This window comes from Lutra lutra, chromosome 7 (assembly GCF_902655055.1).
Source record: "Lutra lutra chromosome 7, mLutLut1.2, whole genome shotgun sequence".
Lineage (NCBI taxonomy): Eukaryota > Metazoa > Chordata > Mammalia > Carnivora > Mustelidae > Lutra > Lutra lutra.
Window position 1 is genome coordinate 10269722 of NC_062284.1, and position 576716 is coordinate 10846437.

Genomic DNA, 576716 nt, shown 5'->3' on the forward strand with positions numbered 1-576716 from the left:
TATCCCAAAAGGTGACCTCCTAGGGTTTTGTTGATAATCACCAGATGTCAAGGTAAAGACGTGGATGTTTCGATTCTTTTTGGGAAGGAGGTCTGCTGGGAACAAGAGAAGAGCCTGAAACTTAAAATATACCTAAAAAAAAATCTCAAACACATAAAACAATTAAATTCCTGTCTAGTGCAAAATAGCTTAACAGAAACCCATTTTAAATGGGCCACTTAAATAAATGCTCAGAGGACATGTGCTTATCAGGGTTTCCACTTGGCTTCAGAGCCTGTCCTCTCAAACATCGACATTTTCTTTTTCCAGAATGCTGTCTCATTTCCCAAACACTGCTCCTTAAGCTTTCAACCCTTAAAAAAGCTGACGCAATGTTTTTGCCTTTCTAAATTCACAATAGAGGAGTCAAAGCCCTACACTGGGGAGAAGGCAGGGAGGCCTGCTCTTCTTTCGGTTTTAGATGCTGCAGAAAGGAAGTTCTGTCTGTCATTGACCTTCACGCTTTGCCCACAGAGAGGCCTCATCACTTCCCATGTGTAGGAGAAGACTTGCACCCTATCCAGGGACGACCGGTTTCAGAGCAATCTGCAAATTCAGCCATCTGCGGCCTTGTAGGAGCCGTCGATAGGGGGCGAGAGAGAGCACCTCTGTGGCCGCAGGAGCGAGAAGGAACGTGCTCCTTTCTCCTCGCTTTCTGTTCCTTACAGGCTCTGGTAGCTTCTTCACCTCTGCAGCAGCAGATAAATTTTTCAACATTTGCAATGGTTTTCAACATTTACAGAAAAGAGCTTAATGTACCTTCCATCCCCATAGACCCAAGCCACATCCCCTCGAAAGGGTCTGAGTATAAATTCCACAAGAATCTACATCGATGTTTTTTAAAAAAATCCCAATCTCCAGCCCTAGAGGTAGTTGTTCCTCCAGCCCTAGAGGTGGTTGCTACTTCTGCAACACCCTGAAACCTTTGAATTATCTTTTTGCTCCTCTCATTTATACTACATAATGACTTTATACCTAGCTAATCACTCTTGATATTAAATTCTGTTTAAGTAACTGGTGTGACTTCTGTCTCCTGAGTGGACCCTGGCTGATAAGGGGCTGGCATCTGAAAATACTTTAACTGCCTGTTCCCTCCCCTGCACCTACTGGAAGGCTTTCTATGGTGCAGATGTCCCTGTTAGAGTGTCCTGATTGGCAGGCCTGGTGCATACCCCTTCCTGCGATGGCTTCATGCTCCCCAGCCAGTCACCACTCCAGCGTCCCTTCTGATTATGGGGGTCTCATGCTCATGTCCCCCGCACCCACCCTTGTACCATAGCTTACAGCCTGGGCTTCTGCTCTGGTCTTCCTGAAGACTTTCCAAACCCCCAGCCTATGTTAAATCCCCTGGTTGTTAACAACTGGCTCGGGTAGGGGGGGAGGATCCTTGTTTTGTAGCTTTTGCTGATTTCGGTGGTGTGTAAACACTCCCACAATGGCCAGTTTCACGGAACATGGAACTGGGGATAGATGCACAGTAATACTTCATTATACAGCACTTTCACTGTATAGGTAAAACAGGCAATCTCAAGACCATGCATAATAGGAACCTGTAGTAAAATAATAGAAAGTGATGACGATGATTTATTTCCTTGTACTTAACCTACTTTTTTAAATTGTAATTTCTTCTGATTTTAATTATTAATGGCTCTGTTTAACAACCAGGTCACAGACCTTCTGAAAACTTAACAATTAGCTCCCACCAGCCAATAAGAGCTAGCTTTAGTATACCCTGTTCCCTCCCCTGCACCTACTGGAAGGCTACGGTCCTGAAACCTTTGGTCCTGAAACCTACGGTCAGGAGCCATATCTTCAAAGAGTCCCCACCTCCCTGGGCATCCATAGAATCCTGGGTCCATGCAGAGCAAGTACAGCAGGGGAACCACCTCCCTGGGGTTCAATCCAGGCTGCCATTCTATTTCATCCCATCGTCCCGGCTGCACACCCCAGATATAAATCAATGATGTGGGGGACCAACCTGCAAGGTGTACAAATACAGATAACCTGGAATTCCAGGGATCGTGGGGATTTCTCCACCTTTGTCCAAAACTGCTTTGAGGGTTTTCCTTTTGTGAAAAGTCATCAGTTGACTGGAGAAAGAAAATGTATAAGAGGGCAAATCAGAAGGGCAGGGGCAGGGGATGATTTGGAGCAGTGGAAATTTCTACTCTTGGGCCTGGATGCTAGACCTTAGTCAACCTTGAATAAGACCTACCAGCTCTTTTACTTCAGAGCCACAAATTCCCCACAAGTCTCTGAAGGTCAACTTGTCTTTTCAGCAAACTTGGTGTCTGAAACCTCCCCAAGGTTTTTACCCTCCCAGGACTCAAACTCAGGAAGCAGAGTTTAGGTTTAAGTTCATTTCCCTCTCCAGGACCCACTAATATCTTTATTTCTCTCACTTCCCATTTATTACCTTACCTCCCCCACTTCTCAGTAGCTCAGAAAAATCTCTATTTTTTTTTTAAGCCTAGAAATTTTGCAAATAAACCCAAGGAAACTCTTCTTTTTGGCTTTCTGCTTACCTTATCTGAATCAATAAATAGTAAGGATTTAACTATTGAAAGCAAAGAAAGAGAACACAAAGATGAAACTAGTTAATATTTCTGTGATGGCTTCTGTGCGTCTCAAAGATGACAAATATTAACTATTGAGATTGTAAGGTGAAATCCTATTTAAATTTTTGATTCTTCTATAAAGAAGACCCTTGTGCTGGGCTCCCCACTGCATCAAATGTCTTTTGGTGAAATGTTAATGTATACTGATTGTATCTCAGGGATCTCTTGATGCAAATGCTTGGCTTGATCAAAATCCAAATGGTAGAACGTTGACCAGAGTTAACACTTGAATAGTAAGATATCAAGTTGTAACCTTGAATTAAACCCAGTAACAAATTAGTTGCTAATTTTGCAAGTCAGTTCAGGTCTATTCATAGCTACTTTTTAAAATTTTTATTTATTTATTTTAAGTAATCTTTCCACCCAACATGGGGTTCGAACTCATAACAAAGATCAAGAGTCGTATGGTCCTCCAGCTAAGCCAACTAAGCACCCCAAGAGCTAATGTTTTTCAATTCTTGCATATGCTAGGTATGGGGCCAAGGGCAGCTAGCAAAGGAGGTAGGCACTATTTTATACCCATTGTACAGGTGGGGATATGGTAGCACTAAATGTAACCTGCCTACGGTCACACGGTTAGTAATGGCAGGGACAGGAATTTAACCCATCCAGTCTGATGTAGGTATGCTGAGATTATTGTCATTTTTACCAACGAGGAGAGTGTGGCTCAGTAGAGGTGAAGTGACCTGAAGATATTCCACAGCTAGGAAGTGGCTGAAGTGAGATCTGAACTCTGGCACTGTCCATCTCTGACACGCCACTTCTTAACGGCACTGCTCCGCATGGAGGAGCAATGATGGAGAGTCCCTAGGCACACATTACTGGAATTACACTTAACTACTGCAGAGGCTTATTATGCATTTTCATCTTCTTAGTGCTTTCTAATTAAAAAGGAGGGGAGTGGAGATCTTTTTGCTCTCTAACTTCTGTTTTCTCTGCATGGAAAGCAGAGGGCCCCCCAACGAGAACCTTTGCGTAATAGAGCTTATTGTATTGCAATCAGCTGTTTTAAGTGCAGACTTCTCTAAGGCCCCTTTTTACTGGAGAGAGTTAATTAACAGCACAGCCACTAATGACTTACCCATGCTCAGCCTTGATTGCAAAGAATATATGAACATACTAAGTCACCTTAAAGTCTCTATGTGTGCCCCTACTATAGCCAGATTTAATTAATGATAATAATAGTAATAATATTAATACTGTTTAACATCAATTGAGTGCTTACTGAGGACCAGATACTCTGCTAGGTGATTTTTGTTTAATCCTCACAAGGATTTCAATGTGAAGCAGACACTACTATTTTCCCTTTGCACCTTGCTGAGGGAAAGCCAGAGGTGAAAGTTCAGCGAATGGGACAGAGCACCCCAGGTTCATGCCACCCTGGGCTAGTACCCTGAGTCTTGAGGCCCTCCATGCCTCAGGCAATGGGGATAATAAGTCAGTTCCTTTTATAGTGAACCAGGACACCCATTGACTCACAAAATCATAAGTCATGAAATCTAAGAAATGGGGAAAAAACGACCCTTCCAGCAATAAACTGAAGTCACAGACCATTTGACTGTAACTAAGGAAAACTTCACAAGACTCTTGAGTTTGGGAAAAGGGTGACGAAGCCCAAAGCAAGTAGTAATCCATCCTCCCAGCTGGTGCCTCCATGACTGAGACTTGGACAAGGCAGAAGTTGGGTGGTCTCTGAGGGGCCGAGTGCAAACTCAGCTAAGAGGTTCAAACCACCAACTCTTTCAGCTGAGGCTGGTCCTTCATGGCACAGGAAGGGCCTGGTACCACTCTCAGGTGGGGTGGTTGCTTGTGTGAAACACAGATCATGGAATTGGGAGACTGCACTCAGACTCCCTTCTTTTGGTCTTTTATGCATGACTTCACAACCTACTTCCTCTACCTAGAATATTCGTTTGTGTCCCTCACATCCTCCTCCCCAACTCCCGAGACACTTTTGGTGTCAGCTTTAAAGCTCCTTTTCTTCATGGTAACCTGACTCCCAGAGGAGGTGACACATGTCAGCTCCCCTGTGTCAGGGGAACCTCTGATGTATATAACAATGTGAACGTCTATTTGTGTAAGTGTTGATTAAATATGTTTCCAGTGCCTGATTGCAAATTCTACATGTTCTACCTTTAGCCCAGTACGGTGCCTGACAATAATGGACACTCATAAAAAGTGATTGTATTAGTTGCCTAGGGCTGCCTTTGTAAAGTACCAAAAATTGGGTGGCTTGAAAATGATAGGAATTGTCTCACGGCCCTGGGGGCCAGAATCTGAAGTCAAATTATGGGCAGAGCCATGATCTTTCTGATGGCTAGAGGGGAAGAGTCCCTCTGGCCAGTTCTGGCTTCTGTCATTTGTGGCAACTCTCTGTGTATGTTCCCTGGCTCATAGATGCATCCCTCCAGTCACTTCTCCCTGTGTGTCCTCACACTGACTTCCCTCTGCACATATCTGTCTCTATGTTTAAATTTCCTTTCCCCACCCCCAAACAAAAGGTCTCACATACTTATTACTGACCCAGCCAACTGGTGGAGAGAGAGAGTAACAGAAAAATTCTCTCCAATAAAACAGATCTACTGCTCAGGTAGGAGGAGTGTTGACAGAGTGATAGGGTAGGGACACGTGACTGTCATGCAGCATGAACACGTGCCATCTCATGTGCGATCCCTTAGACACCCAGCTTGGTTCTTCTCCAACGCCGCCTCTTGGAGGTGTGTCTGATCTAACAACGAATTCCCATCCCAATCCAGTGGGTCATAGGATGATTCTGCTTTTGTTTCCTGGTCAAGAATTGCTTGACCCTTGGGGCGCCTGGGTGGCTCAGTGGGTTAAGCCTCTGCCTCCGGCTCAGGTCATGATCCCAGGGTCCTGGGATCAAGCCACACATCGGGCTCTCTGCTCAGTAGGGAGCCTGCTTCCCCTCTCTCTCTCTGCCTGCCTCTCTGCCTACTTGTGATCTCTGTCAAATAAATAAATAAAATCTTAAAAAAAAAAATTGCTTGACCCTGAAGTTCTCATGAGAAGACCTGGCAAGGGACAGTCACCTGCACCCACCAAGATGGCAGAGAAAAGGATACTCCCCGCCCCGCTTTTTTTTTTTAAATAAAGGTGCCACTCATGTTGGATTAGGGCCTACACAAAGGAATCTATTTCTTTATCAGGCCCCATATAGGTACTACGGCTTAAGACTTTAATACATCCTTTTTAGGAGACACAGTAAGATCCACAACAGTAAGGAAGGGAATAAACATTCTGTGCTCTCATTTTCCTCATTTGCAACATGATGATAATACTTTTTTTTAAATTTTTTTTTAAAGATTTTATTTATTTATTTGACAGAGAGAGAGAAAGAGGGAGAGATCACAAGTAGGCAGAGAGGCAGGGCAGAGAGCCTGATGGAGGGCTCGATCCCAGGACCCTGAGATCATGACCTGAGCCGAAGGCAGCGGCTTAACCCACTGAGCCACCCAGGTGCCCCGATAATACTTGTTTTGATCCCACACACATTTTTGAGATGAAATAACTTAGTGGCAACAGAATACAGCATTCCTCTGCCCACCAGTAAATCTGATTTGATGGGCCAACATGTTTGGGGGGTGCTTTAAGTGTTATTAGACCAATGTCTGGGTGAAATCACAGTATGATTCAACTACCAGGAGGGCAAGAGTTGCAACATATGCAGAGCTGAGACTTCCTACACCCTAAATCAGGGCGTGGGGGGTGACATGTGCCATGTGCTGTTGAGGTAAGTGACTCTCAGAGGCACAGAGACAAAGAGAATGGCTTCAGGAGGGACACACTTGAACTGGGATCCTGGCTCTGTGCCTCTCTTTACGAGGCTTTCTCAGTGTTACTTTCCTAATCTATAAAATGGGCTAATAGCCCTCTAATAACCCCACCTAAGGTTATAGGGGAGATTGAATGGAGTCGTTTTACAGAGGCTTAGCACAGTGACTAGTATAATAACCAGTCACTAAATGGAAGACTGTATATACAATACATATGTAATACACGTTTGGGTTCTGCTAAAGGCCCTGGCCATAAAGCTGACACAACTATGTGGCAAAAACGGAAAACTAAAGGGTGACCTATGGTGAGGTTGACCTGGGAGAGTCCTCTCTGGTCTCCAGCAGTCTCTCTTGCTTAGCTGGGACAGAACTGTAGGATAGCATCCTCCGTGTCTACTTTTCTTCCCTTTACCGTCTTCCACCTGGCACCCAAGAAAGGATGAAGAACTGGTGAAGAGACAACCCCCTGTCAGCGGTCAGTGTCCTGAGTCTGTGGGGACACATGCGCAGGCAGTATCATGTGTGATGCTTGAGGGTTCCAGCTTCTTTCCAGGAGGGCGGGAGAAAGAAGTTCAAAGCAGCCCCACCGATCTCAGATTGCTCTTTGCAGTCAAAGGGCATTGTGTGAAAGGCCAGGAAAGCTAGGACATTCTTCAGGGATAAGAGGACTAGGGGCTCAGAGCACCAGCTGCCCTATGAATGGGGTGACAGTCAGTGTAGCCAAGAGTGTTGGTGCTAAAAGTTTTAGTAATCAGCAACAGCCATTCATTGGCTCTTTGAGATATTGACCTTTGGGTTGGGGTTGTTTTTTTGTGTGTGTGTGTGTTTTTTTTTTTTTAATTTATTCATTTATTTGAGAGAGAGAGCATGCACAATTGGGAGGGGTAGAGAGAAAAGGAGAGAATCTCAAGCAGACTCCTGCTGAGCATGGAGCCCCACGCAGGGCTCGATCTCATGACCCTGAGATCATGACCTGAACTGAAACCGAGAGTTAGACTCTTAACCAATTGCACCACCCAGGTACCCCTTGGACTTCTGTTTTTAAAGCCAAGTTGGTGTGTCCTCTGGAGTCCACCAGAACTTAATTCAAATGTTGGTGGAGGGCTGCCTGGGTGGGTTAAGCCTCTGCCTTCAGCTCAGGTCCTGATCTCAGGGTTCTGGGATCAAGTCCCACATCGGGCTTTCTGCTAGGCAGGGAGCCTGCCTCTTCCTCTCTCTCTCTCTTTCTCTACTTGTGATCTCTCTCTCTGTCAAATAAATAAAATCTTTAAAAAAAAAAAATGTTGGTGGAGCCACACCCTAGCCAGGGGATCAAGGAGAAGTGATTTAATCTGAGTCTCAGATACTTCCGCAGAAACGTGGAGATGATTCTTATTTCCTAAGGGGATGGAAAGGATTTAATGAGATGGGTAAACAAAAGGTCTAGCACAGGGCCTGGAGCAGAGTAAACACCTGATAACAGGTGGTCACTCCCCGCCCCAGGTTACAGGTGGAATCAAGTAGGGCAGACAGGCCAGGGCGGGTTCAAATGTCAGGACTCAAGGGGCACCTGGGTGGCTCAGTGGGTTGAAACCTCTGCCTTCAGCTCAGGTCATGATCCCAGGGTCCTGGGATTGAACCCCGCATCAGGCTCTCTGCTAGCGGGGAGCCTGCTTCCCTTCCTCTCTCTCTGCCTGCCTCTCTGCCTACTTGTGATCTCTGTCTGTTAAATAAATAAATTAAAAACAAAACAAAACAAAAAAAACAAATGTCAGGACTCAAATCCTCGCTCGGCTACTTACTCACTATGGGATCTTGGGCTGGTTAATATCTCCATATCTCAGTGTCTTTACCTATGAAATGAAAGTCCTTATAGATGTCCACTATCCATTATTCACAATTTCCAAATCCAAACGCTTCAGGGCACCAAAGAGTTTTCCCCTATAACTCCATTGCTGACAAACCCTGGCCTCCACTGACAGGAGGCTGTTTCTAATCTGTGTCTATCCTGCTTGGTATAAATATTCACATTGATTATGGAGGGCTGCCCCAGACCTCACCAGGGGGTGTTATATTATATATAGATTATAAGTTGTACTACCTTTCTAAAATTTGAAAACTCTGAATTCTGAAATTCATCTGGCCTCAAGGAGTCCTAGATGAGAGACTGTGGATCTGAGTGGAAAACTCAGTTTATGGGGCCAGAGGACCAACGGGAGCATCTATGGAGAACTGTAGCCAGCACAGAGAAAGGACTCAGTGAGTGTGAGTGGGTCCACAGGCCGCAGACTTGACACCAAACTGCAAAGGTCATAATCGCGTTCCACTGTTTTCCTGCATGACCTTTGATGAGCTACTAACTTTTCTCCGTTTCCCCACTGTGAAACAAGAATAATGACAATAATACTAACTAAACCAGTTAATATATGTAAACTACTTGGTAAATTGCCTAGTATATAATAAATACTACCAAGTGTGAGCTCCGATTATCATTATTACATTTTTATATGTAAGTGAAAATCCCTTACTTATAAAGGACATGGCATTACAGCAAACAAGGCAGTTGAACTTGGATTGGTATTCCAAGAATTTTACAGGGACAAGAAACGTTACTCAGTATATTACTCTAAGCTGACCTTTTGTGCCTTCTTTAATCAGATGAAAGCACTTTTCATTAAAATCGTTTTATTTTATTTTCACATAATGTTCTTGATGGATTTCCCCCCCTAAGAGTTCTGATAAGACAAAAATAAGAGCAAAATAGTTATTTCTTGCCTTTAGCAATGCCAGTTATTTCAGATAGGTGAGGAGGATGCCGTTGAAGGAACGCCGGATGAGGATGCTGCCCTAGGGATTGTTGGACCCAGCACCTGTTTCTATTGCTTTCCATGGACCATACCACTCAGATTTCCAAGAGGGCTTGCAGTGGGGTTGGGGGGGAAGCGTCACACAGCCCCATTTGTGTCTACTACTAGTCTGCTGAGACCACACTCCCCCCACGTGGCCGACGGCTGGTGATTCGGTGCAGCTGGGGTCCTGGTGCCAGCCCACAGCCAGATTAAGGAATCCAACTTGGGATTCCTTTAACGGGCAACTGTTGGCTTGGTCAAGACTTCCTTAGAACTGCAGTGCAAGGCTACTGGGTATTTCCCCAAAGGTACAAATGTAGTGATCCAAAGGGGCACGTGCACCCCAATGTTTATAGCAGCCATGTCCACAATAGCCAAACTATGGAAAGAACCTAGATGTCCAATGACACATGAATGGATTAAACAAGATGTGGTATATATACAGTGGAATACTATGCAGCCATCAAAAAATGAGATCTTGCTATTTATAATGACTGGATGGAACTAGAGGGTATTATGCTGAGCAAAATAAGTCAAACAGAGAAAGACAATTATTATATGATCTCACTGATATGAGGAATTTGATAAACAAGACAGGGGATCATAGGGGAAGGGAGGGAAAAATGAAACAAGACGAAACCAGGGAGGGAGATAAACCATAAGGGATTTTTTTTTTTTTTTACCATAAGGGATTCTTAATCTCAGGAAACAAACTGAGGGTTGTTGGAGGGGAGGGGGATGGGAGGGATAGGGTGACTGGGTGATGGACTTTGAGGAGGATATGTGGTATGGTGAGTGCTGTGAATTGTGTAAGACTGATGAATCACAGACCTGTACCCCTGAAACAAATAATACAAATGCAAATACAAATTTGTTAAAAAAAAAAAAAAAAAAGAATTCACCACTGAACCCGCCCCCCCGACAAGAAAAAAGAACTGCAGTGCGAGGTTTGTCCTACTCCATCCATCTCTTCCCCTCTCCTTGTACTGCATGTGCCCAGTGGACACTGAAAGTGAGGACTCTCCCTGCCTCGTCATGCTTTACCCCCTTTATTGCTCAGAGACAGCTCCTCTAGTAAACATCTTGCACACCTAATCTCTAATCCCATCTCGTGTTTGTTCCCTGACAGACCCTCACCTTCACCTTGAGGGTTCAGGATGGTATTTAAGTTCTGCCTCTGAGATGTGGAAAGGGGAAGAAAAGGAGACATTGGTTCCTCTGTAATGGCGGTAGCTGACAATCGGGCTCAAGCACGTACGGGTCTTGCAGAGCCAGACTCTGCCTTCCATCCTCTGATCACCAGCTTCATGGACTTGGGCTGCTGTGACATCGCAGCAGCAGCAGCAGGGAGCCATGGGTCACAGCTGCTGTGGGGCAGGATTTTATTTTATTTTATTTTTTAAAGATTTTATTTATTTATTTGACAGAGAGAGATCACAAGTAGATGGAGAGGCAGGCAGAGAGAGAGAGGGAAGCAGGATCTCTGCTGAGCAGAGAACCCGATGCGGGACTTGATCCCAGGACCCTGAGATCATGACCTGAGCTGAAGGCAGTGGGGCAGGATTTTAAAGCCAAGTAACAGCTCCTTAGCTTTCTGCTCTTACAGCTCTTCCAATAATTTCATAAGCACTTGTTTCCCTGAACTGAGTTTCTCTCTGCTTAAAACACCTGAGGTGCTTTCTGGGTTTGTTTGTTTTTTGTTTTTGTTTTTGTTTTTGTTTTTTTGGCACCAAATGCTAACTGATACAGCAATGAATTTGCAGGGGGCAAAAGTTGACTTTTTTTTTATGCTCAGGGGGGAAATAATGTCATGAAGTTGTTACCTTCTCTAACTTGGAAGTGCGGCTGCAGACCTACCAAGCCAGTGACTCAAGAAGAAGGGATTATAAAAAACTAAAGGATTAGTTTGTGTTGGCTGCTCCTCGAAAGGTGTTCCAAGAAAAATTGAGCTCTATTAAGGATTAGCCAGTGTGCAAGCAGAGACGGAAGGGAATGGAGGTCTGGGGATTAACTGGTCTTCACTGTAATGGAAAGATAGATGCTTCTTTACCGGGTTTCCTAGAGACAGTCAGTCCTGGAGATAGTCCTTCTCTACCAAAGATGTCTGTTTGGACGATGGATTAAATGGCCACCCAATCTGTGCCCCAGATAGCTGGAGAGAGGACAACCATTCAAAGACCTATTAAGTCCTTCTGGTCAAAGTCAAACAAAGGCATCCATTGCTGACCCAGGGTGGTATTGAAGGTGTTGGCTTCCACTCCGACCCCTTTAGTCTTCACAATGTCTGGTTACAGGCTTTCCTCTCTTCTGGACTGCCATATGCTCCCCAACCTTTCCTTTTCTCTTTGAGAGTTGTTATTGCCATTGGCCTGGTCCTGCTTGTTTGTTGTATATGGAGGGGTGGGGGTGCCAGTAAATTGTCTGTTTATAGGTTATTGAACCATAAAGAGCCAAAGTCAGGTCTGAGATTCTTAACTTTGAGCTTAATTCAGAAACTGGCTGGTACTTCGGATTGTCTCCCTTGGGGAAAAATGATTCTGTTTGATGTGTGGGAAGAAGAATACACATGGATATTTGGTGGCCAGAGGGCTGGGCTGTGTTGGGGACAGATTGTTATGCGTAAAAATCCATTCCCCCCTTTTTCTCAGATGTTTCATCTGGGTCCAATCAAGAAAACACAAACCTTACCAGGTCTTTCATCGGGAGGGAATTTAACACGGAATTGGTTTCACAAGGGATGGAAGAGCTGAGAAAGCAACAGGAAGATCAGATAACACAGAAATTAGAAGCCTCAGAAAACCACCCTTACCTCTGGGGCTGAAGGGACAAAGAGAGGAGGAAAAAGCCAGAAACACGGTGGCCGCGTCTTGGGAAGGCCAGGACCCTGGATGGAGGTGTTGTCTGGTAGGAGGTGTAGTGATGGAGAAACACAGTAAAAGCAGATGGGGTTGGGCGGACTGTCCAGTTTTCTGTCCTGCTCCCGTGCTCCCATCTTCCACCCAAACCAACTTTACCCAAAGCCAGAGGTAAGAAAGAGTGCAAAGTGGGGTTTCCTGTGATGTATACCAGGGCATGAGCCAGCCACTTGGGGCATCAGGCTGGACTGCATTTCCTGACCTCCCTTACAGTGAGCTGAGCCACAAGATTAAGTTCTCTCCTTCGGGGGGTGAGCAGAAATCCTGTGTGCCCTTGCAAAGCTTGGAGCTCCCATCACTGGGCATACCTCCTCCATTTGACCATTCTCCTACTCCTCAGCTGCCATAGAGGGGTTGGAATTCACCAAGCAGACAGCCACATGCCCTAGCAGAAGGGAAGAACAATTCATGGGACAAACTGTGTTCCCTGCATGTCTAAACTTGGAGCAGAGCCACCCAATGACATGGACAATTCACCTGGAAAAAGGTACAAAAGAAAGAAATAAGCCATATTCTTGGGTCTCTTGGCTGTTGCCATCTTGGTCTTATCGTGTTTGTCATTTATCTGCTTATTCATTTGTTCAAACTTCAGTCATCACCTGTGATGTAGGCACTCAGGTGCAGAAGATAAAAGTACACACAAGTTCTTGCTCTCAGAGAGATCCCTAGCCACTAGCAGAGACTGAAAAATACACAGAAAGGTAGAGCCCAGGATCATAAGTATTTATCAGGGCAACCCACTGAGGGTGAAAACTGATACAGCTTCGGAATTGTTCTTAAAGGACAGAGTTGACAGATGGGGACCTGGAGGCAGAAAAATGAACAGCACTCTACTAGTCCCTCAAACATATGATCACTTGCTACTCACCATACCTCTTGAGACATGTGTTAAAACTTCCGATTTTACAGGTGGAGAAACAGAAATCCAGAGAGTTCAAATGATTTCTCTAGAGCCACACAATTGATTGTCAAGATTTAAACCCAGGCTGGCCTGACTTTAAAACCAATATCCTTTCCACCGTGGTAAGTCATCTCTCTCCCCAGTGAGCTTCAGTTTTGTGATACGCCTCCGAGCGCACCTACTGGAGATATGCCTGCTTGTCTGACCTGCCCTGAACGTTCATCGAACACATCGCTCAGGCCCACGAGGAGAAGATGGAAAGAAAGCGGTGCGGGGAGAAGCCGCTCTCATTACTTGATTTATTTGCTTTATTTCTGACCAGAGTAAGGTACTCACCATCAGCATGACTGCCCTCCTTCTTTCATATCAGACTTGTTCTAAATGACTTCAGGCTGTTTCCCAAAAAAGCCAGTCAAAGATTTACCACCATGAAGGATAGTCAAAGGAAACGCTTTAGGCTCTGGCCACATTTAATAGCTCTGTCTCTGAAAGTTCCTGGGCAATTGAAAGGACAAGAGAACCACTTTCCACTGGGTCTGAAGACTCCATTTTTAGCTATGTGAAAAAGAGACATTTTGGCTTGCATTAACTCTAGGAGATATCTTCTCATGACCAAGATGTGACAAAGCTGACACTTACCTGTACATAATAATGGAACCAGGTTACAACACTTGGTGTAGCACCCTTCTTAAAAACTTAAATGAGACTGACAGATACTAACAGGGATTTTATCTAGGTATCTGTTTGACATTATAGGAGGCAATGAGACCTAGAGTTGTCTATCGGAAAGGAGCAGCAGAAGCATTTTCAAGATCCCAAAGCTAATCTTGTCCCACTTCAAATGATGTGAGTTGCCAGTCTCTGCCCCTTTTGCAAGTGATGTTTTCTTTTTTTTTTTAAATAAGAAAAGATATTTTGAAGGCAGCCACGTTCTCTTCTTTTTTTGATTTTTTAATTTTTTTTTTGTTAACATATAATGTATTATTAGCCCCAGGGGTACAGGTCTGTGAATCTCCAGGTTTACACACTTCACAGCACTCACCATAGCACATACCCTTCCCAATGTCTATAATGCTACCACCCTCTCCCTCTCCCCCTCCCCCCGGCAACCTCAGTTTGTTTTGTGACATTAAGAGTCTCTTATGGTTTGTCTCCCTCCCGATCCCATCTTGTTTCATTTATTCTTTTCTTACCCTCCAACCCCCCACGTTGCATCTCCACTTCCTCATATCAGGGAGATCATATGATGGTTGTCTTTCTCTAATTGACTTATATTGGTAAGCATAATACCCTCTAGTTCTATTCACGTCGTCGCAAATGGCAGGATTTCATTTCTTTTGATGGCTGCATAGTATTCTATTGTATATATGTACCACCTCTTCTTTATCCATTCATCTGTTGATGGACATCTAGGTTCTTTCCACAGTTTGGCTATTGTAGACATTGCTGTTATAAACATTCGGGTGCACATGCCCCTTCAGATCACTACATTTGTATCTTTAGGGTAAATACCCAGTAGTGCAATTGGCAGCCACATTTTCAAAGCAGGAAAAGCTAATATGCTCTCAGAGCAACAGGGTCATAAATTATTTCCTGTGATAGGCTAGCCATGGCGTGCCTCTGAGTTCTTAGGAGAAGTCATCATTTTACAGTAAATAACAAGTAGATCCTACAATGTTTTCTTCCAGGAAGTCCACAATGTTCGACTCGTTCTTTTGTCCACACAGCGTTCACAAAAAAGAAGAATGTGAAAGATACATTGAGGCCAAATTTGCAGGGACAGAGGCCAAGTCATGAAGTGATTATGCCAAAGATGACAGAGAAAGACACACTTGTGGGCCCAGAGTCTAAATCTCCTGGGTCAAGAACCCACTAAACACGACCATTTCTCTCCTTGCCTTTTAGGCATTTTTGCTAAAATTTGATAATGATCAGAATGACAGATCTAGTCAAGATCCTACACGAACCTGTTGGATATTGAGCTTGCTGATAAACATACAAGATAAACCAGCTCACAAATAGACAAGAAGTCAGATCTGCCACCCTCTTCTGGAACACACCATAAAACCAAACTAAATGAAATCAAAACCATTCACTGGGCTTCGATTATTAGTCAGCACAGAGATATCCTGATTAGCTTCATGGCTCCTTCAGATCCTAGGAATAAACTGAAAACTAAGAAGAAACTTTCTGTCCATGTGAACATGTTCATCTTTTTCTGGTGTTTTAAAAGAGGCTTCAAGCCTAGTTGAGAATTTGGGGAAAGAGATGAATCTGCCTAATTTTTTTTTTTTTTTTAAAGAATGAGGATACATTTAAGATATGAACTGCCAGAGGCCTGGAAGAATTTATTTTGTCTATTCTCTGTGTCGCTGGCTCACTGATTGGTTTTTTATGGCAATCCCAAGAATGCCAAGCACCGTGTTTGCAATGTCTCACTGTTAGGATCGTCCTCAGTAGCATATCTGAGGACATCTATTATCCTGGGCAGTCCACATTTTCCTAAATGCATGCATTCCCAAAATGAGACCATAGGAAGAGACATAACAAACCATGTATGATATATCCTTGTGCTGAGATGCTCAAAATTTCCTAATTTTCACCAGGTGTCCTTCCTGTACATGTCTTCATTTCACACCCAGCCAGAGGAAGCAGAGAAGAGGGAAGGAAACCTGGAGCTAATGTGGCAGGAGGCCTCCTCTGCTGGGCTACTGTCTGCCTCCAGCAGGCAGCCTTCTTACTGTCCATCCCTCCTTACTGTTGGCTTGTCTGGCTGGCATGCTGCCACCAGGGGAGGAACTGTTCTATCCCATCACCACATCTCTAAGTCCCCATCCTTTCTCCCTTCTCCTCCTTCCTCATCTGCTTCTCTCCTTCCCTTTCTGCCTCATCAGCTTTTGCAACTACCCAGATGTGGCCAACATGCTCTCACCCCCCTCCACTCACACGGTGGTCTGGTGAATGTCTCCCACTCCCTGGGTTGTTCTCTACTTCCTCCCCAGATGGTTTTTGTTTATCCACACCAGTGGCTATTTTTTTTAAATAAATTTTACTTAAGATTTTATTTATTTATTTGAGAGAGAGAGAGAGAACAAGCATGTGTGGGGAAAGGAACAGAGATAAAGAGACAAGAAGACTCCCCACCAAGCAGGGAGCCCCACTCAGAGCTCCATCCCAGGCAGAAGTTTAACCTACTGAGCCACCCAGGCACCCCACACTGGTGGCCATCTTATCAACAATGAAAAAATTGAGCCAGAGCAGCCAAAAGACTCTAGAGGTCTGAGCATAGCTGTGTCCGAGACATAAGGTCCTCACTGTAACTTGTGGACTCTTCTGGTGGTGGCAACCAGGGCAGCATCCATGCCGGCCAGCGTGTGGCTGAATGCAGCTACTAGCCACTTTCTCAAGCTAGAGAAAGTGAGCATATGGGGACTTTTCCATTTATTTATTATTTATTATTATTATTATTATTATTAGTTATTCAACCTGTTTTCTGACCTTCAGGAGGTAAGATGGAGCTGTCATGTGGGCTGAAGAGGGAGGGAGCCTCACAGCTCCAAGGCTGCCTGCCACACTTTGGACCCATGGTCTCTTCCTTCTTGATTCTAGACCATTACTCAAGGACCTTGCAAGCCCTTGCTTCACCAAACCTCCTTTACTCAAAGAAGAACGGGAACAATTTTGGTCAGACCAAGAGCAAGCAGCCAAAGTTGTGGACCCCACATTAGACTTTGCACTGAGCCCAGTTTCACTAGTTTGCTATGATTCCTAACACCCTGTTGTGTGCTAAGATGGTGAAAGTATCGGGTCTGTCAGGGATGAGTATTAACACCTGTCTCTTCTGGCATCTTCCTAAAGGGTGAGGAGACAGTTGAGAGAGAAAGGTCTGAGATTTCCAACAGCTGGTCATCTATCAGGGCTCTAAGGAGCCAAATAAAAAGAGGTGGGTCACAGAAGGGTTTGCGGCTCTGCAAACCAGAACAGAGGAGTTTGCAGTGATATTTTTAAACAGGGCTAAGTGTGGAGTAAATGTTTCAGGGCAAGAATAATCCAAATTTAAAATATGAATGAAGAGCTAGAGCTATTGATTGGAAACGAGCCTTACGAAGACTGCTGAGTTGAGACAGAATGTTTCCTAGTATCACTTAATAATCCTAATAGGTTACTTGTTTATTTGGGGGAGTTATCTGTATACATTATCTACATATCTCATACCACCTATAAACAAAAATCACCTTATTTCTCCCTTTCCAATCCCTATGCCACAATTTCCTTGCCTCATTGTACTGGATAATACCTTCAGCAAATTGGTGAATGGAAGCAGTGAGAGTTGGAGGCTAATGTCTGACTCCTGATCTCAGGAGGAACATTTTCAATAATTCATCATTAACTATGAGATTTTCTGTACGGTGTTTATAGATAACCTTTATCACATAAGGAAGACTTCCTCTATTTCTATCTCGTTTAGAGTTTCTGTCATGAGTGGACGTGAATCATACTGCATACAGCAAGCACTTATTGAAATAATCACGGGGCTTGCCCTATTTTACCACTTTTTGGAGGAATTGTGTCATGTGATTTTCCATGTGAAACTAACCTTGCATTCCTGAAATAATCCCAACTTAGCTGGGATGTATGATCCTTTTTATACGTCACTAGATTCTAGTTGTTAACATTCTGTTTAGGACTTTTGCACCTAAGTTCATGAGAAAGAGGGAAAATGGGATTTTCTTCTGATGTCCTTGTTCAATGTGGCTATTAAAAGTATGCTAACCTCATAAAATAGATTGGGAACAAGTTGGAAAGTTACCTTGTTTTTCTACGTTTCAGGCATGCAGGAAATTAGCTCATTTCTCTGCAGTCCCCTTTTCTCTGGTTTATTGACTTTTCCAGTCCTGACTCCCTTCCCAGCCCTAAATTCTGATTTCATGTTTTCCCCTTCTGCAAGACTTTGATCTCTGTACTCGGTAGCACCATCATCTTATGGTCTGAGGGGAAAAGTGGTGGTGAATGTAGAGCTCGCATAATTTGTTCTTTTATTGTCTCAACCCCTCAAAACCCAGCTGCCTTAGTTGCTCTACAATGCCTTCAACCGTTTTTTTAAATCCAGATTTTAAAATTTTGGGTGCCATTTATCATAACCAAAAAAGGACACGCAATCCTCATCTTTAGGGTTGGTGTCAGATTGAGAGGTCAGATGAGGATGGTAACACAAAAGACTAGCTAACACTAACGCTGACTAATTATAACATTATTCTTTGCACTGATTTCTGTGTCCTTTTTATTTCTCTTTCTTAGTGACTTTGGAGTCACTGTTTTACTCAAATGTAAAAAAGACTGATCTTCTGCTTCCTCTTGTACCTGCATATAACAGGGGCTCAGCTACTCAGTTAATATTTGCTGAATAGATTAATTGAAGGGATTGGATTCAACATGTTGAATTCAATGTGGTTTATTTAATTACCTTGATTCCAGAATAATGGTGATTTCCATCAGCAATATTAGGTCATGACCTCATCAGTCACTTTTCCATTAAGCCAGGAGTAATCTCAGTGAAACAATCTTGAGATGCCAACAACTCCACCCACTTCTATCCCAAACAAAGTAGAAAGAAACCTAGTACTTCTAAGGTAAATAATGAGTAGACTACTCCTCAGGGCAGAATCATAGCCCTGTTAAAAGAGAAATAATTTTCCCTTGCTAAGATTTTATATTGTAGAGCCTTTAAGAAAAAATAAACATTTGTGCTTGGATAATAAGTTACATGACCTGGACAAAGGGACCTACAGAGCACAACTGAAAAGGATACTCAGAAGAATCTAGTCTTACTCTCTTGCCCACACAACTGAGCCTATTCTCACTCCCAGTGCCTGTGAAGTATTATCACCCATCTGACTGGAGCCCAGGGAATGTCTCAGAACCTGGAAACTGAGACCAGAGTAATCTCTGAGGGTGGAAGATGAGATCTCTTTTGTAGAAGGGGTGGGCTTTCCCAAACCCGGTGATGGTTTTGGCAGATGGCAAGGGGCATAGCAGGTTATACACGGCTATCCTGAGGGCAGAAGGAAAGATCAGGTCCAACTTCAGGGGCAGTTCAAGATTTTAGAGGACTTCACACATACAATTTGAGTCATTGCTAGAAAAAAATAATAACAGAAGGCACAAGAATTATAGTTTCAAAGGTGATCATTTTTATTTAGAATGTGGAGAGAAATTACAACAAATTATAAATTTTAAAAGCATTACTACACATATGCAGTAAATAACATAGTATTTTGATTGTTTGGCACCCCTCTTACATAGTGTTTGCCCGTAGCTTTTGGCTACATACCTGGGATGATTTTGAAATATTTCCTTTAGAGAGAAGAATAAGGTAGTCCAGCCCTTCTTTTAGCATGTAAAAGCAAAAGTTATTTTTTGCTATTGAGAGTTTAGGAAATTTCCTTTAGCTTCAAAATTACTTTTGGTAACGTCATGTGCTGAGTTTCAAGTTGTTGTCAATTCCTGAAATACCAGTATCTACTTTCTTTCTTTTCTCCATGAGCTGGTACACTTGGAATTATTTTCCAGGCTAGTATCTGACTCTGCATTTCATGTCTGTATGTCCTTCCCCCAGTTCCCTACATACTTGTGGCTCTGGACCCCATATGAGATCTTCTCATGATCTTGAGCCATACTCCCTTGGGTGACAGTGCTGAGTGAGTCAGCATATTCTGAAGAGCCATCCCAAGACAGAATAGCTACTAGTAACTATAGTATATAGGGAAAGCAAGCACATAAATATTTTACATGGAAACACAAATGTCTACAGGCACTCTAATGGCCCTGAATCTGAGGAAATATGTGACAGAGAATAAAATGGAATGCCAATAGCAGGTGGTTCTTAATTGCATGTAATTAAAATATCTTCCTTCTGCCATTTATACAAAAACCTATAAGCACTTGAACATATTGCTAGGCCTCCTCCCCCAGCCTTTCTGGGGCTCACACAGGTGAGGGACCCAGGAACTAAAGCTTCAGTAGCTTCTTGCAAATAGACCCCTGCTAAGACACACACTCTTTGCCTACATCTTCCTTCGTTTGAGGTAAAGCTCTAAATTAGCTGGAACTTATTATATTTCCCTTCTGAAAATGTCCTCCTTCGTCCAACAAAGAACTATATATGGGCCCATGTATTAGCCTTGTGGAGATGGAGGGATAAGCTTAGGAAAGGAATGAGGGATTTTTTTTTTTCCTCCCAGTGAGCTTTCAGCCCATCAGGAGAACTACACCACCAAATTGCCAGTAGAGGATGACTTTGTGGAGTCCTGCATCCTGTAGGAGAATCCCAGAGAGGGTGTAGGTGGGTCACACCTCTCTACAAAGCAGGTTCCCAGGAGAAGGTGGATTTGGAAGGTAATAAGTGTATCGTCAAGAGAACCCCTTCTTCATTCCCATCCCCACACCGTTGCCCCACATCTACCATTTGGCCCCCACGGTGTAGCCAAGACAAGGAACTCGGATTCTGAATCATTTGACGAGGAAGAAAAAAAAAATGGAGCTGTGGTCACTGTTTGTAAAAATCTTATAATTTTGGGGGGGTCATTTTTATAGTTAAAACATAAATTGAAGACTGCCCCCTCAAAATGGGTCCTGGCCAATGAGCCTTTGACCACCTCAATCTTGAATATAATTACTTCCATTACTAATCTGCATGGAGGGTTGAGGATATCCACTATTAACTGGACACCGCCTGCCCAAAAGATGGAGTTGAAGTCAAGTGGACATGGGCACTGAGGAGTTAAGATAACCCAGACACAAGAGTCTAACAGAACAATGTGTCCCTGTTCTTAATCTTAGGCTGAGGAATTTACCAGTGCTGCATTGGATGAAGACCAGGTCCTTTCCCTGGTTACAAAGGCTCATTCTCACTAGGGGAAAAGGCAGCTTGTGTGTGCCCTCCTGGAATTCTATGAAAACAAGTACTAGGCTTTTGCACTTGTGTGTGTGTGTGTGCACGTGCTTGTACATGCACGTGTGTGCCCGTGCATGTGTGCACATGCATGTATATGGCAAATGCTTGAAAAATGCTTTATGACCTCCTACTGGGTCACAGTTACTTAGATGTGTTGCTTGATTCTGAGGTTCATAGTTATCCTCCTCCACAGCTGGCTGTCTCATTAAAGAGATTCTCTAGACTGGCAGAAAATAATAGCCTTCTAGAACAACTGAGCTATGCAGACTATGTGATGAATTGAAATAAAATATACCATCATAGGAATACTTAATATTTACTGAAGGCTTATTGACACAAATGAATGATAGAACACCAGAGCTAGCAGACCTTACAATGAATCACAGAATCAACTAATATTTATTGACTACTATTGTGTGTTACGCATCCTTCTGTGCACAAGGGGTGTAAAAATGAATGAGCTACACAGATTATTTGCCCTCGAGGAGTTTATATTCTAGTAGAGGAGATATATTAAAAAGTAAGTAAGTAAGATAAATTATGCTGATTGTAAGTGTTATGATGGAATTAAACTAGGTGTATGACAGAGAGACACTGTGAAGGTGGGAGATCTTCTTTAGGTAAGGCAGTCAGGGGAATCTTCCAGGCTCAATAGCTTCCATTTGCACCTACAGATTCTACTGTCTGCCCTTCCTCACAAGCTCTGGGGCCCTGGAGGTTGATCACTCAGTTCTTTTTTTTTTTAAGATTTTATTTATTTATTTGTCAGAGAGAGAGCACAGGCAGGCAGAGTGGCAGCAGAGGCAGATGGAGAAGCATTCTCCCTGCCGAGCTAAAAGCCCAACATGGGACTCGATCCCAGGACACTGGGATCATGGCCTGAGCTGAAGGCAGCCACTTAACCAACTGAGCCACCCAGGCATCTCTGATCACTCAGTTCTTATGGTGCAGCAAATCCAATGATATCTGAAGTGTCTGGGGCAGACAGGGATGCATTAGGAAGGCCCTGGGGAAGCCCAACGGGAAAATCACTCTGCAGATCTATAGGGTTTGGGAGTGAGGCCATCCACATGGTACTATTTTCTTGGGGAAACTGAAGTCAACTGGTAGAAGCATGTGAGATAATCATATCCTACCTAAGTGCCCCCAGGGAGTATCCACACTGGAGGAAGCAATCAACAATTAGGTAGACAAAATTATTCATCTTGGAGATGTCAGCCAGGCTCTTTTCTAATCTATCCTAGTGTTTGCTTCAAGGGCCATGAACAGAGTGGCCCTGAGGGCAGAGATGGAGAAAACACATGGCTCAAAATTCTGGACTTCCCCTGACTCAAACTCGTTCACCTAGGATCCCTGCTGAGAGCCCAGCCTCCCAATGGAAGAAAGCCAACGTTGAGTCCCCGACATAGGACCATTCCTTTGGGGGACCTGCCAGGCTGTAAACTGATTGTGTAAGGGCTTTATATGATGGAGAGAATAACACTTTTTTTTCACAGTAATAGATACATACTCCAGATATGGCGTTGCCTTTCTTTCCTGCAACAATTCTGCCGGCACTGCCCTTCAGGGATTTCCAGAACTACTTTTCCCTCTTGTTGGTATCCCTCACACTGCCTATGCCAGCAAAGGAAGTGAGGCAGTGAGAACTTACAGTCAAGACATTGTGTTAGATCTTTATACAGATCAGTCCACATCACAACCCCATGATCTAGGTACTTTTGTTATGCACTGAAATGAAGACTGGGGAGTTTAAGAAACTTGCCCCGACTGCTCAGCTAGCTTGTGGCAGAACTATGACTAAATCTAGGCTTTCTGGCCAAGTCTGTGTTTAAAAAACAATCAAACCCACAAACACTGTACTTCTTTGGAGGAACGGCTGCTTTCAGGGTTGGGAAAGGAAAAACACAAGATGAACCAGAAACTTCTTAGAGTGTCAGAAAATAAGGAAGTGCCTCTTCCCTCACCAAAAAACAAAAACAAACAAACAAAAAAGGAAAAGAGAAAGAAGGGAGGGAAGGAGAGAAGGAAGAAGGAAAGAAAGGAAGGAGGGAGGGAGGAAGACAGAGGAGCTTGTCAAAAAAATATGAGCCAACTAAAAATATTCTCCATGGCCAAGGCTGGAACCATTTGAACAACAAAATCAATAACAATAATGATGGATTGTAACTCACAGAATAAAACAAAATTCCATGAATCCATACTGATATATCGTTGACGCCTGAACAACGTGCATTTGAACTGTGTGGATCCAGATATACACAGATTTTTTTTTCCAACAAATACAGTATAGTATTATAAATGTATTTTCTTCTCCTTGTGATTTCTTTAAATTATGTTCTTTTCTCTGGCTTACTTTATTTTAAGGATATAGTATATAACACTTATACAAAATACGTCTTAATCGACTATGTTATCGGTAAGCCTTCTGGTCAATGGTAGGCTATTGGTTAAATTTTGAGGGAGTCAAAAGTTATGCTTGGATTTTCAATTGTGCAAGTGGTCAACACCCCAACGCCTGTGTTGTTCAGGGGTCAACTGTATAAATAATTGGTTGAATAAATAAATACACGGAGGAAAAGGGATAAATCTTTCTTACAGAAGAATTACAAATAATGTGTGTTGATTCTCCCTCCCCTAAAAGGTGAGACTTCAACCCTCTCCCCTTAAGTTCTAGCTGTAGTTAAAAAGTAGCTTACAGGAAGAGGAACACACTAACTTGACCACTGGAGAAACCAAGGGTCCAAGGTTAACATCACCAATAATAAGTCACGTTGATATCTTGCGTTGTCTGATATAGTATAGTGAGAAGGGCACTGCCACAGTATATTTTTCCCAAAAACTCTCAGCCTCAGTCTAATCATAAGAAAACATCAAACAAACCCAATCTGAGGGACATTCTGCAAAATATCTGACTGGCACTCTTCAAAAACTGTCAAGGTCATGGGGACACACAGAAGGATTGAGAAACTCTGGTGACATATAGCTAAGTGCACTGTGACGTCCTGAATTGGACACCATAACAGAAACAGGGCACTAAGTAGGAAAACTGGCAAAATAAAGTCTGTAGTTTAAAGTACCAATGTGGACTTCTTAGTTTTGACAAATATAACCTGGTTATGAGTGTTATCAACCTTAGAAGAAGCTGAACAAAAGGTGCATGGTAATTCTCTGTACCAACTCTGCAGCTTTTTCTGTAAATCTAATATTATTGCAAAGAAAAAAGTTTTTGCAAAAATTAAGAAAACACAAAAAAAACAGGTCCGCTATACTAGATCACCTCCGAGTCATACCATTTGACAGAATTTCTCTGGGTACTCTCCCCTTAGGAACGGTTAGCCAGGAGCCAGAGAAAATTTACCTCTCTGTCCCACTAATAGACAAAATGAAGAAAGGATAAAAAAGAAACAGGAAACGTTGATTAAATTTGCCAGTTTATAAAGGTTTCTCTAAAGAGCTTGGGCAATTAACAACTATGTACAATTTAGTAAATTCAGCGATGCTACCCTCAGCTGCCAGTCCTGTTACTGAATATTTCTCTAAGCAGTCATAAAAACCACAGGTCTTAAATCTTTTGCTAAATCACACACAACTTGACCAGGAAAATATAGCATACCACCCCTGGTGACTAGTCCCAGGGATAAATCATTTGAGATGATCAGAGGCTCCCTTATGCATTTGCCTGAAAAATTGGCCTCTTTGGTCAGCATTTCTGATGGATTTCTCAGGTCTGTTTCCACTGCAGCTCCTCATTCTGGTGAATCAGTAGAGACAGCAAATGGAGAGAGCAAACAAAGGAGGCGAAATATGATTACTGAGAAGGGAAATCAAGGGCAGTGTCTTCTCCGATGCTGGGAGACTTGCTTTCATCACGAATTGCCGTGGGACCCACACCTCTTCAATGCATCTGGCACTTAATAACTGCATATTTATTAAACACTTGCCTCTGAAATTCAAAGACATAACCTGCCACGTGCCAGCGCCAAATGATGGTTATTTTTCTTACCAACCCTACAAAATAGGTATGATTATCATCACTGCTAGGTGGGAAGAGATGAAGACTCAGAATCACGGAGCCACCTTGTTAACTGGACAATGAATCTAGATTCCCCTGGCATCAGACCTCACGCATGTCCCCTGAGACAGCACTGCTTTGTCACAGGGAGTAGATCACGGCAAACACTAACAACACGGGACACAGCCTACACACGGCACCCCTATGCGACACGGGAGAGCCGAAAGGTCATTGTTCAAATAAATCATTTTTTTTTTTTTTTTTTTAAGATTTTATTTATTTATTTGACAGACAGAGATCACAAGTAGGCAGAGACAGGCAGAGAGGGAGGGGGAAGCAGGCTCCCTGCTGAGCAGAGAGCCCTATGTGGGGCTCTATCCCAAGACCCTGGGATTATGACCTGAGCCGAAGGCAGAGGCTTAACCCACTGAGCCACCCAGGCGCCCCTAAATCATTTTTTTTTTAATGGGAGATCAGTTAAACCAGATTTGGTTATTCCTGGGCTCCAGTTTTCTGTTTTTCCTTGGAAGGTATGTTCTCCTTTCCACATAAACACTGGAAGGAAGGGAAGATTCTCAACGGCAGAGACACCTGTTCCAGATCGAGTCCGGGGAAATATCTTTTTCACTTTTTCCTCCACTCCAGTCACAAGAATCTGCTTTCCTCTTTTTAAAAAGAGCAACAAAAAAAAGTATGTATGTTATATGAGAGAATAGTTTCTTGAGCAGAAGCACAAACAGGAGGTTCAGTGCAAACCTATGGCAGCTTCTCCCAAAAGAAACATTAAACACACTTAACAAAGGTGTAGGGAGAAGCTTGGTAAACAGAAGGCTGCACAGCAGAAAGCCTCGGAGTCACAACCCTCTGAATACATTCCAGAAATGAAAACAAAATTTGAACAGGCAGAGGGAGCACTGGGTGACTGAACTTCAACTCTACTTTATATACATGTATATATAAATTTGTAGATGATATATAAAAAAAGTATACACACATACATAATATATATATATATATATATACATTTAAAAAAAGATTTTATTTATTTATTTGAGAGAGACACACAGAGAAAGAGAGAGAGAGCATGAGCAGGGGGAGTTGCAGAGGGAGAGGAAGAAGCAGACTCCCCACTGATCAGGAAGCCTGACCTCTGGCCCCATCCCAGGACCCTGGGATCGTGACCTGAGCAGAAGGCAGTTGCTTAGCCGCCGACTGAACCACCCAGGCGCCCCTATATACACATTTTTATATTTTGGATTTGTATATGTTTATCTCTCTATATATACATAAATATGGAACTATATATAGATAGGAAGTATACAATTATATTTATATATCATATATAATACAAAGTAAAAAATAAGGCATGTTGTCTTAAGTAATAATTTTTTTAAATTAATCTACACTCTCACTTATCTTTTTTATCTTGGAAGTCAGGGGTAGTTAACCAGATATAAGGGCTAATCCCTTGACTGGATGAGGGTACCTCTTCAAAATGATATATAACGTTCTGACTGGGGGACATTCTGACTTCTTTGAGAGTATGATGGAAGGTATAAAGCATCTCCTGTGAAAATTAATACATACCCATCCCTGTGAGTTTTCTTTCTGAGATGTCCATGACACCTGGTGACCATCCCTATGGAGAGCCCAGGGGCCTCCCATACCTTCTGCAATGTTTGCTAATTACACTTAGAGAAAGAGACTGATAAGCCATCAGCATTTCTAAAAAACAGCACACAAATCCTTTGTTAAAGGAGTTTTGAATTTTATCTACACACACCTATGAGGTTGATTTCTCTGCTTTCCTGTTTCTAGGTAATGTTCCAAGACACACATGCCCCAGAATAATGAAGTCAGGCAAACAATGAAAGACCACAGCAGGAGACCAAGCACTCTTGGGCTCTGGTGAATTTGCAAGAGGTTCCCAAAGCTTGGAATTTGATGAACACCAGCCAAACCTTGAAGGCCAAATAGTCTGGTCCACAGAAGCATGTCCAGTAGAGCCAGAATGTTGCCCTGGCCCTCTCCTGTTCCTCTCCAGGGCCAAATGGAAACAGGTGGGATATGGTGTTGGAGCTGAGATGTTGAAATCAATGTGCTAAGCATGTGGGCTGATCCCAAATAATGGAATGGAGTTGTATTATGTGCACATTTCACTGTATTAACTCAACTGTACCAACAAGGAAATTAGGAGGAAAAAGCGTAAGTAAAGCAACGGAGAGAGTGAATAGCTTAAATAAAGCAGGCTATGAGGCTAATCCACTCAGTAAACACGTGCCAAAAAGTAGTGGATGCAAGGTTGTTGGCAAAACCTAGGAGAATAAGAACCTGTGAAGGGTTTTAGGGATTTCTTGGCCACTGACAAGGTAGCAAGCCCATTGTTCATCTAGACAATACAAGTTGAAGAAAGGCAAAGAGAAATTAGGGACCAAGGCCAGCACAAGATGAGATAAACCTGTGAAATCATCTGCAAAAGACAGAAAAACCTAGATATTGTGTTTGGTGGTGGAGAGGGATAGGCAATGAGTACCCTCTCTCCTAGAAACGGACTATACAATAGTCTTGGCAGGAAAATAAAAAGCAAAAACAAAAGTACGTGTCAAGCAAGAAGTATGGCCAGAGCCCCGGAGTCACTAGCTGCTGTGTTCCTGTGTCAGACTGCGGCATCGCTGGTCTACACATTTGTTGGATGTTCCCAAGTTTTGTCACTGAGTGATATTTGAAGCACTGAATAAATAGAGTGTGGATGATGTCACACCTGACCTTGAGCAAGAAAAACAGAGCAGGGAAGTCAACATCATGGGAAACACTAGACTGAGCCCCATAAGTGTCCATGAGTGTATGGAAAGCCCTTCGTCCAAATGATATCCTGTACATCACCATCACTGACTGAGCCCCACTGATGAAAGACTGGAGCCACAGCCCATGGGGGCATATTCAGGCCTGAACTAATGTTTCCTTTCTTAACTATCCCCAGGAGTTACTTACCAGAGTGTTCCATGGGCCTCTGCACTTGTCATCCACAATTAAACCTCAAAAAAGTCCATCCCATGAAAGTCACAGTACATGAAGTGGTCATTTCATGGACTCCAAGAGCAAATGGAAATTATGGCACCACAGATCAAATGCAATTCAGGGGCATTTTCTAATGGTGAGAAGGAGTAAAGAACCTCTTTATCATTGTGACCTATGTTAGAGTTGGCAGAAATGCAACATATTGGCAGGTACATTTGTCTATAAAATTCTGTTATCACATCTGCAAAATTGCTAGAAAACGTTATCACTCTCATTCACATGGTACTTTCCAGTCTACGATGTGCCTTAATACATATTGTCTCATGCCATGGTTGGGATGAGGGACCTGAGGCAAGACATTTGGTGACTCGCCAAGGTTCAGACCTAGTATGGGGATGTCTGTTTGGTCGCAATGGCGAGGAACCCAACTGAGCCACAGATAACATCCTATACCAAGCTTCAAAGGAATAAAACAAAAGTTTGGGTGTCTATTTTCTTGGGATAGCAACTTGCAAGGTTCTAAAAAACCACTGAGAGGGCACCTGGGTGGCTCACTGGGTTCAGCCTCTGCCTTGGGCTCAGGTCATGATCTCAGGGTCCTGGGATCGAGCCCCGCATCAGGTTCTCTGCTCAGTGGGGAGCCTGCTTCCTCCTCCCTCTCTCTCTCTCTCTCTGCCTGCCTCTCTGCCTACTTGTGATCTCTGTCTGTCAAATAAATATAAAAAAGAAATCTTAAAAAACCAATGAGGCTATTAGGGCACTGGCTTTTCAAATTCCATCACTAACCAGTCTAAGTGGATGCCCAATTTTACAAGCTTCCCTGGAAATAATGCTGGCTCTCCACTCTTGCCTACACCCTGCCAATTCAGGGCTGTTGTTTTGTTATTCTGGATTCCTCTCCTCCTTGTATTTATTATAAAGTTCTTCCAGTTCTTAAGACTCTAAACTATGGGTGAATGCAAAAGCAGGAGGAATTTGTCAGGCATATAACCTTCTGCATGGCTACAACTTCCTCTGGACCATGTCACAAATGTATGTTAGTCTTCCAGTACCTTTGTAATGAGAATTGTCTCTTTATAGGAAACCAAACATGGCAGAAGATGGCTTATTTTGTATGTAATTTAGGCATCCTTTTATTTATTCTTGTATAATTGTAATAATGTCTCTGGAACTCAATATTATATCCAAACCTCCAGATCCCTAATGCAGTTGAAAATAAAACAGAAGGAATGACTTCAATTTTAAAGAGGAAAACAAGTGCTGAGCTCATAGAAGATAATTATAACTCCAGGAAAGTCTCAAGAAGTTCATGCACCACTGCTTCTCAAAATGGGCACTCTTCTTCCTTCCAAATCAAACCTAAATCCAGTCTGCTCTCCAATAGCCAGAAAGAGAATAAATTTCTACCTATGAATCAGGCTATCGGGGTGAAATTTTCAAAATATTCCTTTTTTACATGATGGAATCTTAGGCATACATTCAGATGAAGTTTTCAAATCATTTGTAATGTCATGGGAAGCAAACAAAGATATTAGACTACATTCTGTAATTCTCATTGATACAAAAATATGTAATATAAAATATATTTTAAGTGGCTGGGAAGAAGCACATGAAATGTTTATTACTGATGATCTCAGAGTTATGCAATGATGATCAACTTTTGTGTTCTTTTTTTTTTTTCTTCTCTTAGGTTTCGACAGTGGTCATATATTGCTTTTTTTATTTAAAAAAAAAAGTATTTGTTCTTTAAGGAGCCCTTCCCATTTGAGAGCAATGATGTGTCAGTTGGACCTCCTGTGGTGAACTAATTCCATAGTAAGCTCATCCTATGCTCAGGACTTACTCTAGAAGTTCTACAAGACCTCTTCCTTTCCCACCCTGTGTGCTTTTCCTACGCAGGCTTGTCAACTCCCATTGCTTCTATTACAATCTGTGTACTAATGACTTCTAAACGTATGTCCACATTCCAGAACTTTCCTCTGAACTCTAAACCTGTGCATACAGTTGCCCATTTGGCACGTCCACCATGATCACTCACTGGCAACTTAAACTCAGTGTGTGCAAATCACAACTCAGGGTCCCTGCTCCATACCCGGCCCCCTTCCACTTTCCCATGTCAGTGAGTGTCACCACCATCTCCATCATTACATAAACCAGGAACCTTGCTTGCCCTCTCTCTCCCCATGATATGGCATATATCTGATACATTAGCCAGTCCTACTGCTTCTTCTTATAAAATGTCTTTCAAACCTATCTGCTTTGCTCCATTTTTAGGGCCATTCCACTGGTTGAAGACTTCACCTCTCCCCTGGAGCACTACAACATGTTCCAGTCGGTTTTTCTGTGTCTACTCTTGCCTTTTTCCAGTCAAATTTATCATTTTGAAGACATGAATTTGATCATGTGTTGCCCCAAACTTTAAATCCTTCAATCCTTTCCTCTTCTTTTAAGATGAGATATAAAATGTTGGTCAAAACCTGGAAGACTCTCAACAATATGGCCACTTCATTTTTCATCACCCTAATCTGGTTCTGCCCTTCCCTTTGATTACTGTGGTCTGAAGTTATGCAGGGAAAGCCCCACAGAATTTGAAAACAAGGCTTCATCTTTTATAAAAACTGCATTGCAGGAAAGAAGAAGGAGAAGTCTTACCTGTAAAGGGTCAGGGACCTCAACCCAGAGCCTCAACACATCAAAGTGAGAGACTTTCTTTTTGATCTGGGTACAACAAACAATCCCTCCAAGACTTGCCTAGTAGTCAGCAAAGGAGAGGACCTTGTGATGCTCAGGTAGGGAAGAAGAGACAGGTGATGCTCACCAGGGAGTGAAAGGTGATCCTTGACGTAAGCTGTCAAACAGCAAAAGGCTATTTATATAGGGGCTCCAAGAACATGTATTTGAAGAAAGTATTTGTCCAGTACAGTATTTAGGATGCTTAAGGGATTACAGTATTTGTCCAGGAGAGTGGGGCATTTAAGCTCTATACAGGATTCAAGATGTTTGCTCAAGGCAGTCAAACATTAAGGATCACTTTGGCTGATATTTGCAGAGAATGAATCAAGAACATCTGTTTATCATGCAGGGACTGATTTCCTCATCTTCACAGTAACTGTGACTTGAGAGGAAGGAAAAAAGTGCCCTTCTTGCTCAGCTGGATTTTACCTACTGTCCACTCTATCTGAAATACTCTTCTCCTTCCTTCCTCCCCATTTTCCAGGATAATTCCTATTCTTCCTGGAGATCAACATAACTTCCTTTGTGACAGCTGCCCTGCTTAGTTGATCACCGGCTGTGAAATGATTAACTATTTCCTTGATTAACTCTTCTAGAACTCCTGACATGTTGTTCAAGTAATTAATTAATTGACTCATTCATGTGAGCAACTAAGCTCCAAAATATGACCATCAGACTCATCATCATCGCCCCCACTCTCATCACAGGATCTAACCTTTTAGAAATATTAGTGGAAAGAATAAATTAATTCTTTGTGTGATTTAATATTCGTTAACAAAATAACTCCCTTGACACAAGGATGTTGTCGTATATCTCTTTGTATCTCCTCAAATGTGATTTACTTGGCCCACAGTAAATCTTCAATCAATGTTTTTATACATACCTAAATAAATAAATAAAAAGGAAGACAAATACATAGTAGTTTCTTTTATCACACCCTATGAGATATAGCAACAATCTTAAATTTCTGGCGGCAGGATCCTTTCATTATTAAAATTTATTTTGGACTTCAAAGAGCTATTTATCTAATAGGCATACACTGACACATTTACATATATAAATATATATTTTCATATGCATATTTTATATATACACATATGTATATTCATCAACTAAGAATTAAAACTGAAAAACTTTTAAGAATAGCAACTTAATAATTTGCTAAAATAACAAACTCCTTACATGTTAATAAAAATACCACATTTTCGTGAAAAATATTGTATTTCCAAACCCAAAACAAATATTTAGTTAGAAGAATGGTATTATTTTGAATTTATTTTTTATTTTTTTCAAGATTTTATTTATTATTTGACCGACAGAGACACCAAGAGAGAGGGAACACAAGCAGGGGGAGTAGGAGAGGGAGAAGCAGGCTTCCTGCTGAGCAGAGCACCAAATGTGAATGCGTTTCCCATGACTCTGGGATCATGACCTAAGTGGAAGGCAGACACTTAAGGACTGAGCCACCCAGGCGCCCCTTATTTTGCACTTACAAAAAAGTCTCCTTGTCTAGTTTAAAGAAAACAATTAGCAGAATTCTCATACCTGGAATCTGTTGCAATATGTTGGTTTGTTTGAAGTATATGAAGAAAATCTGGCACCATACAGCTGTATAGTTGGGAGAGATTTTAATAGTTTTTTTCAATAATTGTGGATATTCTTCTTTACTACTACACCAACACTCAACAAGTGGCAATTTCTTAAATATTAGTTGCAATATAGAATTTGAAACATTATTAATGAACTTTTTCGTATACTGTTACATTAAAATCTATCAGTTTATTTTGTACTTTGAATACATATTCAGCTCATGCATGTCTTTGTAACATGGTACAGCAATCATTTAGAAAATATTAATTCACTGAGGTATGTTGATTCTCTAAGTGTCCTATTTCATTATACAATATGCAAAATTACATAATTAACATCACCACCAACCTCATCAAAAGTCATTATTGGAAAGCTGTCAAGCTCACGATGGCAAATACAAATTTTCCAAAAGTCTGATTTTCCTTGGAAACTTTAAATTTCATCATTGGTAACAAAAATTCAGTTATTTTACTTAACTTAAACTAAGCTTCATATATTTTCAGAAAAATGTTTTCTAAATACCCAAGTCCAAACAACCAGTGTTTGTCTATCAGTCACTGTTTCAAGCAAAACTGCCATTTTATTTTTTTTAAATGGCTACTTTAGCTCTGATAATTATACAAGTGCTTTCCCTCTAGAAAAGCATCGTGCTCCACATGCAGCAGAAGTGTTTTATGTGTGCTTGCCTTTTTGACCATGACATACTCGAGGGGGGAATTCAATAGCTGGCTCTTAAGAGACATCCACTGGCAGTCAATAATCCATTCTGGAGTTCAGCCTTTATCCCCTGTTGATTCAGATGCAAAGTTATGCTTTCGAATACCTCCATCTCCCAGACAATGCCATCAAATTCTACATCTACAAATTATACCTTTCAACCTAGTTGATAGTTTTATTATCATTATCGCTAGAGGCATGCCTTGTTGTTTACAAGGGGGACTAGGCAAGAGATGCCAATTAGGAAAGAACAAAACAAAACCAACTCAAATTCCAGGTCCTCTTGCTGGTGAGTGGGGCCATTCCTTCCATATTAATGGAAGTAGGAAAAAGAAAGCTGAACAACCACCTCTGGGGTGTGTCTGCGAATTTGAGAGGATGATGTTGGTGCAGAAAAGGAAGTAATCAGAGAGCAAGAGTCCAGAGAGGAGGCTTGAAGATGGCACTGAGACTGGGGACCATTTTCTTCCCCATTAAATAATTATAAGGGTTTCCAAACACACTTACCTCACTGATGCAGTGATTTAGCCAAGAAGTGCAAAACCATGGTCATTAGGAAATAAATAAATGGTTCAGGAAATTAATAATAGAGCAACTACCAGGAGCCACAGAGCCCCCTCCATCCCCAGAAAAGCAGAGTTCTTCCTCCTCACTCCTCCTCCACTGGTTGCCCTTTTCACTGTCAACAAGTGCTTGAAAAATTTCCTGAGAACTTTGAGATTAGACTTGGATTTTGGATTTAGATTTGGATTTTGAGATTAGGATTTGGAGAGATGGCTAACCTTGAAATGTATTTTAGAAATTTGGTGTTTGCTGTATATCTTCTCTGTTCATTAAACTTCTGTTAAAAGTAGTTTCAAGGGAATAAACCATGAGAAGGGGGCATGTCTTAGTCTTGGGGACCTAATGAAAGATGCTGCTCAAGTGGAGATTCTTCCAAAAACAGCATTTCTACTATTTTCTTTGTTTTATTTTATTTTTTAAAGATTTTATTTATTTATTTGACAGAGAGTGAGCACAAGTAGGCAGAGAGGCAGAGAGGGGAAATCAGGCTCCCTGCTGAGCAAAGACCTGGATGCAGGTCTTGATCCCTGGACCCTGAGATCATGACCTGAGCCGAACGTAGAAGCCTAACCCACTGAGCCACCAGGTGCCCCAATTTTCTTTGTTTTAGCAAGCAAAAGTAGACTTCTGTGCAGCTCTGCCTCCTTGGACAAGTTATTTAACCTCTTGGAGCCTCTGTTTTCTCCTTTGTAAAATAAGGATAATAATAGTATTTATTTACAAAGACAGCTATGAGGGTTAAGTAAGATATTGCACATGAGGTATTTAACACTATTTGGGACTTACTGACACATAATAAATAGTGGCAAGGGTATGGTATGGTAGGGGCAGTGGCCATGGTAGAAATGGTGTTGGTGGTGTTAGTGACTCCAGCGATAATGATGATCTTAGCAGTGGCAGGGGGGGTGAGAGCGGTAGTGGATGTGGCGGCAGCAATGGCAGCAGTAATGATGGCCATAATTGTTGTAGCAATGATGGAGATGTTATGGTGATATGATATGATGATAGTGGTAATGGCGATGCTAGAAGTGGAGGGGGGTGAAGGTGGTGGTAGAAGTGATGGAAGTGGTGGTGGAGATGGTGGTGGTGGAGCTGATGGAAGTGGAAGTGTCAGTGTTGATAGAGATGATGGAAGTGAAGTGATGGTGGGAAAGGTAGAAATGATGATAATGGTGACATGGAGGTAATGGAGCTGGTGGAAGTGGCGGTGATGGTATAGGTGGAGGTAATGGTAGTGGTAGAGGGAGAGGTGGTGGTAATAGAGGTGATGATGGTGGTGGAGATGATGGTGCAGGTGGAGGTGGTGGTAGAGGTGATGGAGGTGAGGGTGTGGAAAGATGCTGGTGATGGTGGTGGAGGTGGAGGTGGTGGTAACTTGACAGAAGTGATGGTGGGGAAAGATGGTGGCAATGGTGATGGATGTGATGATGGAGGTGATGGTGGGGAAATATGGTGATGGTGGTGGAGGTGATGATGGAGGTGATGATGGGAAAGATGGCAGCGATGGTGGTGGAGGTGATGCTGGAGGTGGAGGTGATGGTGGAGGTGATGGAGGTGATGGTGGAGAAATACAGTGATGGTGGTGGAGGTGGTGATGGATGTGATGGAGATGATGGTGGGGAAAGATGGTGATGGTTCTGGTGGAGGTGGAGGTGATGATGGAGGAGGTGATGGTGGAGGTGATGGAGGTAATGGTGGGGAAATATGGTGATGGTGGTAGAGGTGGTGGAGGAGGTTGAGATAGTAGTAAAATGATGGAGGAGGTGGTGGAAACAGTGGTGGTGTCTGCACTGTGTTTAATTCTTAAAGTCAGGATGGTTACCTCTGAGGGAATACAACCCTAACTAGCTTGATCATCAGAGCTGACCAGGTCTCTGTAAAGGCATTTTCTTAATACATGAGAAATGTGAAAAACACCTCTTCATGTAGGACTTCACTGGTTTTCTAGCCCTGCACCTGACATTATATCTTCCACTCATGACACTCTTTATGGCTGCAGAAAGGTGGTAAGAGGAACTAAGATCGTTGAAGATGAAACCCGTTTATTGGAGGAGCTTAACTTGATAGAGGCTTAAAAGATCAATTCAAATCTTTTTCCTTTTTCCTTCCTTCAAACCCAGCTTTTTCTCACATTCCTGGTTAAAATCTCAGATAGGATTTTCTATTTTTAAATTACTTTCTAGGGGTGCCTGGGTGGCAAGTGGATGAAGCACCTGACTCTTCTTTTTGGCTCAGGTCTGATCTCAGGTCCTGGGATCTAGCTCTGCATCAGGCTCCACACTCAGTGGGAGTCTGCTTGAGATGCTCTCCCTCTCAGCCCCACCCAACCACTCTCTCTCTCTCAAATAAGTAAAAAAAAAAATGTTTATTTTTCAAAGATTTATTCATTTATTTGAGTGGGAAGGGGAAAAGGGACAGGGAAAAACAGACTTCTTACTGAGTGCAGAGCCCCATGCCCCATGAGATATGACCTGAGCCAAAACCAAGAGTCAGGCACTCAACTGACTGATTCACCCAGGTGCCCCATAAATTGTTTTTTTTAGATAATAAATAATCTCTTGGTTTTGGCAACAAAATGTTGGGCCCAATGTAATCATCACCTAATTTAAGTGGAGTAAAGTACAGTAGTCAAAACAGTATAAATTCCTCACCTAATGCAATCTTATTTCAGGCTGGATGACAGGTCTCTGAGTTCCAGGCAGGGCCAAGAGGGTGAGCAGGGGAAAAAGGGAAGTGTCTTCCACACTAAGTTGTCATCTGGACTGGTCCCTCTGGATGGAAGGTGGATATACACATTTGCTGGGTTTTGCCCTTGTGGCACTTCTATTCGGGTCCTTGAAGATCTACCACACTTACCCTACACACACACCATACACACACACACACACAGCATAGTCATACACCACATGCACATACCACACACTCACACTTACTGTATACACCACACCCATACATCCACACTACACACAAATACCATATATGCTACACACACCGTGCACACCCACATGCATGCCACATTCCTATATCACACTCATACACCACACACACCACATACCACACACCACATGCACATACCACACACACACACACTTAACTGTATACACCACACCCATACATCCACACTACACACAAATACCATACATACTACACACACCGTGCACACCCACATGCATGCCACATTCCTATAACACATTCATACACCACACACACCACATACCACACACCACATGCACATACCACACACACCACACATCATACACATCCCACACACCACACAGTCACCTAGCACACTGCACTCACACACACACACACACACACACACACACACACACACTCACCAGACCACTGAGAGTAGTTTCTCAGCTCAGGCAAGACGTCTTTCCACAGGCTCTGGACATCTGATCGCTCACCTCTCTCATAGGATCACATCATGCCTCCAGAATGTCTCGGATCCCTTCACCACATTCCCTTCCGGTCCCTAGAGAACATTTACAACTTTGCTCTTTGCAATAAGACAAATACATCCATCACGGCCTCTCCTCTTTGGAGTCTCTTGAGGATGATGAAAGCACGTGTTTCTGTGGAACAAGAGGCCAGTGGGCTCATGGAGCCTCTCCGAGTGGGTCCATCACTGTGCTCTCACTTGACTTAGAGTGACCAGAAACCTCCTCCACCCACCCAGGAGACAGAAGGTAGAGCACAGCCCATCCCTCCTCCCTTGAGCCTAGAAGTGTCTGCTCAGGGCTGAGGCTTGCAGAACTGGTTTTCCAATCTCTCAGCAAGCCCTGCTAAAGGTGTGGGGGGTACTTGGCACCTATGGTGCTGTTCTAAGGCTTTAGGCCCTGCTGCAAGCTTCAAACAGAGTGACATTTTAACATGCTCCCACAGTAGGGTTGAAGTACTGGCAAATAAGGATGGAAAAACAACAAAAAAATTATGAGCATATTGGTCCAGGAAAACAAACACAAAGAGAAAACTATAATCATGAGAAAATCCCCTGCATTTGCTGAGCAAAGCTTTTCCATGTATTGTTACATAATTTTCAAAGACTAGGCAATGGGTATGGGGATTGCAGTAATAACCTAACATTTGGATAACAAGGCAGAGTTTACAAAGAGCTTTCTCACATACTGTCCCATGGGTTCTCATAAGAAGCCTGCGAGGTCGGTGCTGTTCATCACATTTTACAGAAGAGTCAGGGTCAGGAGTGGCAAAGGGAGTGAATTTCACAAGCTAACCCACATTAACTGAGACCTGATGCCTAGGACAGGGCTATCAAAGCACAGTCCAAGTGCGAGTAGAAAATAAGTATTCATGCACTCGTCTAATAATTTAATGTTGCCCTAACATCTTAGCGTGTGATCAGTGGACTTGATTCACAGGGCGGGGTATGGACCACACCAGGAATTATCAAACTCACAGGGTGAGTCTCATGTGGTAAGAGCTCTGTACCAGTCATGGGCAGTAGGACTGCATTCCTGTCTGCTATGAGTTGGAAATTAAAGAGAAAAAACAAAACAAAAAAACCTGGCCCTTCACAATGGGTAATTTGAAAAAAATGTGCCCTACATAGAGCTGTGCAGGCAGAAGCATCCAAAGCCCAGGCAATAGTAATGTGGGTGATTAATGACGTCTGTCGTGAGCAGGGAGGTGGGAGGCAGTCAGCACACCATACTCCACCCTCCCTGCTGGGTCGTGGGGTCCTAGAATAGTAGAACATGCCTAGATCTTAAAAAGAGAGATATCTGGAGTAAAGGAAACTAAACATGACACTGATATACCTGATCACAGAAAAACCTCCTGTTTTCAAGATGTTATCCAAATTTCGAAGACCTTTCACATATACTATCTCATGGACACTTGGGATGAGCCTGATAAGAAGACAAAGAAAGGAGTATCAATGCTGTGTTGCAGAGAGGAAAACTGTGAGCTAGGATTTCTAAGATCCTGCCCATAAGCACAGAGCTGGTCAGTGGCAGTGGGGACATTACAGCCCAGGACCCCAACATGTCTGCCATCACCACCTCAGGCTCCTACCCTGCCCATGTGATCATGAAATAAAGTGATGTACGGGAAAGCTCAGAGTACAACAAAAATGCTGTGTGATACCAGTTTTGTTACAGAAAAGTTGAGGTCGTTTCATGGATGACATTCCAAGATGGCTTTTAGATTGACATCACAGAAGACAGGCCGCCCTGGTAATAAAAAGCAATTGCCACATTCAAACAAATGTCTTGGCTGGAGAAGAACATGGGTCCAAGCTCAGGATGACAATTTCTCCCTTCATTTGATATCCCAGGACTTGTTCCAGGTAGGGCCACTTGCGTGTTATTGTAAATAGGTCAATTAAAATTTCCTTCTGTCCAAGAAAGATCTATCAATCATTTGCTGTGTGTTGGAGACTATACTAGGCACTAGGGGCACAGACAAGAACAGAAGCGAAAGATGCACGGGCAAATGCTTGCAATTAGCTGTCTTCCATGCAATGCTAATAAATATGTAGGAGATTCAGAAATGCTTCCAAGGAGGGAGTGATTCATTCTACTGGTGGAGAGAGTGAGGAAAACAGAATCGGAAAAGGATTCACAAAGGAGATGCCCCCACTGGTGGCATGTTTGGGAGGATAGATGAGCAGACAATCCAAGAAAGGGCATTCAGACAAAAGGAATAGCATAGCAAAGGCACAGATGATGGGTTTAAAACCACATGATGGGATTGGAGAAATACAGATGATTTTATGTATTGTGTGCATTTACACAGGTGTTCCTCATGGTAAAATATGTACAAAATATATACAACATAAAATTTGCTGTTTAAAGTACACAGTTCAGTGACATTAAGTACATTCACACTGTTGGGCAGCCGTCTAGAGATGGTGGAGTGAGAAATCAATATTTGACCTTCACTATGCAGTTTTTTTTTTTAAGATTTTATTTATTTATTTGACAGACAGAGATCACATGTAGGCAGAGGCCAGCAGAGAGAGAGAGAGAGAGAGAGAGAGAGAGAGGAGGAAGCAGGCTTTCCACTGAGCAGAGAGCCCGATGCGGGGCTCGATCCCAGGACCTTGAGATCATGACCTGAGCCGAAGGCAGAGGCTTTAACCCACTGAGCCACCCAGGTGCCCCCACTATGCAGTTTTTAAGAGACACTCATCTATTGTTTACATGAGAGGTAAACACTTTGCCTTACTGAAACTAACCCAACACTTAACCTGACAAAGACTTCATTTCTTCTTTGATAGTGTAAGGATGCTAACAGAACCTGCCTCATGGAGTTGGTGTAAAGGCTAACCATGTAGAATGGTTAGAACAGTGTTAGCACAGAGTAAATGGTTCCTGTTTTATTGGCGTTGATTGGTGGTGGTGATGGTGGTGGTGATGGTGATTTCCACTTGACTTGGCCTCTCACTCCCCCCACCACTGCCACACCCTCATGGCACGTTCACGGTCATTGGCAGACATGCATGGAGCGGCAAAAAATTCAAGTTGCCTAACACGCACACTCCCAGCTGGGTTGAAACAAGGTACCACTCTGCCTTCTCGTTTCAGCTCTCATTCTGTAAACAAGTGCCCTTTTCATGGTCTACTTAGTGCCACATTTTTCACATTTCTGTGCTCTTGGTTGGCTATGTTGCTGTTTAAAACGGCCCTCAGGCGTAATGCTGAAATGCTGTCCTGTGCTCCTAAGTGTGAGAAGGCTGTGATGTGCCCAATGGAGAAAATAGGTGTGTTAAATAGGCTTTGTTCAGCCATGAGTGATAGTGCTGTTGGCTGTGAGCTCCATGTTAATGAGTCAACCACATCTATTAAATAAGGTGTCTTTACACAGAAACACAAGGAAAACAAGCTTATGTGCTGATGGACTGATGAAAAGGTGACCAGGGGCTCACAGGAACCTAACCCTGCTCTTCCCCTAGAAACAATGGCTCAGAATTTGCTATTTCCATGTTTGCAGGGACTTTTACGAACATAACTTCCGCGAGTAACAGAAATTGGCTGCACAAGGAAGAAAATGGCCCAGGGAGGCCCACGGTGTGTAAGCACACTGGTGAAGAGTACAGGGACAGTAAACCTCCTCCTGGGGGCCACATCCTGGTGGAGGAGAGAAGGCCCCCCGCTCTCATGTTTGTTGACTCAAGCAAGACAGGAGAGATTCCTATAGTGGCTTGGGCACAAGATGTCTCCATAACTAGCAAAATAAAGGTTTCTAAGAATGGACTCTTGGGTTTGGTACCACAAGGTACCACTTGCCTTTCCAGAAAACTGCCTGTGTTGATTCAAAATTGCTTACATTCCAATTCCCTTTTCCTTAGAACTATAGTGTAACTGGGGAAACACGTCCACTCCTTTCCTGGCCAGACCACCCTGTGTCTTTCCTTCTGAGTAGTACTGAGAGAGATATGAAAATGTCCCAAAGATGACTGCTTTGTATCTGTCCTGGCAGATGAGGACATCCACCTCTGGGACTGTACCAAGCCCTGCCCAGATCCAAAGTAAGGAGAGCCTGAGTTTGCACAATTTAAAAACATGTTGCTCCTCTCACCTCTATGGGTCACATTTAGAGGTGAGTAGGAGGCGTCTGGTATCATGGTGACATTCTGGAGGGGATGCCAGGAGCTGAAATGCCTGGTAGAGGTGGTGCAGAGGGAGCCGAGGACAGACACCTCGTCGCTCATCATCTATCTGCAACGCCACCATGCAGAGGTGACATGGAGGTAATGAGATCTACCTGGTGCGTTGGAGGAGAGAGCCTTTGTACCACTCTGGGCTGTACTTCCCTGCTCTTCTCTCTCTTTCCCTCACTTCTTTCTTTCTTCCTCTTCTTTCTCTGCACCCTTCCTCCCTGTCATCTCTCCATCGGGATCAGCTCAAATGTGCTTCCATACTAATCAATATCACGCCCTTGTTTGTGGTGAATGCAACTTAGAGATAGATGTCTTAGTTCTGAATCTCTCTTTGTCACTCATTAATTGCATACACTTGGTCAGCTCCTTCATCCACTATTGTATGTCTGCCCGGTTCCAGGCACCACTCTGGGCCCTGGAGCTAGTTCAGGAAATAAGCAGAATAGGCAGCTATCCTCATGAAGCTCAGATTCTAGCAGGCATAGGAAGACAATAAATGGAAAATGCAGTAATCATGTACATTAGGAAATGACAAATGCTAGGGGAGGGAAAACATGAAAAAGGATTAAGAAGATGCTCACGGCGGTATGGGGGAAGACCGCAAGTGGTTCACCTCTCCACAACTCTGCGTGCTCACAGTAAACGTGGGCGACATCCCATAGCTCTCCTTCCCAGGAAGCAGTGAGGTAAGAGGATAAATCACAAACCGTGAGATGAACATTGACTGTTGGAAGAAGAAATCCTCTCATCTGCACGACCCGAAGTTTTAAATAAACTCTTCCTTCGGACATGAAACTGATATGGGAGGGAAATTCACATGTGTGGAGCGCCTGCCTTGTACCATTCACTGTGTCCGCTCTCTTCTCCAGAGACCTGCTCATGTCTCCAAGCTGAGCATCATTATCCCAGTTTTGTGGCGGAGGAAAGCAAGGCTCAGAAGTGAAGTAACCTGCCCAAGGTCAAGAACTGGGGGAGATCCAGAGCTGGGCTAAGGATCCATTTCTGCCATTCTGAGACTCTTTCCCCAGGGGATCCAAAGCGTTAACCCGGCTAGATGACCTCTAAAATTCCTTCAATTCCAAGAGTGCTTGGTGTCTCGGGGATTACTCTTCTGGGTGAGGATAATTGGATGACCCAGAGAAAAACACGTCTCTGAAGGAAACGTGTCCCTTAGTTTCTAACAGGAAGGTTGTTTCTCAGCAATCCTGGCAGCATAGACCTCAGGGGATGCTGCCATCAGCAGGCTGGTTGGGGAGGATGGATGGGGAGCTGCAGAAGCTTGACTCAAGGGGTTTCCTCCACCTTGTGGGGTCCTGGACCGAAGAAGAAAATAAAAGCATGAGGGATTTTGTTCATACCTACAAGCCTTCTAATAACAAAATAAGAAGGATGGGCCCCAGCTGAAGAAGCAGCTTCTGACAGGGAGGTAATTATTATAAGGGAGAAAGTTTCTTTCTTTAAAGACAGAGTACTGCGTGCACAGTTGAAAGTACAAGGTGGCTTAGGGAAGGAAAAAAATTCATATGTATATATATTTTTTCAAGTTCCAAGCTTGTGCACAGAAAGAATTGACAGGCATATTAAACACTGCTCACCAAAAAGTTGACCAGGAAAAATGTTTTTTTTCATGCCATTTTCCCCAGTGTTCGAGGTTTTGAGGTATTAAATCACTTAATATTATAGGTAACATAGTGTTTTTTTTGGCCGTTATCTCATGTCTGATCCCTGCCAGGTTATGAATAAAGATAGTCTGATTTACATATTTATTAGCTACATTTTACAAGAAAATAGCAGCCCTGCGTCTCCCACGGTCCATAATCTGCACTGACTGGCAAGGACATTTAAAATAAGCCCCTGTCACAAATTCTCATTTTATACTGGTCACAGTGATAGCTGTGCATAAAATTATAATAGGGAGACACTCAAACATCTGTGCTGAATATCAAGTTTAAGTGTGATGAGGTCATCTGGTAATCTATGACCTTCTAATGAGGTAAGGGAGTTACTGATACCCCTGAATCCCCTCCTTGAGAACACTGTGGCCTGGATCACAGAACAAAGGTGCAGATTATGACATGCTCTGTCTAGAGGTGCTGACACCAGCGTCCTTTGCAGAAAGGCCTCTCACCCAAAGGAGGCATTAAATGGAGAGCCCTGTGTCTGGGACCCTAATATCTATGCTAGTTTGTGTAGAACCGCTCAAACCACTTGGACAGCCCTATAAACGTCCAGTCATTCTCCCGGGAACACCGGCTCCTTCACCCAGAAAGCACTGACCGCAATTAGTCTCTCAGTCCAATTTCCCTTATCTTGTAGAAAAATACGTGTGTGTAAAATTTTAATAAGGATTTGTCTTCTCCGACATAGAAGCACCTGGCAAGTAGAAATGATTTGGCCAGGAAGTACAGGCATCTTGATTGAAGAGGGGTCTGTGAAGGTAGAGCTGAGCTGGTCCCCTGAGATTTTTGGTATCTTTTTTATTTCCTACAGCAGAGATGCTCGTCCATGTTGGGGGGGGAGGTGCAGGTGGGCACAGGAGAATGAAGTTGTACATGAATCCACTTTTTAATTTTCTGACTACACCTTTGGGTTTAAAAAAATTTGTAACTACTGACGTCATCAAGTGATGATTCAGTGTGATGATAGGGGCATCGTCTGCACTGGACCCATACTTAACTATGAAAAAGGAAATCTTTTTAAGACATTGCTGCTTAACTCTTAATCCAACCTCTTGCCTCGTTCCTGGTCAAGGGAAGGCTATAAAACAGCATGGATATTTGGCATAGAGCTTCTTTAAAAGAGGCATTTATTGTCTCTTTTCTCAATAGCCTGGAAACAACTTTATACCCATTCTAAGGGCAGGCATCTCCTGAGAAGTCACACCAAATGTAATTTGCATCCTTTTCAAAGGAGAGCATCACAAGGCTGCCTTAGAGATTTGCTGGCCATTCAGAGATCCTGTTTCTGGGCCATCAGTCTTCTCTTAGCTGCTTCAGTCAAAGATTTATTCATTTACTCAGAGATTCATTCATTTACGCACAGATTTATTCCCATAAACACAGAGAAATGATGAGATACATAATGTACATTTAAGGGTCGCTGGTTGACGCTCTGTGGGGAGAATGCTGATAGGTAGGAAAGTGCCTTCCTTCGACAAGTACCTGGTTTTTCTTTGCTTCAACTATCTTGAAACTGGAATCTTCCAAACTGAGCTTGACTGTCTAAAGTCAGGGATGTCCTACGGACGTGTGGCTCTTGCAGAAAATAAGATGGATTCTTATCTATTCTTTCCAGGACCTTCTGGGAGCTGGTGCACTCATTAGACAACGTGGCTTTCTCCTTGAGTAGTTTAAGGAGAAAGGTTGGCCACTCCTAATAGTAAGAACCAAGCTTTCTCTCCAACACTTAACCTCCCAACCAGAATCAAGACACTTTCAGGAGGGACTGTTGTGTCCCATTTGACCCAGCAGGGATTTCCCTGAGATGTTCCATTCTAGGCTTAGAGGAACAGAAGGGATGGAGACCAAGTGACAACTGAAGAGATACTGTAGGAAAAGATGAAGGTGAGTCGGGGTGGGAAGCCAGTCCTGAGAATAGGAGTGTCCCACTGCCTGGGTCTCCCATCACCCTCTCCTCCCCACCTATCAAGGAGGATTCTTTCTGTACCAGTACTCCCCATTTGCCCTTTAAAAAACATCATCAAAGAGGCAATTCGGAAATTGTGCATATGGGTGTGTGGGGGCGGGGGGGAGAGAAATAATGAATAAAGAAATGAAGGCAATCAAAAAAGCAAAAGATTGGGGCACCTGGGTGGCTCAATGGGTTAAGCTTCTGCGTTCAGCTCAGGTCATGATCTCAGGGTCCTGGGACTGAGCCGCGCATCGGGCTCTCTGCTCAGCAGGGAGCCTGCTTCCCCCTCTCTCTGCCTACTTGTGATCTCTGTCTGTCAAATAAATAAAATATTTTTTTAAAAAAGCAAAAGATAAGAAGCATTAGTGAGGATGTAAAGAAAAGGGAGCCCTTGTGCACTGGTGCTGGGATGTAAATTGTTCAACCACTATGGAAAATGGTATGGAGAGTCCTCAAAATATTAAAACTAGGACTGCCATATGACCAGAATTCTATTTCTGAGTATTTATCCAAAAGAAACGACAAGAGTACCTCAAAGAGCTATCTGCATTCCCAGGTTCATTGCATCATTGTTCACAATGGCTAAGATATGGATAGATGATAAATGTCCATTGGTGGGTGAATGGATAAAGAAAAGTGGCATCTATCTATCCATCTAGATAGATACACAATGAAGTACCATTCAACCTTAAAAATTAAAAAAAAAGAAAAAGGACATTCTGAGATTTTTAACAACATGTTAAAATGGCAAGTTTTAACATGCTGGAGGACGTTTAACATGAAATGACAATTTAACATGAAACTGGAGGATATTTTGCTAAGTGAAATAAGCCAGGAACAGAAAGACATTGTATGAGGAATCTATAATAGTCAAACGGGTAGAATTACAGAGTAGAAAGGTGGTTGCCAGGGGCTAGGGGGAGGAGGGATCTGGGGAGATGGTGGCCAAAGGAAACAAAGTTTCATTTGTACAAGATTAATGAGTTCTGGAGATCTGATGTATAGCATGGTAACTATAGTTAACAATGCTGTGTTGTATATTTGAAATTTGCTAAAAGTGTAGAACTTAAGTGTTCCCACTAAAAAGAAAGAGAGAGAGAGAGAGAGAGAAGAGAGAAAGAAAGAAAGAAAGAAAGAAAGAAAGAAAGAAAGAAAGAAAGAAAGAAAGAAAAAGAAGGAGGTAGGGAGGAAGGAAGAGAAAGAAAGTTTGGAAGGAAGGAAGGAAGAAAGGAAAGAAAGAAAGAGGGAGGGAGGGAAGGAGGGGAAAAGGAAGGAAGGGGAGGGAGGGAAGAAGGAAGAGACAGAGATAATCATGTGAGGCGACAGATTTGTTAAATACTCTGAGTATAGTGATTGTTTTACAACGTATACGTATATCAAAACCACATTGTATACCTTACATAGGTACAATTTTTATTTGTCAATTATACCTCAATAAAACTGGGAAAAAATGAAGGTAACAAATTCTGGTATACTTACTGAACTGCTATACCAGGCTCCCTTGAACTTGACTTGCCCCCCTCTGATGATGAGCACCACACTCAATGTGGAAGGTTGCTTACCTCCAGCTAATAAAAGCCAGGTTCTTCACTAATAAGGAAATTCCAGAATGACTGAAAATGTCTAGGCTGAAAGCTCTATATATCAACCAACCAGAAGAGAAGAATAATGAGTACAATCTCTTCCCATGTAAGTTTCCTCAGCATAAAATAAAGATACTAATAAAATCTGTCCCACAGGGTCATGTAGATTGAATTAACTCATTCATGGAAAGCTTTTAGAACATAAACAAAAGCCAAAATAAACTGTTGGGACTTCATCAAAATCAAAAGCTTCTGCACAACAAAGGAAACAGTCAACAAAACAAAGAGGTAACCCACGGAATGGGAGAAGATATTTGCAAATGACAGTACAGACAAAAGATTGATAACCAGGATCTATAAAGAACTCCTCAAACTCAACACACACAAAACAGATAATCGTGTCAAAAAATGGGCAGAAGATATGAACAGACACTTCTCCAATGAAGACATACAAATGGCTATCAGACACTTGAAAAAATGTTCATTATCACTAGCCATCAGGGAGATTCAAATTAAAACCACATTGAGATATCACCTTACACCAGTTAGAATGGCCAAAATTAACAAGACAGGAAACAACATGTATTGGAGGGGATGTGGAGAAAGTGGAACCCTCTTCCACTCTTGGTGGGAATGCAAGTTGGTGCAGCCACTTTGGAGAACAGTGTGGAGATTCCTCAAGAAATTAAAAATAGAGCTTCCCTATGACCCTGCCATTGCACTACTGGGTATTTACCCCAAAGATACAGATGTAGTGAAAAGAAGGGTCATCTGTACCCCAATGTTTATAGCAGCAATGGTCACGGTCGCCAAACTGTGGAAAGAACAAAGATGCCCTTCAACGGACGAATGGATAAGGAAGATGTGGTCCATACACACTATGGAGTATTATGCCTCCATCAGAAAGGATGAATACCCAACTTTTGTAGCAACATGGACGGGACTGGAAGAGATGATGCTGAGTGAAATAAGTCAAGCAGAGAGAGTCAATTATCATATGGTTTCACTTATATGTGGAACATAACATAGCATGGAGGACATGGGGAGTTAGGAGAAGGGAGTTGGGGGAAATTGAAAGGGGAGGTGAATAATGAGAGACTATGGACTCTGAAAAACAATCTGAAGGGTTTTAAGAGGTGGGGGGGTGGGAGGTTGGGGGAACCTGGTGGTGGGTATTGGAGAGGGCACAGATTGCATGGAGCACTGGGTGTGGTACAAAAACAATGAATACTGTTATGTTGAAAAAAAAAAGATAAAAAAAAATAACATAAGTGGTCAATAAGTGCTAACTAGCATTCATATTATAGCAACACAATTCGGAAAAGATAAAAAAATGAAGTCCTGCAACCAGAAACTTGCCATCCAGGGGGAAGTCAGGTGTTAAAAAAAAACAGATGGAACAAATAGGACAATTCCTAAAGTGCAAGTGATGCAACTGGGAAGCCTAGAGTTTTCCCACATTTTCTGGAGAGGAAAAAAAAGAAAAACTGCCAGAGAGGATGACATTTGAGCTAGAATATCAAAGATAAATAATACGGGTGTTTTCTACACAATGTAGCTTTTTTTTTTTTCCTCCAAGCCAAGGACATAGAATGCACCAAGGCACACAGATACAAGACAATGATGGACTGGCAGGAAGTGCAAATACTTCAGACCTTGTACTCTAAAGTTGCTCATTATGAGTCAGGTGTAGAACAAACTAGTGATAGGATTTTTTTTTTAATTGCCAGAGATTTGAAAACTCAGGCAGGCAAGAACCAATTCACACTTCTTAACTATAGGGAAGTTGATACTATCAAGCTTCTTGTTTAAAGGAAAGCATCAGATGTTTCTGCTCCTGGCTATTATTTAGTTTCAGAGCAGTGGAGTAACACTGTATATATTCTCTGGAAATTATCCTAATTAAGTAAACAACATAAAATCTGAAACAGATCCTGTGGCAGTGTTACAAATGTGCAATTTAAACTTGAAAGTATGTTTTTTATTTTAAGTAGCCTGTTTGTATCAGGACCCTCCACCAGACAAGAGGTCATTTCCTGCTGTTATTTGTCAAGTGTTCTCCCCGAGAAACAAAACTATGAGATTTCCATATCTGCATCCGTATCACATTCGTTTCCCTCTATCTATTTAAGACATTTATTATAAGGAATAGGCAAATTGGCTCATACAATTATGGAGGCTGGAAAGTCCCCAGATCTGCAGTCAGCAAGCTGGAGACCTGGGAGAGTCAGTGAGTTAGCCTCAGTCTGAGTCAGAAGGCCTGAGGAACAGGAGAGCAGATGATGTTTTTAGATCAAAAGCCTATAGGCTAGAGCCCCAAGAAGAGCCAATGTTTCTGTTCCAATTTGAAGGCAGGAGAAAAACCAATATGCCAGCTTGAGGGCAGTCAGGCAGAAAAAATTCTCTCTTACTCTAAGGAGGCGCACCCTTTTTGGGCCCTTCTGGCCTTCAACTGATTGGACAGGGCCCACCCACAATGTGGAGGCAAACCTTTTTACTCTACCACTTAAAGGGCAACGTCATCCAGAAACACCCTCATAAGACATGCCCAGATTAATGTCTGAGCAAATATCTGGGCACCACATTGTCCAGGCAGGCCGACACATAAAATTAATCCTCACACTTCATTGGTTTGATCTACTACTGCTTGGCATTTGCCTTCCATATGATGGAGTTTTCCTTGGAAATTTTGTTCATTGCAGTATCAAAGATAATTATTTGACCTCAAACTGAAAGCATAAGATTTAAAATCAGAAGAGTCTTCTTCAGAGTTCAGAAGACCCGATTTACATTTCCGTAACTGCCTAAATTTCTTATAATTCTGCAGAGAAGTAAAATATGGCAAAGGACCAGCAGAAAGGATCCAAATATTTATAATTTATAACAAGAAGCTCTGAGTACTCCCATAATGAGAGAGGGAGAAATACTCTGACATCAGAGGACTTGACTCGGCTAAGTTTCCAAGGCAGCGTGTGGCTCTTCCTTATAAAATATGTATCATTAAAATCCTGCTCCTGGATAGAGCAGACCTTTACAGCTGCCCACACAGCACAAACTGAAACAATGCTCTGGCAATCACTTCTCAGACCCGATGTAAACAAGCAATCCTGTTAATTCAGAGCTGGGGTGATTTTTCTCTTGGCCTTCCTTACCAGTCTTCACTCTGCACATCGATCACACTAATTGGTTAATGGTGAGCTTTGCGCTGGGCTTCCTGCTGCTTGAAATCCCCAGGGAGTTTCATTTTAGGTAGAAAAATTTCTACTTCGCTATCCCCACACAAAACCCTTTTCCTAAAATTGGAAGAGAGTCAAGATTTAATTAAGATTTTTCTCCACTTAAAGTGTGCACTGGACCACTCCCTTCTGTACCTCCCTTAATGCCTTAGGGACAAGAGTTCATTCTGACAACATTTCTTCCTTGTGCTCTTGGCCAAGGTAAAACCTTGAGTCTAGAAACTGAATAGACCTTGGTTGAGTAGCCCTGTTAAGTGTTCCCACACGATGAAGCTATCTTTTGAAATTTGTGCCCTGGTTCCCTGCAGTAGTGTGAATAGTGTGATTTATCAGAAATAAGTGCATATACATACATACATGTATATGTATGTATATACATTTGGGCCCTCATATGGTCAAATTATACTTTTCATATGTATTCCGTCTTTGTCCACAGTTTCTAGTTCACAACTCCCAAAACTCTTGGAATTTCCTAAGACCGGAAGATGACTTTCGTTATGTTAACAAAAGCAACTTTTGGACACTGCTCACCATCCCAAGGTGTGGTCCCTTGCCAGGATAACCAGCCGTGTGACCAAAGAGTTGGAACCTTCAGTCCCACTCCCTGACCTCATAGGAGGGGAGAGGAGAGGGGCTGGAGGTTGAATCAGCCAATGACCAATGCTTTAGTCAATCAAGATTACTCCAGGAAGCCTCCCTTAAAAACCCCCCAAAAAACTGAATTCGAGCTTCTGGGTTGGTGAACGCATGGAGTTTCAGGGAGAATGGTGTCCTGCCCGAAGAGGGCATGGAAACTACATGCCCTTTCTCCATATTTTGCCCTACACATCTCTCATATCTGGGTGTTGGTTTATATCCTTCATCATAACCTTTCATAAACTGGGACATTAAGTGTTTATCTGAGTTCTGTGAGCTGCTATAGAAAATTAGTCCAACCTGAGGAGCTCCAATGTGTAGCTGGTGGGTCAGAAGCACAGGTCTTACCTGTGTCTTGCACCTGGCATCTGAAGGGGGGTTGTGGGCAGTCTTGTAGGACTGAACCCTCAGCCTGTAGAATCTGATGCTATCTCTGGATAGAGTGTCAGAATTGAGTTGAGACAGCTTGCTGGTGTCTGAGAATCATTTGGTATTGTGTGTAAGAGAATCCCTCCCCCTTCATGTTGGAATTGGATCTGGGGACCTTAAAAGACCTGCATATTGATCAAAAATTCTGTTTAAAATTATTTTTTAGAAGAGATGGCTTATTAACAGGGAAGAAGTTTTTTATGTTACAATTGTAAGCATAGCTTTAGGTGCTTTGATTTTTGTTTTCAATAACAGGGAAGATTAAGCCATCAATGGGATATTTTAGAACATTAGGGATATCAGAATGAAGTATCAGTTGTTAGATTCCTTTAATAAAAATGTCTTCATAGTTTTTGCTTCCATATGTAGAAAAGGGTTCATTTTCTTATTTCAAATCGATGAAGTATTCTGGGTGAAACAATTCACTCATTTGCCTATGACCATTTAGAAAAGTTATCTTTTTTGTATAAAAGTTATTATACATATGATTATTCCAAATTTTCACTGACTTTGTTTTAGTGCATTAATAAATGGCGAACTCAGTTTCTGAAAGTAAACTTTTTATTTGCAATTTTTTTAAAAAAGTAGGGACTGTTTTCCCCACCTTCAAGCAGTCATTTTCTAAATTGGATTGGCCTCTCTAAGCACAGGACCCCTACCAGCATGCAAATACTAATTGCTTATTTTCAGACTGATGGTTCCAGACCAGCATCTTAGGGGTTTATGAAGAGGTTCCTTTTCCAGGGCTGCCAAGTGAAGGAAGAAGGCTCTCCAAGGCAACTCTCCTTCTGTTTTACATGTAGGCATGCACGGCTCCCAAGAAAGACTATTAAACAGAAGGGCCCATGGTAACAAAAGTCTCTAAGCAATTATTAAGGAAACTTTCTCTCCTAATCCTCATGGCCTTTGTTGGAATTAATTATTTGATTTTATGTATTAATAACTAGACTACCATAACAAGCCAACCACAGACTCAGTGGCTTACCACAGCAATGGCTTATTGCTGATGCATACCACCTTATGTGATCAATGAAGGTTGCTGGAGAGTTCTCTTCCACTAGACACTGAGGGACCCAGGTCAACTGATGCTGTAACATCTCAACGTCACAGGGCAAGAGAAGGACTGAACATCATGTACGGGCCATTGAAAATCTACTGTCTTTCACTGTCACCATTGGCCAGAAGGGTCGCATGGCCCCATCCAGCTGAAAGGAACTGGGAAGTACAGAATTCCCAGTGCCCAGGAATTAGAAAAGAATGGAATGTCATGTCTTGCAATGTATTTCAGAGTTTCTCCTTTCTATCATCTCAGATTTCAGACTCTTCCAACTCCCTTCCAGGCTTTTTCTGATTTTATGACATCTTAGACCTTTTTCTAGAATTCTTGTCATCAGCATCTTTGTCCTTGTTCTCCCCAAATGAACCTCCATACAAGTCACACACACACACACACACACACACACACACACGCAGAATGGGGAATGAGGTCTGACAATTAGTTGACAATGCTATTGCCAACACTGGTCTAGTCTTAGACATGCCTGCGTGCATGCGTGTGTGTGTGTGTGTGTGCACACGTGCGTGCATGTGTTGGGGGAGGGGGATTAGCAGGTTTATCCCCATCCAAATGCAGAAATAGCAAATTCAACTAAAATGATCTGATAGAATTTTTTAAATTATAGTACTCTTTGCTGACAGAGATACAAAATGGCAGACATGCTCATACATTACAGGTGAGAGTGAACTCCGGTACAGCGTTTCTGAAGAACAATTTGGCAATACTTATCAAAAGATTTAAAATTGTGTGTATGCTTTGCTCCAGCACTTCCATTTCTAAATTTGTTCTTGTGGGTAAAGCCCAAAGATTTAGTTGTAAAGTGGTTCAGTAAAGCATTATTTATTATTGGCTTTAAACATTCTGGATGTCCAACAATAGGGAATTAAATAAATCATTTCATATTATTGGACACCACCCAACAATTAAAATTACATTGTGGAAATATATTTACTGACATGAAAAGCTATTCATAAGTTATTGTTAAATATTCCCATTTTGAAAACAAACACACACACACTTTGTCTTTGCATAAGGGTCAACTTGGATGATTTTTTCAATCTTCTTTTTTTAAAGAAATATTTTATTTATTTATTTGACAGACAGAAATCACAAGTAGGCAGAGAGAGAGGAAGAGAAGCAGGCTCCCTGCTGAGCAGAGAGCCCGATGCGGGGCTTGATCCCAGGACCCTGAGATCATGACCTGAGCTGAAGGCAGAGGCTTTAACCCACTGAGCCACCCAGACACCCCTCAATCTTCTTTTAGTTGATCTGAAATTGCCTTCTAGCTGAGACATTTGTATAAAAATACTATTTTGAAGACATCTGAAATGTGGCATTTTGAAGGAGACCTGTTGGTGTGGAGTCACCCATGAAACATCTCTACTCACCCTTAAGCCCCCACTGGACAGACCTCATAACCACTTGGCTCTCTGCTTTTTATATTGTATTCACCCTAGCAAACACTCTGACATTTGATAATTGTACCCATGGCTTTATGCTTTCATTAATATCATTCTTTAGTTATTTGGCAATAAGTCCCCACAAAAGCCTCTTACAACTCTTCCCCCAAAACCTTGATTTTAGACCTCTTTTATCTTGCACATGCATAATTCGAAAACCAGCTCCATGATTTCGAGCACCATGAGCTACTCCATCCTTTAGAATCCTATCTTAATCAATATTCTTTATTATCATTCAACCCTAAGGGTCAATTCTCATCCCTTTGTATACTCCCATCATTCCAATCATGGGAGGGGGACTAGATACAAAAGCAAAACTCTTTATATAAACACAGAACTCAGGAAACCTCTGACAGTCATGAAACACATCGTTGATTCGGTACAGCAATAAAGATAGAAGAACACCATTAAACCAAATTCTTGGTAAGGGTTTGTTTAGCCTAACAGCTGGAGCCTGACAATTTTAAAGGTTTTGAATAACCTTAGTGTTCTTCCAATATTTGTCATGGGTATTTGGCTAATAGGCAGCTAGGCAAAATTGTATGCAAACAAGCTCTTCTGTTTCAGTGTTGAAGACCATGACTGCCCTCAGAAAAATTCCCTTTGCTAAGACTGTGCTAAGTATACCCGTAAATGTTATTTATGTAGCAGGTGCAAATGGAGAAAATAGAGTCTATTCTATTGAATTGAAAACAAATGCCTACCTTTCCTTCAGATCAGCCTTTGTTCCTACGACTCGTGCTATTCAGACTCCTGTTTCAGTTGGAAGCAGTACTGCACTCCTGTATGTTGAGGCAATTTGTCCTCTGCCATGTCAGAATCAACGAGCATTCTTCATTGGCCTTAAGAGTTGTAAGTGAGAGGCATTGCACTGGAAGAAGGAAAAACATGACGGCCAAGGATTTTTCAGCACTTTCCAAAGCTCATTCTACCCTCTGGTGGGGCGACAGTGCTGAGGAAGGAATCTGTGCAAACACACATGGAGCCCTCCCAGGCCAGGCACATACCAGTTATTTCTGGACCATGTGTGTGTGTGCGCGTGTGTGTGTGTGTGTGTCTGACAAATTCTCCTGCTGGGTATGTTATCACACATCATGGTGAAACTGAGGAGTAATCCATCTGGATCGACTTTATACTCTGAAATATAAGGTTTCAGAATCGGATGCAGTGTACATTTATTTATTTATTTATTTATTTTGAGGTCGCTCATTAGGACGAATGGCTGCATTGGAGGTCAAAGCCAAAGAGACATCAGGTTGTTCAATATCTAAGGAGATAATGGGTGGTGACCTAAGAGGCTATGTTTCATTAGCTGGTATTGCAAGCTCCCTCTAGGAGAGTTTTTTTATTTATAGATGCATATGCCCCACCCCGGTTCAAAATACACGATTTAGATGAGACCAAGAGGCTAAACTCGTAAGGATAAGATTACGAACCGTAATATGACTCGCAGTATAAACCCAGTGTCCTCTGGGCTGACTGAAGGCCCCTTTTCATATAATATTACTATTTGTTGTGTATAATCTTGGTAGAGGCATCATCAAATTTACTGTGACGTTTTTCAACAAGATGGCTAATCACTATTGAAATAAAAGCCTTTGATTAAATCAGCAATAAATCAAATTCACTTACAGCTCCATATTGCACCCTTGGTGAGAGAGCCAACACTGGGGAGAGCGTAAGCACCACGTCAGCTGTTCTGCTGTCAACAGCAGTCACCGAGTTAAAGTCTCGTCTTATTTCATCAGCCAGAGGGACTAAAGAAGAGGAAGTGCGTTTCGGAAGGGACGGATTGGGTTGACAGTTATGGATGGTGATGTCCTCAATAGTGTGCAGCCAGCTCAAAGGCCACAGGCTCTTTCTGCTCCTTCTCTGAGCTTAGGACTCAACAGGGAAGGACAGAGACCCATCGGGACAGGGTTGATCTCCAGTAGCAGGAAGATGGCAGCAGGCAGTAATGAAGAGGCTGATATAGCAGAGAGAGACCTGGATTACAACCAGGAGGCCTGGTTTCCCTGTGGGGCTTTGACAAAGAACATGGCCTCTCTGAGCCTTGGTTTCTTCCCCTGAGCCACCGTGGTCATTCCATACAGAGCGCATGAGTTTTCAAGGGCTGCCATAACACATTACCACAGACGGGGCAGCTGACACACCAGTTTTATTTTCTCACAGCTCTGGAGGCTAGGGTCCAAACTCAAGAGTTGGTTTCTCCTGAGGCCTCTCTCCTCAACTGGCAGATGGCTGCCTTATCATTTCAGATGTGTCCTCATATGGTCTTTCCTCGGTGTGCACCCTGGCATCTCTCTGTGTTCAGATTTCCTTTCCTTATGAGGACAGCGGTCGGATTGGATTAGGACCTGTCCTAACAGTCTCATTTTAACTTCATTACCTCTTTATTTTTTACTTGTTTTTAAAAGAGAGAGGACCATATATATGCGTACATGTATGAGCGGAGGAGGGGGAGGGGCCGAGGGGGAGGAAGAGAGAGAATCTTAAGCAGGCTCCAAACTCCGTGCCAAGGCAGATGCAAGGCTCCTTCTCATGACCCTCAGATCGTGACCTGAGACAAAACCAAGAATTGAGCATTCAGATGACTGAGCCACCCAGGCACCCCTTCATTACCTCTTTAAAGACCCTATCTCCAAATAGAGTCATATTCAGAGATATAAGGGGTTAGGGCTTCAACATGTGCATTTGGGGGGAGGGGTCAGAGACACAATTTAGCCCATAGCACAGAGCAGATGTCAGTACGTGATGAGATAATAGATATCCAAGTACTTGATAGATTGCAAGGTGCTATATAGTATAATGAGTTATCATGTGGAAGGGAATGTCAGAACATGTGCCTCAGACCTCCATCAGGAGCAAAGCCTCATGAAAACCACTTTCAAGATATTCCGTTGTGAGGTAGTTGAAGAGGGTAGAGAGATATGGGGGAAAAGGTATAGAGAATATTTTTAAAAAATATTTTGCCCACTGGGCATCCGTTGTCCTTCATAACTGTACCTTGATTTCCTCTGGGAATTGACCTCCCCAGCCCCGTCTACTGGGTGTTGTGAAAGTGCCCTTCATTCCCACCACAGATTCCCACCACAGAAGCCTAGACCTTCTTCTAGAACTCTTCCTGACTCAAACTCTATCTGTCCAAGGTAGCAGAGCACACACCTTGGTAGGCTTATGGTTATACTCTCCCAGAGCTGCATTTCCTATCAGAGTGATGGGAGGACAAGGAAAAATTGCTGGGTTTCTTTCATTTTATCTTAAAAGCTCTGATAGTCCCCTGTCTCGTGATGTCCTGCTCCCAAATCTGGTTTGCGGACCTTATTGCTGGTTCTTAATGCTTCCCAATATCCTTTCCCAGAAGCCTCTGCTGCCCAAAGTCGCGAGGGTTTGTATTTTACTGTTTGCAAAGGGTTATCTACGGTAGTAGAATGAAAGGACAGAGAGAGGGAAGTTTGCAAGAGAGGAGGAAGGATGGCAGAAAAGGAGGGTGGACAATTGAAAGGAAAGCAGTGAGAATGGACAGAAGAAAGGGGCAGATGGAAGGGGCGGAAAAGAAGGAAAGTATGGAAAGGTCATGAGGCACAGCTACTGACACGTTCCTTGAGTGAAATCAGCTCCCTGCCCAGAGAAGAAAAGATGGTTTCCCCCTCATGCTTAACACACAGAATTGCCACTCTGAAGATCTTTCTGTTCATGGAAACAAGTGCTGCCCTGGTTCTCTCAAGTCACTTAACACCAAAAGGTTTCACCTCCTCAGGCACCCTATGGTTATAAAGCCCTATATGAAGCTGAAATTTGCTCCTGTAGTTTCTGGAGGAACTCAAAACAGGTCTTCTGATGAACTTGCTGATATTTTAGGACTGGTCAAAAGAGACAAGGGGAGACACCATAGAAAGAAGCTATCCTCAGTGAGGTCAGTACACCGCAGATGCTGGTGCCCAGTTTTGTAGGTCCAGAAACCCCAATTGAGCCAGGAGACCCAGAATGGACTGCTCAATTCAAACAAATTCACCGTGTGATTCATGGGTAGAACAGGATCCAAATTTCTTGATTCAAAAGCCCTAGGATAGAATCAGATGTGAATCCCACCTTGGCCCCTATATTCTTAAGTGTGGGATTTTGTGCCACTTCATTAACGTGGTCGAGCCTAAGTAAAACCCATAGTTGGTACAAGAGTTGCATTAGGTATTACCTGAAAATATCCTGGAGCATTGTGGGAACCCAGCACATGTCACTTCTCTTCTCTCACCTTCTGTACCCAGACTCCTCCCCTGAGACCTTCAGATGCCATTAGCCTCACCTATTCATGCTCCACTACTAGAGCAGCAGCCGGCTCTGCACGAGCTCTGACTAACTCCATGCGGGCACACCTTGGAAGTGTCTCCCTCCTGCCTATGCCTGTCCTTCTCCATCATGGCCCTCCCTGCTGACTTGGAGGTGTGGGAGGCTGCAGAATGCTTCTTGGGGCCACCTGTGCGGAGCCTTGAAGGGTGGAGGAATTACCACCCTAGAGTGAGTCTTTGGCCAAGGAGAGACAGACTCAGGATAAATTCTTCCCTCTTTCTCCACTCCACTGTCTTGAGACCATATATAAGGCTTCTCAGAGGACCGTCCCTTCATCCCCGGGACCCTGGACCTCTCAGAATTTGGCAACCAGTGGCACTTGGCCATGGCTAATTTAGTAAGTTATCCTTGTATTGGCTTTTCCTCCTTCTCTCCCTTATTCCCTGATACTCTCACTCCTTGCCTAGTAATAACACAAAAGCCTTTTCCTCAAACCCTGGCTAAAGTGAACTCTGACTCCCTTTCCCTTTCCAATCAGCAGAATATCCTCATTGATCTGTCCATTGTCTGGATCAAGCGACTTTCATGGTACCCAGGAAGTCAAATGAATAGTTAGCAGTTTGCTCCTAGTGGTATATCCATACACAGCAATATTATGCAGCCCCAAAAAGGAAGGAAATGTTGGTGTGCACTACAGTCTGGGTGAACCTTGAGGCCATTATGCTAAGAAAATAAGCCAGTCACAGAGTGACAAAAACTGTGTGGTTCTAATGAGGTACCGAGAATAGTCAAATTCATAGAAACAAAGCAGAATGGTGGTTACCAAGGGCTCAGGGTGGGGGGATAAATGGGGAATTATTTTTAGTGGGTACAGAGTTTCATTTTTACAAGTTGAAGAGTTCTGGAGATTGCTTGCACAAAATCTGAATGTACTTTATGAGTCTGTTGGGACCATTCCTGCTGTAATTTGTAAAGCATACTTTAGTATAGTCAAGGATTCTGCTAGACTCAGTCTGTATTAATTAGATTATAAATATCACCTAGCTATGATTTAGATCTTGAAAGCCCCTTATTATGGGTTGGATTATATCTTCCATCCCAAATTGACACATCAAAGTCCTAACCCCCAGTACCTCAGAATGTGACCTTATTTGGCAATAGGCTCATTGCAAGATATGATAGCTAAGATGTCAGTAGGGTGTGTCCTAATCCACTATGAACAGTGTCTTTAGAAGAAAGGAGAAATTTGGAGATATGGGGAAAACCACACACAAAGGTGAAGGCAGAGATTCAACAAGACAAGAAATGCCAGAGATTACCGACAAACCAGAGACAAACCTAAGAGAAAGACACGTGACAGGTTCTTCTTTCTAGCCTTCAAAAGGAACTAACCTGGGATGCCTGGGTGGCTCAGTCGGTTAAGGGTCTGCGTTCGGCTCAGGTCATGATGATCCCAGGTCAGGCTCCCTGCTCAGTGAGGAGTCTGCTTCTCCCTCTCTCTCTCCTTCTGCCTCTGCTCCTGACTCGTTCTCTCTCAATAAATAAATAAATAAATAAATAAAATCTTAAAAAAAGAAGAAGAAGAAGAAGGAACTAGTCCTACTGATAACTGACTTCAGACTTCTGGTCTCCAGAGCTGCAACATAATACATTTCTGTTGTTTAAGCCACCTGGCTTCTGGTTATTTTGTCATAGCTGCCCTAGCAAATGATCCAGGCTCCTCCAAGTTCTTTTCTACGAGTCAGGTCTCCCCTCTCACGTACTATGCAATATTTCTTTTTTTTTTATGTCCAGGGACAAAACTTCATCTCTATTTTGTAGAATTTTGGTTCAGAATGCATGCCATCAAAATCACTGTGACTCTTGATTCTGTAATACTGGATTGCATTCGCATCCTTTCCAGGTTTCTATTATCTGCAAACTGAGCATTTCGTCCTCCCCAGGGCAAGGACTGTGTCCTCCTTCTCCTGGGATTCAGGGTGTGACTCAGCAGCGCTGGGAACGACGCTGGCCTCACAGGAAGATACACATTCTGTCTGGCTGAATGAATAACGCTGGTTTTATTATTGATGCCACTGACATGTTTATGTGAATGGTGGATTTCCCATAGGCCAACTAAAGTCAGCAAGATGGAAAACCCTATCTCTTTCTATTAAAATGTCTGGGTGGTAATATAATGAAAGATTCACAATTTTGTTATAATTTTGTTAAAAAAAAATAGAAGCCACTAAAAACCAACAATTTAGTCTGTGTCTCTGCTTTCTCTCTTTCTGTTTAGTGGTGGTTCGCCTGCCCCCAACCATATAGATAGATAGATAGATAGATAGATAGATACAGATAGATACAGATGTCGATCTAGTGATATTTCTCCCTCTCTCATCTCTAATGTATGTATATACAGCATTTATTCATATACACATGGAGCAAGAGAAATAACACTAGATCTGTCTAGATCTAGATGTAAACATATTATATATATCATACACACACTCATGCAGAAAATGGATGGCTTGGCTGAATTCAATACAGAGGAAGGGCAGGGTATGCCTTTTGTATGTTTGATATTTTGAAATAATTTACCCCACATTCTCTATTTGGTTTGGCACCTTTTCAGTTTTCATTACGGGTAAATCTTGCTGTTTGATACTGTGGCACATAAGGGAAGCAGCTGGGAAGTTCATTTTTCTCTCTCCAACCCATCACGCCAGCGGTCACACCACCTGTTGACATACTCTCTTGCTCCTTAGTTACCATTAAGTCTGAGTGATTGTGGATGCATCGTGTCCCTTTTCTGTGCAGCTGGGAAGTAAGAGCCTCGGGGCAGCTAACCTCTGAGGCCCCTTCAGTTCAGCCCTGATTCAGGGATGCTTTGGGGTGATGGGGGCAGGAAATTCCTAGTCATCAATATATGTTTTCAAAATGGCAATTCTCATCTCGAGTAAAGCAATTCCTTCTGGCAATTCAAAGCTGACAGAGACAGAATTGGAACAGGGTTAGTAATCATAATTTAAATCTCTCTCAAGATCCTTTTTCTAATGTCTGTAAATGAAATATGTCAAAAGCATTATATTCACTGGTGTGAATTTTTATTGAATATCAAGAGTAAATAATATATGAATTGGGAGGAAATTTCTATTCAATCTATTTGGGGCCTTTGGTAGATAAAGCTATTCAATTTGTGCTTTGCTTCAATATCGATGCAGCATTAATATTTATCTACAAATAATCCATGGATATTATTTTTACAGTTGCCTGAAACAATGTATGCCATTGAAAGACACATGGGGAGTCAGGGGCTTTCCCAAACCTCCAGAGAGCAACCTAGATAGTAATTCTTCTGGGATGGGACCAACCAGGCAATGCCAAGTCCTCCTCTGTGATCATCAGAGGCAGCTGAAGCCCTGGTGAGAAGAGAAGGCAAAGGATCTTAGGGGAACATCAAAGGACCAGTGATGAAGGATCGGTGAGTTCCCATTAGTGCAGCAGTAGAACGCTGGGCAAATGTAGGAAATAAACAAAGTCCATTTTTTGCTTTCTCCCTAAAACATAGTCCTCACTAAAATGTTCTTTGAGGAAATAAACATATATTGGTGATCACCTCTGCAGAGGAAAAGTTACCAATGCAATCTCATGAAAGCCCACAACAGCCCAGGGAAATAACCATGTCAGCCTTTGCTTCTAGATCTGTTAGGCGATGTTCAAGGGCAAAGGTAGGACAGGAAAAAGCAGCATGTATTCAGTCTTTATCACATTCCACACTTTGTGATAGATTTGATTAACCCTTACATGAATCCTTTGACAGATAAGTCCATATTAGTTAGTCTGAGACTAAGATAGGTTACGTCTCTCACCCAAATAAAAAGTGCCAGCATTGGACTTGAAACCATAGACCCTTGAGTCTCAACATTTTACTCTGCTGTACCATGGAGTGTAGCTGGAATTTTATATTAAATAATTTATATATTTATACTAATTATTTATATTATATATTTAAAAAGTTAACAATGCTGAAAACATTACATTGCACTAAAATCCCCACAACTCTTTAGGGCAATGGGACATTTGCCCCACTCTCCCAAGTTTTGACGTATTTCAGTAAGATCCTCAGATTTGCTTCAGGGGTCAACAAACCTTCTGGAATTGTACTGTGTGTGTGTATGTGTGTGTGTGTGTGTGTGTGTGTGTGTATCTAGCTTTCATTTTCAGAAAGTTCTGAATTCCAAAGAAAGTTAGGAATTAATGGAATAGATTCAAGGATTTATTATTAGCCTCCTGGCCACTGTTGCTTTAATAGACCATCGAGGAAATGAATAATAAAAGCCACAGAGAAAGTGGTTGCTTAAAATGACCTATCTTAGAAGAAATTTACTGGCAAGATGAAAAGAGAATGTAACCAAGCTTTACATGGATCAAATCACAGGCAAGTGCATCCCACTCAGTCATGAGTGCCAGAGCTAGGAAAGACCTTGACCGACCAGCGAGTAACCAGAGCAGAACAGCTAAGTATCCAAGAAACCATATAATGCACAGAGCAGTTGGAAGAACAAGAGGTGAAAGAAAGTCTCGGACTTTGAGAGTAGGTGTGTAAGTTGTACAACTTTGCAGACCAGTATGGTGATATGTAATAATTTAAAAATATGGAAATTCTACAACTCAGCAATTCTAGCTATTCGTAGAGGAACTCTTACCGTGTGTATAAGGAGCCATGTAGAAGAATTGCATTTGGGTGTTGTGGATAATAGCAGAAATGAAAAAAAAAAGAACCCAAAGAAGAAGAAAGAGGAGGTAGGAGGATGTGGAAAAGAAGGAGGAGGAGGAGGACAAAAAGGAGAAGGAAAAGAAGGAGAAAAAGGAGAAGGGGAAGAAAAAAGGAGGGGAGGAGGTACAGGAAGTAAAGGAGAGGAGGGAAGGGGGAGGGGAGGAGAGGGGGAGGGACGAGGGGAAGAGGAAGAAGAAGACTACCTACATATTTATCAGCAGAAGAATGGGTTCCAAAAAAGTATGAAATATTCACAGAATGGGAAGTAAACAGCAGCTAACATGAGTGAACTAGAAACACGTGCACCCATACAGACAAATCTCAATGCAGATTCTCAACACAAACGTAAACAAGGTTACCTACCCGATGATATTCTTCATATAAACTTTTAAATCACGCGGAGCCCCCTGAGTGGCTTGGTCAGTTACAAGTCCGACTCCTGGTTTGGGTCTGGGTCATGATCTCCCGGCTGTGACATCGAGCCCCACGCGGGGTTGCGCACTCAGCGTGGGGTCTGCTTCAGACTCCCCCTCCCTCTCCTTCCCACCCACTCACTCCGTCTCCCTCTCCCAAATAAACAGATAAATAAAATCTTGGGGGGTGGAAAAAACCTTTAAAATCATGCAAAATGTCTAATATGGTGTTTACGTACACATACATACATGTGCGGTAAAAGTATAAAAACATGCTCGGAAATGATCCTACCGTCTTCAGCTGGTGGCTCTCTCAGGGGACGGGCTAAGGAATGGCATTAGAGCAGTTACACAGGTATCTTCGGTTTTACTTGAAATGTTTGCTTTTTAAAACTCTGAAGCGAAATGTGGAAAAAATCATACAACTTGGGGCGCCTGGGTGGCTCAGTGGGTTAAGCCTCTGCCTTCAGCTCAGGTCATGATCTCAGGGTCCTGGGATGGAGCCCCTTTTCAACTCGCTGCTCAGCAGGGAGTCTGCTCCCCCCCCACCCCGCCCCCTTCTGCCTGCCTCTCTGCTTACTTGTGATCTCTGTCAAATGAATAAATAAAAATATTTTTTAAAAAATCGTACAACTTAACAAAGATGGTGGTGGGTACCTGTTACTATTTCTACTATCATTATCATTTATACATACGTCTGTGTTTGAGATATTTTACTCTACTGAAGCACACACAGAGGTGGTATCTGCCTTCGCCAGAGGGGCTCAGCCTGAGAGGACATGGGCAATTCCTAAACAACCTAAAACTGAATGAATCATGGATCTTTTCCAGGTAGAAGCCTGGCAGAGTCTAGTGCCCTAGCAGCATCCTGGCATGCCAGTAAGAAGCCTGCGTTTATTTCTTGACCTGTTTTTATGAGTTACCCCAGAATCACAGCTGAGCAGACACTTAGGAAGATGAGCTGTCCTGAGCCTCCCCGGCCCCACCAGGAAGACCACAGTCGGGGACTGACTCCCAGCCCCGGCTTTGCCTCTGGTTCTCTCCAGAGCGGGAGGATGCGGTGGGTACTTCCCTCTCGTGATCAGATGTGGTGCCCTCACCCTGGTCCCCGCCGTGCTGCCTAGCCATCGACTGGAGCCCTCCTTTAGCCAGGTTCTAACACATTCCAGGATAAATTCGTGACCATACGGAACATCGCGAGCCCAGAACCAAAGTCTCTTTCTTCTTGCCTTTAACGCGCAGCTTTGTTCTCTATGAAAACCTGTGGGCCTGGAAAGTGTCGGATGAGCAAATGTCAAGCAGCTTAGGTTGTTGTGGTTTTGTCACTTCCTGCTTAGGTGGCCCTACTCTGCTCCTGCCTGTTCGCTCCCCACCCAGGTGCTGTCAGCTCAGCAGCACCCAGAAGAGCTGTGGGCCTGCACTGCTTCCCCTGGTGCTCTGGGCCTCCCGCTTCTGTGCAAGGTATACCCTGCATCTATAATGGCTTTTTCTGTGTGACTGTCCCTTCTTCCTCCTTTAGAACACAGCTCAGGTGCTGGCTCCTGGAAGCTGGCATTAATTCCTAAGCCCTCAAGTAGTCCCTGTGCCACCATATAGATATACCATAGTCCTTACTGTGTTCTATTGAAATGTCCTATTTGGGGGCTCACCTCCACCATGGGGCTTTCTCCAAGGGGGACCCAGTGTCAATGTTATTGGCTACAATTTACTGTGCGTTGCGGCGCCTGGGTGGCTCAGTCCGCTAAGTGTCGGATTCTTGATTTCAGCTCAGGTCACGATTTGTGAGATCAAACCCTGTGTGGAATTCCGAGCTGAGTACAGAATCTGCTTGAGATTCTCTCCCTGCACCCCACCCCCTGCTCATGGGTGCACTCTCCCTCTCTCTCAAGTAAATAAATCTTGAAAAAAAGTTATTGCCCATTATCTCTCACCAACCACCCAAAAAGCCTAGGCATTCTTCTTATCTCCATTTTGCAAATAAGGAGAGCAAAGTTGGGGAAGGTGAAGTGGTTTGCTCAAGGTCATGAGGTTAGAAACTTGCAAAAGGAAGTTTCAAATCCGGTCTGTCCGACCCCCAAATCCATGCACTTCACCATTCAGCTAGATGGTCTTGTTGGTCTTCCTGCCCAGCTCCCTGCCTCAGCCTTCTACCCTCACCAGCGTGCCTCACACGGGGTTGGCGCTCAGTCAATGGTTGTCCAAAACAGCTGAACTGCACCCAGTTTGTAGATAAGGAAATTACATTCGTAATGCTTACATCTGAGCCAGGAGGAATGAACAGGTCTTTTTACATGTATGGATTTTAAATACCTCATTTTTTTCCTAGGTTACCGGATAACCATCTTTCTCATCCATACATGCAGGTACAAGGCAAATTACAGGTAAGAGGGCTGCATATTTGCCAATGCTATGTGTTGTTGACGTGTACCCATCTTGCATTTACGCACCTCTGGACCCACATTGACCAGGCTAACAGGCATTCCTAAAAAAATTAAGGAGAAAGAGCTTTAACTACATTTGCAAAATGTACAGTAGTTCATAACGTGCCTGTTCACTGTTGCTAACTCAAGGGTGGTCATGGATTGTGTGTCACTGTCCCTTTAAATACGACTCTCCTGCTCTGTGGGGAAAGGGGAATGATGTATACTTCTAATTATAACGGACCAGGCTCTTCCACACTCTGTTTCCTTCCCCGCAGGTTATGCTATTTGCCAATATCTATTTAACTGTAGTGGTAACAGGCAAAACTTCCTAGTCTAATCAACTGGAAATTCTCTGGCTCCCTCCCTCTGTAGAGGAATCATATTTCTGCACTTGAGGTCATCTTTATATAGGAGAGGGGGGCAAGGCTGGGAGAAAATTGGTGTTAAAAATAGAGCAAAGTTCCAGACTCTCTCTCTAGAGCTCATGGAAGATTCTGGCCTTTTATTATTCATGTTCAATGCTGACACTATCCTCCTTCCTCAAGAGTGTGCCAGGGATCTTTATGGCACCCTGGTTTCTTCTCACCAGCTGCTGGGGTTGGCATGCGTTGAAATGTTTCCTCTTCCTCCTGTCCGTCACATCTAGGGACCCATGATAGCAGGATGAGTCAAGACAGATGGGGTTTCGTTCATCTCTAGGCCTGCTCCCCATTCTGAAACCCTGACCACCTCTCCCACTCTACCCACCTCAATCCCATGCCTAAGGCTGCCTCAGCCCTGGACATCACCTGCCCAAAGTTTTACCATTTAGTTTACCAACCAGTTAACTCCCTAAATTAGACACTGAAAATATGCTCCCCATGAAGAATTCCTTTTAGGCAGAAAATCCAACTTTTATTGATAATGCCCTTGCTTTTAAATCTAATTCAAAAGTCACTGCAGTGGTAGCATTCCAGAATAGTTAAGAGTATATTTTAAGGCAGATGAAAGCTTTTTAGAAAATCCTGGGTTTGGGCGCCTGGGTGGCTCAGTGGGTTAAGCCGCTGCCTTCAGCTCAGGTCATGATCTCAGGGTCCAGGAACCGAGTCCCGCATCGGGCTCTCTGCTCAGCAGGGAGCCTGCTTCCCTCTCTCTCTCTCTCTGCCTGCCTCTCTGTCTACTTGTGATCTCTCTCTGTCAAATAAACAAATAAAATCTTAAAAAAAAAAAAAAAGATGGGGCGCCTGGGTGGCTCAGTTGGTTAAGCGACTGCCTTCGGCTCAGTTCATGATCCTGGAGTCCCGGGATCGAGTCCCGCATCGGGCTCCCAGCTCCACGGGGAGTCTGCTTCTCTCTCTGACCTTCTCCTCGCTCATGCTCTCTCTCACTGTCTCTCTCTCTCTCAAATAAATAAATAAAATATATTAAAAAAAAGAAAATCCTGGGTTTGACTACATCATAACTGGTGCTGAGAGAAATAATTAGACTAGCAATCAAAGGGGAAGGAGACTTGGATGAGGAGTGTCTATGCCAAGCTCTGTGCTAGATTCTGAATTCAGAATATCTCATTTATTTATTACCATCATCCTTTGGATAAATATAAAAATCCAGGAGCGCCTGGGTGGCTCTATTGGTTAAGCATCTGCCTTGGTCTCAAGTCATGATCTCAGGGTCCTGGGGTCGAGCCCCATGCTGGGCTCCACACTCAGCAGGGAGCCTGCTTCTCCCACTCTCTCTCCCTCTGTGCACACAGTTTCTCTCATAAATAAATAAATAAATAAATAAACAAACAAATAAATGAAATCTTTAAACATCCACATTCTTGGGGCACCTGGGTGGCTCAGTGGTTAGGCCTCTGCCTTCGGCTCAGGTCATGATCCCAGGGTACTGGGATCGAGCCCCGCATCGGGCTCTCTGCTCAGCGGGGAGCCTGCTTCCTCCTCTCTCTCTGCCTGCCTCTCTGCCCACTTGTGATCTCTGTCTGTCAAATAAATAAAAATCTTAAAAAAAAAAAAAAATCCACATTCTTGCCATTGAGAATACTGAGGCTCAAGGAGGTCAAATACTCTTCCAAGGTCACACACCTGAGTGCAAATTTGACTTACAGACCTCTCTTCATCAAGGCACACCTCCTAAAAGACAAGGTAGAAAGCCAGGTGGTTCTCCAGATCGTATTTGAAATCTGCATATGGCAGCTTGCTAGTATCCAGTAGGAAATCTTTATTAAGCAAAATGATCATCTGGAACACAAATAATCCCATCCTGTGTATTTCCTAAGTATGAATTCTCCAGAAGACAAGTGTTCTTGCCTCTGTATTTGTGGGTTCTTTGAGTATGTATTTTCACAGAAGCTTTCCATGACTTAAACTTGTCCTTCTTTTCAAATGGTATGAGAATCTTCAGATCAAAGAATTCATGTTTTAAACTCATTTTCCCAAAGGGTCTGGAACAGTGACACTCTGTATGGCTTGACTGCTGGCCTGGCTGGCTCCAAGATGATCTCAGTGGGCTCAGGGACAGCCTTGGGGGTTGGACAAGTAGCTTGCTCTGTGTGGACGCTGTCCTCTGGCTGCAGGAAAGGAGACTGCAAGGAAGTAAGCCCTTCTATGGGGGTAACGTGGTTCAGGTCTGTTCTGCAAGGCCTCCGTGATCTACCCATCTGAGGTACCAGAATCCTACAGCCTAGGGTGTTACGTCCTTCAGCCGAAGACCTCTCTCCTCAAAAGGAAGCAGCAGCCAGCAAAGGAAACAGTCAAGAAAACAAAGAGGTAACCCACGGAATGGGAGAAGATATTTGCAAATGACAGTACAGACAAAAGGTTGATAACCAGGATCTATAAAGAACTCCTCAAACTCAACACACCCAAAACAGATAATCATGTCAAAAAATGGGCAGAAGATATGAACAGACACTTCTCCAATGAAGACCTACAAATGGCTATCAGACACATGAAAAAATGTTCATCATCACTAGCCATCAGGGAGATTCAAATTAAAACCACATTGAGATATCACCTTACACCAGTTAGAATGGCCAAAATTAGCAAGACAGGAAACAACATGTGTTGGAGTGGATGTGGAGAAAGGGGAACCCTCTTACACTGTTGATGGGAATGCAAGTTGGTGCAGCCACTTTGGAGAACAGTGTGGAGATTCCTCAAGAAATTAAAAATAGAGCTTCCCTATGACTCTGCCATTGCACTACTGGGTATTTACTCCAATGATACAGATGTAGTGAAAAGAAGGGTCATCTGTACCCCAATGTTTATAGCAGCAATGGCCACGGTCGCCAAACTGTGGAAAGAACCAAGGTGCCCTTCAATGGACGAATGGATAAGGAAGATGTGGTCCATATACACTATGGAGTATTATGCCTCCATCAGAGAGGATGAATACCCAACTTTTGTAGCAACATGGACGCGACTAGAAGAGATTATGCTGAGTGAAATAAGTCAATTATCATATGGTTTCACTTATTTGTGGAGCATAACAAATAGCATGGAGGACAAGGGGAGTTAGAGAGGAGAAGGGAGTTGGGGGAAATTGGAAGGGGAGGTGAACCATGAGAGACTATGGACTCTGAAAAACAATCTGAGGGGTTTGAAGTGGCGGGGGGTGGGAGGTTGGGGGAACCAGGTGGTGGGTATTACAGAGGGCACAGATTGCATGGAGCACTGGGTGTGGTACAAAAACAAGGAATACTGTTACGCTGAAAACAAAAAATCAACAAAGAAAAAAAAAAAAAAAGGAAGCAGCAGCATAAAACAATGGGAAGAAAAATGACACCCAAATCAGGCAAGCTGAGCTCAAATAGCACCTTGGTTAACTAATAGCTATGAGAGCAAAGTACTAAACGTAACCTCTTTTAAGGCTCTGTTTATTTTTATGAAGAGATCAATAGTACCTACTTCAGAAAGGTGTGAGCAAGCAATGAGTCTGCATAGAGTAGCCTCTTAGTGAATGATGGCTGTACATAACATTCCTTCTTTGAATTTCAAAATTTTAATTAGAACGATTGTTAAGAAAAACTGAATCCATGCACTTTTTTAAAAAATGATTTCAAGTGTACAAAATTATATTTGGTTTGCTGAAGGGCTGACAAGGCAAAACATATCTCCATAAAATAGGTTTAAGCCCATATACTTATTATGTGTACAGATATTATGTGCTTGAGGGTGCACAGATGGGGACACACACACACACACACACACACACACACACATACCGCACCTCAAATTAATTGCAGATGTAATGAGTATTTGGTTCCAGCATTAATTTTCAGTCCCTCCTCGCTAAGGAATTATCATTGCTAAACTGAATTAATATTGCTGTCTTGTTATTGTAAACACACTTCCCTGCAAGAGTTTCCCCAGGATTCCTTAGTTACCAGTCCCTAAACTTGATGCTGGCTGGGCTGGACCTGTTGCCCCAGTTCACCTGGTTGCCATGGAAAGAAACAGAGCACAGTCCTTTGACAGAGCTAACAAGCCCCTTTAGGATTTACGCCTGCTCTCAAACAAGAGATGGAATGCCACACCCAGCTCTGGGATTCCGGTGAGGGTAAGAACCATCTGCCGCACCTCAGCGTAACACCCACACCCTGCTCATCTGACGTATTTGGTTCTTAACCAGATCTTATCACTAATGGAGTTTCCATGTAATTACTCATGCAGCTGTCTTTGTTCTGTGTCGTTATTTTGTGTATGTGGGGTATGGGGTATTCCTTTGTGCATCCCAGTGTCTAGCTGGCTTGTGCAGTCCCTGGCATAGAGTTGATTAGTGGGATGGATGGATGGATGGATGGATGGACGGACGGATGGATAATGAACGGATGGGTGGGCAGGAGACACATTTGCTATTTTAGTTACCTATATCAACCTTGATCCAGAGACATAGGAGAAGTTTTTTAAAATAATCATTTACCCTATATTTGAATATTGTCAATTATCATCTCCTTCATGACCAGAAGCTGAGTCTTTTGATGGTCAGTAGCAGGTGGTTGTGCTGCCCTGTACCAGAGCCTGTCTATATCAGCTTCTACCTCAAGGCCATGCTTCAAATAATCTTCTGACCCTGGTCTTTCCCTTGAAAGGGATTAGACTATATGTCACTTTGACATAAGTGTTATTTTGAGCCGAAGACCACTGAGAAAAAGCAGATGCAGGAAAAGCTCCCCCTGCTCCCACCATGTGCCTAGAAAGAGGGCATATGTTTCCCTTTTAGGAGGTTTCCTCTCTCTCATGTCAGGAAGGGAAGAACATCCTTTATCACCAGAAATGGAGATAGCACTGAATCTGCACAAACAAAACTTTACTAAAAAAACCCTTATCTTCCATTTATTTCCCCCCCAAATATTTAGCTCTTCAAAATGTACCTATTACACATAGAAGCCCAAGCCCCTTTTCCCTGCCTAGACCTATCTCTACAACTTGGCATCCTCTGTTAGACGGTCCATAAGCTCCCAGGTCTAATGCCTTCAGGCATTTTCACTTCTTTTCCATGGATGCCTCCTTGGACATGTAAAAGTCAATATCAAATAAAATGTGTATGCCTCTTCCTCTGTTCCCCTCTCTGTTGTCAGTTTAATTCACAGATCTCAGGAGCAGAACATAAGAGGATAGAGGAAAAGGATTTTCTCTCCTACAAAAGACCTGAGAGGTCTACCTGCTTGAAAGCACTTCTTTGATGCTTGGAAGCAGTACTTCGCAGCTGCCAGTTCATTGTCCTTGAGAAAAATGCTTCCCTGTCCCTCACATCTCCTCTCCTTCCCTCTCTCTCCTCCTTGACAGCACTGCCAGCTCTGTTCCTTTCTTTCTCCTTCCCCTTTCTCTGCTCTCCATTACTCTTGAGGGTTATGTTAGAGACCTCAGCTCAGTTACTAGGATATGTTAGTATGTTGGCTGGAAGATCCCCCCGCCCAGGTAGATTTCCTCCTCAAAAAGTCATCCTTCCAAACCAGTATGACTGCCAAAAGTCACAACCTTTGATTAGCCTTTTATAAATTTTTTTAAATTTATTTATTTGAGAGAGAGAGAGAGAGAGATCACAAGTAGGCAGGGAGGCAGGCAGAGAGAGAGGGGAAAGCAGGCTCCCTGCTGAGCAGAGAGCCCGATGTGGGGCTCGATCCCAGGACCCTGAGATCATGACCTGGGCCGAAGGCAGAGGCTTAAGCCACTGAGCCACCCAGGCACCCCCTGATTAGCCTTTTTTTAAAACACCTCATTAGGTTAGCAAAAAATTAGGTAAGGAAGCTCCAGCACCTAAAATCAGTTCCTGGGGGAGTGGCCCCTCGTTGTCATATTAGCCACCTGCCAGTCCTCTAACGTTCTTCAGGAAACATCATTAGCTGTGGTTTATGAAGGACATTGGGCAGTAACTGGCAGCCCCTGCCATCCCCAACATCTGTGTGGCCACCAGCCCTGCCTGGGCAGAACCTCAGAGCTTAGAACAGAAGCTAGTGCTCTCAGAATATCTCTATGCTCCTGGACACCTCCTATCTGCCTTATTATCAGATCAGCCTCAGTGTAGAAAATGAGATGTATTTTGGGTTCTCATTCTCCTCCATAGTTCTGTTGATTTGTAGCAAGAAGGGGGAGTGAGGGCAGCATTGGAGGTGGGGAGGCAACTTTGCAGTATCCTCTTCAAACCAGATGTCTTCCTATGAGTATGAAAGAGACAACACAACACACCCATTTTCCAAGAGTTGGAGGAGGGGCTTTATTTCCATGCTGCTGGCCTTTTATCTTGATCTGTCTGTCTGTCTTCAGCAAGTGCCAGAGTTCCCATTCACCTGTTGCCCTTGGTTTCTTTCATTTTGTGAGATCAAGTCTGGACGCTTGGAGTGTCCAAGCCAAGGAATGTCTAGAGGAATGTCAGCCAAATGTATGTGGGATTCCTGGTAACCTTCCCCCCAGGACCCAGTTTCCTATTTAGGTGTACAATGTAAAAGGAGAGAGATTCTGGAGATTTTTACTCCCTTTTATTCATAAAGGGACAGTGCCCACAGTGAAGGAGATTGCCTAAGTCTGAGCCCCAGGCCTGCCACTGCCACGCTGAGGCTTATCACAGACCACCAGCTTCTGCCAACCCAAGTGTCACAGAGAGCTGTGGGGAGCCAGACTGAGTTCATCCAAGTTAAGCCTTCCCATGCAGTGTGAGCTCTCAGTGTCAGTGGCTAGACCTCACATCCACTCCTGCCTCCTGCTGCTTCTCCCCAAGTTTTCTTAGCCTTCCGGACAAGGTCAAGGCAGGAGGTATTTTCTAGTGTCAAAAGTGAATCTCCCAAATGATGTTTCCTAACTCCCCAGCAAACTCAAGAGCCCTTGGTCCCTCCATGTCTGATAATTTTATCATTTTTCCCCCACCTCTGAAAAGAGACAGAAGGGTAGAGGCAATATTGTGTCTAGGTGGGTCATATTTGCTTTGCTTTTCCATGGCATAGAATGTCCTTATCTTTGTAAGTCCTTGGTGACCTCATACAGGGGGATGAGGGGGACTATGAAGCTGCCACATTCCAGTCTTCCAGAGACAGAGCTACAGGGATGGTTTTGGAGAAAGCCATCTCTAGGACATTTTATCCCAAGGCCATCAGCTTAAAAGGGGTATAAAGAAAATAATCCTGAAAATCCTAGAACATTACTAATGAGTTATCAAATAGGAGGGAATTCTGTAAACCCTAGAAAGACAGGACAGTGTAGGGAAGGGCCTGAACAATGAGTCAGAAGACATGGATTTGAAGAGACCCCCTGACCTTGAGAATTGTGGCCTTGACCAAGACAGCTAACTTCTGGGGCCATGACCTCTTTTACCCTCAATCAGGGGTAATAACTTCTTTTTCTCATGTTTGGTGGAGAGACTTTTGGGGGATTTGTTGGAAGACATTTGAATATGATGATGTTCCACACACTATTATTATTACAAATTATGAATAATAATGAAAGTAAGAAGAGGAACCTGAAGGTCAGAGTTCCTCAGTGTTTTTCAAAATAGTCAAAGAAAAGAGGACTTTTTCTAGGTCAGTGTTTTTTGAAATGTTATCTAACATGACCCTCAATAAGAAAAACCATTTTACATTGTGAGCCGGCATCCCTATACATATGTCTGTGTGTATATATGTATTAGTCAAGGTTCTCCAGAGAAACTGAACCAACAGGAGATATATCTATAGAGATTTATTATAAGGTATTGGCTTATGTAATTTTGGAGGCTGAAAAGCCCCATGATCTGTCGTCAGTTGGCTGGAGACCCAAGAGAGCCAATTGTGTAGATTTCAGTCTGAGTCGGAAGAACCAGGCACACCAAGGACAGGAGATTGACGTCCCAGCTCAACAGTCAGGCAGAGAGAAAATCCAACCTTCCTCTACCTTTCTGTTCTAAGCAGGCCCGCAACCAATGGGATGATGTTCACCTGCGTTGATGGGAGGGCGATCTGCTTTATTTAGTCTGCCTATCTGAATGTTAATTTCTTCAGGCAACCCTCTCACAGACACATCTACAAATGTTGACCAGATATCTGGACATCCCTTGGCCCAGTGTGACAGACACCCAAAATGAACCATCGTAATATACAAAAACAAAGGTTTCACAAAAGAATACTTACCTTGGGGGGTAGAAAAGGACTCTGATCTTTTCCATTCTTTTTTATTCTACTTGAAATTAAATGCTGGTCAGGGGCACCTCGGTGGCTCAGTCAAGTTAAGCATCTGCCTTCAGCTCAGGTCATGGTCCCAGGGTCCCAGGGTCTCTCTCTGAAATAAATAAATAAAATCTTTTAAAAAAGTAAAAATAATATTTTGGTCATAATTCCTTAAATTGATTCAAAAACCACTATTAGGTCACAACTGCTGCTTGGAAAACTCTAGACTACTAAATCAGGAGTCAGCAGACTCCTGTAAAGAGCTGGATAATAAGTCTTTTAGGCTTTGCAGGCCACAGAGTTTCTGCTGCAAAAATCAGCCTCAGCCAGTGCATAAATGAATGGGCATGGCTCTGTTTCAATAAAACTCCATTTACAAATACAGGTGGCCAGCCCACTGCACACAGTTTACTAGATGAACTCAAGTCCTTTAGGTAAAAATGTACTAAAGGATGATAAGACTACAATGTAAATAGCCTTAAAAACCACCTGGGTCTCTGAGTTCATTACAGAGCCTGCTTAAGAGCCTCCATTTGGCCTCCTGTATCAGTCCACCCTCTCATGGAAAGAGAGTTCTTCCAACAGAATAAACAGCCAGCCCTGGGTCTCATGACAAGTTCTTCTCCCAGTGCAAATTAACAAACTGGCATCTGGTTGTGAGTTGAATTACTGTGAGTCATTGCCCAAGAGCCTGATCAGACCTGAGTGAAAAGAAAAATCATGTTCCTACGCCTACAGTACTAAGGACCAGATTCTGAAATGTCACCTCTCACAATGAACTACCTTCTCGGCCCTTCTCTTTCCCCTCTGCTGCAGCCTAGAGAAGCAAGATTGGCAGAATATTAACTGTGGAAACCAAAGCAATCCCACACTGGAAGGTGCAGTTCCATTTTCATTAGGGTTTTTATTTGACATTGTGTGACTATGAGAGAGGAAACTGCCATGATCATTCTGGTGAAGGGTACATTTTTATCTCAAATTTCCTAATATACAGTTTAAATCATTTTAAAATTGGAATATTCCAAGGTGCCTCGTTAGCGCAGTAGGTAGCGCGTCAGTCTCATAAAATTGGAATATTCCAGAAAAATCATCTTGTTTCTATTTCAAAATGAGCAAACCCATCCTGGACACCCCTGACACAGACAAGCTGTGGTTCTTGCAACTTGCAACATAGGGAACCAATGACCTTGAATTACTTCGTTTTTGCCCCTTGCTTAATGCCTAAAGGGCATAGGGTTCATTCTGAGACCACACAGGGGTCAGTAAACTCTTTCATAAGGGACCAGATAATAAATAATTTAAGTTTTGCAGGGCAAGAAGCAAAAGCAAAGACATGATGTAGGTATTTATAGAACCATTTACAACTTAATCATTTTAAAATGTAAAGATCATTCTTGGCTGAAAGGCTTTACAAAAATGAGAGTAAGGCTACATTTAGCCCATAGACCATAGTTTGTGAACCGCTGGCTTAGAAGGATAGAGGGCAGGACAGGACCAAGGCAGCATTATTTAACTAGAAAAAAATCATGACAGATTTGGCATTTGAAATATATGCTTTCAATGTCATTTCCCCCTTTGAAAGTTAGTATTAACCGAAGAGAATTTCTTAAATTGGAATAGAGATATTGACTAGGTTAAAAATTAAGTACATGAAATACATGTGGTTAGAAGATGTCAAGGTACAATGATGTGGATAAATTTCCTTATAAATATTCTTTATGATATAATGTAGAAATATTGTATTTTAGTATTGTGGATTCAGGAAAACAAGTCTTCAACAATCTGTTGAAGATACAAGTATGGAGCTACAGAATAAAATTCCATAAAAATTCCATATTCTTGAGACCCATATAGTGAAGTGAGAAAGGGAAATGTTTAGAATCCGACCAGTAGAGCAGGAGTCACCATGAAGACCACATCTGGGTGTCCTGCTGTGGGACCTTGAGCACGTGCTAATGAGTTATAAAAGGCAAAAACGTATGAAGATAAGGTACAAAGAAAATCAGGGATGAAGAAGAATTATAGTAGAGGTGGATAAAGAAGAGAGAGTGAAATAGTGGGGAATCCGACTGAAAAATACAGGAAAGAAACCCAAGTCCTCGTGAACAAGAGCATTTGGGATCATGAACACTTCTACCAAACCATCTTCATAATCCCATGTTGCCACATCTGTTCTGCCCATCATCATTGCTGAATAACCTGAGGCAGTGTAACTGGGAAGAGAATCAACTGGGAATTTTAGTCAAGGAGTTAAGCATGGTCTTGGCTGGGAAGACACTCAAACATCAGGGCCAAAGGATGAGGTGAGGCTCAGAGTAGCAGAATGTGTGCAAAGAGCTGAAGCCAGAAGGAGCAGTGATGTGTAGGCACGCTGGACCTATGGTGTGCAGGCGTGCAGATGGAAGTGCTGCCGTACAGGGATGAGTACCGTGCAGGAAAGTGATGAGCCTCAAAATTTAAATGACACAAGGAATACTGGGTCCAGATGGTTAAGATAACAAAAAACATAGCCAGAAAGTATAAGAGCGTATTTCCTAGGGGATTATCTCAAGATAATTTTGATTATTCGCTGTTGTTATGCTCATAAATATATCTTTGTGTGTGTGACATCTCCATCCCAGATGGCAGACACTTAACAAAAAGTGCTGTCAGTAAGACACAGTCACTAATTGATCGTAGTTCTCCTTTCCCCTGAGCTCAGATACAGTCTCAAAATTCTTCTCAACATGGTCCTTCAGTATTTCACTGAGAGTTCATTGTGGTTGTTACGTGAAAGGAAACACGTATGCCATCTTAATACATAGCTTCAGCTTGAGTTTACATTTTTGGCACAGTATCCACCAAAATTTTATTTTGATCACCACCTTGATTGCTTATTACATTCAGTTCAAGAACTTTACCTGAGTTCTTGCTGCCTGGTTAACTTTTCAACAAACACTCACGCTGCATTTGCCATATGCTGTCTCATTTGGATAAATGATATGGAGTCTTCAGATACAGTTAATCATTATTAGTTTTATTTCCAGTGTAAACTTCCAAATGATATAGAGGGTTTAGGATGAAACTGCATTCATCTCTGAGGTCTGGAATGCTATTTGTATTAAGGTTGGTGGGTTTTTTAAATTAACATATATTATTTGGTTCGGGGGTACAGGTCTATGAATCATCAATCTTACATAATTCACAGCACTCACCATAGCACATACCCTCCCTAATGTCCATCACCCAGCCACCCTACCCCTCCCTCCACCACCCAGCCACCCTCAGTTTCTTTCCTGAGATTACGAGTCTCTTCTGGTGTGTCTCCCTCCCCATCCCATCTTGTTTCATTTTTTCCCTCCCTACCCCTGTGACCCCCTGCCCTGCCTCTCAGATTCCTCATATCAGAGAGATCATAATTGTCTTTCTCTGATTGACTTATTTCACTTAACATAATACCTTCTAGTTCAAACCACGTCATTGCAAATGGCAAGACTTCAGTTTTTTGATGGCTGCATAGTATTCCATTGTATGTATGTGTGTGTGTGTGTGTGTGTGTGTGTGTGTGTGTATCACCTCTTCTTTATCCATTCATCTGTTGATGGACATCTAGGTTCTTTCCATAGTTTGACTATTGTGGACATTGCTGCTGTAAACATTCGGGTGTACATCCCCCTTTGGATCACTACATTTGTATCTTTAGGGTAAATACCCGGTGGTACGTTTCTTGGGTAGGAATGGTAGCTCTATTTTCAATTTTTTGAGGATGCTCCATACTGTTTTCCAGAGTGGCTGCATCAACTTCTATTCCTGCCAACAGTGTAGGAGGGTTCCCCTTTCTCCGCATCCTTACCAACATCTGTCGTTTCCTGACTTGTTAAGTTTAGCCATTCTGAATGGTGTGTGGTGGTATCTCACTGAGGTTTTGATTTGTATTTCCCTGATGCCAAGTAATGTTGAGCACTTTTTCATGCATCTGTTGGCAATTGGGATGTCTTCTTTCCAGAAATGTCTGTTCATGTCTTCTGCCCGTTTCTCGGCTGGATTATTTGTTCTCTGGGTGTTGAGTTTGGTAAGTTCTTTACAGATTTTAGATACTAGCCCTTTATTGATATGTCATTTGCAAATATCTTCTCCCATTCTTTTGGTTTTGTTGCCTGTTTCCTTTGCTGTGCAAAAGCTTTTGATCTTGATGAAGTCCCAATAGTTCATTTTGCCCTTGCTTCCCTTGCCTTTGGAGATATTTCTAGGAAGAAGTTGCTGCGGCTGAGGTCGAAGAGGTTGCTGCCTGTGTTCTCCTCAAGGATTTGGATGGATTCCTGTCTCACATTGAGGTCTTTCATCCACTTTTATCTATTTTTGTGTGTGGTGTAAGAAAACGGTCCAGTTTCATTCTTCTGCATGCAGCTGTCCAATTTTCCCAACACCATTTGTTGAAGAGACCTTCTTTTTTCCATTGGACATTCTTTCCTGACTTGTTGAAGATTAGTTGACCATAGAGTTGAGGGTCCATTTCTGGGTTTGCTATTATCCTCCATCAATCTGTCCATCTGTTTTTGTGCCAGTACCATATTGTCTTGATGATTACAACCGTGTAATGGAGCTTGAAGTCTGGAATTGTGATGCCACCAACTTTGGTTTTCTTTTTCAACACTCCTCTGGCTATTCAGGGTCTTTCTGGTTCCATATAAATTTTAGGATTATTTGTTCCATTTCTTTGAAAAAAAAAATGATGGTATTTTGATAGGTATTTGATAGTGTAAATTGCTTTAGATAGCATAGACATTTTTACAATATTTGTTCATCCAATCCATGAGCATGGAACATTTTTCCATTTCTTTGTGTCTTCCTCAATTTCTTTTATGAGTACTTTATTGTTTTCTGAGTACAGAATCTTTGCCTCTTTGATTAGATTTATTCCTAGGTAACTTATGGTTTTGGGTGCAATTGTAAATGGAATTGACTCTTTAATTTCTCTTTCTTCTGTCTTGCTGTTGGTGTATATATATGCAACTGATTTCTGTGCATTGATTTTATAATCTGAGACTTTACTGAATTCCTGTATGAGTTCTAGCAGTTTCAGAGTGGAGTCTTTGGGTTTTCCACATAAAGCATCATATCATCTGCAGAGTAAGAGTTTGACTTCTTCTTTGCCAATTTGGATAATTTTATTTATTTTGTCTTCTGATTCCTGAGACTAGGACTTCTAGGTACTATGTTGAATGGCGGTAGTGATAGAGGACAGCTCTGCTGTGTTCCTGACCTTAGCGGAAAAGCTCTCAGTTTTTCCCCATTGAGAATGATATTTGTGGTGGGTTTTTCATAGGTGGCTTTTATGATATTGAGGTATGTACCCTCTATCCCTACACTGTGAAGAGTTTTGATCAAGAAAGGATGCTGTACTTTGTCAAATGCTTTTTCAGCATCTATTGGGAGTATCATATGGTTCTTGTTCTTTCTTTTATTAATATATTGTATCACATTGATTGATTTGCAAACGTTGAACCAACCTTACAGCCCAGGAATAATTCCCACTTGTTCATGGTGAAAAATAACCCTTTTAATGTACTGTTGGATCCTATTGGTTAGTATTTTGGTGAGAATTTTTGCATCTGTGTTCATCAAGGATATTGGTCTGTAATTCTCCTTTTTGATGGGGGCTTTATCTGGTTTTGGGATCGAGGTAATGTTGGCCTCATAAAATGAGTTTGGAAGTTTTCCTTCCATTTCTGTTTTTTTGGAACAGCTTCAGGAGAACAGATATTAATTCTTTAAATGTTTGGTAGAATTCCCCTGGGAAGCCATCTGGCCCTGGGCTCTTGTTTGTTGGGAGATTTTTGATGACTGCTTCAATCTCCTGACTGTTTATGGGTCTGTTCAGGTTTTCTATTTTTTCCTTGTTCAGTTTTGTTAGTTCTCATGTCTCTAGGAATGCATCCATTTCTTCCAGATCGTCAAATTTGCTGGCGTATAGTTGCTCACAATATGTTCTTATAATTGTATTTCTTTGGTGTTGGTTGTGATCTCTCCTCTTCCATTCATGATTTTATTAATTTGGGTCCTTTCTCTTTTCTCTTTGATAAGGCTGGCCAGGGGTTTATCAATCTTATTAATTCTTTCAAAGAGATAGCTCCTAGTTTCATTGATTTGGTCTACTGTTCTTCTGATTTCTATTTCATTGATATCTGCTCTGATCTTTATTGTTTCTATTCTTCTGCTAGGCTTTCTTTGCTGTTCTTTACCCAGCTCCTTTAGTTGTAGGGTTAGGTTGTATACTTGAGACCTTTCTTGTTCCTTGAGAAAGGCTTGTATTGCTATATACTTTCCTCTCAGGACTGCCTTTGCTGTGTTTCAAAGATTTTGAACAGTCGGGTTTCGTTTTCATTTGTTTCCATGAATTTTTTAAAATTCTTTAATTTCCTGGTTGACACATTCATTCTTTAGTAGGATGCTCTTTAGCATCCATGTATCTGAGTTCTTTCCAAAATTTCCTCTTGTGGTTGAGTTCTAGTTTCAAAGCATTGTGATTGAGTTCTAGTTTCAAAGCATTGTGGTTGAATTCTAGTTTCAAAGCATTGTGGTGTGAAAATTTGCAGGGAATGGTCCCAATCTTTTGGTACCAGTTGAGACCTGATTTGTGACCCAAGATGTGATCTATTCTGGGGACTGTTCCATGTGCACTAGAGAAGAATGTGTATTCTGTTGCTTTGGGATGGAATGTTCTGAATAGATCTGTGATGTCAATCTGGTCCAGTGTGTCATTTAAGCCTTTATTTCCTTGTTGATCTTTTGCTTAGATGATCTGTCCATTTCAGTGAGGGGTATTAAAGTCCCCTACTATTACTGTGTTATTGTTGGTGTGTTTCTTTGATTTTGTTATTAATTGGTTTATATAATTGGCTGCTCCCATGTTAGGGCTATAGATATTTAAAATTCTTAGATCTCCTTGTTGCACAGACCCTTTAAGTATGATATAGTGTCCTTCTTCATCTCTTACTATAGTCTTTGGCTTAAAATCTAATTTATCAATATAAGTTGCCATCCTATCTTTCTTTTGATGTCTGTTAGCTTGGTAAATTGCTTTCTACCTCCTCACTTTATTAAAGATTTTATTTATTTATTTGGCAGACAGAGATCACAAGTAGGCAGAGAAGCAGGCAGAGAGAGAGGAGGAAGCAGGCTCCCTGCTGAGCAGAGAGCCCGATGCGGGGCTCTATCCCAGGACCCTGGGATCATGACCTGAGCCGAAAGCAGAGGCTTTAACCCACTGAGCCACAAAGGTGCTCCATCTACCTCTTCACTTTAAATCCAGAGGTGTCTTTGGGTCTAAAATGAGTTACTTACTGACAGCATATTGATAGATCTTGTTTTTTTTTTTTTTTTTTTATCCATTCTGATACCCTGTGTCTTTTGACTGGGACATTTAGCCCATTTATATTCAGGGTAACTATTGAAAGATATGAATTGTATTGCATGTAAGGTGACTGTTACTGGATATTACCTCTGTTCCTTTCTGGTCTGTTAGTTTTAGGCTCTCTCTTTGCTTAGAGGACCCCTTTAAATATTTCCTGTAGGGCTGGTTTAGTGTTTCAAATTCTTTTAGTTTTTGTTTGTCCTGGAAGCTTTTCATCTCTCCTTCTATTTTCAATGACAGCCTAGGTGGATATGGTATTCTTGGATGCATATGTTTCTCTTTTAGTTCTCTGATTATATCATGCCAATCCTTTCTGGCCTGCCAGGTCTCTGTGGATAGGTCTGCTGCCAATCCAATATTTCTACCATTGTATGTTACAGACCTCTTGTCCTGAGCTGCTTTCGGGATTTTCTCTTTGTCACTGAGACTTGTAAGTTTTACTATTAGATGACGGGGTGTGGACCTATTTTTATTGATTTTGAGGGGATTCTCTGTGCCTCCTAGTTTTTGATGCTTGTTCCCTTTGCCACATTAGAGAAATTCTCTGCTATAATTTGCTCCAATATACCTTCTACCCCTCTCTCTCTTTCTTCTTCTTCTGGGATCCCAATTCTACTATTTTTCTTTTTTCTTTTTTTTTTTATTATTTTCATCTTATGGCATTACTTATCTCTTGAATTCTCCCCTCATGGTCCAGTAGTTGTTCATCTCTCTTTTTCTCAGCTTCTTTTCTCCATCATTTGGTCTTCTGTATCACTAGTTCTCCCTTCTGCTTCCAAGCAGTAAGAGTCTCCATTTTTTATTACACCTTATTAATAGCTTTTTAAATTTCAACTTGGTTAGATTTTAGTTCTTTTATTTCTCCAGAAAGGGAATTTCTAGTATCTTCCGTGTTTTATTCAAGTCCAGCTAGCCGCTTGATAATCATCATTCTGAACTCTAATTCTGACATCATACTAATGTCTGTATTGATTAGGACCTTAGCTGTCGGTACTGCCTCTTGTTCTTTTTTTTTTTTTTTTTAGGTGAATTTTTCCACCTTGTCATTTTATCCAGATAAGAAGAGATGAATGAGAGAACAAAATATTAAAAGGTAGCAACAACCCCAGAAAAATATACACTAACCAAATTGGAAGAGACCTGAAATCAGGGGGAGAAGAAAGGAGAAAAAAATATATATCCACATCTATATATCAATATCTATATAATGTTAGACTGGTGAATAGAACAGGGCCACACACTTGATTCTGGGTGAATTTTGATCTGTTGGAAGAAACTACCTCCCAAAATTTTAAAGAAAGAAAAACTTATATATATACAAAAATAAGGGTAAACATGATGAAGGGATGGAGTATGGCTGTAAAGATGAAAATGTTAAAGGATTCTAAAAAAGGAATTGATAAGATATGAAATTGTTTGAAAAAAGGAGGAAAGAATGTGATCAGGCTGGAGACTAGAACAAAGCTATGCACTAGATTTAGGGTATATTTTGATCTGTTAGAAGAAACTGCATCCCAAAATTTTAAAGAAAGAAAAACCAAAATTTAAAAAGATTTTTAAAAAGCTATTGATAAGATAAAATAGTTTTTAAAAAACACTGAAATAGGAAACAGAAAAAAATTTAAAAATGGAATAAGAAAGAAAAAATTTTTAATTTAACTGTGGAAGACTAAAGAATCATGGGGGAAAAGCCACAAATTCTATGTGTTGTATTCCCATAGCTCTGAAATTTTGCAGTTCTCATTTTTTGGTGAACTTGGTTTTGACTGGACATTCTTGCTGATCTTCTGGGGCAGGGGCCTGTTGCCATGATTCTCAAATGTCTTTGCCTGAGTTGGGATTGCACCACCCTTGCCAGGGGCCGGGCTCAGTCATCTGCTCAGCTTTGCTCTCGGAGCTTTTTTCCCCTGAATGCTTTCCGTACCACTCTGGAGGACAGGAATGAAAATGGCGGCCTCCTGGTCTCTGGCCCAGAGTTGCTGAGAGCTCAGGCCCCACTCCTCAGTGCGCCCTCAGAGAAAATCTGTCAATCTATCCCATCTCCCTGGTGTCTGGCCGCACTTGGTGCTCACCCAGCCTGTGATTGAGTGTTTCTATCTCTGGCGCACAGCCCTATTTGGAGTGTCTGAACCCAGCAGATTCCTGCTACATGCTCCCGTGCCACTCCTCCTGGAGAAGGAAGAGGAGTCTCCCCGGATCTGCCACTTGTGGGGTCCTTCTCGAAGAGCAGTGGCCCGACTGAACCTCGGATCATGGCTTAAAGTAACCCTGAGCTGAAAGGCCCCTCCTCAGTTCCATCTCTACAACTGGCTTCCCTACTCCAATACCTGGGAGCTCTGCCACACTCCGACATCCCCGTCTTTCTGTGACCCCAAGGGACCTGAGACCACACTGTCCCCACAAGGGCTCCACCCCCACTTAGCCTCTGGAGCGACATTCCTCAGTGAAGCAGACTTCTAGAAGTTTGATTTTGTGCTCCGTGGCTTCACTGCTTGCCGGGAGCTGGCCCCTCCCCCTGCGGTCTCTCATCCAGTGAATCACCTCGGAATCACTTCTCCACACATCCTACCTACCTTCCAGAAAGTGGTCACTGTTCTGATCCTAGAATTGCTGCTCTTCTCTTTGCTCTCCTGTTGAATTTGTAGGTATTCAGAATGGTTTAATAACTATCTAGCTGAATTCCTGGGACCCAATTGTTGGGTCGGCAGCCCCGGGAATGCTGGGGAAACAATAGAAGTGGCCGCTGGGCCACCATCTTCCAGCCTCCCTCACCTTCCTAACCCTTGACTCTCCCGCCATAAGGATGTATGCCCAGGTCACATCTCCACAAGTATCCTGATACCTATGCAGGAAACAGGAGCATCAGGACTCCCCCAACCCTCCAATCACCAAATACTTTACCATATATAGATATAAACCCATGCCCGATAAAAGACCCTGCCGACTCCCTCCCAGTGAGACTTCCCTGACTCTCCTCTCCGGGGTGGCAGAACCTCGCCCAAGGGTGCCTTTAATAAATCTTGCCTTGCGCCTACCTCCCCTGGAGATGTGTTTATCTCACCTATAAAACCTTACACCAATGATATTTAGGTCTCCTACATCTCTGCCATCTTAATCAAGGATTAAGTTTGGTTTTAATTGAGTAAAAATTCACTAGAATTCAGAATCTTTTTTAATTTTCTTTTTCAAAAGATTTTATTTATTTATTTGAGAGAGAGAGAGGAACAGGGGAAGGGGCAGAGGGAGAGAGAGAGGCAGACTCCCTGCTGAGCAGGGAGCATGACCTGGGGCTCAATCCCAGGACTTGGGAATCATGACTTGAGCCACCTGGCACTGCCAGAATTCAGAATCTTGCTGACATTCTTTCTTTGATTATTTTTATGACTCGCACACATTCTAAGACACTCTAGATTTTTTATTCTCCTCACTGAAATACCTGTCACTGAGGTAACATTATCTAGTTGCTAAAATCCTCCTTTACTGAATAAAAGATAAGAGACAAGATGTTTTTCATTTCTGGTAGAGTAGTTTACTACAGACCAATTTTGCCCATAAGAATAACTAGAAACTCTAGTCATAATTCAAACAAGATCCTGTTTGAGGACATTGGAGAGCTATCAAAGCGGCAGAGAAGAGTATTACATGAATGTGAGCCTGACATTCTAGATATTTTTCCCATTGAGGCATTTGCTAATTCTAAAGCAGTTCAGAGCCAAGAGACTAAAAAGTAGAGTATAAAGTTTAGGCAGGGATTTTGGTAACCTCAAAGAGCTTGAAAGACAGATATTAAAGGTCAGAGCTCACCAAATAGTCTAGACTTCCAGTTAGAACCGGAGGAGAGGTAAACCCTAGGAGTAAAAGTAAGCTGGAAGTAGACCATCCTCCACAAAAACTGAAACCATTGTTCAAACCACTCCATCCCAAACTAGATTAAAGAGATCTAGCCCAATTTTAATTGGCTCCTGGAAAGAAAAAATAAATCCTCTATGGGGAAAGAAGTCGGCCAGAGATTAGGAATTCAAGGGTGGTTTTAAAACTCAGAAATCAATTCATTATTGATAATTCTTCCCACTAATATAATAAAGGAGAAAAATAAAAGAATTATCTCAATATATGTAGAATAAATGTTTGACAGAATCAACCCTGGTTTATGATCTTTTTTTAGAGATTTTTAAAAGATTTTATTTATTTATTTGACAGACAGAGATCACAAGTAGGCAGAGAGGCAGGCGGGGGCAAGGGGAAGCAGGCTCCCCGCCGAGCAGGGAGCCCGATGCGGGGCTCGATCCCAGGACCCCGAGATCATGACCTGAGCTGAAGGCAGAGGCTTAACCCACTGAGCCACCCAGGCGCCCCCCTGATTAATGGTTTTTTTAAAAAAGCAAACCATCTATAAAAAGTAACCCCCTTAAACTGATAAAGAATATCTACAAAACACCATAAGCAAAGATTATATTTAATGATCAGCTATTGCAATTTTTACCAGAGACTAGAAGTAAGACAATGACTGTTCTCTCTCCACTCCTATTCAACTTTGTATTAGAGGCTGTGACCAGCATAACTAAAATAAATATACATGGATTAAAATGGAATAGAAATAGGGGTGCCTGGGTGGCTCAGTGGGTTAAGCCGCTGCCTTCGGCTCAGGTCATGATCTCAGAGTCCTGGGATAGAGCCCCGCATCGGGCTCTCTGCTCAGCAGGGAGCCTGCTTCCTCCTCTCTCTCTGCCTGCCTCTCTGCCTGCTTGTGACCTCTCTGTCAAATAAATAAATAAAAAAAATCTTAAAAAAAAATGGAATAGAAATAAAGCTGTCATTCACAGAAAACATGATTATATACATAGAAAGTTTAAAAATCTACAAACTATTAAAATTAGTAAATGAATTTAGCAAGTTTTTGGGATACAAGGTCAATATAAAAAATAAATTTTATTTCCATATACCAGCAACAATTTAGGACATGAATTAAATGAATAACACCACATAGAAGAACACCCCCAAAATTTTCAAATACCTAGAACCAAACTAATGGGTAAGACCTATATAATATAGAAAGAACAGTATTAAAATAATTTAAATAAAAAACTAAATAATTGAAAGGATATATTATGTTTCATGGATTAGAAGAGTCACTGATGTAAATTTGTAAATTTTTCCAAGTTGACCTAAATTCCAGCAGGCTTATTTGTTTGTGCATGTGTGTGTGTGTAAATGAAGAATTGAAATTTTGAAATTTATATGGAAATGCAGTGATCCAGGAGTAGCTAGATAAAATTGAAATATTTCTGCCATCAGATATTTAAACTTACTGGAAATACATTGTAATTAAGATATTAATCAGTATAAGCATAGATAATTGGACCAATGAAACAGAGTAAGAGTCCAGAGGCAGACCCATACACAAAGGGGCACTTGATTTATGACAGAATGAAAAAAGAATGCTGTTAACAATAATGACCCTGGATCAGCTGAAAATTTATCTAACAACAACAACAAAGGAGACCAAAACTTCGGCCTACCTTAACTCACATACAGAACTCAATTTTAAATGAATTATAGAAGATACAGGAGAATATTTTCAGGACTATCCAGTTTGGCAAAGATTTCTTTTTTTTTTTTTTTTTAAAGATTTTATTTATTTATTTGACAGAGAGATTACAAGCAGGCAGAGAGGCAGGCAGAGAGAGAGGAGGAAGCAGGCTCCCTGCTGAGCAGAGAGCCCAATGCAGGGCTCGATCCCAGGACTCTGAGATCATGACCTGAGTCGAAGGCAGCGGCTTAACCCACTGAGCCACCCAGGCGCCCTGGCAAAGATTTCTTAAATAGGAAAGTATAAACATTACTCATAAAGGGGAAAATAGATACACTGGACACTACATAGAGAATGGAATTATAAATCATAGATTTGAAGAATATATTTTAATTCATATTATTGGTAAAAGATTCCTATCCAGAATTCAGAGAGAATATATGAATAAGGAAAAGGCTGTTAGAAATAATAGGAAATAGAAAAAAATCAGTAGAAAATGAGCAAAGGATTTGAACTGGAACTTTAAAAAACATAAAAACCAGGGCACCTGGGTGGCTCAGTCAGTTGAGCATCTATCTGACTCTTAGTTTAGGCTCAGGTCATGATCTCAGGGTCATGAGATTGAACCCCACATTGGGTTCTGTGCTGAATGTGAAGCTTGCTTAAGAGTCTCCCTCTTCCTCTACCCCTCCCCAGATATGTATTTGATATATATTCAAATAAATAAATGTGTGTGTGTGTGTGTGTGTGTACACACACACACACAGATATATACACACATACCACTAGGAAAATGCAAATGAAAGCCACAGTAAGATACCACTACACATTCAGAAGAATGGGTAAAAGTAAAAGGATTAACCATACCAAATGTTGGTCAGTTACGGAGAAACTGGATTCTTCCTACATCCACAGTGGGAGCAGAAATTAGTGCAACTACTTTGGAAAAGTATTTGGCCTTCTCCAAAAGTTGAACATACATGTGCCCTGTGATCCAATAGTTCCATTCTCAGGAAGAGAGGACCCAGCAGAAATGCACACATAGGTCGATCAACAGACATTTCGAGAACAGTCACAGTGGCCTTATTTATAACAGCCAAAAATTAGAAATAAGACAAAGATCCATCAGTAGTAGAATGTATAAATAAATGGAATATTTTAGAGCAATGAGATGAGTGAGTTCCTTCTTCATGAAAAATATGAGTGAAACTCACAAAGATAATGAACAAAGGAACTGCATGATTTTATTTATAGAAAGTTCTAAAACAGACAAAGTTAATCTATGGTGTCTATAAATCAGGAGGGGGAATTTTGGCAGAAGAGTACAGTGATAACTGGACATGCAGTAGCTAACTGTCCTGATTTCTCTGGGACTGAGTAAACCACTCAAGATTTTCTTTTTTGTTTATATATATATATATATATATATATATATATTTTTTTTTTTTTTAATTTAAATACAATTAGCCAGCATATAGTACATCACTAGTTTTTGGTGTAGTGTTCAATGATTGATTAGTTGCATATAACACCCAGTACTCATCACATCATGTGCCCTCCTTAATGTTAAAACAGAGTTGTTCCCAAGCAAACTGGGATGGTCATTCACCCTAACGGGCAGGGTCCCAGGGGGTGCCTCTGTTGGGCTGATGAAGCTCTCTTTGTACATCTGGGTGGCAGTTACATGGCAGTCATGTGTGATAAGCTCTCTGGCCAAACATTTATGATTTGTCACCTTTTCTTTCTTCATATATGATTCATTGACATAGGTATTAAGCAGTTCAACCTATCTATTAATAAACATAGAATGAGGGGCTGCCTGGGTGGCTCAGTGGGTTAAGCCTCTGCCTTCAGCTCAGGTCATGATCTCAAGATCCTGGGATCGAGTCCCGAATCGGGCTCTCTGCTAGGCAGGGAGCCTGCTTCCTCCTCTCTCTCTCTCTCTCTCTCTCTCTCTGCTTGCCTCTCTGCCTACTTGTGATCTCTCTCTGTCAAATAAGTAAAATCTTAGAACATAGAATGATGTAGGGATATGTAGAAAATGAATTGTCCCAAATTTGTTTTTCGATTCATGTGTGCTTTTCCTGTTGACTGGGAAGGCATCGAGCTAATACTTACTCACTATATATTTGATTGGTGCCTCCCGCCCAGGTAGGCACCATTCCAGGGTCTGGAAATACAAAGGTGAACAATGTTCCTATTCTCAGGGGACTTTGATTCACGTGGCAAGGACAGGTGATAAACAAGCCCTCGATTATATAACATACCATTAGGTAGATAAATGTAACAACAATGAATTAAAAGAGTCAACATAGAGGGTGACCAGGACTGAAATTTAGGAAAGAGCAGTCAGAGAAGGATGTTTAAGGGACATTCAGTGAAAAGACCCAAAGGGAGTGAACAAGCTACTATCTTGAGGGAAAAGAGAAGGAGAATTCCAAATGGAGAAATCCAAATGTATATATTAATTCAATATATTTAATATATTAATTCAATTAGTCCTATATGCTAGCTAATTGAATTTAAATAAAGTAGATATTAAAAAAGAAAAAAGAAATGAAAAATAAAAAAGAATGAGTACAAGGTTCCTATGATGAGAAAATCAAATCCATCCCTTTCGAGCACTTATTACAAATAAAACTGAAGTCTGCTTTCCCACCGCCACTGGTGTCTCCATCAGGGAAGGGACAATACCTGACTTCTTGTTCACTAAGTTTTCCCACTTTCATGCATGGTACGTACACTTCCCCGGTACGGATTTGTAGAAGGAATAAATTACAGAACTGCATTTTTACATATCCTTTCGTTTTTTCCAGGGCCGTCCTTTCTGTCCCAGGAATCTGTGTATTTGTCCATCATGATTAAATACGGGGACTTTAGAATTTGTCTTAACATGCGGTGGGAGAGTTTCAGGAGGCGCGATTCAAGCAGTGGGCTATGCACCAGAGATAACAACTCTAAGTAAAAATAGACAGATGGGGTCCTTGTTCTCATGAGGGTCAAATCCTAGTAAGATCATGGAGGAAGAAGAGCGTAATTTCACAGGAGAAATTGGCAGCGTTTTCTAGGTCTGAGGAGTGAATGCATAAAAGCGGGAAGTGGGTAGATTATCTTCTCAGAATGGGTAAGCAGGTCTGCAGATCAGACCTCGACAAATTTCCAAAACGAGGCTCGGGTGTTTTATTCGAGGTGAGCTTCTTGGGAGTCCTTTGTAGGATCTAAAAAGGGCGTGCTATTTCCAGTCCCGAAGCCAAGCGGTGAGTGTTAGTATCTGTGAAACGGAGCCCAGAATAAATGCCTGCAGGGGCTGTATGACCGTGGTGCACGGGGTGATCCGTTCATCTGATCCTCCCGAAGCAGCAGCAACATAAACACCTGGGACTGCTCCCCTGTGCCCTTACTTTGAACCAGAGCAGACCGGGGCCCAAGGGTTGAGGGCGGATTTGAAAAATTAAACAGCTATCTGAGAACGTCCCAGGTGATAACCCAGTTGTGCCCCTTGCCCGGGGCTTGCTTCTCTCCACTGCCCCAGATGGGGATAGTGTTGCGGGCTGTCCCAGATTTTGGAGGGTGAGATGGTCCAAGGTAAAAACACCGTTGTCCCAAGCCAGGTGAGGATGCCAAGGCAGATTTAGAAACCTTGTCAACCCCGGGCTCCGGAGAGCAGTGAGCCATGTATTTTAGCTTTTGCATCTCGGTTGCAAATATTTCCCGTATTTTGAGTTTATGTTGTGCTCTCGCACCACAAGCTTTCACCCCATTAGATGAGCCTGGGCTCTCTTTTATTTTATATTTCATAGTTTGGTGTAAAGTTTGATTCTGATCGAGTTTTCATAACCCAAATCATCACGCCCCATATCATGTTCAGAGACGATTTAAGTCAGAGACCATTTAAGTCAATGGAGCTGTTTTACAATGCAAATTACTAGCCAGTTTTGCATGTTTGGGTTTTAAAAGCTGGGCTTTTGTAAAGCAGGATTATAACCTTAATGAGGCCTCACCTCCCCGGTTTTTACTGGCAAGCCTGGATGCTGGGGGGGTGGGGGGAACTGAGATCTCTGGAAGGTGGGAAAAGAGCCTGCTTGGTTTCTGTATGCATCAGCAGGCTGTTACCTGGGTGCGGACTCGTTATCAGCACCTCATTGTCCTCTCCTTCCATGCGCTCAGATTCTCATCTTGCAGGGAGAAGGGATTTCTCCCAGGGCCTTGGGATGAAAATCATCCTTGGCCCTTCCTGGATTCTCTCCCTTACTCCCGGGAACAGGAGAGTGTGTTGAGTATTATGTGCCTAGAGGACTTCGAGCCAGCGGACATCACTCCCAGAGCAACGTGCAGTCCCTGTCTTCCTGACCAGAGCCTGTTGCTGGACTTGATCTTGTCAGATACCAGGCTGTGACCTTCCAAGGGGCAAAAAATCCTGTCCGTTTCCATTCGGATGCATGCCTGTCGTAGTGGACACATTAGGCAGTTGGGTTTTCGCTAGCGAACAATGAAATGGAGCTGGACTTCTATTAGCACATGATGGTTACAATGATTTTTTAAAAATAATCCCTATCCCAAGGTGGGGCTCGAACTCACAACCCCAAGAGTCCCATCCCCTACCTACTGAGCCAGCCAGGCGCCCCATATTGATTTTTTTTAACTGCTACATCACGTGATTTACAAATATGACACAAAGGACTACTTTAGACCTTCTTTTTCAAGTGGAATGCCCTGAGAATAGGTCTTCTGTTCTTTCTGCCCTTCATTTACCTTATTAAAAATTCAGAGTTTCTAATTTATATGGGTATACAGAACACATATTTGTTTCCTTTCATTCTTGAGAGCTGACTAAAATAGGAGAGAAGTATAAAAAAGATTAAACCACTAACAGTAAAGAAATCGACTGGGGAGGGTAGGAATTAAGAACAACATGGCCAATGAGAAATTTCTAATACTTTCCAGAAGACCAAAGCCAATGGGAGCATTTGATAAACGGAAGGACATGGAGAAAACAGTATAAGGACCTATTTAGCCAGAGGCTTCCATCAAGGTTAAAACAATAACGTTGTTTAACCCTTAAACTATCCTTGCTCCCCTTCCCCCAGGGGACTTACTGAAAAACAAGTCCCAGAAACCAGCCCCAGGTAACAAAGCCCAGATACAAGGGTGAGTCAGGCCAGGTGGAAGCATCTGATCAGTGGGGGGTTGCATACTGTCTCCCTAGCTACCAAGGAATATGGGCCCCGCCCTTTGGGAGCCTTTTGGGCACCAATTCTAACCAAGGTGTGATGGGCTAGGTCAAATGTCTATTATAGGGTAAATTGTAATTCAATTGGTCACCTAGCATCACTGTGCAGCTTTCTCTGTGTGTTACAATTTCATTGGCCACCTGTGCGTGGCATGGCCTTTTCCCTTAAAAGCTAGTCTGTGAAACAGAGAAGTGTCGCCCTCTCTGTAAGAGGCACGGCCCTGGCTGGTCAGTCTGATTCTTGATGCTTGGCGCGAAATAAAGCTTTGCTTGACCTTCGCTTTCTATCAGTCTTGCTCCTTTAATCACGGACCCATTATTGGAGAAACTAACAAGCAGGAGTCAGAATTAAATCATACCAGTCCTAGATTTAATTTTTATCGGATTGGGAGAGAGGGAATCTGTGACCCTGCCCCCACCTAAGGAAGAGCGGTGGAGATCCCAGATCTTTGTCTTGACCAGCAGAGCCCTGGGCAAACTCGACTGAGCTTTGATTTCCTATCGGTGGGTCCTTTGCTTATTAATTTGTTTATCCAACACTTACTGCATCCTGATAAGTGTCAGGTAATGTTTCAGAAGCAGTGGATCCAAAGATGAGTAAGATATAATATATATCTGTAGGGGACGCCGGGGTCCACTGGGAGAAGCGGATGCGTAAACGCATAATTATAGAGCTGGACGAGAAGAGCTGTAATGAACTAGGACAGAATCACAAAGGATGGACCCTTCATTCTTGCCTTGCCGAGGAAGAAGGGAGACTAGAAATGTTTCTTAAAGGAGGTCGTGTTTGATCTGAGTCCTAAAGGAGGCTAGGATTTCTCCGGCTGGGAATGGAAAAAGAACATATTAGTGTTAAGAAGACACAGCAGGGCCCCCAAACAGAGTCACTTTTGCTAAGCTTCACCCAAACTTAACACGTACCCTCAGGGCAATTCCAGCCTCTCCCAGGAGTGGAATTTTAAACCAATCCGTCTGGAATTTCCTGATCAGCAATAAATGGCCTCATCTGCAGGATAAGACCCCCCTGACATTCCCCCTGAGGGAAGGGGACCTTGCCTGAAGCAATCTTTTATCCTCCCCCCAAAACCGTTTCTACCTGTAAAATCTCTCCATTTTGTACAACACCTCGGAGCTCCCTTCTATTTGCTAGATGGGATACTGCCCGATTCATATTCGTTGAATAAAGCCAACAACCAGATCTTCAAAATTTACTCTGTTCAACTTTGTTTTTTAATGAATGAATAAACAATTTCATCGGTTTTTATGGGCATTTAAAAAAAAAGGGGTCAGGGTCCACTTATGTCACCAAGGATCAGTGCAGTCATAGCTTTATCAGAATAGACTGGAAATACCCAAGAACCCATAGCTCAACAGATAAATCACCAGTGTCATTCATCAGATGAAGATCTATGTGGGTCAAGAGCTCTTGTTGAGATTTAAAAACCCTCTTGGAAATGCAGGTGTATTAGTTATACTGTAGTGCCATTTGCTTTCATCTTATAATCAATACTAACTATTCAGACTGATATCTGAAATAAAATCTGTTCATGTGTGCATGGAGAGTGGTTATCTTAATAAGAGACTTCAGCTTTTGTGAAGTAGAGCATTTGAGATAATCATATCACAGCTATCATATTCAAATGTGTACCTCAAGCTAGGCGATCTCAAGTGTTTATCTCATATTCTTCCAAAATCTCTATCAAAAAGGGTATTATTATCCAAGTTTTACTGTGGAAGGAAACTAAAGATAAGAGAGGTTAAGGACAAGTCCAAGTTCAACTCAGCCATCCAGTGATAGGATCAGGATTTAGACCAAATTGGCTGCTTTCACCTATGATTAGGGCTGGCAACATTCTTCTAGAAGGGGCCAGACAGTAAATACTTAAGGTTATGCAGGCCATAGGGTCTTGGTCTGAGTCTTCAACCTTGCCAATGGAATGTAAAAACAGCCAGACAATAAGAGAGCCAATGAACATGACTGTGTGCCAACAAATCTTCAACTATGGACTCCAAAATACGAGTTACATATCGTTCTCATATGTCACAAATATTCTTAGTTTAATTTTTTTCAACCATTAAAAAATGTCACAACCATTTTTAGCTGCAAGCTCTGGATCTATATACTTACTCTTATATATAAAGTAATATAAAATATATATAAAATACTCATCCTATCACCTCCCTCTTGAACTATGCTAGTTCATTTGCGTGATTTATCATCAACGCAGTTTTGTTTGTATGTGAATGCAAACCTACTTCAGTTTTTACTTCAGTTTAATGTGTTCTCATTTTTATGTGTTTTACTAACAGAGTATCCCCATGTGGAGATCATTGATTTCTTGCTCTTCCTTCATTTATCATTTTTTTTAAAGATTTTATTTATTTATTTGTCATAGAGAGAGAAGCGAGAGCGAGCACAGGCAGACAGAGTGGCAGGCAGAGGCAGAGGGACAAGCAAGGAGCCCGATGTGGGACTCGATCCCAGGACGCTGGGATCATGACCTGAGCCGAAGGCAGCTGCTTAACCAACTGAGCCACCCAGGCGTCCCTCATTTATCATTTTATTAATAGTTTTGATATCAATAGTTAGCCAAATTCTGATTCTTGATAAAATTTCATAAAGAACAATTGTCTTATCATTAAAAAAAAAAAAGGCAAAAAGCAGGTGGTGGGCTGGAGTTGGCTCTTGAGCTATAGTTTTCCAACTGCCGACCTATTTCACTCTACCTACCCCCACTTTGGAGGCAATTGGATTGCTAAGGGCTTCCGGGAAGTAGGTGTGAGAAAAAGTAAGGAAGATCGGGGGGAAAAAAAAAATGTGTCCCTTGAAGTCTAGCCCAGGAATGAGGGGGCACTTGTGTACCAGAAGAACTTCATCTTTCTGTGAAATCTAATTCTCTTTTAGTAGGTAGGCTGTTGCAATACAAATTGAAATGCTAGGAATAAACTTTGAGATAACCCTCTCACCCTTTGAGAAGGGAGGAAGCAAAACAAGAAGTGGAATGTGATCACCTTGCATCTGAAAACAACTTGGTCCAGACTCCTGCACTCATTCATTCCTTCCTCTCCACCTGTGTTAGTTAACATTGACTATGGACAATTGAAAACACAAAATAACAGGGGTCTGAATGACAAAAAAGAAGTGCATTTCCTTCTTCTAGAAATTTAAATAGCTCAAAATGGATCTTTCCATCTTACTGATCTGCTCTCAACTGGCTTTCAACAGGTGGGCGAAGATGACTGCTTCCTTCCGGCCATCATGCCTGCATTCCAAATAGAAAATTATAGAAGAGCAGGACTTCCTCTTTTCAAGGCACTTCCATTTCTGCTTATATCCTGATGGTGCTGAACCTGGCTGCAAGGAAATTTGAGAAACATAGACTTTGATTGTTGGCATTCAAGTATCTAGCTAATATTTGGGTAGTAAGAAGGGGAGAAGATAGTGGTGCATCATGAATGGTTTCTGCCACAAAATTCATTGCTACCTTCTGCTATTGACGTTTGCCTCTATGACACTGATATAAAGGGTTCTAACCACCACCTCTGTCTTGGACAAAGCCCAGAGTTGCTCATCCTGGCATATCTGCTTCTCCTGGCCACCAAGATCAACATTCAGCTTCTCTGTTTATCCTTTCTCTTTACCTTTCCCCATTATTACCCTGTCTCCTTTCAACTGGACTCATGATACTACATTTTAGCAACAGACTCTGGGGCTAGGATAGAACCTTCTAGATTGACCTGATTTCCAAGACCTTTAACCTGATCTCCTTGGATGGGTCTTCCATCCATTTCACACTGAATGTGTCTGCAGACTGAACCTGTTACCCTTAAGCTAATACTGAATATATGAAGCACAGACATGAATCCATTTTGATCCCAAGGATACATTAAAAAGTGATAAAGGGAAAACCACAAATACAGAGAAAAATGCTTAAGTGCCATTATTTTTTTTTCAAAAAATCAAGTTTAAAATTTAAAGAGCTACAACATGGTTTCATTATTAGACATTATTAAATCAGTAATAAATTAACTATTTGATTTGCAGATGTGCAAATCTAAGTTTTGAAAAATATATATTTATTAGTTGAATGGCATTCAGGAACACAGCTACTGATAGGATAAGGTCATCAGGGCACCTGGGTGACTCAGTGGGTTAAGCCTCTGCCTTCGGCTCAGATCATGATCTCAGGGTCCTGGGATCAAGCCCTACCTGCATCGGGCTCGCTGCTCAGCAGGGAATCTGCTTCCCCCCCTCTCTCTGCCTGCCTCTCTGCCTACTTGTTATCTCTCTCTCTCTCTGTCAAATAAATAAATAAAATCTTTAAAAAAAAAAAAAGGATAAGGTTGTCAGTGGAATTCCTAATATGGGTTTGATTTTTTCAATACTGAAGAGAGCAAAATGAGACAACACCTTTTGTTCTCTTTTATTCATATTTAAAAGTACAATTTAATGTCATTGGAAGAGATATTTTTTAAAAATGTATTATAGAGGCCTTTCTTTGTAAGAAGAGGGGACAGTTCCATAGAATAAACTTTTCTCCTGAAAGCTATCCTCTCCCAAGCTAAAATGTCCTGTGGTTATAAAGTTAAAATGACATAAATACGCAATGGGTTTGTTGGATGTCCAGGATTATAAGGATAGCAAATAGACTGTTCCCAGAAATACCAGTTATATGCAGCCACCCAAGCACCCCGAGGCCAGCAAAGCTCCTAGAACTTGTCTCTCTCTTATTGATCAGATACCTTTGTTTATAGTCTGAATGTGCAGCTTTGAGTTTAAGAAATGGGAAACAAATACATGCCGTAGGAGAAACTCATTTTACTAATGAGTCAAGTTTAGTGGATCAACCTTTTGAGGTTTAAAAGTGTTGTGATTCAAAGTATTTTTTTTTATCTTTTTCCTCATCTTTGCCTCCCCTCCCAAAACTTCTCCAAATTCTTACATTACTTTTCAAGGCTCTTTTGAGTCTGATGTCTTTTGGATGTTATGCTGTGCAGAAACTGGCCTGGAGGCTGCCCAGGATGATTGTGTTTATATTTATTTGATTTAGTTTTATACTTTCTACAGATAAGGAAGAGTGTCCCCAGAATGGCTTCTGGCAATGTGTTCATCACTCAGTTTAAAGCATGGGACACAATCCCTCCTCCAGTTGCTATCAGGCAAGGTCAGGGCTATAGAAAAGATATAAAAATACACACACAAACACATTTATAGATACGTATATATGTGTGTATGTGTCTTTATATGCGTGTGTGTCTATATTTATACACACACATATAGATAAACTGCGGTATATGTTGGAAACTAAGTGGGCATGAAACTAGGGACATTAGAGTACAAGTCTTTAGAAAACATTCCCTCCCGTCCCCTCAGCTTTTCTCAGTGTATCTGTCCCAGATGCCTTCAGATAAGAACTAGGGCCCTCTTCTTGTTTATGAAAACCCACACACTATGGCGGCCATAGTGCTCTTGTGATGGTGGCCATGGACTCTTTCAATACCAAGCCTTCTTGGGTCCACATTTGTGTATATCAGGTGTTTTAAAGAACTTCTCAAAGAAGGTGGTGGCTAATTTCTTTTCATGAAACAGAATCCATTGTTTATGCACCACACCCAGTGCTCCATGCAATACATGCTCTCCATAATACCTACCACCAGGCTCCCCCAACCTCCCACTCCCTGCCCCTTCAAAACCCTCAGGTTGTTTTTCCGAGTTCATAGTCTCTCCTGGTTCATCTCCCCTTCTAATTTCCCTCAACTCCCTTCTCCTCTCCATCTCCCCATGTCCTCCTTGTTATTTGTTATGCTCCACAAATAAGTGAAATCATATGATAATTGACTCTCTCTGCTTGACTTATTTCACTCAGTATAATCTCCTCCAGTCCCATCCATGTTGATACAGAAGTTGGGTATTCATCCTTTCTGATGGAGGCATAATACTCCATAGTGTATGTGGACCACATCTTCCTTATCCATTCGTCCGTTGAAGGGCATCTTGGTTCTTTTCACAGTTTGGCGACCGTGGCCATTGCTGCTTAAAAAGTTTTTGATTGAAGTGTAGTTGACACATTCAATTTTTTAAAGTTGAATATTTGTTGAACTCTTACTTCCATACCAGGTTGTCCCTTCCACAGGAAGCAAAGACATTTGTTGAGAATTTTCCCTCCTATGGTTTTTAAAGATTTATTTTATTTTATTTTAGAGAGAGAGAGAGAGTGAGTGAGTGGGGTGGGAGGGAGGGGCAGAGGCAGAAAAATCTTCAAGCAGACTCCCTGCTGAGCACAGAGCCCTACACAGGGATCCGTCTCACCACCCTGAGATCGTAACCTGAGCTGAAATCAAGATTCAGTTGCTTACCCAACTGAGCCACCCAGGTGCCCCTCCCTCTTATGGTTTTTAGCATCGTGTTCAAACAGAGTAACTTTGTCACTGTCACTGCTCTCTTTGTGTTTAATTGGGCTTTAAAGGACCATTAGGAGTCTTCCCCAGGAAACAGCTCCTGAGGAAAGCAGGGAGGGTTGACAAAATATTTCCAGATTCCTAAAATTAGCAACAGGTGTAACATAAAAGAGGCATAATAAGCCATCCAGGGTCACCAGTGAATGCAAGACAAGGGTAAGTGAGGAACGAGTCAGAGAACTATGAATCAAGAATATAGTTCCTATAAATACTAAAAAAAGGCAAGATATTAATTTTAGAGGTAGCAGGTTTATGGACTTGTTTTAGTCATTATCAAATAAAAGTCAACAGCTACATGATGAGATCCACAAAAGCTTGTACTGCTTGCACCGTTCTGTTCCTATTATGGAAAGGAAATAGCTTGAACAAGCAATGGAAACACCACATCTCAGCAATTACTCTGGCTTTGCTATTGATATGAGCCTCATGTCACTAAAAGCCTATTGGAAAGCAGCAATTATACTGGAAATGTAACGCTCTGTTATCATCAGAATTACTTCCTCCACATGTTGCTAATTCAGAACAGACACAACATGGACTTCTTTAGTGGCCAGTGGGGAACTGACATTATCTTGGGCCTTGTCCATATCAAGAGAGATTTCCATTTCCTAACACATTTTCCATAAATCTACTGCAGAGGCCTAAATTGAATACTGGGACTTCAAAGTCAAGGGCCTTTAGGAGATTAGATAATCAGAGTTGGCTGAATCAAAAGGTTGAGTTGCTGTTGTCTGCCTCGGCTTGTCAGGATCCTCCTACGGAGCAGTGGGTCAAATCTGAGGGGTCCCTGCTTCATGGTCTATTATCGTAACCAGATTAAGACAAAGAGATCATATTGGACTCATCCCTATCCAAGGGAGACAAGGCCTAAAATGAAAGAAACCAGTATATTTCTGTGAGATTCGGAGTGGCTCATGGGTTGAAAAATGTGGCTGATGTCCCCTGGAAGCGTTAAAGGACAGCAGCTATTTTGAGACAGAGGTTGGACTGTGCTTGGCGAAAATGGCCCAGAGCTATAATGACCCTGAAAGGTAACATTATCTTCGAAGTCTGCATGTAGTTTATTGCTTTAAGTGCCATCACCGTAGGTCCCCAGTGCCTTGGTCAGCCCATCCAGTAGAGACATTAAGCTAACCACAAACTTCTTAGTCTGTGTCCATCTTCCAGTGAGCTGGCTCCTTTGCTGGCCTTCTGGGACCAGTCAATTATGAAATAAGATCATACATTCTCAGTGGTAAGCCTACCCAAGGGCCCTTTGGGGTGGGACAGGAGAGGGACGGTGATTAAATAAATGCACCCTTGGATGAGTTCCCATTGTAAATCGGTCCTGAAGTTTAATGGACTGTGGTGCTATAGAATCATCGATTGGCTATGGAATGTTATTGTCTCTGCACAGGTGTCTCGTATCATTCCCCCCTCACTGACCTCCTCCATTCCCCACAATCCTGCTACATGACTTTCCAAAATACCTCTTCTTCTTATCTCCTTTCTCATTCTCTGATTTGCCCATAATCAGCAGGTATGAAAGAAACTCAGTACTGAGGAAACTACAATCTCTATTACTAGGGACTGGGTGGTCCAAATGAGGGCAGCATCCAAGGTTTGGCCTCTGAGAGCAGGAGTCTCTCAAAGAAACAAAGAACCAAAAAAGGCAGAGGATGTGCCCAAGTTAAAAAGCCTGAAAGGAACACTGAGTGTGGTAGAAAGAGCAAAGCATGGGTGTCAGAAAAACCTGTGTATAAATTTCAATTCTGTCCCTTATAAATTGTATGGCCTTGAGAAAGTCATTTCATATCTATGACCTTCAATTTCCTTGTTATAAACTGAGTATAATAAAAGGTTATTATAAAAGTTGCAAGAAATGTGTATTGGGTCTGTGTCTGGCACATGGTAGGTATGTGATGAATATGAGTTATTATTCTGCCGTCATCATCATCATCATCATCAGGGAGGAGGACCACACTGAAGATCCCAAACTCAGTTGGTAAGTCTAAAAGGTAGGCGCAAGTACCAAAAGTAGTTGACAAAATTAAGAATCTGAACCAGAGTGAAGTGATTCCTGGACTGTGTGTCATGAAAGCTGAAATGCCTGTAGCCTGTCTACACTGGTCTTGAGTTACATGGTATATGAATGGGTCAGGCTTGTTTAAATGTATAGGGTGGGTCAACACCCTCTACCAGTGGGTGAGTTTAGAGCTCCTCTCCTGTCCCCCAACCCAGGATGCCTCTAGTCTGACGGGAGCTTCTGGACACCATCCATCCATGGAGGCGCCATCTTTCTCTCCCCTCTGCTGGGGCTAGGCTTCTGTGCGCATGAAGGTGAAGGAAGCAATGGAATGCAGTTTTTTCCATTGACCCAATTCGGTTCTTTCAGAAGAGGTGCTCAATTATTTTATCGCTCCAGGTATAACCATGAGAGAAGAGAGGACCCTGAAGGGGTAGGGGTGGGGGAATGAGGGAGGAAGCTCTGTTATGGAGAACAAGGCATCCAAAACTAAAAAACAAAGAGTTTATTGCTTCTTTTTTAAAAAAATATTTTATTTATTTATTTGACAGACAGAGATCACAGGTAGGCAGAGAGGCAGGCAGAGAGAGAGGAGGAAGCAGGCTTCCCGCTGAGCAGAGAGCCCGATGAGGGGCTCGATCCCAGGACCCTGAGATCACGACCTGAGCCAAAGGCAGAGGCTGAACCCACTGAGCCACCCAGGTGCCCTGAGTTTGTTGCTTCTTACATTCAGAATTTATGGGTGAATTTTAGATTTAGGAAAGTGATGTCTTCATTCTGAAAATTAAGAATGGACTTTAGGTAACCACTAACATTAGGGAAGAAACTAAACCCTTATATTTCTTCATTCTCTTGTCTGTAAAATGAGAAAGCCTGAGTCTAGACTTTTAAAAATCATATTAACTTTTTTTTTTTTTTGGTATTATATCCTGGTGTTATGGGCTCATTAATAGCTGTAACTGGTTGTGAGAAACAGAGATTAAGGCATATTTTATACTCTATCCCAGAGGTCCCCACCCAGAGGTGCTTAGCCAAATTCATTCCAAATTAAGGAAACTTTGTATTGCATGTATTTATAAAATGGAAAAAAAAAAAAAAAAACACAACAACAAAACCACTTGCGCCTCCTCTGTTCATGCTTCCCCCAGGATTAATTTAAATCCAGAAAAAAATAAGGAGGTTATGAAGAACTCCCTTTTGCTGTGCTTGTTTTTCTAACATTGTATGTTATTTCGTAACACTGATAACACAATATGTGCACCAAAACCAAGCTAGTCTTATTTAGTTCTACTGAATTATTGGTTTCTAAGCAAAGGTGGGAACAAAGCCCATAGGAAAATTTGACCTGCCAGACACAGCACAGACAGGGGTCTGTGAGAATTAATGGAAGCCCTTTTGAACTTTTTTCATTATCATTATCCAATTTATTTAAACCCCCCCCCCCCCAAAAAATTCATCCATTTCTGTCCTGACTCTGGCAACCAACAATTTGTTCTCCGTATCTATGAGCTTGGGGCGGTGTGTGTGTGGGGGGGGGATTTGTTTCGTTTTTTTGTGTGTTTTGTTTTGTTTAGATGCTATATGTAAAGGAAATAAGACACTACTTTTCTTTCTCTGACTTATTTCACTTAGCATAATGCCATTGAAGTCCATCCATGTTGTTGCTATGGTAAGATTTTGCCTTTTTTGTGGCTGAATAATATTCTGCTGTGTATATGGGTAAAGTCACCACAGTGTCTTTATCCATTCATTTATCGGTGAACATTTAGGTTGTGTCCATATGGTGGCTGTTGTAAATAATGCTGCAGTAAACATAGAGGTACATGTATATTTTCAAGTGAGTGTTTTCGTTTTCTTTGGATGAACATACCCAGAAATGGGGTTGCTGGATCATAGGGTAGTTTCTACTTTTAATGTTTTGAGGAACCTCCATATTGTTTTCCACAGTGGCTGAACAATTTGAATTCCCACCAACAGTGTACAAGGGTTCCCTTTTCTCCACGTCCAGCACATTCCTTGTCAACATGTGTTGTTTCTTGTCTTTTTGATATTAGCCATTCTAACAAGTATGAGGTGAGACCTCATTGTGGTTTTGACTGGCATTTCCCTGATGACGAGTGGCACTGAGCATCTTTTCACGTACCTACGGGACATCTGTGTGTCTTCTTTGGAAAAATGCCTATTCAGATCTTCTGCCCATTTTTTTTAATAGACGTTATTTATTTATTTGACAGAGAGAGAGATCACAAGTAGGCAGAGAGGCAAGCAGAGAGAGAGGAGGAAGCAGGCTTCCTAAGGAGCAGAGAGACGGATGTGGGGTTCGACCCCAGAACCCTGGGATCACGACCCGAGCCGAAGGCAGAAGCTTTAACCCACTAAGCCACCCAGGAGCCCCTCTTCTGCCCATTTTTAAATCAGATTGTTTGTTTTATTGTTATCGAGTTGTATGAGTTCTTTATATAGTTTGGATATTAGCCCCTTATCAAATATATGATTTGCAAATATTTTCTTCCATTCAGTAGGTTGCCTTTTCATTTTGTTGGTGGTTTCCTGTGTTGTGCAGAAGCTTTTTAGTTTGATGTGGTCCCACTTGTTTGCTTTTATTTTGTTGCTTTTGCTTTTGGCATCAAATCAAACCCTCATCAGTAAGACCTATGTCAAGGAGCTTACCACCTATGTTTTCTTCTGGGAGTTTTATAGTTTTTGCTGTTACATTCAAGTCTTTAATCCATTTCGAGTTAATTTTGTGTATCGTGTAAGATAGCGATCGGTTTCATTCTTTTGCACGTCACTTTCCCAACAACACCTATTGAAGACACCGTCTTTTCCTCATGGTATATTCTTGGCTCCTTTGTTGCAAATTAGTTGGCCATATATGCGCAGATTTACATCTGAGTTCTCTGTTCCGTTCTATTGATCTATGTGTCTATTTTTATGCCAGTGCCATAACTGTTTTAATTACTACAGCTTTGTAGTATAATTCGAAATCAGGGAATGTGAAGCCTCCAGCTTTGTTCATCTTTCCTAAGGTTGCTTTGGCTGTTTGGTATCTTTTGTGGTTCCATACAAATAATAGGATTATTTGCTTTATTTCTGTGAGAAATGCCATTGGAATTTTGATAGGGATGGCATTGAATCTGTGTATTTCTTTGGGTAGTATGGACATTTCAGCAATGGTAATTATATTTTCTGTCTCTTCATTGAAGTTCTCCTGTGTTCATCTATCCTTCTCCCTAGTTCACTGCGCATCTTTATGGCCGTGACTTTGAATTTTTTATCTGATAAGTTGCTTATCTCCATTTTATTAAGAGTTTTTTTTTTTGAGGTTTCATCGTGTTCTTTCATTTCAAATATATTCCTCTGTTTATTCATTTTGCTTCACTCTCTGTGTCTATACCTATACGACAATCCCTCCCAGTCTTGTGGGAGAGGCTTCATGTAGGAAGTGAAAGTTGTCCAGCCTCATCCCAGCTCTGGGTTATCTCTCAGACCCTGGGTGCTTGTCCAAGAAGCCTGTTATATTTTAATAGTTCCCTGTGTTTAAGGATGTGTCAAGAGTTTAGTGTCCCAAAGGGGAGAATGTGAGCACCTAAATTCAAATCGACTGGAAACCAGACCCTCAGGCGGCAGCTTTTAAAAGTATGCAAATATATGGGCACCTGGGTGGCTCAATCAATTAAGTGTCAGACTCTTGGTTTTGGCTCATGATCTCAGGGTGGTGGGATTGAACCCTGCCTTGAGCTATGCGCTCAGTGTGGAGTCTGCTTGAAAGATTCTCTCCCTCTGCCTCTCCCCCAACTTGCACTATCTCTCTCTCTCTCTCAAACAAATAAATAAATCTTAAATAAATAAATAAATATATGCAAATATATGCAAATATATACAGTCCTCTGGAACCACCATCCTAAGCCCCCCTTGCGGCCAGAGCCAGGCAATCTAGAGGTGTCCCCTGGGGAGCAACCACAATAGCTGGGGCACCAGACCTAAAAAGCAGGGCACTAGACGTGGGTAAAGCTCTCCTCCAGGAGACACTGGCGCTGTACAGTGCGGCAGAGGGTAAGCATGAAGATGGCACTTGCCCTTCAGGTCTCTGGAAAGGATGACAGTCAACTCCTAGATGTGTATTTAATTAGAAGCCTGCCCCTCAGGCCACAGTCATGATGATTACCTAATAGGCCTCCTTCACAGAAATCTGAGCTCCTGGGTCTGCAGCCTCTATGCCCCAGGGGTGACAGCTGTTTAAGACTTCTTTCTCAGGGGCGCCTGGGTGGCTCAGTGGCTTAAGCCGCTGCCTTCGGCTCAGGTCATGATCTCAGGGTCCTGGGATCGAGTCCCGCATTGGGCTCTCTGCTCAGCGGGGAGCCTGCTTCCCTTCCTTTCTCTCTGCCTGCCTCTCTGCCTACTTGTGCTCTCTGTCAAATAAAAAAAAAAAAAAAAAAAAAAAAAAAAAGACTTCTTTCTCAGAGGGTCCTGTGGGACCTGCCATCATAAGCCCCACTGGCCACAGGAGGGAAGTGATACAGAGGTGTCTTCTGGCAGGCGTTGCAAAACTTGGGGTGTGTGAACTCCCTTTTGGGTGACACAGATTATTGCAATCTCTTGGGGCCAGGAATGCAAGCTCCCCTGGCCTCCAGAGCCAGGAGATCAAGAGGTGCCCCCTGGGGGGCAGCCAGTAACTCAGTGCACCCGATGCATGTAAAATCTCCAAACTTAAGAGTGAAGGAGGTGCTTGCTTATATTAGAACCACAGCCCAAGGGGCAGTTATTGAATTTAATACGCCCCTCTAGGAGCCTGCTGGACACTCTCCAGGGATGGAGACTGGCAGATGCCATGTTCACGCTTTCCCTCTACCCTACTCCATATGGACTTACAAGAGTAAGAATTCCACCTGTGTTTTGTTTTATTTTGAGGGCTATGTGATGGTTGACGATGAATACAGACACCCACCATTTATATTCTGCTACATGCCTGGCACTGTGTTAAGCATCTTTCCAGTGATCACTTAATCTTCATGACAATCTCATGAGGTCCGTGGACATTATCTACTCCATTTGAAGAGAACAAACTTGAAGCTAGAAAATGTGAGTCATGTGCACAAGTTTATACAGCTAGAAAATGTGATTCATGTGCACAAGTTTATACAGCTAGAAAATGGCGGTGGTCTAGGGCAAACCCTGGTGCATTCACACATTGACTTAATGAATGAATATTGATTAAGCACCTATGATGTTCCAGACACAGTATTAAGTACTTGAGTACTGGGATGATTAAAAACAGATACAATCTTTAACCTCCATCTCCCAAGGAAGAGGAATAGGAATGAGTTGTACAAAAAAAACTATGTGTTAGAATAGCAACAAATAGAGGGACTAGAAAGGAGAATTACATGGCACTTGGAAAGCCTGTAATTGAGGCATTTGACCTAGTCAGGAAGGTTGGGAAGGTCTTCATGATGTGTCTGAAGCTAGGCAAAGGGCATAGCATAAACAGCCCGTGCCAAGGTCTTATGGCAGGATAGATGATGGGGACTATGAGGGACTAAGAGAAAGTCAATGTGATTAACACAGAGAAAGCAGAGGGAAGAGTGGTACACAGTGCAGCTGGAGGGCCAGACAAGACCATGCCATGGAGAACTTTATGGGCCACAATGAAGAATTTTCCTCTAAGAGCAATGGAACCTCACTGAAAAGTTCTGAGCAGGGAAAACATTGAGGTACTAATTTAGATACAAAATTTCTTCCTTTCTTTGCCAGTGGAAATGAGGTCAAGTAAAACACCCACATTATGGAGAGGTGAGAGAACAGAAGAAACAGGGGACAATGTCTTATGCTGCTTCTCCTTGAGGGTATGGACGTAACCACAGATCATTAGCAATAGGGTAAACAGTCTACAGGGACAAACATTACATGAAAACCCACGAAGAGCCCACCTTGGCTTCTAAAATGCTCTGCCAGTAGAAATCTTGCCCCAGTTCTCTGTTGTTCTCGAAACGCAGTTACAGGAGAAACAGATGAATTTTATTTGCTCTGTCTATAAACCAACAGATTTAGATGCTTACTCACCCAGTATGGTAGTAAGACTAAACAAGCACATAAATCAAACACACAATGAATAATTGCTGATATCCTGCATCTTAAGTGATTGTTGGTGTTTTCGTGTGATGGGGGAGGGGGGTTCTTTCTCTGTTAAAGGACCCCAGGCCCTTTTAGACCTACAGGGTTCCCCTAGAAGAAATAAACAAGGCAAGTCAAAGCTGGTTTCAGTTCTTTTATTGAAGTGAGCATATGTTCATCAGCTCTGAGAGAGAATGTGGCCTAAGAGAAAGAACTTGAGCAACTTAGGAGCATTTCTAGGAAAATCAGACATTTTGCACTTACTTCTGTCCTCATGAATGTTAAGTTTTTGAACTGGAAGAAGTTTCTTTATAGATTAAAAAGGAAAAGAATCTCAACTTCAGTTCTCTGCACTTCAGAAAGGGCAAGGCTGCGTTACAGTTCTTAAAAGACACAGAAATGGAAGGGGAATCAAAACATTCTAGAAGACGGGTTTTTCATTTTCTTTGGACCTTAGACAGCAGAGGGTACTCATATAAGGCTCTTCCATGATCTCACTGTTTACTGTTCACAGCCTTGATACTCACATATTATTTTCTACAAAAATAGCAGGGACTCTCCCACTACTCAGTGAGCCCTACATGATACTTCTGAGTCTGGCCTCCACCAGTGTCCCCACTCTGCTCAGATCTCTCCCCTGTACTTTCTGTGGTAGTTTTAAAATATGTCCCCAAGTTGACATTCCTCCTTCCAGATGGTGGGGCTCATTTCTTACCCTCCTTTGGAGTGTGGCTAGACTTCTTGACTCACCTCTAAGATAGAATATAGTAGAAGTGGCAGGATGTGGCCTATGCAAATAGGCCATAGAAGATATCACAGCTTTATCCTTCCTCTCTCTCTTAGAACACTTACTTTGTGGGAAGCCAACTGCCACGTCGTACAGACACTCAGGCAGCCCTACTCAGAGGCCCACAGATGAGGAATGGAGGCTTCCCACCAATAGCCACATGGGTATGCCATCTTGGAAGTGAATCCTCCTGCCCCAGTCAAGCTTGCCGATGACTGCACCGGCAGCCGACACCTTGAGGGCCCCAAGCCAGAATCCCATAGCTAAACTAAATCTCTAGCCCATAGAAACTAAGAAAATAAAAGTTTGCTATTTTAAGCCTCTCCATTTTGGGATAATCTGTTACATAGCAATAGAGAACTAATACATCACATAATAATAGTAACACAAAAAATTTAGTAACATTTTATTAGAATATGATCTCCTTGAAAAAAAGAATCATATCTGTCTCACCATTGGAACCTCTGTGCATGGCCCAAAGTTAGCACTCAATACATATTTGTTGGTTAAATGAATGATCAGACTTTAGTTATATTGGGGCACCTGGGTGGCTCAGCGGGTTAAGCCCCTTCCTTCGGCTCAGGTCACAGTCTCAGGGTCCTGGGATCAAGCTCCGCATCGGGCTCTCTGCTCAGCAGGGAGTCTGCATCCCCCTCTCTCTCTGCCCTCCTCTCTGCCTGTTTGTGATCTCTCTCTGTCAAATATATAAACAAAATCTTTAAAAAAAAAAAAAGCTTTAGTTACAGTGACTGGTATTATGTTATTCGTTATACATGTGTTTTCTCATGTAATTCTTGTAACTATTCTATAAGGTATATTTTTTATCTCTGTTTTACAGATCAGTAACGTGAGACATAGCAAGACAGTGTGCGCACATTGTGGAATCTCTGACTCCAGGACCTATAGCTTCCATGGGAGTCTGTGGCAGTCCCGTGGACTCAGATCTAGCCGCCATGAGATGTGATTTTGCACTTGCTGTGCTCTCAGCTAAAGACACGTTCCTCTCACACCTCACCTCAGAACTCTGACAACTGAGCTGAAACGTGCCAAACTCCCGTGGAGGTGTAACTGCCATATGGTCCCGCCAGAAAGCATGAGAACAAGCTCAGTTGTTTAGGATGGGAAGACCCAGTTCTGCTGCTAGAGGAGGAAGGAGGGCCAGGACCCACACAGGGCAAATAGCAATGAGCCATTGTCCCTCTCAGCAGGGCCTGCCCCACTCACCGTGGTTTAACACAAGTCAGATCTCCAGCATGGGCAGCAAGCCTTTAGGCTGGTTCCAAACAGTGGAAGCAAAGTGCCCAGATCTAGGCACGATCCACAAGAGTCCACCCAGATTCTCCAAACACAGCACACTCCAGAGAATTCAGTTCTAAGGCTCTAAATTGCATTCCCGGCCCCTCTCTAAGCCTTGATGGAAGAATGTTGAGTTGATGAAAACCAGGGTATAAGAGATTAACCTACCAAATCCAATCAACAATTTTCAGTGAACACTAACCAGATATGTTCATGTCTAAATGCACAGTGTCTATGTGGTAACCTACTTTTTCCGTTTAAAACCTAAAAATCTGGAGTGCCAATGTAATTTAGGAAGAACTTGAGAATTTCCCTTTGTGCTGTTTTGGGACTTTCTGCAGATTTCATGAAATGCTGTGGCTCTGGGATGATATTTAAACTTGAAAATATTCTTACTAACCTTTGCCCTTAATATCTTAGTCTTTCCTTTAGGATGGCTAATTTTGTGTGTGTGAAATTAATTTTTGAATAGAGTTCCAGAAGCTCTTATGGCCCATGAGAGAATCTTGAGATACTGTATTTTGATAGTTTCTCAATAAGCAGCTTATTTTTCTGATGGGAAAAGAGGGAAATAGGGAACCCCTCTTGTTTTTTAATGTCAAAATAATTTTTAGAGGAATATTTAGTAACATAGAAAGAAGCTCACTAGGGCGCCTGGGTGGCTCAGTGGGTTAAGCCGCTGCCTTCGGCTCAGGTCATGATCTCAGGGTCCTGGGATCGAGTCCCGCATCGGGCTCTCTGCTCAGCAGGGAGCCTGCTTCCTCCTCTCTCTCTCCGCCTGCCTCTCTGTCTACTTGTGATCTCTCTCTGTCAAATAAATAAATAAAATCTTAAAAAAAAAAAAGAAGCTCACTAGTACTATGAGAAAGGTAGGTTACAAATTAGTATGTATATTATGGTGTTCTCACATTAAATATATAGATTTATGTTTATATCTACAAAAGACCAAGCTGGACATGAAATATTAATAATAGTTAGCCCTCCCTTTCTTGAAGAAATCCATCGATTTTTTTCCTTCCGATGTCTCTCAAGTGTCTACTATGTGTCGGGACCAAGGTAGGCTAGGCTTCAAGTGTCTAGAGATAAGATTCAGTTCTGCCCTCAGGTACCTCACGGCCCAGTGAAAAAGTCACCGAAATAAACAAATAGTTAGAAGAAACTAGATTTATAAAAGGCAGTAGGGCACAGTGGTTCTTACTAGGCACTTAATATGATTAACACAGATCCAAGTATAAATCATGGTTTTATACTTACAATGGGCTCTTAAGTGGATTTTCTCACTTCTCCAAGCTCTAATGTCAAGCTGTGCAAGTGGGGATAGAACTACCTACCTCACATGACTGTCATAAAAAATCATCTGAATGCAAGTTAGTAACTGGACCTGACCACATTAGGCACTCAGTAAGTGGCCACCGATGGCTGTTATCATGGAGGGTGAATGGAAGCTGAGAGGAAGCCAGCAGGCTCCTGAAGATACAGATCCCTGAGCTCACAGTCATAGGACTAACCCTGAACTGGTAATGATAAATCACTAACCTAGAGCTCGTGTTCTTTGCAAATCCAATGTGGGTGAAACCTGCCATTGTTATCTGACAAAAATGTCTATGTTTGGACAATGTTATTTGAAAAAAAATGTCCTACAACACCAAACTCCTGTTTGATGAGGCCTCTCTGTTTTAGGTGGGTTTTTTTTTTTAAAGCTTTTAGCTTCACTCAAGTCCACGGCCCCTTCTGAAGACCCTGAAGTAGTCCCCCAACAACGTGTCAAATCCCAAACCAGCTTAATGGCCTCCACCAGAGACGCCCCCCCGCCTCCCCAGAGTCCTGGCTTCCCATGTTTCTTCCTTTTCATTTCTCCTTTCTCTCTTTCTTTTACAGGAAATTTTAGTTCCTATCATAACTAAAAAATTTCCTGAATCTTACCTCCTCAAGGGTGGCATGGTGACAGAGTAAAGGCACAGCCCTTAGAGTCAGGCAGCCCTGGGTTGGAATCCTATGGCTCAGGGCCCAGGAATGTTGAGCAAATAATCCACACCAGTCCCATCCCTATGTGTTTGCAGGAGAGTGAAAATGACCTCATGGATCTGTCATGGAGATGAAGGTCACTAGCCCAGTAACCAACCCTTGACACACCCTCAGCAAATGTTGGTTTTCTTCCTTTTTCCATAAGAACAATGTATTGACTGTATTTACACACAGACTTTTAGGACTCTGCCATGGAGTGCCAACAGGTCCCTGTTCTCCTTTCATACACATCCAGCGGTAAAGAGGTCTTTCAGATGCTTTTAAAGTTGCAGCCCAGTTGAACTAATTAAGTAGTTTTGAGGGGAGGGTACACACCTACTCATTTTTAGCATCATCAGATCGTAGTGACAAGAGGAAAAAGGAAAACAACATTGGTCAAATGGACCGAGAGCTCCATTCATTACCATAACCCAAAAGCCTGAGAGAAAAAGGGTTGAATTGAAAGGTTGAATTGAAGGATGAAGAAACTCCAAGGTCAAGCAAAATGACCCAAATGTTTTATTCATCCGTTTATGCAGATTGTCATTCATTCAGCAATTATCAGGTACATGCTGAGCACTATCCTAGAAAAAATGTAAGGCAAATTCTGTTTCCACAAGAGAGAATTTGGTAGAGAAAATCAAACCTACATCCTTGACCTCTTCTCTCTTCACTGGGCTCCACATTCCATTACCTGCAAGTACTTCTTAAAGGTGCTCTCTTTTCCCTCTCCTCCTTAATGTACCTGCTCTCCGCTGAATCCAAAGGATATTCTCAAAGGATACCAATAATCTTTTAACTGCAGAAACCATGGGCTCTTCCCCGCCCCCACCCAGTTCTTCACCAGCCGGGTTCCTTCCTGGTTTCTACATAGTTGAATGCTCCTTTCTCGAATTTCTTTCTAGGCTCACTTGTGTTGCTTCACTTTGATTCATCATCTTCCTTGTTGGCAAAGTTATTTATCACAAATCCAATTCTGCCCTACTGTTCTTCTGTTTAGAATCCTTTGGCATTTTCCTATGACCTATGGGATAAAGTATAATTTCTCTAATGCTACCTAGAAATGTCCTTTGGACCTTAGTCCAACCTGTCCTTCCAGCTTTGTCTCCTGTTAGTCTCCTTAGGAACCTTATGTCCAGTGATGTGAGATGACTTTCTTTCAAGTTGGTCATGCTCATCTAACCCTCCATTCCTCTGCTTCCATGGGCTTCCTCAGATGGAGATCTTTTACTTCTAGAACATTCCTGGGCTTAACATCAACTTGGCCACCCTCAAAACTGCTATATGCCTATCTCCATCTCTAGCTTTGAGTTACTTTATAAGAACATACTTTTTCTCTTGATCTAAGGTCTCTTGGCCCTGAGGTCTAGCAAAATGCCTGGCATATCATAGCAGGAAAAAAAATCAAACTTTATTGGATAAATGAGATTCTGTTGGCTTACCTCTATAATTTCTCAACTGTCTGTATCTTCATTCCCTTTTTCTCTGTAGTCTCCCAAACTAGAGAAGTAAGTCTCTTATTTACACTATCAAAGAGCTGTTACTATTCTGTGTTCTATGACTCCTCACTAATATTCATCCAAAGCACAGAAGCCAGAGCAACATTCCTAATGTCTTACTTACCCATCAGCAGTTGGTAAAAAGCCATTGATTCAGTCCTCCATTGATGTCCTGCCAACCTAGCTACCACCACTCCTCTCCAAGACTTTAGGTTGGAAGAACCTGGCACATCAGGGGATTTCTAAGATGTTGGCTCCAAGTAAGACCAACATCGATTCCACATGATTGTTCAGCCTATATATCAGTGTCTGCTTACAAAGCTGCCAATGGTTGACATGACCTATCAAATAAAGGCAAAATTCCTTGTCATGGTATTAAGGTCTTCCTAATTGGATACCAATTTCAGCCTTATATACAAATAATGTGTTTGATATCCTATACAAGTATATCTCAAAATGTAATATGTTTATGAATCATCTGGGGGGATTTTGCACCAAATGTAGATTCTGATTCAGTAGGACTCAAGTGAGAGCCCCAGACTGCATCTCTACCAAAAGCCAAGTGAGTTGATCTGGCCTCTGCTCCACGGACCACAGCTTTGAGTAGTGAGAGACTCAGTCCAAACCACCTCTGCCCCTGTGTTCCTACTTTACCTTCCACTTGGAATGCTTTCTGGGCTCCATTAATTAACTGATTAATCCCTCAAAGCCAAGCTCAAATGCAGCCTTCTCACTAAAATGTTCTCTTACCTCCTGAAGTAAATATGAACTCTTTCTCCTTGAAGTTCTTGGATGTTTGATATGGGAAATCAATCACCCAAAAGGCATAACTAGCAAAGCTTTTATATATATTTCCAGTTTAAGACATGTTTTATTGTTTTCCTATTATTTGACCCAATCATACCCTACAATGACCTACACATTCATCACTAGTTCTACATAGTAATTAAAGTACTTGAGCAGGTTCACGTTCATTCATGATAAAATAACCAGAAAAAATGTGAACAACCTAGACTGTGAAGAATTGCATGATAATAATTTTTGTTCATAGTAATAACCCAGAAGCACAAGGAGCCTAAAATAGCTCCTGAATTATCAAAGAAAGGTTAAAATTACATTCAGCATATTTTAGTGTGAAGTGAATTTGATCGTGTTCTAAGTTTTTGAAAATTGACATGTGGCATATGCGTGTGTGTGTCTGACATGTTCCAATTCCTTGAAAACATATAAGGACTATATAATTGTCTTTTACAGTCATGTATAATGTTCACCACCCTTAGCACCAATTACTTGCTTACCCCTAACATATGCGCGCGCGCGCGCGCGCGCACACGTACATGTCCATGCATATAGGCAACATGATTTCTCAGGGGGAAAAAAAAACAGAAATCTAGTATTTTACTGTATTCCTAAATTCCCCAAATAAACTCCTCAAGGCCCTGAGTTTTTTCCTAAAGCTGAAAACCTTACAGTTATCTGGACGCAGCCTAGGACTGGTTCTTACTCTATTTTTGTATATTCCCATAATTAATGCATGTTCATTCCATAAAGATTTGCAGTGGATTACAGAGCAGACACAATAAGATTTCAAAAACAAATTAAGTTAAATATGCAGAAGGAAAAACAAGGGTTGAATGTGAATGAAGCCAGAAAGAGTGGTTGCCTGGCCATGAGTTTTTTAGGATGATACTTAATCGTCAACCTGGGGCAAGGATGTCAGCACATGTAGCTTCCCCTTCCTCCTTCCTCTTCTGCTCCCAAAGCCCACCAGTGCAGATGAACGGGCATTTCCCTTCTTCCTCTTCTCTGGGGCTTGCTTGTATACCTGTCCTCCTCATTCAAAGGTAGCATATGCCTCCCTGTCTTCCCTGAGATTATATTGGTATTGCTGCTTAATATATTAGGGAAACTAAGTCACACAATTATTTCATTTTTTTTTTTTTACTATTATCTTCAATACATTCTTCCCCTAATAAACTTTTGTACCCTCTTCCCACACTAAGGGCATTTCTCTTTGTCCAGGAATCTAATTCCTTCCAAGAAGGTGGGAACTAGATCTTGTCCTGCACTTGAGTCCTTGTCCATCTTCCAAGTCCCCAGTGTCCAGCCAGATGAACCTCATTATTGGCTGAAAGTCTCACTTCCCATCAATGGGAATCCCTTCTTAGTCTCAAGAAACTTGACTTTCCCAACACTGGCTCTATCTTCAATGGGATCTGGCCACACAATCAGGCAATGCTTTCCTCTGCATGGGCCAGCTCACCAGCCAACACTACCTGCCTCATCCTGCCTGTGCCTCTCAAGTATGGCATAAGAAACAGGTGCTGGTTCATACTGTCCCTCCCCTCATCCCTGTCCAGTTACTTTTAGGGAGAGGTCTTTCCAGGGAAGTTTAATAGTTTGTATATCATAGGTATCCATATTTCCCAGGGTGGATCTGTCAAAAATTAGGAGAGTCAAGGAGGCCTGGGCCAAAACCCTGAGAGAGGATGGGCAGGGCCTGCAGGGATTCTCAGCAGATAGAGCGAGGGGAAGGTCATAGATCTTTATCTCCAAGGCCCCCCCATGGAGTCTTAGTCTTTGAAAGAATTCCCCTCCTAGAGAAGAAAACAAACTCATCTCCATGGCATAATCTCAGGTCAACAACAAAGGGCCTGGGACACATCTGGACTGGCCATGCTGTAGAGAGGGAGATGGGAGGCCATTGCCTGGCCAGAAGGAAGACTCAGAGTTAGTCCTCTTGAGTATGTAGAGCCACTAATGCGTGGGTTATCCATGGGATGAGGCCAGTGGCAACCGAAAGCCCAGGTTGTCTTAATCAGTAGAAGGAGTGACCATACTTAGTCCTCAAAGCATGAGGGGAGGACCTTCTTTTGCAAGAGAAGTAGGAAACTGAGTAGAGGCAGACCAGCCAAGGTGCAGCTGAGCAGGATCATCCAATGGCTTTCTAGCAATTGAGCATTCAGTGTCTAGAGGATCTACTGGGGGCCTCTCCTTGGCTGACCTATTGTCTATGGAAAAAGCACTGGGAACTTGTTAGCACCTGAACAGAGTCTTGAACTTTATTAAAGATTTTATTTATTTATTTGAGAGAGAGAGAGAGGAGGGAGAGCGCACCAGAGGGGAGAAGGTCAGAGAGAGAAGCAGACTCCCTGTGGAGCTGAGAGCATGATGTGGGACTCCATCCGGGAACTCCAGGATCATGACCTGAGCCAAAGGTAGTGGCTTAACCAGCTGAGCCACCCAGGCATCCCACAAAGTCTTGAACTTTCTTGAGTGGAGAGGAAACTAATGGGACTGGCAGAATGGACCAGAAGTTTTCCTGAGCATGCTGCCCTTGATACACAGACCCTCCCTTGTATTCTTCCTTGCTTTGGTCTCTGTCTTCAGCTTTTAAGAATCCTTTGATTCCTGATTGCCCATAAATTGTCTTTGGCATGGTTCAAAGCTTCAGGATTTATACTGGCCTGTTTCTTATAAATCTACCTTACCTCTTACACACAATTTGACTTGATCTCAGTAATTTGTCTATGCCTTGATTCAAAGCCTTGGACTTTCTTCTATCCAGCACAATCACCTGACTCTTCCAATCATGTTTTATTTTCCTCAGGCTCAGTTTCCTACCCTTTATCGTCAATCCACTGTCATTTACCTCACTGCATGAAAATACCCAAAATAGTCAAAGTGCCATCTCTGTGTGAGTAATGAGGAAGAGAGAGTCGTGTGAGGATTTCCTGTATGACCAAGTTCTCAGCACCATGTGAACTGCCTGTGTGATTACCAGGTGGTCAAGATAATGATCCAGAATATTCCCTAATTCCTTATGACTTTTATTACACAGTTGAAGCACAATCCGTCAGAACTGGAAGGGAACTTGGGAGTTGATAGGACACAACCCGACCATTTTACAGGGAGGTAAATAGTGAACTAGAAAGCTTAAAGCCTTTGCCCAGAATCTTAGGTCTAATCAATAAAGGTGCTAAGGCCAACAGCTAGGTTTCCAGAATTCCAGGTCTAATATTCTTGCCACTGCATTAAAAGCTTATGCAACACACATAAGTAAACAGTAAATAGAACCGGAATTTTTTTAAAAGCCAAGACTTCCAGGTACCTGCGTGGCTCTGTTGTGAAGCGTCTCAGGTCGGGATCCCAGCGTCCTGGGATCAAGCCCCATCTCGGGTTCCCTGCTCCTGGGAAGCCCGTTTCCACCTCTCCCGCTTCCCCTGCTTGCATTCCCTCTCTCACTGTCTTTCTCTCTCTGTCAAACAAATAAATAAAATCTTTTTTAAAAAGCCAAGACTTTGGGGGCACCCGGGTGGCTCATTCGGTTAAGTGTCTGACTCTCGATCTCAACTGAGATCGTGATCTCAGGGACATGAGTTCAAGCCCCGCACTGGAAGCTAAAAAAAAAAAAAAAAAGCCAAAATGTCAATGGCTGAAGCTCAAGAAGAATTTGCTTTACTCACTCACTTACTCCACTGTTATTTATCCAGTGCCCGCTCTCTAACAGCGCTCCACCAGGAAAAGGAGACGAGGCATGGGCGAACCGATACCAATGCTATCTATGGATATTAGACATCAAGCAAATATTTGTGCAAATACATTATAGAATATTTCCTTTATTTTAAGATGCAACTATTTCCTTCAAGATCTCAGCATGTCCAATATGAAGTCTTCTAGTTACCATCCCTACCATCGAGTTGACCTGGGAGTCAAATTCTTCCAGAGCATATTTGCAATTGTTTCTTTTAACTGGAGCTAATCCCAACGTGGAACCTCCCCCCCCCCACCCCCCGCCCCAACCCCACCTAACCCTCCTTACGCTACATGCTCTGCTTGAGGTAGACCACACTTATTGTCAGACTTCAGACCACAAGCCTGTATGATAATCACCTTCTGGCTCAAATTGCCAGGAGACAGAGAGTTTTCTACCTTCTTCCCCCAGGGGATGAAGTTGAGGTTTTTGTTTTTTTTTTAACAGTTCCTATAGGTCCATACAATAATGGCACATTTTACAATCAATGGCATTTTAAATTCTGTGAATTACAGTGATTACAAATTGCTGTAAGAATTGTGAAGGAATAATGCAGAGTGGCCCAAGGAGGCATATAGGCTGACCTCATTTCGATGGAAGGCCTTTGTAAATAAATGGTAGGGAAGTTGTACTAGCTTGTGAGGGCTTCTGTAACAGAATCATAGACCAGGCAGCTTAAATCACAGAAACGTACTTCCTCACACTGTTCTGGAGGTTCTAAGTCCCAGATCAAGTTACAGGCAGGGTTGGCTCCTTCAGAGGCCTCTCTCCTTGGCTTGCAGATGACTGTCCTCTCCATATCGCCACATGGTGTCCCTTCTGTGTGTCCATGTCCCAATCCCTTTTCTTAAAAGGACCCCAGTTCCCTCCAATTAGGGTCCACCCACATGACCTCATTTGACTTTAATTAGCTCTTTAAAGAACCTATCTCCAAATACAATCACATTCCAAAGTACTGAGGGTTAAAACTTCAACATATTATTTTTGGGGACATACAACCCAGCCCATAACATAAGCTGATGCCTGGGGAATGGGACAGATGACCCAGGAACTGAGCATTCCTTACAGGGGAGACCGCCTGTTCAAAGCCCACTGCAACAAATAAAGGGCCAGAGTTAATTTTAAATTCCTTTACTGCGAAATCCTCAAAGGAAAAGAATGTCATTTCAGTGAATCAGTTTCTCTTGAAATCTGATACAGAAATATGATAGATTCCTATTTATAAATTACTTTTAAAATTCAGATTTTTTTTTAAGTAAATAGGGTTATGTTCTTTGATTGTAATTATCACTCACGATTTCCTCTGTCTGAACTTGATTCTGTTCCCTGTTGCTGTGCTAAATGCACTGTGAATTGACATGCAGATCAGTAACACGATAAATTACCACCATTACATATGCCTTTTGCAAGGGGTGGTGTTAAAACCATTTCCTCTCACTGCTTTTAGAGAATAGCCTCATTTCCAGGGGCCAAGCATTCCAGACAGGCCAAACAGCCTGTGGAATAAATTATGATTTGTAACAGGCTCATAGAAGGACACATTCCATCTGGTGTATGGAGGACGCCATTCCTCTTGGCGCATCCTTTTTAAATCAGTACAAAAGCCTATACCCATCCCAGCACTCCTTCAAAGGGGTTTCCTGGGACTTCAGAAAAGTGATAGTGACTGTTGGCCACCTGTACACGTGACATCCCTAATCAAAATAACAATGAGATATCACAATACGCCTGTCAGGATGGCTAAAATCAAAAACACAGGAAACAAGTGTTGGCGAGGATGCAGAGAAAAAGCAATCCTTGTGCCCTGCTGGTGGAAGGCAGATTGGTGCCTCTCCTGTGAAGAACAGTGGGGCATTTCCTCAAAAAATTAAAAATAGTTGGGCGCCTGGGTGGCTCAGTGGGTTAAGCCTCTGCTTTTGGCTCAGGTCATGATCTCAGGGTCCCAGGATCAAGTCCTGCATCTGCTTGGCAGGGAGCCTGCTTCCTCCTCTCTCTCTCTGCCTGCCTCTCTGCCTACTTGTGATTTCTCACTGTCAAATAAATAAATAAAATCTTTAAAAAAATTAAAAATAGAATTACCACATTACCTACTAATTCCACTGCCAGGTATTTCCCCAAAGGAAACAAAAATTACTAATTCGAAGAGATATATTTACCCCTACATTTACTGCAACGTTGTTTACAATAGCCATGAAAAGGAACAGCCCAAGTGTCCATCCATAGATTAAGGGACGAAGAAATTGTGGTAGACATATGCAATGGAATATCACTCAGCCACAAAGAAGAATGAACTTTTGCCATTTGCAACAACATGGATGGATCTAGAAGGTATAATTCTAAGTGATAAGTTGGAGAAAGACAAATACCAAATGATCTTATTCATATGTGCAATTTAAAAAACAAAACATAGAAAAAAATGAGATAAACAAAGAACCAGACCCTTTTCTTTTGTTGTTTTCATATAATGTATTATTTGCCCCAGGGGTACAGGTCTGTGAATTATCAGTCTTACACAATTCACAGCACTCGCCATAGCACATACCCTCCCCAATGTCCATCACCCAGCCACTCCATCCCTCCCACCCGCCTCCCCTCCAGCAACCCTCAGTTTGTTTCCTGAGATTAAGAGTCTCTTATGGTCTGTCTCCCTCTCTGGTTTCGTCTTGTTTCATTTTTCCCTCCCTTCCCATATAGATCCCATCTTCTTTCTCAAATTCTTTATATCAGTGAAATCATATGATAATTGTCTTTCTCTGATTGACTTATTTTGCTCAGCATAATACCCTCTAGTTCCATCCACATCATTGCAAAAGGCAAGATTTCAGGTTTCTTTGATGGCTGTGTAATATTCCATTGTCTATATACACTACATCTTCTTTATCCATTCATCTGTTGATGGACATCTAGGCTCTTTCCATAGTTTGGTTATTGAGGACACTGCTGCTACATACATTGGGGTGCATGTGCCCCTTCAGATCATTACATTTGTATCTTTGGGGTAAATACCCAGTAGTGAGATTGCTAGGCTGTAGGGTAGCTTTCTTCAACTTTTTGAGGAATCTCCCTACTATTTTTCAGAGTGGTTGCACCAGCTTGCACTCCCACCAACAGTGTAGGAGGAAGAACCAGACTCTTAAGTGCAGAGAATAAACCAGTGGTCACCAGATGGGTCGTGGTGGGGAATGGGTGAAATTCGATAAAGGGGATTAAGAGCAAATTTACCCTGATGAGTGCTGAGACGTGTATAGCTTATTGAATCATTACAGTGTACACTTTAAGTAATTTAACATTGTGTGTTAATTATATGTGAATAAAAAAAAAAGTGATCATAGATAAAGCACGATCCGCCCACCCTCCCTTCTTTTTTCACATATGTGGCTCTATAGCAAACAGGACCCAAGGATTCTCTGCTTTTACTGTGCCATCTCAAAACTCAAAGATCTGAAATCCAGTTTATTATAAGATTAGACAATAAGAGCATCCTTGCATTTTCAGAGATCTGCTACAAGAACTTGACAAAAGCATATGCTGCCCGACATTGCACAAGTGTCCAGTCACAGTACAGCCCATCCAGATGAAACGCTGGGTTCTTTGTCAAGCAAGCACTCTGACGCTCAGTGACCAAAACACTCATGTGAATTCCGAGGAATGAGTTCAGCTTTTGCCCTGCTCTGTACTTGGGTTGTGTGGGAGGCAGACCTAAATGCTCGTTGGAATTTCCTAGGCTGGAACATGGGGCTTGGGAGACTTCTCCGCAGATCCCTCCCTTGGAGCCAGGGCACCTTTATCCAAGGAGTTGCAGAAGCTGCAGTGAGCTGCTTCTCTGGTCCCTCCTCCTCTGCCATCCTCAATCGAGATAGGAGAGGTGGTCCCCAGCAATGAGATGTGAGACCACTGCTCTCCCTGCAGCCAAATCTTGAGTTGGGTGGAAGAGATGGGAAGTTCTCACCAGTCAAGCTCTAACCTTATTTCATCTGGACCCCAGGTTGGTCATGATTCACACTCCAGAAAAAGAAACCTCCCTACCTTCTCCTCCCTACTTTATGCTACTGTGATCATTTCACGCAGGGAAGAGAGTTTGGCTTTGACGAAGAGCAGTGGTTGCAGATCGGCTGATCTTTCATTCATGCAAACGATAATTAACAGGCACCTACTAGACGCTCCATATTGTTCTATGTATGAGACATACTCTGTTCGAGTGTCTTGTACTGAAGCTGCTGTGTGGTGTATCTTCATGCTTTTCCTCATTTTCTTCTCTCCTACTCTTCCTTCTTACTTTAAGGTTTCTATAACTGTTTGATTATTAGATCAAATAATTGTATTTGGTTTGAAAAGAAAAAAAGAAGAGCGAGGAAGTCTCAGAATGGTTACGTCCGGACTTCAGTTGTTAATTTCAAAAGCTGTTGTACTCCTTCAAAGATAAAAAAACAAGGCCAATATTCAGCTGCTGTGGTTCTGAAGTCCATTCAGAAAAAAGAGTGAACTGACAGCAACAAAATTCCCAAAAAGTTGATTAAAACTAAATTTCTTTCACCTGGGAAAAACCGTAGGCTTCTGTAGTGAGATAAACCTTTTGTTTCAAAGCTAACCTTTGAAGTTTGAAAATAAAAGCTAAAGACTTGTGGCCCAGGATGCCAGGCTGTTCCGACCTAAAGTGCTCCCCGGAATTTCAAAGAGAAATGATAACAGGTGAGCACTTCCGTGTGCATGAGCTCTGGGAACCCAGCACCAAGGATCATGCAGGGCCTGCCACTGATATACTCACAGATAACAGATCGGCTTCGCGGTGAAAGGTTGAAGGTACAGAACCCTTGAAGGGAAATACCATCTGATCTTGCCTGCCTATGACCCTGAGTCAAAGGCAGAAAAAAGGATTCTTTCCTCTTTCTGCCCTACTCCTGGCACTGACACAGAGAAGCCAGGAGAGGGGTTCACGGGATAGATCTAGATAGATACTAAGGTGGGTCCACAGGAGATAGAGAGCCCCAAGCCATGCTGCAGGGGGACATCAGGAGGACCCATTAAGTCAGATTCTGGGGGTGGGGGTTGAGAACCAGGTATTAGCATGTGTTGAAGACCCCCTGTGTCTCTAATGCACAACAAGGGAGAGAGGATTGCTTGTCATTGAAGACAGGACATCTGCTCTGCCATGATAGCCCTCCTCTGCCCCCTCCCACAGTAACACCATGCCACCTGGCCAAATTCCTCTGTCTCTTTTTAATTACACAGTTGGAAGAGGAGGGAAAGGACTCAGGCCTAAAGATGCTTCTCGCATCTTTAAATCAACAAGCAAGCCAACTCACCTCCATAGACTTCGGGTTCCCTCCTAGCAAAGCCTCTCTCCTCCCTTGCACACACAAGGCTTTGGAAAAAGAACCCCTTGTAGGCACCTACTGTGCACACCTCTTAATCTCCACTGTCAGTATTTAAAATATGTTGATATTTTGCTCGTCATAGACTTTTTGGCATTAATTTTGATATTTTAAAAATACTGCCTTGATATTTTATTAATCTTGATCACTTTGTTTTTTAGCAACCCCCCCTAGCTTTTGCTCCCAAGGAGAATGCCTCATTTGTCGAAGTCCCGGTCCTGTTCTGTTTACTCCTCAACCCATTATAATCGGGCTTCTGCTCCCCAAAATGTAATAGAAACTAACCTCGATGTGTCTTTAAAGGACATTTTTTTACTCCCTGTTTCAGCTGACATTCTTTTGAGCATTTCAAACACATCAAACAACAAGTAAAACATACACAATGTAATGATTACAAAAAAACATTACTTACACCTAAACCCAGTCCTAATTTACTTCTTACTCCCTTTCCCATTTATTATTTTAATATCACTTCCACACTTCGTAAAACTACAGCAGTACTTAATTACAAACCTTCCCAAGGGTATAGTATTTTTACCCAGACCAGAGAGAAAATGAATATCAATTCAGATAGCGAAGCTTACAGGATCTTGTCCATCAACTGATTCCTGGTTATGGCACAAAGGCGTTATTTCTCCCAAGGCTATTCCAACCCAAGCGAGAACTTCAGACTGAAACTTTCTTTTTAAGATAATCTTTTCTTTCTGCATCAATTAAGAAAAAATGTAGGTCCGAATTTTTCCCACAGATTTTTGTTTTCAGTAGCTTGGAACATCCCCATGAAATGTTGAAGTCTTTCTTGGCCACCATGACATGGCCCATTGTCTTGTCATTGTGATGACCGGGTCATTGCGATAAGTTGGTTTATTGACATTATTTAAAATGTATGGGGGCTCCTGGGTGGCTCAATGGGTTAAAGCCTCTGCCTTCGGCTTGGGTCATGATCCCAGGGTCCTGGGATTGAGCCCCGAATTGGGCTCTCTGCTCAGCAGGGAGCCTGCTTCCTCCTCTCTCTCTCTGCCTGCCTCTCTGCTTGCTTGTGATCTCTGTCAAATTAATAAATAAAAAATCTTAAAAATAAAATAAATAGGGGTGCCTGGGTGGCTCAGTGGGTTAAAGCCTCTGCCTTCGGCTCAGGTCATGATCTCAGGGTCCTGGGATCGAGCCCCGCATTGGGCTCTCTGCTCAGCAGGGAGCCTGCTTCCTCATCTCTCTCTGCCTGCCTCTCTGCCTACTTGTGATCTCTGTCTGTCAAATAAATAAATAAAATCTTTAAAGAAGTGAGCACTCTTTTTCTTAAAAATGCATTTGGCCTTTTCATCATCTTGGAACAAAGTTTTGAGCCTTCTCTGTGCCAAGTTATTTTGTGTGAGCACGGATGCCAATTAAGTTCCTCTTGTTCTTGGTTCTGTATATTTTCCTAGGGTGATTTGGCTAACTCAGTTCCCTACACTTTCCTCCTCTACTCTGGGCATTTACTCAGAAAGACATCAGTTTCATGTCCATGTTTTGGAATCAAACCCTTAATAGAAGAAATAGAATACCAATTTATGTTAACCTCCTCTCGTTAAAATTAATAAAAATTAAACAGGCCCCTTTATAGCCAACTTCTCTGCTCATCCTAATTACTTTTAGCATACTTTATATGAACTTTTCTCTTAATGTCGTTATGAAATTATGGGCTTTCACAAACTCAACATATTTCAATTAACCGCAATTATGATACCCATTTTGATGCTCAAATTCCAATCTGGCCGGTGGGAGACCTCTAACCTAGCTCTCTTTTACTTTCAGCACTGTTCCTGGTGTCTTGGAAAGCATCTTTGCTTTTTGGCAAAGAGAGGGACCATTCTCTTCCGCACGTATTTGCGCGCAGGCGAGCACATGCGCGCACACGGGACGTGCCTGTTCCAAATCTGGGCATTTAGCACTTCATGTCAGAATGGGCAGTAAACCAACTGATGCTGCTGTTGAAGCGCTTCTAGCAGGAATAATACCGCTTTTTAACATCATGTGTTCACATTGATTTTTTTTTCCCCTAATATTATTAACACAATTAAGTCTCTGTACTTTACTCACATTGTAGCAGGTTTTATTGAACTCTAAGACTTTCTAATATATTACGCAATAAATGACCTCCGCTTGAACCTTCTTTCTTTCACAGTTCTACCAATGATATTGGCTTTTGTGTTTGTCTTCACAACACACTGACATTCAAGGACCCTGAACACTTGGGCTTTGTTCGACCATCATGGTCCCCGATTTTCATCTCGTCCAGGAGGAATTCTCAGCCCCTGGGCCATGTACCTAAGTGTTTCTTGCCCCTGAGAAGTAATTGTTTCCATGGTGGCATGTTGATTTTCCTTAATTCCAGGAAAGGCTTGGCTTCATTATACTCAAAGGCTCTTCTTCGTTCAGGAATCAGTTTGGGAGGACACCATATCTCCCTTTGCCCACATGTTTCCCTACTGTATCTGCCCCATCATTGATGTCCTTTGTATCTAGGACTACAAAGAAAGAAAGATGTAATCTCTGGAGAGTCTCAGTGACAACCTTTAAAGGGCAATAGTATCTTTTCCCTGTCTTACCCTGGTTAATTTCCTACTAAAAGTCCTTATTTTCTTATATTTTTAATGAGTATTTTCTTTGGTAACTCCAGACTTACTGATCCCTTTGTTGTTGTTGTTTTAAGATTTTATTTATTTATTTGACAAACAGAGATCACAGGTAGGCAGAGAGGCAGGCAAAGAGAGAGCAGGGAAGCAGGCTCTCCACCCAGCAGAGAACCCAATGCAGGACTCGATTCCAGGACCCTGAGCTGAAGACAGAGGCTCTAACCCACTGAGCCACCCAGGTGCCCCATTGATCCTTTTGTTTAAGGGATCTGGAATTCCACCAGAGTTTGCACTGGTTTTGACACCATCATTACCTTGAGAGTTGTGCCAAAGGTACCCATTACCTTTACACAGAGGAAGAGGGCTCTGGACAAGGAAAAGGGAGAACATTTGCTTAAAGAGATAAGAGATAGAAAGTAAGAGAACATTGGGGTACAGATGGCCCTTCTTTTCACTATATCTGTATCTTTGGGGTAAATACCCAGTAGTGCAATTGCAGGGTCATAGGGAAGCTCTATTTTTAATTTCTTGAGGAATCTCCACACTGTTCTCCAAAGTGGCTGCACCAACTTGCATTCCCACCAACAGTGTAAGAGGGTTCCCCTTTCTCCACATCCTCTCCAACACATGTTGTTTCCTGTCTTGCTAATTTTGGCCATTCTAAGTGGTATAAGGTGGTATCTCAATGTGGTTTTAATTTGAATCTCCCTAATGGCTAGTGATGATGAACATTTTTTCATGTGTCTGATAACCATTTGTATGTCTTCATTGGAGAAGTGCCTGTTCATATCTTCTGCCCATTTTTTGATATGATTCTCTGTTTTGTGTGTGTTGTATTTGAGGAGTTCTTTATAGATCCTGGATATCAACCTTTTGTCTGTACTGTCATTTACAAATATCTTCTCCCATTCCGTGGGTTACCTCTTTGTTTTGTTGACTGTTTCCTTTGCTGTGCAGAAGCTTTTGATCTTGATGAAGTCCCAAAAGTTCATTTTCACTTTTGTTTCCTTTGCCTTTGGAGACATATCTTGAAAGAAGTTGCTGTGGCTGATATCAAACAGGTTACTGCCTATGTTCTCCTCTAGGATTCTGATGGATTCCAGTCTCACGTTGAGATCTTTTATCCATTTTGAGTTTATCCTTGTGTACGGTGTAAGAGAATGGTCGAGTTTCATTCTTCTGCATATAGCTGTCCAGTTATCCCAGCACCATTTATTGAAGAGACTCTCTTTTTTCCACTGTATATTTTTTCCTGTTTTGTCGAAGATTATTTGACCATAGAGTTGAAGGTCCATATCTGGGCTCTCTACTCTGTTCCACTGGTCTATGCGTCTGTTTTTATGCCGGAACCATGCTATCTTGGTGATCACAGCTTTGTAGTAAAGCTTGAAATCAGGTAACGTGATGCCCCCAGTTTTATTTTTGTTTTTCAACATTTCCTTAGAGATTCGGGGTCTCTTCTGATTCCATACAAATTTTAGGATTATTTGCTCCAGATCTTTGAAAAATATCAGTGGAATTTTGATCAGAATGGCATTAACAGTATAGATTGCTCTAGGCAGTATAGACATTTTAACAATGTTTATTCTTCCGATCCAAGAGCATGGAATGGTCTTCCATCTTTTTGTGTCTTCTTCGATTTCTTTCATGAGTGTTCTGTAGTTCCTCGAGTACAGATCCTTTACCTCTTTGGTTAGGTTTATTCCCAGGTATCTTATGGTTCTTGGTGCTATAGTAAATGGAATCAATTCTCTAATTTCCCTTTCTGTATTTTCATTGTTAGTGTATAAGAAAGCCACTGATTTCTGGCCATCTGTACCCCAATGTTTATAGCAGCAATGGCCACGGTCGCCAAACTGTGGAAAGAACCAAGATGCCCTTCAACGGACGAATGGATAAGGAAGATGTGGTCCATATACACTATGGAGTATTATGTCTCCATCAGAAAGGATGAATACCCAACTTTTGTAGCAACATGGACGGGACTGGAAGAGATTATGCTGAGTGAAATAAGTCAAGCAGAGAAAGTCAATTATCATATGGTTTCACTTATTTGTGGAGCATAACAAATAACATGGAGGACATGGGAGATGGAAAGGAGAAGGGAGTTGAGGGAAATTGGAGGGGGAGGTGAACCCTGAGAGACTGTGGACTCTGAAAAACAATCTGAGGGTTTTGAAGGGGCGGGGGGTGGGAGGTTGGGGGATCCAGGTGGTGGGTATTGGAGAGGGCACGGATTGCATGGAGCATGGTGAGGTACAAAAATAATGAATACTGTTATGCTGAAAAATAAAAAAAATTAAAAAAAAAGAAATTATGCCTAACACTGTTTTTCAAAAGTAGATAATAAAGCTATTTTTGTATGTATAATATAAAAAAAAAAGAAAGTAAGAGAACACAAAGGGACACATATTTGACTTCTTATTCAAAATAACCTCAGCTGGATGGAGTTTGAATTTGACAGCGGCCTGGGTTTCATTTTATGCCTTTGAGTTGGGGCAGAGCGCATGAGAAATGTCAGTTTGCTGGAGGCTGCCCATTAAACAAGGCAATTTGGGTCCAGAAATGATAGAGTGGTTATAAATTTTTTTAATATGAATAAAATTTTAAAAGTTATAATCCTAATGCACATTTATTTTTTTAAGTGGTAATTTAGAAATGTAGATGAACATAAAACCTGCCACGAGTGAGCCAGGCTCTATGCCAGGCACTGAACATTGGTAACTCTTTCAATACTCATAGCGACATGCTGGGATGGGTCCTATTTTTATTCCCATTTTAAAGATAGGTAAATTAGGGGAACCTAGGGGGCTCAGTCATTAAGGGTCTGCCTTTGGCTCAGGTCATGATCCCAGGGTTCTGGAATCGAACCCCGCATCAGGCTTTCTGCTCAGCAGGAAGCCTGCTTCTCCCTCTCCCACTCCCCCTGCCTGTGTTCCCTCTATCGTTGCTCTCTCTCTATCAAATATATAAATAAAATCTTAAAAAAATAAAGATAGGTAAATTGGCACTTAGAAAGGCTGAGTAAGTTATTCATGGTCATAAACTTGTAGATGGTTAGTTCAAATTCAGGTGATTCCAATTTAGGTAGCCTGATTGCAGAACACATGGTCCTAAACACGCTGTGTGTGTGTGTGTGTGTGTGTGTGTGTGTGTGTGTGTGTGTGTTTTAATATTTTATTTATTTATTTGACAGAAAGAGAGAGATCACAAGTAGGCAGAGAGGCAGGCAGAGAGAGAGGGGGAAGCTCGATCCCAGGACCCTGAGACCATGACCTGAGCCAAAGGCAGAGGCTTTAACCCACTGAGCCACCCAGGCACCCCTAAACATGTTGCATTTGTATATAATAAAAATCTGACCATACCGCACATGCAATCTGGAATCCTCCTTTTTTCCCCTCTTATGAGTTTAATTAAGGGCTTTCCCCCTTCTTATAATATTTTGTAAAACATAATTTTTAAAAAATGGGTTAATACTTGGGGTGCCTGGCTGGCTCTGTTGGTAGAGTATGTGACTCTTGATCTCCGAGTTCTGAGTTCAAGCCCCACATTGGACATGGAGCCTACTTAAAAAATAAAAATAAAAATAAAAATGGGTGAATACTGTCTTTTCTTGAATATGTAATGTAGTTTGGCCAGTCTTTATTCATGGACATACACTTTCTTCTCAATTTTTCAGTATCAGAAATAATTATTCAACAAACATTGTACTTGTATTTTTGCTTGTATCTCTGATTATCTTCTTCGGACAGATTCATTGGGAGAATTATCAAGCCAGTGGAAGTAAACAATTTGACTACGTTGATAGACATCACCAAATCACTTTCTGCAGAGTGGCACAAATCCACATCTCTCCCAGGATCTCATTAATGAGCCTTTCCAGCAAACTTCCCCCAGCACTGAAAATTTTCTTTAAAATATGTTTTGCCATTTTGTTGGAGGGTGAATAAATGTGTCTTGTACTTGTTTTAATTAGTATTTGTTTGATTAGTTGTGAGTGTGACTCTTGTTGCATGTTCATAGGATTTGGTATTTCTTTAAATTTTCTGCGTGGACCCTCTGCCCACATTTCTTTCTGAGTGTCAGAGTTTTACTTAACGATCTGTAAGGGCACTTTATGGTTTTTTTTTTAAGATTTTATTTATTTATTTGACAGAGAGACATCATAAGTAGGCAGAGAGACAGGCAGAGAGAGAGAGAGGAGGAAGCAGGCTGCTGGCCAAGCAGAGAGCCCGATGTGGGGCTCGATCCCAGGATCCTGAGATCATCACCTGAGCCGAAGGCAGCGGCTTAACCCACTGAGCCACCCAGGTGTCCCAGGCACTTTATGTTTTGATGATATTACCCTTCAGCTCTGCTGCTAAACAGCTTCTCCCAATTTGTGAGTTTATTGTCGTGAGCAGTGTTTCTTTTTTTTTTTTTATAACAGAGGGATATTTTTTTTTAAAGATTTTATTTATTTATTTGACAGAGAGAGATCACAAGTAGACAGAGAGGCAGGCAGAGAGAGAGAGAGGGAAGCAGGCTCCCTGCCGAGCAGAGAGCCCGATGCGGGACTCGATCCCAGGACCCTGGGATCATGACCTGAGCCGAAGGCAGCGGCTTAACCCACTGAGCCACCCAGGCGCCCCGCGAGCAGTGTTTCTTGACGTAGGGGAGTTCTAATTGTGTAGTGGGAAAGTCTGTCTGGCTTTTCCTTTATAATTACTCCTGTTGCTCTTACGGGTAGGATGATTTTCCCTCTCCAGAGATCTGATAATTATTCCCTTATATTGTCGTCTATGTGTGGTTCTTTCATCCATTTGTTTTTATTGTTGTTTTTGCTTTGGGCTATTGCACTGGCAAGGCTATAACTTGAGTTAATCAATTTTCTCAACCATTTGATGAACAACCTGTTCCTTTCTCATTTTTTGTTGTTCTTGCTTTATTAAGCTGGGCTATATACTAGAGTCTATTTCAGGACTGATTGCTGGATTCTATCAATCGGTCTGTTAGTTCTTGAGCGCGTACCATACTGTTCTGTTGGATGTTGCTTGTGATATATTTTAATACCTGGTAGGACATGCCTCCTTAATATAACTGGCCCAGTTTTCCTATTTCAATATGTTCTTCATTTTTTTTTTACACTTATTATTCATCTGTATGAACTGTAGAACCACGACATCATATAAGCCAGATAATACTGGCTTACCTTTTTGTTTTCATCATATCATTGAAATATATAACATGTTATCGCAAAATTATAATAGTATTAGTTGGTCTTTTGTTAGGCTATCTTTGTTGGTTTTGTATTAGTGTTAGGCTAACTTTGCGTAGTGAATCTTTATATTTTCAGCTTTTGTTTTTATAGCTGGGAAAATCATATTACATGGAGTTATCTGTCTTTGTAAAAGTTATCACTGGTGAAATTTTAGTGCAATGGGATATCCTTAGAGGTAATTATCTTAGGGTCAAATCAAGTTTGCCACTGAAATAACTATTGAAATCAGTCTTTCAAATTTACTGACACATTGTTTTTGAATAATACTTTTTGATTTGTTAAAATTTCCCTCTGTTCTTATTTTTACATTTTTTTACTTTTTAAATTTTGTTTTCTCCCTCCACTTCTCATATATTCTTGAATCGTGTTAAAAAACCATTTCTTGAATTTGTGCATCAACTTTATTGTTTCTATTGTTAATATTTCATTCATTATTTCTATGCATACCTTTAGAAAATCTTTTCTTCTATTTTCCTTGTTCTAAATACATGTTAATTATGTGTAGTACAAATGCTTTGAAATGTATCTTTTTTGTCTACTTGTTTTTTCAAGTCTAGTAATTCTATAAAGGGCCTGCATAAAATCATCATGTTTCTGTCCATTTCTTTTTGTACATCTTTGCTTTATGTATTTGAGGTATAAAATACATATGCCTTTTATATATTTATTGAAAACTGCACATTTTTATGCACAGTCTGACTCATGTGTTCAGTCTTTATGAATTTAATATTAATATCTTCATTTTTTCTTGTTTGTATTTTTCTGGTAAATATTCATTTTTAATGCTTTAGTCTATTTGTATCATTTTGTTTTGGATACATTTCTAGTGAGTAGGTAGGTGATGGTTGGATTTTCTTAGCCCAATACTGATTTTTTTTTCTTCTTTTCAGTGTAACAGTATTCATTGTTTTTGCACCACACCCAGTGCTCCATGCAATCCGTGCCCTCCTTAATTCCCACCACCTGGCTCCCCCAACTTCCCACCCCCCGCCCCTTCAAAACCCTCAGATTGTTTTTCAGAGTCCACAGTCTCTCAGGGTTCACCTCCCCCTCCAATTTCCCTCAACTCCCTTCTCCTCTCCATCTCCCATGTCCTCCATGCTATTTGTTATGCTCCACAAATAAGTGAAACCATATGATAATTGACTTTCTCTGCTTGACTTATTTCACTCAGCATAATCTCTTCCAGTCCTGTCCATGTTGCTACAAAAGTTGGGTATTCATCCTTTCTGATGGAGGCATAATACTCCATAGTGTATATGGACCACATCTTCCTTATCCATTCGTCCGTTGAAGGGCATCTTGGTTCTTTCCACAGTTTGGCGACCGTGGCCATTGCTGCTATAAACATTGGGGTACAGATGACCCTTCTTTTCACTACATCTGTATCTTTGGGGTAAATACCAGTAGTGCAATTGCAGGGTCATAGGGAAGCTCTATTTTTAATTTCTTGAGGAATCTCCACACTGTTCTCCAAAGTGGCTGCACCAACTTGCATTCCCACCAACAGTGTAAGAGGGTTCCCCTTTCTCCACATCCTCTCCAACACATGTTGTTTCCTGTCTGGCCATTCTAAGTGGTGTAAGGTGGTATCTCAATGTGGTTTTAATTTGAATCTCCCTAATGGCTAGTGATGATGAACATTTTTTCATGTGTCTGATAACCATTTGTATGTCTTCATTGGAGAAGTGCCTGTTCATATCTTCTGCCCATTTTTTGACATGATTATCTGTTTTGTGTGTGTTGAGTTTGAGAAGTTCTTTATAGATCCTGGATATCAACCTTTTGTCTGTACTGTCATTTGCAAATATCTTCTCCCATTCTGTGGATTGCCTCTTTGTTTTGTTGACTGTTTCCTTTGCTGTGCAGAAGCTTTTGATCTTGATGAAGTCCCAAAAGTTCATTTTCACTTTTGTTTCCTTTGCCTTTGGAGACATATCTTGAAAGAAGTTGCTGTGGCTGATATCAAAGAGGTTACTGCCTATGTTCTCCCCTAGCATAAAATCTATCTATGAAAGACCCACAGAAAATATCATCCTCAATGAGAAAAAGCTTGCAGCCTTCCCGTTGAGATCAGGAACACGACAAGGATGCCCACTCTCACCACTCTTGTTCAACATAGTATTAGAAGTCCTAGCAACAGCAATCAGACAACAAAGAGAAATAAAAGGTATCCAAATTGGCAATGAAGAAGTCAAACTCTCTTCGCAGATGACATGATTCTTTATATGGAAAACCCAAAAGACTCCACCCCAAAACTACTAGAACTCATACAGCAGTTCAGTAACGTGGCAGGATACAAAGTCAATGTACAGAAATCAGTGGCTTTCTTATCCACTAATAATGAAAATACAGAACGGGAAATTAGAGAATTGATTCCATTTACTATAGCACCAAGAACCATAAGATACCTGGGAATAAACCTAACCAAAGAGGTAAAGGATCTGTACTCGAGGAACTACAGAACACTCGTGAAAGAAATTGAAGAAGACACAAAAAGATGGAAGACCATTCCATGCTCTTGGATTGGAAGAATAAACATTGTTAAAATGTCTATACTGCCTAGAGCAATCTATACTGTTAATGCCATTCTGATCAAAATTCCACTGGTATTTTTCAAAGATCTGGAGCAAATAATCCTAAAATTTGTATGGAATCAGAAGAGACCCCAAATTGCTAAGGAAATGTTGAAAAACAAAAATAGAACTGGTGGCATCACGTTACGTGATTTCAAGCTTTGCTACAAAGTTGTGATCACCAAGACAGCATGGTTCCGGCATAAAAACAGATGCATAGACCAGTGGAACAGAATAGAGAGCCCAGATATGGACCCTCAACTCTATGGTCAAATAATCTTCGACAAAGCAGGAAAAAATACATTGTGGAAAAAAGACAGTCTCTTCAAGAAATGGTGCTGGGAAAATTGGACAGCTATATGTAAAAGAATGAAACTCGACCATTCTCTTACACAAAGGTATTTCTTTTTCTTAATCTCTTACACAAAGATAAACTCGAAATGGATAAAAGACCTCAAGGTGAGACAGGAATCCATCAGAATCCTAGAGGAGAACATAGGCAATACTGAAATTTTAATATTTTATTGTAGGATGATAAATCCTTTACATTTATTGTTATAACTGTCCTATTCACTCATTCTGGATAGTTATTTGGGATCTCTGGGGGTTTACTCAGGTAGAGTTCAGAGGAACAGAGTCTGAACACTGACATGGGAAGCAGCTGCAGGCATGAAAACAAGAAAAACTCACATGTGGTCATGGCCAAGTCCCTCTTGCAAAGAGAGGAGCGTTCTAAATGGCGAGCCTGTGGAATTGGTCAGAAATCTAGAACAGAATCCATATTAAAGAATTTTCAAAGATCAGACACAATTGAGGAGTTTGTTCAGAAAACAGAGCCAGGAAAGTCTCCTGGGCAAGAGCCCCACACAATTTCAATCTGTTATTGTAAATGATACTGAAAGATGTAAGAGTGATTGGCAACAACAATTTACAACAATTTACTTATTGACATTGTACTAGGTTCTTCTGATAAAGATTCCCTTGAATCCCTGCAGCCCCCATGTCATTACATTTTTACAGACAGGAAAAGAGGCTCTGAATTTTCCAGACCAAAGTGAGTAAGTGCCAGAACTACTTTCAAAAACCAAATTTCCCTAACTCTAAAGCCCATGATTTTGATTATTGTGTTATACTGTTTTCTTCCCAACTTTATAATTGTTCTTGGTTGTCATTTCTCCAATATTTACAAGCATATATTCTCTTGAATTATTCTAAGTAGGTTTTTCAAAACCACACTCAAATGCATAGATTCTCTAACTATCAAGTTCATGAATACTATGATAACTTTTGATGCCTTCTATAAGATGAGGAATGGAGTGACCTTGCTTCCCCACATACTCTTTTCCCCCATCTTTGCCAAAAATATAATTTGGAATTATGGACCTATTTTTTAGTAGTCTTACTTTTAGTTATTCTATTTCAAGAAACAATGGCAAAAACTTTCCATTTGTACTGCTTTTTTATTTACAACAATTTTTTTTTTTTTTTTTTTTTTTTTTTTTACTTAATTCGGAATGTTTAGCTGGGACTGTCACAATGTTTTTGAACCCTCTTCTGCTATTCTGGAGTTTTTGTCTTTAATTATTATGTTGTTCCCCATTTACGTATCTTTACGTAAATTTTCAAGAAAAGTGCAGGGGTGGTATCTTTTTTGAGCTCTTGATTAGAATATCTAAGAATGCCTTTTTTGTTTTCTTTGCAAATTAGCAACATTTCAGCTTGAGTCATAAGCATTTTCTCTCAGCACCATTTAGTTTAGACTTTGTTCCGTTATCATCTGGCATCCAGTCTTGTGATACACAGTGGATTTAGCCTGTTTTCATTTGATGGTAAGTTTTAATGTTTTGTCTGGATGTTGGCAGAATTAAAAAAAAATCCTTTATATTTAAGCAAATTTTCTAGATTGTAAGTAACCGTGAATCTTTCTTCATTAATTTTGTCTGGAAATGGTGCACTATTTTAAACTGTGCATTAATGGGTTTTTTTGTTGTTGTTGTTTTTGGTTTTTTTTCAGCTTAAATTTCTTCCAGGGGCGCCTGGGTGGCTCAGTGGGTTAAAGCCTCTGCCTGCTTCCTCCTCTCTCTCTGCCTGCCTCTCTGCCTACTTATGATCTCTGTCTGTCAAATAAATAAATAAAATCTTTAAAAAAAAAAAAACTTTTCTTCCATTCTTGGTCTTTAATATTGCAGCAACCCTGTTTGGGTTATAACCCTGTTATAATAACCCTGTGTTCTGGTTATATCTTTTGGTGGGGGGCTGTTTCTTATCCATATAGTAAGTCTTTATTTGTGATCTACCAAATCACCCATTTTTTTTTTCTTTTTAAGATTCTATTTATTTATTTGACACAGAGAGAGAGAGACAGAGAGGGAATATAAACAGGGGGAGTGGGAGAGAGAGAAGCAGACTCCCCGCTGAGCAGGAAGCCCGATGTGGGGCTCTATTCCAGGACCCTGAGATCATGACCTGAGCCGAAGGCAGACGCTTAACAATGGAGCCCTCCAGGCGCCCCCCCAAATCACCCATCTTTTCTCTCCTCATTTTTATCTTTGTTTATCTTCTCCGCATTGATAGAAAACTTACCTAGCTTGCTCTCTGTATCATTTATTTGGTTTTCTGCAATTTTGATTCTGAGCTTTACTGCCTCCAAATCAGATTTCAATTGCACTATTTTATTCGTGGCTTACCTGAGGCCTATTCTTATCTGCCGGCTTCCTCTTCGAATTGCGTTAGAATCTCAAGCATCATCTTTTTCATCTAACACTTTATTATTTCAGAAAGTACATCTGTTTAGTATTTATTAAGAACACAAAACAGCAGGATTAAATCTTTTGTCTTAACTAGTCAAGGTTCCTTTTTTTTTCTTTTTTATACAAGCACACTTTCTCTTTGCCTCACTGGTCTAGGGAGTCCCTTGATTCATGTTACAAAATATTTTTCATGGACTCAGTGTATCTTTATCTACCTCCCAACACAGGCACACTCATTCCTTCTTAAACAAAGAGATATGTAGCCAAGTTGGTTGTATTCTGGATCTGCTAGAATCTTCCTTTTAAATATTAAACGGGAGAGCAAGTTATGGTGTATACCCTCCACCATGACTTCCAGTGCCAAGCTACCAATGGGTACTGCTAGGTCGTGACAGAAATTTCTCCTGCTTCCCTATTTCTTTGTAAGTGGGAGGTGAATTAATTAGCCAATAATTTGAAACATTTCATAGTCTTTTTGTGGCCTGAAGCAGTGCGTGAGGGGCTTTGATTCTGAGACTACAGCACTGTCAGTGTATATGGCAGATAGTATTTTCCAAAGATGGTCACAGCTATATATATCCTATCCCATAGGTTCTTTTTTTTTTTTTTTTTTGAGATTTATTTACTTACTTATTTGAGAGAGAGGGGAGAGAGAGAGAGAGAGAGACTGCAAATGGGGAAGAGCAGAGGGAGAGGGGCAAGCAGACTCTGCTGAACATGGAGCCCAATGCAGGGCTTGATCTCATGACCCTGAGATCATGACCTGAGCTGAAATCAACAGTCAGATGCTTAACAGACTGAGCCACTCAGGCGCTCCCTGTCCCCTAGGTTCTTGTAACAATGTGGCACTGACCCACCTTCATCAAAAGGTGAGTTCTGTGATCTCTCCCCTTGAGTCTGGTTGGAGCTTTGTAGCTGTCTCCATCAACAGAATGCAGCAGAAATGACGCTGCATGACCTAAGAGTGGGTCATAAAAGTCCCATGGCTTTCTTTCTGAGGCATGGACGCTAGGATTCCTGAGTGGACATGTATGAAGTCTGGCTTCCTCAAGGTTGCCATTTAGGAGAGATCGTGAAGAAAGACCATAAACAGAGATGCCAGGAAGGCACGGCTCTTCTAGCCCCCAGCTGTTTGAGCCTTGCTGGTCCAGGATGCAGGCATGGGACAGTGAGGGAGACCTCCATGATTCCAGCCCTGAGCCTTCCAGGAGAGTTCAGTTCTCCCTACCAAGCCCCACCCAGATTGTAGATTCTTGAGCAAAATGAACATCTTTGTTTAAACCACTGCTTTTGGGGTGCCTTGTTACACAGCATTAGACTATTGAAAACATGGCTTCCCATCCCCACTCCCGTCTATAGCAGTATATTACCCATTCCCTGTATGACTATATTACTTTATATCCCAGGACATACTCCACAACCACCCACCCCTTTCACCGAGATCCATTGTGCTTTTCTGGAATTTACAATTGCATTGACTTAGCAATATGCCAGCCTTGAGCTGAGTGTCCCTGGGCAGCCAAGAGGTGACTGTCAGGCTTTCTGATTGGGGAATTAGCCCAGGTCCCTCATGCAGAGCCCTCCTGTCCTTTCTCCCTGTGGAGGAAGGAGGCACTCTTCCTTGGTCATCCCACTCATCCTGTGTTAAGGGGCATTTCCTGAGAAACTGGATGGTCCATATTTAGGATCTGGGGTTTCAGCCCAATTAAGTCCTGGTGGCCCTTTTGGGTTTTCCTGGACATTTTAAAGGGAGTTAGCAGAGGGAAGTTCAGGCAGCCCTCACAATCTTGAAGTCCACCTTCCTAGTTTTCATTCTGAGATTAAGAGATGTTGCGAGAACAATAGTCAGACGCAAAATGGACCCCTCTCGGGGTCCCCTGGCCTTGTCTGGTTCCCCGCGCTCTGTGGGACCCCATGGTGTGAGGGTTCCAGGAGAACAAAAATAATCCACATCTTCTTTAGAGCCAACTGTTTCTCTTCAAATTCCCTTCTAAAGCCCCAAACACAAGGAAAGGAGGAATATACCAAAATCTGCAATGCTGCTGGAAGTCACCTAGCTTTGGGTTCCTTTTGATAGCCTCCTAAGCTGGTTCCATTCTACTCAAATTGTCCTGTGATATGAATCGCCTGGGGATCTTGTTAAAATTTAAATTCTGATTCAGAACATCTGGGCTGAGGTCTGAGTGGCTGCATTTCTAGCAATCTCCCAGATGAACCCAGTGCTGCTGGTCCACGGACCACACATTGAGTGGTGAGGCTCTGGGTAGTTTCCGTTGCACTCACTTCCTAAAGGCAGAACAGAGAAACTCTCACTTCCTGCCTCGCTAGATGTGGTTTTACAGCTAACGTGACTATCATGTCCTCTTTGCCTCCCAGTGCTTATGGGCTCCTCCTGCCATTTTGTCCTGTTCCACAGCTGGGGGGGTGGGTAGCTCAGGTGGAGAAGGATCACTTCTTGTATCCTCACTGATTTGTTCTCTGCCCAGTAGTTACTAAACACTCTGGGCCTGACTCCTCCAGGGCCAGAAACAGAGATGGAAGACACTGATCAGAAGCTTCTCGGGAGAAGAGCAATGAGTGCCCTCCACAACAGGACAAACACTAGGGCAGAGGAGGACATAGATGGTAAGGGGATGTAGGTGGTAGGGAAGCAGTGGGGTATGGGAAGACATCCATCCTCCTGGTAGGGGAGGAGGTGACATTCTAACTGGATCTTAAGGTTCTAGTAGGTGTGAGCCAGCTGAAGAAAGGGGAGGAGGAAACAGCATTCCAGGCAGAGGAAATAGCAGGTGCAAACATTTGAAGGAGAAAGCATGGTGAGCTCAAGACACTGCAATTAATTATGACCAGAGCATGGTGTGTGTGTGTGTGTGTGTGTGTGAGAGAGAGAGAGAGAGAGAGAGAGAGAGAGAGAGAGAGAGAAGGGCTGGGGAGAGGGGTACGGTAGTATATTAGCGTGCTTGGGCTACCCTAACAAAAGATCACAGACTATATGGCTTAAACAACAGACATTTGTTTTCTCTCAGTTCTGGCGGTTAGAACTCAGGTCAAGGTGTCAGCATGTTTGGTGCCTCCTGAGGCTTCTCCCCTTGACTTGCAAACCCTCTCTTCTCCCTGGGTCCTCACGTGGTTGCCCTTCTGTCTGAACTTTCTGTGTCCTCATCTTCTCTTTCTGTAAGGACACCAGTCTTCTTAGATGAAGTTCCTCCTAAGATCTCCCTTGACCTTACTCTCCTCTTCAAAGGCCCTACCTCCGAATACAGTCACATTTTGAGGGACTGGGGGGTTAGAGCTTCACCATATGAATTTGGGAGGCCGCAACTCAGTCCGGAATAGGCAGTCAGAGGAAGGATGGCCTTCTTCGTTTTGTTGCTCTCTTTACCCTTCCATGGGGGGGGGGGAGTTGGACAGGGTTTGGAGGACAGAAGCTGGGCATGGGGGAGGACCCTCATCTGTGGAGGTTGTCTCTATTACTCATACTCTTGATTTAGGTTTTAGAGGCGTCCCACACCTTGGGGTTTTCTTTCCTGGTCTTCTCATATGTCCTTTGTTCCAACAGCAGGAGGGTTCCTGGGCTGCTGTGTGCCATGACCACCTGGGGTACCCGGCGCTGGAGCCCATGGCCCCTAGGGGGCAGACAGCTGTGGCCACTTTCTGCTGGTCTGGGGACCCATGAGACTCTTGGCATGTTATCAGCCTTGAAACCCTACACGTCTTTGCCAGAGAGGCTGTTGGGCCTTCTGAACATTTGCAGGGCTGGTTCGTTTCATTGGCTCACATTTACTATCAGTAGCCATCCTTAAAACACAAGGGTGTGTGTGCATTTTTGAGACTGGGAGCAAAACTGGGACACTTGCCCTTGAGAGAGAAAAGGCATTGTGTCAGTGAGAGGCCCTCTAGGATAAGTCCTGATGTAAGAAGGAGCCACGGGGATGGAGAAGCAGGTCCCTGGGGAGCATACCTGGAAGGAAGTCTTCTATAAACCTTGACACCCTCTGGTCATTTTCCTGTCCTAATCGTAAGTATTAAGCCTCTTGGCAGGAGGCCTGTTAGATGCTGAGCAGGACAAGGGCTCCTTTATTTTTAAAGGAAAACACTCTGCTCTTAAGAAGCTAACAGTCTATTTGGGTAAACACATTCTATGCACCCACATAGCAATTGAAGGCAACCAAGGATGAGCTCCCCAAATACACTAATATTGGTAAATGTTTATCATTTGTATTGCTTCTTTCATCTCAAGGCTCATTTTGCATAAATAAAACACATTTCTAAATCCTGAGTTTTCTCCTATCTGTTCTCCAATTTCCCTGAACGTTCTTCTTCTTTTTTTTTTTTCCTCCCTTTCCGTTTCCCTTGGATTTCGGAGGCACATTCTTAAAATTACATCTACACTGATGTTTATTCTTTTCACTTCTTTGCTGAGCTTTAGGATATATTCAAATTAAGAGATATAATTTAAAATGTAGAACTGTGAATACAGTCAGTAGCAAACACCCGCTATGTGCTTTGAGTAGAAAGGCATATGCATCAGTCTAATTGTAAAGTGGGGGTGGGGAGAGAAAAACTCCGAGGGAGAGAAAATAAGTTTCAACTCAGCCCAAATATTAGTTTCAAGCCAAAGAAGTTGGCCTAGCCCCAATTCTATCCTTGGTTGGACACAATACATGATTGCTGAATTTTCAGAAAAAGAGAAAAAAAAAAAAATCCATCCATAGGGTGAGACTCTAAGCATCCATTTTCCATCCCAGTGACAATCAGAAATCATTCTTTGCATTTATTTTTCAACTTTGTATTTGCCTGTGAACAAAATTGAAGCTGGCAAAGGATGGTTCATGTGAATTACTTGAACAACAGTTTCTCATTGTGTTGAATTACATTGAGGCTGCTTGCTGTGAAATCTTGCCACGGCTCAGGAACGGTGAAAGATATTGTCACTTCTCTTTCCCGTGGCCATGAAGTTAACCCACTTCTCTCCCACATAAATGAACCGATGGTCCTTTCCAAAGTCGGGGAGAAAAGCTTCCCAAATCCTAATCACCAAGCATTTACGTACAGCTTATTAATGTTTTTGGAATAAAAAAGCCGGTCTATCTTCCCACGTCACCCGATCTTCGTGCTTCCCTACATCACATTTCCAGATTACATGGCTTCTCAGTGTTTGGAATACCTCTAGTCACCAAGAAAGAGAGGAGTCATGGAGTCCCAGCTCTAGCTAGCAGTATTTTCATCTAATTTAGGAAAGTCCAATTTAGAACCAAGCCCAGAAAAGTAGCAGAGAGGCAAAAATAATCATAAGGGTCCTCCAGGCATTTGTGATGCCTACGGATCCTAAATTTATCACCCACCACTAGGGGGATAGAGGACGAGAAAGGGTCCAGGCTGGAAGTGGTGGCTGTGGCATTTCTCCAAGGCAACATTTAAGGTTGCCCAGTTGAGGCGTGGGATGGGATCTGAGCTCTGTTTGCCTTGTTTGCCACAGGAGGGTCAATGGTTCATTTCAGAGGCTGGTTGGAGGGGAAACCACATATCATGGCAGGGCTAAATCCCCTCTTGATCTCCCTCCTCCTCCTGGGCGTTCCTCCCAACTTGGGATGGGAAAATGCAGTTTTCTATTCCTGCCACTTGGTAGCTGTGAGCTCCTAAAAGCTACTTGCAGCTTTTACTCATGAGTGAAATGGGTCTAATAAGAACAGTTCTCCCTGCTGTGAGATTTGAATGTTACACAGGGCATTAACATACCTAACCAACAGTCACGTGCCATGTAGATACGAGGGTGGTCAGTCTTTTGTGATGCTTTCTTTGCATAGGAGAGAAGCCAAGTAGAAGAACCTGAGCTCATGGACCCACCTCATCAACCCTGGAGCCCTCATCTACAGGTAAATAAAGGACAAGCGGGGAGGGAAGGAAATTGAAGGTGTTAAATTCTTCTTTTTGATGGTTGTGAGGCTGACACCTGATTTCCTTCAGGCTGACTTTGAGGCTTCAGGCACAGGATTATTTTCATGGCTGCTTACCGTTAATTACATGGAGAAGCTACAACCCTAATCCAGAATCCTCTCTCTGACAGCATAAGTGTTTGAACAGTTAAGTTTTGATCTAAAATAAATGACCCAAACTGAAAAAAGCCCGTGTCCTTCTTGGACTATACACAGGGTAATGTGGTATAGAGTGAAGAGAGCTAGACTTGGATTCAAGTACTTTCCCTTTTGAGCTGTGTGACCCCAGGCTAGTCACTATATATCTCTGAGTCTCCATTTATAAAGTAGAAACCGTACTGAGTTCTGCTGTCCCCAAGAGACAGGGAGTCATTAAGAACCTGGACTGGTTTCAGAGGCTGGCCCTGCCATTGACGGGATATGTGACATTGGTAAGGTTACTTAACCTTCCCAGGACTCTGTTTTCTTATCTGTAAAATGGGCTAATGATAATATCTAGCTTAGAGGATGTTTGTGAGGCGTAAAGGGTAGATGCAGGTAAAGCATTTAGAATGGGACCTGGCCCGAGGAAGCACAGGAGAAACATAACCTCTTGTTGTTACAAAGTATGTAAACAACACTTAGGGACCATGATGCACTCAGCATGCTATTTCAACAGCTTCAGGGACAAGTAAAGATCTCTGCTTTGCAGGGCCAAGTCACAGAGGCAGGAAGGGAACTAGCTCATCGAGGGTCTTCTCAGGGAAAAGAATGGAGGTACTGCCCTGAAGCCTGCTGGAGAGGGCCCAGCAGGGGGGCCAGGGGCAGGACTCAGTAGAAATGTCAGCTGTGCCCGACGGTAGGGTGCAGGGAATAGGGGAGGAGCTTCAATAAGGGGACAGACTCTGGGAATGCTGCAACCCCTGGTGACATGAATGGGGGGAGGGGAAATGGTAAAAGATCTCTGCTGGGGGGAGCCAATTCAGACAGCAGACAGCCAAGACCAGGAGAGGGGAAGCATCTGAAAGGGACACCAAGTCTAGGTGAGATCATGTCTGGAACGACAGGATGAAGCAGTTTATATTTAAATGGTATGGCAAGACAACGCCCCCACATTACACCATCCATTCTCATTCAAGTTCTTCGGGAGGAAATAAACATTATGGAAGTGTTAATTGCTATTCAGTTTCAAATTTTAGCCCGCATTTGTACCCAGGAGCCTAGGAGAATGGCACATTTTCTCTGACACATTATTAAGTAAAGGCTTTAGAAATAATTGGTTGAGCCCCCCCAGTGGCCCAGGCAGAAGTTGCTGAGCCTTCCCGGTACTGATCCAGTCTTTCCCAGTTTTTCTGAGCTTCCCAAAGCTGTGGGACGACTAGCGGATCCTACTGGTGTTGACTTGTGGCCCAAACTCCTGGTAATGATTATAAAGAGCGGCTGCCACGGGGCGCAGGCTTTCAGGCCAAGGACAGGGAAGCGGCCCGGGCCACAAAATTAGGGGACCGGGGGTGGGGATCATGGCAGGCCTGTGGCGAATCGCTTCCCGCGGGCTGTCGCCTCGGCTGCATCATTCCTAAGGACAGGCTCCGGGCAGATGGAGGGCTGGACGAAGCCCTCTGCTGGGGTCACTGGGACCGTGCAGCCACCTAGACAGTGTGGCTGGGGGCGGCTGATAGTCTGTGCGGTTCCCGACGGGTTAATCGAACTTCCCCCTTGGGGGTGCTTCAGTTGCTTTCTCTCCTTGCGGTCAGGAGCCCTTTACGCACGCCCAGGGGCCCCGGGGAGCAGGAGCAGGGGCCAGCCGGCTGCGGAAGCCTCAAGCAGCTTTGACCTCTGGCACTTCCCCAAGCCCCGGGGCGCAACATCTGTCCCCAGAAATAGCCGGGCGGAGGAGAAGAGAGCGCGCCCACCCCTTCCTGGGTACTCTGTCTTCTCTCTCTTCCTAGAAACCGGCTCTCCCCTCCTCGCGTCTAGCGCCCCGGATCCCGAGCTCACGGTCCCCGCCCCGCGGGGGCGCCCCGCACCCCACCGCCGCGCCCCCAGTTGTACGCGCAGCACCGCCCAGCGCCGGCGACAGCGCGCCCCGCGCCCCGCAGCGCCATCTAGGGGCCGGGCACCGCCTTCCTCCCTCAGGGGCACCCCCCCCCCCCCACGTTCCTTCCGCGCGCGCCCCGAGCTGCTCCCCCTCGCGCCTCCCCGAGGGCGCACCGGCGGCGGGGGGCGGCCCGGCCTCGGGGCAGACGCACGGGAGGCGAGCGCCGGCGGGCGAGGGGAAGCGAGCGATGGCAGCGGCGGGCGTCTGCGGGCGACGAGGCGGCGGCGGCGGGCGGCGCGAGGAGCCCCTGTGATTGGCACAGCCCGAGCCGGAGGAGGAGGCGCGGGGAGGGCGGAGGAGGAGGAGGTGGAGGAAGGGGGCGAGCGCGCGCGGCGGCGGCGGCGGCGGCGGCGGTGGTGGCGGCGGCGGCGAGGAGCTGTGCCTTTCACCTTTTCAGCCCCGGCAGGACAGGGGCGGCCGCCGCGGGCCCGGGGCGGGGACAGCACGCAGGCTCGCCGCGCACAACGCCGCCCGGCAGCGGCCCCGATACCCGGGGCGAGCGGGAAAGCGGCGGCGGCCGCGGCGGCGGGGGAAGGATGCAGGGGAAGAAGCCGGGCGGCTCGTCGGGCGGCGGCCGGAGCGGCGAGCTGCAGGGGGACGAGGCGCAGAGGAACAAGAAGAAGAAAAAGAAGGTGTCCTGCTTCTCCAACATCAAGATCTTCCTGGTGTCCGAGTGCGCCCTGATGCTGGCGCAGGGCACGGTGGGCGCCTACCTGGTAAGTCCCCTTGCCAACTCCGTCGCGGGGGCCCCCTCCGCAGCCCGGCGCCCGGGCGGCCGGCAGGCACGGGGAAAGGGCCGCCCGGGCCCGGGGGCAGGCGGGCATGACCTCGGCCCGGCGCGGAGGTTGGCGAGTGGTGCAGAGGCGGCCGCCGGGGGAGCTGCCGGCCCGGGCTGCCGAGAGAGCGGGGAGCGGGCGGGACCGCGGATGCCGGCAGCTGTTCGCGCGGCCGGCGGGGGCCCGGGGTGCCCGGGGAGGAGAGGCGGCGGGCAGGTGGGCGTGAAACCGTTCTCCTCCCCGCCGGGGAAGCGCAGCCAGAGGGTGACTTCAGGATCCCCCTCCGAGAGGCAGGCAGCGCGGTTTTCAGGTGACCTGCACATGGGAAGAAAAGCCAGTTAGCATCCTGCGTCCTCTACTCTCCATTCCTTTCGCCTCGAGAACAAATCCATTATGCATCATTTTCTCCGGGCGCTTTCTCCATGCGCCAATTACGGGGGGGATTTAACAGCTTAGAGTAAAATGCGCCCTGATCCGAGCCAGGGCTGCAGGGGCGGGGGGAAAGATTCCCTCTCCCTATCCCCATAGCCATCTTTAGGCGTCTGGGATAAAGTTACAGTACCTGGAGAGCAGCTGCGAGTTTGTATAGTTCTGCTACCGATGCTCAGACCTCGATTCCCCACCGTGGTCTCTCGCCCACAAGGGGGTTGCAGCATTTTGCACTAGTACATCTCTTTCATTTGCCTTCCCAAAGGGGTTATTAGTGCCCAGATGGCCCAGGGGTGCATAACATATCAGAGGAAACAGCTTGTAATGACTCAGCACTGTCAAATACCTACTTTGTCGCTTCGTCCTGCCCCGCGCAGGTGGTCCCAACTTGAGTTAGAGAGAGTGCACGTCCAGACCCAGGTATAGCCCTGCCTACAGGGGAGAATATTTTTGTTTTCGGAGTGTACAGTGTTAAATCATTACTTGGTGATTGACCTGCGACTGAAATCAAATGTCAGAGACTTTGAGTGTTGGTGAACAAGTTTGACGGAGATAGAATTGGACAAGATTTTGGCTATTGGATAAGGGCATCCACAGACAGAATCGTGCTCTTCCTGATGTACCAGTAATCCCTCCTTCCTGGCCTTGGGGTCCAGTTAATGAGATCCAGACTGCTGGGGCAGGGCACCATTCATAAATGGTCTCCAAAGACTCCCGGGCTTGCTGTGGGGGGGGGGGGGAACTATAAGCAGGTGTGGTCTCTAGTGGGGGGTAAAGTCAGTTTCGAGGTTATGAGAGTGGGTTGTTCAAGCTCAGCTCTCTGTTTGGATCTCTGTTCTATAAAATGCACTTTTTCTGTAGTTACAGTTCAGACAGTACTTGTGGCCTGTGGAGTTCTGAGGTAGGGATAACTGTGTCTTGGGGGGTGGGGGGTCCGTTTATCAGAGCTTTCATGGAGGGAATTTGATTGTTAAGATCTTAAAATAGGTATATGTATTACCAAGATGCAAATGCACAGTAAAAATATTTATAGGTCTGTACTGGGGAAGTATATGCAAAGTATGTACTACCTGACCTGGTCTGGGTTTGGGGAGGTATTTAGTATATCCACAGCTGTCTTCAGTTCCAGTTTGGTGGCCCGAGACCACGAAGCAGAGTGCAGTATTCATGTGTGGCGAACAGCAACAGAACTTTTCACACCGTGAATTATAAAGGAAGGCACGGGCTTAGTTTTAGCTTGCGGTGATCTAGGGTCTTAGAACGGAATGAGGCTGGGCTTTAGCCAGATGAGTAGCCTAAGCTCCTTTAGAAAGTTGAGAAGCAGAGGGCTGATGGCAAGGCAGATATATAGAGGCAGGGCTGGCACCAGGAGATAGAACGTTGACTTGAATCCCAGAATTGGCCAGTGGCAGGCAGCTGAGGAAGTCAGTCCACCTTCGGGGGGAGTGGTGCGGGGGCGGGGCTGCTTGCAATTTCAGCCTGGGTTGATAGAAAGCTTAGTTCAGAGGGCTAGGGTAACAGGAGTCAACAGGTGACAGGCAGAAAGGAGCTGGAGGCTCAGCAGAGGACAGGCCTAGGAAATTGAATTCATTTTGGTTACTAGGAGTGGAGGCATAAGGTGCTCAGTGCTCAGCCTTGCCCGGCTGCCCTGGACTGTCAATTACCATCTGAACCTCATGAAAATAGATAGTTTGCTTGCCAGGCTTGACCGAATCCGCTTGCTACGGGTTTTCCTCTTCTGGGCCGCTGGGGAGTTGGCTGTTCATCTGTGATTTTGGAGGTGGAATAAAAAGTTTGTTATCCCTTCAGCTGTGTGCGACTTCTTTACAGATAACTGGGGAATGCAGCAAACATAGGATGTTGGCAGGAGAAACAGATTTCTCCTTGTTAATTCATCGCGGCTTCTTGAGACACCGGAGCGCCCACGCCCGGGGTCGGTGTCCAGGGTGTGTGTTGTATGTGATCTTGGCATTGGCCATCAGCCCGTCCCTCTGATGTAGCATTTTCAGATACCCGAGGAAGGGCACCCTTTGGGACATGGCCAGCAATGCTTGCTTCGGGGGGTGGAGCGGGAGGGGCGTGATCAAAAGTTCTGTGGCAGCGATGGTATTTCCTATTTGATCCCAATAGTCCACGTTTTCATTTTGTCTTTTTTTTTAAAAAAAAAAAAAACATTTGGAGGCTTTGTTTCAGTTCTCCGTTTACTTTCTGGAAAGGCAGATTACCCGTGTCTTCAGGGACACTGGTGTAGGCTTCCCAACCGCAGAACTGAAGGAGGAAGTTGTCTGTGATTTGAGAAGCAACTTTGAAAAGCAGGACTCAGCGTGTGTTAGTGTGTGAGTGTGTGCGCGAACATACGCACCTTCCCTCAAGAACCTGCCTAGGGAGGAAACTCCAGGGAGGCTTGTGTATGAGACAAACACTAATTGTTAAGCTGGGCAGGGGACCAGCAGCTTTTTGCGTGTGTGTGCGTGTGTGTGTGTGTGTGCATGTGTGTGCGTGTGTGCGTGTGTGCGTGTGTGTGTGTGTGTGTGTGTGTGTATGTGTGTGTGGTCTCTCAGGAAAGTGCACAAGGCTATTGCCCACCCCACCCCCAGGCTCTGATTGTAGAGATAAGGTAATCATGCAACCCCAGGCCGGCTGTGGATTCTGAAATCTGTTACACTTGCAGGTGTTTGAACCTGAAATGATGCTTCGGATCAGCCAACAGTCACGGGGATGTTCTTTCCTCGTCCCCAAAACAGCCTGACGGGCCACAAAATAATTTCTGTAGCACAAGAGAGACCTGTCCAGTTTGATCGGCGTGGCGTGCTGGGTCAAGAATGTGATTTTCCTTGACTTGGGCCTCGGCTTCAAGGGGCTCCAGTCTGAACTGACCTACTTGTAAGGAAGTGACATCTGCTGAGGTCTCTGGCCCTTTCGAGAAGGCGTAGCACGTGGGAACCCCTCGGAGAGAGAGTCAGAGGGTGCGCGCTGCCTGGTGGCGCGTGGAGACCCCCTGAGATGTTTGCAGCCGTTTGTGGACGGTCACCCTGCGGGCAGAGGTTCGCGTACATTCTCAGACTGCTGAGGACTGGAGTGAATAAGGCTGCGTGCAGGAAACGAAAGCTTCTGACCCCTCTGGGTGGTTGTGGTTGAGGCTCTCATACAAAGGCATTTGAGTTTCTTCAGGTTGAAAACTTGAGGCTGCAGGAGGAGTCTCCAGGGTGGGGTGTGCCGGTGGGGCTTCTGACTCTTGGGGGGGCTGAGGGGGTGGGCATTTGCTGATTGAGAATTTTGCACACCCTGAGACTGAGGTTGTGGGGAGGAGGTGACAAGCCAGAGGCGTGAGTGCGTGTCACAAAGCACCTTCTCACTGCTTGATAATCCCTTTTTAAAAATTTTTGGCTGGGGGCACCTGGGTGGCTCAGTGGGTTAAAGCCTCTGCCTTCAGCTCAGGTCATGATCCCAGGGTCCTGGGATCGAGCCCCACGTCGGGCTCTCTGCGCAGTGGGGAGCCTGCTTCCTCCTCTCTCTGCCTGCCTCTCTGCCTACTTGTGATCTCTGTCTGTCAAATAAATAAATAAAATCTTTAAAAATTTTCGGCTGGAGAGCATTGCATAGCTTGAGTTACTGGTAAGGTGAGACTGTTGGATTTCTTCTTCTTTCTTCTTCTTCTTCTTTTATCAATCTCTCAGGAAGCATCATTTTGAAGAGGAGTATTTGCATCTCTTCCCCAGAAGCAGACAGCTGAGTGACATTTTTAAAGTCCTTGTCAAATTAGTATGATGACTAAGGCCACTGTATTTTACTTAATCAAATTATTTTACACACTTATGGTTGCTCAAAGTGACAAATTCCCTGCTATTTGCATAATTACTGGATAGCCCCAGGTAGTGAGAAATACAATTACCGTGATTTTTTTTTTTTTTCCTTGCTGTTTGGTTGCAAATGTTTAGCTAATAATTATTTAGGGGGAAAAAAAATGACTTCTGAAAATTCCTTTCAGCCAGCTTTGTGTACATAGCTTAGTTTTTGGAGGGGTTTTTCCTTTAGTGCGGTTAACAGCCCGAGAAGTGCATCAGTTGTGAAGCGAGTGTGATCTCTTTTCCTGAATTTTGTAACTCTCCCGCATTTCCATTTTAGATTCCTTACAGAGAGGATGACCCAGAGGCCTCTCTGCAGAGAGACTGCCTTACTAATCAGATACCCAGCATGTAAATGCATCTCCTCGCCTGCTGTTGGAATGGTATAGCTCTGTGTTAGACTGGATAAGTTTCCACTGGCGCCAGGGCAGTTCAAGCAGGCGGGTCTCAGAATTTCCCTTGCTCCTCTTAACGCAAACTTCGAAGTTCTGCCTTGTTCAAGGAGGGGTTCATTTAGCAGAGTAAGTATACGGTAGTGAAGAAACAATGAGGATACAGCCACATCGGATGAAGATGAAGGCCTTGAATAAAGAAAAACAAATCTGTGAATTTTGCTGGTTAATTGCTGACACTGGTGTTCCTTTCAAGGTCGGTGCCAGGCCTCCTGCAGAGGCTGGGGAGTAGAAGGCCTCCTGCTAAACTGACCGGCCGACCATGTTTCTTGGGTGAAGGAGGGCTCCTTGGGGTGCCAGGCAAAGTGGGGTGGGGCCTGCCAGGTGACTGGGCAAGCACATGTGCAGAAGGTGCTCCCCCCTTGCTGGGGTGGAGAATAAAACTCGACCAGCAGCATTTCTACTTCCAAATTGGGGAATAAATTTAAGTTGCACTGATCGCACTGCAGTACATCATTTAATAAATAACCAGATTCCTCCGAAGTAACGTCAAAGTAGTTATCGCTTCTACTCATTTATATTTTGTATTTGTTCTCCATTACACTATGTGTATTAATGTGTGTGTTCTGTGTTTCTAGACATACGTGTTCTTGGACAGGGTTATGTACACCAAATATTGAATGCTGTCGTTTTGGGAAGATGTTAAAGGACATTTCAGTGGTAATTTTCATTGTATGGCTTAAACACGGATTTAACTGAAGACAAGTCACCTGTGTTCTGTTCCCCTTCAGAAATGTTTTTGGCAATCTGTAGGCACAAAGATAGCATCCTTGTTCTTGTCACTTAGCTTTGCTTTCTGTTTGTATACGTGCATCTACAAAATATATAATAAACCGGAAAAAAGGAGTGGAATCACTGACATTGGTTCACAGGAGAAGTGTGAATTGGTATGGGTTGAGAAACTTGTATTTCATGTAACTTAAGTGTTTCTGTGTTCATGTAACAGGCAGTATTGCTGAATGGTTAAAGCTCCAAGTTAAAGGGTGAAAATTCCCAGACAGAGACTGACAGCACCTGTGGCAGCCGTGGCTCAGCGGAGTGAGCTTCAGAAGACCTGGTTCACTCCTGTGTTCTCCCCTTCTCAGCTCTGTGTTCTTAGGCTGATTACTTAGCCTCTCTGTGTGTTGGTTTTTTATTTTAAAACGGGATCATGATAGTATATACCCTCATAACGATGCTCTGAGAACTCACGGAGTCAGTACTTGTAAAGCACTTTGAACGCTAACTGGCTCGCAGTGCTTGATATATACTAGCTATTCATAATGACCTGGTTCTGTGTATTTACTGCAGACCTTCAGTTTGTAGCCCCAACAAATGAGAAATAAAATTATTTCAATCAAGTGTTGATTTGGGTGTAGTGAATTGTACATCAAGTAGTTTACTATTCTGCATGAACATTTTGTCTGGGAGGTAAAAGGTTTTTAGTAGTAAGAAATCTGCCACCTGCTAATTCTGTTTATTCCCTTATTATAAATATAGCAATCCATTTTATCTTAAAGACAGTATAAAAATTAACAGTCATGTGGGAGAGGAGCCCACTCCAGTAATGGTGACGTTGAGCATTTCTAGTCAGTGGGTACTTCCAGGTGGGTGGAGCAGGGACGGTGCTCACGTGACTAGGAGGGACAGGTGCCCTGACGCCTGGCTTTGAGGTGCCCTCTTACCTCTCGCTCTGGTCTGTGGCCACAGGATGGGGAATACTTGACGGTCTTCTACATTGTACGCAGCTGAAAAGCAGGGAGGAGAATTTTGGACTTGGAGTCAGAAGACCTGCATTTGAACCTGGACCTTCTACTTCCCAGCTCCTGACTTGACTTAACCTGAGCCCCAGTATCGTCATTTGAAAAATGGGGCCTATCTTAACAGATGGTTGGGAGATTTAGATCTGTGGACACGTGGTAGAGTGTTTCCGCATAGGGTAGGGATTCAGAACTTTCACACTAATGACGTAACCCTATTCCTTGACCTTGGCACAGCACAAGTCCTTCCAGGGGCCTGAGAATTTGCTTCCTGAATTGGAGATCTGGGCCCTTGTAGCTTGCTCTGTGTCTCTGGATGAGGGGTGACCACTCCAAGGCAGCCTGGGGTGTCAGGAGGGGGGGATCAGCGGACAGCTGTTATGGACATATGCTGCCCTCTGGGCAGCCTTGTTTAAGATGAGCAACCTTGGGGCTCAGTCCTGGTTGCCTAGGGGTTCTCAGGGCTTGTGCCACACCCACTGCCTCTTAGTCCTGCGGTGTGAAGCAGGGTCCGTAGGCACAATTGTGGGCATTTTCCTCCTCTTGATCCTTATTGGTTTTCTCGGAGGCTGAGCAAGTGGGCTGTTGATGGTGTGTCATTTCTCATGCCTTGGATTCATTCCCCTGAGCTACGATGATTGTGTAGGGGGGACACCTTTGCACAGAGCCACTCAACTTTGCTCCCTAGGTCAGGTCACCTCTGTCCTTGGGAAGGATGAGGAATAAAGCGGGCTCTTCTCAGTGACCGAAGCTGCAGTGGCTATTTTAGGGGAGTTCATAGATTCACGGTCAAGGGCCACAGGCTTCCCAGGAGAGCACATGCTCTCTGAGGACCCCTGCATCGCTAAACCCTGGTGGCTTGGGGTCTGCTTCACCGAGGAAGAAGCCTTGTCTCCTTCCTAAGGCCCTGGACCTTCTGCAGCCCCGGCTGCACAGTGAGCAAGCTTGGGGGGTCTTCCCTCGTGGGCATTCCAGGGACCGCCGGCAGAGCGGAAACGTTCCACTGAGTGCGGGCAGAATCTGCAGTTGGCTATTTCCAGATTCTTTATTTCTGTTTTTCTTTGTGGCTTTGAGCCGAGGCTTTCTGAAAAGGGAAGCCCTTCCTCACGGAGGTTTTAGTAGCTCAGTTTTTTAATGGAAACGATGGTCACCCAGCCAGCTGCTTCCAGAAATAAGCAGACATTCCCCTTCAAATAGGGAATAGTTACTCAACTAAGACATAACAGTTGGTCATTAAAATTTTGCGGGGACTTAGTACAAAAGTCTCATTTATGACTTCCGGTTAACGCTTACTGAAAATATTTAAAAGCCAAAGGCAACATAGGCTGTTACAAGCCATTATTATTATTTTTTTCTAAAGATTTCATTTATTTATTTGACAGAGATCACAAGTAGACAGAGAGGCAGGCAGAGAGAGAGAGAGAGAGAGGGAAGCAGGCTCCCTGCTGAGCAGAGAGCCCGATGCGGGACTCGATCCCAGGACCCTGAGATCATGATCTGAGCCGAAGGCAGTGGCTTAACCCACTGAGCCACCCAGGCGCCCCACAAGCCATTATTTTTGAACAGGACTGGTGAGGGTGGGGCAGGTATCGTGGAGCCCACTGTTCCCCTTTGCCTTCATGATTCCCTTCATAAGTAACCTGGCAATACCTCTCCAGTGCTGTTCTCCGGGGAGGTCGGGTCCCCAGTGGCCTTTCAAGATAACCTGGTAACAGAATGGAAGAGTGTTGAGTGCAACAGGGATGTCTTGTTTCCTTAGTACTGGGTTTTGTTAGAGATCCTCACTATGAGCGCTCTGTGAATCCTAGAGACAAGCAGGTGTGACTGCAGGTGTGAATTACTGTGCCGGAGAATGATTACATCTGTCTGTCCATCCATCCATAATCCCTACGTGAGTTCTGTACGACACGGTGGCAGATTCTAATTTGTCTGACAGGTGGCCCTTTGGGACGGGTCTCTGGATAATGAACCTGGCTGTCCAGGTAACCCTGGACATTTTCTGGTGGTAGGTCTAGAGCCCTTTGTGGCTCTCACTTTATAGCTATCTGAGTTCCCGACTGTGCAGAGTTAGCAGAAATGGGAAGGAGCCGAGAGCAGGCTTTCAACAAATAGTCCTGGGGAATATAATAGAATATTAGGCAAACTCCTCCCACACAACTACAGGAACTTAAGCAAGAGAGAAATGATTATTTTTACCTCCATTCCTGCACTGGCAAGGTTGGTGTAGGGAGAAGAGTGTCACAATGGTGCTTTTCAATTAAAGACTATTGTACAATGTTCTTGGGAATGGCTATTGTCTTTCCCTCCTCCCCCATTCGGAAAAGGCTTATATAAAACAGGCACGCTCCTTCTCTAATTGTTGGATTTGCTCCCCCATCCTGACACTGCCGCTTTCCCATCTTGGGCTGATGAGAATGAGAAATTACCACCTTGACTCTAAGCAAGTTGAAATTGGAAAGCTGCCCTCTGCCTGATTATATAAGCTTTCAACTACCGTACCTGAAATCTCATGTTTACCTTGCTGAGAATTCTCTTAATGAAGATACACATTTCTAAGCAGCATGGACCCATATGTTTTTATTATGTAAGCTTCAATTATTGTGATGCAACCCATTAAAAAAAAAAGAATGGTGTTGATTAGCTCAGCTCTCCTTTGGCTTTCTGGGTCAGAGAATGATTAGAGGTACACCTGCAGAGCCCCCTAGAGCTCTCCCCCTGGAACTTGACTGCCCGATGCTTCAGCACCAACATCTTCTCCCTGGGGATGCGCAGGTGCACCCTGGGTCTGTGGTCACCACCACTCTCCAGGTTGCAGAGGGCAGGTGTCTGTGAAGTCCAGAGAGAGTGCTCATGGGATTCAGAGGCGTGTCTGGGAATACAACCACAGTTAATTGCGATGGGCTTTGCGGTTTGGCCATCTTCTTTCCCAAAGTGCAGCTGGCGTGGCCTTTGGAGTGGACTTTGTCTTGTTTTGCATAATGTATGCGCTGGTTTCTCCTTGTGGCTCATCGCTCTGTCCTCTTCCCAAAGCCAGACTTGCGTGATGTGCACAGCTCGGCACGCTATGTGGTCCATTCCTGGTTTCCAGCCCCCTCTGCTGTAGACAGCTGCTTATTTTGTGGCTGGGGTGGGCTCTGGGAGAAAAGACTGAAAGGAAACTCGACCCGTTGAAACAGATCTAGGAGAGCGGCAGATAGTCCTCCACTATCATTATGCAGAACATCGAGGGCCAGACTCACAATTTATTGTGTGATTTATGATGGGGCCGTCGGGCTGCCTCCCCAGCGTGGTAAATACTATGTCGGCTGGGAGGCTTAACATGCCAACAGCAGGTTTTCCATCAGCCCAAGGGAGGATGTCTTTTGGAGACAAAACCATAAATTAGCGCCTTCGCTTTACCTTAGCTAATGCGTGGAGATGCATAGAAATCAAAAAGTTTGAAAGCAGTTCTGTAGCTCTGCTGCTGGTGGTGGGTGGGAGCAGGGAGGTCCTCCTCACTGCACAGGGGCTCAGGGAGGTGTGTGGATCCAGCAGGACTTGGGCTAAAGGCAAGTGCAGCCCTGTGAACCTTCTGAGATGCACAGGTGGGACGGATTGTCCAGTCGGCGTATCTGTCCCTGGGTCCCAACATTGGCTGTGGCTTGTGTTCTTAGGTCTCTTTAAAAATAACTTCACCAAAACTCTGCCCTTGTTGCTTTCATCTTAGGCAAAATTTGGGCACAGGAGTAAGTAATTTCCCCAAATGTGCAGTCCCCCTTCCAGAGCTAGCCCACATTAGCTAGCAGGGGTGAGCAGGTGAGCAGTCCGGAAGAGTTTATTTTTGGAGATAATGATTATAAGCAACTACAAATAAAAATAACGTCTTGGTGAATGCAGGGGGAAAATCATTAATTCCTGCCTTTTAAAATATCCCCCCCTCTTTTTTTAAAAACAGACTGTGTTTCCTAAAAGGCATCGTACCTATTCTTAATTGGGTGAGCAGATAAAAATACATACGTCTGTATTTCTCCGATTCCACTGTGGTACGTTTTTGTCACTTCAGTACTAAAGCAACAATTAAAGACACGGTGAGGACTCCTGGCACCAAAGGCTGTCAGGGAGACCACTCCGTGTGACAAGAGACACATTTTAGCTCCCCAATAAGGAAGCTGAGTGTTCTTGTGTTCAGGTCTGTTGCTTTTCTCCTTGCGCCCGGGGAGCTGAGCTCTGGTTGTCACGGTGCTAAGCTCAGGTCTGTCACCTCCTGGTTGGTCATTAATTTTCTTCTTGCCCCCCTCTGCTGGCCCCTGACTCCCTCGGGGACATGCTTCACTAACCCTGGCAGGTTGTCCCGGTCAGATCTGCGAGACCTCTGTGAGGGTGTGCTTCCCGAAGTCAAAACCCTGGTCACTCCCAGGTAGGACTCTTGTGCTAGCCTTATGCCACTGGTACTGTCTGTACCCTTCTGCAGCCCCTTCCTTTGTTGGCTTCCCTCCATCCTCATTCCGGGGATACAGCTGAGTTCCCCACCCCCTACAGGGCAGAGAGATCCAGCCCCACCTGTGACCATGGGCTGTATGTTAATTCTTGCCCGCCTGGACCCTGCTATGTTTTATTTATTTATGTAAGTGGGGTCTTACATTCTATTTAAACATTTTCCTTCTCTGGAATTCAGAGGGCAGGAGGGCCATTGTCAAACATTTTCTCTATCTCAGATGTTAGACTAAAATTGGGGTCTCTTTTCTCCCTTAGATAGAGAAAGGTGTGATGTGAGGTTCAGAGACGGCGACTTTGATTGTTTATCCTTTGGTTGGAAGTGGACTTGGACCCTGGAGTGGGAAGGTGAATGATATGAATGTGTTTCTGAAGGAGGAAATGGGATGTGTTGGTTCCCTGGGGCTCTGCTGAGACGCATGACCTCGGACTGGGTGGCTTAGAAAAACAGATTTATCTTCTGGCCATCCTGGAGGCCGGGAGTCTGAAATCAGGGTGTCGGCAGAGCCATGCGTCTTCTGAGACTCTGGGTAGAATCCTTTTTTGTTTCTTTGTAGCTTCTGATGGTGACCTTTGATCATCTACCCAGCGGTAGCCTTTGTACCACTCCCATATGTGACTCTGAGGTCACATGGCATTTTCCTTCTGTGTCTCTCTCCTCCTAGAAGGACACCCTTCATATTGGGTTAGGACCTACTGTAATGACCTCGTCTTATCTTAACTACATCTGCTAAGACCTTGTTGCAAGTAGGGTCACGTTCACAGATTCCAGCAATTAGGACTTCCACACAGTCCTTTTGGGGTGACAACATTCAACCCATGATATCCGGAAAGAAAAAGAGCAAGGGACCCTAAGATGTTCTGATGGTACAAAAAGGGGGAAAAAAAAGGAAAAGACAGATTCTTTGCTCTCTTTAGGGTTTTGGGTTGGGTAGGAAGATTATGGGAGGTTGTTGGCTGTGTGTCATTCTTTGCAGAAATGCTGCCCTGTGACTATCCCTGTTTCCTTTCTCAATAAGTGAGGGGATCACTGTGTTTCTGTCTGTGACATGGTGGTGTGGCTGCGGGGGAGTGAGTCTGATTGCATTAATGAATAGCTTGGAATAAACCCTTTCCGGGTTCTGGGCACAGTTGAATGCAGGGATTGGCCTGGGTGAGTACGGCATCTGATTAAGGGAAATACGTGTTAAAAAAAAAAAAAAAAGCAACCAACGAAAAACCTAGACATACACGTGGTTGAGCATTTTGTGTGTATATATTTAGAATGTGTGTAGTATCTCTCTCCTGCTCCTTCCACCTGGGACTCCTTAACAGGAATTAGGCCCAGTAAAATGTCCAGCTGGCCCTGTCCCTTCCCTGAAGTCCTGTTGGATTTGGTGAGACTGGAAGAGAATGAATGTCATCACTGTGCCAGCCAGCCCAAGATTTGGCCAGGTGTCTTATATGTCAGGACCAGACACCTGCGTTCTACTCTGATTCATGCCCATGTTTTTTTGGTGGGGGTGGGAGCTGTCTGACTCTTGGAGTTTTTCAGCATTGGCTCCTTTTAAGAGACTTCAGCTTGGTCTCTGCCAAACTAATTAACTCGGACAACTTCCTTCAGTGCTGTGAGCAACACTGACTTTGGTAAGGCGTGTTCTTGGCCCTCACGGAGTTTATATATCCTAGCGGGAGGGATGGCATGTTTATATCTTTTGCACTAATGACTCATTCCTTAGACTGTCTCAGGTCCTGGACCAGGCAGCGGCTCTGTCCTCTGGGAGCCCTGCAGCTGGTCCAGCTGTATCTGCTGTCCCCTGCAGGACAATGAAATCTCCGCCCTAGAAGCCAAGTGTTGGGTCAAGGTGGGAGGTGGTGTTGGAGATGGGCCTGGGTGGAAGAGGAGAATGTTTGTGGTTGCAGATGTCATTTTGTCAACCTTGGACAGAGGAGATCCAAGCGAATAAGATGTCAGGCTAACGTGGCAAGCATCTGGCTGGGAGAGCCTCTGTAGGTGGGATGGGACTGGGAAGCCTATGACCGAGAAGGGGCAGGCTGGGAACACGGCCACAGCCACATACAGGGGCAGGTCAGGGCCAGCACCAGAAGCCGGGCTCCAGCCAGCGGTGTGGGGGCGGTCCACACCTCTCTTGGCAGGGCTTCTATCCCTCCCCCCAGCTTTGAAGCGGTGCCCTACAATGCTTCCTGAGGCCACTCTGCCAGCATATGGAAGGAAGCAGCATCAGGGCATCTTCAGACCCAGCTAGAAGCAAGCGTGGCTGCATGGCATGGCATAGCCACGGGGCTGAAGGACGCTGGCTGTCCCAGAACGCTGTGCTCACCGGGATGTGGGCAGCGGAGGTGGTGGAGGTTGTGGCGGGGGAGGGGGAGCTGTAGCATCCGTGCACAATGGCACCTCTGTGTTCAACCTCTCTTTTGAGTTCTCTTCAAATGAGATTTCTGCAAGATGAGCTAAAATTAGGAAAGGTCCTATCATATTTGACTTCTTCTTCTTCTTCTTCTTTTTTTTTTTTTTCAAACCCTTTAGCTTGGCCTCGGATGTATCAGTTCTGGATAACTTTAAAGCTGGTAACAGGACAAACTGTGTTCACACACAGGAAATGTCTCCAAACAGAAAGTGGGCGTGCAGTTTACAGTTTGAAAATTGGATGGAGGCCATTCAAAATTCCCCTCCTGTTCTCCTGGAGAAGGACTTGACAAAATGCTGAGGGGGGCATTCCTCCTTGGAATAATCATAAGGGACCAGAGGGAAGCCATCTTCTGAGCAGAGCTAACCGGCTACTGGGATGAGAGGGCTGGGAGGCGCGTGGGGCATTTACTGAGCTGCTGCCCTTCGACATCACATCCTGTATACAGGGCACGTGGAGTCTGGCCAGAATGCCTCTGGCCCGTTGACCCACACCTGTTGTCCACAGATAGCCGATCCAAATGTGGGCCAATAGAGCTCAGGAGCCCTGGGTGGCCTCATCACTTGGCTCTACTGTTAACTTGAACTTCAAGTTCATGCTTGTTGCTTTTGTCTTAATATAGAGGGCTTACTGGTTTACTTATTACACAAGAACTACATGTGTTGAAAATTTGGAAAATAGAGATAAACACAGATACAATTAAAAAAGAAGCAGCAGCAGCATCATCCATAATGCCAGGACCTGGAGATACACTCTCAACATTTTGGAGCCCGTGCTTTCCATCTCTCTGGGTTGACCCTGCACTTCTTTGTGACTTTGGGGACAGAGTACAGGTGACCCTTAAACAGTGTGGGGTTTGAGGACATCAACACGCACCTACCTTCCCCACTATGGAAAACCTGTGTATAACTTCTGACTCCCTCAGAACTTAACCACTCATAGTCTACTCTTGACCGGAAGGAAGCCTTACCAATCACTGAGACCGTTGGTTAACATATATTTTGTATGTTATATGTATTATACACTGTATTCTTACAATCAAGTAAGCTAGAGGAAAGAGAAGGTTATTAAGAAAATCATAAGGAAGAGAAAATACATTTACAGTCCTGTACTTTCTTTATGGGGAAAAAAAAATCTGGATATAAGGGGACCCGTGCAGTTCACATCTATGTTGTTCAAGAGGCAACTTTAGTAGAGGTTATCGGCTTTGTGAAGTCCATGTCTACTGTGTGTTAATCTTGTGTGGCTTTGGGCCAATGACTTTACCTCTCCATTGTAGCCCTAAGATTGGCATGGTGTTCACACCTATTTCATACTAAATGGGGTAATCCAGAGTGCTTAGCCTGTGCCTCTGCAGTATGTTACTGTTGTTACAAATTATTATTCTTCTGTAATAAAATCAGATCACACTGATTCCTATTCTGTCAAAAACTTACTCTTTCCACTAAACCACTGGGACTATTTTTCTGTAAAATCAGATGTTCATCTTTGGTGTCATGGTTATAAAGGAAAATAACCCTACTCTTTCTGTAAAAACAATACCTATTCATTATGAAGAATTTTGTTTATTACTTTATTTTATTTTTAAAGATTTTATTTATTTATTGAGTACATGAGTGGGGGGAGGGGCAGAGGGAGAGATCATCTCAAGCAGACTCCCTGCTGAGCGCAGAGCCTGATGCAGGGCTCAATCCCAGGACCCTGAGACCTGAGTCGAAATCAAGAGTCAGATGCTTAGCCACCCAGGTGCTCCCACTGTGAAGAATTTTAAAATGAAGAGAAGTCCAGATAAAAATATTTTAAGAACTTCCAAAATTTCATTCAGATGTAACTGACTGGTGTTTGAGGGGTGATAGTTAATTACCTTCCTCTGTTTCCCCTCTCCCACCAATTAATAATTGTGTAGACATGTTAACCAGCCACAGGGGTATACAAATATCAGCTTGGAGTTTGTATGGAGAAATTTAGAGTTTGAGTGACAAAACTCAGTTTGTGGCCAGATTTGCGCTCCTCGTTACTTAGCTGCTGGTCAGAATGATAGGCTGTCTGCCTCTGCAGGGGTGCACCTGCTTGGGTAAGCTTACCTCCTGGAGGGGCAAAGAATGTGTGCATCGTGAGGACTGCTCACGGTAGGGGGTGAAGAGGGAGAGGTTGGGGCAATCTTCTAGGCTTCCTTTCACAACTTGACAGATCAGATAAGTTTCTCTAGTCACCTTTGGGGAGGACTGGGTGAGGAAGTCAGAAGAGCAGATGGTTTTTCTTTGTTTCTTCCAGAAAGGAGAGGGCCCTCCCCTAGTATGGATCAAGGTGTGGGTTTCGAGAAGAGGAAAGAGTAACTCGCCCTTAGAATTATCATTAACAGTATATCATTTCAGAGTTCTTTCTGTTCTTCCATGGAAAATTGGCGGGCTGGCTAGATATGCTTTGTAAAATCTATGTTCTTGAAATACAAAGTAGAGAATTTAACTTTGCTCAAATTTAACAAAAGACTTAATTAAAACTCAGAAGTCCCTGCCTTCTACCCTTGAATGTTGCTGTAGAAGGGTCCAAGGCCATCCTGCTTTGTCTTCCTGTATACATTATGTGCTCATAGGTAAGGTGCAGGAGGAACTCTTTCTTGGTATCTGACGTAGAATTTAACAACAACGTATATAACTGCCGCATGAAGTGTGTCATATTTTTGTGGCACTCGGTGTTATCTTTCAGTCCACAGATTCAATTCTTTATTAGTCTCAGGAGAATTTTCTTATATCATTTCGTTGACCTTTCTTGGTTCTCTGCCATGAGTTCTCGGCTATAAGGACACCAGTTATTTGTATGTTGGATTGTCTTTGAACTCCATACTTGTTTGTTTTTCTTTGATTACTTGGATCTCGTTTTTATCGATATTCATTGTTTTTATTTTAGCTTTCCTGTAGTCAGTGAATTGATGTGAAGCCATCTTTCTTTGGTTTGCTGTAGATTTTACTTTATGTTACTTTTCTAATGTTTATTTGGCCACCAATTAATTTCCTTAGGTCTACAATCTCATTCTTTTTTTTTTTTTTGATTAATGTTGCCTTTGAGTTCTCATTTTATTGCACTCATATTCATATTAAGTTCTATGGCTCCAAGATCTTTTGGGGGAATTCTCTTCTTGGGATCTGTTTTCCTTTAGGCCGAATTTTTTGTCTTTGATACAATGTTTCATTTGTCCTTTCCTCCAGGATTCTGTTTGTAGAGACCAGGCTTTTTTGTTTGCTTTTTTTTTACTCTGTTCTTGCCTGAGTATGTCTATGCAAATCTCTCTTGTTCCGGGTGTGGGTGATTTTTCATCTGAAGCCTCTCTTTTTTGTCCCCTTACTACGGAGTTGAAGAATGATGGCTGGCTTTTTGTTCGTTTGATGGCCATGCTTTCTGCACCCTGAGGACCTACAGAGCATATGGGGCTGGCCAAGCCATAGCAGGTGGTGTGTAGGGTGCTGACTAGTTGTGGCTAGAAGATGTTGGCTTGATGGTTTTTACTTCTGGGTTGTTTTAAAGGTTATTTTAGGTGGGTCCAGCCTTCCCATGTGGGAGTACACACTGCCTGCCCTTGGGCAGTATTCTCTGGCCTCGGATCAGCCCCGGATTTCCATGTGTACTCCTGGAGCCTTCACTTCCTTCCAGCAGAAGTAATCAGCACCATGGTTCATGGCCTCTTCATCCTTTTCTCCCTAGTGGATGTTTTCACTACTCCCCAGTCAGAAAAAAGGAATATATTGATAACTACTCATGCTTTTCTCCAGATTTGGTGATATTAATGAAAACTCTCCAGATTTTTATTTAGCCACTGGTTCACCATCCCGAGGGGGATGGATACAGGATTATGAGCCTTGCTATGCCATACCATTCTGTTCTAGAATCTTTTACTTTCCCTAGCAGGCAGTATTTGAATTTTAAGACATTGGGTGGCTTTTTTTTTTTTTTTTTTTTTTGGATTGGTGATCTTTAAACTTTTCTGCTTTAAACACTTTTTTTTTTTTTTAAAGATTTTATTTGTCAGAGAGAGAGAGGGAGAGAGAGCGAGCACAGGCAGACAGAATGGCAGGCAGAGGCAGAGGGAGAAGCAGGCTCCCCGCCGAGCAAGGAGCCCGATGTGGGACTCGATCCCAGGACGCTGGGATCATGACCTGAGTTGAAGGCAGGTGCTTAACCAACTGAGCCACGCAGGCGTCCCTAAACATTTTTTTGGTTAAGTTTTGAAAGAGTGAGATTTTGTGCAGAAGTTTGTACCATTTTAATTGAGAAGTACCTCCTATCACTTTAAATGTTTACATAATATTCTATTGAATCTCATTCCCATATATCTGTGGATAGGTTCTTTACTGCTTTGTTTTGCCAAAATAAATCCAGATTTCCTCATTACTTTTCTGTTTTGCTTTTTTAGAATCGTAGTGTAGGTTGATGAGGTTAAAGGATGATCATAACTGTGGAGAACGGACTGTCATTTTCTGAGGGTCTTACCTTTGCCAAGGGCATGTAAATAGTCTGATTCGATTCTCACAACAACCTTGTGAATTAAACGGCATTGTTTCTGTTTTCCAGATCAACAGATGGGGGCTCAGAGAAATTGAATACCTTGCCCAGAGTAACACCAGTAGTGTTTGATCCTGGGTCTCTCCGCTTTACCTTGCCCCGAAATCCCTTTTCTTTTCTCAGACCACATCTCCTTAAGAAATCACAGCCGGGTGGAATGCTTAAGCGTGCTTTTTTCGTATCATATAAACATGTTACTACTTATAAGAGAACACTGTTCTTTTTTTCTTTTTCTTTGTTTCTTTGTTTCTTTTAAACTGGTAGGAAGTGTTGAACACGACTTCACTGGGGCCAGAGAACCGTGTTATCTGTCTCCTTTCGCCCTGAGTACAAAATGGCATTTGCAGGAGATGTGAGCTCTGAAAATGAGGCTTTGTACATTGCATGCCTTGTCACAGGGCCCTTGCTCTGGGCGTGTTGTTACCTGTGTGCTCAGTCCTCAACTGCATTTCTCGCTCTGAACAGCCAGACACTCAAAAACAAGGGCCATTATGTAATAATCCTAACAGCCCCCACAAAATTACAGACTGCTCCATGCCTGTGTGAACAGACACTCTAATTAATGTTTACTTCTTCACCAAACGGTCATTTTTCAAGACCTTCATACAAAAGCACATGTCCCCTCTTCAAAAAGTATTCTGCAGCACTCACCGAGAATAACATTTTGATATTTACTGAAAGACTCCTGATTGGGAGATCATTTATTTACTCTGGGTCTCTGTTTTATTGTCCAAAGTGAAAATCCCTGTCCTTCGTGTGTGGAATGTTGAATGAGTGTCAAAGTGTTGTCGTGGGTTATGTCATTTCAGCCATACGGCAGCCCAGGGAGAGCAGTGGGGCACTTGTGACCCACTTTTAACGTTTAACTCTTTATTGTAAGTTCTCAAGCAAGGCAGAAAAATAGAAATTATAGTGCAGTGAGTAGCCATGTACTTACCAGGTAGGACTGAGCAGTTGAACAATTTGTTGACCAACACACACACGCACGCGCGCGCGCGCACACACACACACACACACACCTTTTTTTAAAACTACCTTATAGGAAACTATAGGAAGAAGGACATGTCACACCTAACTATTTCATTATGGCTCCTCATAACATATGATCATTTCCTTATGAAGCCACAGCCCCATTACCACTCCCAACAAGGCAACTGTTCCTTCATTTGAACTAATACCTGCCACATATTCAACTCTCTTCAGGTGTTCCCAAAATATCGCCATTGGTGTTGCTGTTGACATCCATATCTGTCCTTAGCTCAATCTCCAGAACATTCTACTTATTTTTTATGTAGCCAAAACCAGTGAAAGAGCCTGCATTTCATTTGTTAGAAGACTTTTAGTCTCTCTGTTTCTTCTTCTTGGTTTAAAAAAAAAATTTTTTTTTATTGTGGTAAAAAACACATAACATGGAATTTAACATCTTTAACATTTTAAAAAAGATTTATTTGAGAGAGAGAGAGAGTGGGAGGAAGGGGCAGAGGGAGAAAAAGTCTTAAGCAGGCTTTGTGCCGAGCACAGAGCCTGATGCAGGGCTCGATCCCACGACCCTGAGATCACAACCTGAGCTGAGACTGAGAGTTGGACGCTTACCCCACTGTGCCACCCAGGCACCCATAGCATCTTTTGAAGTGTACAGTTCACTGACATTAACGACATTTATATTGTGCCACCATCACCCCTGGCCATCTCCAGAACTCTTTCCATTTTGAAAAACTGGAACTCTGTACCTGCTAAACAGTAACTCCATTCCTTTCTCCCTTCTGGCCTCTGGCAGCCACCCTTCTGCCCACTGACTCCATGGATTTGACCACTCTGGATGCCCCATGTCCGTGGGATCATACAATGTTTGTTCTCTTGTGTCTTACTTGTTTCACTGGGCATCATGTCTCCCAAGGGTCATCTGTGTTGTGGCCTGTGCCACAATTACCTTCCTTTTCAGGGCCGAGTAATACTCCACTGTATGTAGGTACCACGTTTGGCTTTTCCATTCATCTGTTGATGGATGCTGGGTTGCTTCCCCATTTCAGCTGTGATGAAGTCATGCTGCTGTGAATGTGAGCGTCCACCTTTCAGCCTCTTTTTAATCTAGAATAGTTCCTCCCCTTTTTCCTACTGTGGCAGCTTTCTGAAGATGTCAGTCCATGTGAAGACGTGGTCGTTTTATTTTATCTGATTATTTTATCTGATTACTCCCGGGTGGTCTGATTGGAAGTTCATTTTTTCTTGATTGGATTTGTTTTGTTTGATCAGACTGGAGAAGGGCTGAGGCATTCCTTTAAGTACATCAGGTTAGACGTCTGGCTGATCCCTGTTTGTGATGCTAAGGGTGACTGCTGGGTTGATGTGGGCTGTGATGACCAGACATTTGCTCCCTTGACCTTGGCATGTGAATCTCTGTTGTTACCCTTTTAACAGATGAGGTTGTTGCCGAAATTCTGAGTAGGTGGTAACTTGCTCACCAATAATCATCATCTCTCCTGTTTCTTGAGTGTTTGCGTGTGCTGGGCACTGATGCAGTCTGTGACACATATTATCTCATTTAATTTGTCAGGTTGTCCCCCATTTTGCAACTCAGTGTTGGAGTCCCTACTTGCCTTTCTGTTATGAAGACCCACTTTGCAGACCCCTCCCCTTCCTGCTTTCCTTTTCTTTTATTGCTCCCGGCCCTTGGTGGGTCATGCCTTTGCTGGCCAGGCTGGCTGGTTTGATGTGGGCACTGTCTGTCCAGTTTCTGTGTCCACGGTGGGGAGGACTTGGCTCTGGAGCCAGGCTGTCTGCGTTCTAGCCCCAGCTCTAGCCCTTGTGTGTGACTCCGGTGGGTTCCTCCTCCCCCTCGGGACTTCACTGTCCTCATCTGTCACTTGGGCATGATGAGTGCCTGCCTTAGAAGGTCCTCATGAGTGTGAGTTACCGCATGTGGAAGGCTTGGTGTGGTTCCTGGTACATAATAAATCCCAGCCTCCTTCCTGTCACCCCTTCCATGGGTCCCTGAAGACACTTCCTCAGGCTTTTTGCCTTGAGGGCTCTGTTGTAATGGAGTGGAGAAACGCACTGCCATTGTCAGCAAATCTGGAGGAAATAGAGAGCAGTGACGCAAGTTCTAGAGCAGGGACCTGCTCTAGACAGTGACATTCTGTGGGCCAGATCCTCCTTGTGGGCTGTTTTTTTTACATCATGCTGTACTGGAATACAACCATGCTGGTTCATTTACGGATCCCTGTTTACGACCACTTTGGCATGACGACAGCAGAGCTGAGTAGTTGTGACAGGGACCACAGAGCCTGCAGAAGCCTAAAAACACTTACTATCTGGGCTCTTGCAGAAAGAGCAGAGAGACCCCTGCCCTGGAATCCTAGAGTTCTGAGAGCTGTGGACTTTAATGGTTGGGTCTTGGCTCCCCAGAGAAGATGGTGCTTCTGGTGAATTCCCACCTTCAGCTCTCGCTCCCAGGGATGCCAGTTCCCATCTCTGTAGTCTTTTTACCCAGAGCCCAAGGCTGACTCCTTCCTCTGGGCAGGTCTCTCCTACTGATCTTAGGCAGACCACCTAGGTGCTCATAAGTGTTCTCGTAGCTGGGTAACATCTGGGGGTCCTGAAGCTCCCACATTGGAGGTTCCTGTCTTTGGGGTCTTGCCTCCGAGACAGTCGGTCGAGTAGGTGTGCTTGTGTTTTGCATGACATCTTCTAGATGACCCCCAGGGAGCTCCTTTGTACCACCCCCCCACTTCCACCTGTGGCGACCCCTGTGTAGTTCTCATCTGTGGTGGAGGGGGGTGCGGCCTTCCCTCTCTTCGTATTCCTGGCCCTGGAACCCTAGAACTGCTAATTGTAGATATTGTGCTTCTGCCAATACGTTTGGGGTCCTGCTGTTTGACCCAAATGGAATTGATTCAACTCCACTGAATGAGAAACCTCATTTCCATAAGCCACTTCTGCATTTGGATGGCAACACACCACTTTCCTCAAGTCATTTTCTCTTGCGTGTGGTTTATATTACTTGATTTATTTCCTGGTCTTTCAGATAGTTTTTATTGATCTGAGGCATTACATTTAATTCTGATGTGGAAGAATCTTTTCTTCTCTGTTGTACTATCTCCTAACCACTTAAATCACTTATTTAACATTTTTAATTAATTTGGCATGAAGCCTCTTGAAAGCAATGATGGCATTTCTCCTTGTATATATTTTTAAATTTTGATAACCAAGCCCTGGTGTCTTCTCCTTCTCTTTCTCTTCAGAAATTGAGGATACTTATATTCTGTGACACCGACCATATTCATCAAGACCAGTTCATTGAGTGTCTGTGATTTGCTGGGTCCTCTTCTAGGGCTGGGGAAAGGACATTTACCAATATGCACAGAAATCTCCGCTCCGAGGGCCGTGGCCGTGCTTTTCCCAAAACCTTTGCAAATGACATCAGAGCAATGGCTGAGATTCTTGGCAGAGTGAGTATGTGTGGCTGAATGTGAAAGGTCCCTTCTTGGGGCCCGGGAGGAGGAGGACTTTAGGGTGGACCCCACAGAAAAGGCAGGGTCATCAGCAGAGGGGAAGATGTGCTGTGGGAAGAGGAAGGGTGATAGCTGAGGGTAGGGCTCGGCCAAGGCAGACAGGGGAAAGATGGGGGCCTCACTCGATGGAGGTGGCAGTTAGGTCAGGAAACGCCTGGAATTCTAGACTCAGTCTAGTAGGCAAGAAGGAGTCATTTTAGGGTTTTGCAAAAAGTGGTGGGACCTTTGGAAAGAGGTGCTTCAGGACGAGGGTAGCTCAATGAGCCTCAGAGGAACCAGAGACCCATAGTCATGTCCGATTTCATATCTGGAAGCTATGAAGGGAGGAAGGCGTGTGGCTGGGCAACCTTCCTATCCTCTATGCCTGAGGTGGCAGGGCCATACAGAGACTGTCCTGTCGCAGAGCTTGACTGAAACACAGAAAACTGTGCTGAGAAAATGGGGCACAATCTAGCGGCCCAGAAATGAAACCGGCGTCATGTGAGATCTTAGGCGGGGTATGGGTTTGGGCCTTTTCAATCGGCTGCACGACTCCTAGTCCTGGGTCGTAAGCCAGAGGGATAGGAAGAAAGTAGCTCACTGGGTATTTGTAGGACATAGTTTTACCTCCTGGTCTTCTAAATATCGGCTTCCACAGTTCAGAGATGAAATGATGGAACTTCTTGATGCTTCTGTTGAATCTGTTAAATGTTAAGTGTTCAGAATGACATTTTGACAGGGGCAGATCAAACACTCGGTTATGTTTTAAAACCAGACTCTAGTTTTGTGTCAAAGCATCCGGAATTGTCACCTTCTCGCCGCCTTCCTTACCGCTCAGAATGTGGGTTTTCATGTCCAGAAAAACCCTCATTCACCACCCCCCAGGCGAAGAAATAACGTGTCATCACTAAAAAGGGACCCACGCTTCACCGGAAGGAGAGAAATGTTACATTGCATGGAGATTTTATCATTTTTTTCTTACCTTTAGGAAGTAACAATTGAGACTCTTTTCCTCATCAGCGTGTTCTGTTTCTCTCGTGAGCAGTTGTGTTCTTTCTTCCTGAAATAGCTATTCTCAGTTAGGCATAATTACCGCGTAAGTATAGTGTAGGATACGTGACTGTTTGGAAAATCTGCCTGTGACGCGTACCTGTGCTGTTGAACACAGGCTTTTACCCACATGCAGTGAGTTGGGCAGCCACGTGTCCAGGGCAGTCATGTAATTCCATAGGGCTGCTGTTAACACAGAATTGCTGTTAGCATAAGGGCTCTACTAAAATATTTATTGCTTGTCCCTGAGCTGGAGCCACGTAATGCAGGTACATTATACGTCACCATTTTTATGCTGGGATATGCTTGGTTTCTATCACTTATTTTGTCTGCCTTTTTTTTTTTTTTTTTTAAAGCCACCATCTGCATTTTCCACTTTGAAGTACATTAGTTACTATGGAAACAGTGATGTCACTGGTGGGGGTGAGGGTTAGTAACATCCAGGAGGACAGTAGGAAATCATTTTATTTAATGGGTTGAAATTTATAGGGCACTTGGGGAAAATTATAGGTATGTTTGGGAGAAGGGTGTGCTTATACAATTAGAGCTAGCCTGATGTGTGTGCATGTATCAAAAGTCAGCATTTGTGGTTTTTTTTTTTTTTTTCTTTTTAGGTTGCAAACAAGCACATGCCTGAAAATTAAGATAAATATGCAAAGGGAAGTAAAAGAAAGGCCAGGGGGCTGCCCAAGGTTCATGGCTCAGGCAGACGCATAGAGTTCACTCCATAGGTGTGGTTTATATAAGTATGGCACATTTTCCTTGTCTAAAAGTACTGTTTAGGATAGGTCTTTGGCTCTCTGAGTGACACTTGTGTTGTGGGCAGTGGTGGATTAATTCTCATGTGCAGCTAGACGCTTAACAAGATCCCTTGAAAAGGTGTGGGTGTCCCAGAAGCTTCCATCTTGTGCATGACAGGAGAGGTGGCATCTGGAGTCTGAGGGAGGGCCCCAGATACCTTTAATAAATAGTGACCAGGGGCACCTGGGTGGCTCAGTAGGTTAAGCCTCTGCCTTCAGCTCAGGTCATGATCCCAGGGTCCTGGGATCGAGCCCCACATTGAGCTCTCTGCTCAGCGGGGATCCTGCTTCCTCCTCTCTCTCTGCCTGCCTCTCTGCCTACTTGCGATCTCTGTCTGTCAAATGAATAGATAAAATCTTTAAAAAAAAACACGCACAAGGGGCGCCTGAGTTGCTCAGTGGGTTAAGCCTCTCCCTTCGGCTCAGGTCATGATCCCAGGGTCCTGGGATCGAGCCCCACATTGGGCTCTCTGCTCGACAGGGAGCCTGCTTCCCTTCCTCTCTCTCTGCCTGCCTCTCTGCCTACCTGTGATCTGTGTCTGTCAAAAAAATAAATAAAAAATTAAAAACAAAAAATAGTGGCCAGGGCGCTGTGCAGAGTGTGAATGAAGCTGGCCCGTATTGTCTTTCAAAACTCCCCTCTCTCTTTTTCTTTTTAAACTTAATTTTGAGATAATTGTATATTCCCATGCACATGTAAGAAACACTACAGATGGACACCCAGTCTCAGGGATAACATTGTGGGTAACTGTAGTATGTTACCACAGTCAGGAAATTGACATGGATCCAGTCCGCCAGCAGACTACCGCAGGTTTGCGTGCATTCCTTTGTATCTGTGTGTATTTTGTCTTTGTTGTTTCATCTCGTGGGTAGGTTTCATGTGACTGCCCCACAGTCAAGGTATAGAACGGCTTCTACCTCCTGGATCTCTCCTGCTTGCCCTACTGTGGCCCCCCCTTCCCTGCCCCCAACCTCAGGCCATCACTGATGTGACTTACATCTGGGTCGTGCTGTCATTGGAAGAATGTTATGAACGTGGAATCATTTCTGCAGTCCTTGAGGTTGGTTTTTTTTTTTTTTCACTCAGCAGAAACCCCCTAGTTGTTCATGTATCCTAGATCCCTAGGATTGCTAGGTGATATTACTGAGGGATGTTTAATGGTGTGGATATACTACGCTTATTTAAACAAACACTCCTTGAAGGACATTAGGCTGTACCCATCTTCTCAAAGAGAAGGTCCTTGGGAGAGAGTTTGAAGGGGTCCCAACAGCGCACCATCGGTGAGCACTTTAAAAGGATCCAGTCTCTGACTTGTTTTCTTTTTTCTGGAGTTTCGCAGCAGGGCTTCTTCCAGAAGCAGGAAAATTTTCCAGATTATTTAGAAAGAAGGCAGGCAGGCAGTGGAGAGAGCTCACTGCAGCCTAGGGGAGCTGGCTAGCTAGCTGACGTGTCTCCTTTCAAGGGTGGACCTGGGTATCAGATATATTTAGTTTGTTTGCAGAGGGGAGCAGAAGCACTGGGTGCTTGGAGACCTGCACTAAAACTGCTTTATTTCTCTTCTGGGAGTTGATGGAAGAAGCTGCTTTCTGTTTTGGATAAAAGGAGCTGTAACACCAGCAGCTCAGCCTTCTTATACCCCCTCCCCCAATTCCTTTTGCGGAAAATCAAAACCTAAACTCTTATTCTGGGACAGATCCTGGGTTTCATTTGATTTTCATTTTGAAAAGTGTTGCACTTGGCCTTTAAAAAAAAAAAAATACCCGGGATAGTTTTTGCCAGTCACGTGACAATTTAAACACCAAATTCCTTAACGGAGTGCCTACTATGGGGCTGCATTTCTGGTCCGAGGTTCATCGGAAGAGGCCCAAGCTTCTGGACCCCATGATCTGATTCTGTGCTTCCCCATCCAGAGACTTTCTTTACCTTGTGTTTTACGCAACCAGCAGACTTTCCCCTTATCCTTTGCCATTTAAGCTACGGACCTAAAGAAAGGACGCAGTTTTAGCATTAGGACTGGAGGTTTAAAAGCCAGGAGAAACTTAGTGTACTGGATTAGAAACTTCTAGTACCAACCCTTGTTGGTCAGAGAGTCCACGCAGGACTTTCGGTTTGGGCTGAACAACTAATGTGAATCCCTGTGGAAAGAGGTATCCTACGTGGGAAACAGAAACATGGGCCTTTGGCTCAGACTTCAGGAGACGGTTTTCTTAGCATAAAGCAGTGTGATTTCTTTGTCTGGCAACCTCATCATCATTTTCTAGCACTAACCTGGGGTGTCCTGCTCAAGTAGGGTCACCCTTTGCCCTCCCCATCAGCATCTTCCCTGCCTCTCCCTGGCCAGGTCAGTTGCCCTTCTCCTGGGGCCTCCTTTGCACTTGTCCCTATTCTGACACCAAACCCTTGAAATCACTGTGTTGAAGGACAAGCAACTTAATTCTAAAGCAGCCTGGGATGCCAGCTTGTGTGCGGTGGCATCTTACCCAAGGACAGTCCTCTGTTGCCTGCAAGGAAGGTAGTGCCCTCAGGCGTTATGCTGTATGAGAATCGCTTAGCCCCAAATCAGGTTTAGCGTTGGAGAGGTACGTGTCCAGGAAGATGGCATATGGGGACGGACGCTTGGAGACGGGGTGGGAAGTTCACACCTTCCTTCTTAAGCACACTTTCAGGACGTGCCTTTACGGAGTGGAATTGGGGATAAACCATTCACTGTTTTTAAATAACACATTGTTGAAGGTGTGCATTTGCTTGTCTCTGTTCACAGCACCCACTGCAGGGTTGAGCATTTGGTTAATATCTGCTGAAGTAATGAATGATCAAGCAGAGAGATGTGAACTTCACCAATATGGGATGGATGGGGGCACTTCCACTCTCCCCTCCCCCAGCCACCCTTACATTGACTTTTCAGCCCTCTTCCAATTTGACCAAATATATGCAAAAAGTATAACTCCATCTAAGCTAGTAAACGATGGCCCAGAAGGAAGTGGAATTTTCTTTGCAATCGGGTGTCACCTGGTGTCCTAACGAGCTGTACTGTCATCTGGTTCTTTAAGAAGTTGGGTGGGCTGCCCTCCTAGCGCCTGGCTTGTAAGGGAATACAGCACGTGGGCCACGAGCCACAGCATGGCCCCGGCTGGCGCCGTCTTGTATAAGCGGGTGAGTGGCAGGGACCTGGGAAGGGGCCAGGCGCTCTAGCCATTGGATTCCAGGCCTGTCTATCAGAGCATCTTAATCTTCAGGTTGCCAAAATGCTTTGAGGCTGGTGGGTAATAAAATGACTCCCTCTTCCTACCCGCCGCCCTCCCCCCGCCCCCCATTTTGGTGGTCGCCGAAGTGGTGGTAGCAGCAGGCAGTAATGGCCTGGGTTTCCCTTCCATCACTGCCTGGAATGCTTACTTTGTGAAATTGGCTTATCCTGAAAATGAAGAGAGAACTGTGGTACCGAGACTCTAGCCAGTTTCTTCCCTCTTTCTGGTTTGCCCTTTTGCTCCATCAGCTGAGGCATCAGAAGGAAGTTCAGAAATGCTAGGGTTCGCAGTAGGAGAGGCACCTCTTGGGGACCACAGTATATCCCTTCTCCGCCTGGCCTTCTTGCTGGGGTGCTGGGGCCAGTGGATGATGGGCTGCCTTGCTTTGGCATGCGGGGGCATTTAGAAACTGCCATGTTGGGGGCTCCTGGGGGCATTTAGAAACTGCCATGTTGGGGGCTCCTGGGGGCATTTAGAAACTGCCATGTTGGGGGCTCCTGGGGGCATTTAGAAACCGCCATGTTGGGGGCTCCTGGGTGGCTCAGTGGGTTGAGCACTTGATTTCAGCTCAGGTTGCGGTCTTGGGGTCGTGAGATTGAACCCTGCTTTGGGCTCCACACTCTGCATGGAGTCTGCTTGAGATTCTTTCTCTCCGCCTTTTTCCTGTGCTCATGCTCTCTTTCTCTCAATAAATCAACACAATCTTAAAAGAAAAAAAAAAAAAAAGAAGAAGCCATCACATCTTCAGTATTCTACCCCCTTGCATTTCCTTTCATGGACAGTAGGTTGTGTGGGGATTTCCCCTCTCACTTATTTGTAATTATCTTACTTTAAGCCACTATATACCCTTATGAGTTGCCATTGGTTATCAATTCCAGGTTGTGATTTATCGCCCTTAATAATGACTCAGGCGATCTTTTCACGCTATTCACATGCTCATCATTATTGCATGTGTTCTGTTGGTTTGTGTGTAGAAATTTTGGTTCCACCTCTTTTTTTTTTTTAATATTTTATTTGTTTATTTGATAGAGAGAGATCACAAGTGGGCAGAGAGGCAGGCAGGCTCTTGCTGAGCAGAGAGCCTGATGCAGGGCTCGATCCCAGGACCTTGAGATCATGACCCGAGCTGAAGGCAGAGGCTTAACCCACTGAGCCACCCAGGCACCCCTCTGCCTCTTTTTTAGGCCAAGTCCTATTGGTCATATCCCTGAGAACAGTGTGCGGAGATACCACTTCTATTTAGCTCTGTGTGCTGTGCCAGGAGCCGGGTTAAATGCTGTTCATTTGTCGTCCACTGAGCCCTCCCAGTGATAACACGCACAGAAGCCTTGCACAGAGCAGACACTGTAGCGTCACATAAAGTTGCATTAATGACCAAAATTGTCACAATGCACGATAGGAATAGTGGTACTACCTAACGCTGTTCTAAGGTTTTTTACATGTATCAATCTGTTTAATTATCTCAAAACCTTGTGTAATCAGTATGACTATTGCCTTTGTTTTACAGATGGAGATTTTGAGGGTTTTTTTTTTTTTTAAAGATTTTATTTATTTATTTGACAGGCAGAGATCACAAGTAGGCAGGCAGAGAGAGAGGAGGAAGCAGGCTCCCTGCTGAGCAGAGAGCCCAATGTGGGGCTCGATCCCAGGACCCTGGGATCATGACCTGAGCTGAAGGCAGATGCTTAACCGACTGAGCCACCCAGGCGCCCCAGATTCTGAGTTCTTGCGGGGTCAGGAAATGTTCTCAGCGTCATACAGCTTGAACGGCTGTCCTGGACACTGAAAGCATACGTTCCCATTCCGGAACCTTTTTTTTTTTTTTAAAGAATAAAAAGCTGTTTTAAAATCAAGAAACCATTATTAATTTTCTAAAAAAGATTTATTTATTTGAGAGAGAGTGAGAGTGTGAGTGGGGGAAGGGGCAGAGGGAGACCCAAGCAGACTTTTTGGTAAGCACAGGGCTCGATGTGGGGCTCGATCCCAGGACTCTGAGATCATGACCTGAGCTGAGATCAAGAGTCAGACGCTCAACTGACTGAGCCACCCAGGCACCCCTATTAATTTCTTCAACAGAGATTATGTGAATCACTAAAATCAGGAATTATTATGAAACGTCTATTTTCTAGTATTAAATGGGGTTTAAGTGATTTCCACAATTTGCATCTTTCTAGAAAGCTTCGATAGTTAGATTTGGGTTCTAATTTTGACATTTCCTTTTTTAAATCATCATCATGATTTGTTCAAATTTAGCACTTTCTGAATACCCACTTTGTGCCAGGCCTTGTACTGAGTGTTTCCCACATATCGTCTCATTTAACTCTTAAAATAGCAAAATTCTTTGAGAGCTGAGGAAACACCTCCACAGAGGTTAACTCATCAGAACCTCTCCAGACTGCCTGGGTTCAGCAGCTGGGGCCCTCCTGGCGTGTTCACCTGAGTTCCAGAACCATAAAGTCTGGTATCTTTCTCCGGCGCATTAGGAAAGCTTTCTGGGAAAAGGTGCCATTATACGGGTTGTCTAATTCTTGCTCATTTAGTCGGAAAAAGCCAACCCATCCCATGTGGGGGCCCAGGAAGGAAGTGGCTGGTGGAGGAGGACGCAGGGGTATCGAACCTGCCTTTCCGCTCTGAGTCAGCTAGGAGGTGGGTCCTCATAGAACAGAAGCTATTTCCTTCTTTGCCCCTTTGTATTATCACTGGACAATCCCAGAACCAGCTCTGCCTTTTCTATTATTGCTCCCTTCTCCGAGGCTCCCTCCCCAGAGTTCACTCCAGAGGGCAGGAGGCCTGTGCTGGCTTCTCCTTGAATGAGCTCAGAGGGCAAGAGCTTCTCAAGGGAAGGCACAGGACATCAGAGGCTGGAGTACCCTTTTCAAAGCTGTCCTGGCTTCCACGTCTCTGGTAGAAGCTGGGCTGACTCCACTTTCTTTTAGCAGCCAAACACCAGAGTGTCTGAAATCTTATATGTTCCAGGAAGAGGGAACCTTTCTCTGCTGGGCAGCCAGGTCAGAAACGCCCAGGGTCTTCCCATAATGCTGAGACTGGGCCCTTGTTTGGGTTTTAGCTTTTGTAAGATATCAACCGTTAAACTGCTAGGATGGCCCTTGGATATGTGCATCCATCTCTGATCTTGATTCCGTTCACAATGGGCAGTTTGGAGTAGATCCCGACTGTGCACAGCCCTACGCTGTCTGAACTGATCCTCACCCCCCCTTTTTACTGTGTTGCTAATGTAGGGGGAGGTAGAGAAAGGCCTCTCTGGGCAGTGACATTTGAGTTGATTTGAAGGAAGTATAGGATCGAATTACATAGCTATTCAGAGCAAGAGTGTCTCAGACAGAGGGAATAAGAAGTGCAAATGGCCTGTGGTTGAGGCGTGTGGTGCTGTGATCAAGGTATAGAAAGGCTAGTGAGTCCCTAGCATGGGGAGCAAAGGGGAAAGTGGTAAGGGATGAGAGCAGAGTGGCAGCTAGAAAACCAGATCTTGCTAGTCCAGATCCCCGTGACCCAACATAAGGCCGAATTGATCCCTTTTAAGGATTCTTTCGGGCTGGAAAGGATGATCAGTCCATTTCTCCAGTGCCCCTACTAGCCTCTCTGCATGTTTGCCTTTCCTTCAGCGTGTCCTTGCTTCCTTGGTCTCTGTTAACTGTGCAATGGGGACGTTTTCCCTACAGTGTTAATATATTGCACAAAAATCCATATTGGAAGCTGGAGGATTGTGTCTTTTTTCATGAGCGAACTCTTACTAACTGAAAAATGACATTAGAGCCCATCTCCTATGCTTCTCTTTTAATTAAGACCCCCCCCCAAACATGTAGTCCTGCTATTAGATGAGATCCCTGTAAGCCCCTGGCTTCCTCATATGTGGGGTGAGGGTCTGAAGTCTCCCTTTCTGGGGTCCCTTTGAGAGTATGAACATGGACACGAGTGATTTCCAAGGAGAGATGTTCTATCCCACGTCAGTATTGTTTCTGCAGCGTGACCTTGTGTATGCATTTCCTGACCAGTGAGTCCGGAGGCGTTCGGCATCCTTACCTTTGTGGCTCTGTTCTTAGGACCTTACACCGATGCAGTCGATCTGAGTGGTCTGCCTTAACTCCAGATGAGCATGAGGGTATGACATGATGGCACTTTGCGGATTTTCTGTAAAGTTGGGAAAATGAGGGATAATGGGTATTTAATGGGTCCCCAAAGATGACAGGTGTGGACAAGGGCTTACGTCTCCCATTTCTAATCCTGCAATTTATGCATTCTTGTTCAGAACTCGAAGCTTGGAGCTGAGAGAATTCTGCTTATAGCTGGCAGAGAAGGACTGAGAGGGGAGGCAGGGGTGCGATTTCCTTCTCTTTTCCTTGTGCCTGTGTGTGGTCACCAAGACTCTGTTTCCCGGTGGAAGCCTTGCCAACCTTTATGACCGTTCATGGGACGTGTTCTTGCGGGGTGTCGTTTTCAGCGTCAGGCTCCTACTTCCTCAGTGCAGGGTCATGCGTGGGTTTAGAAATGCCTTCGAATTCGGAGCTCATGTAGAACATGCTCACACACAGAGGATATTTTTGCTTTATCCTTCAATGCTTTCCTGTTCTCATTGAGAATATTGTCATCCTCTTTCCCTTCCCTGTACCGTTCCCCTCTGAGTGCAGGTACGCCTGAGCCATGTCCCGAGTTTGGCTGTGCCCCTGCCCACCCAGCGCCCCCAGCGGCCACCCTGAAGGTTTTTAATCAGGGTCCTTCAGCTGGCTGGCTGAGATACTGCAGCAGCGAAGCCGGCACCCCTCCTCGGCACCCCTCACCCACACCCCACCCTGTCGAGCGACATGGTGCTGCCCGTGTGCACAGGAGTCCCACAGCAGCAAGTGCCGAGTGGAGCTCAGCCTCGTGTTGGCATCTTCGAATGCCTGGCAGCTTTGGCCCTTTAGAGCAGAGCTGGTCCTGGGGCTGCTGGGCTGCCGTGCAAGGTGGTTTGCTACTTCCTACTACCAGATTTCAATCTTAGGAACTTTTTAATATTTATTTTTTTAAGATTGTGTTTATTTGAGAGTGAGTGAGTGAGAGAGAGCACATAAGCAGGAGCAGCAGCAGAGGGAGGGAGAAGCAGGCCTCCCTCTGAGCAGAGAGCCCAACGGGGGGCTCCATCCCAGGACCCCCGGGATCATGACCTGAGCCGAAGGCAGATGCTTCACTGACCGAGCTGTGCAGGCGCCCCTCAATCCTAGGAACTCCTGAAGACCGACTGTTTTCACGCTGTCTTCTGACCATCTCTGTGACGCTGGATGTGGGAGGATGTGCAATTTGATCAATCTGGCCCGAATGTGCAGTTAGAAGCTTAAGTTCTCATTCTGCCGTGCTAGCTAGCTGTGCACCCTGGGCAGGTCACAGACGCTCTCCAAACCTCTCCTCCTGTGTCTAGTGGAAGTTCCTGATACCTGTGCTACATGGTTTGGGCCAGGATGTATTGAGATGATGCTTGTGGGAAGCACCTCGTCGGGGTCTTGGCTCACGGGGCTCCAGTAGATGATGAACTTCCTTCCTTTTCTCAGCTAGGGTCCCAGGCAGGAGAAGGAAAGGCCAAGTCAGCCGCAAGACACGCCGTTTTGCTCTCTGCAGTGATCCGTGCTTGGCAGGTTTCAGATACTTAAAAACAAAGGTAGAAGAGCTTTAATTACGCCCTTGCCTGTGGTTTGGTTTGGTTGCAATATTTTCTAAATCGGGACTTCAGCGGCCACTGCTGCTAAATGCAGGGCCGGCCATGAGTCTGCGCAGACCGTCGGTACTCGGTCGTGGGACTCCTGAGTCCCCTGCCTCGCTGGTGGGGTTGGCAGCATCGTCGGGATGCCCTGTGGGCCGCTGGCCCTCTCGTTACATCTTCAGGGGCTGTGCCCCTGGGCCGTGTGGATGCTCTTGCTGTTGTACTGTGCTTTTCATTCACTGAGTTTCCGTTGTGCTCTTACTTCCAGTTGCACACCTGACCTAGGCACAAGTGGGATTGGCGTTGGTGGGAGCGTTCTGTGTCTCACTGTGCTCACACCGCCTACATTCCCGTCCGCCTCTCACCGGATGGCCTTGGGCCTCAGGAACCTCAGTTTCTTTGCAGCACGGAGGAGCCCTTTCCTCTCAGGACTGCATGAGGATGAAGAGGGTTCATGCAGAAAGGTGGCTAGCATGGAGCCTGCGCCATAATAAATGCTCAGTAAAACGGCTCGTACTCATACTAGTAATAGGCAACACGCGAGCATTTATTATCACAGAACAAACATATTCCAGGTAAACAGGTGTTGTTAGCTCTCTGTATAGCAAACCCTGTTATTCTTCGACTGAGGTTGTTTATTTATTTATTTTTAAGAGGGAGAGAGAGAGAGAGAGAGAGAGAGCGTGCGCGCACGTGGGGAGTGCAAGGGGAGAGCGGGGAGAGAGAAATCCTAAGCAGGCTCCATACTCTGCACGGAGCCCAGTGTGGGCCTCGATCCCATGACCCCAAGATCATGACCGGAGCCAAAATCAAGATGTGGATGCTTACCTGACTGAGCCGCCCCAGGCACCCCATCCTGACTGAGGTTGTTAGGATGGAAATGCAGACGTCTAGGATAAAAGTGCATTTTGTATGTCCCCAGGGAAGGACCATGGGTGGCCATACTGAATCCTGGCTGTATTGGTAGCGCTCTGTGGAATTTGGACTACTGTGTGCCTCTGATATCTTCCCTTAAGCTGGAGCTCATTGCTCAGGCCTCATGGAAGCCCTTACGTTTCCCCGGTTTGGGGTCATGAGCTCACAGAGCCTCTCCGTGCACTTGTGGGTGATCGTGGCCGTTGGTGCTGGGAAGGACTTGTGCTTAGTTCAAGGCTCCACGCCTTGTCACACAGAGTGCTGGCTTCTTCTGTGAATTGGCCAGCCCGGAAACTCTGCGAGGTAGGCTCGCTTCAAATGTAATTGCTATTCACTTAGTGTCAAGTACAGCGTGATTATTTAAACCTAGAATCTGCTTAGAATTCTCTGTATAACAATAGGGCAAGCCTTGCTTTCGACACGTTCATTTGGGCTGTTAGCCGAGGCGGATCAATGGAGAGTTAAGGCAAATGTTGGATATTGGGACCGTGTTTCCTTCCTTCATAGGTCGAGTGATTTCATTCAGAATTGTTACTACTTTATGATATCTAGTTCGTAAATACCTTTTTTCCTGAGCAATTTTCTGTTATGTTTAAGAATAAGTGACTTTGAGGGGAGATGGTCTACGGTTTCCTGGTTTTTGCTGTCTAGGAAATGCTGTGCCATTAATTTTTTGCCAGAACAGGGGCGCCTGGGCGGCTCAGTCGGTTAAGTCTCTGCCTTCGGCTCAGGTCATGATCTCAGGGTCCTTGGATCGAGCCCTGCATTGGGCTCTCTGCTCAGCGGGGAGCCTGCTTCCCTCTCTCTCTGCCTGCCTCTCTGCCTACTTGTGATCTCTGTCAAATAAATAAATAAAATCTTTAAAAAAAATTTTTTTTTTTTTTGCCGAAACAAAATACAAGCCCAGACCGAGTATCTTCCCTTTTGTTTTCATGTCCCGTCCTCTGCCTATATTTGTGTTTTATTCATTTACAACTGTGTGTGTATATATGTGGATGTGCATATATCTATATATCTGCATGTGTGTAAATATGTATATTTTTTAAGTCCATACACATTTAACATGTGGAATATATAGAAGGACTGAGATTATGTTTTGTTCTCTGTCATTATTTCCCCCAGTATTTGATTATGACATATGTTAAACATGTAAAAAAGTTGAATTGTCCCGTTAATACCCATATATCTACTGTTAGGATTCTGTAGTTAGCATCTTGCTAAATTTGGTTTATTGTCTAATTATCTGTGGGCCGTGTCCCTCTTGATGCGGGCTTAACCATTCTGATTCTCACTGTGTATTTTGAAACAAGGGTGTCCAAGATGCTCTATCTACCTTGTGACTTTTGCACACATGGAGACTTAACTAGACTCCTCAGAAAATACTGTCTGCTCCCCATTCCTTAACACCAGCCAGATAAAGGCTTTGCAGACACCAACTCCTGATTTAGCCTCAGGTTTCCTCTTTGGTTATTTTCTAGCATTCTCTGTCCTGGGCAGCCTCCCCTAACCCTTCCAGCTAGCCATCAGGCTGACCTTCGAGGAGAAGCAGTTCACTGCTATCCTGACTCACTGGTACCCCAGTGCTGCCCTGGGTGGAATGTTGAGAAGAAATGTAGGAATGAAGGCCTTGCTGGGAGTAAACTTCCCGTTCATCTTAAGTAATGGCTTTCTCCGTTATGTTTAAAATAATATTGCAATAATTTCCATTTAACATGTGCATTCTGTCAAAAAATAATTTGGAAAAAGTGAGAAACATGCCACTCTTATAATTATAGAGGGAACCTGAGTCAAATATCTTATTTAAATCATTAATGAAGCGACCAGTAAGTTGGTAAAGCTGAGTCAAAGGCATTTAAAGAAAAAGGATGGGAGAGAATAATTAGGTATGTGTGAGGGAAGTAGTGGGGTACCATTCAGAACAGCCTTGAGGCACCCCAGCTTCTGGAAGTGTTGCCAGCAGAAAGCTCTGTAGGGGAGGAAAAAAAAATTTTGCCACCCTTCTTGTTTCTTTTGGCTGGTCTGTTAGTTGACATAAAACAGATTAACAGGAGGAAAGCAAATTTAATTTCATATGTACTGGAGTCCCAGAGAGATCTGAGAGGCTCTAAGGCCGTTGATGCTAATATGCCATCCCGAGCTAAGGCGGGTAGGAGTTTAGGGCTTCAAAGGGAAAGACAATTTATAGGAGGTGGGGAAGAGCAAATGTTTGGTAAACAAATGTGCCTGGTGCCTTGCAGAGACAATGGGGTACGGAGAGGAATTGAAGAGGTGGGCCCTGCCGTCCACCCCCCCTTACCCCCACCTAGGCCTGACTTCATGTAGTTATCTCTTCCTGGGCTAAGACCTCTATCTAAATTCTTAGAGGCAGTTAAGTGGGAAGGTTAAAAGCTCTCCCTGAGTCTTTTGGACCTGGATTATTTTCAGCTTAAATAATCCACGTGCCAAAGTGGCGCATTTTGGGGAAGTGGGGGGCCTTGCTCTGGATCCTTTTAGCCCTTAGCTGTCAGCTCCCTTCAGGAGTTTCCTTGGCTGCAGAGAGTCTCCCGGCCCAAAGACATGCTCCCTATCAGGACAGCCTGTATCCAGCGTCTTGTCCACGGGTGGGGATAAAGCACAGACGTTTCTCCCTCTGCTTGCATCTCTCAAGGTCGTCCTATGATCAGAACCGCCCAGAGAGTCAGCCAAGGCCTGTCACAACTGTGTCCCAGCTTACCTTCTATCTCCATGTAGTCCTGCTTCCTTCCCTCCTTTCTTCGGGGCTTGATCCTTCGAACACTTCTTCATGAGCTTGTGGCTCCATAGTGACCATTTCCGATTCTGCCTCCTGAGAAACTCGGTTGGTCACGGTTAGATACAAAATTAATGAGCATCCTTCAGGGCAGTGTTACTGTAAATTTGGGGGCTCTCTTTTCTATGGCACAGAAGTCTACGAGTTAGCACATGGCTTCACAGTGTCCAAGCCCTTAGTATGTAGAAAATAACGGAATCAAATTTGGGTGTACTTCTCGAGATCTGGGTCTGGCTGATCCGCATAGACCCAGATAGTCAATATTTTTAGCTCTCCAGGCCACACACCTCCGTTGCTCTCACACAACCTCTCAACTCTGCTGTTGGAGCAGATGAGTAGTCTTGGTGGCTTGGCCATGATGGCAAAGCAGGTGGAGGGTGGGATTTGGCCAGAGGGTCGTAGTGTGCTGACCCTTGCCCTAGATAGTTATCTGTCTGAGTTTGTTAAACAGTGTCCTAGAATGACATTGAAAGGACAAGCTCTCTGCCATCCTTGCCCCTTTGATTCTTGGAGGATTTAATTTCTAAATCCTGCAGCCGCCCACAAGGGGCTCCTATTACCATTTTGAAAGTGAGGTAACAGGATCAATGAGGGTTCTCTGTGGCTTACTACTTAAGTAGATGATGGCCTTTGGAAGGAAGCCAGGTGGCTCTGGCTCTCAAGCTTGCTACAGCCTCCTCCAACAGCCTACCCCACTGAGTCATGGGAAACATGGGGATAGAGGTGTGAGGCACTGTTTGGAGAGAGGCAGCCAAGGAACAGCTGACTGCCTATTCACAGAGCCCCGAGGTATTTAAAGAGGCCCTGCCCAGCACCGTTGTCTCTCTGCCATGTGTCCTGAAATTGCCACAGAATAGGGGGGTGTACCTGTGAGCAAGGCGGTGTGAATGCAGATAGCTCTTATCCATTCAGGTTTTAGAGGAATTTTCCAGCCTGGACCTCGTTTCCTGGGCTGCATTCCTCTGATGGAAGTAGGGAGTCAGAGCAGCTTACACCCCAGCGGCGGATCTCTTCCCTCGGCCTTGCCAGATCCTGGCTGTGCCCCTGAGCAAGCCCCCTGGTCAGCCCGAGACTCCGTGGTTACCCTTAAGAAATGGGGAGGAACTCTCCAGTCTTTTCCCCACTCTGCCTTGTAAACAGCCATTTGACCAGGACTGGATTCAAATTCTGACTCCTCACCTCACCAGCTGGGTGATCATGGGCAAGTTTCTTAAATCCCCCTTGTCTTGGTTTCCTTATGTGTAAAATGAGGATTGTAATAGTATCTTTAATATGGCTAATAGGAAAATGAAATTAACTTGTGTCTGTAGAGCTTGTAGAACAAAACCTGGGAATACATAGTAAGCCCCATGAAGTATTGTCTGCTATTTCTGTTACTGTTTTTGTGATTGTTACTATTATCTTTAGCACTTAGTATGGTGTCCGGCTAATAATAGGTGCTCAATAAGTGTAGTTCAAGACACAAATGAGCCACATAATAAACTAGATTCAGATGAAGTTCTAGAACAGTGCTCTCCAGTAGAAAGAACTCTCTGTGATGATGGAAATGTGCTGTATCAGTCCTGTCCACTAGGGCGGTATAGGGGAGGAAAAATAAATTTTACCTCTTCCCTTTTGTTTCTTGACAGAGATATACCCTGTAATAGGAGAGAGCTTAACAGGAGAAAAACAAATTTAATTTTGTATGTATGGGGCCTTAAAGATATAAGACCCAAAGAAGTGACCCAGACAGGTTTTATACCTTTTTGACAAGGAAACAATAAATTTGTGAAGAATTGACAAGACAAAGAAGTTCAAGCTTGGGTGGTTAATTAGTAAGGTTAATTACCGAGTTTTCTGGGCTCCAGATTCTGTATCTGTAGCGATAAGGATTTCTCCGCTCCTCCTGGTGCAGGGAAGATGCCTTTCACACGGGAGATTTATTTCCTGTTTTTAGAGAGACAAAGGGTGGCCAGAGTGTCCTTATATCAGCTGTTTCTTATGAAACTTTAATTCAAAATAATCAAAGTGCCGGAGTGGCATATTTTGGGATGGCCTGCCCTGATCTCCCATCAGTTGCCACTAGCTGCATATGGGCTGAGGAGCACTTGACGTGTGGGTAGTGCAATCAGGGAACTGTGTCTTAAGTTTTATGCAATCTCAATTGAATCTTACATCAGCCTGTGGCTAGTGGCTACCATATTGGACAGCACAGTTCTCCAAACACCAGTGTTCGGAGTTTGTGATTAGGTTGGTCTGGTGTCAGCATTTTTGCAAACATTCATGAGTGATTAACATGCAACCAGAATTGAGAACCACAGGACTGGAACTCTTAGGCCAGCACTTTCTCATCCACCCACCTATCCATCCATTCAACCATCCATCCATCCATCCACCCACCTATCCGTCCATCTGTCCATCCATCCACCCATCCATCCACCCACCTATCCGTCAGTCCATCCACCCATTCATCCACCCACCCATTTATCCATCTATCCATCCATTCAACCATCCATCCACCCACCTATCCGTCCATCTGTCCATCCATCCATCCATCCATCCATCCATCCATCCACCCGTCAGTCTGTCCATCCATCCATCCACCCATCTGTGCATCCCTGCACCCATCCATCTTCCCATCCATCCATTGAGTAAATATTAAGTTCCTGCTGTATACCAGTTAACTCTTCTTGGCGCTGCCAGTCAAAAAAGAGATTTTCGTTCTCAATGAACTTGCCTGCTACTGAGGGAACAGATGATATGAAAGCATGTAAGAAGTAATGAGGTCAAATGGGCATTGCTGTGGTGGCTGGGTTGGAAGGGATGGTGGTGCTCATTTAAGGAAAGCCTCCTTCGGCAAGGGACATATGACCTGGATCCTACTGGAGAAATAGCCTTATCATGATCTAGGATAAGAGTGTTCCTGGCAGAGGGAGCAGCCGGTGGTCTTGAAGCTGGAGTGCACTTGGCCTGTTTACAAAACAGGAAGAATGCCGTGTGGTTGATGGTGAGTATGGAGGACCTTGGCAGGAGGTGATCTTAGAGAAGGGGATGGGTGGGATTTTTGAGGACTTTGTGGACCGGGGTCTTGAGTTTAGGATGTGTATTCTGAGTGCCATGGGAAGCTGTGGGAAGATACTAAGCAATGTCCCCTCTACTGCCTGTCTCTCTAATTGCCATACAGGTAGCGCATGGGTGATACAGGGAGGGGCTGATGGTGGCTGAGCCACAGTGGAGACAGAAGAGTGGGCAGGTGGGGGCTCTACTAAGGTAGAGCTGACGGAACTTACTAATGGGAGATTTGGATATGTGAAGGTCACAGGGAGAGTGTTTATATACCCTCCTTCCCAAATATATGTAGACAGTGAGACTGGGTATTTGGAGTTTCCACTGACTGAATAAGCTTATCTTCCTTCCATCTTACTTTCGGAGACTGCTTAGAAGCTCTGTGAAGCCATGCCCTGTAGGTGAGGGGATTATAAAGCATGAAGCCTGGGGCAGTGTTTCTCCACCAGCATGGGGCAGATCACCTGAGGATATTGCGAAAATGCCAAATCTGAGAATCTGACTCTGTGGGTCTGGGGTCTGAGATTGTGCCTTTCTGAAAGGCTCTTCGGTGATGTCAGCACAGCCTGAGTTTGAACCCCACTTCCCCTCCTAAGGGCTTTACTCACCCCCTGTTATATGTTCCTCCTACACGGAGGCACAAAACAGTGGCCTTCCAGACCCTGTGTGTCTTAAGGGCGGGTTGTGTCGGGCCAGGAAGCACTCTCTCAGGGCTGAGCCCATTCTTACACGAGGACATCTCAGACTTGTGGCTCTAAAGTCCTCTCCAGAGACTCAAGGACTTTCCTTTGTGGACAGAGGACAGACCTTGTTCCTTTGTCCTTTTGGGAACAGAGTTCTGTAGCAATGATTTCCCAGCCCGTAGCTATGTGCAGATATCTCTTCAGGTCTGATCTCTAGAACTCTGAGGGGATGTATTTTACATGAAAAAGGAGCCTTTAAAGCAAAAAACGACCCGTAGGCAAGAAGCCATGTGACTGCCTGATTTAAGCAACCCTGTGTTACTAACACAATGCATTTACTTGGAGTCCGGGTGGGAGAAATGAGAGGTAATTACCAGAGATGTTAACAGTGGGATGATCCCTTTCGGCAGAGAGGAAGTTCAACTCCAACGCAGTGCCTCTAGGTCTGAATCTGTTTCTTGATGGAATGGGAAAGGAATCGTCAAGAAATTTCGCATGATGCATTTCCCAGCTGAGAAAACCATTAACCAGGCTGTCGGAGTTCAGGCTGTTTTGAAAGGAGTGTGCTCCCTTCTAGAAGGGTCTAGCTGAACCATATTGATCACCCCGGGGCCAGCACGGAATGCTTTATTGAGGCAGGATTCCACATGGAAGCTTTTTGTAAGTGAAACGAACATTTGATTACTGGGAGAAAATTACTGTGACCTGTTACTTGGTTTCCCAGCCAATGCCATTGATTCTCCTAGCTCTTAATAATCTGTCCCATTTCATACCAGATGAGATACTGAAGCTCCTTGACTCTTGGTCTAAACATTTAGGGTAATTGTACCAAGCGCATACTCCAGCTTCCTTCTGTTGAATCTTTTGACTTCCTAAGGGATGTGGCTTATATCATTACAGGTTATTAAATTATCATGTGGTTGTTTGCATTTTTATTATGTTCTCTTGTAATAAATGCAAACCTTCCCTTGAGAGCCCACGTAGATTTAACTCAGCAGATCGGGGGACATTGAACGATCTTGATCCACCTCCGCCAAAACAACCCAAAGCCTCTCTTATTTCTGAGTGGGAAGCTATTCAGTGAAGTCTGTTAAAACTCACTCAGTTTGTGGTTTTATTTTTCCAGAGAAGCCTGATTCCTCCAATTCTTGATGTTTGTTTTCCTCCTGTTTCTCCTCTCTTCAGGGAATTACAGCTAACTCCAGGGAAGGGGGCTAAAGAGGAGGAAACAGGCATGGTCTAAGATAGCCCTTAATGAAAGGGTCTTTAGTTCATAATGTGGTCCTAGAATTAAGGCAGCGGCTTTTTATAGAAATACTCCCAGCATAAGCACATGCCCGTTTGTACTCCATACTCTGTAAGCCAGCACATTTCCTTCCTGGAAGAGGATTCAGAGTGAGGGCTCTGATCACAAAGCTGAAAAACGTTCTCTGCCAACCAAATGAAAGTCACGTCCATGGTATGGCCACAGTGCTTCTTAGAGGTGTGATTGCAGGCAGAAATGGCACGAAGAGGTGCTTAGACTTTCCTGTGTGAATAAAGGTAAGCCTTACGTGAGATGTTTTTCACCAGGATGTGCCATGTCTTGTAAGAGAATGATAAGAACCGCACTCAGAAAATGTCTCTATGATGCCAGCCAGGATTCTGCCAAGAGGTATCACGGGCTTAGGAGCCAGACAGTCCTAGGTTGAAATCTGTCCCTGCCGCCTTCTGGCTGTGTGATCTTAGGAAAGATACAAAGCTGTTCTGATCTTGAGTCTCCTCCAGCAAATAATAGAATAATGCCTTCTTGGCAGCTGGACAGCTACCAGAAATTAACAAATGAAGTAAGTAAGTTCCTACCATACTGTTTGCCTTTGTCTCTACAGATTGTTGTCTTTAAGACAAAACAAAACAGGGGCATGTGGTTGGCTCAGTCGGTTAAGTGCCTGACTCTTGGTTTCAGCTCAGGTCATGATCTCAGGGTGGTGAGATCGAGCGCCACCTTGGACTTTATGCTCAGAGCTGAGTCTGCTTGGTTCTCTCTCTCTCTCTCTGTCCTTCTCTGCCCTTCCTTCCACCCGCTCACTCTCTCTCTCTCAAAATAAATAAAATCTTTAAGAAAAAGATAGAACAAAACAAAAATATTAACTTGGATCTTAACAACTAACTAGTCTCTTATGGAAGAACTTCATGTTTTCACATTCTTTGGATTGAAGTAAGCCAACAAGCTTCTCCTAATTTCTGACCATTTCCTTCCTCCTGGCTCTTTAGAATGGCCCAGAACACACTGTGGCAGGTGTCTCTGCTGATGCAGATGCTAGGAATATCGTCGTGATAAAGCTGTCTTCCTGGACACCGGTGGCTGAGTGGATGGGGTTGCTCCGTGTGCCAAGCTGAGTCTGCCCCGCAGTCCAGGCTCTGGCAACAGTGTGCCAAGGACAATTATTGGAACTGGGTGTCCAAGGCCAGCGATCGCAAGACTATCTCCTCTCTTTTCTGCCCTGTCGAGGCATCTTGCCGTGGGTGACACGTCCATGTGAGGAGGAGTGTGGGAGCCATAACTCGGGGGGCAAAGCCAGGTGAAGGTGAGTGAGAGAGGGAGTCCTTGCTCTAGACACGTAGCGTTTTCTGAGCGGAAATTGAATGAGATGCAGAAAGCGCATGCTCCTGGTTCGTGTCTGGTGTTCTTGGCTTGCGCGAAGGTGTCTCTTTCAACACATCTTATTTTCTAAGCATGAAGTCAAAGGGAGATAATGTGACCCAGTTAATATGATAGGGCTGTGGCATTCCCAGAGGACGCATCTGTTGCTATCCAACACACATGGGGCTGGCTCCCTGCTCAAGGATGGGGCCAGGATGCCCGCTTGCCAGGCCACATAACAACACTGCTTTCCGCACTCTGGTTCCGGGTCGGGCAGTAGCCGCTTTCTGATGGAGGTGATGAATCCACTGCCATGGTATTTTCAAATGCTTCTGTTCTCCAATCTAGAGGTCACAATTCATCGAGGAAGTGCATTTTCTTTTGCATTTGATCATATTTCTTTTTTTTTAAATTAATTCTTCACATTGTTTACTTTTTTTTTTTTAAAGATTTTATTTATTTATTTGACAGAGAGACAGATCACAAGTAGGCAGAGAGGCAGGCATAGAGGAAGGGAAGCAGGCTCCTTGCCAAGCAGAGAGCCCAATGCGAGACTCAATTCTAGGTCCCCCGGGATCATGACCCAAGCTGAAGGCAGAGGCCCCAACCCACTGAGCCACCCAGGCGCCCCTACTTTTTAAAAAATTGTGTTATGTTAGTCACCATACAGCATATCGTTAGTTTTTGATGTAGTGTTCCATGATTCATTATATACGTATAACACCCAGTGGTCCATGCAATACGTGCCCTCCCTAATACCCATAACCAGGTTCACTCATCCTCCCCCACCTTCCTCCCCTATAAAACCCTCAGTTTGTTTCCGGGACTCCATAGTCTCTCATGGCTCGTCTCCCCTTCTGATGTCCCCCCCCCTTTCCTTTCCTTCTCCGAATGTCCTCCATGTTATTCCCTATGTTCCATGAGTAAGTGAAACCATATGATAATTGACTCTCTCTGCTTGACTTATTTCACTCAGCATAATCTCCAGTCCAGTCCAGTCCGTGTTGATACAAAAGCTGGGTGTTCTCCGTGTTGATACAAAAGCTGGGTGTTCATCCTTTCTGATGACTGAGTAATAATCCATTGTATACACGTACCACATCTTCTGTATCCATTTATCTGTTGAAGGGCATCTCGGCTCTTTCCACAGCTTGGCTATTGTGGACATTGCTGCTGTGAACATTGGGGTACATAGGGCCCTTCTTTTCACTACATCTGTATCCTTGGGGTAAATACACAGAAGTCCAATTGCCAGGCTATAGGGTAGCTCTATTTTTAATTTTTACCCCAATGATCATATTTCTAGTACCATCTTAGACCTGCTTATCTGTGCAGTTTCCCCAAACTGTGTCTCTCCTGGCTTCTAGCTTTTAGTAGACATAAAAGATCTCATTTCTGCAATAGTTCTCCTGGTTGGGTGTGGGTCTGTTATTCTCTGGCCTCCAGGGTCATTTGGGTCTCTTCCGGAGGGGACAAGAAGGCTGTACTCGCTTCTTCATTTCCAGCTGATCTGGAAAAATCCAGCTAAAGGAGTTTAACATTTTATTTTATTTTATTATTTTAAAGATTTTATTTGAGATTTATTTATTAGAGAGAGAGAAAGTGAGCACGAGCAGGGGCTGGTGGGGAGAGGCAGAGGAAGAATCAGACACCCTGCTGAGCAGGGAGCTTGATGCTGGGCCTGATCCCAGGACCTTGAGCTTATGACCTGAGCCGAAGGCAGATGCCCAACCGACTGAGCCACCCAGGCACCCCGAGAGTTTAACATTTTAGACATAAGATACTAGCATCACACCCAGTGGGTAGGGGTCAGCTGCCCCTTCCCTTCACCATGAGATCCCAGAGCATGCCTTCTTAATGAAGGTGAAATCACCCCTAGTGGAGGGGAAATGGCTTCCTTTAGGTGGGGAGAGGCACAAAAGCTTATTACCTTTTTAATTTATTAAGCATAGATTTACATCCAATTTATAAACCTACACGATATCTGTGGTATTAAAATTTCCTGCAGGCCAATTAGGAAGAAATGTCTGCAAAGGCTCTTTGAAGGTGATCATGAAAAAAAAGTTTGAAAACACTGCTTTAGAATTTTACTCTTGATGCTTCCTTGTCCCTATTCACAAAAAATAATTCCTAAAAGGAAACCCCTTGCTCTCTGCTTGGGTTGAAGATGTCATCAGATGTACTTGTGGAAGAAGGATAGACTGCTGTATTTCCAGCTGAAGAGCTGTTCAGAACTCTTTGGGGCAAACTATCCATGAGTTTTAAACAGCATCGGGGTCTCCCAGAGAGATTTCAAAGGGCAACTCCTTGGACTCCACCCCAAATGTACCCCAGAATCTTCTGGAGCTCTGCACATCACTTGGATGATTCCTAAATAGCCAACCTGGCACGAAGTCCACAACCACTGATCTAGAACAAGGGGAGAAAGTGATTTAGACGAGACTGCTGACCCAGAGCCAGAAAGTGAGACTGTCTTGTGGATCTTACTCTCCCCGCCCCTCCCGACCCTGCCCCCAGCCCTGCATTTCAGTAAACCAGACAGTGCTTGGTTCACCAAACACATCTCAGCCTTTCCCACCTCCTTGCATTTGCTTATTAGATTCTCTTTCCACTCGGTTTCCTTTTCTTTCCCCGTAACCTGTCCGCAGTCTACGTGTTCTACAAGACCTACCTTTGATGATTCCTGCTCTGGGAAGATTTTCCCGAACCTCCCTGGTGTCCTTTTTGCACTTAACACATTCTGCCTCACATTTTGACTATTTGCACCTGTTGTCTTCCTTTCTCCTCCGATTTTCTTGAGGCATAGCTTAGATACCATAAAACCCATCCATTCTAAGTATACAATGAAATGATTTTTTACTTAAGTTATAAAATAATGCAACCATCACCAGAGTCCAGATTTAAAGCATCTCCCATCACTCCAAAAAATTTGCTCATGCCTTTTTGCAGTCAGATTTGTCCCATCCCAGTCCAAGACAACCTACTTAATTTCCTTCTTTGCATTTCCTGGACATATCATAGACTTGGAATAATGCAGTATAGTCTTTTACCTCTCAATTAGCATGATCTTTTAGAGGTGAATCTGTGCTGTAGTATATATTGGTAATTTGCTCCATTTTATAGCTAAATACTGTTCTTTGCTATTGGGTTTTAGTAGATATTATATTAACTGGATTAGATTAGTGTTTGATTTTTTTTTGGCTATATCATGTTTTGTTTATCTAGTGACCATTGGTGGACATGAGGGTGGTTTCCAGTTTGGAGTTATTATGAATATTGCTATCATAGTCTTTGCGTAGACATATGTTTTCAGTTCTCTTGGGTGGATTGGGGGTGGAATTCATATATAACTGTTTTTTGGTGTGTGTGTGTGTGTGTGAGAAGAGAGCCGGTTGGGGGGAGGGCTAGAGGGAAAGAGAGAGAATCTTAAGGAGGCACCATGCCCAGTGCAGAGCCCAACTTGGGGCCTGATCTCACGACCCTGAGATCATGACCTGAGCCAAAATCAAGAGTTGGACATTTAACCAACTAATCCACTCAGCCCATTATATAACTTTTTAAGAAACTGCCCAATTATTTTCCAAAGAGACTGACCACTTTATCTGTTACATTCCCGCCAACGATGTGTGTGGCTTCCTGTTCTCCCCCATGCAGGTGAATGCTCTATCGTTGCTGTTTTGTTATTATACCCATTCTAGGGAGTGGGTAGTGGCACCTTGTGATTTCTAGTTGCTTTCCCTAAAGACTAATGATGCTGAACATCTTTTCAAATGCTTATTAAACATTCTTGTGTTGTCTTTGGTGAAATTGGTCAAATTAGTTGCCTCTTCTTAAAATTGGGTTGTTTGTCATTTTATTGTTTGGTTGTAAGTTTGGTAGGAAGTGGTGCTGAAATCATCTTTAACCTTAACCCATTTTCTGACCGGTTGTTTAATCCATTATTGTGAGACTGACGCGCTGCGTACTGCGCTAAGGAGGCACCTGTTTAATCCATTATCGAAAGGGATATTAGTCTCTCCAGCTGTTATCATTGAATTGTTCATTTCTCTTTTCAGTTTGTCAACTTTGGCTTCATGTGCTTTGGGGCTGTTAAGGTTGGTGTCATTGTGTTCACATCTGCCATTTTGTAATTTCTGTCTTGTGTCTTTTTTGCTACACTGTTCTATCTTTATTGCCTTCTCTCATGTTAAATAGATACTTTCTTGAGTTTCATTTTAATTCCTTCTCCCTGTGTTTTGAATTACTTTCTTAGTGATTGTTTCTACAATATGTATCTTAAGTTATCAAAGTCTGTTTAGATCAGTACTAACTTAATTCCTATAAAATGTGAAACCTTAATTCCTATAAAATATGAAACCTTTGCTCTAATAAAGATCCATTACTTTCCCTTGTTTGTGTTATTATCATATATATTAAATCTATACATGCTGTGAATTTTAACAATGCAGTGTTACTGCTTTATACAATCCCCTGCCTTTAAAAGAAGAGGAAAAGTATATACAGCCTTTTGCATTTACCCCCATATCAAACTTTTCTGGGGCTCCTTATTTCCTTGTGTATATATTTGAGTTACTGTATGGTATTGTTTTCTTTCTACTTAAGGAATTACTTTAGTATTACATCCAAGGAAAATCTGCCAGCAATGAATTCTCCTAGTCTTTGTTTATCTGGTAAAATCTTTATTTTGCTTTTAGTTTCAAATAATAGTTTTGCTGGGTATAGAATTCTTGGTTGACAGTTTCTTCTTTCAGATCTTTAATTAGAACATTCCATTGCTTTCTGATTTAGGTTGTTTCTGATGAAAAGTCAGCTGTTAATTTAATGAGGATCTCTTATGTGTTATTGTTTCTCAGATCTGATATTGAACCCCTCTAGTGTATTTTTCATTTCAGTTACTATACTTTTCAACTCTAGAATTTCCATTTGGGGTGTGTGTGTGTGTAAGAGAGAGAGAGAGAAGGAGAGAGAGAGAGATCTGTGTCATTATTCAGATAATCTATTTGTTGGATTATTAATATCATACTGCTGTTTAATTTCTTTTTTTTTCTTTTTTTTTTTTTTTTTGGCTGGATACAGTATACTTTATTGATGGTACATGACAAGGTAGGGCTCCCCAAGCCCCTCCCCTTCTTTAGGGGGTCTGGGATGGAAATAGTGGAGGTTGGGAGATTCTCAGTGTTTTGGGGGGTAAATTAGGGCAGGGATTCCCCAGCAGCTGAGGGCCTCTCTCTTCCTCTTGCTCTGGCTGGGGCTGGTGGTTCAGGGGGCTCTTACTCCTTGGAGGCCATGTGGACCATAAGGTCCACCACCTGGTTGCTGTAGCCAAATTCATTGTCATACCAGGAAATGAGCTTGACAAAGTGGTCATTGAGAGCAATGCCAGCCCCAGCATCGAAGGTAGAGGAGTGGGTGTCACTGTTGAAGTCGCAGGAGACAAGGTTGTCTCAGTGTACCCTTAAGGATGCCCTTAAGGGGGCCCTCTGATGCCTGCTTCACCACCTTCTTGATGTCATCATATTTGGCAGCTTTCTCCAGGTGGCAGGTCAGATCCACAACAGACACGTTGGGGGTGGGGACACGGAAGGCCATGCCAGTGAGCTTCCCATTCAGCTCACGGATGACCTTGCCTACAGCCTTGGCCGCACCAGTGGAAGCTGGGATGGTGTTCTGGGTAGCCCCTCGGTCGTCACGCCATAGCTTCCCAGAGGGGCCGTCCACAGTCTTCTGGGTGGCAGTGATGGCATGGACGGTGGTCATGAGTCCCTCCACAATGCCGAAGTTGTCATGGATAACCTTGGCCAGAGGAGCCAAGCAGTTGGTGGTACAGGAGGCATTGCTGACAATCTTGAGGGAGTTGTCATACTTCTCATGGTTCACACCCATCACGAACATGGGGGCGTCAGCAGAAGGAGCGGAGATGATGACCCTCTTGGCCCCGCCCTTCAAGTGAGCCCCAGCCTTCTCCATGGTGGTGAAGACCCCAGTGGATTCCACAACATACTCAGCACCAGCATCACCCCATTTGATGTTGGCGGGATCTCGCTCCTGGAAGATGGAGATGGACTTCCCATTGATGACAAGCTTCCCGTTCTCAGCCTTGACTGTACCGTGGAATTTACCGTGGGTAGAATCATACTGGAACATGTAGACCATGTAGTTGAGATCAATGAAAGGGTCATCGATGGCGACAATATCCACTTTACCAGAGTTAAAAGCAGCCCTGATGACCAGGCGCCCAATACGGCCAAATCCGTTCACTCCGACCTTCACCATCGTGTCTCCGGCACGCGGCTGGCACTGCACCTGAAGATGCGGCTGTCTGTCGAACGGGGAAGAGCAGAGAGCCTGCTGTTTAATTTCTTAAACATGGATTTCTTTTGTGTTTTGAACATATTTATAGTAGGTGCTTTGAGTCTGTCTGCTCTGTCCAACATTGGAGCCCACTTCCAGATGACTTTTATTTTATTAATCTTTTTTTTTTTTTAATTTAAGTTATCTTTGTGCCCAATGTGGGGCTTGAACTCATGACGAGATCAAGAATCACACAATCCTTTGAACCAGTCAAGGACTCCCAGATGACTTTTATTGACCGTTCTTTTGCCCCTCAGTAAGGAAGGGCCATGCTTTTCTGTTTGTTTTTTGCATGACTCTTTATTTTTTGTTGAAAATTGGACATTTTAGTTATATACCTAGCAGCACTGGATTTGTTTTTTTGTCCTCCCACATTTTCCCCGTTCCTGCCCATGGTTTGTTGTTATTCTGTTTCATTATTTGCCTGAACTAAATCTGTGGTATCTTTCTCTCTTGTGACGTGTGGCCATTGATGTATTGGCTCAGTTTTAAAATTTTTGGTTCTTCTTTTTCTTTGATTGTAAATTCTTATTTTTATTTTAAATCCTGGCTTCCTAGGGGTTACCTCTGTGTCCGCATAGTCAATGGTTGGTCAGAGTTTGTGTTCAAATGCCTCAAGTGCTAAGCTTGCATTCAAAATTAAGGAATTTTTTAAATTAAAGATTTGTTTATTAGAGAGAGAGAGAGAGAGAGATAATGTGAACAGGGTTGAGGGAGAGAGAGAGAAAGAATCATTAAGCAGATTCCCCACTGAGTATGGAGCCCAACCCAGGGCTTAATCCCAGAATCCCGAGATCATGACCTGAACTGAAATCAGGAGTTGGCCACTCAACCAACTGAGACACTCAGATGCCCCTCAGATTGAGGCAGTTTTTAAGTTTCTCCAACTTTTCCTTTCTTCTGGGTCCTTTTGCATTTCCTTTGTCTGTGCACATAGGCTCACAGTCAGCCCGGAAGGAGTAGAGAGGGTAGACCCTCTCTGGTTACTCCTCCACTTCTGCATGGCCTTTCAGTTAGCCAGAAATATGTGGAGATCTTATTAAGGACTCTTATGGCTGGTCTTCCTCTTGAATTTCTGTCTAGTCTGCCAGTCTGTTGCTTGTCCTCACCAGCATCAAAACCTCAGAGTAGCTGATGTTTGCCATTTACTTTCCATTGGGATGGCTGTTTTTACTGACAGCACCCCATGTGTGGTTTTTCATGTTCCACTTTAAATCAGGTGTACTCCTTCCAGCCGTGAGGCTGTTGGTTTGCATGGCCAACTTGTGTGATTGAACTACTGGGCCAACCAACACAGGAGGGAAAGAACCCAGATTCCTCCTACTTTTATCAGAGGTTCAGAAGTTTTTCATGAACAAGTGCTCCTCAATTTGTTGCATGTTTTAGTTGATTTCCAGAGTCTTGACATGGTGGGTTTTGTCTTTTATTTATTTTTTTTACAATTTCATCCATTAAAAAAAATTTTTTTTTGAAGGGGCGGGGGGTGGGAGGTTGGGTGAGCCTGGTGGTGGGTATTATGGAGGGCACATTTTGCATGGAGCACTGGGAGTGGTGTATAAACAATGAATTCTGGTATGCTGAAAAGAAATTTAAAAAATTAAAAAAGTATAATAAAGAGTACCCTTACCACTATAAAAAAAAGTATTTTTTAAAGATTTTTAAAATTTATTTTAGAGAGAGAGTGTATGCACAAACAGAAGGAGGGACAGAGGGAGAGGGAGAGAAGCAGCCTCCCTGCCGAGTGTGGGGCTTGATCCCATAACCTTGAGGTCATGACCTGAGCCAAAATCGAGAGTCAGTCGGTTAACCAACTGAGCCACCCAGGTGCCCCTGGTCCAGTTTTATTATTGTTTTTGAGGAGAGAATTGGTCAAGTTTCTCATGCTGCCGTTCCAGCCCCATTGTCTTTTCCCAGCTTCTAGAGAGCAAAAAATCACGTGGCAGTTAATAGGAGGGAATCTGACACCAGATTGTCTGAGCTCAAAAAAATCACGTGGCAGTTAATAGGAGGGAATCTGACACCAGATTGTCTGAGCTCAAATCCTGGCCCAGCCGTTTACTACCTGCCGGACCTTGGACAAGTTACTTAACTTCTGGGCTTCTGTGACCTCATCTGTAAAATGGGGATAATAATAGTACCTACTGGGGCACCTGGCTGGCTCAGGCGGCAAAGCCTCTGACTCTTCATTTTGGGGTTGTGAGTTTAAGCCCCATGCTGGGTGCAGAGATTACTCAAAAAAAAAAAAAAAAAAATTGGGGCACCTGGGTGGCTCAGTTGGTTAAGCGTCTGCCTTCAGCTCAGGTCACGATTGCAGGAGCCTGGGATCGAGCCCTGCATTGGGCTCCCTGCTCAGCGGGGAGCCTGCTTCTCCTTCTCCCTCTGCCTCCCCGCACCCCCCCCAACCCCGGTTTGTGCTCTCTGGCTCTTTCAGTCTCTTGTCAAATAAATAAATAAAATCTTTAAAGAAATGTTTTTTAAAAATTAGTAGTACCTAACCTACTGAGGTTGTTGTAGGAATGATATGGATTTAACATACGCAGAGTGATAAGAACAGAGCTAGGGCACACGGTAAATGCTATAAAATGTTCGTGCTTGTGAGTTCACTGAGGGAGGGACTCTGTCTTATCTCCGATCTCAGCCCCCATGTCCTCCGTCTGGTACTTTGCCCATAGTCAGCTCTTCTAACCCTCGAATCTTCTTTACTAAGTGATGCTTGACATTGTCCAGAGGAAATGAGGGCAGCTCCCAGAGTAACTGCAGGTAAAGGACGAGAGACTGCAGGGGACCCAAGGAACAGATGGCTTTGTGTCTCGTTGAGGCCAAGTGTTGGTCAGTCTTGGGCTCATGTGTTTTTCCTCCCAGGCCCAGGATCTGCCTACAATGCCTGGTGCTGCTCACATACCATATTGAGCTGGAGCCTGCCTGGGTCTGCCCACTTGTGTTTGTTTCCAAGAACCTAATTAGCACAATTGTTACCATTTCCAAAGTTTCCTTGCGTCAGGCACCTCCAGGAATGAATAAAGCCGCTTGGTGTGATGCTTATTTAAGTTCTTATGCAAAGGGCAAAGGGCCACCGGGGAGCTGTGGGAGGGCAAGGAACTTGAGTCTGTGTTCATCAGCCCAGGCTCCTGCTCGCCCGGACGGAGCCACCGTGCAAATGGGAAATTGGTGCTTCTTCCTCCAGCGCACACTATTGGGGTGAACAGAATCCCTGCTGGATTCAGGGCTCACTCACCACCGAGGCAGGAAGCCTTTGTGCAGGAAAGCGTACGTGTCACATTTCTGTATGTAGTGACCTGGCTTAGCCACCGTGCGCCCCGCTCTGTGCTCAGGAGCTGGGTTGCAGACATAAGCCAGTCTTTGCCCCCAAGGAACTTTCAGCCTTCACGAGGAACACCAGACATGCCAAAATAATGCCGGCCACATGGGAGTCTATATTGAGAACCATGGTTGTGAGGGAGAAGGAGAGGCCCGGAGAATTCCTGGAGGAGATGGCACTGGACTGCTGAATAAGTAGGGATTTCCGAAGCGAGTGGAGTGGGCTGGGTGGTGTTTTGGCCCCTTTGAAAGCTGGGGGGATGAGACAGATCTAGATCAGCATAGGAAAGTTGCAGCCAGGGATTGCTGCAGTGGGGAGGCTGGGAGGCAGAATGTGGCCTGATGTCGGGGTCTTCTCCCCAGAGGCAAGGAGCTTGGGCTTTTCTGGCTCATAGCGGGCGTCACTGGAGGGTCTTAAGGAGACAACTAATTGGGGATGGGTTGAATGATGGGTTGAATGAGGTGAGACAGGAAAGAGCAGTGGCTGGTGCCATGCACTGGGGACGTTTCAGGGAACAGGGGCTGGGCGACAGAACTGGGGTGGGGAGCCAGGGGTGACTGTCCGGTTTCTGAGGCCTGGGATGGTGCAGATGTCAGAGAAGTACTGATTTCATGGAGGGAGAGATCAGAAGGGCTGGGCTTGCTGAGCTCGGGGTAGGGGTCCTGGAGGGGATGGAGAGCAGAATGCTGTGTTGGGACCCGTGGAGGCTGGGTGCTTCCTGGGGAGAGGGGTCTGCAGCTCAGAGGTGTAGTGTGGCTACAGGGAGAGACTGGGTGCCACCAGCATGCTGGAGATAAGAGAATGTGGGGATTCTTCTCCCCCCATTTTTGTACAGTGACTTAAAAACAGAAGTGACTGTGGAGAATTCTGGCCATAGAGAGCAAGGGAAGAGGAGGAGGAGAGGACACAGGTTTGGTGGTGGTGGAGGTGGTGGGCGTTGGAGGAAAATGGAGGACAGCAAGTTGTTCTGTCGGCTGTGTCAGAAATCAGAGAAAGCCCGTATGAGGAGGGTAGGGAAGATAGTGGTCACATTTAGGAAGTAGGAGCTCAGTGGGGACCTGCATCCAGAGCGGCTTCCCATGGCCGTAGCACGGTGGTGATGCCCAGTCGCATGGGATTGACCTGAGCGTCCAAAGCAGGGAAGTGTTCCCAACAAATGGGGACATTCTCTACGCCTCTGGATGGAAGGGAAGAAGAAAGGCAGCGACAGGAATGGAAATCGATGCAGCCACTGTGGGAAACAGGACACAGGTTCTTCAAAACATTCAAAGTAGAACTACCAGATGATCCAGTCAGTCCGCTGGTGGGTGTGTACACCCCAGACATGAACACACTAACTCAAGAAGTTACATGCATGTCTGCATTTATCAGCATTATTTACATTAGCTATGATACGGAAGCAACCTACGTGTTTACTAATGGGTGAATCCATAAAGAGGGGATTTTGAGTTGTTGAATACGGATGAGAATTGGGCGTGTTTGTGGATACGGTAGAGAAGGACCCAGTGCAGGGGGGAAGAGAGCATAGGGCAGAGAGGTGAAGCAAGGTGTTCAGGGGGGCAAGAAGGTGGCGGGTGGGCAAAGGGACCTGCCGAGTGGGAGGCAGGGATGCCCCTTCCCTGGGTGGAGTGAAGCTGGGAGTCTTACAGGGCGTTCCCTCCTTTATCTTTCCGGCGAGCAGGAGCCCACCTTTGGCTTGGACAGAACGCGGCACTGCTGTCACCTCCTGCACTAATGATAATCTCTCCATGACTTTGGTCCATGACAGTTGTGATACCTTTGGTACCTGGTTTGGTCTATATTGGTCCAGCATTTTCAGCACCTTGAACAAGGGAACATGCATCCAACACACAGTAGACTGTTGTACTCATGGTCGAACGAGACCACGTAGTGACACGTTTACTTTTATTTTAACATGGGGGAGGGGGCGCAGAACTGGACGGGGCAGCAGGAGACAGAACTGTCGCTTACAGGTATGTGATCCTGGGCAAATTACTTCATTCCTCTGCATTTGTGGTTCCTCCCTGTAAAATGGGAATGGGCTGGATCCTTCTCAGCACCCACGTTAGCAGTAACATGCATCGTCCCTGTGATCGGTCACTGTGTGTCATAGCGAAGCTGAGGGGGTTCTGTGCCTGAGATGTACTGGACGGACGGGTGGCAGAGTCCACAGGGAGCTGGTGTGAGCAGATTAAGAAAGATGAACTCTTCACTGTGTGTGACTGTTGCCTTCAACTGCTCTGACCCCAAGGTTTTGACTTTCTTCTTCTAGAAGCCTTCCAGCCAGCACTGCACGCAAATGGGCATTGTTTCGTTCTGGTCTGTGTTTATCTTGTACCTGGATGCTCAGGCTTTGGTGAACGTGTTATTTTCTTATCAGCTTATTTGTGGGTTCATTTCTTTGAGTGGACATAATTAAGTGGAAGCAGATTATCATGGTATTTAGGACTTAGGTATTAGGGCTTAAATACCTGTACGGTGGGTTGCTGTTGAGGAATGTATATGTGATGATTTTGTACCCTGTTCTGGTAGAAGCAGTTTTCATGTATGTAGCACACACCTGTGGAATTACAAGAAGAACTTGAAAACCAGGAAAGAAATGGAATGCTTATTTGCAGCCCTGGCATCCCATTCCATTTCTCAAACATGGCGGTAGGTTTGAGTCCGAGATTCCTGGCAAGCAAGGCAAAAAGGGAAACGTAGCTATAATCAGACTGTTGAATAGCCTTTGGTTGGATGTGAGACTGGAGAAGCCAAAAAATTAGTTCCTTGGAGCAGCAGACCTTTTTCTAGTACTTAAACACATTTCTCCTATCTCCTATCTTAACCCAGTATTTCTGAAAGTAGATACATATTTTTTCCAGGGATGCTCAGGATTTTAAAAAATGGATAGCAGAATTTCAAGAAATGCTACATACTATATACTTTGATGGATGATTAACAATGCATGTTACCATTTGGGAATCTTTCATAAGTCTAGCCGTAAGGAAACCTGTTTATCTTTGTTCAATGCTGGGTTTTCAAAATTATATATGACTTCAAAGCTCTTTCCCACCCTGCAGAGCTTTTAACAATAATTAAAACTTAAAAAAAAAATTAAATAGTCTTTTACAGTAAGAGAGAGAGGACAGGAGGGAGGGCAGAGGAAGGAGAGAGAGACAGAACCTCAAACAGGCGCCACTTGGGCATGGAGCCTGATGCGGGCTCGATCTCATGACCTCGAGATCTTGACTTGAGCTGAAACCAAGAGTCTGCTGCTCAACCGACCGAGCCACCCAGGTACCCCCTCCCTTTTTTTTCTTTTTGCTTTTTATAAAAGCAAGTTTGTTACTAATTGCTTGGGACTGCCTCTGCTTACTTGATGGAACCCACCTGCTTACTTAACGATGCGGATGGGGGAGAACCTCACTGAGGTCGGGATAGGGGTGCTCCATCCCTCTGGTGTGGGGCCAGTGACTGGGCTTCAGTCCTGGCCCCTCCCTCTGCTTACTGTGTGGCTGTCAGCAGGATTGTCATCTTCTCCAGCGTCCAGTTGCTTATCTGTAAAATTGTACTCTCAGTATCACCTACCACATGGAATCACATTGTAGAATTAATATGTCAACATATGTAAGGTCCTCAGTACTGTATGTCACATAAGAAATTAGTAACTGTTGAAGATGGCTGTAATTAATATCACCCTGTTTGGCAACCTGCCGTGATGCCACATTTCTCCCATGGTACTAGGTACTAACCACGCTGTTTCTTTGGGTGCTGACTGTGCTTTGAGACTCGTTCACCCTTGGTGATCACTGCTTATTTTCCTAGTTGCCATCTCCATGATTCTGCGAGCTGGTTGAGGGCATCTCCAGCCCCTAGTTTAGGCCCTTGGATGGCCCAGATAGTCAGTGTGGGGTTTTTCAGCTCAGCTGACGGTAAGCCTGGACCCTAGGGCATCGAGAGAAGTCTAATTCGGTGAAAACAGTTCTGCCGGGGGGGGGGGGGGGGTTGCCTGCATAAGTTGTTAGTATGTTAGAAATCTCTTTCTTGAGACTATGTCTGGTCTTCTAAACATTGTGGTTGAATGCTGAAGAAATCATTTAACTCCTGCTGTTCTTCAAGTTTCTCTAACAGAAGAGATCGGGTGCCACATAAATTGTGAACTGAAAGAATGAGGTTATAAAAGGTGCTAAACCCAGATTATGAATAATAGCCTGATGCGGACATTTCTGGTGCTGACCGTGGAGCTCAGTAACAGAGCAGACGAGCATTCTGTTAGTTTTACCCAGTGGAGAGGGAGAATCTTTGTTTTCCATGATGGACCACTGAGCTACAGAGAAAAATCAATGATGAAATTTATGAGTAGGAGGCCTTTAAATTCGGAGATTCTGTTTTAGAAGAGAATCCTAAAATGTTACACATTCTGGTAGAATTAATTGAACATAAAATTTCGCTACATGTAAGGAGCAATAGAAAGTGTTTCTGTTGTATTTTAGGGCCATTAGGAGAGAGAGGTAGCAGAAGAGATGAGAGAAGCTAAGGAACGGGATGTAGAGGGGAAAGTAGTCTGAGAAAGAGGCGAATGATGAAATAGGATATAGGGAATGGCAGAGACGGGCTTAGAGCAGAGACCAGTGAGGCTTAAGGAGAGCCAGATGGCAACTCTCACTCAGGGTAATCAGAGAAAAGGTACAGAGAGGGTCACTGGACTCCCAGGACACTGCCGCATCAAAGGGGAAAAGTCATGTTGCGTATTAGCAACTCCAGGCATAACTGCTGTTACAGTGATGAACATCGTACAGAACATTTCCCTTGCATTTGAACCCGTGGCAAGCTGTGAGGGCAGGATTTTCATCTGCACGTTACAGACGGGGAAAGGGAGTTACAGGTGTGTTAAGTGCCTTGTCTAAGGTCCCACAGGTAATGTTTGACTCCCTAAATCTCTCGTGTTTCCCACCTGCCCCTTCAAGTGTACTGATGATTTTGGTGAGGGCTGAAGGCCAGAGTTAGGTCTAAATCAGGGATTCTCCGTGTAATTCTTACTGTGCTTTTTGAGAACAGTGGTTGGAAGAGGACAGCTATTTATTATGTGGTTCATATAGGCTAACTCATCGGCCAGCACTGTAGCAACAGTGACTAAATGCCTCTTTTCCCCACTGACCTGCGAGGCAGAGGAGCGATCTGTTTGCCACCAGGGCAATTACAGGAGATGTTGTCTTCTGTTACCTGGTTCTGCAAACATCACATCCTGGAATTCACAAGCGAATGCCCTGCGTGTGGCATTTCCCTTGTGCCCTAAATTACGTGCTCCAAGGAGCCACTGTTCGGATGAAAAACAAAACCACACATGGTGCCTCGTTTACCCGATGAAATTGCTGCTTCTTATAGGACAGTGCTGTCTGGGCTTGTGTGGTTCAGCCCATCCTGCACCATCCCATTTCTTACTGCAAGGAGACATGCCCTTGGCACATCAGACAAGAAACTGAAGTTGCCTTGCAGATTACTTTCATGGAATTAATAAACTTGCATTACAGCCTTGCCTAGATTGACTTTCCTAGGCCAGCAAGAGGAGGGCTTCACAGACTTGTTATAAGTGGCCAGTGTGTTTATTGCCAGGCGTAAGAACGTGATCTGTCAAACTGGATTGACTGAGAACAGTAGAGCAGGAGTTGGGGGAATCTGTGGCCTATGGCCAAATGCAGCCCACTGCTTGTTTTTGTTAATAAAGTTTTATTGGAACACAAACATGCCCACTGTTTTGCATATTGCCCGTGGATGCGGCTTTTGTGCCAAGATGGCAGAGTGAGTAGTTGCTACAGAAGCTGAGTGGTTTGGACGCTGCAAATATTTACTCTATGGCCCTTCGCAGAAAAAGTGAGCTGACCCCTGTTTGGCAGGGGGACTGCACGTCATATCGCATGTGACTGTAGCTAAGGTGAACTTCACATCTCCCGGACTGCTTCTGCTCCCTGACATGGGCCCTCCTGCTGGGCACCAAAGGTTAAGGGTGAAGCTTCCTCCAAGTTCCCCTGGGGCAGCCTGCTGCCCTCTGTCACATCCCATGCCCCTCGGACAGCCCAGTGTTGAGATGCAGGTTCTCCCCAGTCCCAGGCTCCTCCTAGCCTTCCCACGCTCTCAGCCCTCACATGGCCCCAGACTGAGCCAGCAGAGACTCTCCCGAGTTCCCTTTGCTGTACCTTCCTTGGTCCACACCTCAGCTGCCAGCCCTGCACTGTTCTCCTTCTCTGGGCCCTCTCCCGGGGGCACTGTCTGATGCTCTACCATCCCTACCCTGCAGAAGCCTCCCTTCCCACCAATACTGCTGTGATAGCTGTCCTCGCAGGTTCTTCTCACTCCACGCTAGGCCCCGCTGCTGGGATAATGTTGCTTCTGCTCAAGAACCTCTCTTGGCTCCCCATTGACCTCCAAATCAAAGGCAGACCCTCAGCCTGGCCTTTAAGATTTTATTTCTGATTACTCCTCACCATCTTCTGAGGCTTAAAGGTCTTCCCCCCACCATGTCCCAGGCCTTGTCTGAACTGTACCCCCCACCCCCATGGGTCTTTGCTTGTGGCATGTTGTAACCTCCCCCTACTCTCATCACCCCGTTGATCCTTGTCGCATCCCAGAATCCTGGATGTATTTTCCTTCACGTGCAACCAAACATGCTCTCACTCCCTTAAACCCTCTGCCACTCTGTTCCTCTGTCTGGCAGGCTGTGTTGGTAGGCTGTGTTACTCTATGGCTTCTTTCTGCTCTCCCCAGATGATAAACTCCCACCGGGTAGGGATCGTCTCTCAATTATAGTCACGTTGCTTGCACCTGCCACCGAGCACGCATCTGGGCGGGACTTGGAAGTCACACAGAGCATGCGCACCGGTGATGAGGCGAGAACTCTCAGACGCACCTGCTGTGTGCCAGGTCCTCTGAGGCACGATCTCCTAATGCTCACTCGAGCGAGTATTGCTAACGCTGTGCAGACCGGCACGGAAAGATCGGCCACGTGCCGTCCCAGGCAGATTTGGCGTCGAGGCTTCCCTGCTCCCACGCTGCACGCAGATGACCACGTTGCCCTGGGGTAGCATCCACGTCTGCGCGGCGACTCCTCTGCAGCGTCCGCCCGGTGCGTCTATGCACACACATTCCTCCGCCTGCGTCTTAGAATCATCTGGGAGATTTGAAAGTAGCTCTGCTAGGGCGCGTATCTCCCAGACGCTATCAGAGCCCTGGCTGGGGGCGGGGCAGGCACTGGTGTTTTCAAAGGCTCCCCAGGTGATTGCAGTCCAGGCCCCACGCCCCAGGCCGAGTAAGAAAACAGGCAGACCTCTGGGAAGGCTCCTGGGGGCTATTCTGACTGTCCGCGGCTGCTCGGGAGAACTTCTCTCCTTACTTAGTGAGCTCCTGACTTTTGAAGGTGAGGAAGGGCTCATCCCTACCTGACCGTGGTCTCGTAGGTGCCTCTTAGGGCGTTCATGACAGCGTGGGCTGAAGGGCTCTCTTTTGGGCTGGATCCCCTTTGCTGCAGCTGGCCTGGGAGTGCCTCAGGCACCCTAAGAGATGAGCCTCCCCAAAAGGCAACCCCAGTTTGCCTATGTGAGAGTGTCTCTAGGAGCTGAAAAGGAGAGCATGCTTTCCACTCGTGTCTAATTTAAAACAAAACAAAAGAAAAACTTCCATCTTGATCAGAGGGAGGCTTGTTGATGGGAAGGGTAGTAGAGCAGGGGTTCTCAAAGCATGGTCCCCTGAGCACCATCAGCATCCCCCGGGGAGCTGGTTCGAATGTAAATCCCCAGCCCTCACCCCCGAGCTGAGGCGTCATAAGCTCTCAGGTTGGAATGGGGCGGTGATCTGCTCTGTGTGATTTTGCTACCACACCGAGGTTAAGGAGCACAGCTCAAGGTTGATGGTGAGTACGTGGGTGGACCCCTGGATGGACCCCTGAAACAGCAGTGGTTTCCTGCCCTAGCTGGGCATCCTAGACCCCTGGAGTCATACAAAATCTCGGGCCACTGGGTCTGTTCTCTGTTTTGGAGGCTGTATTTTTTTTTTTTTTAAGATTTTATTTATTTGTCAGAGAGAGAGAGGAGAGCGAGCGAGCACAGGCAGACAGAATGGCAGGCAGAGGCAGAGGGAGAAGCAGGCTCCCCGCCGAGCAAGGAGCCCGATGTGGGGCTGGATCCCAGGACGCTGGGATCATGACCTGAGCCGAAGGCAGCTGCTTAACCAACTGAGCCACCCAGGCGTCCCGGAGGCTGTATTTTTAACAAGTGTTCCAAGAGATTCTGAAATGCAAGCTTTTTTTTTTTTTTAATCGTGGTTAGTAGAGACCTGATAAATATTGCATTCTTTTAATAATAACTTCATATCCACTTGGCACAGGGTAAGGACACTTTCCTTTTCCTCCTGGAGTTAACGGTTCCTTCGTCTCTAATTACCAAGACGTTTGCCATCAGTCCTGTTGCCCATTAAGTAAAGACAGTCGTTCCCCTTAGCACGCATATTTCTCGTTGCTGGATTGTTCACCGCTACATAAAAGCCACAAGTGGGTTTTATGGCCTCATGCATACTTAATTAGTTCATCTTCTCAAAATTGTGTTTTAAGTGAGTGAAGACCTTAGCCTCTGATCTAACTGATCCACAAAGCGTCTTTTCAAAATGTTCGCAGGGCCTAATGCTTCATTCAGAGGCCACAGGTCAAGGAGGTGAGGACCGTTCCATGTCCTGTCATCCCTTGTGGGTTTTCCAAAGACCAGGCTTGAGGCAGGACAAGTGGAGTTGCAGGCGCAGACACCAGCTCTCTCTAGAAGAGCTGATTAGTTTTTTGTTTTGCCTACAGCTGTCTCCATCCCCACCATCCTTATCTGTCATCATAAATGTCCACACCTGTGTGATATTTTATGACAGGTCACACCTGCTGAAACAGCGCTGTTGTCCTGTTTCAGATATGCCGCCTAATATTTGTCATTAAGCCTTGTGGCAGGAGTGAAAAACAGCTTTTGCTCCAAACCTTCCCACCTGCTGCCCTCCCACGTCTGTTGTCCTTGACTCCCGTCATGGGGGTCACCAGGCTGCAGACCCACCAGGCGTGAGGGCACTCTAGTGCCTGGATGTGTTCCCGCTCCTTTCCTGCACCCACGTCTTCTGGGCATCTCTCAAAGCTCAGCACAAAGGTTGGGGTGAAGCCTTTTGGAGCCCCCAACCTCCCAGGCAGACAGACTGTTGTGTTCTGCACTCCCACACAGCTTTACCTATTACAAACCTCTGCTAGAGTGCTGATCCCATCATGCTTTTTTTTTTTTTTTTTTTTTTTGGGTTACAAAGCAAAGGAGTGACTAAAGGCAGCCTTTGTTTTTCTTCCCCAGACCTTCCAGAAAGAACTTCTTCAGGAGTATTTGAAAACCAGTTTAATGAGACCGGCTAATAAATTTCTTTTCTCGTCAATTGCAAATACTTGGTGTTTGAGAACTAAACTAGCCACATAATGGGGGCCAACTGAGTTGCGAGCTGGCTTTGTCCTGGTTAGGAAGTGCAGTGGGAATGGGAATCAGAATTGGAATGTGGGCAAGAGTGGGGATGCAGATGTCCTGTGGCCAATACCAGTGTTAGAACACTGCTCTACTGCGCTCACGCCCGCCCCCACGCCCCGGGCCCTGCGCTAAAGGACAGACCATCATAGTGGGCGGCATTACTGCCACGCTGCTGACCCTGGGCTGAGTCACCTGGGGACTGTCACGAAATCCCAGGCTGTCCCCAAGACCAGCTCAGTCAGAAGCTCAGGGAGGGACTGGGCATCTGAACTCTTAAGCATTTCCAAGTGTTTCCAATCTGAAGGTAGCTTTGAGAAGCCCTGGGTTGAAGAAGGCTGTTAGAACGTGTGGGGTTGAAGATGAGGTTGGACAGAACCCCTGAGCTACTCTTTTTCATAAGGTGCACAGAGACCTGCTGATCCTTACAGGTATAGCTGGGTGTGCCCATGGCCAGAGGCTGTGGATGCGTGCGTTTGGGCATTGGGGCACGTGTTCATACGTTTGGTGGAAGGCGAGATCCACAGAACTCTCATTCCTCCCAGTCCTTAGCAGCCCAGAGCCTGCAGCCCAGAGTGTCTCAGAGAGAGAAGTCTGCCCCTGCAAGCCTCTCAAATTCTCCCTTCCATCTCTCTTGCCACTTTACTGACTTTCCCTTTCCTCTCTCCTCGTTAATAGTTTGCTGGCATTCCTCGCTCCACTCTTCTGTGGCCCATTTGGCACATGATGGCCACACCTAGCATTCTCTCTTCTGCTTTGATGTTGCCCGATGCCCATAGAGAAGTGACCGTGGTATAGGTAGCCCTTTACAGCACTTACCCCGTATGTTGTTTGCTCCTGGCACTCCTGTTCCCATTTTATAGACGGGAAAGTGAAAGCATAGGGTGAATTGCCCAAGGTCTCAGAATCAGGATGGTCCCAGATGTTCGCCCTGGAGTTCTGGCTCCGCACCCCACTGCTTTGCTTCCTCTCCCTAGGCTCTCCCTCCACGTACGGAAAGGCTGCTGTCTGCTAGCAGACCTTCCATTATTTTCAACCCTCATGTACACACTTCTGGGTTGATGTTCCTGTTCCTGCTTCACTAAGAAATCAAAGCTTGGACAGATGAAGCAACTTGACCGAAATCACAGCTAATTAAGGGAGTAATAGCTGGGTTCAAACCAGGTGTTCCTCTCTCCATGTGCTGCATTTTTTCCACCACACTGCATGGGATTGCCTGATTTCTTTAGGGTGGCATCTGTGGCTCTCTAGAATCTGTCACCAATCCACCTTTCCAACCATTTTCCACTCCTTTATTAAATCATGCCACCAACTTTTGCTCACTGTTCTTTAGCCTGGAGTACTTCCCTGCCCAGCTAAGTCTATCCAACCTCCCATGAAGACGGGGACTCTCGCAGATAATACCCCATGTGGAACCTACAAACAGTAGGAGGCAGGGCCATTTGCATCCCCCCGCCCAGCTCAAAAGCCCTAAAATAATGCTTCTCTTCTTGACCCTGCTCCTGTGATGCCTGTAGCATGAAGGTAATATCCAGGGACTTGTATTGTAGCTGTGTTCTGTGTCTGTCTGCTAGGTGGCATCTTGAGGCCAGGTGTCCTCTCTTCTTTTCTGTGTGTGTGTGTGGGGGGGGGCATTGCCAAGCCACTGTGGAGGTTTACTGTGTGTTAAACAGGTGAAGAACAGACTAGAATACAGAGGTTCCATCAGGGGACATTAGCAGAGCTGCAGGGCATAGAACAGTCCAGGTCGTTTATTTGAAGGCCTCTAGGGAAATGTATGTTGGAAATTTCCAGAGGGAACTGGAGCTAATGATTGTCCCAGTGAGCTAATCCAGCATGTCCATTTTGCCAACTAGGGCTTTGTTTTGTTTTCTTCAGGTAGGATTTGCTAACTTGTAAAAAGCCCCGCCCTCCCAGCATGGAGTTTCTAAATAGGGTATAGTTTGGGAGCCGGTGAAGATGGACTTAGGGCTTGCCCATGAGCACGGGATGGTGGCCACGTGTGGAGAAGGGCAGTTGTGTTTCCCAAATACAGGCAGAACCTTTCAGGATGGAAACAGGTGCCAAGAAAAAACTTCCTTGCCAGCGGGAAAGTTAATTCTTTAGCCGTCGAATTAGGGTTATCCTACTAAGTATTTTTCGGACTCTTCAGGTTTAAGTCCCTTGTCGCAGGTGTCTTTTGCCTGCCAGAAACACTGCGGAGGGGCCAGGGTCTGCCCGCAGGCGCCCCGCGAGGCCGGAGGGGGCTGCTGCTCGGGTGGCGTGCGCTAGCACTGGCCTTGAGATTTCCTTTTGCACCCCGCAGGTGAGCGTCCTGACCACCCTGGAGCGGAGGTTCAACCTGCAGAGCGCGGACGTGGGCGTGATCGCCAGCAGCTTCGAGATCGGGAACCTGGCGCTCATCCTCTTCGTGAGCTACTTCGGGGCGCGCGGGCACCGGCCGCGCCTCATCGGCTGCGGTGGCATCGTCATGGCCCTGGGCGCGCTGCTGTCGGCGCTGCCCGAGTTCCTGACCCACCAGTACAAGTACGAGGCGGGCGAGATCCGCTGGGGCGCCGAGGGCCGTGACGTCTGCGCCGCCAACGGCTCTGGTGGAGACCAGGGCCCCGACCCGGACCTCATCTGCCGCAGCCGGACCGCCACCAACATGATGTACTTGCTGCTCATTGGGGCCCAGGTGCTCCTGGGCATCGGTGCTACCCCCGTGCAGCCCCTGGGCGTCTCCTACATCGACGACCACGTGCGGAGGAAGGACTCCTCGCTCTACATAGGTATGAGCTGCGGCGGTGTCCGGGCTTGCGCCCCTGGGCTGCGCGCTCTGTTAGTAACCGGGGCGCCTTGACTGAGGAAGGCAAGGTGGGCCCGTGAGCGTTTATTGTTCTCAGACTGGGCTGCACATCTGTGGGAGGTTGGGGTGTGGGGGCTTTGAAAAATGGGGATACCTGAGTTGTACCCCCAAGAAAATCCAGTGCAGTTGGGTGCTGCCTGGGCGGGCATGGATTGTTTTCCAGGCTGTCCAGGTGATTTCGATATGCACGGTGGAATTTGAGGTTGGCGTTGCTAGATCCTTAAGAAGCAATGAATGGGAAGACACGGTCAGGAGGGGTATAACGTGTTTTCACCTGCTTTTCACACGTGTGGAGCTCTCTGGCATTAGCCGCCAGGACATGCTTGGGGTGTGCACCTTGGAAACCCCAGTTTTTAATAATCGAAATGATCTTCTGGTCACTGTCCTGTTGAAGTTCAAAGGGGGAGAGATGATTGTCTTCTCAGCACTTGATATCATTCAAAGTTGATCACTTCTGGTCATTCTGCGATGAGGGTATTTACAGGAGCTGGATGTCTAGAAAGAAATAAGGTCTGTTTGAGTTTTTAAAAAATCATTTTGTGTCCTAGCTTCTGACATTGTGTACTGGCAAGATGGAACCTTTCACCGGGTCTAAGGTTAAGCAGCCTCGAAGTTAGAGTTTTTCTTACATCAGACAGGGGTCCTCCGTCACTGCTTTGGGGCACTGTGGCATGGCCATTTGTAGGACGAGGGCCTCCCGAGCGTCTCCGTCCCTTGTTCACCAAGGGTAATTTGGCCTCCCACAAACAGCTGGACCGTTGGATCGTTAAGACCTATCCCCATCCACGGAGGGGTAAGCTTTGACAGAATTACCTTTTCCTGTGGAAACTTTTGTTTCCTGCAGCACTGTTAATTACCATGCAAAGGTTTAGGAAAAACTAGAACTTGAACGGAATGTGACCTAAAGCTTTGTACCAGTTCAGCTTCCAGCATGCACTGCCCAAGGTTTCTGTGCTAGGAGGGCTTGGAATAGATATACACTTCGTGCCGGCTTTCCTCGATGGCTTTCTGTCCCAGCTATGGAGTACATGCTTTCGTCAGGCAAATAGATTGCAAATGTAGGTTTCTGTTCTTTGAGGACAGGCTCAGGGTGAGAAAGGTGGAGAGTGTGTCTCTTGACCCAAGGGTAGAGCACACGCAACCTCGTCGTGACTTAACGTCCACTACGACATGGAACCCGACATAGAGTTGATCTTCTAGGCTGAAGATGGCCAGACCCTTCCCCATGTGGTTAGGGTGGGTTCTGTAGGTACTAAGGACATCATTTATGTTTCGTTTTTCCTAAAACTTGAGCAGCAGCCCCTTCATGTGATTCTGATGCAGAGTAGGACACGGGCTGTAGCATCTAGCCAGGTAGCCTCCTGAAATCCAGCCAGACCACTGGTCTTGGACTTGACCGATATCTCCCTAAGACCCAGGGAGAGCTGTTTTCTGGTATCTGTCACGGCAAGTAGATAAATCAAACCACAGAAAAGGAAGTGGGAAACAAAGATCTGAGTTCTTATCTCTGATGATGGAATCCAATGGAAAAATTTCCCTCTAGAATCCTTCCTCTGGGGCACCAGGTCCAGAACCTTTTCTGGAAGTCTTCCCTGCTGAGTTAGGCCATGGTCTTTTCCTGCAGTTGGGTGGGACCTGGTTTGTGTGTGGGGAGAAGGCGCTCTGGTTTTGTGTGGGGCAGGTGGAGGCATGGGCAGTAGGACCCTCATTCAAGGGAGAGGGCCTTCTGCAGTTCTGAGGCCATGGGATTTACTGTGAGTCTTTGTAAAGAAGAATGTTTCCGGCGAATTTCTACCTGGGCACCATTTTTTTTTTTTTTTTCTTGTGATCGTTAAGTGGAGTTGGAAGTGTCTATTTGTGTGGTACATGGACCTTTCGGCACTGGTCCATCTGGCATATTCCAAAACATGACAGCACATGGCTATGGAGATGGCCTCTCTGAGTCTCTGAACTGGTTTCATGGGTCTGTGTTGACAGGGAGCCGGAAAGAGTTGAAGCCTTCTGGGAGACAGGCCTCAATAGGTGGTCTTACTATCCCATGCATGCTTGGGATTCTCCAGAAACATTTTAAGAAGACCACCGTATGTGCAGAGTGTATGTAACTCGTTCGTTCATTTATCATACAGGACATAATCAAAAACATGCTTGTGATCACGAGACTATTTTAGCATTTATGCCTTCTAATGGAGAGCTAGTTCCTGAAGCTGCTTGAAACTTCGGGAAGTCTATGGGGGAACCCACGAATGGTATTGATGAATTATAGCCTTCTGTAGTGCCTACAGAGAGGAGGGAGGTCTGAAGGGACTGGCGCTGGGACTGTGTGGATGGGTACCTACTGGGGTGCAGTAGCATGTTTGTCCCCTGCTTCTAGCTCCTGTGAAGCTGGTGAGGAGCGAGAGGCCCACAGCCGGCCATCTGGTCTGATGCCTAAAATGGGAGTGCGGATTGGAGATGGAGAAGACAATAAATACGGCCTTTGTAAGCCACAGACTTGTTCACAGCTGATCCTCTCCTCTGGGTGTCCACAGAGAAGGGGGTGAGGACCATGCAGGCTTGGCCACAGGCTGTTGGTGACAAGACCTGCCCCTAGCGTGTGCGTGTCCTGGGTCCCCAGTCTCGGGGTGTGAGTGCTTCTGTGCAGCCATGTCATGGACCCTGTAATAGGGGTGGGGGGGAATGGAAGCCTTCCATCTCCAGTCAAGCCGATATTGTCCACTGGAATGACTGCTTTGGACGGTTGTGGCCTAGCCATCTGCCAAGCTCCCGAATTCCTTGATGGGCCATTCACAAGGGGCTTTTCTGGTTGGCACCGGTCTGCAGCGGCCCCTTTCCAGCCCGGGAGGGAGCCAAGGGACCTCATTACCAGGGGACAAAACCAGCTGAATGGGAACACGGCTCTGCTGGCAGGCTTTTCACTCCTGTATAGCGTGGAGCCAAGCCTCACGGAGCAGCTAGACAATGACCTGTGGGTGGCACGTGGCGCTCTTTCTTGCTAGCAGGACGGATGGGGCAGCATGGCAGTGGAGACCATTTGATGCAAGGCATGAACAGGGCTCAGGAGTCGACGCCTTTGGGAGTCTCCTCAGGGAGCCTCTGGCCCATGATGTAACCTTCCACGAAATCCATTTTCTTAGCTGTTCTGTTCTTCCAAGTTCAAAACCCAGCCAGTCGTAGTGTAGGCAATGGTAAGTAGGATAATGTAATGGACTCCCTGTGTCCTTCCTTAGGTTCCTGGGGCAGTGGATTGTAACCTTGTTCTTTTTGAGAAGGAAAAAGGTGAAATGAGTGTGGTAGCGATTTTTTTTTTAATGACTTTATTCCTAGTTAAAAAGTGTGACATGCTCACTATTGACAACTTTGGAAGTATAAAGAATCACTGCTCTTAGCTTTATGATTATATAACGTCTTTTTTTTTTTTTCTTTTCTCCTGCATTGATATACTTTTATACCAAAAATGTTCAGGAGGCACTGGGATGGTGCAGTTGGTTAAGCGTCTGACTCTTGGATTTGGCTCAGGTCATGATCTTGGGGTCCTGAGACTGAGACCCACGTTGGGCTCCACACTCTGTGGGGAGTCTGCTTGGGATTCTCTCCCCACTGCCCTGTCCCCCACACTCACTTGTGTGTATGCCCTCTCTTTTCCCCTCAAGTAAATAATCTTTAAAAATATGTTTATAACAAATGTCTCTCCGTATTTGATGCACTGTCCCGTGTTACTCAATATTCTATGGTGTTACTGTTGCACACGTAACCTTCTTCTGTGGACTTCTGCTGTCCTGTTTAATGCCCTCTATTGTTGGACACGTGTGTTTTCAAGTGTTCATTGTTGTGAATGAGGCAGACAGGGACACGGATTCTGAGAGGTTCAGGGACTTGCCTGGGCTAACTTAGCTGAGTGGAGCTGGACTCTCGGTCTGAGGGTGGGGGTTTTCCCATTTACGTCTGGGATCTGTCACCAGGCTGGGGTTGTGGGGACAGGGCTGATGGATGGTCCAGGGGTTCAAGTACAAGTCAGGGCATTGCGTCAGATGGCGTGAAGGCTTCAGGAAATAAGTCACAGGAGCCAGCAGGGCTGGAAGAACGCAGGGTGCCTCCCAGCTGCTGGGGGGAAGGGGGTGGGGTCGGAATCCGGAGTGGGTGTCCCAGCCCGAGCTGTGGGAAGAGGGGGGAGAGGGGACGGTGGTCCAGGCTAATCATCCAGGGTGGGGTCTGGAGCTCCTCCTGCTCTGAATAGAGGTGGGTGCGGATTAGAGCTGGCCCTTCTCAGGCAGGGGTGGCTGGCATGCTCTGCCTTCCACTTCCCTGTCTCCAGCATGGCAGGGGCCCTCCCCTCAAGTGGCAATACATTCCCTTCTTGAACCACAATGGCCATTAGGTGATTGTTGCTCCTGTTGTGTTTGAAGTCTGGCTCCTCACAGCTTCTCACACGCTGCTTCTGCCCCTGGGCTCACCCCGAAAACTTGCATTCTGTCTGCCGTGTTGCGATAAATCCCCAGACAGTGAGCACCAGCCTCGCATGGGTAGGGTAGGGTCGGTCACCTGCTACTTAGCTCTTCTGTGCCGGGGCCTTGGTTCCTTAGTTCCTTACTTGATGTGGTTTCCTGCCACACTTGAGAACCACTGTTTCCCTCTTAAAGCTGGGTGCTGCAGGCTCGGGAGCTCAGGACCAGGGGGACAAAGCCAGATGAATGGTGCCAGTGGAACATGCGTACTGTATTAGTTTAAGTTTGTCCTAACACAACACTACAGCTGGACATCCAAGATTGGAGGTATCAGGAGAGTTGGTTTCCTCTGAGGCCTCTCTCCTTGGCTTGCACATGGCCCGGGCTCCTCCTCCTGCCTTCAGAGTCTGTGCTCTGTGTGCACCCATCCCTGGGGTCTCTTTGTGTCCTGGCTTCCTCCTTTTAAGGACACCAGTCAGAGTGGATTGGGCCTCACCCATAGGACCTCATTTAACCTTATTTCCTTGCCCAGACCCTGTCTCCAAATGGTCATGTGCTGAGGTCCTGGAGGTTGGCTCTTCAACCTAAGAATTTTGGGGGCGGGGGGACCTAATTCAGCCCATAACTGGTACTGAGGTGGCCAGTGCCAGACTTAAGACTCTTGCATCTTCCTTATTTCCCTTTTTTTTTTTTTTAAAGATTTTATTTATTTATTTATTTGACAGAGAGGTCACAAGCAGGCAGAGAGGCAGGCAGAGAGAGAGGAGGAAGCAGGCTCCCTGCTGAGCAGAGAGCCCGATGCAGGGCTCGATCCCAGGACCCTGAGATCATGACCTGAGCTGAAGGCAGCGGCTTAACCCACTGAGCCACCCAGGCGCCCCCCTTATTTCCCTTTTTAAAAAAATTAATTATTATTAAGACTCTTGGATCTTCTGTCCTAACTTTTCTGTAAGGAACTGCATTGTTGTGTCTTACCTGTTTATTTATAGGTGCCTAAAATTTTTTGAAGATGTAGATCTTTTTTTCCCTAAAACTTAATTTGGGATAATGCTAGAATCCCAGATTGTTGCAAAATGCAAGGAAGTCCCCCGTACCCTTCATCCACTTTTCCCCAATGGTAACGTTGCACCTAACTAGTATAACATCAAAACAAGGATATTAACATTGGCGCAATCCATGGAGTTTATCCAGACTTTACCAGTGTTCTGTGCACTCGTTTGTAGGTATGTATGGGTGTGTGTGTCTCATTCAGTGCAACTTTATTACATGTGCATGAGGTCTTCAAAATGCAGAATGGGGTCCAGATGAAACCAGATCATTCTGAGTCGTGTGCATTTGGCAGACACACAGGCAGGAGCAATGCACGTGTGCACACGTGTGTGTATACACGGAAGAGGGTATTGGGATTGAGAGAAGTCTTAGGTCGAATGGAAGCTGGCTAAAGGAAAGCGACTCTTCGAGAAGGCTTCCCTCTGCATACCAGGGAGAATGGGGCCCTTGCAGGATGTCCCAGTACACCCAGCAGTGGCTCCCAAGTCGGCCGGCACACACATTAGGCACCAATGGGTCCTGTTTTCTTTATCACTTATATTGAAACCCAGGGCAGCCCTCTGTGTTCTAGCTGATGCAAAGAGAATTATTCTCCGATTTCATCAAGTGTTTTAGTACAAAGGTCACTATGGTACCAGCCGGCACCCAGAGTGAACCCACCTTCGCGGCAGAGCCCTGGGAGCTCAGAGTTCTTTTGCTTTCTGATGAGTTTTTATTGTAACGTGACATTGGGTAAAATGTGTTTTAACTCTCCAAAGAGAGTGGGTCGGGTTTGGATCAAATAAATACACTGTGACTGTAGTTCATCTGAAGAAATGATTAAAAAGCTCTCCCTTGGGGTGCCTGGGTGGTTCAGTGGATTAAGCCTCTGCCTCCGGCTCAGGTCATGACCTCAGGGTCCTGGGATCGAGCCCCACATCGGGCTCTCTGCTCAGCGGGGAGCCTGCTTCCCCCTTTCTCTCTGCCTGCTGCTCTGTCTAGTTGTGATCTCTCTCTCTCTCTGCATCAAATAAATAAAATCTTTTAAAAAAAAAAAAGCTCTCCCTCGTGGGAGCAAGCATCGCTCATTATATTCTTGCAACTTTATTGATATCTGTATCATTAATTTCTTTTTCTAAGGTAAATGACGCTGTAAATCTGGTCACTCAGTTTTGGCCGCGTTCCACCCCCTCTCCTCAGCTGCTGGTCACATGCCATTTTCCGTGTGTTCTAGCAACATGCTGGGAAACACGCGTGTGGCTCTCACTGGGTGCTTCCATATTGCTTGGGCTGCTAGAAGCTTCTCGTTCATTTTCAGCAGCTCGTAATTCATGCCCTGTGGTTCATGGAATCACTTCTGCGCTCCCTGCCGGCGTGACCTTGGGCAAGACTCCCAGTGTGGGCTCTGGAGTCTGACAGTTTTGAGATTCAAATCCTGGCTCTGCCACGGAGCTGCCACCAGGGTTTTGGACACCTTTCTAGTTGATTTGAGCCTGTTTCCTTAGCAGTAAAATGAGGCCGGGATCTACCTGGCAAGGCTTTGCCTTGGTATCCTTTGCATTGGGTTTCATGGTGGAGATCGATAAACACGGTCCTGTTCATTCGTATGGCCCTGTCCTCTCCAGGTGCGGAAAGGCCGGTGGGAGTAAGTGAATTACTGAAACACACTGGCCGGTCTCTTGACAAAGGGTAGTTGGATCCTGGTTTTTAGCTTGGGACATAATCCGCCTCGTAGATCTAAGAATAGCAACCTCTTCAGTCCTGAATTAAATCAGCAGGGCTCTTCTTTGCCTGCAGACCCTTCCTGTGGCTCATCTCAACGTGTGTAAAGTGCCAGCAGGGCCCCAGGCAGTGGGTGGTCTGGTCTGTGGTAAGTCAGGGGCACCCTAGCCTGCGTACCCTAGCCATGGCCACGATGTGAGCTTCAGCTTAGCTCTCTGGGTTTCGTCTCCGTGCTTCCTACTTGGCTTCTTAATACTGGCTCTGTTCTTCAAAGAATGTATTCTCATTTTAGGAAAACTGGGAAAAACCAAAATAGAATAAATAATTTCTGTTCCAGGTACCTGTACAAAATTCTTGTCCATATTTAGGCGTATTTAATTCCAGCCTTGTTTTGTGTATATTTTCAGTGAAGGCTCTACTATATGCAAATCTGGTGGCAGCTGATATTGTAAACTTACTGATAGAGCAGTTAGATGTAAAATTTATCATCAAGATAACTGCAGGGTATTTCGTTAATCTAGAAATGCTAGAACGTGCTCATTGGGCATGTGTGTGGCGAGTGTCTCTGTGGCTATAGCCGCATCTGTATCTGCTGAAAGCTTGAAAAACTCAGGTTGGTGCAGATGATTCCGTGTGAGCTGGAAAAGCAGCCCTTTGGGCTTGCACTGACTTTTTCCAGAACAGAAATAAGTGAGGCGGAAGCAGGGCTTGAAAGAGCCTTTAGGCCGGCCGGGAGTGTGGGATCTGCACCCCCCTCCCACCTCTGCTGCTCAGGGCAGTGACAGACCGCAGACTGTACGGAGGCTGGGAAACCCAAGGCTTTTGCTTCATCCTCTGCCATTTGTTTCCCTGGGAATGCAGAGTCCGTCTTGCCCAATCTTCTGATTTTTAGGAGTGACAGGAGTCTGCATTTTTCAAGGGACCCGAAGTGCCAGCTTGTCGATGTCCCCTCCAGAAACCCTCCGTGAGTCAACAGCTCGTAGGCCAGCTCGAATGCTTTGGTGCCTTGCTGTTTTGGAGACTCCGATCTTGAAGTTGTTTTCACCTTTCGGATGGTGAAGAACTAAAACAAAGGGGACAAGGTGGTGAGGAAGGTAGTTGCACGTCATGGATGCCATGGCCAGAACAGATGGTGTCCTCTCCTGGGATTGCAAGGGGTACGGGCGTTGGGTCGGGGAAGGGGACGGAGGCTCTGGTATGAACACAGGACCCAGTGGTAGAACGGGACAGAGCGGAGCAAGCGCCTGCTGCTGGGCCTCTCGGGGTGCCTTTGTGGCCCAGGCTCTGCCTCCTAAGAATGGGAATCCCAGAGTGGATAAGAAATGGAACCATTTCTCCAAACTGAGCGTTGTCTGGCTGAGGACAAGTCGTGCTCAGGCTCCAGAAGGGAGGGTCGGAATGCAGAAGCAAGTACCACTTGGAGCTGGTTGGGGGCTGCAGATGTTTCCTGCATGTGAGCATCTCTGCTGAGAGATGTTAAAACCCAGCGTTCAGGTGGTTGATAGACCAGATGTAAGACCAGAGGTTTTAGGCTCAGGCGGACCCAGAGAAGATTCACGGGGAGGATGAAGGCTGCACGGGGCGGTGGGGGGGTCGGTCGTCTTTTCTTCCGCCATCAAAGGCTCATTATTTCTGTACCAGCCTCTTACTGCACCTGACTAGTGAAAGCAGATTGATTTCATTTTTCTTTTCAACTGTGCCACAGGCATTGTTGTTAACTATAAAAGGTTCTGCGTTATTTTCCTGAGTAGCGTGCATGTTCTTTACCTTATTTGTAGACTTTGTACCTTCTTTCTAACCTAGAATAATCTTGGCTTTATCCCCCCCCCCCCCCCCCCCCCCCCCGCAAGAAGCACTCAGAGAACAGCTGTGTGAAGGCTTTGGTTTCTGTGGGGGGCTGTGATTTGCTGCCATTACCACTGGCCTCGGCGGGGTGGGGGGTTGGCGTTCCTCTTCAAACGAGCTTTTCAGGGCTGGAAGATTCTTGTGTTGAAATGCCTCATGGAAGAATCGTCGTTGTGGACGTTTCCTTTTTGCCTCGTCCTGCACGTTTTTGTGAGGGAACATTGCCTTTCCCCAAGGGGGGTTCTTGCGAGCTGCAGATATGATCGTGTGGTTCAGGGATGGCTGACCACGACACAGAGAAGGTCTCTCCTATGCAAGGATGGGCCCAAGGAGCGTGACGACAACCAGAGTCTGCCCTGAGGTTTGGCAAGTGGACTCAGAAGTCACTTTCATTTCCAGGACTGCTAGCTGTAAGCTCTCAAAATGCAGAGATCCCAATGCTTGTCATTGCTGCCACGGGCAAAGATCTGGACGTAGGATTGAGGACTGCACAAAGGAAGGTAGACTCAGGGGCAGAAGAGGAAGGCAGGAGGACTCCCTGGATCCAGCTATGCCTGAAGCGAGCTTCTAGCCCTTGGAATCTCAGTGACTTGAACACATGAATTGTCCTTTATAACCTTTACAGTCCACAGGCATGGATGCCCTGTCAGGTCAAGGAAGAGTTGGATGGATTGTTTTCCTCTTTGACCATGCACCTTCCCATGGGGCTAGTGTTCCTGGGCAAGGAAACGCCTTTGAGCTTTTATCTTCTGATCACAGAGCCAGCTCTTTTCTGATACCAAGGTGTTCACCCATGGTATACTGAAGAACAGAATTCCTGACCCGATACCTTTAAAAAAAAAAAAAAAAAATGGGTGGGGATTTAGGTTGGAAGTTCTGATTCAGTTTTCCATTTCATTATTTCATAGCACTAAAGTTACAGGAAAGGGACCTAGAGGCCCGAAATGGATGCCCCCTCCACGTTCTCCCTAACCACCCAAGCAAAACACTCAAAAATAACCTGTTGGCAGGCAGGCCGGCCTTGTGCAGGAGCAGGAAGCGTTTACTGGCAAATCGTGTATGTGGGCAGGAGAGCGGCCAGCATGTCCGTTCCCTAGTCAGTGGTGCTGTTTATTGAATGGAAGGCACATAACCAACCCCGGGTCCTTTCCTGACCCCAATTGCCGAAGCTGCTTTAAGCCCCCGGAACGGCCTCATCTTGTCGGGAGCAAAGACGCTCGATGGGTATGCTCCGTTTGTGACCCGGCTTTGCTGTTCATTCCTGCCAAGCCGTGTGTGTGTGTGTGTGTGTGTGTGTGTGTGTCCGTGTATGTGCCTGATTTGCTTGCATGCAGATGAAAATCTGAACACACCAGAGGATTAGTGGCTCGTGGTCATTCCTTTAAAAAAAAAAAAAAAAACCCACAAAAAAAGGTCAGGTGTAGTCTTCAGAGCTGGGGTTCTGGAATTTGCCTTGAGAGTGTGAAGACATATAGGGGGACTAGGGGGCTACTTACCTGGGCTGTTTGAAACGAAAGGTTCCCAGATGTGTTTTCGGGGAGGGATCCGTGACCTTCTAAAATTCTGCGGAGGTGTACTCTTGTGAGGAAGTTTTCGCTGGCTTCCCCAAGAGGTTCGTGACCCAGAAAAGGTTAAGATCATACAGAGTCCTTATGTGGGGCAGACCCCGATGATGGGCAACTTGGGGTAAGAGAAATCAAGAGAGCTGAGGTGATGGGCTGTGCCGAGTGACAGATGGAATGTTGTTCAGTGTCAGCTGTCAACTTGATCTGCTCCCCGGGGAGCCCCTGTGCTTCCAGCAGGAAGCATTTGGAGCACTGCTCAGGCAATGTGGGTGAAAAGTCAGAATGTGTTCCCAGGGACTCTGGAGACACCCTCTCAGCCCTCCTCCTCCTGTGCCTCCTCTTTTACCTCCCTCCCCCCTCCAAAAAAAAGTTCCTTTGGGGCTAAAATTTTCCATCCCTTCTCTCAGCCTAACTGGGTGTTTGGGGTAATATTCAGCAGATTTTCTGTGCTGATTTGAACTGATGCACAGAGAAGAAAATCAACTTTTTTTTTTTTGTCCTAAAAGCAAAAACATTTTAAAAATGCACTTTGTTCATTAATGGAATCTGAACTCTCAAAGTCAAAACTTTCCATGTGTTCTTACTGAGAACGATTCCCTCGGGGTGGTTCTAAACAAACAGATAAGTAGGCAAAAAGTTGTGAGGGACCCCAGAAAATCATCTGGGGACGCCGATGAACTTGGTGGAATTTGTATGGGCAACACGTTTTCTCCCACGCTTTTTGGGATAGTTGCTGCATTCTGTCTTTACCAATTCCCATGCCTCCTATGTCAGGTATGGGATGGTGGGGGGACAGGGCTTGGGGGAGAGATGATGCTTCTCTCCTCTTTTTTTTTTTTTTTTAAGATTTTATTTATTTATTTGACAGAGATCTCAGGTAGGCAGAGAGGCAGGCAGAGAGAGAGAGAGAGGAGGAAGCAGGCTCCCCGCCGATCGGAGAGCCCAATATGGGGCTTGATCCTAGGACCCTGAGATCATGACCTGAGCTGAAGGCAGAGGCTTAACCCACTGAGCCATCGAGGCGCCCAGCTTGTCTCTTCTTCTAACGTTCTAAGCACGAAGCACCATGGATGTGGTTTCCCAGTGCCTCCCTTTCTGCCCCAGTCATGATTGCCATAAGAACATTCACGTTTGCCCACCTGCCTTGTGCATGGCTAATGGAGTTTACAAAGGGAATTTGGATTCCCAGCAAGAGGCCTCGTTAGCGCAGCAGGGATCTGAGAGATTCTAAAATTGTCTATGGACACTTGGAACCTTTGAAACCCATTGGTGTCTATTATTAGATCCAGATTCCTTCACCTACCCTGGTCTGTACATTGGTATCAGGGGCGGGGTAGGGGGGCAAGGAACCTTGCCTCGATCCCACTGGATCCACTGGATTGGCTGGAGAAGGCATTACTAGCTGTGAATCTGGGGCCGAGGACAAGATTTGAAAACCATGGTGCACATCAACAACAAAATGTCTCCTGCATCCGTGCTTCTGTGTTTCAGTATCAACCTCATTGGTAGGTTGTGAGCAAGTGTTTAATTTTAGGAGTCATTGTGGTCACAAAGAAAATTTAACAGCTGTCTGCTTGCTCGGACAAGTGCGTCAAGGACCTGTGGGTTTGAAGAATGACGTTAGCAACACTGGATATGCTCGCTCTCGTTTGGTGTCCTTGCTGTACAACAGACCGAGAACGGGTGCTCTGCCTGTGGTCTCACGCCCCTGCCTTCCAAAGCCCAGGGAGACAGGGGTTGCTGTTCTCGCTGTGCAGATGAATAAACTGAGGCCTGGGAGGTAAGGCAACATGTCCAGGGTCCTACAGCTAGTGAGTGGCAAGGCCCAGAGAGTAATTCTGGTCTTCGTTATCCCAAAGACTGTGTGTTTTCTGCCATATGCCCCCCTCCCTCATCCTCAGAAACTGTTGTGGATAAGAGGGGACCCCAGGCATGCCCTACTTAGTATTAAACTACTTCCTTATTTCTTTTAAAAGACTTTGTTTATTATAGAGAGCGAACGTGAGTGGGGGAGGGGCAGAGGGAGAGGGAAAATCTCAAGCCCACTCCACACTGAATGTGGAGCCCAATGAGGGGCTTGAACTCAGGACCCTGAGATCATGACCTGAGCTGAAACCAAGAGTTGGACACTCAACCAGCTGAGCCAGCCAGGTGCTTCTGCTACATTATTTACACACACCTCTCTCCACCCCCCCCCCCCCCCCCCCCCCCCCCCCCCCCCGCTAAGGGAAGTTAATTGGGTGTAGGGTACTCGGGGCCTGGCTTCTCTGTGGGAATTTTTAAAATGCATAAAGATGAAGTCTTGTCCTTCAAACAAACCCCACGTGGGATGTTTTCACAGTCTCCCTGTAGTAAAGGGACAGACACTCCCCAGACGGTTTTGTTCATGTGCCAGACCCTGCAGCCTCTAGTTGGTGTACGGTCATTGTTCTTCCACAAGAAGAACTTGCACTTGGGGGTTTTTCCCTCCCAGGCTGAACCATGCTGTCTTGCTTTTGCTGAGTAAGTCAGGGGTGGTCTTCTACCCCCACTAGGCCACAGGTGGGACAAAAATGGTAAGAAGGTGGGGCGCCTGGGTGGCTCCGTGGGTTAAGCCTCTGCCTTCAGCTCAGGTCATGATCTCAGCGTCCTGGGATCGAGCCCCGCATCGGGCTCTCTGCTCAGCAGGGAGCCTGCTTCCCCCTCTCTCTCTCTGCCTGCCTCTCTGCCTACTGGTGATCTCTCTTTCTCGGCCAAATGAATAAAATCCTTAAAAACAATTTCAAACAAATGGTAAGAAGGTGGGAGAGACGACGGCTTTGTGAATCTTGTGGGAACAGGTGACATAGAAAGATGACAGCACAAGCAGAGCTCAACGAGCTGAAATACTCATTCCCAAGGTCTTTTAACAACGGAAAATCATCGCCAGCCCGACCGGCCAGCCCGGCGGTGTCCTGAAGACTTTCCAGAGTAGAAGGTCCGTGGAAACGAACTGGTCACAGGAGCGGTGACTTGCTGGGTCACAGAGTGGCAGAGGCCTCCCATGCCATCCTGGAGGGCATGATGTCCCTCCCGGTAGCTACGTGCGCAGGGGAAGTCGGGACACTGAGCGTCTCTGGCTCATGACTCCAGATCCTTATTTCCAGCTTGCTTGCTCGCTTTTTTTAACTTAATTTTTAAATTATGGTAAAGAACGCCTAACCTAAAATTCACCGTTTTATCCATTTATAAAATGTACAGTTGAATGGTGCTAACTGTATTCACACTGTTGTGTGGCAGCTTTCCAGAACTCTTCCCTCTTATAGAACTGAAACTCCGCACCCACGAAACAGGCCCCCCCACCCCGGTGGTGGCTGCCACCCTTCTGCTCTCTGCGGGGTCCGACTCTCTCGTTACCTCTCCTAAGTGGCATCGTACAGCGTTTGTGTTCTCGGTACTGGCTTCTTTCATTTAGCGTTACGTTCTCAAGGTTCCTCTGTGTCGTAGCCTGTGTCCCAATTTTATTCCCTTTTTAAAGGCTGAATAATATCCTTTTGTGTGTGTCCACCACATTTTGTTTATCTGTTTATTTCTCAGTGGACGTTTGGATCGCGTCCACCACTTGGCAAGGGTGAGGGTCAGTGCCCTGAACATCTGCGTGCCCCGTATTTCTGGCTCGTTAAGAGACCGCTTTCCGCTTGGGTGTCCTACGGTGGTGGCAGAGCTCAGGAAGTCCAAACTTCACCTCCTTAGATTTTCTCTCAAATTGGCTTTGTCACTGGTTCACCTGGTTCCTCCTTTTTCATCCCTCGGTTTAAAAGCCACCACCTCTCACTGATCATGGCTTCTGAAGGTCTCTGGTGTCCCCCCACCCCCCGTCCCTTCTTCTTTCCCCCTCAGTACTCCCAGGCCAGGTCCTCCCCTCCTCTCCCCTGGATGAGTGTATCTGCCCTTGATGATTCAGCCCAATCCAACTTGTGTCCAGTTTGTCTCCACATTGCCATAGCTCCAAAGCAGGTTCTGATTTACAAACCTGGAGAGAGGCCTATTCTAGAAACTGTGTTCCAAAATTTCCAAAGCCTGTGCATGGAATTTAACTGAACGTCATTATATGCCCAGTGAATAATGACAGTATGGTTATGTATGTTAAAATAATGCATATGTTTAAGTTAATAATACTGTATATTTTTGAGACACGTAAAATAACTTCTTTTTAACAAGTAGAGACATGTTAAATTTATTTGTCTCCATATCATGGATGCGTTGATTTAACAAATTCTGAGAGTTGACCATGTATCAACCCAATGCAAGGTGTTGGGGGTACATAGATCATACCTAGCACCAGTCCATAAGAGAAGTAATAATGTCAGCAAACATTTATGGGGCACATCCTGTGGCCAGACACTGGGTAGAGTTCTCTACATGTATTATCTAGCGTGATTCTCAAAGCAGTTCTTTATGTTTTATTGTCTGCATTTTATGGAAAGAAATTAGGACACAGGCATTGGGTAACTGGTCCAGGAAGAAACAGCAAGGGGACCTGAGCCAAGGGGGTTCCTTCTCCAAGGGGTACGGTCCTTTGCTTCCAGCCAGCACTACCAGCAGCTGTCATAAAATCCAAGAGCTGGAAACACAGGGAGAGCAGGATGAGACACCAGGCTGATAGGAACCTACACATGCCTTTGTATATGTTGAGTTAGAAAATATTCACCAAATGTGCCCGGGGATATTTTACAAGTGTGAGTAGTGACTCAGTGCCTTTGCAAAGAGACACTCCATCTTCCAAGCCATCGCTGCTGTTGGAGAAAGGAAACCACTTTGTGCATGTTCTCAGAGCAGGGGCTTGTGGAAACTCCATTTTTCAGAAGCGGAAAATGCTGTTCCCTGATGTGAGGCATCATCTGGTCAAGGAAGTAATGTGAAAAAGCTTCTCGCCTTGGCTCAGAACGGGGAAGGTGAGGTCTCTGAACTGGCCGTCTGGATGTGTCGGGGAAGCATTTTTAAAACCTGTGAGCCTTCCCAGCTGGGGAGATGATGTCAACTTCCTGTGAATCACTTGAATCGCATAGGGCTGGCCTGAAAGGGGCCACCTGGCCCTGTACATGCGTGCATGTGTGTGTGTGTACACGTGTGCGGGCCAATGTTGGAAATTGCTATTCATCACACCCAACATGAGCATAGTCTTTTAAGAATGTATTCCACTCCTGCTGGAGACCATGAAACAAGGAATGCATGAGCACTAAATAAATTTAGTGGTCCCATAGCTCGCTGCGTGCTGTGCCATTGCCTTAGAAAACTGTGGATGGCGGGAAGCCTCCAGCAGGAGGGTACAGACCGCGTTCCAGGCCCTCAGAAATGAGTTTTCTCCTTTCCTCTGCATCATGACCATTTTACACAGTGGGAGACTGAGGCTCCGCGGAGTTGTATCGTTTAGTCTGTATCTTTTAGGAAGTGACCAAAGTTGAACATAGTGTCTACTGATTGCATCTGGCCCAAAGCTGAGATTGTGTAGAATAATTGATTTTTATTATGGAGAATTTAAAACCTATGCAGAAGTAGCAAGGGTCGTTGAGTGAACCTCAGCATGCTCGTTGCCAGTTATTACCAACTCGGGGCCCTTCTTGTTCTCTTTGTACCTGCACCCAGTCTCCCGTTAAGCCTTAATGATAATTTCTTAAGATTAACAAACACATACTCAGTGTTCAAGTTTCTCCAGTTGTCTCATTAAAAAAACAAACACTTAATTAGATCTAAAAAGCTCTATGCTTTGCAATTAGTTGCCTTGTCTCTTAGGTCCCTTTTCATCTATAGGTTTTTCTCTTTTTCTTCCTGCCAGGTTAAAAAAATGGAATCACTCATTTATCTTGCAGTTTTGTACAGTTCGGATGGTGCTTTTTAACATGTTCTTCTGTCCCCCACCTGCATTTTTTTGTAAATGGGTTATTAGCACTAGAGGACTGATCAGATTCAGGATTAAACTTTTTTTTTTTTTTTTTTGCAAGACATACTTCATAAGCGATGATGTGTATTTATTAATGAGACAAGTAAGGTCTGGCTTTTGTGGCGCTGATTGTGGGCCATTGATGGTCATGACCTCTAAATAGTGGGGAACCTTCAAATTCTGTCATTCCATCTTTTGTAATTCTGTCAAGAGTAAGTTCCTCATTTCAACTGTTTTATTACCTGGAGGTAAAATTTGAGAAAAGCAGGAGAAGTGTTATGTGATTACCGAAAAACAATTTCAGATTTTTTCCTTTTGTAGTTTTTGTCATTAAGGTATATCCTCTTAGGATTATGTAAATTGCTGTGTTTAAAGGTCATTGGTAATGGCTTTTCTATGTGTGGTTGGGACCCTAATTCAATGAACAATTAAACTTGTTCCATTTTTGTTTTTGATTTTTTTTATAGATGAGTTAAGATGTAATTTTGATAATTATGTAAGCTATTGACGTGGCATTAGAGTCACATCTACAAAGTAGGAATGTTCTGAGAATTCTGGCTCCCAAACCCGTCACTGTTATTCCCTCCCACACTTTACACACAGCCATTTTTCTTCCAGTTTTTAGTTTTATTTTTCTGTCTTAAAAATATAACAAAATACACTTATATATTAATATCTCCCTTTTCTTTATAAAAAGTAGCTGCTTATATGCATTTTTTCCCACCTGACTTTTTCACTGAACAGTATATCCTGTGAAGGAATAGTACATCATAAAGAACTAGGATAATTAGCACTATATAAAGATATGGAATCATTGAAGTTTTAGAGCCGATGGTAATAATAGCCAATATTCATTTGGCATTTGCTCTGTTCTATACACTGCGCTTGACGTAAATTCATTCAGTGATTCTCATGACCATAATCCTCTGGGGTGTGTACTGTTATTGTCGCCATTCCATAGATGAGGAAACTGAGGCAGAGGGTGATTAGTGAAGTATGTTGTCCACAGTCTCAGACCTAGTGAGTGGCAGACCTAGGATTTGGACGCTGGTATCTGCTTTCCTATATGACATTATATTGCACTCCCCACATACCCTGTCCCTAGATGTAGGACACCTTCAGATGATCACCCGCTTGCCACACAGCTTCTTGGGGAGTCTATAATGTAATCTTAACAACAGGCCAAGGGTTTAACTTAAAGTTATTTCATGGATGCTCAGAAGAGAAGGCTCTTGGGTCAGGTAAAGGACTTTATTATGATTCCTGGCATAGTCATCAGCATGTCATGACTCTTTCCTTTGCCTTGTAAGTACCACAGGGGACACAGAAGACACAGATGGATGTCAGGTGTGCAGTAAGTCACGTGCAGGGGAGGAACACCGAATTTGGAGGAACCACTGCTTTTCTAGCAAGCAGTAAGCAGTCCTACTCTTTTGTCCCAGAGGGAAACGCTGTCTCTTTCCTTAAGGCTGCTGTCTGAGAAATGAAGGGGTTATGACTCTAGCCCACGTCTGTGAGCTCTACTGGATGGGCACTGTTTACTTCCATGAGCTGATAGAAAGGTCTATCTAATATGTCTGCTAGATGGGGGTCAGCCTCAACCTTTTCTCTTTCCTTGTGTTCCTGATGCACCTACCAGGATGTGTGGGAGCCTAGAGCCCCTTGGAGGACTGCTTTGCCCGACATTTCCTTGTATCTTTCTTGTTCATTTTCCAATAGAGTCAAGTGGGTACCCACACCATGTCCTTGACAAATTGCAGCTTTTAAAAACGTTTGCCAATATCCCCTGACCTATTTATGGGAGGTTTCGTATTTCTCAGACTCTAAATGTAGGAAAACCCAGTGAGCTCTCTTTTGAAAGCCACCCTTAACACGTTCTAAACACTCACCACGTGTCAAACCCATGGATTTTCTTTTTTATTTGTGATTTTTGAAACCCGCCAGAGGGATGAGGTTGACAAGCATCGATCAGTTTCTTGACTACATAATAGCAGGTTTTGTTTTGGTTTCCTTTTCCTTTTCTTTTCCCTCAGTGTTGAGTCCAGTTTTTCTTGCCAATTATTTTTTTTTTTAAATAATTCTGTAAGTTACTGCCCTTCCTAAGACCCTGATTATAACTACCTTTTCATAGGAACATGGCGCTTTGAATGGTAACACTCTCTTGGAAGGCAGCCCTCTCCACTTTGGCATCCTCCATGACTTTCCTGATTGGGTTTCTTAGGTTAAATAAGAACTCTTAAGGGTCCAAGCCCTGTGTCTTTGAGGGAAATAGTGCTCCTTTAAGTTAGGAGAAGAAAAGGCAATAATAGAAGCTTCTGTAAATTCAATCTAACTGATCCATTGAGGAAAATCTGGAGCCCTGGGTCAGAGGAACAGAGAGGAAACATAAACAGATCCCCTGGGTTAGGGGAGGGAAGTCAGGCCAGCAAGGGCAAAGGTCCTTCTTACCACCCCGTCCCACTTACCTTCAAACAGCCCATCCCTATTAGCTACAGATGGGCACTGTACACTTCCACTGGCCTGATCTTAAAAGTCTGAGGTGTCTGGGGATGCCTGGGTGGCTCAGTTGTCAAGCGACTGCCTTCAGCTCGGGTCATGATCCCAGAGGTCCTGGGATCGAGTCCCGCATCGGGCTCCCTGCTCAGCGAGGAGTCTGCTTCCCCCTCTGCCTGCTGGTCCCCCTGCTTGTGTGCTCTCTCTCTCACTGTCAGATAAAATTAGGAAAAAAAAAAAAAAGTCTAATGTGTCTGCTAGATGGGGGTCAGCCTCAGCCTTTCCCGTCACGCATTTTAACAACCAGGCTCTGACATCAAGTCCCCAGAGAGCATCCCTCAGCTGTTGATGGTGTATGGGAGAGAACACGAGCACAGGTCCCAGTGGAGAGAATAAAACCCTCATTAGGCCCACAGAGCACCAAGGAGGGAGTCACAGGTGCCGGAATGATAGTACCACCGGTCTTGTCCTGAGCTCTGTGACTCTATTTCCCTCCTAGGTGCGGTGGCGGTCATGACAGCATTTCCCTTACTAGAGATGATGTGACGATTATAGGAGGAGACGTGAGATGTGCCATTGCTGGCAGGGAATAAGCGCTCGGTGTATAGTTAAGCAGAGGACAGTGTGTCCACACAGGCCTGGGCTACTCACTGATGTGGTTTCTAGGCATAAGCTCTAATAGATTTTTTTTTTCTAACCGTGGCCTGGAGCGGCGCCGGCCGGCATGGCACCAACTAGCCACACGTGGCTGTTTAAATGACTTCAAGCCACGTAAAATGACTGCAGTTGCTCAGTTGTACTAACTCAGTGTCAAGATACAAGAACCCCCATGGGGCTGTTGGCTCCTGTTGCGGAGTGTGTGGATTATGGAACATTTCTGTCATGCAGAAAGTTCTTTTGGACAGTTCTGTTCTGGAGGGTTTAGCCCCTGAGGGATTTGATGGCATTAGAATGACTGAGTGTTTAATTTTGGAACCTTTTTCTTGGTACCGTCCCCTTTCTGCGTCCTTTCTACAAATAGAGAAGACTGTCTCTCATGCCGATATGGGAACACGTGTCCCCTGGTGACTGCTGCTATAAGGACGTCCTTGCAGACAAAGCAGGGGCTGTCCCCAGAGGGTGGCTGAGGGCCACTAACATGTCTTTCCGCTTCCTGGGCCCCTGTAAACCTTCTTGCTCACGAAGGCCACACTTCCTCCTTTGCTGCAGTCCCTGGGACGTTTACAAGTTCTATTCCATTCTGCTTCCCTCCTGGGCTTCACGCATCCCAATTTATGTCCCTACACTGTGGTCACCCTGATTATGGGACACCTAAGGGACTTCCATTCACTTGCATGAGTACAGGTAGTTAGTACTGTCTTGGCTGTGCTCTCGGCATGGGCAAAGAAAGAAAGTCCATCCTAAAGAGGCCAGAGAGTCAGGGCCTGTGCCTCCCTTTACTTTGGGCTTTAGCTCCGCGAAAAGAGTGTGCGCTGCCTTTTGTAGCTACATACCTTGGCTGCCAGCCGCTGATGTGAAAGGAAAGCAGCCTCTTGCATTAAAATGTTTCTGCTCTGAGCTCTTGAGGGCTCATTAGAGATGCATGGGTAAGGACTCCCGTGCTCAGCTGTCATCCTAGCGCCCTACCTGTGGAGCATATAGCAGGCGGAAGGCCCCCTCTAGGTACCAGAGCCAGGAGGTAAAGCTAGGACCTGCCCTTGGAGCAAGTAGCCTCTCTGGAGAGGCAGCTTGGCGGAAGGGGTGTCCGAGCTGCGTTTTGAAGAGGTGGGGGGTGAACTTGATAAGTTGGGGGGAGAGGCGAGAAGGGAAGGGGGCATTCCAGCGAGAACCAGTTCTACAGAGAAGTTTTAATTTGAAACCATGAAGAGCTCACGAGGACACGATTTCCTGGTTACGCAGTCTTGGGTGGATTGCTTAACCTCGCCTTTCTCATCTGTAAAATGGGAGTGGTCCTCGCAGCCACCTCCGAGGGTGATCTGAGGATCCCATGAGCCGTCACATGTGAAATATTCAGAGTAAGTGCTCAAGGAAAACTAGCTGTCCTCACTGTCCTCCTCCTTCCTTCTCCTAGTGTATTTATTAAGCGAGATCCGCTCTGGAGCGGAGTTCAGATATCAGCTTTGCCAGTGACCCCATGCAAGTCATGTCAGCTCTCTGGGCCTCAGTTTGTTCCTCATTAAAATGGGGAGAATGGTATCTGTCTGTGTTAATGGGGCTCCTCTTGAAGCTTAAATGAGGTTTTGTGCATAAATCCTAGAAAGGGGCCGGGGAGACAGAAGGTGACCAGTTGCCTTCATTTCTTCTCTTCTCCAGCCAGCTTCCCCAGTTGTCCCTTGGAAACCCAGGGTAGGGGAAGGGCGATGGGGTGGAATGACATTTGAGGAAAGCAAGTCCAGCAGCTACGTGGGGGATGGCGTAGCTCAGGTGTCAGGCTGAGGAAACAGAGAAAGTCTTCTGTATCCAGATGTCTTTGCCGTGGTTTCAGGATGGCGTCTTTTGTGCTTACAAGTGGCTTTCTTTCTTTCTTTTTTTTTTTTAAAAGATTTTATTTATTTGACAGAGATCACAAGTAGGCAGAGAAGGCCGGGGAAGCTGGCTCCCTGCTGAGCGGAGAACCCTATGCGGGGCTCGATCCCAGGACCCGGCCCTAGAATCATGAGCTGAGCCGAAGGCAGAGGTTTAGCCCACTGAGCCACCCAGGCACCCCACAAGTGGCTCTTTCTGTGTGCCAAGCTGCTCTGTTTTCCATGTAGTTAACCCTCAAGGAAACCGTTAGAAGTGGGACTGCTGTTCCCATTGTACAGATGGAGAAATCGAGGCACAGAGAAGCTAAGTGACTTGCTCATGATCACACAGCCGGTGTGTGGCGGGGACAGGATTTGAACTCAGGCTTGTGGCCCCCAGAATCTGCGTCTTCATCTGCGTGGTTGACAGTTCCAGATTCGGCCGGAGCCCGCAGATTCCATTCAGCATGGATGTTTGACAAACATCCTCCTCCGGTTAGGAACCACAGAGGTGTAGGCAGGAGGATTAATGGAGAGAAAGCAGAGTTAGGTCACCAGTAGATTGTAGGCTTGTCCGGAGAATTTGGGTCGGAGCGGGCAGGCGCCCAGGTTTTCTAAACTTAGTGATGCTGCCCCTTGATCTGGGCTAGACCCCGGCCTGCGGCCTGCCCTCCTGCTGGAGGCTGAGCTGGGCATTGGGGAGGGAGGATGTGGCCATTGCAGCCTCCCTCCTCCTCACCTCTGCTTAGGATCTGCCTCCTGCATAAAACCTTATCAGCAGCCCCCAGGGCACTGCCCCCCTGCTGCTGTGAGTTACTGAGCAGTTGCTGAGCCCTCCCCAGGGGCTAAGCGCTAGTTTAAGCGCTTAGCACAGAGAGGCCAAGTCACTTGTCAGGGTTACACAGCCAGAGAGTAATGGAGTCAGGCTTGGAACCCTGGCAGTCTGGCTTTGGAGCCCTTGGTTCCCACTCCTGCCTCCCTCCCTCCCTTTGTATCAGATGTTCTCTCCCATATGTTCCCATCACACTTTTGCCCAAGTGCTTCCTCTTGGGGCCTTTCTTCCTTCCTCTTCCCTCCTTGTTCCCTGTCGTTGCTCTTCCTCCATGGACCATATTTGGTGACAGCAGGTCCCAAAATCATTGGAGCCATTCAGGTCTCTCACCTCTCTGGACCCTACCCCTCTTCATTTCTAGTACCTTCCATAGGGGGCCTGATCTGTCCAGTCTCAGTTAAAAAAAAAAAATATGGCAGTAGGTAATTAATGATAACCTACCAAGCCTAAGTCCACGCTGGCATTGTGCCGAGCCACCCCAAGTCCAGGTTTCACAGAGGAAGGGAGTACGCCATGCCCAGGGAGGCTGGCCGAGGGTCCGGGTTGGAGCCAGGCTTGAACCTGGGCTGACCCACTCCGGGCCTGATGGCCTCTCACGTATATGGAAATGAATGCATTGAAATAGCAGATTTCAAATCGGTATCGGATAGAGCACTTTCCACGGCCCAGGAAATTGTAGCAGAGTGATCTTAAGAGCATTACTCTGGGACCCTCCCATCCACCCCACAAAACGGTCGGGGGTGCCCTGGAGCTCATCTGTGTTTCTGCGCCTGTGGATATCGATCAAGGCTCAAGGGCTCCCTTGGCAACCCTGCAGAGCGAGCCTCCTTTGCCCACAGCTCCTGGGACCTGCACCAAGGGCACAAGTGTTCTTTGCTGAGTACCTCATTGTCTATGGAGGGTCTGAGTAAGTACCCTGCATCCTGATCACTGCCTCCCGGAGTTGTTTCTGCCACTTTCTGACCCCTCTGGGCATTCCCCAGGACTTCTTAAGAACAACATCCTGGGCAGGTTCCAGGAAATGTTGATGAGGGATCCAGCCAGGGGAGGGCCCCCTTGACCTCTGGCCCCGGGCCTCGCAGTTCTGCCATTTTAGGCGAGTGATTTATTGAAAGGGAGGCAGAGGTGGACAGTGGGATGGAAATCGCCCTTTTAAATTTATGGATGGTTTTGCCCACATTAATGTGCAAGCCTCCAGCTATGCAATTAGAGGTCGTTAGGCGGCTACAATGGGAAATTAATTCTGCAGGGCCCCCCTGTGTGATTGTGGGCGAAACTGCTACAGGGCAGGGAGAAGGCAGGCTTCTTGCTCTGGCCTGGCTTGGACAGGTCAGAAGGTTGTGCCCTTCCCCTGAGAAGGGACTGAGAGCTTGCTGGTGTGTGTGCGCGTGTGTGTGCACACGTGCGTAAGTGAATAGGTGACCAGCCAGGACTGAGCCCAAGGCTCTGAAAGTCCCCAGGAGGCATGAGGAGGTCGCTGGATCACGCTGTGAGCAGGACCCCTTCCCTCTGGCCGTGGGGAAGGCTGGGTCTCAACCTTGATACTTAAGTCCCGGTGACCTTGGCCACATTACTTAGCTTCTTCATTGAAGGAAGTCATTGGAAATAAGAGAATCTGGAGGCGTCTTTAACTCAGGAAAGGATTTTTTTTTTTCCTCTCCCTTCATCCTGCAAGGTGGAAAGCTTCTAATCTCCGATAGGTTTGTATTGTTAAAAAGCAAAATTCAGCTGCGTAAATTTAAAGATGAAGTTGGTTTTATTCCCTGATTCTTGAATGGGGCAAAAGAAATACACTCCAAAGAGCTACAGAAAAGGGAAGCTTTTATAGGCAGAGAGGGGCAGAAAAGGGAAGTTTGTTAGCAAAGAGTGGACTATTTCAGGTTTAGGTAATCCACCTGTGGGGGTGGAATGGGGGACAGGGGATTACCTCACTAGTGCTGGTCAGCTGATTCCCAGTTGGCTTGTTAAAGGTTCCTTCCTGGGAGCGGCTGGAACTACCCTTAGGTTAGACATTAAGTCATGGTTTGCTGACGTGGGGTTTAGCACAAGTGACTCTATTTTGGGCCTGTTGTTTCTTTTTGACAGTCCTTTTTCCCACTAAGGAGGTTGGTTCTCACTTTTTCCTTTTTCCTTTTTTTTTTTCTTTTTACAAAAGTTTTTTTCCCTTTTAATTTTTTTTTTTTAAGATTTTATTTATTTATTTGACAGAGATCACAAGTAGGCAGAGAGGCAGGCACAGAGAGAGGAGGAAGCAGGCTCCCTGCTGAGCAGAGAGCCCGATGCGGGGCTTGATCCCAGGACCCTGAGATCATGACCTGAGCTGAAGGCAGAGGCTTTAACCCACCGAGCCACCCAGGCACCCCAAGACAAAACTGTCTTCGTGTAGTCCCTCTCCTATACAGAGCTTGGGTCCATGTGTGGGTCCATGCTCAGAAGGCTCAGGAGGCTCAGGCGTTCTTTTCTCTCAACCCCCCATGGTGTCTTGTATGCTGCAGGAGCTCCATAAATGCAAACAGATTTCCAGTAGCCTGCAGCCCTAGAGAGAAGGCAAGGGGAGGGTGTTAGGGGCTCAGCCATTGATCCCTGTCTCTCCTGTCTAGGACAAAGATGAGAAAATCGGTATAAATATGGAGAGTTTGTCATACACTTTATCAAGTCAGTGTAGAATCCTCTTCTTCTTCTTCTTCTTCTTTTTTTTTTTTTTTTTAAGATTTTATTTATTTGACAGAGAGACACAGAGAGAGAACACAAGCAGGGGGAGCAGGAGAGAGAGAAGCAGGCTTCCGGACGAGCAGGGAGCCTGATGCGGGACTCAATACCAGGACCCCAGGATCCTGACCTGAGCTGAAGGCAGTCGCTTAACGACTGTGCCACCCAGGCGCACCTAGAATCCTGTTCTTTATGCCGAGGTGATGTTCTCCCCCCCCCCCCCCCCGTTCTGTCACTGAGATATACCTGCTTTTGGTTCACCATAGCTTTTGTTTTTAAAATTTCTCTTGAACAGGGGCGCCTGGGTAGAGTGCACATTGAATTCCCCTTCTCACATCCAGATTTTAATCTTTCTCCAGTACTTCCTATTAAAGTGAGCAACTCAGGCTCTAATGAAATTATCTTTGGACAGTTAATGTTCTGAGCTGTGGACTTTATTCATTCAGTGGAATTTATTAAGTGTCTTCTTTGTGGCTGACACCAGGCTGGGTATTGGGAATGTGATAGAAAAGAGATCAGGACCCTGGCCTCAGGTGGTTGACATTCTAGTAGAGAAGAGAGCCAAAAATGAATGAATGATTGAATGAATGAATGAATAAGTAGGCAAACAAAGGAGCACAAGAATGACAAGTTAGTGTTCATGCTGGGAAAGGGAGTACTGCGAGGAGCTCCTGGGTGGCTCAGTGGGGAAAGGGAGCACTGTGGACGCAGGGAACAGCATATGCAAAGGCCCTGAGATGATAAAAAGAGGATACTGGATGGGAGGAATCACAAGAGAAACCATGAGGCAGAGTGAGCAGGAGGGAGACGGAAGGTTGAGAGGTGACTGCCCTGGTCCCGCAGGGCTCCGCTGGCCACGAAAGGGCATGGGTCTCTTTCTGTCCACGTGATAGGAGCCAGTTTTGGGATTTTAGGTAAGAGGTACTGGAAGCGCGGCTGCTTCACTGCTGTGCGAATGGGGGATGGGAGAGCAATGGGAGGGTGTTGGGTTTGAGTGGAGGTGACAGCAGCCTGGACTGAGTGCAGGCAGTGCCTGGTAGGAGTAGGAGCTCCTGATGGGTTGTGGGGGGAGGGGAGGACTTGGAGGAAGGAAAAAAAAAAAAAAGGGTAACTCCTAGAGTTTCTGGCTTTCTCAAATGGTGTCTCTCTTCCCTCTTATCTTGGTTAAGAATTCTCTAACCTGTTTCTGAACATGACTCTCACCTGGTGAGGCCAGAGTAACCAGGTCAGGTGGTGGTTTGCAGGAGTGCACGATGGTGGGTGGGGTGCAGACTGCTTTCTCCAGGAACAAGGCCTCACGTCACCTTGGGTCTGTGGCCATGAAGACGGTTCTTGTAATCTGAGAGCCAAGAAGATTGAAAGATCGTTGGTTTGGCTCCTTCCCAGGGTTGAGTAACCCTCTGGGGTCACACAGCAGGTCAGAGGTGTGAATCAGGCTGCAGTTTTGCCAAAGGGATCCGCTCTGGGCAAAGCGTGGGACCCTGGTTACATCCCTGCCTGGCAATTCCCAGATACCCCTGGGTGCCGGGCAGTGCCACAGGACCGTGGACCGTGCTCCAGGCCGTAGTGAACAGCAGCGCCTTTTGGAATTCATGGCAAATGGGAGAAACTGGGGCAGGGTGACTCACTCAAGCACGTTCATCTCTACCAAGGTCTGCGGGAAAGAAGGAACTTTATGGTGTGTTTATACATGGAAACTTGGGGGACACGATTTGCCATCTGTGGAGGCAGATGCAAGGCCTTCTCTCAAAGGGTGCACTTCTCCCCTCACTGTGTTCCTCTGGTGAGGAGGCTTCCCTCAATACAATTGACCTTTGAATAATGCAGGAGTTAGGGCCACCGACCGCCGCTCCCCACCCCCAGCCCAATGTGGTCAAACATCCATTATAACTTTTGATTCCCCCATAACTTAACCAATAGCTTGCTTGCCTTTTTTTTTTTTTTTTAACAGTATTATTTGACAAAGAGCACAAAGTTGGGGAGGGAGAGGGACAAGCAAACTCTGTGCTGAGCATGGAACCTGACATGGGGCTTGATCTCATGACTCTGAGTTGAAAGCACGAGTTGTATGCTCAACTGACATCCCCCCAGGTGTCCCTAATAACCTACTGTTGACCAGAAGCCTTACAAGTAACCTAGACCGTCACTTAGCACATAATTTGTATGGTACATGTATTCTTAGACACTGTGTTCTTATAATCAAGTAAGCTTGAGGAAAGAAATGTTATTAAAAAAATCACAGGGGCACCTGGGTGGCTCAGTGGGTTAAGCCTCTGCCTTCAGCTCAGGTCATGATCTCAGGGTCCTGGGATCGAGCCCCGCATCGGGTTCTCTGCTCAGCAGGGAGCCTGCTTCCCCCTCTCCCTCTGCTGTTCCTACTGCTTGTGTGTGCCCTCTCTCTCTCTCAAATGAATAAATAAAATCTTTTTTAAAATATCATAAGGATGAGAAAATACATTTATGGGACTGGACCATATTTGTTGACAGAAATTCACATGTAAGTGGACCCACACAGTTCAAACCCATGTTGTTCATGGGGTCAGCATATCTGGTAAACCTATCAGAAATTCTATAAGGTCCTTTAAAAAAAAATTGACCAAGAGTGGCCTGTGTCATGGACCAGAGAATGGTCACACAAGCTCCTTTGCCCCAGAAGAACATTTCAGATTGTTCTGACATGAAAAAGCAAAGGTGTGAACTCACTGTTCCTACCAAGAGTAGAGAAGATCTCATGTATGTCTAGGAAAATGGTGGGCTATTTTGCAATTATTACAGGTAACGTTTGGGGGTATATTCTGTGACTTTGGGGTACATAGGGTAGAGAATTGTGTGAAGAAACAGATTCCAAAGCTGTGGTATAGGTTGGGTGTTCTGTTCACATCAGGAGAAGGATTTAGAAGTATTTTACTATTCCTTGAAAAGTCTCTAAACTGGTTTTGTCACATTAAAAAGATTGCAGTCAGAACCCATTTTCCTGCTGTAGTTGTAATGTTTAAAGGCTGGGGAGTGAGTGCCAATAACCTGAGTTTGCAGAAATCCCCATCTGAAGGAGGACAGGGATGCCTTCTTTCAGGACCATGGAACCAGTGGAAACTGCCCGTGGAAGGACAGAGCCGGGGACCCCTGACTGGTGACTCGGGGGTGGCAGGTGTTCCCAGAGCATACTTCCATGTTCCCAGCATGGTGCCACACAAAATGGCACCAAGGAGGCTCTCATTTGGGCTCCTGAGTGACAGGGTGACCACAGGATGGATGTGGAGGTGGGGCTGTGTGCATTGGCCTTCGGGCTTCTGTATTTTCCTCCTTGGGCCTTAGGTGACACCGTGGAGGGTGGAATGACATGGGGGGTGGGAGGGGAGGTGAAGGGAGCCTAGGAAGCATGGTTTGGAATAACCTCACTCACTGCTTGTGGGACCTCCCTCCTGGTGTCCTTGTAGCGATAAGACCCGTCCTTGGCAGGCCTCGCCTTTTCAGAATGCCCTGTGGCAGGAAGGCCCAGTCATTCCCGCAGGAAGGGCGTTTTGTTGCCCTGTCCCCCGAGCTTCAGTTTGGGCACAGGCCCTTCTGTGAAGGGTCGGGATCCTCTGGCCTGGCCTTTCCCGAACAGGTTCACATGCCCTCGGTCTGGGCGCTGAGGTCAGGTTCAGCCCCGTGTGGCTTCTCAGTCGAGGCTGTCCCGTTGCCTGGATAGCCAGCACCACCTCTCCCCGTTCTTCTCTGCTCCGGGGGTTTCCGGGGCAGCCCTTTCCCGCCCGCTCAAACGCTCCTGGGGCCTGAGATGACTTTGCGAAGATTGCGGTTACTGTGGGCAGGAAACGGGCGCTATTCAGTGCCCCTGATCTCCGCATCAGAAGCCAGCGGACCTGCAGCCTTCACGTGTTTCTAATAAACATCTGCTTTGGTGTTATTAGAAATGTGGGTTAGTTGCCGGCGTGAACTCTGGATTTGGGCTTCTCTTGGAGCAGTCTGGACTGAACTGAGGAGTGGCTTCAGGCTGGACACGAGTCCCTGTCTCCCTGGGCCTGGTTCTCACCCAGTCTGCTCTCCCTGGGGGGCTCCCCGTGCTGGGCCCCGTAGGCAGGCGACTTCAGGACCCTTGCTCTGTCCACTGCTCCGCAGGGCGCTGGCCTGGGTGCTGCTCGCATTCGCCACCCCTGCAGTTTACAGGCAGGGGCTGCAGGCCGGTTGGCAGGAGGCTTTCCAGTTCTACCTGAGGGCAATTTCTCCTCCCAGCTGGAGGTTCTGGTGGGGCTGTGGGAGCAGCAGCAGGCTACCGATGGCAGCTCTGCTGCTGAGGAGAGAGAAATCAAAGATTGTTTCTGCATTCCTTGCCCCCCTTTCCAGACGCTACTAGCAGCTGGAGCCAGCAGGTGGGTGTAACACCTGGCCTCCAGGGATTACCTGCCCCTTGTTTCTGCACCCTCCCCTGGGAAGCTAGCTCTGCTCCTGCCTGGCGTGTGGACGTCCTCGCCAGCCGTCCACGGCGGACCCGGACGTAACCTGAGAGGTTACGTAACCTTCCCGAGAGGAGCTCAAAGCACCTACAGGGCTTTGAGAATGGGAGCTTAGCCAGGTTGGGAGAAGGGGCCCAGTGTGTGATGCCAGTCCCACACCCTGTTCCTACAGATACCCTGAGAGGCCCTGCAGAAATGCCAACCTGTGTGGCCTTTACTGGGCGGATGGCAGGAGTCCCCGGGCTAAGGGCGTGGGGGGGGTCTCCATGTGAACCTAAATGTTCTCCTGAGGGATTGCTGTTGAGTTGCTGATGAGACAGGGAGTTTGTCCCCAGGGTTGAAAAGCTTTGCACACCGTGTGGGGAATTCTAGTGATGCTCTCTGGAATGGGCCACCTCGGTGCCCTGTGCTCACAGACACCGGAGCTGGATTTTCCAAGAACAGGAGGGTGCTACAGAGTAGGAGAAGCCTAGTGAAGGAAATGCATGCTTAGCCTGGGACTCCTATGAGGTTGAAGGTCAAGGTCAGACTCCTGGAGCCTGGAGTTATGTATCCCAGCTAATGCTTCCCGCCCCCCCAAGAGATATTGTGGGTTTCAGAGGCTCAGGAGGCCCCACATCCTTGTTTCCCTCCAATAACCTGGGAACTGGTCATCCATAAAGGGATCTCTACTTTAGAAAAGCCTTTTGGGACTAATTCCCTCCATCTTTGCCCCTGGTGTCAACTCCCCAGTCTTCTGAAAGATGCCGCCATTGTCTGTAAACATCTTTACACACTTATTGACTGCTTACCCTCTGCACGCGGATGTTTGGATGTGGATGGGGTTTGTGCCAGAGAAAGGGTATTAAAGGCATCAAAAAAAAAAAAAGGGCAGGGGAGGGGTGGGGAGCGATGCTTCTGCACACAGATGACTCTGATACACATAAACTCGGGAGGAGGGTGGGATTGCAGGGAAGGATGTGGGCATCAGCCCTGAAGGCCTGCTTCACTCACTGTCCCACTGTTCCCTGGCTGTGTGACCTTGTGTCCCTTTCCTCCCTGGGAGGCAGGGGGGATAGTGGTGCCCACCTCAGAGGGTTGTCTCCAGGAATGAAAGGGTAACTCTACAGGAGGTGCCGTGACAGCTGGGGGGCCTAGCAGTGGGGCAGTGGAGTCTGTCCCAGAGAGAGAGAGCGAGAGAAAGGGAGGGACGCCACACTGCAGAAATGGAGAGCAGGGAAAATCTGCCCTGAGTGGAGGGGTTTTTAGGAGAATGGGAAATTGAAGCTGACCTTGAGACAGAAAGTTACAGGAGGCACAGAGGCAGCGGCTGGGACTACGGCAGGCCAGCCTCCTTGCAGGTACAGGGCCTGGGTGCCAGGCCTGGCTCACTTTGTGCAAAGCCAGAACCTAGGGTGGGCATCTAGTGGAGGGGACGATGGGAGGTTGAGAGAGTAGCCTAGGAACGGAGGTGGGGCCTAGCCCAGGTTGGGGAAGAGAGTCAGAGGTGTTCTAGGTGGCCTGACAGGTAGGGGGAGCCCAGTCCTGACATTGGCCCTTGGTCTGTCCTGGCCCTTGACTGAGCAGGGTCTCTGCTCCCTGACTGTGGCGTAGGGTGTAGGGAAGGGCGGATACGCTGTCTCAGGGAAACCATGTGTGTTTGCAGACTGGACGCCCACGGGGGCTCGCTGTCCTTGCGTTTTGCCCCGGGCTTCACCATCTGGCCCAGCTCTTCCAACTCTTCCAAGGCCCCTAGCGCTTACCTTGTTTCTTGTCGGTTTCCCATGTACCTCACCTACCCACCATTTCTCCCTCTGGAGCAAATGTAGATCTTGTCCCACTTCCATTGTTCCTACATTTCTCAGTCCTCCTGCTTTTGGGGTGACGACTGCCAAGCGTGCTGCTGTTCCGTGTCTTTGGCAATGCTGAATTTTATGTTACGTGGAACGCTGATTCTGCCGTTAGTAATCTGATGACAAAGATGTCTTGGGAGATACAGCCCGGGAACCACCCTGTGTGACTGTAGCAACAGGTAGCTAATATCCAATCTGAGAAAGAAAATAGCAAGAAATATTTCTCTGGCTTTCAGTTCATTTGACAGGGGAGCTTAAGCAACTGGGCATATTTTCATGCTCAGATTCCCTGGGGATGATGTGGCTTTGAGGTATTTGCTGAAACCTCCCTTCCTTTATTCATACCCATAAATATACATCATTTGATTGAGATGTCATTTACACGCCATAAAATTCATTCTTTTTAACACGTAGAATGCTGTGGTTTTTAGTGTATTCCTAGGCTCTGCAACCTTCACCGTTAGCTCATTCTAGAACAGTCCATCATCCTCCAGAGAAGTCCCCTTAGTAATCACCTTTCATCCTCTCCACTTCCCTCCCCCTCCGCCCCCCACTCACCCCGGGCCCCTGGCAACCAGTCGGCAACCAGTCTTCGACTTTCTGTCTCTATAGATTTAACTGTCCTGGACATTTTGTATAAATGTCTGGCATCTTTCACTTAGCGTCATGTTTTCAAATGCTCTTCCACATTGTAACATGCATCTGAACGTCATTCCCTTTTATGACCGACTAATATTCCATTATAGGGATGGAATAGATTTTAGCTATGCGTTCCTCAGCCAGTAGACATTTGGGTTGTTTCTACTCTTCGGGTGTGTGAACACTGCTCTGAACGTTGCCGTGTAGTTTTGTACGTGGACATGTGTTTTGACCTCTCTTGGGTATATCCCTGGGAATGGAGCTGCTGGGTCACGTGGTAACTATGTTTAACATTTTGGAGAACTATCAAAGTGTCTTCCACAGTGACTGCCTCATTTACATTTCCAGCATAATGTAGGAGGGTTCCAGTTTCTTACAAGCTTGCCAACAGTCGTTATTGTCTGTCTTGTTGACTGGAGCCGTGCTCCTGGGCCCAAAGTGGTTCTGATTTGCATTTCTCTAGCAGCAGGAGACGTAGGACATCATTTCCTGTGCTTACTGGCCATTCTTTTTTTCTCTTTGGAGACTCGTCTGTTCCATTTGTTTGCCCGTCTTTACATTGAGTTATTAGTCTTTTTGTTGTTGCGTTGTGAGAGTTCTCGATATTTTCTGGATACTGGACCGTTGTCAGATACACAACTTGGAAATGTTTTCTCCCATTCTGTGGTTGTCTTAAGTGTCATTGTGAGCAAGTAGCCACAAAGGGAAGGCTCGTGCTCGGAAACTTCCCCAGAGAACAATGACATGTTTGCATCACTGGTGCCTGCTAAGTACCCGTGATTCGAGTCCGTGAATGAACAGTTTTCCTCTGTTGCCTGCCTTCCCGGGGTAAAGAGGGATCTGGGTGAAGTGAGGGGAATCGGATAATAAATTGCTGAACGAAAACCCCAGAGGCAGTGGATGCAGACCCGTGTGCTGAGGCATCTTATCTCTGGATATGCTTTCAAGATCAATGAAGGGAACGGTGATGAGCGCAGAACTGGGTTTGCACCTGGGCTTCTGAAGCAGTAAATATACTTTTCCGGAATCAATGGGTCGGCTCTGCAGAGGCCTGGAAACGTGGTGTAATTACTGAGCCCCAGATTACGGTTGTCACCTATTAATTCTGTCCTCGCGGCAGGGATTGGCACGCTCCCCCCCTGCCCCCATGCCACTCCGCCCCAGCTCCTGAGTCTCCTCCTAATCGAGGCCCCCACAGATGGCTGGGCCTAAGAGGGAAGAGGGGAGACCTTCAGGGAAGGAGGAGCCAGCTGACCATGCTCGTCACCTCGGTCAGAGGCAGCTGGGAGGGTCTCAGGTGTAGGGATAACGTGGAACGATGCCACTCTGAGAAGCAGGGTCAGAGAATCCCCAAAAATGGGTAAGCCTCATCCCCCATGGAGTGATCTGGATAGAGGAAGTTGTTCCTTCTGTAGACAAGAGCAGTAAGGAGGCTTCGGTAACCCTAGGAAGAGGTCCCAGGTCATTCCTGTAGAGGAAGACCTCTATTTATAACGGGGCGTATGTCAGATAAACCGTCCTCTTAGAAAGTGTAAGTCCCTGGCTCACTTGTTCGCTTCCTCACTCCCTCTTTCATCCCGTGAGTGAACATGCGTTGAGCTCACAGCGTGTCCCAGGAAGGGCCTGGGCTTTGAGGGCTGCGGAGATGCAGGAAGGCCTGCCCCTCTGCTGTCTAGGAGCCTCCTGGAGAACCCAGGCCTGGAGGCCGCAGAGTGTGGAGAGGAGCCTGGGGATGGTGAACGGGCTGGGGTCCGGCCTCTCTGCCGGGCCGCATCAGGGGGACTGGGCCGTGCGTGTTGGGGCCTGCACCCCGGAAACCCCAGGCCGTGGATGGGAACTGCGGGGAGTCTGCCAGGATCGTAGCTGAGGGCTGTCACCGGGAAGGGGCAGCTGGGCAGTTAGAATGTCCTCACCAGTGTTCTGCTCTGCACAGTAGGGGTGTGGAAAAGGGGAGGAGATTTGTGGGGTGGGGAGCTCCCTGCAGGGTCGGTCTCGGGGTGGGGAGGAGGCGTCCTGCTGCTCTGCTCGATGGGTCTGTCCGGGTGCTGTTCCTACCCCTTGTCCCCAGAACGCCGGACCCCATGCATCCGTAAGCCGGTTTGTCTTTGAAAGAGAGCTTCCTGGGGCAGGGAGGGGGGGAGGATGGATGGATTGGCACAGTAGGTGGTCCTCAAACTCGGGTTCTCGGGACTCTTCATCCTCCTCAGATCACTGAGGACCCTGGTGATTTTGGTGTTGACAAGGGCTGTATCTGTGAGTACTTAATTAGAAATTAAAGCTGAGGGGTGCCTGGGTGGCACAGTTGGTTAAGCACCCGGCTCAGGGTTTCAGCCCAGCCCCTGATCTCAGGGCTGTGAGATCGAGCCCCGCCTCAGGCTCTAGGCTCAGCGCGGTCTGCTTGCGATTCTCTCTCCCTCTTTTTCTGTCCCCACCCCCCCAATTCTCTCTCTCTCTCTCTCTCTCTCGAATAATCTTTAAAAGAAAAAAATTAAAACTGGAAACACGGGCTCAGGTTCCATTAGCCATTAGTGAGGACGAGAAACCCTCGCTGCAGACTTGTGGGAAAGAGGAGAGTGAAAAAGGCGAAGAAGGTCTTAGTGCTGTTCCGTAAATAGTTTTGGGCTCACGGACGCCCCTGAAATGGTGTATTCCTTTCGATTAGAAGCGTTCTGTGTACACTCAGCATCAGCCATCCACCGAGTCCGTTGGCAGGTCTCGAGTGCTGTCTCAGGGCCAGGCCCTGGGCTGGGGGTGGGGGAGGGACACCACGGAGTCCGTGATTCCCGCCCACTGTGGTTCCAGGGTGCGATTAGGCTATGAGGAGGGGCTCCCGGGGCCAAGCCTAATCAGGGCCCTCATGCTTCCCGGAGGAAGTGAATCCAAGTGAATCCAAGCTCCCAGCCTAGTGGGAAGGTGATGACATGAAGATGAGAGAGTGGCCCTCTATGGTTTTATCAGGACTGATGCCCCGCGTGGTAGGAGTGCACCGCGTGGGGGTACAGGGCCACGTTGCAGGGTGTGGGGGCGGCCTGCAGAGCACCCTCTGCTCCTCCCTTCTTAGCACAGGTCTGAGTGGAAGGAGTCCACGGGTGGCCTGGGCACGGCACCCTGAGCCACCCTTCATGGGGTCCTGCACCTGTCCCTTACTCTCCCCTGCCTGCCCAGGGCTGCATCCCATCACACCTCTCAGTTCCCAGCCAGCCCTTCCTACGTCTGTGTCTCGAGCTGCATTCTTCCATCTGCCTGTGGACCCTGGCCAAGCCCTCCATGTCCCCCTCCCTGCCATGTTCTGGTTGCCTGGTCTACCAGTGGTCCCTCTTGTGTCTTTCATAAAATTTCTAGCCGCTCGTGCTCTCACCGTGAGCCACTGCTTCGAGTACTGTACCAGCCTTTGCTCATTCAGTCCTCACTAGCCCTGTGGAGTACCTCTCATATACCCATCTTCCAGATGAGGAAACTGAGGTCTGGAGGGTTGGAGTCCCTTGCGCGGGCTCTATTGTGACCGAGTGGTAGGTCTGAGATCTAGGTCTGTAGGCTCCTATCAACTACACTGGCTGCTTTTTATTCTTAGTTTTTTGTGTGTCCAGCTCTGTAACCCCATGTTCGTAGTCCCATGCCAGCACATAGTAGGTGCTGATCAGAGGTTTGACAAGTGAATTTCATCTTCATGTTCTGCTTGCCTGGGTGTCAAGCCTCATGCATATACCATTGTTAAGGAAACGGACTGATGAGCAGACCGCAGAGCAGGTGAATGCCGCCTGTTGGTGTGTTTGGAAGCTGTCATTACCAGGGGTTTTCGGGGCAGAGGTGCGAGATCGTAATGACTAGATGGATAGGTTCTGCCACCATCCCGGTCACTGGTGAACATGCTTCTGAAATGACTCTGCGCCCTCTAAAGTCCCTTGCCCACGGGAGGTATTGTTTTTGCTGTTACCAAAAGCTGTTACCCTCGGCGGGGGTGGGGGGATGGGGGGGGTGATTTCCAAGTCCTGGGCTGGGGCTCCTGGCTCAGAAAGGACAAGGTGAGGAGACAGTGAGTGGTTCCCAAGGCAGGTGATTAGAAGGCCCATCCCAGGAGTGCACATGGGGGGTGAGAATCCAACTTTTGGAGAATGCAAATGAGCTAGGATCTGGCTCTGACTTCCTGCTGGGGGTGGCTGGTTTCTGAGCACCACAAAAGTCAGCTGGCCTCTCGGCACAGGGTCTGAGAACCAGAACCCATGCACAGGTCGGTGAGCAAATGTTTGGGCGGGTCTTGATGAAGAATGAGCCCCGGGTGTTGGGGATGAAAATTGGATGTCGGTCTGGATGCTTTTTCCCATTTCCAGACAGCCCCGCCTGCCTTAGCTCTGTGCGTTTTCTCCTTCTAGCTCTGCAGATCTGCTGGCGTGTTTATTTGTAAGTGGAGTAAGCGGAATTTTTCAAAGGAAAGCAGTTTGCAAAAGATGAAAATAAAACAACTTGGGATAAATGGCTCATCTGGCAATGGGAAATAGCCCCTGGCGTGGGGAGGTCTTTAGTCTTTAACCTTGTCTGAACATGCATTTTGGCTCCTGCATCATCTTAGAGGAACTTGCTGTCTTGCTGCTGAGGCTAGACCCCAGGGGGAGAGAGCCAAAAAACACAACCCCAGCACTGTTTGAGAACTTGATAGGTAGCTGTGTGTTTTCCCTGTCCAGTGACTTTGTGTCCCTCCTGTCCATGACCCCATCTCTTCTGTCCCCTGGGCCCATTGCTAGTCTTCATGAGCCTTGGGTCTTCTGCCCTAGCTCCTTGTTTATTCTTCTCTGCAGACTGCAGCCACCGGTGTGGTCTTCCACAAATACAGAGGGAGGCCGTCTGTGACACCTGTGAGCCAGGGACACATGGTTCCATGTGGTCAGGACCTCCCTGCTTTTCTGACCTCATTTCCTGCTTGGTCTTCTCAGCAGGGGCCACTCTGGCCTCTTTGCTTTTCCTTACATCTACTAAGCTTCTTTCTACCCCAGGGCCCTTGCACTCCCTGTGTCCTCTCCGGGGCTCACTCTACAGATCCCTGGGGCTCTCCATCCCTTGCTTTGGGGCTCTGCTCCAATATTAGGCTGTCCCACCTGTCAGCCTTATGTAAAGAAGAGCCCCACTCTGTCACCCCTGCGCTCCCTGGCACCCACTCTCAATTTTATTTCTCTCTGTAGAACTTGGCCCTGCTGGCACATGGTTAACCACATATGTGTTTTGTTTTTGTCCTGTTGCACCCGAACATTAGTGCCGCAGAGTCAAGGACTCTGTTTGGTCCACTGCTGTGTTCCCAGCGTGTGGGGCAATGTTGGTATGTAACAGGTGCTTACCGAGGCTGGCTGTGCCAGTGACCTTGAGTGGCTGAGTCTCACATGAGTCCAGACCACTGGGCTCACCGAGCTCCACTGCCTTGGCATGCCACAGAACCAAGATGAGTTTTGGATTTCAGCAGCCCTGGACTTGAATGTTGGCTCCCCCATTCCCTACTCAGGTATCACTGGGCAAGTTAACTTCCTGCCTTGGCCTTCCCGTCTTCCTTTGCAAAACTGAGGGAACATGGCTTGCCTCGTAGGCTGTTGGAGGACTTTTGGTTAGCCCATATGCTGTACTCATTGGTGTTGGACAAACAGAGGAAAAGCCTTTAAAATAAAGGCTTTAAAATAAAATAAAGCAGCTTTATTGAGATATAATTCACATCCCATAAATCTGGCCCATCTGAAGCATACAGCTGAGTGGGTTCCTGTATTCATAGCTGTGTAACCATCGGCACCATCTAATTTTAGAATGTTTCCATCACCCTCGAGAAGGAACCTGTACCCATTGGCGGTCTTTCCCTGTTACTCCCTCTCCCCAGGCCCCAGGACCACTGATCTACCTTCTGTCCCTATAGATTTGCTTACTGATATTTGCTATAAATGGAATCCTGCAGCATGTGGCTGTCTGTGACCAGCTTCCTTTCCAAGGTTCATCTGTGTTGTAACAGGCATTGGTACCTCTTCCTTTTCATGGCGAATAACATTCCATCATGTGGATCTTACATTTGTGCAGTCCATGCATGCATCCATGGGCACTTGGGTTCTTTCCACTTCCTCACTCTTACGGGTGATGTTGCCGTGAACTTCAGTTTCCAGGTGTCATGTGGGAGAGGAGAGGGTTTATTGGATGTTCCCAAAGCTGGGGCAGGGATGCTGTCTTCGAGAGGTCGTCACACCTTGAACCTCATCCCATTTCCCTCCCTAGCTCCTAAACTCATTCCTTTCATATTATCTTGTTCTTTTTTTAAACAGAGAGCACGAGCAGTGGGGGAGGAGAGGGTTTATTGGATGTTCCCAAAGCTGGGGCAGGGATGCTGTCTTCGAGAGGTCGTCACACCTTGAACCTCATCCCATTTCCCTCCCTAGCTCCTAAACTCATTCCTTTCATATTATCTTGTTCTTTTTTTAAACAGAGAGCACGAGCAGGGGGAGAGGAGCACAAGGAGGAGAGACAGAATCTCAAGCAGAGTCCATGCTGGGGCTAGAGCCTGACACAAGGCTCGAACTCATGACCCTGAGATTGTGACCTGAGCTGAAACCAAGAGTCAGATGCTTAACTGATGGAGCCACCCAGGCGCCCCTTAAATTAGCATATTCTTAGCTATTTTTATTCATTCCCACAGACTGTCTTTAGATATAAGATGATCAATTTTTTTTCCCCCTTATGGATATGACTCGCTGGTAATTCCTGTGGTTTTGCTGTCTGCATGTCCCCTTCCCGGCTCACACCAGTCGCGTGGATGCCTTTCCTCCTGCACTCTGTTCAGCCCCTCAGCTTTAGCGGACTCCATTCTCAGAACCTTCTCCCACAGGCAGCCCTCTGCTGAGTGAATTAGCCATTCTGCTTCAAGAACCCTTGACTTGAAGGGAACTCGTCTGAAATGCCATCTTTGAGTTTCTGAGTTCATCTCATTCCCGTGCGTTTCTTTATCTCCTAATTGCATTACCCACGAACCCAGTAGAATTACAAAAAAGCACTTCCAGAAGATTCATTATGTCTTGGCTGCTGGTGAGGGAGTGATAAGGAGGGAGGGGTGCAGGCCACTCTGCCAAGGACCCGTGTTTGAGCTTCTCCGTCTTGTTCTTCTCCTTTGCTTCAGGAAGTCCTGAGTTCCCTGATTCTTCTCTGAAGGGCACAGGGACCATGGTTGGTCTTCCTAAAGGGGGAGTATGGCGGTGCTGAAGACCAGCCCTCCTCCCGTGAGGAAGCGAAGGAAGGTAGCACTGGTTTGTGTCAGGCATGAAAGGTTGTTGAGACATTTCAGCCCAGGTGTGTGGGACTCTGGAGCTCAGTCCTATCACGTTTTTTGGTTTTGTATTTTTGTTTGTTTGTTAGGTAGGCTCCACCCCCACTGTGGAGCCCAGTGCAGGGCTTGAACTCACGACCCTGAGATCATGAACTGAGCCGAAATCAGGAGTTGGACGCCTAACCGACTGAGCCACCCAGCCACCCCTCGTGTCTCATGTTTTGAGGGTACTTTCCAGTGGGCTTCTCTGTACAGCTTGTTATGGATCATACCTCACGGCCTCTGCACCTGCTGGTCCCCTTCCCTCCGGCCTCTTCTCGTCTCTCACCACATCAGAAAGGCCTTCCCTGAACACCCGTGTCCCACTGACCTGCACCTTCACTCTTGGGCCACTTACTTGACTTCTCTTTTTCTTCATTAGCACTTATCTCCGTATTACATGTTTCTGTATCTGTGTTCCTTGTCAGGACACAGGCCCCATGAGGGCCCATCATTCGCTATTAGATCCTTAAAGCTTTGAATGGTTCTCAGACCATGAAGCGATGCCTTACATACATGTCCAGTGAATGAATGGGTGCATTGAGTTTCCAAAACACCCAGAGGCAAAGGTGCTGTTATTGCCATCACGTGGAGGAAGAAAGGCTTTTGGTCCTTGGGATGATTTCTCCAGGTCCCGAGGCGAGTTGAGCTCAGCTCTCTGGGTCCCTGTGTGGCCATGCCCCAGGCTTACAGGGCCCGAGAATGTCCTCTGTAGATCATTTGGAAATTCTCGGAAAATGTCACAGACAACAGCAGGAGGTGGCCTGTGAGGTCCTTACCAAAGTGGAAATGTTAAGAGTTTTGGAGCAAGGGTTTCCTGTGACCTGAGAGAGAAATGGGGAGACAACAGGGACTGGGAAAATAGCAGTGGGAGACTTGGTGCTGAGGGATGGGTGGGAGCAGGGGGGAGAGACACGCTGGAAGTGACCCTGGAAGGTTGTAAACCCAGAGGGAGGCCCCAGCAGTGCCTCTTAGGAGCCCTGTGATGAATGCAGGCCAGGCTGGCCCACTGATCATTCCAGGCTGTCCTGTCACCAGCCCCCCCACCCCAGCCTGTTACCCACATGGTTCTCTCTGGAGGGTCTGGTGCTTGGAGGGAGAGGAGGAATGGTGACCTAGGAAGGCTGGCTCTCGGTCGTTGCAGTAACGGAAGAGTCATGGATGATGGATCGAACCTGCCAGTCACACTTGACCTGATTGTGGAACGTACCCTATGACGTCATCGCAGTCGATGGTAACTGTTCAGAATCTGCATGTCTCCAGTTTGTGGAGATAAGTCAGCGGGAAAAGGGAGCCTTGCAGTGACACCAGAAAACCCCTCGAGATGATCAGCTTACCTGGGATGACCCACGAGTCCCATGCCGTTGTCGTGGGAAACCGGGGCTCCCCTGTAAATGGAGATTCAGCGGCCCTGTCATTTGTAATGGGTTGGTTGGTTTGTTGGTCTTGTTTTCGGCCATTTGGAGGTCATTGAGTAGCGTCTCGTCCCCCACACGCGTGTTTGGGTGTGGTGAGCGTGTGGGGTGAGACACGGACAGCCGCTGCAGCCGGCAGACCCCGCCCCCATGTCGACCCACGTGTCGTGGCTTCAGTGGGAGTTTCTTGCTTGTGCCACATCCAGAGCACGTGGGCTAACCGTGGCCAAGTGGTGGCTCTCTGTACCTTGGCATGGCTGTTGTCAGTGTGTCCTGTGCAAGGTTGCTGCGTGAAATGCCACGGGAGGGGTGTGGCAGCTCATGGGGGCCGGGCTGGCGGTGACCCACATCACCTCCACGCATGCGCAGCTCCTGTTGGCCGGGGCTCAGGCCCGCGGCAACCCCGGGAGGTGGGGAGAGCCCACTGAGCGCTGAGTCCCTCGCAGCCACAGGGACTCTGTGTGCCTCAGGGCATGTCCTGAGAACTGCTTCCTTCAATCCTCAGTTAGACGTGTCACTGTCCCCATTTTGCAGATGAGGAAACGGAGGCTCCAGAAAGCTTTATGTGACTTGCTCCTGGCCGCAGAGGATTGGATGCTGGTGAGGGCCCTGGAATCGGGGCGCCTGTAGACCTCATCCTGTGACTTACCCTGAACTTTCTTTCCTTGAGGCTCTCAATGTGGCCAGGCGTCCTACCTTCATACCCCTGTACGTGTGCCATACAGCTCCTGGGACAGTCCCCATCTGAAGCCCGAGGCTCTGGGACCTTGTCTCCTCCCAGCAGCATTCGGATCAGGTGAGAGAGGATCAGTGGGGACCCTCAGTGGTTAGGGAGGGTTTACAGAAACTTGGAGGGAGAGAGAGGGCTGCGCCCTTATTGGGGAGTAGAGGTAGAGAGTGAGAGCGAGCAGCGTTATCAGACCTGGGATCAAAGGAAAGAGGATGCCAGGACCCACCCCCAGCCTGAGCATGGGAACCCTAAAGCCAACCTTGGTCCTTCAGCAACCCCTGAAGGGACCTCAGGGCCACCTTGATGGCTGCATGTCCGGTCATGAGGGAGAAGCCCAAGATCCTGTTCAGATCCTAGATTCCCATGTGGTACTGAAGAAGGACTTTGAAAACTAGACCTGACAGGTCTCGCTGTGGGGCCAGCACAGGGGAGGCACACTGAGCTCGTGGGAGGTCAGTGGGGATGCGTGTGCGTGCACACATGCGCACAAGCGTGTGAATGTGGGAGTGAAAGTGTGTGCAAATGTGTAAGTGTGAGTCTGTATGTGTGTGGATGGGGAGAGTGTGTGCCTGTGTGTGTTTGGGGAGTGAAAGTATGTGTGACTGTATAAGTGTGAATTCGTGTGTGTGTGTGTGTGTGTGTGTGTGTTTGACTGAAAGTGTGAATGTGAGTCTGTATGTGTGAATGTGAATCTGAATGTTTGTGTGAATGAGTCTGCGTGTGTGTGTGCTGTGTGTGAAGGGGTGAATGTGTGAGTCAGCAGGAGTCCGAGTGTGTTCCTGTGAGTGTGAGACTGTTTATGTTTGAATGTAAGTGTGTGTGAGTGTGCATCTGTGTGAGTGTGTATGTTGAGGGCAGTTCTAGGAGTGACGGGGCACGCCTGCTCCAAAATGCTTCTCAGAGGGTGCCTGGGGAGCTCAGTCATTCGGCGTCTGCCTTCGGCTCAGGTGGTGATCCTGGGGTCCTGGGATCGAGCCCCGTATCAGGATCTCTCCTCAGCAGGAAGCCTGCTTCTCCCTCTCCCACTCCCCCTGCATGTGTTCCCTCTCTCGCTGTGTCTTTCTGTCCCTCTCTGGCAAATAAATAAAATCTCTAAAATAAAATAAAAATGCTTCTCAGGCGTCTGGAAGGCGTGAGCCCTGTTGTGAGCCTGTCCGACCCTGGGGACCTGGACTCCAGCTCCCAGCTCTTGTGGGAGGGAGGCCGGGAGCTCACGCAGAAGCCCAGAGGGGACTTGGTGAAGCTTGCTGCCTCCCGTGCCCTTCTTGGGCACCTCCCTGACCATCCGTGGAGCTTCTCTGTGCCTGGCTCTGCAGTGAGTCCCCCAGAAGGCATCTGAGCCTTGTCATTTTGGCAGCCGTGGGGCACTCATGCCCAGCCAACCACGGGCAGCTCTGCTCTGCGGTAACAAGGTCAAGAAGGGTTGAGAAACAACCCAGATAGAAACAGGTGGCCGCGCCTGTGGCTCGCGATGAGGTCAGGCCCCTTCTGCTTTGTGACAGATTTGGGACGCACAGAACAGACAAGTTGGGGCCTCGTGCAGACCGAGGCCAGCGCTGACACCGGTGAGGACGGAGTGGGGAATGGGGAGTGCTTCACGGCCAGGGCGGAGGAGCTGGACAGCCCAGAGTGGAAGCCAAGGATGATTCTGATCAGCTTATAGGTTTCTTCTGCTGTGTTGTGAGCACCAGCAGCTCCCGGGAGATGCTGTGGCCCCTGCATACTGTGCTACATCGCCGTGTCCCCTGGGTGCTTGGGGTGGAAAAATCCCGATTGGATCCAGCACAGAATTGCAGTTCTGAGCACTTGAGACTCTGACCCCACCAAGGTATTGTGCCAAGTGCCCCTGATTTTGTGGGCTCAGGTTTGCATCAAAGCAGGAGGCTGAGATGTGCTTTTCAAATGCAAATTTCGGGGACATTGATTTGAATGGGTCCCTTAGGAGCCATAACTGTTTTCAGATCCCAATTAACCTGGGTGTATTTGAATGCCTCAGCAGTGGAAGGGATTCATGCCTGGGCCTTGGTGACATTTCTGGAAGCCAGCAGCTGGCATGTCTCATGCAAAGAGGTAGTTTCAACTCCAGGCTGAATGATAAGGTGATGGCTTTGGAGAATGTAAAAAATTCGACCCCTTGCTTCTTCAAAGAGCTCAGCTGCTCTAAGACCAATCACATTTGTATGGCATCTAACTTCCAGAAGGCAGCTCTAGTCCTAGAGAAGACAAAAAAATTTGGTGTAGTTTTTTCTTTTTTTTTTTTTTTCAACAGTAAGAGAGAGGAGACCTAATTTGTTTTTGAGCTCCGCTTTCAAATAACATTTAAATGGTTTTAAAACTGTCTGAAACCATTTGGGCTGCTATAACAAAACTATCCTACCCTGGGTGGTTTGAAGAACAGACCTTTATTTCTCGCAGTTCTGGAGGCTGGAAAGTCCAAGATCAAGGTGTCTGGTGAGAACTCGCTTCCTGGCTTCTAGAGAGCCATCTTCTCCCTGTGTCCTCATGTGTGGTGAAAGGGGTGAGAGAGATCTCTGGGGTCTCTTTCATAAGGACAGGAATACCAATCATGAGGTCTGCAGTCTCATGACCTCATCACCTGCCAAGGGCTCCACCTCCAAATACCATCACCTTGGGATTTGAATTTTGGGGGGAACACTTAACATTTATTCTGTAACAAAAACTGTCTTTGGAAAGGATCCAGAAGAGTTGGACTTTGGAGAAGTTTTGGACTACCTTCATCTGTTTTATTTATGTTTTCCTTTTTATTTTAAGATTTTATTTATTTGAGAGAGAGGGAGAGGGAGAGCATGAGAGGGGAGAAGGTCAGAGGGAGAAGCAGACTTCCCATGGAGCTGGGAGCCCCATGTGGGACTCTTTGATCCCGGGACTCCAGGATCATGACCTGAGCCGAAGGCAGTGGCTTCACCAACTGAGCCACCCAGGCACCCATGTTCTCCTTTTTAAATATGCATAGAAGCAATTTAGAGCATAGGAATCTATATCTAAATATAATAGCTCTTGCATCTTTGTTTTAAATAAAAGTTTCAAGCAATATAAGAGCCTTTTAATTATCAGAGCAGACCGTGAGGTATCCGGAAGCAGACAGTATGGTTTTCTAGTCTGACTGCTGTACCTAGAAGCAAACTGTGGGACCCATTAGTCCAGAAGAGCACACTAGCACCCCCCCCCAAGCTTTCTATGGTATTCTGTTAGAGTATCTGTCCTAGTTACGCTTTCCTTTGATACTAATATGGTTTGTCTCCCTCCCCCGTTCCCTTATGTACTAGAGCTGGTGTGGATGGCTCCTGAGTACTGCCCCGTGATAAGAGCAGATAACACTTGACACATAACAATACTCCTCTCTTGAATGAGTCTCATGGGATACAGATAATCTCAGATGAAATGATTTTTTGGAAAGATTTATTTTTATTTTGGTGAGAGAGAGAAAGTGAAAGAGTGGGGGGAGGCAGAGGGAGAGAGAGACACTCAAGCAGACTCCTTGCTGAGTGTGAGGCCTGAGAAGGGGCTCGATCTCATGCCCCTGAGATCACAACCTGAGCCAAAACCAAGAGTTGGCCGCTTAATCGCCTGTGCCACCCAGGCATCCCACCAGATGAATAAACCCATTTTATAGATGGATGAACAATCCGGTAGTGCTGACCTCCGGCTCCTGTTATCTATCCTATTATCCGGGATCTTGTTACCAAATATCAAATATCTAGATCCTGACATCTGTGAAATACCAAAGGTTTTTGAGTTCTGAGTTTTGAGCTGTGTTCCTTTCAACCGGCTCACCATCTGGGGGCCACCAGGACATGGTGGCAGGAATAAAGGTCAAGGTCACTTCTTCAGTACCCTCCCATATCCCACTGGCACGAACTCTCTTCCTGTCTACTTTGTCTGCAAGACTCGGTACCAGAAGTTCTCACGAGCAGATCTGCAGAGGGCTGGGTCAAGAGGAAGGCTCTACTTCCTCCTCCTCCTCTCTCTCTTTCCTGCAGAGATGCAAGGTGTCTTTGAAAAGCTGCTATCTTCTTTCCCTTCTGGTTGCCTTATTTGTTCAGATGCTTCCATCCAGCATTTTCTTGACTCCCCTGCCTAATCACCTCGGAAAGTATCCAGGCGAGCAGCTCCTGGCCCATCCATCAAAGTGCCATGCACACCCGCTGTCTCAAGTCAAGGAAATGCTCCTAAAAGCTGCAGGGGAGGGCAGTGCTCCGGTTTCAGTGAAAGACCGGAGGCGGGAGGAGTTGTCCGCATGTGGTTCCCTGGCCCCGTTCACTTCTTCCTTCCTGGGAAGTGGAGGAGGAGAGGAAAGAGTGTTTGGTGGGTATCGTTCAGATGACCCTCAGCCTCCTGGGAGCTTTCTCTCAAGCGAACCCTTCTGAGTTACGCTGGGGTTATTTGAGACAGGCTGGGACTGAATTCAGGCTCTAGAATTCTCTGGACTGTGATATTTGGCATGAAGGTGTTACCGTTGGAACGATGCCTCCAGCCGGTCCCATCGGGTTGCTAGGTGAGATGTGGACCACCCTAGGGCCAGGGGCACCGAGTTCTGGTGCTGGGGAGAGGAAATTCTGCCACAGACAGGGAGTGAGAAGGAGCTGGGATGGAGATGACCCCACTTCCCACTCACTAGTGAAATTTCTGCCCTCTCTGCACACACACCTCCATGCATAGCACTTGCTCTGTGCTCAGACATGTGTGTGCCCACAGCCCCACAAACGGGTCTCTCAGGCCCTGCACGACTTTTTGGTCATCCAGAGGTTGGCCTTGCTTATTGGTGCCTTTATGCTTTGCTTTTGTGGCTGTGCTTATCTCATTTAATAATTTCTAAAGTTTCCTTAATTGCAATATCATGGATACCCAGGGTTCTGTTAGTGACTGAGTGAGTCTGTATGTTACAATGTTGCACCATGTTCATGCTTGCTTCTCTGCCCGCCCCCTGCAGTGCATGCACAGGGTCCCACTGCCCGTGCTGTCTGCCTGTAGCATGACTGACTGACTGTCCTTTGTCCTTGCGCTGCAACACGGCTCATGCACCCATCTCCCCACACTACCTCGAGGGGTAAACCATGTCTTTTCATTGTATAAAACAAGTATGTGTATCAATGTACCTGATACATACAAGCAATTAGTAGCTATCTATCTGCTAGATGAACGAGTGAGTGAATGAGTTTTTGGAAGGGGAGAAGGTTGCAATTTGGAAAATATCTGACCAGTCCATGGATACTAAGAACCAATTATTTTTGTGGATTAAATTTCTCACGTTTGTCTCTTACAATTATGTGTTTCCCATGAAGATCATTACCGTAATCTACTTTGACTTGGTGCCACTCCATCTGTATCATTTCCTTCCATGTCCGTGGGTCTCCTGGCGGTGGAGGCTGGGCCTGGGGGATCTGGACTGAGTGGTGGGAGAATTGGGCAGAGTGGGTCCTTTGGGTTGCTGTCTAGAAGAAAATCTGAGCGGGGAGCAGTGGTAGGTGTGGCTGCTAATTTCCCAGTTTTATGTGTTGAAATTCTCTAGCATTACTTTTGTCTTGACAATCGAGAAGTTTCGAAGTATCGCATTTTTCCCCCTTAGCTAAATACTAAAAGGCAAAAAGACTTTACTTGCTCACACAGAAAAACATTTAGCTCAAATAGAAAAAAAGAAAGTCCATAGCCATTAAAAAAAAAAAAAAAAAAAAAAAAAAAAAGACACTGGCCTTGAGATACAGCACACTTTCCCCAAGCTGTTCAAAACCCTTCATAAGCAAGGTCCTCGTAGCACGGGTAGGAGAGAGGTGGGGTAAGTTCTGAACTACGTTTTAACGTGTTATTTAAAGTGTTGTCACAGTGCAGTAGATTTGCATGCCTGTCTTTGGGCTCTGTGTCTCAAACAATGAGAGTTGTGATGAAATTTGCAGCTGGTGAGCTGGCCCCAAGCCTGGGCTGTTTGGGCTCCCGCACACCCTGGAGCAGCCAGCAAGGCTGCTGGGGTCATGGACGTGAGGTGCCTGCAGGGTGGGGAGGGAGACCTGGGGTCCTCTCCCGTCTTCGCAGCTGCCCTGTCAAATAGATTTAACGTGGAATGTTGAGTCTGTAGCCATTCGCTGGAAGAGTCCTGGAGAATAAAAGCGGGCATCTTGGAGGTGGGCTGTGTCTGGTTTCCTGGGACCCAGAAGGAGCTCCAGGAAAGCAAGGTGGCTGCTGTTTTCCCCTTTTCCTTTTGGAGAAGTGGATCCTTTCCTCCCATTAACCCTCCGAACTTCCAGGTCTCTTCTAATCTTAAACAGGCAACAAGTGTGGATCCCGCCCTCATGCAGTGTCTTGCCTTGTCTGGACCTTGCTCCCACAAGCATGGTTTTCCTTCCAGCAGCCAGAAGCCTCCCCAGGGCAGAGAGGACTGTCCCCTGTTTCCCTGACCCTAGAAGATGAGCTGAGCTGCTGGGGGGTCTGTCCACCAGCTCCAGGCCTGTGCTGAGAGGCTGGCGGGTGCAGAACAGGGGATCATGTGTAAGCTCTTCAGATAAGGAGAGGCGTATGCAGTTGGTCATTATTTGTGGATTCTGTATTCGCGGATCTACCTGCTACCATTTATTTGTAACCTCAAAATCGATATCCACAGCCCTTTTTTGCTCCTTTGCAAACCCACACAGCACGGTGAAAAATTGGATTTGCCCCACGATGAATGTTCCCAGCTGAGGTCAAATAAGGCCACTTTCTGCCTCCTTGTTTCAGCTCTCATACTATAAACAATTGTCCTTTATGTGGCCCGTTTAATGCCGCACTTTCTTGCTTTCTGTTGGTGATTTCGCTGTTTAAAATGGCTCTCAAGTGTAGTGCTAAAGTGCTGTTCTGTGTTCCTAAGTGCGAGAAGGCTGTAATGTGCCTTTTGGAGAAAACACGCGCTTTCGATGAGCTGCTTTCGAGTTGCGGAGCCATCGGCTTGCGAGTTCAGTGTTAACGAGTCAGCAGCACCTCTTAGATACGGGGTCTTTAAGCAGAAACGTATACAGCGAGGCTCTCTAGTGATCTTAGGATGAGACACATGTGACCAGAGGTTCGTAGGAGCTTGACTCTGGATCCCTCCAGGAGGAGTCACTAAATTGATGTTCGGTGCAGGTCCGTAGAGCACGGTGACTGCAGTTAGTGTGAATCAGCTGTGTGAGGTGCTTTGAGAATTTTGCACACCCTGGGTACCCCGTTTGGGGCATCTGGCTGATCTTCTGGGGCACCCATGGTGCCCTCACACAGAGGGCTGTGTTAGGGTGGGGTTGGGAATGAGAGGCGGGGGGCTGCCGTGAACCAGGGCACCAGGACAGTGCGGCTGGCTCATCTCGCCGTACTGACTCCCTGAAGGGGGTGGTGGTTCTCAGGAGTCTGTTCTCCGGGTGAGGACAGAGGCCCCCCGGAACACCCTGACATGGCCTTCCAGTCTGGTTCCTGGAGTTGCATGGGTTGAATCAATCTCAGATGTGAGATGGACTGCTCCTCCATCCAGGGACCCATAGGAAGGGACAGTGGGTGGGACACTGGCATGGGGAACTGAGATGAATGGATGGAAGGTGGGGGTTTCATGCTCTCTACCTCTGACTCCCTAGAAAAGCCATAGTCATGGATATCCAGGTGGTGAACAGACCCCCCAAGTGCCCGCTGCTGTCAGGCACTGCACCTTGGCTCTCATCGGAACCTGAAGGCAGCCTTCCGAGTTACCGTCCTCTCCATTCTGTCATAAAGAGCATGCACAGAGGGGGGGCAGCTGGGTGGCTCAGTAGGTTAAAGCCTCTGCCTTCAGCTCACGTCATGATCTCAGGGTCCTGGGATCGAGCCCCACATCGGGCTCTCTGCTCAGTGGGGAGCCTGCTTCCTCCTCTCTCTCTCTGCCTGCCTCTCTACCTACTTGTGATCTGTCAAATAAATAAATAAAAATCTAAAAAAAAAAAAAAGCATGCACAGAGAGGTTGCCTGAGTTGTCAGAAGACACACAGCTCATGAGGGCTAGAATTTAGAGGCCAGCCTAGATGAACTGAGGGGCAGCTAATGGGATTTGGTGACTGATTGGAAAATCCAATGGAACAGCAGCAAGATTGGGGAATGAAGGTGGGATTTTTGTCTGGAGGTCTACAGGACTGGTTGCTTTGAGGGCAATGAAGAAGTTGAGTGAGTGAGTGCAGGGGACAGGGGTGAGGCGAGGCCCTGGATCTCAGCCTGGGTCGGTTTTGCCCCTTTGAGAACAGGTGGCAGTGTCTGGATTCCTTTTCGGTTGTTGGTTTTCATAATGGGGTTGGGGGCAGGGGGAGGCTACTGGGCTCTGATGGGCAGAGGCCAGGGAAGCTGCTAAAACACCTTCCAGCACAGTGGACAGCCCTTGCGACAAAGAATGACTTGACCCAGGATGTCAGCAACGCCAAGGCCGAGAACACCCGACTTAAGATGAAAGCAGGCTCTGGCAGGATATCGTGGGTCAGATCCCAGAGGGGCCTGGAGAGAGGCCGAAGGGAGAGCCTGCTGTTGTGGCAGCAGAGGGTGAAGGGTTTATTTTGGATTTCCAGCTAACATTTCCTCTGCCATCCAGAAACTTCAGTGAAAGTATTTCCTTCTGACTTGTTATCATTCCAGGCTCGATCCACTCTTTTTTTTTTTTTTTTTTTTTGTACCTTCTCTGTGTTAAATAAGACACACTGTCTGTGAGCCATATCTCCACGTGGTAGAAGCCCAGAGAGGTGACAAGAAGGCTGGGGAGGGCAGCGCCACCCATGAAACAACCTTAGTATGGGACACCTATCTGGGCTCAGGGATGCTGTGAGGCCTCCACTGGGGGTCTGAGACGAGGGGAAGGGCAGGGGTAGGCAGCAAGGCCCGAAAAATCAGGCCCCTGACCTCAAGGGTCACCACTGGCTTTATTTTTTCCTAACTCTTCTTAGCATTTATGGTGTGTCCTCTGGGACTTTGCAACATTTTCAGAGACCCATGAATAAAAATGAGCCATGCAAATTCCTGTATGGGCAGTTTCCCATACTGGGGGCACAGAGGAGGGGACAGGTGCCTTAGCTTGCAGAAGCCAAAAGGAGGGCACTAGTCGTGGTTGGGACCACAAGGTCGAGAAAGGAGTCCAGGCAGAGGGAAGAAAGTTCTGGAAGGTAAGAGTGTGCTTTAGGTGCTTAGCATCCATGAAGGGCGAGGGGAAGGCTGCAGGGCATTCACAGGGCAGGAGAAAATTGGGTGCTTCTTCCAGAATTATCTCTGAGGTTTCAAGGGAGACTTTTTCCAAGAGATGGAGAGCCCCTGTGAGAAGGGAAACTGTTTGTCATCCCTCTGTGGCAGGGAATCTGTGGTCTCTCCCCAAGAGGAGTGAGAAACCAGTGCCCATTTTGCCTTATTATAGAGGAGAGAACTCCTTCTTCAAGAAGCAAACCTAGCTGGGCCCTAGACACCCTTTACAGAGGGAGGGTAGCCAGAGAGCCTGGGTTCTGTTCCAACATCTCTGCGTCCTCGCTGTGCAATTAGGGGAAATTTACTCAGTGTCTCTGACCTGCAAGTTCCGGTCTGTAAAACGAGGAGAATGAGCGTGCCTATACCACTGGGTTTTTACGAGCTGAAATGATTTAGTGTGATTTGCTGGGGCAAGTCCCTCTTTACCATCTACGTGAGGCGGTGGAGGAAACTCTGAGACACTGTTGAGTTTCAGGAGAACCAGGGGCCGCTATGCTGCACTGAGCTGTCACCTGTGCATTTTTTAAAAATGGAACTTGAATGCCTTTGCATGCGACTGGCAGGCCCCACCGTCCACTCGGCACCCCACCCCTTGTCCCAAACCTGTCCCGCTCTGCACGTGTGGTGTCCTCTGCTCTAGGCAATGTGGGCAGAAGGGCAGGGGGCCCAGGAAGTTGTGGTGAGCGGAGGGAAGATGGAGGAGAGACCGTTGGCAGGATTAGCCATAAACGGAGCTGGTTGTGCCGCCCGCGTGCGTGGGTGGGAGCCCTATTCATACGGCAGTGAAGGGTTTTTCAGTGCTGGATTCTGTCCAGGAGCTCATTGATGATCGGTTTCCATGGCAATGGGTTCTCAGGCCAGGAGGGTACCCTGCAGGCCCGTGACTCCAGCTGGTGGCTGCAGGCTCGTGTCTAGGTTCAGCCCCACTCTTGACGTCACTCCTGCAGTGTTGGCACAGCCGCCCTCCTTCTCCCCCTTGCTCCCTTCCCGCTCCCCTCTCAGCTTGCCCTCCCCGCCCCCCACAAGCAGCTGGCTCTCCAGGCAGGAGATGCAGCCAACCCACACCCCCCGAGCTCCCATGTCAGCTTTAAGAGCGGAGCGAGTGGCCGAAGAAGGAGAGACCACTGGCTCTGGGGGCAGAACCGTAGGCTAGAGCGTGACCTTGGGCAAGTCACTGAGCCTTGGAGCCCCATTCCCCTCTGTGACTCCAGAGGACTACTGAGGCTCACAGAACCTCCTCTAATTGTTGGATACCAGGGCTAGGCCATATGTCCAAAGGGGACTTTAAAAAAAATCTAGGTACTCTGCAGATAATAATTCAGAATAGTGAGCACATTGTATTATTCCTCAAGTTACGGCCATGCTGTCAGCTGCCCGCACCAGCGAGCAGGCGTGGGTGGGTGTGCTGGCTGGACAGCAGAGCCATAGCCCTAGATACTGGATGCTTCCAGAATGGACTGTGGTCTCTCAAGGCCTGTGCTTGTCCTGTTCTTCCTTCTCCTTGGAGTAGGCTGAGGTTGAGCTTCTCTTCCAGGTAATTCCTGTGTATCCTCTCAAGCGAAGTCTGGCATCCATTTCTGTGGGAGGAAGTTTCGGACCCCTTAGTCTGGGACAGGGCGTCTCCCTCGAGGACCCCAGGGCATGCCGTGGGTGAGGGGAGGGAATATGGGAAGTGGATGGTTGCAGAGGATCTGAGTGGTAGTGCTGCTTTTTAGAACTTTCTGTCCTGGGTGTGGTCCCCAGATTACAAAGTTTGAGGAGCTCTTTAAAGCTTTTGTCCTACTCAAGACAGGACAGGTGACCGGGGATGATTATGAACGGTCACCAAAGGAGCGTCTGCAGAAAACATCCATATGTTTACTCTCTACTCTCATCCTGTAGGGTCCCCTTGCTGTGCGTTTGGCTGTCACTTACAAGCAGTGACCTTTCTCTCGATCCACACGTTAATACAAATTTTGGATTTATGTGACTGCAAACACATAGATTTTCAGATGCAGCTGATCACATAATGTCCCAGAGATTGGACTCCAAGACCTTTAATGGAGTAAGTTTCACATGAATTTGTTTTGCCCTTTATTGTACAGTGGAAGAATGAAAAGGTGAAGAGATGTAAGAAGATACTTTTTGGGTTTTTTTTTCATTTAATATGTAAATATACATAATTACATAAATGTAAATTACATTTATGACTATAATTATTAGGATTGGCTGTTGTCATTGTCATGACGACTGGCCTGGCTCTGAATTTCTTGTTCCATCGGCCATGGGACCTGGCAGGTTGCCCCATCTTCGTGTCTGTCAGTGTCCCTACCTGCCGGGCTGGGCATAGCGACCATCTGATAGCATTCTGGAAAATGGGTAAAAATGAGATAACACATGTACTGATTAGAATCTGTTGATTTCCCCATTGGCTGAGTTTGCTACTGCTTACCTTTTACTTACTCATTTATGATTTTGTTAAATAATGATACTCTCTTTTTTTTTTTTTGAACTCTGGTTGATCAAAGTGTTAAACCCACCCATGTGATGATGACCTCTCCGACTGCTCCCTGTTTTAATTTTTAGATGCTAAAATAAAAGACTCTTTCTTCACACAGTATATCTTCTATCAAAGAACCTTGATTGCTCTTGTTAGTTTTTTTCATTTTTTTTTAAGTTGGATTTACTGAGGTATTACGTACATAAAAAATAATTTACTCTCTCCAGTGGATAGTTTGATGAGTTCTGATGAATGTGCACAGTTTTGGAAGCTCCCCCTTCATGAAGATCTAGAAGTTCTCTGGGACGCCTGGGTGGCTCAGTCAGTTAATTGTGTGCCTCTCGGCTTAGGTTCCAATCATGCCTTCAGGTTCCGGACGGGGACAGAGCCCCGTGTCTGGCCCCATGCTGAGCACGGAGGCTGCTTAAGATTCTCTCTCCCTCTGCACCCTTCCCATTCATGCAGGTTCTCTGTCTCTCAAAAAGGAAGAAAACAAAACAAAACAAAAACAACCAAGAGAAGTTTCATCACTTTTAAAAGTGGTTTTTGTCTTTTTGTTTGTTTGTTTGTTTTTGTATTTTTTCTCAGTCCCCTCTTTCTTCCCCCAAGTACCTGGTGGCCACTGGTCTGATTTCTGTTCCTGTAGGCACAGCTTTCTGGCCTTTTGTGGCTGACTTCTAACATTCACCTTAATGCTTCTGAGATTCAGGCTTGTGAGCACATCCAGCCATAACTTGTTCCTTTCTGTTGCTGAATCGTGTTCCATTGTGTGAAACGTACTGCAGTTTGCTCATTTGCTGGTAGAGGGATATTGGGTTGTTTCCAGTGTTTGACTATTATGAATACTGTTGCTGTGAATACTTGCCCACAGGTCTCTAACTTCTTTGCTCCCAGGGAAATACCCATGTGTGGGATTGCTACATTGTATACTGCTGGGTAATACTCTTTTAATGTGAATTTCACTTTGTCTCTGTTTTAATATTGTTCTCCTTTGTTGCCTGAAATTTGTCTTGTCTTTTTTTTTTTTTAATTGTTCCATCACCTAGTTCTTCTGTGTTCTTTGTCAATCAGCATGTAATTGGGTTGTGGCTTATTTATTTTTTAAACTCATTTTGGATTTTTTGGATTTTAGTATAATTCTAGTTTGGCATACTTCTTTTGTCCTTTCATATGGAATTTTAATATAATTCTTTTGTATATAATTTATTTATTTATTAAAAGATTTTATTTATTTATTTGACGGAGAGAGATCACAATAGGCAGAGAGGCAGGCAGAGAGATAGGAGGAAGCAGGCTCCCCACTGAGCAGAGATTCCCAATGTGGGACTCCATCCCAGGACCCTGAGGTCATGACCCGAGCCAAAGGCAGAGGCTTTAATCCACTGAGCCACCCAGGTGCCCCTGTATAGAATTCTTTTATGCAGAATTTTATGTTTGTGTGTGCTCGCTGTTCATGTTTTCTCTTTCCCTTTATGAACTGTGCAGTGATTTGGAAGATAGCTTGTCTTAAGCCCTAATAATGCTTTCCATCAGATTGTAAGTTTATATTTCTCTAATCACTAAACACAAGAATAGGAGAAGGTAGGTGTGATATCTTACTTGGACAAAATAAAAAATTCATTGCTCTTCTTTTTTTCAACTTGCCCCCTGCCGATTTCCAACTGTTATTATAACGCAAGGTTATAGACTCTCGATATAGACTAAGGTTATCATTGCAAAGTGATTTTTACCATAAAATATTTTTTTAAGCTTCACTTTTGGCTGTTATATTCCATTTTGAAACCACAGTTTTAATGACCAGTTACACATCATTATTTAGATTTAGCTGATGTCATTGCTCCTTGCCTTCCTTTGTGTCATGGGACATTCCTGTCCCGGAGTTCTTGAATTTCAGGGATTTAGCTAGAATAGGTCTTTGAAAACTTTTCTCAGTAAAGGCATGTGAAGGGTGGATAATCTGAGTTCTTTAGCATCTGAAGAGGTTTTCTGGTTCTGGTTTTTTTTTTTTTTTTTTTTTTTTTTTTTAATACCACCATAATCAATTATCCAGGTCAAAAAGGAAAAAGACTTCAGTCACTTTCTCCTACAGTGGTGTAGCTGTTGTCTTCCGGTGGAGGGTTGGGCAGGGGGAGGGGGTGGGAGAGGGAACAGTCAAAGGTCAGCCTGGCCTTTGCCCCTTTTGCGTGCAGGTAGCACACTGCTTCTGCTTCTAGCTCCCTCTGTCCTCATCGTGGTCCAAGGCGGGAGAAGCAAAGTGGCTGTCCAACTGCGTCCTACCTTTCCTGTTGTTAGTGGCACACATAGAGATGGTGTCTCCTGGAAGTTCCAGAGGAAACCAGTCACCACAGTACATTTTGATTCTTTACTTGTTAGGGAGGAGGGAAAAAGCTGTTGAGAATGTACCCAGGAATGTGGACTCCTAAGATGCCTCAGTAGAGACAAGTCAGAAGCAGACCTTATTAGAGGGCCTTTTAATGGCTGAAGTTAAAAATGTGTTCTCTAAATGTGCCCTCCCAGGACACTCTAAGCTCTGAGGACAAGGATCTTGGCTGTCTTGTCCACTGTCCTCTTCCCAAACCCTGTGTGGGGCCAGGCCACAGGGTAGCACTCAGTAAACATTGAACATTGACTCAAATATTGAATGTAGAAATATTGATAACTGAATCCTATTGCACCAGATAATTTTCTTAAATAAATGCCACTTTGTGCTTCTCGTTGGTTTTCTCATGTCACCCACTTTTGGGGGAGTTTTTCAGATTTCTGTTTTTTGTTCGTTTGTTTTTAAGATTTTATTCATTTATTTGAAAGATGGAGAGAGGACAAGCAAGGGAGCAGCAGAGGGAGAGGGAGAAGCAGGCTTCCCACTGGGCGGGGATCCTGATGCAGGACACCTGGGATCATGACCTGAGCCCAGGGCAGTTGCCCAACCATCTGAGGCACCCAGGAGACCCATGATTTTTAGATTTCTGAGACCTGTCAGATCCAGGAAGCCTGTCTTCTGGAGGCCATCAGTCAGCTTGATCTACAAATCAGTTACCTGAGGGGTTTTCTCACTAGCAAGGGATAGCCTCAATTTCTTCAATCCCCTATATCCCATTGTTGTGTGTAAAGATAGATTATTTCTGATTTAGGCATTTCCAGTCTTTTAATTTTTCCTTTCCTCCGTGGACGAAGTTCCCTCTTTCTTCAGGGAGAATGGCACTGTGCACGGGTTTCTGGCATCCAAGGAAGAAGGTTTCTGTGACTATGTGGCGTTTGGAATGAAAGCCAGTGATCTTCCCAGTGGTCTTACCCAGACCATGAACTCACCTCTGCCTTGGTCCACGCACCAAAGAGGAGTGAAGGATTCTGATGCGGGATTTATCTGAGAATGTGTCCTGTACTCAGGGCTCAGAGGACAGGAATGTGCGCTCACTTTCTTCCCTGTTTAGAAGGAAGTATTTATCTCTGTGTTCCCACTATAAAAATTATACATGCCTTAGAATTTTCCCACTGGAGTCGATTTAATAATTACCCAAGGGCTTGCCTTTTGACAATTTATGCTAATGATTCTGGCTTCACAGAACAAAATAAACTCTCAGATGTCATGAATGAATTCATATGCGAAAGCTGCTCTTAGGAAGGGGCGCCTCCCCTGAGATTTTAAGCTTCCCAGGGATCATCATCTGTATCTGGTTCGGGTGTTAGTGGATCATGGGTCTTGGCCAAATGCTGTTTTTGTCCATAAAGCTTCAAATTTTGACTATCTGGCCCTTCACAGGAAAACTTTGCTGACCTCTGATCTAGTTTGACGTTAAGAAAAGCCACCTGAACCCCCTTTTGCGCCCAGTCTCTACTCCATCTCAGCCATTGCTACCGAAGTCCATTTGCCCTTCTCACCACCGCTCACTGGGACTCGTGGTCACTCTTGACTGCAGACCTGCTGCTTAACGTCCCTGAGAGACAGCTGCCTCGTCTGCAAAAGGGGGAGATATTATACAGTTTTTAGCATTAACTGTTGCACCAAGAGAGTTTCCTTCCTTCCTTTCTACCTCTTCCCCAAAGAGTCTGACCATTTATCTTGGGTGGGAGGGGGATTAAATGGCACCCCAGTGTAGTAGTAAATTTGCTATTAGACAGCCTGGGTTTAAATCACTGCGCTGACACTTACTTAGCTGTATGACCTTGAGCAAGATGCTTACGCTCATTAAACCTGCTATAAAAATCATGATCAAAATATTACTTGTCTCCTTATAGTTTCACGAGTGTTTGGGGAATAGTGTGTGCCCGGTGCTTCACGTCTGCCTCGCACCCACTGTCTACTCATTGAGTGTTTGTGTCTATTACCTTCATGATCCTGGTGGTGGTTCATTACTGAGGGTACAAACTGTTGGCCATGATCGTGGCATTCAGCAGCTCTGCCCACATTTGTCAGCCAAACCCCGGGCACCGCGGTCCACATTCACCACCAAAGAAAACTTGTGTCCTCCTGGAGAAAATAAATTCAGGGTCTCACCTCCACATGTGGTGCCCTAGAATCCTTCCTAAAGGCAAGGGCAACCGAGAGGCTGGATTTGTATGTTTCTTGCCTGCTGTGGCTACATTCACAGCCCTCTCAGCCTTCGCTGTGCTGGTGACTCCTTGTTCCCTTAACAGTTCTCAGGGGCTGGCTGGGACCAGAGAGGGTGGTGTGCTTACGTGCTGCTGCCCAGGGATGTTCATTCATTCCCTTGTGTGTTGATTCATTCCTGCACTCAACATGCAGTGTTTGGTGTGCAGAGACAGTAAGGAAGATTGATAACTTCGCCCTGCCTTAAAGGGCGCATCATCTTGGATCCCAGCTCTGAGGATGTATTGGAGAGGCAAGAACATGGGGGCCAGGAAACCAGAGTTTTAAAGTAATCCAAGCAAAGGCTGGTGAGTGGGCTAACAAGGGGTTGGGGGGTGGATACTGGGCTGGGTAAGGGTGAAGCTTTAGTGGGTAGGGAGTTTGCAAGCTCTTTCTGGTTTTGAGTGGGTGCTTTTTAGACTGGGCTCCTTGACTATAAATACCTTTTGGTGGGGGATCATTCTGCAGGAGGTCTAAACCTGCCTCGGACTCTGTGTGCTGCTTCCTTGTGCCCTGAAATGATTGTGGAACAGAGAGCAGGCCAGGTGCACTGGGATGCGTTTCCTGGGTACCCCCGTGATCCTTGGATGCACGTCACCCCAAGAACAACTGTGTTTCTGGATTCAGCACATGCTGAACAAAGGCAGTGGGCTGACTTTCTCCAGATTCTGGAAAGACCGTGCCTGGTGATTCTGAGAAAGAGGGGCCCTCCTTTGGCCCTCGGGTCCAGGGGACCATAACTCAGGTGGAACCCAGTTTTGGACATGATCCTTTATGGAACAGTGGATCCCACTGGGATGGAAGTGCCTGGCATCTGGGCCTTGCTTTGCTAACCCTGGCCCAGGAGGGCCAAAAATAGACTGTCTCAGGACTCGTACATGTCCAGGCGATCCATTCAACAGCAGATCAGGGAGAGTGAGCCAGCGGTCTTCAGAGTGATAGGCAGCTCTGGGGGTAGAGGCGGGGGCAGTGACTGGGCGGGGGTGGGATAGTTAGGATGCCAGGGTTCCAGTCCCACCCACCAGGCCCTCCTTCCTTTCCTAGGTCTGTCTGCCTTCTCTCCCTCCTCTCCCCACTAAAGCTTACCTACCTGCAAACACCGCTGTTCAGAAAGCCCCACAGGTGCCCATTCGAAGGAGAACGTGACATCAGACTCTGAAGCCCTTGCAATCTGTCTGGATCTTCTCTCCTCACGTCCTTGGTGCTCTAGCGGAACAGGACTCCTCGACATTTCCCCAGCTTGCTCCCCGCCTCTCCCACCTCGTGGCTGTTTGCTCTGGTTCCTCCCCAACTCCTCTTCCGTGGAATGCTTCCTCCCTGTGGACATTCTGGGGGCCCTTCAGTCCCCGCTCACATGCCCCCATCCTCCTTCGGTAAGGCTGTCCTAGGATTTATCATCCACATTGGGACTCTCTCGGAACAAAATGCACAAACTGGAAGTGCCTGGTCACCCTCTCCAAAAGGCTTTTGTGGAGTGGGTCCCTCCCTTTCTAACTCCCTCAGTTCTTCGTTGGTAAAGATGTTACAATGTTACAGCAGAGCCTGTTAGGCTGCAGAGTCCCGCCATCAGTAGAAACATTGAGTTCCTGCCCCAGATTCTAAGCTGCCTCAGGACTCCTGTCCCCTGTCCGGCACCCTGTGTGTCCCTGCCTAAAGACAGTGCTCACTGATCCCCCAAACATCTGCCTCTTGTTAAGAGTGCGTTTCCCTATGCGTGCCGGGCACCAGGCTGCGCGCACTCTGTGCATTCCTCTGTCCCCTCCCGTGCCATTTGTTCAAGTTCACACATATCTGCGCCGCATGAGGCGATCCCACTGCTGCAGAGCCTTGGCACGCCAGGCATGGACCCTGTTTCAGCTGGCAAGCCAGGCTTCTCTGACTGCAGGCAGCTGCCGGAGGAGTTCCTGCCAAATTTGTGGCAGGAACAGTTGACGGTTGCAAGAGAGGGACCACCTCTCTTGGTCCTGCCAACCACACATCCCTTTAGAGGAGAAATGTGGAGAGTGTCGTCGTTTGCATCATTAGATCCCTTAAGCGTCAGAGCCATGCCCGTGGGGGTAAGGTGACTCTCAGCCCACACAGGAGTGCTGATTCAAGGAACTCTACAGTTTGCCCTGGGCCTTGAGGAGGCCCCGTCTGGAGACCATTGGAGATAAGACAATTCTACATTTTCTTTGAGAGCCCCACTGAAGCGTCCTCTAAGCATTCGTGTGGTTAATCCCACCCAGAGCAGTGATTTTCAAACTGTTTTTATGCTTTGTTGTTGTTGTTGTTTTTAAGCTAGGGAATCCTTTGTTAAATAAAATCTTGGGCCATTGTCCAAAATGAAAAATAACAAAACATGTTCTTGGTGAAGGGGATGGTAGGGTTTCAAGTTCCGTATGCAGTCCACCTGGTCCCCTCTCTGTAGAGTGTCTGTGAAAGCAGCATTTAGTAAGGAAGACCAGCGTCCTGGAACCAGAAATGGTTTGCTGCGTGTAAAGCACAGGGTAAGAATGGCAGGTAGACGTGGGCTGTGCCCCGGCCACACTGGCGGTATCTGATGGTTGCTGGTGTGTGGGGCGCTGCCAATGCTTGCCCCAAATGTCACAGCGAGATCTCGAAAGCATCTCTGTAGGTCTCCAAGCCCAGGCTTTCCTTACTACACCTGCCAAGGAGAATAGGACTCCCTCCAGGTGTGGCTTACCTGTGTTAGCCCCACCCCAAGACTCCCAGGAGTTGGAAGGTTCTGTCCCTTCGCAGAATGGCATCCCCTGTGTGGGTTTATCAGAGCAACAGAAAGAAAGCATCCCATCCAAGGTGGAGAGTCCCCTCCATGTATCCCCGGATTGCCTTCCACGAGGCTGGGGAATGGGGCTCGTTAGAAGCAACAGTCCCATTTTAACAAGCCACACTGCACGAGAGGCACTTGACTTTTTGCCATAGCAATCCACAACTGAGCAGGAACCCTTGGCCGCCATGGTCTCGTGTGCCCTGCAATCCGTTTCATTTTTACAATATTCCCATTTTATAAAGGTGCTCTTGCTTAAGAATTTTTTTTTTTTAAAGATTTTATTTATTTATTTGACAGAGAGCGATCACAAGTAGGTAGACAGGCAGGCAGAGAGAGAGAGGAGAAAGCAGGCTCCCTGCCAAGCAGAGAGGCTGATGCGGGACTCGATCCCAGGACCCTGAGATCATGACCTGAGCCGAAGGCAGAGGCTTAACCCACTTAGCCACCCACGCGCCCTTGCTTAAGAATTTTAATAAGTCCCAGTGCCTTTCTCTGATGTTTTTCTGGAAGCATGGCCCTGAGAGTCACAGGATGGGGGCTGTTTATTTCTAGAGACTTCTTCGTGGCTGCCTCTGTGCAGAGAGCTGGGTCTATGATGCCCTTCCTCCTCATCCTTTGTCTGGCCCTAATGGGAGAGCCGCCCCAGCTGACCCAGCACAGAAAGTTTCTTTCCAATTCCAACTTAATCTGTAATGGACCCTCCTGGATGGATGAGAGCTGAAACCCCTCAGAAGGATGCGTGAGGCTGAATTTCCCCCGAGTGCTCAGCGAAGTTTTAACAGTAAATTACTTATTTCCTTCTTGAGGCCGTAAAAACACATTTGTTTGCTTGTGGCATGGGGAGGCCGCGGGGACTAGAGCTTTGTGAAAACCAGAGTTTAATATTTGTGACAAAAAGCGATAAAATAGCAGTGATGGACAGGAGCCTGGGATCAACGTGAAATTTGCCGCGGTCACCAGAGCAGTGGGGATGGAAGCTGGAATTCATGAGCTGGTGTACGGATCTCTCTGGTTCTGGAAGTCCTGTTACAAGATGCGCACCCCGTGGCACATTCCTGCATCTTAACATTACTCTAATTCGGGGCGGGTGCTCCCATGCGTTGCACAGGGGCTATGTCTGTGGCTGCTAGGACGGTTGCTAAGGTCGCTAAGGGAGAGAGACCTGAGCAGGGTGGGCGGGGCTCCCCATCCCATGATTTCCCAGTTCAGCTGTGACCCCTCTGACCCTCTTCTAGCCAAACAGGGGTTCTTTTTATCCAGATGGGGGGGCCACAGGGCCAGATCTGCACTGGGCTGTTCCCCCTGAAAAGAGGGGTTTGCACCTTCATTTGACTTGCTTGCCTGGCGGAGCTGCCAGCTGTGTGACAACTCAATTTGTTGACTTTTCTCAAGGGGCCGCGGTGGGAACTCCGTGCTGAGGCATAAATCCTTTTTCCAGACTATTTCTGAAGCTTCAAAGGGGAGATAAAGTGACTTTTGATAACCTCCCTCTTCAGCTGTGTTTTCACAAGTAAAGAAAAAAAATGAAAAGTTTTTTTTTTAAAGATTTTATTTATTTATTTGACAGACAGAGATCACAAGTAGGCAGAGAAGCAGACAGATAGAGAGGGAGGTGGAAGCAGGCCCCCTGCAGAGCAGAGAGCCCAATGTGGGGCTCGATCCCAGGACACTGGGACCATGACCTCAGCCGAAGGCAGAGGCTTTAACCCACTGAGCCACCCAGGTGCCCCCCCAAAATGAAAAGTTTTTAAAGCGGATTTCCTGCACCATTCAACTGTCCTCCTTGGAGATTTCCAAAATAATTTTTAGAAGTCCAGACTTTGCAGAGTGTAGATAGTTCTGTGCCTTCTCCCTGAGCGATAATGTGGTATATTTATGCTCATGCATCTAGATGAGGGTTCCCAAACGTGAAAGGTTCTTTAAACCCATCAGTGAGCATTTCTGTAAGTAGCAATAATACTTGATGTATACAAATTATATACTTGTATTCCTTTTAATATAGAATGTAAATTACAGAGCAAGCAAAAATGTACGTAAAGAGAGGAGATAAAGATGAAATAAACAGTATTTTAAAATGCCATCTGGCTACCCTGATGTTTTCATACTGTCTCAAGACAAAAAGGTACCTAGAGTCATGTTTATTTTATTTTTTAAATATTTTATTTATTTGACAGAGATCACAAGTAGGCAGAGAGGCAGGCAGAGAGAGAGGGGGAAGCAGGCTCCCTGCTGAGCAGAGAGCCCATGTGGGGCTCAATCCCAGGACCCTGAGATCATGCCCTGGGCGAAGGCAGAGGCTTTAACCCACTGAGCCACCCAGGCGCCCCAAGTCATGTTTATTGTTAATGATTTTGAGTGTAAATGTGTACTTCAAATTCTTTTCTCCATAATTTCACATCTTTTTTGCTGAATTTTTGCCACTGTTTTTAACCATGTAATAATATGGCTGATGAAAGCTTTTACCAGGAAAAGAAGAGGCCCTGCCTTTTTTTTTTTTTAACTTGAGTTTGCATTATTGATGTTATCTTCAACCTATGCCTTCTTTGCAAAAGTCCTTTTTTTTTTTTTTTTTTTTAAATTTAGGTAATCTCTATAACCAACATGGGGCTTGAACCCACCACCCTGAGATCAAGAGTTGCACACTCCACTGGCTGAGCCAACCAGCAGCCTCAGGAATCGTTTTTTTTTTTTTTAAAGTGAACTTTTTTCTTCTTAGTTGCAGTATATCATACCTAGAGAAAAGCACTCAAGTCATAAGTGTACAGCTGGATGAATTTTCACAGAATGTACACACCCATGTGAACACCACCTCGATCAGGAACTGGAGGGTTCCAGAAACTTCCATTCTAGCTCCCGTCGTCTCTTCCCACTTCTTTCCCCCAAGTAACCCCTCCCTTGACATCTGTTACTTTATATAACTTCCACCTGTCTTTGAACTTTATCTAAGTGGAATGATACCCAGACCCTCTGTGGTGTCTGCCTCCTGTTTCTCCCCATCCTGTATGTTGGGTTCCCCTGTGCTGGGTGTGGTATGGGGCGTTCGTTGTCCTGTGGTAGAGCCCTGTGTGGTGTGACTCTTGCTCCCTCTGGTTATTCCCTCTGCTGCTGCGGGGCCTTTACTCAGTGTCCTGGCTGGGGCTCTGGTGACCCGTGGCTCTGTGAGCGTGACAGCGCCTGTGTTTCGGTGAAGGTGTGTACACGCTTCTGTTGGATGTGTCTCTAGGAGTCGGTTTCTGGATTATCGTGTGCTTTCGTGCTTAGTATTCACTGTCCCAGGTTTTCCAGAATGGTGGTACCAGAGCACATTTCCGAAGGAGCAGGGGTTGAGGATCACTGCTGTGTGTCACGATTGCTTGGGATTCTTGTGTATTTACCGTCAGCTGTTCTGGTGGGGCTGTCAACACCAGGGGTTCCCCCAGGCCCTGTGTGTTAGAGCAGAGCCCCCAGTTCTGGTGCTCCTCAGAAGCTTGAGGCGTCCGGATGCCCACCGCCTCAGGTGCCCTATGTCAGGGCCTGCTTGTCCTGCAAAGAGTGGTTCTGAGGGTGGCCAAGAGGTGATTCTTGGCAGAGATGGGATGGAAGGGGCGACGAGTGTAGGAAGCTTGCACCTGGGGGGGGGGGGGGGGTCCTGGGTCTTTATGCCCTCTGAGGAGGAGGATGGAGCCCAGGATGGGAGGAGAGAGGCACCAGGATCAGGGGCCAGCTCTCCTGAATCACCAGCTTCTAGGGCCAAAGCGGCTGAGAATTGCACATTTGGACTTGGTCTTCCAAGTTCAGTTTCCTCTGAGGAGGGTGGGGAAAAAGTGAAGTCCGTGGAGGTGGGTGTCAGAGCGTCTGGGGGCAGAGTCTGTGTGGTGTGTGTTGGTGCAGTGGGGGCCTCTCAGCCACTGAGCTCGTTCTTCCCCAGGTGTCCCAGTGGGGGGGCTAGGGAGGGTAATGGTGGGCTCACAGCAGCCAAACCTTGGCCAGGAGATGAGGTGCCTCTCTGTGTCCCACAGTAAAGAGGAGAAGGAAATGGGCGTTTGTCCTGTGGGTGTCTAGAGCCATTGGAATAGGAGGCGGAGGGAGCAGCCGTGGGCACTTTGCACTGGGCTCAGCAGGTTCCTTTCCCTTCCTCCCATTCCCGCCACGGCTGCCGCTGCGTCTTCCTAGAGCAGCCTGGGCCCATAGAACTAGAATGTGGGTGGCCGGTGTAAGTGTAATTTTCTAGTGGCCACATTAAAAGAAGTGCACATAAACAAGTGAGATTGATTTTAATGTATTTTAACCCAGTATAGCCAAAATATCATTTTAACGAACGATCAGCATAAAAAACTGACAAGATATTTGCCTTCTTCTTACACTTACATTTTGTAAGTTTCAGAATCCAGTGTGTATGTGCGTGTAACCTCTGTCAGGTCAGACCAGCGGCCACGTTGGTTCCTCCGCTGGACCCTGGAGCCCTTTGGTGGGAATGAGATTCACTCTGGATATTTGTACAACCCATGGTGATTTGATATGAACTGTTGCTTTTACGTTGTTTTAATTTTGTTGTTATGAAGACATATTTGCAAAATTAGGAGGCTGGGACATATTTTTTGAACAATTTTAGCTTGATTTTCAACATTTAACATTTAGGCATATGATACGTGTGTCTCCATTTGTGGTTATGCCTGTAGATGTCTGGAGCGGTTAACATGGAGTGGTCGGCTGGGGCGATCAGACACTGTCCAGCTCAGTATGGCCGTGCCTGCGCACAGGCAGAAACCGTTTCTTATTCATCTTGGGGGCCTCCCAGCACCTGCTTCTTTGCGTTTTGCACATATATAGGTGCTGTGTGAAGGAAGAGAATAGATCTTGTTCTTTCTGTATTCCTGGAGCTCCGAGCACAGTAAGTGCTAATGTTTTAACTCATTCAACAGGTGTATTTACTGAGTGCGTGTTGGGTGCCAGGGGCTTTCCTAGGCTCTGGGGATACAATAGCGAACAAGACAGTGTCTGCTCTCTTGGACTTCGTGTCATTGATGGGAAACCTACTTGTTAATAATAATAATAAAGAACAATACTACGTATGGTCCCCATAGTTCAAATGACAGTCTGACCTGTGACTTATTCTCAAGCACTGAAAGGAAGAAAAAAAAAATAATAGACTCTGAATCTTAGAAGCTATCATTAGTCGGCGGGCATAATAGATATGGAAAGCCCTTCTTGGAGGCATTCTGCCAGCGATATTTGGGGGATGTGGAATTTGGTGGGAAGGGATTAAGGGGATCTATTTAAGACACTAGTTGCAAATTGAGTTTGGCTGAAAAGCCCACTGCTGAGCTGCTGCCTGACCTGACCAACAGTTGTTTCTTATTTACAGATTTGGATTTTTCTGGGGGCTGACGGGAAGGAGATACAAATTAAAAAGCTAGTCTGGATTGGAAGTCAGGCATCAACTGTCAAGTCACAAGTGAAAAAAAAAATCAATAATTAACCTTTAAAAAAATTAGAATTAAAAAAAAAAAGCATGAAGTGAACTGTAGGAAGATTTTGTTATATGGGATGGTTCAGCCTAAGGAGTCAGAAGAAAAGGGAACATAGAGATCATTCAAGAGATAACCAGAGCCTTTGTGTTGGTGACTTTCAACCTGGAGCAAAGTCATAATCACTATGGGGGACTTACTATGACACGGACAGTCTGTCGTCCCTACTGCCAAAGTTTGTGATTTTGCAGGTCTGGGGGATGACCTGGAAATATGCATTTTCAGCAAGTTCACAGGGGCTGCTGCTGCTGGACCAGCAACCCCGCTTAGAGAACCACTGGTCTGTTTCATTAGATTACCGCCGTTAGACACGCAACAGCTTTCTGCTTTGGTTTCACATGGGTGATGCAAGCTTGGGCCACGAATCCTGTAAGGCAGGGAGAGCTAGGATCTCTTCTAATCCTCCACTCTGGGTACAGCAAGAGTTAGAGATGAAACACGTCCGTTCTGCATATGGTTTTCATGGCTGCCTTGGGCTTAGCTAGAGGTCTTTGACCAGGTCACCCAGCCTCCCTATCTGCCTGTGGGGATGTTAAAATTCAGCTCTCTGTAACCTGGCCCTTCCCTGTCCTATCCAGACCCGGCCCTTCTGCAGAAGCTGGCAGCACCAGCGTTCACCATTTCCCAGACCCACCGAGTTGCTCTTCATTGCACGGTGCCCTTGTGTCAAAGTCCTGCTCTGCATTCACCCCTGCAAGGTTTTATTCTTCCCCAAGAGCCCTGTACAGATACCACCTCCTGAATATAGGATCCTCTTGGCTTCTCTGTCTGCCTCTCTCCCTTCTCTTTCCTAACACGGAGTCCTGCTTACTATACATATGCCGCCTTATAATTTGTAACGTGTACAGTCCCCTTACCATTGTGTGAGCTGTTCCCAGGCGTCAGACACAGCCTCGGCAGCACCCTGGGCCCCCCATTTCCAGCCTCCTCAGAGCAGGTGCACAGTCAGTATCGATGGACTGCGTGATTGGATGATGGAGTGAAAGCATCCCACATCTCTCCATCTATGAAAATGAATACCGTGACGCCACGACCAATAAATGGAATGCAGACAGTTCAAATAATGGATATTTGGAAAAGAGTTGCAGAGTCATGGTGCAAATAGAATGGTAATGAGAAGTCCTGACCTTTCCATTCCATTGCTCTGCATCTCGCTGAAGTCCGACCCTCTAACTCCGCTTAATTATTTTGTGGAAGAAACAAAATGTTATTTATCTACTCATAAAAAGCAATTTGCCGATGCCGGCCCAGGGACATGAGCGACTGTCACAGAGCCGTTATCCGTAAGCATCTGTAATCTGCTTTATGTTTCCGTCACAGTGTTAGGTTATCCAATGAGTCTGAGGCCCAGTGTCTGAGTCCTCGGCTCCAGCATAATCACTTGGGGAAATATTTGCTGAGATGGTAAAAAGGTTATGAGAATGAGAATTTCTTCCATTTGCTCAGGAAAGAGCAGCCCCGGAATTGCAATCATGTAGGATATTTCAAAGGGTCCAGGATGCCGGTCATGTGTTTTCCCGTGTAGTGCTCATCACATCTGTGCTGCACACCCAGTAGGTGTAAAAACTCACGGGGTGGGGAGGCGGGAGTCCAGAGGAAGGAAGCAGGTAGCTGGTCTGGAGACAGACATTGGGTCGGAGGTGCTGGTCACCGAGTGGGCGTGGGAGGACGTAGTTGGTTTTGGAGAAATGGTGTCATGCTAGGATTTTTGCCAAATCACTTTGAGAATTTTGTCCTTTATTTCTAATCCAACTTTGCCCGACCTAAGCAATAATTGTTAGGTAAAAGACGAGGGGAATGGGAGCACCAAGGCTGCCTGTCTAAGGACTCCTGTGGTTTCTAGGGTCCATGGTTGCAGCCTCCCAGCAAGGTTGGCTTCCTGCTCCCTGCCATGCCCCCCCCCACAGGTGCCTTGCTCCAGACTCTAAACCTGCCCTCAGACTCTTGAGCTGGTTGGGTTCATCTTTCTTCTTGCCTCTGGGTGTCCCAAAGGCACTGTTCTGAACCCCCAGCTCTTTCCTGTATATATTTAGTGATGTCTTTCCAGAGTCCCCTGGGACTTTTCCACTTCGATGTCTGGCCTCAAAAAAAAACAAAAAAACCCCAAGCCGGACGCAGTGATATGAGCGAACCCCACCTCCAGTCCAGGTCTTTTATCTGCGTATGCACGAATCAGACCCTTCCCACTGCCTTTGCTCTTTCCTGGAATCCCTCCCACCCCAGCTCTGTGATGAGGCTCTCAGATTCAAACACCTTCAGAAGTTGGGAAGGCAACTTAAGTGCATGAAGCTGGCCAGGAGGGGTGGGAGGTATGGCAGCTGACCTTTGCCTCAGTGCCTGGGAGCAGGGGGGCTGGTGGGGACAGTGGAGGAGGGGAGCAGCTCCTAGCCCTCCTTGCCACGTAGGAATGTGGGCCCAGAGGTACCAGATATTTTTTTTTTTTAAGATTTTATTCATTTATTTGACAGAGATCACAAGTAGGCAGAGAGGCAGGCAGAGAGAGAGGGGGAAGCAGGCTCCCCGCTGAGCAGAGAGCCCGATGTGGGGCTCAATCCTGGGACTCCAGGACCATGACCTGAGCCGAAGGCAGAGGCTTTAACCCACCAAGCCACCCAGGCATCCCCCAGATATTTATTTTTAAAGAGAAATTGGGATCCATTTGCCTTTAATCACCTGATTTTATAAACATTAGCTGTTGATGAAAATCACCCTTCGACTTAACATTGTATAGCTCATACCAACTGTTAGTCTGGTGTGGACCTCAGCTGCCTTTTGTTATCTCTAATTCAGAGTGCCTAACCTAGCACTGTCTGCTACATATATGTGAGCCATAGGTATGGTCAAAATTTTCCTTGCAGACACATTATTATTTTTTTTTTTTGAGGCCCCATTTTAACAAGTAAAAAGAAACAGGTAAAATTGTTTTAATACTGTATTTTCACCCAGGACTACCCAGATATTTCAAACATTTCAATATGTAATCCATAGAAAAAAATTACTAATGAGATGTTTTCCATTCTGTTTTTATGCACTTGTTTTTTGAAAGGGACTAGCCCCACATGGCTAGTGGCTACTGGAAGTCACAGCGTTGAAAGGAGGAGAACAAGAATTATATGCATATATAATAAGAGGAGATTTTATTTGTTATACTTGCATAGAGGTAAATAATTTGAATTTAGGATAAACCAAGGTACAAGGTAATAACTCTGAAAATGTCGAGTCCTAGAAATGACACAAAGAACTCTACAGAAAAAATTTCCGGGGTGGCCCTGGGTGGTGCATTATAGATTTTCCTAAACCTCTCGGGCATGGCTGTCTAGAGCTTTTTAAAGAACTTTCCTTTTGGGAGCTCTACCCATCACACAGAAGTTCACAGCTGAAGTTCTAATTCACACTGTGAAGGGGGGTTACACTTTGGATTTTACTATGCTTTTACCTTTCTCAAAGGTCAAGGTGACCATTTGTCCTTCAGCATTTAAAACCAAAGGAGCCTTGAGGAAGCTAGTGTACAGTGGAGAAGAACATTCTGAATTCAGTGATGATTTTGTCACTCAGTCAAGACTTAGCAGATCTCCTCACTGCCAAAGATGAACATCTGCATTCAGTATTTACCTGCTTTCACTGTACATTCTACCTGAGGAGCAGGGCCCTGGAACTGTCGTCAGTTTTGGCTTAGTGAAGTTCATGACCACCAGTGACCTCTTCCTTGACCCCCACCTCCATGGTTTTTATGTTTCCTGTGACTACGCCCCTGGTTCACTGAGGCATCTGTTGAAGCCGTAGACAGGAAGCTATTAATTATGGAGACCAGGCTCGCATCTCCTAAGAGTAAGATCTCAACAACATAGCGTGGACCGAAGCTATCACCGGGCCTCTTTGCTCCTAGTGGAGGCCAAGGTGTGGTCCTTTATGCTCTTAAGCTGGAGGGAGCCAGAGAAAGTAGGACAGCTTCCCGGGATTGTCAGCCGTATCTATATGACCTGAGTGCCTTGTCCTTGGAGACAACTTTTGCATTGTGAAAAGTGCTCACCATCCCTTTCCAGGAACCAGCTGATGTGCCTCTGGTGAGTTGGGGCAGTGGTACAGTTGAGAATGTCATCCTGGGGTGAACTTCCAGTATCACTGGAAAGGCCATCCTAGGGCCGAGTGGGGATGCCATTGCTGTGACATGTCCCCGTAGTCTAAAATGCCTGGCAGAGGGGCACTGGGGTGGCTCAGTTAAGCATCTGCCTTCGGCTCAGGTCATGATCTCGGCGTCCTGGGATCGAGCCCCATGGCAGGCTCTCTGCTCAATGGAGAGTCTGCTTCTCCCTCTCCCTCTGCCCCTCTCCCCTGCTTGTTCTCTCTCTCTCTCTCTCTCTCTCTCTCTCTCTCTCTCTCAAATAAAACCTTAAAAAAAAAAAAAGTCTCTGGCATGGCTCTGATATGAGACAGCTGCCCGGAAGCGACAGTCTGGGAGATCTTGAAGGGAACCTCAGGCCCTTGGAGAGGGGGTTGTGCTTGCCTAGTCATTAGGCACTCACTCCCTAGCCTGCTCCCATGAGCAGCCCTTCTGGGTTTCACCCAGGAATTATCTCCTGGGTACAGCTTTCATGGAGGGAGGAGGAAACAGAGTCTGCATTTGTGCAAGGAATACCACAATTGTCTTGGAACACATACTAGTCACTGTACAATTACGTTACTGCAGACATTTTCAACCAAGACATAACGTTCATTCTGTTTTGAGTCTTGTGAATTCAGAGGAAGTATTTCATGTTGATACACTTGGCTGAGAGAGAAACTTACATAGCACTCTTGGTTTGAGATTACCACTTCAAACACTTTTATAGGAAGATGAAATTTGAGAACTAATTTGTAGAGATGATGATTTAAGTCGAAATTGAGAGCACATAGTTCTTTCTTTGGAAATGGCTTAGGAGGTAGGTAGTAACGGATAGAGTGCCAAAATGGAACTTGGCTGGGCTCACATGGGCGTTTCGTCTTTTTATATAAACGTCCATCCTTCTGGTAAATGTGTATTGATTACCTCACAGTGTGCCCAGGCACTGAATGCAAAAGTGGTTAACATCTGATTCCCTTCTTCATTTAATAAACCTGGGCCTGTGGTAGCCAGTCTGCAAAATTGGTCCCCAGTCATCCTTGCCTCTTGGCCTTCGTGCCTTTGTCAGTCTCCTCCCATGGGGAAGAGGGCTGACCTATGTAACTAGTACGATAATGTAGAATGGTGATGCATGGCTTCCAAGACTAGGTCATCAGGGATATTGTGGCTTCTACTTTGTTCTCTTGGATCGCTTGCTATGGGGGAAGCTGTTTGCATGCTGTGAGGACACCCCTACATGGAGAACCGAGGCTTCCCGCCTCTAGTCGGCATCGACTTGCTAGCCATGTGAATAAGCCATCTTTTCTTTTTTTTTTTTTAAAGATTTTATTTATTTGAGAGCAAGCACATGCATGAGCGAGAGCAGGGGTGGGGTGAGGGGCAGGGGGGAGAAGCAGGCTCTCTGCTGAGAGCCCGATGTGGGGCTTGATCCTGGCACTCTGGTATCAGGACCCAAGCCCGAGGCTCAAAGGCTTAACCTGCTGAGCTACCCAGGCACCCCAGTAGCCATCTTTGAAGCCGATCTTCGAGCTCCGGTCAAGCCTCCCATCACTTGCAGCTTTGTAATGTCTCAATTGTGGTCTTGTGAGAGCCCACCAGCCAGAGGCACTCAGGTTCCTGACTTACATCTGTAGGACGTGATAAATGTTTGTTGCTGTGTTAAGCCTTCTAGGTTTTGAGGTAATTTGTTACGCAGCAGTAGATAACGAATACATATCCCTTACTGTGCTCCAGGCATCGTTTCAAGACCTTTGCACATTTCACCCAGTAATCCTCATACCAGTCCTTTGACGTAGGTACTGCTGTTTTTCCCATTTTATGCATTTGGAAACTGAGGCCCAGAGATGTGTCAATGACTTTCCCCAAGTCACAGAATTTGCGTAAAGCTGAACTAGGGTTCGAATTAGGGTTCGATTCTGGCCAAAGAGGAACGTATTATAGGAAATCAGTTGTAAAATCAGATAAGCGATTTTTTAAAAAAAGATTTTATTTATTTATTTGACACAGAGATCACAAGTAGGCAGAGAGAGAGAGAGAGAGAGAGAGAGAGGAAGGGAAGCAGGCTCTTTACTGAGCAGAGAGCCCGATGCGGGGCTCGATTCCAGGACCCTGGGATCATGACCTGAGCCGGAGGCAGAGAGGCTTTATCCCACTGAGCCACCCAGGCGCCCCAGATGAGTAATTTTAAAAAGAGTAGTGAACCGGGTCCTACATTCAGGTCTATAACCATCTAGGATTTGGAGGGTTCTTGGCTAAATCACTTCTCTGAGCCTCCATCCATTCGTCTATAAAGCCTGGAAAATGCCAGCTCCCATTTTGGGATGTTTTGAGGATTGAATGAGCTCAGTCATGAAAGCGCCTTAGCAGGACAGCAGTGGTGTCAGGACACCAGAGTTCTTTCCTGTGCTAGGCACCTTCCATTTTGCACCACTGAAGGGGAACTCGGTCTTCTGGAAGGTCCTGCCCTTGGGTTCTGCTGTCCTGGACCATGCCTGGATGCTGCCTGATTCTGAGCCCCAGACGAGGCCTCCCCTCCCAGCCCATGTGACAGCAGCTCTCTGAAGGAGACCCCCGCTTGGGACTCAGCCCTGCGTCCCCACATAGGAAAAAACTCCCCTGACCTTCATTGTTGGGTTGCAGACTAACAACAATGAGCCATTTCCTGTTCTTAATTATATTATTCACAGTACTCCACAGAGTGGGCGGTTTGGAACCCCAACCACTAATTTACAAAGTAACTGGAAAGACAAAAATAAAACAGAAAAAGGAGAGGAGCTCTGCTGGCTCTGTGAGGTCGGAGTATTGGAGCCAGAGGTAATTACGTTGGGTGCACCTGGAGGCTTAGTGGGTGGCAGCCTCAAGCAGTGAGAAGCGCAGCCTGGCAAGGAAGTCGTACAAACCTGGGTTCAAATTCCATTTGTTGGGGTGCCTGGGTGGCTCAGTGGTTAAAGCCTCTGCCTTCGGCTCAGGTCATGATCCCAGGGTCCTGGGATCGAGCCTCACATCGGGCTCTCCGCTCAGCAGGGAGCCTGCCTCCTCCTCCTCTCTCTCTCTCTGCCTGCCTCTCTGCCTACTTGTGATCTGTCAAATAAATTAAAAAAAAAAAAATCTTAAAAAAAAAATTCCATTTGTTACTTCCGGTCTGGGACTTTGAACAAATTATTTAACTTCTCAGAGGCTTGATTTCAAGTGGAAAATAGGGTTACTGATGCTGACCTCCTTCATTCCTTAGGATCCTGTGAGGTAACATGGGTACCACGCATGTGTATCCCTTCCTGTTCTCTAAACAGTGAGAGAATGGGAGAGCTAGTGTCCTAAGCAGCTAATGGTTAGGGTGTCAAGCTCACTTAAGATTTTTTTCCCTTTGTAGGGATAATTTCAGATCAAAACAGTGTTGAGGTTTTCCAACAGGCAACCACCAAGGAATTACCTCTGTGATCCTTGGAGGTGCCTAGTGGGAGGGGAGACCCCAGGTTTTGGATGCTTAGCCCAGGCTGCCTGGGACATTGGAGATTTAGTCTTTCAAGTCTGTGTTTTTGACCTTGGAGAAGAAAAGTAGTTATGCATCCTGACTGCTTTTCTTTAAAGATCTTATCTCAATGCACCTAAAGTGGAGGGGCAAAGCTTCCTACAGAAGTGTAATACGTCTTCATGATTAAAAAAACAAAACAAGATGGGGCGCCTGGGTGGCTCAGTTAAGCGTCTGCCTTCTGCTCAGGTCATGATCCCGGGGTCATGGGATCCAGCCCTGCATCGGGTTCCCTGCTCAGCAGTGCGGGAGCCTGTGTCTTCCTCTGCTCCTCTCCCTGCTCATGTGTGTGAACTCACTTTCTCTGCCTAATAAATAAATTAAAATCTTCAAAGAAAAAAAAAAAAAAACAAGAAAAAAACAAAGCAGAAACTCTTAGCAGTTTAGACATAGATGGGAACTTCCCATTCTGATGATGTCCGTGACAACAACTATGGTGAAACATTGTACTTAATTGTGAAACTTTAGGAACTTAAGGATGTTCTCACTTTTCTCATTCAGTATCATATTGGATGTTCTAGGTATTTGATAAGAAAAGAAGGGGGACGTGAAATTAGAACAGACAGAATTTTCCATATTTACGGATGATGTTATCATTATTAAAAAATGAGACTGCATAAACTATTAGTAATAGTTTGTTGGATATAAGATCTATATACAAAAATCAGCTAGCATTCCCTTAAGCAAAAACCAAGCAGAAAAGGTTTTTTAAAAATGAACATTTGCATTAACAGCAAAAACTTGTAAAGCACCTAAGTGGGGGGGGGGGAGTTAAAGAAATGGGAGAGATCTTTATGGAGAATGTTATAAAACTCTATTGAAAGGCCTAAAAAAAGACTTGAATAAAAGGTAAAACATACCATGTTCATGGATTAAATGACTCGTATCATAAAGATCTTTCTCCCCACATTTAGTCTTTAATTTCAATGCCATTGCAATAAAAAGGAAACTGGGATTGTGTGTGTGTGTGTGTGTGTGTGTAATCATATAAGATAATCCTAAAGTTCATGGCAAAAAGTGCTTGATCAAGCATGATACACAGATTATATAGGGAGGGAAATTGCTCTGATAGTTATCTTGATTATAAATTATAATAATTTAAGTATGTGGTATTGGTACAGGGATATAAAAACACATATAATTTAAAGTGACTGGCATGCCCAGAAGCCAGTCTGTATGTGTGTGGGCACATAGATGAGAACAGAGATATTATAGTAACTGAGGAAAATCTACAAACTGTCAGGAAACCCAAAAGGAACAAAAAAGAATCAGATCCTTTACATTGTACCAAGAAATCTGATCACTTTTTTTTTTTTTTTTAAATTAGGCTCCATGCTTAGTGTGTAGCTCAGTGCAGGGCTTGAGCTCAAGACCCTGAGCTGAAACCTGAGCTGAGATCAAGAGTCAGAAGTTTAACTACCGAGCCACCCAGACATCCAAAATTGGTTACATTTTTAGTTAATTAAAAAGGACAATTGAAGTCCTAAATATGAAAAGCTAAAATTGTAGAACTTTCAGGAAAAAAAGAACTCTAAAAAGATAGTTCAATTTCATTACATTAAAATTAAAACCTTCTTAATTGTAGACGCACTAAAAGCTAAATTAAAAAGCCACCATTATTTGAGACAAAAATCTGCTACATGTAACCAAGCAGGTATTAATATCCAGAATATTTCAAGAATTTCTACAGATCACTAAGAAAAAAGATGATGCCATAGACAAATGGGTACTGGAGGGGAACAGGGAGAAATCAGAAGAAAACAGAGTGGAGAATAAGCATGAATGATGTTCAAATTTATTAGTAGACAGTTTATTAGTAGACAAGACAATGCAAATTAAAAACAATACAGTGAGGTATCATCCCACACCTCTCAGACTGGCAGCAGTTAAAAAATCTGACAGCACCAAGTGTTGGCAAAAATGTGGGGGTTTTCATTCATGCTGTTGGGAATGAAAATTGATAAAATCGCTTTGGAGAAAAAGCAGTTTCTATTCCCAGTTAGCTCTACAGATAGACCTCAGAGAAAATTCTGTGTATGTTAGCTCAAGGAAACCTATTTATGCAAGAAGGTTCACAGTGACATTGTTTGTTAGCATTGAAAATGGAGACCAGCCAGATGCCTATACACACACACACACACACACACACACACACACACACACGTGTACATATATAGAATAGAATACTATATAGCAATTATTAAATGAATGGAATTTATAAATCTGGATAACCTAATGTTGAATCAGTATAAAGAATTTGCAGGGCCCCTGGGTGGCTCAGTCAGGTAAGCATTTGACTCTTGATCTCAGGTCTGGTCTTGATCTCAGAGCAGTTGAGTTCAAGCCCCGTGTTGGGTTCTGCACTGGGCATGGAGTCTACTTTAAAAAGTTGTGGTTAAGTAATATTCCAGTCTTGTAACTAAAAAACACAGAGTAGCACTTGCCATTGTTTATAGCAACATATAACCACAAAAATTACAAAATCATGCATGGGGGAGACTTGTGGAAGCTCAGAGGAAAGTGTTCTCTCTCTGGGAAGGAGGTTGGATTGAACTGTAGCAAAAAAGGAGGTTCAACTCTGTAAAGTTCACACACACACACACACACACACACACACACACACACACACACGAAAGAAAAGAAAAGAAAAAGAAAGAGACCTGAAGTCAATACTACAGTATGTTCAAATTTGTTAAATTTAAGCTTGGTTTTGGTAATTAAGTTATTTTCTGTAGTTGTGTGTTTAAAATCCTTCTTTGAAACAGCAGCCGTCAGCACCTTTCAGAACGGCCTGAAGGAGCTGTGTGGAAATACCTCCCTTCTTAGTGGAGAACATTCTCTTGAGCCTGTCCCTGGGGACAGGGAGGCGTTTGTGCTCGGGTGCTGTGCCCGTGCCTATGTGTGCACACACTTGGATGGCCTCGTGCTCAGCTGGTGTTGCCTTGACCCCTTGGGATGCCCTGTGGTCTGCTGAATTAAGGGTCGGTGGATGGCTGTTCATTTTCCTTTGGGGAGTATAATTAGGAGCCAGGCTGATCAGTCTGTCTGTCTTCTAAATGTATAATTCACCTACGGTCATCACCTTTTAGCTGTTCTGCCAGCCCTTATGTCTCCTTTTTAGCTGTTCCTAACATATAACTATGAATGCCTAATCTACAATGAGCCAAATGCTGCACCTTAAACCGTGTTCTCTAAGCAATTAGTATGCTTGAAGGGCCATGGGGAGAAAAGGTGGTGTATTTGCTTTGTAGAGTTCTGAGAGTGCCTCATGGGGAAGAGATGCGGGAATCCACACCAGCACGTATCTCTGATGCTGCCTACTTAATGCCGTGGGATCAATGACTGTCTTCTGGTCACTGGGGTCCATAAGGACTCTCTGGCTGGACCTACAGGGGGAGCAGGCTGGTCCTTCAGCTTGTCACTTGGAGTGGAGTCCCGTGATTGGGGCTCCAGGAAGAAACTGATATGACAAGGAACCCTAAGTGCTGGTGGGCTCTTGGTCTCAGATACCCGCTCCCCACTTCCTCCCCAGCCCAGCCCGGGAAATTTCTTACTGAGTTGAAGGCTGTGGGAAAGGACGCAAAATGAGCATGTGTACTCTTTATCAACACAGAAGGGTTTAAATTCTAAGGATGTTACAGCTGGTCAGTGAACGGTTTCTGGTCCAGCCCAACCAGCCAATATTTGCTGAGTTCTTTCTCTTTGCATTTTAGAATGTGAGGACTGGAGTCCAGGAAGTTTACATGACTTCTTTTCTGAAAGCTGAGTTGGTACCTCTCCCTGAGTGGGTCCCTCCATCTCGGTTATTAGGGTCATCTCAGCTACATCTTTTCCTACCACACTTCTGAGACCTTTCCACTGGGCTTTTGGGATTCAGGATCTTAGTCCAGAAAATCCATGAAGATTCTTTTTTTTTTTTTTCTTTTTTTTAAACAAAGGCAGGGGGAGAGGTGGAGGAAGAGGTATAGAGAGACTCTAGCAGGCTCCATGCCCAGGGCAGACCCCAATGCAGGACTGGATCTCATGACCCTGAGATCATGACCTGAACCTAAATCAAGAGTCAGACTCTCAACAGACTGAGCCACCCAGGCGCCCCAAGGACATGAAGGTTATGAACCCACGGAGTAGACACATGGTTTTCCCATCAGTCTCAGTCCAGACGTACATTCACAGGGAGAAAAGGTACCGCCTTGCCACCTGCCACAAGTGTCAATTGTCTTTGATAATCCACCGGGGCCCAGTCCCCAGGCAGGCGATATCCATACATCAGCCCTTGGCTCGAGACAGCACAAGGGAGAAACCATCCAGGGTTTCACTCTCAAAAGGCAGCGGAACATACCACTTGCTCAGGCCTTGTCTGCAGGAAGAGCTGGATTTTTACAGGTTTGGTAACAGTTCTTATAATTCTATAAAGCCCACATACTGAGAGCACTCTAGCAGGGATGTACTTACTCTTTAGTAAGTACGTACTTACTTTACTCTTCTTTATTGTGAAAAAAAAAATTGGGGTGCCTGGGTGGCTCAGTTCATCAAGCGTCCAACTCTTGATTTCAGTTCGGGTCCTGATTTCAGGGTCCTGAGATGGAACCCCACGTCTGGCTCTATGCTCTGTGGGGATTCTCCTTGGGATTTTTTCTCCCTCTGCCCCTCCCCTGAGCTGCTTGGTTCCTTCCTGTCATTCTGAGAATTTTTCTTCTTATTGATTTCAGCATGATCCAAACAGTTAATCTTACTTGCTTGGTACACATGATATATTGGTATTTTAAGAGTTCTGTAGTAAAGCTATAGCCAGAAATTGGTAGTAGCAGCTGAGTCTCTGAAAGGGCCTGGCTGGGTCAGGAGACTCAGTTTTATTGAATATCCTTGTAGTGTTTGAATTCCATTTTCCCAAATGCATATCTTTTTAAATTAAATGAACTTAGTTAATTACAAAAATTTCTTGTTGTCAAACACAAGGGATACCGAGGCCGATAGTATTGCGTATGCCAAGTATTAACACCGCACGGAGTCCTCTGAATTCCCACATCCCAGTTCTGACATTTACCAAGTATGTGATGCAACTAATTGCTTAAATGCCCCAAGCCTCTGTTCTCAAATCTGTAAAATGGGTATGAGGACACTTGCTTATCTAACAGAATGTCATGAGCATGAAATGGAGTACATGATTCTTCCTCCATTAACTTATATTGCCCACCTTCCCCCAGAATAGAAGGAAATGCATTTGGTGTTCCTTTTTACCCCCCCAACCCCCGGCTGTAACATCCAGTGGCCCACAGTCTCCTCAGTGCCCATCTGTCATGGTGCAGGCCCGTTGTCATGTTTGTTCAGTGACGGAATGCACGCATGCGTGGTAGTTCGATTAATGTTACTTGATGCTTGAGTAAAGGTTTGTTGAAATAATTTATCCATGTCCAGTCTCCTCCCCAGTGGCTAGTATTAACAAATGTCCTTGGCTTCAGAAGTACATGCTGGGACACGTACGGTCCTTTTGCTTAGCCGCACTCCCCCATAACTTTTCCCCAGCTGGCGTGTCATGCGTTGGCTTCCGTGTCCATCCACAAACCTCGTCATCGTGCCTCCTGGCATTAAGTACCCATGCTCAGCAGCGGATGTCTCATGAGTCCTTCTGTGGACACTCTGCTCTTTCTCTGCTGTTTAATGAGGAACACCAGACCCCATGGGAAAGCCTGGGGGATGGCAAGGGAGTGCAAGCCCCAGTCCCATAGGGACATGCCGTGGTCCTCTTATAGGGGCGAGGAGCTTTCCCACCTGATGGAACTTGTGCCCAAGCAGCAGCAGTGATGCCCGGTTCTTCATGGGGTTCATGGATCCGGGGCCTGGGGGACATCCTCCACCCGGTGGGTGTCCGCGGCTTGAGTGGGTGTCACTGGACTTGGTGTCGCTGGGCAGTACTACTCAGCAGCATGACCCAGCTGGGTCGCAGCTGTCAGCCTCTGTCTCCAGTTCCTGACGATGAGCTGAAATGCGCAAGGTAGGCAGGCACGTCGTGGTGTTTGGCACGTGGACCATCTCAGGCACTTGTAGATGCAGATTCCTGGGTCCTGCCCAGACATTTGGGAGAGGCTCTCTGCATGTGGGACTTGGGAAGCACTGGCTTGGGTGGTCTCCTGTTGATCCCAGTTTATGGGAGAGGCTGAGAGTCATGCTGGAGGGGACAGGGGCCCGGCTTTTAGAGCCCAGGTTCTGCCTCCTGCCAGCTCTGTGGCTCCTGGCATGCAAACCTGCTGGGCCTTGGTGTCCTCCTCCCTGAGATGGCAATCAAGACGGTGGTATCAGCAGGCCCTTGCGGGTGTTGCTTGGTGAGGCAGTGCCGATAGGACTGTGGCCCGGGGGAGGGTCCCGGTAACTCCATCCCCGGCAGTGCTCTCCTGTAATTGCTTGAGCGGTGTTGAATACAGGCATGAATTGTTGGCCATTTTTGGACCAATTGAACACTGAAAACCAGAGACGCGAACTCCTTGGATTAGCGGTCACTGTTGTCCGTGCATCACCAGACTCTGTGAAGTGCTTTCGGGGGGGTCTTGTAACTGACTTCAGCAGGGGAGGGGATGCTGGTGAGCGATTGGGGAAAACAGAGCCCACATAGCTCGCAGAAGCGAGGATCGGAGCTTCCCCACTGTTGTCCTCGAAATGCATGAGTCTGTGCTGAACTGGGACGCTTTTTCTAATATTAAAATGTCTTTCTTTTACTTTTCGTCCTGGGAAACCTGGATTCAAAAAGCACCTGCGACTGCAGGACACCCACGGACAGCAGCGAGGTCCGGCGGTAAAGCAGAAGAACGTGTGAAGGATGCTCTGTGGCTCCAAGCCCGGAAATGCCAGTTATTTCTTTAGGGAAATAGCGAAAAACAAAGCAAAACAAAAAAACTACCAGAGTCTCTGAAACTCTTAAATCGAGTGCAGACAAACATTAGTGCCTTGATTTGCAGGCACAGCTAACTAAAGAGCAGGGAACTGGTGATCTGATAAGTCCATGACGTGCGCGTTAGGTTTACCTTGAAGACCGTCTGGGTCAGTAAACAGCCCAATCATCTGGTTCATCTTAGCGCGTCGGATGTGGGGAAGCGAGACCCAGAAACGTGATTGGGCTTTGAAAAATAAATAGAAAACCTCCCAGGGATCTCTACAGACTTGGTGTGTGCACGCGGCGACCGTCTGCTGCTGAATGGTCCTGGGTGGGAATGGCCCCCAGCCTGGCCTTCAGAGCTCACCCAGAGGTGCAGTGTCATGGTCACAGGTGGTCACTTTAAGATCATGCAGAGAGGGATGACCTCCCTGCCCCTTTCGTGAGCAGGCACGGGGGCCCCATCGTCAGGACATACTCTGTGGCTCAGGGCGGTGGGTGTGGGGTGTCAGTGACAGATGCTGCCTCCAGTTGTTCTCGGTGTTTCAGGGCAAGCATGAGCGTGACCTGCCCAGAGGAAGGCATGTGAGGCTCTAGCACCTGCCTGAGCTTTGATACTGGCCATTGTAGGGAGCGCTCAGATGTGCCAGCTGCCCTGCATCTGGAAAGCGGGGGTGGGGGGGTGGGGTGGGGGGGACTCCTGGTCCTGGGAGCAGCTGAGCTGGGGTACAGCCCTGCCCACTGGGGAGTGGGGAGCCTGTCCAGCTAGCTTGTTTCCAGGCTGAGAGAATTCCCAGCCTCCCTGGCTGCATAGTCCACTTGTGCTGGGGAGCCCGTCTTCCCTGCTTGTGTGTATGGTGGGGAGGGAGCCTGGAATGAGTAGAACTGATTTCTCCCCCCAACTCTGCGGCAGACTGATCACACCAGGCGTGCTCCCGTGGTTTGCTGCAAAGGGGCTCTGCTGTCTCGTGCTCAGCATGGTTGGGTCCTTCGCTCCTCTGGTATAAAGCCTCTGGAGCAAAAATTGGGAAAAAGAGTCCATTCAGAGGTTAATTAGACTTCACATATTCCTGCTTGTGCTGGAGCTCGTGGCCTAAGAATTTTGCCTGTCATCTTGCCGTCTGCACTTGGGGAAGAGGCAGGGCTTCTTGACCCATCCAGGTTCTAAGTAAGGGGGGATTGTCTTGCCGTTCCAAGATTGCACAGAGGTGACATTAGCTCATCATCTGTGCCATGAGCGGAAGCCTCCATGTGAAGCGTGTAACACAATTCCTCAGTCGGATGTGAATGAGCCGAGCTGGACTTAGTGCAGGTACTGAGTTAGTTCAAGAGGAAAGATGCCTTTTTTTTTTTTTTTTTTAAGATTTTATTTATTCATTTGACAGAGAGATCACAGGCAGAGAGGCAGGCAGAGAAAGAGAGGAAGAAGCAGGCTCCCCGCAGAGCAGAGAGCCCGATGCTGGGCTTGATCCCAGGACCCTGAGATCATGGCCTGCGCTGAAGGCAGAGGCTTAACCCACTGAGCCCACCCAGGCGCCCCAGAAAGATGCCTTTTGATCAGAGCCCCTACCACCACCACCAAAAAAAAAAAAAAAAAAAAAAATTCTGGGCTCCATGTTGGTGCCTGTCTTCTGCTTACATCAGGCATTATTTCTGCTGGATCCTGCCTTTCCTTTTTTCCCCAGCACAGCTCTGTCAAGTACTTTCAGTTTTGCTGAGCTTAAAAAATCCAGCAGAAAAGGAAAATAAAGTCCTGCTTATTTCGATGACTGTAGTTATTGATAAAGAATCCGCTCTTTTAAACACTGGATTCCCAGTTCCCCAAAGACAAAACCCTGCAAACTTCCATCAGCAGGATAGATGGGTTCTGTGCAGACAGACGTCTCACTGCTGAGTGAAAATACGTCATTAAGCTACAACATCTAGAAGCAGAGATCTTCTGTCTGGGGAAAGTGCTAGTTAACAATGCCTTTTTGGCCCCACATCCTCTTAGCAATACCTCTCTTTATTTGGTGTCTGTTTTAGAGGAGCCGGAATCCTTAAACCGGAGGAAGTAATTTCTAAAGAAAGTAGCAGAAAGGCCCATTAACGGAGAGTTTGGGAATCGTGTGACATCGAGTTACATAACTTTCCACGTCAAATCACGCTGATGGGGCACTTGTGTGCTTCGTACAAAAGTTGATATATGAAAAAAGCAACATTCCAGCCAATACACAAGAGGACTGGAGTATTTCTGGGTTGGAACATTCAGGACAACAGAAGAGCCCATGTGTTTTTTCTCTAGGTAAAGTCCTGATTTCATGTCAAACGCTGTTAAGATTAGGGGGTACTATTTGTTCTCCTAAATCGTGTCTGGTTAATGTTAGAGTGGGTTGTGTAATACATAAACACCAACTATGCAGGCTTTGTTCTGTAGTGAAAAGACAACAGTGCTCACTCACTGTGGTCTCTAAGCTTGAGCTCACATGCCTGCTGGATGGGTCCTCATCTGGAATAGGAGGCCAGGAGGTCTCTCTTAACACTAAATCAGTGAAGGCCTCCAGGAGGAGGTGAACGAGAAAAGAGGGTGTCAGATGCAGGTTCAGGCTAAAACAAAGGAAGGGTTGTCTTTTTAAATAGGGAGAACATGGAGGGGAGTTTTGCCTTGGGACCAGTCACCAATTACTCTGGGGTGCATGCATACAGAATGGCCTTAGGGAATCAGGAAGGCACCAGGGAAGTGGGTTGTTTTAATTGGTAAGAACCTCTCAGGTTTTTAGAGACCTTAGGATTAGCAGGCTCTTCCGAAAGCCAGAGGAACTGTATAGAGTTGGGGTGGAGGGAAGGGGCCACATTTTATTTTTCCTGTTCTGTAATTATTGAGGCATCGCAAGGTTCATGTATTAAAAAAAACCCCAAAGCATAAAATAAGGGCATCTTGAAGTTAATAATGGGTATTTTACCCGAAGATCAGAGATCCACACTCTCTTGGTTTTGTAGGATACCAGCTCTGAAAGAGTGCAAGTTTATTTTCTAAGTCTGTGAAAGAAGGTCTTAAAAAGGTAAGGTGGTGCCTTTAGAAGGATCCAGATTGATCGCCTCGGGGAGCCTTGCCATTCCTGCTCCAATGGGCCCAGAGAGGTTGCCTTGATGAAGAAGTCGGCTCATCAAACTGGACAGCCCCATTGCCAACATCATTTCTTAAATGAAGTGCATAGCTCCATACTGAGTTCCCAAATGGCCAACTAACAAAATAAAAAATACCATACCCCACCTCCCCCCAACTTGTAAACACATACACACAGTTGGAGCCTTGGAATACCTTCTACTTAGGCTGTTGGTGGGTCTAGCTGACCCTGAGCCCCAACACTTGAGAACCACCCCCACCCCCCCCACCCCCTGCCCCAAAGCATGAGGGCAAGTCACAGTTTCTTTCTGATCATGGATTAATCGTCTTTTTTTAAATGTTATTTATTTTTTTTACTTTTAATTAACATATAATGTATTACTTGCTTCAGGGGTACAGGTCTGTGAATCATCAGACTTACATAATTCACAGCACTCACCATAGCACATACCTTCCCCAATGTCCATCATCCAGCCACCCTATCCCTCTCCCCTACTCCCCAGCAACCCTTAATTTGTTTCCTGAGATTAAGAGTCTCTTATGGTTTGTCTCCCTCCCTGCTCACATCTTGTTTCATTTTTTCCCTCCCTACCCCCATGACTCCCTGCCCTGCCTCTCAAATTCCTTATGTCAGAAGATATGATAAATGTCTTTCTCTGATTGACTTACTTCTCTTAGCATAATACCCTCTAGTTCCATCCACATCATTGCAAATGCAAGATTTCGATTTTTGATGGCTGCATAGTATTCCATTGTGTATATATACCACATTGTCTTTGCAATTTTTAAAAAATTTTTTAAGATTTTATTTATTAGAGACCATGTGCATGCCCATGCAGGAGCTGGAGAGGGAGAAGCAGACTCCACACTGAGTGCAGAGCCCCATGTGGGGCTTGATCCCACAACCCTGGGATCATGACTCAAGCCGAAGGCAGACGCTAAACCAGCTGAACCACCAGGTGCCGCACGAACTGCTCTTTAAAATTGGGGTACAAACACTTGTTTTGCATGGGTTTTGTGAGGATAAAGTAATACTTATATAGTAGCTGAGGGGCACATATGATGGGCTAAAAATTGTAATTTAGAGTTTTCATTTCAAATTTCTTTCTGAGCTAGTTATAAAAGTCTAGATTCATTTCACAGGGTTTGGAGAGTCAACATTGACACTGACTGAAATAATGAGAGTTTTAACATTTTGTGTTCAGCTTGGTGATTCGTAAGGGTGACACGCAGATGTAGCTTGTTTTCTCAGTGAGATTTTTTTCACCAATATTGGCCCGTGTGATTACTAGGTACAGAAAACAATAATTCGGACCGTGGACATTTTTAGGATGTATGCGAACGTAAAACTGAAACTCCAGACACATCCTTTCATAAAGCAGATCTGCCTTGAAGAGCGTCAGCTGTGGTCAAGGCCAGTAAACTCCCTCCCTGAAGAGCAGTATTTCAGCTCTGGAGACTCTGCTCGACGAAATGTTACGAATTTCTGATGTGTAAAATGAGTTTGTCCCATATCGTAAGATGGAATCATTCATAGGGAGAATGGAAAATGCATTGCTTCTGACATCTTTGTTTTTTTCTCTTTTTTTTCTGAAGTGACATTTGTACAGATTGCTCTGGTCTGGCTTGCTTTCCTTCTGTGACCCCAACCATCACCCATGTCCAGGGCAGAGGACTGCTTGCTGCCTCAAATTTTGAGCTCTGCTGAGCCCTCCACCGAGTTACAGTTGGGAAGTCGGAGAACCTTTCAGCCTTACCACCAGAATGTTTTCCGGAGGAATGACTCTGGAATTGAAATAAGGCAGAGCCCGTTCTGCTGAGGCCATAGGCCAGAGCACGAGGCTCAGTTGGGGCAGGCAGACGCAGAGTGCCCTGGGCTCTGTCGTGTCTCCATCTTTCTATCTTTTAGGACAGCTTTGGCGCCCGAGGCTCTGAGCAGTGTCCTGGGTTAAATTCTTCCAGCCCACTTAGTCTCCAGGGTGCGCTGGCCAATTTGATAAGGTCCCCAGCAGGGCCTACTTGTTGGAAAGTCCACGTCATAAATAAACCGGGTGCTGGTGTGTCAGAAAGAGAGCAGGCTTAGACACCAGCCCAGCCGTCGGGTCTGGCTACACCTCTAGGATCTGTGTGATCTGGGACAGGGCACCAAGTGTCTACAGATCTCCATTTTCTCCACTGTGAAGGATACCCACCTTCTTCAAAGGGATGTTCTGAGGCTAAATGGATGGTGCATGGAAAGGCTTCGAAATTTTATTTTGAGAGTGCATGTGCATGGGGTCAGGCAGGACCGAGGGAAGTGGAGAATCTTAAGCAGGCTTCATGCTCAGCACAGAGCCCACCCTGGGGCTTGATCTCACGACCCTGAGATCGTGACCTGAGCCGAAATCAAGCATCCATTGCTTACCCTATTGAGCCGCCCGGGCGCCCCACATGGAAAAAGACTTCTAAAAGGCTTCTCAGAGCTTCCTGTACGTGGAGCTGTAATGAGGACCAGAGGGAAGAGATGCCTATAAAAAGGGCAACACAAAGTTTGTCCTGCAAGTGTTGCTTTCCTCTACTACCTTCTGATTAGTTTGGGTGGGCAAGCGATGTGAAAAGAAAAATGGGCTTTACAAAGATGTGCACTCCATGGAGGTTTTTTCCAAATCCCTCTGCTCATGGAGAGGGATGGTGGAGGGCCAAGAAGCCTTACGGAGAAGTACCCTGTGGGCTGGACTCGCCCAGGCGTGGCTCTTACCTTGTAGCCTTACCCCCCACTCCTAACAGCCTAGGAGGCTGGCAAGTGGTGCATAAGGGAGCAGGGGGCTCTGACCTTGCAAACCACTACGTGATACTTGGTGTTCTTCCTTCCCTTTGTACCCCCAGCACTCAGAACAGAATTCCAGAAATTGTTTTTGAATTATTAGCATACACAGTGGAGGCTTAAGTGATGCAATCTCTCTATTCAATGTTTCCCTAAAATGTTTCAAATAAAAGTACTCTGGGAAGGGGCTCTGTCAAAATAACTGCAGCTACAACACAATACATGAGCTTGATAAAGACCTCTTTTGGACAGTGCTGACGCTCATTAGCATATTCAAGGCCCTGAGAAGTCCTGTATGAAGAACCCGTTTTGACTTCATTCAGCCCAGGGCTTTCCAGCTTAATTTGGTCTGGGATGTTTTCTTCACTTCCTTGCCAGGACACACATATTAGCAAACATTAATCAATGGCGTATTGATCGGAATTAGTCTGTAATCATAAATCCTTCTACATTCCCAGGTAATGGCCAGGCTTCTGTGTGGGCATTGTGCCATTGTCTTTGCCCAACTGGAAAACAAACTTGAGGTAACGTGTTCTCCCACAGCTTTGTGGTTGATGTCCGTGGGGATCAAGCTGGACTTATTTTCCCACTTCAGAAGCCCTGTTGAGCTCTTTGCACGAAGACACCTTAGCTACCTTGAGCCTCAAGTCAGTTGTAAATGATGAGCTGAGACCCACAGGGCAGTCCCAGGGAAGCCTTGATGGTTTTGACCAGTATCCCCATAATCCAGTCAACTTCGCTGTGAAAATCTATGCAGGATACTCCCTATTTCTCACCATGTCCATTGCCGGTCACCCAGACCCTGTGACCATCCTGTCGCACTCAGACCAGCACAATACATGCCTACCCAGGCTGTTCCTGGCACAGCAGCTGGGGCGATCTGGCTAAAACACAAGTCCGATTGCGTCCTTCCCATACCTGGGGAATGCCAGCATCCTGACAGTGGCCTTCAGGGCCCTTCATGACCTGGGTCCCCGCGACTTTCCCCTCCCCTGCTGCAGCCACCGCAGACTCCTTGCTCTTCCTAGAATGTTCCCTGCCTCATTAGGGGAAAAGAGAAAAAAAAAAAATCTCATTTCCTCTCCCTTCTGCCCAGGACACCCCTCCCTCTGGCTTCCAGATGGCAAGTGTTGGTCAAATGCTATTGTACCAGAGAAGCCTGCCTTGTTGTCCTGCAGAAAATAGCAGCCCTCCGCAGCTCAGTCCCCTTCCCTCCCCACCCGGCAACACCCGTCAATGCCTGGCATGTGATCTGTTTACTCAGTTGTTTGTTTATTGTCTCCTCTGCCCATGGGGTGTCAGCTGACCTAGAGCAGAGACTTGACTTTGCACTTGGCAGGCTGTCTGCCCACCCCGGAGCACGGTGCTTGCCGCGCTGGCAGATCTCAGTCTCAGGCAGTTGAATGGATGAGGAACAGGGACCGCTGTCCTGTTCGGGACCTGACGGGGGCAGGGTGTGTGCAGGAGGTCGCTGAACACATCGAGGCACCTCTCAGTTTGCGATGTGATTTGGAACAGCTTGTCCCAGGTCCAGAGACTGACCGCTGGCTGCATCTGGGCAGGATTGTCAAAGCTGAAGGGGAGAGCTGTAGGCTCATCACCATGTGGGGCGGTGTGGACAGACTAGAGGGGGCTGTGGGCGGAGCCCTGCGGAGCGGCAGGTCTTGATGTTGGCCAGCAGCCTTCACCTTAGGTCGTCTCCAGTAATACTAATGGTCATTTACTGCAGAGTGCTCTTCCACAGGGGTCTATCCTCATTGCCTCTTAGAAACGCTGCTGCATTTTAAAATCTCCATTCCACGCCTTGCTCTTGGGTAAAGAGCTCACCATTAGGAGTCCGTGTGGATGACGGAGCAGGAAAGGGCCCAGTCTCCCTGAGCCTCGGTTTCCTTGCAGTGAAATGAGCCAGTCGCAAGTGAAGGTCTGAAAGGTCTCTTCCCATCACAGATGGTCCATGGCTGTAGGAATAAAGTCCTCTTGAAGCCGTGGGACTGCGGGTATCATTTATTTTGTAACTCAGCATAGCAAAGCATTAGAGAAATTAAGGCTGCCCCCAGAGGTGGCGGTGGCCTCGTGCTGAGTGTCCCCTTCCTGCTTTTGACTGTGAGGCTCTAGAGATGGGCTGCAGTGGGGAGTCTCCTACACGTGGGGGGAGGGGCCTCCTGTCCTAAGCACACCCTCCCCAGCTCAGGCAGGCAGTGGAGCGCTTGGACCCACGATGCTGCTCTCGTGAGATAGAAGCATCTTCAGAGAATCCCCAGGGGGCTGGAGAAAGTCCGAGTGAATCCCAGATGCCTGTAAGGTTGAACACCTCCAGAGAAGGACTTTATGAAAAGGAAGATGTCACTTGTTCAAACTAGAAGTACAGCTCAGACGGCAGCTTATCGACCAAAGCTGTCAGATGGTACCTGGAAGGTTCCATGTCACCTGATCTGCCAGGAAGAGAGCCCGTGGCCCAGCAGCTCTGATAACACAGCTCCCTGAGGAGGAGGGGCTGACGCCTCTGCTGGGCTGGAAGGAGAGAGGGAGCCCTGTGTGGGTGGGGGGGGCTGTGCCCAGTAGACCTTGAAACTGTGGAACAGAGTAGCTCTTCCAGACTCCCCCCGCCCCAGGCAGCAGGAAGGGGTCTTTTCTTCGGCTAAAGGGAGTAGGGATTCTCAGCTCATTCTTTTAACTTGTAGGTTCTCTGAGCAGTGCCATGAGCTTGGGATCATTATTCCCATTTCACAGATGGGAACATGGAGGCTCCCGGAGGTCGAGGCTTGTTCTGTGTCACGCTGCCTGTTGCTGGGGCGGGAGGGGAGCACGTTCATACCTCTGATATTTCTGTGATAACGGGCCTGTCCTTTGGGCCAGGTACTGTGTTGTCTGCTGCAGGATGGCCGTAGAGTGAGACCTGAGCCCAATCCAGGAGGCCTCCTCGGTCAGAGACCCCACTGTGGTGCAAGGCCAGGTGATGTGAGTTCTGTTCCTGTGGGCTCATAGGCTTTCAAAGCCCAGAGTGAGGAGCTCTTAATTGGTGAGACATGCCCGGGCCACCACCTGCCTTAGACTTGTCAGTCGAGAATGTAAACTATTAAAAAGATGCAAAAGGTCATTTCCCAGGGAGTAGTCGTTCGTCATCAAGCTTCATTATGTGGTTTTAAGTCCAGTGGAGACGTTAGACTCATCCCAAAATTGTGGAGACCACAAGGACCCGCCATGCTGGCAGGAGCATGCTGGGGAACACCTTGGGCTTGAAGTGAGACACCGTGGGTTTAATTCCTGGACTTGCCCCACGCGGCTCTGTGACTTTGGGCAGGACTCTTGACCTCTCTGAGCTTCAGTGTCTCACCTTGCCAGATGCCGTAAGAGCAGGGCTCGCTCGGTGGGTGACAGAAGCCTGGCAGGAATTGAGCTGGATACTGTGTGCAGAAGGTTAGGCATGCCCTGTGTGCTCACCAGCCATGGCAGTCGTGACAGCAGAGCTCCCCAAGAGCCAGAGGAGGCTTCCCCAGCACCTCCCCTATCTGGGCAGAGGCTTCAGCATGAGCCCGTGTGCTTTGGTCTAGACGTTGGCAGAAGAGAAATACATGGACCCAAGTCCGTGCCTTTGTCACCATCCAGGGAAAAGTAGGAACCCACTGGGCAGCTCCCACCACTCACTGGCCCGTGTAGGCTACCTGCCGCCTCTTGGAAACACAACTCCCCCTTGAGCCAAATACCTGGGCACTCATGGAAAGCGTGGGCGCAAAGCGGCAGAGAAAGAGCTGGAAAGAAAATCGGCTCTCTTTGGAAGGCTGTAGGGGTGAAAATGCCCTAGATTAGGGTTTCCTTCCAGGCCTGCAGTTTAAATTACAGTCATAATTTATTGCTATTATGGGCACTGAACTGTACTTGCCCCGGGCTCTGCAAACACAGGAAGTCAGCCGGGCCTCTTAGCAGTGGCATTCAAGCGGCACTGGGGGCAGAGGCGTGATGGTTCCAGAGCAATGGGAGGAAGCCAGCCTGCCTTCTCCTCCAGCCTGGTCGCCAGAAGACCCATGTTCTACTGCTCCATCTGCCCGCTCAGACGCTAAACCTCAAAAACTGAATTAATAGGAGTTACCGAGTGCCTGGTATGCCAGGCTCTCTCCCGGAGGCCGTGACAGGGAAAGGGGGGCTCTGGGGGTGTTCTCCATCTTCAGAGGAGGAGAAGGGTGGGGATTTTTCCAGACTCCGGGCATTCTGAGAATTCAGTAAGGCGGCTTTGTGAAGGGTGAGAGGAAGGGGTGAGGGAGGGAGTGAGGAAGGCCAGGCAGGGCTCTGACAGGGCCCACACCCACTTGGCGACAAGAAAGGTCCCTAGGGGCAGAGGTCCGCTGTCCAGTGTGCAGCCCTGAGAGGGCTTGGCGCATGCTTCCTCTGTCCCATCTCTAAGCAGGCATGGCACAGGGAAGCTGTGGACAGCTGGAGACCCTCGAAGGCTGATGAGTAGCAGTTTCGAGTTCCCGAGACAACCGATTACAGTGGCCTGTGGCAATCGAGGTCCATCCTCAAGGCAGCTGGGGCAGCAAAGAGCTTAGGTCTGGGGATGAGCATTTTAGGAAACGTATGCTGGGGTCTTCCGTTCATCACATTGGTAGGCTTGGGTCCAAGGCAGGCTTCCATTTCCGCAGGAATGCTGGAAAGCCAAGTGGGCAGGAAATCGGGGCAGAAGCCAGTGTTTCCACTTGGTGATGAGGTGTGGGGGAGGGGGGTGAGCAGGCAGCCATGTGCCAAGGACAACTGTTGGGGGTGCCATCTCTGCATACCCACAGTAGGACCGGGTCTGGTCCCTGCTCGCTGCTGCGGAGGGGCGCTGGCCACTCCTTGCTCCTGAAGCTTGTAGGGCGACAGCTCCAGAAACAGTGGCCAGGAAACCCGGTGAAGGCAGACGCTGGTTGTTTAGTTGGACGTAAGAGGAATAAATACCCGTGGCTCCCACAAGCTACCAGAAGTTGACCCAGGAGTGATTTCCCGAATGAACCGTAGAGACACTACCTGTTAGGGTCAAAGGCTGGAAAAACGTTCAGGCTGGGCCACTTTCAAGGAGAAGGTGAAATTTCTGCGAGGCCTTCTAAGATTTTGTCAGGCTCGATGCAGGAGCAGAGGGAGGAAGGGAACATTCTGGGCAGGAGTAGGGTGTGGATAAGGCCCCGGGAAGTAAGGTTCTGATGGTGCAGGTTTGCTGGCTGTGACCAGGAAAGGCTCTGAAGGCCAAAGGAGGGAACTGGTCCTGATTTCAAAGGATTGAGGCATCGAGAGTCTCTTTTGCCTGCATATATTGACGTGGTGTCAGGGACAAAGAAATGGAACTCAAGAGGGACACCTGGGTGGCTTAGTCATTAAGCATCTGCCTTTGGCTCAGGTCATGATCCTGGGGTCCTGGGATCGATCTCCACATTGGGCTTCCCTGTGCAGTGGGGAACCTGCTTCTCCTTCTCTCTCTGCCTCTCCTCCTGCTTGTACTCTTTCTCTCTCAAATAAATAAAATCTTAAAAAAAAAAAAGAAAGAAATGGAACGCAGAGAGAGATGTATGTGAAGAACTGTGGCGTGGCTTAAAGAATGCGTTAGCAAGAGCCTCAATCAGGATGGTGGCAGTGGAGATGAGGGACAAGGAATGATTGCCAGAGGTCTGTCACTGCAAGAGTGGACGGGACCAAGGGAGAAGATCCTGGGGGACTGAGCGGGTAGGCAAATGTGGGAGGATGCTGGGGCTGAGCTCTGAGCCAGTGGGTTGAGGTGGCAGTGGGCTTCCGAAGGTGGGTGTCTCCTGGTGAGTTAGGTGAGGATAAGGAATGGAGAGGTGAGTGTATCATATATTTGGAAATCCTCTGCAGAGCCAAGCTCACCAGCAGGAACGGTGGAAACCGCTTTGGTTGAGAAGAGGATAGGGAAAGAATGCAGGGGTTTAGGCAGTCAGCACCCATGTGTGATGGCCTGGAGGGGAAGGGAGGAATAAAGCAAAAGCCCAAGGTTAGGAAGAAGCCCTAGAAAGCATTCGGGTTCCACTTACAAAGGGGAAAGAGAGAAAGGAGAGACCAAAGAAGAAAGCCCCACACGTGGACAGCTGCGCTTGCCGCAGGGAGATTAGAGAAAATGGAGATTAACATCTGGTTGTTGGAGCTGATCCCTCAAAGGTCTAGAGAATTTTCAAGGAGATGGTTTGCGGAGAGCTGAGGAGCTGGGGTTAAGTGGGTAGGGAAAGTATGGATGATGGTGAAAAACGTCTAAGTTGGAGGGGTCAGCAGACTTCTGCAGCTGTGAGGCCAATTCCTGCTCCCCGACGGGGAGGGAGCTGACGTAGAACATGCTGGAGAGGAAGGAGGTACAGCATCCAGCGTGTTCTGGGGAAGGCTTATTCTTACATTGGCAAAGCCTTTCCCATTCTCAAATACAGGGTGGTAGAGCAGATCGGGTGTGGAGTAACTAGTTGGGGTTGTAGAGGACGAAGGCTGAGTGCTTATGGCGAGTAGCCACTGTCCCCTTGGGCTTAGGCAATGAGAAGGTGCTAGCATTGGGGTCAGGGGAGGGTGAGAGAAGGCAAGGATGCACTTGTAGGGACAGGAGATTCCAAAGTGACTGTTGGGTTGGGAGCCTTGGCTCTGGAATCCGTGAAAAGACAGTGAAGGTGAGGTGAGCCCTCGGGGATGCTCACAGGGACCCCGTGTTGGGGTTTGCTCCCAAGGGGCGCGTGAGCCAAGGGACACACAGGAACTAGCCATAATGCAGAGGGAGGCCCCAAAGTGAGGTTTGGAGAAGTTAGGAGGGAGCTCCTTAAAAGGAGGGAGCTAACTCAGCGGGTGACAGGTGGAGAAGGCTGAATGGAGGCAGGGGAGGGCTCTGCCTATGGAGATCACAGGTGTGGAGTAGAGAGGGTGGTGACATGGGTCAGGACTGGACTGTGGCCTCTGCAGAGCTAACTTGGGTGTGGGGGGGGTGGTCAAGGTCTCTGGGGAACTGAGACAGGCTAGAGGTGATAGGCACCAGACGGAGGGCAGGAGAGGGAGGTGCATATGGTTGGGGGGCAGGGCACAGGACGGGAGTCAGCAACTTTGGACTTGGTTGCTCTGCTGCTAAGTAGCTGTGTGACATGGGCAAGTTACTTGGGGTTTCTGAATACAGGGCTCACGTCAGCACCATCCAAATGGTATCGTGTGAGGTGGTCTGTGGGACAGCAGGATCTCGGGGGTGATTCAGAGCCATGACTTTGAACGCCCCAGCTTCAGCTCCTCACAGCCGGGGCTGGCAAGTCCCTCCAGCCTGATTTACGTCCACGCCCCGCACGCCTCGCTCATGGCGTCAGCGGCAGCAGCCGTCACCTTGTGACACCGCCACTCGCCTTCTGTAGGAACTGGAAGGAAGCTCCGATTTCCTCAGCCGAGTTTAAATCCATGCCCTCGCCAGCCTCCTGGCGGAGAAGCCCGAGCTGCCGCCGAGACTCTGGAGAAGTGAGACCGGAGAGATGCCCGCTTGCAGGGTCTCACCTGTGGGCTGCACCTGGCTGGTGAAGCCAGCCTGGAGCCTGGCGAGGGCACCGAGTGCGGGAACGCGCCCAGCTGCCTCCCCTGCCGTGTCGCAGGTACGCACCCCTATGTGCCCAGTCGCTGTGGCTGTGGCTTGTGACCCGGCTGTCCCTTGGCTACAGCAGTGTGACTGCAGCATCTGATACCGCTGCTGGCACGCCCCTTGTGACTGGCCTGGGACCGGGCGCCACATGGGGACTCTTTCCCCCCCTCACGTGGCTATTTTTAGAGGCTCCAGCTGAACGGCTGCTGTGGACGTGTATCTTCACTAGGAGCGTGTGCGTCATTAATGAGGTGTGCAGGTGTGTGCGTTCTGTGAGGGGCTGACACGGGCCCTCCAGGTGGCTCCCCAGGCTGGCTGGCCCCTGCTTTCAGCTCTGCCAAGTGGCTTTGCTCCTCACGTCCCCTGTGCAGCCAGACGTTGCGTCTGAGTCTGGTCAGTCTGGAATTTTTCACCTGCGACCTGCCTTTCCTCCACAGTGAGGGGGAGCAGGTACCAGGTCATGTCCTAAGGAACCGTGTAGGGGTCCTGGGCCCCTTTGGCATCCCGGATTTATGGAACCTCTCTCCATTTGGCTTGCGGGTGCAGAGGACACGTGGAAAGGCAGATTCACGGAGCTCTGGAGCCAGACTTGGAATCTGGTCCCTGCCGCTTATCAGGTCCGTGACCTTGGGCAAACACATTCTCGAAGACTTCATTCTTGAAGCCTCAGCTTACTCTCTTTGTAATGTGGGCTAATGGGAGTACTGATTTCCTGAAGTCCACGGCAGAGGTAGAACAGGTAAAGCATGGTTCGCTGTTCTGTAAGTTACTAGCCCTGCCCCCTCCCGCCCTTTTTCCCCCACTTAGAGATTTCTTCGTATTTACGAACTTTGTTAGTCTCTGCTATGGCCAGGCCCTGCCCTAGGTCCAGGTGAGCTGGCGGAGTTGGAAGGGCTCATGGTATAGCACCAAGACTTCGGGGTGAGTCTAGAACGGTGACCATGAGTGAGCTGGCAGAGATGGGAGAGTGGGGGGACTGATTGTCCTATGCACCCTCCTCTTGAAGCGTGGCTGACGATCTCCAGATTTCACCTGCTGGTGAGGTTTCATAGGCAGGTAGGAAAGGGAGGCCTTTGTTTCTTCCCTGAAGATAATCTCCCACCTGCGTCCTGGTCAGCTCCACACAGAGCCTGTCAGCGGCTTCTGGAGAGCCTGCCCAAGTTTTAGGGGAGGACCCAATCCGACCCAGCTGCTCACGGGATGGCTCTGCGCTGCCTGGACAGCTCTGTAGGGTGTCCTCTGGGGGAAGACCTGAGGTTTAGGTGGTGCTCAAGAGTGGAAGAGGAGAAAGGGGTCATAGTGGTCTTCAGGTCCGGGCAGTGAAGACTGTGCGCTCTCCTCCTCTGCCAGCACAGGTCCTCCAGGACCACGCGGGGGAAGAGACATGCATGGAGGGCCTCTGAAGGAGCAAAGAGCCCCCGAGAGCTGCCCCCCTTCTACCATTGTCTCGACTGGGATGTGTCCCAGCTTCGGGCGGGGACAGATTTTCCCAGCTGTTGTAGATCCAGGACACCTGCTTCTGTCTGTGTCGGATTTTCTGCCAGCCAGGTAGATTTATAAATTCAGACAGCACTTCCCCCACCCCGCCCCCCTGAGTGCACACACCTTTGTCATGTCCTAAAGCTTCTGGTTTGAAACCATGTTGAAATCTGTCAGCTCAGTGCATTAACAGGACAATCTCAGCAAACTTACTTGGCAGAAACACCAGATTCTTGAAACTGCTTGGGCTGGCCCACATGCCCCCTGCCCTGGGAAAGTGAAATGTACATCATGGGTTTTGGGGCTAACTGGCACTGAAAAGCAGTCAGATTTTTGTGTTCAGTTTTCTTACATGTTCACAGTGACCACCATCAGCTCTCACGTGGGATGCCGTGTGGATATTATTGATTAAAGAAGTGAGGGGCGCCTGGGTGGCTCAGTGGGTTAAGCCGCTGCCTTCGGCTCAGGTCATGATCCCAGGTCCTGGGTTCAAGCCCCACATCGGGCTTTCTGCTCAGCAGGGAGCCTGCTTCCTCCTCTCTCTCTCTGCCTGCCTCTCTGCCTACTTGTGATTTCTCTCTGTCAAATAAATAAATAAAATCTTTAAAAAAAAAAAAAAAAAAGAAGTGAGAGGGATGTGCAGGGAGGAGGCGGGGAGGACCCTGCATTTGAGCGCAGAGAGGAAGCCGGCCCCCGTCGGCAGGCTGGTGACAGGAGCCCGGCTGCCTTCTCTTTGATACCAGTGCTCAGAAGACGCCTGTATCCCCATCTTACCGCTGTGGGCAACAGTAGAACGTTCCGGAAATCCAGTGCCCGGTGTAGCATTTTCCAAAAACAAACATGCTCTCAAGCCCCCTTAGAAGTCTGTGTCATTGTTTCCTCATTTCCGTGGTATATAGGAGGTGATTTTAATGACAGTTAAAAAAAAAAAAATTGTGGCTTCCTGGTTGTGGGACCTCATGCAAATTACACGTTCTGTCCAGATCAGAGAAGCGAGGTGAGGATTAAATCAACACACAGGGTTTCCTGGACAATACAGGTACTCAGGGAGCAGCAGCCCTGATCCCTTCGTGGTCCATGCACCTGTGGTGTCTGTCGCTGTGTCACTGTAGCACCACAGTTTTGGGTGACCCAAGAACAGTGCGCCTGCCTTAAAGGTGTGGTCTTCATTCGTTCATTCATCAGAGACTTACTGAGCTCCTGTTATGTGCCGAGCACTGGGGTCATAAAAATGAATGGGACATGCAGCCTTGAAGCTGTTCCCACTCTGGAGAGGTGTTCCCGTAAGCAGTCATGCTACTTCCTCTCTCATGATGACTCTGAAGGGAGTGGGCATCCAGGGCATTGGCATCTCCAACCTTGGAGAGGGACCCTGGAGGGAGCTGGTGGGAAGGAGGTGGGAATGTCTTGCCATCCCATGCCACCTGTTACAGTCATGCCCCGGGCTTTAGACAATAAAAGCCAGAGCTGATTTGCTTTTTTTGTTTGTGTGTTTTTATTTTCTTTTTGGTGATAATATGTATTTATTAATTACCACTGAGATTCTGCAACCAAATTAGTTATTGCACATTTTTAAAGGTACATTACAAAAAAATTAAACATGAAAAATAAAAATTCAATGTTACATTTATGTTTATGTACAAATAATCAGTATCTCTAAAGGACCAAATTATGGTATCTACATGAAAAGGAAAAATTTCAGGTTCTGATTGTCAGGCGCTCCGACAACTTTCAAGTTTTTCCTTTTATTTTTTTTGTAATTTTATTTTATTTTATTTTTTCAGTGTTCCGAGATTCATTGTTTATGCACCACACCCAGTGCTCCATGCAATATGTGCCCTCCTTAATACCCACCAGCAAGCTTATCCAAGCCCCCCTCAAAACCCTCAGTTTGTTTCTCAAAGTCCACAGTCTCTCATGGTTCATTTCCCCCTCTGATTTCCCCTAACTCACTTCTCCTCTCCAACTCCCAGTGTCCTCGTGTTATTCCTTATGCTCCACAAGTAAGTGAAACCATATGATAATTGACTTATTTCACTCAGTATAATCTCCTCCAGCCCCATCCATGTTGATACAGAAGTTGGGTACTCATCCTTTCTGATAGAGGCATAATACTCCATAGTGTATATGGACCACATCTTCCTTATCCATTCGTCTGTTGAAGGGCATCTTGGTTCTTTCCACAGTTTGACGACTGTGGCCATTGCTGCTATGAGCATTGGGGTACAGATGGCCCTTCTGTTCACTACATCTGTATCTTTGGGGTAAATACCCAGTAGTGTAATTGCAGGGTCACAGGGAAGCTCTATTTTTGATTTCTTAAGGAATCTCCATACTGTTCTCCAAAGTGGCTGCACCAACTTGCATTCCCACCAACAGTGTAAGAGGGTTCCCCTTTCTCCATATCCTCTCCAACACTTGCTGTTTCCTGTCTTGCTAATTTTGGCCATTCTACGTAGTGTAAGGTAGTATCTCAATGTGTTTTTGATTTGAATCTCCCTGATGGCTAATGATGATGAACATTTTTTCATGTGTCTGATAGCCATTTGTATGTCTTCTTTGGAGAAGTGTCTGTTCATGTCTTCTGCCCATATTTTAACGTGATTACCTGTTTTGTGTGTGTTGAGTTTGAGGAGTTCTTTTTAGATCCTGGATATCAGCCCTTTGTCTGCAGTGTCATTTGCAAATATCTTCTCCCATTCCGTGGGTTGCCTCTTTGTTTGTTGACTGTTTCCTTTGCTGTGCAGAAGCTTTTGATCTTGATGAAGTTCTAAAAATTCATTTTGCTTTTGTTTCCTTTGCCTTTGGAGACATATCTTGAAAGAAGTTGCTGTGGCTGATGTTGAAGAGGTTACTGCCTATGTTCTCCTCTAGGATTTTGATAGATTCCTGCCTCATGTTGAGGTCTTTTATCCATTTTGAGTTTATCTTTGTGTATGGTGTAAGAGAATGGTTGAGTTTCATTCTTCTATACATAGCTGTCCAATTTTCCCAGCACCATTTACTGAAGAGACTGTCTTTTTTTCCACTGGATATTTTTTCCTGCTTTATTGAAGATTATTTGACCATAGAGTTGAGGGTCCATATCTGGGCTCCCTAATCTGTTCCACTGGTCTGTGTCTGTTTTTGTACCAGTACCATGCTGTCTTGATGATCACAGCTTTTAGTAAAGCTTGAGGTTGCAATGTGATGCCCCCAGTTTTGTTTTTCTTTTTCAACATTTCCTTCACAATTTGGAGTCTCTTATGGTTCCATATAAATTTTAGGATTGTTTGTTCCAGCTCTTTGAAAAATGCCGGTGGAATTTTGATCGGGATGGCATTGAAAGTATAGATTGCTCTAGGCAGTCTAGACATTTTAACAGTGTCTATGAGAGCCTCCCACCTTCCCGGAGTGACAGGAAGACCTGAGTCCATACATTTTATTGCTTTGGGACTAGATTCAACCAGAAGGCATAGCGATGGGGCAGGAAATCCTGTCTGAATCCGAAGTTCCCATGTGATGGCATAAAATCCTGATGAACCCTTGGAGGGAGGGGAAAAAAGAAGTCTCTGATATCCGAATGATACCGAGAAATGCTTGACTTTAAAAGGACAGATTTTTTTTTTAGCAAAAGGAGTTGGATATTTAGAGGTCCTTTTTTCCTCTCCAGAACTATTTTTAGCTTCCAGCTCTATCGCTTTCTTGCAGACGACTTAGGTGCTGTATGTGGATCAGATTGGTTGAGTTTGGGAACGGAAAGCAAGCCGCATCCTCCTGCTGGGAACGTGCAGTGTTGTCCTGCATTCGGGGGCGCTGGAGCAGAGCCTGTAGAGAATGGGATTCCTGCAAACAGCCAGATGTGTGGGATCACTGAGTGGGGTGGTTACCCCTGAGAACCAGAACCCATTTTGCAGGAGAGGAAACTCCAAGAAATAGAGCGGTTTGCCTGAGGTCACACCACTCGAAGAGTCTGAGCCAGAGCCCAGACTTCCCCTGTGGGTGTTGGCTTCTGTAAGTGTGCCACAAGTGGGTGGGTAGTACGTGTCCTCAAAGCCCTCAATGGTTTCTTGATGCTTCTCTTCTAAGGCTAAGAGACCATTTAAATGGCATCCACCTCTTATAGAACACACGGAGAAAGAGTCTGGTAGCTGTTTGCCTCCTAAGTGGCCACATTTGCGCCAAACAGCTAGCCTGGTCATGGTTTTAAAACTAGGGGATTGAAACTTCATTTGTCCTCTAAAGCATTTGTTTTCTTTTTCATCTTTTGGTAATTCATAGGAGAAGAAAAGTGGAACTTTCAGGAAGTATGTCTGTAGAAGAGAGATTGACTTTTAAGAATCCACTTTGGAAGTGGAGTCCAATCTTGCCCTCCTCCTAGGAAATCATTCTGGAGAGCTGGGTCCTTATCCCACAGGTTCCTACCCTGAATGGCTTTTGAGTCCTCCCTTGTGAGGCTGTGAAACCCTTTCCCTTGCATTCATGGTGGCGGCAGGGAGGATGTGTTTTCTGTAGAGCCGGACATAGCGTTGGAGCCCACTAGTGACTTGGTGGGACCTTCTGTTCCCTGATTCCTCTGCCTTTTGAGCTCCCAGGGCATCCCGCTGTGCCTGGGTTAGCGCGTGGTGTTTAAATGGTCTCTTCCCGGCTGTGGGTCCAACCAGACTGTAGGACATTGGACACAGGACATGTCTGTCCCCAGATGAGGGGGGAAAAAAATGAATGAATTAAAAAAAAAAAACTGATATGAACCCATTACTCTAACTATCATGGGCCAAGTTCATTTTTCAGTGATTTTTTTTTTTTTTTTAAGCAGGATCCCTCTTCTCTATTTATATCTAGATTATAGTCTTTTAAATAGAAGTGATTGGCTGACAGGTGACAAGGGATATGGCTCCCCCTGCTTCCCAGCTAGTCCTCAAAGGAAATTGGGTCCCAGGTCCTTTGGGATATTTCTGACAATATTATGCTGTCCAACTTACTGTTATCTATGAGTTCAGACTTTTTTTTTTTAAATCCAAAATAATCTGTATTTAAGTGGAGTCCCTCCTACCTACCATGTGTTGATAGGTGTTTGTGTGAAGTGATGTATGTGTATGTGTCCTCCTTTACCCACCCACTTATCAATCTAACAAATGTTTGTTGAGGGCCTACTATGTGTCGGGGACTCCTCTGAGTCCTGGGGATACAGCCAGGGATGCATGAGGTGCCCCTGTTCGTGGAGCTTATACCCTGCTGTAAGGGAGACTCCCAAAATGAACAAATAGAATAAAATGACACTAGTAATAACCATAATGAAAGCAAAGCAAGAGGAGAGGCTAGGACGGGGGACAATGAAGTACTCCTTTATAGGAGATAGGCCGGGGACCTCTCCTAGAAGGGGGCATTTGAACAGACACCTGAATGACGAGAAGGAGTGGGCCCAGAAAGTGTCAGGAAACCTATGGGTATGAAGGCCTTCCCCCCTCCCACACACACCATCCACCTGCCTGTCCTCCCAGGGACTTGTCCCTGGGGCATGGCACCCTGAATGTCCTAGGTGCCCTCCCTCTTTGGAGGAAGACGCTCGTCCCTTCCTAGCGGATGCATAGGAGTTCTTTTTCTTTTGAGCATTTTAGCTCTTAGAGATTTTCCTTTTGTGCATTTCATTTTGTGTTCTAAGAGTGATTCGTTAACATCAGAAAGACTCTTGAACTCAGGAAATACTAAATGATACGGGCTCAAACGGGAGTCGTGGCCACCCTTCCAGAAGTCTGAGGCTGTCACGATAAGGCCATGGGTGGTGCTTAGGGTTCTCATGGAGAATGTGGGGGGACCCCGGGCATGGGGTGAATGAGGATTTCAAACAACAGCACCACGGTGGCTACCTGACATGTTGATGACGGCCACCATGGTTTAGGGCAGTGCTTGGCACTGAGTCAGGCACCGTGAATTCTTGATGTCTGATTTTGGACATGATTCTGCAAGGCAGGTGTGCCTCACTCCACATGGGAGGGGGACGACTCTTTTTTTGAGGCCCCTGTCCATTTGCTTGACCACCCCGCAGCAGTCTCCTGGGACAGTTTACTGTTCAATTGGGGTCACTCGAGACCGTCAGCAAAGCAGACAGAATTTTTCGAAGCTCTCCTCCCTGTGAGAGGCTGCTCTCTACCTTGGCAGTGTTGTCTGATTCATGACAGAATAGGAGCTAATATTTCCCCGGGGCCCTTTAGCAGCGGAAAATGCAGAAGGCGTGGTACAGAGGTTTCTAAGTTACTTAGCAGTTTTTATGAACTGCTAATTACCCCATAAAGGCATTTTATTGGCCAAGGGTAATCTGTTATTGGCTCTGTTTACATATCTCAGGCCCTTTGCCTATTTCTCCTGCCCTGGTCGGCGCATTGCTAGAAATCTCTGCCCTCTGTCTGGCAGAGGAGGCTTTGAATGTCCGAACCAGTGTCCAGCACTGGCCGGGAAAGGACTCTGGTTCCTTATCTGGTGACTCTTGGAGTTAGTCATTAGGAGTTTTGAGTAGGAGAACTACAAGCCGGGGTATGACCATTTGACCTCTTGATTTGATTGCCTTAATAGATTAGGCAACAGACTGGGCCTTGGTTATCTTACCTGCAACGTGGGGGAAGGAAGGAGGAAGGCAAGTTATTGTTTATTTTCATCTGTTTGCTTTTTGAATGGGCTCTTCCACTTCTGAAGCTTTCAGAAGTTTCTCCCGTAGGGGACAGAAGTGACAGAGCAGGTGGTGAGCTTAACAGGTGACAGAGGGAAAGTAGAGCCAGTCGGCTCCTGTTTCATTTTTATCTTTCCCACTGATTAGAGTGCTTTAAAATGGAAAGGGTAGGGCCAGCCTACAAAGCAGCTGGAGTCTAGAGTGATTAAAAGAAAATAGCACGGGGGGCCTTGGGGCTCTCAGAGTTCTGTTTTCTGTTTTCTTAAGAGAGTTTGGAGACATGAGCAGAGATCCACTACCCGATTCTTTAAAAATGAAAAATTACAGGGGCCCCTGGGTGGCTCAGTTAAAAAAAAATTACAAGAGGAAATGGAGATGACAAGAGTTGTCATGGTTTTTATGAAGCAGGAAAGGATGTTGTTCTGGAAACAATAGGCCCTATGCAGGAGAGAGTGACAGCATTCCCCAGCAAATACCCAGAGTGGATTAGTAAACAGATGGGGAGTTTTGCTGGAAGATGCCTGGGAGTTGTCACGAGCACTCTAAAAACCAGCAAATCCAAGTTCATGCTTTACATTTCTGATAGGGTCATTGTTAGATCAAACTGGTGCCCAAGATGCAATTTCCTGGAGATGCGCTAACAGATTTTCTCCTCCTGCCCTTACAAACTTGCTTAACAACACGTCGCTCCCATTTCCTGAGCGAGAGAAACCGTGTGTTAGACACGGGCTAAGGTTTAATCTGTGTTGTCCCATATAATGCTCAGATCAACCCCATGAGAAAGATGCCATCACGATTTTTCCTATATTGTGGATGAGCACATTGAGGCTCAGAGAGGTTAAGCAACTTGCCCAAGGCTGCACAGCCAGCGAGGGCAGAATAGGAGTCTTGCCGCCTGCTCTTACCCACAATGCCACACTTCCTCCCAGCGGTTACTGTAGCTACACCTTTTGCCCCCAAAGTATTTGTATTGGATTGGCATTGGTCTAGTCTGCAAAGCCCTCTGGTGTGGGTGCCCCTGGGGTCTTCCCTTTGCTTTGTGCTGTTTAACACTTTTTATCCATGACCTGAATGAAACCATAAAGGCACACAACACAGGACAGCATTAAATGGTCCTAGTCTGTCCAACCATGGGCGGAAACCACAAGGACCATTGCAAAGTGCGCCTTTCTGCATCTTGGTTTTTAGGATTTTTTTTAATTTTTATTTTTCTAAGAATTTATTTATCACGTCCTCTCTACACCCAACCCGAGGCTTGAACCCACGCTCCCAAGATCAAGAGTTTCAAGCTGAGCCAGCCAGGCGGCCCGGTTTTTAGTTTATTTGAATTTTCAGGTAAGCCACACGTGTAAGAGGGACCCTTAGAGCAGAGTGAGTGGAGGGAGCATGCGTGATTCCGAGCCCGCATTGCCTCCTTTCATCCCTGTGTTCTCCACATTACGTACAAACCACCTGTTTGAGAATCCTCTCTAGAATTTGTGCCAAGGATTAGCAGCGAGCAGACCAGTCCCTTCTGCTGACTCGCTTCTGGTTATACTGGGTACTGCCAAGCCCCGTGGAGGAAAGGAAGCCAGTGGAGGGGGAGGGGAAGGTGTGAGGTGTGGGTGGCTGGTCCGTTGTAGGTCAGGTCCTGACAGGGCTGGAATGGGAGAAGCAGGGGTGCGGCCTGCAGGCCTCCTGGGGAATCTCAGTGATTTGCTCCACGTCTCCAGCCAGAAAGGGCATCTCATCAGAACCAGAATCCAGGCCTCTAGACCTGGCTCGTCCCCAAGGGACCCACGGTGCTGAAATCCATCCCTGCAACCTGGTTTCTGCTGGCCCCAGGACTGGAGACGTGCACCTGTTCCTTGACACTCACGGGACCTGCCTTCCCACCTCCAATCAGCAAAAGTATTTAATCAGCATTTATTGGAAGCCAACAGCATTGGACAAGGTTCCAGGTCCTGGGGATACATTTTTTTTTTTTAAAGATTTTATTTATTTGACAGAGACATCACAAGCAGGTGGAGAGGGGGAGGAAGCAGGCTCCCCGCTGAGAAGAACCCGATGTGGGGCTCCATCCCAGGACCCTGAGATCATGACCTGAACTGAAGGCAGAGGCTTTAACCCACTGAGCCACCCAGGTGCCCCACATTTTTAATAAAAAGGGTAAGGGAAAGAAAAAGACACCTACCAACCCTCAAATTGGGAAATGTTCTCACCTAGGAAGAAGACCACTGGGATATTGGATTTAATGTGATAATCAAACAGCTTAAATGTACTATAAATTTTTTAGGCTGGAATGGTCAGGACTCCCCCCCCCCCCCTCAAGTGGATTTTATTCCACAATGAAATCACTGCTGCTAATTTTCATGGGGAACATGCTGCAGCCGGGCCTTTTTTCTGTGGCGTCCAAGGCCAAGTGCAGAATGCCAGTAAGTTGTCGTTTCCAAGAATTTTTGTGGGACCTGGAAATGATAGCATGTTGCTTTTTGCTGGTGTATCAAAAAGGAGATCCTGACTTCTTGCTTCAGGAATAGGGGCGTGCGTGTGACCTTGTGTGCCCGTGTGTGTGTGTGTTTCAACCTCAGAGAAAGTCTGACCCACGACCCAACAACCCCCTGGAATTGCCAGTGGCTTTAAAAGAATATCCTGTTTCCTTCAGGCCCCAGAGGGTATATGTTCAAGTAAATACTTTAATTAAATTACATTCCGTTGCCACATCCTTTTTTAAAGAAGAGGCAGTAAATGGAGTCTCTTCTGGGAAAGTTGTGCTATCATTGCTGGACGGCTTTCTTCAGGAGGAAAATGCTTATTTGAAAACTCACGACACCCTGTTGTACTTACATGGCTCTGACCCGGGGGAAGAAGGGAAACTTGTTTCCTTTTAGAGGACGCCAGTTTTAGGATTAGTCCCTGGGGATGTGGGAACAGCTGTCGGAGCCTGTTTTCTCTGCCTGGCCAGGCCCTTCCACGGTGGTGAGCAGGAGAGGCAGGGTCCCTGTGATCTGGGAGTCAGGATGCTTATAGTGGGCCAAAACTGGAATTATCCCCGGGCTTGGTAAGCACCCATCTTCCAAACTTGGCATTTTGCATTTTACCTACTTAAATGTAGTCATTGCCTGGGCAAAGACCCATGTGAACATTTGTTTTTGAAAAATGTTGATGTTTTCTCCTAAGGGAATGCATACTCCCATAGAAAATTTGGAAGCATAATATAGGCTAAGAAGGGAAATAAGAATTGTCTATTTTCCTACATTGCAGGGATAAAATACATTTTTGTCTGTTTTTCTGTTTCCAGTATTTTTTTTTCCCTGATCTTGTATATCTAGTCCAGCCAACGCTGTGTGAATGAATGGATCTTACAAGATTTTGTTAATGACGTCTGCCCCAAGGAGCTGAGCCCCATTCCAGCTGAGGCCTGCACACTTGCCTTCGTATGCATTTTAATGGAACTGTTCTGTCTAGTATTATGAGAGGTTAAAGATGTATGATTCAATCAGACATCTTCCAGGCTCAGGTGAAGGATCTGTGAGCCCAGAGGCCACAGGTCAATTACATAGGAGTGAGTCAGAACCCCGGCCTGCCCAGTCACACTTCTTAAGGCGCATTATCGCTCTAATAAAATGTTCTGGGCTATAATTTTGTAACATTTGGTACTAGGAGTCCCAAAGGAATGGTGCATTTATCTTGAACATGGGCTCTACCCAGCACCACGCCCCCATCAGCGCAGCAAAATTTACTTTAATGATGTTCCTTTGAATAATTTAAATGCCACCCTCCTGTTGATTCGTTCTGTGTATTTTATTCTGCAAAATGCCCCAAAGGGTTAGTTGGTTTTCAAAAGCTGCGTGTTAGACACAGTTGGATATTTTTTTTTCCTTCAGTGGCTTTGAGATTTATGCACTGATGCTTTTCTTAGACAAATACCAGGGGAAAAGACCTTTGCAATATACAGAATTTCATCCCGGGAATCCACAGTGGACAATCTCTTGCCTTCTGCAAAGCCCCTGGTGGAAGCTCAGGGGTGGGGGAGGGGAATGGTGGTGGGTGGGGGTGAGGAGGAGGTAGGGAAGGGGCCTGGTAGTGGGGTTGGCACAGGTCTTTCTGGTTGTGCGTCTAACCAGAGCTACAGTAAATAGTACAGTCATGACTGTTCCCCTAAAATGATTTAAAAACCTGATACTGTTGCTGCTGACCGAACCATGGAAACCTGATTGCGAACTTGTAAGAACTCTGCCCTAGGGAATAAAGGATTGAGGAAATTTTAGGTCTAACATGGTCTAAGAAGTCCTCTTTCCCCAGAGCTTGTATTTACAGATGGGAGATAGGCTTTGCCTGGCTTTGCCAGGGTTGAGAAGTATGGGTAAGTCATAGCCACCCCTGTGCAGGGGGATAGAACCCACATGTCCTGAAGCCCAGCCCTGCCCCTCCTGTGCCCCATGGGACCGTTCCAGGACCTCTCATGTTCTAAGGTTGCCAGAGAGGTAACAACACTGTACCATGGAAACGAGAAACACTCTTTGCTCAGTGGTCTGAAAACTTGAGAAACAGATGCCTGGGGTGCCTGGGGCACATGGGTGGCTCAGTGGTTTGAGCTCTTGATTTCGGCTCCAGTTGTAATCTGGGATCCCGGGATGGAGCTCTGCACTGGGCTCCTCGTTCAGCAGGGCGTCTGCCTGGGGATTCTCTCTCTCTCTCCTTCTGTCCATCCCCTCATTTGCACTTTCTCTCTCTAAAATAAATCTTAAGGGGTGCCTTGGTGGCTCAGTGGGTTAAAGCCTCTGCCTTTGGCTTAGGTCATGATCCCAGGGTCCTGGGATCGAGCCCCGCATCGGGCTCTCTGCTCAGCGGGGAGACTGCCTCCCCCCACCCCTCTGCCTGCCTCTCTGCCTACTTGTGATCTCTGTCGGTCAAATAAATAAATAAAATCTTTAAAAAAAAGGAAAAGAAAAGAAAAGCAGATGCCAACCTCCAGAGGTCCCCGTGTGTTCATACTGAAATGAATGTATGTTGTGGATTAGGGAAGGACGTGAGGAGGGCCTTTCACAAGCGTTCTGAGTGTCTGTTAGCCTTTTAAAGAAACGTTCTGCGCAGAGGATCCCCAGTATCTGCCTGGGCCCCCATTGGCTGGGCCTGCCCCCCCTCCCCCCATGTGAAAGGTCAAGGCAAGAAAAGACAAAGGAAGCCCATGGCAGCTTTGCAGGAGCTAAACACAAGTGTGTTTTTCAAAGGCATGAGTCAGTAGGGAAATAATAGCAGTATAAAAAGAATTTGAAAAGCATGAGAAAAAAAAAGTGTTAATTATGTTAACCTTTTAGAACTTGTGCAGCGCCCAGCAGGAACACGAGCCTGTTTTGTTTGGTCGAAACCAGCCATCTGATGATAAGTACTTTCTACAACCCCAGATGAGGGACCTCCTGTGCTGCTCAGTTGTTCTGCTCATAAGCCCTCATGCTTCTTGAGGCCTCAGAAGGTTCTGGATTCCGAGCTTGGAGCCTCTTTGGAATTTCACTGTACAAAATGGGGAAGTGTGGTGTGTCTGACTCTCAGGCCTGGAGGGGCCGAGGGTTGTGGGAAGAGCCCAGTCTTTAGAGCAAGGCCGAGATGGTTCGTCCTGGGCTTTGCCACTTACTGGCAGCTGTGCTGTTGGCCACGTGGTTAAAACTTTTGGGGGCCCCAGGAGATCATCTGTAAAAGGGACATCAGCTGTGCCCACTCCAAGGATTGGCTCAAGACTCAGAGCCGAGTGAGCCCATTGATGGTCATCGTGGTTGGTAGTGGTCACGTCCTACCTGCCCTCACCTGTGGGCCATTGCCTGTAGGGTTCTCATTTTGTGTTGGGTCTCTGCGGTAGGGCTCTTTGGTCAAGATGGGGCTAGAGGGACGCCTGGGTGGCTCAGTTGGTTAAGCGGCTGCCTTCGGCTCAGGTCATGATCCTGGGGTCCTGGGATCGAGTCCCACATCGGGCTCCTTGCTCGGCGGTGAGCCTGCTTCTCCCTCTGCCTCTGCCTGCCACTCTATCTGCCTGTGCTCACTCTCACTCTCTCTCTCTCTCTGACAAATGAATGAATGAGATCTTAAAAAAAAAAAAAAAAGATGGGGCTAGAATACGCAGTCCCCTAAGAGAGGGCTAGTGCTTTGTCCAGAGCTGTCCCAAACCCAGAGGGCCACACCATGTGCATACCTGTAATGAGGAGAGCTGGGGCACCATTGGGGCCAGGTGTGGGACAGAGAGTGGAATTCTCACTGGGAGCATCTGGGAATGCTCCCTCGAAGATGTGGAATCCCAGAATCCTAAGGGAAGAGGAGGGCTTTGGCGTGATGTTCTTGGAGCATGGGAACAGCTGCAGTAAAGGCCGAGAAGTTGAGTGTCTGATGTCATTAAGCGTCTCAGGGCTGGGCTGGGCTGGGCTTCAACCTTAGAGTACGTGGAGACATTAAGGGAGGCGGGGGAGGGAATAATGAAGATGAAGCTGGAAGGGAAGCATTTTGGATAAGACTGTGGATTTTGAGATTTTACTATGTAAGTAATGGGCAAACCCATCGGAAGCTTTTGAATAGCGGAGATGCCCCGGGTTTTTGGCAGGAAGCTCTGGCTGCCGGGACTGGGTGGGTTGGAGTAGGAAGCAGCTGCAGGTGGCGGCCCCTTGGAAGGCGGTGTGATCCTCCTGGCGAGTCATCAGGAGGACGAGGCCCGAGTCCCAGAGGCGGTGAGGAGACAGCTTTGAGGAACATCACAGAAACAGTGCTAAAAAGATCAGAGTCTGGTTGGATCAGGCGGATAAGGAGAGGGAAGAGGTGAGAAACATCCTGCTGCTGGGAGGCCTGGGGTGCGAAGCTGGGACGGAGGAAGAGGAAGGAATAAGGCGAAACAAGTCCCCTGTGAGCATTTTGGCTTTGAGGTGTCAGGGGAAGTCTGCCAGCATATCCAGCGAGTGGTGTGGGGTGCAGGGTTTGGAGCATCGAAGATGGATGACAGAAAGAAATTTACAGAAAGTTCCAAGATGTTGTGTTTGTGTATAGTCTTGGAATTTACAGAAGAAGCTCATATGTCGAAAAGCCCCACAGGTGGAGCTCCTGGGTGGCTCAGTCGTTAAGTGTCTGCCTTCAGCTCGGGTCACGATCCTGGGGTCCTGGGATCGAACCCCACATCGGGCTCCCTGATAAGCAGGAAACCTGCTTCTCCCTCTCCCACTCCCCCTGCTTGTGTTCCCTCTCTCGCTGTGTCTCTCTCTGTCAAATAAATAAATAAAATCTTTAGGGGGAAAAAAAAAAAGCCCCACAGGATGAGGCATTCTGACTGTCTTTGTTTTACAGGGGAGGATACTGAGGCCATGCCCACGTAAGGAGTCCGTGATTAGAACGAACGGGTGGTGAGCTTGAAGGTACTTTCAGAGGACATTGTCCAGGCATCTGGAAACATTGAAATTCACACTGTCCTCCTGATATGTCACTCTTCGGAGGAAGACTGTCATCCTCCTGCCACCCCTCCCCCACCACTGCCTGGAGGAGCAGGGCGACTCCTCCCTCCCTCCCTCCGTCTTCTCCCCGTTAGGGCAGATGTAACCATGTGCCGGCTTGGGCAGCTGGGTGGACACGTGGGGGGATAGGCTGAGGGACATTAATGCCTGTGTGGTACGGAAAGCAGGAGGGGAGACCAGAGCAGACAGGGAGGCTGCCCTGGCTGGGGCCCAGCACGGGAAGGAGCAAGGCACAGTCCGTAGTGGGCTCTTATGGACAGTTGGGATGATCGTGGCTTTCTGCAGCGGGGCGGGGAGCCATGGTGGGGTGCTGAGCAGAGGAGTGACAGGGTCTGACGGCTCCTGTGTGCTCTGTTGACAGTGGGCTGGGGTGGGCACGGAGGCTGGTGGGTCTCTATGCAGGGCCCCAGAGGGATCCCTGGAAGCTGTGAACACGGGGCAGCACGTGTGTAATTTGAAGGGAAGACTGAGAATATTCAGATGGATTCTTTGTGGCGATAGGTTGATTCAAAGGAGTCTAGGAGGGTCTCAGGAGCAGGACAGGGGAGGCCTCATTAGGATGAGGAGGGCCGTGGAGAGAGCAAGCTTGGGTGGGGTGGGGGGACATGTCCAGGAGCCTGTGTGAGGCTGTGCTATCCTTCAGAGGCCTCCTGGGCATCAGATACCTGGGGACAGGAGCACCGAGGTCAGGAGCACTGTCCGTGTGGGAGTCATCCCTCTGAGACCAAAAACAGCAAGGCTGGATGAGATGGCCCGGGGACCGGGTGTAGACAAAAAGGGGAGCCTGGAGCACTCCCTTGCTGAGGGGCAGAGGAGGGCCAGAGGCCAGAGAACAGGTGGGAGGCTGCAGCGTGTGGAGTCTAGGCAGCCGAGGGAAGAAAGTATGTCCCCCAGGAGGAGGAGGAAGAGGAGGAGGGGTCACCTGTCTAGGGTGGCAGGTGACTCGGGTAGAATGACAGTGGCCATTGGACTCATCCCGAGTCTTCTCCAGCGGTAACCTGGAACTCTTGTGTATGGAAAGGGTCTGTGAGAATATCTCCATCACTGATCCACAGGGTCCCACAACCATACCTGTGAGGAGGCTCAAATGAGAGTAAATGGAGATCACGGGACACGTAACGGACCATCAACGAGCAATGGCTATCGGTATCCCAGAGGCGGTGAGGAGACAGCTTTGAGGAACATCACAGAAACAGTGCTAAAAAGATCAGAGTCTGGTTGGATCAGGCGGATAAGGAGAGGGAAGAGGTGAGAAGCATCCTGCTGCTGAAGCCCTGACAGCACTTTGTCACGTTGTCCCCCTACTCAGGAGCCCGCAGCGACTCCCTGTCAGCATTGGGTCCAGACCGCCGGGTACTTCCCAAAGGTCTGTCCAAGGAGACTTTTCCCCGCCCCCAGCTCCCAGGCTTCTCCTTGACTTCAGAGAAGCAGGTCCCCCGATCCCACCCCTGCACCATCCCTGCACCCTGTGGTCCAGTCTGCTCTTCCCCGACCTAAACCGCCCCCTCCACTTGCTTCCATCCCCCATCTCTAGCGGTCCACCAGGCCGTGGCCCCAAACCTGCTTCCTCTTATTTCTGACATTTGCAAATTACCGTCTCTCAGAATAATACGTGCTTGTTGTAAAAGGTGTTTTCAAATACAGAGAGGTATAAGGAAGAGACAAAAAAAAAATGTAATTTCTGGGTGGTGGAATTTATCAAAGATTAAATGATATGCCTCTGTAGAGCATTTTTTTTTTACATAATTGTAATTGTGCTGTTTATATAGTTTACCATACTTGATTCTTTACCGGCTTTGAGAATGCTTCCATCCCACTCATTTTAAACAAGACTTTAACAAGTTGTGTTGTAATAACCCATTCTGTGGATGTACAGTTGATCCCTTTAACCTGTTTCCGCTTGCGGGTCTCTCTCTGGCTTCTGGCATTTTAACATCATAAATACCAAATGTCTTTGTTCCCTAACTCTAGTGGTTTGTTTTCTGTACTGTATGGGTTAGCATGTTTTTATGAACGCAGAGGCCCATTGCATTTACTGAGCTGCCGCTGTGTGCTCAGTGCCCTCCATTCTCGTGTAAGCCTCCAAGCCACCTTGCATGGACGAGATCAGCCGTGTCTCAGGTTGTTTGACTTCAGTCATCTGGTTTGTAGACTGAGGACCAGATGTGGGTGCAGCCTTTGGTCCCAGATCCAGCGCCCCGTGCCCCGCCCTCCGTGATGGCGTTAAGGATATGCAGCTCACCTGTGGGCGAGCATTGAGACTTAATGAAGGGGGTGGGTGGCCTCTTTATTTTACCATCCCCTCCCAGCTGGATTAGAGGAGCCTCTTGGCAGTCAGGTATACACTTCTGGGCTTCATCTTGGGCCCAGTTAGAGCTGGAAGGCCATTCCTCATTTTATAAATGAAGACACTGAGGGGCTTACCAGGCATCCGCAGTATCAGGAGATAAGCTGTATTGGATAATGTACAGTAAACGCAGCATCCAGCCCTCTGACACCCAGATTCCGAATCTGCTGTTAGCTGGAGCTCCTGCTGCTGTCCCTGCCCGTCCATCAGACCTGGGGACCGGCACTGGCAGCCAGTGCTGGGGAGCTGACTTTGCCTTACTCCACTGGACTCTGAAATAAGGCTGCCTCCTCCCCCATCCTCCCAGGGGAAAACCCCAAAGTCCCTAGTGAACCCCGTCCTCTGCCCATCCTTCTGCAGAGGTTCTCTCAGCCAAAGCCACTCTGATAAGCATCATGTTTTCTTCCGTCACTCTAAGCTCTAAGGCCATTTTTCATTGCTTCCATCATTTTGACTTCTCTGTGGTTGGAGGTGTTCATGTTTCCTCTCCCTCTGCCCAGCATGGGGATCATGAGACCCTTTGTATAAAGCTGGACCATCTCATGAGTCTTCGGGAAGACAGCTCCAGGCACAGCTAAATCAAGGGGAGAAAAACAATGGTGAGTTCTAGGTACTACCACTGTCCCCAGCGTTTCCCCTCCTCCTTTTTCAGCCAAGGATATGAGCAGGTAGATGTGAAGCCGTTACCCCTTCACTTTCATTACCAGGTCCCCATGGGCCTCTCCCAGAGAAAGGAGAGAGTCCCTTCTGCAAAGCACGAGGCATTTTTCTTTACCCTCAAGGAGAGGAGGGTTGGGGTACAGAGAGGACGTAGGATGGGGCAGGAGGCTAGAGGAGGAGGTGGCGCGGAGGAGACAGAGGGCCTTGGAAAAGGGGGCCACTTTAGTAGTGCTGTGGCCGATGTGAAATGTGGCCCTGTGTCTGTGGGCAGGGATTCCCCTCCTGATGGACAGCAAAGATCCAGACTAGAGCAGCACTTCTCAACCTGAGCACTGCTGACGTCTTCTGTTGTGGGGGGCTGCCCTGTGCCGTGTAGGATGCTTAGCAGTGTCCCTGGCCTCAGTCCACTAGATGCCAGGCGCCCCCAGCAGTTGTGATGACAGGAAGTGTCTTCAGGCATCCTTGTATGTCCCTGGGGGGGGCGGGGGATGGGCAACGGGGATCTTCCATTTCCGTCTGCGTTGAGAATCATTCAGCAGCTTCACTGGCAGGCAAGCTGGTGCTTTCACCCCCCTCGACTCCTTGAACCCCCACAGTAGCCGCATGAAGGGAGCAGCATTAGCCCCATTTGACAGATAAGGACACTGAGCCCCAGAGAGTTCCATGTGAGCAGTTAACAGTAAGGGCTAGAACCAAGATTTGAAACCAGGTTGGTCTGACACCAAAGCCCATTCTCTTACAGAGAGGTAGGAGTGCAAGGAAAGAAAACCTGCTGGCAGTATTTATTTTGGGGAAATAGTGGGGTACTTTGCAGGCAGCTCAAGACAGGGCACAAGGTATGACAGGGTATCACAGAAATGGAGTTGGCAGGTTGGGAGCCAAGGTTACGTGCCCGTCTCTTGGCGCTCCATGAGGGTGCTTCTGCCTGCGTCTTTGCACGTGGTGGCTGGAAGGATGCTCCTGGTCTCTGCTTCTCCTGTTGCTTCTGTGCTCACCCTGTCCCCAGCCTTGTTGATATGCTTCAGTCTATGTGTCAGAAATCCCGGTTTCCAGGAGAAACGGTGCTTGGCTCAGCCCGGGTGAGTGGTTTGCTCCTGGTCCAATCATCTGTGTGTGTCAGGGGCCTGGGAGCTGAGAGGAAGAAGTGATTGGCCTCTTCTACACCCTGAGCCCTTGTCACTGCCCCTTAGCTGCCCTTTCTGGCCCATCACCATGACAACAGAGGCCATGTTCCCAACACCTGAAAGGCGAGGGCTTTACTGAACAGCACCTAGGCCACCCTTACAGAGTGAGCAGACACATCTGTTTCTTCCATTTAGCAAACAAATGGAGCCAGATCAGCCCTCTAGAAATTGATCTTTACCAACACTTAATGAGGAGTTAGCTAGTTAATAGCCCATGACAAATCCAGAGGCTGTTAGGGGTCTGACAACCCAGACATTAACAGCAGCAGTGGCCAATTTCCAAGAGATTACTGACATTTGGGGCCATTCAGGAAGACATCCGGGAGGAAATATTCACAGAGTTGTTTCGGGCACAGGGAGGGAGGGAGGAAGGAGAAGAAGAAGTGGCAGCTTGGTAATAGACACTGGCGTTGGCGTCTCTGAGCTGGGGCACAAGTTGTTCGAGGAGACTTTTAATCAAAGAAGAGTTAAGAACAGAAGGAACGCGACTCTCAGAATTTCCTCGAGCTAAGAATGAATCCAACAGGCTCCCAGAGGCCCAGAACCCCTTGGTGTCATAGAGGGTTGGTCTGATCCTTGCCCCATGATGGGGTGACTGTCAGTGTGGCTGATCTCCAGCCAACACACGTAGGTGACTGTCCCCTCCATGTGAGCCTGGCCTCTTTTTTTTTGCTATTGGTGCTGTCATCTGCTTGTGGTAGGCATTCAGCAGGTGCATCAGTGAGCCCACTGTGGTCAGAGCCCTTGCCTTCACTGCTGCATCTCTGTCGTCCAGTGCCCTCAGCTCTGTCTGCAGTGGCTTCTCTCCATCGCCCATTCACTGGCCACCATCACCCCCAGCGTCTCCTGGGTCTATCCCGTCATCTTGTCTTGTAGTCCACATCCCCACTCAGAATGTTCCATAGGCTTCCTGTTGCATGTAGAATAAACACAGACTGCTTCTCATGAACCACGAGAGAGAACCCACCTTCCTCCTGGACCTGTGTCCTTCCACTCGGCCGCTGTCCGTGGTGATGCAGCCTCCTGGCCCGCTGGCTGTAGCCGGGACCCTTCAGACTCACTCCTAAAGAAAGGTTTCACGTTTGCTCTCCCCTCTGTGCGGAGCTCTTGGCCACCAGAACCTGCTGCCTTCTCATCTGTCAGGCCTAAACTCCAATCTGTCATCTCACCGCAGACGTCTCTGGCCACCCTTCCAAAGTCTCCTCTCACACCCGCCCACTGTTGTATTTTCCTGTTGTTTTTTTCATCAGTGCTTAGAATTATCTTGCCCATTAATTTTGCTGTGGTAGCGGTCCAAAGAGGTAAGAGATGCATCCTGCTCAGGGGCCACAGTGAGGTGAAGGCTTAGATGACATTGAACTGGGACGTGAATTGTGGTCTTTTAGGTTGAGATGTGGATGGAAGGGATTTTAGGGGATGGAACAGCACGAGCAAAGACTCAGAGGCCAATGAGTGTGCTACCTTCAAAAAACTACCTTGAGGCAGCATGCCTGTCACCCAGACGACACAGGAATGAAGGATGGGAGTTGGTGGGGGACTGAGACCCCACACCAGAGCATCTGGACTTCATCCTGTGGACAATGAGTAATGTGCTGCCTTTCCAGGATTTGCTCAGTGGAACCAAATAAGGTTTGAAAGTGTAGTCAGGTTTTTAAAAATAGGCAGGAGTGGGGCACCTGGGTGGCTCAGTTCATTGAGCGTTTGTCTTCGGCTCAGGTCATGATCCCGGGGTCCTGAGATCGAGCCCCACGTCAGTCTCCCTGCTCCAAGGGGCGTCTGCCGCTCCCTCTCCATCTGCCCCTTCCCCCCGACTTGTGCTTGCTGGCTTACTCTCTCTGTCTCTCTCAAATAAATAAAATCTTGAAAAAAATAAAAATAGGCAGACGTAACTGGGGGCCAAGTCTAGTGAGGAAGAGAGAGTGTGCTGAGACCAGGAGCGTCCGCTTGGCATGGGAAGCAAGGACAGGCTCTGGGGTAGGGAGGGCTTGTTTTCTGAGCCCGTCTGAAGCCGAGCAGCTGTGGTGCTGTGTGGCGTTGCTGCGTGCTGGGTTTTGGGAGGTCTTCGGTCACTAGGGAAAGGGCCGCAGAAGCAGCAGGTTGTCCCAAGAAGACACGCACATTTTCCACTGCTGGTTTTCTCCATCTCTGGCTAGCTTAAGCCACACGGACACAAAAGTGCCGCGTGATGACGGTCAGATGCTCTTTGTAATTCCACAGCGATGAGTCTTTTTTGTAACATCCAGATGTCAGTGCTATTTTGGGCAGATGTTCTGGGGAGCAGTTGGTGATGACCTCACGAGGGCGTGACTTTAAAGAGCAAATAACACAGCGCAGGGAGTGAAGCTGGACTCTGCTCTCCTAGTCCCTGGGTTGCAGCCCCCCACCCCGTGTCAGGGTGCCCCCATACCACCCCTGCAGGGGGAGGGGGCCATGAGCACGCCTTCAAGCCCTCCTTGCCCCCAGGTTGCGGGGTGAGCTCAGAGCATGGGTGAGTGATCTGCAGCCTTTGAGGGAATTTCCCAGGGACAGGTCACCCCAGTGCTCTGCTGAGGGCCTTGTCCCCATCCTCCTCCTTGGGGCAGCCCTTTGTGACCAGGTCAGCCTCTTAACCTGTCTGAGACCCTGTTTCTTCATCTATAAATACATGGATAATAAATAATTTCGTGTAAGTAAAGAAAAAAGTAACATATACGTGGCAGAAAATCCGAGAATCAGGTGAGATCCCGTGGGCTGTGGCATTTTGCTTTCTGGAAGGCGCCACACAGATGCTAATCATCATGGCAGTGGGCTTCTAAGGAAGGCATCAGGCCTCTCCCCGGAGGTGGGTAAGCATTGGCTGGCCCCTCAGGGGCTCATCCATTCTAAACTCCAAGCCAGTGTAAGAGCCCTTTCTCGGGGGTCTCCAGCGGGACATCACCAGCCTCTGCTGGGATTCCTGCTGTCTCCGTGAGCTTGCTCTTTTCCAAGGTCCCATATTCCAACTGGAGACGGGGTTCAGAGCTCCATGTACCCCATTCTGTGGAGCCCGACATCACCCCTGTAATTCCCAGGTACTGGTTTTCAGGCTCCACAGAGCCGCGCGCTCCAGCGTGGTGGCTGGTCTGATCGCGGTTACTGAGCTCTTGAGAGGTGGTAAGTTCCAATGGAGATACACTGTCAGTGACAAGTACGCTCTGGAGGGTGAAAGACTTAGTATGAAAAAAAGAATAGAAAAGCTCATTCATTCATACACCTGGAAAGAATGTTTTATATGTATGTTAATTTTGTTTTCATCTTTCACATGTTGAAATAATTTGGATACATCAAATGCTGGAGAATATTGAAGTCAATTTCACCTGTTCACTTTTTCTTTAGTAATGTGACCATTGGAAGAATTTAAGTTATATCGGTGGCTCCCATTATACTTTCTTTCTTTCTTTTTTTATTTTTTTTTTTAAATTTATTTGACAGAGAGAGATCACAAGCAGGCAGAGAGGCAGGCAGAGAGAGGGGGGGAAGCAGGCTCCCCCCTGAGCAGAGAGCCCAATGTGGGGCTCAATCCCAGGACCCTGAGATCATGACCTGAGCTGAAGGCAGAGGCTTAACCCTCTGAGCCCCCCAGGTGCCCCATTTCTTCTTCTTATTGGACAGTGCTGCTCTAGAACTCTGTAAAATAAATGCAGATGCAGCCTCTTTATTCCAGCCACCCCTTCAGATATATTAAGATATGTATTTTAGGGGCCCCTGGGTGGCTCAGTCATTGAGCCTCTGCCTTCGGCTCAGGTCATGATCCCAAGGTCCTGGGATGAGCCCTTCATCAGGCTCCCTGCTTAGCGGGAGATCTGCTTCTCCCTCTCCCACTCCCCCTGCTTGTGTTCCCTCTCGCTGTCTCTCTCTCTGTCAAATAAATAAATAAAATCTTAGAAAAGACATGTATTTTCTGCCCCAAAGCTTGTCTTCCCATCTTTCCCTGTCTATTGATTAAACACTTGCTGTGTGCCAGGCACTGTGGTAGGTGCTGGGATGGGATGTGATGCTGAATTTTGATGGGGCACATATTAATCAAGTCTCACAAGCAGGGCTGTGGTTCCACTTGTGGCTCCTAGCGCCCTGTTTTCCTCCTCCTCAGTACATTTGTTATTTTACACTAAGCTGACATTTACAGCGAAGCTTTGAAGACAGTACAGAGAATTCCCAGATGCCCTGTACCTGCTTTTCCCTATTATTAATGTCTTGTATTAGTATAGTACATTCGTCACAACGAATGAACCGATAATGATGCATTCGTACTCACTAAAGTCCGCGCATTTTTCCGAGGACATTGATTTTTAGTCAGTGCTCTTTTCTGTCCCAGAATCCTTTTCGGAATACCATGTCCTTTAGATGCCCTGTCTCCTTAGCCTCCCCTTGGCCCTGGAAGTTTCTCAGACTTTCCCCGTTTTTGATAGTCCTGACAATTTGAGGATTGCGGTTCAGGTGTTTTGTAGGTCTTTCTGGTGTGATGTGTCTGTCATTTTTTTTTTTTTTCTCATGATGGACTGGGGGATACGGGCTTTGGGGAGAAGCAGTGCAGGGGCACAGAGCCATTCTCCCCCATCATATCAAGAGTGTGTACTATCCACAGGACTTCCCATCGATGCTGAGGGCACGTTCTTCAGTCGTGTCCATTGCAAAGTTACTCTTACTTCCTCTTTTCCATCCTTTCTTAGGAAGGAAGTCACCATGCGTGGTCCACAGTGAAGAAGGGAGGCATTGTGTCCCGCCTCCTTGAGGGCGGAGCCCCCACAGGCATTACTTGGAATTCTTTTGTGTTTATCCCTCCTCCCCCATGTATTTATTTGTTCAGCTATTGGCTGATGCTAGCACAGATCGTAAATATTTATTTCCTCCTCTGGGCTAGGATGCAACACAACTTTGTTGGTTCAGTTGTTCCAGCTTTGGCTGTTGGGAGCTTTTTTGGCGGCTTCTGTGTTCTTTTGACATATCCCCATCCATGTAGGTTTTTTGTTTTAGTTTAGTTTTTTTTTTTTTTTTTAAACACTTCCTTATTTTCTGGCACTGCAAACTGTAAGATGTTCCAGATTCATCTGGTGTTACAATAGGGATACTTTTTGCACTTACCTCGTGGAATTATTCTGAAAACTAAATGAATTATGACAAGTAATACTTTTCTCCTGTATACTTTTCTTTATTGAGATATAATTGACATAATAACATTATATCAATTTCTGATTAGATATCTGTGTATTGCAAAACGATGATCACAGGATCTAGAACCACACCATGTTAGTTTTTTTCTTTCTTGTGATGAGAACTTTTAAGATCTACTCTCTTAGTTTGCAAACACACAGTGCAGTATGATTAGTATCACATGGTGTATGTTACATCCCCAGGACTTATTTGCTTATTAAAGATTGATTTATTTATTTGAGAGAGAGCATGTATGGGGAAGGGGGAGAGGGAGAGAATCTCAAGCAGACTCCCCGCTGAGTGCAGAGCCTGATGGGCTCGATCCCATGACCCTGAGATCATGACCTGAGCCAAAATCAAGAGTCGGACACCTCACCAACGGAGCCACCCAGAGACCCCAGAACTTACTTATTTTATAACCGGAAGTTTGTACCTATGGATGCCCTTCACCCACTCCAATGCCCCCTATACTTCTTTAATAAAAAAAATTTTTAAAAGATTTTTATTTGACAGAGATCACAAGTAGGCAGAGAGGCAGGCAGAAAGAGGGGGAAGCAGGCTCCCTGCTGAGGAGCTTGATGCAGGGCTCGATCCCAGGACCCCGAGACCATGACCTGAGCCGAAGGCAGAGGCTCAACCCACTGAGCCACCGAGGCGCCCCAATTAAAAACATTTTAACTGCCGTATCACCACACTGCATTTTAGAGTCAAGCAAAAGAGTGCCGATTTCTTTTCTTATGGAAGCACCTCCTAAGTCAAAGCTCTTTGTTCCATACCTGTGTTGTTCATTTTCCTAGCACAGAAGTTTCTTTCCCTGTTTGTTCTCACCTTGGGTGTCCTCTTCATTATCGCAGCCTGTCACCATCTCCTACAGTCTTGATTCCTGTATGTCACTTCGTAGCTTCCCCCCATTTGACAGAGAGGTCTCCTCATGGCAGACAAGGCATGGCCTGGGCCACATGTACTGCCTCCACCCTGCCATACCATCAACCAGTGGGAGTCTGCATGGGGCCCTCCTTTGGCCACCGTCCACCATCTTGAATTGGCTGTGAGGAAAGACATTGTCTGATGAGATTCAGAGTCTGTTGGCTTTTCCCTAACGTATTTAGTCTGGTGACCTTAGGAAAATAGAAAATGACATTGGTTGGGTTCAGTTTGTTTTCAGGAAATCCATTTCTACTGGTATTTATTGCCTTTTTTTTTTTTTTTTTTTTGCCTCAAAGGTCTATGAGCCATTGGTTAAAGTCACTCTGTAATTTTATTGATGTCATTTCCGGAATCTGCCGGTTGGTCTCGACAAACTGGACATTTGCCTCGTGCTGGTTTTGTGGCATTTTTCTTTGTTTTGACATATTTTTCTTGGGCAGTCTCTGTGTGCTTCTGAACTTTGGTCTGCATTCAATACCTGGGGTGAGCAAGAGGCCTTGAAGTCATTGGAAAACATGTTTAGAAGTTTTCTTTTTTTCTTTATTTCTGTGTTCTTTTGTTCATTCTTCTGGGGTTGAAGAACATTTTCCTTGATATAAAAAAACATACAAAATCATCGTTCAGTGAGTTTGATTTCTCGCTGAACCATCTGCTGTCAGTTGAAGGTCCATCTTTTGCTGCTACTTCATCCTGCTCCAAAATGCCTTTTGGAGGTTTTTCACTTTCCAGAACTTCAGCCCCTTTTGGGCTGTAACAGTGCCAAACCCATTGCTTAGAGGTCTGTCTCCTCTACCCTGTATCTCTGTCTCCTATAGCCTTCCTTAAAAAAATGGGTCATTCCTTCCATCATTTGTCATTAGCATTCTCAGTTGATCTGAGTTCCCATTTTTCTTTTTTTTTTTTTTTAAAGATTTTATTTATTTATTTGACAGAGAGAAATCACAAGTAGGCAGAGAGGCAGGCAGAGAGAGAGAGGAGGAAGCAGGCTCCCTGCTGAGCAGAAAGCCCGATGTGGGGCTCGAACCCAGGACCTGGGATCATGACCTGAGCCGAAGGCAGCGGCTTAACCCACTGAGCCACCCAGGCGCCCGCCATTTAATTTTTCTTAAGATTTATTTATTTTAGAGAGAGAGAGAGAGAGTAGTGGGAACGGTAGAGGGAGAGAATCTCAAGCCAAATCTCTGTTGAGCACAGAGCTCTCTCGGGACTCGATCTCAGGACCCATGAGATCATGTCCTCAACTGAAACCACGAGTCAGATGCTCAACCGACTGAGCCCCCCAGGTGCCCCTGAGTTCTCATCTAAACTGTAAACTCATCTTCCCTTTTGCCTCCTGTGTGGTGGAGGGGAGATGGTTTATTTCTGAGGGGCTCCTCTCCAGAGTCTGACTCCCTCTAAGTGTCACACTTGGATTTATGCATCCAGAGTGGGCCTGCCCTCCTGCTGTTACCAGTGCCAGGATGGGGTGGGTCTGTCCTCACCTCCTGTTTTTTGTGCTCTGGGGAGAGAAGGTGCTGCTTGTCTGCCTAAGGACACCTCGCCAGCTGCACCATGACTGGCTTTCTAGGGGCACCTACACTTCACTATCCCCAGGGTCCCCTCCAGCATCCAGAATTGTTGGAGGAAGAGAACAGGCTTTGCTCCCTCCCTTTTTTATGTCTCAAGTATGTGGCTTTTAGTTTCCTTCGTTGTCCACACTCAGTGGCTTCTTCGTGGTGGATGGACAAACACCATGCCCCTTTTTCCGTCTGTCCAGAAAATATGTTCTGAGATATCTTAACAGTCTCCAGGTCTCTCCCCTTCCAGTAAGCAGCGCTTGCCTGGCGGTCACCCTTCTGGGTCGTCAGAGCGTACAGCCAACTGCTCCTTGGTACCCTCGGTTGCCTGGGGGAGGCCTGGCAGGCTCCAGAGTCGGTGCCTGGCTCCCTGTCCCTGGCTGCAGATAGGAAGGCTCGAGCCGAGACAGGGCTGCAGAGGGCAGAGTGGATCCCATGCCTCCTTCCCCACCGTCTCCCAGGCAGTGTGTCCTCTCACTGAGCAAAGGGACCCCAGGAAAAGCCAGCTCTGGAAGGAGGTTACTGTAGTTGTGTTCTTTCTACTTTGGAGGTGCTTGCTTTTTCCTGAAAATATTATTTGGAGCTAAGAATGCTGGCAGGTGCCAGACATCCCATGCAGTGCTTAGAGAAGAAAAAGGGCAGTGGATTTTCAGTTAGAACATTGGGGTGGGAGTTAGGGATGAACATGCCTGAGTTCCTGGAGGCAGAACACTCTTGCACATGTACACATAAGTCTGGTCAATGTTGCAGGACTCCTGAGTCCCAGAGAGACGGGCATGGAGAGCCCAGCCCAGGCTAGCCCAGCCCAGGTGTCGCTTTTCAGTCTTACGGTCGCGTCGGTCTTCAAAGAGTGGTGAAGAAGGTGAGTGTGTAACATCCAGATGTTGGCAAGAATGTTTGCTGCTTCTCAGGGCAGGTCTCCTGTAGGACCTCCTAGGACATCTTCGGAAGTACTAATGGTCGGAGGCTGCCTGGATCCTCAGAGTCGTTCCTTCTCCTCTCCCAGCGGGCAAACGAGGACACTGGGTTGCAGAAGGGAGAGGTGGAGGTTCATTGCTCTAGGGGACAGCAAGAGAATAAGAGAACTCGAACTTGCACCCAGCTCTAATAATGAGTAGTGACCCCATGTAACATTAAACGAAGGCATTCTCTATGCCAGGCAGTGTTCAAGGCTCATGACATTTGTAATCTCCCATTTTTATTGTAACTTTGGAAGATGTGTAGTATGATCCCCAGCTTGGTAAATGAGGTGACTAAGACCCAGAGAAGGGATGGGACTTCTCCATGGACACAGAGCTGGGAGGGGGTCAGGCTGGACTTGGACTTAAGCCTCATCAGAACGGTTGTGTCTTTGATTTTGGTTGTGGTGGATTCCTGTCTGAGCAGGTGCATGTGTGTGTGTGTGTCCCTGGAGGGTGGGGAGTAGTATTCCACACATCAGGAAATGGAGATCGAGTCCCAAGGGTCTAAGCTCAGTGTCCTTTCCACTATGTAGTGTTAAGAGCTCCATGAGGTCTAACCTGCCCACAGAGTTATGTGTGGGGTTCGTTTCTTGAGTTTCTCCCCTTTCACTGAGTTAAAATCAGGCAGCAGGCTGAGATCCTTGCTTCAGCCCACATCATCACTCCATTCTCTCGGAGCAGGCTGGCCTTCAGATGACCTTGAAGGCAGTGCTGATGCCCTTCAGAATGTGGCTCCACCCCACTGGGTGGCCTCGACTGACAGCAGGCGGAGAGCGAGTGGACGTGGCCTGTTGTTCGATCCACTAAAGGACACTTGCTCTCTGGGAGCCCATGTCATCACCATCCCTACTGGGGACACTTGTCTGCTGAGGTCTTCAGTTGTGGTCATGCCCTGGGGCTCCCCCAAGGAAGTACCACAAATGGCTTCAAACAGCGGACATGTATTCTCTGACCACTCCCCAGACTGAAGTCCAAGATCAAGGTGTCGGTAGGGTCACTTCCTTCTGGAGGCTCTGAGGGAGCCTCTCTCCCTCACTTCTGGGATTGGCCGTACCCGGTGCTGTTTGCCTTGTAGACGCATGACGCCGTCTCTGCCTCTGTCTTCGTGTGGCTCTCCCTTCCGGCTCTGGTCTCCCTCTCCTTTCTCTTACAGAGACATCAGTGGTTGGGTTTGGGCACCCCCCCCCCCCGGGTAATCCAGGATCATCTCATCCTGAGATCCTTAATTCCATCTACAGTGTAATTTCTCAGTAAGGTCACATTTGCCTTGCCGGTACCAGGGTTGGGATTTGAACATACCTGTTTGGGGCATGTGGCTTGGCCCACTGGATCCCTGTTCCCTTGTGGTTTATGGGCAGTTGGGGAAGCTGTAGAGGGTCTTGGAGTGGGGGAGAAGAGGGTGAGCCCTTCCTGTCCCAGTCTCCCGACCAAATAGACCCCATCCCTCTGTCGGGGATGAGTCCCATCAGAAAAAGGCCGGGGCCAAGGCCCTGGAGTGGGTTTCTAAAAGGGCCGCATTATCGTTTCCCGGGAAGCAGATGTGGGCTCCGCCGCTGGGCCCTCCTCTCCCCCCCACCCCTGCGACAGGGGACTGCCACATTCCCCGACTTCCCAGAGCCCTTCTCTCCCCCGCCCTGGACACGCGTCCCCTTCTCTGTCAGTCTGTGTGCTTCCTCGGAGAGGAGACATCCCGCTCCCTTGTCTGCATCCAGAACCTCGCTCCAGGTCTTGGCAGGACACACAGCTGCCCTGTTGGGAAGCGTGTCGCTTCCCTCATCATCCAGCCCATGAGCAGGGGCTGGCGACGCGCCCCTGACCAGATGGCCCGTGAGGAGCCCAGTGTTCCACATTCCACAGGAAGCCTAGTGGTGGCTTCCCCGGATCTGAAACACAAAACCCTGGCAGAGTGGAGGGGAGGGGGCGATCAGAGGTGGTGGCCGGGGAGCTCCACACCAAGGCCTTGGTGACAGGACCGACCCGGTTACGGCATCAGGCCCGGTGTCCAGCTCTGAGGCTCTCACGGTGCAGACAGAGTCTGCAGAGAAAGTCCTCCGGTCTGTGCTCGTTAGTGCATTGGATCTAAGCTGCCTCGTCACTGCTCCCTCAGTCTTGGGTCCATCGAACCTCAGGGAGCACCTTCCACGGGTTAACTGATCCCTGCTGTTTCCCTCGTGGCCTCCTGGGCCCTGAGTCTGGTACATGGCAGGAGCTCCGTGAGTCTTGCTCTGGGGGTTCCCCTTACTTGGGTCTGGGAGTGTTGGGGGTTGACTGGCTCACTCCCACAGCTCGGCCCCATCAGATTTTCAGGGCCACAGGGACCAGACTGATCGCTGGCAGAAAGGAACTAGGGCCGGGGGATAGGGAGAGCTCAGCGGAGCTCCATCCCAGGGATTAAAGAGGAAGCCTCCCTCCTCCACACCCATCTGACTCCAACTCCTGGTTGACCAGGAGCTGCCCCGCTGAAGGTCTGAAAGCCCCGAAAGCCCCATATCTCCCCGCGGATTGTCCCTTCGGCTGCTGTGGAAGTCCTTTCCTACAGCGATGAGTTGTGGAATCTCTCAAACCCCAGAGGGCTGGTGCAGCTGCTGGGAGGACCCTGAGAAAGTGGAAACGTGGAGGGTGTGCACCCACCTCCCTGCTGGCAGTGGAGCCCCAGAGTTTCCGGAGGAGCCGTGGGATGAGAGAAGGAGCAGGAGAATGATGGGCTTTCTGGGGCACATGCCCAGGCCCCCTCATCACCCCTTTGGAGGCCCCAAGGGCTCATTCCTATGTGCACAGACGCACCCCTCCCCAAAAGGCCTCTCCTTCAGGGCCATGGAGTTGGGTTCCGTGGGCAGGGCAGGGGCAGCCCCCATCCTACGCCTCACAGAGAGGAGCCGCTGGAGCTCTCTGTAGCACACAGCCTTGCCTCTGCCCCATCCACGATGCTTCCCCAGGCCCTTCCTGGAGGCCCTGTTGGAGTAGGACCAAAGGCAAACCCTGAACGCTGAAGAAATTCAGCCAGGAAGAAGAGCTGAGCCACAGTCCCATCTCCAAGCTTTTCAAATGCCTGTCCCAAGAAGACAGACACACACACACACACACAGTTCACGTCTCATTCTGTTCCAGGAAGTTTTGAAGGTGTCAAAAACTTCTTGCAGAAGGAGCGTGAGTGAACCCTTTGCCCAGGTTGAGTCCAGACTCAAGTCCAGGCCTTGAGATGGCGGGAGACTCTGTGTGTGTGAGTGGGGTTTCCCTGTCAGGCACGGGCGCTACCCGAGGTCATCCCGCTCTCATCTGGAATCTGAGCCTCTGAAAAGGAGAATTTTCCTTGGGGTTGGGTGGGGGGAGGCTGGAGAGGACCTATTGGTGTCTTAAGTGAAAAAGTCTCCTTTTGAAATAGAATTTCTAAAAAGATTTTACAACTGAAGAGGCCTTTATCACTTCTGATTATCACAGTGATCTCAGATGCTGAGTTTCTCCAGATATCTGAGGGCAGCCAGGGGCTGGATGTAGTTTTAATACTCTAATTCATCTTTAGCTCCTGTACAAGGGAACCGGGAGGGGTGATTGTGTTCTGGAAAGCTATTTTAGTAAAGCAGAGTGAGCACAGATGAGGGGGCATCGGTGGCAGGCTTGGGACCAGAGTCCAGGCTTTCTCCCTCCATCGCAGTCCCAGCAAAGCCGTGGCCCCCAGAATGTGGGCATCGTGGGCCACTTCCTCGTCCTTGAGTGGCTGCCCTCAGCTGGGAGGAGAGGTCAGTGTCCCGAGCTGACTGGGGGAGGTGTGGCCCCAGTGCCTTCTTCCGCCCGTGAGAGGCGACAGCAAGATCAGGTACCCCCAAAGCTGCCACTCTGTCCGGCAGCTGCTGGAGACCCAGCATGGCGCAGGAACACTGTGGCTCTTGGCCTTTCCTGGCATTTCTAAGGAGCACAGCCCGTGTTGGCTCCAGTCTCCCCAGAGCCCAATCTGGCAGGACCACGGCCCCTCATGGCCAAGGGAGGCTTCTTCCTGGTGACGAAGAGGTTCACCCCACACTCTAGTCTCTCAAGAACCTTCTCAGAGGTCCTCCCTCTCCTTACTCTTTTCTTTGTGAACGGGTTGAGGGATCTTCCTTTGCTTTCCTCAGTGGACTACAGGGAGAGGAAGGGTGTCCGTGTCTGCATGACCCTTTCCTGTGATTTGCTCACATCAGGCCTCAGGCTCACCTTTTCTGGCCTTGCTCTTCCAGGAGCAGGATGGCCCTCCTGCCCCTAAGACGAGCAAAGGAGGGGAGAGCAGAGAAAACACTGGGGGGCTGGGAGCCAAGAGTCTGGAGGTGGCAGTGCCTCCCCGTTCCGTCTGGGCACGAGAAAGACGTTTACTCAGAGGAAGGAGGAACAGGTGACTGAGGTATATTCAGGGGACCCCTGGGCTGTCAGTGTCTTGGGATTTCTGGTTAAGAGGTCCTAAGCATAGCCCTTGGATAATCCCCCCCAAAATAACGCATACCGTGGTTCATGGACATTCCTTAACCACTTCCTGGCATGCAGGCCCGGCGCTGGGAATGAGGGACTCGCAAAGCCCGGTCCCTGGCGTCTCGTGTGGTGTAGCAGTCACATGAGCTGATTTTGGAGCTAGCCTTTTGTGGGTTCAAATCCTCTCTCCACCACGAGGTCCCATGTGACCCTAAGTGGCTTGACATCTCTGACGTTGACCTTCCTCACCTGTAAAATGTAGGTGACAGTGACCCATCTTCCAGTGACCTTTTGCTTATTATCTTCAGTAAGATCAAAGCACTTAGCACTGCATAAGCACTTGGCAAAGGTTAGCCCTTGAAAGATGCTTTGGAGGAGACTGTCGGATGTGTATCTTCTTGATGTCTCCGGGAGCTGGCCTCTCTAGCCGCTGCTGAGGTCTGAGCGTGGCCTGCAGACCACACGTGTGTGGTCTATGTGCCTGGATGTGGCCCCTTCCTTGGGCAAGGCCAGAAGGAGAGGACACTAGCTTACATCAGCCCAGGGCTGTGTTCAGTCCCAGGCCTGGGAGAGCAGAGGACCTCAGAGTCAGCCCTCTTCCTTTCTATATGGGAATACTTTTATTTTTTGCTAGAAAATTCTCCTGAATGTTACTTGTATCAGCCCCAGGACTGAGGCTGAATTTCTGTGACTTTCAGTCCTCTCAAGATGGGGACAGTCCTCTTGTATCTGGTGCCACATGGCCTGGGACCCGGGGGGTCAGCCACACGGGCCTTCACATCCTGTGGTCAGACCTACAGTGTGATGACCGCACAGAGAGCATGGAAAACCACACATTGGTTCTCTTTAAATGAGGCCTAAGGACACTACCTTGATTACAGCAGACGGTGAGCAGGAGTTAGAAACTCTTACCTCCCACTGGACCAGGGCACAGACTGTTCTGGAAGGATTGGTTCCCATCCTAGTCTCTTCCATCAGACTGCGAGCTCAATTCCAGTTTTGACAGAAACACAGCAAGAACCAGATGTCTGAGGACAAGTGCTGTCATTTATTAGAGACTTTTTTTCTTTTTTTTTTTTTTTTTGGTCAAGTCTTGTGTGGTTTGGTTAATAATATCCCATAACACCATTAGGAAAAATAAGATATGCAAACGCTCGGTTGAGGGACAGGGGAATGTGGAAAGAGGGGGCACAGGCTACCAGGTGACTGCCCCGGGACTCTCCTCCGTGAGGGCCCAGACAGGGAAGCAGGGTGTTTCGAGAGTTCCGTGCACACCCTCCTCCCTTCTCCCCTCTCCTGGCACGGCTCTCAGGCCTCCCTCTGCCTTCAGATCCTGCAGTCGGGGAAGCACCCAGCAAGCACACTGGCATAGAAGTGCTACTGACTAAAGAATGCTTCCTTTCCAGATGAATTTGCATGTTTTAGTTGAAGGCAGATGCCTTAAGTTAACTCAGTGCAGCAAACTTGGCTTTGCGCATTTATTATGCTCAAAGGAATAAGATCCTGAGAGCTCAGTGGAGCCGGTCGGAGCAGCTTTGTGGGGAGGTGATGTGGGATCTCTGGGTGCGTTGCCTGGGGATGGCTCTGGAGCCACCAGACCAGGTGGCTTGGTCCAGGTCAGCTCAGTCTCTGAAAGGCGCACAGGTACAGCGTCCCAGAGTGTGGTGTGTCGGGAGGGGCTGGAGGGCCTTGTGAACCATGCAGGAAAGTGTGAATGAATTTTGAGGGGGTTTGCTGGTGTGGTCACACTTGGGTCCTGGAGCTTTGTTGGCTGTGCTGTAAAAAAAATAGTTAAGGGCAGGGCTTGGCAAGTGGGAGACCAGTTGGCCCAAGATGTGAATTTCTAATTGTGGGCTCTTAGATCCTGGCACACTCCATTACGGAAGGCACTTGGGGATGGTGAGACCCGGAACCAGTGCCCAGGAACAGGCTCTGACACCAGACTACTCTCCTGGACTCCTGTTCACATGATCTGTTCAGGGCTCAGATGGAGGCCACTGAGATGATCACTGTGGTACCTCTGTCCGATGCTCATGAAGGCTTTCTCTGGAAATCAGTGTGCTTGGGAGCCACTGGCTGCCATCCGACCTCTCTCCCACGTCAGGGCAGCCCGGGGAGGGTGCCTAGATCAGGGCCTGCTAGCCTCCTTCAGCTCCCTTTTGATAAGCCAGGAGGTACAGCCCTCAAACTGGGCCAGTCCTGAGGTAGGAGTTGGTGAGAAGAAACCAGCAGGAGAAAACATCAGCCTAGCTCGTGCTGTCAGATCTCCCAAAAAGGACAAGGAAAATGGGCAGCTAAAAATAGCCCCTTGGGGCTCGTTCAGGTCTGCTTGTGAGTACTGAGATCTGAGCTAGAGGGAAGTGTAACCATTTCAGAGGCTGGTGTGCTGTGATGTGTCACTGGGGCACCTTTCAAGGATGCGGCTGTGACAGTTGAGCATGGACTTAAGCAAAGACGGGTGTGTGGTTACTGTGAGGTGCTTGTCGGGGCCCCTCTTATGCAGAGATAACCCGTCAAACCTATTTCCGTCAAGATCCTGGAGATGTGGGTGGGGTCCCTGTAATGGCGTGGTGGAGTGACAGTTATTTCAGACCAGCGTGGGTTCAAATTGCATCAGCTCTCCTATCTTTTGGCTACCTGCTAGACCCTTGGGCCAGTGTCTTCTGGGGGCCTCTCTTTCCCTGTCTATGAAATGGGAACAATAAAAGCCATTGCAAAGGATTGTCAAGAAGATTGAATGAGGGATGCCTGGGGGGCTCAGTGGGTTAAGCCTCAGCCTTCAGGTCACAATCTCAGGGTCCTGGGATGGAGCCCCGCATCGCGGACTCTGCTTAGCAGGGAGTCTGCTTCCCCCTCTCTCTCTGCCTGCCTCTCTGTCTACTTGTGACCTCTCTCTCTGTGTCAAATAAATACATAAAATCTTAAAAAAAAAAAAAAGATTGAATGTATAAACTCAGTCCCTGGGCAAGATGAGGGCTCTGCCTACACTTGTTCCCTTGAACTAGGGTAACAAGTCTTTTTTTTTTTTTTAAAGATTTTATTTATTTATTTGACAGAGAGAGATCACAAGTAGAGAGGCAGGCAGAGAGAGAGAGAGAGAGAGGGAAGCAGGCTCCCTGCTGAGCAGAGAGCCCGATGCGGGACTCGATCCCAGGACCCTGAGATCATGACCTGAGCCGAAGGCAGTGGCTTAACCCACTGAGCTACCCAGGCGCCCCTAACAAATCTTTTTTTAAAAAGACATCGAGGGGCACCTGGCTGGCTCAGTCGGGTGGGCATCTGACTCTTGGTTTTAGCTCAGATCATGATCTCAGGGTCGTCGTGAGATGGAGCTCTGTGTCAGGCCTCATGCTTAGTGCAATCGGCTTGGGATTCTCTCCCGCCCTCCCTGCCCCTCTCCTTGCTGTCTCTCAGATAAATAAATCTTTAAAAAAAAAAAAAAAAAAGTCATCAAGCTAGGCATTTTTCTGAATTTTTGCTTTTTCCATGGCTTATCTTATTTATTAACCCTTAGGGCAGTGTTACAAAGTAGGTACTAAAGGTGTCATCATTTTATAGAGGGAATGAACAAGATTTGAGGATATGTTTTCTTTGAGCTTCTTAGTGATGGAGAGCAAGTTAACCTTTCCAGCAGGCTGACCTTGCTGCTTCGAGCCATGGGCCCTGCCTTGCATAGACAGATTCCTACCAGGGCCCTGCTGGGATTTCAATAAATAACCTCCCCTGGGGGAGCCCCATGGTGGGGCTTAAGCTAAATTCTGCTTGAGGGTCTCGGACATCTTCCCTTCCTCCCCTATCTGCAGAACTTTCACCAGCGCTTAAGAATGCATTAGCTGAGTTGGAGTCTCAATTCCTTTTTTTTTTTTTTTTTCTTTTGCAAGGAGAAAAGAACAGACTAGATCATTCAGTTGCATTGCCATAAATATGTGGCCAGCCTTTCCTGCATAGCCCCTGCTTCCTGCAGTAATTAAAGAGAATCCAAGTGCTCAAACCCCACTATAGCTCTGTTTTACAACCTTATTTCTTCTCCCCCCACCCCTTTTCCTGAAACAATGTTATGGAGATATAATTCACATACCATAGAATTCACCCATTTTATGTGCACAGTTTACAGAGTTGTACGGTCATCACCATAATTGAACATTAAAACATTTACAGCTCCCCCATTTCTGTTTGAAAGTGGATAACGTGTTACGTGCTGGTCCTCTCGAGCTTGTGATTGGGAAGCTGAGAAAAAAGGAAGCTCTGCCTCAGAAGGCTAAAAGTTTGTCTAGCCAGGATGTGGGTTATGGGCGGCAGTCATAAACGGTGACACCGAGGAGAAGAGTGGAGCCCGGTCACGTCCACTCTTCCTGTGGGGGGCCCAGGTGTTGGGGCCGTGCTCATGCCCCCAGGGGGAGCTCCCCCGCATCAGTGGGCAGGGTTTCTGGGAGAACATGAACAGCCTCTTGAATCCCTCTTAAAGGAAGTGGGAAGGAAAAGCCTGGCCCAAGTTCAAATCCCAGACCGGGGTTGGTACCCGAGGGCAAGTGTCCTTGGGATGTCCTTTGGCTCCTCAGGGGAGGAATGGTCCAGGGACAAGACCTGTAAAGACAGATGTCAATCCTGGCTTCACCACTGACCCGCTCTAAGCCTAGTACCCTCATCTCCGCGTTGGAGAAGACCGTTGTTTCTGTCTGGCATTTTTGTGAAATGAAATGACAGTGTACCTGCAGGGAGTCTAGGACATAGTAAGTGCTCAGTAAATAACAGTGATGGCTGTTACTGGTAAAGATAAAGCAGCATCCGAGGGACGCAAACTTTGAGAGCTGGCTGGTCCCTTAGGGGAAAATGCAGTTCACTTGCGAGTGGGTTCAAGTTCACTTTCTTCTATTGACTCTATTCATGTGGCTCTGGACAAGGTGCTACTTCTCCAAGCCTGTTTCCCCATCTGGAATGCAGGCCTAAGAATGGTGCCTGCCTTGTAGAGATGGGGCGGGAGCAAATGAGACCGTGCACATGGAGCTCAGTTAGGGTTCTGCTTCCTGTCAGCATCCCATCTGTTCTCTGGATGTTAAGTTCCCTGTTCCTCAGTTAGTGTTGAAGTCTGCATCTGGATGTTTGCATAAACCCTTGGAAGTATAGGCCTAGTAAGGAGCCTGGTGAGAATTTGGATGCAGTTCTAGGGTGTCTCTGGGAGTCTCGGTTTGCTGGTTCACACCTTGTGTGTACATAGTGGGAGAGACGGAGCAGGAGCTTAAATAGGAAAAGCTTGAGAGTCAGTTCTGTGGGTGGCACGCAGGTGTGTGTGTGTGGGGGTGTGCACCCATGTGTCCCATGGTGGCCAGACCACTGTGATTGCACCTCCTTCTGCAGACCAGGGAAAGGCACCCCGGAGCCCTCTACATCATGCCAGGACTCCAGCATGGAGGCCACAGAGGCCTGGCAAGGACCCATAACCTGAATCTCAGAACCACCCTCTTTTTTTGTTAAATAAAGCAAGTGGACTCTATTAGAGCCTTGATTTTGAAATGACTTTCTGTGGAGCCAGAGGGTTCACCCAGTTGTCTCTGGAGCCATGAAGGAGGGGAGGAGGTATCTTTCTGTGCATCTGTTTTAGGTTGGGCTTCTGTGTGAGCTTGTTTGAAGAACGACTTGCAAAAAGAGAAAAACAAGTTCGGTCTTTACTAGGCTAGAGTATGTCCAGACACCTAAAGCATTGTGGTTCTCGGACACCCTTCTCCAGGGACGATCCTCCTCGTCCCTGAGCAGGGTTCCAGGCATGGCAGGATGTGGACCACCCCCCAGTCCCCAGTTGGCTGGGCAGGGCCTGGGTGGGCTGAGCCCCCAGACTGGTCACTGCAGCACAAGGGTAGCCGTTGCCATTCACCTTGGAGGCCATGCTCATGTTTCTGCCTTTGCACTTGGTGTGGCAAAGGTTGGAGGTGCTGTTTTGGGGAAACACCTGGAGGGGATCCATGCCAGGAAACGAGAGCTTTTCCCTCCACACCTAGAATCCCCACGCTGCACTCCTCACCATTGGCGGGCAGAGCAAACTAAGCCCTCAAAAAAGGGTGACAGTCTCTTCCAGCATCCTCGTCACTCACATCCCGTGTTGTCTCTTGCAGAAAGTCTCTTCCTCACTAGGGTTTTAAAATCATCTGTGGGTTCTCTGGTTGTCAAGTTCTCACCAGCTTCTGGCTTGAGCTTCTCTTCAGTGTCCTCAGTGGATTTCTAGGAGTTCTAGCCTGTCCGCCACATTTTAAGGAATTGCTTCTTGTTCTCTGAAGCCCCGCCCCGCTCTGCCCCGCCCGAGCCATTAACCGTGGAAGACTGTGTGGCCTGAGAGACTTCTGTCCCAGCCTAGATCTCATTTCTGCCACCAAGAACATGATGACAACATGGTTTGCTTTGCAAGGAGACTTGCCCAAAATGGTAGACAAGGTTGAAAGTGGTGAAAAGCACCTGCTCTGTTGACAAACCTTGACAAAACTTTCTGGGGGAACTTGATATGTTGTAGCTTGCTAAGGATTCGGGGCATTAGGGTGCTTACAAAGACCCTCCTCTTGGGGCTTTCGTGGGCTAGTAGGGCCCACTGCATCTGCCTCATCATGTCAGAAGGTCCGTATGTTCATCTTCTTTCTGTCTTTTAATCCTCCCTCCATGCACCCAGGGAGCTGCCAGTGTAACCTTCCTTTCTCCCAGGAAACCTTTTTGCCTCCCTGTACTGTTTGTAGCTCAGATCCCGGCGCTCTGGGCCTCCTGTGCTCTGGCCTGGACCAGTTTCACAGCTCTCTCTGCTCTGGGCCACATCCGGTCTCCACCTTGCTCCCCTTCCCATGAGGTGTCCTCAGCCCTGCATGCTGTCCCCTCCCCTCAGCCTGCACCTGGGTCCCAGGCCACATGCCTTCCAACCCCAAGGGAGAAGTGAGGGAACTCACAGCAGAGGAAGCCAGCTGATGGACCCACTTCTCTCTGGCCTCCCACTTCATCTCCAAACACACATACAGGGGACTTTGTGCACACTGGCACCCGGGATACCTGTAAGCGGGTGTGGTTATGGCCTTAACCTGGTGTCAGGTGTCACCAGCTGGGTCATTAAAATGCATTAAGCATCGCCTGACTGCAGATTAACCATGCCACAGCTTTTGGGACTGGCTTTCCAGAACCAGGATCATCGATGCAGAAGACTGCTTTTCTTTATAGCCACGTGGCCACTTGCAAGAAATGACCCGTGGCCCTGGCTCCCTGCTGAGGACGCTGCTGGGCAACATCAGGGGTGTGGACCTGACTGAGTTCCACAGTAGAGATGCATGAAGCCCTTTGTGTTCTTTCTAATTGGTGTTGCTTTCAAAGCAGAACTTAGCGGGAGGCCGGCCATGGTAGAGTCAGAAATGAGACTCCGCTGCCCGGCGAATCTTCTACGCGACTCCCGACCACGTGAGGCCACCCCCACCCCGCTCCCACTCACAAGGATGAATCAGATGGTTTACTCTGTTCCACTTTCCTCTTCAAACAGGAAAGCAGACTCCAAACCTAATTAAGACAGCACTTCAAGTCTGTAACTAAATTCATTCACAGCCCGACTGCGCTGGGGCGCCAAGCTTCCTCGGGCTGCCACCTAGTGCAAACCTGATTCAAATTATTATCATTTATTCAGGTTGGAGCTCGTACTGAGATTTAAACAAAAAAAAAAAGCCTGCTCTTGCCGAGCTTGGTGGGGCCACGCATCCCCAGTCACTTTGATCCCGGTGAGTGTGGAGGATCTATGCTAAAGGAAGCCTCAAAACACGCTCATTAATTAACAGCTGCAGGCACTGGGAATGTTCTGTCTGAAGGGTGCAAACAGCCTCACTCCTTCGGCAGCCAGAGCTAGAAAGTAGAAGAACCTGAACCAGAGCTCCTCTTTTGAGCTCCTGCTAGCAGTCGCCCCTCACACGGGCTTCAAAATCATGCCATCGCAGAGTTCCCAGCCCTGTCACTGATGCGCTGTGTCACCCAGGAGACCAGAACCTCTCCGGGCCTCCCTTGCCCCATCCGTCATGTGCTCAGTCACACATCTGTTTCAGAGGGTGATTGTCAAGAGACCCACAAATATTTGGGATTCCCACTGTGTGCCAGGCACCGTGCTGGGCTCCCAGGAGGCAAAGAGGAGTGAGACAGGCATGCTTGCTCTCAGGAAATACATGCTCTCGATCAGTGGTTCCCAATCAGGGGCACTGTTAACCGCAGGCGACATTGGGCAATAACTAGAGTCATTTTGTGTTGTCCAGACTAGGGGCGTCTCGTAGGCCGACACCAGGGACGCTGCTCATTATCCTATAATGCACAAGACAGCCCTCCACAACCTAGACTTATTTGCCTTGTCATGTCCATAGCAGCGAGGTTGAGAAACTCTGATCTGAGTAGACCAGCCCAGATGTCTGAGCAAGTAACGTCAGAGCAGTGAGATAGGAGTTAAGAGCGTGAAACAAACCACTCGTGTCCAGTGGCCTGGATTTGCTGGTGCTTGGTGACAGGTCAGCCACACCATCCTCCAGGCAGTGCCGCACCTCCTCAAGGACTCACGTGGGTAGTGAGCATCCAGAGAAAGAAAGCGGACTTCACATCCGTTGCCCAAGAGAGGGGTCCGTCTGGTGGGTGTGGGGCTCGCTCGTGTGATCCCATGCACTCCCAACTGTCTGCTCCATCAAAACCTGTCCCTGTCAACAGGGTCCCAGGGACAGAGGGGACCCAGAATGGGTCCAGGCTTGCTGGGGGAGGAAGTGGCCTTCAGTGACGAGCAGGCCTCCGCGTTCATCTGTCTTTCTCATCTGAAGGCTCGCAGCCCCACACAGCGCTCGGCAAGGCAGCATTATCAATGAGCCACCCAGTGACTCACTGGGGAAAGCCCTCCTCCCCAAGAGCCACGGCTGAGAACCCACCCAGGTGACATAAATCCACTGTCTCAGTTCCCTTCTTGCCTCTCCCCACAAGGGACTAAAAATAAAATGTAAAATAGCTAAGATGATTTATGGCAGTAACTTTTCTACTTTCATAATAAGACAATAAAGCGGAGATTTTTAAAGACGCCGAGCTGAGAGGCTACCCAGATTAGGACACAGGAAGGTCACAGCACGATGAAGAGTGTCTTCCGTGGCGTGGGCTTTGGGCTCCTTCAGAACCGGCTTTTCTCCCGAGAAGTCCTTGTCCGAAGGAGGCGAAGGGGGAGTGGAGAGAAAAGAGCCTGACTTGGGGACCTCCGGTCTCAACAGTGTTAGGACATCACTGGGCGTCTGGCTTCCACTGCTTCCTTGGTCTGCATGGGGTGGGGGTTCTTGAGGGCACCCCCCTCTCCTTTGGAGGATAAAGATGTATAGGCACGGGAAGGGGATTTGAAGGTTAAATAAGTTTGTACACCTATAGTTAAATGTTGGCGTTGTGGTTTTACCTTTTAGAGAGAGGTCCTAAGGGGCACCTGGGCGGTCCAGTCGGTTGAACGTCCAACTCCTGATTTCAGCTCAGGTCATGATGTCAGGGTCGTGGGATCGAGCCCCACATCAAGCTCCGTGCTCAGAAGGGAGCCTGCTTGAGATTCTCCCTCTGCCTCTCCCCCACCCCACCCTCTCTTTCAGATAAATTAAAAAAAAAAAAAAGAAAAAATAGAGGTCCTAAAATGGTTATGGACAAAATGATATCTGGGCTTTGCTTTAAGATGAGACAGTGACAGGAGAAATAGATGGGGTACAGGGCAAGCCGCCCTTGGTGACAGTCGGGGCTGGCAATGCATGTGTGGGCCTTTGTCATTCTAGTCTGTCCTCTTTGCATTTGAATTTTTCCATCCTCTCCAAGTGTCTGCTGTTCACGAAAGAGTTCTAGAGATTGCACAGCAGCGTGAGGATCCATAACCACTGAACTTGATAATACAAAGCAGAGAGGATGATGAAGTGGGGGTTCTGTGACTTTTACCACGATTGAAAATATATGTGTACGTGTATCTTTTAAAGGCAGTGATTCAAATCAGCAGAGGGGGGCACAGACGGACAGCTGGGATCAGAGCGGAAAAAGCAAGCTGCGATGCCCTTTTCCGCTCTGGGACGTGGTTCTGAGCACTAGGGAAGGGAATGGCCTCTCCCCTGGCTGAGGGCATTGAGGGTGGGAGGTGACTTGGGCTGGGACATTGGCAGCACCTCCTGGGGTGGTGCTGAGGGCCCGAGCAGGAGCTTATAGATGGAGGTGGAGGGGAGAGGAACGGCGGGTCCTGATGCTCCTTCCACAGAACGTGAGGACGAAGACGTGAGGCCTGTGTGTGGGGAGGTTCACGGTCTGCAGGGGAAGAGGTTCAGAGAACGCTGGGCCCTCCTCATGGGCCATGATGGTGTCCGGCATGCCGGAAGGTACTCAGCGGACAGTGTGGGGCCCTCTGTGCCCAGTGGAGTGACCTGGACTCAGGAACTGATGAAGTAGGAGCTGTAACCACTCCCCTCCAACCTTCTGGAAACTACGTGTCAGAGACAGACCCATTTGAAGCTTAGTGTCACGTGTCTTGGGATGATGTTCCCCCAGCAGTAGGGGCTCCACAGTGATCGGTGGCTCCCAGTGCTCCTCCTGACGGGTGATGCTGAGTTGCTGGCTTGGGAGGAAGGGCGGGCAGGGTGCTGAGACAGAGCCCTGGGTCCTCGGGCCGCCTGTGGCCTCACTTCTGGCCCTGATTCTTCACGTCACTTCATCTCTCAGGCTCTTTGTGACCCCACCCGTGACCTGAGGAGCCCGACCATCTCTGGAGAAGGTGATGACCGCTCTGTGACTGAGCTCATGAGGACAGGCCTTGTGTAGGCTCGATTCCGGCGGGTGCGTCATACGGGACCTGTCTCTGCCGTGGCGTTGGAGCCGGGGTGTGACGAGCCCCTATTGCTCCCACTGAGGAACTTGCAGCAAGACCCAGGGAGGTCTCTGAGCTTGGGGCCTGTCCTTCCTCAGTGTCACCGGGGGCGCGGTTAGGGCACTGATCCGTCCTTCCCTGTGTGAGATCTCTGGAGAGCAAGGGCTGTGCTAGACTTTGTTCTTGTTTCTTGTGGATTCTGAGAGTTTTCCAGTTAGCGCATAAACCTCAAAGGATTTGGGACCACACCCAGGGGGGCGTGGTGCTGTCCGAGACCTGCTGTTCATCTATGCGTCTGTTCTGTTGTCCCCGCCCCCCCTTTTTTTTTTTTTAAAGATTTTTATTTATTTGTCAGGGAGAGAGCACAAGCCGGCAGAGTGGCAGGCAGAGGCAGAGAGAAAAGCAGGTTCCCCATCGAGCAAGGAGCCTGATGCGGGACTTGATCCCAGGACCTCGGATCATGACCTGAGCTGAAAAGGCAGCGGCTTAACAGACTGAGCCAACCAGGCGTCCCTGTCCTATTGCCTTTTTTAAAGTAGACATCCCTCAGCACCTGCTCTCCCCCTTTCTCCGATCTGTGAGTTGGAATCCCACCTCTCCGGTTTTTCTAGAAAAATTCAGTGTCTGCGTGGATAATTTTCCAGAGAAGTCATCTTCCAGAACTGAGACGTAGGGAAATCAAGCAGCTGGTGGTGATTCACCCTTAGAATCTCGAGGGAGCAGAGAGCAGAGCAGCAGGGGATGGGCGAGGGTCACCCGGCTTTCTAGTGGACACCTCCCATGTCCTGCTTTTCTGTGTTGAGTTTACTCCCGCCCCTTCAGGAAGGAACTTCACACATGTACTCCTGCAGTGGTCGGTGAGAAGGATCTCCGATCCTCTGTGTGCCTGGGATGGTGGAAGGGCTTAAGAAGTTCCTGGAAGGTTGCCCAGATGAAAATCCTAGAATCTTAAGAATTGAGGACTGTCTTGTCTGCCTTCCTCCCACCCAGCAGGAAAGCCCTCCCCCGCAATCCTGACACCTGGCCACTCAGCCTCCACTTGCACACGTCCCCCCCCCCCCCCGCACTCAGTGGCAAGGAGCTCACCAGCTCCTAAGATAGTCAGTCCACCTGTGCCCAATGCTCCTGGTCACCTGCTTTGTTATAACCACAGCCTGAATATGGTTCTGGCTTCTGGAAAGACACAGCGGTTGAGCTCTTACTCCCCATGACAGTGTTTCAGTCTTCATTTTGGTTCCTTAAGTCATTTCATGGCGTGGATGATTCTAGATCCCTCCCTCTTCCCCAGGTGCCTTTTCAGGAGGTACTCCAGGATGGCCTGGGGCTCTCTAAGTGTCGGCTCATCATGTGAGGGGATGGTATCTGCCCACTTGTACCCAGATTCTGCTGATGCCACCGAAGCAACCTTGGTGTTAGGGACCAACTTTACTAGTTACTAAGGGATCCCCATTACTAATGGGGATGCATGCCGGGACTTCCTGCCTTGACCAACTGGTGCCGTGCACCTTCCCCAGCCTCCCCAAAAGTGTCCTGTACGTGCCTCTAGCTGCATTTCATCGTGATCCTTTGGGTCTATCGATTCAGTCGGTTTTATTCATCCTGAGTCTTTAATCTACCTCCGGCATATTGACCTTCCCTCTCAAAGGAGCACACCGTCACATGCAAGACCGGGATAGGAGCCTGCACCTGCTCTGTCCCCTGCAGGAGAGTGAGGCAGCCGTGTCCCAGCCCCATGCTGCTTTCCCTCTCTCAGGTAGTTGAGTGAACGCTCCTGTCCAGTCTGTGCTTGCCTCATGATGCAATGTGTTTATGACTTTCTGCTTGATCCCGTTCGCCTCCTGACCCCAGCAGAAAACCACAGAGGGAGGGAGGTTGGTCTGGCACGACTCGTTCCCTGTGAACTCTGTCAAGTTCGGACAATGACTGCACCCTTCTTGCTGAGCACGTAAACCCGGTGTTTAATAGCTGATCCTCAACCTTTGTTGGGGCTCAAAATCACCAGATTGGCATTTCTGCCAGCAGTCGTGTCCTCCTGGGTAAATCAGGGTGAAGTTTGCATTTCATTCCCACCTTGACCGTTTTCAAAAGCTGCGTGTCGGGGCACTGCCAGAGAGCAGGTTGGAAATGGGGGAAAGGAGCGTTGAGCCCTGCTGGCTGTCACCGCTGTGGTTTACTTGTTTTGTCCCCGATGGCACATCAGGGTGCCCTGCCCCTGGATGGGAGAGATTTCAGCAGCTGGAGCCCGTGTTTCAGGGCTCCATTCTTGTCTGTTCTCCTGGATATAAGACAGTTTTGAGAATGGGATTTCTGCCTGTTTGCTCATAGGAAGGGCTTCCTGTTCAGGGACCTGGACCCGATCCACTGATAGGCTGAGGGACAGTGTCCGGCGACCCCCTATTAGCCCACCCTCCCTGTACCAGTGCCTGGTTCTGGTGCTTGGGCCAGACTGTGTTGGTTCTCCCTGGCCTCCTTGAATACCATCCCTGGGCCCTTGGGGCGGGACTTGGGGTGGGTCCCCTGACCATCCTGCTGTCCCCAGCTAACCCTTGGCGGCCAGTTCGCCCACCACCATGTGTGTGTGACTCTGCTGTGGCCTGGCATCGGGGCCCTGCCCCCCACCACCCATGACAGTGCCAGGCCAAAGTCTGGACTTTGTTTTGTAAATGGAGCCCCTGGTGGTTTCAAGCAGGGGAGGAATAGGACCCCCCAGTTTTACAAAGTTTCATCTAATCAGATATGGACTATATGGATGCGGGAGGTTGAGGCACCATGGTTGAGGTGGGTAAAACCTCTTATGATCTCAAAGGCTTCCCTTCTCCTCTGTGGGCATTTGGAAAACAGTTGTTTTTCTTGGTAGACACAGCGTGACGACCTTCACTAGTGGCCACAGATCTGCCCAGTCACATAGCTGCTCTGCAGGTGTGGGAAGCCACCATCAGGAACTGGTGGGCCATACTCCTACCTTGAATAGATGTCCTGTCACCCTCAGGAAGCAGCAGTCCCTCGCATGACAAGGTGTCTGGCTCCCTCTGGTGACAAGAGGAAATGCCTGAGCATTGGCCTTCCATCTCCACTGCTGGTGGAACCCACATTTGTTGAGTTGAGGGGGACGGGACTAAGGTCCGAAGGTTCCCCCTGACTCTGGGTGATAGCAAGAGCCCCCGTGTGTATGGGCTTGAGTCCAGCTGTTCCCCCTCAGGCCAATTGGCGTCCCAGCCACAGGCAGGCTAAGGCTCAGAGTAGGGTCTTTTGCACCCTGCAGATGCCAGTTCCTGTAGAACTTATTAGAAGGAGGTCAGTGACCCACAGCCCTTCCACTGCCGTTTCATGCTGCCGAATGGTCAGTGGGAGGCAGTGCAGGACCATGCTTCTGGCCAGCTGTGTGACCCTAGGCTGGTAACCTCACTTCTCTAGGCCCCCACTTCCTCTGTAACTGGATGTGGGAAGACCCGGTGTTGGGGTTCAGCTGCGTGCCAGGTCGGTGCCCCCGGCCCCTGAGGTGCTTGGAGGTAGAGAGTGGTTTTGTTGTTGGCAGTGGCGTCCGCGTGGCTGGGTGGACATACCAGTGGGTTTGCAGCTCCTGAGCAGTGAAGGCAACATGAGGTCAGGTCCGGCAAACACCTGGCTACTTTGGTGAACGAGAAATACTTACCAAGAGCCAGGAACCCACCTGTGGGAGCGCCGCCTGCTGGGGCCAGCCGGCCCTCTGCCCCCAGGTCCTGGGTTCCCCTCCAAGGCCTGGGCCCATCACGGGGTTTCCTGAGCCTCAGTGACCTTCACGGCGGCAGCCCTCCGTTCGGGGGTCTCCCTGAGGCCACTGAGAGCATCCGTGCTGGTTCTAAAGTCCTTTGAAGATGCAGGGTATGCCCGTGAGGTCACGAGACAGACAGGATCCCTTCAACAAGTGACCTCTCTTGGCGCAACAGCTCGCAGAGCACAGGGGAAGCTGGGACGTCCGGCTGTCTGTCCACCGAGGCCTCGGCCAGGTACCCACTTCAGGTGCAGCGCCCCCTGGGGGAGGAAAGAGGGGGGACACCCACGGAAGGGCTCGCAGTCCTAAGGACTCAGAGACCTCAGTGGAGTGTAGTTAATGCCAGCGCACTCCCCCGACTCGCACACCCACCCCCTGCGCCCTGACGGGCTTCCCTGCCACCTGCTCCTTCACCCTCTGTCGCCCCTGCATCCTGCCTCCAGCTTTGTCCTCTGGGCACCACAGACCCCTGGCTTGTTGGCAGGGGTGCCTCCTGCTGCCAGCCTCGAACCCTGGGCAGCTCCCACCTCTCTCCTGACCACCCTCTCCCTTCCTTCCTCGCCATCCTTAAACCCTCCGTCTTTGTTCTTCCTTCTGCTTTCCGTGTGTGGCATGTGTGTCACAGGGCAAGTGACTTCAGCTTTCCGGGCCTCGGTTTCCTGATGTGGACAGTGGGCGCGTATCTGCTGATAGGGCTGTCCGAAGGATGAAATGAGATAGCGCTTGGATCATTCTGGTGCGGGGCCCTCGGCTGTCTCCAGATCTGTGGGCCCAGCCCCTCGCCCAAGGCCACAGATGGTGTATTTCCCTCCTCCGATTTTCTGCTGTCCTCTGACCGCCCTCCAGCGTACCTTGTCCTGTGCGCAGCATTCAGCAAATGTATTTTGGAGCCTGCCCATGGCTGGGCACAGGGAGGAGTCAGAGGTCCTAAGTACGACAGAGGTCCCTGCTACATTCACATTCTGCCTGTCCTCCCCAGGGAGCAGTGCATGTACAGGGCGCTGCGTCCCGGAGTCCTGGGACAGCTTCACTGATGTCCGTGGGTCCCCCCTGCCCTGCATCTCTTGCTCCACACCATCTGGACGGTGAGCTACAGTTTCCCCGTACTCACATGTTGTCACGTGGGATCCGTCCCCCGCAGTCTTGGGAGGTGCGTTGGTTACTAGGGCCGTCTGACAAATTACCACAGACTGGGTACCACGGACACGCATGTCTCCCGGTTCTGGAGGCCAGAAGCCCCAGATCAAGGTGTTGGCAAGGTTGGTTTCTCCCTGCCTTACCGGTGGTTGCCTACCCCCCACGTCCACACACGTGTTTTCCCTTGGCACGGACGCTCCTGGTGTCTCCTTCTCTTTTTATAAGGACAGCAGTCTTTAGGGTTTTACTTTTGTTTTTTAAGATTTATTTGTTTATTTGAGGAGGGGCATTAGCAGGAGAAGGACAGAGAAAATCTTAAGCAGACTCCACGCTGAGCAGACCACGCAGCGGGGTTCCATCTCACGACCTTGAGATCACGACCTGAGCTGAAACCAAGAGTTAGCCACTTAACCAACTGCGCTCCCCCTCCAGGCGCCCCATGGACATTAGTCCTTTTGGGTGGGGGCCCACCCTCACGACCTCGTTCTAACTTAATCACCCCTTTGAAGGCTCTGTCTTCATCCGCAGTCGCCTTCTGAGGTCCTGAGTGGTCAGGCTTCAACAGAGAGGAGGAGTGTCTTGGGCATAGCCAGTGCTCCTGGACTCCAGGGGCCCCCATCTCTCCACTGTCCCCTGCCAGAAGCTGCAGGGGGCAGGGAAACAGGAAACCACCCCATGACCTCAGAGAGCTGCTGGGCAGACCCTCCTTGGCCGGCAGACAGGATATGGGCCCTTCAGGAAAGGGCAGCCTGTTGCTGATTTGGGTGGGTTTCCTGCTGGCACTGCTCGGGGCTTCCTGGCCCCCACCCTGCCAGCTGCATTGCTCATTTCATCAGCCAGTGCAGTCTCGGGGAGCCCGGAGTTTCTAGGGGCTAAAACAGGGCATGCGGGGAGAGAGCAGGCGTGCTCACACTAGGTTTGAAGAGGCCACGAGCTCCAGCCCTGCCCCTCGGTACCTGCCGCATACAAAAAAAGCTCCAGGAGAATTTGATGGTGATCCCAGCCCTGACACAGCAGCCTCCGTGGAGCCCCAGCCTGGCCTCTGCTAACAGTGGGTTCCTCCCTCGGGACATCACACCCGATGTCCACGGGCTGGCCAGCCTGATGGATGTATGCCCTCACCCCTATAAGGCCCTGCAAGACAGGAGGGGAGGAAGAGAGACTTCTGTTAGCTGGGCAGGGAGATCAAGACGAGTAGCACCCAAAGCTCTGGCCAGGTGCAGATCCTTCCTGGGCCTTGTCGCATGACCCTCCTAGTTTCCATCATGCTAGGCCCTCCCGCCTCTTCCAGGCCAGGGTCGTAATCAGTTCTCAGTCTACCAAACACTCGGTCCCTCCTCCAGGCAAAGGGCTGGAGCCTTACCCCTGCAGAAAACCAGACTGTATGTGTGTATGGTTTCTTTTCTTTTCTTTCTTTTTTTTTTTTTTTAAAGAAGTTCTCTGCCTTCCTGGAGTCTGCAGCTATGACAGCATACCTACAATCTCGAACTTTATTTGTGCATCCGGGCAGACTGTAAACAGAGCTGTAGAAAAAGTCTCAGGCTGGGTGCTGTGGCAGAGGAAGCTAGGAGAAGGAAGAAGGAGGAGATCTAGGAAGGCCTCTTGGAGGAGGTGGTATTGAAGGCAGGCTCGGAGTAGAGAGTAGAACTTGGGTACACTGCTCAGGGCCTGGAGGAGACGGGGAATCTGGGTGGAGGACCCGCATAAGTAAGGCCTAGGGGCCACCCCGGGTTTGTCTCAGTGTTCTGTGGTCAGGTTCCCCGTTCTCCTGGCATTCGGGGTTGCTTGGGCTGACTGTGCATCGAGCCTTCATGTTCTGCCGCTAGTTTGGTGACCTGAGCCTGACCATGCCCAGTCTTCAGCAGCCCTCCACCTTGCAGGCTGATGTCAGATCGCGTGCATGTCCTTCCCTTGTCCCCTGTGCCCAGATGCATTTTCTACCACCTGGTTCCTTGGTCAAGGTCAGCAAAATCAGAGGTTCTCAACCTGGCTGCACAGCGCCAGAGAACATGAAAAGAATCCCAGGGACCGGGCTGTGCCCCCAGACCACCACCATCCGATCCCGGGGCGTGGGAACTACCCATGAGTATTTGCTTTGGTGAGTGTCCCGGGTGATTCCAAAGTGCAACTTGGAAACTCGGTGATGCCGCTGCCCTGAGAGGTACCAGGTTGGGGGCTGTGGGAAGAGGCACAGAAGCTCATGTCTCGGGGCGCCTGGGTGGCTCAGTGGGTTAAGCCACTGCCTTCGGCTCAGGTCATGATCCCAGATCCTGGGTTCAAGCCCCACATCGGGCTTTCTGCTCAGCAGGGAGCCTGCTTCCTCCTCTTTCTCTGCCTGCCTCTCTGCCTACTTGTGATTTCTCTCTGTCAAATAAATAAATAAAATCTTTAAAAAAAAAAAAAAGAAGAAGCTCATGTCTCATAGCAGACGGCACTAGCAACATTAGGCTTTTGTTGATAAACCTTGCAATGGAGCTAATTCCGTTACACAAATTGCAGCCAGGGTCTGGCATACGGTCCGTGTTCAGTGAAGGCTCGCCTCCTCATCCTCTCTTTCCCTCCGCCTCCCCCTCAGAAATAAGCAAGGTCAGTTACGTCATACTGGGGGGCTCTTGGCAGTGGGCACGAGATAAATATGTATTGCATGTTTTTCAGACCTCCTACTGTTTATGGATCATGTTTTATTCATGAACGTATGATGCAGAATGTTCCTTCTTAGGGGAGAAATTTCAGCCTGCAGATTTCAACACGGAAGAATACATTTGGATAAATTGAGGGCACGGAAGGCAAGTGGGAGATGAGAACAGCAACGCTCTGGGCTGAGGGTTTCCTGGGGAGTTAGGAAGAAGAGGACAGGGGAGTTCAAGGCAGGACTCTTTCTTTTCTGGGCCAGTGCTGCCCTCTAGTGGGGAAAAGCCATAGCCAACCTGAGCTTCCTTCACTCTGCCCAGTTAATGGGACCCGGGGTTAAAATGACAGAATCCAGCCAAAGAGAGCAAGACACGTGTCTAGGGAACACCAGCCATGCAGGCCTTCCTTCTTGCGGGGTTAAAATGACAGAATCCAGCCAAAGAGAGCAAGACACGTGTCTAGGGAACACCAGCCATGCAGGCCTTCCTTCTTGGATTCATCACCCTTGGGATGCAAGGAGAATTCTAGAAAGCATCTTCTACATTCTAGGCACCAGAAGCTTTGCATGCATTGCTTGTCATTCTCACTATTCTATAAGGTATCTATTCTTATTTCCAGACCCAGAGCTGGGAAATGAGTCATCCAGAAATTGAGAAGCGTAACCAGGATCCCAGGCTAGGTCTCGTGGATTCCAAAGGCTTCATTGCTGTACCATCATGTCCTGACTCTTCCTTCTTTAAGAACTTAGGTGACCTTCCAGGTCTGAGTTCAAACTTACCTCTGCCTTTTACATGCTGTGTAGCCTTGGGGAAATTGACTGACCTCTCTGAGCTTCTGTTTCTTGTGCACGAAAAGGGTATCATAACGTGTGCCTTATCAAGTGATCATGAGAATTTTTGTTTGACGTCAAGTACATCAGAAGGGATAGAGACTTGAAAGCGACTGCCTCAAGATGATAGGATAATAATATATGGTCCCCCTTTCTGATTGCATTGCTTTTATAATCAGACAAAAAACAGAGGATTCATCAGACCATTTTCCTTCCAAAAAAGGCCAAAACACTAACCTGCGTGTATTGTGTATACTGAGGGAGAGAATGTTGTCTCAATTTCTCAAAGTTGTGTCAAGGGACTCTCAGGAGCCATGAAGTGGCTTTCATTCTGTCGAGCCCAGAGCCCTCGCCTCAACGTTCTCGGTCACTGCTAAGAAGTCATTGCTGTCACATGAGATCACCGTGTCCTTGGGTGCCCTCCCTCCTGATGGCCGGGGAGGGATCTTAAGCCGGGCCTGGGGTGCTGGGCAGTGTGGTTCTGGAGTGTCTTAGCTCTGTCCTTTCCCATTCTCCTGAGGGTAGCAGAGAAATGCCTGGCCGTTGAAATCCCTTTCCACCAGCGCCTTAAATTCTACCTACATAGATAATTCAATTCTTAAAAAATAGATACTCTTTAGAAAATATTATTGTTTGTTTCCAAGGTTTCTGTTAGGAGACCTGTGTTTTGGATTTCTTTTCATTATTCTTAAAAAATTAACCCTCTGTATAGGAATGGGCTGGGAAGGAATATTTAAATGAATATCAGTGTTTCCGTCTGGGTGGTAAGAGATGGTAATTCGTGCCATCTTCTTTATAATAATAATAAAATTAAAAAATAAAATAATAAAATAAAAAATAAATAAATAAAATTAAAAAATAAAAATTTATTTTGCTTTTTATTTTATTTTATTTTATTTATACTGTATGTTGGGTGCTGTGGAAAGCCCTGGACATACACTGACACACACTTTGAAACAACCATGTGGGCTAGGTACTGTTGTGATCCCCAGGCTCGGGTAAGAGCACGGGGGCCCAGAGAAGGTCAGTCACTTTCCCAAGCTCACACAGCTCATGAGTGCCAACTCTGGCCAGCTTCAGGCTCTTGGCCTGTGTTCTTGGCCACGATGTGGGGTCCCTCTCCATCTTTATTCTCACATCGCTCTACAGTGAGCATGTGCTGCTTTTAAAATGAGGAAAAGAGGTTTTGTGTTTAAATGAACCTCTCGTCTCGCCAGTGCAAAAACGCATAGGAAGAAAATACGCTTCGAGGACAGTCATGCCCAAAAGGAAATAGGAGAATGATGACATATTTTTATTATATAATTCTGGATTTTCCATAGTCCGTTAAGCATCTCCCACCTAAGTAAGCAAAAAAAGTGAAACTCAGAAAGCAGAAGAGAAAATTCTGCTGCTGGAAATATCGGTGAGAAGAATGCTTGATACCTAATGTTTTTTGAGAACCATCTATGTTCCAGGAACTTATCTGGAGCATTTTTTTTTTTTTTGGGTGCATTCACACATTTGATCCTCAAAGGCCCCCAAGAGGGGAGGGGTGGTTGTGAGCCCATTTTACAGAGGTGGAAACTGAGGCACAGGGAGCGTTTATACTGTGCTTGCAGACACACAGATGGCGGCGGAAGCCAGCACTGCCCTTCCCGTAGGACAGACCCACCGTAGTCCCTTTCCATGCAGGGTTATGAAAAGTATTTCTGAGAGCGCTGAACAGGGCTGGGGAAGAGCAGATCCCAGGGCTCTGGCCTTGACAGAATGAAAGATGACTTCAGGGGAAGTCTGTGGTTTCCTCTGGAGGGTTCCTGAGATTCCCTTGATACACTTTTTGAGAAAATGAGCAGCTGCTTGTATATAGGTACTGAAGTCACAGATACTTACATATGTGAAAAAGGTAACAGTCGTGTCTTTGTGCAGATAACATATTACAGTTTAACAAATTATTGTGAAACAAGAATCCAGTAGCCTAGAAAGAGACCAGACACAAAACCAGCACCCCAGAACCATCCCCGCCCCCCACCCTCCTACTGCTCCCCCCACTACCCCCTCACACGCACACATGCCCTGTCTCCTTCTGGATCATAATTCCCTTCCTCCTTGCCTCCATTGGCAGCGGCAGCCACAGTCCTCTGTTTTCCTTAATAGTCTCACTACAGTGTTACATATCACTAAATAGTTTAATTTTGCTGCTTCGAATTCTGTACGAGCAGCATCACAGCAGTATGCGTTCTCACCTGCGTTGTTTTGCTTGGCACTGTGTCTTTGAAGGTTCATCCACGTTGTTGATGATGTGTTTTCTTTGCTTATACAGCAATTCCAGAATATGGGTAGTTGGTTTCTCTGATCTACTGCTGATGGGTGTTGGGCTGTCTCCTGTTCTGCATGAGCATTCTTGGATGTGTCTGTCTCCCAGTACCTGTCAGGCTTCCTGTAAGGTATTTACCTAGGAGTTGGAATGGTGGGTCATTGGGCGAGTTTATCTTCACTTTCCCACATACTGTCAGTTTTGTTAAAGGGGTTGTGCAGTTTATACTCGTACCAGTAACGTGCGGGAATCCCAGATGCCCACAGCCTTGCCAACAGTTGATATGACCAGAGCTTTTTAACCAGCTGAAAAGGGAAGGACATTTTTTGGGTTGTAATGCACATGTCTTCGAATTCTCATGAGGTTGAATATCTTGTCCTAGCCCATTGTTCATTTGCATTCCCTCTTTTTGTGAAGTACCTGTTAAGATTTCTGTCCCCTTTTCCACTAGTTTCTTTTTTCATGAATTTCTAGCAGTTTTTACATAGTTTAGACATGAGATCTCTGATTCTTGTATATGTTTTTTAAGGATGTACGTTACACGTTTATTTTCCCACCTTTTCGCTTTGTCATTGAGCTCTTTGGGTGAATCTGATGAATGACCTTCTTAATTTTAATGTAGGCCAACTTACCAAGCTTTTCTTATAATGCCTAGTGCTTTCTTTGTTCGGTGTAAGAAATCTTTCCCTGCCCCTGACATCATGACAGTACTCTTGTCTGTACCTTTCAGAAGATTTATTGTTTTGCTTTTCACACGGGTCTCTGATCTGCCTGGAATTGATTTTTTGCATTTCCTCCGAGGCTGGCTCCCCCCGCCCCACTGTAATTTCAAGTTACCCCAGCAGCATTTAGGGAAAAGATCATCCTTTCCCTCGCTGCTTTGTATGCACACTTTGCCATAAATCAGGTGTCCACGTACGTGTGACTCTGTTTCTGGGCTTGCTTTTCTGCTTGCTTGTGATATCTGTTGTTCTGTAAGCCAGAAATGCACTGTTTTCATCATTACAGCTGTAAAAAAATAAAAGTCCTGAAAAAAATAATATAAAAAAGTCCTGATGTTCAGTAGAACAAGTTGATAATTCTTCAGAGGTATGTAGGCTGCTCTTGGCCCTCCACATTTCTGTAAACAAATTAGAATCTGTGTGTTACATGATGCAAACATACAAAAAATGTACTTTTATTAATTATCATAGATCAGTAGTATAAAATGGACTAATTCTTCCTAGACCAGCAGATTCTAAATTGAAGTCTCCATTTGGGTTTTCCAGATTCTTCAGGTTCTGTGCATCTGGCCTGACCCCTTCTGTCCCTCAAGTCCCCATGGCTCATCGGATCTAAGAGGAGGCTCTTGGATGGGAGGGTCCCCAGTGCTGAGAGAGACAGGTGCAGAGAGCACTATCCAGGGAAATAGGTTGGGGGCTGAACTTGGGCAAAGACACGCCCTCTTTTCATGGCAGTGTTGCAACTAGTGTTCTCTTTCCTGCACCCTTTCAATAGCCACTGACCTAACTTTTTGTCACGTGGGGCCAAACAAGGGATAGAAAGAAGAATAAAACACCATCTCTGTCTCAGAGGGCTTGGATTGTCCTCCAGCTTCTCTGTGACTGTGCCCCAGTCAACACCACGCTGGAAAATGTCCCACAAAAATGTTCCCTGGTCAGGTAATTAATGGACTTCAGGCAGTGTCCTGTTCTCAGCCGTCACATGGATATTCGTGGTTGTAAGATCTGAGAATTGACTCACATTTGATTAATAATTGCATTAGTGTCCTATCGCTGCCATAATGAGTTGCCACAAACTTCGTGGCTTAAAATAATGCAAGTGTATGACCTTATGGTTCTAGAGGTCAGAAGCCTGCCATGGTTTCACTGAGCTCAAATCAAGTTGTTGGCAGGACTGTCGTCCTCTAGAGGATACTCAGGAAGGGAGAACCCATTTTCTTGCCTTTTCCAGCTTCAACAGGTGGTCCGCGTTCCTGGGCTCACAACCATGTCATCCTCCATCTTCAAAGCCAGGGGTGGCTTGGTCACGTCCCTCTCAAGAGGCCAGGCCTCTGGTGGAGTCATCTTATCTCCTTCTCCAGCTCTGACTTTTCTTTCTCCTTCCACGTTTACAGGAATCTTGTGACTGGGTCCTTAGGGATCATCAGCATAATCTCTTGAAGTCAACTGACCAGCCACCTTAATTCCATTTTATCCATAATTCTCTTTTGTCATTTAAGCTAGCAGGTGCAGGTTCTAGAGATTAGGACAGGTCCTTGTTTGGGGAGGTTAGTTTGCCTCCCACAAAGTGGCCCCAGCTTGGTTGCACAGTGAACACGGTACCATGTGTTACATCAAGGACTCGATGCCACACAGGGTCTTTGTCGTCTTGCTCCTTTGTGCACCAGGACTACGGCATGGTAGGTTGGTTTGTTTATGGCCTTTCCTCCATAACACAAACTCCACAGAAAAGCAGGGACTTTTGTCTGTTTTATTCACTGCTGTGTCCCAGCAGCTAGCACAGTGCCTGGCCCCTAGAAGGTGCCATTATGTATTTTGAGTGACTAAGAATGGTTGAAAGTCTCTCCAGTAAGGCAGCAAGCTCCTGCTGCTTTCTCTTTTCTTTTCTTTTCTTTTCTTTCTTTCTTTCTTTTCTTTTTTTTTTTTTTTTTTTTTTGCGAAAGAGAACAAGCTGGGGGAGAGGCAGAGTCAGAGGGAGAAGCAGACTCCCCAATGAGCAGGGAGCCTGAAGTGCGGGGCTCGATCCCAGGACCCTGAGATCGTGATCTGAGCCAAAGTCAAGAGTGAGACACTCAACCCACTGAGCCATGAAAGCTCCCCATTCCCTTAGTATCTTAATTACATTTTTCATGGACCCCTGAGTCTAAAAGGAATATATAGCAATTTTGTTAATCAAGCAGTTAGATTCAAATTACATAAGAAATGTCTGAAAAAAATAATGCACATGAATTAAAAGAAAAAAGTATTTTTATTTTTAATATTAAATATTTCCTGTGTCTGGATTTCTCCTCCGCCCCTCGCCCCTCCCCTCCTGTGTTCGTGAATCTGGCAGGCAGCAGGGGGCAGCACTGAGCCACAGAGCTCATTCCCTCCGGTCCTGGAGGCACTCGGCGGCTCCGCACTGGGACCGTGGATCTGAGCGCCGGCCAGTCTTTCTCCTGTCTGTTTGGGCCAGACCGTGTGAGGTGGTTTCATTACACAAAATAAATTCACAGCCTACGAGGATGAATGGAGAGGAGAGCAAGGAAGCGCATTCAAAAGTACATTCTGTAAGATCATGGCCTGCCTCATAGCCTTGCAGAGGAACAGCTTCCCCTAAAAACCCAGGGTTGGGCTCTGCATGCTGCTTTATTTGGGTTGTTATCCTGAGATATTTCTGTGGTAGAAAAAGTGTGTTTCCTGGGGCGCCTGGGTGGTTCAGGGGTTAAAGCCTCTGCCTTTGGCTCGGGTCGTGATCCCAGGGTCCTGGGATCAAGCCCAGGGTCAGGCTCTCTGCTCAGCAGGGAGCCTGCTTCCTCCTCTCTCTGCCTACTTGTGATCTCTGTCTGTCAAATTAATTAAAAAAAAAAAAATCTTAAAAAAATTAAAAAAAAAAGGACATAATGCTTTAAAAAAAAAACCTACTTCTTTGTAGGATCTAATTTCTGTTTATAAAAAAAAGAAAAGAAAAAGGGTGTTCCTGATGTGTGAGGACCCCCTCCCACATCTCTACTGGATGGTTCCCTGGAAAAGATTCGGGAACTTGTTCTTGCTAGAGGCTTCTTTAACAGCTCTCTGAGGAGGAGCTGCTTAGAAAACGCCTCCAGGGGGAGCCTGGGCGGCTCAGCTCAGGTGGTGGTCTCACGGGCCAAGAGATCGAGCCCTGCGGCAGGCTCTGTGCTCAGTGGGGTCTGCTGGAGATTCCCTACCTCTGCCCCCCCACCTACTCCGCCAGAGATTTCAGCTGAGGGGGAAAAATGCCCTTCATACAAAGATACGTGTGTTCTGTATCCTTCACTGGTGTTTGGAATTGGGCCCTGTCAGGTTTCTCCGCTGTTGGAGGAAAACTCCGTTTTGTTAAAATGGAAAGCCACAATCCAACGGCTTAGAAACCCTTGTCCTCTCCTAGAGGAACCACGGTGGGAGGTGTTCTCGGCGGAAGGCGAGGTCGCACTGGTGCATGGCGTCTCCGTGCTCTCTGCCCGAGCAGCCAGAATGGACAGTTGGCCTGTGTGGGCCCCGTGGGGCTCCTGCGGGCACCTGAGCTCGAGGGACGTGCCTTCTTCCATGTCCCAACTTGTACAAGGGCAGGAGGCCCAGGACCTGGGGTCCCCAGCTGTTCCAGGGTGTCTGGCCTGTCCACACTCTCTACTGTCCCCAGGTCAGGGGACAGAGAAACAGGACAGTCTCCACATCCTCTTCAGCACATCAGCTGTTTCTTCCAAAGACACTAAAAGCTTCATCCCTTGACCTGCTAAGGATTAGCTGTAATTTGCATTACTCAGTGGTTCCATGATGACGTCACCGAGGGAAATCAGAATGAGTTGGTCTACACCTGTGAGCAGACCAGAAGTACCCTCCTCCGAGCTCGGACTCCCTTTGTTTGAATTCATCTCCAGCCTTGCTCCTCATGTGCCCTTAGGGACTTGCTAGCACCCCTCTTTTCGGCCATCTGCTTGGGTTGGATCAACCCATGTACTGCTTCTTTGTCCCTGCAGGCAACCAGCCTCTTGTACGAAGGGCCACGCTTCACTTCTGTTTTTATTCCCAGGGTCTTGAGAACTGTCATTGCTCAAGGAACGTTCTACCAAACTGAAATTTAGTTAAATAGATACAGCCTGTGGGTGTTAGTTTGGGCTCAGTACTTTCCCCAGAATGAATAAAAGGGTTTGCGCAACATCTCGGGTGTTATATCCATCAGGCCCTTAAGTTTGTGCCTAGGACCATCTTCTCAAGTCCCATGGAAAAGGTTGAGTCTTGAAACTATTAAAACAATAGATAGCAACTCCAAAATATAGGGGGGGGGCAGATCTGCAAAATTCAAATTAATAAAACATCTAATTAAATGTTCTCAAAGCATACCACTATGTCAGCTCCGTTTTTTTGCTAAATTTAATGCCTGTAAACATTTCATTACATTTGAAAATAATTTGTGCCTTTGACTTTTCTCCCTTCACAACAATTCCTGAATTTGTACAATGAGTGCTGAGAAAACTTAGCCAACTGTAAATTAAATGAATTACATAAAGCCAAATAAATGGCGAAAGCAAAATTATAAAAATCGTTTCAAAAATGTTTATGACAGGGTACACCAGGGTGGCTCATTGGATTAAGCCTCTGCCTTTGGCTCGGGTCATGATCTCAGGGTACTGGGATGGAGCCCCGCATCAGGCTCTCTGCTCAGCAGGGAGGCTGCTTCCCCCTCTCTCTCTGCCTGCCTCACTGCCTACTTGTGATCTCTGTCTGTCAAATAAATAAAGTCTTTAAAAAAAATGTTTATAGGGGCACCTGGGTGGCTCAGTGGGTTAAGCCTCTGCCTTCGGCTCAGGTCATGATCTCAGGGTCCTGGGATCAAGCCCCCCATCGGGCTCTCTGCTCGGCAGGGAGCCTGCTTTCTCCTCTCTCTTTCTCTCTCTCTACCTGCATCTCTGCCTACTTGTGATCTCTGTTTGTCAAAATAAATAAATAAAATCTTTAAAAAAAAAGTTTATGACAGAAACCATTTAATGACAGAGTGGGTGTATTTTAATATGATTAATGCGGTGTGGGATGGAGTACTGTAAAAGTAAGCTCACTCAGGGCCCACAGATTTTTCAGAGCAACCTACCAAAAACTGTAGAATTTCTGCCTGATGATGTTTCTGTACGCACTTCCCCCCTAGGATTTTTTGACTAATTCCTATAATGTCACTTGTATAACCCAGGGTCCCATCTGATCAATGTGAAATCATATCCTTGATCTGTGACTGCTTTTGCTCATTGAATGGCTTCTGCCTTTTTTTTTTCCTTTTTTAAAATCTAATTTCTGTTTCATCTTCTTCTTTCAGGAATCCTTTTCACGATGCTAGTATTTGGACCAGCCTGTGGATTTATCCTGGGCTCTTTCTGTACCAAAATGTACGTGGATGCCGTCTTCATTGACACAAGTAAGGAATATATCCCAACTTCTTTTCACCACCCCTGGGCATGTCCTCCATTGGAAGGGAGCCCTTTAGGCTTTAGGTTCTAAAACCCTCCTGTGGGGGCGTCTGGGTGGCTCAGTGGGTTAAGCCTCTGCCTTCGGCTCAGGTCGTGATCTCAGGGTCCTGGGATCGAGTCCCGCATTGGGCTCTCTGCTCAGCAGGGAGCCTGCTTCCTCCTCTCTCTCTGCCTACTTGTGATCTCTGTCCATCACATAGATAAATCTTAAAAGTAAGTAAGTAAGTAAGTAAATGAAGCCCTCTTATGAAGGGACGGCCTCAGTGTGTGGACCTCGAGCTGCTGGCTCACCAGACATCAAAGGAGAGAACATGAGCATTGGCTCTGATGGCTTGGGGTCCAGTGGTATTCCTCCAGTGTCCACCCAGAGGCAGAGTAATGCCTGTAGTTGATTTTACTCCTCCAGTCTGGATCTTCCTCCTCTGTGAATCATAATAATTTTGTCTGCTTCATGGGGCTACTCTAAGAATTACATGAGAGGACAGATGTGGAATGCCTGGCATTTTCCCATTGAATGTTAGCCCAATAACCTAGATGAGAACCCCACTTTCTAAGTGTGTTCTGGAAATGCAGGTGTACAGATGGGGTCGATGAGACAGAGTATTTGAAACCTGCTTCTACAAGTCAGTGTTGGGGGTGACCTCTATGAAGAAACGTACCGTACCTCAAAACCGCTTCAAGCGACACTTCTTGGTTCCTAGCAGGGGAGCAAGTGTACTTCTCAGACGGCTCTGGGCGCCCCCAAACCCTAGGCAGGCACACTTTGATGCGGCAGTGGGCTAGTTAACACAGGCTAGGTTATGCTGTGGTCACACACGGCTCCCCAATCTGAAGTGATTTTACACAAGCAAAATTTACTTCTTGGGCACGCTACGTAGGCAGCGTGGGCTGGCAGTGGTGGGGAGGGTGAGGCTTGGGTCCTCGCGGTCACTGCAGGACGCGGCTCATGGAAGCTTTGTCTGACCCCATCCTGTGCCGTTGCCCAGACAGGAAACCAGGCTGTGGTGAGTTACGTGCTGTCTCTCAAAGCTTCTCCCCCGCTTCAGCGGCCAAAGCACAAGTCACTTGGTCTCTTAGTCTCTTGCTCTATAACAAGTTACCCCAGACTTAGGACTGAAAACAACACTGGGGTGTCGCTTACTATATCACAGGTTATTTGTGTGGGTGTGGAGTCCAGGAGCTACTTGGCTGGGTGGTTCTGACTCAGGGGTCCCTCATGAGGTTGTAGTCAGGGTGTGGACATGTGTCTCCTCTCATTTCAACAGCTGCAGGACATTCGACTTCTAAGTTCACTCCCCAGGCTGTCAGCAGGCCTTGGAGGATCACTTTCTATCTCCCATCCCTGGGCCTCGCAACCGGGCTCCCTCACCAGGGCTCCCCCAGAGTGAACAACCAGGAGAGGGTGAGAGAGAGCGCCCGAGATGAGAGCCATGATCTGTTTATAACCTGGGCTCAGAAGTGACATGTCGCTGCTTCTGCCGCATCCTGGGGTCACCATGTCGCTGCTTCTGCCGCATCCTGGGGTCACCATGTCGCTGCTTCTGCCGCATCCTGGGGTCACCATGTCGCTGCTTCTGCCAAATTCGGGGGTCACAATGTCGCTGCTTCTGCCAAATCCTGGGGTCACAAGCAAGCCACATGTTCCAGTCTCCACTCAGGGCGTGGGCTCCCCGGAGGCCATCTGAGACACTCCCTCCCGTATGTGGGCCCAAGTCACCTGTGAGCCCCCCAACATGCTGGTTCTGTGCCGTTCCTCGAGCAGAGAAGCCGTGTTTCCTCTCTCTCTGGGAACGGAGCGCGGGAAGCCGTCCCAGCTTCTCTGCCTCATACCGATCTTTTCTCAGGATCAATAAGAGCTCAAGCCCTGGCTTCTCAATCCGTCATCTCCTGACAGTGCTAAATTTACTAATTCACCCCAAAGAAGTAATGTGGTTTTAAATCCAATCAAGTCACTCCGTGATTCACTCCATTAATCCCACTGATATATTTACTTGTAGCTAATGATGTTACAAATTTGCGGGGGCAGGGGTAAGAAAAGAATCAAATGCAGCTTTGTTTTCTTATTCTTTTAAAGTGCTGGCTCTGGTCAAGAGGGGTTTGGAGGCTGCCGTTATGCAGCAATTGGTTGATCCTTCAAACCCTACTCCTAGCGAGGGGGACGAGGGGTGGCCCGCTCGGAGAAATACCACGCGGTAGGAGTCGGCTGCCATCTTGCTTGTGTGGACAAAAAGAAAAAAAAAAAAAAAGGCCAGCTCGTGCCACTGTGCCACTGTGCCGAAGGCAGCACAAGACAGGAATCGTAAAAGCAGGTGAGGGACAGGGCTGCACCCCCATGCAAAGGGGAGGGCTGCCTGGAAGAAGAGGCCAGGTGGTCAGGCAGTGCCCTCAGCATATCAGCAGTGGCCCCCCTTGGATTAAGCCTGTGGGTTACCAGCATCTCTGAGCCAGGAACCTCAGGTCATTCTCTTCTAAGCCTCTTATTGTACAGACAAGGAAACATGCCTAGAGAGGGACGCTGGGATGTACCCAGTCCGAGGGGCATATCTGTATAAAACCCAGGTCTCCTGAGCAAGGGTGCAGGCATTTCCACTTCCCAGTTCCCTCCACCGTGCTCCCTCCTGGGAATGAATAACCATCCTTTCTCTGTGCCTGCGGTGACCGAGGGGTCGACAGGGGGCTGCAGGGGCTCAGCCGGTTCAATCGTGGTCCCCTTCGGTGGGCGGTTCCTTTGCACTGGGCTGTCCCCTCAGGCTGGGGTCCTGCCCATGGTCCCGTCTGGTCTGCATCTTTGCGCACCGGTCGGGGCCCTGAGTGAAGCAACACCGTCCCGGGTTCCAGGCTCGCCGGCAGTTGGAAGCAGAAGGCAGATGGGCACATTCCTGGTCCAGCTGGGTATCTTGCTGGTGCCTACCCCCCCCCCCAGCCCCCCAGCACACAGCCACAGTCCCATCCACTGTGTCTCTAGGAAAGGATGCCCTGGGAGTCTCGGGCTTTTGTTTGCTTCCTTTGCTGAAGGCCCGGGAGGGCTGGCGCTGCTCTTGACCAGTAGAGGGCGGAAGAATATAATTTATTCGATCACAGAGCAAGACACAGGATCTATAGTTGCCAGCGACTTTGATGGTTTCTCCTCTTGGGACTCAAACTTGCTCTGGAATGGATTCGGGCCATATTCTGGAAAGGGAGTTCTCAGTTATTGAGGGGTGACCCTCCCTCCTGTGTGTTTTCTCCACACAGAGCCCCCCCTTTAGGGCTGCTCAGACCCATCAGGGTGTGTCCTGGTGCATGAACAGACAGGACCAGGCGCGCCGCGGACAGCCGCGTAGGGGACTGGGGAGAGTGTGATCTGGAACCTGAGGGGAGGCGGGCGAGGCAGACAGAGCTCTTGTCATGGGACAGGTGGAGGAGGGAATGTGAGGACACAGGGTTGAAGGGGGGAGACCAGTGGGGGAGGCTGGTTGCCGTCTTGTGGGGGGCAGGCGGGCGCTTGTAGGAACAGGCCAGCTGTGGGGCGGGCAGACCCCAAAGGCAGCCCCCCGGGGGGACTCTGCTGGCTGCGTTTAGATGCTGGCATTCTGCTGCTGCTGCTCTAATTCTGTGTTTGATCCCTGTGTGGCTCCCATGGTCCCTCTTCTTAAGGAAAGGTGCCCTTTGTAACAGCCTGGGGAAGGAGTGATGGTACAGCCAGAAGTGCTTTCGGAGGAAGCCTTTGTAAGACTGAGACCCGTTGAGAACAGAACCTAGAAGAAAGGAGGACGTGGTAGCAGGGGTGTGCCCCAAAGCCCTGAGTCGGCAGACCCGAACAGTGGGCTTATCAGAAGGAAGTTGATACCGGCAGCCGCGAACTGACCACTTACTAAGGCTGTGTGTAGACCGTCTCATCTGAACTTAAGGACGTTCCCCTCAGGGCGTGGGTCCTGCTCATCGCCTACCTGCCAGCTGAGCCGTTCTCACGCAGCGACTTTGAGTTCTGAGTTCCGGTGCTGGATGCAGACCTCTCTCGGAATCTTAGCTCTCCCGCTTCCAAGCGGTGTGACCCCAGGGACGTGAGTTAACCATGTCAAGTGCATAGCATGGCACCTGGTGTGTTGTAAGCACACGGTCAGCGACAGGTTAATTCATTTCCGCAGCCAGTAGGATTCAAAGCCCAGGCCTCCGCCTGACTCCAAATCCGACAGCTTGTGTCCCTGGAATTTCTCCAGGACTTTGCCAGAAGGCTGCCCCCTTCCGTGGGCAAGGGCCTTGCTGAGAAGAGCTAACCTCGTCCGCCCATCCGTACAGACTCATCCTCAGGTGGGCACCAGCTGGCCCCACTACGGCTTCGTGGTGTTCGTCCCTGGAATCAGATGTGTCCGTATGTTTGCCTCCTGAAAATGGTCGACCCCCCGAGAGCTTCCTGCTCTGCCGTTCTAAGGTTGGCTGCGGGCTTCGTCAGATTCATTCGTGTTAGACTCAATCAGCTCAACAGCCGGGATCCTGAACTTTCCATGCTGCCCTCTACCCTCAGCCCCTCCCTGTCCCCAGTTTCTAATTTGGTCTGTAACTTAAGGATACTCTTGGAATGCTTGAGTCCCATAGCAAAAGTTTCACGAAATAGATTAGACAAATGGGTAAATGGACTAAAAAGAAAAAAACAAAAAACCTGCCCAGAGAGCCCAGGGCACCACGTACGTATTAGTGTGGCTGGGAGGGACAAGGAAGTGTCCCCCATGTGCTTTGAACGGCTCCTTCTCACAGTCCTAGGTATCTTCATGGGTGAGTAGGTTGTTTGGTTAGTTTTAAAGTGGTTTGACTTTGTTCCCAGCGATTTTTCTTACCAACCTGTGACGACAGCAGTCCTCAGACATGGGAGATAAATCTCAACCTCTTGTGTTTACGTGACTTTAAACAGAGGAAGCAAACACTGCCAAAAGCTTCCCCAACAAAACCACAAAAACCCTCCCCATGTTGGATTCTGAGACATGGCAGGGTTAGAAAATGGATCTTGTAAAACAGAAATCCTTCAAGCCTGTAGACAGTGTGGCAAAGGCAGGCCTGGACTGTGCCCGTCTCACGGCGGCCAGACATCTCCATCACAGTGTTCCTTTGCCCCACTGCCTCCATGCCTGGAATGACCGAGGGGCCGATGAGGGCCTGGGTGGAGCTTAGCCAGCCCATCAGAGTCCCATGGCTGAGGGGTCCCATGCCTCTGCGAGTGTGGCTCCCTCAGCCTGGGACCCTGTTCTCCTCCCTGCTCTTCTCAGTGTGTTTCTGTCCTTCATGGGGGCAATTTGATTGACAGGTACATTTTGTAAATGAGACACCCAGGTACTTCTCACTTTTGTTCTATAAATCTTACTGACCACAGTCTTCACGAAAAAGCTGTAACTGCACTAATTTTTTAAGATCAAGATACTACCTAAAGCCACATTGGAAGAAAAGTAAAGAGGTTTTCACCCTGTTTCCCACCTATATGTCAACACTTTCACGATTCCAAGCCTGGCCAGGATTGCTGTTCTTAAAGATCATGACTTATTTCCCAAGCCTTTGGCAGTAGTCAGGGTAGGCTGGGTTCTGCTGTGGTAACAAACACCGCCAAAATCTTAGTTGCTGAGAACAATACTGGAGGTTTGCTTTGTACAGAGCTTGGGTCAGCAGTGACCTTTTGTTCGTCGTAACCTCTCAGGGACCATCCTGGGAAGATATCCCATGCTTCTGTGATCAGGCAGAGCAAAAGAGCATGGCAAGTCAGGCACTAGCTCATACAAGGCTCTGCACAGAAGAGCCCCCAAACAGTTCAGTGGCCAAACTCTGGCTTGTGGCTACACCTGAGTTCACAGTGAGGGAAGGGTAATCCTTGTTCTCTGTAGAGGAGACCCGAATGAAGACATCAGTAATGTCTACTGCACCATTCTTTGCTGCCCAACATAGGGCACTCTCCCTTAGTCAGCAGTGCTAGAACATTCTGGCTGACCCAGGACAACGGCCAGGCAGGCGGGGAGGGATTTTCCCCATCGCTTCTGTGGAGGTGTCTCAGAAAAGACTCTTCTCAGCCTGGGTTTAAGCATTAGCCGTCTTCCTGTGAAGTATCGAAATCAGGACTAAGACTCCACCCCTTAAGCCAGCCCTGACCCGAGGGGCAGCATGCTCCGAAGCTGAGTGGTTTCTCCTCAGAACAGAACATTATTTCTCTCCCTGCCATGGTGCTCTGGATGGTTGCACTGGAGAGCGGGATTTAAAAAAATCCATACTTCCTAAAATGGTTAACTGTGATTTTCCTAGATCTACAGAATCCTAGCCCTCACCCCCGCCTGTCCCTACCACACCTTGCCGCAGACCCCTCTCTTTGGTCTGACACAGGTCATGTGCTCTTCCCTGTCTTACAAATTACGAGCAAACGTTGGCTTTCCACGCGTCGGCACGTACCTACGGGAGTGAGTTGACATGTTCACATAATCACACCCCCACCCCCTCCACCGCAGCCCCTCTCCCTGGGGTGTTTCCTCACATCCAGAAGAGAGTCACTAACTTCGTAACTAAAACACGACTCTCTACATGCTACTAATGTTGTCCCCGCAAAATGAGTGCCAGGTTTTCTCTCTCTCTACTGGCTCACATCTGCGAGCTCTCAATTCCCCCTTTATGGAGCCCATCCACAATGGAGGGAGATAGCACAGCCCCCCGTTTATGTCTTTTGTTTTCATTCATTGCTTAGCAGCAGGTGAAGAAACACGGGCAGTGACTGGAGACAACATTCCTGCTCAGCGACCTGAGGCCATCTGACTTCCCTTTCTCTTCTCCTGTTTGCATAAAGATGCTTTCAAGATCGCCTTGGGTTTTCCCATGCTTTTTTCCAAGCCTTCCCATACTCAAAACAAAAGAAAACAAAATAAAAAAACCTATATCGGGGCACCTGGGTGGCTCAGTAGGTTAAGCCTCTGCCTTCGGCCAGGGTTATGATCTCAGGGTCCTGGGATCGAGCCCCACATTGGGCTCTCTGCTCAGCAAGAAGCCTGCTTCCCCCTCTCTCTCTGCCTGCCTCTCTGCCTACTTGTGATCTCTCTCTCTGTCAAATAAAATATTAAAAAAAACAAAACAAAAAACCTATATCTTGAAATTCCCCATTCATGTAAATACAGACTACGAGTAGCTATAAGAACTGCATATACAGAAAGCCTACATGTCAAGTGATTCTTGCTCGTTACCTTGCTCGTTACTCATCCTTGCACGCAGGCTCTGTGGATGTCACCTTTATTTTGCAAGTGATCAAAGTAAGGCTCAGAGAGAGTAACTAGCTTGCCCAGCATCACTTGCTAGTAAGGAACAGAGCCGGATTCAACCTTCTGCCTGCCAAAGCTTATGCTCCTTCTTCTCTGACATGCAGCTAAGTGGAAGCATCTGGTTCATTGCAGTGCCCTAGATATCGCTGGGGGGATGCCGACCCCTCCAGGAGAGAGACCACTGATGTTCCAAAGACCAATGGCAAAGTTGGTGCTCCTAGGCCCATTGCACAAAGGATGGGAATTAATCATCCATGCAGGGAGCCCAAACCAAAGCCTAGAGGGTTCGGAAGGGCAGTGTAGCAAAGTAATAAGGAGGCTGGCCCTTGGCATCTGAATGCCCATCTTCCAGTGTTAAACTCCGTGAACTTGGGCAAGGTGCCTACACTTTTCTTTCTTTCTTTTTTTTTTTTTAAGATTTTATTTATTTATTAGAAAGCACAAGCAGGGGCACCTGGGTGGCTCAGTTGGCTAAGCAACTGCCTTCAGCTCAGGTCATGATCCTGGAGTCCGGGGATCGAGTCCCGCATTGGGCTCCCAGCTCCACGGGGAGTCTGCTTCTCCTTCCGACCTCCCCTCTCATGCTTTCTCTCTCAAGCTCTCTCTCAAATAAATAAATAAAATCTTTTTAAAAAAATTAAAAAAAAAGAAAGAAAGCAAGCAAGCAAGCAAGCACAAGCAGGGGGAGCAGAGGCGGAGGGAGAAGCAGGCTCCCTGCTGACCTAAGGAGCCCAATATGGGACTCGATCCCAGGACCTGGCATCATGATCTGAGCCGAAGGCAGATGCTTAATGACTGAACAGCCCAGGCATCTCAGGACCTGCACTTTCTAAGCCTTGATTTTTCTATCTACATAAGATCGGGATAATAAAAGACTCTCCCTCGTAGGGTTGTGGGGAGGTTTGACGAGAACAGTTAAGAATATGCTGTACATAAGACCCAGTGCAGAGTAGGGAATGATGGCTGGACTCTTCCTGAGTGTTAGCCGAAGTCCTCAGGGAGAGCATTTACAAATGGTGAAGGACTGGTCCTGGTGTCCTTTCTCATCCCAAGCCTGTCCATCAATCTGGTCTGGGCCTGTAGTCCTCCAAGATCTTAGCTCATATGCCCTGCTCCCGTGTCCACGAATGTCCTCCAGTCCTCCAGAGGTATGGGATTATCATCAAAGAGACCTTTCTGAGCAGCCCATCTGAGAGTGCTCTATGAAAGAGAGTTATAGAGAAAGAAAAAAAAAAAAACCACCAAGGGGTAAGCTATAGTTTATGTCTTCATGACTTCAGCTAGCAAGTCCGAGAAATAATAGCACAAGACGACCAAACCACATGCACACTGCCTTTAAGCATTAAGTTGGCTGCAAAGCTTCTAATAAAGGACTGCCCCAAACCATAGGCCACAACCAAGATTTGAATTAACCTACCTGCTAGCAGTTTGGAAACCGGACCCTAGCTGTAAATACGGAGCTAAGAGTGTTTAAATGCCCAAGCACGTGCCATTATTCTGAGCACCTCGGATCTGGTGGGGCTCATTTGGCTTCCCCCTCCCCTCAGACTCCAGAAGGTACTGACACCATTGTCTTGGTCCTGTAGGTCAGTCAGTCAGCAAGGCACAGAGTTCAGATGGCTAGGCCGGGGTCCCGCAGGGAGAAGTGGCAGGATTTCCCTCCAGGTACCCTGGCTCTCAACTTCATTCTGTGCCATCCCTTACAATCCCCGAACCTGATTTGAGGCTGGGAGTGGGGTGTGGCTTGGGATTCCGGGTCGCTGCTTTTGGAGGGGTGCAAGTGAGAACCCACGGTAAAAGCAATAGACCCTTGTACTTCGTCCGCACACCTAGGCAGCTCTCCGGAGCCCATCAGCTCCAGCCTTAATTCCAAGGGTGTCTGGCTTCTCGCTGTTTTTGTTTAGACTGATAGAAATATAGGGTAGACAAGAAAATTAAGGAGAGAAAGCAATCAGCCTTCGGCTTTTGGAGAAACAGAAGCACTGATGTGGAAGGAAAGGCTGGCTTGTGGAGCATCCAGTCTCCCCGCCCCGCCTGCCTCCACACCCCTGAGGCCGTTTCCAGAGCCCCCTCCCGTCCGTGCACCTGACTGTGACCCTCAGCCGCATCCTGGCCCGACTGCATCCTCTCCTCCTGACTGTGCTTTTTACCATTGCAGGTAACCTGGACATCACTCCAGACGACCCCCGCTGGATCGGAGCCTGGTGGGGTGGCTTTCTGCTCTGCGGTGCCTTACTCTTCTTCTCTTCCCTCTTGATGTTCGGGTTTCCACAGTCTCTGCCCCCGCACTCAGACCCTGCCATGGAGAGCGAGCAGGCCATGCTCCCCGAGAGAGAGTACGAGAGACCCAAGCCCAGCAACGGGGTCCTGAGGCACCCCCTGGAGCCGGACAGCAGCGCCTCCTGCTTCCAGCAGCTGAAAGGTAGAAGCACCTCAGATGTGGGTGGCCAGAGCAATGGAGGGGGGTCGTCGAGGCCGCCGGGTGGGGAGGGGCCACCCAGGACAGGGTGCTGGGAGCTCAAGATACAGTCATGCTTATTTTGCATGGTTTGCCTTCTCTGGTCCAGTGCTCAGCGTCAGCCCTGAGAAGGAAATGACCTAATGTGTAAAATAAAAGCGGGGTGGCCACCACTCAGCGAAGGGGCAGCAGACCAGTCTCCCCAGCAGAGACCCCGGTGCTTAACAAAGCACCTGAGGCATAATAAGCAGATAGGTCTGCGGAAAGAAGGTTCTAGATGTCTTATGGAGCCCTTGGGCTCTTTCTGGCTGCTATGTGCCAGTGCGGTGTAGCAGGAAAGGACTGGGGAAGCAGGGCTTCCTTGCCTGACTGGGTCATTCTTCAGAAGCCGCATCTGAAAATGCATTTCCTTTGAGTTGCTGTGTCCTCCTGTCCCCTCCGTGCAAGATGTGCACCTCTGGAAGGAAGTATGAACTCCATCTTAATAACAGAGTCCCCCCGAGAAGGTGGCCAAGCTCTCCCAGTTGTTTTTAAAGGAAGCCAAACACATCTTTTCTAACAAAAATGGAATGATCCAGAATGAGAAGCATCCTCCCGCAAACCCCAGCCCCGGGTTGGTTCCACATTTGGCAAAGGGTCTTCAAGGCAAATAGTGTCGGCACAGCCTTGAGCCGCAGGGTGTCTGTCCCGGTCCCCTCCCCACCAAGACATCTGTGCCATTCTCCTGAAGTCCCAGGACCCCTCTTGGATCCCCTGGAGAACCTGCTGGCTTTTTGAAGTGGGCAGGAGCAAGGCTTGGGGCACCCCTCCCCTGTAGGCTGGTGTGGGAGGATGGGGACGGTCACCTCTTGGCAGGATCTGGATGCACCTGCAAATGGTGCCAGGGTGCCAGTGACCAGTTGAGAAACTGGGCACAAGTCTCTTTACTGAGCTTTTGTGTGACAAGGAGCACCCCTCCTCCACTGGAGAGGCTGGAGAGCCACAGGGAGGAGCCGGTCCCCACTCCGCTCTTCTCTCGAGCTGGGGTCATGAACTTCTCCATGCTTCGTTTCCACAAGTGAACAGGTTTCATAGTGTTCCTACATGATGGTGGGGCCGTGAGAATTAAAGCACCACCTGCAGAAGACGATCTGCTAATAGCGCCTGTGTGTCAGGGAGGGATCGGAAGAACTTGGGCAAATTCCCAGAAGGGACTAATTGATAATCTAATGTTATGTCGGAACCCATGTTCCGTGATCATTTCTACCAAAGTAGAAATTTGGAACTGTCCACGGAAGGTCTGCAAAGTTCTCTAAGTTCCAGAATTCCCGGGTAGGAGAATGCTACCCACTTTGTGTCTTTGGGGGTTGCCTTGGCTAGGACCCCCAGGAGTTTGTGCTTAATAGAAGAGCCCCCTCCCCCACACATACACACATGCACCCAAACAGCCAGGCAGGGGGCGATGCCTACTGTTTGTCTAATAGCGCAGGCGGCCACACAGAGTGTCCCAGCAACCGGATCTGCAGGAGTAAATGGGGCTGGCCCAAGTTGGCCTTGCAGGGGACACCCTGGACCAGAGCAGCCTTTCTGGGTCTTTCTTTGTCCCAGGGCGATGACAAGAGCTCCGATTGCAAGAGCTGAACCAGTCATTGCTTATCTTTCATCTCTGGGGATGCGAAGATGAAAACATACAATGGTGCCATCAAAGCACTCACCCATCCAGTGTGGGGACAGACCAGCAAGCCAGCAAAGGCAGCCCAGCGTGGAAGGGACAGCAGGGCCGGGCAGCAGAGGAGGTGATGGGCATACAGCAGACAGGGTGGGGAGCCCACATCTTGGGGCAGAGGCAGAGGCAGAGGGACATCATGGCTTCAGAATTCAGTTTTCATTAACCCATTTGTTCAGCATGTTCTGAAGTCCTCTGGGTTCCAGGGACACAGTGGTCACCCGGACGGCTTCTATTGTGGAGTTGTGTTGTAGCTGTGGGGGGTGGGGGGGTGCATACAGTAGGTAGAATTGAAGCAACAGCAGGGTGTGTGCTGAGCTGACAACGCGCAGATGGGTAGACAAGTCTGAGACTGGCTGTAGCCATAACGATCGTACGCTGGGCTCTCCTTCTACTAATTAATGATTTTTAATTAGAATTAGCCATTCCCGGAGGCAGTAGGTCTATTAATGGACCTAAAGAATGTCCCAGCAGGAAGGGAAGGCAGTGTGTCTAGAAGAATCCCCAGGAGACGGGATCCAGCGACGTGAACTATTATGCTAATAAACACGTTTTACATGCGCCAGCACATGGATTGGGGTGGGGGGGAGAATATGGTGGTTTACATCCGTCATTTTTCCACATGAGACCATGTCTTCGCCATGTGGATGTTTCCACCAAAGCGCCATGCGGTGTCACCCGGTGCTCCCAAAGTCTTTCTCCAGTTTGAGACCCCTGTGGTCTCCCCGTGTATATTTATGGGTACCGACGAGCCAAGCAGTGTTGTATATGGAAGGATTAACGTTGCTCTAAAAATATCTATGTTGCAATTTTGAATCTGTTCCATTGAGTTTGCAAATGGGTTTCTTCTTTGGCTCTCCGCCCGTGGGCCCTGCCATGCTCTGCAGATAGGGAAGGTCCCTGAGCAGAGCCAGTGTCCTGTGCCCAGAGCAGGTGCTCCGTCCTCCTCCCTGCTGGGACTGAGACTGTCTCCTCCGCTCCTGGGAGAGCACTGGGGCTGTTCCAATCCAGCTCAGCTGCTTCCTAATCTTGCAACCTTGGCGGTGGTGCTTAATTCCCCTTGGCTTTAACATATGGCATCTGATTGATATTATTCTTGTTTATAGACGAGGAAACCAAGCTCTGGTGACATAGGACTTCAGGCCCATGGCTTGCTTTTCAGGGCGCTCTCCCCAAACATGTGGGCCTTGAAGGTCTCTTTCTAACAAAGTTGGCCATCATGGGGTTTGCAACTCCTATAAGAAGAGAGAGAAAGCCCAGAGTGTTGTTGTTTTGTAACATGTAGAGAAGCTGTTACTTCCTGCACAGCCCACAAGTCCCCTTCTTGTAGTGACTGTCACATGACTGTTTAACAAAGCAGGCAGCAGGCAAACAAACTCTTGGGTTTGTTATCTTTCCGGGTGGGAGTCTGCAAACCCAAGACACATTTTTGCATCTTAGCTATACAACCAGATAGCTTTCCTTTTGTGCCCTGGCTCTGCAGCCCTCTTCCCCAGCCTTGTTCTTCAGAGCATTTTGCTGGTTCATCTTTCAGGACACCACCCCCCTCCCAGCCCCCTCTCATCCTTCCTTTGCGTCTAGCACCGTGTCTCCTCCTCTCTCTGTCGTCACTGTGCTGGGGAGGACAGCACCCACGTGACTTCCAGAATCTAGATGCTCAGAGTTTGCAGAATAGTTTATAAAAGTCTAGACCCAGAGGGAGGAAGGAATTGGTGGGACTGTTACAGACAAATGGACAGAATTACCACCAGCTAGTGTGTTAGTCTGTAGTTTATATAGAGACTCTCTGCTGTTGCCTACCCTCAGGGGCTGTGATGGTGGGGATCCAGGCTCCTCCAGTGGCCGTACTGTGTGCGCCCTCCTCTCTGTTGCTCTGTCTGCTTCCTTCAACGCATCAGGCACTCTCCTTTTTGTTCCCTTGTGGGCCTGGAACACCCTTCCTCTCTGGGTCCACTTCTGGACTAGACCCGGTGCCGCCTTCCAAGAAATCCCTCCCTAGAGCCCCACTGTGCCCCCCATGCCCAGTGTTGGATTAGCTTCATTCCTTGGTCATCTCCATGGTCCCTGCAACGCACCTGTCACCCCACCACCTGGTGGCTTCTCAGCTTGTCGGCCTCTGCCCAAACCTAGTGGGTTCTCCAGGGACAAAGCTTTCATGCATCTTTTTGTTCTGGTGCCTGGTACAGTACCTGGCACATGGGTGGTATTGGCTGAATGAACAAATGAACGAATGAATATTTTCTTGCCAGCTTGCACGCACACACGCATACACAAACACACACTGGCAGCGAACGTCAGTTTTCCACACACTGTCATATTTAACACCCCCCCACCCACCCCTATGAGGCTTTGGTACCATTTTACAGAGAAGTAAATTGAGGCTTAGAGACTGAAAGGCGAGGTGTTTGAGCCCTGGCAAGGGCCCCAGAGCCTGTCTTCTTCACCACCACATTCTAGTGCGTCTCGGAGCCATAAGTGAACTCTCAGAAAGGAGCAGTGGGGTGGGCAGGTGCTGGCCGACTTCAGCGGAGTATGCTTCAAGTCGAGCTGCTGGTTGCAACGGCACCGGCGTGCCCTAAAGCGGTGCGTCTTCCGGACGAGGCTACGGGCTAAAAGGGAGGGAGGAGCCCACTCCAGGCAAGTGTCAGTCCGTCCTGGCCCTCTGATGGGCCCTCTAGCTGGGATGAGTGTGACGGTTCCAGAGGTTTAAAATCTGCAGGCAGCGCCCTGCCTTTGATGGCTGGAAGAGAAGAGCAGTCAACGCTAAGCGCTCTCGTCTCCGTGCACTTCCCACTGACTGCCAAGTGGCCTCTTCCTGTCCCAGAAAAAGCCACACGGAGTGACAGCAGGGAACAGCTGAGCCAGCAGGGGTCGGTGCGGGGGGGGGTGGGGGGGTGGGGGGTGTTGCTTCAGGCTCAGGGGTTTCAGAGCCACCCCAACACGTGCAGAGTGGTTTATGAGTTCCCAAGCACATGTGGGGACGTCCCGCTGGGCCACCGCAGCCCAACTGATGAGCGAGTGGTCCTCCTCTCCGTGCCAGCCATCCAACACAGAGCTCGGGGTGCGACCTCATGGCCAGGTTGTCACCATTGCAGAGGATGCTGGGGGCACTGGGGTCCGGGTCTCACACACGCCCCACCGGGTGCCCCTCCGGGATCCACTGGACAGTTGATGAACAGACTGAGGGCCCGATTGAACCCAGTCCCTTCCCATGTCGGAGAACGACCCCTCTCCCTGCTCTGCTTGTTCCCTTTCCATGGGACGAGCCAGTCCAGTTGCCAAGGATGTTCACTTGCAGGGCAGGTGAATTCTGCCCGGGGCTTTACACTTTCCACCCTCCTCCCTCCTGCCCTCCTGATGCCCTCCGTCTCCGGGTTCTGCGGATTTTACCACCTGAATCTGTCTTCAGCCCACTCCGGGGTCTCCTGCAATCCAGCCCGCCCTCACCCCGCCGGGCAGTTCGCACATCATGATGGCGTCAGAATGCACCTGGTCCTGGGGCCACCTCGTGCTTAAAGGGACAGAGGCAGAGCCCTTCACAGGGCCTCCCAGTGGTGCTACTCTGCCCCTCCAGCCTCTTCTCACACCTTGCCACCCTGGCCCTCCACACCAGCCTCCCCTCCCCGGCTTCCTTCTAGCCCCCTGAGTTCCACAGGCTCCCTTCCTCCCTCCCTCCCTCCTAGGACTTTGTACTTGCTGTTCCCTCAGCTGGACTTCTGATCCCATCTTCAGGCTTTAGCTCACAGTCATGTCCCCAGGGACATTTCTCTGTTCCCAGCCCCACCCCAGGCATGTTGCTCTCCGTGTCACGGTCACGATGTTACCGTCATGTGAGCGATGATTCACTGAGCCCGTCCATGAGCTCCGTGCGGGCAGGGGCTGCCTCTGTTTGCACTCCTGCTCTCGTCCGTAGGTGCTCAGTATGTATTCGATAAACGGAGGGATACACGGATCACTGAAGGTGCGCTGACAAGCCTAGCACAGTTTGCTGCTTTCCTTCAAGCTGTCCTCCCCCCCCCACCCCGCCCCCGCCAGCCCCTCCTGGAATTTCGGCCTGGGTCTGACCCATCCATGCACACCTGTGTGGGGAGGGGCTGCCGGCCCAGTTGCTGAGGCTGACTTGCACTGGTGCCTCTGGGCTGTGTGAGTTCCCTGGCAAGTGTTTGTTGGGTTTGGGACAGGGTGCACATTCGTCCCCACCATTGTTCCTCTCGGAGCCTGACTCGTGCCTCTAGCTTCTGCAACTCTGCCAGACCTTCTCCACCCTCTGCCAGCTAGCAGTCCGTGTCTGCCACCTTTTCCTGAATGGTGGGTCTGTGCCTTTTCCGCATCACGTTCTTGTGAGGAGCCTGGTGATCTGAGAGCCCTTGTTCTGTAGGTTTGATGGCTGAATGATCACCTCATGTGGATTCCCCATTAAAATCTTCTTTCTTGATTCCATGGCCAGGGAAAGCATCTGCCTTCCCAAATGCTTGGAACCCTGTGCCAGGCTACGGTTCACATGCTGTCGTGTTTGCGGGTCCCCAGGACCTGTCTGGCCACAGGCATGTTCTTACCAGCACTGGAGGACGATATGCTGGGGCGTCATGTCTGGGAACAGCCCACAGGTGATTTCAGCACAGTACCTGAGACAACACGGGGGAGGGCACCTTGCCCAATGTCTGGCACACCGTGGATACCCCAGGAGTGTTTTTTGAAGGAAGGAAGGAAGGCAACAACTAGAGGATGACGTTTCCCTATGGGGGTTCCTTGGAACAGGAGTCCTTGGAGATGCTTAGGGGAAAGCAAATCAATAGGGGAGGGGGGGAAGGGTCACAGAGCCAGATAAGTTCGAGAAAATGTCTCTGTACTATTGATCCTCTCGGAGACCCATATGGTATATTCGAGTGTTAAAAGCCCTTGGAAGACCAGCTTTAAGGAAAGCTGGCTGGCATTGTTTTGCCCCATGTGATCCCAGAACTCTCTTGTTCACGTGAACTCTTTGGGCATTTAGGAGGTATTGCTAGAATGCAGGGGAAGGTGGTGAGGACCACAGGGGGTTCAAAGGATGTACTGAGTCCACCGGGAGGCCTTGAAGACAGGTGCATGAAGCCTGTAGCATTGTAGCCCTATCTGGAAGGATGAGCAGGATCCCTGTGGATGGAGAGAGAAGGGCTTCCTGGCTGGGGGGCAGGTACAAGCAGAGGCAGGGACAGAAATGCCCAAGGTGTGCATGGGAGAATCTGGTTTGGGGAAATAAGATTTAGGAAATTTCATGGTAGAAGCTGGCTGGTGTCTGTTCTGGGGCCCAGCAGCGTCCTGGCACTTGAGGCCACCCGGTAAGACTTCGGTAAAATTATGAATGAATGATGGAGGGCTTTTGCATTGCTCCTCCAAAGTGTGTGGACTCTATGAGTCATTGTTTCCCAACTAGGGGTTTGAGTCAGCATCCCCCCCGAGTGGGGCCCATACTCTGGCCCCACTCCTAGAAATTCTGATTCCACGAGTCTAGTGGGGAAGAGGGAGATGGTCCAGACACCTGGATGTCTTTAAAGTTATGAGGCAATTCTAAGTGAACCTCATCTTGAAAACAAATATGAGAACTGGTGTGAGTCCTTGGGGGGTTTTCCATCCAAGCTGTTTCTGCAACAGTTGTCTAGAAGGTAAAACGTGGGGAGGAGACCCACTCACGTAATAAGCTTGGGACACTCTGTGATGTGGTCCATTTGGAGGACCATAAGTGACATTAGCGCATTCAAGGCTCTGAGAAGATCTGCAGACCCAGCTGTTCAGGAGATAGCACCAAGGAGTCCAGGCTTGAGATGGGCATTTGTATCAGCTTGGGTGCGGAAATCCACCATTTCTTTTCTGAGCACTGCTCTCTGTCTTTCCAGCAGTGCATTCTCCTACAGGTAGAGTTTTCATGAATGCTGAATGCAGTCAGCCCTGCCGCCACTGGGGTGGCACATCGTGTTCCCAGACTCGTGTTCCCAGACAAGGTTCCTGGGGGCTGGCATGAAGTTGCAAAAGTAGCACTCTGCTTACAAGAAGCTTGCTTGCTTGCTTTAGTCCTTTTCTGTCTGCTACCTCAGACGGACACTACAGTTGGATCTGAAAGAGAGCTGGCTGCTTCCCAGGTTCCTTTCTCTGTCTCGGCCACCTGTGTTTCCGACTTCACCCTCTTGGGGGTCGCCAGTCCGGAACTGCAGGAGCTAGCCTTGCATCTGGGGGTGTCTGGGATCAAAGCAGCAAATGGGACCCCGTACCACTCTTTTTCAGGCCTTCTTGCGGCGTTGTAAGGAGCGGGGAATTTTAAAAAGAACCCATAGAACTGGCTGGCTCTGGGTTTCCTTGGCTGATCGACACCCCCTGGGCACACGGCTTGCAGTATAAATGCTCTTTTCCTGTGCTGATGGCTTCTGGTCTGTTTACTCAGACCACGAGCATCTCCATACAAGGGACATGTCACCTTCAGCCTGTTCCCAAAGACTTGTTTCACAGCTGGCAATGAGAGGGTGCCAGGAAGCTCCCCGAGTCCCTCGACAGCCCAGCACAGAGTTTGGGGGACAGTCTTATCTGCAGCAACGAGGTCACAGGGAGCCCGAGGCAACCGGTCTGGGGCCAGTGCACAGTAGGCACTCCCTTCCGGAAGCTTCCCAGCACCACAGGCTTCCCCTTCCACCCAGGCTTTTACCCACTGCAATCCAAGGCAATGATGTTTCTAGAATCTGCAGTGGAAATGGCCATATTTGCTAAGCATTCCCACTTCCACCGTGACCCACGAGCCTGTGGAATGTGGCCCATGGTGTGATCACGAACTGGTCCCTGCCTCCACAGTTAACATTTCTTTTGTCTTTCTTTCTTTCTTTCTTTTCTTCCTTTCTTTCTTTCTTTTTTTGTTTAAAGATTTTATTTATTTATTTGACAGAGATCACAAGTAGGCAGAGAGGCAGGCGGGGGCGGTGGGGGGGGAAGCAGGCTCCCCGCCGAGCAGGTAGCCTGATGCGGGGCTCGATCCCAGGACCCTGGGATCATGATCGGGGCCAAAGGCAGAGGACTGAGCCACCCAGGCACCCCTCACAGTTAACATTTCTTCAGAGATTGTGACAGTTACCTTTAGAGACAGCATTTTGTTTGTTTATTTATTTATTGAATTCTTTATTCCCTCTTGCATTGATGAAGCGTCTGCTCTCACCGGGCACCATGCCCACATCTCTGCGTGCAGGTGGCTCTTCACACGGGAGAGACAGGAAGACACCCCGGCGAGGGTGTTCGGGGACACATGGGTGCAGTGATGACAGGCTGTACCCGGTACAGGGGGACCAGCTGTCAGACATTCGTGCCGTGCCAGGAGATGTCATGTTTCCTAGGATTCACCCTACTTGGGCTTTGATCTCGTGCATGGTGATGTTTTTCCACACCTTTGTTACTACTCCCTTCCTCTTCCTCTTGGTTTGGGTCATGACCCGAAGGCTATCGTGTATTTCTACCCCCTTCCCCCCCACCCCCCCGCCGTCCTGCTCCTTCTGCTCTTGGGTCCTGTGCTCTGGGAAGTGCTTGTGATGACTTACTGTTCAGAAAGACACTTTTCCGTTGATTCAAGTCCCCATCCAGAAACCTGAAGATTTAGGGATCTGGGGTGCAGGCAGACCTCGAGTTTTGCATTCTGGGAGTGTAGTTTTTGCAGCCGCTCAGGGAAGCTTTGGTTTCCTCGTGTCTGAAATGAGACAGTAAGACAGTCCCTGTTGTGATAGCTGTGGAGGTGACACAGGGGACCCTTAGTGCGGGGCCCATCTGACTCCAGTTGCCCAACAGACGTCGGCTGTCACTGTCCTAATTACAGAGCAGTCACACACACTGGTTCCATCTCCCCTTCTTGGAAGCATTAACCGTGAGTATTGACAGCAATGTTATTAAAGAAAAAAAAAGGTCAAGGCCAATTTCAGTAGAGAGCCCGAGGGCTGAAATATCTCTGAGTCAAGTGCAATACAGTCGAGCACAGTGAGCACTTCCCAGGGCACTTCCAGTGCCCAGGAAGGAGGGGGCGGACAAGGATTTGTGTCCCCGACCCCCTGACCCATCTAGCTCTCTGCAGGAGGTCGTCCCTGTCCTTGGGAAGCCAGTGGCTCCCACGGCAGTTCCCAAGAGTTCCACTCACCTACCCAGTCTCCCCCCAGCCCTGCTAACTCATCACATCCGTTCACACACACACATTTTTACAGCAGGTCTGACGTCCTGGCCTCCCAGCTCGAGGGCTCCCTCCCCCTCGTAGCCAACAAGAGCTTCTGTTGTATTAATCATCATCGTGCTCACCTTACCCGAGTGGCAGAAGCACTGGGTCACCTGTTCTGCATTCATGGGTCTCATTTAATCTTTGCAGCAATACATGGGACGGAGTGGTATGCTTCGAGCACAGACCTACTCAGTCTTGAAGATAGAATTCAGGTCCCAGTGACCTGACTCCTCAAATCTTATTTTATACAACCTTGCTCAGTCAAACTTACCTGCAGCATAGAACTCTTCCCCTTTGGGCTCGGCAAGCCTTTTCTTTATCCTGTTTCCCTCCCTTCCTGTCCTACCTCTCCTTCTCCAAAAAATGAGGACTAAACCCTTGAGTCCTTTTCCCCAGCCCCAGCAGGAATTTTTATGTGCTTTCTAAGCATTAAGCTGCTTTGGTCTCTGCATGTCCAAGACCAAGAGCAGAGCTTCTGAAAACCCAAACCAGAATTACACCCAGGCTCTGAGCACGCTCTGGGGCAGCAGGTCCCACGGTTTGAGTTTTCACCATGCTTTCCTAACCGTGGGACCACTGTCTGCCTCGGTTTCCTTACGTGTAAACGGAGGCTGTCCATAGCCCCCAAGAACACAGGTCTGTTGGGAGAATTATGCGATTGGATGTTTTGATGGTCAGAACAGTACGGCCCCCAGCTAATGCTCTGTCCCTGGCAGCCCTCACACCCTCTCCAAGCCTGCCTTTCTCCCTCCTGGAGGACTTACATACACGTTTTCAAGAAATCTCAATTCTACAGGAAAGTCTTCGAAAGGCAGCAGTGGAAAACCTGTTTTCCCTGAGAAACTACCCCGCTGCCGTTTGCCACTTGGTGCCAGCCCGCCTCCTACCCCAGCTCCCAGCTTCTGAGGCAGAATCACTAGGTGGAAGTGATTGGCTAAGGGGGACCATGGTGTTCAGCGGCCTCGCACGGCCTTGGTTCATCAGTTTCTGTGTGTCTGGGCCACCTCGTTACCTGCTGCCTCCTTGAAGGTTAGAATTTTATGGGTTTAACAACCCATTTGAATGAAAAAGCTTGAAATACAGGGATAGCCCTAGGTTCGAGCTAATTAATACCCCTTTTCAAATTGGGGTTTTGGAGGGTAGGCTGAACCTTTGATAGGAATCTTCGGAGAGTGCTAGCAAGTCATCGCAATAAAACCTAGGATGGAAGGGAGGAACCTTGCAGCAAAATAGCTAGACGCGAGAGGAATCCGTCATTTCTGGCAGCGAATCGGGTTGATAGAGGGAAAAAGAGAATGTTCTTCATGCAAATAAGGTCCACTGAGCTTTCCCTGGGCCTTCCGTCAGAGGATTCTCAAACCTAATGATTTTCGCATCTAATTCAACATGAAATTAGTCATTAGATATTAAGACAAAAGCAGGCAGCTCTCCGATCTCAACAAAGCATCCTCCCACTGAAGTGGAATTAACTCTGGAATAATTAAAATGGTTGCTGAAGTATGAAAACACTCCATTAGCTGGAGTTGCATTGTCGAGATGTGCCCTCCCTTTACCCCCAGGCTGTCGCGATGGCCATGATCAAGGGCAAGGAGATACCAAGACCCAAGTAATGGGATCACACTTAAATCCTTTTTGGCGCAGTTTCTGAGCCGGAGAGCAGAGTTTCCAGTTGGAGGGCACAGTTTCATTTGGAAGCAAGTGTGGCTGTCATGCTTCTTTCTAAGTCCCCATCCGAATGGACGACACCCTAACAAAGGAAATGAAGCCTACAATGAAAACTCCGGCAGAGGATCATTTTCCTGGAAGGACCCCAACCTGCCTACTGGTTGTTGGCAGTGTTTCCACAGTTCAGATATCTTAATTCCAAAAGAGCACAATGGTGAAGCCACAGTGTTTTGATCTGCCAAGACATAAACCGGTGGCAGCTTTGACATTCATTTACCAGGAGGCGCCGTGGTCAGCAGATGTGGTCCGGACCCGTCTCTTTGCAGTGTGGAAGGACACAGTCAACCAGTCCCTTATCACAGGGACAGTACACCGTCACAGTGTGCCACACGCCATAGCAAATCAGCCCCCACTCATTAGCAGAGATTTCAGATGATGGCGTCTTAATATCCACTGGGCTTTTGTGTTCAAAGACGGAAACTGCATTACCCTCTGTTTACACCCAGTGTATTCGTCTTTGGCATTTCTCGAGCAGTCCACGTTTTTAGACATTACAGAGCCAGCAGGCCTTTAAATATTTGTACAATTCTTTAAAAATAACGTTAACAGGAAGATTTCGCAGCATTTAAAAATATTTTTAAGTGGGGACGCCTGGGTGGCTCAGTTGGTTAAGCAGCTGCCTTCGGCTCAGGTCATGATCCCAGCGTCCTGGGATCGAGTCCCGCATCGGGCTCCTTGCTTGGTGGGGAGCCTGCTTCTCCCTCTGCCTCTGCCTGCCATTCTGTCTGCCTGTGCTCGCTCGCTCTCTTCTCTCTCTGACAAATAAATAAAATCTTTAAAAAAAAAAAATATTTTTAAGTGTAACCACTTTTTGGCATTTATTTGAACTGACATTTTTATTTTTTAAGATTTTTGTTTATTTACTTGAGAGAGAAATAGTGAGAGAGAGAGAGAGAGAGCACAAGTTGGGAGGAGAGGGACAAGCAGGATCCCTGAAACAGGGAGCCCAATGTGGGGCTCGATCCAGGACCCTGAGATCATGACCTGAGCTGAAGGCAGACACTTAACTGAGCTACCCAGGTGCCCCTGAACTGACATTAAAAAAAAAAAAAAAAAAGAAAGTCTTGTATGCTTAAACCCTGCAAAAATAAATAAACAAAACACAGGTAAAGTCCAGTGCATTTTGGGGGTGGGGGACGGGAAGCAGGTAGAATTGAACGAATACTGTAGACTTAAAGTTTCTGGGCTTTTGTGTCGTGTGTGTGTGTGCTTGTGCACGGTTATATCATCCGAGAGTTGACTTCCTAAGGTTTTAGTAAATTTTGTGAGAAACTATGACAGAAAAGGCCATCACCTCTGGTTGTTTCTTAGTTGGGATGTGGGATCTGCTTGCTCAGCCCACTGTGATTCTGAGCTTCTAGTCGTCTGACTCAGTTCATTCCCATAACTGAGTTCTTTTATCACCTCGGAAGACCTTGAAGTCCCTCCCCTTAGATTTTCATGTTTGAAACTTGGTATCTTTCATGGAAATGATACATCTTGAGCAGTGTGTATCTGCCATTTACTGACCCATTGTTCTGCCATTTTGATTTATTGAGCTTGTCTGTTAACATTATTAAAAACTTATGTATCCCCTATTATTATTTTATTCTAATTAGCTGGGCCACTTAGAGGTTTCATCTCCTAGGAGATGAGATTGACTGTGTAATTAGCTCTCTTCTTTAGGACAGCTGGCTAATTCATCACTTTGGAATGCGGTGTTAGATTCCCTGCTCACCTGTTTATGTGCTATGACCACGAGTACCTACGGGTTTTTTCCTAGACTTAGAATAATACTGGCTCCATCTGGGACTCAGTTTTATCTTTTCTGTTTACACAGGTGGAAAGTAGACCCCATGCCAAATATCCCATATCATTATGATTACAGCGGAACAGACTTCCCCCAACTGTAGTCCCCAATCCATCACTTTTTGCCTTATCTGCTTACCACCTGTGCTGTTATTTATATAAGACTTCTCTTTAAATTACTTCAAATCTACCTGTTTTAACCTGGCATCGTTTTAAGCTGCGAGAGCCGTGAAACCACACATTGCTGTATCAGTTTCGTTTCCGTTGACTTTTTTTGCAAGTACACATTAAAATAATGGTGTATACATTAAAGCATTGGGGTCGTCCTGGTTCCTGTACCTGAAGAGCCCCTTGGCCTCCTACCAGGATATGTCATTGATTGCATTCAAAGGATTAAAAAACTCACATTTTTTTTAAAGCACCGACGTAAGTGGGGAATCTTAAGTGGTTTACGAAACCACATACTTCGAGAAGAATAGAATATAATAAGATATGATCAAAATGGATGACCTCAGCAAGAGCTGTTTTCCGGCTCTTGTGGTACTTCATGTAGCACAAGCCATGAGGTGCTTCTGCCCATCCTGAGTTCTCACCTGAGCCCAGGGCACTAGGCTGTGTGGGCAGCTTCTTCCAGGTGGGACTGGATGATGAAAAAAGCCCATCTGAGGATGAGGGAAGAGATGCAGGAAAGGTCTGGGGGCAGAGCGTCCCAGGAGAGGGAGGAGGAGCCCCTAGTGCTAAGGGTTCGGTAGAGAGGACCCGTGCAAGGCAAAAAAGAGCAGGAGCGGGCAGGCTGGACTGGAGGGAGAGGGGGCCGGGCGGGAAGTGTCATCGATTGCTAAGGGGCAGACCGTGGCTGTTGGGCCATCAGGGAGTTCTGAGCAGGAAAGTGATTTGAGTTGATCCCACTGGCTACCATGTAAGAAATGATTATGGCAGATTGAGAGTGAAAACCAAGACCCCAAGTTGGGTCTCTCTAGGAGTCCCGCATGGGAGAGCTCATGGAAGCTTTTGCCGGGGAGGTGACCCCAGACCAGTGAGAAGAGGTGGGGTTTGATTCAGCATATTTGTGTGTGTGTATATGTATGCATGCACTAGAATTCCAACTTTTTTCTTGACGCCTGTTAAGATTAAATATATTTTCTTAACACACCTAGAGAGTTATAAATATCTATCTCAGGGGGCACCTGGGTGGCTCAGTGGGTTAAGCCTCTGCCTTCAGCTCAGGTCATGATCTCAGGGTCCTGGGATCGAGCCCCGAGTTGGGCTCTCTCCTCAGCAGGGAGACTGCTTCCTCCTCTCTCTCTGCCTGCCTCTCTGCCTACTTGTGATCTCTGCCAAATAAATAAATAAAATCTTTAAAAAATATATTTATCTCAGGTCGATGGCTATATATGCTTAGATACACTGGTGCAACATAATTTATAGTATATAATTACATTTTTTTTCCTTTGAGAAACAAACCCAGACTCTCTTGGGGAGGATGGAAATAATTTGTCACTGCTTATAAAATATTTCAGTGTCTCCAGTAAACCCAAGAAAACCCTAACCCTATTATAGTAGTTCTCTGTTAATTGTCAGAATATCTGCAGATCCCTTGAAGCCAGAGTTTTCACGCTTTGTGGGTGGCTTACCGGTTCTAGGTTCCAGCCTGAGTCACTGGGTGACTCCCAACGCCGCTTACTGAGATGGACAAAAGTGTGTCGAGGAGGAACTCTGGGGGCAGGAAGCCTGGCAGCACTGCATGTGACCCTCTTCTTCTCTCTCCCTGCAGTGATCCCGAAGGTCACCAAGCACCTGCTCTCAAACCCTGTGTTCACCTGCATCATCCTGGCCGCCTGCATGGAGATCGCGGTGGTGGCTGGCTTTGCTGCCTTCTTGGGGAAGTACCTGGAACAGCAGTTCAACCTTACCACCTCTTCCGCCAACCAGCTGCTCGGTGAGTCTGCTTTTTCATCCCAACCGCCCCCCAGGAGGGCAGAGGGCTGCTGCATCCACAGCAGCAGTATTCTTGGGATATGTGCGCGGAAGGAATTTTAGAGTCTATTCTTGCGTTAAGATTTGCCGAGAGGATGTGATAAGAAAGAGCTAAGATATAAAATATGCATAGGAAGCATTGCAATAGGCCAGGAGATCAGTAGATTGGTATGAACTGCAGAATTTGGGGGAAGATAAGATGAAGGAAGAGGGACATCAAGACCTATCCAGAAAGGTTAGCAGGCTGTGGTCAGGCACATAAAAAAAGTAAGAATGTTCTTGACAGCGTGAAATGCATAGTCCACAAATATAAAACTTGGAAGCCATACACTCCCTTCCTGACCCCTGTCCACGGCAGACATAATTAATGGATCATGGCACTCCATCTCCCCAAGTGCAAGCATGGCCTTACCATCCTTCTCAGTAGGAGACTGTAGGCATCTCCACTGTTTGGAGTGGTCATGGTAAGGAAAACCAGTTTACCCTTGTGGGAAGCAGCATTATTTACATGGAGTTGGGAAATAACCTCACGCCTGACAAGGGAGACAGAAGAGTCAAGGACGCCCATGTTTCTGGCTTGGACAGCTGGTGGCGCCATTTTGGAAACCTGAGAACCTGGAAACAGTAGAGAAGAATCAGATCCGTGAGGGAGATTATGAGATCACATTTGAAGTTGCTGAGTGTGAGACACCTGTGGTGTGTCTCTGTGGCATCCTGTACTCGGGAGGGGCTCGGGAAGGAGACCCCATGGAGGAGTAGAGGTTTGCTCGCATCGGGGTACATCCGGGTGGAAGTGGAGGACATGCGAGTGTAAGCTATGCAACAAGAAAGTGAATTGGAAAAGAAGAGTAAAATCCCAACCGTGAGGAAACACAGGAGTCCGAGGGGGAGTCGGAAAGAAGCCCACAGGTCATGGGAGTCAAGGGAGAGATGATTCCCAGGAGGAAGCGGGCAGCTGCGTGGGTGTGCACGCACAGTGAGGGCTGTGGCTTCACCATTAGCGACAACCACCGGGACGTCCTCCAGCCTGTGTCAGAGCTGTGTCCAGGAAGTGGCCGTGAGGAGCCCATGCTCTATGTGGAGAGCAGCCCCCAAGAAGGAAGGAGTGGCCTGCAGCTTCAGGACACTGTCCCACAGTTCAGCTGTGGAGCAGCAGAGCGGGACCACACCAGGTGTGTGTCTTTGTGTCTGTGGAGGGGGAGTGGAGGAGATGGTGTGTTGCTAGGGAACATGAGCAGTTCGCTAAGCAGAAGGAAAGGAGCCAGCAGAAAGGGATTTGCAGGAAAGAGAGGGATGTGGATGGACAGCCCTCGGCAGAAGAGCTCATGGGTTCTACCAGTGCAGAGAAGGAGAGAGGCATGAGTCTGGCCACTGAGACTACCGCCGGTACGGCCCTGTATGGAGAGAGAGCTCTGGCCCCATGAATGACCTTCTCTGGAAAGTATGGGGTCAGATCGTCTGCTGAGAGCAAAGGTCTCCTTCAACACTGCCTGTTTCTTCACCTCACAGCCCATTAGCAAATTTAAAGGTGCTAACCCATCATGAGTCACCAGGAAAACACACATGAAGACCACACTGAGCTGCCACTACGCATCCACCCGACTGATAGTACCAAGTGTTGGTGAGGCTGTGGAGCAACTGGAACTCTCGTACACGGCAGGTGGTGTGATCACTCTGGACGGCTCTCGGACAGCACCTCTGAACAAGCCTTTTGTTTTTCTGCTGGGATCCATGTGTCCCAGTTGTGGGCGTATACCCAACAGAAATGAATGCTCAAGTCCACTGCTTTAGATCTGCATGGTAACTGCATTCAGAGCAGCCTAGGGCACTAAAACCCCAATTGGATGCCACCTAGACGTCTGTCAAGGGGAGAATGGGTAGATAAATGATAGAATGTTTGCACAGTGCTGCCACACAGCCTGAGAAAGCAGGCATTTTCGTACCTGCCTCCGTGTGGATGAACCTGACTGAGTTGAAAGACGTCAGGCACGAAAGAGGACATATTTATATGAGTTTAAAGAGGGAAAAGTTCATTAAAGTGATAGAGGCCATGATGATGGGAACTATCCTTCTGGGAGGGGGAGGGGGGCAGCAGCTGGGGAGCCTTCCTTGGCTGCTGGAAATGTTCTGAGCTTGATCTGAGTGGTGGTTCTAGGGGTGTATACAGATGCAAGGATTCATTGGCTGTTCGCTTAAGCTGTGTGCACTTTCCAAGACATAATGTATCTCAACTAAAAAAAAAACCTAAAAGCCTACTACGATGATGCAGCTGGGTCATAGCGTCTCCTTGGGAACTGTGAGGCTTGTGCAAGGCTAATTTTTCTTTTCTTTTCTTTTCTTTTTTTTTTTTGTAATAAAGCTTTACCATCCTTTTTTTTTTTTTTTTTTTTGGTCAAGTGTCACTTTCAAGAAGTATTAGCAAAATGCAGGCAGCCCTCTATTACCTGTCTGGAAGAGAGAGGGTAAAGCGGGTCTCTTTATAATTAAAGTCATAACTTCTTGGTTGTACCTGGGGTGTCTCTGGTTTTGCCCTCCAGCAGCCCGAGCTGCTCCGTTTCCTCCTCATTTCTGGGCTGCCATTCTCACGTTCTCGCTACATTTGCACAGTTGCTTCGGCTTCGGGCTCGGGTTCTATCTCAGAACAGTTTCTATCGACAAACCAATCAATAGCCTTCAGAGCAGAAGATCAAAAAAACAATCTCGCCGTCCTGCACCTATTTCTTTCTCCGTGACTCTGTCTGTCAGAGTGCCTGGCAGGGGAGGACCTTCTCCGGCAGTGCAGAGGCCACCTGCTGAGCCATCTGTCAGTCTGTCTGTCTGACAGACCACGCAGGTAGCATACACGCATGCATGCACAGCCTCTCCCGGTGCCCTGCTCGGGTCCTCACTCTAATCAGCATGGACCCTGCAGGGCTGGCTGCAGCCCAGGCTGGCGCTGGGCATTCAGGGGACAGAGACGGACACTGGGAGCTCCAGGCAAGGCTTGCCTCAGAAAGTCCTCAGCTCCTGCAGACCCAGAACCTGGGGCCCACGCAGTCACCCAGGGGCATCGGCGCAGGGCTCTGGGCCACCCTGGAAGCCATTGGCAAATGGGGCAGAGTCTGGAGAAGAGCAGCACAGACGATTAAGGCGCTGATGGCATGGATTTATGCGCAAAGATAAAAAGGGCCCAATCTGCATAGGTTAGCGTAATGAGGATGTGGAGTTTCACAGAAGTTCTGATAACTGAATGCCAAGGCTGCACACACATCAGGGAGGAAGAGAGCAGCCGGATGACTGGTTGGGAAAAAAGGTGCTGAAAGACTGTTATTGCCATAGTTACCGTCCTCACCAGGTGATGCTCCCCACGGTCTTCACTAGGAAATGAAACAAAGCACAGGTCTGTTCTCTGGGCGTGGGCATGTCCTCACCAATATGCATGCACACGGATCCAGCCTGCTCCCCACTTATCCATCCCAAAAAGAAGCCTTGAGTGCCCACTCTGTGCTAGGCACGGGAAACCGTGCCAGACTGAAGAGGACAGTAAAGGTTCTTACGCTGGGGGAAGCTGCATTTCAGAAGGGAGATAGTGAACAAGAAACAAGACCAAAAATGAATAAGGCAGCTTCAGATGAGGGGGAGAGCCATGAAGATAATAAAATGGGGTGAGGACTGATAGGGAGCCCCTGGGTGAAGTATAGGGTCACCCTAGTTGGTGTGGTCTGGGAAGGCTTCTCTGAAGGGGGTACAGGACCAGCCAAGGGGAGACTCAGAACAAGAATGTCCCAGGAGAGGGTGCCTGGGTGGCTCAGTGGGTTAAGCCTCTGCCTTTGGCTCAGGTCGTGATCTCAGGGTCCTGGGATCAAGTCCCACATTGGGCTCTCTGCTCAGCAGAGAGCCTCCTTACCCCCCACCACCTCTGCCTGCCTCTCTGCCTACTTGTGATCTCTCTCACTGTCAAATAAATAAATAAAAATCTTAAAAAAAAAAAATTCTTTAAGAATGTCCCAGGAGAAGGACCAGCATGTGCAAAGCCTGGAGGTCTGTATGGGTTTGGCCTGTCCCAGGGAGAGAGAAGAGGCTCACTGGGCCAGGGGTGAGCAGAAGGAACAATGTGGGGGCTAGATCATGAAGGTAATTTCTTTTTCTTTTTTCCTTTCTTTCTTTCTTTCTTTTTTTTTTTCCTTAAAGGTTTTATTTATTTGACAGAGAGGGAACACAAGCAGGGGGAATGGGAGAGGGAGAAGCAGGCTCCCTACCGAGCAGGGAGCCTGATGTAGGGCTCAACCCCAGGCCCTGGGATCATGACCTGAGCCGAACGCAGACACTTAATGACTGAGCCACCCAGGCACCCCATGAAGGTCATTTCTATATCAAAACCAGAGAAAACCAAGCATAGGTATTCCAAGAGGTTCAGATAATACAGAGATATCCTGTGTTTCATTTAAATGTGACTTGTGCTATTTTCTTGCAGAGCTCAGGCTTCCTGATTATGTCTTTCTTCCCCTAATATTAAAATTAATTTGCATGCCCTTAGCACATACCAGCTGGTTGATGTAGCTGATTGACCTCGAGGTCTGCTGATTGGCAAAGAGAGGAGACAGCCTAGACTGGGAAACTGGCCGTGCACTGCCCACACAGTGGATAAATGACGCATCGTAATTTAAAGCTGAGTTTTAGATGAAGCAAATCAGGGCAGAGCAAAGCCAAACGGGAGGTTGGAACCCTAGGATCACTTAGTCCTTCTAAAATTCCTCAAGTCTCGGAGAATCAGAAATAACAAGTCTATGGTCCCTGCTGCCTTGCAGATAGCTCTGTTTATAAGAAGGGAAAATTTTATGCCAATGACTCACCAAGAGCTACAAAACATATTGATTGGAAGGATGCTCCTTCCTGAGAGGTCTGGGAGTGGGTTAAAATGCCGTCTGCACGGGCTGCTGAGTCCTGGGGCCTTTGTTCAAACAGCCACCAGACCCTTCCAGGAAGCCCTCCTCAGCTAACGAGGAAAGGGGAGAAAATCCCCAAATGATCTTGAGTCCCCTTCCCTACCTCCCCTCAAAAATGCAGAGAGCATGTGAGTGCGCCGTCATCGTGACACCCCTGAGAAGCATGTGCGTGTCCCCGGTCCATCTGCCTTTGTCTCATGGTCTTTCCCGTGAGGATGCCTTCCTTCGGAAGATCGGCGGAGGTCCTTGGACTCCCCATCACTGACTGTTTCCACGTCCGTCTCCCCCAGTTTTCCGTGGGTTCCCAGAGGGCAGAAATAAGGCCCCTCATGGAGACTTGGAGGCAGCCTGGAGGGAGGCAGCACGGCAGTGGGGGTCACTGGGAATTTGGCCTGTGCAGGGCTTAAACCCCCCACACCCGGCACCCATCGGTCTGCTGGGATGCGCCCTGCGTCCCCTGCTAACGGTTCCCGCCCCCTGTTTCTCTCCCAGGGATGACTGCGATCCCCTGTGCCTGCTTGGGAATCTTCTTGGGCGGTCTCCTGGTGAAGAAGCTCAGTCTTTCTGCCCTTGGGGCCATTCGGATGGCCATGCTCGTCAACCTGGTGTCCACAGCTTGCTACGTCTCCTTCCTCTTCCTGGGCTGCGACACAGGCCCCGTGGCTGGGGTTACTGTTCCCTATGGAAACGTGTAAGTCCTGGAAATGTCCCCTTCCTCCCTTGCCTGCCTAGGGATGCCTGGGCTCTTTCTCCGTGGTAGGGGGAGCGGAGCTGGCTTTGTCCCGGGGGGTGGCCATGAGTGGAGGGTTCGAAGATGCTTCTATATCTTATCTTCCTCCCAGGGTTGAAGGGTCCCGAGTGGACCTTTTGGGTGGAGAGCTCAGAGCATTCCGCTCAGCGGGAGTGCACGGGGGAGACACTCCCAACAGTACTCCTGTTACCATTTTTGGCATTTGAACGACTGAAGATAGATAATACAGATGAATTTTATTTTAAAATTCAGCTTGCTTTTTTTTTTTTTTTTTTTTGAGATGAGGGGAGAGAGAAAGAAGTGGGGGAAGGAGCAGAGGGAGAGAAAATCTTAAGCAGGCTTCATACCCAGCACTGGGCCCGTTAACAGGGCTTAGTCACACAGCCCTGAGATGAAATCAAGAGTGGGACATTCACCCAGCTGAGCCACCCAGGTTCCCCTTAAAATTCAGCCTTAAGTGAAAGACGGAATAGATTTCAGTCATTCCAGAAATTATCAGAAGCGATCATCGGGCTCCCATAGTAATTATAAGGTCTCTCCCAGAGTAGGTATTGATAAATATGGGAGGGAGAAGGGGGTAGGGGATAAAAGGAGAAAAGAGGAAGAAGGGAAGGAAGTTGGTTCTTATGGGACAGCTTTTTCCTAGTTACTAGCCCAAGACTTTGGCCTAGAGCCAAAATTGGCCCAGTCAGAACGGCCCCAGAGGGAATGATGGAGAGTGCTTACGTGCCCAGCATCCACAGCTCTCCCCCTTTCTGTGTGAGACTCTGAAGCTGCTTGGGGATCAGTCTGGAGAATCAAGGCTGCAGCAGCGTCAACCTGCAGGATACCAGTCTCCTCCTCCAGGCAGGCTATCAGGCTTTCTTCTATAGTCCTGTATCCAGAAGATAGAGGAGAGCCGGGCTTATCTGCCCCTCCAACAAGGTCAAGCAGGCTGAATGGGAGAACACAGGTGGGGGTGTTGTCTGGATAGTCTTGCACAGACACTGCCCCTCTGTCCCCTTTACCACCGCCATGGCCTCTCAGGCCCCCCAGCCCAGCCCAGCCCCCATTCCTCCCTCTCCCAAATGCGGCTCCTTCTGGTGTGTGCCTGCCATAAATAACAGCATTTGGAGAGAAAGACCGCCAGCCTTCTGTGCCAGCTCTCAAGTAGTAAACTTGTAGTGGTTCAAAGCACGGGGTCTTACGATAATGAAGTTCTTCTTCATTAAAAAAGAAAAAAAAAAGCCTACAATCCAACTGCCAACTCTGCCCCAATTGGTAGAGCTCCAGTCCCCTCCCTCCCCACCCCCGCTTTCCCATGTACGAGCTGGATATACTCGAGCAGGCGACTCAGCTTGGCTCTGCCTCAGTTTCCTTCTCCGTCAGCCCTACGGGGTCACACTGAGAACTAGTACAATGATATACGCAGTACCGGGGACAGTGCCTGGCATATCAATTGGCACATATCGCCATCATCGTCCTTACTCTGAAGCGCTCCGAGCCCTAGGAGGCACAGCTAAAAATAATGGTGCTGGAAAGAGACGCTTCTCTCTTACGGAGCTAAAGACACGCACTCCGTCCTTCTCCCCTTTGCAGCTCGCTTGCTCTAGGTAATTGTGCCTTTAATGGCACAAAAGGAAATTTAAAATAACTTGTGTTATTTTTCTCAGGGAGTTGAATCAATCAAACAGACGAGAGTTATTGAACCCAGCTCGTGGTAGTGGTGTGTTAAGCATCACGAGGCTTGCTGCCTGCTGGGAGGAGGGATCAGACAGAGACCAGGACGGACCCGGGATGGGGAGAAGGCAGTGTCTGGCTGTGCCCGGTGGTGGTGTTGGGTCAGGGAAGGGGCAGCAGGCTGAGGCTGCAGAAGTCGTGAGTGGCGACACCGAGGAGGGGCTCCCAAGTGTGGGCTGCCTCCAGCCCGGAGGGTACACTGTGCAAATGATAAAGAAGAGGCTTCTTCCGTTTCCAGCACCCTTGTGCACAGCTCTCAGCGGTGGTGCTGGGCTGGTCCTTGTAGGACAGGGAGGGGTGAGTTGGAGGGGGAGAAGAAAGGGGTGTCGGGCTTGGAAGGCTGTCACTGGGGAGATCCAACAGAAGTTGCCCTTCCTCTGATGGGTGCCGTGTTTCCTCTCTTTTCCAGCTCAGCACCTGGCTTGGCCCTGGACCCCTACTCACCCTGCAATAAAAACTGTGAATGCCAAACCGATTCCTTCACTCCAGTGTGTGGGGCAGATGGCGTCACCTACCTGTCTGCCTGCTTTGCTGGCTGCAGCAGCACGGTATTGGTGATTTTCTGACGGGGTGGGATGGGGCAGGGCACGCAGGCGGCCAGAGTAACTTAAAATCCATGGTCAGCAGCAGCAGTGGGCAACCACACACATTCCATTGCGTGCCTGCACTATGACTTTTTCCCAGACCCCTCCACACTCTGGTGGAGGACCCTCCATCAGCAGGATGGGAGGACACACAGGTCCTTCAGGCCTTCCTGCTAAATCAAATAGGTTTCCAGAAAGTGTCGTGGAGCCACCGAAAGTAAAAATTTCAAAGACAGCTGTACATAGGGAGCCAGAGAAAAAAAAAGATTATGGTTCAAGGTGCTCCCCAAGGGTATCAGTGAAACAGCCTGACCCAACAGATAGTGAGCTCCCCATCAACAGAAGTATGTAAAGAAAGGCTAGAAAACTGTTTATCAGAGAAGACTTCTTCCAAGCCTGAGACTGATAACTAATTTAAACTCTTCCTTACTCAGTTTCCTTTGCCTTTTTATTATCAGTTGGATACCTCCCACCTTTTTCCATCCCCCACCAAAGTTTGTTTTGTTTTGCTTTTTGGTTTTTGGGGGTTTTGCATTTTGTTTGTTGGTTTTTCTTCTCAGCATGAATTGTCCAGTTGGCTATCAGCCGGCAGTTTTTCACGTGCTCTTCGTGCAAACCTGACACTGAGGGACTGGTCCTCCAGTCCTGCTGATGCCGCCTTCCGGGGGTGTCTCATACCTGCCTGTCTTCTGCATCCACATCCCCACTGCCCAGGTGCACGCCCTGCTGGTCTCCTGCTTGGACCAGAGCCTATAGAGTTACCTAACTGGCCTCCCAGCTCAGGGCGGCCCCCTTCTGGCCCATGTTCTGAACTGTAGCCAAAATGACTTCCATAACACCACAAAGGACCCCTTCTCGTGCTACCATGTCACCTACAGGATAAGATCTAGGCACTGCACTGGCTTTGTGTCTTCAGCACACGTCTGTCCTCAGTCCCTTTCCTCAGCTCTACTTCCTTTTAGTTTGTGGTATGCAGTTTCCCCAACACAACAGATGTCTTTTCACCCCACTCCATTCACACAACTCCTCTCACCTGTCAGTACCCTCCTTGAATTCTCCCTTCTCTGTGAAGCCATCCCTTCCCTTCTTTATCTTTGGTGATCTTGCCTCTGTGGTTCTTGGCACCTGTCTCCACCGGAGGCTGCTCTCTCATTTCATTGCCGTGATCTGCTCAAAGTGTTTGCCATCTGCTCTGATCTGTGAGCTTCCCCAGCGAGGGCTGGCATCCAGACGTGCTCTAGAAATGTCCAGGAATGTCTAGATGAAGAGAAAGATGAGAAGAAGAGGGATGAGTGTCTGCTTTAAAGGCGTTTAGAGTTGTAATGACTTGTTTCTTCTTTCCATATTCTACATCTTTTGGGGCTAGCAATTTCTCTGAAAGAAGAAAAATCGATCACTTATTTTCATCTCCAAAGATTTCATTTTTCTTTGCTTTTAACATTTAGATTCCTGGCCAGTCATTAACATTTTTCAATAGAGAAAATAAATCACCCTGGAGGGGGAAGCACAGTGGGGAGAGAAACTGATTTTTTTTTTTTTTAAATCAGATGATAAAGCAATTTCTTTATGTGAGTGGAAATGAATTTTAGAAAAGGGGATGAGGCCTCGCGAATGGTTAAAATAAAATACAAGCGATTCGTTTTCATGACAACAATTTTATTAACAACTTAATATCCAGAAAGTCATATAAATCAGTTTTGGTTATTGTCCGGGTTCAAGAATTAAATAGGCTGGTGTCCTGAGACCAAACAAGTCTCTATTCCAGAGCATTCAAAAAAAAAAAAAAAAATTGTCTTAAAAATTGCATTTCCCTTGATCCTACATGTGCAAGAGTCTTACTGAATGAGAGCCTAACCAAGCCCTTGACTGCTTCCAGCTGCTGAGACAGCAAGCTGTGGAATGCAATTATTGGAGAGTGAGATTCTCTGCTTCCCTCCGGACATAGCCTTTCTTCACCAGATACCTGCCTTTCCTTCTCATTACTGGAGGCCTCGTGTTGTCCACAAAGCAGAGAGGTTCTCTCCCTGTGATTACAAGTCAGAGATTGGGACAGCTCCGGGCCCCAGGCTGGGTGAGACTCCCATTTCTCCCCCATGGAGGCAGATCTTGGGATGAATGAGGGATTTAGGGACACAGAGCCGTGTGTATCCCGGAAAGGGGCCCTTGTGACAATCTAGCCTTCAAAACACCCATAACTGTAGAGCTCACCACAGCAGCGAACTTTTTCCCAGAGTCTGCGTGGGCCAGGCAGCAGGCCTTCCACCTGTCACTCACGGTCCATGACAGCTTGGCCTAGAGTCAAAGAAATCTCAGGCCGCCGTCCAAAAATGAGCAAAAAGCCATTTCAGTCTTCTCGATCTCTGCTACAGTATTTTGAGAAAATGCCAAATGGTGGGTTATATTGCTGGTGCATTTACTCCCTCCTTCATTCCTACTTTCCTTCTTTGAGCTCCCAGAAAAGCTTTTCCACGGGCTGAGGGCTTTCTCCGTCCTCTTCCCTCACTCCCTTCACCACCTGCTGGAGTCCTCTGGCTCTCCAGGTGTGACGGCAGCCACTCCATCATCTGCCCTCCCCCCCACCAGCCCCGTGTGTCTTATCTCACCTATCCTCACAGCAGCCCGAGGGTGGAGGCATGATTTTTACTCTGATTATAGACTAGTCCCTCCCCGCAGGTCATGCAGGACAGAATGGCCCTGGCCTTGACATGCAGGTCTGTCCCGTCTGTCCAAAACCAGCCTCAGTGCCTTCCTCTGACTCGGTGACTTACCTCTTCGGGATTCTCACCTTTCTCCTCTTTGAAAAAACCTCTTTGTGCATGCTTCAAAGTCAGGACCCCCAGCTTGCTTTCATAGACGGGCCCTGCTGCCTCTCCAGCCTCAAACTCCCCACTCCTCCCACCTGTTGAAGGACGACATGCTGTGCTGGACTTCTGGGGTCCCCCCCCCCCCCCGCACACACCCAGCTCTCCCTTGCCTCCAGGCCTTGGCACGCGCTGCTCCTTTTAGCAAGGAGAGTCCTCTGTTAAGCCCCTGGATGCACGATCCGTTCTTTCCCTGCAGCTCAGAAGCTTCCTCCCCGCCCCTCCCCTCCTCCAGGGCGACATAAGTGCCCTGTCTTGCAGAGTCCTCCTGCACCTGTTCCGTCTGGCAAGGACCGACCCTCCCACCCCCAGTCGAACAGGTTGTTTACTCCTGCATCCAGGGATAGGGTTCTCTTGTGGACCTTTGTTTTTCCAGTGCCAGCCTTGGCTCTGGATAAAGGTCCCAGGCTTCCTGAACACCTGGCTGGAGGCCCCCTCCTCCTGCCCCCCGCTGACCCCTCCCTTGAATAGCAATTGGCAGGCTGGTAGGTTGGCTGGTGCAGTTTTCAGTACTAAAGCTCCCTGTTCGTCCCTCCCCCACTCACAGCTTCTGTCCAATCTTCTGTGAAGATTGCCCATAACTCGATTAAATGTGAGTGAGTCACCAATCGAATAATTCCGTTTGCAGGGGAATCTGGTTAGGGCTAGTAGTTTCCTGGTAGACTTGCCTTGCTGCCCTGGTTGGGGATTTGTTTTCTCATTTCCTCGTTTCCTCTCTCCTTGAGTGAGAGCAATGGCAGTTTCCAGGACTGTGTTTAATATGCAATTTCTAATTCTTTTTATTGCATAGGACCAGGAGGGGTAACAAAAAAGATTGCGAGTTAATTTTGTAAGCTTCCTTTGGCATAAATATATTGTCCAGATTGTTTCTGTACCTTTCACTCTCGGATGTAATTATTCCAGTGGAAAGCGTGTTGGTATGCCACTGACTGACTGCTGGAAGTTGTAGCCTTTTGATGTACTGAATAATGGAGTGTTTACCAAAAAAAAAAGAAGAAAGAAAGAAAGACTTATAATCAACCACCAGTAGAACGTTGAAAGTCAGTCCAAGCCCGGTGCCGCATGTGCATGGGACTAATGATAGACCAATGTCTGTATCCCCATGCAGACAACGGGTATGTGTCTAGCCCCTGTCTGAGCGGAGCCCTGAGCTGGTTCTGGGGAGGGCTGGGGGGCCCGTGATGGACGCTTGCAGAAGTTCATTGTTTCCTCATGGATCTCAGAGTCCTGCTTGCCTGTTAGGATTGCTTGAGAACTTCTGAAATCTGAGTCCTGAGCCTCGTCCTTAGAAACTGATTTCTTTACTATGGGGTAGGATCCAGGCACCACGAATTTTTTTTTTTTTTTAAGATTTTATTTATTTATTTGACAGAGAGAGATCACAAGCAGGCAGAGAGAGAGGGGGAAGCAGGCTCCCCACTGAGCAGAGAGCCTGATTCGGGGCTCGATCCCAGGACCCTGAGACCATGACCTGAGCCAAAGGCAGAGGCTCAACCCATAGAGCCACCCAGGCGCCCCAGGCACCAGGAATTTTTAAAGCTCTCCCCCACCATGCATTTTTGTACGTAACAGAGTTGAGAACCTCTTTTCCCCTCCAGAGTGTCTCCTTGGCACTGCTGACATTTGCGGCTGTGTCGTTCTTTGTTGTGGGGGACTGCAGGACACTCGGTAACATCCCAGGGCCCTTCCCATCCGATGCCAGCGGCAACCCCTGCTCTTTTGTGAAACGACCTGTATCTCCAGATATTTCCATAGGTTCTGCTTGGGGGGCCCACAGTGGAGAACCGCTGCTCCAGGAGAAGGGATGGATTCCTCAAATTGTACCTTTCTAGAAGCAGTGTCTGAGCTGACCCTGAGCATCCAGCCTTCGATGTCTTGTTCCTCCCCACTTTTATGTGGTCAAGCCTCAGAGAAACCATGCTGGTGACTCGAGGGGCCATATGAGCCTATTACAGAAGAAGCAAACTGATTGCTCATAGCCCCTCTCTGCCCCGTACACGGGCTTATTGGGGTCTGAACCACGGTTTAAGCAGTCTGTGCATTTCATACACAAATCGGGCTTCCTGGCCTCTCTGTACAAGTTGGATGAGACGGGACCTGACCCGGTACCCTCATAGGGTAGCAATTGTCTGGAGCTCAGAAATGGTCAAGCCTGCAGACAAGACATCCGATCCCCCTAGCCAAAGTCTCTGCCTCTGGCCACCCCTTACACCTGGACCAGTTTTCTTCTCTTCTTCCTGTCTTGCCCTCAAATGTTTGGAGTTTGCAAGCTCTTTGGTCGAGCCTGGCCCCGTTTCCCAGAACTGATTTAAAAGTCTATATTCATTCCAGCCGTGGCTTGTCAGAAGACGTGACCATTTCTGAAATCAGTCCCAACTAGGGCATTGTCACCCTGAACATCTACTATATATCTCAGGCTACGCATTAGAGATAGAGAGCTGGAAAGGTAGGAGCTCATGTTTACTAGGAGATGAGACGTTAATGTATTGATAGAATTTGTGTACAAAGGAACACCCATGGGCAACAGCTGAACTATTAACTGAAAAGAGCATATTATAAAAAAATATACAGATTGTGATCCCTTTTAGTAAAGAAAAGGAAAAATCTAAATATTTGTACATCTCTACACAGAAAGATCTTTATAAAAGATACGTAGCTAGCTGTTCACAGAACATTACCTCTGGCTAGGGACCAAAAAAATTAATTTTTATATGTTTCTTTCACATTTTCTGCAAATTACTAAATTGTCTAAAATGAGCATGCATCCCTCTTTCAATAAGGAGAAAACTTTTTTATTAAAAAAAAATAACAACCCGACATTTAAGGATAGGTGGTTACATTCTAAGAGAAAGAAGAAGACACGTGGAGAGATCAGTGAACCTGGAGGGAACCAGGAATTAGTTCAGAGCAGGTGAGGCAGGAAGGGAGGTGTGTGGATATTTTTGCCCAGAGGAAGAGCGGTGGGGGGATCCTTCTTGTGAAGTATGAGTGGGTGTTTGGCAGTGGAGAGGCACAGAAGGACATTACAGCGTGTGCTGTGTGTGTCCGCCCTGGACCCTGTGCTCTGGGGACCGGTTCCGTTTGGAGGGGGGAGAGAAAGAGGGAGAAGCTTAGTGGCCTGGTGCCCATTCCTGGTACCTGAGCATGAGCCACATCCTTCCTCTTCTGTGTTCTGCCCACACTTCCTCCCTGAGGTGGCTGGAGCCAAGCGTGGGTCTTCCCGCCCCCCGAAGACCAGCCCTTGCCCCGACTTCTGCAGGAGATAATTAAAGCTCTGCACGGATGTGTTCCAGCACGTGCGTTACAGGTTACGGGAGCAGAAGGCAGACGGAGGTCTTGCTTTCATCCCAGGATGTTTCTCCCTGGCTATTATCCTTCAGCCAGTGACCCTGAAAGGGAACATGAGAGTATATTTCTTCTTGCAGTTTTTCAATATCCCCTTTGCCTTGAGGTACGTGGGTTGCTGGTGCCCTTCGTGATAAGCTCTGAGGTCTTTACCTAAAAATACCAGCTTGGGTTGGGCCGGTGCGGCGAAGAGATTCTAAGCTACAAAAGGACAGTAACGAATGACAGGAGAGGGTCTGAGGGACTTGGCAGGATCACGAGGGAATCGTAGGGGAACACGTCACTGCTGGAAGGAAAATGTCCCCATCTGTCCCTCCCTTATTAGGCTGTCATGCACAAGGGATCAGAGGTCTGGCAGGCGGCCGCACAGGGCAGTGCGCATCTCAGCACTCTTGGTGGCAAACTCCTTCCCTCCCTTCCCCACCAAGCTATAGAACGAAGGCCCAGCTTTTAATCAAAATTGTCATTTCTGCCTAGGAACTGAATACATTACAGAAAGAAAACCAGAAAGAGTGTTCTCGAATGTTGGGAGTAACTCCCTACCTTTCAATACAGCAGACTCTCCGTGCCTCTAACCTCATCCCGCCCCCGTACCTGTCCCCTTGGAAATGTCATCCTTCAACCTAGAAATCAGCTTTATTTGTATCATTAATAGTGATTGTTGCATCCAGTATTACACGTGGGGGGAAAAGACCTAAGCGCAAACAGGTTCATCTGCCAGTATTTGTGAAAAACACTGCTTAAAAGTGTTTTTTTTTTTCCTCTCTTGTAATACGAGCTGTCAAAATAGCACACTTATGATTTCCTGCATCCATAGAAAATTAGCCCAAGATTCTAAAGAGTAATTTTTCTATTTTCATGGTCTCCAGTTTTATTGTAGTTGTTTATCCCATCATTATGTGAGCAGAAACATTTCTCACTCTAAATTAATGACTGAGTGTGGCCTCGGAGTACAGTTTCCAGTGGCTGTGCTATCTTCTTCATTGATTTCTTCTTTATTTTGTAACGTTCTTGAGTTCTTCATTTTTTTTTTTTAGTAGATGATAGATTTGTATTGTTCAGAAATCAAAAAGTGTAAAAAAGTGGAAACTCTCCTTTCCACCACTGTCTTCCGTTCACCTACCGTCCGACCCATCACTCTGCCAAGTAGAGTAACGACTGTTTCTAGTTTATTGTATATCCGACTGGACTTTAACGCATCTCTAAGGTCTTTCTTATTCTGTACCTTGGGTGTGAGGGGTTTTGTTGTCGCTCCTGCCTTTTTGAGAGCTGTGTGGTGTTCCGGCGTGGGGATCTGTTGGGGCCTATGTCACCGGCCCCTGTGATGGGCACTCACGTTGCCGCACAACATTAGGTCTTGAAAACAGAGTTGTGACTGCTGTTGTGTGTAGGTTGTGTTGTACCCGGGGCACGTCTGTTTGTAGGATAAGTTCTTGTAGAATTTCTGAGTCCGTCCCACTCTGCTCTCTGGGTCGGCACTGGTTCCAAAGGCCAGGCCGGGTCCTCTGTGAGCAAAGAGGCCAGTTGATTGTCAATGTGATCTATCAAGACGCACTTATTTCTGGGAAAACCAGACCATAGACACATGTGCGTACACACACGCGCACACACACACACACGCGTCCGTATGTGCCACCAGACAGAGAAGACCACTTTCCCTCCCACTGAATGGCAAACTGGGAAGACATTCCTTTGAAACAGGGAGTTTCCCAGATCAGGAACGGTAAACCAGTCTCCTGGAGGCTGGTGGACTTTCTTACCAGTTGAACATACTGGGTACCAGGAGTACTTTGGGTTTGCCCCTTTACTCAGGCCGTGACCGTCAACAGGTGGGTTCTGAGACCCATCTGCCACTGGCCGGATGGGACTGTTAAATCCAGACAGGGTGAGAATTCGCATCCCAGCCCCTGTCTTCCCTTCAGCAGAGTGGATTGATAGCCTGTCATACCCAGGTCCACTCTGTACTTTCCAGCTTCCTGCTGCTCGGAGCTTTTGCAAGTTGAAGGGTTCCCATGTAGATGTCCGGTTAAATCAGCAGAAAGGCTGTCCCCCCGCTTCCTTTCTATATGGGACAGTAGTCTGAAACCCCATCAGTGGGAAGTCGCCTGTTGTAATTATGGGGAAGATGACACTGTGTGGTCCTCGTCTGTGGTTCTTCCCACCACGCGTGGACGTGTTCCCAAAGAGCTCCTCTGGAGCCAGCGTCTCCGCGCGTCCTTTAGCATGTGACGTCCAGGCCCAGCTCTCGTGTCCCAAGCCCAAATGAACGATGTTCCCCATCTCTTGCCATATGGCCACAGACTCTGCCTGTTCCCTTAGATTCCTTCTTGGAAGGGTTGCAGGGAAGTCCCAACTGCCCTTCCCCCCGCAGACCATGGGACCACCCAGGGGTTCCCAGTGATTGTGTCAGACTGAGTCACCTGCCCAAAAAGGAGACCCATTCACGCGTCCCTGCTCAGACCCTCTGGCTTACCTCCTCCCTAGCCTCTTCCACAGCTCTTCTCAAATAAATTGAGTCGGAATAAGTAAATACAGGTTTGCCCAGAATCTCTGCAGCTTCTCTCCTGAGCACCAGCAAGCTACGTCTTCACTGGTTGTATTTCCACTTCTGGCATTAATGACCCTACGAGTGCCTCGTTTTTGTCCAGTCAGCCCATAGCTGCCCTTGGCCTGTTTTTGTCTCCTCCCTCTCCCTGGTTTCATGCACTGTCACCTCCCTCCCCTGGTCTCGGTTGCAGATCCCACGGGGCCTCAGCTTTGCCGTCCACTCACTCCATTCCCAGGACACTGGCTTCAGGGACACAGTCACCCCCTGGACCAGGCAGGGCCAGGCAATCGCTGCGTCAGTCAGTCTGGGAGAAAGATGTCTCATTTTGATCCCATTCCGTTAGGGGCAGGAGCACAGACCGAATCCAGGGTGGGTCCATTTCTTAGAGCAGAGAGGACCCCGGCAGTTTCCTTTCATGGTAAATATAACGCAGTTGAGCCCACATCGGTATGGGGGTAAAAATCTAGGACTGAGCGTAGGTCCCAGGTACAGATTACTTTTTAAACTCAACAAAGCTCACCAATCACATGGTTCATTCACCGGGTCCTGGCCCTGACCCCTCGGTTCCGGTACTCACATCACGTTTGTAAGAGGCCGAGTCAGAGCTCACTTCTTAGGATGCTTGATGAAGCAGGACCACAGCCATCCCCAAGGGGCCTGTTCCTCACTTATACCTGGGAACTATTTGGGTCCATGTGGTTCTCAGCTCCCCCAGACCCAGACCTTTCTTTTCTCACAGCAGGAATCAGAGACAGAAGGATTTGAGGGTTTGAGAAGGAATTAGGATACGGTGAAATGAATAGGACTTGAGATCTGTTCATTTGTTCGATAAATAGCTCTTGACTCCCTGTCATGGGAAAAGCCCTGTCCTGGAGAGCTGAGGATAAATTAGGGAGAAAAACCACAGTGGTGTCTGGGCTCCGTAGCCCCATAGTCATGAGGAAAAAGGATCGGACATGGGAGTAAGGGGTTCCAGAGAGTTAATAGGGTATCACTTCTCAGGCAAGAGATGCAGAGATAGGGGAGGTTGGGGTGGGGGGGATGTGCATCTCTCAGGGTTTGGTCAGGAAAACAGCACCCACAAGTATGTTGGAGATAAAGAATTTAGTGTAGGAATCGGAGCTACTGTGAACATGGGCGAGTTGGGGAATTAAAATCTGGGAGGAGTGTGATGAAGGATTGGAGGACAGTCACTCCATCCCCAGAAGCTCCTGCTCAGGTGGGAACTTGGGGGCTTGTGGGAAAATCCCAAGAAGCCGTGTTCACCTGGCTGCTGAGAGAGATGAAAGGGTGCTAGCCAGGTCCGTGGGCAAACAACCACATCAGTAGAGGTGGGCCCGGGGCCTCTGTTGTCAGCAGGACAGGCAGAAACGAGGGCAGGTGTGAACACTGGATGCTAGGGCCATCCGGCCCCTTCGGGGCACCTCCACAGATGGGTATCATCCTTGTGTCTGACCTTGTGAAGGGTCATGGCCTCTGCTTAACTTCTGCCTTCTAAATCTCACCCATGTCCCCCCTACCCCACCCCTGCGCCCCTGTCCAGCTCCCATCCCTGCAGGGAAGGGGATTCTGGGGAAATAGCTCCCAGCGTAGCTGAGGAGTAGTGCTGAGCTGACAGGCAGAATCCAGCTCGGGGCATTTGATCCCACATTCTGCCTGGAGATGGTAACGTGCTCAGAGCCCCCGGGGCAGGACGGATCAGGTGCGTCTGGGAGGATTATGGGCTTTGGGGCTATGGAAGCCAGGGAGGAAAGTGGTTCATGGGTACGCGCTCCTGGGGGGCTCCAGGAAGAGAAAAGTGGATGGTGGGGTCAGGATATGGAGGCCCCCAGGGAGCTTAGCAGGATCGGGTTCCTGTCTGTGGGGGACAGAAGCTAGCCCAGCCGGAGTGAGGGGAGGCTTGGGGGATGAGGTGGTGAGTGTAGACAGCTAGCGGAGTGTGGCTGTGAGGTTGGGATCTGGCAAGTTTTCCTTGCCGGAGTAGGGAGAGAAGGGGCATTTTAAGTTGTAGGTAGGGAGAAGTCCTGCCTCCTGGTCAACGCAGGGGAAGGTCATTTGCAGAGGACCTCTAAAACCGTCTGCTAAGCTTCACCGGCTGTGTGTCAGCTTCGTGAAGTGCTCAGGAGAGTGTCTCTCAGACTCGGTCCTCCTCCTCCTCAGGGCCCACAAAGGCCCTGGCTCATGGCTCAGCAGGGGGAGGTCTCCCAGAAGGAGGTGAATTTTGCAGAAGTGCCAGGAAGCCCCCAGGCAGGAGGTGTTTGGGAGGGGGCATAGAGGCAAGGCTCCAGCACCTCGGGGGAATTACAGTAAACGCCGCAGGGTACTAGTACCAGGCCATTTGCACAGAGGCACCTGCTCTGGGCACAATGCTTAGGAAGAAGGGTCCAGCCCCACACCCTGTCTGCCCACACCTCTGCCCCATGGGTAGAAGCCCCTGTGCAGAGCACAGCCAGATGGGGTGACCCTGATGGGATGGGGGGGCACCTAAGAGCCTTTGGACACCCCTGAAACATCCCCTGTGGCTTGATGGGATGAGCAAAACCCCCACCTGTGCTGTGTTCTGTGGGAAGAGAAAAGGGACAGGGAGGATGGAGAGGAACGAAGACAGGAGGAGGCATGTGCAAGCCAAAAGGGATTTATTTGACCCTCAGGAGGATTTTCCTTGGCGTGTGCTCTGAAAGCCAAGCAGTCCCGAGAAGAAAAGCAATGAATCATTTATGATTGTATTCATTAAAGGCCTCTGCACTATTATTATCGAACCTTAATTGGCTTGGCGCTCACTTGGCACTGCCTCTCCCGGCCCCTGCCCCTCCCGTTGCCATCAGAAATTCCTCTGATGATGAATGAGGGACCAGACCATGCCTGGGAGCAGGGGCAGCTGGGCAAGCACCGCAAGATCAAATGGAATGCAGTCCTTTTTTTTTTCTTTCCCCCTGCTTGGATCAAGTATTAATAAATGTGTCTGGTTTGGGCGTTCGCTCGCTGCCCGCACGTGGTCTGCTGCAAGCTCCTGGCATCTCTTAGCCGTCTTTGCTGACCCTGCCGCGCAAGAACATTCCCATTAAGCTGCCCCCTCCAGTGGCCCCACAAGAGCAGCAACTTGGTGCCTGACAATGCACGTCCCTTGTTCCAAGTGCCACACTGGGCATTGAACCACCAACAATGCGCAGGTTACCTGATTTACTTATTTTAATACACTTCATTGTAATTATCACTGCATAAAAGAGAAGACAAATTGGCAAGTAATTACAGCATTAATTTGGCAATGTTTTATCATATTGGGAAGGCACTGTTTCCTCTCTAATTGTATTGGGGGGGCGTTTGTCTAGGGTACAGCTTATGGAGGGATTCCGGAACGTGAAAGTGAAACACACAGGAGATGGGGCACGGGCTCTCCTCCCCGTAAATATTCCTTTATTTGCATGTGTTTTGCAGCCTTCTTAAAAAGCTAACTCGTTTATTCAGGCCTAATTAATGGAATGCCACAGAATGCAGAATTAGTCTGTGACAGCGCCAGCTGATGGATGGCTTTGGGTTCGGAAACGGGAGATTGCCCCCAGTTAAAAGGGCTGAACACTTGTGTTTCAGAATCTCACCGGCTGTGCGTGCCTCACGACCGTCCCGCCCGAGAACACGACTGTGGTTCCTGGAAAGTGCCCCAGTCCCGGGTGCCAAGAGGCCTTCCTCACTTTCCTGTGTGTGATGTGTGTCTGCAGCATGATTGGGGCGATGGCACAGACACCCTCGGTCATCATCCTTATCAGGTAAGCTCAGGGCCGGGGACTTGAGAGCCAGGCTCCCCTCTCACCCTGCCCCTGCCTACCTCATGAGCGCCGGCAGTCCTCAGGGGGCCAGAACGTCAGGTACTGTGTGCGTCTCGGAAGCCGGCTTCCCTGGGCTGATAGGGGTCCGTTAACATCTGACGGGACCTCACAAGAGACCAGAAAGCGTGGCCCAAGGGCGATGATACACCTTCATATCCTCCCAAGAGTAGACCCTGCAGGTGATTTGGAAAGGAACCGTGGTCCTGCGTCAATTTTTACAGAGAGCAGCATTATTGCAATAAGACGGAAATGGCACTGGACTAGCCAAGTCCTCAAGTCCAGCTCCCGTCCCACCGCTGATCAGCCACATGACCTTGGGCCCATTTTCCCTCAGAGGTGTTTCTGAATTGGGGCCGGGGAGTGATGTCATTGGTCCTGCTGGCCTCCTGCGGTGGTGTGGGTCCCAGGGAGGCCACGGGTCTGCCAACAGTGACCTCTCTTGTACAAATAGATGGTTGGAGAGGGCACCCAGAGTCTGTGGCTCCCTGTGTCTCAGGACCTGTCCTGGGGGAAGGGGCGCTGCCTCCAAGGGGACCTATGGTCCTCTTCTGAGTAACGTGTACATCTGCCAAGTTATCTAGAGTTGTTTGAGGAACCTAGAAATGGAATGCTCCATAACCCAGAATCTTTGTTGAACCACAGGAAGTGACACCAAACACAGACCCACCTTACTGGGATGTGGCTAATTCCCTCCTAGCGGCTAGAAATACAAGTAGGAATGCAACGCTTGAGTGTGACCTGTGCCTACCCACGTCCCCAGCTGCTTTATCCAGCTCCGTCTTTCTCCCCATGCCCACCGCGTTTCCCGGGCTCGGTTATGAATTCCTAAGGAAGAGTATTTCTGCAAAGTGCTTATGTTCTCAAGGAGGTCATTAGCAAAGCCTTGTTAATGTGCAGAAGCATTAAGGCAACAATAACAACGTGCCATTCTGTACTTACTAAACGAGAAATCAGTGTTAAATATTCACGCCCAGTGTTTGAAGGGCTGTAGCAACGCTGGTCAAATCCCATACTGCTGGGGGCATTGAAAAGCCCATCGCTCCGATTTCAAAGAAGCACTCTAACATTGTGAATTAAGAGTCATAAAAGTGTTCAAATTTTTTATGAGGTAACCCTGCCTCTCGCCACTTAGGAAAATACTGCTCTACCAGAAAAACAGCTCTGTGCAGACAGATTTTTATTACTATGTTAACTATAATAGGAGAAAAACCTGAATTGGAATAATGAATTAAATTATAGTACTCTACCATAGCTCAATGGGATAATGAAAATCCTTAAGAATGCGAAAAGTATTTGTGGAGTGAACTATTGCATTTAAATTATATACGGCAGTTGATGATGTAGAATATGCATGTGGACAAAGCCCGTCAGGTCCTAGGTCTGGGTCTGGGGTGGCTGTGTTCCAGGTAACTTATTTTTCATTTTTAGAAATTCCCGTGAAGTTATATTGTGTTGGCCACATACAAAAGACACCAAGGTGCAGGAAGAAAATGACCTTCGTGACCGTTAGCAGTGGCTAGTCCCCTTTCTTTGCTCTCCATGACTTCCATACAAAAAAGCCAGCTCACTGTTTGCAACTGGCAGAGCAAACACAGAAAGGTGAAATCTTAATCACTTCCAAGTCCCAGCTTGGTAAACAGCTCTTGGAGATTTTCAGGAAACTATTTTGATTTCTTTGGCTAGATCAGCAGCAGGTGGCCTGTATGACCTAGACTGGGTCTCGGCCACCCCATAACCCCGTGCTCTGCTGGGGTCTGTGAGAGGCACAGACTTGTACATCGGGTCCATCGAAGTGAACGGGGTGCCCCTTATTCTGTCACCATCCCAGTCCACTTTGCCATCCTAGATGATCTAGGCAGACACGAGGGCACAGTCCAGGCATGTGCCAGCCTTATCCCGTGCCAGAGTGATGGCACTGTAGTGCACAGAGCACCCCTAGGTGAGAAGATAAGCTGACCCTCACTGAGCCCCTCTTTCGGAGCCAGCACTGTGCTCCTGTTTTAATTATGTATTTATATCCTGATTAGCATTCCCCTTCTACAGATGGAGAGGTAGAGGCTCCGAGAGTGTTTAAGCAGTATTCTCAAGGTCATCAGCCCCTAAGTTGTAGACCTAAGCCCCCACCCCTGGCCTTGCCCAGACCTTTCAGTAACATTCAGACCCAAACCTTCCATTTCTGCATAGCTCGATCTGAGAAGGAAGGCTCCCCCCATGGGAACCAGTTCCCCAACAGGATATGATGAGAGATCTTAGCACCTTGCTCATTTTATTCCTAGTGACAGGAGAGCTGAAAGGAAAGCAAATTTCAAGTGATAAGTATTCTAGCTCATTATGCCAGCACGTTTGCTTGAGAAGAAAAATTTGCCTTTATTTGGGTGTCTTTCAATTCAGTACCTTAAAGGGAATGTGCAAAATGCAGAACCAGGGAGCCGATAATAGCTCTGAAGAACTTAGATTTGGAAACAAGTATGTTCTGAAGAGAACTGGCTGTGCTTCTGTCCAGAAACGCTGAACTCATCATTGATGTTATTTGGGTCTCTGGCTTCATCAGCTGAAGAATGGTTTCCCATCACTCAGAGAAAGTCTTGACTTGCTGGCCTGTATCACACTCTTTATAATTAAGAAGAAATGGGTATTTCCCCAAGAATAACACATTTTTAGTTTTCACTGGAAATCTTAGAAATAGGGCAGAGACTGTAAAAACTACATCCATGTTCCTTTGGGTTTGATGACATCCTTTGGTCGCTCTGCCAAGAAGCCAAAGGCAGGCCTGCCTAAAGCTTGAATCAGGTGGTAGGTCATTGGATGGATAACGTCGGATGGTGAGATGAATGACCTCTGGGGTCATGTTAGAATATACTTTTAGCTAGTAAATCTATAGTCAGGTTATGTATCCTGGGTATTAGATATCCTAGGGGATTTAAGATAACCAGTGGTGACTTTGTTTCTAACATTTTTTTCTACAGAGTTGATTGCCTAGGTCCTCCCTGTCGCTGTATGGGTCTTTCTGGTCTTTGAGCCTCCTTGTGTTTTCAAAGTGAGTCCAGTGAGCCACACTGGGCTGGTTTTAGGCCTAGCCAAGTCCTTCCAGGGGTCATAGTTGTGTACTCACCACCCCATTTCCCCTAGGGACTTAGGATGGGAATGGCATAAGGGGAAGTTTCTCTGCCAGTGGTGTCCTGAAGCATGTGTGCATGTAGTCCATCAAATACATCTCCCTTCACATCCCCTCTCCACCCCACTAGAATTTATATATTACTCAGTACATCGTCACTGTGATGTGCTCATGATGAACAAGAGCAGGTCATCCCTGGACTCAAGGAGAGAGGACAAGCCTTGAATTAATACTAGTTTTAAGGGGAAGAGGCATTTCAAAAAAAGATGTGTTATCAGCCCCTTTATCTGGAGGGCCCCTTTATCTGGAATGGTCATCACTTCCAAACCACCTCTACTGTCATACTCATCCCAGAAAATGTTCTACCCTGAGAATATTCTAGAAAATGTGCAAGAGACTCATTCTAACGGACTCTTCTAGATAAACCAAAGCCAGGGTGATTGACTCATTTCAAAACAAAGAACCAAGACCCTATGAAGATACTCTTCCCATTTAAAAGGTAGTGGCATTGGATATAGATGAATGGGTTATTTTGCAAGTGGTCTGTCTGCGGTGTCAAACCAATGCTCGTCTGGTTGATTTCACAGAATAACCTTGGAAGGACGAGGGTGTTCATGGTGCTGTTTGTGAAGCATAAGAGACATGGTCTTCCCAGTTCATATTTCCCCAATACATGTATCCTACCAAGTTAAGATGATTTCCTATCCTGGTAAAAGCAAAATGCCTTTCAACGAAGACTTAAGGGACCACATTTGCATGTCTTCCTTCCAAGGACAAGATTAGCCCCATTATTCACACTTTCAAGTTCCTACACTTATCTTGTCATTGTGGTTAGTTGCTTTTCAGACTTTAAACAGAAAGCCCAAAAACAAAAAAGGACCCCAAAAACTATTAATTTCTGAAGAATGGCTCTGATGGATGGCCGTGGAGGACTCTGGGTTCTGTTAATTAAAGCGGAGTGATAAGAATCTTTTCCTTTCTCCTCTTCATCTCTTTGCATGTAGGACAGTCAGCCCTGAACTCAAGTCTTACGCCCTGGGAGTCCTGTTCCTCCTCCTCCGTTTGTTGGGTATGTATGCTCTCTTTATTCCTTCAGTAATGAATTGGATGCTTATACCCAGGTGAGTAAAAGTCCGCAACTTTGTCCCATTTCTTGAGCCATTTTTTTTTCTTTTTTTTTTTTTTTGCCATTTTTTTTTTTCTATGCAGTTTAATAACTATTAGTAAACAAGAGAAACTTAAAATCTGTACGTTTTGCTCTGGGTTGAGACCTAGCTTCTCTCTGGATACCGCAAGTTTTCCTTTATATAAACTCTGTCTCTGTGCCACACTGAATTCTCAGAGGCATAAGAAGGGGAAAGTGATGGCACCAAAGGGAAAAACATTTGATGGCATAACATGGCTCCCTCATTAAGCAAACCCTGGGCAGCTCATGAAATACCTCGTTTATGGGGCCACCAGCTGGGACAGAGAGGCAATCTTACAACACATCACAAATGGAAACTTTGCGCCCTTTAAATTTTCCCAAACTGATTGAGTTTATTTAACTTGGGTTTCCAGGATGGGACAAAGGTGACCTTCGTGCTATAGAACGTACATTCCAAGGTTTGGTATGGATAAAAGGAATTAAATCTAACCCTCTCATTTTTAAAATGAGAAAATAGAGCACAGGAATATTCCATGGATCTCCCTGGGTCCTAGGACAGGCTGAGGCGAAGCTGGAACGGCTCACTGGGTAATTCAGCTGCCAGGCATGCCCCACCCATGTCCCTCTAGACCTCTGTTGCTTTATGAACATCCCTTTGTCAAAACCAAGATAAAAACAGGGTAACTTTTCCCCTTGAAGACTAGTCGTCTTCTTTAATGGTCATTGTATGGTAAATAAATGTGCAAAGGGAGATAACCATGGTGTGTATTTTGAGAGTAAAAATTAAACTCCTTATTCTAAGTGTATCACTGTAGATGTGCACAAAGACTCAGACCTAGAAATATTTATGAAAATGTTTGTAAAACATGAAAAATTGGCAACCCTCCAACGTCTAGCAGCCAGGGAATTAATTACATCTATTATGATTCAGAATTCCAGTAGGATTTATAGCCCCCTCTAAAATTCTGGTAAGTATGTATAAACATTGAAAGGGCACATGACCTATGGAAGAGGAAGAAAAGTCTATAATATACTATATATTCAAGTGGTTTTTTTTTGTTTTTGTTTTTGTTTTTAAAGATTTTATTTATTTATTTGACAGAGATCACAAGCAGGCAGAGAGGCAGGTAGAGAGAGAGGAGGAAGCAGGCTCCCTGCTGAGCAGAGATGCCGATGCAGGGCTCGATCCCAGGACCCTGAGATCATGACCTGAGCCGAAGGCAGCAGCTTAACCCACTGAGCCACCCAGGCGCCCCCAAGTGTTTTTAAATATAAACATGGAACAGTATTAGAAAGCTAAACAAACATGGTATGTCGTTGTCTGGGTAAGAATATATAAATCCTATTTTCTAAATGTTTTAAAATTTTGAATGAATATGTAGGTGCCTGTTACTTTTATAATGAGATCAATTCCTGATATCCAGAAGAACCTCCGGCCTCTGGTCGTTCATAAGGTCCTCACTGGGGAATGGCAAGTCCTGGGCAAATGCAGCCCCTCACTTCCTTTCTCAGCCTGTAGCAGAATATTTCCAGTGGGCTGCTGTGGTCCTTCCTCCCATGCCCAGGACAAGGTCCCAGCATCCTCTCCACTATTACCAATCCATGGATATGGGTGCACATAGGGAAACTTAAGTGGCGTTTTTTATCTTACTTTGATCTTGTAGGAAACACAAATGCCCTAGGTATGAAGATACCCAGTTAAGACAAGTTCAGTAGGAATTCAAACTAAAACATTTAGGACTCCCTGTTGTAGTGGCTTGTAGAATTCTATAACCACAGGGTATTCGTCATGTTGATTTTTTTTTTTTCCTTCTACTCGGGAGGGCCAAGTATGCACGCATCATAATGTCTCACCCCTGCTGCTTTGATTTGGGTGGATAAAGGAGTGTGTAACATCAGATAGCATGTTGGGAACCCTTATTTCTGTAAATGTTAAAGTAGTTTCACATACACATTCATTCAACAAACTAATATTTATTGAGCACCTAATGGGTTCACACCTTCCCTGGACCGTGCCCAGATAAGTGGGCACAGCTCTCCTCCCAGGAGTCCTCTTGCAAGCTGACCAGGGAAGGTGGGACTCCCCCATCTGTGGAGTTGCTCTAAGGGAATCTCTGTACCTCTAAACAGATGCTGAAGACTCCAAAATAGCTGGTAAGAACAAAAACAACAAAAAATAGTTACCCTTTAGAATAACTTGATAGCACAAAATGAAAAAAATAAGATTTGTAAAATATTTCTAAAATGATAATGAAAATTACAGGACACTTGAAATCAGAATGGAAAATTATATCACTTGTATAATGTGACACTGTTAAGATCCTTGTATGTTGCCCTAAAGCAGTTCCATGTTTGTAGGAATAATCAGCCAGGCATTATCCAGAATTGTATTTTCCAACTTCTGTGACTGATCCCCAGTGAGAGATAAGTTTTACATTATGGTCCAGTACCCACATACATATGCATTAATATAGCTGGGACAAAAATTTCACAAAAATAGTACCCTTAATGTGTATGTATTCTCTTCTCTCCCATGCTTTTTAAGAAGTTGGTCATGACCCATGATACTGCTTTTGTTTCCCCTTTATGGGTCACCAGAGTCTAGAGAACTCCACTCTAGCAGGATATGGTAGCTTCATCTTTTCCTTAAAAGCAGCTTCTCAAAGAGGTCTTTGCAATTGCCTGATTCCATTTCCTGCAGCACCCAAGAAGCTTAACCGCCATTACTGTTAACGAGGGGTCAACCGAGAAATCAGATTTCACGACCCTGTTGGCCTTTGTGATTGGCCCTGTAGATGGGTAGTGGGAACTCAATGGAGCATCACAGTGGGGTGTGGCAAGATACGTGATGGTGTCAACACGGGTGCAACATGGGTGGAAGAGCCACTGAACCTGGCCTTGGTGTGGGGGCGGGGGTGTGGATTTGAAACCATGTGGTGTCTGCCTCAGACATGAAGACTGAGCAAGAGGTATGTAGGTGAGCCGGGAGACTGCTTTATAGGGAGGGCCTTGCAGAAGTAAAAGCCTGGGAGGGAGCACCATGTTTGGGGCTGCAGGAAGCCCTGTGTGGCTGGAGTGTGCAGGGCAAAAGATGGGGCAGGGGTGGCTGCCCTGTCCACAGGTTTGACCTTTATCTCTAAGGCAGAGGAAGTCATGGATGGACTTTACCCAGGAAGTCACCAGGCCGTTGTGCCTTTGAGGAAAGCCCACCATGTGTGCTGTAGGGAGAATGAGCATGTGGGGACTGAACCACCGCCAGTACCACGGAGTAGCTGGTGGAGTATCTGATGGCCTGGGTGGGGGAGGGACGGGTAGAAGAAGAACCATCCAGGCTAAGTCTCTGAACGGAAGTGTACACACGAGAGTATGTAAGAGGGAAGAATCCACAGTGACAGCTCCTTAAAGAGGCTCGGATCACATGATGAATGGGAACGTTGCTTATTGAAACAGGAAGACCCGGAGGAAGAGAGATTTGGGAGTGGCATAGACCAGTACTGTGCAGTAGAACTTTCTAGAATAATGGAAATGCTCTATATTTGCATCACCTGTGGCTATTGAGCACTTGAACTGGGGCTTCTATAAATTTTAGTTTTTACTGAGTTTTATTTAAGTAGCCACATGGGGCCAGTGGTGTCGGATACTCTGAGGCACTACTCTCAGGGAGGCAGAACCTGAGGCAGTGGGGCAGCAGGGGGAGCCCACTCTTCCCAGATTCTTGGCTGTGCAGAGCATAAAGAAAGAAGGTAGGACCCAGAAGTGAATGTGAGATTTTTTTTCTTGTTGCTTTAAATGCCTGTGGAAAGGAATTGATAGAACAGGAGCAGGGACAGTAGTGGCAAAGGTCGGTGTGGCTCAGGGAGCTTCCCCCGCAGTCCTGGAGCAGAAGTGGGAACGTGGTTGGTAGTATCAATGGCAGGTGTGCTAGAAAGGAGGTGGGGCAGAGAAACTAAGGATGATGGCCAAAGTGGGGTTAATGGTGGATCAAGGTTGTAGGCAGGATCAGGGAGACAGGACAAAGCCCAGGGTGTGGCACAGCCAGAGAGGAAAGGAAGTAAAGGACTTTGACCTTAAGAAAGAGTTGTTGAGGGGCACCTGGATGGCTCAGAGGGTTAAGCCTCTGCCTTCAGCTCAGGTCATGGTCCCAGGGTCCTGGGATTGAGCCCCACATCAGGTTCTCTGATCAATGAGGAGCCTGCTTCTCCCTCTCCCTCTGTCTGCTCCTCCCCCTGCTCGTGCACTTTCCCCCAAATAAGTAAATAAATCTTTAAAAAAAAAAAAAGTTGATGAAAGGCTAGGATGAGGGACTGCACATCCATGGAGAAGTCAGCCGGGACAGTGGCAAAAGTTGAGTGGGGAGAGAAGGACACTGACCTGAGTCAGTAAATCCAGAGTAAACGGAATGTCCCACTCATAGCAGAATTGCTGATGCATTCAAATCCGTCCTCCTTCGTCCTTCTGCAAATGTCCTGATCACTGCTTTTCTCTCTGAGTATTGGCAAACCAGCTGCTTGAAGGTCTGGTCCACAATCTTGCCCCTGGGGTCTAGTGCATGCTGTGGATGTTACACCAAGTAAATTAATGGAAACAGATATGCACTGAGATCCTGCTACGTCCAGGACCCTGTTCAAGATGCTGCAAAGAAGATAAAAATATGCAGGAGCCAGTATCCTGCCTCCATGGGGCTCCAAGTAGGAGAACGAAGCAAATATCAGGGATATATATATAGGGCTGGATAGATAGGTTTGGACCTTGAATTTCAAGGGGGAAAATTATTTTACTTGGTTAAGTAGTTGCCAGTGGGGAGCAAATGACAAAAGATGGGAAAGTGGAAATGCATTGGAAGTTCTGATTTAGGGAGATCCGCCTGGGAGCAGGGTGGTTCTGCAGGGTGTGGTATTAGGAAGCGAAGGGAGAAGCAGCAAACCAGGGCATAGCAGCGGAACAGTAAAAAGGCAAGGACAGGTGCAAGCACGTGGTGGAGGTAACATCTATTGAAACCCCCCACAATCGACTAGAGGAAAGCATGAGAGAACCAACAGAAACACAAGGGGAAGCAGAGGATTTCAGTCCCTGGGGACTGAGCGTAGGGAGAAGCCTTACCCTCCATCAGTTGTCTCAAGGGTATTGTCGGGACTGGGCTGACCGTCAGACTCTCCTCCCACAGAGGCCCCCTCTCAGTTTTCAGAGCACCCGCCAAGCAAACAGCACGGAGAACATCAGCCTCCGGGTACACCTCTGAACCCACGTGTCTTTTAAGCAAACCACCCCTGTGTCTTGAGTGATTCAGGAGCTACTCCAGGAGCGGCACATCTGGGAAACTCCAGGCAGGCAAAAGAAATGAGCGCTCTGGCAGAAGTCAGCACAACCTGCCGGAAGCCGTAGTGGAGAAACCACTCCCCCCAGCTGTGGGCTGGTCTGGGGTGGGAGTGCGATGGCCCCTCCCACTCACGTATGCCTCTGTTTGCTGATTCAGCAAACATCTATGAAGCAATGATGTGTCCGACATCCTGACGTACCCCCATCACCCAAGATCCACTCCTTACCTGTGCTAAGGTGGTGCCGCATTTTCACCGTGGACCCCTCTGCAGGCAGGCCCAGATGGCTTTGGGTTCCCGCCCCCTCTGCCATTCCGGATTGGGTGTCTTTTGGGAGGTTATTTAAGCTCCTTGAGCCTTAGTGACTTTAACAAGGAGCCCAGGAATGAAGTGAGAACAAAGTAGTACCACCAAATGTCCCAGATTTAAGAAAAGGGAATATCAAGTACCCAGGGGCCATGCTGGCCAGTGCCAATAGTCCAGTCACATCCTTGGCATTGCTGAAGCAAAGAGAATCTTTTTTCCGCCAGCCCTCCCAGTAGGACGTGTGCTGGACGTGACCGTAATTCTATTAGGCTGAAGATTCTGTGGTGCCTTCAAGTCTTGACTGGTAAAATGCAGAAGAATGGGTAGATTTTTTGAAATGTAAATGGCAGAGTCATTTTCAGCTTCTATTTTGTCTCCAAAAGGTATGTGAACTTATTTTTCTTACAAAAACCTTTAAGCTCACCTTTAAAGTTTAGACCAAAGGCTATAAATAGGCCCAACTTTTTCAACCAGGGGACTGAATTAAATAGCCAAAATAAAAGACCGTGGGGTTTAATCTCCATTAATAGATTTCAGGAAAACAGAGACCATTTCCTTGAATAGTAGTGCAATGTATTTGCATTGAAACCTATATATGGCTGCTGTTTGGGCCAGAGTGTAATAGGAAGTAAGATTTAATCCCTTTCATAGTCTCTGTAGTAGCACAGAGTGTCCAGATACCTCCCCGACATGCAGCGGGCTCCCGGCCTCCCAGTGACGGGACACTGGTCCATGCCCACTCCGTCCATGAGCTCCTCCCCAGGAGACACAGGGAGAAGGGAAGGCAAGAGGGAGAGGATGCCACCGCAGCCTCCAGGAAGAACCGTGTTCTAAAACACACAGTTTCTAAAAGACTGCATGCACCATTATCACCCTCCCTCCGAATTCTTCAGGAACTGGAGGGCGTAATGGTATGAAGGTGCTCAGAGCAGCAGGATCACTAATTTACACTGTATACACTGGGCTTCCCTTCTGGAAGCAGCTGATTGTCCTCCACACCAGACTTATTCTTACGGCATGAAGGATTCTTGGCAGTCGGGGTCATTCTCAGAGTCTTGGCTTGAAGAATGTTCTGCAGCTCTTTGGCTAGAGAGGATGCTGTCAAGGGGCCACATTTCCAGGTAGCCAAAAAGCAGAAAAGGAACCAGGTCTGTTAAGAGCCTGCTCCACGAGGGCCTCTCAGAAATGCCGTCTCATGTAATCTGTATGAAAGCCCCCTACCAGAAGGCCATTTTGTGCCTGTTTTAGTAGACCATGCAACTGAGATTCAATGCAGTTGAGTGACTTCCCAGGGTCACAGGCTCTCACGTGGCAGAGTCGGAATCCAGAGTCTGTCTGCAGTTCCTAAGCTCTCATAGCCTCCAAACCACCAAAAAACCTACAGGCGTGAGCTCTGTGCTTGAAAGAAAGGCAGCTTTCAGCTCTGTCCTGACGAGCGTCTGCCAGTAGAGCTGCCTGAGATGTTCTCCAAAATACTGAGTTTGCTTACAAAACAGTCTTGCAACCTTCTCAATGCATTAACAACCCGGGAGAAGGGAGGATTCTGCACTTTGCAAAGATCAGAACCTCCTTGTGTGCGTGTTTCCCCCTCCATTCCTTGCGAATATCAGAACCCTTCTGTGTTTTGCCTTGGAAAGCTTCAGAGCAGCCCTCGGCCAGCCACCTGATTCCCAGGAGCTTATCGGGAGGGTAAATAAGATGTTTTCTATAGCCCTGGAAATCCCTGATAAGAGGCCTAAAATCTTCTCTTCAAATCAACAAACTTTGAATTAGTAAGGAGATTAGGAGTTTGGAAATGTCAAGCCTGGGACAAATAAGTAGTCTCCCCCAGCTTCAGTTTTTCTGCATATAAAATAGGGGGTGTTACAGGGTTACGGAGGGGGCTTATGATATACAGAGAGGACCGCCCCACACAGTGCTGGGGAGAGGGGGTAGTTAATAGAGTCGATACTGTGTTAACCTTAACAGTGAAAGTTATTTACCAGCATAAATGGGTTCATTCAGGAATAACAGAATTGCAATTCGGGACATACAAGCTACTTACGAAACCACAGGCAAGTCCCATTGTAAACAAAGGAGAGGAACTTTACAGAGAAAAGAGGAGGAGATTGGGCGGGGTTGTTTTCAAGGAAAGCACAAGTCCAGCTTGAGGATGGGTCCTCAGTGGCTGAGTTGCTGCGACGGTGGATTTCTTAAAGGAGATTCAGTGTCCTTGGTTCCCTCTTTATGACCGTAATTGATGATTCTTCTGCTGGGGCCTGTGATTGACCCTGTGAGTGGTGTGCCTTCTTAGTCTATCTTCCCCACCCCATTTCAGTGAGGTGTTCCTTTGTTTCTATATTTTCGCCTTTTGATCAAGATCTTTCTCCAGAAGCATCTCTAAGCAAGAGTCAGGTTTTCATAGTTCCGTGGCCTTTTTTTCCCTCGTGGCCCGTGGAGGTGGGGACATTGTGCAGATGGGAAGCCTACTGAGGTCATCCCATTCAAGTAACAAGGACAGGTAGCAGGAGAAGTCTCAGGCAGTGAGTGGAGAATCGTGTCCTTACTGGGTACGGTGTTTTTACAAAGGTTTGAGAGGCAGTAAGTACAGAAATCAAAAGGAACATGACCATTCCAGATTGTGTGATGAGGTTTTAAAACAAGATCCTAGATCGGAAAGGAGCCATCTGACACTACTTATTGGCCCTCACTCCAGCTTAGGGAAGGAAAGTCCCACTTCAGAGACAAACCCCAGAGTCACATCTCTCTCCTGGGAGTCCCTCAAAGCACTCATGAGAATAGAACAGTGGACACCTCTGGTCCCCCCTGAAAAATTCACCACGTGCATTTTAGAAGCTACACTTCATGTATAAACACAAGCAATCACTGGTGAACTTTTTGCAAAACAGCGAAATTTCAAAGACGTTTAAAAGCAGCATCATTATCTCAAAACAAGTGCCAGAACTCATAGATGTTACTAATAATACGGTGAAGTTGAGAATCCAGAAACTGTAAATTTTGAGTAAGACTCTAGAGTCTGTTAATTTCCAAATGAAAAAGACAGACTTTGTTGAGCCTGGAAACTTCTCACAGGCCTGGCCCACGGATCCCTTCAGATGTTGTCTGCTTCGGTGCCGGGAAATCTTTTGTTTCAGGTCACCAGATGGGGTGCAGGCCCAGTCAGGGTTTGGTGCTGTCTTTGGATGTGTCATGTGAATCCAGGAATCTGTTCTCTGGCGTTTGGCTGCACAGTGTTGGTTAATCAGTGCGAGGTTGAAGAGAATCTTCCTGGAGGTGTCTTTTCCAACAGACCAAAGGTTGGGTTTGCAAAGGGGTGATGTTCAAGGTCTTCATCTCCCAGGAGGGCACACTGAAAAGATTGTTCCACTGAAGCATGGCTGTTTTTATAGAAGCAGTTAGGCCTTTACAGTACTGAAGTGTATCTTACCAACCGTGGGCCAGCATGTTACCAAACTCAAGCTGGGCTTCTGGTCGCTCAAGAGGCCAATAGTCCAAGAGACGAGTTGTGATCGGAAAGGAACATAAGCTTTATTCAGGAGGCTGACCACGTGGGAAGAAGGCAGGCTCTTGTCCAAAAGGCAACTCTGAGGTTTCTACCTGGCGTTGAAGTTTCCAAAGTTCAGGGTCATCAGCAAAGGGAATGCAGTGGCCTCTGATATTTTTCAGTCACGGGCAGATGCAGTGCTGCTGGCTGCAGACGTTCTGTCCATGCTCAGGGAGCCGGGTCCTGTTTTGTGATGTGCAGGCGTACTGTGATCTATGGGGTCAAGGGCAAGGTCTACAGCAACCCTAGAGCCTGGCAAAGTTCTGGTCCTTCTCAAGGCCAGTGGTCTGCAAATCTCCAAGTCAGTTCTGCTACAGATCAAGGGACTTAGGTCAGCAAGGAGGAGGAGCACACTTACCTCTCAGGTTAACACACTCCTTAAGACCAGCTAGAGTGCTCTTTCAAAAGGAGGCAGGAACCAAGCACACTGGACATCCTGTGCCTATCCCAGTAGGGGTGGAGCTGAGATTTAGAAAGCAAAAAGCAATGCTTTCAAGCCAAGGTTTTGGGAGAGCTACAGATTTTGCCAGTGGAATGTTCCTGGCACCGTTAGTCCATTCACGAAACCCTGAGGATTGAGGGTGGGACGCACAATGAGAGTATCCTACAACTCGCCAAACAGTGCAAAGTACCTGACTGGTAAAATGGGGTCTCCGATCACTATGAAGGTCCAGAGGAGTTCCCCAGGTGGGAATCATTTCTCCTAACAGAATTTTAGCCACAGAGGCGGCAGTGGCCTGTAAGAAACGTACAAAACCATGACTAAAACTTTATGAAACTCATCTGCAAACCTCGAATGGCCCGTTAGGTAATTTAAAGTGCCCTACAGCAACGGAAACAGGTTTCCCTGCATCGTTATTTTGGACGGAGGAGTGGGGGGTCAAGTGAGGCACACACATTGTCAGCCTTCTTAATATTTCCTCACCAATATTGGTTCATACACGCTATCATTTTGTCAGCAGACCAATGGTTTAATACGTGTGCAGTTGTAAGTAGTGGGAATTTTAGAATTTCTGGTAGGGCCGAGTTAGTTGGTCTGAAGCAGAGCTCTCTTTTTTGTTATTTTGCAATTATTATTATTTATTATGTTATGTTATTATTTTGCAATTATTAGATCTCGGATACTGTTTTTCCTTCTCTGGGGCCTATGGCCGGTCATCTCCAGTCAATTTTAACAAATGATCATTTATGAGAACATCCCTTTGGCCCATGACAGAGGTTTGGCTATTGGCTTCCTTACGAACAGCCCTTTTGTAGAAATATTAGCAAGGTGCTTTCCTTTGACCTCTAGGGAGTCCAGTCTGGAATGCCCAGGAACCTTAATAATATTCCAAAGCTGTGAGCTACCCCAAAGGCAAACTGGACTGTCAGTTGAATGTTTGTGGTTTCACCCTGGGCTGAGCCATGAGCATGAATGGATGTGTAACTCAGATCAAGGGACTGCCTCAGTGACTTCAAAAAGAGTTGCAATGACCTACCTATCCTATTTACCTTTTTCATCCTTTAAGAGCACCACCAAAAAACCATGAAAAATCTGCCTTAGTGAGAGGATTTTCCTATACATGGTCACAGGGGGTCAAACGGTGGTCTGTCAGAAGTGGAGAGAACAGCAGGTGACGGTTATTGCCTCAAGAAAGTCGTGTGAGGAGAAGTTGGTGGCCAGTTGCCTCACTCCTTGGTAGGAGTGAGGAAGATTCAGGCCTCTGTTCGAGGGGCACAAGGATGTTTGGAGGGGGTCTTCTCGCCTTAATAAATGGGCAGTGGCAGGAAGGGCCCTGAGGTGGGAGGGTTTGGGGGGATATCGCTGTGCCGCAGAGGCCCCAGTACCCTAGGGGTTGATGGTAGTCCCATGTTTTGGTTGGGTCCTCAAAGGACATTGCTTCCCCTCTCATAAAAGCAGGGAAAGGGGAAGTTGATAATTAGAATATCCGAGGACAGGGGACTTCGTTAGGCTTTTCTTTGAAGTCTCAAAACCTGTGTCTTCCTGATCTTTCCAAATGATAGGGTCAGGTTCGTCAATTTTTCGAAAGCATATAGAGGTTAGAGAAAAGTCTGGAATCTCATTTCAACTGTATCTAACCCCCACCTCCCCCCCCCAAAAGAAAAACTCATTAAATGGTGCTTAGTTTTAGGTTTTGGGAAGTTCTGGGTGCCGTGAAAACTACCTGAATCCAAACGTAGTCCTTATTCTGAAATCAGGTGCCCTTTTGTCGACCTTGAGTTCGAGGCAACTGCAATTTCTCTCTGACCCTTAAGGGCCAAAAGTAAGTAGTTGCTTACTTAAAACAACCTGGCTGGCTAGGTCGGTTAAGCATCCAACTCTTGATTTCAGCTCAGGTCGTGATCTCAGGGTCATGAGATCCTGGGTGTGGAGGCTGCTGACGATTCTCTCTCGCTCTTCCTCTGCTTCTCGCCCCGTGCTCGTGCATATGCACACGTGTGTGGGTGTGGTTGTGCTCTCTCAAAAAAAAAGAAAAAGGTTAAGAAAGGGAGCGGAAAAGGAAATCCTCTCTCTTGTAACAAACATCATCCAAATCAACTTGTGAGGCTTGTGAAAAGTTCTCTGTTGTAACCCCTGGGGCATTCCCGACTAGGTATAATCAGAAACATCATTCGCTCTCTTTATCAACTGGAATGCTGAAAAAAACGCACTGCATAGACCAACTACAGTGAAAATTTCCTTTGAGTGGGAATAGCTACCAATGGTGTATGGGGGTTGGGAATTAGCCAGTACCGAAGGATAGTAATCTTTTTTTTTTTTTTTTTTTTAAAGATTTTATTTATTCATTTGACAGACAGAGATCACAAGTAGGCAGAGAGGCAGGCAGAGAGAGAGGAAGGGAAGCAGGCTCCCTGCCGAGCAGAGAGCCCGATGCGGGACTCGATCCCAGGACCCTGAGATCATGACCTGAGCCGAAGGCAGCGGCTCAACCCACTGAGCCACCCAGGCGCCCCCGAAGGATAGTAATCTTATTGCTTCGAGGTCATGGATGAACTTCCATCCGCAGCCACTGGGTTTTCTCATGAGTAAAATAGGAATATTACAGAGACTAGTTCAGGGGCTAATAAAGCCTTGGGCCCTGTAATCTACTATTATGGGCTTGATGCCTTGAAGGGTTTCCTTATAGGGTATTGATTACTTCTGGAGAGAGGTTTTGAGGGGTCTGTTTGAATCTTGATGGGAGGTATACTGTGGATCTTGCCAGTATCAATGGAACATCTTGCCTGTAGAAAGGGTGTTAGCTGGGATGCCTGGGTGGCTCAGTTGGTTAAGCGGCTGCCTTCGGCTCAGGTCATGATCCCAGCGTCCTGGGATTGAGTCCCACATCAGGCTCCCTGCTCGGCGGGGAACCTGCTTCTCCCTCTGCCTCTTCCTGCCTGTGCTCACTCTCTCTGACAAATAAATAAATAAATCTTTTTTTTTTTTTTTAAAGGGTGGTATCTGATCCAATAGAGACAAATGATGGGTGTCCCCAGACTCAGCCATGATGCAGGCAGAATTGGAACAAACACTAGATGCCCAAGGGTCATTTAATTCACCTGGTTGGCTATTTTGATTACTACGGTCAGGTTCTTTAGGAAAAAGAAATTCTGGCATGATATTTTTCTAAGAAATCTGAGCCTGATAAGTAAATGAGGAGGAAAGGGTGAGTATCAGTGGGCCAGAGCAGGGGGGAATAGGTCCAGAGATGGGAAGCTGTTGAGGATTATTAAAGATTCCCCACGATTTGAACTGGTTTCTTACCTGAGGTAGGGGCTTGAGCGATAAGAATTTAGCTCTGGGGTCAATAAAGACAAATTCATTCCCAGTCTGGAGACTGGTTTCTCTGAGCTCATGCAGAAAGAGGATTGGGAAGAGCCCCACCACTGGGAATTAAGAGGACATCAGGAAGGCTGGATAGAAGGCTGCAGGTGCCTACAGCCCTTGTTTGTTGTCCCATGGTCCTGGCCCTTAGTAGTAATAGCAGAAATCAGGGAAGGGTTGGTTTTGTTTAGGGGTGTTAATTTGCCAGCATTGAAAATTAAGAATTTTAGTACTTTCTTTTAGGCAACTCATCTACGGTACAAGTGAGCTGATTTGCCAAATTGATTCTGGGGTGGGCAGTTTCCTGTTCCATCCTGGTCCTTTTAACTAAAGAAGAAATACCGGGGCACCTGGGTGGCTCAGTCAGTTGAGTATCCAACTCTTGGCTTTGGGTCATCTCAGGGCTGGGAGATCGAGCCCTGTGTCGGGCTCCGTGCTGAGTAGGGAGAATCTTCAAATTCTCGCTCGTTCTCAAAAAAATAATGAAAAGAAAGAAAATACCGTGTACAGAACAGTAACAAACAATGAATTGAGTTCAGTGCTCCCTGGCTGGATTCTACATTTAAAGAAGACCAGAATGTTCTTTAAAAACAATTTGGAGTTGATTGTAATAGTCATGAACAAGTTCAACAGGCTTTTGTGTGCAAACCTGAATTTTGTTCCAATCAACAGGCTTAGGAAAAGCTACTGTAATTGCTCGGCGAAGCTTTCCAGAGAGTGTTCTAGCATCCTGCCAAAAGTTAGGGGTCTGTTTTCTCTAAATCCCCTTCAGGCTATTCCCATTGGGCTAGTTTCATCCATTGCTTGGCCAGGCCCTCACCGACAAGCCTGTGGACTAATAAATCCAAGAAACCAGGTTAGTAAATGGGAATAACTCTGTTAAGTTCTTGAGCAAACCTTATGGGGCTCCTCAGTCACTTTGGGAAAGTCTTTAAGGATGGCTCACAATTTGGCTTTATTCCAGGGAACATAAGAAATGTGGGGCTTATTTGGATGCTCCGAGACTTAACTTTAAAGACGTCTGGGAGAGGAGGGAGAAGTTCCTTCAGAGGGAAAGGGAAGTTGAGAGAAAGGATTAACGTGGGGCAGGGTAGAGGAGATGCAGAGCAGTTACAGGAAAATGGCGTCAGAGGTTGGACCTGAGCCAGGGGGCTGCCCTCCATCTTGAGACAAAGAGAACAGGGAAGGGGAAGAGTGGCCTCAGCCGCCCTTTTTTCTTTGTTTGTCTTAGCTAATATAAATTTCAGGTTCCTGATAACGTTTGGAAGCTTCAAAATACCAGTCAAGACAGGCTTCCCCTTCAGTTGATAATTTTACAGCCAGGCCTGCCCAATCCATTTTGAGAAGAGTCGATTTAGGAAGATGGAAGTTTCCATCAAGTTCCAGTGACTTTTGGTTAAGTTGGCCCATTTCGTTAGAAATATGCATGAAGGGGGTCAGCCGTTCTTAAACATAAAACCAGTTGGGGTCTCAGGGGGAGGGCACCCCCCTACAGCATTTTGAGGGCTGGGACCCCATTTCTTAGAGATGTATTCTCTAGAGAAACAAAAATGTCCTAAACATGGTTTTTCAACAGGAATGACCTGATTCCAAAAGGAATCCTACAAAGGCCAAAATGAGTACTCAGAAAGAAGAAAGCCTTAAAACAGATCCCGAATAAAGACTGGAGAGCTCCAAACACAGAGCAGAGCTTGAAATCCAGGAGAAAACTTACCTACCTGCAAAGGCTAAGCTCAGCAGGAAAGCAGCTCGCTTGGCTCCGGACACCAGCACCGGTTTGCTCACAGAGCTGTTGTAGGTCTTACCTGGATCCCACTCTGATCACTAAAATAATGTGGACGTTCAAAGTAAAAGCCTATTATTTTACCAGAAAAAAAAAGGGGGGGGGGTGTTTGAGAATAACAGAATTGCAATTCGGGGCATGTAAGCTACCGCAAAACCATAGGCGAGTCCTGCCGTAGACAGAGGAGAGGAGGTTAACTTTCTGGAGGAGGAAGAGGACGTTGGGAGGGTCCTGAGTGAAAGTTCATTGGAGAAAAAGAGCAAGAGTTCAGGGTGATGGAGAACAGGTTCTCACTGGCTGAGTTTCCGGGTAGTCCATTTCTTGTAGGAGATGCAACGTACGTCTTTCCCTGCTGGGGTCTGTAATGGTCAGTTCTGTTGTATGGCTTCCCCCTTCTGTCCTCCCTACTCCATTTTAATGAGGTTTCCTTTCAGTAACTTCTGCCATTGTAAAGAAGTTTCCCATTGGCGTCTGGGGAGGTCGTAGCTGGCAGGGATGGCCCAAGCGTTTATTTGGCCCACCTGAGTGATAAACAGAATGATGAGTGGCCGCATGTGAGAATTAGCCGTAGGTGGGACTCCCTCGTGTGACTAATCAGGTGAGTGCTGGGATGACCGCTAAGGAAAGAGATGCAGTCAGTTCTTCCTCGCTGGTACCCTCAGCACACCTGATAGCCAGAGCTCCCCTTTGGGAAAGAATTTTAATTCTTTTTTTTTTAGATTTTATTTATTTATTTGACAGAGATCACAAGTAGGCAGAGGGAGGGAGGGGGAAGCAGGGTCCCCGCGGAGCAGAAAACATGATGCAGGGCTCGATCCCAGGACCCTGAGATCATGACCTGAGCTGAAGGCAGAGTCTTAAGCCACCCAGGCGCCCCTGGGGAAGAATTTTAAGTCACTATAAAGGAGAAGGTGAATTGGGTAGAAAAGCCAGTATTTTTTTTTTTTCCAGAGATCAAAAAGGAACCTCATAAAGGTTATACTTAAAGTATGAAACCCAGAGTTTAAATAGCTACCCCGAATCGTATAGCTTGAATCAGATAACAGGAGCTCTGGCCATGTGGGAGGACGGGACCTGTGCACAACACGAATTAGTACGGGTGCTCACCTTGACCCTGTCCTAGCAGGCGATATGAGCTCCATTTTAAAAAGATCAAGAAACTGAACCACCAAGAGATGAAGCGACTCACCTCTAGGCTTTCGACTCAAGTTAAAGTTCCTTCTTGTCTCTCACAAAGGCTCTCCAAAATACGAAAAACTTTTTAGGCACTTAGCTTTCTAATTTCTGTTTGAAGGCTTTTTCTGACTCCTTCCAGGGCTGCGTCATCTGGTAATGGGGCTTGACAGTAGGCAGGATAAAGTTGACACGGCTAGCACAAAGAAGGATGCCCTACTTTAACGATAACACAATATTTTTAAAACCCTTGCACAGATACGGATACGTGAAGGAGTTACATAGTGGCATTTTAGAGGGCTATTTTGGTCGGAGCAAGTATTAAAGAATGACTTCTTTATATTGCAAATTTCCTCCCATGTGCTGAAAATAGGACCTGATTTGCCCAGTGTGGGTTTGCCTGCAACTCTTCCAGCCCCTTTGCATTGGGGGCGGTGGCAGGAGTAGGGGGGTGGGGGGCGGGGGGCGCAAGGCATCCCTGTGCTGTCAGTCCCTTCCCATGGCGGAGCTGTTGTCAGCTGCTGTCCGTCTTAGCAACTCCTCGCCTGGTGATGGGCAAGCTAGGACCAAGTGACCTCAAGAGAGAAGAAAGAGGAGGGAGGAGCACTTGGGGGCTATCACCAACTCCTAAAACCCAGAGAAATCGGTGAATGGGTTCAAACGATCCCCAGGCCATAGGAACAGCCAGATCTGTCCCATTTTCCCTGATCAGTTTTCATTGGCTCCGTATCTCCATTTCTTTACCAACATAATGTGGAATATGACTTAGTTTCTCTTGTGTGGTCGTTAGGACAGTCCAGTGGGCTCATGTTCAGTTAAATGAAGGGCATTTGTGGGAGGGACTGGGAGAATGCCCAGTGGTTGGCGAGGAAAGCCTCAGACACTTTGGGGCAGAGAACCCTGGGATGAGGACTTTACCTCCAGTGGACCCAAGCTGACCTACAAGCTGAAAAGAGGGAACAGCCAAAATTCCTTTTCTGGGGTTTCTTTCCAGGCTCACAAGGGGCAGAGCTGGGCAGGGGTAAGGCTGGACTGAGGGCTGAGGCGCCCGGGGACCCGGGAGCTCTGCACCCCCCTCATCTGCACTAATGGGGCAGTGCAGTTCCCCCACACCCATTCCAGGCCTGTCGTTAGAACCAAGAAAGTGCTGTTTCCCTCCCTGGCTGCCCTTGGAGGGCCCCTCAGAAGGGAAGGATACAGCCTATATAACACGGGTGTTCTAATTCTGGTGACTGTGAATGGACTTCAGGCGTCCACGAACCGCCTGAAACAAGAGTGTCATTTTGCGGGTTGATCTAGATCCTTAGTCCAGCAAAATGCATCTCATCGCATCAGATTCTCAGAGGGGACCTTCCTTGATAAAACGTGGGAACTCTGACCCTCCAGGGCTGGCCCCGGAAAGAACACTCTGGATCGCAGGCCACCCCAGCGCTGGGATCTCGGATCTGTTGCCACCTGCTTCCAGTGATCCCGTTCTGCTTTTGAGGTCTCTTCCTGGATACGATTGGCACCACGTTCTGGCCTTAGGGATCCTTTTTTTGTGAGGCAGTTAACTTGTATTAATGAACCCTCCATTGATTTCCCATACTGCAGATGAAACTCTCCCCCTCCCCCGACCAGGGGATGCTTTCCCAATCCTGATGACCCGGCCACACACCAAACATTCCAATTTAATTCTTCTAGGATGGAACACCTTGGATGCTTTTAAATGGGCAGCCAGGACAGATCACCTTTGAGCTTGGACAAGGGCAAGACACACAGACGTGAATGAAGGAGACTAGTTTTTACCCCTCTGCCACTTTTGATCACTGGTTGAAAGCGCTTGGAATGCTCTCTAGTGAAGGTTTTAAAACCAGTTTCCAGCTCAGAATGAAAGGATTCAATGCAGTGGGAACGTCAAGGGGGTGGGAAATTGTTAGCATGCAGGCATTTTTCATCTTAAATGATACATGCGTACACACGTATGTGTGCATATGTGTTTGTGTACACGCATGTGCATGCATAACATATGAGGACGTGTGTGTGTGTGTGTGTGTGTGTGTGTATAGACACAAGGTAAAGCATACTCATATTCCATTTTGGGTCCCTTCTGGTCCTGGCTCCCTCTACTCACACAACCTTAGAAGGGCCACCCCAGAACACGATACGCCGAGTACAGTCCCTGCTTCCGTTTCCGTCTAGGAGGATGCATTGCTTCCACACCAAGAACGGTCCCTTCCGGGAAGACCGGCTTTTGCTTCTCAAAATAGTAGCAGCACCATTCCTTTTGTCTAGTGTGTTCCAGACACCCTTCTAAAGGCTTTCTGGGGGTTCCTTTGGTCAGTCTTTCAAGCAATCTCAGCAGGAGTGATAGGATCCCCATTTTGCAGATGTGAAAACAGAGGCCCAGGGGGCTTCAAGACCATGCACAGGTGAAGGCCGAGCTGGGGTTCAGACTCAAGTCTTCCCAGCCCCATGCCCTGGAGCCCCCTGGGGGGCGGGGGGGGGGTCCTGTAGGGGGAAGTGCAGTGCCTGTGTGAGACCAGCCTGCAGAACCCGAGCCTGACGTGTCCTTCCCCCTCTTGCAGGCTTCATCCCCCCTCCCCTCATCTTCGGGGCCGGCATCGACTCCACCTGCCTGTTCTGGAGCACGTTCTGCGGGGAGCAAGGCGCCTGTGTCCTGTATGACAACGTGGCCTACAGATACCTGTACGTCAGCATCGCCATCGTGCTGAAGTCGTCCGCCTTCGTCCTCTACACGACCACGTGGCAGTGCCTGCGGAAAAACTATAAACGCTACATCAAAAACCACGAGGGCGGGCTGAGCACCAGTGAGTTCTTTGCCTCTACTCTGACCCTAGACAATCTGGGGAGGGACCCTGTGCCCGCAAGCCAGACCCATAGGACAAAATTTATCTATAACCTTGAAGATCATGAGTGGTGTGAAAACATGGAGTCCGTTTTATAGTGATGGAAGGAGGTTGAACTCTGTATTAGCAATCCAAGGGTCATTTTTCCTAGGAAAAAAAAAAAAGTAAAAAAAAAAAAAAAAAACCAACTCCGTACAGAGACACACACACACACACACACAACACGACCTTTGTCCTTTTAAAATCAGAGCCAGACAGAATTCAGAATAAGGAGAGCGTGGGATCGTGTGTCTGACGTCCAAACCTGCTGGGGCCCAGAGTCTACTCTTTGAAGGCACCTCGTGCTTTTTCGGGATGCCAACAGCTGCAAGCAACAGGCACTGCTAAATTCAGGGAACCGTGGTGGCCAGCTTGGAGGATGGACGTTTCTGGATATACATACACATACAAAACAAATTTTTTTAAAAGTCTACTACACATCACAAGTTGGCAACATTGCCAGGATAAGCACTAGGGACACACACCCCGTGCCACTTGCCCCCTCCACGCGAGGGTGGGGAGCGTGCAAGGCGGAGGAGCGGGTGCCCCCTCCTCCAACTCTCGCAATATGGGTCACGGTGTAGACGACTCACCCAGTCTGCCTGTGGTTCAAGGCCCCAGAGTTCTCTCAGTGATGCTAATGGGTGATCCGTGCTGGAGTCTCTAATTGGCACCTCTCACCAGCTCCATGTTCATGTTCAAGACTGAGGGCCCAAGGGGGGAGCCAAGTGTGGGGGGCCAGCACCTCATCTCCCCCCACCGCAGCACCCCCCAGCCCCGCAGAGTGACCTCAGGAAGCAGTGGGCCTCACCTGGCTATGACTGACTTTGCTCAGAGCCGGTGAAACCCATACAGTCCAAGTCATTTGCTTACATTTGCCAAACATTTTGCCATTTTTAAAGAAAAAAAATGCAATGCATATGAATTTCAAACTGTTGTATGTATAATCCTCTAATACTATTTTTAACCACTTCTAAAATCCGTGTTAACCCTTCAATCACTAACACAGTTCTCTAGGCTGAGTTTATGACGCTGGTTGGTTTTTCCTTTCCTCCTTTTTTTAATGCACCAAAAATATAATGTGATTCAAGGGATGCAATTAATCTATTGTAATTTTTTTTTATCGTTTTATCCTCATTTGGATATTCTGCAAAAACAAGAATATACCATGTGCTACGAGAAGGAAAAAAAAAAAACGCTTGAGAAAGAGTGTCTATGCAGCCTGCCTTTAAAAGAATCATATTTGAGACAACAGGGGATAATGTGATGAATTGCAAATTCGCCTTCTGGCTTTATTCCCCGTGATTCAGTGATCACTGTCATGGGAAGCCCTTTTATATTCATATTTCACATTCCGAGAGGCGTTCTTTTCAGCTCGTGGAGGAGACACGCTTAGATGTGGGCTGTGTGGATGGGTGCGGTGCTTCTGGGGATAGGCAAGAGAAGAGATGATCCCCTAGCATGAGCTGTCAAGCCGTTTGTGGGGTCTGTGATGGTAAATAGACCCACGGGGTCGTGGAAGGCACCGCATGTCCAGTGCATTAAAATGTCACTGTTTTTAGGGTTGGTCTTGAACGAAGAGACCTCAGTCTGTGTTTTGGGCGTGGCTAACTCTCCAGCAGCTAGCAGGCAAACCTCATTGTTTGGGAGGGGAATCGTGGGAAAAGCTCTTGGGAGTCAGCAGTATCAGCCTCCTAAGGCCATTCCCGTAAGGGAACAGAGCTTTTGGGAGAGCCCGCACGCGCACACGTGGCCCAGTAAACGTTCCTTTTGTGTTTCCTCCGTGACCTTGGTCCAGGCTACACATGGCCCTGAGAAAGATCTCAAGGGTTGTTGGTTGGTTGGCCTTTTTGCCTGAGACCCAGATGTGCAGTTCCCCCGGAGGGCAACCAAAGAATCAGGAATGAAAAGAGTGGGGAGAAGAACGGCTGTTGTGCCCAATTTCTCACACACACTGTAAATGGGGCAGTTCGTGCGACAGTCGGAAACTAGAGAAAGCCCCACCGAGCAAGGACGACTCAAAGAGAAGCTTGTGTCGTGGTGCGGGGCCACCGTGATCAGCTGCCTGGGACAGGATGCTTCCAGAACCACCCTTCTGTGTGTTTTAGTCCGTCCCTGTTCATGAACATGGGGACACTCATCAGTATGTTAACTAGTAAGAGGCGGGATTGTTCTCCAACCAATTCATAAAATATGTATGCTCTGTCATTCCTAAGGCTTTGAAACTGTTCTGTACAGGTCTGGGGTGAGTTTTGTTTTGAAATGTGTTGCTCATAGGTCACTGCCTTCTGCGTAGCTCTCCAAACTCAGTACACACACGCTGAGCCCCGCTGACCTCGTGTTTTCACGGGGCCGTTGGCTTTAAAAAGAAAGGTTTTTTTGAAAACGGTTTGCATTTTGGATTTTTTTTCCCCCTGAGATTTTAGGATGAAGGAGATGTTGAGATGAAAAAGGAAAACACCTCCGGGGCTCAGTTTTGTCAGCAACGGGATCTGAACTTAAAGTCCCCCATTGCAAGATGGCCATAAAGCACGACGTGTCACCTTTTAGAGTTTTAACGTTTCTCCTCCTGCAGAACAGGAAACCTAGCCTGGTGTTGGGTTTTTCCTTTTGTGCTACAAAGAACCATTGTACGTACAGCGTTAGTTCTAGCCTCTCGGTCATATGTTTGGTTTTCAGAGGTATTTTGAATGAAAAGATTTCCTGGCCAGAGCTCCATTGGACTTAGAGAAAACAAAAATGTAAGGGATAGAATAAACCTAGAAGGTGAACACCAAGCTTCTCTCTCTCCTGCTCCAAATTCCTCTGCCATCTTAGTCAAACGTGCCCAGAGATGGATGAAAAAGCCTCCCTTAGCCGCAACTTATGACAGAGGTTTTTAACTCCTACATGTAGACCAAGAAGCTTTTTTGACCGATATTATTCCTGCACATGAAGTCAACACATTTCGTAAAAGTAGATGTCTCTCTGGGACATCTGGGTGTTTGGAGGCCTCTGTCAGGGATGACCAGCAGCCTGTCCCGCTCCTTCACACTTCCACAGAGGAAGGCTGGGAAGCGTCAAGGCACACTGGGGCCATCGCCACTCCAGAAGGCCACAGCATGTGGGCTTTCCTCACAGCTAATGAAGGAACAAGAGAGGCCTCCTCTCCCAATCCCCCTGTAAGGAGTTTGCTGGTAGTACTTAGCAGCCAAAATAATAAGGGGAAGCCAAGAGCTTCTAAGGAATCCTTTGACAGGCTTGTTAATGTCTTCCAAACAGGAAGGAGTGTGCCTCTCCATAAAAATCATTTCTTTCTCAACCACCTTAGAGTACAATAGCTTCCTCTAAAGAGGATTTTTTAAAAAATTAGGCCTATACATTTTAAAGTGGTGTCTCTACATTTAAATCCCTGATTTAATCCACTTCCCTGTCTTCAGGGATGACCTAGAGTTTCCCCTCACTCAGGCATGGCGAGATTTCCCATCCCTTCCCCCCATGGAAAGCTGCCACTCCAGAAGGCTGCCACACGCAGGCTTTCCTCTTGGCTAATGAAGGAGCAAGAGAGGTCCTCTGAGGTGACCTGCCGAATTGTTCCATACAGGGGCTCCCGGCCAGTCCCTGGGAATGACCACCCCACCACCCCCGGAGGAATTTTCTCAGGAAACAGGTTCAACCTGGTCGCTAATGGATTATCTTCCACACTTCGAGAGCAGGCCATTCACTGAGGAACATGTGAAATGGAGAAAATAAAACGCACGCGTGTGTGTATGTATATACACACACACTCACAGAGAAACCCACTGAGGAAAAGTCACTGTTGGCTTCCAGGAGCCTGCGAGGCTGGTTTTCTTGCTGCGTGCTGTTCAGGTCCTCACAAGGGTGATCTCTTCTCCACCCAGTCAGGCCTGCCAGAGCCGTACTGTACTGGGCAACATTAAAGCAATAAAGGTCAGTGTCGAGAAATCATACAGTAGAGCAGAGGGAGAAGCGGGACAGGAGAAACTTCTCTTACGGTCTTGGTGGAGTTCCCCTCAAGCGTTGTGTGTGTATTTGGTGTGGTTTGATTTAGAGGAAGGGAGAAAACCAGGATTCGCTGTCTTGTGCTGTTCTTCTCTGCCCATTTTGATGGTTTCGGGAGAAAGTTCCAGACACACAGTAGGGGCTTGATTGCTGAGTTCATGCTGCTGCTCTCTCCCTCAGCCTTCTCGGCCATGAGCTGTGTTTTCCTCTACGTCAGAATCCAGGCCAAATACTTAAGAGGTGCCACATTTTCCAAGAGAATGTGCTAGTGAAAATTAAGTCCAGCCTAGAAAATCAGTGTGGAACATAAACCACCATCCTTTGCTTCCTCCCTCTGCCCTTCCTCCTTGTTCGTTATACCATTGCTTCCAACTCAGTCCGCGTTGTTGAGTTCTGAACAGTGCGAGGACCTAACCTCTTGGAGCAACTTCTCCTAAATGATAGCCTTCAGACCCAGCTCCCTAGGGGATTATGGCTGCTCATGAATAAACCTGTAAAACTGAAGGATCCCCAACCTTAAGAGGATGCCTCTTATGGGGGCCTGTTGCCCAGGGTAACACATGGAAACTACCTTGCCTGGCCACAGCCACCTACCCTCGCCTCCCTGTTCTCAAATTTGTAGGGGATATCAGAGTGCTTGGTCATCATGGCAGAAAGGACAACAGCTAAAAGGCCTAAGATGGAAAATTCCAAAAAGCAAAGATCTATACCTCAGAGGTCTGTGACTGCCCTGGACGCAGGGACAGAACTCCTTCTTCTCAGAAATCAGGCACGTGGTAGCGTGATTTCCCTTTGTAGGGTTAGTTTCATCTGGGGATGTACTGTATGAGCTTGACCGTTTCTAAACATGTATTTATTCATTCATTCCTTAAGATTCTGGACCAGCTACAAAGATGAAAAAGACACGATCCCATCCTCCAAGAGCTCACAGTTCCATGAGCCAGACAGACCTGAACACACACAAAAGCAATAGAATAACAATATTAAGAGCCCAGCTCTGACTGGGCCCAAGGAGGGCAGACTCATGGTGATGGGAAGTTCAGCCTCCTGGATTCAGGAATGAGGAAGGTTTAGGGGGTGTGGGGCATGGTCTAGAACCAAGAACTAAAGAGCAGTGGGTATCTGCCAGAAAGATGGGGGCAGGAGGTCCGCTCTCCTGAGACGACCTCCGGAAGAAGTGGACAGACTTTCTGTAAAAGCCTAGGTGGTAAACATTTTAAGGCTTTGAGAAGCATACGGTGTCTGTCACAGCCACTCAACTCTGTTGTAGCGGGAGAGCAGCTCATGTGTAAACAAACGCATGAGCTGTATCCCAATAAAGCTTTATTTACAAAGACAGTGGCCAAGGGCAGGGGTGTGCTGAGTTCTGAAGTAGCACCGCATGTGGGGGGGAGGGTGGGGTTCCAGCAGCTGAGACTGCTCTAGCGTGGGCCAGGTCATGTGCTGGAGGGGGCCTGCAGCCAGCTGTCCATCAGCCCCACGTTACTGCCCACAGGAGTCTAAGGCAGGTATCCCATTTTCCAAGAATGAGGTAAGTAGCCATGACTGGCAGGGTTTACAACGGAGGCAACATCCTCTCTCTCTCTATAGGGGACTTTGAGCTACAGCTCCTTTCAGCTCCGATACTGCATAGTTCTGCCACAGTAATTGTCCTGTTTTCTTAGGCAGTGAAATGGGTATGGGGGAGGAAATAGAGGAATGAGTTTAAATCCAAACAGTATTTCACATCCCTTCCCACCAACACGAAACATTGGCAGTAATACACCAGGTGGAATAATCGGTAAACACTAATAAAAACTAATAATAGTACCTAACATTTACTGAGCACTTACTGTGAACCAGCTTCCTACACATAGGAGCTCATTTAATCTCAACAATAGCCCTGTGAGGCAGCATCAGTGTACAGTAGAGGAAAAGGAGGCAGGGAAGGCTTCCAGAATTGGCTCAAGGCCATGAAGCAGAGCTGGGATTCCAACCCAGGTCTGCGTGGATCCAAAGCCCATGATCTTAGGTTTATAGGTACCCCCTGCCTACTGAGCAAGAAGTGAGACATCCCTCTCCATCCATAGGGACTGCTTCCTCCGGAGGACTCGGGCTCAAATGGACTGTGGGTCCTACCCACTCTCACATGCCTCTTAATATAACCAGCAGGACACCACGACAGCTGCCTTCTGGGGACTTCTTCCTGTGTTGTTCTGGGTCTTAACCAGAGAGCCCAGTGATCAATTTCTATGAGGTATCCTACCAGAAGCCGACAGTAACAGGAAACAGGAGACTCCTCTGATACATTTTCTGACACATCAGAGACACATTCCTCAGTGCCGGTCATCAGTTTCAGTGGGGACACCCCAGACACCTCTCCCACAGGCACCGCCATGTTCCTCAGCATCAACCCCAGAATTTTGGCTCTGGCCCAGGGCCTTCAGACATACCAACGCTGGCCACTGGTTGGATAGGTCTTACTCTATTATCAGATACTAGACTTTTAGGAACAGACTTTCTAGATGTTTCTATTTTTGCATTAATGACTCAGGCCAACAATTAGTAGTTGATGTTTAGCATAAAATTATGAATATTTTTCCATAAGACAAAGTGATTGTGTTCTTCTTCTAGAAGCAAATAGAATGGTAAATTTTCTGGAGGTTTAAACATTCTGTGGGTTGACATCTTGCCATTAAATCCCCCAAAATAATGTTTTTCTTAAATTCATGCTAACTTAATAGAAGAGAGCTGTCAGTGATAGGTTTGTCAAAACTGTTCAGTTTTATCATCCAAGGTCAGAAGATGAATGGGAAGTACGCAGTGTAGGAAGTTGCATTACAGAAGGAACCCAAGCAAGACATAGGTTAGTCCAGCACCTCAAAGGGGGAAGGGGTTGGGGGGCTCACATGTAAGAGCCTGCTACCTACATGCCAGGTGTCATAGGCACGGTCCCAGGCAATGCACCCAAGCAGCTTTACAGCAGTTAAAGGTAAGTCTAATTTCTTCCACTTTTACAGATCAGTTAACTAGTTTACTGAAGGCTCCCAGGGTCACACAGATAGAAAGGCCATCAGGAACCAATGCCAGGTCTGTCTGACTCCTGAACCAGTGCTCTACTACACCACATCATCACCAACTCAAGAGCACAGATCTGCCTCTTAGGAAGCTCCAATGCCAGCAGGGCATCTCCTCTTGGGAAAACCCCCCACAGAAATCTGTATTTTTTTTTTAAATATTTATTTGACAGAGAGAAATCACAACTAGGCAGAGAAGCAGGCTCCCTGTGGAGCAGAGAGCCCGATGTGGGGCTCGATCCCAGGACCCTGAGATCATGACCTGAGCCGAATGCAGAGGCTTAACCCACTGAGCCACCCAGGCGCCCCAGAAATCTGTATTTTATAGAGAAATGAGCCAAGAGCTGGAGGTGAGACCTCTGCAAAATTTTGCCTACGGGCACAGGAATCAAAAATGAGAAAAAACTTTTTTACCTTAGTAATTAAACATCAAAGACCTTTAAACACACCCCTCCTTCCTTCTTCCACCTTAGCCACATCCGTAGAAGTGTCCTGGCCATTCATCATCCCCTATCTTGCTCATTCTGGACACAAGAACCAGCGCCAACTCTCGCTTCTGTCCTACCCTGCCCAGCTCCCAGTTCCCCAGGCTTCCAGCAGAGCCCACCCCCAACCAAGACCACAAGAACTTGATCTTCACGGAAGTTGAGGAAGGATGCTCTGAATTGCTCTGAACACAGGGGCTGCCTCCTATAAGCCAGATCTCAGCTGGAAAATCCTGAGGAAAAGAGTGACATTTCCCCGCTGTCACCTTTTTCTGTCACCGGGTCAGAGTCTAAAGAGGACAAGTAAATGAGTGGGGACTTGTAGGTCTCCACTGTGCCTATCACTGAACAGCAGAGCCTCATGTCACGCTCAGTGAGACCTAACCCAGCTCGTAAATCATCCCAGGGACTAGCTGGGTTTTTAATGTCTTTTAGACGAAGCCACAACATCTCTTTTGGAAGGGTGGCATAGGCTCAAAAACCTTGCCCCAGTGAGGAGATTGTTTGATGCAGCGTGTGGTACATCCTGTGGCTGGAAAGAAAAGTGTCCAGGATGCTGGAGGAGAAAGCATGACATTAGATACAGGTGGGTGCTCTCCGGCACTCAGCCACACCACCAGCAGGCATTGCAGTGACACTTGGTGTCCCAGAACACAGGGCCTGTCCCTGGTGACTTACAGAAGATGAGGACAAGTTAATGACTGGGATACGTCTTACTCATTCCCAGAGAAGAAACCTCTAGCAGAGGGTTGGTATAGATACCTAGAAAAATGTGCTTCTCAGAAAGACATGGCCTTCACAGAGGTCTCTGGGCTTAAAATCTGGCTCCTTGGGGTTACATGGAGCAAAACCCAGTATTTCCTTGCATGACTTCTGCTCTTGTCCATTCTACTGGAAAGCCCTGATGGTATTATATAAGCCTTAAAAAAAAAATAGGAAAACCAGAAAAGACCGATCTCTTTTTCCTCTTGGCTCTTCTTCCCTCCTCCCTTTTTAGGCACAGAGTACCAAGACATTGAGACTGAGAAAACCTGCCCCGAGTCACATTCACCTTCAGAAGACTCCTTTGTGAGAAGCTGAGGGCCTGGCCCTCATCCTCCTCCTCCAGAGAACAGCCCGCCACTATCCACAGACCTCGCAGGCCTGACTTAGCGTGCTCTGCCCTGCCCAAGAACCCAAGGGTCCCTGTGTGGATTATCCGGCCAGCGAGTGGTCCTTTGAGGCCCCCAGCACAGGCCTGTGATGAGGACTGAGGAGGTTGTCTGTGGTCAGGAGTCCTCCGAACCCTTGCAGTAGGCAATTTTCCTGGGTTGCTAAAGAGTAATGTTGACCAGGTGTGCAAATTCCCTTTGGCCTATCCCTCCCTTGGTTCCTGTGGGGAGGACCTGCTGACACGCTTTAGAAACCCCCCTCTCCAGAATGCTTCTCTGATGGAAGGCTCCAACAGCTCTTCCCAAAGCAGCCAAGGCTGGATTACAACGGGGTGAGGGTGCGGGGGTGGTAAAAATGACCCTGTTTCACAGAAGGGATGGGGAAAAAAAAAAAAAAAGCACATACTCAATAGATTTTGAGTGTGGGATTCTGTATTTTTGCAGCTTATATTTTCCAGATGAGCAGTTTAGAAATATGTGATGTAAAGTACACACTGTACATTTGCTGAAAATTATATTAAAAGCACTATTTTAATTCTTTCTCTGTCTCATGCTGTAATCTCTATTATCTTTCTCTCTTGTGTTTTGGGGTAGAATGATCTTCAAAGAGTCTTTGGGGGAGTGTTCCTGGCTATAGATGTTCTATATTTGTGGGCTTTGAGTCATTCAAAAGAGCATGGGCTTTGGAGCCAAAATAGTTCCTGGCTTCAAATCCTCAACCCAGCATTTGATGCTGATGTGGCATTGAGCGAGCAAGCAGACTCCGCCAAGCCTCAATATTGACATCTGCTTTATACAGTTGTGATAAGACATAAATGAGGTCATGCGTGGGGGCACCAAGCTCCAGCACAGAATGGTCGATTGGTAAATGGGAATGATTCACTGCCACTCCAGCTCTGGCTGGAGTGAGGTGCTCCACAGCCCTGACGCAGCTCTGTTGCTACATTTTCTGGTCCTGCGCTGTCATTGTCTGGTTTTCCTTTCTGGTCCTCCTACTGGGAGAGCAGGGAATGGCTTCCTTTCAGGACCAGCCTACTAGTATTTGGTAGATGCTCAGTAGATGAGCGAATGAATGAATAATAAACGGTCTCAGACACACCAACCTGGGGGGCTTTGACTTCTGTCCCACTCTGCAGAGACAACAGCAGTATTTGTCTTTCTTCCTCTGGGTCCACAGACCGTCCCTCCCACCACTTCACCCCATGGATGGGGCTCCAGTTGTCTTCCTAGTCTTTGTCAGGCCTCTTCGTGATTGGCTACTTTCTCCTCCACCATCCTGAGTCCGCTGGCTGGACTCCCACCACATATGGATAGGTTGGTCAGGTTGATGTCAGCCACTGACTTGCATCAGACATTCATGACATTACTCGCCAGAATGGAGCTCCAGAAACCGGTGTTTGCATTCCATCTTCTGGGCAAGAGACAGGATGGCCCCACTCCTCATATGGGGCTAGCCTGGTCACTGACCCACTTTTTTCATATCCCCTTCCAGCCTGGGTCTTGCCCTAGACAGCTTCATCCTTTGTAGGTGAACTCACCCGAAATCAAATCTTGTCAAGCTAATATTACTGGGAGACTTTATTCGCCTCAGCCTTACGTTGTCTTTTTGCGAGGGAGTCAATGGACTCACAAAAGAGTATGCTTGGGCTAGTTATCTTCTCTGAGGCCTGATTACCCAGCACACTGGCGCCTCAAGGACTCTTTTTTAGCCTGGTCCTGCTATTTATGGGATTGTTTATTGTTTGCAAGGCAACATGATTTATTCTCTCTGGCGTAAAGATCCCAAGAAAATGCAATTTTAACATTCTCCTTCCCGATGCAGAAAGATGCTGAAGCAGCTGAAAAATTGGTTACTGGTTCCTCCCGGGAGCAGGGCTTCATTTGCACTGGAAATTCAGCGGGAGGCAGAAGGAAGCAAGGGAAGGCTATTGCTTATGGAGTTCATGCTTTCAGTCCAGAATTTCACACTTGTGTTGCATCTATAGTCCAACTTCTTTTCTCTTGCTACCTTTCCTCCCATAAAGGTGGTCAATTTTTGGAAACTCACTCTTCATCTATTTTATCTTAACTTCACAAAGACCTATTGTTGCTTTTTTGGAATCAAGAGATTCATCCTTCCATATATAAGCAGATCCATAAGAGATCTGGTCACAGAGATTGCTCAGCCAACTCAGGGAAAATTGACAGGTTAAACTCATATCCAGCTCTTGGCAATGTCCTCTCAGCCACCATGGCCAACAGGGCTTTAAACTCCGTATGCATGTGGTTCATCTTGATCCATATCTAAAAACCCAATTTGACCCTTTTCTCAGTCTTTGGGAAAGGGTTAGTCATGCACCCAAGCATGGCTCAACCAAGATAAAAACAGGCTGCTCTGTACCCTCAAATATGGATTCAAAACCACCAGTATACCCACTTTACAAAGAACCTGTCTTTTTTCTTTTTAGGCTTTGCTACTTCAGGAACTACTGCTATGGAACTATTTCTGTAACTCCGCAGAGAGAGGTCTATAGTTAACACATGGGGCAGAAACTAACTCTTGCTTTCCAGAATGCACTTTTGAAAGTATCATAAGTTTCCTGAGTTCCAGTGTTCCCAAGTGTGAAATGCACAAATATACATTTATTGGATCCCCCAAAGGAGGGGTTTTCAGAATGTCAAGGGTGTTTGAACGGGCAATCCCCCCTCTCTTCTATTCCTCATGAAGGAATTAAGCGGTGAAATAAAAAAGGCGATGAACTCAGAGCTCAAAGGCAGAGTGACAAATGCATGAATTTGTTTGACCAGCAATATAGGAAATAGGCTCAGGGGCTCAACCCTGCAGGACAGAAGCCACTGGCCTCCTTTGTAAAGGATACATTGTCTATGATGTTCCTCTCCATCACTTGTCACTTAGAACTTCACCACAACCCACAGGAGCAATTGAAATGACCTTCCCGACACAATGGAAGTGGGAAAGCTTTATGCCCAGCATAGCACTGGGCCCCTTTCTTCATCCAGATTCTTAACTAACCCTCCCTCATGCCTAGTCTTCCATTTCTTTGGGGTGTTCTGTGCTGAGGCATCTATATTTTCATAGTAATTCAGTGCTTGATAAACAGTTACAAAAAAAAAGAAGAAGTAGTAGTAGTAGTAGTAGTAGTAGTAGTAGTAGTAGTAGTAGAAGAACCCAAAGACAATGATAATTATTATTTCAGTTTTTGTTAAAATAATCATGGCTTAGGTCTTCAAGTTGTATGCAGATGAATAGACATTACAACACAATGTGAGAAAAGGAGACATATATGTCTTGGGCAGGACGCTAGAGATCAGACATCAACTGTCCCTGTAATCATATAGCCATACAAGTGCCATATGTAGTCATAGAGCACTTGAATTCTATAGCACCGTCAATCATTTCTTCAGATGGTATCAGCAGATCAATCCCCCCCCAAACTGGAGGCAGCTACTGGGGAGGAGAGCCACAGAACTCAGACCCACACTGAGGGGAGGACAGGACCAACAAACACTTACAGGCTCTTACTCTCAGTAGGTCCCACCCTGTCCTTTGTGGCATCTGAGGCTCCCTGGGAATCTAGTGCTGGGGAAAAAGGTAAGTGTTTCCTCCACGCATTCCATATTTCTAACTGAGGTATGTAAGGTTAAAGCAAGGCCATGATTTTTAACTAGTATGGACAAGACCGTGAGGTCTCCTGTGCCCAGGAGACCCTCCACAGCTGGAGCAGTAGGACAACAAGATGGAAAGAGCAGATACCAAGTTTGCCTCTCAGCTCGACTACTTACTAGCCTTGCCAGGTCACAAGTCAAGTGACTGCTCTGAACCTGTCTTTACATGGCTCAGAGGTGAGAAAGTTTCAGCCTGCTTGGCAGAGAGGTCAGCAGAATCCATGTATGTGCAGCCCAGAGTCCGTCCCAGTGAGACTCAAGAGGTAATGAGTTTCATTGAGAGGTCTTATCCTTGACCATCTAAAAACAAACTCCCTTCTATTTACCAATATCTGCTACCATTTTGCTTTTTAGAAATCTTCTGTCCTACTGGATAGCTGCTCCCTTAATGACTCTCAGCCAATTCCTTAATTTTTGAGTCATTTTATTTATCAAAACAGCTTCACTTCTAGATCAATCTCCTCAGGTAAGGGAAACAAAAGTAAAAATAAACTATTGGGACTATACCAAACTAAAAAGCTTCTGCACAGCAAAGGAGGCCATCAACAAAATGAAAAGGCAACCCACTGAATGGGAGAAGATATTTGCAAATGATAGTCCAATAAGAGCTTAATGTCCCAAATTACAAAGATCTTGTACAATTTTGCACAAGCCCCCCCCCCCAAATAATCCAGTTAAAAATGGGCAGAGGACCTGAATAGACATTTTCTCAAGAAGACATACAGAAGGCCAACAGGACACATGAAGAACTGATGAACATCATCAGGGAAATGGAAATCAAAACCAAAATATCACCTTATGCCTGTCACAATGGCTAGTATTGAAGAGACAAGAAATTGCAAGTGTTGGCAAGAAGTAAGGATGTAGAGAAAAAGGGACTCGTGCATTGGTGGGAATGTAAATTGGTGCAGCTGCTGTGAAAAAGAGTATGGGGGTTCCTCAAAAAATTGAAAATAGAAATACGATACAATCTAGTAATTCTACTCCTGGGTACTTACCCCCAAACACAAAAACATGAATTCAAAAAAATATATGCACCCCTATGTGTACTGCAGCATTATTTATAATAGCCAAGATATTAAAGTAACCTAAGTGTCCCAACAATAAACGAATGGATAAATACATGTGTGTGTGTGCGCGCGTGCGTGCGTGCGTGTGTGTGTGTGTGTGTGTGTGATGGATTATTACTCAGCCATAAAAAAGAATGAGATCTTGCCACTTGCAACAACATGATTGAAACTAGAGGGTATTTTTCTAAGTGAAATTAGAGAAGGACAAAGACCATTTGATTTCACTTACATGCAGAATCCTAAAAAAAATCAACTAACACAAAGCAGAAACAGACTCATAAATACGGACAACTGAAGGCTGCCAGATGGGTTGGGGTGGGGGTGGGCAAAGGGGGTGAAAGGTAGTGAGAAGGCCAAGCTTCTAGTTGTGGAAACAATAGGTCCCTGAGACAAAAGGTACAGAGTAGGGAATATCCTCGATGATAGTATAATAGTTTTATATGGTGCCAGATGGTAACTACACTTGCGGTGAGCACAGCATAACGCAAGAGTTGTGGAATCACGATGTTGTAAAACTGAAATTAATGTAACCTTGTCAACTATACTGCAATGTTTTTAAAAAGCAACTTGGCTATACTTATGAAGACCTAGTCCTGTGCATATAAGAACTAAGCACATACTCTATTCAAGCCCTCCCCCTACAAGGACAGGCCTATGGACCTGTAGCTCCGCGAGCATGGAGGGAAGGGGAGTTCCACCTTCCTCTTCCCTGCACAAATTCACCTCCAGAACAAGGTGTGGAAGTAAAGAGAGAAGCCCAGTTTGCTTCCTGGATTGCCCACAACTAAGTGTGCTGCCACCATGGCTGACTGAGTCCCTTCTATGAAGAACTGGTATGGAAACAGCCTGCCCCACTAAGCAAAGCTAAAGAAGGACTGCATTCCAAGAAGCTCCCCTAGGCTCTGTGGCTTCCTTTGGAGGAATAGGTCTAACATCAGGCAGACTTGCAGTCAGCAGCCATGGGCTTGCATTTCCCTTGCAGAAAGCACCTGTATGCCCTACACTGGGTTGGTCCCTGGGAAACCTGGTTGCCTCCAACCTCACCTTCCCTCCTAGTCTGGACTCTGGGCCTGAAGTAGGAACCAGGCCATTATCCCCACCTCTTTGCTTCTTAGGGCTTTTGCCTCCCTTCTCCCCAGCCTGCGCTGATGGTGATAGGACAAGTCAGCAAGCCCATGCACCCACTGTACATGTCAGCCTCCCTTCCTTAATACAACCCCAGACTTTGGGGTCCCCCTTCCCTCAGTTTTGAGGAAGGAAACCAGTCAATGTTTTTCTTCACAAACATCACTTCTCCTCCCAAATGGTGACCTCTCACTCCCTCTTCAGCCCTTTGTGTGTGATGTTAAGGGCAAAGATGAGATATGGGTGTAGGGGGGGCGTGGCAGGGACCATTTTCTCAAAAGGGAAACCCCCCCAAACATTTCCCTGGCATGCCACCCTACCACCTTGCACTACTATTACCAAAAGAGGAAGGCCAGCGAATGGTGACTCTGATGATAAATGACACTGCCTCAAGAGGAACCTCCAATTCTTCATAATGAACATCTGTCTCGCTCTGAGCTCCCAGCACTTTCTTGCCTTCAGGTAGTTAATTATTTGTAGATTTTACACTTAATGAAAGAGTATTGATCCAGGTCCTGGTTTGGAGCCCTGTGCCCTATGAGCCCTGTGGAGAGATCCAAGGAATCCTTGTACTCAATAAATTCACAATCTAGATCAAGGAAAAATAAGCCTCCATATGATAGGATGACTTCTATGACACACTATCCATCGAGGAACTGTTATTGAGAAAAAGATGCCAGAGTGATGGAAATTCAGAGAGGAGAGAAGCCCTAAGGACCAAAGTAGCCAGATGAAGCATTCTCACGGAGGTATGGAATGCAAAGATCTCAAAACATTTTCATGTAGGCTCCAGGTCGAATGATTCACTCTATCCACTGGAATGGGTTTGTGGAAGGAAGCAGGGAGTGGTTGCAGAGGTAAAATCTCTCTGAGCAGACATGAGGATAACCAACACAGCAAGTACCAGGCTAAGTTCCTTACAAACGCTGTCTCTTTACTTACGCCTTGCATACACCCTGTGAAATAGGAATCATTTTATTTCTGGCCTGTTGGCCTCCGTTTGAATCTGGATTTCTCTACTTTCCATCTATACTGTTGTAATTTTCTCATTAATAGGGTGAAGGTGATCACGCCCATTTTGTAGGAATATCATGAGGATTCAGCGGAATAATATATACAAGGCCCTTGGCAGTGCCTGGTACCCAGAAAATGCCTAAGAAATATAAGGGCTCTTCCTCCATTTTACTACATAGGAAATACGTTCCCTCATATTGCCAGGTATCTGACAGAGGATGAACTTTCTAACAGAACTAACTTGCATGGATAAATAATTTTAACAGCAATTATTTCCAAGGACAATTATTTGCCATCACCATTTGTACCCACTGAAATTACACACATAAGAAGCAGAGTCACCCATTGGCAGATAAACGTAATTAAATTGGAAGAATGACATCAATGGATGATTGGATTAATAAAAGAAATTTATTCCCCAGAGGTATTTCAGAAATGCTTCTCCAAGCTGGATCATATTTTTTAAAGGCTTGTACTCTGAATTCAAATTATGTATTAATTCCTTTCCCCAAATCAGCATGCATTCAACCCTTATAAACACCACGTACTTCTGAGAAGCTAGGACTCTTGAAGGTTTTCTAAACCACACATATAGACACCAATCCTCTCAATCTTTGTGTAAAATAGATCTATAAAAGATGTAGTATTTTCTTGATGAAGTCAATTCAACAACCATTTCAACTGGATGCTATGTATCCTGGGTTGAGAATTTTATTTTAAATAATGGGCAAAGAATATAATATAATGTGGTCACTTCAGAAATTTAAATAGTTCTTTGTTCCTTAAACTCTCCAAGTATCTAATGATCATATACTGATCCGAATCAGAATAATTTTAAAAACTGTTTAATTCGGGGCACCTGGGTGGCTCAGTGGGTTAAGGCCTCTGCCTTTGGCTCAGGTCATGATCTCAGGGTCCTAGGATCCAGCCCCGCATCAGGCTCTCTGCTCAGCAGGGAGCCTGCTTCCTCCTCTCTCTCTCTCTGCCTGCATCTCTGCCTGCTTGTGATCTCTGTCAGATAAATAAATAAAATCTTAAAAATAAAATAAAAAATAAGCAAAAACTGTTTAATTCATATAAATTCCACAGCTTAGTAATGATAGTGGGGCCCAAATGTGCAGACCCTGAATGATAAAAGGAATTCCCTTGTCCCAATGTTCAATACCCTAGTTGTTCCTATAGTTAGGACCCACAGGTATACGTTTTCACTTCTAAATCTTTGCCTAGAATTTATCATTCTGAAGTCTCAATTAGTATCTGTTATTAGTATCTGTTAGGTAAATTAATTTATGTACAGCTCATCATTTTTGACTTTGGGTGGCAATCTACACTGGTGTAGTTCTTAGGCACTCCATGCATGTCTGTGAAGTAGAGATAAGAAAGGCCCACAACTTGATATTACCACTGGGAAAAAAATTCCAGAAGAGGAAAAGTGTCTTTCCCAGTAATCACAGAGGAAAACAAAAACCATCTGGTTATTGAGTTCTGAGATGGTTGTCAGAGAGGGTAACAAGCTTCTGCTGGTGTGGAAGAGCGGTTCAATCAATCACTTTCACATTTTCATACATGGAAAGAGATTTTCATATAGAACTCTTGCAGAAGTAAAAATGGGCATATCCAATATTTTACTGCACAGCTGAAAATGTCCTCCAAGTCTACACCAAGTTAGCTTTGAGAAGTTCAAGCTGCAGTGAAATGTACCATCAAACCAAACCAAATTCATTAATTATCTAACCTGTTAAGACGAAAGGTGAAGTACAGCCAAGTTGGTATTATCCTCAACTCTTTTGAAGACCATCTAATGATCTTTCTAAGTTTTTACCAGAAACTGAAGCTTTGGGTATCATAAAGATTCTTATATCAGCGGGGGGGTTTGGGGGGGGAGGGGGGGGAAGAAAATACAAGGTCATCTTTTCTAGACTAATGTGAGCGGATGGCTCCTCTTGGTGATTAAATCATTGGTAGTTACATATTGTATATGTTAGTAATGGGTGAGTTGATGTCATTCATCACTTCTCTGCTTGTGTAGGCTCAGGTTCATGATCATCCTTTACTGATAAAAATCTGCACATACATTCTGTCTGGAGTATACTGGGTATAGAGACAGTGCTGTTGCTTAAGCACTGGTGAATATAAATTTCCTGTTCACTTTCAAATTTCTAAACAAGCAAAACACAAAATCACAGCTACAGAAAAGACTGTACTCAATCTAGTTCGTGTACGCAGGTTTATTACTTCATACTTCATAATCACAATAATGATGCAGTCTCCTTTATGAAATCAGCATTCATAACCTATAAAAATGCCTAAACAGAAAGGTGCACTATTTATTTTAAAAAAACTGTGAAACCATTTTCATAGACAAAGGTAATAACTCAAAAATAAAGGGCATTGGCATATTCCAAAATTGGATGGCTAAATATTTGAAAAATGAAATTTCTCCCTAAATAATTTCAGTGCAATCCTCAAGAAAATATCAACAGGAGTTTCTATGGAAATTCACAAACTGATTGCAAAACTCAAATGGAATGCTCAAGAACAGCCATGTTAATTCTGAAAATAAAAATAAAAAAGAACAATACAGGAAAAGTAGGCTTCTCAAAAATTAACATGTCAAAAAAGTTCTAGTACTTAAAGAGGTGTGACATTTGCACAGACCAGATAAATAGATCAAAGTCTCAGAGTAGCTTCCATAAACAGACACTTATACATATGAAGACTTAGTATATATTAAAGGAAAGCATTTCAAATTACTGGGAAACCATGGCACCATTCAACAAATGGTTTGGGGAAACAATTTGGAAACAAATTTTACTCATTGCCCCTGACCAGTAAAAAGTAGAAATCCTATATGGTTTACATAGCTTAAAATGTTTCGAAACTATAAAGGATTTAGAGAAAACAGAATGCATTCATGGTTTGGGGATTTTCTAAAAAGAACCAAAATACAAAAATCCATCAATAAAAGAATATATCTGATTATTTCAAAATTAAAATATCTTGGAAAAATCAATATTGTTAAAATGCCCAAAGTAATTTACAGATTTAATACAATCTATATCAAAGTACCAACAACATTTTTCACAGAGATAGAGCAAATAATCTTAGTATTTGTACAGAACTACAAAGACCCCAAATACCAAAGCAACTTATGGAACACAAACAAAGCTGGAGGAATCACAATCCCAGACTTCAAGGTGTACTACAAACTGTAGTAACCAAAACAGTATGGTCCTGGCATAAAAATAAACATATAGATCAATAGAACAGAATAGAAAACCTAGAAATAAAGCCACATTTACATGGTCAATTAATCTATAACAAAGTAAGAATATACAATGGGGAAAACACAGTCATTTCAGTAAATGATGCTGGGAAACTGGACAGCTCCATACAAAAGAATGAAACTGGACCACTTTCTTATACCATACCAAAAAAAAAAAAAAAATTCAAAATGGGTTAGAGACCTAAATGTGAGACCCGAAACCCTAAAACGCCCAGAAGAGAACATAGGCAGCATTATCTTTGACATTGGCCTTAGGAACATTTTTCTAGATCTGTCTCCTCAGGCAAGGGAAACAAAAGCAAAAATAAACTGTTGAGACCACACCAAAATAAAACACTTTTTGCACAGTGAAGGAAACCATCAGCAAACAAATAAGCAACCTACTGAATGGGAGAGGATGATTGCAAATGATATACCTAATAATGGATTAATAGCCAAAATATATAAAGAACTTTTACAATCCAACACCAAAAAAACCAAATAACCCAAATAAAGATGGGCAGAGAACCTGAATAAACATTTCCCCAAGAAGACAACAGACACATGAAAAGATGCTCAACATCACTCATCATCAGGGAAATGAAAAGCAAAACCACAATGAGATATCACCTTATACCTGTTGGAACAGCTATTATCAAAAAGAAATAGTAAGTGTTGGAGAGATGTGGAGAAATGGAGCAGCAACTGTGAAAAGCAGTATGGAGTTTCCTCAAAAAGTCAGAAATAGAAATATCATACAATACAGTAATTCCACTACTGGGTATCTACACAAATTAAAAAAAACCCACTAATTTGAAAAGATATATGCACCCCTATGTGTATTGCAGAATTATTTACAAAAGCCAAGAAATGGAAATAAACTAAGCATTCATTGACAGATTCATAAAGATGTACTAAACAATGGAATGGTACTTAGCCACGAAAAGGAATGAGATTTTGCCATTTGTGACATGGATGAACATAGAGGGTATTATGACAAGTGAATTAAGTAAGAAAAAGACAATTACCATATGATTTCCTTTATATGCAGAATCTAAAAAATTAAAACAAGGGAATACACAAAGAACTCAGAAACAGATCCATAAATACAGAAAAATGGTGATTGCCAGAGAAGAGGTGGTAGGGGTTGAGCAAAAATAGGTGAAGGAGGTGGGCTCTAGTTACAGAATAAGTAAGTCACCAGGATGAAAGACACAGCATAAGGCATATGGTCGATGGCATCGCAATAGTGTCTATGGTGACAGATGGTAGCTACAGTTGCGGTGAACATAACATATACAGTTGTCGAACCACTGTGTTATATACCTGAAACAAATGTAATATTGTCAACTATACTTAAAAAGAAAAAAACCCAGCATACACAAAACTCTAGAGAATATTGAAATATCTACGAGACAAAGAATTACCATCAGAATATGTAAGAACTCCCTACATATTGACCAGAAGAGAAACAACCAGATCTACTGCATCACACAACTCCCAGAGTTATTCCCATCATCATCTCTGCAAATCTGATCTTTAAAACTGAGTAAATAACATAAACAAGCAGTTCATAAAGAGGAAATACAAATGTCCTATAAGTATTCAAACTCACTAGTAATCAAGGAAATACAAATCTTTTTAAAAATTCAGTATCATTTTCCACTTAGCAGGTTCGTAAATATTTCTTTAAGATTTTATTTATTTATTTATTTGACAGAGAGAAATCACAAGTAGGCAGGGAGGCAGGCAGAGAGAGGGGGAAACAGGCTCCCTGCTGAACAGAGAGCCTGATTTGGGGCTCAATGCCAGGAGCCTGGGATCATGACCTGAGCTGAAGGCAGAGGCTTAACCCACTGAGCCACCCAGGTGCCCCCAAGTAAATATTTCTTTTGATAGTATCTCATGTCAGGGCACAAGGCAACTAGCATTCTCATACGCTTATCAAGTATGAAATGGTATTCCACAAGACAACTTGGCAATGTCCATTAAAAAAATTAAATATTCATACAATACAGTATGATCCAGAAATTACAATTCTCCACACCTACCCTAAATAAAGGGGTGGGGTCAGAGGAAGGAGATACCATAGCGTGACAGGATTTGGGTCTTCAGGATCCTTGAGTGATTAGGAACTGAGTTCCCGGCCACTCCGTCAGCTTTTCCCCATCATGACCAGAATATAGAGCATGTTTGAGCACACAGCTTCATCATCTTTTCCTGACATCCCCATGTAAATCCCACCCACCCTTCAACATCAAGCACAAATACTGTACAGAGCCAGAATTCTCTGTAGGATTAGCTCATTAAACTTGGCTTTTTGCCAATGACTCGATACCCTGTTCACATAATAGTTCCCATGTGATGTCTTATCCATCCCAGGTATCCCCTGAATGATCATGTTAAAGCACTTTTCAAACCCAGGCTGGTGCCTCCACTGGGGTCTCCCAGCCAGAAGTTGGGCTGGGGAAGTCTTAATTCACCAGCAATCTCAATGGTGAGTCAGTGGAGATGCCACTGATCCATATTCCACCACACTACTCCTTCACCAAGAACTATCATTTCCCACTAGATCCCAGAATCCTTTGCTCTCACAGCACTTACACCCACTGTATTAATCACGTTTAGGTCCATGTTTTATTTTTTCAATTGCGGTATACTCTGTACCGGCAATATCTGTGCCTTGTTTAATTCTTTAGCTCTAACAGTGCTTAAAATAACACCTACACATACAAAAGCCTATACTTCTGTATACACATAAATATTTTTAATGCATTAAGTGAATTTCTTGTCCAGTAGCCTAAAAAAGGTAGAAAACATTGCCAGGGGAAAATCTGATGCCCAGAGCCCTTCTAACCACATACATCTTCCACGATTGACCAAATGTCTCTTAAGATTACAAGAAGAATATCAGAACTGATATTGATCTTGTCTGTTCCCATCTCCCTTTAGCCTAATTCAAATCAATCACTCTGGACTGATAATCCTTTATGCCTAGATAGGACATTAAGAGTTTCTTCAGTTTTACTATAATCAATGTGATCTTTCTTGATTCTCCAACAACCCAAAGAAATAACTGGGGCTCCAGGGGTTACGTGGCTTAGCCAAGGCTACTTGGCTACTAAGTGACAGAGCTAGAATTAAGAACCTAATTAAAATGTCTTCCTCAAAGATTTGAGTGTTTTTCCTTCCACCATACTACTGTCTTTGCAGGGAAATTAGGCATCAATTCCTGATCTGAGGTATCTATGAATATGGGACAGGACCATACCCAACCTCAGCTTAAGGATACCAAGATTTTATTTTCAGGTAGCTTGGATTGCATGGATCCAGGGAATCATATGAGATTTTATATCCTCTGCGATAATGGTAGACAATGAATCACTTCTCAGTCCATCCTTCCAGGAGACAACTATGATTTGTCCATCTGGCTAGATTGGAGCATTTATGTCAGGGAAAGCAGTGGAAGGGCCTGGGGTACATTTGGGGTTATCAGTATCCTCTGAGCTCTAGAGAGGAAATGCATACCCTTTCCCCAGGTCTACATTCTCCCAAGACACTGAGTATAGCCTGGATTATTAATGAATTCTCTCTGAATCAATCCAGTGCAAACTTGCAGAATGGGCCAGTCTTTCTAGAAGAGTGAAGTCAATAGTCTTTCCTCCTTTTCTCTCTGGTGAGGCCCATTTAAGGGGTTAAGGTCAACTCATCTTGAATGCTCAGAGCCTGAGAAATTGTAGTCCCCTCTCCTTCAGAGGTCCCACTGGATGTTGGCCACCATGGTAGTGCTGCGATCATGTCCCCTTAGGCTAGGCAGACCTAGGCTACTGTACCCCACCGTACCCGAAGCCCAATATATGTTCAACTCTCATGGGAAAAGGTTGGGGATTCCTTCTCCAAAAGAACTTCAAGGCAGACCTGAAGGATTTCACCTGAATGTACTCCAGGCATGTGAATCCACAGCCCTACCTGAAAAATCCCAACACCCACCAGGGTAACCCAGGTGTAGCCTGAGATATGAGGCAGTTTTCACAAGTTAAACAGGACATTTCTCATTATGCCAGATGACAAAGATCAAGTGACCCGCAGTGCAGGAAGCCACCGCTGTTTTTCCTCCTACCGTTCTACCCTAAAAATGCATATTATCCCAGAGAGCATCTGAGAAATAAAAATAGCAGCTATTATTTATTGAGGCCCAATTATGTGGCAGCCACTGCCCTGGGTGTTTTAAATTTATCCACACAATCAATTTTATAAGGTAGGTACAATTCTCTCATTTTTCAGAAAAGTTAAGAGGTGCTCAAAGTCCCTGTTAAGAACGTGTGGACCCGGAGTCCAAGTCCCAACCTCAGTGACTTCTGTCTCCATTATCGGGCATTGGCCTCTCCTTTCCAGTCTTGGAAGAATGACATCAGTGGGCGGTTTGGATGGGAATGGGGGATTCTGGGGACCAATACACTTGTGTTTCTGAATGGAAAGCCCTCTATTCCAGTTTGACTGGGACGACCAGCCCCTGGAGGATTGTAACATCTTCCATACAAGCCACCATGGTGCTCACTCTCTATGGGCTCTGTCAGGCATAGAATTTCTGGTTAGTCTTGTTAGTCATGTCATGAATTGAGTCAGATTCCACAGAGATTATGACAAGCAAATCCAGCAAATCCCTTAGGTGACTGCCCAACCTGAGGCTTCATGACACTGGCTTTCTTATGCGGAGTATCAAAGTGTCAGAAATGTTGATGGTGGTAGTGGTGAGAGCACCATGGCAGGTAGGAAGTGACCTCAAACAAAAAAACAAAACCCACCACTGATGGAATGGAGCCACATCCAGGGAAATGCCAGCTCAGAGATTAGTGACAAGATTCTTTGGACTCAGTCTGCCTTTGTATGTGTATGTGTGTCTATTAGGGGAGGAGGAACAAGTGGTCAGTAGTCATTGCCTTAGCAGGAGTAATGGCAAAAGCCATAGCTCTGATCAATAGAGCTTCCAGCAGGGACAGAAATGCTCTATATTGCACTGTTCAATATGGGAACCCCTAGCCACATGTGGATTTTGAGTACTCAAAATACAGCTAGTACAACTTAGGAGCTTTTTATTTCATTTGATTTTAATTAAGTTTGAATGGTTATTTGCAACTGGTGCTACTAGAACTGAAGACCCAGATCACCACACTATACCTCACTTGAAAATGAAGAGGCTAGAAGGTGTGGTCTTCTCCTTCTGCAGAGTTTCTAGCACTGGAAAGTGTCCCTTGGCAATGATTAGTGATTCCTTAAGAAACTGAAGCCATCACCCCTTTTTCTTCTACCACAATAACAAATCTGATGCGAAGTATAGAGGTTGAAGTATGGTCATGCTTACATCACTCTTGTCCTCATCACTGATCTCTCCAGAGCTGGCTCTAATCTCATCCTCTTCCATACTGTTCTGCTGAGGAATTCCAGATGCCGTCTACCATTACTGGAGTCTCTAAGGAACTTGAGAGACTATTTCAAGATTTTTATGCCAAAAGAAATGCCAAGTGGCCATGTTTAGTTTATTTCTCCCCCATGCCATGCTGGTTTCAAGGGAGTTCTGCAAATCTTGCCAGTTTCCTAGGCTTCAATCTAGCAGTGAGACACAACTACAACTGAGTCATCCTGTGACCTACCTGGGGGTTCCATCATTAATTAACCCCAAACTGGAACAGTTGGCAGGAACTCAAGCTACCTCCTTTGAACACATATCAGAGTTTACCTACCACTGTGGCTCACCTGCCCTCTGATTCTCTCCTCTCCCGCGTCAGAACATTTTTTATTTAGTGGGCTGTGGAAGGGGAGAAATTACTTCTGACCAGTCACCATCCTTCCAAGGCCTTGGAGTTTGATACTCAAAGATCCATGCTTTTAAGCTGTTCTCTGCTTTTCTGATCTACCAAAACTTCATTGAGGCAGGTGATGCCTTGTAGGCTAAATAGGAAAGAACTAGAAGGCTTAAGAAATGGGGTGTGTGTTGGTGTGTGTGTGTGTGTGTATAACTAGAAATATGTTGTATTGTTAATCCTACGAAATATTTTCATACCATCACCAGTATAGAGATTGAGGCCCAAAGCTTACAGGGAATCTGCAGCAACATCTAGAGCTCTTTTGTCTCCCATTTCAACCTCCACATAGCTCCTTTTGTTGAAAGGAAAACTACGTTCGATGCCAAGAATCTGGCTTCACATTTGATTTGATTTACAAACTGGAGCCTGGCCATGTGATTTTTGTTAAGGACCCACACAGGGTTGCAGTCAGCTGGGACTCTCTCAGTCTAGTCTGAATGTTGATACGAGGGAGTTCATCACCAACCAATGATCTCCAATTCCCTTTGCCTACTTTTCCCTCTCACTTCTATTCCTCCAAGATCCTAAGGAGCCATGCTGAGTGTCTGTGCTTCTGGGGATGAGACAAACTGAAAACCCCCCCTTCTCATGCCAAGGTAAAATAAACCCCCTCTGGTTGCCAAGGACCGTTTCTGTTTCTAAAGGTAGCCATATCCTGTGGAAGCTGAAAGGCACCCTCTATGCAGAGCCAGAATGGAGTATCACCGTCTAATCCCTCCAGAGAAGGAACAATGAGCATTCCCCAGGTCATTTAGACCAGTAAAAATAATAGAAGCAGGAAAGACTACACGCCAAGAGTGAAGCCCTGGAAAGTTGAGTAAGCACACATTTTTTTGTCTCTTTTCTGAGTGTGTAGTTTCTTTTAGAGAGAAAACTCTAAAGAAACCAAGAAAATAGTTCAACAGAAATTTTCTGACCGCCAAGAAGTTCCGTGCTAGGCCTGTCCCCAGGGATGTGCATCCACCAGGGAGGCTGAGATAAAAAAACACAGTTTGACTAGAACACAAAACAAAATGACAAGCTCTTTAAGCTGAGCAGATAGGTCAGTATAATCATCAATATCTCACCCCGAAAATTCAGTGGGAGCTAAAATACAGTCTCAAACAACTTAAATATGTTTAGCCCCTCCACAGTATTGTTATTTGATCCTTAACTTCCTTAGCTAAAATTTACTGTGTACGACATTTATAAACTTTTCGTATAGTTGGGTGCTTATTTTTTGACTTCTAAATGGAAAGGTACAAGGACTGTTCATCCTGATCCCAGGTAGTGCTATATTCTCAAGGTGGGAAGAGGGGAAGGAGACAAGGCAGTCAATGCCCAGGGGAACCATGGTTGACTCCAAGCAATAAAAACCAGTGGAAATTGTGGTTATGGAGTGGGAAGAGGGGAAGGAGACAAGGCAGTCAATGCCCAGGGGAACCATGGTTGACTCCAAGCAATAAAAACCAGTGGAAATTGTGGTTATGGAGTGGGAAGAGGGGAAGGAGACAAGGCAGTCAATGCCCAGGGGAACCATGGTTGACTCCAAGCAATAAAAACCAGTGGAAATTGTGGTTCTTGCAGCTGGAGGAAAGAAAGAAGGATAATCCAGGTTATGGAGTGCCTTCTCTATGTCATACTCTGCTTGAAACGATCCCGTAACTTCTCACTTATCTCTCCCACCATCCTGGGAAGTATTACTATATTTAGTATATACTTGAAAGTATACACTATATCTAGTATATAAAATACTACATCTAGTATTTTTCCTTTTTGTATTTGCATTTCTCTCTTGGTCCTCTCCTCCTTTCAGGGAGGTAAGCCATTCTGTGTTAGTTGCTTTAAGGTAGCAATATGATAACAGGGAGCAGAGAACACAGCCATTTCAAAACCAAGGCCCTTTGGCCGTGGGAATCACTCAAGCCTGATAGTTGAGCTGAGTAACAGAAGCCACCACCACCTCCAACTCAAAGCCATACCACCAACTAGAAAGATGTTTCCTGGGCTGGAAGAAGGAATCAGAAAAGAAGCAGAAAAGAGGCAGCATCAATGTTGGGGCCCCCTGTGAAAATGGTCTTATGCCCTTCTCCCTGGGCGGACCATGAGTTGGTAGAAAAATCGAAGATTCGTTTGGAATCCAGATTCATTTCTGGGATGCGAGAGCAAGAGGACCTGTGATTTGCTGGGTACTGCGGCAGGGAGACTGTTCAGATCCAGAAAATTGGTTACAAGATGGGTCATGCCGTGGCATGCTAGAGCCTGCTAATGGGAGCTGGCTGGTAAATTTTCAGTAATTTTGTGAGCAACTGCTAAATCATCTATAGCTTGAAATCAACAGGATGGGAGTATTTATAACCCAGAAGTTTACAAATGCTACAAATCAAGAGTTACTTCTTTCCACCCTCCTTCCCTCAGAACTAGTTGTTAAAGCCTTACCAATATACCACTGTAGGTAGAAGACGACTTAGTGTCAGAGAACGTCTACCTGTCCTGTCTTCCCAAAAACTGCTAAGAGGAGAGGAGAGAGCTCCAGAAGGAGTCTCCAGGTAGGAAACAGTTTCTGGCCAACGGCATGGATACACCTGCAGAGGGGAAGGACAGCTCCGTAGATGCCCAAAAGATACCAAGGACAGTTGGGACTTAGAGTGATACTGTTTTCAAATAAGTCAACTAGTACATAAAAGCAAACCTGGGGGGAGAAACACAAGAAATCCCAAATTCTTTGACAGGACATATCTTATAGCACATATTTTTGTGTGTGTGTTATGCTAGTCACCATACAGTAAGTACATCATTAGTTTTTGATGTAGTGGTCAATGATTCATTGCACATACCCAACTTCTGCATCAAAATATAAATTCTAAAAATAAAATTTAAAAAATGGAAAAAAATATAAATTCTTATAGAAAGATATAGTTACATATATCACACACCTGCATTTGTGAATTTTGCACCTGCTATATCTATTTGACTGATAAGAAATATGAGGGTTGATGGGGTTGCCTCAGCCCAGAATTTCACAATGTTTATCTAGCTCCCTGATCTTTGCTACTTTCACTACATACAGGGAACCAAAGTGAGAGCCAGCAGAACTGGGGGTAGGGGAAGTGCCACCTGGAGCTGATTTGGGGAGCAAGGCCTAAGGCAGGTGCAAGCCACAAAAAAGTAAAAATTCTTCCACGTCCCAGCTGAAATCAAGAATAAGCTCCCACACTTGTCTAGTGGAAGAAGTAGAAGAATAAAAGGACATGAAAAGCACATGAGATGAAAGGCTTCCTTTAAGCTAGTCAGGATTTTGCTAAATAATTCAGGAGCTGGGTTTGGTGAAGGGGTAGGAAAGAGAGATTACTAATCCAGTTGATGACAGAGGAAATGAAAAGACAAGAAGTCAGTGACCAAGACGGAGGAACATAGCTGTGGCCCCATGGGGAAGGAAAGGGCACTTTCAGTGGGATCCAAGCAGCAGGCTCCAGGGTCCTGTGTGTGAAGCCTGGGTGTAACTGGGGTCAGCTCTCAATAAGCCTTTCAGGACAATGGACGAATAAAGTTAGTAGGAACTAGTAACCATATCCCTACTTGATGGCCCAAAGGAAGATGAATCCACTGATAGGGTCTGAAACAGTAAGTCATCTTTCAAGACAAAGTGTGCATCACTTGTCTACCCCTGTCCTGCCTCCTTCAAAGCACATGCCTACCACTGCACAGTGCTCTAACCAACGCTGGGACAAGGGAGTCAATCAAGAGTTCAGGGAAGAGGCCATGGAATCTTCTACAACTAAGTAAATGGAACTGCCCTTCCAGGGAAGCTGCTTCTTAGCAAATGTACCCCTCATGCACAGGGAAGCATCCTGGGCCTTGGCTCATCTAGGGAGGTGGTCATACCCTGGCCTTTCTCCTCCTGCTTCCAAGGTCTGGCTAAGTTTCCATGAAAGCCTGACCTTTGGAGGGACACTTCAGCATGTAGGTCTTCTACTTTAAAGAGACCCAGCTATGCGGTCATTAAGGTTATTTTTAGAAGGCAAGATAATATCGGTCTCCTCAGAGCCCGGCTGACATCCAGGTGAGGCTGGGAAGAGGAAGAGTGCGGGGCTCTCAGCTTAGCCTTTGTGGGGACATAAAATCCAGTCCAGACTGTGAGGAACCAAGCAGTGACCTAGGTCCCTGCTCCTCAACCCTTAGACACCAGCCAAGGACTGAAGTGTTCTGGGCATCTTAGTTAGGTTGCCTCTGAGCTACAGTAGGGGAAGGCATCCCCACTCACATTTCCCTTCTGCATTATAATCATCAGGTCATCTTTCTTCACCGAGACTGTAAGAACATTAAGGGGATGGGCTCTGCCTTCTACCCTCTAGAATCACTGTAAGGGCTCAATAAATATGTATATAGTTTGAGCCCCATGTCTAGCAAACAATGCCAATATTCTCCTAATTGTTCTCACTACGTTAGTACTATAGAGGGGCTGTGAAAATTGAAAGCAGCCAGCCTAATGCAACATACAGTCTCCCCCCAAATTAGGACATAGTTCACTAATGGTACCTGAGATACAGTTAGGTCTAGCATTACCCAGATAGAAGGAGATAAAATTGGTTATTTACTATGGTTATTGGTTAATCACTTTGGTTATTGAACACACAGCACACAGACATGTCATTAAAGAACACTGAATCATACCGTGGGAAAGCTATTCTTCTTTCAAATTTCTTTCAATTCATCTGCTTAGGTTAGAGACAAAGTCTGGGTTCAGTGCCGGTGTGTCTCTAACACTTTCAAACACTTGCCAATCTCCCATTTAAAGCAGCTGTTTTAGAATCAGTATCTTTTCGGGCAACAGTGTCTAGATAAAATTAACACTGTTTATCATATACTTATTTTTATAGCAAACTTTAATTTTGACAAGAGATACCAGTTTCCTGTTTCCAATGATAAGATTTCATTTCTTAAAAACCTATTTTAGACAGGAACTTGTTTAAAGAAAAACAGTAAGCAATGTTACAGATGGAGTGCTGGTATTGCAAAAGAGAATGTGAAGGTGTTACTTGAGTGATGGAAGTTTGAGAATGTGACATTCACAGTGCTAGAAAGAAGACAGAATTTGGATCCAAAAGTGCCCACATCCCAGTTGGTAACGTCAAGAGCCAGCGAACCTAGCTTTCTGCCTCATCAAGGCAGGCCCTGTATGTGGTAGGTTTGTCCTCATGGAATGAAGTGTCGTGGGCATCACAGTTAATGCCCAAACTTCTATGCACAGAGTTTTGGTTTAGAGCAGAGATCCAGCTGGCTTGTGGCTTTCTGTGGTGACTGATTTTGACTTAAGAGTGGGTATCTGTGATTGAATTTAGCCCAGTCAAATGAAAATGAAGGATTTCTCGCTCTCCCAGGAATAAGAGCACACATTGCCCCCATTCTCCTGGTTGCCACCTTGCAACCATGAAAGAAAGTTTTAGGAGGGAAGCCAAGCTGAGGACACCAGCATGGAGAGTTGAAGAGCCCAGGGCCTTGATAGTGTCAATGAACATTCTGTCATTCCATGCCTGGGATCCTGACCCAGTTCTCTACGAGTTGTTATGGGAGAAAATGCGTTTTCTTATGGATGAAGCCAGCTGGAGCTGAGGTTCCTCTTGCCTGCAGATCAAAGTCCCTACCGATTCCAAACACTTTGAGGAGTCCCAGAAGAGCTGGGTACCCTACATGATGCCAGTTAATGATCCAGAGATGGGAGGAGGAGAGCAGGTGGTACAGTGCCCCTGGCTCAGGCGATCTGTGACTTCCTTCACATCATTCAGTAGCAACTTCTGCTGTTCTGCTTCCAATCCTTGACTCTCCTTTTGGAAGAACACTGCCAAACAGGTTGGAACATTCATATAACCCAAAGGGATGGGGACAGACCTCCCTGGGAAGATGAGTCCTCATCCACCAGTACCACCACGGGTCTTCGTGAAACTTCATGAGCAAGGCTCACACTTGCCTTTTAATTCTGCCTGGACCCCACCGTGCTCTATGCCTCCATCATCTTGGGGCATGAGCTGCTTCCCTTTCCCTTTGTATTTAATCTTTGTTGTCTAAAACATCAAGAATTGTCATCAATCTTCCCCTCTCCTTCTTTCCTCCTCTCTGTCCATTCCCATAACAATTGTTTTCTAACTTTTTAACTATTCTTTGGTTCCAGTGTGGGTCTCGAGCAGCCAAGATTGTCTGTGGTTGAAACTTTCCACTGCGCATGGTTACAGAGAGGCCTGGGAGAGGCTGGGTGTGCGCCACTCCCTGATGAGCGGACACTCAGGAACTGTAGGTGGAGGACAGCATCACCAGACCGAGAAGCAACACAGTGACGCTCACCATGTGCTGTCCCTTTGGCCATTCTCGCAGCACTGGTCTAGCCAGTTTCAGGAACTCTCAGCTCACAACTCCACTCTCCCACCAGCTAGCTAGCTAGGAGTGATCTTGAACAAGTAACATTCCCTATATGGGCCTCAGTTTCCTCTTCAACTTTGTGATTTCATGGCAAATATGAGAAATGATTGGCAGGCCGTAGACTGAATCAGGGAACATTCTGGAGGTACCGACCAAGGTGAGGCAAGCAGGGAACTGAAAGAGGAGAATTTCATTTTGAAGTTTTTTTTTCCTTCCTTATCCCAGTGGCCTCACATTCAGGCTGTTCCACAGACTCCAGCCAGGTCTGTCCTCCTCCTTTTCTAGGGAAGGAACCTGGGGACCATGCAAGAGATTTCCCCCCTGCTATCATAGCGGGACATACTTGCACATGTAATAGGCCTTAGGACTCCCTTTAGATGCATAATAAAATAGGCTTCTAGGAGAGGGACTCACTCAGCTGCGGGAGCAGTCCTACATTGAAGGGAATGAGAAGCAGTGACTTTAGGCTGACAGTAGTGCTTGCTACGTGTCACAAGCCACCACATAGTCCCATACAAGATCCTCCAGGTTCTCCGTGTGTCTGGGTTCATTTAACCCTTAAGGCAGTTCTACCAGAGAGAGAGGTCAGCTTATACACAAACACACGTGGCCACACCAGTGACTGAAATACTGAAATACATCCATGACAGTTGTAAACATCCTCTCCTCTCAGCCCCCTGAGCACCTGGCTCCCAGGTTCCAGCAAATCTATACCTTAGCATTAAGCAGGGCTTCCAGAAACCAACTCTAGAGTATAGCATCTGTTGTTGCTAGTGTCTTGCTACTGTTGAGTATTTTGAATATTGTCATGGATGCATAGTGCATATAGTGCATAGATTATATAAATCAAACGTTTGGCTGCTAACCCCTGAGTTCAGTGATAAGTGGATAAGTAAAATACAGTATATCCAGAATGGAAGGCTATTCAGCCATAAGCAGGAATGAAGTGCTGATGCTTGCTACAACACAGATGAACCTTGAAAATATTACGCCGAGTGAAAAAAAGCCAGACACAAAAGCTACATTAGTATAATTCCATTTACATGAAATATCAAGAATAGTAAAATCTATAGAGACAAAAAAGTAGGAGGCCACTAGGGGCTGGGAGGAATGGGGTTTCTTTTTGGTTTCTAAACTTGATCTTGGTAATCAATGTAAACTCTGTGACTATACTAAAACTCATTGAATTGTATATTCTAAATGGATGAATTGGATGATATGAATTAAAGCTGTTTTAAAAACTATAGGATAGGGGCACCTGGGTGGCTCAGTAAAGCCTCTGCCTTCAGCTCAGGTCATGATCTCAGGGTCCTGGGATCAAGCCCTGCATTGGGCTCTCTGCTTGGCAGGGAGCCTGCTTCCCCCCACCCCCCGCCTACTTGTGATCTCTCTCTGTCAAATAAATAAAATCTTTTAAAACAAACAAACAAAAACTATAGGATACAACCTCCATAAATCTTTACTAGATTGAAAATTATACATATATACACACATATCATTGCATTAATATGTCTACTCTAACACAAATATAGAAGCTGGACTTTTACAAGCTGAGATGAAAAATAAATAGAGATTTCACATATACCACATCTTCTTTATCCATTCACCTACCAATAGACACTTGGGCTGCTTCCATAAGTTTGGCTATTATAAAGAATGGTGTTATACACATGGGGGTGCATGTATCGCTTTGAATGTGTTTTTAAATATGTGGAATTTAAGAAACAAAACCAGCAAAGGAAAAAAGAGAGAGAGAGAGGAAAACCAGGAAACAGATTCTTAACTATAGAGAACAAACTGATGGTGACCAGAGAGGAAGTGGGTGGGGGATCGGAAAAATAGGTGGTGGGCATTAAGGAGGGCACATACTCTGATGAGCACCAGGTGATATAAGAAAGTATTGAATCACTATGTTATGCACATGAAACTATACTGGAATTTAAAGAAAATATAAATAAATAGAAATTAATATTTTCTGTCTGCAACCCATGGAGTGCTTTTAGAGACCCCTGCTCTAGATGAAAAAACTGAGGCTCAAAAAGTTTGCAGAGCCTTTGTTCTTCCTAGCACAGCAGGCAGATTCCAGGGTTTCCCAGGGGATGAGGGAAATCAGGGAGCACTGCTATTTTTTTTGAGGTTCACAATGTATTCAAAAACAAAAACAAAGAAATGCCAAAATGCAGTTAAAATATCAAGAAATATTTTAATTGTTTACGTTTGAAAAAAAACAAAGGCTTCTGACATAAAAACCAGAATGTAATATAACCGTGCTATTCACAAGATAATTAGATCTTTTTAGAAAAAAATTAATTCTGAGCACACAGAGGCAGTGGAACAATAATGGAGAACAAGTGGGAGGTTGTGTGTTCACATCTCTGTTCACTGCAGTCTCTGGGCGACTGTGTGCATAGCCTCCCTTGGCAAAGGTGACTGAGGCTCTGATGTGTGTGTGAACCACACTAAATGGACCCTGGGCTCCTGCAGGGATGGCCCAGTGGGTGCCTGTTTCAGCGCAGATAGGAGAGCCAGAAAGCTGGGACAGCAGTGGCCTGCAGGACCTCTTTTGTGCCTATGAGCTGTCTTCTGCAGGACTGTGTACCCTTCACCAACAACAGTAATTAGGAAGCAGAGAGAAGTGGAGGAAAGACTGTAGGAGGAACCACCGGTTCAATGGGAGGGGGATTATCAAGTCTCCTGGAGGCAAGGCAACTCATTAATATACAGCTGGCAGGATGTTTCCTGTTGAAGGTTGATATTTAAAAAAAAAAAAATGTCTTTTTCTTTCACCAACACTACAATAACAGTGAGGAAAGAAACCTGCAATAGCCCCTCCTTTATGTCCTCCTTTGCCCCCAACATTTCCAAAGCTGCAGAGCTCTAGAAAAAGGCAGGGTCAAAGACTCCCTCAGGTCTCAGTCCTTGGAAATTGAGTCCCTTCTTCATTTGGATCCGCCCACTGGTTGCCATGGCAACACAACATCTGCTACCCAACTCTGCTCCAGCGGTCACTGGGTTTGGCATCCTCCAAGCTGTTGCCAGTTCTGTGTTTTGCCTGATTTGCTACTCTGCTCCCCAAGGATTGCATCACACTTTTTCAGCAAAGGAACACTTATTCAAAAGACAGGGTTATGGAGAGAAGGGAGGTTAAATCTGTGCAAACCACAGTTCTGAGAAAGCAAAGCACTCTTACGTGCGGGGCCATTAACTCTGCCAATCTTTGGATTAATGTGCTGCATCTGCTGATCTCGAATCCTACTGCAAGCCATTCCTCCTAGATTTATTTTATTAGCATTTGTTTCTAAGGAGCATACATTATTTATTAAAACTTTCTGTAAGACATTTAAAAAATATATAAATTCCATGCTCATCTCCCTTATTTTCTCATTTTAATATATTTCAAGTTTAATTGCTTGTCTGCCAGTCTTTCTATACCAATTATTTTTTAAAATGAACAACATAAAATATAAATATAGGTTTCCTTGCCCACCACTTTCTCCCGTTCTTCCAGGTAGCATCTTTATTCCCACTTCTCCTTGAAAAAACACGATTTGTCTTGCTTGTTTTAATAGTGACAGTTCTCAGGCAGTCTCTAAGAAACAGCCAAGAGAATATGCAGTCCTTAATCACAGGAGTTCACTCAGGACTGGCCTCCCAGTGACGTTAGTCAACTCATCTGATTTTACTCAGGGTGTCCCCAGTTTTAGCACTGGAAGTCCCACATCTGAGGGGAACCCTTCAGGCTTGGGCAAACTGGAACGATTGATCCCCCTCTCCCCAGCTTCCTTATCCCCTCTCACTATGTGCTCTCCAGAAATTTCCTTCACCTTTCTGACACAGTTTTTTATTTGTAACATGAAAATTATAATAAGATGCTCCTCAAAGGCTGTGGTGAAGATTAAATAATTTAGCAAATAAAATGCCTAATCCTGAAGCAGAAGCCAATGCCTAGTAACTGTTATTATTAATCTTGAAATTAAAGCCTTAGAGATAATCTCGAATCACTTATCCAATTTACAGCTGAGAAACTAGTTTGTTTGGATCATCTAGTTTTGTTCTTTTTTAAGATTTTTTTATTTGAGAGAGAGAGAGAGAGAGAACGAGTAGGGCAAGGGGCAGAGGGAGAAGCAGGCTCTTCGCTGAGCAGGGAACCCAACACAGGGCTTGATCCCAGGACCTTGAGATCATGACCTGAGCTGAAGGCAGATGCTTAACCAACTGAGCCATCCAGGCACCCCCTCATCTAGCTTTTTTTTTTTTTTTTTTTTAAAGTCTGGGAGCAACCCAGGACTAAGATAGGGTGGGCGAGGTGCCTAGGGCTCAACAATTAAGGAGGAACTCACTCACAGGGTCGTGCAAGTGCAGACTTTCCTGTGAGTACAAGCAAGGTGCCAATCTGCTCATCTGCTCAGGGCCATCTGGATAATGCTGCCAGGCTAGAACTGACAGTCATCTGACTTAGATAAGGATGTCATAGTCGTTACTAGGCATATTCTGCATAGTATCTTTGGTGACAATTAGTTTCTAATAGCAACAGTGTTCCTAAGCCATTCAGAGCTGTGAGTGCTGCAAGATACTTTTATTCTAAGCAACATTAAAACAAAGCAGAAAAAAAAAAAAACCTTCATTCTCCAGAGACCTTGAGAAGTGAATCATTACAGCCAGCCATTTCCCAAATAGCAGTAAATTTACTTTTATTGTTAACAATATTTCATGGAAATCTTCCTAAAAGGTGTTGATTTTTTCCTTTAAGTTGTACTTTTTATTTTAAAATAACTAGTGGTTCACATGCAGTTGTAAGAAATGATGCAGATACCATACAAAATTTTGGTACAATATCACAGTCAGTATATTGAGAGGGATATGGTCAAGATATAGAGCATATCCAGCACCACAAGGATCTCTCAAGTTGAACTTTGGTAAGCACATCACTTTCCCCTCACTCTCATCCATTCATTAATCCTGGAAATTACTAATCTAATATTAATTAATTTCTATGTTATGTAAATAGGATCATACACTATGTAATATTTTGGGACTGACTTTCCCCACCGTAGTTTTCTTTTCTTTTTTTTTTTTTAAGATTTTATTTATTTGACAGAGAGAGATCACAAGTAGACAGAGAGGCAGGCAGAGAGAGAGAGAGAGAGAGAGAGAGGGAAGCAGGCTCCCCGCCGAGCAGAGAGCCCGATGCGGGGCTCGATCCCAGGACCCTGAGATCATGACCTGGGCCGAAGGCAGCGGCTTAACCCACTGAGCCACCCAGGCGCCCCCCCACCATAGTTTTCTGGAGATTCATCTGGGCTGTTGAGTGTATCAACAGTTTATTCCTTTTTATTGCTGAATAATATTTCATGGTGTGGATGTACCACAGTTTTTTCAACCATTAACCTTTTGAAGCATGTTTGGGTGATTTCCAGTTTTTTACTATTATGAATAAAGCTACTATAAAAACTCATACATTGCTTAAAGAAATTTAGAACACAAACAGATGGAAGATATCCTTTATTCATGGGTTTTAAGACTTAATATTAAGATGTCAACACTACCCATTGTGATTTGTAGAGTCAACATAATTCCTATCAAAATCCCAACAATGCTTTTTGGGGAAAAAAAAAATCCATCCTAAAATTTATATACAATCTCAAGGAACTGTGAGCAGTTAAAACAACCTTGAAAAAGAACAAACTTAGATATCTCATACTTCCTGACTTCAAAAGTAACTGTAAAACTAGAGTAATCAAAACCAGCATAAAAATAAGCAGGGACTAAACAAACAGAACAGACAGCACAGAAATAGATCCTTGCATATATGGTCAAATGCAATGGGGAAAGGACAGTTTTTTCAAAAAATAATGTTGGGAAAACTGAATATCCATATGCATGAAAATGGAGTTGGACTTTTATCTTACACCATATGAAAGATTTACTCAAAATGGGTCAAAGGCCTAAGTATTAGAGATATAACAATGAAACTCTTAGATGAAAACAGGGAAAATTTCCCAACATTGGAATTTGCAATGAATTCTTGGCCAAGACCTCAAAAGCACAGGAAATGACAAAAAAATATATAGAAATTAGATTATATCAAAATTTAAATCTATATGCAAAGGACATAATCAACAAAGTGAAGAGATAATCTATGGAAGAAAATACTTGCAAATCATATATCTGAAAAATGGTTCAGAATACTGAATATAAAAGGAGCATTTCAACTCAACAACAGAAAAACAACTCAATTTAAAAATGGGGAGAGGAGGGACGCCTGGGTGGCTCAGTTGGTTGGACGACTGCCTTCGGCTCAGGTCATGATCCCGGAGTCCCGGGATCGAGTCCCACATCAGGCTCCCAGTTCCACGGGGAGTGTGCTTCTCCCTCTGACCTTCTCCTCACTCATGCTCTCAATGTCTCTCTCTCAAATAAATAAATAAAATCTTTAAAAAAAAATGGGGAGAGGACTTGAATAGACATTTCTCCAAACAAGATATACAAATGGCTAATAAGCACATGAAAAAGTGCTCAAAATCACTAATCATTAGGAAAATGCAAATCAAAACTACAAGATACAAGTTCACACCCATTAAGATGGTGATCATAAAAAAATAACAAGTGTTGGCAAAGACGTGGAAAAACTGGAACCCTCTGTACTGCTAATGGAAATGTGAAATAGACCACTGCTATGAGATATAGCATGATGGATCCTCAAAAAAAAAAAAAGATAGAATTACCATATAACCCAGCAATTCCACTCCTAGGTATATAATCAAAAGAATTGAAAGCAGGACTCAAACTGTTATCTATATGCCTGTGTTCATAGCAGCATTATTCTAAATAGCCAAAAGGTGGAAGCAACCCAAGTTCAATTGATGAACGAATGGATTAAACAATATGGTAGAAATGACATCAGCAACATGGCACCATAGGTCATTCCTGATTTAGATCCACCTCACAAGAAAAACAGTTTAACAACTATTCATGTACAAGATGCCACTGAAATTCTAGAACATGGAGTGCTGAAGCACCCCTCTGTACCACAGAGATCAAGACAGACCACATTAGGGGCACCTGGGTGGCTCAGTCAGTTAAGCTTCTGCCTTCAGCTCAGGTCATGATCCCAGGGTCCTGGAATGGAGTCCCACATCAAGCTCCCTGCCCAGAAGGGAGTCTATTTCTTCCTCTCCCTCTGCTGCTCTGCGTGTCAAATTAATAAAATCTTAAAAAAAGAAGAAGAAGAAGAAGAAGGCCACCACATTAGAGGAGTAACAGGGATCAGCTACTTGTTGACTAAATTCCTTCTCCCCCAGACAAGTGCAGCATCATTATGAGAGGTTTCCCCTAAGCCTATAGTTCCACCTGTAGGAAAAGAAAGCCCAGGATAAAAATCTAGCTCCCCTAGAGTGAGGGTCACTTCCTAGCAGCCCCAACTCCAATCTCACTCCAGGGGGACTATCGGATAATCTGTGGGTCTTGGGCCCCTGGAAACCTAATTGTGGTGGAGAAGGAGAGAGGAGCTTAACAACCAGTACTCAGATCTTGACAGATTGAGTTCCGACCTACAGCACCCAAGTAGTAGTCTGCAGAATCAAATAGATCTGAAGAATAAGTCAGTGGTGCAACCTCATCAGGGAACTCAGGGGGGTATACATCTCCTTGATTTGAGTCCTCAAATGAAGAGCCTTGTGGTCTCTGGAGACTGGTCTCCCCATTCCCAGGCAGAGGGATTAATTCATAGTCTCACCCAAGGCTGAGTGTAGCTATCAGCCTTGTCTGATCAGAAAGACTGGCTGGACCACCTGAAAAGCTGCATAGCCCAGCAATGCTCAAGGAAAGTATAGTAGGAATAGTTGAGTGTTCACAGAACAAAGCCAGTAGATCCATTCAGCCAGGAAACTTGAGGCGTAGTTTGGCTTGGCTCAAGACCACAAATAAAAAGGTTTGCCAACCTTAAAACTAGTTCTCCCATTCTCCATGGTCAAGAAAACTAATGTGTAGCCCTGACCATAGCTTAATATAGCTGTCAGCCAGGCTGGATCAGGGAACCTAACCAGAATACACAGGAAACTATGCAGCCCATCCAATTCTGCTTTCAGTGCCACTTAAGGTATACAGTCTATGGCCATCTTTAACTGCAGAGCAAAATCAGTGGCCTTGTCTAATGAAAGGATTTAGTGCATAATTTTGCCTGGTTCTGGTCCCCAAACAATGAGCCACGCAGGTACTGAGGACTATCCCAGGATAGGAAAAATAATTCATAGTCCCAGCTGAGTATATTACCCAATATAGGAAGCCTAACTAGAGAACCAAAGTAACCATGGAGCCCATCTTATAGCCCTTCACTTATGTAGGGAACAGAGCAGAAGTCCTATCCAACTCTTCTCAGCCAGGAGCACCAATCCCTAACCTCAAAGCTTAGGCAGTGACCTCACCCAAAAAATGATAGCAAGTCCCACTTGTCCAAGGATATTACCACCAGACACATCCAAAAACCCCAACTCAGCTGAATGTGAAAAACTCTCTCTTCCAGTGAACCAATAAAGTCTGGAAGAAGTGACTGCATTCATGTGCTTAGATACCAAGATAAGAAACTTTTTAAAAAATCAGGTAAACATGACAACACTGAAGGAAAATAATAAAGCTCCAATAACTGACCCTAAGGAAATGGAGATATATGAACTGACAAAGAATTCATAATAATCCTCTTAAAGAAGTTAAGGGAGCTATAAGAACACACAGACAACTAAACAAAATGAAAAGTTTAACAAAGAAATAGAAAAGAAAGAGGGAGAGAGAGATCATAGAGCTGACAAAACTCAACTGAAGAATTCAATGTAGACACTACATCAAAAACTAATGATGTACTGTATGGTGACTTACATTAACATAAAAAAAAAAGTTCAATGGAGAGTTTTAAAAGCTGACTTGACCAGGCAGAAGAAACAGTGACCTAGAATATATGACAATTGAAATTATCAAGTCAGAGTAGCAAAAACAACAACAAAATGACAATGAGCAAAGAAAGCCCTCAAGCTTTATGAGACACAGTCAAAAAAATATCAGCATTATGAGAAGTCCAAGAGAAGAGAAATAGAAAAGGAGAAAGGATATTTAAAGCAATAATGGCTGCAACCATAAGAAAACTATAAAAGGAAAAAAATTCACAGGCAAGGCAAATATATATGCAAATAAGTTGGAAAACCTAAAAGAAATGGATAAATTCCTGGAAAGACATAATCAAAACTGAATCAAGAATATATATATTGAACAGACTAATTAGTAGCTGTCAAATTAAATCAGTAATCAAAAACTCCCAACAAACAAAAGTTGAGGACCAGATGGCTTCACAACTGAATTCAAACATTTGAAGGAGAATTAATACCTGTCCTTCTCAAACTATATCAAAAAATAAAGAAGAAAGGAAAACTTCCAGATGTATTCTATGAAGCCAGCATTACCCTGATACCAAAACCACTCTAAGACATTCAAAAAAAAAAAAAAGAAAGAAAGAAAGAAAGAAAGAGCTATAGGCCAATATCTCTAATGAACATAGATATAAAAATCCTCAACAAATTACCAGCAAACTGAATTCAACACATTTAAAAACTCATCCACCAAGATCAAGTAAGATTTATGCCATGTATGCAAGGGTAGTTCAATATTTGTGAATCAATCAATGTGTGACATCACATGAACAAGAAATAGGATAAATATATGATCATCTTAACAAATGCAGAAAAAGCATTTGACAATACACAACATCCATTCATGATGAAAGCTTTCAACAAAATGGATTGAAATGAAATATATCCCAATATAGTAAAAACTGTATATGAAAAACCTGCAGCTAACATCATATTCAATGGTGAACAATGGAGAGATTTTCCCCTAAGGTCAAGACAAGACAAGATGTCTACTCTCACCACTTTTCTTCAACATAGTATTGGAAGTCATAGCCATAGCAAGCAGAAAAACAAAAATCAAAGGCATCCAAATTGGTAACTAAGAAGTAAGACATTCACTTTTTGCAGATAACATATTATACATAGGAAACTCTAAAGACTCCACCCCAAATCTACTAATAAATGAATTGATAAATGATTTCAATAAGGTTGCAGGATACAAAATCAGTGTGTAGAAATTTGCTGCATTTCTATACACTAATAATGAACAGCAGAAGGAAATTAAGAATCCCATTTACCATTGTACCAAAAGATACCTAGAAATAAATTTAACTAAAGCAGTGAAAGACCTATACTCTGAGAACTATAAAATACTGATGTAAACAATTGAAGATGACACAAATGAATAGAAAGACAGTTCATGCTCATGGATTGGAAGAACACATATTTTAAAAAATGTTTATACTACAAAAGTAATCGACTGATTCAATGTAATAGCTATGAAATCTGGGTATTTCTTTAAGTGTTTCCTGTTTGGGGTTCTCTCAGCTTCTTAAGTATGTAGGTTATGTCTTTTATCAAATTTGAGAAATTTTCAGCCATATTTCCTTGGCTACTTTTTTAAGACACACCCTCCTTCTCCTCTCCTTCCAAGATTCTGATAACAAAACATTATATTTTTGTTATAGTCCCACAGGTCCCTGAAACTGTTCTTTTTATTCCATCTATTTGCTCTGTGCTCGTCAGATTGAGTAAATTTTATTGTTCTTTCAGTTCACAAATTCTTCTGGTACCTCCATTATACTATTCAGTCAATCCACTGCATTTAAAAATTTTGGTTATTTTTCAGTTCTAAAAGTTTTCCTTTCTTTTTTTTTTTTTTTTGCTGAAACTTTGTTTCAAGTGTGTTTAACTGTTCAAAGCATGTTTATGATGACTGCTTAAAATTTTTATCAGATAATTCTAATATTGCTGTCATCTAGTTGTAGGCATCTATTGATTGACTTTTTAAATTCAGCTTGAGGACTTGCTGGTTCTTGGCATAAAAATTGATTTCCAATTTAAACTGGTGTTTTTTGTGTGCTACCTTATGAGCCTCTTAATCTTATTTAAATATTTTATTTTAGTTGAATTCATCTGACATCATTCTCACAGGGAAAAGGAGGAGTGCTGCTTTGTTACTGTCAGGCAGAGGTAGAAGTTCAGGTTCCCCAGCTGGTTTGCATTGACACCAAGGGTGAGCTTCTCATTATTTCTGAGTGTAGGTGGGAATTCTATTTCCTCACTAGACCTCCACTGATATCTTCCTTGCTGGAAAGAGTAGGATTGTCTCATTATTGCTCTCTACATGGCCTCCATATCACCATGCATGTTTGGGTGGCCTCATTATCACTGCATGGTGGTAAAAGTTCTTACTGTCTCCTAGGTCTTCTTCGATAGTATCTCAACAGAGAGGGTAAGGGGCAATTCATTACTGCCAGATATTGAGTGGAGATAGGCTCCACTGACACCATGCACAGGAGCCTTCTTAATACTGACAAGGATGAAACCCCTGACGCCCTGCTTGGCTTCCGCTGACACCATTCCTGTAGGGATTTTGTGCTACCTTGTCATAGCCTATGAGGGTAAATTCTAGGTTCCCCACTCAGCACTGCCTGGCATAGATGGGAATAGAACTGTGGCACTTGGCTGTAATAGTTGTTAATATTCAAAATCTTTTCTTTGGCCTTTTGACTACAGAGGCCAGAATTTTATTTGGGCTTTATTGTTTTTCTTTACCAATTGGCATTTCCAAGTTGCTGGTTTTTCTTATGCCAAGTCTGAAATCTATCAGGCAAAATGAAAATCAAATGTACTTATTGCCATGTTTTTCTTAGAGCATGAAGATTCCTCACAGGTCTATTTCTCTCCACTTTCCAGAGTTTAATTAGGTTTACTATATACGGTCCAGAGGTGTTTGTACTCAGAGGAAGAAATAAGGAAAAGTAGGTTTACTCCATCTTTTTGAAAGCAGAAGTCCCTGCTTCCTTAAACAGACGTGGTTTCCCTATATTGGAAGACTATGATTATGGACACTATCCATTATTATGTCTATTTTACTACCCAAAGATGTAATGGACAATTTAATCAGCCTGTTTACCCCAACATGAAGGGTCCAAGACCACTATGCCATGGGGATTGTTTTTCCACTTTCACAAGCATTTGTTTATTCTTTAGAAATTCAGATCTAAGTGGATTTAAAACCTTATTCAACCACTTACAACTGTGTGATTTGGGGCAAGTTATTCACTCTTTTTAAACCTCAGTTGTTGTTTTTTTTTTTTTTAAAGATTTTATTTATTTATTCGACAGAGAGATCACAAGCAGGCAGAGAGGCAGGCAGAGAGAGAGGAGGAAGCAGGCTCCCTGCTGAGCAGAGAACCCGATGCGGGGCTCGATCCCAGGACTCCGAGATCATGACCTGAGCCGAAGACAGCGGCCCAACCCACTGAGCCACCCAGGCGCCCCAAACCTCAGTTTTCTTATCAGACTCTCTTATGTTACTTTTCTGCTATAATTGAGCCTATCTTTAAATGCATATTCTACTTCTGATTATATTTTAGTCACCATTAGCAGAGGAAAAACCTCAGATTTACTAAGAAAAACCATTCCAAGACACTCTTCATTGAATAATGGGCATGAGCTTAGCTGAGGAACATTCCTGGTGCTCTTCTTTGTTCTTAGCTAATATAAATGGCATATTCTCTATGACCATGGTGGTATCATTCAGAACCACTTACAATTCTTTTTTTTTTTTTAACTCCCATTTATGTACATACCTATCATTTTTTTTTCTAAGTTCAGAATATAATTTCTGGGATTTCTATGTCACTTAATATTTTGTTTTTTTCAATTTCCTAATAAGGATGAACAGATATAAGAACAGAATTGATTTAAGCATTTCTGTGTGAGTTGAGTTCTGAGCCTTCTGAAATTTCCTGCTTTCAACCATCATATTATGCAAAACACATCTGCATTAGTTAGGGTATGCTTAATCATTGCAAATACAGACACTAAAATGTGTAAAGGTTATAAACACAATGTAAGTCTATTTTTCATGTGCACAGAAATCCAAGGCAAGTATCCCTAGTCAGCAGTGATCTACTTGCAATGATTCAGGGACTCCAGCACATTTTACCTGTAGCTCTACCCACAACTAGGGCCTCATAAATATTGGCACACACCTATTAAAAGCAGAGAAAAATATGGAGTGACCTCAACTACTTCTTAAAAGTAATTATGTTGGGAAGAACTTGCAGGGGAAGTGTGTTCTAGTCATGGCCCGCCTATACTTCTCTTACGGAAGAAAGCAAAAACATATTGATGGACACAAATATAAACTTTTTGCGTTGAGCTCTAAATTCTATCCCTGAAACCAATTTTATGCTGTATGTTAATTTACTAGAATTTAAATAAAAATTTGAGGAAGAAAAAAATTTTTCCTGGAAATATTGTGTTGTAAATAACCATCTCACTTTCTTTCGTGGTTTACTTGAAATTCACTTACATTGTGATGCTTTCTCCTCAGAATAGTTATAGAAATTTAGTCTTTGGGGGGGGGGGTGTAATGGTCAAATGCTCTCTCTTTTCCTTTTAGAAAATGTAAGTTCCTTTCTATTTCTGTTGCCACTGTTTTCTATATTTCCACATATAAAATATAATTTTAAAAGTTTCCCTATTTTCCAACTATATTTAACATTGCAATATAAACATTTCATTCCCAAGAAAAGACTTGAGCTCTTTTTCACTCTTTCATAAAAGAGGGATGTTTGAGACGCCTTTTGAAAATTTGTATTTAAAATCTATCTGTGTCATTTAATAGCTGTGTGACCTTGAAAAAAAGTACTTAAGACTTTGAGACTCAAAGTTTTTGAGACTGCTTTGAATCTCAGTTTTTATGTAAAATATTTAAAATAATAGCTATCTCAAAGTTTTTTGTGAGGGTAAGATCTAATGCACATCAAATGCCTAGAGAGGAATTGGCATATTAGGCAAACAAAATGGTATATATTATCACTTGTGTAATAATTTATTAGCATGACAAGTGTCAGGATTAATAAATAAAATGATCCTCAAACATCCAATCAAAATGGACAATAGCACACAAAGAGCATAGTTCAACTTTCCTCAGGTAGCAGTGTAGACTAAATATATTTCAGACTAAGTTGGACAGTACCTTGAAAGTCCAATTAGTCATTAATACTTGAAGTTTATCCTGAAAATTCAAGACTTGAATGACATGAGAGAAAAATCTGAATCTTGAGATACTAGACCAATGAATAGAGAAAAAACGTTAAGAAATCAAAAATTTTTATCTGCCTCAGATGACAGCCTCAACTCTTTCACCAAACCTGCTAAAAACAACCAAATTGAAAATATTATTCAACATCAATAAGCCTCTGATCTGAAGTGTTACTAAAAGTACACTCAAAAGTGCACTAAAAAACACATGGGTGATCCGAAGATAATCTTTCTCTACTACTTGGAGATAAATTAAAGATTTGGATGAATTATCCCATATTATGTCATGGAATAAACAGAATATCAATACAGAATATATACAACACTTCTGTACCCTAAAAATAGGAACTGCACATAGCATTGAAAAGATACCTGAAGAGTACGCTTTAAGATTTATTTGAGAGATTTTTGTTGGTGCCACTATGTCCTCAAGAAATCTTTTTAGAGACCAAGTAATTAGACACTTAACTGATGTAAGAAGAGTCCTGGAATATTGTAAAAATTATTTAAATTCACCAATGTTTTGTTGGTGTGTCCTTAAAGTATTTGAGGCTATAAAGAGCTAAAACTAGACTAGTGGAAAATAGACTCTGTAATGTGGAAGAGAAAACTATAAAGAAAAAAATACAAAGAGAAAAGTGGCACGACAAAGAATAGGCTAGATATATAGAAGGGAGACATGAAGATTTAATAAATGAATAATGGACATTTTTGAAAAAGAAAATAGGGAAATCATTTTCAAAAATAAAATAGAAGAAAATATTTGAACTACAGGAAGAAATGGACCTGTGGTTCAAAATACCCCAATATGTATCAGGAAAAATGGAAGAGAATCTAGTAATTTCATATTCTTGTGAAATTAATCAATTTCCACAGAAAAGGAAGACTTTCAGTGTTGGGCAAGATGGAGGAGGTGTATTAAACCCATTTCTCTAACTGATGACAACTAAGAACTCTGGACAAAATATAAAAAGCAACTACCCAAGGACTCAACAAGTGAATAAAAGCAGGTGAATTGGGTGGGAGAGTGAAAAACTGAAGAACAATCTATAGAGAGATTAGTCTCCCATTTGATTTTCATCTTTTCTCTCACAACTTTGACCCAAAATTTGCCCTAGTCACAAGGCTACATGGCAGTACAGTCACAAAATTCAGAGAAACATTTTCTTTTTGACCAGAGGAACATAGATACAGGGAAGATTCCAATATTTTCCTTGTTTTTTTCTCTCCTGGCCCTGCCCCAAAGGTAGGTCATAGTTGTTAAACTGCAGCAATGAGAGCATAGGTAACTAAAACACTGAATCAAAAACACATCTTTCTAGGCAGAGAAACCAGGAAAACAGCTCAGTATTCAAAAAAGTGTGTGTGGGGAAATAATAACAATAAATTATATTAATAATATTTTGTATAGTAATTATGATATTTTATCCTCCCTACTTTTCCCTGATGGTTGCCTCAATCATGGAGCTGCACCTATGGCAGCAGAGTGGTCAGGAAAAATTCTAAGAGAAATCCCATCTTTCTGGCTAGAGAACAAGGAAAAGATTTTCCTGTGAGCCAGAGCATAATGAGGAAATCAAGGAAATATGGAGAAGTGGATCTTCTAATTCTGTGTATGTGCAGTATAAATCTTGGACTCACTCCTGAGCTACAAATGATGGGACAGAGCCAATGCGGCAGAAAATTGCCTTAAAATCTGAATTGACATTGGAATTACCATCCAAATGAAGATAGAACTTTCAGTCTAAGCTCAACCAAGTTTCCTGCTAAAACAAGCAGAAATCAAAATCCTCCAGAAGATATTAACAGTCCCAGAGTCTCAGAATTTTTAAGTTGTTCAGAATAGAATTACTCTACTTATAGAGAAGGAGGAAAATGTGACCAACATTCAAGAAAGAAAATTTAAAAATGTCAACCTTGAGATGAGCCAGAGGTTGGAGTTATTAAGTAAAGATTTAAAACAGCAGTGACATCTATATTCCATGAGGTAAAGGTAAACACAGTTGAAATGAATTTAAAAAATCTTGTACCACATGCAAAAGAATGAAACTGGATTGCTATCTTACACCATACACAAAAATGAACTCAAAATGTATTAAAGACTTTAATGTCTTTATTTATTTTATTTATTTATTTGTCAGAAAGAGAGAGAGACAGAGAGAGAGCGAGCACACACACGCAGGCAGAGTGGCAGGCAGAGACAGAGGGGGGAAGCAGGCTCCCTGCCGAGCAAGGAGCCTGATGTGGGACTTGATCCCACAACCTTGGGATCATGACCTGAGCTGAAGGCAGATGCTTAACTCACTGAGCCACCCAGGTATCCCACGACTTTAATGTCTTTAATGTAAGACTTAAAAACATAAAATCCTAGAAGAAAACAGACAATAAGCTTCTTGACATCTTTGGAGCAAAGAAAATGAAAGCAAAAGCAAGTCAGACTACATCCAAATAAAACGCTACACAGCAAAGGAATCCATCAACAAAATGAAAAGGCAATCTACTGAATGGGGTAATATATTTTCAAATCATATATCTGATAAGGTGCTAATATCTAAAATATATAAATAACTTATATAACAATAACAAAAAGTAAAATCTCCAATTAAAAATGAACAGAGACTGATAGTTATTTTTCCAAAGAACACATACAAATAACGAAAAGCTACTTTAAAACATACTCAGTATCACTGAAGATCATGGAATTGCACATCAAAGCCATGACGTTTGTATTTCTGTGGTGGTGGTGGTGATTTTTCCTGTCTCATTTATGATTTTATTTGGGGCCCTTCTCTATTGTTTTTCACAGTCTATTTTGAGGTTTATCAATTTTATTAATTTTTTTTTCCCAAGGAACCAATTCCTGTTCCATCGATCTAGTCAATAAAAGGTGTCGAGAAAATTGGACTGCAATATGTAAAACAATGAAACTGGACCACTTTCTTATACCACATGCCAAAATAAATTTAAAATGAATTAAAGACCTAAATATGTGATATGAAACCATTAAAATCTTAGAAGAGAACACAGGGAGTAACCTCTTTGACATATGCTACAGTAACTTCCTTCCAGATATGTCTCCTGAGGCAAGGGAAACAAAAACATAAACTATTAGGATTACATCAAAATAAAAAAGCAAACGAAACAATCAAAAACTAAAAGGCAGCCTACAGAACGGGAGAAGATATTTCAAGTGACATACCTGGAAAAGGGTTAGTACCCAAATATATAAAGAACTTATCAAACTCAGCACCCCCAAAAAGAATAATCCAATTTAAAAATGGGCAGAAGACATGAATAGAAATTTCTCCAAAGAGGACATACAGATATTCAGGACATATGCGAAGATGTTCATCATCTTCATCATCATCAGGGAAATAACAAATCAAAACTATAATGAGATACCATCTCACACCAGTTAGATGGCTAAAATTAACAACACAAGAAAAAACAGGTATTGGGGAGTATATAGAAGAAAGGAGAGCTCTCTTGTACTCTTGGTAGGAATGCAAACTGCAGACACTGTGGAAGATAGTATATATGTTTCTCAAAATTAAAAATAAAGACCACTCTATGATCTAGCAATTGCACTACTAAGGTATTTACCAAAAGAATACAAAAATACTAATTCAAAGAGATACATGCATCCTGATGTTTATAGCAGTATTATCTACAATAGCCAAATTATGGAAATAGGCCAAGTGTCCATTGACTGATAAATGGATAAAGAAAATGAAGTATAAGGCTCAGTTGGTTAAGTGTCTGCCTTCAGCTCAGGTCATGATCTCAGGGTCATGGGACTGAGCCCTGCACTGGGCTCCCTGTTCAGCAGGAAGTCTGCTTCTTTCTCCCTCTGCCCTTCCCCCCATGCTCTCTTTCTCGCTCTCTCAAATAATTTTTTAAAAAATTTAAAATGTGGTGTGTGTATATATATATGCATACATATACACACACACACCATATATATATATATATATACACACACCATATATATACATATATACACATTTAAAAATTTTAAAAAAATTATTCATATACATATAAATAAATAATATAAATATATATATTTGCGTGTGTGTGTGCACGCACACACACGATGGAATATTACTCAGCCATAAAGAGAATGAAATGTTGCCATTTGGAATGATATGGATGTATCTAGAGAGAATTATGCTAAGCAAAATACATCAGAGAAAGATAAATCCCATATGATTTGACTCATATATGGAATTTGAAAAATAAAACAAATGAGCAATGGGGAAAAGAGAGAGGCAATTCAAGAAACAGACTCTTAACTATAGAACACAAACAGATGGCTACCAGAAGGGAGGTGGGTGGGAGGATGGATGAAACTGGTGATGAGGGTTAAGGAGTACACTAGTTGTGATGAGCATCAGGTGTTGTAAGGAATTGTTGAATCATTAAATAAAAACTTTAAAAATTCAAGAAAATTAAAGATATTCTGCAGAGAAATAAAAACTATTTTAAAAGACAAAATATAAGTTTGTAAACTGAATAGAATTAGTGTATGAGTGAAAGCAGAATGGGAATGAAAGAGTAAAAATTCCATAGACTTGAAGATAAATAAGAATTAATCAGGGAAAATATAAATGTCTGAAAGACCACTGGGATGAAGACAAAACCTAATACTCATGTAATGAGAATCCCAGAAAGAATAAAGAAAGACTTGTGCAGAAAAAATATTGAAAGAAATAATGATCAAAATTCCTCATGTTCACTTAAATGCATAAATCTTGGTAAATATAAATTCCTATCTTTAATTCTTTTCTATATGTATGAAAGCAAAACAGAACAAAAAAAGATGTATATTCTTATAAAACTCCTATATTGTACTTACAATATTAGACTTTGAATGGTTTGGTATATGTATCATAATCTCTAGGACAAGAACAACAAAAATGTGAAGACATATAGCTGAGAATCCAGCAGATAAATTACAAAGGAATACTAAAAACAAAAACAAAAACAAACAAAAAACTCTATTAATTCAAATAAGGCAGGAAAGGGGATGCAGAGGAACAAAACCCAGAAAAATAAAAAACAAAAAATAGTAAACATAAATGCAACCATTGTAATAGTTGTATTATATATAATACATTCACAGGAGAAAGGCCATGTGAAGACACAGCAAAAAAGCAATCAGTATAAGCTAGGAAAAAAGGCCTTCACAGAAATCAACCTCAATAGTACCATGATCTCAGACTTCTAGCCTCCAGAACTGTGAGAAAATAAATTTCTGTTTAAGCCATCCAGTCTGTGCTATTTTGTTATGGAGATCCTAGCAAACTAAAACATGGATAATTTCATCAAGAAGAATGAACAACTCTAAATGTGTGTGTACCTAATAAAAAAGCTTCAAAATTCATAAGGCAAAAGTTGATGTAAATGAAGAGAAATTTTTAAAATTCATAAGTATATTTGGAAACTTCAACACACCAACTCAGCAATCAATTGAGCAAGTAGACAGGAAATTAGCGATGATAATAGAAGATAATAGAAGATCTAAACAACACTATCAACTGTCTTGACCTAACAGATATGGATAGAACATCCCAGACAACTACAACAAAATATATGTATTTTCTATGTACACATGGAACTTTTATTGAGGTAGGCAGTAATTAAACCATTAAACAAATCTTAGAACATTTAAAAGAACTGAAATCATACAGATTATCTTTTCTGACCAAAACAAACTGGGATTTGACAGCAGAGATATATATGGAAAATTGACAAATACTTGAAAATAAAACAATACACATTTCTAACTAGCTCATGAATAAAAGAGGGAGTCTCAAGAAAAACTAGAAAATATTTGAGGTTTAATGAAAATGAAAGTACAGCATATCAAAAGTTGTAGGATAGGGATGCCTGGGTGGCTCAGTCAGTTAAGTGACTTTGGCTCAGGTCAGGTTCCTAGGGTCCTGGGATTGAGTCCTGCATTGGGCTTCCTGCTGGGGGTGTGGGGTGGGAGCCTGCTTCTTCCTCTGCCTGCCTCTCTCCATGCTCATGCTCTGTCTCTTCCAAATAAATAAATAAAAAAAATTTTTTTTTTTAAGTTGTGGGATGCAGCTAAATCAATGCTTAGAAAAATGCTTATATTAAAGGTCTATGATAAAGAACAGAAATCAATTAAATTATTAATAAAAAATATAGAAAATCAATACAATCAAAAGCTGATTCTTTGACCAACAAAATTAATCTCTAACCAGACATAACAAGAAAAAGCAAAAACCAATTTCCAATATTAGGAATGAAAAAGAGGACATTACTACAGCCATTAAAAAGATAATAAAGGAATATTGTGAACAATTCTGTACCTATCAATATGACAATTTAAATGAAAATGACCAATCTATTGAAAGACATAAACAAAACATTCCAGAAGAAATAATAGTATTATCAACAATAAATTTACAATTTAAAATTTTCTAATAAAGCACAAATCAGTCCAGATTATTTCACTGGCAAGTTTTATCAAACACTTTAGGCAAAAAAATGCCAATACCACAGTCTTTTGTAGAGGACAGTAAAACAGAGACCACTTCTCAGAGCATTTCGTGAAGGCAAAATTACTCTGATATAAAAACAGATTGAGAAAGTACAAGGAAAAAAAAAACTTCATACCATTATCTCTAAAGAACATAAACACAATCCTCAATGAATTATTAGTAAATCAAATCCAGGATTTTATGAAAAGAATACTTTGCAATCATGTGTCATTTATTCTGAGAATGCATTATTGATTCAACATTTTGAAATCAACCAACATACATAATATTACTAGATTAAAGAAGAAAAATCATATGGTCATAAAAATGAAGTAAACAAATTAGGTGAAATTCAAAACACATTTTTGTTTATTCATGGTAATTTTATTTATTTTTTTAATTTTTTATAAACATATATTTTTATCCCCAGGGGTACAGGTCTGCGAATCGCCAGGTTTACACACTTCACAGCACTCACCATAGCACATACCCTCCCCAATATCCATAACCCCACCCCCTCTCTCCCAATCCCCCTCCCCCCATTAACCCTCAGTTTGTTTTGTGAGATTAAGAGTCACTTATGGTTTGTCTCCCTCCCAATCCCATCTTGTTTCATTTATTCTTCTCCTACCCCCTCAACCCCCCATGTTGCATCTCCTCTCCCTCATATCAGGGAGATCATATGATAGTTGTCTTTCTCCGATTGACTTATTTCGCTAAGCATGATACCCTCTAGTTCCATCCACGTCGTCGCAAATGGCAAGATTTCATTTCTTTTGATGGCTGCATAGTATTCCATTGTGTATATATACCACATCTTCTTTATCCATTCGTCTGTTGATGGACATCTAGGTGTTTTCCATAGTTTGGCTATTGTAGACATTGCTGCTATAAACATTCGGGTGCACGTGCCCCTTCGGACCACTACGTTTGTATCTTTAGGGTAAATACCCAGCAGTGCAATTGCTGGGTCACAGGGTAGTTCTATTTTCAACATTTTGAGGAACCTCCATGCTGTTTTCCAGAGTGGTTGCACCAGCTTGCATTCCCACCAACAGTGTAGGAGGGTTCCCCTTTCTCCGCATCCTCGCCAGCATCTGTCATTTCCTGACTTGTTAATTTTAGCCATTCTGACTGGTGTGAGGTGATATCTTATTGTGGTCTTGATTTGTATTTCCCTGATGCTGAGTGATATGGAGCACTTTTTCATGTGTCTGTTGGCCATCTGGATGTCTTCTTTGCAGAAATGTCTGTTCATGTCCTCTGCCCATTTCTTGATTGGATTATTTGTTCTTTGGGTGTTGAGTTTGCTAAGTTCTTTATAGATTTTGGACACTAGCCCTTTATCTGTATGTCATTTGCAAATATCTTCTCCCATTCTGTCAGTTGTCTTTTGGTTTTGTTCAAAACACATTTTTAATAATAATAAAAAAAAAAAAACAACTTGAGAGAGACTGAGGAGATGGTATTGTAAGAGGACGCTAAGCTCACTTCAGTGTAAATAACCCAGAAAATGACCCAAAGACTGGCAGAACAAACGTTGTAACTGAAGGTAGAGAAGGGATACATCAAAGGGGGTAGGAAGGGCACAAAGAGACAGGTGGGGAGCAAGACTGACTGGAGCAATCTGTGGGAGGGAGTGAGCCCTGGCCATGGAGAGAGGGAGAGAAACAGTTTATCACAATGAGGAACCCACACAGGAAAGAAAATCTCCATAATATTTGACTTTGCAAGAAGAAGGGACAGAATTTCCTGAGTTCTTAACAACCCCCAGGACTTAAAGCTGGGAACCTTAAAAATCAGAGGGTTCAGCTCTGGGAGAGCCTGGAGGGCTATAGGAAGCTGAGTCCCCACCCTTGAAGAGCCAGCACAGGGGTACCTGGGTGGCTCAGTCAGTTAAGTGTCTGCCTTTGGCTCAGATCATGATCCCAGGGTCCTGGGTCCTGTGTCTCCATCTGCTTGCCACTCTGCCTGCTTGTGCTCTCTCTCATTCTTTCTCTCTCAAATAAATAAAATCTTTAAAAAATAAAAAATAAAGAGCCAGCACAAAAAACAGCTCACCAGAGGTATCAGCAGAGAAACAGCAGTTTAAAAAATGCCTGGGGCATACAAGGCAGGGGGGGGGGGTTATTTACTAATCTGAGTTTGCTGAGGGATTTTTTCCAGAAACAGAGGAGCTGGCAGTCACTATTTTCTTCTACCACCTGCCAGTATAAACACACGGCCACCTGCAGGAACTAGCAGGACACTGACTCTTAATATATCACTTGCTTACATTGAGACCTATCCGCCCACTTTTTGGTGGATCTGCCCCTTCCAACCACACTTGCCTCAGTACTAATTCTATGGGTCACCCCCCTCAGACAACCAGGTGCAAACATTGCCAACACTGCCTCCATCAACCTGTTCACCTTGCAGCACCTTGGTCCTGGCACTGGTAGTGCACATTTTTCTAAAATCGCATGCCCCACCCACACGCAATTTGTGGATCCACCCCAGCCCAGTCCAAGCAGAGAGAGCAGGTCTCATTTCCCAAGCACATTAGCACTCACCTTGTTAAAACTACATGCCCCATGAAGCTGGGGACCAAACAATGCCCAGAGCAGGCAGAGAGAGAGACTGCAGGTGACAGGACTGAAGGAAAACATGGCTAAGATACAACTGCAGGGCACAAGCAACACACATAGGAGACACCTCTGAAGTGCCAGGTTATGTTGAACAGGGGACACTGTAGGACACTACAGGACCCCTCCCTTTTTTTTTTTTTTTAAGATTTTTAAGTCATGTCTACACCCAATGTGGGGCCCAAACTCACAACCCTGAGATCAGGAGTTGCATGCTCCACCAACTGATGCTAATGTTCCAAAAGCAAAGAAACAGGGACAGACAAAATGAGGAGACAGGGGAATATATCCCAAATTCAGGAACAGGATAAAATCACAGCAAAAGACACAAGTTAAATGGATATAATTAATATGCCTGATAGAGAATTTAAAATAATGATCATGAGAAAGGGGTGGAGGAAATCAGTGAAACTCATAACAAAGGGATTAAAAAAAATTAGCCAATCAGAGATGAAGAACACAATAAGTGAAATTTAAATTGCACTAGAGGTGGGCGCCTGGGTGGTTCAGTGGGTTAAGCTGCTGCCTTCGGCTCAGGTCATGATCTCAGAGTCCTGGGATCGAGCCCCGCATCGGGCTCTCTGCTCAGCAGGGAGCCGGCTTCCTCCTCTCTCTCTGCCTGCCTCTCTGCCTGCTTGTGATCTCTCTGTCAAATAAATAAATAAAATCTTAAAAAAATAAATAAATTGCACTAGAGGGAATAAATAACAAGCTAGAGGAAGTAGAAGAATGAATTAGTTACCTGGAGGATGAATGGAAAGTAATCAACCTGAGCAGGTGAGAGAAAAAAAATATTATGTAAAATAAGAATAGACAGGAAACTCAATGACTCCATCAAATGTAATAGCTTTCACATTATATGGCTCCTAGAGGAGAGAGAAAAGGGAACAGAAATTTTATTTGAAGAAATAGCTTACAAATTCCTTATCTGGGGAAGAAACAGATATCAAGATCCGGGAGGCACAGAGATCCCTGAACAAAATCAATCCAAGTAGGTCCACACCAAGACACATAGTAATTAGAATGGCAAAAAGCAGTGATAAAGAGAATTTTAAAAGCAGCAAGAGAAAAGAAGGCAGTTACTTACAAGGGAAACTGCAAATGGGTATGAGATTTTTCCACAAAAACTTTGCAGGCCAGAAGAAAAAGGCATGATATATTTAAAGTAAAAAACCTGCAACCAAGAATAGGCTATCCAGCAAGGTCATCATTCAGAATAAAAGGAGAGATAAGGAGTTTCCCAGATAAACAAAACTTAAGGAGTTCATGACCACTAAATCAGCCCTATAAGAAATGTTTAAGTGTACTCTTTCAGTGGAAAGGAAAAGATACTGAGAATAACGAAAGAATGAAGCAGAAAATCAGTAAAAATATTTATCTATAAAAATCAGTCAAGGGAATCACAAAAAGAAAAGAATGTAAAGTATATTACCATATACCTAAAAAGGGGAGGAGTAGATGAATAAAGAATGGGTCCAAACTTAAGTGTCAATCAACTTAAGATACACTACAATATGCAGAAAATGTTATATACAAACCCAATGATAAGCACAAATCAAAACCCAGTAATTGATATGCAAAAAAATAAAGAGAAAGGAATCCAGGTATACAAGTAAAAAAAGCCAACAAGGAATGAAAGAAGAGAACAAGAGAAGAAAGGAACAGAGAGGAGCTACAAAAAAATCATAAAGTAGAAAAATGACATAAGTACATACTTATTAATAATTATTTTGAATGTAAATGGACTAAATGCTCCGACTTAAAGACATAGGGTGGCAGACTGGATTTAAAAAAAAAAATCCATTGGTATGCTGCCTATAAGAGACTCACTTCAGACCTAAAGACATCTTTAGATTCAAAGTGAGGATGAAGAAATATTTATCATGCAAATGTATGTCAAAAGAAAGGGTAGAAATTCTTAAATTAGACAAAAAGATTTTTAAAACAAAGGCTGAAGCAAGAAACAAAGAAGGACACTATACAATAACAAAGGGGACAACCCAGTAAGAATAAATAAAAGTTGTAAATATTTATACACCCAACATGGGAGCACCCAGATACATAAAACAATAACAAACATAAAGGAACTAATCAATAGTAATACAATTATAGTAGGGGACTTTAACAGCTCACTTACATCACAGGATAGATCATCCAAAGGGGAAAAAAAAAAAAGGAAACAATGATTTTGAATGGCACACTGGACTAGATGGATTTAATAGGTATATTCAGAATGTTTCATCCTAAAACAGTAGAATATACATTATTTTCAAGTGCACATGGAATATTCTCCAGAATAGATGACATATAAGGCCACAAAACAAGCCTCAACAAATTCAAGAAGATGGAAACCATACCATGCATCTTTTCTGACTATAATGCTATGAAACTAGAAATCAACTGTAAGTAAAAATCCAGAGGAGCACAAATACATAGAGTTTAAACAAGGAATGGGTCAACCAAGAAAGCGAAGAAGAAATAAATTACATGGAGAAAAATGAAAATGAAAATGCATTTGTTCAAGATCTTTGGGATGCAGCAAAAGCAGTTCTAAGAGGGAAGCTTATAGCAATACAGGCTTACCTCAAGAAGAAAATATCAAATAAATGAGACCTAACTTTCTACCCAGAGGAGATAGAAAAGGAAGAAGAAATATAAGATCTAGCAGAAGGAAATAATACAGATTAAAGCAGAAAGAAATGATATAGAAACTAAGAAAGCAATAGAACAGTTCAATGAAACCAGGAGCTGGTTTTTTTGTTAAAGATCAACAAAATTGATAAACATCTAGCCAGACTCATCAATAATACAAAAAGAGAACTCAAACAAAATTATAGTTGAAAGAGGAGAGTAAACAAGCAAAAGCAGAGAAATACAAAGAATTGTAAGAGACTATTACGAAAAGTTATATGTCAACAAATTGGACAACCAAGAAAAATGGATAAATTCCTAGAAACCTATAACACCCCAAAACTGAAATAGGAAACTGTGAAAGCCTGATTTCCAGCAATGAAATGAAATAAGAAATCAATCTCCAAACAAACAAAAATACAAGACCAGATGGCTTCATAGCTGAATTCTTCAAAATTTTAAGTTAATACTAATTCTTCTCAAACTTTTCAAAAAAAAAAAAAAAAAAAAGAAGAGGAAGAAAAACTTCCAAACTCACTCTATGAGGCCAACATTACCCTAATAACATTAGATAAAATCACCACAAAAAAATGAGAATCATAAGCCAGTATCTCTGATGAAAACAGATGTAAAAATCCTCAACAAAATATTAGCATTCTGAATCCAACGATACATTAAAAAATAATCATTCACCACAATCGAGTCTGATTTATTTCTGGGTTGCAAGTGTGGTTCAGTATTTGAAAAATCAATTACTAGGATACATCACATCAACAAGAGAAAAGATGTCACTATGATTTCAATAGATGTAGAAAAGGAATCTCACAAAGTACAACATTCATTCATGATAAAAACCCTCAATGTTGGTTTACAATGAACATATATCAACATAACAAAGATCTTAAATGAAAAACCTGCAACTAACATCATATTCAATGGTCAATAACTGACAGATTTTCCCCTAAGGTCAGGAACAAGACAAGGATGTCCAGTCTCACAACTTTTATTCTATATAATACTGAAAGTCCTAACCACAACAAGCAGACAAGAGAAAGGAATAAAGGGCATCCAAATTGGTAAGGAAGGAGCAAAACTTCCACTAATTGTGAATAACATATATAGAAAACCCAAAAGACCACCAGAAAACTACTAGAACTGACAAATTCAAGGAGGTTGGTGGATAAACAATCTGTTTTATCTCACACACTAATAATGAAGAAGTAGAAAAAAGAAATGTTTTCAAAATCCCGTTTACAATTACACCAAAAATAATAAAATACCTAGGAATAAGCTTAACCGAAGAGCTGAAAGGCCTGCACGTGGAAAACTATAAAACATTGATGAAAGAAATTGAAGATGACACAAAGAAATGGAAAGACATTCCATACTCATGGATTGGAAGAATACATATTGTCAAAATGTCCATACACCCCAAAGCAATCTACAGATTTAAAGCAATAAATATTTAAATAACAACAGCATTTTTCATAGAACTAGAACAAATGATCCTATATTTTGTGTGGAAGCATGAAAGACCATAAATAGCAAAAAATAATCTTAAACAAGAAAAAAGCAAAAACAAAAACTGGGGGTGTCACAATTCCAGACTTTAAGTTTATTACAATTTATTACAATTTATTTATTTTTTGTAATTTTGTAATAATTTATTACAATTAATCAAAACAGTATGATCCTGGCACAAAAATAGACACACAAATCAATGGAATAGAATAGAAAACTCAGAAATAATCCCACACATATAACTCAATTGAAGGCAAGAATATTCAATGGCAAAAAGACAGTCTCTTCAACAAATAGTGTTGAGAAAGCCAGATGGCTACATAGAACAGAATGAAATCAGACCACTTCCTTATAACATATGCAACAACAAACTCAAAATGGATTAAGGACCTAAACATGAGACCTGAAACCATAAAAATCCTGGAATAAAGTACAGGCAGTAATTTCTCTGACAAAGCCTATAACAACAACTTTCTAGATAACTCTCCTAAGGCAAAAGAAACAAAAGCAAAAATAAACTGCATCAAAGTAAAAAGCTTCTGCACAGTAAAGAAAACTAACAAAACTAGAAGACAACCTGTTGAATAGGAGAAGATATTTGCAAATGACACATCCTATAAAGGATTAGTATCCAAAATATATAAAGAACTTATGCAACTCAAAAACCCAAAACAAATAATCCCATTAAAAGTGGGCAGAACACATGAACAGACACTTCTTCAAAGAAGACATACGGATGGCCAACAGACACATGAAAAGGTGTTCAAAATCTATTATTATCAAGAGAATTCAAATCAAAATGAGACAGCACCTCACACTTCTCAGGGTGGCTAAAATGAACAGAACAAGAAACAAGTGTTGGTGAGGACCTGGAGGAAAAGGAACCTTCATGCTCTGCTGGGAAAAATGCAAACTGGTGCAGCCACTGTGGAAAACAGTAGAGAGGTTCTTCAAAAAGTTAAAAATAGAACTAGGCTACAATCCAGTAACTGCACTACTGGGTATTTACCCATTGATACTAAAACACTAACTGGAAAGAGTACATACCCCTTTAGGTTTATTGGAGCAATTATTTACAATGGAAACAGCCCAAGTATCCATTGATAGGTGAATGGAAAAGAAGATGTGGTGTGAGTGTGTGTGTGTGTGTGTGTGTGTTATTGAGCCATTAAAAAAAAAAATGAAATCTTGCTATTTGCAACAACATGGATCGATCTAGAGAGTATAAAGCTAAGTAAAATAACCCAGTGAGAGAAAGACAAATAGCATATGATTTCACTCATACGTAGAATTTAAGAAACAAAACAAATGAACAAAGTAAAAAAAAGAGACAAAACAAAAGACAAACTCTTAACTGAAGAACAAACTGTTCCCAGAGGGGAGGTGTGTGGATTAAGAGTACACTTATCTTGATGGGCACTGAGTAATATATGGAACCATTGACTCACTATATTGTACACCCAAAACTAATATAACACTGTATATTAATTATATTGGAATTAAAATTTTAAAAACTCACTGGAAACTGAGAATAGAAGGTTTTTTGTTTTTGTTTTGTAAGCAAAAGGTTTTTAATGAACAGACTGAATTTTAATGAAAATCTAAAGAATAGCTAATTCTGTGGAAAGCTGATGTTCTTTTAATACATCCTGGTATTCTATATGTATAGTTCATAAAGATATGTAGAAGCTTTGAATTAACCTGATTCAAGTACTAGAGGCTTTTTTTTAATCTTTAAAAGATGATATCTTTGTTATGTTGACATGAAAATAAAATTTATTCTAAAGGTACCAAAATAAAGCATTTCTTTTACAATTATCTTATGCTTCATTTCAAGCTCTTACACATAATAAATTTAAGGATCTTATATAGAAATTCTTATAAATTTTTAAATAATTATTCAAGAGTAATCTATCTTTTTATAGTGATTTAGGTGTGTTATCTCCAGTTATATTGATTTGAAATCATAGAACTGGGCTGTTTTCTAACAGTATGATCAACAGAAGGAACTTCTTTAACCTGATAAAATACATATATATTTTTTAAAAAATACAGAGGTGCCTGGGTGTCTCAATTGGCTAAGGATCTTCCTTCATCTCTGGTCACAATCTCAGGGTTCTGGGATTGAGCCCATGTCAGTCTCCACACTGAGCAGGGAACTTGTTTCTCCCTCTCCCTCTGCTCTCCTGTCCCCCACCCTGCTTGTGCTGTCTTTCAAATAAATAAAATCTTTTTTTTTTTAATCTATAAAATGGGGCGCCTGGGTAGCTCAGTGGGTTAAGGCCTCTGCCTTAGGCTCAGGTCATGATCCCAGGTTTCTGGGATCGAGCCCCGCACCGGGCTCTCTGCTCAGTGGGGAGCCTGCTTCCTCCTCTCTCTCTGCCTGCTTCTCTGCCTACCTGTGATCTCTGTCAAATAAATAATCTTAAAAAAAACTATAAAATACCTGTAGCAAACTTTATACTTACTATTGGATTACTAATGTGTTCCCCTTAAGATCTGGAATAAAGAATTGGTGTCACTCTCAGCATTCCTATTAAACAACTTTACTGAAATTTACTGTCAGGTAATAAAAAGAAATTGAAGGACTATACAATGGAAAGAACTAGCATGGTTTCTATTCAGAGATAACACAATTGTCTATATAGAAAATTTTAAAAACTCTACAAACAAGCATATAGAACTAACAAGTTTAGCAGGGTCTCAGAACACAAGATCAACAAACAAATCAATCGTATTTCTATATTTTAACAGTAAACAACTGGAAATTTTTAAAAACATTGCTTACACAAAAATGCATGAAGTGGGTGCCTGGGTGGCTTAGTGGGTTAAGCCTCTGCCTTCGGCTCAGGTCATGGTCCCAGGGTCCTGGGATTGAGGCCCGAATCGGGCTCTCTGCTCAGCAGGGAGCCTGCTTCCTCCTCTCTCTCTGCCTGCCTCTCTGCCTACTTGTGATCTCTGTGTCAAATAAATAAATAAAATTTTAAAAAAAATGCATGAAGTACTTAGATATAAATCTAACAAAATATGTGTAGGATCTGTATTTAGAAAGCTATGCAACACTGATGAAAAAAATCAAAGACAGAGGTATATCATGTTTGTGGATTACAGGAACAATATTGTTTAAGATGTCTATTTTTGTCAAATTGATCATAGTTTCAATGCAATCCCTATCAAAATCCAAGGATTATTTTATAGACATTTCCAAATAAATTATTTATATGAAAAACAAAAGAACTAGAATAGTCAAAATAACTTGGGAAATAAAGAACAAAGAGTGCACATTTCGTCTAGGTTTAAGATTATTTTAGAGCTACAATAAATAAAACAGTATTGGTGGAAAGCTAGATGCATAGATCAAAGAAACTAAAAATCCAGAAATAAACCCAGACAAATATGGTCAATTGATTTTTGACAGACACAAAACAGCTCAATGAAGAATGGATGGTATTTTCCAAGGTTTCTGAAACAAGTATATATCCGTATGTGGGTAAAAAAAATTTCAAACTACATTTCACACCATATAATAATTGGGCCCAAAATGGATTCTAGACTTAAATGTGCAACAACATACAACTAAAAAACTTTCAAACAAATGAGATGATGTTATATCAAAGAGTCCTTAGATACAACCCCAAAGTTATAATACAGTAAATAAAAATATAGTAAGTCATCCAAAGGGGCACCTATACCCCAGTGTTTATAGCAGCTGTGTCCACAATAGCCTGTGTGTGTGTGTGTGTACACACATACACGATGGAATATTACTCAGCCATCAGAAAGGATGAAATCTTACCATTTACATCAACATGGATGGAACTGGATGGTATTTTGCTGAGTGAAATAAGTCAATCAGAGAAAAACAATTATATTACTTCTCTCATATGAGGAATATAAGAAACAGTGCAGAGGACTCTAGGGGAATAGAATGGGAAGAAATCACAGAGAGACACAAACCATGAGACACTCTTAACTGAAGTTTGCTAGGGGGATGGTGTTAACTGGGTGACAGGCATTAAGGAGGGCATGTGATGTGATGAGCACTGGGTGTTACATACAACTGATGAACTACTGAACTCTACGTCTGAAACGGAAGATGTACTACATGTTGGCTAACTTAATTTAAAAAATACAATTAAGATACACCTCTCCATCCCTAAAAACTTCTGCTCCACAAAGCATACTGTAAAAAGAACAAAAATACAAGCCACAAACTGGGAGAAAATATTTACAAGTTTTGTGTCAAAGCAGGACTTGTATCTAGAATAAATATCAATCTCTCAAAACTCAATAAGCAACAAACCTAATAAAAAATATTTGACATCATTAGTCATTAGGGAAAGCAAATTAAGATGAGATACCACTATACATCTTTTAGAATGTCTAGAATAGTTTTTTAAAAATTTTTAAAGTATTTTTTTTTAAGTAGTCTCTACATCCAGTGTGGGGCTTGAACTTAACCCTGAGATCATGAGTTGCATTTCAACTGAGCCAGCCAGAGGCCCCTAGAATGTCTAAAATACTGTTTTTTAACTAAATATACAAGCACGGTGAGAAAATGTAAAACATTTGGAGCTCTCATACTGCTATTAGAAATGCAAAATTAGGGACGCCTGGGTGGCTCAGTTGGTTGGGCAGCTGCCTTCGGCTCAGGTCATGATCCCAGTGTCCTGGGATCGAGTCCCACGTTGGGCTCCTTGCTCAGCAGGGAGCCTGCTTCTCCCTCTGCCTCTGCCTGCCATTCTGTCTGCCTGTGCTCGCTCTCTCTCCCTCTCTCTCTCTGACAAATAAATAAATAAAATCTTTAAAAAAAAAAAAAAAGAAATGCAAAATTAGGGGTGCCTGGGTGGCTCAGTGGGTTAAGCCTCTGCCTTCGGCTCAGGTCATGATCTCGGGGTCCTGGGATCAAGTCCCGCATCGGGCTCTCTGCTCGGCAGGGAGCCTGCTTCCTCCTCTCTCTCTGCCTGCCTCTCTGCCTACTTGTGATCTCATTCTGTCAAATAAATAAAAAATCTTTAGAAAAAAAAGAAATGCAAAATTATACGATCATATTAGAAAAACAAAAATTGTGAAAAAGTGGAAAGAAGAAAAGAAAATATATTGTCAGTCACTTCATAAAAATGAAATGCAAATGGCATATAAACAAGTGGGAAATTTTTCAGTCCCAACATTAAAGAAAGAAATGAAAGTAAAATATCAGGGAGATCCTAGTCTTCATGATTCATCACTGACACAGATTTTTAAAATAACAGTACTCAATATTCGTGAGGATTCACTAAGACATATATTCTCATAAACTACTGGTGGCAATACAATTTGTTAAAGCTCCCAGGAACATGATTTGTAAATATCTGTCACGAGTTATAAAAAATTTCATCCTCTCTGAATCAGTAATTTTACTTCTATGAATGGATCCTAAGGAAGTAATCAAAAATGAAGACAAAGATGTATATATAAAGAAATTCAGCATGGCATTATCTTCAATACAGAAACACTTGAAACAACTTTAATACACAAAAGGCTTATAAATTCAATTATGGCACAACTATAAAGCAGAATATTATTCAGTATTAAAAATATTTAAGAAGTGTTTTTGATGACATGGGAGAATATTTCTGATCCAGTAAAAAAAAAAAATCAGGTTAGAAAATTTTATATAGTATGACACTGATTATATATACATAAACGTATATATGTAGGATTTTAAAAGCGTTAGATTATTTATATGTGGATACACACACACACACATACAACCATTAAGACCACTAGACTAGACTTTGTTGTTTCATTTTTAAAATATTTAAAATTTTTCTTAAATCTTCTGGCTCTTTCGCATTTGAAATTATAATCAGAAAAAATTACATTGTTTTGTTGTGATGAGCACTGGGTGTTTAATGAAATGTTGAATGACCAAATTGTATACCTGAAAGTAATATTACACTGTATGTTAACTAGGATTTAAATAAAAACTTTTTAAAAAATTACATTATTTTAAATTATTTTCCTTTATGGGGCACCTGGGTGGCTTAGTCAGTTGAGTGCCTGACTCTAGGTTCAGTTCAAGTCATGATCTTCATAGGGCATGAGATGAACCCCATATGGGGCTCCAGGCCTGGTGGGGAGTCTGGTTGAGCGTCTCGCTCTACCCCCCCCAACTTGGATTGGCACACATGCTCTCTCTCAAATAAATCTTAAGCAAAACAAAACACCCCCCCCCCCAAAAAAAAAAAAAAAACTGAAGTAAAAAGTTTTCCTTTAAAATGTATTATAAGATCTGTATTTTAGGTCTCCTTCAGCTGGAGACCTGCACTATTTCAGATGTAACTGTGTCTAAAGGGAAAACGTCAAGGATGTAGTTTCCCTCAGGATTATAGGATACAAGGATCTCCACTCCCTAGATAGCCATGATCTCTTAGTGGCAAAAATAACTTCTGTTATAAGATCTTAGATTTTTACGGATCAAATAATGGCCATCAACATCATAAAAAAAGACATTGTGTTCCACCCAAACCTGACTGAGAAAATTTCACAAATTACGTATCATGATATACAATATCATAAAATATCTGAAATCTTTTAAATATCTCTATCACCATGTAACTCATACCCCATAATGAACAAAAGAGAATGGACAGAAAGGGTGTCCTTTCATTTCATTGATAAAATGAGGTATTTAAGTCAAAGTTTTCAGTCATTCCAGATTCCCTGGTACTTCAGATATTAAACTTCTATACATGTCAAGTTACCTAAATTTTACCTATCAGATTGTTAAATAGGAATGCCATAAAACAGATTAGGAGAATGCAAAATTTACAAGAGCTTTTTAAAGCAATTAACTGGGGAAATAATTAGACAGGGAAAATATAAGCTAAAAGGAATGTTATATTAGATACATACCAAGCAAATTTACCTTGAAGAAATAATTACAGATAATGGATTCATCTATCTACACAGGATCAAGAGATAGATTTTAAATACTTTTGACCTTAACTGAAAATATTGTGTTTCTATACAATTAATAATATGAGGCAGGATATAACATTAAAGTCTTACTTCATGAAATGACTCTTGAGAGTTTGTTGTTTTTATTATTATTATTATTTTACTGAGGAGGATGTCTGTAGTTCTGTAGATTCATTTATAATGAATGGGAAGAACTTCTGGTTTCCGCTTAGGAGGTTAAGAAAAAAATGGCGAGAGAGCATCATTTTAACCCTTACGACAAGAACAACAAGATGCAAGATGATAGCCAAATTTATAACTCAACCTGAACCCAACAAAGATTAAAGTTTCAGGGCAATAAAAGCTAAGAAATAAATATCTTCAGGAGGTGAGGTGGCATGAGTGCTTTTTAACTGGGATAGATCTTGCCAGATGCCACTAAGAATTCAGCTAACATTTTCTTAAACCAATTACTAAAGACCAAATGTGGCTAAACAAAACCCCATGGGGCACAGATATAAAGGAATTTGCACCTACCTGCAGCCTCTTACCACATACCTCGCTGGGAACTCACAAAAAAGATGGGAGGCAGGGCAAGATTTTTTAATAAGGCATCACTTATGGGAACACTATTTACCAGGAGAAAGGATATGAAACCTCCATTTGGATCCTTCTCCTTTATTTTCCCTACTCAACAAAGGCTTAAGCCACTGTGGAAGAGCAGCAAACTCTGTGACCCTTAGGGCACTGGTTTTTACACCAGTAAAAAGCAAGCGTCTTGTTGTAAGGGTTAAAAGAAAACACAACAAAACCTCCACCGGTGGGAAGGATGGGAATGTGTGCCCAAGACAGACCCTAGGTGGGGGCTGGTTAGCTTAATTCCTGATTAAATTGGCTCAATGCCCAACTGTAAATGCCTAGCAAAAGGAAAGGTGGGCTCATTTCCAGTAGAAGAACTATGTACCTCAGTCTCTACTTCCCTATACAAAATAACTGTCTTTCAAAAAAAATTACGTGGCATTTCAAAAAGAAAAACACCCACATTATCAAGAGACAAATCAATCAACAGTAGATTCAGGTATTATACAAGTTTTGGAAATACTAGAGAGCTTAAATATAATGTTAATGGCCTGGTGGAAAAGATGAGCCACATGCATTATCAGTTGGTTAATTTCAGCCAAGAAGGAAACTCTAAGAATTGAATGTAAATAAATGCTAGCCATGAAAAACAAAGTAAAAAAATCTAAAATGCCCTTCTTTATTAATTAGTAGATAGGACACAGCTGAGAAAAGGACCAGTAGGCTTGAAGCTAGGTCAATAGAAATCACCTGAACTAAAACATAAAGGGGGTTTAAGGACAGGGATAAGAGAACTCTTAGAAGCTGTGAAAGAGATGGTGGGAGATGCCCTGTACTGTTCTGATAGAGCAATCTACACCACGTAAACAAGATCCTCACTGCACATGTGCTTCCAGTAGTTCTTTTCCCCTGTTCATTCCGACCCAATAAAAACAGTGCCAGCACTTCAAGCATCCCATCCCCTACATAAGACTTTGTAGCAAATATTCATGCAGATCTCCACCTTTTCTGGGGCGGGGGGGGGGGCGTTGCTGAAGGCCTCCAGCTGTTATTATTAACACTGGTATGGATACTCCATAGCGTTAGCTCCAGGCTGGTAACAGTAAACCCCAGTAAATTGGATCTTACTGCTCTCAGCCAATCCAATAAATATATACAGCAATGCAGAAATACAGGCAAACTTCTTCTACCAGGGTGCTCTTCTCAACACGTCCAGTACTACTGCCTCAAACATAACTCACTCCTGCGCATTCTGCTTCTTACATATGTTTATAAAGCTGGTCACAATAAATATTATCACCATTTACACCACGAGTGCATTATGGCGTGGGTCACTGTGTGTTCTAATATTTGGTGTCCACTATGGATACCTGTCACTGCCACTTGATCAGGTATTATGTTTTGTTGTTGCTCATCAAAAAAAAAAAAATGTTTAAACGGAAAGTGGGTGGAGAGATATCCCCCACTGGAACAGTAGCAAGGTCACTTGGATAAAGTTAGATGGTTGGTGACTGGATGTTTTCCAAGGATCATGGCAAAAAGTTGAAATGTTGTAAGAGGGCTATGGAGGGAGACAATGTGGTTCATAAATTGATGCCTTGCTTCCTCTGCCTTTGGAGGAATTTTTGAGAATTTTTGAGTCCTTAAAGAAAGGAAGACAGGAAAACCTTTCTCACTGCATCCAGGGAAGCTACTGGAACTTCTCATTTGCCCTAGAGAGGTCATGGGCAAAAACCCCATCCACCACCTCCTCCATTTCCAACAAGACAGTCACTTAACCACTTCAGAAACAGGGGGAGTTACTCACTAAGGGAAAACAGAATGGCTGTTATTGTAGCCATGCAGGCAGTTTGAAACTAAGTATCATATAGCATATTATATAGGAGATTGAAGGGGGCACCAAATTAATATAAGAGCTAGCTCCCTCCAGAAGTGCTATCATCAGCATGAAGAGGGGTCCTTAAAGCCTTAGGATGTCCGTTTGCATGAAGAAGGAGTTACATAACTTTTATTGCATGAAGTTGCATGTTAAGCAACAGGAAGAATAATATATGCCCTGGATACAGAATTGTTTGGGTTTATCGTTAATGCTAAGGAAGGCTACTGCCTTTGGTGGATTTGGGAATACAGATCCCCCATTGGGAGATACTCCTGATATTATCAATATAAAATGGATTACTTCACTGAGGCAGTTGCCACTTTAAGACAGGTGTTGTGTTAACATAGTTCCTGGGGGATCAAGTGAGAATTCTTTATAATATAACCTTGATACAGAAGATATAAGATGATTTAATATGAGCATATCTTTTCCAAAAGGCCATTGTCCTTGCATTTGCTCTTCTCACTGGGAGAAACTGATATTACCCTACCTCAAGAAATAATGAAATGATAATGAGAAAATAATAAAAAGAGCCCCAGAATGTGTCTTAGGTTTCTACCTAGCATGGAAAAAATGGGGGAAACAAGAAGTTAAAGAGAGGACATTTCCTAGTTAATTTGATTGTAACAAATGACTACTAAACTTAGTGTTTTTTTTTTTTTAAGATTTTATTTATTTGACAGAGAGAAATCACAAGTAGGCAGAGAGGCAGGCAGAGAGAGAGAGGAGGAAGCAGACTCCCTGCTGAGCAGAAAGCCCGATGTGGGGCTCGAACCCAGGACCTGGGATCATGACCTGAGCCGAAGGCAGCGGCTTAACCCACTGAGCCACCCAGGCGCCCCTAAACTTAGTGTTTTAAAACAATGACAACAGGGGAGAGGGCCCAAGATGGTGATGTAAAAAGACCCTGAACTCTCCACCTCCTTGGACACACCAACTTTATACCTATTTATAAAGCAATTCCTCCTTAAGAAAAACTTGGATTGATTGAACAGCTTCTGCACAACAAAAAATAGACCACATAGAGAATGTCAGAGAGACAGAGACATAGAAACAAAGGGAAACCTCACCCCCAACATTGAACTGAAGTAGGAAGGAAAAATATTGAGGGACCATGAGCAGATTTGTCTATGCTGGGACATGGTGTGGTGGGGTATGGCTTAAAAGGGCAACTTGAATTTAAAGGGTCCAGCTCTAGAACTCTGACACAAATGGTGGAGGAGTGGCTGGAACTCTCTTTTGGTTGGAGGAGGTGGAGATTACCACAGTTAACATTTCTCCTTCACCTTGATAGTGCAGATGGAAGTAGAGTGTGGATATCATAGCCAGCCTGCCACCTCAGTGAGCCCTGGGATCCTACCCAAGCTAGCCCTGGATGCCTGGGGGTACAGGAAGAAAAAAAAAAAAGCCACAGTTTAAAAGAAGAAATAGAGTATAAAGGATCCATCTCTAGAACTGCATCAAATGGCCATAACCCTCTGCAGTTCAAGCCATCCTGACATGGTGGCCCCAACACAACACACATCAGAACACATCCTGGCAGCATTCACTATAGCTCCAGACATCTGGTCAAGGTGAGGCAGGTATGAAGTGCACTGGAAACGTTCAGGCCCACACCACTTTGACTCTAATTTCCCAAGAAGCCCCGGCACATGGAGCACCCCAGGATTCCCCAGCTCACAGCCACTTCAACTCTGCTGCCAGGGTGCATTCTGGGTAGAAAGTACTAGGATCACCCTAGCCTGTGCCCAGTACAGCTCCAACCATCCCACCAGGGCAGCCCACCATAGAGTACTTCAGGACACCCAGTCCATGCCAGTCACAGCTCCAGTCAGCCAGCCAAAGTCACCAGGCTCACATAGTCTATACAGGGGATAAACATACACAAGACCATTCCTTCCAGTTTGGGAGAAGTAGCTCTTCTTAATTCATAGAAATAAACATAGAAAGTCAAGCAAAATGAGACACATGAATATGCCTCAAATGAAAGAACAAGACAAAACCTCAGAAAAAGAATGAATTGAACTGGAAATACGCACTCTTCCTGACAAAAGTTCAAAGCAGTGGTCACAAAGATATTCACCGGACTGGAAAGGAGAATGAATAAACTCAATGAGAACCTCAACAAAGACATAGAAAATATAATAAAGAACTCAGAGTTTAAGAATACAATAACTGAAATGAAAAAGATAGTAGAAAGTATCAACAGGTTAGAAAATGCAGAATAGATCAGTGATCTGGAAGACAGGGTAACAAAGCACTCAAGCCAAGATGAAAAAGAAAAAAGAATTTAAAAAATGAGAATAGGTTATATGAGCTCTTTTGGACAACATTGTGTAAACAAATATTCATATTATAGGGGTTCTAGAAATAGAAGAGAGAGGGGAAAAGGCATACAACTTATTTGAAGAAATAATAGCTGAAAGCTTCCCTGACTTGGGAAATGAAACAGACACCCAGTTCAGGAAGCACTGAGAGTTCCAAAACAATACAAACCATGGAGACTCACAACACACAATAGTTAAAAAATCAAAGATTAAAGACAGAGAATCTTAAAAACGGCAAGAGAGAAATAGTTGTGTACAAGTGCACAAGTGAAACCCCATAAAGCTGTTAGCTGATTTTTTCAGTAGAAACTTAGACAAGAAGGCAGTGGCATGATATCTTCGGAGTTCTAAAAGGAAAAAAATCTGCAACCAAGTATACACTACCTGGCAAGGTTATAATTCAGAATTGAAGAAAAGATAAAGTTTCCCAAACAAAAGTTAAGGGAGCTCATCACCATTAAACCAGCCTTATAAGAAATGTTGAAAGGACTTCCTTAAGTGGAAAACAAAGTCCATAATTAGAAGAAAATTATGAAGTAAAAATGTTATGAGTAAAAACAAACATGCAGTAAGAGTAATACAGCAATCACTTATAAAGCTAGTACAAAGTTAAAAGACAAAAGTAGTAAAATCAACTGTATGTAAAAAAAAATTAAGGGGACTCACAAAATAAAAAGTAAAATATGACAACATAAATAAAAACACCGGGGGGGGGAATTATTTTAGAATGTGTACAAACTTAAGTGACCATCAACTTAGTAGAAACAATAACATAATAGATACAGCAAAAAAAATAAAGAAAAAAAAGCCAAGTACAACACTAAAGAAAGTCATCTATCACAAGGAAGGAAAACAAGAGAAGACAGGAAAAGAAATCTACAAAAACAACCAGAAAACAATGAACAAAAGTAAGTATATACCTCCCAATTAATGTAAAGGACTAAATGCTCCAATCAGAAGACATAGCATGACTGAGTGAATAAAATAAACCTAAGACCCATCTATGTGACTCACATCAGACCTAAAGTTTGAAAGTGAAGAAATGGAAAAAGATATTCCATACAAGTGGAAATAGGGGGAAAAAAGTGGGGCAGCAATACTTATGCCAGACAAAATAAGACTTTAAATCAAAGCCTGTAACAAGAGACAAAGAAGGACATTACATAATGATAAAGGGATCAACACAACAAGGAGGATCTGGCCATTGTGAATGTCTATACACCCAGCAGAGGAACACCTAATACATAAAGCAAATATTAATAGACATACAGGGAAAAATTGACAGTAATACAATAATAGTAGGGGACTCTAACACCCCGCTAAGATCAATAGATAGACCATCCAGGCAGAAAATCAGTAAGGAAACAGTGTCTCTGAAGGACACATAGACCAGATGGACCATAGAGATAGATACAAAACATTCCATCTAAAAACAACAAAATATGCATTCTTTTCAAATGCATATGGAATGTTCTCCAGGATAGATCACATGTAGGCCACAAGTCTCAAATTTAATAAGACTGACATCATAACAAGAATCTTTTGTGACCATAATGGTATGAAACTAGAAATCAACTACAAGGAAAAAAAAAAAAACTGGAAAAACAAACACATAAAAGCTAAACAACATGCTACTAAATACCCAATGGGCCAGTGAGGAAAGGTCAGTGAGGAAATCAAGGAGGAAATAAAAAATACATGGAGACAAATGAAAACATAATGTTCCAAAACCTTTGGGATACAGCAAAAACAGTTATCAGAGGAAAATTTATAGTGATACAGGACTAACACAAGAAAGAAAAGTCTCAAACAATCTAACTTTATACCTCAAGTAACTAGAAAAGAAGAACAAAGCCCAAAGTTAGTAGAAGAAAATAAAATTAGAGTAGAAATATAATAGATAATAAAAAAGAGAAAACAGCTTGTTCTTTTAAAAGATAAAATTGATAAACCTTTAGCCAGATTCATCAAGGAAAAAAGGAGAGAAGACCCAAATGAAATGAAAGAGAAGTAACCACTGACACCACAAAAATACAAAGGATTATAAGAGATTACTATGAAAAATTATGTCAATAAATTGGATAACCCAAAAGAAATAAATTCCTAGAAAGAAACATCTTGTAAGCTGAATCAAGAAAAAACAGAAAATCTGTACAGACTGATTACTAGTAATTTATCTTATTACTAGTAATAAGAGTGAATGAGTAATCAAAAATCTTTGAACAAACAAAAGTTCAGGAACAGATGGATTCACAGGTGAATCCTACCAAATACTTAGAGTTAAAAGCTATTCCCCTCAGACTATTCCAACACAGGGAAAAAAAACACAAAACTTCCAAACATTTTATGAGATCAGCATTACCCTGATAACAAAACACTAAGAAAGGAAGGAAAGATGGGAAGGAGAGAATGAGAAGAGGAGAGAAGAGAGAAAGAGAAAGAAGAGGAAGAGGAAGAGGAAGGAAGTAAAGAAAGACAGACAGGAAAAAAAGGGAGGGAGGGAGGGGATCAAGGGAGGGAAGGAGGAAGGAAAGAAGAAAGGAAGGAAGAAAGGAAGGAAGGAGAAGGAAAGGAAAGAAAGAAAAACAAAGGAAAGAAAGAGGGAAGGAGGGAGGGAGGGAGGAATGTCTATACACCCAGGAAGGGAACACCTAAATACATAAAGCAAAGATTAATAGATGTACAGGGAAAAATTGACAGAAATATAATAATAGAGGGAGGGAGGGAAGGAGGGTGGAAGGAAAGAAGGAAAAGAAAAAGAAAGGGAGGGAGGGGGGAAGGAGGAAGGAAGGAAAAGAAAGAGAAAGGAAGGATGAAAGAAAGAGGAAGGAGGAAAGGAAGGAAGGAAGTAAAGAAAAAGACTACATTCAATGTCTCTGATGAAGATAGATGCAAAATCCTCAACAAAATATTAGCAAACCACATTCAATAATACAGTTAAAAAAAAAAAAACATTCACCATGATCTAGTGGGATTTATTTGGAGAATGCCAAGTGTGGTTCAAATGCAAAAAGTGCTGATCTTTGATAAGGACATGTGACAGTGTGACATTGCTCCAGGAAGCTCCCAACTATTTAACTGTTAATGCCTTACTAAAAGGAAAAACACCTTAGCCTGACAAAGGCAAGGCCGCTGGTTTCTGGCAGGTCCTCTTTAGCATAGGAAAGTTCTTTTGAACCCTCCCTTTTCCTTACCTCCCTCAACCCCATAGTATATAATCAGCAACTCCTCACAACCCCAGTGCAGCAGCTCTTTCTGCCCGTGGGTCCTGTCCCTGTGCTTTAATAAAATCACCTTTTCACACCAAAAAAACTCAAAAAACAAAACAAAAACCCAAACCAAACAAATGCAAGTGTTGATTGTAAATCAATCAATGGGATACAGTACGTTAACATAATAAAGGATAAAAATGAAATGATCTCAACAGATGCAGGAAAAGCATTTGAAAAAAAAATTCAACAGTGGTTCATGAAAAAACAGAGTGGGTTTAGAGGGAACATACATCAACGTTACAAGGATCATATATGAGAAACATAAAGCTAACATCCTACTCAAATGGTGAAACTCAGAGAGCTTTTCTTCTAAGATCAAAAACAAGACAAGGATGTTCACTCTCGACACTTTTATTCAACATAGTACTGTAAATCCTGGCCAGAGTAATCAGACAAGAAATAAAAGGCAACCAAATTAGTAATAAAGAAGTAGAACTGTCACTACATGCAGATTTGATACTATATATAGTATCAACTAAAAACTCCACCAAAAAAACTATTAGCATAAACGAATTCAGTAAAGTTGCAGGAGACAAAATTAACATACAGAAATCTGTTGCTTTCTATATTCTAATAAAGTATCAGTAAGAGAATTTTAAAATCAATTCTATTTACAATTGCACCAAAAATAATAAAATACCTAGGAATGAATTTAACCAAGGAGATGAAGACTGATAGAAACTGAAGATGACACAAATTCAAAGACATATTATGCTCACGGATAATAATTAATACTGTTAAAATGTCCATACTACCCAAAGCAATCTACAAATTCAATGCAATCTCTATGAAAATTCCAATAGCATTTTTCGTAAGAACTAGAACAAATAATCTGAGTTTTTAATAGAACCATAAAAGACTCCAAATAGCCAAAGCAGTCTTGAGAAAAAAGGACAAAGCTGGAGATATCATGCTCCCTGATTTCATGCTATACCACAAAGCTATAGTAATCAAAACAGTATGGCACTTGCACAAAAATAGACACACAGATCAAAAGAATAGATTGCATAGAAATAACCCCATGCTTATATGGTCAATCTACAACAAAGAAAGAATATACAATGGGGTAAAAACAGTCTTTTCAATAAATGGTGCTGGGAAATCCAGACATCTCCATGCAAAATAATGAAACTGGGCCACTTTCTTACACTATACACAAGAACAAATTCAAAATGGATTAAAAACCTAAATGTGAAACCATGAAATTTCAATTTCAAACCATGAAATTTCTAGTAGAAAATAGAGGCAGGAATCTTTTTGACATCAGCGCTAGCATTTTTTTTTTTCTAGATGTCTCTCTTCAGGGAAGGAAAACAAAAGCAAAACAAACAAAAACCCTGCTGAAACTAGACCAAAACAAAAAGCTTCTGCACAGCAAAGCAAATCATAAACAGAATGAAAAGACAACCTACTGAATAGAAGATATTTGCAAATGACATATTCAGTAACAGGTTAATATATACAAAATATATAAGAAACAAGTACAACACACACACACACAAATAATCCAGTTTAAAAATGAGAACACCTGAATAAACGTTTTTCCAAAGACAGACAGATGGCCTATCAACCCATGAAAAGATACTCAACATCACTAATCATCAGTGAACTGCAAATCAAAGCCACAAGGAGATATCACCTCATACCCATTGGAATGGCTGGAATTAAAAAGACAAGAAATAGCAAGTATTTGGGAAAATGTAAAAAAAAATTAAAGCCTTCATTCCCTGTTAGTAGGAATGGAAATTGGTGTAACTACTGTGGCAAACAGTGTGGAAGTTCCTTATAAAAGTTAAAAATACCATATGATCCAGTAATTCTACTTACTACTGGGTATTTGAATTAAAAAAAAAAAACACTAATTCAAAAACACATATGTACCCCCATGTCTACTGCAGCATTATTTACAATAACCAAGATATGGAAGTAACCTAAGTGTCAGTGGATGAATGGATAAAGAAGATATGTTATATATATATGATTATTACTTGGCCCGAGACCTTGCCATTTATGACAACATATATGGTATTATGCTAAGTGAAATAAGTCAGAGAAAGACAAATACCATATGATTTCACTTATATGTGGAATTTAAAAACCAATACAAATAAATAAATGACAACAACAACAAAAAAAAACAAAAACAGACCCTTAAATACAGAGAACAAACCACTGGTGGCCAGGGTGGGGGTGCGTGAGAGATGGGCAAAGTGGGTGAAGATGTGGGAGAGGGTTCAGGTTTCTAGCTACAGAATAAGTCACAGAAATGAAAGGTACTACATAGGAAATACAGTCAATGTTCTTGTGATAGCATTAGATGGTGACAGATGGTACGTACACTTGTGAGCACAACATAAGGTACAGAATTGAAACCAATGTAATGTTCTACATTACCTACACTTTAGTACAAAAAATAATGACATGTATTTTGTTCTTAAATCTTCAATTTGAGCAGGGTTTATCGTGGATAGTTCAATCGATGTTCCACCTAGCATGTACCAGAAGAGCTAGAGGCTAGAACTGGAATGCTCTGAAAGCTCTCTCACTCATAAGTCTGGAAGATACCTCAAAACTCAGCTAGGCCCATTAGCTTGAAAACCTGCATGTGTTTTTTCTGTGTGCTGTGGGCTTCCTCACAGCATGGTGGCTGGGTTTCAAGGGTTCCAAGGGCAAAAAGGCAGGTGGAGAGCCAGACAGGAATTCTATCATATTTTCTAATCTAGCTTTGTAAATCAGGTAACATAATTTCCCTCGGAATTCTATTAATTAAAAGTACCTACAGTCGATTTATATTCAAAGGGAAGGGTGGGAAGGGGGTGCCTGGTGGCTCAGTGGGTTAAAGCCTCTGCCTTCGGCTCAGGTCATGATCTCAGGGTCCGGGATCTAACCCCACATCGGGTTCTCTGCTCAGTGGGGAGCCTGCTTCCCCCCTCTCTCTGCCTGCCTCTCTGCCTGCTTGTGATCTCTGTCAAATAAATAAAATCTTTAAAAAAAAAAAAAAGGGAAGTCGGTCCCACTTTTTGTGGCAGGAGTCAAAGAATTTATGGATATATTTTAAAACCACTACCATCTGTCCACTGGCACAATTTATTTACATTATTCCCATATGCAAAATGCACTCAAGACCCGCCAAGATCCCCCACAGCTTTCATTTATTATAGAACCAGGCTCAGCATTATTGTGTTTTTTTTTTTTTAAAGATTTTATTTGACAGAGCAAGCATGAGAGCGGGATATGGTGCAGAGGGAGAAGCAGATACCCCGCAGAGCAGGGAGACTAATTCAGGGCTCAATCTCAGGACCCTGGGATCATGACCTGGCTGAAGGCAGCCACTTAACCGACTGAGCCACCCAGGCACCCCTCACCATTATCATTTATTCTAATTTGTTCTAGGTCGGGGCAAAACACTTCAGGTATGTATAGCTGGTCAAGTGAAGTTTCTTTTAGTTGAACACCTATGAACCAAAGAGATAACTTTTCTACCTCAATTCACTGAACATATGATGAAAGTACAGGTACAGGGACAACTACTTTTCTACCAACAGGGTAAAATGGGAGGTACATAGGAATCACTGGTCTATAGCGACTCTAAAATCTCGCCAAGCACATGTTCCCGGTTACTCAATTGAGTCTCAGTTCTACCACCTTGGAGTGATTCACTTTGGCTTTTCGTCCTTCCCTCTGTGCTCTTGTCACCTTTCCTATTAAGTATGGTTGTATAATAATTCCAAAACTGAGTCTTTTAAAACAATAATTATTTCTCACTATTTTTAGGGATCAGGAATTCAGGGCAGCTGGATGGCTTAGGTTCAAGAGCTCTTACAAAGTTGCTATCAGATATTGGCCAGGGACATAGTCCTCTGAAGGCTTAACTAGGCTAGAGAATCCACTTTTCGGGTAGTTTACTCATGGGCTAGCAAGCTGGTGTTGAGTAGTGATTGGGGTCCCAATCCTTCTTTATATGAGCTTCACAGGAATTCTGTAATGGTCCCTCACAGCAAGCAATCTAAAAGAGTGAGGTGGTAGCCATAATGACTTTATAACCTAGCCTTGATTTACATACTATCGCTTCCACTGAATTTTGTTTTTAAAGAAGCAAAGATTCAATGTAGGAGGGGCTATACAAAAGTGTAAATATCAAAAGGTATTAGAGGCCATCCACAAAGATAAATGACTAAGACTCATGAAAAGATTAAAAAAAAACAAACCCCACAGAAATTGAACAAGTGCCCACCTGAAAATAATGGAAGATGTGTAAGAGACTGGCAGAACCATGTGAAAGTCAAAAATGTATATGGAGGAAATAGGGAAAAAACAAATGGTGTATTGCTTATATAGACAGAGATCCTAAATAGTCTTAACTTTCCAGAAAGTAGTTCATGGTGAAAACTTATTTGGGTGCTGAATTTGTCATTCCCATTCTAAGTTCTGGTGACTTTACTGACACCCTATTCCCAGAGAATGCTGAGGAAATCACTTAATGCCTGGCAGATTCCAGAGTCCTTGTTTTGTTTTTGTTTTATTTCATTTTGTTTCGAGTTTTCATTTAAATTCTAGGTAGTTAATAGCAGGTGTGATACTAGTTTCAGGAGTAGAATTTAGTGATTCATCACTTACTTGGAGAAGAATGAATTTAATGAGTCCCAAAGGTCAGGAGATAGACTGAAGACAAACTTTTAGCTTCTGATGGTCATGGGTTGGTATGGGCTTTTCTAATGGATAGGGAGTTGAGTGGTCCTAATGGTTGAGTTGGTTCAGCTGGTCTGAATCAGATCATGAACAAACAGAAAGTTCTATCAGCAACCTTAGTATTCAAATCCCCTCACTGAGCACCTGAGTAGCAAGGGCCAGGTGCCAGAAATACCCTCAAGTATCATAGAAAACGAAGTATTCCCTACCTCATTTCAATCTAGCCTGTAGATCTATAACATGGTGGCAGGGAGTAATTTCTTCAATTGGAGCACACAGCCAGCTCTGCTGCCTCAGCACATCTTCAGAAAGAATATTGGGACTGAGGGGATGCTGTGTGCTCTGTACTTCCCTGATCTTAAGTTCTTATCAGTAAAGCTTGTCATTATGTACACCTTGAGTCACTCACTAGTGTGTGGGTCAATATGTAACTTGACAACAGTTGTCATGTAAACCCTCTCCCAAGCAATACTCCAGGACCTCATGGGCCCTAGGCATCCTCTGAGGCTCTAGTGGAATGAGAGACAGGTTCAAGTACTAACTTGGAAATGGAATGGGACTTATTTGGTACAGCCTGAGTATGGACAGAGAGGAATGGATGTACCTGTTCTATGTGGGAGAGGGTCAATTCAGGATACTTTGACTTATAGATGCTATTATGTCCTGGAAGAATGTGCAAGTTGAAGTAACCTAGATAGACCCTAACACAGAATAGCATTATCATGTTACATTGGCATTACCTCTTTTTTTCTAGCCTGGGGGGAATCTTTCCTACTGTATTCAGTTAGCAGTAATTGTAAGATGTGATCCAACTCACTTCAAGAGACATGTGGCTTTAAACAGACGTTCTCTTGTGTTGGATTCCTCCAAAGGATTCTACTCAAACTGAATAAACAGGAAGGATAAGCTTGGATTTTAAATTTCAGAGAGAAGACAATTCTTAGAGGAATGAAAAAGAAATAGTCACTCTTAGGAGCCTTCACTTAAGGTTGTAGGTACTTTTTGGTCATTAACCTAACCACGCACATGGTTACATTATCTAATGCTCCTCTCCCTTCCTGTGCAATCAAACCCCACCAGGGCCAGGAATGGACATCAAGAGAGTTTGCTGCAGGGTGCCTTTAAAAAAAATTTTTTTAGAAACGATTCAGAGCTGTGAACGATTTTCTCCTAAAAAAAAAAAAAATCATTTGAGCTAATGACTGTTCCAGATCTTATGCCTCAAATGTCATTGACAGGGTCAGTGAGTGGAATAAAAAGGAAAATGACAGGCTTTGAGGAGACACATGTTGGCATTTAACTACCAAAAAGCACAGAAATTGAGGTATTTTTTAAGAGGCCGAGTACAGACTGTGAGGTGAGAGAAGGAACAGAAAATGTGTTATGAATTAGGGGGAAAGATGAGGGGGGTGGGAGAGGTGTGGTGGCATGAAAAAGGAGAAGACACATACAGGGAGAAAGAGAAAACATGATTTCTTCTCTGCTTTGTAGGATTTGGTAGACTTTGGGTTTCAAAAATGGAGATTTGACTCGCATATATACCTCACCTTCTTCCCAGAAACACATTAGAACAATGAAGGAGAAATAAAAATAATAAAATCACCTATGGCAGCACTGAAAAATAAGAAAGGAAAAACAGAACATAAAATCTTGAGGGATTTCTGGACAATATGAAGCTTGCATTAGGGTTCTCCAGAGAAACAAAACCAACAGGACATATATAACATTCTGGACAGATTTATTGTAAGGAATTTACTTGATTATGGAGACTGACAAGTTCCAAGAGTAGCAGGGTAAGTCAGCAAGCTGGAGATTCAGAAGAGTCAATGGTATAGTTCCAATCTGGAGCCTGGCAAGTCTTGAGACCCAGGAAGAGCTGAAGTCTCAGCTCAAGTCCTAAGGCAGGAAATAGATGTTCAAATCTGAAGGTATTTAGAAGTAGGAATTCTCTTTTTCTGGGGAGGGTAATCCTTTTTGTTCTATTCAGGCCTTCAGCAGATTGAATAAGATTAACCCACATCAAGGAAAGCGATTTCCTTTACTCAGCCTACCCATTTATATTAACCTCATCTAGAACATCCTACCAGAAATATTTAGAATATTTGAGCAAATATCTAAACACCCTATGGCAAGTCAAGTTGGCGCTTAAATTTATCCAAAGACAAAGAAAATGAGATTTAAAAAAAAAAAAAAGGAAAGGCAGATTATAGTGCTCAGACCATGATTCCACAGCTAACCTCAGTTGGAAGGGGGTGCCTCTGCTTTCAAAAAAGTGGTTCCACCAGAGCTCCTGGGGGGAAAAAAATCTATAGCTTTAGTGTCGGGGGAAAATAGCAGGTCAGGCTACGGACAGTGGGCAGAATTCATATAAAGGACTTCTTGTGGCTCTAGCCACAGCATCTGCCCTCAAGGTTCGTTTGGCATAGACAATTACAGAAAATATGGGGGCACTAACTAAGTAAACATTCTCTTACCACATCCTTTATTTATCTTCCTACCAAAGCTCTGGCCAGACACTGATATGCCTAAATACGACCAGCAAAGGCTGGATGAAAGCGGTAAACTGGGGGTATACACACAAGAACTATGAGAACTTGCACATAGAGCAGCTGCTTGCCTCAGTTCCCCCTTCAACCCTGTAAAGAACTTATGGGCCTCCTAGGGTCTAACATCCACTAAGGCACAAGATTATGAGAGGGAAAAAAAAGTGCTCAGCAAAGCTGTGAACACACCTGGCCATTTCACCCTTCCCCTCATAAACCTTCCCCTGGTATAGCAAAAACAAAGCAAACAAAACAGAAGAAATTAAAGTTTTCTCTGTTTCTTTTTTCCAGAGATTTAGAAATTTGTACAGGAGCCATTACAGTCTGAGCAAAAAGCTATCATAAATTGTAACACTAAAAAGACCTACCTTTTAACGAATGAGCAAAGAAAAATCAAAAGACCCCAATAGACCCAGTATTTCAGAAGGGTTTCCTGAAGATTTAGGCAAACATTACAATATGAAAAGTCTCCTCTAGAAAACATGTGAAAATTTGTAGAAATCTCCTTGTTACTCTTTCAAAATAGCTCAAGAGGACATTATAGTCGTAGAAATCTGAAACCCAGACACAAGTTTGAACGGTAAAAAACAGCTGATACTTGATCACTTTTGAGCTAATAGGGTTATACCTAATAGATTTCTTTCCAATGACAAAATGAAGAGTCAAGGGCCTTAGGGTGTGGACAGAAATAGATTAATGGTTATAGTGAAAAGGAAGAATTAAGTAGATATTACAAAAAATGACTTAGGTCAGTTTGAGAAGCTGTGAAAAGATTTAGAGGTAAGGGATTAAGAAATTGAGAAGACTAGTAAACTGAAAAATATACTCTAGCTCCATCCATGTCATTGCAAATGGTAAGCTTTCATTCTTTTTTATGGCTATTTATTTTATTCTTTTTTATTCATATCTTCTAGAGCAAATGGAAGAGAAATTATAATAATTTTTAAAATTCCCAGGAGTGACATCATCAAGAGGGCAACACAGAGCAACCCAATTTCAGTCCTCCATGCAAAAAAGTCAAACAACTATCCATAGACAAGGCACCATTCTGGAACTCTCAGAACCTAGAGGTAAGGCAGAAGCACCCGTCTGGACAACAGAGACTGAAAAAGACTGCATTAGAAGGGTAAAAGGGGCAGTTTAATTTTGACCACATCACCGCTGCCCCAAACAAGCACAGTGCTGTGCAGAGAGAGCCTCCCTAGGCCTAAAGTGTCTCTGGTGTGAAAAAAAGAACCGAAGGTAACATCCAGCTTCCCTGGCATTAGGGGATGCTTTCTGGGAAGCTCATGCAAGTCTCACCTCACAAAGCTCACTGGGGAAACCTGTGAAGCTTTACCACTAGCAATCAGACAGAAAAGGGGAGTGGGGCTCATAGCTACCAGTACTCAGATGTTGGCAGACCACAATCTTGTTTGTAGTGGTACCTAAGAAGAAATCCTAACCAACAGTTCTGGCCATCTACAGAGCCAAGATGGTGACCATGTTCGGCCAGGAAGCTTGGTTGGCAATTCTGCCTGCTTTAGATTGCCAGCCAATGAAATGTGCTAACCACGGAGTCCATTTTATGACCTTGACTGGGTATGGAAGCCAATTCTTTGTCACATCCAACTTCTCACCCACCCAACTTCAGTCCCACCTCTAGAGGAATCATGGCCAGAGATGCATGGCAGCCACAGATATACCATAAAGCACATCCTATGGTCAGGCCAGACAGAGAGCAAAGCCAGCAGACTCACCCAACTATTGAACATAGCCATATTACCAGTGAGCCTCAACAGTGGCCCTGAGCCACCCAGAGCAAAGCCTATGGCATTGCCCAGTCACAGAGCACAGCATATATCCCTGCTCAATTACTGAACACAGCCATGGCTTTAGCCAGCCAGTGACCTCACACAACTGTAGAGTATAGCCTGAGGCCCCATCTGATTAGAGAGCATGGACAGCAATTCCATATGATCATAGAGCATAATCCTTACCCCGTCCCACTCAACTATAGACACCAGCGAGGTGAGAAAACCCAGCCAGCAACCTCACCCAAAAGTGGAACACAGCCAATGACCTACCTGATTACAAAATCTAGCTTCAAAGCATAGTAGCACCATCTAGTTGGGAAGTATAGCCTGAATGCCCACTCGATCAGGGATTATTATAGACCATGGCCTGCAGTCCTGCCAAACTGTGAAATCAATCAGTGGGCACTTTCCAGGAACACAACCTGAGAACAAACCTGACTGGAGTGATTGCAGAGCCCAATTAGTCACCTCATCTGGTCACAGAACACATCCATCAGTACTGCCAAACCAGGAGTCCCCACTTCTGGCAGCTCCCCTTGAATGAGGAACCCAATGAGCAGGACTACCCAGTCATGGAGCCCAGCCAGTAGCACCCCTGACCTCAGAGTATGGGTAGTGACCTTGCCTAACAAAAGACCCCAGTATCAAGCCCTCCTTGCTCATGGATGCTACCAGCTGACCTGGTACCCCAAGCTGAGCTCACTGATGAAGTTGTTTCCTTGCTGAAAACCTATAAAATCTTTAAGAAACTGCTAACTCAAATGTGCAGATACCAAACAAAACATTAAGGACCATGAAAAACTGGGTAGACATGACATTCACCAAAAGATGGTAGATAAAGCTCTAATAACCAGCTCTTAAAAACTAGAGATCTATGAGATAACAAAGAATTCAGGAAAATCCTCTTAAAGAACATGAAGATAACTAAATGAAATTAGGAGAACAATGTATTAACAAAATGAGTTCAACAAGTAGAAACTATCAACAGAAATCCTAGTGCTGAAGAACACAATAACTGAAGAATTCAGTAGAAAGCTTCACAGCAGACTTGACCAAAGAGAATAAAGAATCATGAACTTGAAGACAGATCATTTAAAATTATCCAATCAGATAAGCAAAAGGAAAAAAGAATTTAAAAGAGTGAATAAAGCCTAAGGGACTTATAGCACACCATCAAAGTAATCACATATGCATAATGGAGATCCTAGAAGGAGGAGAAAAAAGGACAGGAAGCCTATTAAAAAAAGAGTGAATGAAAACTTCCCTAACTTGAGAGAAATGAACATGAAGATTCATAAAGTTCAAATGAACCTAAATAGGTTCAAACTAGAAAGGGCTACTCAGACTCATTATAATTACATTTCTAAAACTCAAAGACCAACGAATTTTGAAAACAGCAAAGAAAAGCCATTCATCACATATAAGGAAGTACGTATAAGAATACGGTAGCATCTCAATAGAAACTTTGTAGGTCAGGAGAGTAGGATGATATATTTAAAATAGTTGGAAAGAAATTTTGTCAACAAAAAATACTTCTTTACTCAGCAAAACTGTCCTTCAGAAATAAAGGAGAAATAAAGACTTCCTGAAACAAAAAACTGAGGGAGTTCATCACCATTAGACTTGCCTTATAAGAAATGTTAAAAGGAAGTCTCTATGCTGAAATGAAAAAATGCTAATTAACAAATACATATGAATGTATCAATCTCATCAGTAAAGGTAAACTGTAATGTCAGTAACCTAAAGGGCAAGCAGCAGAAAAGCAAAAGTATAAAAGCAAAAGTATATAGTTTAGGATAACTAAACTATCAGTTTAAAATATTTTATAACTAAGATATTTTATGTAAACCACATGGCAACCACAAAGGAAAAACCCATAGATTTTAAAAAAGATTATAACAAAAGAGTCAAAGCATGCCACCATGAAAAGTCATCAAATCACAAAGACACCAAGAAAGGAATCAAGGAACAAAGGATCTACAAAATAGTCAGAAAATAGTTAACAAAATGTCAGTACTATGTTCTTACTTATCAGCAATTACTTTAAATGCAAATGGATTAAGTTCTCCAAAGAAAAGACATAGAATGGCCAAATGGATTTAAAACAAACAAAAACAACAAAAACCCCACAAGATCCAATGATATGCTGCCTACAAGAGACTCATTTTACCTTTAAGGACACACATAGGCTGGGAGTAAAGGGATGGAAAAAGATATTCCAAGCAAATGGTGAATAAAAGAAAGCAAGCAAACAAAATATGGAAAAAGATATCCCAAGCAAATGGTGAACAAAAGCAAATGGTAGCTATATTTATTTATATCAGACAAAAATTTTAAGTTTAAGCTAAAAATGGTCCCAAGAGATAAAGAACATTATAAAAGGGTCAATGTTCATACATTTAACATTGGAGAACTTAAATACATAAAGCAACTTAACTAAATTAAAAGAAGAAATAAACAACAATACAGTAATGGTTAGGTTCTTCAATACCCCATTCAACAATATATAGGTCATCCAGAAGAGAATCAGTTTAAAAAAATAATAAATTTGAACATAGGACCAAATGTGATATACAAAACATTTCTTCCAATGGTGGTGAATAGACATTCTTCTCAAGTACACATGAAACATTTTGTAGAACACATCATATGTTAGGCCACAAAATAGTCTCAACAAGTTAAAAAAGATAAAAATAATATCAAGTATCTTTCCAACCACCATTATATAAAATTAAAATCATAAGAGCAACGCTGGAAAATTTACAAATGGAAATTGAACCACCTTCTGAGCAATCAATGGATCAAAGAATAATTAAGGAGGAAATAAAAACATAACTGAAGACAAAAGAAAATGAAAGCACAATATACCAAAACTCATGGGATGCAGGAAAAGCAATTATATGAGGAAAGTTTGTCATTATAAATGCATTCATCAAGGAAAAATAACCCTCAAATTATGATTCCACCACCAATTCTTATATGGGGTTTCCCCTTCACACTAAGAAATCCTGTAAGACCAGCTGGATGTTCTACAATTTAAGTCAATTCAATTCTGGAATTAATTACCTAGAGATACCATCAGATCCCACAAATTAAGAGCTCAATCCTATAAGACCGTCCTCTTTCCTCACTTGAGATACCAAAAGCAAGTTCATACTAGCTACAGATCAAAGGTTCCAGTCACCTCCCCCTTGGATTTCAAATATCTAGAGCATATCACAGAACTCAGAAAAACATTTTACTTATTAGAATATCAGTTTATCAGGAACAATAAAACGATGTCCACTCTCACCATTACTACTTAACATAGTACTAGAAGTCTTAGCCTGAGCAATTAGACAACAAAAAATAATTAAAAGACATCCAAGTTGGCAAGGAAGAAGTCAAACTTTCACTATTTGTAGACAACATGATACTCTAGTAGAAAAGCCAAAAGACTCCACCAAAAAACTGCTAGAACTAATAAATAAATTCAGGAAAGTTGCAGGATATAAAATCAATGTAGAGAAATCTGTTGCATTTCTATACACCAATTATGAAGCAGCAGAAAGAGAAATCAAGGAATCCCATTTATAATTGCACCAAAAACCATAAGATACCTAAGAATAAACCTGACAAAATAGGTAAAAAAAAAAAAAAAAAAAAAAAAACCAAACCTCTACTGTGAAAAGTAGAGAACACTTAGGAAAGAAATTGAAGAGCTGATGAATGCATGAAGATGTGGTATACATATATGCAATGAAATATTACTCAGCCATCAAAAAGAATGAAATCTTGCCATTTGCAATGACATGGATGGAAGTAGAGTATATTATGCTAAGTGAAATAAGTTAGAGAAAGACAAATATCATATGATTTCACTCATATGTGGAATTTAAGAAATAAAATAGATGAATGTATGGGAACAGAATGAAAAAAAAAGAGGAAAGCAAACCATAAGAAACTCTTAACAATACAAGAACTGAGGGTTGATGGAGGGGGCAGTGAGGGATGGGCTAAGTGGGTGATAGGTACTAAGGAGGTCACTTTTTATGATGAACACTGGGTGTTACATTTAAGTGATGAATCACTAAATCCTATTTCTAAAACCAAAATTAGGGGCGCCTGGGTGGCTCAGTGAGTTAAAGCCTCTGCCTTCGGCTCCGGTCATGGTCCCAGGGTCCTGGGATCGAGCCCTGCATGGGGCTCTCTGCTCAGCAGGGAGCCTGCTTCCTCCTCTCTCTCTCTGCCTGCCTCCCTGCCTACTTGTGGTCTCTGTCTGTCAAATAAATGAACAAAATCTTTAAAAAAATAAAAAAATAAAAAATTACACTGTATGTTAACTAGAATTTAAAATTTTGAAAAACAGAATACAAGTTTATTGTAAAAGGATGTAATTTAAGAACAGATGGAAGAGGGCCACTGGGTGGCTCAGTGGGTTAACCCGCTGCCTTCGGCTCAGGTCATGATCTCAGAGTCCTGGGATCGAGGCCCGCATCGGGCTCTCTGCTCAGCAGGGAGCCTGCTTCCCTCTCTCTCTCTCTGCCTGCCTCTCTGTCTACTTGTGATCTCTCTCTGTCAAATAAATAAATAAAATCTTTAAAAAAAAAAAAGAACAGATGGAAGAGATACATATGACAATGTATATAGGAAGGAACACAGAGCTTCCATGCCGATTGTACCACTCATGAATATCCAAATATTCATCAACCCAGAAGCCTTCTGATCCCCATTCTTTTGGGTTTTCCCAGAGGTTTTGTTTCATAAGCATGATTAAATTATTGACAATTGAATTCAACCTCCAGCTACTCTACCTTACCCAGATATTGGAAAATAGTACTGCAAGTTCCAAACCTTTAATCACATGGTTAGTTTTTCTTGCAACCACTCCTATTCTTAGGTGCTTTCCAAAAGTCGCCTCACTAACATAACAAAAACCATCTTTATCATCACAGGAAATTCAGAGAGTTTTAGGAGTTTTGTCCCAGAAATGGAAACGAAGACCAAGTAATCACAGTACTTCACAGACAACCTAACATTATACATCAAGTCACTAGAAAAAGAACAACAAATGAAGCCCAAATTTTGAAGAAGGAATGAAATAACAAGAATCAGAATGGAAATAAATGAAATGGAGAAGAGGGAAATAATAGGAAAGATTAACAAAATTATTAGTTCCCAAAAAAGATAAACAAAACCATTGAACCCTAACTTGATTAGTCAAGAAAATAAAACTTTTATAAATGAAAGAGTAGATACTACAACTGATATCACAGAAATACAAAGGATCATAAGAGACTACAATGAACAAGTTATACACTAATGAATTAGACAATCTAGAAGAAATGGATAAATTCCTAAAAACATACCACTTACCAAGAATGAATCATGAAGAAATAGAACATCTGCACAGAACAGAAAGTAAGGAGACTGAGTCAGTAATATAAAACTTCCTAAAAAGAAAATCCTGGGACCAGATGGTTTTGCTGATAAATTCTACCAAATATTTAAAGAAGAATTAATACCAATCCTTCTCAAACTATTCCAAAAAAGAGAAGAGATAGGAACAATGTCAAATCAGTTTTACCAGGCCAGCATTATCCTGACACCTAAGTCAAATAAGGATACTACAAGAAAACTACAGGCTAATATCCCTGATAAACATAAATGCAAAAATTCTAAAACAAATTCAATAGCACATACTCCAGGATTATACTCCACGATCAAGTGGGATTCAGTCCTACTATACAAAGATGGTTTAACATATACAAATCAATAAACGCAATATACCACATTGATAAAAATCATGTGATCATTTCAGTGCAAAAAAACAGACAAAATTTAACATCTTTTAATGATTAAAAACGCTCAATAAATTGGGCATAGAAGGAATGTACTTCAACATAATAAATGACAAGCCCACAGCAAATGTCTTACTCAATGGTGAAAGTTTGAACGCTTTTCCTCTAAGATCAGGAACATGACAAGGATGCCCACTCTCACCACTTCTATTCAACATAGAAGTTCTAGCCAGAGCAATCAGGCAAGAAAAAGAAAAGACATTCAAATCAGGTGGGAAGAATTAAAATTGTCTCTGCAGATAACATAATCTTCTATACAGAAAATACTAAAGACTCTACCAAAAAACTATTAGAATTTAGAATCAAATTCAGTAAAGTTGTGGGTTATAAAAAACAAAAATTATTTGCAATTGTATATATTAACAGTGAACTATTTGAAAAAGTAAATAATCCCTTTGCAATAGCATCAAAAACAATATTTAGGAATAAATTTATTCAAGGAAGTGAAAATCTGTACCTCAAAAACTATGACATTGATGAGAAAAAGTAAAGACAAATAAACAAAGATAACTCATGTTCATGGATCCGAGGAATTAATATTGTTAAAATGCCCACTACCCAAAGCCATTTAGAATCAATGCAACCCCTATCAAGACTTTTTTCATTTTTAAAAACTTTGTCTTTGTTCTTTTCTATTATGTTCAGTTAGCCACTGCATAGTACATTATTAGTTTTTGATGTAATATTCAATGACTCAGTTGCATATAACACCCAGTACTCAGCACAACATGTGCCTTCCTTAAAACCCATCACCCAGCTACCCCATTCCCCCAACCCCTCCCCTCTGAAACCCTTCGTTTCCTGGAGTCAATAGTCTTTCATGGTTCATTTCCCTCTCTGATTTCTACCCCTCAGTTCTCCTTCCTTTCCCTTATGGTCCTCCATGTTATTCCTTATGTTCCACAAGTGAGTGAAACCATATGGTAATTGTCTTTCTCTGCTGGACTTAATTCACTTCGCATAATCCCCTCCAGTTCCATCTACCTCGATGCAAATGGTGGGTATTCATCTTTTCTGATGGCAGACATAGTGAAAAGAAGAGGCACCTGCACCCCAAAGCTCATAGCAACAATGTTCACAATAGCTAAATTGTGGAAGGAGCTGAGATGTCCTTCAACAGATGAATGGATAAAGAAGATGTGGTACATATATACAATGGAATATTATTCAGCCATCAGAAAAGATGAATACCTATCAAGATTCTAATGACTTTTTTTTTTTTTTTACAAATATAGAAAAAAATTCCCAAGATTTGTATGGAACCACATAAAACCCCAAATAGCTAAAGCAATCTTCAGAAAGAACAAGGCTGGAAGCATCATCCTTTCTGATTTCAAACTACACTACAAATCTGCAGTAATTAAAACAGTATGCTATTGGCATAAAACTAGACATACAGACCAATGAAACAGAATCAAGACCACAGAAATAAACTTACACATAGATGGTCAGCTAATACTAGTCAAGGAAGCCAAGAATACTCAATGCGGATAAGACAGTCTTGTCGATAAATGGTGATGGCAAATGTGGACATCCATACACAAAAAGAATGAAACTGTCTTACACTACTCAAAAAAATTAACTCCTGGACACCTGCGTGGCTCAGTTGTTAAGCATCTGCCTTCGGCTCAGTTCATGATCCCAGAGTCCTGGGATCAAGTCCCACATCGGGCTCCTTGCACAGTGGGGAGCCTACTTCTCCCTCTCCCACTCTGCCTGCTTGTGTTTCCTCTCTCACTGTATCTCCTCTCTCTGGCAAATAAATAAACAAAATCTTTTTTAAAAATTAACTCTAAATGGATTAAAGACTTACAGGAGAGACCCTAAACCATAAAGAAGAAAACATGAGAGAAAAAGATTCTTCACATTAATCTTGGCATTGATCTTCTGGATGTTATATCAAAAGCAACAAAGCAAAAATAAACAAGTAGGACTACATCAAACTAAAAATCTCCTGCACAGCAAAGGAAGCCATCCACAAATTAAAAAGGCAACATACAGAATGGGAGAAAATATGTGTGAATCATGTATCTGGTAAAGTGCTAATCTCTAAAATATATTTTAGAAGTCATACAATTCAACAGGAAAAAAATAAGAATGAGCAAACAATATGAATAGACATTTTTTCCAAAGAAAAAGTACAAATGGCCAACACATACATGAAAAAGTGCTCAACGTTACTAATCACCAGGGAAATGCAAATCAAAACAACTGTGCACTATCTCACACTTGTCGGAGTGATTTATCAGAAAGATCAGATGGTCTTCTGGTGAAGATGTGTAGAAACAGGAACCCTCATGCACTGTTGGTGGAAACATAAAATGGAATAGCCACTATGAAAAACACTATGGAGATTCCTCAAAAAATTAAAAATAGAACTCTGTATGATCCAGCAATCCTATTTCTGGGTGTATATATGCAAAGGAAATGAAAACAGGATATTGAAGTGGTATCTGCATGTCCATGTCTTTTGCAGCATTATTTATAATAAACATGGAAACAACCCCCTTCTCTCATTATATATATATGTGTATATATATATGACAGAACAATATTTGATGAAAATACTGAGAAACAAACCCACATAGACTACGGATAGAAATGTAAAGTGGTGCAGTCCACTTGGAAAACAGTCCGACAGTTCCTTAAATGTTTATTTTTTTTATTATTATTTGACAGACAGAACACAACTAGGCAGAGAGGCAGGCAGAGAGGGGGTGGGGGAGCAGACTCCCTGCTGAGCAGCGAGCCTGACCTGGGGCTTGATCCAGGACCCTGCGACCATGAGCTGAGCTGAACCAGGTGCCCCTCCTTAAATGTTTAAATAAATAGTCATGACCTAGCAGTTCTGTTCCTCAGAATTATTCCTATACATTCAAGAGAAGTGAAAAACATTCATCTATACAAAAACCTGAAATTAAAAAAAACAAAAACAAAAAACAAAAAAACCTGAATACAAATGATCATAGCAATGTTATTCTGACAGCCAAAAGGTGAAAACACCTTTTGTTTTAATGAATGAATAAACAAATGTGGTATAATGAATGAATAAACAAATGTGGTATATCTGGTCATAAAAGAAAATATTGATACATGATACAACATGGTTGGACCATTATGCTAAGTGGAAAGAGCCAGTCACAGAAGATCACATATTGTAGGATTCCATTTAAACAAAAAGATCAAGAATAGACAAATTTCTAGATTGAGAAAGTACATCAGTGGTTGTCTAGGGCTGGGGTGGGGGAGGGTGGGGAATGAAGAGTGAGTGCCAATGAGTGTTAGGGTTTTGTGGAGTGGAGATGCCATTATTCTAAAATGGATTGTGATGATGGTTGCGATCCTCTGAATATACTAAAAAAAAAATGAATGGAGCATTTTAACAAGTTAATTATATGGGATATGATTTATATCTCCTCAAAACCATTATTTTTTAAAAAATTATCTGTCCAAATAATATCTTAAGTTTTAAGGTTTCATCAAGTTCCCCAAAGCATTAATAAGAAAAGCAAGTAAGCATTATACTGGTGAATTATAGTAATAATCATCTTATTTCAAGCAAAAAGTAAACCACTTACAAGTCCAGGTAGAAAAAAATCTAGATTACTTTCAAAGGAAAAGAAGCAGATTGGCATCAAATTTCTCTTTCTTAATTCTAAACACAAGAAAACGACCTAAAAGCCTTGTTCCCAGGGTTTGGGGTTGATGTACATGCGCAGGGAAGTAGAAAACCACTCCTACAGAAGCAGATATCTAACCCATTCATGCAAAAGCTCATGCTGAAAGCAGTAACTTGATAAATTCTTCTACCTATGAAATAAGACTTAAAAAATTAATATCCTAAAGCACAGGGAAGTATCACAGAGAAGAATGGGCATAAAGCTTTGTGGGATGACTCTGAACCTGAAAAGACCCACCACGTTACAGGAAGCCAAGCAGTGGTCCAAAAGGGTTTTAATGACCTTGTATTGCTTGTTTATACACAACCAAATTTATGTATCATGGCACCTTCATCATCCTACCAGCTGTTTGTTACTGAGATCCATTTTGCACCAGGTACTACATTGTCTCTCATGATCTCTTAATTATTTCAGTAACCCTATGATGGGAACATCGTTTCCCTACTGCTTAGAGCAGGGTTTCTCAGCCTCTGCACTGTTAACACATGAGGGTAGATGATTCTTTATTATGAGGACTGTAGGAGGTTAAGCTACCTCCGTAGCACTAGACGCCAGTCGTGTCTTCAGACATTGCCACATGTCCCCTGGGGAGGAAAACTGACCGCAGCTTGAACCTTTGGCTTAGAGTGATAAAGCAATTTACCCAGTTCAAAGCCAGACCCGTGTGACTCCAAATACTGCTGCGGAATAAAGAACTGGTAGCAAATTTATGGAAAGAAGCATTCTAGAATTCCGGAGTCCTGGTCTCATCTTTGTACCGTTACTAACAGCTTTTTAACCCTGGCTAACAGTGCCGCATCCTGCCTCTGAGGCCCTTTCCAGCAGTGAGTTATGCGGGCAGTTGGGTTTAGGGAATAGGAAGTTATTTAGGTTGATGCTCTGGGCGGTCTACAGCGGAACCACTCTGAGGAGAACAAAGCTGCTTTGAACTCAAACGACTTCAGCAACATCAAACAGGGGTCCTCTGAACTCTTGAAGGGCTCTTAATAGGATCTCAGTCTCCAATAAGGCCTGAGTCTTCTTTCCTTAATTAGGCAGACTGGCCAGTTAAAATGATGGATTTTCCTGTGGGTAATATTGTGATCTGGCACTATTCATTTTTACACAGATGCCAAGAACAACGTAAAAACATGAATGGCACAATTACCAATGAAGAGGTTATATGGGTCTCTTGTCCAGATCACCTTACACTCCAAGAAGGCCAAATAGTTTTCATATTTAGCTTAAGCCCCCCCCCCAAAAAAAAGGCAGGATGATAAATATGAGCCTCTAAAATCAAATCCTATCATGCTTTCTAAGACTAAAAAAATGCTTACTGATTCATAGTAACTATAAAGAAGTTTCCTCAAAATTATTGACCATGTTTCAAGAAATGTAGCTTTATGCTTTCCTGAGTTTAATAACATCTACTAATAACTACAATATCCTAGGGGATATCCAACAATAACGGTTTTAATAAACATTGAAGACTTTTTGAAATGGCATATTTAAATTTTTCATTGACACTGTGAAGTTTTAGACCCACTCTAGTTGGATGATCAGAAATTCCAAATTTGAATGTTGGATTTCATTGGTTTTTATTTCAAGGTTTTTTCCCTTATACAATTGGTTATTATATGGGCAGCCCCTCCTTTTGTTAGTGTAGACAATTAGGAGTTAAAGATACACATTCCTGGGACACCTGGGTGGCTCAGTTGGTTAAGCCTCTGCCTTTGGCTCAGGTCATGATCCCAGCGTCCTGGGATCGAGTCCCACATCGGGCTCCTTGCTCAGCAAGGAGCCTGCTTCTCCCTCTGCCTCTGCTTTCCACTCTGCCTGTGCTCATACTCTCTAACAAATAAATAAAATCTTAAAAAAAAAAAAAAGATACACATTCCTGAACAAATTGGTGAGTATGTTCATTAGACTCTGGTCTATCTTCTAGGTTTTACTTTTCTTTGGCCATGAACCACTCACTCATGATAAAGAGATTTATTTCTCCACTGGAAATGGAGAAATACAATTAAGGCATGTTACAAAATGCCCAATTTAATCTCTCAGACACCAACATGACACAGAGAGTGAAAAACTGAAGTTAAACCTGAGATCCACAATAAGATTAGGATTTCAACCATATCATTCTAAAGGGCTAAAGACAAAGGATGAAGTCAGGCACATTTGGGTCTCATAGGCAAGACAGGACACCCAAACTTCCTTGTTCAGGGACCTCTTCAAGCAGGAGAAAGATAATGTAATTCATTCATTAAAACACCTAATTGGTACTACAAAACCATTATCATCCCTCCCTTCAATGAGTATTTTCTGAATCATCTTTACTTTATGCCAGACACAGGGCTTGGCTCTCAAGCAAGGGGTGTCCAGCTGCTCAGCTGCTCTGCTGCCTCCCTGTCTTGTAAATTTTTTTTTTCCATTCCATGTGGCTCCTCTTCCACTCTTTTCCAACATTTTAGAGATGTTTCCTTTCCCTTTAACTTCTTTAGGAGACACGCCTAAAACTTAAGTATTAAATGGCTCTAGGGAAGGATTCTATGATACTTCCCTTATTAACAAGAGGTCCTGCAGGGTGTGATGCTCCTACAGTCCACAGGGGGATGCCCCACATTCATTGTTCTTATCCTGGGTGCAGTCATACCCTCTGATCTCAGAGGGTAGCAGAAAAAGCCCACTTCTACCAACTCCTTAATCCTGAGCAAAAGCCATAGTCTATGATAGCGTAATTTGTCATAACTGATAGGAAAAATGATGTTGCTTCTATGAGATACTCCAGAAGAAATCCCAATTGTTTAATATCATTAATAAAATTATAACCTACATGTATTACATATATGTTCAGGTCAACAGACTAGCCCATACATCTAGTTCAGGTCAAGGAGTCCCACACAGCCTTCAAGTATCTCCACTTATCTCAAAATCTACATGAATAATCCTTGATAATGCATTTTGATGGCTCTCCCCACCACCACCACCACCAAAGACATCTTCAAAGATTTTTTTTTTTTAACACTTCATATGTAAACTATGCAATGTGAAGCTTAAAGCAATCAATTCTAGTGGGTCAGTTCATTGTTCCCATGATTCCTCTTATTCTTCTGCCATACATCCCCACCATATTCACTTCAGCTTCTACGCTGGGCTGGTATATTACTGGAGTCAAGACAAAAATCCCATTACCAGCCCATTTTTAATTGATTAATTTGTTTATTCATTCAATAAAAATTTATTAAGTGCTTTGCTATCTATCAATACGATAGGCATAGTAAATGCAAAGATGACAACTTTCCATTCCTCCAGGAATTTACAATCTATTTGGGGAGAGAGAGATATGTAGAATATAGTACGTCAAATGCCTGAATGGGTAAGGAAAAGGTGCTATTTGAGCACATCCATAGAACACCCAAGCCAGCCTCAAATGGTTACAGTAGACTTCTGACAAACTCTAAACTGAATCTAAAAGACAAGTAGGAAGTCAACAAGCAAAGGGGCTTGAGGAAAGTGAGGAGGAAATTGTGCCAAGGCCCAACATTTTGGAAGGGGTAGGAGCTTGGGTCCACAGGTCCACAGAGTGTGGGGAGGGGAATGGCAAAAGATAAAGCAGAAACAGCAAACCAGGTAGGGCCTTGTATGGAAATAAAAGGGAATACTAGAAGAATTTTGACTGGATGACTGATGTGATCAATTTGCAAAGTTGTAAGTAAGTAAGGGTTGCAAAGATCGACAAGCATGGCTGTTGCCTCCCTAGTATCAGTTTTCTGCTTGTCTCTTACTAGTATTTATGGGGAAGAGCAGTATTTCTACTTAAAAATGGTACTTCCTGGCCTTTGTAAATAGGGTTGCTCCGTAAGCTGTAAATAAAGGTTTTTGGTTAGGACTTCTGGAAAAGCTCTTTAAAAAGGGACTGATTAGATGGCAAATTCTTTTGCCCTTGCTATCTTCCTTCTTGCTGCTACCTGGAATGTGGATGCAATGGCTCTAGAAATAGTGTCTATATTGCTATCATGAGGCAGTCCTGAGGATGGAAACCACACGCTGAGAACGTCAAAGCAGAAACAGAATCAGTTCTGTTATTGTGGAGCTGCCATACTGGCCCTAGAAGTCTGTTTAGCTCCAGACCTCCTTTATTTGAGGGAAAAATACAGATTTATTTTAAGTTGCTGTGATATGTGTTTTCTATTACAGGCAGCAGAAAGTGTGATAACTGGTAAGGAAAGAAAACAAAGCTAGGAGAGACGCACTGATAGTTTTCTGCATGAAGCTACTGAGTGGCCTCTACTCAGTACTAAGTGGTCTCTACTCAGTAGTAAAGGGGTTGGAGGGGAGTGGATGGATTAGGGAAAAATGAGGTATAATGAAGCTTAATGATTTGTGGCAGGTGTTGAGGGGGAATGGACAAGTTCCTGGCTTTAGAGAATAGGAGTGCTAATCATTATCTGTTAACAACACACTTTCAAAAAATGTTTGATACTAAAACTTAGCCAATTTGAAAAACTCAATCTTTCAGATGTATGTTCAACTTTCAACCATGCCCTCTCCCAAAAAGCATGTAATAAATTCCATTAGGTACTAAACAAACTTTTGAATTAATTTTATCAAATCACATCCCCAGTTTGAAATTTAAGTCTTTAACTTAAAGGGAAAACTATTTTAGCTATTTTCCTCAAAAATTAAGTGTGCTATGAAAATTGCATGGTAGAATTAATTTCCACAATTCTATTTTTTAAGAAAAAAATTTAGGTAAGCTCTCTACCCAATGTGGGGCTTGAACTCACAGCCCCAAGATCAAGTCACATGCTCTATGGACTGAGCCAGCCAGGTACCCCTTCCCTGTCCCTTTTAAAGTAAAATGTAAATTAGTTGGGGAAAAGATTAAAACTAGAGACTTCAGTAGTTTAATAAATCCTACATTCTTCAAAGACAGATATCTATCCTTCAACAGTAAGACATTTTCATGTACATAAATCTATACCTTGTTATAGCATTCGCAGTCTTCTATGTTCATTTCCCTGAACATAAATTCAGGGAAATTCAGAGAATTGGTATGGGTTTCAGATGTTTCTTCTATTCCTAAAACTCCCAACCTGACATGGCTTAATTTTATACATCTTTTGACCCAACTCAACATGTTTTATGAAGCCCATTCTTATCACTAAACCTGGAAGCAATTCGGGTTTCTCCAAACTTACTTGCTTTTAAGACTTTAGTAGATATCTTTACCCAATAGATTTAATTGGGCCAGTTAAATCAACAAGGAATATTGTACATATGCATAAAACCAATTATCTCACTGAGTGAAGAACTCACTCTGACCTAGGGTTTCCTTTTCTGCCATTTTTGAAAAGCAGACAATTTGTTTTGACATGGCAGCCAACTCTTCATTTTTTGTATCACCTAAAGAGGCACCAACAACATTGAAACTTTTGGTTTTCATATCATTTTGGAGCTATCACCCACTGTAGTTGTTTTATTTTGCAATCTTATAGGAAATTGAAAGAAGACATTGAAGAACAAACCATTTCGTCATTTCATTGCCTGAACTGGAAAGATAATAGGACAGGAGGTATAAAGACACAAATTTATTTGAGTAACCACTTTGAAAAATCTGAAAAATGGGAGGAACTGCTGACCCATAATACTGCACAAGATACTGAAAAGTCATTTTATACTTTAATTCAAGTATTCATTGAGCATCTTCTCTGTTATATGTCATGTGAGGTGCTATGGCATGGTATGCTGGATCCAGCTCTATAAGCTGGCAAGAGCTTAAAATTTCAGAAATTTTTGATCTAATTGTTAGACCATTGGTAATTTGAAACTGGCCAAAGTTAGAGTACTTATAGTGCAAAAATTGGCAAACACTACAAATTAGGGCATTCTACCTTCAGGGAGCCAGTTCTCTATCATGGCACTAGAAATGTAGTCATGAGTAAGATGCATGCTGGGTCCTCAGGACCTTGCTTCTTAGTTTGGGGATAAGAAAAGTACAACAGGGATCAGAACACAGGACACCATGTACTGTGCTACAATCCACGTAAGATACCCAAGGCTCAAACCAGAGCGGCACTACATTAGAAGAAAAAGAATCCTAGTTCTCTGCCTTCTAAGAACATGATACACATCCAAGGATATAGAATAAAACAACTCTTAGTAGAACACTTATCTCTGACATGGATAGACTAGAGATTCTGAAATTCTGATTGCTAGTTAGATAATAATTCTGCATCACACACACTTTTAAATGAATGGACAATGAATTAAAGAAAAAAGAAATCCCTTGAGGTAGTGATTCAGAGGCTGGGGGGTGGGGGAGTGAGACACAATCACCACCATAGTGGCCTCTATAGATAATTACCTTTCTAAGCCTAGGTTCTAGGTACATGCTTAAAAATAAAATACGGTTAAAAAGTTGCCTCTTCTGATCTTCTACAATCATAAACCAGCCCCCACACAGAAGTCATATAGCACATTTTGGGCCCAAAACCTCTCAAGGAGATTTCTACTTAGTATGGACCTGGGTGTGACTGATCCCACATATCTGGGGAAAACAAACAAATCCTCTCCAGAAAAATGCAACCCAGTCTCAGGGAAATTTCAGGGAAGTGTTCTGGAAAGTATAAGCTCCAAAACAAACAAACAAACAATCACAACACATAAGAAAAAACCATCCTAAAAGAAAAAGCCACAATCACAGGCTGTATCTATAAAGATCTCACATATAAGAATTATCAGATATAAGTCAGGATGTTAAATGTGTTGAAGAATTAAAAGGAAGAATCAAGAAATTCTCTTCATCTTGATAGCATTTTAACTCCCTTCAATGTTCCTTTAAATATCCACATGTTGACTATTTTATTTTGTATCACTTCTGCTTGTATATCTTCTTGAAGATAATTTAAGTATTCTGTAGGTGAGAATTATAGCCAACAAGCTCCTTTTTAATATGAAAACATCCTTACGTTAGCCTCATTCTTTTTATTTCTTTTATTGTTAAAATGTTTGGGGTACCTGGCTGGCTCATCAGAAGAGCATGTGACTCTTGATTTTGGGGTTGAGTTGAAGCCCCATATTGGGTGTAGAGATATCTTCAAAATAAAAATTTTTTTAAATTTTTTTAAAGGATTTTATTTATTTGAGAAAGAAAGAGAGAGAGAGAATGAGCACACTCATGAGAGGGGGAAGGGTCAGAAGGAGAAGCAGACTCCTTGCCGAGCAGGGAGTCCGATGCAGGACTCGATCCCCGGACTCCAGTATCATGACCTGAGCTGAAGGCAGTTGCCCAACCAACTGAGCCACCCACGTTCCCAAAAAGAAAAAAAAATTTTAAAGGAAATGTGTAAAATATGAATAGTTGTAAGAAGAATAGCATATATAGATTTTTTAAAGAACACAAAGAAATAGTATGTGTATATGTAAATTAATACACATATCTTTTTGCTGAGCCATCTGAAATGCAAATATCATGACATTTTACCCTTAAACATTTCAGCATTCACTTAGGTGAAGTACTGGAAAATCAGAGATTACAAGGCCTGAAAGACTCTTAGAAAAATCCAACATTCAGCTAGAAATCAGAGGAAGTAAAGAATGAGGAAATGGCAATGTTTGAAGGTACAATGATTTACATTTCCCAGAATGGAAAAAAGATAAATTTCCCATTTTCTGGAGAAGTTTGATATTACTATTTTTAAAATGTCATGTAGAATTTATTACTAAATCTATATGGACCTAAAGACTTATAATACATTTTTAAGTATGAAATCAACATCTTTAATAAATTTAAGAGAAGTCATGTTTTTATTTCTTCTTGAATTTGGTCGATTACATCTCTTAGGACTTTGCTCAATTAAGAATGGATTTCTTGTCTCCTAGTTCAATTATTGAAAGAAAAGTATTTAAAATTCCATGTAACATTATACACATTATACATCTCTATTTCTCCTTCCAGTTCTTCAGGGTTTGCTTTGTGCAATTTGAATAATATTATAGTCTCTTGATCAACTTATCTCTTCATCATTATAAAGCAATCCCTGGTAATATTCCTAAATCTGAAATCTACTCTGTTGATCTTAACATAGCCCACTCTAGCTTTCTTTGAACTAGTGTTAGCATGGTATTTCTTTCCTAATCCTTTTGCTTTTACCCTCTCCTAACTACATAGGTGTGCTGCAAACAGCATACGATTCAGTTGTATTTTTACATTCAATTTGACAATCCCTGCCTTTAATTTGGGTGTTTAGATCATTTACATGTAATATTATTATCAATATTGATTTAAATCTACCACCGTCACAGTTGTTTTCTATTTGCCCAGTATGTTTTTTCCTCCCCCTACGTCTTTGAGTGAAATCATATTGTTCTTTTGTCTTTTTTCTCTTTCCTTTTGGGTAGTTTCTATAGCTATGTTTTTAAATTCACTATTCTTTTGCTCTCCATCATCTAAACTGCTGTTAATCCCATCCAGGATTTATTTCAGCTATTGAATTTTTTCATCTTTAGAAATCTATTTCAGGTCTTTTAAAAAATATCTTCTATTTCTTTTAATATGTGAATTCTTTCATCTTCTTGAGCATTTGAGGTATATTTCTAATAGGATAATAGAGAAATATATTGAAACAGCTATCATTTGTGTTATTGCTGAGCCTGTTTATATTGTTAGAGATTACATTTTCTCCTTCTTCTGAGTCTTTTTTGTTTCTGCCTAGTAATTTTTTATTTGATGCTAGGTGTTAAGATTTTTTCACCTTATTGGGGACAGATGTCATAGTATTCCATTAAATATTATTGGGATTTGAGATGCAATAAAGGTATTTGCAATCAACTTTATCCATTTTTGTTTTTAACCACTGTTATGGAAGACTCAAAACAATCTTTAGGACTGATTTTACTTCACTACTGAGGTACTATCCTTTTTATAATAACTATTTGTCATGTCTCTTAGGAAGTTTTCCACTTTAGGTGATGAAAATGAAAACTATTCTAGGTCCTGTATAAGCTATGGAAATTGACCTTCTACTCCTTTCTGATGACTTTTTCTGTCTCAGTAATTTCTTTGTATGGATTTGCAGATCCATATTCCACTGACTCAAGGGGGCCTATCAGAAGAGCTTTAGGGCTCTCTTTTCAGTTGCCTTCTCTCTAGGATTTTGTTCCACAAATTCTAGCTTCCTTTTCTGAACTATAGACTCAGCCAAATTGCTAGACTCTATTTGTGTTTCCCTTCCTAGTACTGTGGTCTGAAAACTTTATACAATCAACTATGGCACTTTTAAAGGGCTAACTTTGTCTTTATTTTCCCCTTGCTCTCAGGGATCACTTTACCATGCTGTCTTCTGTCTAATATCTGAAAAACCATCATTACATTTTTAGTAGGTTCCATTTTCTAGTATTAGGTGACAGAACAAATTTGATCTTTTTTCTTCCATCATTCTTCTAACATACCAGATTTCAAGTGACTGGAAAAGAAAAGACCAGAAGAAGCAAAGATACTCCTGAAGAAAAATCACCAAATAGGTAAACTTCCTTCCTAGATGCCAAGACTTATTATGAATAATAATAATTAAGGCAATCTGGTTGTGATAAATGGGAAAATAAATAAAAATCTAAGAAACGGACCAAATGTTTATAGAACTTTAACATCTCTGGGGAAAGGATGAATTGTTTAATAATAGGGTTTACTACCAATCTCAGAAAAAGAAAGAATTCAACCCTACTTCGTACCATATACCAAAATCAAGTCAGGTATGATAATGACTCTTGCACTTATGCTCAGATACTGCAAGATTAATAAGCACATTGTTCTTGATAATGATGCAGAAATAATCCAAGCACTCAACAAAAGAATGGACAGGTAAGTACAGTCAGTTACAGAAAGGAATATGCAGAGATACAAGTAATTATAACTATACTCAGAAGTATAGATGAATCTTTGAAATACAATTTAAGTGAAAAGAAATCACAAGAATACAAATGGTATGACACCATTTGTTACAAAGTACAAAAAAAGGAAAAATGAAATAAAGATACTTTGAACACATGCCTATATTATAAAATTACAAGGAAAGCAATGGAATCATAAAGATTTCAGAATAATGGTTACTCTGTGGGGCAGGGTGTGGGATGGTGATTATGGGGACAGACAGGATGATAGGAGTAGAGAACAGAAGAGTTTGGATGGTTTTTGTAATGTTTGGTTTAAGTTGGGGAGTGAACTTAAGAGTATCTATTGCATGATTATGTTCCAAAATTTAAAATATGTTCCATATATTTTGCATAATGAGCTTCATAAAGCTGAAAAAAAGAAAACTATTGTCCTAACCTTGTCCTGCAACTTCTAGGAGCCTCTCACACAGCTAGTGTGAAGAAGTTTTCTCACTTCAGATAAGGTCTACCTTCCCATGCTATTCCCGATTACTCCTACAGCCTTCCCTTCTTTGCATATAACTCTCACAACTCAAATTCCTTCACCCCTCTACAGACACTGCAGAAAGTAGACCCTCTTCAGTTTACGTGCCTTTTTACAAATTTGCCTTTGGCATTCTCAGAGTGGGTAAAGTGGTTTTCTGACAGCTCTAGCAGACTGTGTTAAGAGGGCACAAGTAATGCTGTAAGCATATATGTTAGCAATTTTAAAACAAGTGGGGTCTGCCAGAGGAAACAAATAAGGGGTATGGGAATCCTGGCTGTGGGTGAAGGTTAGGCTTCAGGAAGAAGGCAGCATTAGAACAGGGCTTTGAAAAGCAGGTAGAATTTTGATAGATGAGACCTTGAACATTCTCTGCAGGGAGAAATATTATGAGAGAACACTACAGAGCTTTGACTTTTGGGGGTTGACTCATTCATCGGAGAAAAAGGAAGAAGAGAAAAATTGGATTGAGATCATGCCTTGAAGTTAGGATGGCATAGGTCTTTATTCTTTAGAATGAGAAGCCATTGAGGGTTGTTGAGTCAATAGTGACATGACCAGGGCTCTCCGTGAAGATTCAAATAATGAGTCTTGACCATTTGCCATGGACAAGGCACTGGAGGTGTGTCTATGAGGTGAGGGGTGCAAAAAACAAAAAGGCTTATATACCATCTCTGCCTCAGTGACTCCTAATCCAGATGGAGTTAAAGGACAGAATCGGGGGTTGAAGGGGCGGGCAGGGTAAAACAACTGGGCAGTTTTCCAGCCTCTCTGAAACCGGTCTCTAGAGCACAGTTTCCTTATGTGGTTACTAACAGTGTGAATAACCAGCCAAGCGCCCAAATTAAAGTACAAAGGCAGGTCATAAATTCCTGTCTTGCTCTGCACACTTTAAGTTGAATTGAGTGATAATTAGGTGGTATAAAGCTAGGGGAGAGGTCATTACCAATTCTCAGGAAATAGGCATTCCCTTTTATAGGACCAACCCCTGATCTGTAGCCCCAAGTCCACGGACCGTATTTTTGAAGTACAGACCATGGAAATTTACATGGCCATATGGTGTGTTAGAGTGCAACGTCCAATCAAGGGTGGATTTGCCTCTGCTGGGCAATAAGCTCTAAGGAGGGAATATACCAGTCTTTCCACCAGACAAGCAGCAGGTTATTGATGCTGAGTATGCCAGACAGAATCCTCTTATGCATCTCCTCAGCTTGATCTTCAAATTGCCTGTATTGTGAAACCTCTCACCTATCAATCTGGATAAATGCACCAACCTGCCTCAGGGGTGGCGAGGTGATCTAATTATGTTTATCACTGAATATTGACTGAGATCTTGATGGCATGGAGCAAGCCGGGTCTCTCTTCTTCTCCCCTTATCCATCATCTCCCAAGCACCAATACACCCTATTGAAAAGGAAGAGGCTGCCAAGGCATATGCTACAGTGATATTGTATTTCATCCTACTTTTGAAGTAATGAGATCGTTTAACATGAAATGTAATTTAAAAGTGCAATGGGTTTTTTTTTTTCTTTTCCCCCTCCCTTGGTAATAGCTTCAGACTCTGTGTGCAGCTGACTGACACATCAGTAACAGGTACAAAATGAAACCTATTCCTTTTAGAAAATGAGTGTCCGCTGAGAGAGCTGGACAGAAAGCAGCAATGGCGTGGGTCTTTGAAGACTGCTTGTGCCTTGAGCTCCTCTCCCAAAAGGTCTGGGATGCATTACTCTAGCTCCACACAAAACCAGAGAAACAGCAAAGAAAAGTTTTAAAATACATGCATATTAAGCTAACTCCAAAATGAGACACCAAGAAGAGCTCAAACCCATTCCTTTTCCTTTTAGAAAATTTAGAAATTCCCTTCATCCGCTTTAAAAAATAGTAAGCTTTCCTTCCAGGACTCAAATTCTGCAGCTGATTCTGATCCAAAGATGCCAGATACATTAAGAGTTTCAGGTGTGTCTGTTACCCCTCAAGGGAGAGAACAGCAGGAATTGTCATCAACAGGCAAGGCTGGAAATGTAATCTTCTGGAAATTTCCACATTCAAGATGAAGTTACACTTCATAAGACAGCTAATGGTTTTAAATTCACGTATTTAAGAAGTGGTAATTGTAAAATAAAACATTAGCAAGCCTCAAAAAATAGAGCTAGAACATCTTAGTCTCTGGTACAAATGGTACAGGAAATGTGTGATTTGTTACAGGCCTATCTGTAGACATCGATGACATCTTCTATTGCTATACTTTAAACATATGGTCAATATGAAGATTAATACAGTCCAAAAAATCAGCTAGAAATACAAATGCTAAGTATGTTAAGAGATTGGATTTTGGCTTGCTTCAGTCTTATTTTGAATGTGTTTTTGATTTTTTAATACTCAAAACCATATAGTAGGAGACAGGTAAGGAGCCACATACTTGTTTTCCTGGCTTTTGAAGGAAGGAGTTGTGCAGTCTTCAACAAGGTGTTTATCTCTTTTGGCCTCATTTTATAGATATAAAAGGGAGTTATTAGCGCAAAACTTATATGTGTAAAGACCTGGTATTTTTAAAGCTCACTTTTTTTTTAAAGCTCATTTTTTAAAAGACTTTGTCAGAGAGTAAGCACAAGCAAGGGGAGCAGCAGAGGAGGAGGGAGAAGCAGGCCCCCCCACTGAGCAGGGAGCCTGATGCAGGGCCTCCATCCCAGGACCCTGAGATCATGACCTGAGCTTAAAAAATGCCAGTCACTTAACCGACTGAGCCACCTAGATGTCCCTAAAGCTTTTTTTTATTTTAATTTTTTAATTGTTTTTTAAAGATTTTCTTTATTTATTTGACAGATAAATCACAAGTAGGCAGAGAGGCAGGCAGAGAGAGGAGGAAGCAGGCTCCCCACTGAGCGAAAAGCCTGATACAGGGCTCGATCCCAGGACCCTGAGATCATGACCTGAGCCGAAGGCAGAGGCTTTAACCCACTGAGCTACCCAGGGGCCCCAAAGCTCATGTTTTTAAGTATTTAAAAATGCCCAATGGAGCCTTGTTATTCAATATTAGTCCATAAAGCAGCAGTTTCTGTATCACCCAAGAATTCGTTAGAGATGTACTCTGAAACCTCATTCCAAATCTAATCAGTATCTGCATTTTAACAGGACTCCGGTTATTCACATCACTCTTAAAATGCAGATTCTGATTCAGGTCTAGAGCTGGCCTAAGCTTCTGCATTCCTAACAAGTTCCCCCAGCTGATCACCCAGGGACGACACTTTGGGTAGCAGGGTTTAAAGGATGTCCGATAGCCTACAGCAGTGGTTTTCAAAGTTGCTACATGAGGATCACACTGCTGGCTGTTCAACCATGGATGGAACAGCCCCGCCCCTACAGCTTCCGATTCAATAGGTGGGTAAGACCCGCAGTTTGCATTTCTAACACATTCCCAGGTGATACTGATGTGGCTAGTCCAGGGATCACATTTTTTAAGATTTTTATTTATTTGACAGACAGAGATCACAAAGTAGGCAGAGAGGCAGGCAGAGAGAGAGAGGAAGGGAAGCAGGCTCCCTGCTGAGCAGAGAGCCCGATGCAGGACTTGATCCCAGGACCCTGAGATCATGACCTGAGTTGAAGGCAGAGGCTTAACCCACTGACACCCAGGCGCCCCAGGGATCACATTTTGAGCATCGTTGGTCTACAGACTTGAGTGGAAAACAAAAGATTAACTATAATAGAATAAGGAAAAGCAAGATAAACACTGTATGATTTTTAGTTACAATCTATGGGTTATGAAACCTAAAAGGAAATGTACAGTAGAAATTCTTTTATAGAGTTGGAAGTCTCTTCTCCATTTGCCAGCTGTAACGGACAGTAAAAGACTGTCCCCCATCAAACCACTTCTTCCTTCCTAGGTTGCAGTTCCATAAGCAGCGGCAACTCCTTTGAGCTCCCGGCCTTTCCCAGTGACACAAGAGGCTACCAGGCTTTCAAGAGAAACAGGTTGATTTGGAATGGGAGAGGGAGGAGATTGAGAAGCACGGGGGGAGGTGATGATTAAAACTACAGGCATCAATGAGCAAATGGGTACAGATTCAGCACAGAATCTCACAGATTCAGCAAAATGGATGTGTCCACAGTAGTCACCATTCGTTTTGTTATTTATGACTCACTGCGTTCCGAAAAGTTTTTAATATTTTGAAATGTATCTCAGCTGTATCAACCTCAAGGTGGCAAACTGAAACATTAAGTTGCCATGTTACTGAATGAACAATACCAAGAGTCACCATCATTGTCCTCAGTTGGCAGTAGAGCTGTGAACCTGGTGCTATACTTTGCAGAAAGGCAGCTGTCTCCACTGAGCACAGATTGTGCAAGGCCTGGTTAGTCCAGTCCCAAGGCCCCTCGAACTTCGATGCAAACTTTCCCTCAGATTTAAGAAGGCCCTAACACCCCCTGGGTTCATGCAACCCAGCCGATGTTCAATAAAGCTTTGTAAAAATAAAGAAAAATAAAATTTCGTGGTACTTCAGAGGGTGGCCATCCCATCTCCTGAAAAAAAAACTGATGCCTCAGAATTGGGGATCAAATAAATCCAAATGATGTGAAAATCTTATAGAATCCATTCTGAGAAAATAAGGTACAGTTACAAAAGTGACAGACTGTCAGCAACTTAATGCCCATCATTTTGTCAGTAGAATACTATGTAGCCACTAATAATTAGGTCTTTGAAACCAACTGATAATTACAGTATTATGGCAACATTTTTAAATTAAAAGGATACGGCATTGCATCTAGGGCTTAATTATGGCTATATTTCTAAAACTCTGAGCCCAAGAAGCACCTGATAGAAAATCTTGCAAAATGTGGACACATTAGTTGTGTTTGCAGGATAGTACATTTTCAGAACTTGCATTTTTTGCCGATTTGTTTAATAAGTCTGCACAAAATTTATAATGCAAAATGAGCTATTTTCAAAAATATGCCTTTTAAATTATGCTATTTCAATGTTGATAACATTAAGAGTAAAAAGGAAGATAAGAAATTTTACTCTAATTATATTTATGCTAAAATACCTACATGTTAAAAAATAGAATGCATTAATAATGATTGCTTTTATTGAGAGCTAGGGCAATGGCCGGGGCTAGTTTTCTGGTCACCAAATTTATTCAGTGTAGTTTAGAATGAAACAAATATAAAAATGTAATGGGGAAGTGAATGTTTCTCTGAATAGATTTGCAGTTTATTTAAAATAAAATGTAAAAAAACAGCTTGCTTTTGGGCTTCTCTTACTGAACAGGTCACATCCAAGCCTCTCCTGGTCATCCGCATGCCTGAACCTGTGCTCCCACATGAGAATAAATGTGGACAGGAAGCTCATTGTTCTTCTCACTTGGATGTGAGCCCAACAGAAGAATAGGCCTCAATTCTCAGAGCTTCAGAAGTGGTCACAAGCCTGTGAACCAGAATCTTGGCCTTTCACTCAGGCCAAGCTAGGTCCCTGGCAGCCCCACTCCCATGGCCATTAGCCAACATGGCTTTGTGTCCATGAGCTATGTAACATACCAGCTTCATGTGGCAAGTGACCACATACCTGGGGCTCAAGATAAGAATAGAAAGTAGAAAACAAGACTTTTAACCAACCATGCCAAAATAGGCCTTCTTGTATCTAACAGTCAAGATCCCATCTGGTGACTCTTTGTAGGGCTTTACCCAAAAACGAAAGCTTCTTTCACCCTAAGTCCTACAGTTCTAGGAATTTTGCCAGTCACCTTAGGAAAAATGAACTCTTTCTCATGTTATGAACCCCCAAAAGATGTTAGAATGTGGTCATGCCAGTCTCCAGATAACTTTCTCTACTGACTCATAATGTCACACGCCAAATCACTTACTGAAAGTATGCATGAGGACCAGAAATTCATTCATGCACCCATTCAAATATTAAGTGCCTTTTCGTGCAAACATGCCAGGTGCTGTAGATAAAATGGTCCATAAGACACAGTAGCCATCCTCAAAAAGCCCAAAGTCTAGATTCAGAGACAAAAGGAAAGAGAGTTCCAACAGATGACAAGACCCTCTAGGAGATTAGAGACAGAGGGCCTGGGGACAGAAGACTTGCTGGAGGAAACAATGTCTAAGCTGTAAAGGAAAACACAGTTAGCAGTTAGCCTGGCAAAGGGGAGGGCAAGTGGAGTGGGAAGGGGAAGAACTTTCTAGAAAGAAGAACAACAGGGTCACAGGCTTAGAAAGACACGAACATGATCAGTTCATGAGACCATTTAGTACAGCATCATAGCAAAGCAGAGTTCAAGAGCGAAGTGAAGAAAAGACTGCTCAGAAGTAAATGGAGGGGGGCGGGGTCATAAAAGCTTTAAAAGCCATGTTGTCATGGTAGCATGTTTCAAAGGTGCCTGCCTCTCCCACCTGCTAATCCTAGAAGTGGGGAATGAAGGGAGAGGATGTTGGTCAAATCCCAGGACACACATGGGCCAATATAATTGGTGTGGAGCTTTTCCTGTAAATGCATAAGCTCAAAATTGCCCAGCCTAATGGCACATTCTCTTGGACTTGACTATTTGCCATTCTGCTTGTCGGAATCTTTTTTGGAACCTGCCCTTTTCTCTTGGATCCTTTTTTTCCTCAGAGTGTCTATTGTCTAGTGGGTACCTGGAGCTTCCATTCCTAGTCTAGAAGATTCTTAGCCTGTGGAGGCTGAGTGTGAACTGGGGTGGAACTCAAAGGAAAGGAGGCAACCTCCAGACTCATACCCGACTGGCCTCTGCTCAGGGAGCTTTGGCTGGTTGCCTGGCCTCACATGAGAGCTACAAATATTTGTTCATCAGAGAACACATAAAACAGGGTGCATAAAAGGCAGCTAAGGGAGTTGGTATACGAAATGATGGGCTGTATGGAATCTGAATCTACAAAAGCTGAAGGATTGCTTAGACCTTTCTTGGAGAGTGATTGTGACAATGAGATCATTGTCTCATTGCCAATCTGCCTCAAAGTAGATTAAGTAGTAAATGCATTCTTCCTCCCCTTCATCACTGAGCTCTGAAATTCACAAAAACCTGGCCAATTAATGTCAGCTTTGGAGTTTAGCTACAACTCACAAGAGGAGCCCTGAAGAGAGTAACAGATGTAGGTATTTTAGGGGGGGCAGGTAATTGTACCCTGAGCACACAATTAAGGCCTATTCTTTGTTAGAAATTGTGCAAGGGCTTGCAAATCAAGCAAATACTTTGCCCTTGGAAAGCTTGTCAGTCCAATGGTGAGAGAAGTCCACACAAATGACATGACTGGTGCCTTGAAATACATGCATGTAAAAAGCCAAGACATGTAACAATTTGAGGCACCCCTCCCTCCCAGGTGAGAAAGTTCTAGAAGGCTTCATGGAGGAAGGGTATTTGAAGGAGAGTAGGCTTGGGATTCTGGGGTAAAGGGAATAGAACACACCAAGGTAGTGGGGGAAGGAAATATGAAAAAGAAGCGTTCTGTTTGGATTGCACAAGAACTATGTCAAATGTAACAACCAAAGGAGAGCAGCTAGAAGGTTCCATTGGGATCAAGTGATGGCAGGTCTAGAGGGCCAGCCTTTCATACCTACTCTAACCTCCTTTAGCTGGGGCATCTGAGGACACTATAGCAGGACTGGGTGTAGTGGGTAAACATGGTTTCAAAGAAATACAACCACCAGATTTGCCCAAATTTGCACTTTTGGTGCTGTGTCAGGGAGTGCCAGGACAGGCCTCCCAAAAAGTACATTTAACACTAAAAAAATTAAAAAAAAAAAAAAGGAACAATTGCCCTATTTCCATCCTTGGTAGCTGCACACCTGACTCCCTCTTTCCTCATTACATTCCAGAAAATTCCAGGGTTGACCCACCCCAGGCAATGTGGCAAAAGACACAATTAAGATCCAGGACTCAGAACTACAGCACACCTGCAACAGAGCAGGCCTGAGATGAATAATTACAAAAGGCAGCTCCACCCTTGGCCTCTGCTTTGGCAGAATCAGGGTAACAGCTGTGGAAAAGCAGCACCTGCTTCATTTCCGCATCTTCTACATGCTCTCCACACCCTTTTCTGCTGAGAAGAAAGCAAAGTAACCCATGTGTGCCTTTATGAACAAGCCATGATCCAAATATTTTTCCCAAAGGACTTTTTATTCTATCACATTTCCAAGTCCTGGTGCTCACTGTTCTCACAACCTAAATAGCCTATGGCCAATAAAAGTCATATTCATCCATTTAGATAACACTTAAGTATCTCCCCCTCCCCCAGGCCCAAACAGTCCTTACTGATGATCATTATATCTGCCCCCTGTCACTCCTCTTCACGTCTGTATTCTGTATGGTAAAAGGAAGGCCCTCCACCAGGAGTGGTGATTGACAATTAAAATTAGGAGATGTATTTCCAACTGAATGCCTTGTTAAACACACGTAATCAACCCCAAATAAAATGACACATTGCTGATAAGGAACCATTGGCCCCATGGGGAGGATTCCAGGGAGAAACATACATTCTGTGACCAAATCTCCAACATAAGCAATAAGAAGTCACCCACCTTTAAAAAACCAGCCAATGAAATCTAACAGGAAGTAAGATGTTGGAGAAAATCAATATTATTGACAGATTTAAGCTGTGCTCACTAGAGACTCAGATTTTTTTAAGCCCTAATTTCTGATGAGGTTTTCACTTGAAAGTGAATTGTATGAACAATAGAGAACATTTCCTTCTGATAGAAACAATTATAGTTAAGGACTCAGGTGAGTCAATAAAATCTTAATCACCCGTAATTACACTGAAGAGCACTACTGCCAAACCATACCACTCACTGTTCTCTAACAGTTTGCTTTTCTCTTTCCCTGGATGCCCTCCTCGTAGGTTCACTTATCAACTCCTACTTCATTATCAAGACTCAGAACAGGTAACTCTTCCTCCATGAAGCCTTCCTTACAACCTCAGACAAAAAATTCTTCCGCCTTTATGCTCCTGGAATTATTTTAAAGATATAATTAACATACAACATTAAATTTCAGGAGTACAAAATAACGATCCAATATTTGTATGTATTGCAAAATGATCATGGCAAGCCTAACATTCATCATCAGTCACAATTTTTCTTATGAGAACTGTTAAGGTCTATGCTCTTAGCAACTTTCAAGGACACAATACAGTATTAATTTTAGTTCCTATGCTGTACATTACCGACCCATGTCTTCTTTAATAACTCGAAGTTTGTACCCTTTGACTGTCTTTACCATTCACATCCCCATCTCTAGCAACTACCAATGTATTTTCCATATTGCTGAATTCAGGTCTTTTATTTTTCAAAAAGATTTCCCATACAAGTGAGATCATGCTATATTTTCCTTTCTCTGACTTATTTTAGTATAATGCCCTTGAGGTCCAGCCATATTGTCACAAAGGTCAAGGATTTTGTCCGTGATTGAGTAGTGTTCTGGGGTGTGTGTTGATCATCTGTTGATGGACACTCGGGTTGTTTCTGTATCCTGACTACTGTACATACTGCTGCAATAAACATGGGGTGCAGGTATCTTTTCGCGTTAGTGTGTTCATTTCCTTTGGATAAATATCCAGATGGAATTGGAGTTTTATTGTTCCCTATAAAGTTACCACATTGTGTGCTATATACTACATGTGTCTTCTTCACCTTATTCAGCAGGAAGTTCCTAGATATTTTATTTTAGAGAGAAAGCAAGCATGATCCAGGGTGGGGGGATGGGGCAAAGGGAAAGAGAATCTTCCGACTCCCCACTGAGCGTGGAGCCCAATTCGGGGCTCATCCCAGGACCCCGAGATGATGACCTGAGCTAAAATCAAGAGTTGGACACTTAACTGACTGAGCCACCCAGGCTTGAGAGCATATCTTGATCATTTTGTACACACTATGGCAGCTATGATGTCTTCCAAAGAGGAGTTCTTTTATGAAAGTTTTAAGTGAAAAAACACATGCCTAATGTTAAACCAAACAAGAATAAATGGAACTTTGAGAAAGTGCCTTGAGTACCTGATCTATAATTGGGTATTAGGGAAAGGCTAGTAGAATTTAAACCTGAGTAAATTTTTTTTTCCATAGCATTCCAATACTTTAATCAACCTCTAATTATTGAATACTTCTAGCATTTTAAAGAATCCTACAATGAATGTAAATATACTATCATTTTTGCAGATGGGTTATTACTATAGAATTGAGTATTGAAGAGCATTTGATGCCCAAATGGGAAATATGTGCTTTTAGGAATTTATACAAATTGTTTTTTTAAGGGAGTATTCTCCTAATACTCCACAAATAAGTATAATTTTGGTTCTGTTTTCTGTTAGCTATATTTGACTCAAGTTAGTATGTTCAAGCTTCTCTTTATTCATAGTTAATAGTTTTGTTTTTGAACATCTGAAGGATTTTAGCCAATGAGTTACCTGCCCTAGTGTTTGGTCTCCTCTCCACTGGACCCTTGAATCCACTCTCCATTTTCCACAGTCTTCTCAGTGTGGGAGTAGTCTCCCTTGCCCTCTCGTTATGGGATGTGTTCACCCAATGAGAAATAACTTTAGAAAATCCCAAGAAGTGTTGGTAGAGGGAGAAGGAAATAGCTCAGCACATATAGCCCCCTAGAATCCTCCCAAGCACCTTGTCAGTAGCTGCGTTTCTCTACCCCAAACCACAGCTTGTTTGAGGTCTCTTCTCCAGTTTCTGAAGACCACTCCCTCTCCTTGCTCTTTGACTTTGAGGGACAAGGGATGTGCAGGTTGCAGCTCTCCATTCTTGCTAGTCCTGGGGTGCTTTGTTGTGCCTTGCTGGATTTCCTTATCACAGCCCACACATCTACAGTGTTCTATCCTCAAAGATCTCCATTCATCCTTCTGAGTGTTCCATCCATTACTTGACTGATGTGGTAATTGTTACTAGGAGTAGCTCCAGGATCTGGGTGGCAGCCCTTCACCCCCAGAGACCATGTAGACACAATTTCTGAGATTTGCAGTGATGTCTTTTGTGAAAATAGAAGTATTCTGACCCACAAAATATGTGACATTAGCTGATTTGATTATGGAGTCCCTAGAAATAAAATAGATGAGCTGAGCTCCATCGCATTTAACATTCTAGCTCCTGTGGACAGAATCCTAATGTAGGTCACTATCATGAGCTTCCGTGACCTTTTATCCATTTCCAAGTCATAAACTGGTTCACAGACCCAGAGCACGCTGCAGCCTTTGAGGAAGGACCCTATAACACAGCCAGCCATAGGTATAGGCTACAAATCTTCCTCCAGGCCTTCCCTAGAGGTACCTGCACTTATTTAGAGGGTGGATGTACCTTAGGGAAAGAATACCCAGATAGTACAAAGACTGTACGATTCTACCTCTGAACAGATATCAAGCCCAGGAGAGTGAATTGCCACCATGGTCTATAGTTTGAGTGGTGATTTATGGAAGACAGATAAGTTTGGGCATTGATTCGCCTCTCCATCTAGAAGGACCCATCATGATTTCTCCAGTTTTGGCATGTCGAGAGTCACCACCAAAGACTTAGGAGATACAGAAGGGGTAGTTCTTACCACACAGTCCCATTTAACTAGCTTATTTGGCCTATACAAAACCTAGATGGATGTGGAGAATAATTGTACATTATCACACTTAGAAATTACCACAAGCCAGTTTTACCTTTGGCTCCAAATGCAGTAAGTTACTTAGAAATACCACAATCCCTAGTAATGGGTATGCAGCAACCTAGCAAATGCCATTTCTCCAGTTTTTATTGATAAGGATAATTAAAAGAGGTTTACCTTCACATGTCTTATCAAGACCCTGTTAATTCTCTTGCTTTTATGTCATAATCTTCAGGGAACTTGAGGACTTTGTTATCTCACATACTATGGTAGACCATTACTTTGGTGACAGTGTAGTAATTGTACATGAGGAAGAAAACTGCCCATAATGAATTGGATAATATATGATTCACCAAATTATAGAGTTGGGCGCAGCATCCATTACTAAACATAAATGATCTAAATAGCACTGGACTCAAGTAGGTCCAGAAGGCACAAGTAAATGGCATGAGTTTGTAGATCACTCCTCCCAAGGCACCCCTTTCTAATGCTTCCCTGATTTTTTTTTTTTATCCAAACTTATTGTCTTGTTAGGAATTCCTGGTCACTAGTTAGCAGAGGAAGAAATATGAGCACAGTTTACAAATGGATCTGCAGGATATATAGCTCACCTGGGGTAGGAGGGGTGGCTTTGAAAGTGCCATGAAGGACAGACTCTGAATAGGATATTTGACTGCCTACATTGCATAGAGAAGACAAAAGTGAAGCTTCACAAGAAGTAATTGGCAATGGTTAAAGCTGGGTAGGAACCTGGAAATATCAAGATTGGAAAACTAGTGATAAGGAATCCTGGGCTAGAGATGTGTGGACAGATTTCTCAGAATGCACACAGAAAGGATATCATTTCTTACCAAAATGCCCATCAAAAGGCATCCACTACAGAGCAGTGTGTGGATACTATTCAGCCTCTTTACCTAGCAAACCCAGTGCTTGCTCAACCGTTGGAGGCATAGTTGGAGGATAGACTCAAAAGCAAGGACTTCCTTTCATGAGACTCACTTAGTTTCTGCTACCACTGAACCCTATGGCAAGTAGCACTCAATATGGCCCTAATCCCTTGGTATACCAGTCAGCCACCTGGGGCAAGTTGATTACATTGTTCCTCCCATTATGGAGAAGACAATTTGACCTTACCAGGATAAATGTATATTCCATTAATGGATTGCCTATAGTTCTTCCGCCAACATCATGATTGATGCCTTATTTACGGTCACAGTATCCCAAACAGCATCTCCAAAAAAGCAATCATTTTATGGCAAAAGAATGTAGCAATGGGTTTAAGTCCATAAAATTACAATGTGCCCCATTACCCAGAGGCAGCTGTCTCAATGAGATAGTGAAAGCTAAGTTGCAGGTCCAGTGGGGAGACCACATTCAGCAAGGATTGGAGCTGACTTATAGGTTGTAGTATATTCCTTAAATCAGCATCCAGTGTATTGGGCCACTCTAATTGCCAGAATGCATGGGTCTGGGAAGTAAACTGTGGAAGTGGACTTTTGTTTGATAAAACAAGAAAAAGAATAAAAGAATTAAAAAAAATAAAAAATACAATTTGTTGAAGAAAATTTGCTTTCCTTTGCGACAACCTTGGACTTGATGAAGTTGGGAGTTCCTACTGCCCCAAATAAAATGACACTGGACACTATTTCAACAAAATGGAATCCCATCCACCCTAGCAAAATGTAAAGGGAACAAGGAAGGGGTGGTGGAAATGCTATGGTTATTAACTTAGGGCTCTTGACCAATTATAGAAGCAGAGTCTGGAATAGCTTCTATAACTGATGTAGAGTCATTGTTCCCCATGCTTCACCCCTTGCAATCTCAAAAGAACACATGAGGTTTCATGTGATAATTCAATTGCAGTCATATTCAATTGAGATCATTTCCTTTAATGCTTCTTTTCTTTAGTTTTGCCTAATATTTCTGCTCTACAGATATTGATTCCCTGTCTCTATCCTTTTTTTTTTTTTGAGATTTATTTATTTGACAGAGAGATCACAAGTAGGCAGAGAGGCAGAGAGGGGGGGTGGGAAGCAGGCTCCCTGCTGAGTAGAGAGCCTGATGCGGGGTTCAATCCCAGGACCATGGACCATGACCTGAGCCAAAGGCAGAGGCTTTAACCCACTGAGCCACCCAGGCACCCCCTCCCTGGCTCTATTCTTGATGTCTTCTTATTTTTACTTGTAACTCCCACCTCTGACTTTTGGTTTTGTGTTCTAGAAGGATGACATTTGTTAGTCTGATTTCTAATATGGTTTTCTTAAGTATTCATTGTGATGTTTACTCTATTTTGTCTTGCAGAAATTATAATTTCCAATATCTTTTTCATTTTTAGGATTTCCTTCTCCATAGCAGTCCTCTTGTTTTATAAGTGAGATATCTTCTCTAATATCATGGCAAAATATAATGTTTTGGATTTGTTCCCATTTTCTGGCCACTCAAGTTTGACTCAATTCTTCAAATGGATTTTGTTCATTTTACAAAGCAAAATTGAGATCAGTGGTTTGAGTTGCTGCATATTAGAATCAACTGACAAGTGTTTTCAAAATGTACCATCCCTACTTTCCATCTTTCAGTAGTATTCATCCCAAATCCCAACAGAAGTATAGGTAGCTCCAGGAAAAGAGATTTTAGAAACAAAACACCTACCCCCATGATTCTGACAGGCTTCCGCATCCCACATCAAAATCAGCAAACTGATATGAACACTACAGAGAAATAGTGTGAACTCCATCTGGGAGCTCAGGTCATGTTGGGTCACCATGATCTGTAGATGGGTGGGCAGTGGTAGCTCACAAGATAAAGTTTCTTTCAGTTATAGCAGGCCAGAAATGCTGGTGGAGTCTTAGAGGTGGCTGCGTTTAACCTGATTATCATGCCACATTGCTTGCCCTTCAGAAGGAATCCAATAAATATTTGCTCGGGGGGAAAAATATGAGGAAATCAGAGCAGAATTGCTAAGAGAAGTCAAGAAAGCACTAACAGGGAGAATCTGTTGTTGTGCTGGTGAATTTTCCTTCCCATACCAAGCACTGTTACCTGAGGTCTGCTGAGGTTCTAGCTCACCACTCCGTGGCTGTGTTGTACACCAGTGCAGATAGCCCTCATGTTTGTGTGCTGTCATGAGTATGAGTTAGGGCTACTAGCATGGAGTACAAAACCCTGGGTACTTGGCTCCTAAAGTTCTGCAGGTACCCACTCTAGGTACTTTTCATCTCCACTTGTGCTTCAAGCTTTTGTCACAGAAATGCTGGCAGTTCTCAGGAGGTATGACTAAAAAGGTATTTATCCATCAATTATTTCCATACAGCTACCACCTCTCCTTGTACTGACTTGCAGATTAGTGGCAATACTGAGAGTGTCCATGAACCCAAAATCTACTTAGTCTTTTCTAGAAATTTTACAAAATATCTGACCTATGGATAGGATATTTTTCTTTGAAATTATAAAAACTACATTAAAACAAATAACTTTTGTTTAAGTTCTAATTTTTGTCTCTAAAACATGTTTGTGATGTAAATTTCTACAGCTAAGGTCAGAGGTGGCAGGCTTATGGACTCTAAGGCAAATGTGGCCACACATTTTCTGTCCAGTGCAAAATTAATTTTCCATTTGAATCAAAGTTTGAAATCATGCTGTGGAAGACAGGACTGATGTTCACCAATATTGGAATTTTTCTCTTCTGGTAATAAAAGTGGCTATCTCAGCCACTTGCTGTTTGAAAAGATGAGAGGGCTAGGTTTGGTCAATGAAATACAAAAAGTTAACCATACCACTTACTGGCTAATCTCAAGTCTGTTACCCAGCAGCAGAACAGCAGGAGCCATGCATCACAAACACTTGGGTCACAAAGTGTTATGGTATACTGTACCTACTCTAAAGTGGCTACCACCTTGCCACACCTCCTACCTTGCCATGCCTCAAATGAGACCAGTATCTCTTCAAAATGGCTCCTGCCCAGTGGTGGGTGGGGAAAGATGAGCCTTGCCCACCAGTACATGACAGTAGTGGTTGTGTCTAACAGCCAACCACATGAGAGGCTACCCTTTACCCCACCCCCCAAAGCCCTCAGGAACTGCAGTTGAGCCTCTCAGCCAGCTGTGGGGACCAGTCCTATCCACTGGTGTACCCACAGCAGTCCAGGCAAGGTATTGCAGTCAGCCAGGCAAGGGGTCAGGCCCACCCACCAGCACACCTACAGAAATTATGACCCACCCACAAAAGGGCACATGTAGGCCACATAAGGGATACCCCTAGAGCACCGGGTTCTGATGACCAGTGATGATGGAGTTCCTGGACACCACATGTGATGCCTTCTACATAAGACCACTCCAAGGCCAGATGTAGCTGATCTACCTAATATATAGAACACACACAGAGGCAAATTAGGAGATGAAGGAAGATTTTGCAAATGAAAGAACAAGATAAAACCTTAGAAAAAGTACACAAAATGGATATAAGCAATCTACCTGATAGAGTTCAAGGATATGGTCATAAAAATGCTCAATGAACTCAGGAGAATAATGGATAAACACAGCGAAAACTTTCACAAAGAGAAAATAAAGAACTAATCAGAGCTGCAGGATACAATAACTGGAATGAAAAATACACTGGTGGGAATCAAGAGATTAGAGATGCAGAATGGATTAGGGATTTGGAAACAATGTAGTGGAAAATATCCATGCTTTATGGCAAGAAGAATTTTAAAATATTGGGATAGTTTAAGAGACCTCTGGGACACCAAGTATACTAACATTCTTATTATAGGGGTCCCAGGAAGACAAGAGAATGAGAAAGGAAATTTATTTGAATAACAGCTGAAAGCTTCCCTAATCTGGGGTAGGAAACAGACATTAAAGTCCAGGATTCATAGAAAGTCCCAAACAAGATAAACCCAAAGAGCTCCTCACCAAAACACATAATTAAAATGGCAAAAATTAAAAAATCTTAAAAGCAAAAGAAAAACAACTAGTCACATATAAGGGAAATCCCATAAGACTATCCATTGACTTGTCAGCAGAAATTTTGCAGGCCAGCAAGAAGTAGCATAATACACACAAAGTGCCAAAAGGAAAACGAAACAAAAAAAAAAAAAAAAAAAAAACAACCCTATAACCAAACTATATAGCCTGTAAGGTTATCACTCAGACTTGGAGAGAAAGTTTCCCAAAGAGTCAGAAAGTTTCTCACCACTATGCCAGCCTTACAAGCAATGTTAAAAAGGACTCTAAATGGAAAAGGCCACAAAAGAAAAAAAATTTAAGAAAGAAGAACTCACTGGTAAAAGCAAACATATAATAAAGGTAGTTAATCAACCATTTATAAACTAGTGTGAAGGTTAAAAGACAAACGTAGTTGGAAAAAAAAATACTCCACATCCCTTGGCATCAGGGAAATCCAAATCAAAAACCACAATGAGATACCACCTTACACAGTTAGAATGGCTAAAATTAACAAGACAGGGAACAAATGTTGCCAAGGATGCGGAGAAAGGGGAATCCCCGTACACTGTTGGTGGGGGTGCCAGCTGGTACAGCCACTCTGGAAAGCAGTATGGAGGTTCCTCAAAAAGTTAAAAATGTCCTATGACTCATCAATTGCACTACTGGGTATTTACCCCAAAGATACAGATATAGTGAAAAGAAAGAGCACATGCACCCCAATGTTCATAGCAGCAATGTCCACAATAGCCAAACTGTGGAAGAAGCCAAGATGTCCACCAACACATTAATGAATAAAGAAGATATGGTTCATATATACAATGGAATATTACTCAACCATCAGAAGGCATGAATACCCACCATTTGCATCGACACAGATGGAACCGGAGGGTATCATGCAAAGTGAAATAAGCCAAACAGAGAAAGACAGTTATCATATGGTTTCACTCATATATGGAATATAAAGATTAGTGCAGACAACAATAAAGGAAGGGAGAGAAAGCTGAATGGGAAGAAATCAGAAAGGAAGACAAACCATGAAAGACTCTTAACTAGGGGAAAGAAACAGGGTTGTGGATAGGGAAGTGTGTGTGGGGGGGGTGATGGAGTAACTGGGTGATGGGCTTTAAGGAAGGCATGTGATGTGATGAGTATTCGGTGTTATACACAATGAATCATTGAACACTATATCAAAAACTAATGATGTACTATATGTTGGCTAATTGACTTTAAATTTAGAAAAATAAAATAAAGCAGTGAAGTCAACTATATCTATAATTTTTTGATATTTTATTATTTAGTCACCATACAGTACATATTTGTTTTTGATATAGTATTCCATGATTTCATTGTTTGCCTATAACACCCAGTGCTCCATGCAACACATGCCCTCCTTAATACCCATCACTGGGCTCACCCATCCCCCCCAAATACCCTCCCCTCTAAAATCCTCAGTTTGATTCCCAGAGTCCATAGTCTCTCACGGTTCATCTCCCCCCCCATTCCCCTGTTCATTTGTTCCTTCCTTTGTCTAAACATCATCCATACTATTCCTTAGGTTCCACAAATAAGTGAAACCACGTGATAATTGCCTTTTTCTGTTTGACTTATTTCACTTAGCATAATACCCTCCAGTTCCATCCAGGTTGATGCAAATGTTGGGTATTCATCCTCTCTGGTGGCTGAGTAATATTCCATTGTATATATGAACCACATGATCCTTATTCATTCATCTGTTCATGTCTTCTACCCATTTTTTGACTTGATTTTTCATTTTTTGGGTGTTGAGTTTGAGAAGTTCTTTATAGATCTTGAATACCAGGCCTTTATCTGTAGTGTCATTTGCAAATATTTTCTTCTATTCCATAGGTTGTCTCTTTGTTGACTGTTTCCTTTGCTGTGCAGAAGATTTTTATCTTGAAGTCCCAGAGGTTTTGTTCTCCTTGCCTTTGGAGATGTGTTTTGAAAGAAGTTGCTGTGGCCGATGTTGAAAAAGGTTGTGGCCTATGTTCCCCTCTAGGATTTTGATGGGTTCTTGTCTCACATTGAGGTCTTTCATCCCCTTAAGTTTATCATCTTTGTGTGTGTTTTAAGAGAATGGTTGAGTTTTATTCTTCGTATATACCTGTCCAATTTTCCCAGCACCATTTATTGAACAGACTGTCTTTTTTCCATTGCATATTTTTTCCTGATTTGTTGAAGGTTGACCATAGAGTTGAGGGTACATACCTGGGCTCTCTACTCTGTTCCATTGGTGTAGGTGTCTGTTTTTGTGCTTGTACTATGCTGTGTTGGTGATCACGGCTTTGTAATATAGCTTGGTATCAGGGAGCTTTGCTTTTTCAACATTTCCTTGGTGATTTGGGGTCTTTTCTGGTTCCATACAAACTTTAGGATTGTTTGTTCCAGCACTTTGAAAAAGCCATTGGTATTTTGATCAGGATGGCATTGGAAGTATAGATTTCTCCAGGCAGCATGGATATTTTAACAATTAGTTAAGGGATGCACAAAACAAAAACATGTAAAATATGACAACTACATAAAATGTGGGATGCAGAGTAAAAATGTGGTACTTTCAGAATGTGTTAAACCTTAAGAGAAAATAATCTTAAAATAGATGGCTATAGTCAGTATTATATATGAAACTTATGGTAACCATAAGCAAAAACTTTTTTTTAATTTTATTTTTTATAAACATATATTTTTATCCCCAGGGGTACAGGTCTGTGAATCGCCAGGTTTACACACTTCACAGCATTCACCATAGTATATACCCTCCCCAATGTCCATAACCCCACCCCCCTCACCCAACCCCCCTCCCCCCATCAACCCTCAGTTTGTTTTCTGAGATTAAGAAGTCACTTAAGTTTGTCTCCCTCCCAATCCCATCTTGTTTCATTTACTCTTCTCCTACTCCCTTAACCCCCCATGTTGCATCTCCTCTCCCTCATATCAGGGAGATCATATGATAGTTGCCTTTTTCCGACTGATTTACTTCGCTAAGCGTGATACCCTCTAGTTCCATCCACGTCGTCACCAATGGCAAGATTTCATTTCTTTTGATGGCTGCATAGTATTCCATTGTGTATATATACCACATCTTCTTTATCCATTCGTCTGTTGATGGACATCTAGGTGCTTTCCATAGTTTGGCTATTGTAGACATTGCTGCTATAAACATTCGGGTGCACGTGCCCCTTCGGATCACTACGTTTGTATCTTTAGGGTAAATACCCAGCAGTGCAATTGCTGGGTCATAGGGTAGTTCTATTTTCAACATTTTGAGGAACCTCCATGCTGTTTTCCATAGTGCTTGCACCAGCTTGCATTCCCACCAACAGTGTAGGAGGGTTCCCCTTTCTCCGCATCCTCGCCAGCATCTGTCATTTCCTGACTTGTTAATTTTAGCCATTCTGACTGGTGTGAGGTGATATCTCATGGTGGTTTTGATTTGTATTTCCCTGATGCCGAGTGATATGGAGCACTTTTTCATGTGTCTGTTGGCCATCTGGATGTCTTCTTTGCAGAATTGTCTGTTCATGTCCTCTGCCCATTTCTTGATTGGATTATTTGTTCTTTGGGTGTTGAGTTTGCTAAGTTCTTTATAGATTTTGGACACTAGCCCTTTATCTTATATGTCATTTGCAAATATCTTCTCCCATTCTGTCAGTTGTCTTTTCGTTTTGTTCACTGTTTCCTTTGCTGTGCAAAAGCTTTTGATCTTGATAACATACCAATAGTTCATTTTTGCCCTTGCTTCCCTTGCCTTTGGTGATGTTCCTAGGAAGATGTTGCTGCGGCTGACGTCGAAGAGGTTGCTGCCTGTGTTCTCCTCAAGGATTTTGATGGATTCCTTTCTCACATTGAGGTCCTTCATCCATTTTGAGTCTATTTTCATGTGTGGTGTTAGGAAATGATCCAATTTCATTTTTCTGCATGTGGCTGTCCAATTTTCCCAGCACCATTTATTGAAGAGGCTGTCTTTTTTCCATTGGACATTCTTTCCTGCTTTGTCGAAGATGAGTTGACCATAGAGTTGAGGGTCTATTTCTGGGCTCTCTATTCTGTTCCATTGATCTATGTGTCTGTTTTTGTGCCAGTACCATGCCGTCTTGATGATGACAGCTTTGTAATAGAGCTTGAAGTCTGGAATTGTGATGCCACCAACTTTGGCTTTATCAATATTCCTTTGGCTATTCGAGGTCTTTTCTGGTTCCATATAAATTTTAGGATTATTTGTTCCATTTCTTTGAAAAAAAATGGAGGGCACTTTGATAGGAATTGCATTAAATGTGTAGATTCCTTTAGGTAGCATAGACATTTTCACAATATTTATTCTTCCAATCCAGGAGCATGGAACATTTTTCCATTTCTTTGTGTCTTCCTCAATTTCTTTCATGAGTACTTTATAGTTTTCTGAGTATAGATTCTTAGACTCTTTGGTTGGGTTTATTCCTAGGTATCTTATAGTTTTGGGTGCAATTGTAAATGGGATGGACCCCTTAATTTCTCTTTCTTCTGTCTTGTTGTTGGTGTAGAGAAATGCAACTGATTTCTGGGCATTGATTTTATATCCTGACACTTTACTGAATTCCTGTACAAGTTCTAGCAGTTTTGGAGTGGAGTCTTTTGGGTTTTCCACACATAGTATCATATCATCTGCAAAGAGTGATAGTTTGACTTCTTCTTTGCCAATTTGGATGCCTTTAATTTCCTTTTGTTGTCTGATTGCTGAGGCTAGGACTTCTAGTACTATGTTGAATAGCAGTGGTGACAACGGACATCCCTGCCATGTTCCTGACCTTAGGGGAAAAGCTTTCAGTTTTTCTCCATTGAGAATGATATTTGCAGTGGGTTTTTCATAGATGGCTTTGATAATATTGAGGTATGTGCCGTCTATCCCTACACTTTGAAGAGTTTTGATCAGGAAGGGATGCTGTACTTTGTCAAATGCTTTTTCAGCATCTATGGAGAGTATCATATGGTTCTTGTTCTTTCTTTTATTAATGTGTTGTATCACATTGATTGATTTGTGGATGTTGAACCAACCTTGCAGCCCTGGAATAAATCCCACTTGGTCGTGGTGAATAGTCCTTTTAATGTACTGTTGAATCCTATTGGCTAGTATTTTGGTGAGAATTTTTGCATCTGTGTTCATCAAGGATATTGGTCTGTAGTTCTCTTTTTTGATGGGATCCTTGTCTGGTTTTGGGATCAAGGTGATGCTGGCCTCATAAAATGAGTTTGGAAGTTTTCCTTCTATTGCTATTTTTTGGAACAGTTTCAGGAGAATAGGAATTAGTTCTTCTTTAAATGTTTGGTAGAATTCCCCCGGGAAGCCATCTGGCCCTGGGCTTTTGTTTGTTTGGAGATTTTTGATGACTGTTTCAATCTCCTTCCTGGTTATGGGTCTGTCCAGGCTTTCCATTTCTTCCTGGTTCAGTTGTGGTAGTTTATATGTCTCTAGGAATGCATCCATTTCTTCCAGATTGTCAAATTTGTTGGCGTAGAGTTGCTCATAGTATGTTCTTATAATTGTCTGTATTTCTTTGGTGTTCGTTGTGATCTCTCCTCTTTCATTCATGATTTTATTTATTTGGGTCCTTTCTCTTTTCTTTTTGATAAGTCTGGCCAGGGGTTTATCAATCTTATTCATTCTTTCAAAGAACCAGCTCCTAGTTTCATTGATTTGTTCTATTGTTTTTTTTTTTTTGTTTCTATTTCATTGATTTCTGCTCTGATCTTTATGATTTCTCTTCTCCTGCTGGGTTTAGGGTTCTTTCTTGCTCTTTCTCCAGCTCCTTTAGGTGTAGGGTTAGGTTGTGTACCTGAGACCTTTCTTGTTTCTTGAGAAAGGCTTGTACCGCTATATATTTTCCTCTCAGGACTGCCTTTGTTGTGTCCCACAGATTCTGAACCATTGCGTTTTCATCATTTGTTTCCATGAATTTTTTCAATTCTTCTTTAATTTCCTGGTTGACCCATTCATTCTTTAGAAGGATGCTGTTTAGTCTCCATGGATTTGGGTTCTTTCCAAATTTCTTCTTGTGATTGAGTTCTAGCTTCAGAGCATTGTGGTCTGAGAATATGCAGGGAATGATTCCAATGTTTTGATAATGGTTGAGACCTGATTTAGGACCAAGAATGTGATCTATTCTGGAGAATGTTCCATGTGCACTAGAGAAGAATGTGTATTCTGTTGCTTTGGGATGAAATGTTCTGAATATATCTGTGATGTCCATCTGGTCCAGTGTGTCATTTAAGGCCTTGATTTCCTTGTTGATCTTTTGCTTGGATGATCTGTCCATTTCAGTGAGGGGAGTGTTAAAGTCCCCTACTATCATTGTATTATTGTTGATGTGTTTCTTTGATTTTGTTATTAATTGGTTTATATAGTTGGCTGCTCCCACGTTAGGGGCATAGATATTTAAAATTGTTAGATCCTCTTGTTGGACAGTTCCTTTGATATGATATAGTGTCCTTCCTCATCTCTTATTATAGTCTTTGGCTTAAATCTAATTGATCTGATATAAGGATTGCCACTCCTGCTTTCTTCTGATGTCCATTAGCATGGTAAATTCTTTTCCACCCCTTCACTTTAAACCTGGAGGTGTCTTCGGGTTTAAGATGAGTTTCTTGTAGGCAACATATAGATGGGTTTTGTTTTTTTTATCCATTCTGATACCCTCTGTCTTTTGATTGGGGCATTTAGCCCATTAACATTCAGGGTAAGTATTGAGAGATATGAATTTAGTGCCATTGTATTGCCTGTAAGGTGACTTACGTATATTGTCTCTCTTTCTTTCTGATCTACTACTTTTAGGGTCCCTCTTTGCTTAGAGGACCCCTTTCAATATTTCCTGTAGAGCTGGTTTGGTGTTTGCAAATTCTTTCAGTTTTTGTTTGTCCTGGAAGCTTTTAATCTCTCCTTCTATTTTCAATGATAGCCTAGCTGGATATAGTATTCTTGGCTGCATGTTTTTCTTGTTTAGTACTCTGAATATATCATGCCAGCTCTTTCTGGCCTGCCAGGTCTCTGTGGTTAAGTCAGCTGCCAATCTAATATTTTTACCATTGTACGTTACAGACTTCTTTTCCCGGGCTGCTTTCAGGATCTTTTCTTTGTCACTAAGACTTGTCAATTTTACTATTAGGTGACGGGGTGTGGACCTATTCTTATTGATTTTGGGGGGCGGGGTTCTCTGAACCTCCTGGATTTTGATGCTTGTTCCCTTTGCCATATTGGGGAAATCCTATCCAATAATTCTCTCCAATATACCTTCTGCTCCCCTCTCTGTTTCCTCTTCTTCTGGAATCCCAATTATTCTAATGTTGTTTCATCTTATGGTGTCATTTATCTCTCGAATTCTCCCCTGGTGGTCCAGTAGCTGTTTGTCCCTCTTTTGCTCAGCTTCTTTATTTTGTCATTTGGTCTTCCATATCACTAATTCTTTCTTCTGCCTCATTTATCCTAGCAGTGAGAGCCTCCGTTTTTGATTGCACCTCATTAATAGCTTTTTTTTATTTCAACTTGGTTAGATTTTAGTTTTTATTTCTCCAGAAAGGGCTTTTATATCTCCCGAGAGGGTTTCTCTAATATCTTCCATGCCTTTTTCAAGCCCGGCTAGAACCTTGAGAATCATCATTCTGAACTCTAGGTCTGACATATTACCAATGTCTGTATTGATTAGGTCCCTAGCCTTTGGTACAGCCTCTTGTTTTGTTGTGAATTTTTCTGCCTTGTCATTTTGTCCAGATAAGAGTATATGAAGGAGCAAGTAAAATACTAAAAGGGTGGCAACAACCCCAGGAAAATATGCTTTAGCCAAATCAGAAGAAATCCCAAATCATGAGGGGGGAGAAAGGGGATAAAAAGAGGTTCAGAAAAAAAAAAAATTAAAAAAAGAAAACCAATAAAGAATAAATATAAAAAGGATAATATATATATTAGATAAACTAGTTAAAAAACGTTAAAAAAGAAAAGGATTGGGGCGCCTGGGTGGCTCAGTGGGTTAGGCCGCTGCCTTCGGCTCAGGTCATGATCTCAGAGACCTGGGATCGAGCCCCGCATCGGGCTCTCTGCTCAGCAGGGAGCCTGCTTCCTCCTCTCTGCCTGCCTCTCTGCCTACTTGTGATTTCTCTCTGTCAAATAAATAAATAAAATCTTTAAAAAAAAAAAAAAAAAAAGAAAAGGATAAAAGTTAAAAAAATTTAGCAGAAGAGAAAAAAAATTGAAAAAGAAAAAAAAATTAAATTAACTGCAAGGCTAAAGAATCATGGGGAGAAAGCCATGAGTTCCGTGCTTTGCTTTCTCCTCCTCTGAAATTCCGCTGCTCTCCTTGGTAGGTGAACTTGGTCCTGGCTGGGTTTCTTGTTGGTCTTCTGGGAGAGGGACCTGTTGTAGTGATTCTTAAGTGTCTTTGCCCCAGGCAGAGTTGCGCCACCCTTACCAGGGGCCGGGCTGAGTAATCAGATCGGGTTTGCATTTGGGAGCTTTTGTTCCCTGAGCACTTTATCCATCGAGTTCCGGAGGACTGGAATGAAGATGGCGGCCTCCCGGTCTCTGGCCTGGAGGAACCGAGAGCCCAGGGCCCCATTCCTCAGTGCGCCCTCAGAGAACAGCGCCCAATGACTCCCGTCACCCTGGCCTCCGGCCGCGCTCCGAGCTGACCGAGCCTGTGACCGGTTCAAGGTAACCCGGAGCTTAGAGCTTACTCCTCGGCTCTGTCTCTGTAGCTGGCTTCCCCATTCTAATACCTGTAAGCTCTGTGACACTCAGACACCCCCGATCCTTCTGTGACCCTGCGGGACCTCAGGCCACGCTGATCCTGCGTGGGCTTCACCCCAGTTAGGCCTCTGGAGTGATGTCCCTCAGCGGAACAGACTTTTAAAAGTCCCGATTTTGTGCTCTGTTGCTCCACCGCTTGCCGGGAGCTTGCCCCTCCCCCCGCGGTCTATCTTCCCGTCGCTTTGGATTCACTTCTCCGCCAGTCCTACCTTTCAGAAAGTGGTTGATTTTGTTTCTAGAATTGCTGTTCTTCTCTTCGATCTCCCGTTGGATTTGTAGGTGTTTGTAATCTTTAGATAAGCTATCTAGCTGATCTCCTGCTACCTGAAGTAGTCTCAGCCTGCTACTTCTCTGCCATCTTGACTCCTCCCCCAAAAAACTTTTAATCCACAAAACAAAGAGCAAGGAATCCAGACATAACATTAAAAACAAATTGCAAGAACTAAAAACCAAAAAACCCATTAAAATGGCAATAAGTACATACCTATTAATAATTACCTTAAATGTAAAGAGACTAAATGCTCCAATCAAAACATAGGATAACTGAATGGTTAAAAAAATCTATATGCCACCTACAAAGACTTCAGACCTAAAGACATACAGAATGAAAGTTAAGGAATGGCAAAAGATATTCCATGTGACTGAAAACAGAAATCTGAGGAAGTGGTACTCATATTAGATAAAAATCTTTGTTTTAAAGTTTATTTTATCAAGACAAAGTCCCCCCCACATAATGATAAAGGGATCAAGAGGATGTAATAATTGTAAACATCTATATATCCAATAAGAGGGCACCTAAATACATAAAGGGGATGACACTAAGAGAATATAAGTAGTAAGAAAATTTCAACATCCCACTTACATCAATGGAGAGAGCATGCAGACAAAATAAGGAAACAGGGACTTTAAACAACACATTAGACCAGATAAACTTACCATTCTAACCCCAAACAGAATAGTCATTCTTTTCAAATGCACATGGAACATTCTCCAGGTCAGATCACATGTTAGGCCACAAAATGAATTTAAGAAAATTGAAATCATATCAAGCATCTTTTAGGACCACAATGATATCAAACTAAAATTACAAAACAAATTTAGAAAAACTGGGAAAAACAAACACACAGAGGCTAAATAACGTGTCACTAAACATCCAATGGGTCAATGAAGAAATTAGAAGGAAATAAAAAATAGCTTGAGACAAAAATAGAAGCCAGACATTGCACAATTTATGGGATACAACAAAAGCAGTTCTAAAATGGAAATTTTAGAAATACAAGCCTGCTTTTAGAAACAAAATATATCAAATAACCCCATCTTACAGTTAAAGGAACTAGAAAGAGAAGAACAAGCACAGCCCAAAGTTAGAAGATTAGGAGGAAAGGAAAGGAAATAATAAATATCAGAGTGGAAATAAATGAAATAGAGACTGAAACACAATAGAAAAGATCAATGACTAAGAGCTGGTTCTTTAAAAACAAAATTGATAAACCTTTAGCAGACTCTTGAAGAAAAAAAGAACCTACAATCAGAAATGAAAGAAGTTACAATGAATTATTAGAGATTTCTAAAAAAAAATGAGCCAACAAATTAGACAACCTAGAAGAAATGGATACATGTCTAGAAACATACAGTCTAAGACTTAACCAAGAAGTGGTATAAAATCTGAAGAAAGTGGTTACTAGTAATTAGTCAGAAATCCCAACAAACAAAAGTCCAAAACCATATGGTTTCACAGATGAATTTTACCAAACATTTAAAGAGAAGTTAATACTTATCCTTCTCAAATCATTCAGAAAAAAGGGGAGGGTGGAGGAAAAATATTTCCAGATTTATTTATGAGGTCAGAATTACTGTTGCTAAAGCCAGACAAAACAAACGAATGAACAAACAAACAAAAAAACTTACAGGACAAAATTACTGAAGAACACAAATGTAAAAATTCTCAGAGTATTATCAAACCACATTCAACAATACATTAAAAGGATCACACATCAGTCACGTGAGATTTATTCCAGATATGCAAAACTGGTTCAATATCCATAAAAATCAAATCAACATGATGCAACCCATTAACAAAAGCATAAAAATCATCTCTCAATAGATGCAGGAAAGCAATGGACAAAATTCTGCATCCATTTTGATAAAAACACTCAACAAAGTGTATGTAGTGGGAACATATTTTAACATAATAAAGGCCATATATAACAAGCCCATGGGTAACATCAAATTTAATGGTGAAAAGCTAAGGAAAAAATTTTTCTCTAAGATCAGGAACAAGACAAGAATGCCCACTCTTGCCAATATATTTAATATTGTACTCGAAGTCCTAGCCCAGCAATAAGATAAGGAATAAAAGTTATCTGAATTGTTAAGAAAAAGTAAAATCATCACTATTTGAAGATATGATACTATATATAGGAAACTTTACAGACCCTACACAAAATTTTTTAGAATAAATTCAGTAAAGTTGCAGGATGTAAAATTAATTTACAGAAATCGGTTACATTTCCATACACTAATAACAAATGATCAGAAAGAGCTTAAGAAAACTATCCTGTTTTTAACTGCATCAAAAAAATAAAATACCTAGAAGTAAATTTAATCAAGGAATTGAAGACCTGTACTATGTAAACTGTAGGACATTGATGGAAGAAATTAAGGATGAATCTCAAATACACACACACACACACACACACACACACACAAAACACACACACACAAAACACACCCCCCACGGTCATGGATTGGAGGAATAGTATTAAAATATCCATACTCACAAAGTTATCTACAGATTCAATGCAATCCACATCAAAATACTAGTATTTTTCTCAGAACTACAACTAATAACCTTAAAATTTATATGGAGTTATAAAAGACCTAAATAGCCAAAGCAATCTTGAGAAAGAACAAAGCTGGAGGTATCATGCTCCCGTATGTCAAGCTATTAACAAAGCTATAGTAATCAGTATGATTCTGGCACAAAAACATAAATCAATGGAACAGAACATAGAACCCAGAAATAAATGAACACTTACATAGTTATACTGTAACAAAGGAGACAAGAATATCCAATGAAAACAAGAAAATCTTTCCAATAAATGGTGCTGGGGAAACGGGGCCACTTTGTCATATACAAAAATAAAATGGATTAAAGACCTAAATGTGATACCTGAAACCATAAAACTCCAAGCCATAAAACAAAAGAAAACATAGGCAATAAACCCTTGGACATCAGACTTAGCAACATTTTTTTTTTTTTGGATCGGTCTCCTCAGACAAGGGAAACTAAAGCAAAGATAAACTTTTGGGATCACACCAAAATTAAAAGCTTTTGTATGGCCAAGGAAACCAACAAACCACAAAGGCAACCTACTGAATGGAAGAAGCTATCTGCCAATGATATACTCAATGAGGGGTTAATACCCAAAATATACAAAGAACTCCTAACAACTCAACACCAAAACAATTCACTTTTAAAAATGGACCGAAAACCTGGATAGATATTTTTCTAAATGAGACATACAGTTGACCAATGAACTAAAAAGATGCTTAATATGACTAATCATAATGATCAGGGAAATGCACACCAAAACCACAGTGAAATGTCATCTGACACCTGTCAGAATGTCTAGTGTCAAAAAAACCATAACAAGTGTTGGTGTGGGTGTAGAGAAAAAGGAACACTCATGCACTGTTAGGGAGAATGTAAATTTGTGCAGCCACTATGAAAAATAATATGTAGGTATCTCAAGAAATTAAGAATAGAACTACCAGTCAGTCCAGCAATTCCGCTTCTGGGTATTTATCTGAAGAAAACAAATATAGTCATCTGAAAAGCCATATGCACCCTATGTTCGTTATAACATTATTTACAACAGTGAAGATATGGAAACATCCAAATATCAATAGATAAATAGATAAGGAAGAGGTGGTGCGCGCGCGCGCGCACACACACACACACACACACACACGCGCGCACACACAGAGTGGAATAGTACTCACATATAAAAAAAAATAATGAAATCTCTGGGCACCTGGGAAGCCCCGTTGGTTAAGTGTCTGGCTTGATTTTGACTCAAGTCGTGATGTTAGCGTTTGGAATCAAGCCCCACATCTTGTTGAGCATGGAGCCTTTTTGAGATTCTCTTTCCCCCTTTGCTTCTCCCCATGTGCATGTTATAAAATAAAATCTTAAAAAAGTAAAATGAAATCTTGCCCATTTGTGACAACATGGATGGACCTAGAGGGTATTATGTTAATTCAGAGAAAGGTAAATACCTTTTACTTACATGTGGGATCAAAAAACAAAACAAATTAACCAACAAAACAGACTCAAATACAGAAAAAAAATGGCAGTTTTCAGGGGAGGGGAGGTTAGTGGATGAGCAAAATAAGTCAAGGGAATTACATGGTACAAACTTCTAGTTACATAACAAGGTACAGGGACGTAAAATACAGCATAGTTATCACAATATTATTGGCTATATTTCCTATGTATAGTGACTTAACTAGACATATAGGTTATGAACTGATCACCACAGTAAGTGTCAAAAATCACTGTTGCATACCTGATGTTTATAATATATGCTAACTATACCTCAATTTCTAAAAATACTATGGGGCATAATCACCCTGGATTCTCGAGTGACTATTAATCCACAATCCACATGAGTCATAAACTATATATTATCACACCAAGAATGTGAAATCTTTTTGAATAAAACATTATTCTGATTACTTTGTATCCTGGTTTTTTGCCCCACATAATGTACCACTATTTTCCCATATTCTTTAATATTATTCAAGAAGAGGTTTAATGCCTCCATATTTTATTACAAATTTATGTACCACAAATTTATTGAACTAATCTCCTATTATTGAACATTTAGTTGGAAGCATTTTTGAAAACTATAAATTCTGTAATGATCTTCATTGTGTTTGGCATTGGTTCTTTAATCAAATTCCACTAGTGCTACTTCTATGATTAAACAGGGTTCAATATTAGGAGAAGGAAAGAAAAAGTAAAGTGGGGGAAATCAGAGGGGTAGATGAACCATGATAGACTGTGGACTCAGAAACAAACCGAGGGTTTTGGAGGGGAGGTAGTAAGAGGATGAGTGAGCCCAGTGGCGGGTATTAAGGAGGGCATGTATTGCATGAAGCACTGGGTGTGGTGCATAAACAATGAAACTTGGAACACTGGAAAAGTAAAATGTAAAAGTAAGTAAATAAATAGGGTTCAATATGATGTTGCTTTCTGTTAGTTGCAGCAGTAACAGAGGTTTGAAAAATTTCAAGTCTTTATATGAAGATATCTTTAGTTGCATAGAAAATCCTTTAAAAAAAATCTATAAAACTAGAATAGGTGAGTTTACCAAGACCAGACCATATAAAGTGGGCAAAAGTCCATTGTATTTTATATACAAGTGTGCAAACAATTGAAAAATGGAATAAAAACAATTTACAATACCATAAGACAAAACCCTTACTGTTTAGTTTATAAATAAAAGACATGTAAGATCTCTATATTGAAAATCATAAAACACTGATGAGAAAATTTTAATAAATGAAGAAATACACCATTTTAAACTAATGGGGCTAGAAGGATACCCATATGGAAAACAATGAATCTTGGCCCCTTACTTCATATGATACATAAACACTAAGTCAAGATGGATTGTAATCCTAGATGTAAAATTATAAAACTTCTTAAAAAAATAACAAATCTTTGTAATGTGAGGGTAAGCAAAAATTTTTAGATAGGCTAGAAAGCAGTAATCAAACAAGAAAAATTTCATAAATCAGATTTCTTCACGATTAAAACTTTTTGATCATAAGCTATCATTAAGAAAATTATGGACAAGCTGTACACAGGAAAACCTTATCTGCAAAACTAATAGCTCATGAATCAACAATTCAAAAACTCAACAAAAAACAAAAATATCAAATAAATGGAGGAAAGATATACTTTATAAAGGAAGACGCATGTGTAGCTAAAAGCACATTAAAACAAAGCAAAAATAATTAGTTATCAGGAAAATTCAAATTAAAGCCACAATGAAGTATCACTATACACACACTAGAGTTGCTACATTTAAAAAAACTGGCAACAACAAATGTGGGTATAGATGTAGTATGACTGCAACCTGCATACATTGTTGGTAGGAATATAAAATAGTGCAACTGCTCTGAAAAAAAAAAAAATGACCCAGGAACTCCATACAAGACAAAAATGAATGTCTATAAATTGTATTAGAATGTTCATATTTTTGTTTATAATAGGCAAAAACTGCAAATAGACCAGTTGTCCACCAACAGAAGACTAAGCAAGCTTTAGTATATTCATAGGATAGAATATTGCTTGTCAATAGAAAAGAATGAACTATTGATAAATTCAGTAGCATGGCTAAGTGGGAAAATAGTTTCCTGCACAAAAAGTTACATCTCACGAGCATAATCAAAGAGGATATATAAACAAGATTCCATTTATCTGGTTTTAGAATAGGGAAAACTAATATATGGTCAGAACAAAAACAATAGTTCCCTCTGGAGAAGGAAGTGCAAGCAAGGGTTTACTGGGAACAGGCATGAGGAACTTTTCTGGAGTAATGATATTGCTCTATATTTTGGTGAGGATTAGGTTGTACAGGTGTATCATCTGCCAAAAATCAAATTATCTATACCCACTCTCAAAAAGGTGGGTAGAGAAGAAATGTACCTCAGCATGATAAAGGATTTATTGACAAGCCCACAGTTAACATCATACTCAACAGTGAAGAGCAGAAAGTTTTTCCTTTAAGACCAGGAATAGGACAAGGATTACTTTTATTCAACATAGTATTTAGAAGTCCTATCCAGAGTAATTAGGCAAGATCAAAAACAACAACAACAACAAAAAACCAACAAAAAAGACATCCACACTGAAAAAGCAAAACTTGTCACCATTTGTAGAGGACATATGATATACAGAAAGTCATAAAGAACACACACACACACACACCTGTTAGAAATAAGTGAATTAAGTTATGGGACACACAAAAATTCATATACAAAAGATACATTTCCTTTCATTTAAATTTTTTTATAAACATATAATGTATTCTTAGCCCCAGGGGTACAGGTCTGTACACGTTTACACGCTTCACAGCACTCACACGCTTCACAGCACTCACCATAGCACATACCTTCCCCAGTGTCCATAACCCAACCACCCTCTCCCTACCCTCCTCCCCCCCGCGACCCTCAGTTTGTTTTATGAGATTAAGAGTCTCTTATGGTTTGTCTCCCTCCCGATCCCATCTTGTTTCATTTATTCCTTTCGATAGGTACATTTCTATATGCTAACAAATCAGAAAAAGTAAAATTAAGAAAACAATCTCATTGCCAACCTCATTTGCATCAGACAGAATAAGATCTCTACACTGAAACCCATAAAACATCAATGAAAGAAATTGAAGAGGACACAAATGGAAAGATATCATGCTCATAGACTGTAAGACTGTTAAAAAGTCATACTATCCAAAACAATCTATAGATTGTTGAGATCTACAATAAAGATGCCATTGGAATTTTGATAAAGATTGCATTTCTTCACAGAACTAGAACAAGTAATCCTAAAATTTGTATGAAACCACAGAAGACCCAAATAGCCGAAGTAATCTTAAGAAAAAACAAAGCTGGGGCGCCTGGGTGGCTCAGTGGGTTAAAGCCTCTGCTTTCGGCTCAGGTCATGATCCCGGGGTCCTGGGATCGAGCCCCACATCGGGCTCTCTGCTCGGCGGGGAGCCTGCTTCCTCCTCTCTCTCTGCCTGCCTCTCTGCCTACTGTGATCTCTGTCTGTCAAATAAATAAAATATTTAAAAAGAAAAAACAAAGCTGAAGCCACCATACTAATTTCAAATTGATTTACAAAGAAGATGAAAATATGCAATGAGGAAAGAACAGTATCTTCAATAATTGGTAAACCTGGACAACCATATGCAGAATAATGAAACTGGCCACGATCTTAGCACTACAGTCGAAAGTTGACTCAAAAATGGATTAAAGACCCCAATGTGAAAGTGTGATAGGTAAGAGATAGAGGAGGAATAGAGTGACCCTGAGCCTGACTGCTCACTTGAACACAGTTAGATAAAGATCAAATTTTGAACACCCATGAAAAGACCTAAATGTGAAACCTGAAACCATCAAACTCTTAGAAGAAAACATAGACAATAAACTTGACAGCGGTCTTGGTGATGAGTTTCTGAGTGAGACACCAAAAATAAAGGTAGCAGAAGCAAAAACAAAACAAAACAAAACAAAACGAGGCTACATGAAACTAAAAAGCTTCTGCACAGCAAAGAAAACCATCCACAAAATGCAAAGCCAACCTACTAAAGAAAATTTCCAAACCATATATATAAGGGCATAGTATCTAAACTATATAAAGGAACTCTTAAAACTCAATAGTAAAAGCAATTTTTGATTAAAAAGTAGGTAGAGGATTTGAATAGACATTTTTCCAAAGAAGACCTACCAATAGGTAATAAATACATGGCAAGTTGCTCATCATCACTAATCATCAGGGAAATATAAAAATCAAAACCACAATGAGATATCACTTCACCCCTGTTAGAACAGCTAGTATCAAGACAAGAACAAGTGTTGGGAAGGATGAAGAGAAAAAGAACTCTTGTACATTGTTAGTGGGGATGCAAATTGCGGAGCCACTATGAAAAGCAGGATGCTCCTCAAAAAAACATTAAAAATAGAACTACCATATGATCTAGTAATCCTATCTCTGCTTTTTATCTAAAACAGAGAACACTAACTCCACAAGATATATGCATCTCCATGTACACTGCAGCATTATTTAAAATGGCCAAAATATAGAAACAAATCAAAGGTCCATCCATGGATGAACAGATCATGAGAGTGTAATACATACAATGGAATATTGTTCAAGCATATAAAAAGGAAATCCTGCCATTTGCAACAACAAAGATGGACTAGAGAGCATTATGCTATGTGTAGTAAGTCAGAAAAAGATAAATGCCAAACGAGCTCACCCTAGATAGGGAGAACATACTGGTGGTTGCCAGAGACTAGGAGTGGGGTGGGAGGACGGCAAAATAGGTCAAAAGTTACAAACCTCCAATTATAAGTCATGTGGATATAATGTACAACATGATGACTATAGCTGATACAACTGTATTGCATATTTGAAAGTTTTTAGGACTAAATCTTAGTTTTCTAAGAAAACAAAATGTTGTAACTGTATGGTGATGGCTGTTAACTAGACTGTGTTGATAATTTCACGATATATATAAACATCAAATCATTATGTTGTACACCTGAAACTAATATGTGACATGTCAATTATACGTCAAGAGAAACAAAGAAATCAAATATCACAGTAAGATGTGGTAGAAATACACACAATGGAATATTTTTCAGCCAGAAAGAATGAAATTTTGCCTTTACAACAATGTGGATAGAACTAGAGTATAATATTAAGTGAAATAAATTCAAAGATAAATAGCATATGATTTCACTTATTTGTAGAATTTAAGAAAAGTGAGCAAAGGACAAAGAGTGAAGCCACAAAACAGATTCTCAACTATTGCTAACAAACTGGGTTATCAGAGGCAAGGGCACTGGGGGGATGGGCGAAATAAGTCATAGGAATTAAGGAATGTACTTAGTGTGATGAGCACCAAGTGATGTATGAAATTGTTGAATCACTTTATGGTATACTTGAAACTAATATAACACTGATGTTAACTATACTGGAATTAAAATTTAAGAAATGTTACATTAAGAGCAAGCATTTCACTTCATGTAAATTTTTACTATCAAGCAAAAATGTAAGAGATGTAAGCAGATATTAAACTCTAGGTAGTGGGTATACATACTGAAGTGACTAGGGGTGGCATGTACAAGATGCCTAAATTCACTTTGGACTGTCCCTCCAAAAGATGGATCAATGAATGGGTAGAGAGATGAATATATACAACAAATACAGAAAAAATATTATGGAAACTAGATGGTGGGTGTTTACTGTGGAATTTTTAACTTCTATATGTTTGAATTATTTTAAGATATATTAGAAGGAAAGAGGTTTATTGCTCTTAGATGTAAAAAGGTTAGTCCAGAAGTTGGTAAGGTAGAGCTTGTATGGCAGCTCTATGATTTAAGAATCCAGGCTCTTTCCATTTTGTTATTCTGCGTTCATTAGCATGCCACCTCATGGCCCACAATGGCTGCTAGATCACTCAGCATCTAGTCTGTATTCCAGCCAGTGGGACACTCATAGCATTCCAGAACATTTTTCCTGTCCCTTGTGCATTGACAGTTTTTCTCTTTATTGAACATTCAACACTGCAATTTTTTCCTCTCTTCTTAAAAATATCCTTTTCTTGACCCAACTTCTTCCTCTATAAGCTACCAGCTCATTTCCTCATCCTCCTTTAGATAAAACTCAACTAACAAAGATGTCTATTTATGGTCTCAGATGCCACAGTCTTCATCTTGTATCTGCAGCACTCGGGACAGCCAGTCACTCCTTTCTTCTTCATATAGTTTTCCAGGACATCACACTCCTGCTTTTCTTCCTGCCTCCCTGTTTCCCTAGCAGTACTTTCTTCAAACTTTCCCCTCTTTCCAATGTCACAATGTCAGGCTGTGGGCCCCAAGACTCAGTGCTTTAACATTCTCTCTTCTCCACCTCATCTGGTTTCCAAGGATTTAATACCATCCATTGGCTTAGGACTCCCTAGTTTACCTAACTGCTCTCCCAAACTCCAGACCTGTATATGCTACCTGACCATGACTTGCAGGTCAAATAGGTATCTCACCCACATTTCCAAAACAAATTCCTGGTCCTCCCCAGAAAGCCTCCTTCCCAGTTCTTAACAGCAAGTAATGGAATTTGTCCCTCCTGAAAATGAGAAGGCATGGGGGTAGAAGGATCAAGGAAATAATGGAGAGCAAATGCAAGAAATAATCTAAGAAAGTGAATTTCTTAAAATCCATTGGTACCCACCTAGAAGCTCAGCTTTCACTGTTCCACTCCTAACCAATGGCTGGCTTGCACTTGGTCACTGCTCAGGTTTGAGCAGCCCATGTGACAGTGGATAACAAGCCTTGACTGCTGTGGTGTCAGGGTATGTCTGAGCTTGATTCATGGGGAATGCCATGGAGCCCCCAGTTGCTGTACTGGCAGAGGTTGTCCTCTAGTCCAAATGACAAGTGCCCCCAATTCCCCACAGCATCACAGTGGTTCAAGGGACAAAGTATTGGGCACAAAGCCCACTCAGAACAGTCATCATTACTGTGGAATAAGCATATGTAACCAAAATAAGCTGAAGGACAGGTATAAACCCTTTCAGAGATTTTGTGGGTAAAGGTTTCCACTGAAGGTGTGGATGCTGAGCAGTCTTGAGTGGGAAGAGAGAATTCTCTAAAATTGGCACTGGCCAAGCCACACAGTTAGTGGGAATGTGAACTTTAGGTGGAGTGGATGGTATAAAACCAAGACGACCAAAGGGGATCCAAAATGATACACAACTTTTTCCTCTGTAATCTGTTCTTTATACGTTTTCTTCTAAGAGTAGCTCTCATCTTGTGGAGGCCTTCTACAGTCTGTCCACCTTAACCAGCCAGCATAAAGTCTGCTCTGTAAAAGGAGTGTCCTCCCTGTCCCATGTGGACGCCATGCTTCAAAATTACCTGTGCTCCACATCTGTAATTCTTCTGCCTGTTCAAATCTTCACTCCAAGGCTCAGTTGAAGAACCTCCCACCCCGTGAAATTTCAGCTCTCCTTTCTGAATTCATGGGGTTATAGTCTGAATCACATAATTTCCCATTTAATGATACATTATTAGATACTGTCCTATCCAGCCATTGTGATTTGTTCCCCCAACAAAACAGTATTCTTCTCAAAGTCAAAGATCAAAACTTTTCCTTTTTATTTGCCCCTGGCCCAGGCATGAACACATGGTAGGGGGGGAAAAAAGAAAAATCAATGAAAGTACTTCAATTGTTCACAAGCTGAAAGTCAGCACATAGATTAAAAAGGTTAAACCAAACAAACTCCCCTCAACAAAGACTTCTAAATCACATGTAAGTCTAAAATTATGTTCTTAAAGAGGCAAGATAAATAACAGAGCTATCCAGTCATTTGGAAGTCAGTGGAGGATAAAAATTTTTCTAGCAGTGGCCTCGAGTTGCAGAGATAATGTAGTTACAGAAAAAAGGAGGGAGGGTGGGAAATAGGGCAAGATTTTATTCCAAACTGACCTTTATAAAGCATTCAAAGGATGATGAGAGAAGCTAAGGATGACAGCAGACAGCAAGCTAGGTGCTGCCTTATGAAGTGAAAGGATGACAAGGACAACAAGCACTAATTGTGAAGGAAGAAATATATGAAAGGGCATAACATGAAGGACAGAGAGATAACAGCCTTGGGCATAGGGCCATGAGAACTACATTCCATCTTGACAGCTTTCTTAGGAGATGTAGATAAAGTAGAAGAAAGGTGGAAGTGAACAAAACTATCTCAATGATTGGAAAATTCACAAAACATAAGGAGTCTTAGAAAAGTCTATTTATAAAATTTATTGTGAACCATCTGGATTCATTCTGAATCAAACCATGGTACTCCCAGTTCTAGAACCATATACAATATGTTTAGGACACAACTGCCTGGAATTTGACACACCCCCTCTAAGTAGAACAATCTAACAATTTGGGCAGTATTAGTTTTATAGATGAAGATACAAAGGCTCAGAAAATTAAATGCCTGCTCTCATGGAGCTTATATTCCAAAGCCCATGCTCATATACCTACATAGTACCCATGATTGGGAACATGTCTGATTCCAAATCCCCACATATAGCCTCTTTTTCTTCTCTATCCTAGCAAAGAAAACCTACAAATGTTTTTCTTTTCAGACCTGTCATAACATAACATGGTTATAAAAACTTTTTGTCTCAACACCATTTATTGAGACTGTTTATACTACCAAAGGGAATATGAAGTATGTGAAACAATTGGAAGACTTTCTTACATTTTATTTAAATTGCAGAAGCAATGCACAGAAGGCTTCTAGTTAAGTGATAGATTGAGAAGACACAGAGGCCCCCACTTTCCATGACAAATAGTGGGGAAAATGTTATCTAAAAATTATAAAACTGAACTTGAAAAAAAACCAGACTAAAACAAAGAGCTGAGTTCCAGAAATAAAAGGCAACTGACAGGTAAACAACCACAGTAAGGAGTTGTTTATCACCTATAGCTCCTATGAGTATTGAGCCCAAACCGATGTTCTAGGGACTTAGGGTTTGATAATCCACATGAGGCATCAAACCTTGAAGTTGGGGAGCTAGATATAAACCCCAAATAAAGCCTGGAACTACAAAGATCTACACCATCTTCAAAATGAAGACATTTTTCCCATAGGCTTAGGGAAAAAAAGCAAGGAAATTTATTTTCCTGGGGATAGATATAAGGGGGAAAAAAATGAACAAATTCAAGTAGAAATAGAGAGAAACTATGAACACATGGCCCAAAATTATGACTCACTGGCAGAAACCCCAGGTCAAGAAAGGAATATATGATCAGACCTGAACCAAAAAAAACTCCTAAACCCTTGCTAAAGCAAACACAAAAATCCTACTATAGGAAATGTCCATGGCCAGCTATAGATGAAACCATCTCTAGTGGCAAGGAATTCATAATCAAAATTATAACTCCAATGAGAAAATGAAACACAATGAGGGTATGTCTGCAAATGATCAATGGAAAATTGAAGCTAGGAGAATTTAAAAGCAATATAAAATAAGCTGAAGAATTAAAGAGACAGAAGAAGCAATAGGAACTATAAAAACTTACTGAAACTAAATATCCCAGTGCCAATTTGGTCAGTGTTTTAGATAGAAGTAACTAATGAGAAAACAAGTAAACCAGAAGAAAGCACTAAAAAAAACACTCTACTGGGGGCGCCTGGGTGGCTCAGTGGGTTAAGCCGCTGCCTTCGGCTCAGGTCATGATCTCAGGGGTCCTGGGATCGAGTCCCGCTCGGCAGGGAGCCTGCTTCCTCCTCTCCCTCTACCTGCCTCTCTGCCTGCTTGTGATCTCTCTCTGTCAAATAAATAAAAATCTTTAAAAAACAAAAAAAAAACAAAAAAAAAAACACTCTACTGTAGAGAAAAGTAAAGAGATGGAAATTATAAAAGAACTGCCAAAAGACATGAATGAGAATGGAATAGACATGAACTAAGTAGAGATCAAACATGTATTTGATGCAAGTTCTAAAAGTAGTCATTGAAAAAAGGAGATGGAAGATAATCTGACCCGGGAGCATCATGATGGCAGGAGCTCTTTCTCTTCCCTTTGATTTACAACTAATGGGGCACCCATAATCAAAGGGGGAAAAAGTCACCTCGCACAACACACTAGGGACCGCTAAAGTAGGTAGATTAGACTATGCAGGAAATGGTGCAATGAGGGAGGTGGTACAGAGAGCAAAGTGGTGAGACCCCCTCCAACTTGAGGACCCTCCCCCACAACAGGCAGTATGCACACCCAATGGCCCAAATACTAGATACAGGCCTCTCCTGCTCTGCTACCACCATTTTGTTTTTGTTTTTTTAATGCCTTTGCTCCCAACCTTAGGGGGATATTCAGCTCTGATAAGAGACTAAAAGCTTGTGCTATAGGGGCCACTTCCTGGAAAACAAAAGGCTCTTTACTACCAGCCTGTTGAATGGTTATACTAAAAGTAAACAAAATCTTGTTGAAGAAAGGTTTTTGCTACTTCAAATGCAGTATCAGAGGCAGATCTCATTAAATACCATGGTGGGGTGGGAAATCACAGTAATATGGTATCACAAGAAGAAAATGACAATTTTCCAGCAACCGAATTCCAGACCTAGAATATTGTGATGTAACTGATAAAGGATGTGAAATACCTATTATGAAGAAATACGACAAGCTACGAGAAAACTCAGAAGGCAGTACAATGATCTCAGGAATAAAATTAACAACAGGAGTAATTTATCAAAGAAATTGAAATTCTGAAATAATTCTGGAGGTGAAGAATTCAGATGAAATAAAAAATGTATTAGAATGCATTGGAAACACTGATCATATTGAAGAGAAAAATTAACAAGCTCGTGGATACAGACCTATAAATGATTCAGGTGGAAGATGGAGAGCTAAGACTTAAAAACTGATGAAATCTATAAGAATGCCTGAATCCATTAATGGAGCCAGTGTACAAATAACGGATATTTCAGAAAGATAAGAAAGGGAGAAACAAACAGAGTAAAATGTATTTAAAAAATTAATAGCTGAGAACTTCCCCAGTCTGGAGAAGGAATTGGAAAGACAAGTCCATGAAATTAATAAAACACCTTATTATCTCAATGAAGAAAATACCTTCTGAGACATATTAAAATGGTCAAAAGCCTATGATAAAGAATTTTAAAGGCAGTTGGGGGGGAAAAATAAGTAAGCTACAAAGGTACATCTGATCAGTCTGCCAACAGATTTTTCAGCAGAAACTCTAAAGACCAGGAAGAACGGAAGGACATTTTCAGAATATTAAAAGATAAAAACTGCTAGCCAAGGATACTCTATTTAGCAAAGTTTTCTTTCAGATATGAAAGAAGCAAAGGCATTCACAGACAAAAACTGAAGAAGTTTGCCACCACTAGACCTGACTTTAAAAATTTTTTCAAGGAACTCTTCAAAGCAGAACCGAAAAGCTGAAAGTACACAAAACACTGATTAAAGTGATAAAAGTAAAAAAACAGCAGTGTTGTTTATGTTTAATTGAAGTATAGTGAACATCCTAGTTTCAGGTGTACAACATAAGGGTTCTATAATTAGAGACATTTTGAAATACTCAACATGATAAGTGTAGTTATTACAGTATTACCTATGCTGTATTTTTTCATGCCTGGGACTTATTTTATAATTAGGGATTTGTACCTCTTAATGTACTGCATCTAGTTTGCCTATCCCATCCCCCATGATCCTCCCCTCAGTCAATCACCATTTTGTTCTCTGTATTTAGAATTCTAGGGGGTTTGGAGGGTGTTTTTTTGTTCCTTTGATGCCACATGTAGGTGAAATCATAGTATTTGTCTTTCTCTTATTTAACGTAAATTAATATCCTCTGGGTCCATCCTTTTTTACACAAATGGCAAGGTTTCCATTCTTTTGTATGGGTGAGTAATATTCTATTATGTATATATAACCATATCTTTAGCCATTCATCTATTGATGAACATTCAGGTTACTTTCATATCTTGGCTATTGTAAATGCTGCAATAAAAGTAGGAGAGCATATAACTTTTAGAATTAGTGTTTTTGCTTTCTTCAAGTAATACCCAGAAGAAGAATTA

General features: G+C 45.0%; 1 protein-coding gene and 1 pseudogene across 3 annotated transcripts; one reads left to right on the top strand and one right to left on the bottom strand.

The window, feature by feature from the left end:
- Nucleotides 1-143454: 143454 nt before the first annotated feature.
- On the top strand, nucleotides 143455-441731 carry SLCO3A1 (solute carrier organic anion transporter family member 3A1). Of its 3 annotated transcripts, none has more exons than XM_047735586.1 (11): nucleotides 143455-143990; nucleotides 208764-209229; nucleotides 363593-363691; nucleotides 373158-373421; nucleotides 388662-388826; nucleotides 394282-394480; nucleotides 396669-396807; nucleotides 409186-409361; nucleotides 413541-413605; nucleotides 432177-432419; nucleotides 438569-439754. In XM_047735586.1, exons 1-11 carry the CDS (start codon nucleotides 143811-143813, stop codon nucleotides 438703-438705), a joined length of 2133 nt encoding a protein of 710 aa, XP_047591542.1. In that variant the 5' UTR covers nucleotides 143455-143810; the 3' UTR covers nucleotides 438706-439754. The 3 variants fall into 3 exon arrangements, with proteins under 3 accessions (XP_047591542.1, XP_047591541.1, XP_047591543.1); XM_047735587.1 differs by lacking the exon at nucleotides 438569-439754 and adding an exon at nucleotides 441038-441731 and having other exon boundaries at nucleotides 143464-143990; XM_047735585.1 differs by lacking the exon at nucleotides 438569-439754 and having other exon boundaries at nucleotides 143459-143990; nucleotides 432177-432653.
- Nucleotides 192469-193628, bottom strand: LOC125103750 (glyceraldehyde-3-phosphate dehydrogenase-like; annotated as a pseudogene).
- Nucleotides 441732-576716: the final 134985 nt, after the last annotated feature.

Bases quoted from the DNA above. Each gene is read 5' to 3' on its own strand.
- SLCO3A1 (XM_047735586.1), top strand. From the start codon at position 143,811: ATGCAGGGGAAGAAGCCGGGCGGCTCGTCGGGCGGCGGCCGGAGCGGC. The intron at 363,692-373,157 runs GTAAGGAATATA...TTACCATTGCAG, and splicing joins TGCCGTCTTCATTGACACAA to GTAACCTGGACATCACTCCA. The intron at 394,481-396,668 runs GTAAGTCCTGGA...TCTCTTTTCCAG, and splicing joins ACTGTTCCCTATGGAAACGT to CTCAGCACCTGGCTTGGCCC.